Here is a 576,716-nt window from a genome sequence, read left to right on the forward strand (position 1 = left end):
TCCCTTAATCTCCTGAGAGACCAAATCTGTCTATCCCACCCTCAAAAGTATTCTATGATGGAGCATCCACAGCCCTCTAGGATAGAGAACTCCAAAGATTCGCAACCCTCTAAATAAAGTAATTTCTCCTAATTGCAGTCAGAGAATTACAGAATCGTCATAATGCAAAATGAGGCCATTCGGCCCAGCTTGTCTTCACCGACCCTCTACAATCGAACATCATGACATAGTGCCATTCTCCTGCCTTTTTCCCGTACCCCTGTACATTGTTTTGATTCAAATAATCACCTCATGCCCTCTTGAATTCCCCGATTGAGCCTGCCTCCACCCCACCTCCAGGCGGTACATTCCAGACCCAAACCACTTGCCGTGTGAAAATATTTTTCCTCACACGCATTTGCTTCTTTTTCAAATCACTTTAACTCTGTGCCCTCGCATTCTTGATCCGTTTTCGAGTGGGATAGTTTCTCCCCTATCTCCTCCCCCTCATGATTTTGTCTAGCCCCCCCCCCCTTCATGATTTTGAACATCTCTGTCAAATCTCCCCTTAGCCTTATTCTCTCCAAGGAGAACAGTCCCAACTTCTCTTCATAACTGATATTTCTTATCCTTGGAACCATTCTTGTAAACTTCTTCTGCACTCTCTCCAATGCGTTCACATCCTTCCTAAAATGGGGTGTGCAGGACTCTATACAATACTTCAGCTGAGGTCTAACTAGTGCTTTGCATAAGTTCAGCATAATCTCCTTGCTCTTGTACTATTTGCCCCTTTTAACGAAGTCCAGCTTCCTGTATGATTTATTAACTGCTCTCTCAACCCATGCTACCTACCACCTTCATTGACTTATGCATATATACACCCAGGTCCCTCAGCTCCTACAAACCTTTAGATTTGTACTCTTTTGTTTTATACAGTCTCTCCATGTTGTTCCTACCAAAATTAGTCAACTCACATTTCTCTGCATTGAACTTTATCTGCCATCTATCTGCCCACTCCACCAACTAGCTATGTCCTTTTGAGGTTCTACGCCATCCTCTTCATGGTTTACAATGCTTCCAAGTTTTGTATCATCTGCAAACTCTGAAATTGTCACCTGAATTTAAGACCTAAATCATTAATACATATCAGGTAAAGCTCGGGTCCCGATACTGACCCATAAGACCATTATTAGGCATAGGAGCAGAATTAGTCCATTAGGCCCATTGAGTCTGCTCCGTCATTAAATCATGGCTGATGTGTTTCTCATCCCCACTCCCCTGCCTTTTTCCCATAACCCCTGATCCCCTTATTAATCAAGGACCTATCTATCTCTGTCTTAAAGACACTCAGTGATTTGGCCACCACAGCCTTCTGCGGCAAAGAGTTCCACAGATTCACCATCCTCTGGCTGAAGAAAGTCCTCATCTCTGTTTTAAAGGATCATCCCTCCAGTCTGAGACTCTGGCCTCGGGTTCTAGATTTTCCTACTATCCACTCCACATCCACTCTCTCCAGGCCTCGCAGAATCCTGTAAATCAGCCTCTGGGGCTGGTATAGCGCACGGCTAAATCGCTGGCTTTGAAATCAGACCAAGGCAGGCCAGCAGCACGGTACAATTCCCGTACCAGCCTCCCCAAACAGGTGCCGGAATGTGGCGACTAGGGGCTTTTCACAGTAACTTCATTTGAAGCCTACTTGTGACAATAAGCGATTTTCATTTCATTCATTCATTTCATTTCATTTCATTTTCAATTTCAATAAGATTCCCCCCCATCCTTCTAAACTCCAAGGAGTACAGACCCAGAGTCCTCAACCGCTCCTCATATGGCAAGCTCTTCATGCCAGGCATCATTCTTGTGAACCTCCTCTGAAACTTTTCCAAAGCCAGTACATCCTTTCTTAGATAGGGGGCCCAAAACTGCCCACATTACTCCAAATGGGGTCCGACCAGAGCCTTATACAGCCTGAGAAGTACATCCCTGCTCTTATATTCTAACCCTCTCGACATGAATGCTAACATTGCCTTCCTCCCTGCCGACTGAACCTGCACATTAACCTTAAAAGAATCGTGAACAAGGACTCCCAAGTCCCTCTGTGCCTCTGATTTCCTAAGCCTTTTCCCATTCAGAAAATAGGCTATGCCTCCATTCTTCCTTCCAAAGTGCATGACCTCACACTTTTCCACATTGTATTCCATCTGGTTTAGCACAGGGCTAAATAGCTGGCTTTTAAAGCAGACCAAGGCAGGCCAGCAGCACGGTTCAATTCCCGTACCAGCCTCCCCGAACAGGCGCCCGAATGTGGTGACTAGGGGCTTTTCACAGTAACTTCGTTTGAAGCCTACTTGTAACAATAAGCGATTTTCATTTCATCTGCCACTTCTTTTCCCACTCTCCTAGCCTGGCCCCTGCTTCCCCAATACTGCCTGTCCCTCTGCATATCTTTGTATCATCTGCAAACTTAGCAACAATGCCCTTAGCTTGTTCTTCCAGATCATTAATGTATATTGTGCAAAGTTGTGATCCCAACATCCACCCCTGGGGATCTCCACTACAATCCCTCCTTCAGCCTGAAAAATATCCATTAACCATTACTCTCTGCTTCCTATTATTCAGCTAATTTGTAACCGCGGTGCTACTGTTCCAATCATTCCATGAGCTGTAACTTTTTTGACAAGTCTTTTGTGTGGCATTGAATTGAATTCCTTTTGGAAGTCCATGTAGATGACATCATCTGCAATTCCCTCATCAACCCTCACTGATACCTCTTCAAAAAACTCCAGCAAGTTAGTTAAGCTCGATTTTCCCTGAAGAAATCAACTCACATTTTTCCATGTGATTATTCATTCTGTCCCAGATAATTCATAGAATTCATAGACTCATAGAATTTACAGTGCAGAAGGAGGCCATTCGGCCCATTGAGTCTGCACTGGCCCTTGGAAAGAGCACCCTACCCCACACCTCCACCCTATTCCCATAACCCAGTAACCCCACCCAACACTAAGGGCAATTTTGGACACTAAGGGCAATTTAGCATGGCCAATCCACCTAACCTGCACATCTTTGGACTGTGGGAGGAAACCGGAGCGCCCGGAGGAAACCCACGCACACACGGGGAGAACGTGCAGACTCTGCACAGACAGTGACCCAAGCCGGGAATCGAACCTGGGACCCTGGAGCTGTGAAGCAATTGTGCTAACCACAATGCTACCGTGCTGCCACATTGTTTCAAGAAGCTTCCCCGTCTTGAAGCTAAACTGTCTGGTTTGCAATTGCTGGGCTTATCTTTACAACCTTTTTTGATCAGGGGAGTAAAGCCAGTCCTTTGGTACTTCCCCTGAGTCTGCAGAAGACTGAATTTATGATCGACGCCTTATCCTGAGACTGTGTCGCCGTGCCCTCCGATCAGCAGAAATAATCTCCCTGTGCCCCCTATCAAGCCCCTTCAGAATTTAGTAGGTTTCAATGAGATCGCCTCTCATTCTTCTAAACACCAGGGGATATAATCCCAATTCTCTCGGGATAGGGCAACACCCTCATCCCAATTTAGTGAACCTTCACTGCACCATCTCCAATGCAAGTATATACTTTCTTAAATGTGGAGACCAAAACTGCACACAAAATTCTAAATGTGGTCTCACCAAAACACTATACAACCATAGTAAGACTTCTTTATACTTGTACGACAATCTCCTTGCAATAAAGGCTAACATTCCTGGTACAAGCACGGCCAAATCTCTTTGATCATCAACACCGACAAGTTTCACACCTTTTTACAAATATTCTGCTTTTATTTTCTTACAACGTACCACTTCCACACTTTATACCCCAGCTGCCACCTTGTTGCCCATTAACTTGGCCTGTCTGTATTTTTTCATTCACTCATGGAATTTGGGCATCACTGCCAAGGCCGACATTTATTGCCCATTCCTAATTGCTCCTAAACTAAGTGACTTGCTAGGCCATTTAGGAGGACATTTCAGAGTCAATCACAGTGCTGTGCATCTGGAGTCACATGGCCAGGCCAGGTAAGGATGGCAGAGTTCCTTCCCTAAGGGACATTAGTGAACCAGATTTGTTTTTACAGCAATCAACAAAACTTTAATACTCTTCATTTGACTTTTAATTCTAGGTTTTGATTGGATTCAAATTTCACCACCTGCCATGGTGGGATTGAAACCCGGGTCCCCAGAGCATTACCCTGAGTCTCTGGATTATTAATCCAGTGACAATACTACTAAAACATGACCTCCCCTTTGTTTGCAGTCTCTCTGCGTCCTCCCCACAGCTTATCTTTCCATACAACTTGGGATCATCAGAAAACTTTAATACATTACTTTCTGTCTCTTCATTAATCATTAATATAAGTTGTATATAGCTTAGGCCCAGTGGAGAACCTTGCTGCACTCTGATATTCACTGTCTGCCAACTTAAAAAAGCCCTGTTTATGCCCACTCTCTGCTTTCTATTGTTAACCACTCTTCTATCCATGCTAAAATATTAACCCCTAACTCCATGAGCTCTTACCTTGCCTGTTAACCTTTTGTGACACCAGCGTTTTGGAAATCCAAGTATACTGCATCTATTGGTTCCCTATATCTACCCTATTAGTTACATCCTCAAAAAACTCTACTAAATTTGTCATACAGGATCTAACTTTGGTAAAACCATGTTGACTTGTTCTAATCATACTATGCTTTTCTAAGTGTATTGGGAAGAGTTCCTTAATAATAGGTTAGTCGTATGGCAGTATGTACTTGGGTATTGCCGAAAAAGAGACGTGTTGAAGCTTTTCATCTTGCACTCATCGGGACGCTTTGCAAGAATACCAATACAAGGGGAAAACAACAATTTATACTGTATGAGAAAAGAGTGTTAATTACCTGACAAGTAGAAGCATTGCCATGGATAATGCACCAGATGATATTGACTGTCGGTTAACTGCCAGACATTGTTTAAACTTTAAACCAGGAAGCTTGACCTTGATTGGTCAAGGCATTGACCTGGAGAATGAATCATACAGTATAAATTGTTGCTTTTCCCGTATATTGGTATTCCTGCGAAGTGTCTGATGAGTGCAATGTGAAAAGGTTTGACATGTCCCTTTTTCCTCAATAATAATAGATTCCAGCATTTTCCCAACAACAGATGTTCGACGAACGACTCACTGTTCACTGTTCACTGTTTTCTCGCTCCTTCCATTCTTGAAAAGTAGTGTAGCCTTTGCTAATTTCCAATCTGATGGGACCATCCCTGAGCCCATTTTGTAAAATCATAACTGGCACATCCACTACCTCTGCGGCTATCACTTTTAATGGCATAGGTCATCAGGTCCCAAGGATTTGTTGGATAATAGTCCCATAGGTTTTGTTAATACATTTTCTCTGCTGGTATTAATTTTCTTAATTTCCCCACTCTTTTTATGCCCTAACTTTAAAAAAAATAATTTACTGAATGTGGGCATCGATGGTTAGGCCAGCATTTATTGCCCATCCCTAGTTGCCCTTCAGAAGGTGGTGGTGAGTTGCCTTCTTGAACCTCTGCAGTCCCTGTGGTGCAGGTACACCCAGAGTGTTATTAGGGAAGGAGTTCCAGGATTTTGGTCCAGTGACAGTGAAGGAACGGTGAAATATTTCCAAATCAGAATGGTGAGTGACTTGGCGAGGAACCTCGGTAGTAATGCTCACAGGTATCTGCTGCTCTTGTTCTTCTAGAAGGCAGTAGATGTGGGTTTGGAAGGTGCTGCCTAAGGAACCTTGGTGATTTCCTGCAGTGTATCTTGTAGATGGTACACATGGCTGTCACTGTTCATCAGTGGCGGAGGGATTGAATGTTTGTGGAAGGGGCAGGAATCAAGTGGGCTACTTATTACTGTATATTTCAGATTAAACTTGAGTCTTCTACTGTGAAGAAAGTTACAAATGTTTATTCAATGCCTCTGTCATTTCTTCTTTCTCCACGATAATTTCTTCTGTTACTGGTTGTACAGGACCAACATTTACTCTAGCTACTCTCTTCCTTTTTATTTACTTGCATGAGCTTTTACAATCGATTTTTATATTTCCAGCTAGTTTGCTCTCGTATTATATATTTTTTCCTTTCATCAACTTCTTGCTGGTTTCTAAAACAATCTAATCCTTAGATTTGCTACTGCTTTTTTGCAATATTATAAGCCCACTATGGGTTTGGAGTCATACGAAGACCAGGCAAGGTAAGGATGGCAGGTTTCTTTCCCCAAAAGGACATTAGTCAGCCAGACCGATTTTACAGTCTTTGGACTGTGGGAGCAAACCAAGGACCCAGAGGAAACTCACACGTATAGGTATATTTATTCTCTCTCTGTGTACCCGAACAGGCTCTGGAATGTGGTGACTAGGGGCTTTTCACAGTAACTTCATTGCAGTGTTAACGTATGCCTACTTGTGACAATAAAGTGCCCTGATGAGTGCAAGATGGGACAAGGAAGGAATGGGAAGGTGAAGGAGTCTTGGATGACAAGAGAAGTGGAGCTTCCAGTCAAGAGGAAGAAGGAAGCTTACGTAAGGTTGAGGAAGCAAGGATATGGCACGGCTCTAGAGGGTTACAAGGCAGCCAGGAAGGAACAGAAAAATGGACTTAGGGAAGCTGGAAGGGGGCATAAAAAAGCCCTGGTGGGAAGTATTAGGGAAAACCCGAAGGTGTTCTACACTGGTGTGAGAAATAAGAGGATGATCAGAGTGAGAGTAGGGCCGATCAGGGATAGTGGAGTGAGCTTGTGCCGAGAGTCTGAGTGTGTAGGGGAGGCCCAAATGAATATTTTGCTTCAGTATTCACTAGAGAGAGGGACCTTGTTGTCCATGAGAACAGCGTGAACCAGGTTGATAGGCTCGAACAGGTTGATATTAAGAAGGAGGATGTGCTGGAAATTTTGAAAAGCATCAGGATAGATAAGTCCCCTGGGCCAGATGGGATATACTCAAGGTTACTACGGGAAGCAAGGGAGGAGATTGCTGCGCCGTTGGCGATGATCTTTGCATCCTCACTCTCCACTGGAGTAGTACCGAATGATTGGAGGGAGGCGACTGTTGTACCCCTGTTCAAGAAAGGGAATCGGGAAATCCCTGGGAATTACAGACCAGTCAGTCTTTCGTCTATGGTGAGCAAAATACTGGAAAGGGTTCTGAGAGATAGGATTTATGATTATTTAGAGAAACATAGCTTGATTAAAGATAGTCAGCATGGCTTTGTGAGGATCAGTTCACAAGCCTTGTTGAATTCTTTGAGGATGTGTCGACACACATTGATGAAGGTCGGGCAGTAGATGTGATGTATATGGATTTCAGTAAGGCATTTGATAAGCTTCCCCATGGTAGATTCATTAAGAAAGTCAGGAGGCATGGGATACAGGGAAGTTTGGCTGTCTGGATACAGAATTGGCTGGCCGAAAGAAGACAGCGAATGGTAGTGGATGGAAAATATTCTGCCTGGAGGTCGGTGACCAGTGGTGTCCCAAAGGGATCTGTTCTGGGACCTCTGTGGAGAAATTCTCCGGTATTGGCGCGATGTCCGCCGACCGGTGCCAAAAATGGCGCAAATCAGTCCGGCATCGTGCTGCCCCAAAGGTGCGGAATCCTCCGCATCTTGGGGGGCCGAGCCCTAACCTTGCGGGGCTAGGCCCGAGCCGGACTGATTTCCGCCCCGCCAGCTGGCGGAAAAGGCCTTTGTTGCCCCGCCAGCTGGCGCGGAAATGACATTGCCAGGCGGCGCATGCGTGGGGATGCTGTGAGCGGCCGCTAACAGCATCCCCACGCATGCGCTGTGGAGGGAGTCTCTTCCGCCTCCGCCATGGTGGAGACCGTGGCGAAGGCGGAAGGAAAAGAGTGCCCCCACGGCACAGGCCCGCCCGCGGATCGGTGGGCCCCGATCGCGGGTCAGGCCACCGTGGGGGCACCCCCTGGGGCCAGATCCCCGGACCCTGCCCGCGCCGCCTTGTCCCGCCGGTAAGAGAGGTGGTTTAATCCACACCGGCGGGACAGGCATTCTAGCAGCGGGACTTCGGCCCATCCGGGCCGGAGAATGTGGGGGGGGGGGGCGCCAATCGGCGGGGCATGATTCCCGCCCCCACCGAATCTCCGGTGCCGGAGAATTCAGCAACCGGCGGAGGCGGGATTCACGCCAGCCCCCGGCGATTCTCCAACCCGGCGGGGGGTTGGAGAATCTCGCCCATGGTCTTTGTGGTTTTTATAAATGACTTGGATGAGGAAGTGGAAGGGTGGGTTAGTAAGTTTGCCGATGACACAAAGGCTGGTGGAGTTGTAGATAGTGTCAAGGGCTGTTGCAGGTTACAATAGTACATTGGCAGGATGCAGTGCTGGGCTGAGAAGTGGCAGATGAAGTTCAACCGAGATAAATGTGAAGTGATTCATTTTGGAAGGTCAAATTTGAATGCTGAATACAGGGTTAAAGGCAGGATTCTTGGAAGTGTGGAGGGATCTTGGGGTCCACGTGCATAAATCCCTCAAAGGTGCCACCCAGGTTGATAGAGTTATTAAGAAGGCGTATGGTGTGTTGTCTTTCATTAACAGGGGGATTGAGTTTAAGAGCTGCGAGGTTTTGCTGCAGCTTTATAAAAATGAAATGAAATGAAATGAAAATCACTTATAGTCACAAGTAGGCTTCAAATGAAGTTACTGTGAAAAGCAAACCACACTTGGAATACTGTGTCCAGTTCTGCTCGCCTCATTATAGGAAGGATGTGGATGCTTTGGAGCGTGTGCAGAGGAGATTTACCAGGATGCTGCCTGGACTGGAGGGCATGTCTTATGAAGAAAGGTTGAAGGAGCTAGGGCTTTTCTCACTGGAGCGAAGAAGGCAGAGAGGTGACTTGATAGAGGTGTACAAGGTGATGAGAGGCATGGATAGAGTGGATAGCCAGAGACTTTTCCCCAGGGTGGAAATGGCTGTCACGAGGGGACATAATTTTAAGGTGATTGGAGGAAGGTATAGGGGAGATGTCAGAGGTAGGTTCTTTACAGAGTGGTGGGTGTGTGGAATGCACTGCCAGTGGAGATGGTGGAGTCAGAGTCATTAGGGACTTTTGAGCGATTCTTGAACAGGCAAATGGACAGCAGTAAATTGAAGGGGTGTAGGTTAGGTTGATCTTAGATTAGGATAAATGGTCGGCACAACATCGTGGGCCGAAGGGCCTGTCCTGTGCTGTACTGTTCTATGTCCTATTTATTCATGGGGCGGGATTCTCCGTTTCTGAGACTAATTGTTGACGCCAACACAAAATTTGTGGACTTTCACAACAGAAAAACTGGCGCCACGCCTGGACTGATTCTGCTACTGTTTAGGGGCTAGCACTGGCGCCACGTGGAAAACAATCGATTCTAATGAGAAACGGTGCCGGATTCACCGGTTTCGCAATTGACACTCAGGAAGCTGACAAGTTGCAGCCACATATAGACACTTCACTCCCCACACACACATCCCAGCCAACAAGTTGGCAGCAAGGAGAGTGGCACCCCGTTTCATCGACGCCGAGCTGGAGGCTCTCCTGGACACCATGGAGGAGAGGAGGTTGACACTGTACCTCGGCCCCGGAAGGAGGCTGCCTGCTGCCACCGTTCGTCGTGCCTGGTCGCAAGTGGAGGAGGTGGTCAGAGCAACAGCAACACCGCCTGGATCGGACAGCAGTGCTATAGGAAACTGCACAACCTCCTCAGGGCGGGCAGGGTGAGTAGCCCTGGCACTAACCCGTGTCTCACACTTCCGTAACCAAACCCCTCCCCACCCATCCGGAAGGCGGCCGAACCCTCACCTTGCCCCACTTGCCAGCACTCATACTGGCTGCCATGGCCTGGTGTCCTGGCCACTGAGGCCACCAGCTGCCCACCTCCTGGGCTGCATGCGTCGGACTGTCTAACACGATCGTCTCCTGTTTCTCCCTCCCCACTCCCCGGAGAAGCCGGCACAACCGCGGGAGCAGGAGAAGACAGGAAGGGGGACCACCAGACCTGTGATTAGGGCAGCACGGTAGCATTGTGGATAGCACAATTGCTTCACAGCTCCAGGGTCCCAGGTTCGATTCCGGCTTGGGTCACTGTCTGTGCGGAGTCTGCACATCCTCCCCGTGTGTGCGTGGGTTTCCTCCGGGTGCTCCGGTTTCCTCCCACAGTCCAAAGATGTGCGGGTTAGGTGGATTGGTCATGATAAATTGCCCTTAGTGTCCAAAATTGCCCTTAGTGTTGGGTAGGGTTACTGGGTTATGGGGATAGGGTGGAGGTGCTGAACTTGGGTAGGGTGCTCTTTCCAAGAGCCGGTGCAGACTCGATGGGCCGAATGGCCTCCTTCTGCACTGTAAATTCTATGATTCTATGATCCCTCACTATGATCGGGCAGAAGGCCCTGGACGTGGTCAGAGTCCCGGAAGAAAAGGAGTTTGCCAGAGTGGAGCTCGTTTCAGCTACGGATTGGCATGCCCAAGGCCTGAGGCATTCTGTGCAGGCGCTCGCCGAGGCCCAGGACAGGGTTGCTGCCTCACAGCCGACCATATCGCAGAGCCACCTGGAAATCACAGCAGTGCTCCTGAGCGTGACCCAGTCACAGCAGGCCATGTCTGGGAACGCTGGAGGCATTGCCCAGGCGCTGGCCGACGTGGCGCAGACGCAGAGGGAGATGGCGCAGTCACTGGCTGATGTGATACACGTCCAGAAGGTGATGGCACAGTTGCAGTGTGATGTGGCACAGTCCCTGATGGAGATGATCTACTGCCAGAGCTTCATGGCCGTGAACATGCGACCCCTGATCGAAACCAGAGCGGGCCACCAAAACTGGCAGCGCCAGGTGGTGGGAGTGCCTCAGGGGATGGCTCTGCGCACCCCCGTCCCATGGAGTAGCCCGGGGGCCATCAGGCATACCAAGGGAGGAGGTGATGGGGCCCGTGCCCGTGACTCCCTCAGGGGAGGTGCTGGAACACCGTGGGATCTCGGACTTTCTGTCCCTAGTGCATCTGGTGGGCAGCGTGCAGAACAGGGCAGCACCACGCCACCCGGGATGCCCGTGCAGCAGCCAGGCCCATCAGGCTTGGTCGCACCAGATGAGGCGGGGATCCAAGTGAAGGGCGGGAATCACAGCGGGCCGCCTCTACTCCTGCTGTACCGTCTGGGGATCTACCTGGGCATAGCGTTCGGGCCTGTTAGCCCTGAAAGTTAGACACTAGTTAAGTTGGCACGGGTGCAGGGCACAGTTTATTTATAGGGGCTAGGGCGTAAATCTGTGAATATGTGTTCACAATAAACGCCTGTAACCACTGTTACAACCAGTCAGATGGGTGTGTGGGGTGGGCCGGTATGGAATGGCCGAGGAGGGAGGGGAATGGGCGGATGTTGGGGGAGAATGAGCGGAGCCTGTGGGTGGCCTGGGACTCCTCATCCCCCACCCCCCCCGCCCCGGCTACCTGTCCCCACCACTGCCACCCCAGAGATTCGGTGGGACGTGTGATGGAATGGCCAGCTCGCATGCAGGGATCACCCAGGTGGACGGAGGAAAGTGCTAACGTGGGCAGGAGTCAGACATTGACAAATGATGCAGAGCACCAGAGATCATCGCAGAGCAGGTTGTCATCATCCTCCATCCCATGGGCCAGACCCACTGTTACTGCCAACCCAAGGCCCCCACCCCGCAGTGCGGCAGGTATGTGTCAAGGACGGAGTTGCAGGCCGGCGGGGGAGGGGGAGAGGAGTGAGGGGGGTGGGGGTAGCATCCGGTGTCCGTGCCCCTGGCCAGCCACCCCCCCCCCCCCCCGCCTCCACCACCACTTCGCCCCCTAGACGGTGAACTTGGAGGTGATCAGGGCATCCCGCACGCGTTGGCCCTGGTGCACACATTGTGCGGGCTCAGGTACCTGGCTGGGCTCCATGTCCCACCCACCTCCCCTTGTCGGACGAGGCCTGCTGCTCCAACTCCTCCTCCACCACATCGCCCCTCTGCTACGCGATGTTGTGGAGGACGCAGCCAGCCGACACAATGCGGGCGACCCTCTCAGCACCGTACTGGAGGGCCGCTCCAGAGTGGTCCAAGCACCTGAACCACATCTTCAGGAGGCTGACGCACGGCTCGATCACGAACCTGGTTGCTGTGTGGACGTCGTTGTAGCATGTCTCCCCGTCGGTCTGTAGCCTCCAGATAGGTGTAATCAGCCATGATTGCAGTGGATATCCCTGTCGCCCAGGAGCCAACCCCCCGCCGGGGTGAGGGGATTCTCAAATATGTCAGGAATCGTCGAGTGTGCCAGGATGAAGGTGTCGTGCACACTGCCCAGGCCAACGACACTAACCCACGACGACTACGCCAGGGCCTACACAAGATCACAGGCTATAAAGCAAGGCCAGGCGGAATATCTGGGGCTTGAGCATCCCTACCCGATGATCTGAACAGGTTCTATGCCCGCTTTGAGCAGTCAGCCAGTGTATCAGTGCCACCCACCCCAACAGTCCTGGACACACCCATACCCACTATTACAGCCTCAGAGGTAAGAGCTGCCTTCTTGAAAGTGAATCCGCGGAAAGCGACGAGCCCCGACGGAGTCCCTGGGTGAGCACTCAGAGCCTGCGCAGATCAGCTGGCGAGTGTATTCGCAGATATCTTCAACACCTCACTCCTGCGCTCTGAGGTCCCCACCTCCTTCAAGAAGACCACCATAATACCAGTACCAAAGAAAAACAAGGTAGTCTGCCTCAACGACTACCGACCGGTGGCTCGGACATCTGTCATCATGAAATGCTTCGAGCGGCTAGTCATGAGACGGATCATTGCCAACCTCCCAGACAGTCTTGATCCACTGCAGTTTGCGTATCACCGCAACCGGTCCACAGCAGATACTATCTCCCTGGCTCTACAATCAACACTCAAACACCGCGACAACAAGGACACCTATGTAAGACTGCTGTTCATCGACTACAGCTCCACCTTCAACACCATTATCCCAACAAGACTAATAACCAAACTCTGCAATCTTGGACTTAACCCCTCCCTGTGCAGCTGGATCCTCGACTTCCTCACCAACAGACCGCAATCTGTCGGGATAGGCAACAGCACCTCCTTCACAATAATGCTCAACACCGGAGCCCTGCAAGGATGTGTGCTTAGTCCACTCCTGTACTCCCTACACACACATGACTGTGTGGCAAGATTTAATTCCAACTCAATCTATAAGTTTGCGGATGATACGACTGTGGTGGGCCGTATCTCAAACGACGACGAATCAGACTACAGGAGGGAGTTAAATCACTTGGTTGCATGGTGTACCGAAAACAACCTCTCTCTAAATGTTGGAAAGGCCAAGGAACTGATCATCAGCTTCAGGAAGCGTAGCACAACACACACTCCCGTCTGCATCAATGGCTCCGAAGTGGAGATGGTCGATAGCTTTAAGTTCCTGGGGGTCACCATCACCAACAGTCTGTCCTGGTCCACTCACAGTACATGCAACAGTCAAGAAAGCCCAACAACGTCTCTACTTCCTACGGAAGCAAAAGAAATTTGGCATGTCTGCATCGACTGTCACAAACGTCTACAGATGTGTGATAGAGAGCATCCTTTCCGGCTGCATCTTAGCCTGGTATGGCAACTGCTCGGTCCAAGATCGCAAGAAATGGCAGAGTGTGGGGAACTCAGCCCAACACATCACACAAGCTTGCCACCCGCACATTGATTCTGTATACACCTCCCACTGCCTCAGGAAGGCAGACAGCATTATCAGAGACCCCTCCCACCCAGGCATTGCCTTCTTCCAAACCCTTCCATCAGGCAGAAGGTACAAAAGTCTGAAGACTCGCACATCCAGACAGAGGAACAGCTTCTTCCCCACAGCTACCACACTCCTCAACGACTCCCCCTCGGACTGATCTGTTCCCTTTAAGAACACTATTCACGATGCCCTATGCTGCTCTTGCTCATGTATTTGCTTTCTTTGGCCCGTTGTTCCGCACTGTAACCAATCACTGTTTGTCGATGTACCATTTGTCAATGTACTCTGTTGATTATTCTTTTGCCTATGTACGCACTATGTACATTCCCTCGGCTGCAGAAAAATACTTTTCACTGTACTTCGGTACATGTGACAATAAATCGAATCAAATCAAATGAGACATGTATGATGCGCAGCTGATGGTCACATATCAGCTGCACGTTCATTGAGTGGAACCCCTTTCAGTTTGTGTTGAACGGCCTGTCATCTAAAAGAACAAAGAACAAAGAAAAGTACAGCACAGGTGCTCCTCGGGGGCATGCATCCCGTTGATCACATCTTGGACCCGGGGCATCCCGGCGATGGCGGCGAGCCCCGCTGCCCGGGCATCCTGGTTGGCTCGGTCTACATTGAAGTGCATGTATTGAGCCACCTGGCCTCTATGACGGTGCGGATGCACCTGTGCACCGAGGTCTGTGAGATCCTGGACAGGTCCATGTCGTAAAAGTTCAGGGCGGACCGTCACCTTGATGGACACCAGGAGCAGGTGTCCTCCCACATACCCTGCGGTGCCAGGTGCGCTGTCAGCTGTCAGATATGTTGCACTGTTCCCCTGCTCAGCCGGAGTCTATGTCGGCATACCTGGCCTTGCAGCTCCTCCAATTACCGGCGCTGCGGTATATGTGAGGCATCATCCAGCATCTCCTTTGCACCTCCTCCTCCTCGGCCTGTTGGGCGGTTGGCTCTCCAACATGGGCGGCTGCCAGCTGTCCTTCTATGGCACGCTCTTCTGCTGCCCGCTCCGCTGCTGCAGCTTCCAACTCTTCAAGCAGCACCCGCTCGTACAGCCGCAGGGCATACTCCAGGGCTGTGGCGATTAGCAGGGAGGCCACAATTCATAGATTCATCACATTTACAGTGCAGAAGGAGGCCATTCGGCCCATCGAGTCTGCACACTGGCCCTTGGAAAGAGCACCCCACCCAAGCCCACAACTTCACCTTATCCCCATAAACCAGCAACCCCACCCAACCTGTTTTGACACTGAGGGCAATTTAGCATGGCCAATCCACCTAACCTGCACATCTTTGGACTCTGGGAGGAAACTGGAGCACCCAGTGGAAACTCACGCAGACAGTGACCCAAGCCAGGAAGCGAACCTGAGACCCTGGAGCTGTGAAGCAACTATGCTAACCACTGTGCTATTGTGCTGCCCGATTGCTGGTTATTCCAATATCCATTGTCTGCGGGGTGAAAGGTCAACATGTTACAATGGTGCAAACCCCCATGCCCAACCAGGTCCACTGGGCTACATGGTGGCCCCGGTTGGCACTGTGGGCTCTGCCCCGGCATGTTCCCCCCCATCCCCGTCCCCCTGGCCACATTGGTGGCTGGCACTGTGGGGGCCTCTTGGGGTACAAGTGAACCGCGCCATCGGGAACTCAGCCCATTGGAGGAGGAGAATCGCAGATGCCCCCGAGAATACTGGGTCGGGCCCGCTAATTATATTTTTTATTCGTTCATGGGACGTGTGCGTTGCAGGCTGTGCCATCATTTAATGCCCATCCCTAATTGCCATTGAGGAGCAGTTAAAAGTCAACCACATTGCTGTGAGTCTGGAGTCACATATAGGCCAGACCAGGTAAGGATGGCAGATTTCCTTCCCTAAAGGACATTAGTGAACCAGATGGGTTTTTACAATTCCCCAACAATAGTTTCATAATCATTGCTAGACTTTTAATTCCAGATTTTTATTGAATTCAAATTTGACCAACTGCAGTGACGGGATTTGAACCTGGGACCTGAGAGTACTCTCGGTCCCTGGATTATTAGTCCAGTGACAATACCACTATGCCACCACCTCCCCAGATATGCAAACGGTGTTTACTGTACGTGCATTCCGGTACGCATTGACGCCGCTGTCGAGGTGACGGAGAATCGCTATTTGGCATCAAATTGGTGCCCGCCGTAATTTTGGCATCGGAAACTATTCTCCGCCCAATTGCATTTTGCGATTTTAGCATCAACAATCCCGCCCATGGTATTTTTGGCAATAGATATATACTCTGTAATATATATAATCTGTATAAGTATGCGATTGCAGGAGTCCCTGAGTGCACAAGGCTGTAGGCAATTGCTATTTAAATACTAAATAAGCTCTTGTTTACAGAAAGAATTTGTTACATGTTTGCACCGGCCTTGGCTGGTGATTACTTAGCATGAGCCAAATCGTTTAGTTCTTTAAATGATGATAAATAAAGGCGATTACAAAATGATGGGTCGTCTGCCTTAATATTGCAGCATTTGCAGTACTGGTTGAAGCCAGGTAATACCTGTTGATGGTGTCCAGATCTGGTTCGGATCTCTGTGCGGCTGTGGTTTCAATACTTCCATCCTCATGATTAGTGTGTTCGTCGTCAGAGAACACAGATACATCCTCTCCCCTCTCTGAGCATTTAAAATTGGAGTTTAGAAGAAGGCGTGGTGACCTTATTGAGACAAATAGGATTCTCAGGGGGCTTGATAGGGTACATGCTGTGAGGATGTTTCCTCTTGTGGGATGGTCGAAGCCCAGAGGGCATAATCTCAGAGTAAGGTGTTGCCTATTTAAGACAGAGATGAAGGGGAATTCCTTCTCTCAGAGGGTAACAAATCCATGGAATTCTTTACCAGAGGGCTGTAGAGATTGGGTCAAAAAACCCTCCCACTCTTATTCACTCCTCCAACTTCTTCCACCCGACAGGAGATACAAAAGTTTGAGAACACGCATGAACAGATTCAAAAACAGCTTCTTCCCCACTGTTACCACACTCCTGAATTACCCTCTTATGGATTGATCTCTTTGCACATCTTCTCTACTAAGTAGTCTTACACTCCTGTAAGCTTCACCCGATGCCTGTGTCTATGTATTTACATTGTGTATTTTGTGTTTGCCCTATGTATTTTCTTTTCATGTATGGAATTATCTGTCTGAGTTGTATGCAGAACAATATTTTTCAATAAACAAATCCAATCCAATCGTTAAGTATATTCAAGGCTGAGATCGACAGGTTTTTAATCAGTAAGGTTTTGGGGCTAAGGCAGGAAAGTGGAGTTGAGGATTATCACATCAGAGCAGTCATGATCTCATTGAATGGTGGAGCAGACTTGATGGGACAAATGGTCTACTTCTGCTCCTATGTCTTATGGTGTTAAAATCAGCATTATGTATATTTTGTAAAAATGCTCAAAACTCCCAAGAGGCTCCGTGTCTGTGTGGGTTTGCTCCAGGTGCTCCGGTTTCCTCCCACAGTGCAAAGTTGTGCAGATTAGGTGGGGTTATGGGGGTAGGGCGGGGGAGTGGGCCTCGGTAGGATGCTCTTTCGAAGGGTTGGTGCAGACCTGATGGGGCAAATGGCGTCCTTCTGCACTGTAGGGATTCCATGAACATATAGCAATGTGGTCATGACAAGATCATCTAACTGTTATCATAGAATCATAGAATGTACAGTACAGAAGGAGGCCATTTGGCCCATCGATTCTGCATCAGCCTTTCGAAAGAGCACTCTGCTTAAGCCCATGCCTCCACCCTATCCCAGTAACCCCACCTAATGCTTTGGACACTAAGCGTCAATTTAGCATGACTAATCCACCTAACCTGCACATCTTTGGACTGTGCAAACTCCACCCAGTCACCCAAGGCCAGAATTGAACCCAGGACCCTGTGGCTGTGAGGCAGCAGTGCTAACCACTGGGCCACACTGGTGGGAACTTGCAGTGTGTGAACTGACTGCCACGCCTCCTTACATTACAACCAGAACCACATTTCATGGTAAGTTGATTTAGTTTCTGGGGATGTGCAAGGTGCTGTATGAATGCACAATCACAGTAGATTTGTAAACCACGCTGTGTCAAGCAGCCTCCTCCTCTAGAGGCTCTCATATTGCTTCTTTTGGGAGTCAGGGTGAAAATGAAAGTCGTTATAGTCCCTGCACCATCGGCTGTTCGCCCTTTTTGAGAGAGAGCTGATTGGTGGTGATTTAACCTGAGGGTCACCACACCTCAGGCCAGGAGCAAGGTTGAGAAGGCAGGGTCGTCATGGATAACCTCAGCCAGTACGGGAATTGAACCCTCCACTGTTGGCATCTCTTCGCATCACAAACCAACCATCCAGCCAACTGAACTAACTGACCTGGTAAGCCCTGACAAGGTACAATTTTGTACCCATACCATCCCAGGGCACATGAAAACAAAAACGACCTGGCAGAGTCTAGGTTAATAAAATAGGTTATCACCGAGTCCTACTGGCTAATGCACATTAAGGAAAATTGCTTTTAATGTTTCCATTATTTTTATTCACCGCTTAATTGCTGGTTCTGTTTCAAGCTGCAACTATCAACTTTGAAACTTTGATCAGATTTTTACCCCTCATTTCCCAGAAGGTCGTAACCTAGGCAACGTTCCAGAGATATAAAAGGTACTTGTCATTAAATAACACGTTAAGTTGTTGATGGCATCGTGTGCTGTGTTAATAATGGGTGGCCCAACTAAAATGATTAGCTACTTTAGCTTGCCCTGCTCGAAGCGTTTTGTGCAGATTGAGAGAGTTAATATTGCTCAGAGTGAGTGTGTGGAGGAGGGTGCTCCCAGACTGTCACTCAAATGGTACTGAACCAATTGAGTGCATTGTGTCGCCTCCAGGAGGCGGCGGGTAAGAGTTTTGAGTGCAGCCTGAGAAAGGGATGTGAGAGTGTGTAGACTGCGAAGTGAACGCACTTGAGGACGGGCTCATCATCCCCCCCAAACTGCTGAGACACCAAGCCCGAGTTTCCCTGCCTGGCATCCAAATGGCTCGGTGCAATGCACTAGCTGCCCGGGTGGTTGTCGTTCTGTGGATTACAGTCGGATGGAGCTGGGCTGCCCGCAAGCAGGAGGAGTCGCTCGCCACCGGCAGCGTGTCCAGAGCCAGGTGCACGTCCCGCTGTCTGAGTCTGCACATCACTCGGCTTTCAGCCCTGTTCAAGAACTTTCAGGTAGATCAGAGACCATTCCCTCCGCACAGCCGCGGTGTATGAGAGAGCTCTTTGGCTGCTCCCAGCGGGCGGGCCAGCCCTCCCGAGGCTTCTTACACCCCGTCAACATCTCACTATGCTGTGTGGTGTGGGAGCGGTGGTGTGAGGACATTAAACCAGGTGAGGGAGACAGGTTCAGGTGTACTGCCCCGTCCCAAAGTGCTGCCGGAGAGAGCGGGGGATTGGATCGCTGTCATTTCACCCCCTCCCCGGTCAATTTCTCAGAGGTGATTTACAAAAAACAATATAAACATGCCGGGGAAACCTGTCTGCCTCACTCCTAACCCCAACTCGTTACTTTCCAGGTTTACAAATGGAGTTACTCCCAACTCTTTTATTTTAAAGGGAGAGAAATGATGCTCGGTTCTACTTTGTAAGGTGTATTTTTGTTACTAACTCGTGTCCAGACCTGGTGGAGTGTGTGTCCAGATGGAGTTAGTGGTGTCACACCGGATGAATTGATTTGTGGGAGGTGCAGTCACTTTTTGGGGGGTAAGATTTTGGAGTCCTGTCCAGAGCATCAGTCACACTGAAGCAGCTTCTCCACCCCCGAAGGAAGCGCTGAGATTTTCCCCAGTTTGCAGCAATTTGTCTGTAGTTGGAAATCTGCTGAAATAGTTTATGGTCATTTTTAAAAATCCCGAGGAGTGACACCTCAATTGTCAAATGCTGGTAACTGTACTGCGATATCACTGTGTCCAGGGTCCGCTCCAGGCCAGATTTTATAGATGTATTTATTTTAAAAAACGGATTGCAATATCAACGTATATTGTGCAGCCGGGGTTTAGTTTCAATGTCGGGGCTTATTCTGCAGCTCTCGAACGGTGCATGGATACTCGGTCGCATTGGTTCTTAAAGTGACATGTTTCAGCGGGAGAAGTATCATCTGCCCCCCCCCCCCCTTGTAAAGTGGTAACTGAACTAAAGGGTAACACAGGCGGGAGGTTTGTGTGTGCCTATTGGGGAGGGGGGTGTCTATGAGGGAGGGGGTGTCTATGGGGGAAGGGGGTGTCTATGGGGGAGGGGGTGTCTATGGGTTGTGTGCCAATGGGAGAGGGGGTGTCTATGGGGTGTCCATGGGGGAGGGGGTGTCTATGGGGTCTGTGCCAATGGGAGAGGGGGTGTCTATGGGGTGTGTGTGTCTATGGGGGAGGGGGTGTCTATGGCATGTGTGTCTATGGGGGAGGGGGTGTCTATGGTAGAGGGGGGTGTCTGGGGTGTCCATGGGGGAGGGGGGCGTCTATGGGGTCTGTGCCTATGGGAGAGAGGGTGTTTATGGGGTGTGTGCCTATGGGAGAGGGGGTGTCTGTGGGAGAGGGGGTGTCCATGGGGGATGGGGTGTCTATGGGGTGTGTGACTATGGGAGAGGGGGTGTCTATGGCATGTGTGCCTATGGAGACGGGGGTGTCTATGGGGTGTCCATGGGGGATGGGGTGTCTATGGGGTGTGTGTCTATGGGAGAGAGGGTGTCTATGGCATGTGTGCCTATGGGAGAGGGGGTGTCTATGGCATGTGTGCCTATGGGAGAGGGGGTGTCTATGACATGTGTGCCTATGGGAGAGGGGGTGTCTATGGGGTGTCCATGGGGGAGGGGGCGTCTATGGGGTCTGTGCCTATGGGAGAGGGGGTGTTTATGGGGTGTGTGCCTATGGGTGAGGGGGTGTCTATGGCATGTGTGCCTATGGGAGAGGGGGTGTCTATGGCATGTGTGCCTATGGGCGAGGGTGTGTCTATGGCATGTGTGCCTATGGGAGAGGGGGTGTCTATGGGGTGTCCATGGGGGAGGGGGCGTCTATGGGGTCTGTGCCTATGGGAGAGAGGGTGTTTATGGGGTGTGTGCCTATGGGAGAGGGGGTGTCTATGGCATGTATGCCTATGGGAGAGGGGGTGTCTATGGCTTGTGTGCCTATGGGAGAGGGGGTGTCTATGGGGTGTCCATGGGGGAGGGGCGTCTTTGGGGTCTGTGCCTATGGGAGAGAGGGTGTTTATGGGGTGTATGCCTATGGGAGAGGGGGTGTCTGTGGGAGAGGGGGTGTCTATGAGGTGTGTGTGTCCATGGGGGAGGGGTGTCTATGGGGTGTGTGTCTTTGGTGGAGGGGGTGTCTATGGGGTGTGTGCCTATGGGGGAAGTGGCGTCTATGGGGGAGGGGGTGTCTATGGGTGTGTGTCTATGGGGGAGTGGTGGCTCTGGGGTGTGTGTCTGGGGGAGGAGAGTGCCTATGGGGTGTGTATGTCTATGGGGGAAGGGGGTGTCTATGGGATGTGTGTCTATATGGGGGTCTATGGGGAGTATCTGTCTATGGGGGGGATCTATAGGGAGTCTGTGGGGTGTTTGTCTATGGTGGAGGGTCTATGGGTGTGTGTGTCTATGGGGGAGGGTCTATGAGTGTGTGTGTATGTGGGGGAGGGTTTATGGGTGTGTGTGTCTATGGGGAGGGTTTGTGGGTGTGTGTGTCTATGGGGGAGGGTCTATGGTGTGTGTGTGTCTATGGGGGAGGGTCTATGGGTGTGTGTGTCTATGGGGGAGGGTCTATGGGTGCGTGTGTCTATGGGGGAGGGTCTATGGATGCGTGTGTCTATGGGGGAGGGTCTTTGGGGGTGTGTCTTTGGGGGAGGGTCTAAGGGGTATGTGTGTCTATGGGGGAGGGTCTATGGGTGTATGCGTGTATGGGGGAGGGTATATGGGTGTGTGTGTCTATGGGGGAGGGTCTAAGGGGTGTGTGTGTCTATGGGGGAGGGTCTATGGGCGTTTGTGTGTCTATGGGGGGAGGGTCTATGTGTTGTGTGTGTATTTGGGGGAGGGTCTATGGGGTGTGTGTGTCTATGGGGGGAGGGTCTATGGGGGAGGGTCTATCGGTGTGTGTGTCTATGGGGAGGGTCTATGGGGTTTGTGTGTCTATGGGGGGGAGGGTATATGGGTGTCTGGGGAGGGTCAATGGGTGTGTGTCTATGGGGGAGGGTCTATGGGGTTTGTGTGTCTATGGGGGAGGGTCTATCGGTGTGTGTCTGAGGGAGGGTCTATGGTGTGTGTGTGTGTCTATGGAGGAGGGTCTATGGGGTGTGTGTGTCTATGGGAGGGGGGCAGGAGTCTCTGGGGTGTGTGTCTCTATTGGGGGGGTTTTGTTCACTTGGCTAGACAGTTGGTTTGCAGCCAGCAGCAGCGGGTTCAATTCCCCTACTGGCTGAGGTTAGTCATGAAGGCCCCGCCTTCTCAACCTTGCCAGAGGTGTGGTGATCCTCAGTTTAAATCGCCACCGGTCATCACCAAGGGTCATCTGGGATTATGGCGACTTCACCTTAGTAATGGGAGGGGGCATGTCTATGGGGCATTTCTATGGGGGGGTAGGTGTGTCTGTAGAGTGGTGTCTATAAGGGTGTGTCTGGCGGGGGGGGGGCAGTGTCTATTGTGTGTGTGTGTATATGGTGTGGGGGGGAGAGGGGAAGATTTCTAAACGATGTGGAGTTACTCGAGTTGGGCTTTTAACCTGCACTCGGTTGTCCCTGCACATTCTGCGAGGGACATTCAAATTATTCCCACACCTCAATGTTAACACTGGGAAAGGACACAACCACAAAACGTTGCCAGAACAACTCAGCAGGTCAGGCAGCATCTGTGGAGAGAGGTAAAGGAGACAGAAAAACAGAGATAGCAGAGCTCTTTATTGATTAGAAGCCCAAAGATGTGCAGGTTAGGTGGAATGGCAACGATCAATCGTCCCTTAGTGTCCAAAGGTTTGGTGGGTTATGGGGATAGGGTGGGGGTGGGGGGGCTAGGTAGGGTGGTCTTTCAGAGGGTTGGTGCAGACTCGATGGGCCGAATGGCCTCCTTCTGCACTGTAGTGGCACTATTTTATTCGAACGTTGGCGAAAACTCAACCTTTAAGGATAATGCTGATGTTAATATTTTCTTCTTGGGGGGTGGGGGGGGACACACACCTCATTTGGACTTTCACATCTGTAATCCCGGTGTTTAGAAAGGAACTTTCGATGCAGCAGTTTGGCGCTTCGCATTTTCATCCAATGCGGTGAGAACGTAAAACACGAGAAAAAGACATGAAATGAAAATCGCTTCTTGTCATAAGTAGGCTTCAAATGAAGTTACTGTGAAAAGCCCCTAGAGTCCAAACGTACTGTGTCAAAAATGATCATGACTTCAGCAGAGTAAATCCTGTGAGTTGATCAATGCAGATGGTTAGTTGGGGCTGGATGGAGAATTCCCAGAATGATCCCCAGGTCCAGCATTCCCATTGTAGGATCAGCCTCCCCACCCCTCCAACGCCCGGTCAAATCCACCCTTCCAAAATCTGAGGGTGTAATGAAACGGGCGCCGAAAATCTCCAGCAGGACGTGCCCTGAGGGACCTCTCTGGCTTCTCCTGTTCTGATGAAGCAAGCATGCTTTTTGCATTACAACCCCCCCACACCCAACCAAATGATATTGTGTGGAATATTACCAGGCACAACAGGGCAAAGGCACCGCAGAGCCGGACACACGTGGCTCTGTTTATAGTCATGATGTGGAGATGCCGGCGTTGTTTATAGTGTAAGTGAACTCAGTGAACTCTGCTGGGCCCAGTGTCCCCTTCCTCTCCTGTTTCTGCCGCCCCTCGACTGACCTACACATTGACCTGAAAATAATGACATTTGAGGGGACTAACCATCGATTCCATGAAGCAATATTACCCGTTGTGTGTTGAAGATTGAGAAATGTCAGAGACTGGGGCAGGGGGAGCGGTGAGAAAACCCTCAGCAGGTCTGTCAGCATCTGTGGAAAGAGGAGTTCCCGCTCTGAACATGACTCTACTTTGGGGAAAGATTACGGAGTAATCCCAACACTTTGTTTTGATTTCAGATCCCCAAATCTGTCTGTTTGCTTTTATGACCGGGGAAAAGTGGGGGGTGGGTGGGGGGGAGAACCACTCGGCCCATCGTGCCTGTGACAGCTACGCTTAAATGATCCCACTGTTTGTGAACAGGAGAGTTCCTGAATGGTGTTGGGATATCGCCAAGTGGCGGGCCGAACATGACGGAAAAGTGAAGGCAGAGAGACCCTGCAGGCTCCTCCCCTGAGGAAAGCTCCTTGTCTATGGAGAGGGGAGCTGGAATTCAGGTGCCTTGGCCAACTGGCGGGCTGCAGTTCCGGCTGTTTTTTGTAAGCCATTGATCCGCCTTATTAACAGGCCTGTGGCCAGTAAAGCTCCAGAATGATCTGAACAAATATTGAAAGGCACCGATGGCAGAAAGTTCCTGATTTCAGGCAATGTGGAGTGCTCCGTTCCCTTTTCAGAACATCAAACGCCTGTCGCCTTTATTGACTCGGCGGCCAAGTGTCCAATTCAGATGTACTCCAATCGTGGATCAATCCCCCTCGCCACCAACCCCCCCTCCCCCCCCCCCCCCCGCCCACAACCAACTGTACTCTTTAGCAAGCATATTTACAAATAAATAAATACTGCGATTGCTGCCTGTTGTTACTATTGCTGTATCTCCGCCTGACACACTCTCCTCGCACTGTCATGTTTCCTTGCTCCATCACACGGGCATTTTCACTCACCCTCTCGCCCCAGCTTGGTCACTTGCTCCCCTTTCAGTTTTTTTTCTGCCTAGTACACATTGCCCCTTCTTCCTTTCCCGCTGATTGCGGAACGCACAATCAGAGGCGGGAAGAGAATCCACGGCCAATGTAATCGTGCCTGAAGATGAAAGTCTTCACCCCAAGCAAATAATAAGAGCCTCTCACCCCACACCCCGGCTCACTTTCCTGCGTTGCTCTGGAAGAAGTCCCTTCCTGTCTCACTGTGAAGAGATGACCAGTGAGCTCAGTAATCATTGTGATCATTCTTGGGCAAGGACAAAGTGTGGCTCTGGAGTTGAGACATCCGCCAGGCTAGAGTTAAGTTGACAATTGCTCAGGCAAAGTGGTCAGAGTGAGTAATGTTTAATAACAGACTGGAGAGGTAAATATTCAGTACACAATGGTTATCAGCATGATTTTATATAGAAAGGACACCATGCGCACATTAGGTCATTTCAACCCTACATATTCAATACCTGCTTAAAGGATAGTCATTTTCATGCTGGGCACTTCTCTCGCAGGACCCATCCAGCAGCAGTATATATATGTCAGTATTTTCAGTGTCTTTCCTGGAGAGGGAGCTAGATTGCGATTGTACCGCACTACAACCTTACTTTTCACATGCAACCAGTTGTTGGCTACAGGGTTCACCGCCGGTTACTGATTTCCTAGGAAAGATCCACGAATGACACATGCTGGATAAAACATGTGCGACTCACCCAGCGTGACTGAACTGAACTCACCATTGCTCTTAATAAACCAAAGCTAGGTTTGGTGGGAACATCACTGTTATATCGCTATGGCTCACCGTTTTAAGACATTTCAGATATTTTCTCCAGACTATTATTTTGATTCAAAATCCCAAGTGTGCCTATCAGAGTAATCAGTCTGATGTGTCAGGTCTTTATTAAAAGCAGCTTCCCCTTTAGTTTTATCTCATCCTCTTCTAAGGTATAGTTCTATGGATACTTGAGGGTACCCTGACCAATTGGCAATTTTTTATATTTGAGTTGTGACCAGTAGATAGAAGTCTACTTACTACCTTGGCGGTCATTTGACTGTGGAGAGTTAAACATGTCCCTGTGTTCACTCAATGTCTGCAGAGGGAAGCTTTCGAGCCTGGGCCAGTGCTCAAGAGAAGAAACTCGTCCTCCTCTTTGCCCACAGTGCCTCAGTTGTGGTGCTGTCAGCTCCGAATCAGGAGGTTCAAGTTCCACTGCAAAATCTTGAGCAGACGGATTCTAGGCTGATATTCCAGTGCTGTATTGAGGGGGTGCCGCACTGTTGGGGGTGCACGCTTTTGGATGAGACATTAAGCAGGCCCCATTCATTGGCTTACACGGATGGGAAAGAGCCCACGGCACTATTTTGAAAACTTTTCCAATTGGGTTAATGGACAGTATTTTGGCTAATATTTATATCATAACCAATATCACAAAATGTTGCCTCATTCGTGAGACCTTGCTGTGTGTCGCCTGGCTGCCATGTTCTCTACATTAGAACAGTGTTTATCAATGTCCCCTCAAAACTGTGTCAGTATGGCTATGCAGCAGTTGTGAAGGTACCATGCAGGCCGCTCACAAGCTGGACGTTACCTTTAACAGAGTGTGTTTGCCCATACAATAACAAAGGTACTGTGCATTGAAATAATCAGGTAGCACACAACAGACAGTTTTTGGGGAATCATGAATGGTTACACTTCAGAAGCATTTAGTTGGCTGCAAAGTGTAGTGGGATGCCTTAAGTCATGAAAGATGCTATATAAATGCATCCTTCTTATTTGTTCTGAAGGATTGTGGCCAAGTCATGAACCCAGATTAGCAATCCTGCTACAATCAGCTGACTCCACATCAGCTTGAGACCAAGTGGGGGGGCGGCACGGTAGCACAGTGGGTAGCACTGTGGCTTCACAGTGTCAAGGTCCCGGATTTGATTCTCAACTTGGGTCATTGTCTGTGGGGAGTCTGCACGTTCCCTCTGTGTCTGCGTGGGTTTCCTCCGGGTGCTCCAGTTTTTTCCCACAAGTCCCGAAAGATGTGCTGTTAGGTGAATTGGACATTCTGAATTCTCCTTCTGTGTACCTGAACAGGCGCCGTAGTGTGGCAACTAAGGGCTTTTCACAGTAACCTCATTGCAGTGATAATATAAGCCTACTTGTGACAATAATAAAGATTATTATTAAGTCTGGGATCTTTCCAGTCCATTTGGTTTAGTTGCAAACATGTTAGTTCCTTTTCCAGCGAAATAATTGGTGTATCCTACGCTACTCACTAATTGCCATCAGTATATGCTTTACTTAGGGCAGCATAATATCATCTATTTTAATTGCTGCTATTAAATGATAACACATTTATCATTTTAAATAAATGTTAAATGCTGATGTGCAGTGTGCCTTTGTTCTGAGAGTTGAGCTGCCATACACCAACTGCATGTGTGTTGTAATGAACTAGTATGGTATCATTTGTGCTGCAGCAATGTGCTGTATAACTAACAGACATAAAATATGGCCACTGTGGGAGGGCAGGCTCCTTTATATCAAAGCTGTGAATTGAACAGCTTGTGCTAATTTACATTAAAGTTTTCACAAATTGCATTTATTTGTGTAGCTGGTAACATATTGAAAAGAATTGTGTGGATATGAATAATTCATTTTTAAAATTAACTTTGAAAAACACAATAATCACATGTAATAATTAGAGCTGTAACCACTCTGGAGAGTGATATTGATTTACTCGTGAAAAATGAGCGACACAATAGATTTACCCATGTGTGCAGTGTCAGTGAGTTATAGAGTCTATTATTCATAAACGAAAAGTCAATATCACACTTGCGATGACCTGTTGTCCTCCAATTTATCATAGGTTGTAGGGGTGCTTTTCTTGAAAATACAAATCCCCCTTAATGATCATTGAAACTACCCACCTCCCTTTTGAGCATCACGCCTTTTTGATTCTCACATGTATCTCAAGGGATATTGCTGGTTAGTTCACATGATGGGAGAGATACTTGAATCTGCATCTTTGAATTGACATTTTCAATTATGTTCCGAATCGCATTTGTGTGATTTAAAAAAATCGGTAAGATGTCATTTAAAGTAATTTAATTTTCAACTCATCCTAAATTGCTTTGGTGGTAAAGACTACTTCAGCTCAGTAATGGTTGTGTTCCATTTGAACCTTTGGCCTCTCCATGGACTGCAAGCAGCGAGTTAAGCAATGATACTGCTGCATAAGTGCTTCATATTAAGCAAATATTACAGTGTCATGCTGGTGAACTGCTTTCCTCAGTAAAGTTGTTGATCCATTATTATTGGGAAATAGAGGTAGATTTCTAATGAATACTGATACAGAATGATGTTTGTTTCATTACTGAAATGGAGAAATTCCCCATGTTATTCTAGCTTTACTGATGTAGGAAAGAAGTGAATACTTTTCATAAAATCCCTACAGTACAGAAGGAGGCCGTTTGGCCCCTCGAGTCTGCACCGCCGTTCTGAAAGAACACCCTACCTAGGCCCACTCCCCCACCTATCCCTGTAACCCCATCTACCCTGCACATCTTTGGGTTGTGGGGGCTAAACCCACATAGACTCGGGGAGAATGTGCAAACTCCACACAGACAGTGACCTGGGGCCAGGATCGAACCCGGGTCCTCAGAGGCAGCAGTGCTAACCACTGTGCCATCTACTAAGGGGCAATTTTAGCATGGCCAGAGCCACAGTCTATGTGGAAGTTTCCGCCATCACTTTGGCTTTTAATGATGTACTTGCTGTTGCTAAGGGAGACATCCTGTCCTGTCCAGATCTTGCACCCACCAAAGCAAACTTGGGAATGACAGGCCTCTTATTGTGCTAACCAAAGTTTGAAGAGAACAACAACTGGAGACTGCAGTCCTTAGGTCAGTGTGCATCTTTTCAATAGGATCTCATAGACATTAAAGCAGTATGTAAATCCTTTCTGTCATGACTGAAAATGGGTGTGGTGCAGTGCTCCCTAACTACCAGGGCATGCTGAGGGATTTTGAAAAATTATTCATGGTTACTTCATAAAATGTGTAGTGCCCCCCGATACATGAGTAATTCAGAATTCTTAAACTAGTTTTGTTTAAAGGAAAATTTAAAACAGGAACCTGCCAGCGATGTGTGATGCTTGAGGTCGCCAGGCAAGCATTTCTGCCGATGCTTGTGCTCTTTAAATAGTAGATTTGCTGGTGTAACTCAAGCATTTCCAAGACTATTTGTGTGACGAATGTCTCACCACAAAATGACGCTGCTGAATCATATCTGAGGATCTTTATATCTGAGATATGCTTCTAAGTAATGGTGTCTGGGAACTAATTTGTGAATGAGTGCTGTGGAAATATTCAAAGCGCATAGGGATGAAAAAAGAATGACATGTCTGATGACATGTCTGATGATTGATAAATGGCTACTTAAATGAGATTACTACTAATCAAATTACGTTAATTTATGTTGCTCTTTCAGTAATATTGCGCACCAAGGGCATTTTCGTCAGTGAATTAATAGTGAAAAGGATGAATGGAAAGGACAACTCTCAGACTTATTCGATTTGAAATGGGGCTGGTATAGCACAGTGGGCTAAATAGCTGGCTTGCAATACAGAGCAATGCAAGCAGCGCGTTCAATTCCCGTACCAGCCTCCCGAACAGGTGCCGGAATGCGGTGACTTGGGGCTTTTCACAGTAACTTCATTGAAGCCTACTTGTGACAATAAGCGATTATTATTATTATTATTATTATTATTATTATTATCAGGATTGTTGGAAGATTTCAAGTAGCTTGCATTAACTTGTTTTCTAAATTTTCCTTTTTCTGCCATTCTTTATGCTCCTGAATGCTCTTACCCCTCTCTACATTCTTATTGTACCAAAATCAAGACAGTCAACAATATCTGCCAAACTGGTGACCTTTCTTGTCTCCTGTTTCTTCAAACAACTGACTGGCCTTTAAAACACAAACCAAGGTGCAACATAAATTCTACATCTTGATTCACTCCAGGCTTTGCTCATTCTCCTTTCAATCTTGGTGTTGTCCAGGACAAGCGGCCCTTCCTCCTTTAATCAGGTTTCTAAATAAAACATCGACAAACTGTTTTGTGTTATATTTGATATATTTTTGTAGGTATTTTAATGAATTAACTTCCCCCCCCCCAGTTCTTTCAGTTGATAATGTGCACAAAGTAAACCTCGTGTGTTCCCTGTTGCATGCTGTCGCCTGAAAATTAATGATCTGTTTTGATGACCCATCTGTGCCTGCGTAAAGAGGAAAAGTGTGAACAAGTCATTTGGCAGCAGCAGATTGGATTTCTGTTTTTAGTTATGTTTGCAACACGTTTGCTCCATGTTTTGGCGGCGCAATGCCATTATTCTCAGTCACGTCAGGTATGTTATGGTTCCTATCTTTGGGGGAAGAGGGGAAGGCAATGCCTTCTGTTGCATTCCAACTCCTGTGGGATGCCTACATCTGGGTGTTCATTGTGCCTCGTTCCACCCTTTGAAGGTGGCAGGAAACCAACAGGCTCGCTTGTAGTCAGCTGCACAAATACACGGGCCATTTCAACAGCAAATGAGGTCCTGATGGCTAGCCTGGCCTGTGCAGAGATGGAGTGTGCAGAGACTGAACCCATAAAATGTGTTGAATGTGTTCCTATCACTCACTAGCTGGTATCTGTTGACAAAAATCAGAACTTCTTTCAAATCCCAGTGCAATAAATGTAACAGATGGAAGTGTGTATGTGCATAATAAAGGAATATGGCAATGTTGCTTCCAATCAATATTTTAAGTACTGATAAACAAATCCTTACCGTGATATCAAATCTTGGTTAAGTAAAGTCAATTTCTTCATTATTGGCCAACTTTGTTAATTATGATATGGCTTGCATGGGGCCTAGCACAGACTTCCTACCTTATGCTCTTTTAGGATTTGTAAGGATAATGAGAGGATTCCAAAAATAAAAGAAATTTGGTTTTATCATCAAGAAAGGGTTGATTTGTGACCCCTCCCCCCCCAAATATCAGGGAATGTCTGTGCCCATGGCATAGCACCAACTATCCCAATGTTTTGCTGCGTGATAATGTTTAATTAGCGACAACTTATAATTTGTTCTTGAGAGTGGTTTTCAGAGGGAACAGAATTGAGAATTCTAAACTTCATTTCATTTAACAGCCTTAGGATTCACCAGAAAGAATTGTTTGTTGGGTTGGATTTGAACAGGACTTAGAGGTGAAAACTATATGTTACCCTGTTGATTTTCTTTCTTAAACAGGGATCTGTTGAGACACCTGAAAAATAATTTGTCAGCTTCATTGCATTGCTAATATAGCTTTCACAGGAAAAATGCCACGCAAGTTATAGACATCCCTAATGTGCCAAAGCACATTTGAAAAGAAATGATACAGTTCTCCATGACTATTTCATTGTTGTGTTCTTGCTAATTAAAGATAAAAAAATACAAAGCAGTACAAAAGACTTGCAAGTAAAGCATACAGCATCATTGGCTAAATGTTTGCACAAGAATATAATCATTATCGTTTCTATTGAAAAACTTGTTTACTCAATACTTATGCTAAACGGGAGAGTTGAATCTTTTGATCATGTGAAGTGTTAAGTGTCTTGAATTTTGATATAAGCCTCCCTCTGCACATTGGGGGTTGGTGATCAAACAGTTTAGAATACTAGAAAGAGGATTTGGTCGGAGTACAGTGGACACAGAAAGTTATATTCATAAGGTTGTCAGATAATCAAAATTATGTTGTAGCTACTTGGTAGTATAGTGTTGTCTAGACAGCATTTAAAAAAAACTTTACATCCCTAAAACAATGAGAAATTTGAGTAATTGACAGGAGTAGAGTTAAACAGGAGCCAAGTCATAAAATGGTTAAAGCTATCCCCAGTGCTTCCACTGTGGTGGCGTTAATGGAGACCATGTTTCTATTCAAAGCGCTGTTTCTTTTCAATGCAACAAAGCTTTAGTTTGAAGAGAACATCTCCTCGAAGGCCTTTTTGTTCTCTGTCCACTCTGCAGTGTTTACCAAGTACGCATGATCAGATAAAGAAAGTATTTTGCTTGCAGGAGGATGTTCTAATTGAGAGGCTACTGTATGTTTGAAGTGTGTTGAAAATTATCTCTCTAAATTAGGCTGTTCCATTGTTTGAAGAGGAATTAGTGTTCTGTTAACACTATGAAATTATAAACCTTGACACATTCTGTAAAATAGTCTACTTTAGTGCCCAAGGATTTATGAAATTTCCAACTGAAGAACCAACCCTCAGGGAATGTTACAATGGTGTGATCATTGTTTTTAATGGAGCAACAAAAGTGAAGATATCAAAAGTGTGATTAATGAGAATTGTGGGATCCTGAAGAACAACATTTTTTTTGGTATTCTGAAACATGGATAAAACATTTTTTTTAAATTTGTAATATAGCACAAATGTTAAAAGTATTTTGCACAAGGTCTTCATTGTTACAGGTTCTTTACTGCGTGTTTATCAACACTCTCAAGCTTTCATGTCTTATTTAGATTCAAAATAATACAAGAATGAAATTCTTAATACTCTAATAGAGCAGGTCAGCAGTGCTATCCATGCAACAGCCCATTTCAAATGTTAGAAGGACATCTTTCCCAATAGTTTAATGTCACTTAACTACATGGGGTAGAAAATCAAAGTTCTCTGCGGAAATAGTTCATCTCAGCTGGGTGCCACATTGGCCTCAGTGCCTTCTAGACTGGAGAGGGGAACATTAAGCCAAGCAGCCTCTCCTCTGGTTACTATCCAGTGACTCACACCTTGAAAATGTGTCCACGTGCGGACTGATACTGGTGAAGACAAGATCAGAGTCAACCATGATATTCTCCACAGCCAACATTCACTACCTTGGGCTCCTGTGTGACATGTTAGAAGGTTACTAACACCTACCAGAATAATACAACAGCTTGTATTTAGATGGCACCTTTAATATAGTAGAATTTTCCAAGATGCCTCTTAAGAAGATTATCAAACAAAATTTGACGCAAACCACAGAAGGAAATATTAGGGCAGGTAACCTAAGGCTTGGTCAAAGTGATGGGTTTTAAAAGGAGAGAAAAAGAAGTGGAGAGACAGCGAGATTTAGAGAGGGTATTCCAGAGCATAGGGACCTGGCAGCTGAAGGTATGGTTGCTAGTAGCGGAGTAATTAAAGTCAGGGCTGCTGAAGAAGCCAGAATTGGAGGAGTGCAGATTCCTGGTGTGATTGTAGGTCTAGAGGAGTTTACAGCAATAGTGAGGGGTGAGGCCACAGAGGTATCTAAAAGCAAAGATAGGAATTTTAAAGTTGTTACTTAACCAAGAGCCAATGTAGGTTAGGAGCACAGGGTTGATGCATGAGTGGAACTTGGTGTAAGGTAGGCCCCTGATCGGGGTTTAAAGTAATGGCTTTTTTTGTCTTGACTTATGTCACATTCAAGGCCGTCAATCACAAATGTCAGTACAATGTGCACAAATGCACAACAGATCACACTGGTCTCAAAAGTAAATTGTTGTGCTTGATTCTCCGGTAGATTATTTTTAGTATGATTTGAATTGTTTTTACATTTTTCAGTTAATACCTTCAGTGCATTTATCAACCAAACCACCATTAAGCGGAACCTATCGAAGTAATTGGGGCTTTCCAATAATAAATTATAATAAAAGTTAATGATGTTTACTTTTATATCCTGTCAAAAATCTTAAAGTGCTCTGCCATTTTTAAGTGGATTGACTGTTGTTTTGGAGGAAAGTACATAGCCATTCTCTATTTTAAATCCAGAATTCCCTCCTAAACCTCTCTATCTCTCCCGTCTTTTCTGAACCTTCTTAAATCTACTTCTTTGACAAAGCTTTTGGTCATCTACCCTGTTATTTCCTGATGTGGTTCGGTACGCTTTTGTTAAGTGCCTAGGGACCATTCACTCTATTAAGGGTTATTGTTGTATCAGCAACGTTTCACAAACACAGCGGCATGAGTGACCAGTGAATTGATACGATTAGTTGAGGGACGAATGTTGGCCAGGACTTTGGAAGAACTGCTTTCTCTCCTCTGAATAGCTCAGTGGCATCTTTTGTGTTCACAGAGATGAGACTTTTAGTTCTGAACTCATTAGAGACCAGTAAAGTGTTTATTTATTTTTCTTTAGAGTCTGAAAACACAGGTACTTACTAAAATAATAAAGCCACAAAGTTCATGGTTTAAATCAAAAGAGTTTTACCACACAAAATTCCAAGAACACCATTACTAATAATTGCACTCTATCTTAGGTAATCTATTACGTTAAAGATATAAAAAATATAGGGCAGGATTCTCCGGTCCGTCAGCTGCAATTTCTGGCGCGGTGCGCCCCACTGGCAGCGGAATTCTCTGTTTCCGCAGCCGTCAATGGGGTTTTCCATTGTGGCCACCTCACGCCATCAGGAAACCCGCGGGTGTGGGTGCGCTGCCAGTGGACCTGAGGATCCCGCCAACAGAGATTTTCACTGACATACTATGAAACAAGCTTCTTAACTCAAATTTCCTTCTACACCCATTCAACTACATCTTAACAACCAAAGTCAGATGCTTATCAGAAATTGGTCCAAGTACTGCTTTGATTTATATGAGATTTTCTTGGGCCTTCCAGTCTGGCACGGTTTTCCCTTCATATTCTCTTGAATCATTTCCTGGTCGTTGACTCCCAGTTCAACACCAACATCCCTAAAGTCTTATGTAGGTTTACCGAGTACGTGAGGTAAATCCCCAGGTTCTAATATTCTCTAACTCTGGATTCTTGCAAATAAAGCGCTATCTTTCTCTTCTCAGTTTAGCTGTCCGTAGAAGTTTAACTCACCTTTCGGAGTACTGCAGCTAACAAGAAGTTTACACTCTTCTAGCCAGCACACCGAATTTCAAATGAACTCTGCTGATGAAAGATGTTCCTTGCTCCATAACCAGACTGTTCGAAAACCAAAACTCTACTTGAAACCAGAGTCCCACCCACAATATACTCACTTCTATAATTAAATTCTTGTGGAACGAGAAAGGAACAATTGGCAATCTAGTTGTGAGAGAACCCTTCAGGATAAGTAACCATATTATGATAGACTGCTTTATCAAGTTGAATAGTGAGGTAGTTGATCCTGAGACTAGGGTCCTGAATCTCAATAAAGGTAACTATACTGGCATGAGGCACGAGTTGGGTACGATGGACTGGAAAACATTACTGGAAAGAAGGACAGTGGACAGGCAATGAATATGTGAACTCCACAAGTTGTTTATTCCTATTTGGCACAAGAGTGGAAAGGGAACTGTGACCAAACCATGGCTTACAATGGAAATTAGAGATAGTATTAGATTCAAAGAAGAAGCATACAAATTGGCAAGAAAAAGCAATAGACCAGAGGATTGGGAACTGTTCAAAATTCAGCAAAGGCAGACCAAGGGATTGTTTAAGAAGGGGAAAATAGAATATGAAAGTAAGCTAGCAGGGAACATAAAAACTGACTATAAAATTTCTATAGGTATGTAAAGCGAAAATGATTGACAAAAACAAATGTAGGCCCCTTACAGTCAGAAACGGGGCAATTCGTAAGGGGAAAAAAGAAAAGACGGAGGAACTAAATTCATACTTTGCTTCTGTATTCGCAAAGGAAGACATGAATAATGAAGCAGAAGTTCTGAGAAACACAAGTTTTAGTGGGGAGCTGAAGTAAATCAATATTTGTGTAGAAATGTTTTGGGGAAATTGATGGGATCAAAGGCTGATAAATTTCCAGGGCCGGCCTGATAATTTTCATCTGGAAGTACTTAAGGAAGTGGCCCTAGAAATGGTAGATCCAGTGGTGTTCATTTTCCAAAATTCTTTGGACTCTGGAATGGTTTCTACACAATGGAGGGCAGCTAATGTAAGCACGTAATTCAAAAAGGGAGATAGAGAGAAAACAGGGAACTATAGACCAGTGAGCCTGACGTAAGTAGTGGCGAAGTTGCTAGAGTTCATTATCAAGGATTCCATAGCACAGCATTTGGAAAGCAGCAGTACAATAAGACAAAGTCAGCATGGATTTACGAAAGAGAAATTTAATGGAAATCTTGAAAGATCTAATGGAATTCTTTTGAGGATGTAACTAGTAGAGTCGACCAGGAAGAACCAGTGGATGTGGTCTATTTAGACTTTCAGAAGGCCTTCAACAAGGTTTCACATAGCAGATTATAATGTAAAGTTAAAGCGCAATGGATTACGGGTAGTGTCTTGAGATGGATAGACAGCTGGTTAACAGACAGGAAGTAAAGAGTTGGAATAAATAAGCCTTTTTCCGAATGGCAGGCAGTGATTAGTGGGCTACCACAGGGATCAAAGCTGTTTGCATTACTTATTAATGATTTGGACGAGAGAACTAAATGTATTTTCTCCAAATTTGTAGATGATACAAAGCTGGGTGGGAGGGTGAGCTTTGAGGAGGATATAGAGATGCTTCAGTGGGATTTGGACAGGCTGAGTGAGTGGGCATATGCATGGCGGATGCAGTATAATGTGGATAAATGTGATGTTATCCACTTCAGAAGCAAAAATAGGAAGGTAGATTATTACTTGATTGGGTGTAAATTGAGAGAGGTCGATACTCAATGAGATCTTTGTGTCCTTGTGCATCAGTCGCTGAAGGTAAGCGCGCAGGTACAGCAGGCAGTGAAGAAGGCAAATGGTATGTTGGCTTTCATGGCGAGAGGATTTGAGTACAGGAATAGAGATGTTTTACTGCAAATGTACAGGGAATTGGTAAGGCCACACCCAGAATAGTGTGTGCAATTCTGGTGTCCTTATCTGAGGAAGAATGTTCTTGTTATGGAGGGAGTGCAGCGAAGGTTTACCAGGCTGAATCCTGGGATGGCGGGACTGTCATATGAGGAGAGATTAAGTATGTTAAGATTATATTCATTGGAGTCTAGAAGAATGAGAGGGGATCTCATAGAAACTTATAAAATTCTAATAGGATTAGATTCAGAAAGAATGTTCTCAATGGTGGGAGGAGTCCAGAACTAGGGGTCATAGTTTGAGAATAAGGGGTAATTCTTTTAGGAGGCGAGGAGAAATTTCTTCACCCAGAGAGTGGTGAATCTGTGGAATTCACTACCACTGAAAGTAGCTGAGGGGCGGGATTCTCCCCTACCCGGCAGGGCGGGCTGTCCCGGCGCCGAGGATTGGCGTGAACCACTACAGTGTCGGGCCGCCCGGAAGGTGCAGAATCCTCCGCATCAGGGGCTAGGCTGGCGCAGGCGGGGTTGGCGGCGCGCCAACCGGGCGGCGGAGGGCCTCCGCCGGCCGGCTCAAGTTGCCGCATGCGCGGGAGCGCCAGCGTATGCTGGCGTCATCCCAGCGCATGCGCAGGGGGTCCGTCTCCACACCGGCCATGGCGGAGGTCCACAGCGGCCGATGCGGAGGGAAAGAGCCCCCCCACGGCACAGGCCCGCCCACGGATCAGTGGGCCCTGATCGCGGGCCAGGCCACCCTGGGGGCATACCCCGGGGCCAGATCTCCCCACGCTCCCCCCCCCGAGGACCCAGCAGAGCCAGGTCCCGCCGGTAAGTACCAGGTCTAATTTACGCCGGCGGGACCAGCCTAAAACGGGCAGCCGCTCGGCCCATCGCGGGCCGGAGAATCGCTGGGGGGGCGGGCGTGGTGCGATTCCTGCCCCCGCCAAAACCCCGGCCCAGAGAATTCGGCAGCCGGCAGGGGTGGGATTCACGCCGCCCCCCGGCGATTCTCCGGCCCGGCGGGGGGGGGGGGGGGGGGGGGGGGGGTCGGAGAATCCCGCCCGAGGTTTCTGGAGGGTGGGGTCTGAGGGACATGCTGGTAGGTGGAGTGTTACTGGCTATAAGGGTTAGGGGCCAAGGACGGGAGTGATGCCTGGGTCACACTGGTGGTTACTACCCTAGCAGCTTGAAGGAGGTTGTTCATCTTCTTCCTGCATTGAATGCCGGTCCTCTTGGTGAGGCTTTCAGCACTCTCTGCATCTGCCACCTCATCCCAGGCTTGATTCATAACAGCTGACTGTTGTCGCCGCCCCACCCTGGGAAAGAGGGTGTCCCTCCTCTCCTCAGCAGCGCCTAACATCCTGTGGCTGTCCGCATCAAGGAAACCTGGTGCAAGTCTTGCAGCCATCTTCTTGGCTGGATTGAGAATCTGGGATGAGTGGGAGTGCATAAAAGCTGCTCCATCTTGTCAGGCTCCCAATGGGATTCCCGGCCCCAGCGAATCATATGACTGAGGAATCGGGTCTCAGGCGGGTGTACGTGGGCAGCGTGCTGGCCCATTTGTATGGATTGATTGTACCTTCCCGGCGCTCCTAGCAGCAGTGCAAAAATGTTCCGACTCTACACTTCGTCTCTGAACTAGAAAATTGTGCACTTTAATCTTTCCTTCTGAAATGTAACTTACATTGTCACTGTTCCATCGAACAGTAGATGTGTTTGAAATATGTCGGTAGACGCCCAACTTCCATCTACTAGCTGCATTTTGACAATCAGCCATTCTGCACTGTCAGGCATCACTCACTTTCGGGTAATGTCTATTAGGGCACAGTATTTAATAGCAGGAGGCTGTGATTTTCATCCTAAAAGCCACCATGTTCAGTACAAGCAGCTTAACATATAGAATGATTTAAGTAAAAAATATAAAAATAATAATATATTATTAATAATAAAATAAAAAATAATAGTCACTTTTTAAAAAGATGCAACTGAGGTCATGTCAAGTTGAAGATTATTGATGTGCGTGTTTCTGGCAGCAATGGTGTGCAACAGGCCGTCCTGATCATTTTCATTGTTCAACCATACTGTTTTTGTCAGTTACAGGGAAGTGAAGTTGGGACAAGACTGCTCATTGGAGACCCAGATAAGGCATTATGTGATAATTGAGATGGGGCCCATGATAGGATTGATCATACGTGTGCATGGATCTGATTTCAGGGTTGATTGTCCTTTCATCATGCTACGTTTTCTTAACATATTTCAGCTTTTGTGACTCAGAGATTTCTGGATTCCTCATGGTCGATATCAAGATATCCCATTTTAAGTCTCAACAGAGACATTGGAAGCAAAAATAATGCTTCACAAATTACTACTAAATTATAGAGCTGTATTTTGCAATATCCAAGATTTTTAGATTTGCTCAATTTTTCAGGGCAATTGTACCTTTCCACCAAAAGGAACAAAGTTCACTGCAGCCCTTAAGCGATGCTACAGAGTTGGCTCTTCTGTAATGTAAAACTTAGTGGGCGGGGAGATTGGGAAACGGTGTGCTTGAGGCACCTAGACACCAATTAGATTATAAAATGATGCAGTAATTAAAATTAAATGCTCTCTGGAAAATGATATGTTGGGAAAATGACTCAAAATATTCCATGGGTAGCTGTGCACAATAGTTTTAATGATTGATTGTTTTATGTCTTCGTGAGTGGGGTATTATTAAAATGTCTTTCAGGAAGCAGTTATGGTCATGCTGTATCAGAGCTAATGATGTTCTGACTTTGTGTCACAGCCAAATGGTGTTGATTTATCTTCATAATGACGCATTTGAAAGAATTGCTGGTATATTTTTTGTGGTATGATCAGCTCGTTGAGACCTAACTTCTTTTTAAGATCTGAAACTGCAAGTTGATGGGCTATTTTCTCCTGGGGCTGGGTTTTTCCAGACCCGCCAGTCCAGGCAGTGACTGTCGTGGGCAGTCAGGAAAATTTGGAGAGCGTTAACTTTGGGCAGAAATGTGAAAATCGCACCGTGGGAGATTTCACAGTCAAGACCGATGCTATTTTCATCTGGTTCTTATCATAGAATCCCTACAGTGCAGAAGGAGGCCATTTGTCCCATCAAGTCTGCACTGAACCTCTGTTAGAGCACCCTATCCAGGCCCACTCCCCTGCCTTATTCCCGTAACCCCATCTAGCTTTTGGACACTAAAGGGCAATTTAGCCTGGCCAATCCACCTAACCTGCATATCTTTGGACTGTGGGAGGAAACCGGAGCACCCGGAGGAAACCCACGCAGACACTGGGAGAGCATGCAAACTCCACACAGACAGTCACCTAAGGTTGGAATCAAACCTGGGCCGTGGTGCTGTGAGGCAGCAGTGCTAACCACTGCCACCATGGTATCTGCTCAAGTACACATTCTGGTTAAGAATCATTGAGTCGCAAACAGGAGTGGTGATTTTTCCTTCCTCCCTAATGAATTTTGTGGGGCTATTTATAGGCAAACCCAATTTTGCCTTCATCTGATTGATGTTATTTCTCTTTCAGCAGTGGGTGATTTGATTCCTTCCTCCCTCCTGCAGGAATGCCTGACTAATTATAATGCCCCTCTCCCTATTGCTGCTCCGGCTGAGCACAGATTAAGTGCAAGTTAGCAACAATAGTGATAGGATCTCGCCCTTTGGGTGGAGAACTGGTGGGAGCCCCGCGTCTCCTGCATTGGGGAAGTCCCACCGGAATCAAATGCCCAGGCCTTCGCTGTGATTCATGATCATGAGGGCCTCAATTGTCATCTCAGCAGGAAGGCTTCCCGCCAGCCTTCTGGCCAGGAACTTAATTGGGCGGAGGAGTGAATGCGGCGAGGTTCCCATCACGTACTGTCCTACCCAGTTAAATGCCCCCATGCCTCCAAACTCTCCGGTGGGGTGGGAGGATGGGGTGGAGGAGGGTGGGTGGGCATTAAAACCTGCCCCATCAGATTCATACCTGGGACTTATCTGATCTTCATGACCTATAAGAGCAGCAGGCAAATGCGTAATGAAAATTTGCACCAGACATAATATCAGAGTTAATGATATGATACACAATTATTGGAGATGATGCACAAGTATTAGTAAAATCCCACTTCTGCACACCTGATGTTTAGCTCACCCCCCTGTGATCACAAAACAGGAACATTAGAAAGCTAGAGCCCTTACTTTTTCAAGTATTCAAATTATAGATTCTGCCTCTGCAGTGTTTTTTTGATATGTGACGCATGGGGTGGGGCCACTATAAGGGAGGAAAATTTACACTGGAATGTGTGAATGTTTTTTGCAGAACATTCAGATAGTACCTGCAGGAAATCACCAATATGCAGAACTATTACAGAAATCATCGCAAAGCTGAGCTAAAAGAAATAGTTAAATACTGGTGTAGGTTACTGTCAATTGAAGTCTAACTACAGAATGTGTCACTGATTTAAAATCTAAAAATCCTGCTCTTGTTTTAACAGATTTCCCCCTTTTTTTTGCAGAATAATGGATCCCTGAATTGGTGTCAAAATCACAAGCAATGCTCAAAGGTGAGTGCACTGCAAGCAGGATATATGATTAGTGATGTGTAAGTACTTCCCTTATCAAACTTAGTACAGTGAATATTAAAGATATAACAAGCAATTTAACATGCGTTACACATGACACACTTTCAGTTGAACCTGAACCTGCACTGTCCCACCTCTAGCCTGCTCTTTAAAAGGCACCTGTTTGTGTTGGGGTTGCACAGGCCCTTACGGCTACCCAGCACCCAGTCAAGCAAATATTCTCCCTGACACAATGAATACCCACGAGTTGTCTGACTGTGGCAAGAAATTGTAGCAAAGTCTACTCTCAGTCTCACCCAGTGCCCATGCAGCTGAATTTTCCAGCAGGACTTATTGGCTTCTTATTTATGAATGAGAACCATTGCTGATGTTATCCCCGCCAGGTGCAGGGTTCCAGAAACTAATGGCAGCTCCTCTGTTAGCAGTCAAACTGATCAACTATCTCTGTAGAGGGGCGGCACGGTGGTGCAGTGGTTAGCACGGTTGCCTCATGTCGCCGAGGTCCCAGGTTCGATCCCAGCTCCAGGTCACTATCCATGTGGAGTTTGCACATTGTCCCCATGTCTGCATGGGTCTCACCCCCACAACCCAAAGATGTGCAGGTTAGGTGGATTGGCCATGCTAAATTGCCCCTTAATTGGAAAAAAATAATTGGGTACCTTAAATTTAAAAAAACTATCTCCGTAGAGACGGTGGATTGAACATGGGACCTCCCCTAATGGGCCATGCATTTACAACCTCCGCCAGGGGGGGTGGGGGAGGAAGAGCTAACCTCAACACTTGAAAAAAGTATCAGATTTCATTTTGTGATGAAAACAATCTCACTTAACCCTATCCTTTTAACATTTTAAACCAATAATATGTGAACAGAGTTAATTATTGATGAAATCCGTTTGCAGAATTAAAAGATTTTTGAGGGGCGAAAGGACATGACAAACCCCTCAATGATTTAAATTCATTTGAACAGCAGCGGAGATCTACATCAGTCGCTATTTGTCTGTGTTTCCTTGGTAAAGTGTCCCGACACCTTTTGTCATGATCCTTGCTGACTCTTTGACCCCAATAGATCACCCAATAACAAAGCCCATATCTTCCTGGTCAGATTGTGTTCAAGACTCCTGGTGAGAGGGGACAATGTGCTGGCACCATCCGGGGTCAGAATAACACTGGAAACTGGAGGCTCCGGTTGTCCCTTTCACACTGATACAATGGGAGGATCACCCTTCTGTAGCTCCCGAAGATTACTTCACTCAAAGACGTGAAGAATGAGTGAAGACAAGCTGTCAGCTTCTTTGTCTTCACATCAGTTGTCTGGCACAGCACATCAGTGACAAGAACAGAAGGAGTTGAGATTCAATCATTTGAAGCAAGTGTAGCACTTTGAAGAGCTCTAGCACTCGACTGTAATGTATTAAAATTTATAAATTCATATTTAATGCATAATTCCATTCAGCTTTCTACCACATATGTCTGGATTATGTCTCGAACAGATGCAATATTTTTTCCTTTGTCGAGAATAGTTTGTAAATGAATATCTGTAAAATAATGAATACCTCAGACTATCATCTAATAAGAGTTCAGGTCTGGCTAGAAATGGTGTGAGTTAAGTTCAAACAATTGAGGGAAATTTAGGGCCAGTGATCTTTGAGCAACCGAGCCTAACCAGTCGTCACCATTCAAAGCTAGGAATTAGACTGCTGCTTTGAAATCAATCTGAATTAACCAGATATTATTTATAGTAAAAACCTGTCTCGATTATCTGCCAGTTTTATCCTGTTTTTATATCAGCGATGTTTTTCTATGCATGTTATCATAGAATCATAGAATTTACAATGCAGAAGGAGGCCATTTGGCCCATTGAGTCTGCACCGGCCCTTACAAAGAGAGCCCTACTGAAGGCCAGGTATCTACCCTATCCCCGTAACCCAGTAACCCCCACTTAACATTTTTTTGGACACTAAGGGCAATTTAGCATGGCCAATCCACCTAACCCGCACGTCTTTGGACTGTGGGAGGAAACCAGAGCTGCCGGAGGAAATCCACGCAGACACGGGGAGAACGTGCAGACTCCGCACAGACAGTGACCCAGCCGGGGATCAAACCTGGGACCCTGGAGCTGTGATGCAACTGTGCTAACCACTATGCTACTGTGCTGCCATGTTATGAGATTAAATTCCCCGTGTTGATAATTGTAATGAAATTGTGCGTGGAGGTTGGGGGGAATTCTACTTTGCCTCCATGACAACTTTATTGAATATAATTATCGATGAAAACATTTTCACTCATTCCAATTGTATTATGATGATCACCCAAGAGAATTATGTGCTGGAAGCCTCACCAAGAGGACCGGCATTCAATGCAGGGGTGCTGCCAGCAGGACTAGAGAATCCCGAACAGCCAGAGAATTCCGGCTAAAACTAGTTTCGAACAAGTCAGATTGCACCAACCACATCCCTGGACACCTGCTGAGTTCCCAATCAGCCAGTACTATGGGACCTAAAGCAGTAGATTGATTCAGGGCAAGACCACATGCACTTGAGGCTTGGACAAACCAAGGCTGGATTAGGCCTGAATAGGCCCAAAGCTGGGGATTAGGTTGTGGAAGTTGGGACAGGGAGCAGTAGCTGACTGGTGATAATGCTGCAATAGAAATGTAGTTATCCTGAAGCCACAAATTATTTCCATGGGGGAAGAGTAATCTGACTTAAAGCTAGTTGGAATGGGAGCTGTTATATCTTCAGAGTGACATAAGTTCGGACATGCCAATTTTTGTTCACTGGCAGTTGCATTGCAGGCAAACCTCCTCCCCTGTCCTAACCCTGAATTTGCATCTTTCTCTGGTTCCTCTCCCATATCCTGCCTTGCTCTCTTTGAGCTTTTCCTGTCAATGAGACTCGCCAGCAAACTTTCCCGACACTATTCCCACTAAACTATTGCCCATTGAACATCCCCTCCTGATCCCCATGTTTGAAACTCATCTTTTAATTTGCCGTCATCACTTCCACACCTCAAAAAAAGCCAACTCTTAGCCTCACCATCCTTTCACACTGCCCTTAAATCTCCATTCTCCCTTTCCTCTGCAAAGTCCTCTTTCTTGTTGCCATCTCACAAAGCCTTTCGCAGAACTTCATCTTCAAATCCATCCAATCAGGTTTCCGCTCCTGCTACAGTACCAAATTGGTGCTTAGCAAAGCCACAATTGACATCCTTTGTAAATGTGACAAGGGTAAACAATCTCTCCTTGTCCTTCTTGATCTTACTGTCGTCTCTTGACACAGTTGACTCACCAGCCTCCCCCAAGGCCTTCCATTGCCATCCGTTTGGAAGGTTGCTGTCACCCAGTTCCATTCTTACCTGTCTAACCATATACAGAGAATCACATACAGTGGCTTCTCCAACATTACCTTTGGCATTCCCGATGGCTCAAGCCTTGCCCTCCCACTCCTTTTAATTCTCATCTACTTCTGTCCTCGGTGACATCATCCAAAATAATGGCTAATAATAATAATCTTTATTAGTCTCACAAGTAGGCTCACAAGAGGAGTACCAATATTCTGGGGGGGAAATTTGCTAATGCTCTTCGGAGGGTTTAAAATAGTTCAGCAGGGGCTTGGGAACCTGAATTGTATCTGCAGGATACAGGAGGTTGAGAGTAGTGAGGTCATGAGTAAGGTTTCAAAGTTGCAGGAGTGTACCGGCAGGCAGGAAGGTGGTTTAAAGTGTGTCTTCTTCAATGCCAGGAGCATCCGGAATAAGATGGGTGAACTTGCGGCATGGGTTGGTACCTGGGACTTCGATGTTGTGGCCATTTCGGAGACATGGATAGAGCAGGGACAGGAATGGTTGTTGCAGGTGCCAGGATTTAGATATTTCAGTAAGCTCAGGGAAGGTGGTAAAAGAGGGGGAGGGGTGGCACTGTTAGTCAAGGACAGTATTACAGTGGCAGAAAGGACGTTTGATGAGGACTCGTCCACTGAGGTAGTATGGGCTGAGGTTAGAAATAGGAAAGGAGGGGTCACCCTGTTAGGGGTTTTCTATAGTCCTCCAAAAAGTTCCAGAGATGTAGAGGAGAGGATTGCAAAGATGATTCTGGATAGGAGCGAAAGCAACAGGGTAGTTGTTATGGGGAACTTTGACTTTCCAAATATTGACTGGAAACGCTATAGTTCGAGTACATTAGATGGGTCCGTTTTTGTCCAATGTGTGCAGGAGGGTTTCCTGACACAGTATGTAGATAGGCCAACGAGAGGCAAGGCCATATTGGATTTAGTACTGGGTAATGAACCGGGACAGGTGTTAGATTTGGAGGTAGGTGAGCACTTTGGTGATAGTGACCACAATTCGATTATGTTTACTTTAGTGATGGAAAGGGATAGGTATATACCGCAGGGCAAGAGTTATATCTGGGGGAAAGGCAATTATGATGCGATGAGGCATGACTTAGGATGCATCGGATGGAGAGGAAAACTGCAGGGGATGGGCACAATGGAAATGTGGAGCTTGTTCAAGGAACAGCTTCTGCGTGTCCTTGATAAGTATGTACCTGTCAGGCAGGGAGGAAGTGGTCGAGCAAGGGAACCGTGATTTACTAAAGCAGCCGAAACACTTGTCAAGAGGAAGAAGGAGGCTTATGTAAAGAGGAGACATGAAGGTTCAGTAAGGGCGCTCGAGAGTTACAAGTTAGCTAGGAAGGACCTAAAGAGAGAGCTAAGAAGAGTCAGGAGGGGACATGAGAAGTCTTTGGCAGGTAGGATCAAGGATAACCCTAAAGCTTTCTATTGATATGTCAGGAATAAACGAATGACTAGGGTAAGAGTCGGGCCAGTCAAGGACAGTAGTGGGAAGTTGTGCTTGTAGTCCGAGAAATAGGAGAGGTACTAAATGAATATTTTTCATCAGTATTCACACAGGAAAAAGATAATGTTGTCGAGGAGAATACTGAGATTCAGGCTACTAGACTAGAAGAGCTTGAGGTTCATAAGGAGTAGGTTTTAGCAATTCTGGAAAGTGTGAAAATAGATAAGTCCCCTGGGCCGGATGGGATTTATCCTAGGATTCTCTGGGAAGCTAGGGAGGAAATTGCTGAGCCTTTGGCTTTGTTCTTTAAGTCATCTTTGTCTACAGGAATAGTGCCCGAAGACTGGAGGATAGCAAATGTTGTCCCCTAGTTCAAGAAGGGGAGTAGAGACAACCCCGGTAACTATAGACCAGTGAGCCTTACTTCTGTTGTGGGCAAAATATTGGAAAGGTTCATAAGAGATAGGATGTATAATCATCTGGAAAGGAATAATTTGATTCGAGATAGTCAACACGGTTTTGTGAAGGGTAGGTTGTGCCTCACAAACCTTATTGAGTTCTTTGAGAAGGTGACCAAACAGGTGGATGAGGGTAAAGCAGTTGATGTGGTGTATATGGAGTTCAGTAAAGCGTTTGATAAGGTTCCCCACGGTAGGCTACGGCAGAAAATAGGGAGGCTTGGGATTCAGGGTGATTTAGCAATTTGGATCAGATATTGGCTAGCTGGAAGAAGACAAAGGGTGGTGGTTGATGGGAAATGTTCAGACTGGAGTCCAGTTACTAGTGGTGTACCACAAGGATCTGTTTTGGGGCCACTGCTGTTTGTCATTTTTATAAATGACCTGGAGGAGGGCGTAGAAGGATGGGTGAGTAAATTTGCAGATTACACTAAAGTCGGTGGAGTTGTGGACAGTGCGGAAGGATGTTACAAGTTACAGAAGGACATAGATAAGCTGCAGTGCTGGGCTGAGAGGTGGCAAATGGAGTTTAATGCAGACAAGTGAGAGGTGATTCATTTTGGAAGGAATAACAGGAAGACAGAGTACTGGGCTAATGGTAAGATTCTTGGCAGTGTGGATGAGCAGAGAGATCTCGGTGTCCATGTACATAGATCCCTGAAAGTTGCCACCCAGGTTGAGAGGGTTGTTAAGAAGGCGTACGGTGTGTTAGCTTTTATTGGTAGAGGGATTGAGTTTCGGAGCCATGAGGTCATGTTGCAGCTGTACAAAACTCTGGTGCGGCCGCATTTGGAGTTTTGCGTGCAGTTCTGCTCGCCGCATTATAGGAAGGATGTGGAAGCATTGGAAAGGGTGCAGAGGAGATTTACCAGAATGTTGCCTGGTATGGAGGAAAGATCTTATGAGGAAAGGCTGAGGGACTTGAGGCTGTTTTCATTCGAGAGAAGAAGGTTAAGAGGTTACTTAATTGAGGCATACAAGATGATCAGAGGATTGGATAGGGTGGACAGTGAGAGCCTTTTTCCTCAGGTGGTGATGTCTAGCATGAGAGGACATAGCTTTAAATTGAGGGGAGATAGACATAGGACAGATGTCAGAGGTAGGTTCTTTACTCAGAGTAGTACTGCGCTGTAATGTTCTATGTTCTATATGCATTAACACTACAATGAAGTAACTGTGAAAAGCCCCTAGTCGCCACACGCAGCCCCTGTTCGGGTACACTGAGGGAGAATTCAGAATGTCCAATTCACAAAACAAGCATGTCTGTCGAGACTTGTGGAAGGAAACCGGAGCACCCGGAGGAAACTCACGCAAACATGGGGAGAACGTGCAGACTCCGCACAGACAGTGACCCAAGCAGGGAATCGAACCCGTGTCCTTCACGCTGTGAAGCAACAGTGCTAACCACTATGCTACTGTGCTGTCAATTTTCACATGTCCACTGGTGATACCCAGCTCTTACCTTGCGACCACCTCTCCTGAATCCTCCATAGTTGCTAAATTGTTGGACTACTTGGGCACAATTCTGCCACTGCACTCTGCCCGACGCCAATCTGGGCGCTCCGTGTAGATCGCGGGAGGCCCAAATCAGGCCTCGCGCTGGGCACAAAACCTTGCACAAGTCACCCGACCTGCAGCGCCCGGCAAGAGCATGATCCAGATAATCATATTTAAATGAATCGTAAAGGTTGGAGGGTGAAGGAGGGGTACTAAAAGGGGGAAACCCGAAAGTAGGGATGGGGGAGGGGGCGGCTGAAGGGTTGAGGACTCTCAATGATCCCCATAGCGGGCTGTCCTCACGTGGGGGATGGGGTTAATGCCTATGCCTGCGGGAGGGGGGTGGGGGGTAGTATTGCCGGGGGTTTGGGGGACCCGCAAGCTCACTTAGAGATTGGGACACCCTTTCAAAGTGGCGCCGCGATCTTTGAGGAGCCGGTCTCACTGACGAGCTCAGCTCCCCACTGCTAAAAACAATTCTAAGTGTGGGCTAGACTGGGGAGAAACTCCACAATGTCCCCAAAAAATGACTATCCAGGTTTAGATCTAACCTAAAAAGCTGGCAGGAAACACCCCACTCAACCCACCCAAAATGACACTTAGAGACTTTTTGGTTGAATCGCACCCCCTGTCTGACATTGGCTACTGAATGAGCAGAACTTTCCTCCAAGTAAATACATGAATAGGATGGGAATAGAGGGATACGGACCCAGGAAGTGTAGAAGATTTTAGTTTAGACGGGCAGCATGGTCGGCGCAGGCTTCGAGGGCCGAAGGGCCTGTTCCTTTGCTGCACTTTTCTTTGTTCTTTGTTGTTTTAAATATTGGGATGACTGAAGTCACTGTTTTTGGTTCCTGTTCCATTTCCTAGCTTCCAATCCCATCCTTCTCCTGAGTAACAGTCAGAGACTAAACCAAACTGTTCACAACCTTGGCATTATATTTGATCCTGCAATGAACTTCCAACCACGTATTCAGGTCATCACTGAGACCACCTAATTTGACCTCCGTTAAATTGCCTGACTTCAGCTCAGCCTCATTTGTTGCCCAAATCCTCATTTATATCTTTGTTACCTCTACACTCGATTATTCCAACGTACCTCTGGCTGGTCTCCCACATAGGATATTGTCATTGGACTAGTAATCCAGAGGCCAAGGCTAATAGTATAGGGACCCGGGTGCAAATACCACTACAGCAGCTGGTGGAATTTGAATTCAATTAATAAAATCTGGAATTATAGAGCTAGTCTCAGAGATGGGTGACCATGACAACTAACAATGATTGTTAGTGATCGTGGTCGGTGCCGGGGATGTAGGTGCTGGGGCTGAGAGCGCTGGGGATGGGGATGGCTGTGTCGGGGATGGGAGTGCTGGGGATGGGGATGGGTGTGTCGGGGATGGGGGTGGCGGGGATGGGAGTGCTGGGGATGTGGATGGGAGTGTCGGGGATGGGAGTGTCGGGGATGGGAGTGTCGGGGGTGGGGGTGTCGGGGGTGGGGGTGTCGGGGGTGGGGGTGTCGGGGGTGGGGGTGTCGGGGGTGGGGGTGTCGGGGGTGGGGGTGTCGGGGGTGGGGGTGTCGGGGGTGGGGGTGTCGGGGGTGGGGGTGTCGGGGGTGGGGGTGTCGGGGGTGGGGGTGTCGGGGGTGTCGGGGGTGTCGGGGGTGTCGGGGGTGTCGGGGGTGGTGGGATTGGGAGTGATGGGGGTGGTGGTGTCGGGGGTGGGGGTGGGTGTGTCGGGGGTGGTGGGATTGGGAGTGATGGGGGTGGTGGGATTGGGAGTGCCGGGGGTGGGGGTGCCAGGGGTGGGGGTGCTGGGGATGGGGGTGGCGGGATTGGGATAGTTAAAGCTAGTATCGTATTAACCCACAGTCTGAGTATGTTTAAACAGTTAATGATTCAATAAAATAGTGTTGCACTATTTCAAGTGTTGGTGACCAGTATGTGATCCAGAACACCCAACTCATCAGAGGGGACTCAGGATGAGCCGGGAAACCGTCTGCCATATCTGCCGCGTGGGACACCGCGTGGGACTGGGGGTGGACACCCACTTCCCGTGGCCTTCAAGATGACGGTGGGCCTGAATGTCAATGCCACAGCGTCATTCCAGTCTCCGAGTGGGGACCTGTCCGGTATCTCCCAAATGTCGGGGCACCGGTGCATCCGTGCAGTGACCGACGCCCTGTAGAACATCGCGGACCGGTACATCCAGTTCCCTGTGGAACGGGCCCACAAGGATGCCCGGGCAGCGGGATTCGCAGCCATGGCCAGGGTGCCCATGGTAAGGGGGCGATCGATGGGGTGCCATGCGGCCACCAGCGGATAACAGGGACATGTTCATGAACAGGAAGGGGACCTACTCCATCAACATTCAGGTGGTCTGCGACCACCAGATGAAGATCCTGCATGTCTGCATCTGGTACCCGGGCAGTGTGCATAACAGGTTCATATTGGCACAATCGTTCATCCCCGCCATGTTCGAGGGACACCCCCTCGAAGGGAGGAGCAACATGACGAAGGGCGGGCCTCCCCAGATGAGGAGGATGGGGGCAATGTACGGGACAGACGGGCTGATAGCCGCATTGTGCACAGACTAGGGGGGAATCGCCGTGTTTGGGCACGGACAGCACAGTACACCATCCCGCCCACCACCCAGCACCCTCACCCCACCACCCACATGCACACCACCCCTCCATTGCACATCCACCTGCGGCACAACGGGCCGGGCTCACACGGTCGCCAGTGGAAGCGGGTCTATTGCAGGCCATGGAGGATGATGACGACCCGCTCTGTGATGAGCTCCGGGCTCTACATCGTTAGACAATGTCTGACTCATGGCCACAGTAACACCCTCCACCTGGACCGTCCCTGCATGCGGCCGTGACACTGCAGCGCACGGACCCGTCGTCTGCACGGGGCAGGGATGGCAAGAGAGGCCTGGGGAGGGGGGGTGAGGCGCACACTCACCTGAGCTCGATGTCCAATCACCCCTCACACACACTGGCGCTCACCTCCCACCCCACCCCCGCATGCATCGGACGGAGCACAAAGGCAGCTTCTGTAGGTGTGAAAGTGATTTTAATGACAAACAGTTCTTACATGTGCCCTAGCCCCTATAACTAATCTGTGCCCTGCACCCGTGCCAACTTACTCTGTGTCTAATTGTTTGGCCTTACGGGCCCTATGACTACGTCTAGGTGGTTCCCCAGATGGTACAGCAGAACTGGAGGTGGACTGCTGTGATTCCTGCCCTGTGACTAGGGTCCCCTTCCCCGTTTCCTGGGTTGGCCCGGCCTGGATGGGCCAGGCTGCGCCTCGGGCGACCGGGATGTCGTGCCGATGGTTGCCCACCTGATGCACCTAGGGCGGAAGTGGGGGGGCGGGGGGGGGGGGGGGGGGGGGGGGGGGGGCGGAGTCCGAGGTGTCGTGGTGTGCCGGGACATCCCCTGCAGGGCAACCTGGAACGGGCCCCAGCACCTCCGCCTCCCTTGGGGTGCCCGATGGCCCCGGGGCCTCTCCATGGGTCGGGGATGCGAACTGATTCAGCACCCGAGGCACCCCTGGCACATGGCGCTGCCAGTGCTGGAGGCCCGCCCTGGTATCAACAAGGGTCTGCAGGTTTGCAGCCATTGAGCTCGGAGTTGGTCATCCCTGCCTGTGTCCGGGCGACGCCGGTCAGCACCTGGGCAATGGTGCCGATGCCCTCAGCGATGGCCTGTTATGACAGGGCCATGGCGTTGAGTGCTGCTGTGATCTGCAGCTGGCTCTGGCTCATGGCGTCCTCTGAGAGGGCAGCCATGTCCTGAGCCACGGACGCAGCCTGCAAGGCAAGCCCCAGGCCTTGCATACTGCGACCCATGTCTGACATCGTCACACCCATTGCCTCCACCGCGGACGCCACCCGTGCGGTTTCGGCCTGGGTGGCACGCATGACCGGCACCACTCCCTGCTCATGCCGCAGGTGGACTCCTCCACTTGCGTCTGCAGGTGCTACAAGCATGCCGTCACCCCCTTCGCCTGTCCCTGGGTCCGTGACTGCATCGGATCAATGGGTGGGTGTGGTAAGTCCAGGAACCGGGGACACGTCTGTGCGGCAGCTGGTTGCTGGGGCCGGGCGTCCGACCGTCCGGCCCTTCGGTTGCTCCTACCTCCACCTGCTGTACCGGGACAGCTGTGTTGGACGCACCAGTTAGTGTACCAGAAACCTCATCGCTAAAATGCCCAACCGAGGTGAGTGTCTCTGCGATGGTGGAGGGTGTAGGAGATAGCAGTGGCGTAATGTCGAGGTCCTCATCGGACCCGAAGTCCGTGGTGGTGGTTCTTGTCCGTCCGTCCCTGTTGTTGGGTGTCCTTGGTGGGTGTGTTCTGTGTGTTGGTCTCCTGGGTGGTTGAGTCCTGTGAATCACTGTCCTGGGTGGGTGTGTCCTGGGTGGGTGTGTCCTGGGTATTGGTGTCCTGGATGTCGGTGTCCTGGGTCGACTGGGACAGGGGCCTGGTGGTGTGGCTGCCCTCCCCGCTGCTGGATGTGGCCCTACGGTGTTGCCGCACTGGCACCAGATGGGAGCGGCGGATGCCTGACGTTCCGGGTCCATCTCTGGCCCGTGGGTGCCCTGACACGGGATGGGGCGTCATATTCCCGAGGTCCCAAGTTGGTCCTTGTCCTGTGGGCACCCTGGCACTGGGTGGGGGCATCGTATTCCTGACGGCCCTGGTTGTTCCCTGTCCTGTGGGCACCCTGGCACGTCCTGGGGACGGTATGCATCCGCAGGGATGGGTGGGTCGACGTTTGGTTCTGCAATGCACAATACAGCATGCATAGCTAGACACGCAGATGGGGGGCCGAAGGGGGCGTGGGGGAACAGGGGGTATGGGGGGGGGGAAAGGGGCAAGCGGGGAAGGGGGGAGAGAGGAGATGGGAGGATGGGGGGGAATGGAGGAGCGAGGAGATGAGGGGGAAGGGGGCAAGGGGGGAAGGGAGGAGAGAGGGGGTCGGGGGGAAGGGGGGATGGGGAAGGGAGGAGAGGGGAGATGGGAGGAAGGGAGGAGCGAGGAGATGGAGGTAGGGGGGAAGGGAGGAGAGAGGGGGAGGGGGGACAGGGGAAGGGGGGACAGGGGAAGGGGGATAGGGGGAAGGGGGATGGGAGGAAGGGAGCAGAGAGGAGATGGGGGACGGGGGAAGAGAGGAGATGGGGGAAGGGAGGAGAGAGGAGATGGGAGAAGGGGAGAGCGAGGAGATGGGGGACGAGGGAAGTGAGGAGAGCTTCTCCTGGGGGGGGGGGGGGGGGGTGACAGAGATAAAGGGCATCAGCGTTAGGCAGACATATACTTGCAGAACAGCGGTTGTGTGTATGTTGGCATAGGTTCACAGCCCATCCTGCCAATGCAGCCTGCATGGGTGGGTGCAGCCATGTCGGTTCCAGCTAGGGCTGTGTGGCCCATCCTTGGGGGGGGGGGGTACTCACCCTGGTTGCCCTGATTAGGTCATTGACCTTCTTGTGGCACTGGACGCCTATCCTGGCTGTTACCGCCACGGCGCTGACGACTCCTGCCACCTCCCTCCACAGGCGCCGGCTGACGCGTGGTGAAACCCTGCGGCCGTGATGGGGTACAGAGCCTCCCTCCTCTGCTCCACTGTGTCCAGGAGCGTCTCGATGTCCCGCTCCTGGACCCTCGGCGCTGCGCGGCGGGCGGCCATTTTACCGAGTCTCTGGCGGTGGCATTTTCTGTGCTGCGATGCCGCGCGACGTCAATGACGGTCAGAGGTTTCCGGAGCTTACGGTTGTCCCGACGCCGGAGTGCTTCGTGCCGTTCTTGGCGCCGGCGTAGCGCCATCCCGCCGATTGGGGGAGAATTCCGCCTCAGATATCTCAACAGCTCCAGGCCTGCTCTCTCCAGTTTAAAATGTAACTAGACCCAGGTTTCACCTTTTTTAACCCACAAATAAAGAATATAAATTAAACTTACATTTAAAACTTACTCCTAATACAAATACATGTAACTTACTTAAAATTATCTCTAGTTTCTAACACCAGACACAGTGATTTAATATTGTAAGTATACTCCTGTATATCTTTTGAAAAACATATTCTGACATCAATATATGACAGAACATGGGCAGAATTCTCCTACCCGCCCCGCCACATTTCTGCCCCGACCGGCCGGCGGGAGTCTCCGTAACACCGGCCGGTCAATGGGGTTTCCCATTGTGGGGCAGCCCCACGCCGTCGGGAAACCCCCGGGCGACGGCAAAACGGAGACTCCCGCCAGCGGAGAATGACGCCCCATGTGTGTAATTTCCATCCTCTGTTGTGATTCATCACTAATCACTATTTGTACGGTTTTGCCATTTATTTACTATAAGAGTCGCACACTGCAATTTACCTGAGAATAGAACACGGTCTGAGAGCTTTAAGGCCCGTTTTTGGTTCTTTTTGATGTTAGCTAATTGGACAATTTCCAGTCTCACCTAAGTGTTCCCTGAGCTCTAAACCTCCATACCCAAGGTGTACTCCCATGTGCGCAGTCCATGATCCGAGACTTTGACCCTCTGTTAAGTGACACTCTGCTCTTTAACCACTACCACCTTCAATCAAAATGGCCACCAAATATAACCGTTTGCAGCCCCATTCACAAATCATGAGGTTTTACAATATTCAGTCGTTGTGTCTGGCAGAACGTTGTGCTTTGAAATTATTTTTAAAGGGTGAGGGATGTTTTCCAGATATACTCATGAGCGATTCTCACAGCATGTGGGGTGACCCCCCCGCCCCCCCCCCCCCCCCCCCCCCCCCGCCCCCCCCCCCAACTGTCCTTATTACAGCCCTAATGTTGAACAATCCTATAAAGTAACTTCCAAACATAAGTGTCTTGTATAAAAGTAACAGCTGGTAGGGATGGGCTGTCCTTCGATGCAAAACTTTGTACACACATGAGGAAAGCAGCTACCACCTTTGACTGACTCACAAAACATGCATAGGGTAGCATCAAGTTGGCCTTCAGGGTCACGTTGATGGCTTGTAAATCCTGTGTTCTCAGCATCTTGTGTGGCTGTGAAACATGGGCTTACAGCTGTCAAGAAAGGAAGCTCAATAATTTCAATTTTTGCTGTCTGTGGTGAATCATGGGAGGACAAAATCACAAATCTGGCAGTTGTGTCAAAGGCAGGACTCCTACGTTTGCTAGCACTCATCAATCATGGTTGTTTCATTGACTTGAGCCGTCCCACAGCATGGAAGACAGTCACATACCTAAGGGAATTCTGTCTGGCGAGGTAGCCGGAACCGGAGGGATGCCCAAGAGAGAGATCAAGGTCCTAGACATTGCTTATCACACCTGGGAATCATTAGCTGGTAACAGAGGACAATGACACCTCCTGTGGGCTGGCATTCACCGACACAATGGTCAGTGGTTACAGCAGCTTAGCAACAGGTGCCAACAGCAAAAACAATAATCTACAACACACTTGGAACATTCAACTGTGGCACTTGTGGGAGAACCTGCCCCTCAAGGATTAGCCTCTTCAGCCATTAGCAAAGGTGTGCGATTTGAGGACGGCTCATCAGAAATGGATTGTTTGTTCCATGCCCACCATCTTTCGTAGACAGAAAGATGTTGACAGCAACAACAGACAGTGGTGCACTCGGGCAGAGTCAATTCTGCAAGGCTAGGGCGGCACAGTGGTGCAGCGGTTAGCATTGCTGCCTCACGGCGCTGAGGACTCGGGTTCAATCCCAGCCCCGGTTAACTGCCTGTGTGGAGTTTGCACATTCTCCCAGTGTCTGCGTGGGTCTCACCCCCACAACTCGAAAGATGTGCAGGCTAGGCAGGTTGGCCACGCTAAATTGCCCCTTAGTTGAAAAAACAATAATCAGGTACTCTACATTTTTTATTTAAATTCCGCCAGGCTTTGGAATCAGTTGAACATCAACTTGGAGTCATCCACATGTTTTACCATACAGCGGAATGTTTATTTTTCTCTATATATTCCTAAGTAGCCTCATGGTTTAGCAATTACCTCTGTTGTGATGAGAAAATATTGTGTCCAAGGCACTATAAATATTCTGCAAAAAGACTGCTGGCTACAGTTTGTGCACCCCAAAGTTTCCAATGTGTTTGGAATAAAGACATGAAGAACCACTGCCGATCTCGTTCATCAGTTGGAGCTTTGAAATTGTGTCAAGTGTTAATCCAATAAAGGGTGGATTCTGAATGACAGCTGCCTGTTTGGAGTAACAAGTAGGCAAATCACTGTCCGTGTCTGTCTGTTATTTCAAGGGCAGAGGTGAATCTCTGGCTCTCCATCACTGTCAAGTGCAAAAATTAATTCATGCTGCAGTGAGATTTTGTAATGCACAATCCCTCTGCCTTTACCTAGGAATGAGATGTTTCTTATTACGATGTTAAACATACTGTTACCGCATAATTTAGAACAGTGTTAAAATAGAGAATGAATACAGACAATTTGAAAAACAATGCTAGGCTACAATATGTGACATAAATTCATTTTGCAAGGCGTTTTATAGATGTGGCTTTAAGTGCAACAAAGGAGCATTTGTTTAAAATGATCAAACAGTACATTTGCAATATATCTTAAAATGTAGATAATATAAAGTGTTTGTTTGTTTAAAGTTTGACAGTTATTGGTATAAATGTTTTATTTATGAATTTATGAATAAAAGATATGTTATATGCATGCTAATCTGCGTTATTATAGCCATGACAGCTACTTGTCTTTGTGTAGAATAATGACTCCTGTTGCAAATGTTTTCACCACCAATCCCTCAGTCACAAAGGCATATTTCCTGAATGAGGAAATATGTATGGAATATCTTTATACTTTCTGCTATGCTTAAAGTGAAATTCACTTTGAAATAAAGATGCTTTCTTGGGAGCAGCATCTTTGACTGTAAGCTGTGCAAACCCTTTCCTTCTGGACTGTTTTTGCACTGACTGTATAATTCACAGTTAGAATTATTTCAAAATCATACTTTTAAAAAATACTTTCAGCAATATTCTCCTATCTTTTCGGACCTCTCTATTCAACTTAGAATCCATAGAATCCTTACAGTGCAGAAGGAGGCCTTTCGGCCCATCGAATCTGCAGTGACCGTCCGAAAGAGCACTCTACCTAGGCCAACTTCCCCTCCCTAACCCCGTGGCCCTGCACATTGATCATGGCCAATCCACTTAATCTTCACATTTTTGGACATTAAGGGGCAATTTAGTCCACCTTACTTGCACACCTTTGGACTATGGGAGGAAACTGGAGCACCCATAGGAAGCCTACACAGACACAGGGAGAACATACAAACTCCACACAGACAGTGACCCAAGGTCAGAATCAAACCTATGTCCCTGGCATGAGGTAGCAGTGGTAACCAATGTGCCACCGTGCCACTCCACATGTAATTTGGTCAAGTGTTTAGCTTGTTGATTTCTCTCTCTGAACCTTACTTTTGATTTTGGTCAATTTAACCATAAATCTTTGGACCCTCTATATTTAGGCTTGGAAGGGGCGGCACAGTGGTCAGCATTGCTGCCTCATGCCGTTGAGGACCCGGGTTCGATCTCGGCCCTTGGTCACTCTCTGTGTGGAGTTTGCAATTTCTCTCCGTGTTTGTGTGGGTCTCACCCCCACAATTCAAAGATGTGCAGGGTAGGTGGATTGGCCATGCTAAATTGCCCCTTAATTGAAAAAAAAAAGAACTGGGCACTTTAAATTTATTTAAAAAAAATTAGGCTTGGAATATGGGAAGCCTTCTGGGCTCCTCTCAACAAGACTAGTCATGACTGGGAACTTTACAGTGTAAAGAATCATGTAGCTCAAACCCGGTAACGACCACTCCATAATAGAAAAAAGAAAAGACTTCCGGGTGCGGCAATGCGAAGCTGAGCCGCACGATTCGGCAGCTCCCGCTACCACGGACTTTCGGGCTCGCTGGAAGAGCCCCAACGGAACTTTTTTCGGAACTAACCCATGGGGAAGGTAAGAGGGAGGTCCCCCTCCAACTTGAATGAAACGGACTCGAAGCGTAACGGCCACAAAAGTGGCACTGGAGCAACGGGAAAAACCGGGGAAAAAAGACAAAATGGCGGCGGCCAGAGACAAAGGGGAGCTGCAGGAGTTTATTAAGCACTGCTTCGAGGAGCATCGCGAGGAGATGCGTAAGGAAATGCTGGCGCCAATGCTTTTGGCAATCGAAGGACTAGGGATCACCCAGAAGGCCCACGAGGTTCAGATCCAGGAGATACAAAAAAGAGTTGGTCAGAACGAGGACGAGATGTCGGGCCTGGTGGTGAGAGTGGAGCAGAACGAGGCGCTACACAGGAGGTGGGCGGGAAGACTCGAAGACCTGGAGAACAGGTCGAGGAGAAAGAATCTGCGGATCCTGGGTCTCCCTGAAGGAGCGGAGGGGGCTGATGCCGGGGCATACGCGAGCACGATGCTCGGGGCGATGATGGGCAAGGAGGCCCCTTCGAGGACGCTGGAGTTGGACGGGGCACACCGGGTGCTGGCGAGGAGGCCCCGGGCAAATGAGCCGTCAAGAGCGATGGTGGTGAGGTTCCACTGGTTCACGGACAGAGAGTGGGTCCTGAAATGGGCCAAGAAGGAGCGGAGCAGTAAGTGGGACAATGCAGAGATCCGAATATACCCGGACTGGAGCACGGAGGTTGCAAAGCGGAGAGCGGGTTTCAACCGGGCCAAAGCGGTGTTGCACCGGAAAGAATTGAAATTCGGAATGCTGCAGCCGGCGCGACTGTGGGTCACATACAAGGGCCAACACAACTACTTTGAAACGCCTGAAGAGGCGTGGACATTTATACAAACCGAAAAGTTGGACTCTTAGCTGAGGGTTTGTGAGGGTGGGGGGGATATTTGAGGTTTGATGTGTGATGGTTGTTGTATATAGGGGGTCAATCACAATCATGCGCAGGAAATGTTACAAGGGCTGGGGGAGAGAGACAAGGCCGCGATAGGAGCTGCACTACAGGGGGCGGAGCGGGCTTTGGAAAGCGCGGGGTTTTGTTTTTCCCGCGTGCGGAAAGAAAGATTGGAGGGGGAACTCCCACACGGGGAGGTCAATGGGATAGCGGGGGTAGCCGGCGTCAGCAGGTGTCAGCTGACTTACGGGAGTGACATGGGGGGAGCAAAAAAGCTAGACAGTGGTCTAGCGGGAGGGAGGGAAGGGGGGGGGAAAAAGGGTTGCTGCTGCACTGGCCGAAAGGGAATGGGACATAGAAGAGGTGGTCGGGACGGGGGTCCCCCGTCTGGGGGACTGGAGGGTGAGGGAGGCATGGACACGGGACGGGACTGGCCCAGAAAAGGAGATGGCTAGTCGGCAAGGGGGGGGGGGGGGGGGGGGGCGGTGAGAGCCCCTCCAATCCGGCTGATAACGTGGAACGTGAGGGGGCTGAATGGGCCAGTGAAGAGGGCTCGAGTGTTCGCGCACTTAAAGGGACTGAAGGCGGACGTGGTCATGCTCCAAGAGACTCACCTGAAGGTGGCGGACCAGGTCAGGTTAAGAAAGGGATGGGTAGGACAGGTATTCCACTCGGGACTGGACGCGAAGAATAGAGGGGTGGCAATATTAGTGGGAAAGCGGGTGTCATTTGAGGCCAAGACTATTGAGGTGGACAATGGAGGGCGACATGTAATGGTGAGTGGTAGGCTGCAGGGGACATGGGTGGTGTTGGTAAACGTATACGCTCCGAACTGGGATGATGCAGGATTCATGAAGCGCATGTTGGGGCGCATTCCGGACCTGGAGAAAGGAGGCCTGCCTGACAATGGGAGGGGACTTCAATACAGTGTTGGACCCAGCACTAAACCGCTCCAAATCAAGGACTGGAAAGAGGCCGGCGGCGGCCAAGGTACTTAGGGGCTTTATGGATCAGATGGGGGGAGTGGACCCATGGCGGTTTGCAAGGCCGCAGGCCAGGGAATTTTCTTTCCTTTCCCATGTACACAAAGCCTACTCCCGGATAGATTTTTTTGTTCTGGGCAGGGCGCTCATCCCGAGGGTGGAGGGGACGGAGTATTCGGCCATAGCCGTTTCGGACCATGCCCCGCACTGGGTGGAACTGGAGCTGGGAGAGGAGAGGGACCAACGCCCGCTGTGGCGGCTGGATGTGGGACTGCTGGCGGACGAGGTGGTGTGTGGGAAAGTGAGGGGGTGTATCGAAAGGTACTTGGAGGCCAACGACAACGGGGAGGTGCGGGTAGGGGTGGTATGGGAGGCGTTGAAGGCGGTGGTCAGGGGAGAGCTAATCTCCATTAGGGCTCATAGGGAGAAGACAGAGGGCATGGAAAGGGAGAGGTTAGTGGGGGAGATTTTAAGAGTGGGCAGGAGATACGCAGAGGCCCCGGAGGAAAGATTACTTGGGGAAAGACGACGGCTTCAGACGGAGTTTGACCTGTTGACCACAGGGAAGGTGGAGACACAGTGGAGGAAAGCGCAGGGGGCGACCTATGAGTATGGGGAAAAGGCTAGTCGGATGCTGGCACACCAGCTCCGTAAAAGGATGGCAGCGAGGGAAATAGGGGGAGTCAAAGATGGAAGGGGAGCCACGGTTCGGAGTGCGACGAAAATCAACAAGGTATTTAAGGCCTTCTATGAAGAGCTGTACAGATCCCAGCCCCCAACGGGGGAAGAGGGTATGAGACGATTCCTAGACCAGCTGAGATTCCCGAGGGTGGAGGAGCAAGAGGTGGCTGGTCTGGGGGCACCAATTGGGTTGGAGGAGCTGAGCAAGGGTTTGGGGAGCATGCAGGCGGGGAAGGCCCCGGGACCGGACGGGTTCCCGGTGGAGTTCTACAGGAAGTACGTAGACCTGTTGGCCCCGCTACTAGTGACGACCTTTAATGAGGCAAGAGAGGAGGGGACCCTACTTCCGACAATGTCGGAAGCGACAATTTCTTTGATCCTAAAGCGGGACAAGGACCCACTGCAATGTGGGTCGTACAGGCCGATCTCGCTCCTCAATGTGGATGCAAAGTTGCTGGCAAAAGTGCTGGCCACGAGGATCGAGGACTGTGTCCCGGGGGTGATTCACGAGGACCAGACAGGATTTGTAAAGGGTAGGCAGCTAAACACCAATGTGCGGCGGCTCTTAAACGTGATAATGATGCCATCGGTGGAGGGAGAAGCGGAGATAGTGGCAGCTATGGACGCGGAGAAGGCCTTTGACCGAGTAGAGTGGGAGTATCTCTGGGAGGTGCTGCGTAGGTTTGGGTTCAGGGGAGGGTTTATCAGTTGGGTTAAGCTCCTTTACAGAACCCCGGTGGCGAGTGTAGTGACAAACCGGCGGAGGTCGGAGTACTTTCGGCTGTACCGAGGGACGAGGCAGGGGTGCCCCCTGTCCCCTCTGTTGTCCGCATTGGCGATCAAACCATTGGCCATGTCATTGAGGGAGTCTAGTAAATGGAGGGGGGTGGTCCGAGGGGGAGAAGAGCATCGGGTGTCGCTTTATGCGGATGACCTGTTGCCGTACGTGGCGGATCCAATGGAGGGGATGGTGGAGGTCATGCAGACTCTGAGGGAGTTTGGGGAGTTTTCGGGCTCTCAGCTCAATGTAGGGAAGAGTGAGCTCTTTGTATTACAGGCGGGGGACAAAGAAAGAGGGATAGGGGACCTACCGCTGAGGAGGGCGGAGGGGAGCTTTCAGTACCTGGGGATCCAGATAGCGAGGAGTTGGTGGGCCCTACATAAACTGAATCTGACGAGGTTGGTGGACCAAATGGAGGAGGATTTTAAAAGATGGGACATGCTACCGCTCTCGCTGGCGGGTAGAGTGCAATCGGTCAAAATGGTGGTCCTTCCGAGGTTTTTGTTTGTGTTTCAGTGCCTTCCCATCGTGATCACTAAGGCCTTTTTTAAGAGAGTAGGCAGGAGTATTATGGGGTTTGTGTGGGCGAATAGGACCCCGAGGGTAAGGAGAGGGTTCTTGGAACGCAACAGGGACCGAGGAGGGTTGGCGCTGCCAAACTTGGGGAGCTACTACTGGCCAGCAAATGCGTCGATGATCCGCAAGTGGGTTATGGAGGGAGAGGGGGTGGCATGGAAGAGGATGGAGATGGCGTCCTGCAAAGTATACCACGAGCCCGGTGGCGGCGGCAACGCTAAGGATCTGGGGCCAGTGGAGACGGCACTGGGGTGCAATGGGAGCATCGGTGTGGTCCCTGATCAGGGGTAACCATCGGTTTGTCCCGGGGAAGATGGACATCTTCCAGACATGTTCCAGAGCTGGCATCGGGCAGGGATCAGAAGAATGGGGGACCTGTTCATTGACGGAACGTTTGCGAGCCAAGGGGCACTGGAGGAGAAGTTTGAGCTACCCCCGCGAAATGCCTTTAGATATATGCAGATGAGGGCTTTTGTGAGGCGACAGGTGGGGGAATTCCCGTTGCTCCCAGCACAAGAAATTCAAGACAGGGTGATCTCGGGTACATGGGTCGGGAAGGGCAAGGTGTCGGCATACAGCAGGAGATGAAAGAAGAGGGGGAAGCGCTGGTAGAAGAGTTGAAGGGTAAATGAGAGGAGGAACTGGGGGAGGAGATCGAGGAACGTCTGTGGGCTGATGCCCTGGGTAGGGTTAATTCCTCCTCCTCGTGTGCCAGGCTCAGCCTGATACAATTTAAGGTGGTTCACAGAGCTCACTTGACGGGGGCGAGGTTGAGCAGGTTCTTTGGGGTAGAGGACAGATGTGGAAGGTGCTCAGGGAGCCCGGCGAACCATGTCCATAATGTTTGGTCATGCCCGGCACTGGAGTGGTTCTGGAGAGGAGTGGCGGGAGCAATATCTCAGGTGGTGAAAGTCCGGGTCAAGCCAAGCTGGGGGCTAGCAATATTTGGAGTAGTGGATGAACCGGGAGTGCAGGAAGCGAAAGAGGCCGGTATTCTGGCCTTTGCGTCCCTAGTAGCCCGGCGAAGGATCTTGCTAATGTGGAAGGAGGCGAAGCTCCCCAACGTGGAGGCCTGGATAAACCATATGGCTGGGTTCATAAAGTTGGAGAGGATTAAGTTTGCCTTGAGAGGGTCTGCGCAGGGGTTCTACAGGCGGTGGCAACCGTTCCCAGACTATCTCGCGGAGTGCTAGAGGAAGGTCGGTCAGCAGCAGCAGCAACCTGGGGGGGGGAGGGGACGTCCGGGGGGGCGGGGGAAGGTCGGTCAGCAGCAGCAGCTGCCTGGGGGGGGTGGAGGAGCAAGAGATAACATGAAGAGTCGGGGAAACTGGCACGTACGGGAGAGAGCCAGTGTACAAAGCTATGCAAATATACTATTTTGCCATGTATACATGTATATATCTTGCTCCGCGCGATTTCTCGTTTCTTTTTTTTGTTATGGCGGGGGGGGGGGATTATTGTTTGTAAGGGAGAAAAATTGTGTTAAAAACTTTAATAAATATATTTTTTTTTAAAAGAAAAAAGAAGAAAGAAAATCACTTATTGTCATAAGTAGACTTCAAATGAAGTTACTGTGAAAAGCCCCTAGTCGCCATATTCGGGGAGGCTGGTACGGGAATTGAACCATGCTGCTGGCCTGCTTTGATCTGCTTTAAAAGCCAGCGATTTAGCCCAGTGAGCTAAACCAGCCCCTAATACATGTACTTGACTATGCTGCAAGTTTTCTTCCTGCGATTTCTTTGAATTATACCTTTTAGGAAGCTGAACATGAAAAACTTTAATATTTTACAGTGGCACAGTGGTTAGCAAAGCCGCCTCACTGCGCCAGAGATCCGGGTTCAACTCCGGCCTTGGGTAACTCTCAGTGTGGATTTTGCACATTCTCCCCGTGTCTGCATGGGTTTCCTCCGGGTGTTCCGGTTTCCTCCCACAATCCAAAGATATGCAGGTTAGGTGGATAGGCCATGCCAAATTGCCCCTTGTGGTGGGGTTGCAGGAATAGGGCGGGGGATTGAGCCTAGGTAGAGTGGTCTTTCGAAGGGTCGGTGCAAACTCGATGGGCTGAGTGGCCTACTTCTGCACTGTAGCGGTTCTATGGTTCCTTTAAAATCTATTATCAGAAGATTGTCTTTTAAAACAGACATTCAAGCAGCTTTCTGGAATTTATCAGCTTTCTGTAAAATTGGCACTAAAACTTTTTTGTTCACTACAAGTGAGATAAAGCTTATTCACTGCACAGCTCTGAGACAAGGGCCGTGATCTACTGGTCTCATCGTTCCAGATGCAGGATGCAACGAGATTGTTCAATTTTGCAAGAGACCTCTCTCTCGATTTAACAACTTTGTTTCGCCTTGCGAGATCTAAGGAGATCCCGCAAGGCGTTGTGATCTCGATCCCGCCCACAATGGCCGTGATCCAGATTTGCACATCCAGATGTGCAGTCAGGTTCACTTGAATATGTTCACAGCGGAGTTACCCAAGGCCCGGGATCTAAGGTCCTGAGCAAGCTCTGTTTTGCACTGGTCTCCACGAACGTGGACCAGGCGTATCGGCACTTGTGGGGGTCTCCCTGGCAATCAGGGGCCCCTGGATGGTCGGGCTCTGGCTGGGTGGTAACCTGGCACCCCCAATGCCACCCTGGCAATACCACATGGGTGCCACCCTGGCACTGCCTATCCTTCTGAGGTTGGGTGAGGAGGGAGCTCGAGGACCCCCTCATTGGTAAGTTGGGGCATTGGGGGAGTCCGGAGGCCATGGTGGGGGGTATAGAGATTCGGGCTCCATCTCATTCTGCACTGGCAAGTGGAGCGCATCAGTGCAGGGACTGGGACTAAGTGCGGCCTCGATGGGGCTTACCTCACCAAGGTACAGAAATGAAACAGAGTTCCATTTAATAGTGGGGTCACTCTCGGCGCTGCCAGCGTCGGGAAGCACCCGGCTAAATGCGTCCGACGTGGGAAATCTGTTTAATTTCCATTAAATCATGCCCCAGTACTCTCATTCTATGCCCGGGACCACATGTGGCCCATCGAGGTTCTGAGTGTTGCCCATGACCGTTTCCGAAGCGAAGGGTTGCCATATTCCGCTGATTCCCGTTGGCATTGTTTTTTTTCCTACCGGTATGACTGAAGTGCTAGGTGCGTAAAGCAAGGGCAAGTGAAGTGAGATGTGCTGATTGCTCACAAAATTGACTGTGTGAGCCGTGAGCTCCCTCTGTGTCCAAAATGTAAATATTTATTTTATTTTAACCATTTGAAGTTGATGATAGTTCTATTAATATATAAATGATTAAGCAGTTTCTATAACTCATTATGAAATATTCAATGTGTATTAAATGGTATCTAATCTTATTCATGGGGTCACTGTATCAGTAACAAATCTTGGGGCCCACTGATATAAAGGAAGGCCTCTCATGCTGCCCAGTCACTAGCCGATGTTGCCCGTTACTGTTCTAAGCAATTAGGTTAAAGGTAAAATGTTAAAATACCTGTGGTGTTGTCTCACATTTAGCTACAATCTAACTCTCAAAGAAAATGCAGTACAAAACATTGGGCTAATACGTTACTCAGCATTTTTACATATTGCATGTACAGTAGCCAGTCTTAATGTTGGCTGTGTTTTGTTGCTGGAGGTCAGCTATAATGGAGAACCATTCCAGTTACTAGCTGCTCATTTGTGAGATGACAGAAGTCAGAATGCTTTTAGTTTTAAAATTTAAAAATACCTGGAGCATGAAGATGAGCAAACTTATTTTATTCTGTATTGTGCATTTAATACTTCATAAAAAGCTAAACTTAAAAAAATAAATAAAACAAATGACGTATTAATTGAAGATTGATCATCCTGACAACCACAGAAATTATGACACATCAAAAAGCTAATTGTGTTGCACAGTGTTTGTGTTTACTTAAGAAAGAAGGGCCTCTTTCTGTGCTGTAAAACTCTATGGCCGGGATTCTCTGCCCTCGTCCGTTGCCACCCGCTGCAAGTGAGAATGGGGAATTCAGCGCTCAGCCAAAACTCCATTCATAGCGGCCGGATTGGAGAATCTCAGTCGAGGGCAAGGTTGGAGAATCCCGGTCAAAGAACAACAAAGAACAAAGAAATGTACAGGAACAGGCCCTTCGGCCCTCCAAGCCCGCGCCGACCATGCTGCCCGACTAAACTACAATCTTCTACACTTCCTGGGTCCATATCCCTCTATTCCCATCCTATTCATGTATTTGTCAAGATGCCCCTTAAATGTCACTATCGTCCCTGCTTCCACCACCTCCTCCGGTAGCGAGTTCCAGGCACCCACTACCCTGTGCATGAAAAACTTGCCTCGTACATCTACTCTAAACCTTGCCCCTCTCACCTTAAACCTATGCCCCCTAGTAATTGACCCCTCTACCCCGGGGAAAAGCCTCTGACTATCCACTCTGTCTATGCCCCTCATAATTTTGTAGACCTCTATCAGGTCGCCCCTCAACCTCCTTCGTTCCAGTGAGAACAAACCGAGTTTATTCAACCACTCCTCATAGCTAATGCCCTCCATACCAGGCAACATTCTGGTAAATCTCTTCTGCACCCTCTCTAAAGCCTCCACATCCTTCTGGTAGTGTGGCGACCAGAATTGAACACTATACTCCAAGTGTGGCCTAACTAAGGTTCTATAAAGCTGCAACATGACTTGCCAATTCTTATACTCAATGCCCCGGCCAATGAAGGCAAGCATGCCGTATGCCTTCTTGACTACCTTCTCCACCTGTGTTGCCCCTTTCAGTGACCTGTGGACCTGTACTCCTAGATCTCTTTGACTTTCAATACTCTTGAGGGTTCTACCATTCACTGTATATTCCCTACCTGCATTAGACCTTCCAAAATGCATTACCTCACATTTGTCCGGATTAAACTCCATCTGCCATCTCTCCGCCCAAGTCTCCAAACAATCTAAATCCTGCTGTATCCTCTGACAGTTCTCATCGCTATCCGCAATTCCACCAACCTTTGTGTCGTCTGCAAACTTACTAATCAGACCAGTTACATTTTCCTCCAAATCATTTATATATACTACAAACAGCAAAGGCCCCAGCACTGAACCCTGTGGAACGCCACTGGTCACAGACCTCAGAATCATAGAATTTACAGTGCAGAAGGCCATTCGGCCCATCGAGTTTGCACCACCCCTTGCGAAAGAGCACCCCATTTAAGGCCACGCTTCCAACCTATCCCCGTAACCCAGTAACCCCACCTAACATTATTGGACACTAAGGGGCAATTTAGCTTGGCCAATCCACCTAACCTGCACATCTTTGGACTGTGGGGGGAAAGTGGAGCACCCATAGGAAACCCACGCAGACACGGGGAGAAGGTGTAGACTCCGCACAGACCGTGACCCATGCCGGGAATCGAACCTGCTAACCTGGAGCTGTGAAGCAACTGTGCTAACCACTGTGCTACTCTGCTGCCCTATGACTCTATGAGTGTGAGAAGGTGGAGTTGAGGCAGAAAAGCAGCTGGGATTATGTTGAATGTGGAGAAGGCTCCTGTTTATATCATCCTACATCCACTATTAAATGATGGAAGTGAATTTGTCTCTGGAATGACCTGTACCGCAGCTCATTACAATTTAATCTCTATCTGTCTTTGAGCTTGACAACATCCTTTTCCATTGGTTCAAATTAAGGATGGATGTCCTGTGGATTTTCGTGACCAGCCTTGCCATTTCCACAACTATGTTTGCACCCAGAACAAAACTGTCAAAATCTGAGGCAGGAACAAAGCTTCTTAGCGCAACCATTTCACATCAGCATCAAAACAGACTCAAAGCTCATCTCTTTGGCCCTCAACAGGGTTATTACGAGTCTTTGATGTTCTCTGCTGGTCTCCAGCCAACGCATGATTTCGTTGCTGGCCCGAGGATGCTTTCATTCACTGAACAGATGGCAGACAGTGTGGGACAATTGACCATTATGGAGCTGAGGCAGCTGAAATAGGATGGGAGGAACAGAGCAGATCTCATTCAAAAGCTATTTATATCCTTCTGTCTCCAAATGAGTCCAATCGTGAAACCTTCTACAAAGGAGTTTGAAAAAGTATGTGCCATGTGAAACTAGAAAGTCATATTTTACTGAATTGTACGTGCATTCCAAGTTCCAATTGCCATTACACATGGGCTACTGGATATAGAGGCCTGAAAATGGGGGATAAAGAGTGGCTGGATGGGCCAGATTGGAATCTCTGTTGTGCAAGCCAGGTGAGCTGAGCTTCTGCCCTGTTTACATTTCACTATAAATTCATGGGAGCGGAGAGTAAACATGACATCTGCCCAACTGTTCCCCCATATGCTGTGGGTATACCTGAGAAAAGTTCCCGGCCACCCTGGTATTTCTGCTACTTAGCTCCTATTACATAAAATGGAAAGCCCCTGTGAATTACAGTCAAGGCCTAGCATAAACTTCATGGAATAAATGGGTTAATTACAAAATAAAAGAGCTCCCTCAGGTGCCAAAAAAAAAAGATAATTAACCTATTGCTTTGGCCTGGGAAAATTCCCTGGTCCATTCAGCGGACTGATTGTGTATTATAATTTCCACCACCCTGCCTATTTAACTTATCCCGTTCTTGCAACTTTGGCGCAAGGAATACACCCGTTACTGTGAGTACATGGGAATCCTGAACTGCGCCACTTTCTTTGGCAGAGCTGGAACCCTGAATTCAGAGAAGGTTGACCTCGGCATAGATTTGAATGAAAATGTGACACTTTGCCCAGGGTTTTACTTCAGAAACCAATGTTCGCAGATAATAAGTTCATAAGATATAGGAGCAGAATTAGGCCAATCGGCCCATCGAGTCTGCTCCACCATTCGGTCATAGTTGATATGTTCCTCATCTGTTACCTACAATGCTACAGACCAAGAGTTGGATTGCAAAATGAGCCAGAGCATCTCTGGTAATGGTAAACATGTTAAATTGTCCCATGTTTCCTAGTGCTGAAAGCTAGCTAATGATTTTATTTAGATGGCAACCCTCTATTACTGAGCTGCAGGTGAACACACACACGCACCCATATTAGAGCAGTTGTGAGCTCAGTTTTGAGCAGTTTTGGGCTCCGTATCTAAGGAAGGATATGCTGGCCTTGGAAAGGGTCCAGAGGAGGTTCACCAGAATTATCCATGGAATGAAGAACTTGGCATATGAGCAACGGTTGAGGACTCTGGGTCTGTACTCGTTGGAGTTTAAAAGGATGAGGGGGGATCTTATTGAAACTTACAGGATACTGCGAGGCCTGAATAGAGTGGACGTGGAGAAGATGTTTCCACTTATAGGAAAAACTAGAACCAGAGGACACCATCTCAGACTAAAGGGACGATCCTTTAAAACAGATGAGGAGGAATTTTTTCAGCCAGAGGTTGATGAATCTGTGGAACTCTTTGCCGCAGAAGGCTGTGGAGGCCAAATCACTGAGTGTCTTTAAGACAGAGATAGATAGGTTCTTGATTAATAAGAGGATCAGGGCTTATGGGGAGAAGGCAGGAGAATGGGTATGAGAAACTATCAGCCAAGATTGAATGGTGGAGCAGACTCGATGGGCCAATTGGCCTAATTCTGCTCCTATGTCTTATGGTCTTATGGTCTTATAAATCTGGATGTCCACACCATTAAAATGTAGGAAGTGGACTAAATCAAGAGATTGGCTTTCATTTGTTGACAAAGTGCTGGTATAACTATTTCAACTCAACTGCAATTCCTTATGGATTGCTCTAAATATAGTAAGGTATAAAGTGTGCCTCATAGAACCTCCATGAAATGCACTCGTTCATCACATGTAATTCCTTAAAGAGGAAAGAAAGTCTGGGGGCCTTGGTGTTGGTGGTGGTGTTGGGGGGGTGGCATTTTTAAAGAAAAGAAGCTCTTAATATTCACTGTGACATTTTACTTTCGATTTTGAGTCTTTTTTCCATACCTTTTTGATGATATGATATAGACATTGTGGCTGTAGAGTGGCTGCTTTAGAATACAATGAGAACCATCATGGTTTTGAACTGCCCTGGATGTTAATTCTGAATTTTCTGACCCTGGGAAAAAAAGGACAACAGTTGGTTTCCAAAAATGTAGCAAATCAGGATATGTCCCAGTCAGGGCCATCATTGGAGTGATCCATTCACCTGAGGAAGGAGCAGCGCTCTGAAAGCTAGTGATTCGAAACAAACATGTTGGACTTTAACCTGGTGTTGTAAGACTTCTTACTGTGCTCACCCTAGTCCAACGCCGGCATCGCCACAAGATGATGTAACACAGTGGATCTGTGGCTGAGAGAAAAAAATGGGCCTGTCTTTTGAGTTGAGCTGGACATAGGGCCCAAGCCTGATGATAGGAGATTGCAGTTACTTGATGCTTTGTGGCAGCCTGGTCCATAGAACTCCAGAATACTTGTTCTGCGATCTGGACAAATAGTCCCATACTGGGGCTGACATTCGTCCACTTTGGCCCAAGTGGCCCCAGACTACTTTAGGCCCTCATGGCCAATCCTTATTGGATAAGCTTATATATGCCCTGAATTTATTTTGCGAGTTCCAGCCCTACCCCATGGAAATCCATAAACTTTGGCTCTTGTGAATCCATATGCAAGTGAGATCCTCCAAGAACAGAATTGTGAAATTCATGCTGGGCAATCATTAAGTTGATTTGGGTGGGTATTTCAGCCGTGCCTTTGGAAATAGTGTGGGAACGAGTCCTCACGTCACGGTACATTCAACAGAACTTGCGAAGTGTCAGCCTGGAATGGATCCCCCTGACAATTGGCCTGAGCAAGACCGAGTAGGTTTTTATTTCCTTCGCAGTTGGCAAGCCTGCATTTGCGGAAGATCACAGCGTGAGCACGATCTTAAGTGCTGCAATGGGGGTTTACACGTTAAAATATCCAGGCATATTTTTAGAGAGGTATTTTCTCAATTAGATAAGTGAACAAACATTAATCTTTGTTGACTTGCTTTCCCCCTTAATTATTTTAAGTGTTTGCACATTCCCAGTACTATGTACAAAAGGAAAATTGATTACCTCTGCAACATTAATAAAGCCTGGATGATTAGAGTTGCCCATTGTCATTCTAACATTAAATGTATCTCCAGTGGCCACTAAAGGACTGCAACAATCAAGGTTGTTATTTAGATTAGGCTGCAAAACGATTCATTTAATCGCAGGCGGCTGAGTCAATGGCATAGATTAAGGTTGTAGCATTGTTAATGCCCTTTTAATATCTCTGCAGACACCACTTTAAACAGCCAAGGGATCTGTGAGCAAATGAGTTAACTGAGCAGCTGTTTCTGCATCACGTTTTGTTTATAGTCCTCCAGAGACATATTTATCCCATGACCTCAATGGCTAGCAGGCCACTTGGGGCATCCATTAGTGAGTGTAGCAGCAATCCCTTTTACCATAGGTGCTGCCAGCTGACTTGACGTTCCCTGTTGAATTAGAATAGACACTGGTATAACTTTTTAGAATTGCACCTGCCAAATGTTAACTCCCTTCTAGTCTGTGTCGGTCAGGTTGCAACCTTTCTTTGTCCGAGGCACCATCCATGGTTGACCATGTTATTTTAAAGGAACAACAGTATTGGAACCAGTGGAGGAATGCTTTTGTTGGATGCACCTGTACCACAAATCGTGTTTTGGTGTGATGCACTTTAGATTTCACACTAAATTTAAACTTGTGTATTATATTTTTAAAATAAATTTTGAATACCAAATTCATTTTTTTCCAATTAAGGAGCAATTTAGTGTACCAATCCACCTACCCTGCACATCTTTTGGGTTGTTGGGGCGAAACCCATGCAGACACAGGGAGAATGTGCAAACTGCACATGGACAGTGATCCAGAATCGAACCTGGGACCGCAGTGCCGTGAGGCTGCTGTGCTAACCACTGCACCGCCGTGCTGCCCTTAAACTTGTGTATTATAAAGTGGATGTTGTACAACTCTCACTCCCATTTCCTCTGATGTAAGATCAAGCCTGACGGCAGATTCAGACTGAGCCTACAATATAACTGCATTATTGGTGGTCTTCAGTTGTAGGAAACTGTACCCTCAGGGGCAGCATGGTAGCATAGTGGATAGCACAATTGCTTCACAGCTCCAGGGTCCCAGGTTCGATTCCCGGCTTGGGTCACTTTCTGTGCGGAGTCTGCACGTTCTCCCCGTGTGTGCGTGGGTTTCCTTCGGGTGCTCTGGTTTCCTCCCACAGTCCAAAGATGTGCAGGTTAGGTGGATTGGCCATGCTAAAAATTGCCCTTAGTGTCCAAAATGGCCCTCAACGTTGGGTGGGGTTGCTGGGTTATGGGGATGGGGTGGAGGTGTGGGCTTGGGCAGGGTGCTCTTTCCAAGAGCCGGTGCAGACTCGATGGGCCGAATGGCCTCCTTCTGCACTGTAAATTCTATGATTCTATGAACATAGGACTGAAAAACAGTATAGATTTACTGCTCGAACAAAGTTGGTTAAATTCTGTTTTAATTACCAGTGTTCTGATGGTAATGATAAATCAATTGGCTAGAATATTATCAGCTCTTTGTCACTGGCCTGGATAGGGAGAAAGCTGGCAAAATGGTGTGGGAGGGTGTCAGGAGGCATCCCTAATGTTTTCTTGCCACCAAACCAGTGGGCGACTGCCCACTGGGAGCCCAATGAGACACTGGATGGCCAGGTAAGGGCCACTTCATACCTCCATGGTAATTTTACCCACATCATGGGGGCATGCTACTGTGCAGGGTAATCACCCAGTAAAACATGGCAGCCTCCCAGTTGGAGTCTTCCTTGTTTGGGCCTGGCGAAAATGATCTGCACATCATGGCCACCTCTCCCCTCATCACCTGTCTGCTTGGTCCCAATGCTGCGTCAGTCCTTCTTTTCCCTCTCCAAGGGTGCCTGGCCATTGACGTGAACTTTCCAAACACCTGCAGCCTCAGCAGTGGTTGCCGCTAGCAGTGAGGCTGCTGAGCTGCCAGCCCTCTGATTAGATCAGAAGCTCTAACGGACATCATCCAAAATTGGAATGATAGCTCCAGCAGCAACCACTTATTGGCACCACTGGAAATAGCCTCCTGGGTCCCGCTGCCCGCCTGAGTAGGGTCAGCTTCCACTTTTGGCTCCCGGTATGATGTCAACATTCTTGTGTGACGAATGAAGGATTTTAAGCATATTGGATTATAAACATTTGACAATTTAAGGGTTAATAGCCTAGGTTAGAGTGTGTTTGACTGCAGTAGTCATGTTTTTAAAAATAATTTTTTTTTTTTTAAGATCAGAAAGCTTTTAGGAGCCAGAGGTGAAATTGACCATCATAATATCCTGAACTAATGCACTGTTTTTTGACTAGGGGGAGTCCCTGGGGAGTTCATGTATTTGCTTATCAGATTGGGGAGATTATGTCATTGCTAGGTGGAGCTAAGGCAGTCAGACATTTTGAGAAAGATTTTGAGTTGAGTTATGATCTGACTAACACTGAGTCTACAAGTAAGGTCTTCCACTCTCACAGTAAGATAGTTAAAAAACATTAATACTACTTAAAGCAGTGCAGACTTGTCTGAGGACAGGGGGGAGCTGAAACAAATCAGTTGAAACAGCTTTTTGAAGACATCTAGCCAGAGTTTACAGGGGTTCTAACAGGAGCCATATCTGTTCTGGAAAGCAAGTATTAGCCTTCTGCCTGACAAACCTGTTAGAGTTCTTTGAAGAGATAACAAATAGGTTAGACCAAGGAGAGCCAATGGATGTTATCTATCTTGACTTCCAAAAGGCCTTTGATAAGGTGCCTCACGGGAGATTACATAGAACATAGAACAATACAGCGCAGTACAGGCCCTTCGGCCCACGATGTTGCACCGAAACAAAAGCCATCTAACCTACACGATGCCATTATCATCCATATGTTTATCCAATAAACTTTTAAATGCCCTCAATGTTGGCGAGTTCACTACTGTAGCAGGTAGGGCATTCCACGGCCTCACTACTCTTTGCGTAAAGAACCTACCTCTGACCTCTGTCCTATATCTATTACCCCTCAGTTTAAAGTTATGTCCCCTCGTGCCAGCCATTTCCATCCGCGGGAGAAGGCTCTCACTGTCCACACTATCCAACCCCCTGATCATTTTGTATGCCTCTATTAAGTCTCCTCTTAACCCTCTTCTCTCCAACGAAAACAACCTCAAGTCCATCAGCCTTTCCTCATAAGATTTTCCCTCCATACCAGGCAACATCCTGGTAAATCTCCTCTGCACCCGCTCCAAAGCCTCCACGTCCTTCCTATAATGCGGTGACCAGAACTGTACGCAATACTCCAAATGCGGCCGTACCAGAGTTCTGTACAGCTGCAACATGACCTCCCGACTCCGGAACTCAATCCCTCTACCAATAAAGGCCAACACTCCATAGGCCTTCTTCACAACCCTATCAACCTGGGTGGCAACTTTCAGGGATCTATGTACATGGACACCTAGATCCCTCTGCTCATCCACACTTTCAAGAACTTTACCATTAGCCAAATATTCCGCATTCCTGTTATTCCTTCCAAAGTGAATCACCTCACACTTCTCTACATTAAACTCCATTTGCCACCTCTCAGCCCAACTCTGCAGCTTATCTATATCCCTCTGTAACCTGCTACATCCTTCCACACTATCGACAACACCACCGACTTTAGTATCGTCTGCAAATTTACTCACCCACCCTTCTGCGCCTTCCTCTAGGTCATTGATAAAAATGACAAACAGCAACGGCCCCAGAACAGATCCTTGTGGTACTCCACTTGTGACTGTACTCCATTCTGAACATTTCCCATCAACCACCACCCTCTGTCTTCTTTCAGCTAGCCAATTTCTGATCCACATCTCTAAATCACCCTCAATCCCCAGCCTCCGTATTTTCTGCAATAGCCTACCGTGGGGAACCTTATCAAACGCTTTGCTGAAATCCATATACACCACATCAACTGCTCTACCCTCATCTACCTGTTCAGTCACCTTCTCAAAGAACTCGATAAGGTTTGTGAGGCATGACCTACCCTTCACAAAGCCATGCTGACTATCCCAGATCATATTATTCCTATCTAGATGATTATAAATCTTGTCTCTTATAATCCCCTCCAAGACTTTACCCACCACAGACGTGAGGCTCACCGGTCTATAGTTACCGGGGTTGTCTCTGCTTCCCTTTTTGAACAAAGGGACCACATTTGCTGTCCTCCAGTCCTCTGGCACTATTCCTGTAGCCAATGATGACATAAAAATCAAAGCCAAAAGTCCAGCAATCTCTTCCCTGGCCTCCCAGAGAATCCTAGGATAAATCCCATCAGGTCCTGGGGACTTATCTATTTTCAGCCTGTCCAGAATTGCCAACACCTCTTCCCTACGTACCTCAATGCCATGTAGTCTATTAGCCTGGGGCTCAGCATTCTCCTCCACAACATTATCTTTTTCCTGAGTGAATACTGACGAAAAATATTCATTTAGTATCTCGCCTATCTCTTCAGACTCCACACATAATTTCCCATCCCTGTCCTTGACTAGTCCTACTCTTTCTCTAGTCATTCGCTTATCCCTGACATACCTATAGAAAGCTTTTGGGTTTTCCTTGATCCTTCCTGCCAAATACTTCTCATGTCCCCTCCTTGCTCGTCTTAGCTCTCTCTTTAGATCCTTCCTCGCTACCTTGTAACTATCCATCGCCCCAACTGAAACTTCACACCTCATCTTCACATAGGCCTCCTTCTTCCTCTTAACAAGAGATTCCACTTCCTTGGTAAACCACGGTTCCCTCGCTCGACGCCTTCCTCCCTGCCTGGCTGGTACATACTTATCAAGAACACACAGTAGCTGATCCTTGAACAAGCCCCACTTATCCAGTGTGCCCAACACTTGCAGCCTACTTCTCCACCTTATCCCCCCCCCAAGTCACGTCTAATGGCATCATAATTGCCCTTCTCCCAGCTATAACTCTTGCCCTGCGGTGTATACTTATCCCTTTCCATCATTAACGTAAACGTCACCGAATTGTGGTCACTGTCCCCAAAGTGCTCTCCTACCTCCAAATCCAACACCTGGCCTGGTTCATTACCCAAAACCAAATCCAATGTGGCCTCGCCTCTTGTTGGCCTGTCAACATATTGTGTCAGGAAACCCTCCTGCACACACTGTACAAAAAACGACCCATCTATTGTACTCGAACTATATCTTTTCCAGTCAATATTTGGAAAGTTAAAGTCTCCCATAATAACTACCCTGTTACTTTCGCTCTTATCCAGAATCATCTTCGCCATCCTTTCCTCTACATCCCTAGAACTATTAGGAGGCCTATAAAAAACTCCCAACAGGGTGACCTCTCCTTTCCTGTTTCTAACTTCAGCCCATACTACCTCGGAAGAAGAGTCCCCATCTAGCATCCTCTCCGCCACCATAATACTGCTCTTGACTAGCAGCGCCGCACCTCCCCCTCTTTTGCCTCCTTCTCTGAGTTTACTAAAACACCTAAACCCCGGAACCTGCAACATCCATTCCTGTCCCTGCTCTATCCATGTCTCCGAAATGGCCACAACATCGAAGTCCCAGGTACCAACCCATGCTGCCAGTTCCCCTACCTTGTTTCGTATACTCCTGGCATTGAAGTAGACACACTTCAAACCACCTACCTGAACACTGGCCCCCTCCTGCGACGTCAAATCTGTGCTCCTGACCTCTATACTCTCATTCTCCCTTACCCTAAAACTACAATCCAGGTTCCCATGCCCCTGATTGCTGAGTAAAATAAGGGCCCATGGTATTCGAGGCAAGGTACTAACATGGATTGACGATTGGCTGTCAGTCAGAAGGCAGAGAGTTGGGATAAAAGGTTCCTTTTCGGAATGGCAACCGGTGACGAGTGGTGTCCCGCAGGGTTCAGTGTTGGGGCCACAGCTGTTCTCTTTATATATTAACGATCTAGATGATGGGACTGGGGGCATTCTGGCTAAGTTTGCCGATGATACAAAGATAGGTGGAGGGGCAGGTAGTATGGAGGAGGTGGGGAGGCTGCAGAAAGATTTAGACAGTTTAGGAGAGTGGTCCAAGAAATGGCTGATGAAATTCAGCGTGGGCAAGTGCGAGGTCTTAAACTTTGGAAAAAAGAATAGAGGCATGGACTATTTTCTAAACGGTAACAAAATTCATAATGCTGAAGTGCAAAGGGACTTGGGAGTCCTAGTCCAGGATTCTCTAAAGGTAAACTTGCAGGTTGAGTCCGTAATTAAGAAAGCAAATGCAATGTTGTCATTCATCTCAAGAGGCTTGGAATATAAAAGCAGGGATGTACTTCTGAAGCTTTATAAAGCATTAGTTAGGCCCCATTTAGAATACTGTGAGCAATTTTGGGCCCCACACCTCAGGAAGGACATACTGGCACTGGAGCGGGTCCAGCGGAGATTCACACGGATGATCCCAGGAATGGTAGGCCTAACATACGATGAACGTCTGAGGATCCTGGGATTATATTCATTGGAGTTTAGGATGTTGAGGGGAGATCTAATAGAAACATACAAGATAATGAATGGCTTAGATAGGGTGGACGTAAGGAAGTTGTTTCCATTAGCAGGGGAGACTACGACCCTGAGAATAAAAGGGAGTCACTTTAGAACAGAGATGAGGAGAAATTTCTTCAGCCAGAGAGTGGTGGGTCTGTGGAATTCATTGCCACAGAGGGCGGTGGAGGCCGGGACGTTGAGTGTCTTTAAGACAGAAGTTGATAAATTCTTGATTTCTCAAGGAATTAAGGGCTATGGAGAGAGAGCGGGTAAATGGAGTTGAAATCAGCCATGATTGAATGGTGGAGTGGACTCGATGGGCCGGATGGCCTTACTTCCACTCCTATGTCTTATGGTCTTATGGGCTTAACATAAATGAGCCAACTAATTGCAATGTCTCTAAACCCATTACTTAACAGTATCCTCCACTGTTTTACCCTGTGCCATTGGGATGTAGGATGGATTGAGAGTTGTATGTTTTTCCTTTCTTGTTCTTTAATTGGGAATAGGGATAGTAATTAAGGTTATTGTATTTACTGTACTTAGTAGTATTGTTTAAGGGGTAATTGTAAGCTATTTTAGGGTCTGGGGTTAAATATTTTAATACTGTGTTAATAATAAAATTTTGTTTTAAAAATACCAAATCCCTATTTTTTTAATGCAATCACTCCTGGAACGAAGGGTTGGATCTTCCACCCCGCCTGCCAGAAGACCACCACAGGTGGGATGTGGACCATGTAAAGGTCCATTGACCTCGGAGAGGAATTTCCAGTCGCCGTGTGAGCACATCCGGAGAATCCTGCCAAGAGTATTCTTTCCGCACAGTCTTACGAAATAAACTAAAAATTTGGGGTTTTGGTCCAAGGTTTCATATCCTAGGCACTGTTTGGATTTGTTCTGGGATCGTAAAACTTGGTAGAATTTCAGCTCATCATCCTAATTCTTAATTTTCTCCATTAGTGCTATGCGGAAGTTTAAATCCCCTAATCGAAAGTATTCCGGTTGCACCAAAAATGAAGAAACGCCCAGCCCTGCAGTGGACTGTCAGTTGGTTGGGGAGAGTTCTAATATTTTTCTAACCTCCCTTCGAATGTCTTGAAACCATCTGACTAGGATCCAGCGTCAGTCCTCCTGTGAAAACACCTTCAGAGACCTTAAGTTAATGATGGTGATAAGGCCTGCTTTGATTTATTTTGGTCACAGTTTGTTTTTAAAATCAGTTGTTGCGATCCCTCCTTCCCCTCCAGGTGCAGTCAGTCATGAGGGGTAACGGGTGGGATAAAATCCATTTTTTATTTAGGAACGAACGGTTTGTTCCTCTGTGTTTTGATAATTCAAATCTATAGTGGGAGAGTATGGTATGGATGGCTCAATCCCAATGACACTGAAGCATCCAATTGCAGATAAAGATTCATGACCAGCTCACCTAGGAGAAGGTGGGTAACTCTCGTGGGAATGTTATTATCTCATACAACCCACGTGGCATTTGACTTTGCCAACAAATACATCTTCTCAAATGGAAAGACAACGTAAAATGGTGGATGGGCAGCAGAGAGAGTGTGATAATTAGGACAACGCGAATAATGCCAACTAGTATACATTAGAACGTGGCAACACAGCCGGGGGCTTGCCGTGTCTGTGCCAGTATATACCTTTACTCCTTGGTTAGAAGGTTTGCTTTGGACATTATGTGCGTTTCAGATCCAGGAGTAACAGAAAGATACCTTGCCATAATTTTTAAAAACATATTTATCTAGCGATGCCTACTGCTTCTCTCTACTAACGTTCAGTTAATCCACTCTTCACAGTTTTGGTGTTATTCCAGTTTCAATTTGAAGGGGTTGTTGATTCTGCTCATGCAGGATTTGTACTGAAATCACTGGCAGAAATGATTTGCCTGTGAACGGGTGATAACTTGTAACTCTGAGCAGATGGGGAACATGAGTAAAATAGCACGAGACTTCAGTCAGTGGTCAGGCTCTCAGTATTAGCTGCTTTAGCATTAAGCATGGGCACTGGTTTTATGATAGTCCCCCAAACATCATTTAGAGCCACTTTGCTTGCTGATTGAAGAGCGGGAGTGTGAAAGAAAAGATAAACAGGATTACAAAGGCTTTAGCCCAGGAATCATTCTACACAACATTCTGGTTGCAGGATAATGTAGTCAGTGTTCTCCAGTCCTCTTCACAAGTTGTTATGTGCCGTGAGATTAGTTAACCATTGACACAACAAGTAATGATTTCCAACACAATGCCATCTGTCGTTTCGCTGTGGAAATAAGCTTCTCCTTTTGAAGTGAAGTTTAAGCCTTGAATCCACCTTGAACGGTGTTAATGGGTTAGCCTGTCTTGCTCACAGTTTGACCATCGTTAGGGCAATTGTTAAGGTGCCCTCAGACTGTGGGACTTGCATAAAGAAATTACACACATATCGCGCAGGGTCTCAGGGTCTTCCAGCCTTTATCAAGTAACTTTAAAAAAAAAAAATGGCTGTCCAAAAATCTTTTTTTTGATGATTTTATGGTTCTGGTCTGATGCTGGGTCCTAGTTTGCAGTGAGCTGCTGCACACAGCAATGTGGAAAGAGCAGTTTACCACCACTCATTGTTTCATTCTAGTTCAACCAGGTGAAGGTTCTTCTAAATGGTATCAAAGGAGTTTTCAAAGAGCTGAAAGAACACGTGGCCGATTTCCTTTTGTTAAGGCAGTTAAACACATTTAAAACAGTCAGTTGGACTCCTTGAAACCTTTGTGTACAGTTGGAGCTGCACTCTAGTGAATACGAAGCTGCTCAGTAAATGTGAATCTTCAGCATAGCTATGAGTGAACTGGAAATAGAAACCTGCAACCGGGGCCCAACCTGGAAGTTTCACATGGTCTCTGGAGTGGGATAAGCCACTTTAGTGTGACAACACATGGTGTGTAAATCCATTATGGTGTCGAGGCTAGTTTTCAGAGTGATCATCTGGACACTTAGTAAAATTTAAGCTGAATTTAAAGCTTCAGGGAGCAGGGATTATTCCCCCCTCCACCTCACTCCCTAAAGATTTAATCACCAAGCATCGGTGTGTTAGCCAGCCAATGCATGTGTCCAGCTTGCATTGAGGCTCTCTCCTCTACACATGACGGTAGGCGACGCTCCAGCCAGGCAGGAGCTAGGTGGTGTTGAACAATGCCGGAGTCCAATCTCCAGCTACCATTCTCAAAATTGGTTGCTGCAGTGGATGTTCACTCTTGGCCGACTCCACCACTTGACAAAAGTTCCATCTGGGTGATTTATTTACTCAGTTAAGCTATAACTTCTGACTGGTGCAAAGTCAAAATGACATGGCACTGATGTCAGATGGCAAAATAAAACTTGAATTTATATAGCGCTGTTCATGTCCTTAGCACGTGCTTTACTTTTGATGCATCATTAAAGTGGCCATGTAGGAAACACGGCAACCAAATTGCACGCACCTGTTATATTACAGAGATGTAATATATATATTACTCATTTGTCTTGCCAAGATGTATTTAACTTGATGATAAACAGTTGAAGTCTTCCAGTTGATGACAAATTATTTATTGAGTAACAAAATAACATACTTGTGAGTTCTTTTACTTTAATACTTTGACTAGTAATAGAATTAACCAAGATTAGATTAAATTAACAATTAATATAATACACTACACTCTGAGCTGGTCACTTCTATTCTCTAGCTGCAATACACACACACTAACACGAAGAAAGAGCGGGAAATTCCTTATATAGTTCCTGTTAGTGTTGCCATCTAGTGATCATCTGACTGTACTGACTGCACATTAACTAATCATGTATTAACATATACAGAGATCACTACAGTACCAAGGCCCTCACAAATGCAAAGAATAAAATAATACCATGGAATCCCTTCTGCACACCTGAAAGTTGAGCCATTTGATATCTCGTCTAAAACTGGCATTTTCAACTGCACAGCACTACTTCAGTACTGCGCCAGAGTGTTAGCCTGGATTCTTGTGCTTAAATACTTGGGGAGTGAGAATTGAACCCACTGAACTCTGAAAGAGAGCCCACATTGCCACCAGGGTGTTTGGGTTAGTTGACCTCTTAAGTATTGAGTCATTGCCTAGTTTCAAGACAATTGCTGTCTTCCTGTTGTAGAATGTTAACGTATCAATGCACCATGTGAGATGGCGCGACCCAGGGCGGATTACCATCATTCCATCACCTGGCACGCATATTTTGCTAAAATCTAAAATTGTATTGATTTAAAACAGATGTCAGCTCTTTCTTAAAGGGCTTCTGAGAGCTCCGGGGGAATGGAAGTCCTGGCCACGGAATCAAAGTGTATGAAGTTTTAAAAAAATCTGGAGTTCATCAGCAATTAGCATGCAGCTGCCTTACATGGGCACGTTTCATTGAAGCTATCACATCATAAATTAACTGCACTTAAGTAAACTATTAAAATGACACCACCTTCAAAATGTGTGACTCGTGCATCTGCACCAGAAAAATACTTACTTAGTCGCACCTGATCCGCAGATTTAAATGGGACAGTTAAAAGAACCGGAATCTGGCTGAAAATTGAGCTTGCGTATGTAAATAATAGACAACCAACAGCAGTGTTATATAGAAAATAATGTGCACTTTTCAAAGAGAAGTGAGCTACTCACTTCTCAATGTTAGGTTTCTCCTATCTCACCACTCTCAAAGCCCCTCATTAAAGTTACTGATCGGCTAGCTGGCCTCCTATTCACCATCCTTTATTGTATACAAACCCAGCTCATTCAAAACTCTGAGGATCCTGTCCTAACCTGTACCAAGTCCAGCCTGCCCAAAACACCCCTGTCCTCCCTAACCTTCACTCGCTCCTGATTCCACCCCGTCTCCCCTCTCTGTGCCTCAAATTTGGAATTCCCATTCTTGTATTTAAACATCCCCATTGTTCACTCCCTATCTCTTGTCCCTTCTATCTGAACCCACCAGTTCTTCAGATGTGGGCCATCTCTCTTTAGCTGTGCTTTCAGTTACCAAGAATTCTGTCTCAAAACTTCACTGCCTCTTAACCTTTACAGCCCATTTGGAAACTCAACATTTTGAGTTGATTTTGATGGCCCCTTTCCCAATTGTTTCTTTGGAATGACATCTGCTTTTTTGAAGCAATGTAGGATGTTTTTCAACATAGAAAGTTTTGCATGGAGTCAGGTTGCTGTTATATGCCACACGCATATTTGCCCAATAAACAAAACATGCTTTTCTTTGATAAAGCTAGTGATGTAAAGCGACCCAAGATTATGTGGCGCAATCAGTCGTACTTCTGGGTTAAAGAAATAAAACCACGCAGGTTCAGTCCAAACATTCCGTTCATTGTGCAAAAGGTTTATGTCCTTATAAACGGGTAGAAGGTTTGTGCGAAAGAGAATGCCTGCTGGAGGTTGGTGGGTTGGAGGGTTGTTAGTTTTTACCCTTGCAACATGCTCGCTAAGGCTATAGAGATCTCACCAGAATATAAATTAAATCTAAGAATTCCTACCGCAGTCAAGAAGTGATTTCAAATTATAAGCCCGACTAGTACTTTAGTTCCAAACATCAACTACTTGAAATACTTCAGTTTTGAATTAGAATCCTTCCCATAACTGTAACCCTTTGAAGGATGAGAGAGCCTTTCATTTTCAAACCCCATTTGTAAAACATCTTGAAAAATTAGTCTCCTGAAGACAATACACACGTGCACAGTGGCAGAAGAGTCAGTCACTGAACGACAGAGACTTGAGGTAATTGGCAAAAGAAGCAGAAGTGATACAAGGGAAGCAAAATACGTAACAAATGATTGTGATCTAGAATGTATTGCCTGAAAGGAAGCAAATTGAATAATAACTTGCCAAAGGGACTTGGATAAATAAGTGAGAAGGAGAAATTTGTAGGGCAATGGGAAAATAATAGACAGTGGGGCTAATTTGGTAGCTTTTCCGAAGAGCTAGCATAGGCGCAATGGGCTGAACGGCCTCCTTCTCTGCTGTGTTATTCTGTGATTCTGCAACTCTATGTAATACAGCCGGTGATGATTTCTAAACTCACAGTACAGCTGGCTTAAATTGTGAGATCGTGCAATTCTGTTAGTTTTGGAAAACACTTTGCATGAAATTTGATGACATTCCTCACAACGACCTCAACGCTATTAGGTAGAATGAACATGTGGGGAGAAAATTTTACCCATCAGTACACAGTACAGGCAAGACACATGACCTTCAGCATAGATTAAAGTATGGCTACGATCCTATTTATAGATTGGCTTGTTGAGATAAGCATATGACCTAAACATAGTTGACTGACAATAAAATTAGAATTGTCTGATCGCCCGTCCATTAATTAAGGGGCGATACAGACATTTTCACATTATTTGTCCTTGTGAATATTTCCCTTCTGAGCTGATCTACCAACCTCATAGCCTCTCCATCACAAATACCATCCATTTTCACCTCTAACACAGCCTATCCACTCTTTTTCCTCAATCCATCTGCTGTTGAGAGCTTCATGCTTTTGTCATCTTTAGATGCTCCCCCGGTCAGCTTCTTATACTCCGCACTCCGTAAACTCGAGCTCATTCAAAACTCTGCACCAAAATCCATTTGCCCATTACCCCATTGGTTTCTGGTCCTTCAATCCCTAAAATGTAACTTGCATTTAAACCCATTAATTGTCTGACCCCTCCCTATGCTGGAGTCTCCTCCAGCTCTATAAACCATACTCTTCATTCCTCTGACTTTGGCCTCCTGTGCATTGCTCCAGCTATCATACTCCATTTTATGGCCGAGTGCTTGGTGGCTGTTTTATCACATCAAAAATGCCAAGCAAATGCAAGCTGTAAGCACACGACTGTCTGTTCATTTATTCCAACTGTACTCATCCTCATTGCGCAACCTCCTAACATTGTCATCGACTCATTTATTTGGATCACATCCCTTGTGAATTACATAGAGACACATCAGGGAATGAGAAACATGTCTGTCTGCCTTTATTCTTCGAGAGACTTTGGCATTGTTAATCCAAGAGATCTCACAGGGAGACTCATCTGTGCAATCGTGCAGCAGAACTTTCAAAGGCGCCCTTAAGACTAGTACACTGAGGCATTAATTGTTCCTTTAACTTCACTTTATCTGCATCAGTGAATACAATGTGTGGAGTCAGGGAACTACATGAAGTGGCTCCTTTCTTCATACAGCTCTTCCATTGATTTTTAATTTATCCAGTCAAAAGTCATTGCTTGAAAGAAGTCTATACTAACTGAGTTGTGGGGGTTAATCAACTGTAATTCCAGTCAATTGGCATGAAGATGTTGATTAGCCAGTTTTGAAGTACCTGCCAAAACACAACTAAGGCGAGGAATCTTCCTAGCCTTCCCACACAAGGTAAAGCAACACTTTCTGAAACAAAGCTGACTCAATGGGTGCTTTCAAAAAATAATTATGCGTGTCTCAAACTCACTTTCATATATTTTTTCAAAGGCCACTCAAAGGAAGAGACATCCTTCTCCCGAATTGCTATTAGGGAGTTCCCCAAAGCCTCTCCGATCTGAGCCAAATCAGACACATAAAACCGGTGGTAACAATTCCGAGTCGAGATTCCCTCCATTTACTTCACAATCTCACAACAAAACAGAGGATGCTTTGCCAGTTTACCTCTGAAAACGTGGGGTGAGATTCTCCGACCCCCCGCCGGGTCGGAGAATCGCCGGGGGCTGGCGTGAATCCCGCCCCCGCCGGTTGCCGAATTCTCCACCACCGGATATTCGGCGGGGGCGGGAATCGCACCTCGCCGGTTGGCGGGCCCCCCCCCCCCCCCCCCCCCCGCGATTCTCCGGCCCGGATGGGCCGAAGTCCCGCCGTTAAAATGCCTGTTCCGCCGGCGTAGATTAATCCACCTACCTTACCGGTGGGACAAGACGGCGCGGGCGGGCTCCAGGGTCCTGGGGGGGGCGCGGGGCGAACTGGCCCCGGGGGGTGCCCCCACGGTGGCCTGGCCCGCGATCGGGGCCCATCCGCGGGCGGGCCTGTGCCGTGGGGGCACTCTTTCCCTTCCGCCTTCACCACGGTCTCCACCATGGCGGAGGCGGAAGAGACTCCCTCCACTGCGCATGCGCGGGAATGCCGTCAGCGGCCACTGACGCTCCCGCGCACGCGCCGCCCGGAGATGTCATTTCCGCGCCAGCTGGCGGGGCACCAAAAGCCTTTTCCGCCAGCTGGTGGGGCGGAAATTCGTCCGGCGCCGGCCTAGCCCCTTAAGGTTGGGGCTCAGCCCCCAAAGATGCGGAGCATTCCGCACATTTGGGGCCGCGCGATGCCCGACTGATTTGCGCCGTTTTGGGCGCCAGTCCGCGGACATCGCGCCGATACCGGGGAATTTCGCCCCATGTTTCTTATTCAGAATGGCTATTGGGGGAGACCTCTCTTCGGGGTTGGGGAGCAGGGGAAAAAAATTTGCCGTCTTCTTGTGTCTTTTTTTTTTCAAAAAATCAAATGCACCATGAAGGACTTTAATCCTGGGTCTGTGTACCACTCTTCAACTGGAATCCTCTCAAGTTAAATAACTGATTTACATCCAATCCCTTAATTTTAAAAGGCAACGGTGACTAAACAAAGCAAATGACAACTGACATATTGAATGAAAGTTTACATAAAATGATTTCTGCTGTTGGAACATTCAAAGTTGTTTAAATATTGCTTCTACACTGGAGTACTTCAGACCGAAAATTTTAAAATAGATCTCACGGAATAATCCAGCTGCCATAATTAACCGATTGTTGACTACTAAGTAAGTGTAAAATGCTGTGAAAGTGAGGGGGAATTACTACTCGTATCTGTATGAGATCCCAGAAAAAGTAACACCTTTTGGGTTGAAATCACACTGTGTTACATTACTATGAAACCTGTTCATTCTGTTTCTTTGTATGATGTTTCTTTGCCTGATACTTCAATGAAAATGTTGATCGGCTCAGCAGCTGTTAAAATAATAGCAGAAGAATTTGACAGGAAGATGTTAACATTTGTTAAACAGAAAAACATTTTAATCTTGATAATTCTGTTTATATTTGAAATAACATTGGATATGGTCACAATGATTTATCAAAAGCGGCAATATCTTTTGAAGAGTTTCTTAGAACTCCCTTGCCTGTTCACTGTCCCTTCCTTGAAGCCCAATTCTTTTAACAAACTATTCATCAACTCTCCTAACAGCACTGCTTTTAGAATAATAATCTTTATTGTCACAAGCAGGCTTACATTGCAATGAAGTTACTATGAAAAGCCCCTCTTCGCCACATTCCGGCACCTGTTCGGGTACACAGAGGGAGAATTCAGAATGTCCAAATTACCTAACAGCACATCTTTCAGGACTAGTGGGCGGAAACCGGAACACCCGGAGGAATCCCACGCAGACACGGGGAGAGCGTGCAGACTCCGCACAGACAGTGCCCCAGCCGGGAATCGCACCTGGGACCCTGGCACTGTGAAGCCACAGTGCTAACCACTGTGCTACTGTGCTGCCCATTGCAGGGATGAATTTCCTCGGGTGCGATTCTCCCGATTCGCGCCAGCAGGAAAGCTGGTGTGATTCCCGCTGATGCTAGGAGCCAAGCTGACGTGCCATGTAATGGCACTTAGCAAATTGTTTTCACAGGATTGGGATTTTCGAGTCATTCCATGACGCAGTGTGAAATTATTAAAGAGGATCGGGGTTTTCATTGGACCTGATTTGGGGAGGGTGGGAGGGGGGGGGGGTTTAAGGCTGCAGATGGAAAGACTTTCACTTTCTCCTCAGATATATTTAATTTTGAGATGCTGACATAATGTTTAAAAGGCTTAAAGGCTGCAGATGGGAAGACCTGAAGCAGATGGGGGGGCACTGTGGAAGGGTAATGAGAGAAATAGGGTGCCGCTCAGGATGCCCTGATCTCAGAATGCTGCAGCCCCCGGATTGATGAAAAGCCCTCCCCCACCCTAATCGCTGGCAAGGGCTTTCCCTCAGTCCCCCATTTCCGCACCCCCCCTCAGTCCCCTGCTTCAGCCCTCTTTATTCTGCTTTCACCCACCCCAGACTCCCCTTCAGCCCCAATTCCCACCAGTTCCCCCTTCAGTCCCCCCACAGTCCCTCCTTCAGCCCCCTCAGTCCCCTCTTCAGTTCCCCCTTCAGTCCCACAACTGTCCTTCCCTTCAGCCCACCCTATTTCTCTCATTACCCTCCCACAGTGCCCCCCCCATCTGCTTCAGGTCTTCCCATCTGCAGCCTTTAAGCCTTTTAAACATTATGTCAGCATCTCAAAATTAAATATATCTGAGGAGAAAGTGAAAGTCTTTCCATCTGCAGCCTTAAACCCCTTAAACAGTCCGTCAAAATGTCAAGTTCAAAGATCTGTGAGATGAAGGTGGCGTTCCCTTGAATGTAGTGGAAACTTTTGAAGTGTGTTTTTCACTGTCAAGTTCATTGCCCTTTATCTTTGTCAAGCCTCTTTACATGCCTAGAAGCCTAAAAGCTTTGAACTTCATTGTTTACAGTCAATTTCATGGACCATTGCCTTTTAAAACCCTTCTGATGGACAGGTTGAGGGGTCCATTAATTCTGAGGAGCAGCTGTTTTTCCAACTGCAGTTTAAAAAAAAAAAGAGGCTGTCTGTTTAGAAGCGTTTACCTGCAATTTCCAGGAATCTCTTCAGAACAAAGAAACAGTCTCTCGAAAAAAACTGGTCAGAAAATCAGCTGCTGCTCAGAGTTGATGGACCCTGTAGGACCAAATAAATAAACATCTTTGATATTGCCTGGATCTGCCAATCAAAAGGCTATTAAAAGGCAATGGTTCTGAGAACCCCAGCCCTCATGTCTATCACAGAACTCCCGAGGGAAAGTTTTATTTTACGTTAAAGTATACACATATGTTAATGTTATTAATTGTATAAATGATTTTTGAAGTGTTTTTATTTACTCATTCATGGTGTCACTGGCTAGGCCAGCATTTATTGCCAATCCGTAATCTGCCTTCAGAAGATGGTGGTGATCCTCCTTTAACTGCTGCAGTTAATGTAGTTAAAGTAATCCTACAGTTCTGTTAGGCAAGAAGTTCGAGAATTTTGATCCCCCGATCCCTGCCAAGTGGCATGGTTTGTGACTTGGAGAGGAACTTTCATGTGTCTGTTGACCTTGTCCTTCTAGGTGGTAGAGTTCACGGGTTTGGAGGGTGCTGTTGATGAAACTGTGACGAGCTTCTGCAGACTTGTATGCTACACACTGTTGTCATCATGTACTGGTGGTGGAGGCAGTGAACGTTTAAGGTGCACTGGATGGAGTGCAAATCGAGCTTTATCCTGTGTGGTGTCAAGCTTCTTGAGTGTTGTTCGAGCTGCATTCAAACAGGCAGGGATGATAAATCTGGTGGTGTCTCTCTGTCATATCTCATTGCCCATTTTATGCCTTAGGCAGTGGGTTGAAGGCATGAAACTCCTCATTCATATCGCTGAAGCAGAAAATCACAACATCGTAGGCGGGAATCTGACAGAGTGCCTGTTTCCGTGTTCCCTTTGACCAGCAGTCCTAATGTGGAAAACAGAGAAAATGGAGATGGCTGAGAGTGAAGGACCGAGGTCACTGAAGGCTTTTCAATCAATGCCAGGATGGAGGGATGAGGAGGATACATAAGAGGCTGGAGTCAGAGGAATGTAAAGTTGAAGCAAGGATGTACGGTTGAATGAGTCTGTGGGGGGATAAGGCCCAGGAAGAATTATTTAGAGACGAGGAAGAGATTTTTTTATTGTGAGGCATTGTGGAATGGAGATTCAATGCAAGTCACCAAGTTGGGGTGTTGGGCGTGTGGGATTTGGTATGGCATGGGATATGATAGGAATATTTAGGACAGAGTTAATGGAATGAGCATAAGAACTAGGAGCAGGAACAGGCCATCTAGCCCTTCGAGCCTGTTCCGCCATTCAATGAGATCATGGTTGATCTTTTTTGGTCTCAGCTCCACTTGCCCGCATGTTAAGAAGCCACCCTAGACAGCATTAGAATAATTACTTCTGTAGGTGGAGGAGGCATGTAAGAGATTTTCAGTGGTGGAGAGAGCTGGTGGAGATCTGAGGACTGAAACTCAGTTTACGGTTTAATTAGACTCAGATTGTGAATAGTCTGGTTTAGCCTGAAACACTGGCAAAAGTAGGACGAGATCAGTGCCAAGGAAATAGGGTTAGTAACAAGTGATAACAGTTCCTTAAATATAATATATTTTTGCAATTGTTCCAATTAAGGGGCAATTTAGCATGGCCAATCCACCTAGCTTGTACATTTTTGGGTTGTGGGGGTGAAACCCACGCAAACACGGGGAGAATGTGCAAACTCCACACAGACAGTGACCCAGAGCTGGGATCGAACCTGGGACCTCGGCGCCGTGAGACCGCTGTGCTAACCCACTGCGCCATCATGCTGCTCTCCTTTAATATAATATTATACTGAAACATGACCTTGTGTATTTGTTCTGAATATTGTGTATTGGGCCATTAGCAGTGTTTGTTTCTGGAATCCAGCAAATCCAGTAAATGACACAAGGTAAACTGAAGGGCTGCTCACTCGGTTGGTATTCTCTATGTGTGTACATAGAAAAACATCCGAAGGGCATTGTTCAATTCTAAATGCTTGGCCTTGCTGATAAGAAGGTAAGCTGAATTTAATATGGAATAATTTGGGTGACAAAATAGAAACAGCACTTGGTAAATTAGTGATGATAACCGGAACCTGGCTGAAAAAAAGAGGCAAACGTCTTGTTGAGTGTCAATGGGAATGAGTAGAAATGGCTGATCTTGGCCTCTCATGCTGGACGACCCAAGTTTTATCTGGTGAGTAGATTGTCAGCAAAAATCCTTGGATTTAAAGTTAATGCTTTGAAGGGAATGTAGATGAGGGAACTCTTTTGTTCAAAGTTTGTGCCCACTGTAAACAAAATGTACTCTCAAAAATGACTTATCACTTCTCCTTCCAAAAGTCCTAATTTTTCTGTCCATCTACAACCTCCGGTCTGTGACTCTAGTCCAGCAAGGAGGTATTTGCATACTGAATGATGTCATTTGTTTCAAAGGAATCTACAACTTGAATGTTAATCCAGAACTGTCTGCTAGTGAGCGGCTCGACAGCACAGTGGTTAGCACTGCTGCCTCACAGCGCCAGGGACCCGGGCTCGATCCAGTTTTGGGTGACTGTCTGCGAGGAGTTTGCATATTCTACCTGAGACTGTGTGGGTTTTCTCCGGGCGCTCCGGTTTCCTCCCACAGTCAAAAGATGTGTAAGTTAGGTGGATTGGCCATGATAAAATTGCAACCTTAAAGTCCAGGGACGTGCAGGTTAGGTGGGGTTATGGGGAAAGGATGGGGGTGTGGCCTAGGCAGAATGGTCTTTCAGAGGGTTGGTGCCGACTGATCGGCCGAATGGCCTCCTTCTGCACTGTAGGGATTCTATGAACATCCAAACTACCGATATGTGGCTGGAACAGACTGTTGTGTGCCAATCTGTATTGGATCACAATGAGTTGTAGAAACTTTGAGCAGTGATTCTCTAAAGTGTGGTTCATGGACCATTAGTGTTCTGCAAGTGTTAGTCTGCGGGCTGTACAAAGTGGATGTTACTGATACACAATGCCATGACCAAGGTCAGATGAGAGAACAGGCCTTAACACTCATTCACATGAGGCCAAGCAGCAAGACCGGCTCCCATGTATACTATACGGCACAAGTCATCATAAACACAAGCAGCAACATTGTAATTTTATAAACAAAATTGTATTACCATTACAACATAAAAACTGCAAGATTGGAGACACGATTCAACTAAAATGTTCTAAGGGCGCGATCCAACGGCCACACTGCGCCAGAAAAGCAGCTTGCTGAGGTGCAATGTGGCGTATAGAAGCCAGGAGACCCCGCTCCCAGGAACTACCTGGCTCGTAACGCCTCATGAGATCCAACGCGATCTCGCGAGATGTCGCAATGTAAATCTCGCCCATTGTGGGCGGGATCACCTTTTGGCAAAGCTGCACATTAAAGCTAGTCTCACTCTAATGTTCAGATTCCCGAAGTACCTGTGACTTTGGGATTTAACCGCGTCACCTTGGGGATCTCGGATGAGCGGCGTTCAACACTGGCCCCCCACAAATAGGGACCAGAGGGTGACACTGCCACCTAGACACCCTGGCAGTGTCACCTGGACAACCTGGCACTACCAAGGTACCCATGTGGCATTGCCAGCTAGCGTGGGTATTACCAAGGGGCCTGGTTGGCACTGCCCAAGTGCCAAGCTGGCATTCTTTGAGCTCATGTAATAGGGCTGGAGTGCTCTGCGTAGGTGTTCGGGGTGGGGGGGGGTGGGCAGGAGGCGGGGGGGGGGGGGTGCAAGGAGCCTCCCATAGTGTGTTCGGGCTGGGGAAGTCAGGGATTACTTCGGGGGCCTTGGAGATCAGGACGTCATTTGCAAATTGCTATAATGGGGAGTTTCAGCGAGTGGAGCTCCCCAGTGTACAAAATGGGGCTCTGTGCGGCCCCAGCTACACGTTCCCCCTTCAGTCCCCTTATACAATTTGAATTGGGTTGAATAGCCATGTATTGCGAGGCGCAGCGAGCGCCGGGAAACACGTGATTAAACGTGCTCGCTATGGGACTTTGTTCCCATTTCATTGAATCGAGCCCTAAGTGTCATTTTGGGCAAGTTTGACAGGGTGATCCTGATGGCTTTTTGGGTTAGATCCAGACCTGGATTCACCCAGACTTAGTCGTTCCTTTAGCCCCAGGGGATCTTCTCCCCGGTCTAGCCCACACTTAGAAATTCTTTCAGTGGTGAGCAGTTGAACTTGCCGGCGAGACCGGCTCCTCAGAGATTGGGCTGCCGTTTTAAAAGGGCGTCCCATTCTTTAAGTGAGCTTGAGGGTCCCCCACACCACCCCATCCCCACCCCTCCCAAGTAAGGGTACCCCGCTATATATCACTGAGGGCTCCCACTTTTTCAGACCTGCCCCTTTCAGGCCCCCCCTTTCAGGACACACCCCTTCATCCTCCCTGACCTTTATGAGGCCCCATCATACCTTCCCTTCAACTTCTCCACCCTTCCTACACCTGCAGCAACCCTCCCGGCTCAGGCACAACCCCGGCACCTGGGCAGTGCCCCTGGCACCCTGGCAGTGTCAACCAGGGGCACCCTGGCAGTTGGAACTGCCAGGGCCCCACATATGTCGGGGGAGTGCCAGGTACTCCCCGAGCCTGTCCCCAACCACCTGGGGGGGCTCCAATTGCCTCCGAGACCCCCAATGGCCATCACACCAGGTTCCCGCTTCCTCGCTTGCAGAATCCAGTACTAATCGGGCCTAGTTGAGGCTTCACCGATGCAGCCAATGACTCCTGGGCACCCGATGAGTGAGGCGCCAAGATGTCCATGCATATTTAAATGAGCCAAATAGCTTATTTAAATATGATCAGCTGGACCATGCCCAGCGAGGGTGTGATTCAGATCACACCAGGCGCTGTGAGTGGAGTGACTTGCGAGAGGCCCGATTTGGGTGTCTCCCAGGATTCAGAATGGCGCTCCAGATCTTCAACACCTGCCTCTCCTGTGTTATGGTCCAGGGTTTAGAGAACCCCAAAGTGTCTCATGGAGTTCACCTGACCCACAACTTTTAATAGATTGTGGTATGGGGAGCACACGGCCCCCTCTACAGGTGTGGTACAGCAGAAATGGAAAGGTATTTTTTGAAGCAAAACAATGTTTATTCTATGAACTCAAGTTAACCTTTTAAAAACATACTGTGAACATCTTAGCAACCATCAATTCAAATATAACCCCCAAAGAATACAACACTAAGTAATTCTTAAACTGTCCTTTTAACATCCATAAGACTTTAAAAAAACCTTTAAACAGAAGCACATCAGGTTAAAGCCACTACTGAGAGCAGTTTTTAGTTTTAAATCACCAAAGGATCGATTTACAGTCTTTAGATTACAGAGAGAGAGACTAATACCCCTTCTGGATGTGACTGCAGCTATCGAGCTCTGAAAATGAAACTAAAACACACTCTAAACAGCCTAAAATGAAAGTAGAAAGCTGACAGACAGCCCAGCTCTACCCACTCTCTGACATCACTGCAGTAGTAAACACCCATTGCTTAAAGGTACTCTCACTACAGATATTTATATACACACCCATTTATAAACACCCATTTATTTATTTATTTACTTTTTCTGAGTTCCAAAGCCAGGGCTCAGAGTGTGGGTCAGGGGCGAACCCCTAATCCAGCTCCTTGCCTGCTCCAAAAACCAATTCAAATTCAAATTGAATCCAATTCATGGTCCCCACAAGAGAGACATACCAGATCTGAGCCAAAAGGCAGAGCAGGTACTACACTTGATCTTAGCCAAAAGGCCGAGAAGCGATATAAACACCCATTTCTTAAAGGTACTCTCACATGACACCTGATATGAGATGGAGATTCCCCAGCTTGGAACCAGACATCACCTCATTGGCTTCTCTTCAAAAGCAGCTCCCATTCTTCCTGTTAGGTCCCTGACTGCTTTTTGCAGTGCCAAGTGAAAGCAGGTGGGAACCAGCGTATGCTCTACGGGTCTTTTGCCCCACTTATATGGTCCGCAGCAGACAAAGTTTTCCAACCACCGCTTTAAAGGGAAGGTAATCCAAAATTCCAGATTCTCACCCAGCAGCAAATCCTGAAGATGAATGAAACATATAAATTATTATTGACTATATTTCAGCCGTGGCTCAGCTCCTAGAACACTCGCCTCAGTGATAAGGGTCTAGGTTCAAGTGTCCCAAACACAAAAAAAAAGGCCGACACTTCAGCCGAGGTGGGGGGCCGGCGGGGGGGGGTCACTGTCCTTTGGACGAGAGACACCTGCTCAGGTGAGTGTAACAGATCCGTGGCACTCTTTCAAACAAGAGAAAGAGATTTAATTCTGGGTGTCCTGGGCCAACATTTTCTGGGCCAAATGGTCATGAAAAACGACTCCAAAGCTTTCTGCTTTTTATCTTTATCCAGATATTTGGTTGGTTGTCAGAATAGGAAAAAATGCTTCCCTCGACTTCCCTCCACCTTTAAAGAGGCAAAATTGGAGAACTGATGGGAAACAGACCTGTATATTCAAACACCTCAAGGTCAACTGGAAACTGCAGTTTCTCTGTCGCTTCAAAATGAAATTGTTTTCATGATCAAAGAAGCATAAGTTTCACATTAAGCAAATTGATCATCCTCGTGTACATTATAAATGCCGCTGCACATCATGCCACCGCCCTGTTCGTATTGTTCCAGCTGAAAGCTATTGAAGTTATTGAGGTGAGATTTGCTCACGTTGGGCAAGTGGAATTAAAGGTCCTTTCCTGGAGCAACCAAAATGGCATGGAGGAAAGACTAGTAATAATGCATAGAAATCCACAATGTGAAGGGAACAGACTCAACCAGCATCGCCCCATCCAGACTGACATACCAGAGCCAGCTTCTGGGTGGTGTGACTGCTGATGGGGGGCTGTGCGAATCCCAGCAGGAAGGGCCAGATCTGGTTACGGCTGTTAACTTTCATTTGGTCTTGGGACTTAACTGCTGACTGATATCTGTGAGAGCCATTATTCACACTCTGGGTGGTGGTGGACGTGGATGTAAAATGCATTGCACCGCACCTCTGAAGCCTCGAGTGGAAGGCAGGACTGCAGCTGGGAAGGAGACTTTGAGCGAGAGAAAATGGCAAGGAGATAAAAAAGATAAATCAACTTTGTTCTTTAGGATGAAACCAGTGTTGTAAGTGAAATGTTATAGAAACTAAGCTGTGAATGGAGTCAAATCTGCAAAGTTGTCATTTTTAACAAGCATAATCCTAATAAGTCCGATTATATTTACGTCAATTTGATGGGAAATAATCGTTCAGTAACTCCTAGTGTGCCGCATATCACAGGATTCTGTTATTGTTATGGCAGTGGTTAGCACTGCTGCCTTACAGCGCCAGGGACCCGGGTTCAATTCCAGCCTCAGGTGACTATCTGTGTAGAGTTCGCAATTCTCCCCGTGTCTGCGTCGGTTTCCTCCTGGTGCTCCGGTTTCCTCCCGCAGTCCAAAGATGTGCAGGTTAGGTGGATTGGCCATGATAAATTGCCCCTTAGTGTTTGGGGATGTGCAGTTTAGGTTATGAGGGTGCAGGGTGGAAGGCGGAGTGGACATGTGTAGAGTGCTCTTCTGAAGGATTGCTGCAGACCCGGTGGTTTGAATTGCCTCCTTCTGCACTGTACGGATTCTATGCTTATGTAGGGATTCTATGACAAAGTCCTTCAGTCATGAGTACTTGCGCACAGTAAAAGCACAAATTTCAGAAACCGAAGATGGAGGCCTAACGCAGCCTCTGAAAAAGAAAGACAAGCCAATGCTGCAAGCGAACAAGTCCTGATCAATGACTCACCATTTCCTCTTTCAAATGCTGATTGACTTGGTCGAGGCATCAAGCATTTTCTGTTAGGGACACGGCCTTCATGAAAGATGTTGGCCAAACGTTCTGTTTCTAGCACCAGAAGAACTGTGTCTACATTTTTTTGTCCCAAGTATAATCTGTGCAAGTGCTGTAGTCTCAGCTTTTATCTAGTTTATTGATGTTTCTATACAGAAACAAAATACGATCCATTGTAAATTTTGTTTTCCCCTAGTAAAATGACTTTTTACAAGAGAAGTCAGTTCTAATGTTAAATAGCGTGGTAATAAATACTCCATGCCTCCATTTACAATGGTACCCATTCCAGCTGCGCTAGACTTTCTCCCTGGTGCTGTCAAACTACTGATGTGAACTGACCCTGTCACTGTAGGGCAGATGAAAGTTTATGGCGCAGACTGAGCACAGGGACAGATGCCTGGCAAACAGCAGAAGGGCGATAGCAAAGAGTTTGAAGATGTCGTTATGCACTGGTGTCTCAGCTGCCTGCTAACAGCAAGGGTTCTGATAGCTCTATCAGTGTTCTGTTAGAAACCATGTTTATACTGTCTTCCTTCCGATAGAAAACTGGCACTAAATCTATGACGGGGTATGCTTCATTTACACCAGACCATTCTTGGCAGGGTTGACGTCTGTAAATTTAGGAATCTCTAAATGGGGCTCATAATGACTGTTGTTCCTTTCTCCTTCCGCACTGCGGTCCATAATACCCTCCGTTTTAACAAGTGAATGCTGTTCCCAGATGCGTTAGATTTAATGACCGAATGGTGCAAAGAAATCTCTTAGCACTTGTTGAACACCAGAGTCAGTATGGAACAAACACTGAATGATTCAGTGGGAGAGAAGGGGTCAGGTTGGGGTGTGCAAATTGTCTTGACCTTTTTACTCTTCATTACATGCCCTGAAATCCCAAATGTCAAATTAACTTTCCCCTCTGCTGTCTTACGCCTCACCTCACATTTAGCACTTTATTCCTGTACTAGTGCATTAGTTTGTGTGAAAGAGTTTGTATTCTATATTCAATAAGCATTGGGATGAAAAGAAAGCGCTATTCAGCTGTCGAGCCTGAACTAAATGGGAAACTAAAGAGGCTGTAACTCTGTAACAAATCAGGAGACACACATAGACTGCAGGCAATATTCTGAATAATGATGCCTGACTCTCGACTCATTACTATTAGTCCCTCCAGCACAGTTAGGTCAGATAGGTCAGATTCTCACTGGTTTACGATGACTTTGGAACAGTCCTTTGTCGAGGCGCATGCAAAGCTGGGTCCGAGTACCATCACTATTCCTAACGCTAACGGGACATCAAACAAAGTTGCTTGAATTGACCCAAAGTCTGCTTTATTTAGAGGATGTTGTGAACTAGTTATGTGTTTTGGGCTGTTAGTGCTGGGTGAGGGTGGCCATTATAACTTGTTTGTCAGTTTGGATCAACGGAAGATATTGCATTGAGAAAGTGTCAATGGCAAAAATGTGAAAAAAGAATTCACATGTTGCACAGTTACATCCTAAAGAAAGAACAACTGCTGCTTTAAGCTTTCCTTTCACTCAATACTGGCCTAGATCTTGCAATGTGGTTGGATTATTCCATGGACGTTGAGACCCTATGTCGGATCCAAATAGGGGTCCTGAACTCACCCTTGTAAGCAGCGATACGGGCAGTGCAATCTTCCGGGAAGTGGCCTCCCAGTTAGCTGCCTCCCTTCTCATCCTATTAAGGATAGCTGAAGGGCTTCTGCAGCTCGAGGCAGCTGTGGATCCACTAGGAGATCCAGGTACTGTTGAGGTAGATTGGAGGCACCCTGACTAACAAAGAAAGGCTGCACTGAAGACTCCTGAGGCTGCTGGGGCTATCAGGTGGAAGAGATCCTCTGCAGGATTCCACGACTGAAGCCTTCCATGTGGGCCTGCCACTGGAGCATTGAGCCTCTGGTTCTGATGCCCCCCTAACCGGCTGCAGAGATGCTGTCGATATGGTGGTCTCTGCAGGCAGTGGGGAGGCAGGACGGCCACTCCACCAGTGGGATAGTTCCTGTTTTGCTGAAAAATCACCTTGAATTGGGGCCTGAATGACCCAAACTGGCTGTCCACTTCCATGGAGCAGGCAGCTATTCCTGTCACCAGCCGACCCTGGGATTGGTCTCTGGCAGCAGGAGTGGCTGGTGGAGCATTCTCAATGTGGTCCCCCTCTGTTTACCTGACAGCATCCCTGCCTCCATGCCCATCTCCACGAAGCTGGGAAAGTCCAGCCCAACGTTTCAGGCCTGTGGCCTGTTTCCTGTTCAGTAATGGCATATTCAGTCATCCTTTGCAAGCAATGTTCTTTTCTGTGCCAACCTATTGCACATAACGGGACCCTGCTGAGTTATTTACACAATTTCTTGCTTCATTACTTGCCTGACAAGTACAATGAATTGGCATGCTGAATCGGTGCCGCTCTTTCAAACGGTGACTCTTTTGTATCAAATTTAATGAATAACAAATTAAATGATGAATGCGTCTTTACTTCAATTCCTTTTCTTATTCCAGCACTATTTAAAAGGACTTAAAGAAGCACAGCACTGCATTTGACCCAATATGACTGTTCATTCCAGAGTGGCATTTTATAACGCAGTGCTAAGCGGACTAATATAGCTGAACTGAAAGGCATTTTGAACAGGCCACAAACACGTACAGAGACAAGTGGGTAGATACTTTACATTGTGCAAAGAGGGTGACTTCAATGGAAATAAAGGGTGACTTCAATGGAAATAGAAACTGGGAGAGATGTAAAGCAGGTTGCCAACATGCTTTCATCTATACTATCACAAATCAAATATGACCCAAAATACTTCAACAACTGGTACTTTGAAAGCAAATAAAGGTGTTATTGCACGCTCCAAAATTGGTTGTCCAGAGCAAAAATAAGTCATCTTTATTTCTTTCACCAACATTTTCTCCTGCCGTTTCTTTTCTCTGAAGGCATGTTGCAGCTTCACCACAATTACTATAACTTATATTGATATATATCTTAAACATAGTAAAATGTCCCAATGTGCTTCACATGAGCATTATAAAGCATCTTCAGAATAGGTGACCAAACGATTGTCCCAAAAGATAGACAAAGCAGAATTAGGCCATTCGGCCCATCGAGTCTGCTCCGCCATTCGATCATGGCTGATGTGTTTCTCACCTCTATACTCCTGCCTTCTCATCATAACCCCTGATCCCCCTATTAATCAAGAACCTATCTATTATCTATCTTTGTGTTAAAGACACTCAGTGACTTGGTCGCCACAGCCTTCTGCAGCAAAGAGTTCCACAGATTCACCACCCTCTGGCTGAACATTCACCTCCTCATCTCAGGTTTAAAGGATCGTCCCTTCAATCTGAGGCTCTTTCTTCAGGTTCTAGTTTTTTCATCCAATCGAAACATCCTCTCAACTTTCACTATATCTCGGCCTCCCTCTCAGTATCCTGTAAGTTCCAATAACATCTCTCCTCATCCTTCTAAACTCCAACGGGTACAGACCCAGAGTCCTCAACCACTCCTCGTATGACAAGCTCTTCATTCCAGGGATCATTCTGGTGAACCTTCCCTGGACCCTTTCCAAGACCAGCACATTCCAACAGAGGAAAGAGGTAGCGAGGCGAGAGGTTTAGCGAGGGAATTTCGGAGCCTGGTCCTGATATTTGAAGGCAGGGCTGGCAATGGTGGAGTGATTAAAGTCAGGGAAGCTCAAGAGGCCGGAATTAGAGGAGCGCAGATATCTCAGAGTTGTGAGGCAGGACGAGATAGGGAGAGAAACCATGGTGCAGTAAAAAATTGATGCAGGTGAGGGGAGTAACAAAAAGGCATGTTCTATATGCACTACATATTGGAACTCTCTACTGAGCAGCACCATGGATGTACCGCCACCACACAAACTCCAGTGGTTCAAGAAGGCAGCTCACCAGCACCTTCTCAAGGGTAATTATGGGCAGGCAATAAATACTGGTCTTGCTGATGGATCTGCTGAACACTGCACATCTTGTCAACACACATTTTCTAGGCTTGCTTAAGAAAAAAATGCATTGGGGAAAAGTATGATGAATGCAGAAATTGTTTTTCTATATATATTTAATATCTATTGCAGTAATTTTTTTAAATGCCTGGGTTAAGGCATATATTTGTTGCAGTAATATCATTAAAGAAGCTAGGTTGAGATGCCCAGACGGTGTGTCTGCTAAAGCTGTAATTAAGGAGTCATAAAAGAGTACGGTAATTATTGACTTTCACCACTTAATTGGTTAGTGATAAAGGGCTTATGGAATCATTTTCCATGGAGATTCCCTGGAGTGTCAATAATTAATGAGGGAGTGGTGTTTAGTCCTAGCTAAGCAGATCATGGAACTTAGTGGGATACAGGTGATGTAATTAATGGAAGCAGCCAGGTCTGCCTGTAGTTCTTCAGACTGCTAGAATTTGTTTAGGTGAACTGTTTGCCATTTGATTTGAGTCTGACAAGCCAGACGGATCTGCTCTTGAAAGGGACTCTCTCCAAAGGTCTCTACGCAGCTGTGCAAATAAACCTGTTTACGTGCGTGGCCACGGACCTGGCAAATCTCCGGCAGAATCGGCAGCTAGAGCCGGGTGCTTTACGCTGCCTGCCCGCTAGCCCCCCACTAAATGGAGGATCGGTGACCGTTTTGCGCCAATTTTTCGGTTGTTAAACGCCACCGTTCCCATGCTGGGGTCAGGACATAGCTTGAAAATCGGAGAATCCAGCCCAGTAAGATTAAGTTTTTCCTTGTGTTCAAGAACTGTTTAATGGATAACTGTAAAGACATTTCTTTGATGTTAACGTGATTAATTCTGTATTTAAATTAAAGTTTGTTTTAACATTAAAGGTACCTATTGGTCAGAGTCATCAGTCCTAGGGTGAAGTATCTTTTCCTCACAGTTTTACAAATTTCAAAAAAATTGTTTGGGACTCTCGTCCAATATTTTAGCGAATGTGGAGGTCTGGCCCAGTATCATAATAAAGGCACATTTGGCCCATTAAAAACATAACTTTCCTTCAAGAGTTTGAGGGCAAGAAACTAGCATAAAAGTAATCACAGTACTCTTATAAACAGTGGGAAAGACCAAAGGAGTGAATTTTTCAGTCAGAACAGTCAGGGCAGCACGGTAGCACAAGTGGATAGCACTGTGGCTTCACAGCGCCAGGGTCCCAGGTTCGATTCCCCGCTGGGTCACTGTCTGTGCGGAGTCTGCACGTTCTCCCCGTGTCTGCGTGGGTTTCCTCCGGGTGCTCCGGTTTCCTCCCACAGTCCAAAGACGTGCAGGTTAGGTGGATTGGCCATGCTAAAAATTGCCCGTAGTGTCCATAAGGGTTGGGAGGGGTTATTGGGTTGCGGGGATAGGGTGGAAGTGAGGGATTAATGTGGGTCGGTGCAGACTCGATGGGCCGAATGGCCTCCTTCTGCACTGTATGTTCTATGTAATATCTATGTAAGTAGTCATAATAAATATTAACAATAGTTGAATAATCATTGATATTAGCATCCCAGCATCCAAGGAGAGTGATCTGCCCATTTCCTGTCTTCTTGGCGCCATTTTCTATTCAATTCTCACAATTTGAGTGATCTCTCAGCATGAGAGTGCAACAATTGTGTTGAATGTATTGAGCGTTCTTAAGGATAGCAGATGGTCTGGCTGCAACGGGAGTTTTCCATTCACGTCTCTCCTCTCCAGGTGCTCTTAGTATTTGCAGATGTGGATATATCAGCACTGTAAGCACACTCATAGGAATTCAGCAGTGCATTAAGCTGCTTGAGGCTAAGCGGAGGGCCCTAGGGTGTTTTAAAAGCCCTTATGCATTGTGATTTCAAATGGAAAGTCCACCCATAATTCGAAAAGGTCCACGACAGGAAGTCCTCATGGGCTGTGAAGAGTGGTATTCTTTGAGTTTACTCATGCGGCTGCTGCAAGTCTTCAGGAACCCCCGAGGAGAATTGAAACCTTGACCTGGATTGCAATGCGATCATCCGAGAGCAGATCATGGTTGCAGAGTGGAATTCTGAAGTTGTTGCAACCAGTAAAACTTTTCACTTTAAAAAAAAACTGTTTCCATCCCAAAATAAACAAGGACGAAGAAGAAAAAATTGTGGTGCATGATTTAAACCTCACTTTATTTCAAGGAAGGAGAGCATGAGGAAGGTACAATCCGATACAGAATTAAATTGACATTGAAAATGAAATAAAACAAGTGGAGAGTGAGAAGAAGGAGAAAAAGGAGGAAAATAGGGAGAACAGAACAATGTGGTTCAGCTTTTTATCTTTATTTGTTTGTGAATGGGTAACTTTGCTGCAGTATTGGTGCTATCTTCAGTGAAGGCTAAATTTCATAAGGTTGAGTTTATCTTACAGGTGTAAAAATTGGCACAACACAAGTCAGCTCACTCCTAATCTGCAGATATGCTGGACCACTGCTAAAACTGTTAGATCTGTGATTGACACACTGGCACTAACCGCTTAATACCGGAATTAGGCCGTACACAAAGAAACATAGAATTCCTGCAGTGCAGAAAGAGGTCATTTGGCCCATCGAGTCTGCACTGACCCTCTGAAAAAGCACCTTACCTAAGCCCACTCCCCCGCCCTATCCTCGTAAGCCCATAACCCCACCTAACCGGCACATCTTTGGACACTAAGGGCAATTTAACACGGTCAATCGACCTAACCTGCACATCAGGTATTGTTACTGAGAGGTGAGGGTGTTGTCTCAACTCCACAGCATTTGTCACTGCTCCTACTTCAGCGCTCTCTACCCAACCCCAGGACTGATTTTTGGACCATGAGCAGCCAGGCAGTTGGATTAGTCACAGGAGCAGATGTAGGCCACCCGGCCCATCAGTAGATGTTCACGTTGAAGGAAGGGGCAATGGTGTCAGTTCATTTAAATAATTTAAATGAATGAACATTTAGTTTTGTTTCTTTTAATGTAGGTAGATGAACACAGTGGCTGGCCAACAGGAAACAAAGCACTTTAGGAGTCCAGGATGTAAATCAATTAAAATGAGCTTAGTTGATTTTGTGGCAGATTGCTCCCTGAAAATTGGCTGCATCATTCTCCTACATAATAACAATGCCTGCATGGCAAAATCCATTGTCCCCATCTGAAAAGAAACAGTGGGAGCCAAGAGGAAGAAGAAACAATTGTGGTAAAAAAAATTTAAACCTCATTTTATTTTTAGGAAGTAAGGGATGAGGAAGATTATGTGCAATTAGATGAAGCAGAACAACACTGAAGTATAAAAATAAGTTAGCCAATTGGAGTGAGAAGCAAGAGGAAATGGGGGAAAACAGGGACATTTTAGTCATTCCCTATAGATAAGGCAGGTCTTTATTTTTTATTATTGAGTTCACTGATTCCAGCCAGGCCAGAGTGCTGGTAATGGCTCAAAAAATTGACCCTAGCACCCGAAAGATTATTGTTCCTTATTATTGTTCAAATGAATTGCATTCTCGAAACATAAAGAATTGCTCACCATAGGAATGAGTAGAGAGTGTCAGAAAAGGCGGTGATTTGGGGTGTCTTGTTGGATGGGCTGAAGTGTGGACTTTGAGAAAAGTGGACATGGAGGGTCGGTGCAGACTTGATAGGCCGAATGGCCTCCTTCTGCACTGTAGGGATTCAAGTGATTAGAGAATTGTGAAATGTGGTTCTGGAGAAGGATGGAGTGGGTCAGTTGGAGAGGACAAGCTCTCAGAATGCTGGAAGAGGAAAGATTGACAGTGAATAGCATCAAGAAAAGTTTGGATTGGCTATGTTCCGAGGCATGAGAACTTGCTGAAGGAGATGATTGAAGGAAAGTTATCGAGGGATGTAGGCCAAGAGAACGATTGAAAATGGGAAGACTCCTATGAGCGTCTGAAGAGGAAAGCTTGGGATCACGATATGTGGGGGAATCAGCAGCGGACATGCCCTCAGGCAGATCTGTATGGCTACTGCCTTGCTGAAACATGCATGTATGGATTAGACTAGGCTTAGATATGGTCTCGTAGTGGTCAAGTAGCCCAAATACTTATTCTGTAAGCTAAAATATAAAGAACAGCCGCTGGCGTGAGGTATTGGAGGATTTTATGTACCTGCTCGAATCAGCGTCTTGTGGTCAACATGGAGGGGACATTTAATTGGAAGATGGTGGGTGGCGAATTTGCTGTGTTCCTGCCTCTGCCCTGATTGTGTGTTAAAGCCTTACTGCGTCTTCACAGAATTGTTACGCCGCAGAAGGAGGCCATTTGGCCTATTATGTCTGTACCAGCTCTTCAAACGAGCGTTATTACTCTATGTTATTCCTCAGTCTTTCCCCCGTACTCCTGCACATTGTTTCTATTCAAAGAATCACCTCATGCCCTCTTGAATGCCTTGATTGAACCTGCCTCGATCACACTTCCAGGCAGTGCATTCCAGACCCGAACCATTCATAGAATGAAACAGATTTTCCCACATCACATTTGCTTCTGTTGCAAATCACTTTAAATCAATGCCCTCTCATTCTTGATCCTTTTACGAGCAGGTACACTTTCTCCCTATCTAATTTGCCCAGCCTCCTCATGATTTTGAACATCTCTCTCAAATCTCCTCTTAGCCTTCTTCTCTCCAAGGAGAACAGTCCCAACCTCTTCGACCTACCCTCATAACTGAGATTCTCATCCCTGGAACCATTCTTGTAAAGCTCTTCTGCACTCTTTTCAATGTGTTCACATCCTTCCTATAGTGTGGCACCAGAACTGCACACAATACTCCAGCTGAGATCTAACTGGTGTACTGTATAAGTTCAGCATAACCTCCTTGCTCTTGGACTCTATTCTGCTATTAATATTGCCCAGAATACTATATGCTTTATTGACTGCTCTGTCCACCTGTCCTGCCACCTTCAATGATCTATGCACATATACACCCAGGTCTATGTGCTTTTGAAGTTTTACACTGTCCTCTTCACAGTTTTCAATTCTTCCAAGTTTTGAGGCATTCGCAAACTTTAAAATTGCCCCTGCATAAAGGAAAGGAAAAGCAAGTGTCCCAATACTGATCCCTGGGGAACACAACTAGAAACCGTCCTCCATCCTGAAAACTATCAGTTGATCATTACTCTCTGCTCCCTATTATTCAGTCAATTTTGGATCCACGGTGCCACTGTCCCTTTTATTCCATCAGCTATAACTTTTATGTGGCACTGTATTAAATACCTTCTGAAAGGTCCATATACACCACATCAATAGCAATACTCTCATTGACCCTGTTACCTCCGCAAAAAAACTACAGCAAGTTAGTTGAACATGATTTCCCCTTTAGAAACCAATGACCGAAGCCAGGCTAACCGGCCTATAATTTCCCGTCTTCTGCCTCCTTCCCTTCTTAACTAGGTGTGTTACATTAGCCACTTTCCAGTCCTCTGGGACACTCCCTGCCTCCAGTGATTCCTGAAAGATCACCACCAATGCCTCCACAATCTCCTCAGCTATCTCTTTTAGAATCCTGGAGTGTAGTCCATCTGGTCCAGGTGATTTATCCACCTTCAGACTTTTCAGTTTCCCCAGAGGCTTTTCCTTAGTAATGGCCATTACACTCACCTCTGCCCCCTGAATCTCCTGGAGTTCTGGCATCCCACTGGTGTCTTTCACCTTGAAGAATGATGCAAAGTAACTATTCAGTTCCTTTGCCATTTCTTTGTTTCCTGTTACTACTTCTCCAGTGGTCCAATGTTTATTCAATGACATGGGGAGAAAGTGCAAACTCCACACAGCCAGTCACCCGAGGTCTGCATGAAACCCGGGTCCTTTTCGCTGTGAGGCAGCAGTGCTACTACTGTGCCACCGTGCCGCTCCCATATGGGACACTTGCCTTTTTCTATCGAGGCATAGGTTACAAAAGCAGGGAGGTCATGTTGGAGTTGTGTAGAGCTTTGGTGAGGCCACAGCTGGAGTACTGTGTGCAATTCTGGTCGCCATATTATTGGAAGGATGTGATTGCACTCTAGGAGAGGCGGGGGGGGGGGGGGGGGGGGCGTTGCAGAGGCAATTCACCAGGATGTTGCCTGGAATGGAACATTTAAGTTATGGAGAGAAGTTGGATAGGTTTGGCTTGTTTTTGTTGGAGCAGAGAAGATTGAGGGGTGACTTGATCGAGGTGTATACGATTATGAGAGGCATGGATAGGGTGGATAGGGAGCAGCTGTTCCCCTTAGTTGAAAGGTCAGTTACGAGGGGACACAAGTTCAAGGTGAAGGGCAGGAGGTTTAGATTGGAATTTGAGGAAAAACCTTTTTACCTAGAGGGTGGTGACAGTCTGGAGTGCACTGCCTGGGAGGATGGTGGAGGCGGGTTGCCTCACATCCTTTAAAAAGTACCTGGATAAGCACTTGGTACGTCACAAGTAGGCTTACATTAACACCGCAATGAAGTTACTGTAAAAATCCCCTCGTCGCCACACTACGGCGCCTGTTCGGGTACACAGAAGGAGAATTCAGAATGTTCAAATTACCTAACAGCATGGGCGGGATTCTCCAACCCCCCGCCAGGCGGGTGAATTGCCGGGGGGCAGCGTGAATCCCGCCACGATGCCAGCTGCCGGATTCTCCGGCGCCGGTTTTTCGACGGGGGCAGGAATCGCAGCGGTCGGGGGCCGTCGAAGAACAAATCTTCAGGGATATTACAGAGAGATGCAAACATTATGGAGTAGTTATAATGGAGGACATTAATTAGCCAAATGTAGACTAGGACAGTGGTAGTGTAAAGGGTGGAGAGGGGCAAAAATTCCTAGATTGTGCTCAAGGAACCTTTCTGCAGCAGTATGTGTTCGGTCCAACAAGAAAGGCTGCTTGGTTCTTGGAAATAAGGTGGGCCAAGTAGATCAAGGCTGGGATTCCACATTTCCCCCCCGAAGATCCGGAATTCTGATTGGACGGATAATCCTGCGTCGGACCTTCATTATTATAATTGTTAGTATCCCTGCCTGTCATGCGGGAGACTGGGGTTCAATTCGGTGAGTTCATTGCAATTTTAAAATGACGGTGGCACACTGTTGCCTCACAGCGCTGGGGACCCGAGTTCAATTCCAACCTTGGGTCCCCGTCTGTCTGGAGTTTGCACTTTCTCCTCTTAAAGTGCCCCTTAGTGTCAAAAGTTGTGTGGGTTAGATGGGGCTATGGGGTTACGGGGATAGGACGGGGAACTAGGTCTGGGTTGGGTGCTCTTACAGAAGGTTGGTGTCGACGCATTGGGATGAACGGCCTCCTCCGACACTGTAGGAATTCTACGATTCTGCGGGACAAAGACGGTGCGGCAGACCCGTCTCCAGTTCAGCCCTGCCGGCCACAGCAGATTTCCCGTCAACTTATTTGCATGGATTACAATACAATTAATGGGCTGCAATCCCGAATCTCTCCCCCCGACACCCCCATTGTGCTCCGATCTCCACAACATTAACTCCACCAGATGGGCTTTGGTGTGTGTATTGCCAAGGCCAGTCCTGGTGCGATGAACCCCAAGGGGGATCAGCCCATTGCCCCTGTGCCCCTCTGCCACTGCCACGCAGCAGAGGGCTGGTCCCCCAAAGGTCCTGGGAGTTTGGTGGGCTCGGCTTGCATTCCTGTCTAACCGGCCCAGTTCCGTTCTTGCCCCACTGAAGTCAGCTCTCCCCCAGTTAATTATATTCATTCTGGATTACCTATTTTCCTTTTTTATCTTCATCCTAAACCTTAGAACACAATGATCACTGTTTCCTAAATGTTTCCCCACTGACACTATCACAAGACTCTTATGTTCTAGAGTCTAAGTTGCAAATGTGCCGGTTTCCCATTCCTTCCCGGTCTCGGGCTGCCATTTTGAATGGGTGCCCGATCCCAGCATTCAGTGGCATGCCCCCCCCCCCCCCCCCCTCCACCCACAATGGAAATGTTGACCCCTCTTTGTTCCTGCTGCCAATGGGAGCACCCCCAAATACTCAGCAAGGATTGGATTCTAACCCCCCACCCGAGGAATAATTAATATCCCCCCAACACCACGCACGCATGAGGGTGACCTGACACCTTCAGCAGCTCCCCCTCAATTCCGTCCTTCAGCCACAACCCCCTTCAGATCTTCCCCCTTCAGACCCCACCATCTGGCTTTGCCAATGGCACGTTGCCCCCTGGCGCCATGGCACTGACAACCTGGCAGTGACACACTAGCCTTGCACGATGGACAATGAGTGGGGTTAAGCAGGTGAGCCCAGTGCTCCCACACCCCTCTGTCGCTGCCAAGCTGCAGAGGGACGGTCCCCCATGGATCCTGGGGTTTGGATAACCTCAGGCTCTGGGTGCGGGATAGACCCTGGGACCCTCCCCCTGGATGGGGGTGTCCAGTGTCTGGACTGCTCCTTCCAGCCCTGGGCAACCTGAAGATCACTATTGGCATGATGATATCAGGCAGCCCATTATTCAAATCTTTGTATGATCTGTTTAAAGGCTAAAGTCGCCTCCTCACTCTGACTGCTGTGCCTGACATGTGCAGAGCAGATCAGACAGTTTATTGAAGATTCCTGTGTTCTGGGCCAGGGTTTAGAGAACCCCAAAGTGTATCATGGAGTTCACCTGACCCACAGCTTTTAATAGATTGCGGTATGGGGAGCACACGGCCCACTCTACAGGTGTGGTACAGCAGAAATGGAAAAGTAATTTTTATAAGCAAAACAATGTTTATTCTATGAACTCAAGTTAACCTTTTTAAAACATACTGTGAACATCTCAGCAACCATTAATTCAAATACAACCCCCAAGGAATACAACACTAAGTAATCCTTTAAGCTTTCCTTTTAACATCCATACAACTTAAAATACCTTTTACCAGAAGCACATCAGGTTAAAGTCACTACTGTTATCCGTTTTAAATCACCAGGATCGATTTACAGTCTTTAGATTACAGAGAGAGACTCTAATACACATTCTGGCTGTGACTGCAGCTATCCAGCTCTGAAAACGAAACTAAAACACACCCTGCAGCAAACAGACTAAAACGAAAGTAAAAAGCTGACAGACAGCCCAGCTCCACCCACACTCTGACATCACTGCAGTGATAAACACCCATTTCTTAAAGGTACTCTCACTACAGATATTTATATACACACCCATTTATAAACACCCATTTCTTAAAGGTACTCTCACTACAGATATTTATATACATACCCATTTATAAACACCCATTTCTTAAAGGTACTCTCACATGACACAAGCAAAGAAGACTTTCCCTTTCCTCACACCTGTTCCATCAGCCCAATGATTTACAAACGTCTCTTTTTTGAAGTGTCAGAGCCTACAACAATGCTAAAGGCTTGAAATCCCCTGAGATCCTTTGAAATGGTAAGCATTCCATTCAATTTCACAAAGCAGTATCTTTCACCAGCCTTTGATTGACAGCTTGATGGTTTAAACATTAACGGTTCATACATTAAATAAAGCTTCCAGAAGGTTTGTTTATTTATCTTGCCCTTCACGTTTGACTGCATCTGAAGTACCTCCCCTTGATTCTAACCACCATATTTATAAATATTCTTGTTATGACTGACTGCTCTTGACCACTTCTACAATGCTAAGTGTCTGCAATTATAAAACAGGAAGTGAAACCACTTAGTTGTTTTGGCTGGGCAGGAGCTGAACAATAGGCTACCTTCGAAACAGAAAAAGCCTGGACACAGTCAAGGTATGTTCCCTTAAAAGAGAAGGGTAGGGCAAACAAATCCAGAGCTCCCTGGATGAAAAAGGAGACGGAAATTAAGATAAAGAAAAAGAGTGCTGATGACTGGTGCTAGGTAGAAAATATAGTTGCGAACCAAGAGGAAAACAGAAGATTCAGAGGGGAGGTGAAAAAGCACATTAGAGAAGCAAAGCGGGATTATGAGAAAAGACTAGCTGTCAACATTAAGGGGAATCCCAAAGGCTTCTATTGGGATATAAATTGTAAACAGCTGGTAAAATGAGAAGTAGCGCCAATTTGGGGCCTAACAAGGAATTTACACATGGAGGCTGGGGGCATGGCTGAGGTATTTAATGAACAATTTACAGGATCACTCAGAAGCACCGAATAATAGTGCTGAAGAGGCTCTTCAGCCTAATGAGTCTACACCACCACGATATTTCCACAATAATACCCTCCCTCCAGCACCCTCCTGAGTTGACCATCCTATATTGTTGAGGGTGGGAGCTATCATTGAAAGCTAATGATCCCAAGGTACTCTTTGAAGGAGTTATCCTGGTGTCCAGGCAGTGTTTTTCAGCCATCAATAATGGATCACACATTCGTCATGTTGCTGTCAGTGGAATTTACTTACACAGAAGTTACCTGCGCCTCAAAAATTAATTTGTATGAAGAACTTTGCAATACGTGCAAGATGTGGAAAGTGTAGCAATGTTATCTAAATCTTGCCTGGGGAAAACTGAGAGGAAAGAAAAACAAATTTGAGTAAAGTAAAATTTTAATACTTTGGGGTTCATGCAGATCAGAGTTTGAAAACTGTTATTTTAAACGTACTGGCAACCTAACTCTATCCGTTTCTGTCTACGGCATTATTGTTCTATTTTTGGATACAGTACAGGAGTAATTTGAGACAGGGCATGTGTTGAGCAAGCCTGGGAGGATAAAGATGACTTTGAACCTTTGAGTCCCAAAGCTGTCCACCTCTGGTGTTTATCCTGTGCCAAGTCTAGATCTGTTGTTGACTAATGGTTTGCTATGATTGGTGATAAACTCCATGACTGTCATGCCGTATGACTAGCAGGATGGTAGAAGGCGGCCTAGATGGTCCTTGGTCTTTCTTCGCCTGGTAATTCCTATGTTTGTATTGTAATACTAACTAGTTGGGATGTTGACAGCTTGCCCCATATGTATCACACCTCTCTCTAATAGGGAATGGGGGAAGAGCTGTGGGGTTATTTAATGAGATAAATGCAGTCAATGCAGAGTAGATTTGAGGTGGGAAACATAATAGAAAAATGATTAAACCACCATTCTCTTCCTGTTTGAAACCACCTTTGAACCTTTCTACACATTTGTTAAATACTTAACAATGTTCATGGAAATATTTTGAAATACAGTGAAATATACCTCCATAATGTATGGATAAGTGATTCATGGCGGACTATAATAGTGACAGCCGGTCACACCATTCACCTGTTTAAACATTGACCCAGATATTTCCTATAATCCAGTGTATTTTTGTGAGTTCAAATGAATATCGAGAAAGAATTATTCCAGTAGTTAATAGCGCATTGTGGTAATAAATCACTGTTGAAAATGCCATTCATTGGATAACCGAAGGAAGTCCTGGACAGAGTTCACAGCATACCCTATAGGACCCAGAAGGATACACTGGAGTTGCAGTGAGAATATTGTATAATGCATTAGGATATATTGCTATATTGGAGGTGCTACGTAAATGCAAATTGTTGTCATAGGAAAATATTTGGTTATAAAATAATTGCACATATTTGAAGTAAAAAGCAAAACAACTCAATGGCTGCAGATAGGAAAATGGGAAGATTTTGTCAAAAAAAATTACATTGTGCCTAGCAATCACTCACACAGAGTCCAGTCAAATCGCTCACTGGTCTTCAATCCAGGTGTTAACTCATTTGTTTTAAAAGTTTCACTCCTCAGCTAAGTTAGAGACCAAAGCATTTTGGTGCAGATGTGTGAAATGTTCCCGTGATAATATTAGGTTGCATAATTTTCAGATTCAAGAATAGGGATGTAAATATTGGTCCTTTAGAGGATGAGAGGGGAGATTTAATAATGGGAGATGAGGAAATGGCTGAGGAACTGAACAGGTTTTTTGGGTCGGTCTTCCCAGTGGAAGACACAAATAACATGCCAGTGACTGATGGAAATGAGGCTATGACAGGTGAGGACCTTGAGAGGATTGTTATCACTAAGGAGGTAGTGATGGGCAAGCTAATGGGGCTAAAGGTAGACAAGTCTCCTGGACCTGATGGAATGCATCCCAGAGTGCTAAAAGAGATGGCTAGGGAAATTGCAAATGCACTAGTGATAATTTACCAAAATTCACTAGACTCTGGGGTGGTCCCGGCGGATTGGAAATGAGCAAACGTGACACCACTGTTTAAAAAAGGAGGTAGGCAGAAAGCGGGTAATTATAGGCCAGTGAGCTTGACTTCGGTAGTAGGGAAGATGCTGGAATCTACCATCAAGGAAGAAATAGCGAGGCATCTGGTTGGAAATTGTCCCATTGGGCAGACGCAGCATGGGTTGATAAAGGGCAGGTCGTGCCTAACTAATTTAGTGGAATCATCAGTCTTGACCCAAGCCATCATTTTCTGAAAATACCAATGGAAAATGGTAGGGGTTCAGAATAGGTCTGTCAGCGCCTGATAAAGATAGATAGTTCTAATAACACCTTGGGTGAGGATTGTCATCAGCTTTGATTTTTTGTTTTTATCCCGAGTTGATGTATTTCTTTTTCTCAGCACCAGTTTATTGTTGGCTGCTTCAAGAGAGTGTGAGGTTTCCAGACAAACACTCCCCTGCCTCCTACGCACTGCGCTTTGCTGTTCACTCAGCTGCCTTGGCTGCAGTTTCAAAATGTTTATTATATGTTTAACATTTAAACTTGCTTCTTTTATTCTTGTTTGTCCTTTGAGGCGAAGCTGACCACGTTAATCACCTGCGGGTGTTTGGTCGGGTTCTGGTGGGTATGGAGGTGACCTCTCTGCCCGATCAGCGACCCGAAGCCTCTGCTGCAAATAAGACAGGATAGCACAGATGACTGAGTTTTGGGCCAGTTGCTGCCTCAGGATTTCCTCTCCTCGCGTTTTATCTCTGGCTCTGAAATGCGCTTGTTTTCGAAGGAGGCCATGGCTCTTTATCTGGTTGTGCCAGGTGCAGTGATCCTGGGTGAACTTCTCCCAGGACTCGCCAAAGTCAATATTGAAACTCCAAATGAAGCTTTCAGCGTGTCGTATTATCACTTCCAGCGGATGCCATGAGAGCGCACCTCAGACTCAAGGGGCGGGATTCTCCCGCGACCGGCGGGATGGTCCGACGCCGGCACCAAGAACGGCGCGAACCACTCTGGCGTCGGGCCAACCGGAAGTTCCGGAAATCTCCGACCCGGAAGGGGCTAGCATCGGCGTGACGCCAATCGCGACGGCGTCACCTGTCACAGACGCACACGCCGTCATTGACGCCGTGCAGCGCCGCAGCACAAGAGACGCCACCGCCGGAGACTCGGCAAAATGGCCGCCTGCCGCAGTGGAGCAGAGGAGGGAGGCTTTGTACCCCGGACACGGCCACAGGGTCACACCTAACCTCAGCCGGCGCCTGTGGAGGGAGATGGCAGAGGCCGTCAGCGCCGTGGCCGTAACAGCCAGGACAGGCAGCCAGTGCCACAAGAAGGACAATGACCTAGTCAGGACAGCCAGGGTGAGTACACCCCCACCCCCCCCTCCAGGATGGGCAGCACAGCCCTAGCTGAAACCGACATGGTTGCACCACCCATGCAGACTGCATTGGCAGGATGGGCTGTGAACCTATGCCAACGTACACACAACCGCTGGTCTGCAATGTCTGCCTAACACTGTTGTCCTTTATCTCTGTCACCCCCCCCGCCACCCCATAACAACCGGGAGTGTGACAGGACCAGAGGGTGTCCACCTGAATTGCGCCCCCTCATTGTTCATGAAGAGTGGGCCCTGGACCTTGCAGGCGGACCCGAGGTCCGAGAGGTTGCGGATGCAGAGATCAAGGGCGCAGCACCAAGTGAGTCCTCCAACTGCCTGCCCCCCTTCTCCCACATCCCCCCTTCCCCCATCCCCCCTTTCCCCCGTCCCCCATCCTCCCATCTCCCATCCCGCCTTCCCCTATCTCCGTCTGGATGCCGAGCCATGCATGCTGTATTGTGTATTGCAGGACCAAACGTCGACCCACCTGCCCCTGCGGATGCCGACCGCCCCCAGGACGTGCCAGGGCGCCCACAGGACATGGAGTGACCTGGGCCAGCAGGCATACGATGCCCCGACCCAGTGCCAGGGTGCCCACAGGACAGGGACCGACCTGGGCCGTCAGGCATACGACGGCCCCACCCAGTGCCAGTGCACCCACGAGCCAGGGATAGACCTCGACCGTCAGGCATATGCCGCCCCCATCTAGTGCCAGTGCGGCGACGCTGTAGGGCCACAACCAGCGACGGGGAGGGCAGCTACACCAACAGGTCCCGCTCCTAGTCGACCCAGGACACTGACACACAGGACGCAACCACCCAGGACACTGACACACAGGACACACCCGCCCAGGACACTGACACACAGGACACAGCCACCCAGGACACCCACACACAGGACACAACCACCCAGGACATTGACACACAGGACACAGCCACCCAGGACACCCACACACAGGACACAACCACCCAGGACACTGATACACAGCACACAGCCACCCAGGACACCCACACACAGGACACAACCAACCAAGACACTGACACACAGGACACAACCAACCAAGACACTGACACACAGGACACAGCCACCCAGGACACCCACACACAGGACACAACCACCCAGGACACTGACACACAGGACACAACCACCCAGGACACTCACACACAGCAGACGGACGGACAGGAAACCTCACCCCAGGGGACCCCGGACTTCGGGTCCGATGAGGACCTCGACATTACGCCACTGCTATCTTCTACACCCTCAACCATCGCAGAGACACTCACCTCGGTTGGGCACTTTAGCGATGAGACTTCTGGGACACTAACTGGTGCGCACAACACAGCCGTCCCAGTACAGCAGGTGAAGGTGGGAGCAGCCGAGGGGCCGGACGGTCGGAGGGCAGCCCGGCCCCAGCAACCATCTATCGCCCAGACGGGTCCCGGGTTTCTGGAGTTATCACACCCACCCATAGACCCGATTCAGTCACGGACCCAGGGACGATCGAAGGGGGTGACGGCTGGCTTGCAGCAGCTGCAGACGCAGGTGGAGGAGTCCACCCGCGTGCAGGAGCAGGGAGTGGTGCCGGTCATGCATGCCATCCAGGCCAAAACCGCATGGGTGGCGTCCGCGGTGGAGGCAATAGGTGCGACGGTGTCAGACATGGGTAGCAGTATGCAAGGCCTGGGGCTTTCCGTACAAGCTGTGTCCGTGGCCCAGGACATGGCTGCCCTCTCACAGCCAGCCAGACAGGGATGGCCAACTCCCTGAGCTCCATGGCTGCAAACTTGCAGACCCTTGTTGATACCAGGGCGGGCCTCCAGGACTGGCAGCGCCAGGTGCCGGGGATGCCTCGGGTACTGGATCCGTTCGCACCCCCAACCCATGGAGAGACCCTGGGGCCATCGGACACCCCGAGGGAGGAGGAGGTGCTGGGGCCTGTTCCGGGTCCCCCTGTAGGGGAGGTCCCGGAACACCGCGACACCTCAGACTCCCCCCCCCTTCCTTCCCAGGTGCATCTGGCGGGCAACGGGCAGGACAGGCTGGCAGCTCGCCATCCCAGTCGCCTGAGCCGCAGCCTGGCCCATCCAGGCCGGACCGCCCCAGGAAACTGCCGGCAAAGGGGTCCCTAGTCACAGGGCAGGAATCACAGGAGTCCACCTCCAGTTCTGCTGTACCATCTGGGGAACCACCCAGACGTAGGCCAAAAAATTAGACACAGAGTAAGTTGGCACGAGCGCAGGGCACAGATTAGTTATAGGGGCTAGGGCACATGTATGAACTGTTTGTCATTAAAATCACTTTCACACCTACAGAAGCTGCCTTTGTGCTCTGTCCGATGCGTGCAGGGGTGGGGTGTGAGGTGAGCGCCAGTGTGTGTGTGAGGGGTGATACGCCGAGCTCAGGTGAGTGTGTCCCTCCCCGGGTTGCCCTCGCCACCCCCCCGGGCAGATGACGGGTCCGTGCGCTGCAGTGTCACGGCCGCATGCAGGGACGGTCCAGGTGGAGGGTGTTACTGTGGCATGAGTCAGACATTGTCTAATGATGTAGAGCCCGGAGCTCATCACAGAGCGGGTCGTCATCATCCTCCATGGCCTGCAATAGACCCGCTTCCACTGGCGACCATGTGAGCCCTGCCCGTTGTGCCGCAGGTGGATGTGCAATGGAGGGGTGGTGTGCATGCGGGTGATGCGGTGGTGGGCGGGGTGAGGGTGGTTGGTGGTGGGCGGGTGAGGGTGGTTGGTGGGGGGTGGGTGGGTGAGGGTGGTTGGTGGGGGGTGGGTGGGGTGAGGGTGGTTGGTGATGGGTGCGGTGAGGGTGGTTGGTGGTGGGTGGGGTGAGGGTGGTAGGCTGGTGCCGTACTGTGCTGTCCGTGCCCATACTCGGCGATTCCCACACCCCGCTAGGGGCAGGTGGGCCGACGTTTGGTCCTGCAATACACAATACAGCCGGTCCTGTGCCAGCTGGCCCAGCCGGTAGCGGTGGGCAGCCTCCCGTCCATGTCCAGCCTGTCTGTCCTGTACATTGCCCCCATCCTCCTCATCTGGGAGGCCTGCCCTTCGTCATGTTGCTCCTCCCTCTCCCCCTCCTCTGCCTGCAGCACATCGCCCCTCTGCTGGGCTATGTTGTGCAGGACGCAGCAGACCACAAAGATGCGGTCGACCCTCTCCGACAGGTACTGGTGGGCCCTTCCACAGCGGTCCAGGCACCTGAAGCGCATCTTTAGCAGCCCAAAGCACCTCTCGACCACACCGCTGATCGCTGCATGGGCATCGTTGTAGCGGGTCTCCGCGTCAGTCTGTGTCCTCCGTATAGGCGTCATCAGCCATGAACGCAATGGGTAATCTTTGTTGCCCAGCAACCAGCCCCTCAGCCGGGAGGGGTCCCCTCGAACATGGCAGGGATGAACAATTGTGCCAATATGAATGAGTCATGCACACTGGCCGGGAACCGGGCGCAGACGTGCATGATCTTCATCCGGTGGTCACAGACCACCTGCACGTTCATGGAGTAGGTCCTCTTCCTATTCGTGAACACTGCCGTGTTATCCGCTGGTGGCCGCATGGCGACGTGCATCACATCGATCGCCCCCTGGACCATGGGTATCCTGGCCATGGCAGCGAAGCCCGCTGCCTGGGCATCCTGGTGGGCGCGGTCCACAGGGAACTGAATATAGCGGTCCGCGATGTCACACAGGGCGTCAGTCACTGCACGGATGCACCGGTGCACTGATGCCTAGGAGATGCCGGACAGGTCCCCACTCGGCGACTGGAACGACCCCGTCGCGTAGAAGTTCAGGGCCACCGTAACCTTGACGGCCACCGGGCGAGGGTGTCCTCCCCCAGTCCCACGCGGTGCCAGTTGTGCCATGAGATGGCAGATATGGGCGACGGTTTCCCGGCTCATCCTGAGTCTCTCCCTGCATGCCCGGTCCATGAGGTCCTGGTACGACGAGTGACGTCGGGAGGGCGGCTCTCCAGCCTGGGCGGCTGCCATCTGCTCCTCTGCGGCACGCCCCTCTGCAGCAGCCTCCGCCACCTCCCTGGCACGCTCCAGCTCCCTTAGGGCAACATGTAGAAGGGTGGCTCCCGCCACGGCAGCCAACATCGCTAGGTGATGCCCTAACATAACGGTCTGCAGGGGTGGGGGGTGGGGGTAGACAACATGTCATCATTGCCCATAAGCTCCTCCGCAGCCAGGTGCCATGGGCTGCATGGTCGCCACTGTTGCCAGCTAGCACCTGGCCAGGCAAACACTCCCCATACACGGAACTCTCAAGCCACGGCACCCCCATCCCCGGCACCCCCCATCTCCGGCACTCCCATCCCCAGCAACTCCCATCCCCGGCATCCCCCCCCACCCCATCCCCAGCACTCCGATCCCCGGCACCTCCCATCCCTGGCACCTCCCATCGCCGGCAGCCCCATCCCCGGCACCCCCCATCCCCGGCACCCCCCATCCCCGGCACCCCCATCCCCGGCACCCCCAATCCCCGGCACCCCCAATCCCCGGCACCCCCCATCCCCGGCACCCCCCATCCCCGGCACCCCCCATCCCCGGCACCCCCCATCCCCGGCACCCCCCATCCCCGGCACCCCCATCCTCGGCATCCCGCATCCCCGTCACCCCGCATTCCCGGCACCCCGCATCCCCAGCACACCCCATCCCCGGCACCCCCCATTCCCGGCACCCCCCATCCCCGGCACCCCCCATCCCCGGCACTTCACATCCCCGGCACCCCCATCCCCGGCACCCCCCATGCCCGGCACTCCCCATGCCCGGCACCCCCCGTGCCCGGCACCACCCATCCCCGGCACTCCCCATCCCCAGCACCCTCCATCCCCGGCACTCCCCATCCCCGGCACTCCCCATCCCCGGCACTCCCCATCCCCGGCACTCCCCATCTCCGGCACTCCCCATCTCCGGCACTCCCCATCCCCGGCACTCCCCATCCCCGGCACTCCCCATCCCCGGCACTCCCCATCCCCGGCACTCCCCATCCCCGGCACCCTCCATCCCCGGCACCCTCCATCCCCGGCACACCCCATCCCCCGGCACCCCACATCTCCAGCACCCTCCATCCCCGGCACCCTCCATCCCCGGCACCCCCCATTCCCGCACCCCACATCCCTGGCACCCCCATCCCCGGCACTTCACATCCCTGGCACCCCCCATCCCTGGCACCCCCCACCCCCGGCACTCCCCATCCCCGGCACCCCCGTGCCCGGCACCCCCCATCCCCGGCACTCCCCATCCCCAGCACCCTCCATCCCCGGCACCCCCCCATCCCCGGCACTCCCCACCCCCGGCACTCCCCACCCCGGCACCCTCCATCCCCGGCACCCCCTGTCCCTGGCACCCCACATCCCGGCACCCTCCATCCCCGGCACTCCGTTCCCCGGCACTCTGATTCCCGGCACTCTGATTCCCGGCACTCCCCATCCCCGGCACTCCGATTCCCGGCACTCCCCATCCCCGGCACCCCCCATCCCCGGCACCCCCCATCCCCGGCACCCCCCATCCCCGGCACCCCCCATCCCCGGCACCCCCCATCCCCGGCACCCCCCATCCCCGGCACCCCCCATCCCCGGCACCCCCCATCCCCGGCACCCCCCATCCCCGGCACCCCCCATCCCCGGCACCCCCCATCCCCGGCACCCCCCATCCCCGGCACCCCCCATCCCCGGCACCCCCCATCCCCGGCACCCCCCATCCCCGGCACCCCCCATCCCCGGCACCCCCCATCCCCGGCACCCCCCATCCCCGGCACCCCCCATCCCCGGCACCCCCCATCCCCGGCACCCCCCATCCCCGGCACGCCCCATCCCCGGCACCCTCCATCCCCGGCACCCTCCATCCCCGGCACCCTCCATCCCCGGCACCCTCCATCCCCGGCAGTCCCCATCCCCGGCACCCTCCATCCCCAGCACTCCGTTCCCCGGCACACCGACTTCCGGCACTCCCCATCTCCGGCACTCCCCATCCCCGGCACCCCCTCCCCACGGCAACCCCATCCCTACCCCACCTCAACCCCAACCCCACACACCACCTCCAGCACCAACCCCGATCACTGGCACGCACCCTCGGCCCTGGGGAGCACCCTCCACCGGCACCCGTGATCTCCCCCACCCCCAGCTACGGCCGGGCCATCTCCTCTCTGGCGGCCGCCCCACACCCGACCCCTGCCTCTTCGCTCGCCGACGTCAGCCAGCACGACTGGTTGACGCCGTTAAAAAGCATGTTTAATGGACTTCCGGTTGCGTCAGGGATGAGCTAGCCGCACGTTTCGGCGGCTCCTGCTCCGACGGAACTTCGGGCTCTTTTAAGAGCCCCAACGGGGACTTGGACGGCCGTAAAACCCGGTGCGAGGCGCGAGGGAAGGGAGTCCCCCCCCGAACGACGGAGGGAAAAACCGGCGGCGGCGGCTGCAGCCCGAAGGATCTGTAGCCAGGAGGTCAGAGGGAGTGGAGCAAAATTGCGGCGGAGAAACCACAGGTGACATGGGGGCCTGAGCGGACGAGGTGGTGAGACGGTGCGTGGACCTGCTGAAGAAGGAGGTAATGACCCCGTTGTTACAGGCAATTGAGGGGCTTAAGGAGACTTTAAAGACCCAGGAGACTGAACTTCGCGTGGTGGAGCAGAAGGTATCAGGTATTGAGGACGAGGTCCTGGGCCTGGCGGTCAAGACTCAGACGCATGAGGCACTTCATAAAAAGTGTGCTGAAAGGATCGAGGCCCTTGAAAACGGAGCGCGAAGGAAGAACCTCAGGATACTAGGTCTCCCGGAGGGTGTGGAAGGAGTGGACTGTGGAGCGTACGCAAGTAAGATGCTGAGCTCACTGATGGGTGCTGAGGCCCCTGCGGGCCCCATGGAGGTGGAGTGGGCAAATCGGATCCCGGCGAGAAGACCAAAAGCGGGAGAACCACCGAGGGCGATAATCGTGCGATTCTACCGCCTTAAGGACAGAAGAAGTCCTGAGATGGGCTAAAAAGGTGCGGAGTAGCAGATGGGAGAATGCGGTGGTAAGGATCTACCAGGATTGGAGTGCGGAGGTGGCGAGAAGGAGGGCGAGCTTCAACCGAGCCAAAGAGGTTTTGCACAAAAGGAAGGTGAAGTTTGGGATGCTGCAGCCGGCAAGACTATGGGTCACGCATCAGGAGAGACACTATTATTTCAAGACGGCGGAGGAAGCATGGTCCTTCATCAATGAAGAGAAACTGGACCGGAACTGAGGGACTGATGCTGCAGGGAACTGTTATTGTAGTTATTATTGTTTTTGTTAATGGGATGATGAAAGTTAATCGAGAAGTAAACAGGGAAGGGGGGGGACACTGGGGAAATGTGGGCGCCGGTGAGCGGGGAGAGGCGGGACATAGTCAGAGAATGGGGAAGGAGAGGGGGAGGGGAAAGGGAGCTGCGCCATAAGAGGCGGATCAGGTAAAGGGATGTTCCCGCGCCAGAAAGAATAAGGCGGGAAAACAGGCGCAAAGCGGATGGGAGTTCCCTCACACCGGGGGGGCCGAGGAGCGAGCAGGAGTAGCCGGGGTCAGTTGAAGTCAGCTGACTTACGGAAGTGATATGGGGGGAGCAATCAAGCTAGATAGGATCTGGCGGGGGGGGGGGGGGGGGGGGGGGGGGGGGGGTCGGGGGCGGGGGGGGGGGGGAAGGGGACAACTGGGTTGCTGCTGCGGAAATCCAAAAGGAAATGGCTAAAGAGAGGGTGGTCGGGGGCGGAATGCGACGCTGGGGGAGCGAGCGGGAGCGCGGAGGTGGGATATGGGACTGGCCTAAAGAAGGTAATGGCTAGTCGACACGGGAGGGGGGCAGGTAGCCCCTCAGTGAGGCTGATCACGTGGAACGTGAGAGGCCTGAATGGACCGATAAAAAGGGCCCGAGCGCTCGCGCATTTGAAAGGACTAAGGGCAGACGTGGTTATGGTCCAAGAGACGCACCTAAAGGTGGCGGACCAAGTTAGGCTAAGGAAAGGATGGGTGGGACAGGTGTTCCACTCAGGACTGGACGCAAAGAACAGAGGGGTGGCCATTTTGGTGGGGAAACGGGTAGCATTTGAAGCAAAGAACATCGTAGCAGATAGTGGAGGTAGATATGTAATGGTGAGTGGTAGGCTGGAGGGAATGGAGGTCGTGTTGGTTAATGTGTATGCCCCAAATTGGGACGATGCGGGGTTCATGAGACGGATGCTGGGGCGTATTCCGGACCTGGAGGCAGGAAATTTGATTTTAGGAGGGGACTTCAATACGGTGCTGGACCCGGGGCTAGATAGATCCAGCTCAAGGACTGGAAGAAGGCCGGCAGCGGCCAAGGTACTTAAGGGGTTTATGGACCAAATGGGGGGAGTGGATCCATGGCGATTTCTTAGACCCAGGGCTAGGGAGTATTCCTTCTTCTCCCACGTCCATAAAGTGTACTCCCGGATAGATTTTTTTGTTTTAGGAAGGTCGTTGATCTCTAGGGTGGAAGAAGCTGAATACTCAGCCATAGCGGTTTCGGATCATGCCCCACATTGGGTGAACCTGGAAGTAGGAGAGGACAGGGAGCAGAGAACACTCTGGCGATTAGATGTGGAACTGATGGCGGATGAGGGAGTGCGTGCAAGAGTGAGGGGGTGTATCGAGAGATACCTGGAGGTCAATGACGACGGCGAGGTCCCTGTGGGAGTGGTCTGGGAAGCACTAAAAGCGGTGGTCAGAGGAGAGCTGATTTCTATTGGGGCCCACAAAAGGAAAATAGAGGCCAAGGAAAGGGATAGATTACTGGGGGAGATTTTAAGGGTGGACAGGGAATTTACAGAGACCCCGGAGGAGGAGCTGTACAGGGAGAGGAGACGACTCCAGACCGAGTTTGACCTTCTGACCACCAGAAAGGCGGAGGTACTGTGGAGGAAGGCACAGGGGAGGAGGTATGAATATGGGGAAAAGGCTAGTCGCCTGTTGGCGCACCAACTGCGAAAGAGGGCAGCAGCGAGGGAGATAGGAGGAATTAGGGATGAAAGGGGAGACACTGTGCGAAGGGCAGGAAAGATAAATGAGGTGTTTAAGACCTTTTATGAAGAACTGTATAGGTCTCAGCCCGCAGAGGGAGAGGAGGGGATGCGGCAGTTCCTGGACCAGTTGAAGTTCCCGAAAGTGGAGGAGCAGGCGATGGCAGGCCTGGGGGCGCCGATTGAGGTGGTCGAGGTTATTAAGGGACTGGGAAGCATGCAAGCAGGGAAGGCCCCGGGGCCGGACGGGTTCTCGGTGGAATTCTACAGAAAATATGTGGACTTGTTGGCCCCGTTGTTGGCGAGGTTGTTCAATGAGGCCAGGGAAGGGGGGACACTACCCCCGACAATGTCGGAGGCGACGATATCGCTAATTTTGAAGAGGGACAAAGATCCGATGCAGTGTGGGTCCTATAGACCTATTTCACTATTGAACGAGGACGCCAAACTGCTAGCAAAGGTGCTGGCATCGAGGATAGAGGACTGTGTCCCAGGGGTGGTACACGAAGACCAGACAGGGTTCGTAAAAGGGAGACAATTGAATGTTAACGTGCGACGGCTATTAGGGGTGATAATGATGCCCTCAGTGGAGGGGGAGGCAGAGATAGTGGCGGCAATGGACGCAGAGAAGGCATTTGATAGGGTGGAGTGGGAATATTTATGGGAAGTGTTAAGGAGGTTTGCGTTTGGGAACGGATTTATTCACTGGGTTAGACTACTTTATGGGGCACCGACGGCAAGCGTAGTTACAGGTCGACATAGATCGGAGTATTTCCGATTATATAGGGGAACAAGACAGGGATGCCCGCTGTCTCCATTGAGCTGGCAATTGAACCTCTGGCCATGGCGCTGAGAGACTCCAGGAAATGGAGAGGGGTGACTGGAGGGGGAGAAGAACACCGAGTCTCGTTATACGCGGATGACCTATTGCTATACGTGTCGGACCCAGTGGGGGGGATGACAGAGGTTATGCGAATCTTGAGGAGGTTCGGGGAATTTTCGGGGTATAGATTAAACATGGGGAAGAGTGAATTATATGTGATACATCCAGGGGACCAGAGTAGAGAGATAGAAGGCTTACCGCTAAGGAAAGTGGAAAGAAACTTCCGATACTTGGGGATTCAGATCGCTAGGAGCTGGGGAACCTTGCACAGACTTAATCTGACACGCCTGGTAGAACAAATGGAGGAGGACTTTAAGAGGTGGGACTTGCAGCCTTTATCGCTGGCGGGCAGGGTGCAAGCAATTAAGATGATGGTCCTCCCGAGGTTCTTATTTGTATTTCAATGTCTCCCTATTTTAATCACCAGGACCTTTTTTAATAAAATAGATAGGAGCATTACGAGCTTTGTGTGGGCAGGGAAAGTTCAGAGAGTAAGGAGGGGGTTCCTTCAGCGCAGTAGGGACAGAGGAGGACTGGCACTACCGAACTTGGGAGATTATTATTGGGCCGCCAATGTGGCAATGATACGTAGATGGATGATGGAGGGTGAGGGAGCGGCGTGGAAAAGGCTGGAGAGAAGGTCCTGTAAAGGGATGAGTCTAGAGGCGCTGGTGACGGCGCCGCTACCGTTCTCACCGAAAAAGTACACCACGAACCCGGTGGTGGCGGCAACACTGAACATATGGGGACAGTGGAGGCGACAGAGAGGGGTGCGGGGAGCCCTGGTGGGGTCCCCTATCAGGAACAACCATAGGTTCGCCCCAGGAAGAATGGATGGAGGATTTCAAAGCTGGTACCAGTTGGGAATTAGGAGGGTGGGAGATTTATTCATAGATGGGACTTTTGCGAGCTAGGGAGAACTGGAGGAAAAGTATAAGTTACCCCGGGGGAATTTCTTGAGATATATGCAGGTGAGGGCGTTTACTAGACAACAGGTGAGGGAATTTCCGCGGCTCCCGACACAGGGGATGCAGGACTGGGTGCTTTCAGGGGTGTGGGTCGGAGAGGGCAAGGTGTCAGAGATTTATAGTGAGATGAGGGAAGAGGGGGAGGAGGCGGTGGGCGAACTAAAAAGAAAGTGGGAAGAAGAATTAGGGGAGGAGATAGAGGAGGGTATGTGGGCTGATGCCCTAAGCAGGGTAAATTCCTCTTCCTCATGCGCCAGGCTTAGCCTGATTCAATTTAAGGTGCTACATAGAGCACACATAACGGGGGCAAGATTGAGCAGGTTCTTTGGAGTGGAGGACAAATGTGTGAGGTGTGGCGGGAGCCCGGCAAACCACGCACATATGTTTTGGGCGTGCCCGGCACTGGAAGGGTATTGGAAGGGAGTGACGGGAGTGATTTCGCAGGTGGTGAAGGCCCGGGTCAAACCAGGCTGGGGGTTAGCTCTATTTGGAGTTGCGGAAGAGCCGGGAGTGCAGGAGGCGAAAGAGGCCGACGTTGTGGCCTTTGCGTCCCTAGTAGCCCGGCGCAGGATCCTACTCATGTGGAAGGAGGCGAAACCCCCCGGACTGGAGGCCTGGGTAAATGATATGGCTGGGTTTATTAAATTGGAGCGGATAAAGTTTGCCCTGAGAGGATTGGCTCAAGGGTTCACCAGGCGGTGGCAGCCATTTCTCGACTACCTAGGGGAACGTTAGAGGGAAGACGGATGACCAGCAGCAGCAACCCAGGGGGGAGGGGGGGGGGAGGAGGCTCAGTTGAGTATAGGTCAATAGAGTACGAGGTTTTGTTACTTGTATATTATTATTATTATTATTATTGTTAAAAAGTTTAAAAATTTCTGTTTTGTTACTGTTATCGTTTCGCTTGTTTTGTAAGCGGAAAAAATGTTGCTCAGGGAAAAAAAATTTCAATAAAATATATTTTAAGAAAAAAAGCATGTTTAATTTACACCGGCATGACCTGCGGTCACGTCAGTGGGACTTCGGCCCATACGGGTCGGAGATTTGAAGCAGCCCTGGGGCCCATCGTGTCGCGCTGATTCTCGCGATTCTGCGAGGCGTGCGGCACGATTCCCGTCGGCGGGATTTTTTGCTGGCCGGAGAATGCGGTGGCTGGCGGTGGGACGGGATTCAGGGCCCCCCCCCCCCGGGATTCTCCGACCCGGCGGGGGGTCGGAGAATTCCGCCCAAGGTCTCCACCGAAGATGGGCTTTCGTAAGCGAATGTCAGGCATTCTGGTTGCACAACCTGCCCAGCTTAGATGTCACTTCCTCAGTATGCTGTGCCATGCCAGCTCAGGTGGGCAGCTCAGCGCTGGTATTTTGGTTCCTGCTGTCTTGACAATCAGGAGCGTCCGGCGGCGGCTTCTTTATGCATGTAAGGTGCTAGTAAAAGTGGAGAAAGCAGGGAAATCAAATCTCAAAGAGGGGGAATTTAAAAAATACGGTGAGGTAGACTGGGATACGATTACTTTTATTCAACAGTTTTCAACATTCTAATAATGTTGACGAGGCCATCTTAATATTCTCCTATTTAGAAAAAGTGCCAGGAATTAAGCAAACAGATTTTCAGCAGCTTTCATCTCGTTAACTGTGCTTTACTATTCAGTGAATTATTCAGATAACACAAGGGGCTGCTTTCACATTTTAAATTTACAATACTGGCCAGTTAGACTGAGGGTGCAGTCTCGTCTTCCTTGCTAAACTATGTCCTTGTATAATTCGCTAAAAGGTGACTGAATAGTGTGCGAGTTTCCTCAGCTCTAAGAGTGATGTAAACTCATAACTGCACCTGCCCAATATAGCAGTGCATTTCTATATATATATATATATATATATACATACACAATGATTCCTGACAGCCAGGATGTTGGCCGATAATGATCATATTCCCTGCGCGTCTGGTTCTGTTAGCCTTTTTTCAAGTCAATCGTGAAATTTCCAGATGCTCTATTACTAACAGGTATTGTATCGTAAACCAATCTACAGTTAAATATTAAAAGAAATCCTTCTTGCATGTGAAATCTTAGTAGCTAATAGAAAGTCCTGGTAAACCATGCCATGTGTGGCCAATATTATATTACACCCAGAAAACACAAGGCTTTGTTGTTCGTCCTTCAATTGAAGTGATAATACTTTTGTAATATGGATTCCAGACTTAGAGATTCCAGACATCTGACCGTGGATTATTGAGGAATATTATTGAGATTGTCAAGCGTTTGATATTAACTTGGTGCTCAGTTTCAATAGAGCTACAGGGATGACTTTGGAGCTGCTTATCTACGGTGCCACCATTATCCAGAATCAAGGTCAGGAGGTGCACTGACAGTTAGTTGGCACATTGAAAGTTACAACCGCAAGCACAAAAAAACTGCTCAAAAATAGAACGTCTACTCTGAAATAGAACAAGATCTCAGCTGCGCAGATGATGAGCAAGAACAAATGCCAGCGAGGGATGTCAAGTCTGCAGCCTAATGCAAGGGTTCAAACAATGGTTAGAAACCACTGAAATATTCCAGCAACGAGGCTGAAGACGTTACAACTGAACGCACCAGCTCTTCCTGACTGCTCGCGTTGCAGCAAATCTCCATGTCTCCGAAGGTTCACTTTTTAAAAAAATTGTTTAATCCAGTTTTCTCATTATGAACAGCTAAATTATGGTATCAAGGATTCGAAGTGATAGGATGACAACTGAAATTATATTATAACCAGCTTGAGGACGGGAAATCGGGTTGCAACGTCCACTCTCGTTAGTGTAAGCAAGCTGAAACTGTGGGTGCGATTGTGGACCCCGAGGCAACACGCCAGCCGGGGTTTTGGGGGGGTCAGGGCATGATCGGTTTGCTGGACCTTCAGGTGAATTCTGGGTGAAGGCGATGCTTTCGGACGAGGGTGCACGTGGTGGTCAGTAGCAGCCCATACTGTTCCTGTGGAATTGGTAGACCTTCCTTGAAGGACCACTGGTCTTGTAGACCAGGTGATCCAGAATTAAGTAGTTCTGACTAATTTAGGTCTTGGTTCCTAAAAGGGCATTAGGCTCCCCGTTAGCACATTCAAGATGCCCAAGGCCTGCATTCGGGAGACTGCCAAGGACACCTCTATGGCACCCAGGCCATTATAGCGCTGGATGTGTTTTTGATGCTATGGATGTACAATGGGTCCAATTTCACCTTCTAAAATGTTTTAACATACTTAAATTATTTCTGATTGTACGTAAAACAGGAGGAACAAAATTCTGTGCCGGATTTGACGTGGCCAAAATATGTCTGCCGTAGTCCCACCGAAGTGTTAAATCTGGTTTGATGATGTTGGATTGTGAACCTGATGCCATCTTGCTGACAGCACTGTGACACAGAGGGCCGGGCCAACAGGGGTATAAAAAGCAACCACATTGTGTCTCTCCCTCTCTCTTGGGTGCACTGTGACCAGTGCAGTGTCAGATTAGTTCAGATGGCTAGTGGAGTTACGTATAGTTACTGTAGTTAGATCTTGATAACCTTATCACTAGTATCAAAGTTAAAGTAAAGAACTCATGCAATCATTGTTATAGTTACTCAATAAACCTTTTGTTACTACTGGACGAGTTCGAGTCTTCTTCATCGAGGTTCAAAAGACCTCATCATTAAGGATTGAGCAGCACATGTTACCTACCACACAGGTAACAAAACATGGTATCAGGCATGTCGGCTTTAACAGAACTAGTTAGATTAGGTTAGACAAAAAAGAGAAGAAAATTCAGACCGGATATTCGACTGTGGAAGACTTCACAGCAGATGTATCCTCGACAACTAAACGATTCGATGGACCACATTCAAGTATCAATGCAGCTTAAAACTGATGATAACTTAAGTAATAACTTTAAAATGTTCATTAAAAAGTTCCAAGTATATATGGCAGCTAATAATTTAAACACGGTCTCTGAAGAAAGGAAAATAGCAATACTACTCGGAAGAGCAGGACATGAATCTATGGCGATCTATAACTCCTTTAATTTCTTGGAAGGTGAAGACAAAACTAAATTTAAAGTGTTTATTGCAAAATTTGAAGAACACTGTAAAAGTCAGTCTGGTGAGATGCTGGAAAGATTTATCTTTTGGCATAGATGCCAGAGAAACGGTGAGCCCATCACTGATTTTATTACAGACCTCCAGGTACTAGCACAAGGCTGTAATTATGCTGATTTCAGAGCTGCTATGATATTGGATCAATTAATTTATGGACTATCTGAAAATAATTTGAGGGAAGAACTTTCACAACACGACTCTACTCATGGTAGGTGAATCCAATACCATGATGCCATAGCAGGTCGTCGATACATTGGATGACAGCAACCTGTCAAATACCCAAGAAGAAGACAACGCCAAAGAGAGAGCGCAGAATGACTCCGTTGAGAGAGCACAGATTGACTCCACAGCGAGAACACTGCACGACACCACAGAGAGAGCGATGAAAGACCCCACAGAGAGAGCGACGCAGGCCTCCACAGACAGCTCGTTGACAGACTCCAAAATGGAAGCAAGCAAACACTCCATAGCGAACGCCATGCATGAACAAGATTATGAAGGTCTATCCACCTTATCTGAGCAACCAGCAGCAGACTATGAAAGTCTACCAAGCTCACGTGAACAACAAAAAGACTATGACAGTCTACCCAGCTCATTTAACCAACAAGAAGACACTGAATGTCTACCCACTGTATGTGAGAATAGTGACAATGTGATGACAATCGACATACAGGACGTGCAGGATCACAGCGAGACTGACAGATCTCAGCTTGTCTGCACAGAAGCACTCAATAATCAGAGGAGGGCTACTCATGAGTCCAGAGAGACCACGTCAAATGAAATCTTGAAGAGGAGCACCACGACCCACAACAAAATGGAATCGTGAAGATTTTGACTCCAGAAGAGGAGCACCAAGAAACCACAGGTGATTCAAATGAACCAGAAATAACGCCAAAAGAGGAGCACCACGAAATCAATGATGATTCAAGTGAACCAGAAATTACTCTAGAAGAGTACCAAAGAAGCAAAGAAGAGGAATCAAATCCACCACAAATGACTGAGGGGCTGGTTTACCATACTGGGCTAAATCGCTGGCTTTTAAAGCAGACCAAGGCAGGCAGCAGCACGGTTCGATTCCCGTACCAGCCTCCCCGAACAGGCGCCGGAATGTGGCGACTAGCGGCTTTTCACAGTAACTTCATTGAAGCCTACTCGTGACAATAAGGGATTTTCATTTTCATTTCATTTCATGTCACCAACATCAGATCGTTCTCACAATTCTCAAGAAGAAATGCTCAATGTAACAGATACCACAACGGACACTGACACCAATAGCTATGAAAATGACTCAAATCATCCACACGGAACACTCATTGAGCGCAACAAGAACAACAAAGGCAACAAGAATTAGAAACAACAAGCACGGAAAAAAAACGACAAGAACAGCGACGAAAACAACAAAAACAGAAACAACACGCACAACAAAGAAAAGAACAAGAACAGCAAAAACAGAAACAACAAGAACGACAAAAACAACAAGAATGACAACAACAAGAACAACAACGAAAACAACAAAGACGGAAACGACAGAAACAACAAAAATGAAACAACGACCTGTACAACATGGTACAACTCTACACATGAAGGACAATGCCACAGCACACTGCAAAACAATGACAAGACTACAAACATGCCATGGCATGACAAAAAATCTCACAAATTCACATCTGCTCCAGAACAAGCAAGCACACCAGCTTTCAAGGCAGATGACACACTAGATCAATACCGCAAGCAGAGGAAAAAGTCCAGGTCAGACAACAAAGATGACATACAGAATCAATACCGTAAGCACAGGAAAAAGTCCAGGTCAGACAACGGTGTAACACAGAATCGCTACCACAAGCACAGATAAAAAAAAAAGAAGTCTAAATCAGACAACAAAGTGATTCGACCATTCAAACACCTCATGATGATTTGTTGGTCACTCAACCGCAAGTACACTGACGATGCTCACAAAGAAATGACGACATCAACATCACCACTTCGACAACAGAGGAAGAAAGCAACTCAACCGAACAAATTCATAAAGTTTGGACTCACAAATTGTTTTATTAAGATTGGACTCATAAATATTAATTGGCTTTGTATAATCATCAATATCATCACAACTTGTACATAACATCATTTGTCTACCTGTTTCAAGCAAACAAGAAGAAAAACCTAAGAGACTAAATGTATTAACATTTGACTGATTAACTCATTGATTTTACATAATGCAGTTGCAAACTGCATCCATTATGTTTGTTCAATTTTCTTTACCACATACAGAAAATATGTAACACAAAAAAAGGGGGATGTAGTGATCTCTGTATGTGCATGTACATAATGGGTTAATGTGTAATCAGTAGCACCACATGATCACTAGAGGGCCGGACCATCAGGGGTAGAAAAAGCAACCACATTGTGTCTCTCCCTCTCTCTTGGGTGCACTGTGACCAGGGCAGTATCAGATTAGTTCAGATGGCTAGTGGAGTTACCTATGGTTACTGTAGTTAGATCTTGTTAACCTTATCACTAGTATCAAAGATAAAGTAAAGAACTCATGCAATTATTGTTATAGTTACTCAATAAACCTTTTGTTACTACTGGATGAGTTCGAGTCTTCTTCATCGAGATTCAGAAGACCTCATCATTAACCAAGGATTGAGTAGCACATGTTACCTACCACACAGGTAGCAAAACACGCTCTACCTCACAGCACCAGGGACCCCGGTACGATTCCGGCCTTGGGTGACTGTCTGTGGGGTCTGCACGCTCTTCCCGCGCCTGCATGGCTTTCCTCTGGGTGCTTTGGTTTCCTCCCACAGTCCAAAGCTGTGTGGATTAGGTGGATTGACCATGATTAATATTCGGGTTTGCGGGGTTGGGGTGGGGGAATGGGCCTAGGTAGGGTGCTCTTTCAGAGGGTTGTTGTTGGCTTGATGTGTCAAACAGCCTCCTTTGGCGCTGTTGGGATTCTATGGACTTTTATGGATTTCCCAATATGTTCTAACTGGTTAGTCTGTTTTAATAGGGTAGGCTGGTTATAGTGTAAACAGGTTATAGTCTGTTGTATTTAGCACAGTGGGTTAAATAGCTGGCTTGCAATGCAGAATAATAGCCAGCAGCGTGGGTTCAATTCCCATACCGGCACCAGAATGTGGCAACTAGGGGTTTTTCACAGTAACTTCATTGAAGCCTCCTTATGACAATAGGTGATTAATATTAATAGGGTAAACCAGGTTATAGTCTACTGTAATAGGGTAGGCAGGTTATAGAACATACAGTGCAGAAGGAGGCCATTCAGCCCATTGAGTCTGCACCAACCCACTTAAGCCCTTACTTCCACCCTATCCCCATCTAACCTTTTTGGTCACTAAGGGCAATTTATCATGGCCAATCCACCTAACCTGTATGTCTTTGGACTGTGGGAGGAAACCGGAGCACCCGGAGGAAACCTACACAGACACGGGGAGGATGTGCAGATTCTGCACAGACAGTCGGGAATTGAACCTGGGACCCTTGCGCTGTGAAGCCCTTGTGCTACCGTGCTGCCCTGTTAAACAGCTTATAGTCTGCTGTAATAGGGTAAGCAGGTGGGCTACTCTACTAGAAATCATTAATTAAGAGCTGATTTATCTTGTTAATATCCCAATTGACTGTGATAAAAGGCTGCCCATGCTGGAATGAGGTGGGTGCATGGGAGACACAGTCAGTGAGAATCACATTTCGGACTGACGAAAAGTCGGGATACAATGGACTACATCTGACTTTAGCAGAAGAGTCTTCTGAGAGTTAGGTCCTGTGAAGATGTTGCTGTTCATATATTTCTGATCTGATCGAGGTAATTCCTATGGGAAGGGACTGAAATGTTGGTGCTCTGGTCAGCAATGAGCACTGCAGCATTGGTGCTGCGAAACGCTGTCCCCTATTGGAATTGTACATTCAGTTGGAGGGTCTCCTTCAGTGAGGAGCAGAGGAGGGTGAGAAGGATAAAAGGAGACCAGCTGGCCAGGGATAGGTGCGGCATAAGCTGCAGGAAGGTGGGCAACCCGTGGAGGAGCAAAGGGCTGCAGAAGGTGGCAGTAGCTGGCACAGAGATAGACAAAGGGCTGGATTCTCCCGCCCTGCCTGCCGCAAGAATGCCATGGGCGAGCTGCGTACAATGGAGAACACCATTGACCTCGGGGAATCCTGCCCCATAGGTCTACACTGCCAACCGAGTCTACCAGCCGAGAGAGACTATCACATCTCTGTGTGACATGTTGGCAGCTAAGATCATCTCCACTGGTGTGGGTGGCTGCCCGATGCCAGCGGCTTTTAAAGTCACTGTCTCCCTGAATATCTTTGCTTCCGAATCATAGCAGGCCACCTGTGGAGACCCCAGTGGGATTACACAGCCTGCAGCACATCACTGCACAAAGATCTTCACTGATGCCATGTTTAGGCATGCATATCCTTTATCAGATACAGCAACGGTTAAGTGGAATGAGGCAGAGGCTTTGCAGCCGTGGCTGCTTTCTCAAGGGGAGATTGATTGTACGTAGGGTGGCTAGTTAGCACAGTAGTTAGCACTGTTGCTTCACAGCACCAGGGTCCCCAGTTCGATTCCCGGCTTGGGTCACTCTCTGTGTGGAGTCTGCATTTTCTCCCGGTGTCTGTATGGGTTTCCTCCGGGTGCTCCGGTTTCCTCCCACAAGTCCCGAAAGACGTGCTGTTAGGTGAATTGGACATTCTGAATTCTCCCTCAGTGTTCCCGGACAGGCACCAGAATGTGGCGACTAGGGGATTTTCGCAGTAACTTCATTGCAGTATTAATGAAAGTCTACTTGTGACACTAATAAATACTATTATTATTATGATAAAACCACCAGCAGGACAGCCAGGGCCTTGGAAGGGGTGCCATTCAATAAAGGTGTGGATTGTGTGAGACCACCATCAAAGAAATATGCAAATGTGTGCAGGAAGCAGTCATGATGCATACATCCTTAAACATTCCCAGGTATCAGGGATGTTTATGAGCCTGCAAGCTTCGGATGTTTAGCTGCTCAGAGACAAAAGATATTCCCATAGAAAATGGCTGATGACTCCAGTGTGAAGTCCATGGACGGAACCTGAGCTTGGGTACAATGAATGGCCAGCGCCATTGTTGAGCAGGCAATTAGTCTACTCAAGAGGATGCCTGGAGAGATCAGGTGAGTCATTCACCAGCCAAGGTCACCCTTGATGTGTTGGGTGCTCTGGATCCGTGGAACACATACAGGCCACCAACACTTAAAATAGTACAACACTATTTTATTAAGTTAGAAACTGTTGAACATACTTTCACTGTGGGTTAACACGATGTTAGATTAAATTAAAGACCTATGCATGTCCTAACCAGTCTATGCACTCAGCACATGGTGAAGATCTGTGCTGTGAGCTGTAAGCTCTGTCCTTCTGAGAGACTGCATCCCGAATGAGCGGGCACTCTGATGCCATCTGTCTATATAGTGAGTGTGCTCTAACTGGTGACTGGCTGCGGTGTTATGTGTGTTGATTGGTCTTGCTGTGTGTCCCATCAGTGTGTGTGTCTGCACCATGATATACTGGTGTATATTATGACATCCCCCTTTTATAAAGAAGTGTATGTGTGTGGCAATAAATAATGTGTGGTGAGAATGTTCCTAACTATGTGTGGGGTGCGAAGACATATTAACAGGACTATATACACATGAGAACCAAGCTATTTACATGGGAAGATGCCAGGTGCAGAGAAGCAGTATGCATCAGGAGTAACAAGATCAACACTATATACAAACCAGGGAAACGATCAAACAAAGCAACAAAACAATTCAGAGAGTCCATAAATTCGAAAAGTTCATAAATTTAGTCTCTGAGATGGGGGTGGGCGACGAATTCTGGTTGACCATAAGGGTGGCACACCACTCATCGTCTGGATCGATGCTGTATACCGATAGAGGCTGGATTCTTTGCTTCAGGGGACCCTGTTTCTTGTAATGATACTGACTCGAAAAGGCGCCTTCGGGTCCTCGGTGTCAATATCGGGTAGCAGGTCCGAATCGGGTTCGGTGACCGTGGGTTGAATGGCCCGGACATTCCTGCGAGGCTGGCTGGAGCGACGAGAGTTGGCAGGCTGAGCTGATCTGCATAAAGCAGCATAGTGGCCAAGTTTGCCACATCGCAGGCATCGTCGGGATTTGGCAGGACACTGCCGCTTTAAGTGGGCGGAGCCACAGTTGCCGCACGTTGTAGCGTCAGTACGTTCGCTGCGCCACCAGTGTGCGGTCGTACATGGTGCACGTCTGCGCAGTACGTTCGTCGATGTCGCCGTCCCCTCATTCGGTGCGCACAAGCGCGGGAATCCGCGAAAAGCACACAAAATGGCCGCCCTCATCCAGGCTGAGGCCCTGGAGTTGCTCGGTTGCTTGGACCCGTTCTGCCTCATGGGGCCTTGCCGCGCCGTTTCAGCCACTTGGATGTGGGAATACCGACTAGTGGCGTGTTCATGTGGCACGCAGGTCTCAATGGCAATCGCTAGGGTGAGCTGCTTTACCTTGAGGAGCTGCTGGCGTAGGGGGTCCGACTGAACACCAAAAACGATCTGGTCGGGTATCATGGAGTCGGATGTGGGCCTGTAATTACAGGACTGCGCAAGGATGCGGAGGTGGGTGAGAAAGGACTGGAAAGGTTCATCCTTACCCTGCAAACGCTGTTGGAATACATAGCGCTCGAAACTTTCATTCACCTCGATGTTGCAGTGACTGTCAAACTTAAGGAGGACTGTCTTGAATTTTGATTTATCTTCACCATCAGCAAAGGTGAGAGAATTGAAAATGTGGATGGCATGTTCCCCTGCCGTGGATAGGAAGAGAGCGATCTTCCTGGTGTCTGAGGTAGCTTCCAGTCTGCGGCTTCAAGGTAGAGCTGGAAGCGTTGTTTGAATATCTTCCAGTTGGCTCCTCGGTTACCGGTAATGCGGAGCGGCGGCGGCGGGCAGACGCTGTCCATTTTGCAAGATGGCTGTATGCTGGTGGAAGGCAGATCACTTGCAGGTAGGTCTAAGCAGTTCTAACATCCCTCAACTACTGACCATGATGTGTTGGGTGCTCTGGATCCGTGGAACACATACAGGCCACTAACATTTAAAATACTACAACACTATTTTATTAACTCAGAAACTGTTGAACATACTTTCACTGTGGGTTAACACGATGTTAGATTAAACTAAAGACCTATGCCTGCCCTAACCAGTCTATGCACTCAGCACATGGTGAGGATCTGTGCTGTAAGCTGTAAGCTCTGTCCTTCTGAGAGACTGCATCCCGAATGAGCAGGCACTCTGATGCCCTCTGTCTATATAGTGAGTGTGCTCTAACTGATGATTGGCTGCGGTGTTGTGTGTGTTGATTGGTCTTGCTGTGTGTCCATCAGTGTGTGTGTCTGCACCATGATATACTGGTGTATATTATGACAACCCTCATGGTAGTAGTCTATTGTATGCTGAGCAACCTGGCCCTGCGGAATCCCTGCAGAGGAGGTGACGAGAGAGGTTCTCTGGTTCTTTGATGGGGAGGAATCCGAGGAAGAGGAGGGTGAGGCAGCTGTCCAAGCAGGGAGGGACACGGGAAGACTTTATCATCAGAAGTCTCCAGTAACTGAGTGTCTCCACCTCAGAATCACCATCACGTCCCCTGCACCTTCTCCGCCCAGCTCCCTGACGTGAATACGAGGGCCACGTCAGCCAAATAATGTCAAGCAGACATAATCACAAACTCACATAAGAACATCAAATAAATCCATATCCAGACAATTACACAGAGATAATAAACAAACACGGCTAGATAATCATTGGAAATAACCATCTTTCATGTACATAATAACTCATTACAATGTGCAAGTTTCAGAAGTAAGAAAGACGCCCATGTGAAACCAAGTGTTACTAATGATTCTTTTCCAAGTACAATGGCGTGGTGCTTGTTTTGAACTTGTGTAGCAGTGAAGTCACATGTTCTGTAGGACTGGTGGTCCAGGGATAACTTTGCCCAGCTTTTAATAAGGTTGTTGATGTGGTTCTGTACAGGAAGCAGGATTACCATAAACAGCGTATGTTACTCTGATCTCAATTATCATTAGGGAAAATGCACCACAAATTGGAGTTAAAAGAGAACGAGGAAAGAGGTAATGATGGCAGCTGGCAGTAGAATTTATCAATGATCGTTAGAATTTTTGGGCTTGAATACTCAGTCAGAAATGGTGGCAGCTACAGAATATATACAATGGTTTTAAAAGGAAAGTAGATTAAAAAGGAAAAGTGAGTAGGCGGGCCCATCCCAGGAACCAGGAAGTAGCGTCCACGGCCGGTAATGACGGGTGGGGGTGGGGAGGGCTGTCTGAAGCGTTTGCCGTGATCCCCCATGGATGGGGGGGGAGGGGGCTTAGGGGGTTGGGTGGCATGGGGGGGGTGGATGTGGTTAGGGGGAGGGAGGAACGATGGATGTGGCTGGGGGGGAAGGGGGAAGGGTGGATGTGGTTGTGGGGGAAGGGGGGAAGGGTGGATGTGGTTGGGGGGGGGAAGGGTGGATGTGGTTGGGGGGGAGGGGGAAGGGTGGATGTGGTTGGGGGGAGGGGGAAGGGTGGATGTGGTTGGGGGGGAGGGGTGGATGTAGTTGGGGGGAGGGGTGAAGGGTGGATGTGGTTGGGGGAGGGGGGAAGGGTGGATGTGGTTGGGGGGAGGGGTGGATGTGGTGGGGGGAGGGGGGAAGGGTGGACGTGGTTGGGGGGAGGGGGGAAGGGTGGATGTGGTTGTGGGGGAAGGGGGGAGTGGGGAAGGGATGATGTGGTTGGGGGAGGGGGAAGGGTGGATGTGGTTGGGGGGAGGGGGGAAGGGTTGATGTGGTTGGGGGGAGGGGGGAGTGGGGAAGGGTGGATGTGGTTGGGGAGGGGGGAAGGGTGGATGTGGTTGGGGGGAGGGGTGAAGGGTGGATGTGGTTGGGGGAGGGGGGGAGGGGGGAAGGGTGGATGTGGTTGGGGGAGGGGAAGGGTGGATGTGGTTGGGGGAGGGGAAGGGTGGATGTGGTTGGGGGAGGGGAAGGGTGGATGTGGTTGGGAGGGAGGGGTGAAGGGTGGATGTGGTTGGGGGGAGGGGTGGATGTGGTAGGGGAGGCGGGAAGGGTGGATGTGGTTGGGGGAGGGGGGAAGGGTGGATGTGGTTGGGGAGGGGGGAAGGGTGGATGTGGTTGGGGGGAGGGGTGAAGGGTGGATGTGGTTGGGGGAGGGGGGAGGGGGGAAGGGTGGATGTGGTTGGGGGAGGGGAAGGGTGGATGTGGTTGGGGGAGGGGAAGGGTGGATGTGGTTGGGAGGGAGGGGTGAAGGGTGGATGTGGTTGGGGGAGGGGTGGATGTGGTAGGGGAGGCGGGAAGGGTGGATGTGGTTGGGGGAGGGGGGAAGGGTGGATGTGGTTGTGGGGGAAGGGGGGTGTGGGGAAGGGTTGATGTAGTTGGGGGGAGGGGGAGGGGGGAGGGGGAAGGGTGGGTGTGGTTGGGGGAGGGGGAAGGGTGGATGTGGTTGGGGGAGGGGTGAAGGGTGGATGTGGTTGGGGGGCGGGGGAAGGGTGGATGTGGTTGGGGGGAGGGGTGAAGGGTGGATGTGGTTGGGGGAGGGGGGAAGGGTGGATGTGGTTGTGGGGGAAGGGGGGAGTGGGGAAGGGTTGATGTGGTTGGGGGGAGGGGGGAAGTGGGGATGTGGTTGGGGGGAGGGGGGAAGGGTGGATGTGGTGGGGGGGAGGGGTGAAGGGTGGATGTGGTTGGGGGAGGGGGCCGGGGAGGGGGGGGGTTTGGGATGGGCGACGACAGGGCAAAGGAGGATGGGTTGTGTAAAGGAGTACAGGGAAGGGTCGATAGGGTAGGAGAAGGGGGCGGGGGTGGGGGGTTTGAGAATGGGCAAGGAGGAGGGGGCAGGGCAAATGATGCCACCATCCTGTCGGGTTGGGGGTAGCCCTCCAAGGCTGCCCGCGGGACCGAGACCCCCAACTGGAGTGCCGTGGCAGGAAGGTAGCGAAGACAGCCTTCCAAATCGAGGGCATGGTGAAGGGCTGTGTCCGCTGGCGCTGCGATGAGGAGGGACGGGGTGAACTGTGCAGGATACGGATACTGTGGGCAGGTGGCAGCGTGCGTGCCTGAATGAACCGTGACCAGGCAGCCGGGGCACCCATTCATCTAAAGGGCCCTGGCTGTCTACGTGCCGAAGCGCCCTCCTGACAAATTTTGTTGCCTCTCCCTCCCCCCCCTTTAAGTTCATGATGTATTCACAGCAGCCATCAATGTTCGCCACCATGGCGGCAGCGGCAGCCATGCAGAAGGGCATTTGTTGCGGGCGAGCAAGGCGGCTCAGGGAGGGTGCTGCAGAGGCGGGTGCAGCAGAGGGAGTGGCTGCGGAGGGCCCTGTGCCAGCCGCTGCTGCTGCAGGCCATCACGCCCGACAAGTCCATGCAGATCACCTCCACGTCGTCGGCCAGGAAGAGGGAGACGACACCGATCCTGATGGGTCACCAGGGGATGAGCACGAGCAGGTGGTCGTGCCAAGGCGGCGGAGGCGTCCCATGCGTCACCGTGTGTACAGGGACCACATTTCCTTCGAGGACCTAACGGAGGCGGCATGCGGGAGGAGACTCCGATTGAGCCGTGAGACGGTCAGGCACATATGCCACCTAATGGTGCACCTGGAACCAGGTGGAACTGGGGGAAGGACATGCCCTCCCAGTGAGGGTGAAGGTGACGGTCGCCCTGAATGGACATGCCCTCCCAGTGAGGGTGAAGGTGACGGTCGCCCTGAATGGACATGCCCTCCCAGTGAGGGTGAAGGTGACGGTCGCCCTGAATGGACATGCCATCCCAGTGAGGGTGAAGGTGACCGGCGCCCTGAATTTCTTCGCGACCGGCTCCTTCCAGTCGCCGAGCGGGGACCTTTGCGGTATCAGTCAGGCCTCGGTGCATCCGGGCAGTCACCGACGGCCTTTATGCCGTCGCGGGACGATACATCAATTTCCCGGAGGACCACGCGCACCAGGCTGCCAGAGCATCGCAATTCGCCTCAGTGGCCAGCATCCCGATGGTACAAGGCATCGTGGATGGTGTGCACGTCAATCTGCGAACACCAACGCGGGACAGAGACATCTTCCTAAACTGGAAGGGGACATACTCGATGAACGTCCAGGTGGTGTGCGACCAGAGAATGAGAATAATGCACGTGTGCGCCCAGTACCCGGGAACCGTGCATGACGCCTTTATTCTGGCGCTGTCCTACATCCCCGCAATTTTTGAGGGTCACCCACCCCGGATGAGGGGCTGGTTGCTGGGCGACAGGGGTTATCCGTTGCGGCCGTGGCTGATGGCGCCCATACGGAGGCATCAGACCAACGCGGAGAGCCGCTACAATGAGGCCCATGCTGCAACCAGGGGTGTAGTGGAGAGGTGCTTCGGCCTCCTTAAAATGAGGTTCCGGTGCCTGGACCACTCAGGAGGCGCTCTACAGTACGACCCCGACAGGGTCGGAAGAATCGTCGATGCCTGTTGCGTCTTGCACAACATCATCCAACAGTGGGGCGATGTGATGGAGGAGGAAGAAGCAGGTGAGCCCAAAGGGGGCAGCGACTCTGAACATGAGGATGAGGGGGAGGATGGGAGGGCAGCGGGGCACAGACACCATCTACCGGGACACACAGACACCGGGATATAGCCGGGAGGCTGCACGATGCCACCGTTTGGGACAGCGGGCACGCGATGCATTGATCGCCGCACGATTCGCACACTAGGGGGAGGGCATCGTTGTTCAGGGCACTCGCACCACTGACCGCGCGCACTGGCACCACCCAGCACCCCCCTCACCCACCTCCTGCACCATCGCACAACGCTACCATACACGGCAACACTCTCAAGCAACACTACACCTGCGGCACCTCGTTACTGTCGGTAGACTTTTACTTCCGTAAGCGGGTATGAACAGTGCCATGTTGGATGATGACAACCCGCTCTGCGATGAGAGGTGAGCTACAGATCGCTACTGAATGCCTGACTCATGGCCATATCTGAACACCCCCACCTCGGTGTCCCCTCTATGCATCACGGACACTCCATCACATGTCCATGCGGGGCAGCGGGCGTCGGAGCACTGAGGAAGACGGCGTGTTTGGTGTGGGGGGTCGGGGGGGGTGGGGGGGCACTCCCGGGGGGGGCACTCCCGGCCTCACCCTTGCAATGATCCTCGAACACCATCGTCACCGGGCACCCTCACGTCCCGATACCCCCCGGCACCGGAAATAGAACAGACGCATGAAGGTTTGGTGTAACAACTTTAATTGTGACATTGAAAGACACGTGCCCTAGCCCCTATAACTAATCTGTGCCCTGCCAACTTACTACGTGTCTAACTTTTTGGCCTTACGAGCCCTACCACTACGTCTAGGTGTCTCCCCAGACGGTACATCAGGAGTGGAGGCGGACTGCTGAGAATCCTGCCCTTCGACGTGTCTCCCCGTCGGCACGCGCTTCCTGGGGCGGCCCGGCCTGGATGGGCCAGGCTGCTCGGTGGGCGTGCTGGATGGCATGATGCCACCCTCCTCTGCCCGCTGCCCGCCAGATGCACCAGGGACAGGACGGGGGGAGTGTGAGTGTTCCGGTCCCTCCCTTGCTGTGGTAACCGGGACAGGCACCGGGACCTCCTCCTCCCTCGGGGAGCCCGCTGGCCCCCCAGGCCTCTCTAAGGGTCGGTGGTGCGTGCGGAGGCAAGCCCCGTTGCACCACCGACACCTGGTGCTGCCAGTCCTGGAGGCCCGCTGTGGAATCGACCAGGGTCTGAATGTTCCCGATGATGGAGCTGAGGGAGTGCGCCATCCCTGTCAGGGACAGCGCTACCTCCCGCTGGGTCTGGGCAATGCCGTCCATCACATGGACAAGGCCGCCGATGCTCTCAGCGGTGGCCTGCTGGGACAGGGCCAGACCCCGGAGCGCGGCGGCAATGTCCATGTGAGCATGGCTGCCTGTGAGAGGGCAGCCCTGTCCTGGGCCATGAATGACGCGTGCGCACTAAGCCCCACGCCCTGAAGAACCTGACCCATGGCCGAAACCGTTTCCCCCATTGCCTCCATCGTGGACGGCACCCATGCGGTGTCGGCCTGGGTTGCAGCCATGACCGGCACCACTCCCTGCTCGTGGACGCGGATGGACTCCTCCCGCCGGAAGACAGCCGTCATCCCGTCGTCTGGTCCCTGGGGTAGCAAATTCATCGGGTCTGTGGGTGGGCCTGGAATGCCCAGGAACCTGAGAGCCGCCTGGGCAGCAGCTGGGTGCTGGGCCTGGCCTGCCCTCCGACCGTCCAGCCCCTCGGCTGTTCCTACCTCCGTCTGCTGTACCGGTTCGGCTGTGTGGTGCGCACCAGTTTGTGAACCAGAAGCCTTGTCACTTACTTGCCCAACCGAGGTGAGTGTATCTGCGATGTTGGAGGGTGTGTGTGACAGCTGTGCCGTGGCCGCTAGGTCCTCGCTTGTCCCCAGCTCTGGTGTCTCCTGTCTGGAACCTTGGCCCGGTGCATTGAGACCACACCCCATGCCTGGTGCCGTGCCCCTGTGCTTCGATTGTCGCAACATCCACTGTGCGTCACTGTCCGGGCTCGCTGTTCCCTCCTCGTCCGTCTCACTGTCATAAGAGTCATTACTGTCCGTCCTGACGTCTCTGTCTGTCCTCTGTGCGTCACGCCTCGATGGCCCGGCCTCAGAGGATGGCCCTCCTGCCCGTGATCCTTCTCCTCTGTCCCGTGCATGCCTGTGGCCAGGAGAGGTTGGAGCTCTACAGCGGTGGGGTGAACGAGCAGTTCCACGGCGGTGCTCGTGTGGCCCTGGAGAACGATGTAAGGCACATTTCGTTAGACACGCGCGGTCGTATGTGAGGGGGTGGAGGGGGCGTTGTGAGGGTGTGGACTGTGGGGGTGGTACAGTGTCAGGCAGCGGGGTGTAAGGGTGTGGGCTGCGGGGGTGGTGCAGTGTCAGGCAGTGGGGTGTGAGGGTGTGCACTGTGGGGGTGGTGCAGTGTCAGGCAGTGGGGTGTGAGGGTGTGGACTGTGGGAGTGGTGCAGTGTCAGGCAGTGTGGTGTGAGGGTGTGGACTGTGGGGGTGGTGCAGTGTCAGGCAGTGGGGTGTGAGGGTGTGGACTGTGGGGGTGGTGCAGTGTCAGGCAGTGGGGTGTGAGGGTGTGGACTGTGGGGGTGGTGCAGTGTCAGGCAGAGGGGTGTGAGGGTGTGGACTGTGGGGGTGCAGTGATAGGCGGTGGGGTGTGAGGGTGTGGACTGTGGGGGTGGTGCAGTGTCAGGCAGAGGGGTGTGAGGGTGTGGACTGTGGGGGTGCAGTGATAGGCGGTGGGGTGTGAGGGTGTGGACTGTGGGGGTGGTGCAGTGTCAGGCAGTGGGGTGTGAGGGTGTGGACTGTGGGGGTGCAGTGACAGGCGGTGGGGTGTGAGGGTGTGGACTGTGGGGGTGGTGCAATGTCAGGCAGTGGGGTGTGAGGGTGTGGACTATGGGGGTGGTGCAGTATTAGGCGGTGGGGTGTGAGGGTGTGGACTGTGGGGGTGGTGCAGTGTTAGGCGGTGGGGTGTGAGGGTGTGGACTGTGGGGGTGGTGCAGTGTTAGGCGGTGGGGCGTGAGGATGTGGACTGTGGGGGTGGTGCAGTGTTAGGCTGTGGGGTGTGAGGATGTGGACTGTGGGGGTGGTGCAGTGTCTGGGGGTGAGGTGTGAGGGTGTGGACTGTGGGGGTGGTGCAGTGTCAGGCAGTGGGGTGTGAGGGTGTGGATTGTGGAGCTGGTGCAGTGTCAGGCGGTGGGGTGTGAGGGTGTGGACTGTGGAGCTGGTGCAGTGTCAGGCGGTGGGGTGTGAGGGTGTGGATTGTGGGGGTGGTGCAGTGTCAGGCGGTGGGGTGTGAGGGTGTGGATTGTGGGGGTGGTGCAGTGTCAGGCGGTGGGGTGTGAGGGTGTGGACTGTGGGGTGGTGCAGTATCAGGCAGTGGGGTGTGAGGGTGTGGACTGTGGGGGTGCAGTGACAGGCGGTGGGGTGTGAGGGTGTGGACTGTGGGGGTGGTGCAATGTCAGGCAGTGGGGTGTGAGGGTGTGGACTATGGGGGTGGTGCAGTATTAGGCGGTGGGGTGTGAGGGTGTGGACTGTGGGGGTGGTGCAGTGTTAGGCGGTGGGGTGTGAGGGTGTGGACTGTGGGGGTGGTGCAGTGTTAGGCGGTGGGGCGTGAGGATGTGGACTGTGGGGGTGGTGCAGTGTTAGGCTGTGGGGTGTGAGGATGTGGACTGTGGGGGTGGTGCAGTGTCTGGGGGTGAGGTGTGAGGGTGTGGACTGTGGGGGTGGTGCAGTGTCAGGCAGTGGGGTGTGAGGGTGTGGATTGTGGAGCTGGTGCAGTGTCAGGCGGTGGGGTGTGAGGGTGTGGACTGTGGAGCTGGTGCAGTGTCAGGCGGTGGGGTGTGAGGGTGTGGATTGTGGGGGTGGTGCAGTGTCAGGCGGTGGGGTGTGAGGGTGTGGATTGTGGGGGTGGTGCAGTGTCAGGCGGTGGGGTGTGAGGGTGTGGACTGTGGGGTGGTGCAGTATCAGGCAGTGGGGTGTGAGGGTGGTGGGGGTTCTGATGGGATGAAGGACTGCATGCATACAGTGAATTCTCACTTGGAGCTTCGCCTCCGACCTGGCACGTCGCTACCTCCCGGCTGGCGGCTCCCCCATAGACCGTGAGGGGGTGCAGCTCGGGTGATCCCCCTCCGGTTCTTGCACGCTCCCTGTGATTGTGAGCTGTCTTGCCCTTGGGGGGGGGGGTGAACCTCAGGTTAGGCGGACATTGGCGGGACGCACACATGAACGCAACATTATAGGGGCAGCACGGTGGCACAGTGGTTAGCATTGCTGCCTCACGCCGCCGAGGTCACAGGTTCAATCCCGGCTCTGGGTCACTGTCCGTGTGGAGTTTGCACATTCGCCCCGTGTTTGCGTGGGTTTCACCCCCACAATCCAAAAAGATGTGCATGGTAGGTGGATTGGCCACGCCAAATTGCCCCTTAATTGGAAACAATTAATTGGGTACACTAAATTTTTTTAAAAAAAATGATCGGAACATTATCACAAGGTGGGGACACTACGACCCACGCCTTGGCACCTGCCCACTGGGTGGGATGGGGGGTTCCACATGTGTCCTGGGTGCAACGTGGGGCCCCCGCCCCCCCCCCCTCCCGGCGTGGGCAGGGGTTGGGTGGGGTGTTGCCCAGGGGGAGTGTCAGGTACTTACCCTCGCTGTCCTCGTGTGGTCGTGCAGTTTCTTCCTGCACTGGTCTCCCGTGCGGGGGATGTGCCCCACAGCGCTGACCGCCATCCCAACCTCTCGCCATCCACGCCTCACGGTGCTGCATGGCTGCCGGTGTCCACGCCTGGGGAAGAGGATGGCCCGGCGCTCCTCCACTGCCTCCAGAAGTGCCTCCAGGTCGCTGTCCCGGAGGCGGGGAGCGGTGCGACGGGGCTCATCCATGTCGGACCCTGGTGTGTGTGTGCCGATACGCGCACTTCCTTATACGCAGCTTGGCGTCATCCTGGCATCGCGCGATGGTCCTGCGCAACGCCCACCGCGTTTCTTGCGGCGCTGCTACTGGCCCCTTTTCTGGCTGTGAATCGGTCGCGGCGGGGCCTGTTCGCACAGTCATGGAACGCGACGATGTTCACGACGGCACGGGCACTTAGCCCCGCGATCGGAGACTCGCCCCATCTTGCTTTCACAATAGGCCATCCTGCGAAGGAGTTTCACTGGCTGTTTCTGGAATTGGTTTGATCTCTAATACTTAAACTATGAACTTTCCTCTGTAAGTGCGCCTGAAAGAATGGTTGGTGTTTCAGCGGGATGACCAACCTGTCAGGCTCTATTATATGATCTAGTGGTATTACTGCATCCATTTCATCCCTTGGTAACACTCCTTTGTTTTAAAATCATAACATATGGATCTTTGTGCCCCACTAGCATGACAACCTCATTTAATCAGCAAGTCAGCGACCCATTTCAATTCAAGGATGGGATTTTCATGCCCCCCCCCCCCCCATGATCCCGCAGCATGTTTAGCAGAGGCATCCAACCCTTGAAGTTGTTTACATTGGTTATATGCTATTTTATGGCTTTTACTTGCAACAGGGCTCTGCTCTTGTACACTGAGCAGATCCACTTTAACATGTCGAGCTTGGATGCCAGTGCTGGGTAATTGAGTGGGTCGAGTAATAGACTCTAGCATAGCCAGACCTGAGTTCAGGTCCCAGTGGCTCCGTGCAGCCTTTCACTCTTTCAAGCTGGATAAAACAATCAGGTGAATATTAACCGCAGGGTGCAGCCTGTGACTTACATGAACTGCTGCAAACCAAGTCTCGAGAGCAAAATGCAGTCAGTGGAAGATGATTACATTCTGGACAGGATTTTTCTGAAGGCAAGGTTTCAGCCCTGCTGCCTGAAGAGTTGCTGGCGGTGACCACAGCAGGCCCACAGCCATTTAATGTCCAGAGGATTTGAATTATTGAATGGAAACTGACTTTGTTGGGTTTAAATTGGTGTAGCCTTTGCTGATGAACCAACTTGCGGAACAATTCGGGTAACAAATCGATAATCTGAAAGTGCCCCATTACTTTCTCACTGCGTCAAACGTTTTGACCTCCTATCATTCATCTCCCCTTGAGTGACCAGCCCGACGATCGTAGCTATAAATACCCGTGTTCAAGCTGAATTCATAGAATCCCTACAGTGCAAAAGGAGGCTATTCGACCCTCTGAAAAAGCACCCTACCTCGGCCCATTCCCCCCACCCTGTCCCCGTAACCCTGTGTATTGATCATGGCCAATCCACCTAACCTGTACACCTTTGGACACTAAGGGGAAATTTAGCATGCCCAATCCTACTAACCTAATATCCACAATTGTTAAAATCCGGATTTGTGGCGACTGAAAAATAAATTAGAAAAGAATGTGAGATTACAACTCCGTTTTTTTCTTTGTATTCTGTGGGATTTAATTAGTGTATAATCAATGGCTGCTTTACTGTGATAAATGATTGCTGTGTAGATAGAGGTAGGGAAGGCTCGACAATCATAATTATTTGTACTCTGCATTGTCTTATGATTCCTGCAGTAAAGTGATATTTGGTGGACTGCCTTTGGTATCTTGAGCGTTATGAGAATCAGGAGTAATTAACTTGTGTATTATATATGCCAGGGTCATTACTGGAATATTTCCCTTATTCTAGGAAACTGAAGCAGAAATTCGGCTCAAACCATGCATGCTTATTTGTTGCTACATTCTTAAGTCAGTGCAGATGAATTTAACATTTTCCTTCAGTCGCTGGAGAACGTCCAAGATCTGTGACATTTTCAGAAATCGACTTCAAAATGTCACACACTATTAACAATCTCGGCACAATGGTGTAGACCACACATGATTTCATACATTGTTTGTTCCACAACTAATGTATACTTTGGGTCTCAACGTATTTTACAATGTACAACAAAGCTTGCCATGGACATATGCACTCTGCCATCCTTTGGAAACCAGAGTTCTCTCCTCTGTTTTAGCCGTCAAATTTTTGAAGGACATTATAGCTGACTGGGACTCTTCTTGTTGCTACCTGATCTGGTTTCTATTAGCATTCCATTGCCAAAGGGTTTACTTTCACTTTCTGTCAAGTACAGTAGTAATACTGCAATTCAATTCTGAGTCAGTTTGTACTGATTTTCACCCAGAAACTTGTTAGTGTCAACGTGAATAAACTTGATTGAAATCCCAGGATTGCTGGCAGTTTAGAGAGATGACAAGGGACAGAGAAAGACAGAAAGAGAGGCAGAGGCAGGAAGAAAAACAATACAGACCGAGGCAGCGGTGAGGAGAGGAAAGGTAGAGTTTGTGAGGACTTTGAGAGGTATAGCAAAACGGGGGCTGAAAACAAGCTGGAGATATGTTTAGAAATAAGGAGAGACTGGGGCTAGGATTCTCCAAGATCCCAGCTAAGTGTTGATGCCGGTGTAAACACCGGCGTGTTTTACGCTGGCATCAATGGGCCTCTTGGCCCAGCGATTCAGTGGCCCACAGGGGGCCAGCATGGCGCGGAGTGCTCTACGCAGCTCCGGTGCCGATACGCAGTCCTGCACTGCCGGCACTGGTCCGTGCGTACGCGCGGCAGCCGTTTCCGTACCGGCTCATGCACGTGGTGGCCGTTTCCGTGCCGCGCAACATGACGTAGCGACACAGCGGGCCTGCGCGGAAGAAGGTAGGGCCCCAGATGGTGCACGCCTGCCGATTGGTAGCCTCCAATCACGGGCATGGCCGTCGTGGCGGCCCCCCCTTGAGTCTGATCCCCCAACCCCCCACCAGGATGGTCACTGCGGCCGCGGGTCCGAGCTCCCGACGGATGGTACCAAATGTGAACCACGCCGGCGGAACTCGACTCGCCGGTCAACCGCGGAGAATCGTTGCGGGGGCCTCTTTCAAAGGCCCCCGCCCGGAGTCACGTTGACCGCACGCACATGACTGGTGCCAATGCTCCGGTCGGCAGAGACTCTCGTCCCGGCATCGGAGCGGCATGGCAGGAATTCTCAGCATCAGCGGCAATTCTCCGACCCAGCGCGGGCCCAGAGAATCCCGGCCTGGGATTCAGAGAGCTGAGATCGTTCATCTTAGAGCAGAGGAGGCAAAGAGGTGATTTGATAGATGTATTTTAAATCATAAAGGTTTGAGTAGAATAAAGACTAAGGGCGCCATGTTGAGTAGTGGAGTGCCATGACGCTGCTACGAAGGCCTACCTTGCTTCTTCTTCAACCTGCATTGCCCATGTGCTGTCCTACGCTGATATGTGATATGGGTGCTCACAGTTGTGTTCTCCCAGTGGGAATGTGGTGGGAAAATAAATACAAGTTGTGGCTTAGGGTGAGATTTTCCCGGAAATCGGCAAAGGCTGATAGCAGGAGAATAAAGCTGTGTTGAAGCAGTTGACAGCAATGGTGGCTTTCTCTGTCACATGATCCAGCACACAGAAAAGAATCAGCCAGGGGCGGGTCCCACAATGTGGTGGTGGCGGTGTGGCCTCTGATTCACCCGCCCAACAAGCAACCTAATCTTGCAAGGATCGGGCCGCCATTTTTAAAGGCCGCCCCAGCACAAAGGAGTTCCCCTGGAAACATAGAATCATAGAGTTTTACAATGCAGAATGAGGCCCTTCGGCCCATCGTGTCTGTGCTGGCCATGAAACCCTTATCTATTCTAATCCCATGTACTGGGGGAAGAGCCTGGGCAGTGTCAGGGCACAGTGCCTGGGGAATATCAGGGGACAGCACCTGGGTATGACCCTCTCCCCTCCCTGAGTGATGCACTCACCTGTACTTGCCTGGGAGGGCTGCTCGCCAGGTACATGCCGTGGGAGACCAGTCGGGTTTCAGGCTGTTCTGTCATCATGCTGACGTGAAAGGGGTTTCTTACGGGCTTGGGGCCTGATAAGGATATGTTAATGCAAATGATGTTCCCAACTTTGAATGTCGGGCAACACGCCCCATCAATGATGGGATGGGGTGGCAATTATGTATCGCGTTTACATCAGCGTAAAACGCGATGTGGCTGTTCTCACGGTATTTTCCTTTCCCTTCACCAAACCCATCCGATGGGATCGGGAGAGGAAATTCCCAGCTTTAGAATTTGTGAAAAATGTCAATTGAATGATTGCATATAAACGAGCATTTTAGAGGGAGAAAGTCATTAAACCTCGGTTTCTCATGACCTTGAGTTGGACAATTAGGAGCATTTGCTTAAGTGTGAGCTTGTTTCACCAACACCAGTCGACTCAAAATAATCTCAGGATCTCCTCCTATTTACACCAGTTAGATTTCTGTGGCATGAAGTAGATGGGATGTATGAAAGAAAACCACGGCTGAGTGATACGTTCTGCACTACGCTATTCTTCTCAATATAATTATATACTTTTATACTCTGATTTGCTACGATTAATGGGCGAGATTCTCCGACCCCCCGCCGGGTCGGAGAATCGCCGGGGGCTGGTGTGAATCCCGCCCCCGCCGGTTGCCGAAGTCTCCGGCACCGGATATTCGGCGGGGGCGGGAATCGCGTGGCGCTGGTTGGCGGGCCCCCCCCCCCCGACTCGCCGGTCAACCGCGGAGAATCGTTGCGGGGGCCTCTTTCAAAGGCCCCCGCCCGGAGTCACGTTGACCGCACGCACATGACTGGTGCCAATGCTCCGGTCGGCAGAGACTCTCGTCCCGGCATCGGAGCGGCGTGGCAGGAATTCTCAGCATCAGCGGCAATTCTCCGACCCAGCGCGGGCCCAGAGAATCCCGGCCTGGGATTCAGAGAGCTGAGATCGTTCATCTTAGAGCAGAGGAGGCAAAGAGGTGATTTGATAGATGTATTTTAAATCATAAAGGTTTGAGTAGAATAAAGACTAAGGGCGCCATGTTGAGTAGTGGAGTGCCATGACGCTGCTACGAAGGCCTACCTTGCTTCTTCTTCAACCTGCATTGCCCATGTGCTGTCCTACGCTGATATGTGATATGGGTGCTCACAGTTGTGTTCTCCCAGTGGGAATGTGGTGGGAAAATAAATACAAGTTGTGGCTTAGGGTGAGATTTTCCCGGAAATCGGCAAAGGCTGATAGCAGGAGAATAAAGCTGTGTTGAAGCAGTTGACAGCAATGGTGGCTTTCTCTGTCACATGATCCAGCACACAGAAAAGAATCAGCCAGGGGCGGGTCCCACAATGTGGTGGTGGCGGTGTGGCCTCTGATTCACCCGCCCAACAAGCAACCTAATCTTGCAAGGATCGGGCCGCCATTTTTAAAGGCCGCCCCAGCACAAAGGAGTTCCCCTGGAAACATAGAATCATAGAGTTTTACAATGCAGAATGAGGCCCTTCGGCCCATCGTGTCTGTGCTGGCCATGAAACCCTTATCTATTCTAATCCCATGTACTGGGGGAAGAGCCTGGGCAGTGTCAGGGCACAGTGCCTGGGGAATATCAGGGGACAGCACCTGGGTATGACCCTCTCCCCTCCCTGAGTGATGCACTCACCTGTACTTGCCTGGGAGGGCTGCTCGCCAGGTACATGCCGTGGGAGACCAGTCGGGTTTCAGGCTGTTCTGTCATCATGCTGACGTGAAAGGGGTTTCTTACGGGCCTGGGGCCTGATAAGGATATGTTAATGCAAATGATGTTCCCAACTTTGAATGTCGGGCAACACGCCCCATCAATGATGGGATGGGGTGGCAATTATGTATCGCGTTTACATCAGCGTAAAACGCGATGTGGCTGTTCTCACGGTATTTTCCTTTCCCTTCACCAAACCCATCCGATGGGATCGGGAGAGGAAATTCCCAGCTTTAGAATTTGTGAAAAATGTCAATTGAATGATTGCATATAAACGAGCATTTTAGAGGGAGAAAGTCATTAAACCTCGGTTTCTCATGACCTTGAGTTGGACAATTAGGAGCATTTGCTTAAGTGTGAGCTTGTTTCACCAACACCAGTCGACTCAAAATAATCTCAGGATCTCCTCCTATTTACACCAGTTAGATTTCTGTGGCATGAAGTAGATGGGATGTATGAAAGAAAACCACGGCTGAGTGATACGTTCTGCACTACGCTATTCTTCTCAATATAATTATATACTTTTATACTCTGATTTGCTACGATTAATGGGCGAGATTCTCCGACCCCCCGCCGGGTCGGAGAATCGCCGGGGGCTGGTGTGAATCCCGCCCCCGCCGGTTGCCGAAGTCTCCGGCACCGGATATTCGGCGGGGGCGGGAATCGCGTGGCGCCGGTTGGCGGGCCCCCCCCCCCGCTCGATTCTCCGGCCCAAATGGGCCGAAGTCCCGCCGCTAAAATGCCTGTCCCACCGGCGTAAATTAAACCACCTACCTTACCGGCGGGACAAGGCGGCGCGGGCGGGCTCCGGGGTCCTGGGGGGGGTGCGGGGCGATCTGGCCCCGGGGGGTGCCCCCACGGTGGCCTGGCCTGCGATCGAGGCCCAGCGATCCGCGGGCGGGCCTGTGCCGTGGGGGCACTCTTTTCCTTCCGCCTCCGCCACGGTCTCCACCATGGCGGAGGCAGAAGAGACTCCCTCCACTGCACATGCGCGGGAATGCCGTCAGCGGCCGCTGACGCTCCCGCGCATGCGCCGCCCGGAGATGTCATTTCCGCGCCAGCTGGCAGGGCACCAAAGGCCTTTTCCGCCAGCTGGCGGGGCGGAAATTCGTCCGGCACGACCTAGCCCCTCAAGGTTGGGGCTCGGCCCCCAAAGATGCGGAGCATTCCGCACCTTTGGGGCGGCGCGATGCCCGTCTAATTTGCGCCGTTTTGGGCGCCAGTCGGCGGACATCGCGCCGTTTCCGGAGAATTTCGCCCATTGCTGTTATTTCTTTTGAAAATCATCGAAAATGTATCTGGATTTTTTTCAGTAACACACCCTGAAGTCTCATAGCCCGGTGCAGAGAGCTGATGCATCGTTTTTGTGCAGACCCTTTCATTATAATCCTTATTTCCAATCACTCTGCTACATCAGGAAACAGAACGTGTTTATTTATGACTGGGGCAGCAGCCATGCATTTGAAATGAAGACACATACCATTATCAGTTCCTTTTCTAATGTATCAGTTTGAGTTTTCGTAGCTGCCAGCCTCTATCAGTGGTTGAGTGGCGGTGCAAACCTTTTACAGGTGTTTCGAGTTAGGACAAAAAATGCATACATACTCAATTCCTTTTTGAATAATTTTTCAATACATATTCAATAACTCCAAAATGAAAATTTTGGAGACCGTATTTGGCTTTGTTGAACTAATCTACTTTAGTTCAGGTTACAAGTGAACACTGACTGCATGATCTAAAATACCAGGAATTCGATTATCATGAGCACAGGTGTTGAAACACCATGGGGACACTCAAATGTCTCCATCTCTTGTTACCACTGGTGTCGAAGATTTTCATTGCAAAGAAGTCAAGCTAATCTATTTATTTTCAGAGGGTTACTCACCAGGAACACTGCAATTATATTTAGCCAACAATTTGAGGTCCTTCTCTTGTGGGTTTGTCGATGACTCTATTAGACAAGATGTCAGCGAAGCTTTCAGCCATTGTTTTGAAGTCGCACAATTTTCAAAACATATTTGTCAAGCTGACACATTTCACTCTCTCCTCTCTGGTTACCTCTATAACTCTCATGAATTTTATTTCTGTGCAGTACCATGAGTGACAGCATAGTTTGCTTCCTTGTCCAATAACCTTTCTTCGCATCTAAGCCTGGACATTGAGCGTCGGGAACTATTTAACACACACTCGCCTAACAAAAAGGATGGAATGACATTGCACGATATTTAGCGTTTAATTATACCAGTTGATGGGCAGATGTAGTGAACACTACCTGTCACTTCTGTCGGGAAGTGGCGATTTTCTACAAAACTTTGCTTGAAGACAATATTGTCCGACCTGGATTATATTCCATTTTGTGTTTTCGAGCATGTACACAGACTGAAGAAAGATGCTGCAACTTATGGGCGACACGTTAGCACAGTGGTTAGCACTGTTGCTTCATAGCTCTAGGGTCCCGGGTTCGATTCCTGGCTTGGGTCACTGTCTGTGCGGAGTCTGCACGTTCTCCCTATCTATGTCTGCGTGGGTTTCGTCCGGGTGCTCCGGTTTCCTCCCGCTGTCCAAAGATGTCCCAGTTAGGTAGATTGACCATGCTAAATTGCCCTTAGTGTCCAAAAGGATTAGGTAGGTTTACTGGGTTATGGGGTTAGGGTGGAGGTGTGGGCTTAGGTAGGGTGCTCTTTCCAAGGGCTGGTGCAGATTCGATGGGCCGAATGGCCTCCTTCTGCACTGTAAATTCTATAATTCTATGATTAAAATATGAAGAAAAATAGGTTTGAAATGTTTGAAAAATATCATACACAGTTCTTTCTGTTATCCCTCAACAACTTGCTCCATACTTTGAATTTCCTGTTATTGTAGAAACTGAGAAACATAGAACGTAAGAGCAGAAGTAAGCTACTTGGGCCTTTGAGCCTGCTCCGCCATTTAGCATGATAACAGCTGACCCTCTGTGCGCGATTCTCCATCGGCAGGATCCTCCGCTTCGCCGGCAGCGATGTGCCTGCGGGTTTCCCAATGGTGTGGGGTGGCCACAATGGGAAACCCCATTGGCCAGCTGCAGGAACGGAGAATCCTGCTGCCGGCGGGGGCACGGCACGTCGGAAAACTGGGCTGGCGGGACAGAGAACCTCGCCCTTTATCTCAATACAATGGGTGTTATTCAGCAGACTTAAAACTAAGTCTGGTTTCGGGAGCATTTGGCGGGTGTTTCTCAGTGGCTGCAGCGCCAGTATTCATCCAACTATTCACCGGCACTTTGCAAGTGTTTTGGGCCTCAGGATCACACTTTAGTTGATTTCCTGCTGGCGAGCTGAAGCTCCTTGTAGATCGGGGCACCATTCTGAACGGCAGCCCCGATCTCTGCACTCCCCCTTTTCAACCAGCCCCTGCAACCCCACTTTCTGGATCTTACCCCCCCTCCCCCCAACCTTTTCTTGGCCCCCAAACTCCCCCCTCTAATGGAATCACTGGCAGTGCCAAGATGCCCGGGTGCCAGGGTGAGTGCCAGGGTACTACCCTGCCCTGTCCCTGACTACCCAGGGGTGGGCTCTAATGGCCTGCAAGATCCCCCAATGTGGCATCACGTCGGGTGGAAACCTGTGCTAACCGGCGTCCTGTCGAGGCCTCGCAGGCACAGCCTTTGACACCCAGGTGCTGGGTGAAAGCAGGCTAATGGCTGATTTAAATATGCTGACCTGGATCACGCCCAGTGAGGGCGAGATTTAGACCGCGTGTCGGGTGACTTGCGATCGGCCCGGCGCCCGGTGCAGAGCCCGGTTTGGGGCTCTCGCGGGATTCACCCGTTCCACCAGGCTGCGGGCCAGGTGCAACATGGTGGCAGAATCACGCCCTATACCCCAACGCTCTCCCCATAACCCTTAACATCTTTGGAGTCTAGAAATCTAATTATTTCCTTCTTAAATATCTTCAGTGCCTGGGTTGCCATCACTTTCTGCGGCAGACGATTCCACAGGTTCTCCACCCTCTGAGGGAAGTCTTTAGCCTGATTCTCTGCTGGGTGTTAAACAATCACCAGCAGTAATCAGGTTATTTCAATGAATTGACAGAAAACCATGATCGGTGAGATTTCCCGTGGGCAGGGTGGAGCAGAAGGTTACACCAAAGTGTTTTTAGCAAAAGTCTTGCATTTAATATAATTTGTGATGAGCTCTATTAGTGCCTAACACAATTTATTTAAGAAGAAACTGTGTCAGTTTTAAGAATGTGCACTTTCCTGGGAGTTCTGTTTAAATCTAACCTTAATTGGTGGGATTATCACTTATTTCTTTTGGCTGTACATAAAATGAATTTCAGCAGATTCAGTTGGGTTGTTGTGGTTCTGAACCTTGGGCACAAAGCTGTTAATAATTCAGCACCAATTGGCAGTTTCAATCAAAATGGTTGTGCTGTTCTGAAACTGGTATTAAAGTAAATTGTTGGCTCAAAGCGGCATCTACACTGAGCCGCTGCCTGACCTCGGAGTGCCAAGTAATTATGTCACATCATCAAGGATGAAAAATTAAATTAAATTTGATTAAATACTTTAATCTAGCCAGCACAAAATTAAATCAAAGATTTAAATGATTCAAAAGAAACAAATGAATACAGTCAGTCCTTATTTTAAGTCATTCCACTTTCACCTTGCTGAAATAATGGGGCCAATGTGTACATTTAGCTTTGGAATTCCGGTTTAGCTTCGCTTTGCGCAGAGGACTGCTCGGTGGCACAGCTGACACACAGCGCCAGGGACCCGGTTTCAATTCCGGCCTTGGGTGACTGTGTGGAGTTTGCACGTTCTCCCCATGTCTCCGTGGGTTTCCTCTGGGTGCTCCGGTTTCCTCCCACAGTCCAAAGATGTGCAGGTTAGGTGGATTGGCCATGATAAATTGCCCCTTAGTGTCCAAAGATGTGCAACTTAGGGGGGGTCACGGGGATCAGATAGGGAGTGGGCCTAGGTAAGGTGCTCTTTCAGAAGGTCGGTGCAGACTCAATGGGCCGAATGTCCTCCTTCTGCATCGTAGGAATTCTGTGAGATGAAGTAGCATCACAAGACCCGATCAGTGTTATTTTGGAGCAGCCTCCCCCATTGCCATTTCTCTCCCGAATCTCCCAGTCACAGCTTCCCGTCCTCTCCCTCGCTCGCATCTCCCCTCTTTCTGAGCACAACATCAAATTATTTAATTAAGCAATTTCCTTTATTCTTTCATCGGATGAGGGTGTCAATGGCAAGACCAGCATTGGTTGCCTATCGCTAATTGCCCTTGAACTATGTGGCTTGATAGGCCATTCAGAGGGCACCTCAGAGTCTTAAGCGACACTGACATTACTGTGATTCTGAAGTCACATTTAGGCCAGACCAGACAAGGATGGCAGATTTTCTTCCCTGAAGTAAGCCAGATGGCGTTTTGCAACAATCACCATTACTGAGACTAGCTATATTCCAGATTTATTAATTGAATTTTCAATTCCACTAGCTGCTTTGGTGGGATTTGAACCCATGTCCTCAGAGCACTAGCCTGGGCCTCTGGATTATTAATTCAGTGCCATTACCACTAAGTCACCGTCTTCTCTTTGATTTGCTGCAACGCTATAAAAACATCCCCAAATTCCATAGATTTATTAATTGAATTTTCAATTCCACTAGCTGCTTTGGTGGGATTTGAACCCATGTCCTCAGAGCACTAGCCTGGGCCTCTGGATTATTAATTCAGTGCCATTACCACTAAGTCACCGTCTTCTCTTTGATTTGCTGCAACGCTATAAAAACATCCCCAAATTCCATAACCAGTGCCATTCTCACCTTCCATGTAATCTGCAAGCCTAGCTGTCACTCCACGCAGCTTAGAGATGGTCCCTCGCAGCTCGAGTACAACGCCCACAGTGAGAGTCTGGGAGGGGAGGATGGCAAGCGAGATGGAGAGGCTGAAGGAAGCTGTGAGTGGGAAGATTGGGGCCCGGGAAGGACGGCAAGTGGGAGGGTCAGAAAGTAGGAGGGTCAATGGGCAGTAGAGGCAACATGTGGGAAGATCGGTGACTTCCGGGTGCGGCTATGCAGAGCTAGGTCGCATATTCGGCAGCTCCCGCTTGGAACGGACTTTTGGGCTCTTTTACAGGGCCCCCACGGCATTTGTTTGACATTTCCCGGTGTGGGAAGAAGACTGCAGCATTCCCCTGACAGTGTCCCCCAGGAATGTTGTGTCTTTTGGATACCAGACCCGGCAGAAACAGTAAAAGATTTGGCTTTAACTGCAGGATAAACAGGGCCTCTTCCAGCATGCAGGCGAGGGAAGGGCAAGCTTAAAGCTGCAATCTGGCTTGACTCTATCAAAGGTAAATTCTAGCAGCAGAGGGAACAACTGTGAAAAGATCGACCAAGGCCATTGAAGAAGCAGGTCGCGCATTCGGCAGCTCCCGTCTGGAAGCGACTCTCAGACCTTTTCAGGAGTTTCCATAGACTTTTTGGGGCAGACTGGTGAAGCAAACACTGCCAACTTCTATGAAACGGACCAGAAGTGTAACGGCTTCTGGTGGCGGCCATGGAGGAGTCGGTCGCGCATTCGGCAGCTCCCGTCTGGAAGCGACTCTCAGACCTTTTCAGGAGTTTCCATAGACTTTTTGGGGCAGACTGGTGAAGCAAACACTGCCAACTTATATGAAACGGACCAGAAGTGTAACGGCCAAAGGAGCGGCACTGGAGCAACGGGAGAAGCGAGGGAAAGAAAACAAAATGGCGGCAGCCAGGGACAAAGGGGAGCTGCAGGAGTTCATAAAGCGCTGCTTCGAGGAGCAGCGCAAGGAGATGCGCAAAGAGATGTTGGCGCCTATGCTTTCGGCAATTGAAGGACTCGGGATCACGCAGAAGGCCCACGAAGCTAAGATCCAGGAGGTACAGAAAAGAGTCAGTCAGAATGAGGACGAGCTCGTGGGCCTGGCGGTGAGAGTGGAGCAGAACGAGGCGCTACACAAGAGGTGGGCGGGAAGACTCCAAGACCTGGAGAACATGTCGAGGAGAAAGAATCTGCGAATCCTTTGTCTCCCTGAGGGAGTGGAGGGGGCTGATGCCGGGGCATACGCGAGCATGATGCTCGAGGCGATGATGGGCACGAAGGCCCCTTCGAGGCCGCTGGAGTTGGACGGGGCACATCGGGTGCTGGCGAATAAGCCCCAGGCAAATGAGCCGCCAAGGGCGATGGTGGTGAGGTTCCACCGGTTCACGGACAGAGAGTGGGTCCTGAGATGGGCCAAGAAGGAGCGGAGCAATAAGTGGGACAATGCAGAGATCCGAATATACCCGGACTGGAGCACGGAGGTTGCAAAGCGGAGAGTGGGTTTCAACCGGGCCAAAGCGGCGTTGTACCGGAAAGAAGTGAAATTCGGAATGCTGCAGCTAGCGCGACTGTGGGTCACATACAAGGACCAACACTATTACTTCGAAACGCCTGAAGAGGCGTGGACCTTTGTACAAGCCGAAATGTTGGACTCTAACTGAGGGTTTGTGAGGGTGGGGGGGATGTTTTGGGGTTTGATGTGTGATGGTTGTTGTATATAGGGGGTCAGTCACGCGCAGGAAATGTTACATGGGCTGGGGGAGAGAGACAAGACCGCGACAGGAGCTGCGCCAGAGGGGGCGGTGCGGGCTTTGGAAAGCGCGGGGTTTTTTCCCGCGCGCGGGAAGAAAGGCGGGAAGGGGAACGAAGGAATGCATATGGATTGGGAGACTCCCACGCGGGGAGGTCAATGGGATGGCGGGGGAAGCCGGGGTCAGCAGGCGTCAGCTGACTTACGGGAGTGACATGGGGGAGCAAAAAAGCTAGACAGGGGTCTAGCGGGGGGAGGGGAGGGGGGGGAAGGGGGGGCGGGAAAGGGTTGCTGCTGCACTGGCCGAAAGGGAATGGGACACAGAAGAGGTGGGGGACTGGACGGTGAGGGAGGCGTGGACACGGGACTGGCCCAGAAAAGGAGATGGCTAGTCGGCGGCGGGGCGTGGGGGGGGGGGGGGGGGGGGGGTGAGAGCCCTTCCAATCCAGCTGATAACGTGGAATGTGAGGGGCCTGAATGGGCTGGTGAAGAGGGCTCGAGTGTTCGTGCATTTAAAGGGACTGAAGGCGGACGTGGCCATGCTCCAAGAGACACATCTGAAGGTGGCGGACGAGGTCAGGTTAAGAAAGGGATGGGTAGGACAGGTATTCCACTTGGGACTGGACGCGAAGAATAGAGGGGTGGCAATATTGGTGGGAAAGCGGGTGTCATTTGAGGCCAAGACTATTGTAGCGCACAATGGAGGGCGATATGTAATGGTGAGCGGTAGGCTGCAAGGGACGTGGGTGGTGTTGGTAAACATATACGCCCCGAACTGGGATGATGCAGGATTCATGAAGCGCATGTTGGGGCGCATTCCGGACCTGGAGATAGGAGGCCTGATAATGGGAGGGGACTTCAATACAGTGTTGGATCCAGCACTGGACCGCTCCAAATCAAGGACTGGAAAGAGGCCGGCGGCGGCCAAGGTACTTAGGGGGTTTATAGATCAGATGGGGGGAGTGGACCCATGGAGGTTTGCAAGGCCACAGGCCAGGGAATTCTCTTTCTTCTCCCATGTACACAAAGCCTACTCCCGGATAGATTTCTTTGTTCTGGGTAGGGCGCTCATCCCGAGGGTGGAGGGGACGGAGTATTCGGCTATAGCCGTTAAAAAAAATAATGTGGGAAGATCGGTGGGGTGGGAGATGGGTAGAAAGTTATCTTTATTTCTTTTCTATTTAAAAGTTTTATTTTATTTGAAAAGTTATTTCACTTATGAATATAGGAATGCACAGTATTTCAACCTACAGGGTATGATGTTTTAATGGTTTTTCTGACGAGGAATGTCCTATCGAACCTAACTACAGCTTTTACATTGGGTGTAATGGGACAGTCTGATTCGTTTAAAGTTGTTTCATTTCAAGTTACACTTTTCAGGAATGCAGCTACAACATTAAGAAAGGACATCCCTATACAGTGGATGATCTTATAGAAAGACACATGAGGCGGAACTCCCCCACGGCAGGAGGGCATTTAATTGGTGGGTGCTGGTGGGTGGAAACCCTGTTGTCTTCCTGCTTCCACCTTGATGAAGTCCATGGCGGGAATGCCCTGGACCTCATGCAATTAATGCCTACTTAACAGCCTCATCCCACCACCACTGTTATTACTCCAGCAGCAGGTGGAGAGCTCGCCATGTGAGGAGAACGACAAGCAAATCTGTGTGGGGTTGCTTACGGGCTCTGGGGTTGGGGGCGAAGGGGGTTTCCCTTATTTAAAGGCGCATACTTGATCGAGGGGCCCAACATCTGGGAGGATGGTTCAGTTGAGAGCCACCCTCTGCCCTTGCTGCCGATCCACCTCAACTCTCACCCGCTATCCCTTCCCGTTATTGCTCACCTCTAGCCTGGGTTTCAGTGATGATACTTAGGCCTCTGGTGGATGTCGTTCCTGTATCAGCCACCAGCTTTCCAGTGGAACTATTATCAAAGAGGCCAGCAGCTCTCACTGGACGGGATTTCTGCCCCTCGGATCCTTGATCCCTCGCTGCTGTCTGTCATAATATACACCAGTATATCATGGTGTAGACACGCACTGATGGACACACAGTGGGACCAATCAACACACACAACACCGCAGCCAATCACCAGTGAGAGCACACGCACTAGAAAGACAGGGGGCATCAGAGTTCCCGTTCATTCGAGTTGCAGCTAGCTAGGAAGACAGAGCTCACAGCCTGCAACACAGACATTCACCATGTGCTGAGTGCATCGACTGGTTAGGACAAGGCAAAGGTCTTCAGTTAAAGCTAGTATCGTATTAACCCACAGTCTGAGTATGTTTAAACAGTTAATGATTCAATAAAATAGTGTTGCACTATTTCAAGTGTTGGTGACCTGTATATGATCCAGAACACCCAACACATCACTGTCCAGCTAAATACCTGAATGGCAGTTCATGAGATGGGCCTGCTCTAAAGAGATGATGCTCAAGTCAGCGGATGAGACCACTATTGCCTTCATTAAATACTACTCATCGAATGTGCGATTGTCAAGAAAAGGTGGAGGAACAGCCTGTGTTTGGGAACACTTTCAAATCTACTACTTGGCAGCGTTCTGTCTAGATGATGTAAGATGATGGTTTGCACCATGGTGGTCAACTCTGTGTTAATCAATGCAGCACGGTGGCACAGTGGGTTAGCACTGCGGCCTCACGGCGCCGAGGTCCCAGGTTCGATCCCGGCTCTGGGTCACTGTCCGTGTGGAGTTTGCACATTCTCCCCGTGTTTGCGTGGGTTTCGCCCCCACAACCGAAAAATGTGCAAGCTAGGTGGATTGGACACGCTAAATTGCCCCTTAATTGGAAAAAATGAATTGGGTACTCAAAAAAACAACTTTCTTTAAACTCAGTGTTAACCATCGCCTTGCGTGGCACTGGGGCCGCACTCTGGCATGGCAGTCTCTGCCACAGAGGAAGACAGTGGGCTGAGAAGATGTCTGATTGCTGACCTGTTTTCTTTGAGCCCTTTTCTCAGCCAGCTGGGATTTCCATTTCTACTCATCTCTTCCAATGTCACCTCTAATTTCCCATCCAAGTCACGCGTCTCACCAACTTGGACATATTCATTCATCAACGTTGGGTCAAAGTTTAAAGCAAATTTGCCACACTGTCTACAATGGTTCAAGACTTCCCATCATCACGTTTCTCAAGGATGACTACCGGTGGGCAGCAAATTCTGGCATTGCCAGTGATGGCCACCTCCTGAAAATTATTTTTCTAAGCTGGAAGCATGGAGTTTATTGTTAGGGTACATTAGAGCACTGTTCTTTCACAACTTAGAGCTGCATCACACTCTCTCAGAAGATAGTGTGAAGGTTGCTCCTCTAACCATTCAAAGCTTTTGTTTATATGTGTGTGGAGGAATGTACAATAATGCGAATCGCTTCAGGAAATTAATCCTTTCAATGTTTGCAATTAAGTAAAAGTCATGATTGAGATCTCAAGGCAGCAGGAATAGTACCAGTCGCAGCACAGATATCTCTGCACTCGTGTTGCAAACCCGCCAAGTTGTACTGGAGTCTCCAGGGCACTGCTGCAGAGAACACTGGGGAAAAATCAGAGGGACATTTTTTTAAAAGCGCTCTTTTCCCATTTTCTTTGAACTCTCTTGTTTTCTTTAGTTATAATCAACTTTAGAGATGGCTGAAACGGTGGCTAAAAACAGTTGTTTAATGATCAGACCAGAATCATCCAATCAGGTAACGAAGGGTCTGTTGTTTTACCAATTGGTGGTGCAAGTTGCGGGGGGTGGGGGGGCGGGGGGTGGTGGTGACCATCAACCATGTGGATTAAGTGGATGAACAGGCTGGGTGGCCAATGGTGGGAGAGTGGAGGCAGAGTGGTTGGAAGTGGGAGGTTGCGTGTTAAAATCTGCTGGAATGTCTCCAACTGAAGTTGGCAATTTCACAGACTGATGGATTTTGTAATACAAACAGTTAAAGGCAACCTTTATGGGAAAACCTCAATTATTTCACTTGATTGAATGACGTGTTTTACATTCCAAGTTATTTTTTAGTGTCGACTATTTCTTCTTGTTCTGGAAGCTGAGGTCACCTAAAAATCCCCGAGGAGAAAAGCCTTTTAAAGTGGGTGTCATTATTGGGATTAATGTTGCATTGTCTAATACTTACAGAACATGAAGCTACAGCAGAAAACTATACTTTTGTGTTCTGTTCTGATCACTATTTATGAGACTAGGGTGGCACAGTAGCCCTGTGGTTAACGCTGTTGCTTCACAGGGGCATCACAGTGGCACAGTGGTTAACATTGCTGCCTCACAGCGCTGAGGTTCCAGGTTCGATCCGGGCTCTGGGTCACTGTCCATGTGGAGTTTGTACATTCTCCCCGTGTTTGCGTGGGTTTCGCCCCCACAACCCTAAGATGTGCAGGATAGGTGGATTGGCCATGTTAAATTGCGCCTAAATTGGAAAAAATGAATTGGGTACTCTAAATTTATAACAAAAAAAACTGTTGTTTCACAACGCCAGGGTCCCAAGTTCAATTCCTGACTGCTCAGTCACTGTCTGAGCAGAGTCTGCACGTTCTCTCCGTGTCTGCATGGGTTTCCTCCGGATACTCCGGTTTCCTTCCACAAGTCCCGAAAGACGTGCTGTTAGGCAATTTGGACATTCTGAATTCTCCCTCAGTGCGCCCGAACACGCGCCAGGGCTTTTCACAGCAACTTAATTGCAGTGTTAATGTAAGCATACTTGTGACAATAAAGATTATTATTAAAGATTATTATCATGAGGAAATGGATCTCTGAGCAGTAGGAGGTGTGATTCGGAAGTTGAAGCTAATGTACATTGTTGGAATATGGTAGGGAAACTTAAGGCACTTTTGAATTGAATCTGGACATAGACAGCAGAGGTCCCTGTCCCACACCAACATCATAATGACGTATGTCCGGAAATAAAATGCTCAGCGCTTTTTTTAATCCACTGGACATTGGCTGGATCAACATTCATTACCCATTTCTAATTGCCCTTTGAACTGAATGGTTTGCTTGGCCACTCCAAAGTCCTGAAAGACGTGCTGTTAGGCAATTTGGCAAAGTGAGTTCTCCCAGTGAGCCAGAGAAGACACAGCCAGACTGAGACAGAACCAAGAGTGAGTTTGGGAATTTGAATCTAGGTGGGAATTGAATCAAATCAGTAAGGCAGCTCCTTTTAAATTTCAGGAGTTTAAATTAATTTAAATTAAGCTAGAATTGTGCAGTGTAGGTTAACAAGGGCTGCCCCACCCACTCACATAACTGGTTGGCAGTTAAGTGTCAGTCACTTAAATCTACCTTGATCTAAAAGCAGGTGGGGAAGGGGAGTCAATTCAGGACAATTTACAAAGAGCAACTTGTAAACTCACTCCCAGTGAGCCAGAGAAGACACAGCCAGAGTGAGACAGAACCAAGAGTGAGTTTGGGAATTTGAATCTAGGTGGGAATTCGAAGCTGGGTGGGGAGGAAGTGCTTTTTATCCCTGGTAAGTGACTGGTAAGTAGTGTTTCTGTTTTCTTTTTCTTTTCATTGGTATATTTATTTATTTTTTCTTCGTTGTTTATTTATTTATTTAGTTTTGGGGGGGGAAATTGTAATTGTTGAAGTTAAATGAAGGTTTAAGACATGGCAGGAGATCTCAGACCCATGTCATGCTCCTCGTGTGCGATGTGGGAGCTCAGGGACACGTCCACTGTCCCTGGCTCCTTCACGTGCAAGAAGTGTGTCCAGTTGCAACTCCTGTTAGACCACTTGACGGCTCTGGAGCTGCGGATGGACTCACTTTGGAGCATCCGCGATGCTGAGGACGTCGTGGATAGCACGTTTAGCGAGTTGGTCACACCGCAGGTGAAAAGTACTGAGGGAGATAGAAAATGGGTGACCAAAAGACAGAGCAAGAGTAGGAAGGCAGTGCAGGTGTCTTCTGCAGTCATCTCCCTGCAAAACAGATATACCGCTTTGGATACTGTTGAGGGAGATGGCTCACCAGGGGAAGGCAGCAGCAGCCAGGTTCATGGCACCGTGGCTGGCTCTGCTGCGCAGCTGTGCAGGAAGAAGAATGGCAGGGCTATAGTGATAGGGGACTCAATTGTAAGGGGAATAGACAGGTGGTTCTGCGGACGCAATTGAGACTCCAGGATGGTATGTTGCCTCCCTGGTGCAAGGGTCAAGGATGTCTCGGAGCGGCTGCAGGACATTCTGGGGGTGGTGGGGGGGGGGGAGAGTGAACAGCCAGCTGTCATGGTGCACATAGACACCAATGATATAGGTAAAAAACGGGACGAGGTCCTACTAGCTGAATTCAGGGAGTTAGGAGTTAAACTAAAAAGTAGGACCTCAAAGGTAGTAAGCTCAGGATTGCTACCAGTGCCACGAGCTAGTCGGAGTAGGAATTTCAGGATAGATAGGATGAATGCGTGGCTCGAGAGATGGTGTAAGAGGGAGGGATTCAAATTCCTGGGGCATTGGAACCGGTTCTGGGGGAGGTGGGACCAGTACAAACCGGACGGTCTGCACCTGGGCAGGACTGGAACCGATGTCCATGGGGAGGTGTTTGCTAGAGCTGTTGGGGAGAGTTTAAACTTAAGTGGCAGGGGGATGGGAACCGATGCAGGAATTTGGAAGGTAGTAAAACAGGGACAGAAACAAAAGGCAGTAAGGGGGAAAGTGTAAGGCAGAGAAGCCATAGTCAAATATCAAAAAGGGTGACAGTACAAGGTACAGTGACTGAGGGGAGCTCAGTGAATAGGACCAGGAATACTAAAAGGAATGAAACGTGAAGTGAAAACATTAAAGGTAAGCGACGCGGCAGGTTGTTACATGAAGATATGGGTTCAACAACAAGGAAAATTAGGAGAAAGGTTAAGAGGAAATACAACTTAGGAGAGGTTACTGATCGAGGTGTTAAGATTCAGAACAGAGTCAAAAAGCCAACATAAGTGTACTTTATCTGAATGCTCGTAGTATTCGGAATAAGGTAAATGAGTTGATGGCGCAAATCATCGTGAATGACTATGATTTAGTGGCCATTATGAAACATGGTTAAAGGATGGTCACGACTGGGAGTTAAATATCCGAGGGTATCAAACTATTCGGAAGGACAGAGTGGATGGTAAGGGAGGTGGTGTAGTTCTGTTATTTAAGGATGACACCCGGGCAACAGTAAGGGATGACATCGGTGCAATGGAGGATAAGGTTGAATCCATTTGGGTGGAAATCAGGTATAGTAAGGTGAAAAAGTCACTGATAGGAGTAGTCTATAGGCCACCAAATAGTAACATTATGGTGGGGCAGAGAATAAACAAAGAAATAACTGATGCATGTCGAAATGGTACAGCGGTTATCATGGGGGATTTTAATGTTGATTGGTTTAACCAGGTCGGTCAAGGCAGCCTTGAGGAGGAGTTTATAGAATGTATCCGCGATAGTTTCCGAGAACAGTATGTAATGGAACCTACGAGGGATCAAGCGGTCCTAGATTTGGTCCTGTGTAATGAGACAGGATTGATTCAGGATCTCATAGTTAGGGATCCTCTCGGAAGAAGCGATCACAATATGGTGGAATTTAAAATACAGATGGAGGGTGAGAAGGTAAAATCAAGCACTAGTGTTTTGTGCTTAAACAAAGGAGATTACAATGGGATGAGAGAAGAACTAGCTAAGGTAGACTGGGAGCAAATACTTTATGGTGAAACAGTTGAGGAACAGTGGGCAACCTTCCAAGTGATTTTTCACAGTGCTCAGCAAAGGTTTATACCAACAAAAAGGAAGGACGGTAGAAAGAGGGAAAATCGACCGTGGATATCTAAGGAAATAAGGGAGAGTATCAAATTGAAGGAAAAAGCATACAAAGTAGCAAAGATTAGTGGGAGACTAGAGGACTGGGAAATCTTTAGGGGGCAACAGAAAGCTACTAAAAAAGCTATAAAGAAGATTAACATAGATTATGAGAGTAAAATTGCTCAGAATATAAAAACAGATAGTAAAAGTTTCTACAAATATATATTTTTTAAAAGAGTGGCTAAGGTAAATATTGGTCCTTTAGAGGATGAGAAGGGAGATTTAATAATGGGAGATGAGGAAATGGCTGAAGAACTGAACAGGTTTTTGGGGTCGGTCTTCACAGTGGATCGCAATGGCCGGAAAATTTCAGCCCAGGTAAGGAGGGCAATGTCCTTCCCCAAAGAACATAAGTGAACCAGGTGGGTTTTTACAACAAACGTCAATGGTTTCATGGTCATCATTGGGTTTTAATTCCAGATTTCTATTGAATTCACATTTCACTATCTGCCATGGGTCTCTGGATTGTCAGTCCAATCATAATACCACCTCCCCAAAATCTAAACAGAGGGGGGCAGTGAGGCCTCCATGCTAAATGTCAGGGTGTTGCTTGATTTCCTTACCGCCACAATGGGGAGCTCGTGCTTGGAAGCCAGGGGTGTCCCCTCAGGTGGAAGAGCAAACCAGAGGGCAAGTCACTCTTGGACTTGTTCTGTACATTCCCGAACATTTGACAACCATGATCATCCTATCAGCCACATGGGGTTTCAAGGAGAATAAAAAGGAGTTGCCTATCCGTGGAGAAATAAAATGGGAAAAGAAAAATGAAATCCTGATTTGCAAAGAAAATACCTGGCAAAAGTCCATTCAAATTTTATTGGTCCATTGCTGGGCCAAAATATTGTTTAACAAATTGCACGGATAGGTAATACTAAAGTTAGGAAATGATGAAGCATGTTATTTGGTCAGAATAATTGCAGATTTATGAAACGTTATGAACATAATGGGTGTTCCTCGAAACTCTAGAAACTTGTAAAGGTGCGGCAACTTTAGGTGGTTTGAGACAGGCCTTCTGACACCGGGGCGAAATTCCCTGGAAGCGGCGCGATGTCCGCCGACTGGCGCCCAAAACGGCGCAAATCAGTCGGAATGCTCCGCATCTTTGGGGGCCGAGCCCCAACCTTAAGGGGCTAGGTCGGCGGCGGACGAATTTCCGCCCCGCCAACCGGCGGAAAAGGCCTTTGGTGCCCCGCCAGCTGGCGCGGAAATGACATCTCTGGGCGGCACATGCGCGGGAACGTCAGCGGCCGCTGACGGCATTCCCGCGCATGCGCAGTGGAGAGAGTCTCTTCCGCCTGCGCCATGGTGGAGACCGTGGCGAAGGCGGAAGGAAAAGAGTGCCCCCACGGCACAGGCCCGCCCGCGGATCGGTGGGCCCCGATCGCGGGCCAGGCCACCGTGGGGGCACCCCCCAGGGCCAGATCGCCCCCCCCAGGATCCCGGAGCCTGCCCGCGCCGCCTTGTCCCGCCGGTAAGGTAGGTGGTTTAATCTACGCCGGCGGGACAGGCATTTTAGCGGCGGGACGGAGAATCCCGGGGGGTGGCCCGCCAACCAGCGCGCCGCGATTCCCACCCCCGCCGAATATCCGGTGGTGGAGAATTCGGCAACCGGCGGGGGCGGGATTCACGCCAGCCCCCGCGATTCTCCGACCCAGCGGGGGGTCGGTGAATCTCGCCCCATGCTGGGTAGAAGTCCTGCTTCCAAGAGTTACAAGGCAGTCTGATTGACGAGCAGTTCTCTGTACCCACAAGTGCCCACCGTGGGATCGGAAATTCCAGCCAAAAGTCAAAAAAACCTATGGTGGGTCCGTCAAACATCCAATCCCACTCTTGGTCATTCCTGCAATGGGTAGAACTGGAAGATCCCGGCCAACACAAAATAAAGGATACAACTCTAATGAGGGTGTAGGAATAGAGAGACCTGGATGTAAATCATCGAAGGTGGCAGGACAGGTTGAGTGAGTGTTGATTAAGGCAAACATGACCCTTTATTAATAGTGGCATAGAGTAGAGGTGGAGAATAACTGTCCTTGACATCAAGGGGTGGGTGGGGGTGGGGGAACTCTCCTATGGTTGGAGTCATACCTAGCACATCGGAAAATGGTTGATATTCTTGGAAGTCAATCATCTCAGTCCCAGGGCATCACTGCAGGAGTTCCTCATGGTAGTATCCTCGGCCCAACCATCTTCAGCTGCTTCATCGATGACTTTCCTTACATCATAAAGTCAGAAGTGGGGATTTTCGCTGATGATTGCACAACATTGAGCATTATTTGCATTTTCTCAGATACTGAAGCAGTACATGCAGCAAGATGGGGGACAACATTCAGACTTGGACTGACAAGTGCCAAGTAACATTTGTTGCACACAAGTGCCAGGCAATGACCATCTTCCACAAGGGAGAATCGAACTGTTGCCCCTTGACATTCAATGGCATTAAAATCACTGAATCCCCCACTACCAACATCATGGGGGTTACCATTGACCAGAAACAGACCAGCCATATAAATACTGCGGCTACAAGAGCAGGTCAGAGGCTGGGAATTGTGTGGCGAGTAACTCACCTCCTGACTCCTACAAGGCACAAGTCAGGCGCATGATGGAATGCTGCTCACTTGCCTGGATGAGTGGAACTTCATCAACACTGAAGCAGCTCATCGCCATCCAGGATAAAGCACGCCTCTTGATCAGTAACAGATCAGTAACTGGTCCCCACAAACCTTGTACATTCAACTTCTCCACCACCGAGACACAGTGGCAACATTTACAAGATGCATTACAGCAACTTTCCAAGGCTCCTTTGACATCACTTTCCAAACCTGCGACCTCTAGCACCTAAAAGGACAAGGACAGCAGACACATGGGAACACTACCACCAACCTGGAAGTTCTCCTCCAAATCACAAACCATTCCAATGCGGATGGAAATATATTGCCATTCTTTAAGTGCCGCTGGGTTGAAAACCTAGATCTCCTTCCCTAACAGCACTGTGGATGTACCTGCAGATATGGACTGTAGTGGTTCAAGAAAACGCTCACCACCACCTTCTCATGTTAATTAGGCACAGACAAAAATGCTGCTTTTCAGTGACTCTCATTGCCGACTCTCACAATGAACATAGAAACATAGAAAATAGGTGCAGCAGGAGGCCATTTGGCCCTTCGAGCTTGCACCACCATTCAATAGGATCATGGCTGATCATACAAATTCAGTATCCCACTCCTGCTTTCTCGCCATACCCCTTGAACCCTTTAGCTGCAAGGGCCACGTCCAGCTCCCACATGAATAGTTCTGGACGTCCCCAACATCGGGAACATTCTTCTCCGCGTCTAGCCTGTCCAGTCCCATCAGGATTTTATGTTTCTATGATGAGATCCCTTGTCATTCTTCTAAACTCCAATGAGCACAATAAAAACAGGCCTCCATTGCTAGTAAGAAAATGGATATTTTGAAAAAATCCGATTGAAATTGTCTAGGACCTTTTCCCTTCTGCAGGAGTGTGGTATATTTACAACAAGATGACTTGCTGATATCTACCTTCCCTTTCCCCAGCACTCACATGTTCTGTTGAGTGCAAAACCAATAAAAGCGGGGCCATCTAAAAAGAGATCCTTAAGGCATTATTGATCGTTAAGGATCTTGAATTGTAGAACACAAAGCAAAGGCAAACATGAGAAGCTAATCTGTAAATAATGAATAAACTGTATTCAGTCTAATCCATTGTAGCACTAATGCTACTGAACCTTATTTCTTTATCAAGTACACAATCCTGCTCTTTATGCGAGTCACAGGTTTATCGTAACTACTCTTCAAGTATTTAAAGGAACACTGCTGCTTTAGAATTCTTGCTTCATCAAGGCTAAAAGGCCTATTGTTTTGGTGCTGTGTAACTGGATATCTGTCACAGAAACAAAACTACAGGAAATAACAGTTCAAATTGTCGATCAATCATGAGTTTGTCCTTTGGGTACAATTTTGTTAGATAATTTTCTGCAATCATTAGTAAAAGAGTTTTATTGCCAGAAATTACTCACAGTTACTGATCACAGTAGTTTCTTTGCTTGACTCCATCCATTTTACATCAAGGCAAGATGCTTAAGGAACTATGAGAAGCAGTTCAGAGAAGGTTTACTCGACTAATACCAAGAATGGGCAGGTTGTCTTTTGAGGAATGGTTGGAGAGATAGGGGGCGGGATTCTCCCATTGGGCATCTAAATGCCGACGCCGGCATAAAAACGGGAGTGTTTTACTCCGGCGTCGGCGCCCGGTCCGAGACCCGATTCTCTGGGCCACAGTGGGGTAGCACGGCGCTGGAGCGGCCCATGCCCCTCCAGCTGCCGATCCCGGTGTGAACCTGGAGCCGCGTGGTCCGCGCATGCGCAGTTGGGCCGGCGGCAACTGCCGCATGCACAGTGGCCTTCTTCCCCACGCCGGCCCCGACGCCAAATGGCGCAGGGCTACAGGAGCCAGCACAGAGGAAAGGAGGCCCCCCGACAGAGAGGCCATCCCGCCGATCGGTGGGCCCCGATTGCGGGCCAGGCCACTATGGAGGCCCCCCGGGGTCGGACCATCCGGGCCGGAGAATCGGCACGCCGGGGGGTGGAGAATTCTGCCCTAGATTTGTATCTACTGGCATTTAGAAGAGTAAGAGAGGACTTGATCAAAACCTTGAAGATCCTGAGAGGTATTGGCAGGGTGGATGTGGAGAGGATGTCTTTTCTTGTAATTGGTCGGCTCGGATCTGTGCTCTTTCTCGTGTACAAGACATACCTGGGCAATTTCCCACATTTCCGGGGTAGATGCCAGTGTTGTAACTGTACTGGAACAGCTTGGCTGGTGCGTGGCAAGTTCTGGAGCACAAGTCTTCAGGATTATTGCCAGAATATTGTCAGGGCCCACAGCCTTTGCCATATCCAGAGCCTTCAGCCATTTCTTGATATCACATGGAGTGAAACAAATTGGCTGAAAACTAGCGTTTGCGATGCTGGGGACCTGTAGAAGAGACTGAGATGGATCATCCACTCGGCACTTTTGGCTGATGATTGTTGCAAATGCTTTCGTTCTGATGGGCTGGGCTCTTCCATCATTGAGGATGGAGTTATTTGTGGAGCATCCTCCTCCAGTGAGTTGTTTAATTGTCCACCACCATTCATGACTAGATGTGGCAGGACTGCGGAGCTTAGATCCAATCCTACTTGCCTACTCGAAATATATTTATCCTACTTGATTCCTATTTTCATGGAGCTGGATGGGTTTCTGAAGGCAATGGGGACCATACTAGGTAAATCAGTTCTTGAGCCTTGGGAAAGCCTGCTGTGGAGCTGGCAATTTATTGACAGGTAAGCTTAAAAACACTTGATAACTTAATTAAATATGCTATCAGTACAGAGATTGATCATAGGGCTGCGTCCATGAAAATTGAGACAATCAAATTGATCAGCCCTGTGTAATGGCCCAGGTGTATTAAAGTAATCTGTCCAGTGGTTACAGTCATCTTCTGTATTCTACAGGATGGAGAATCAGATATGAACGTACATACGGGACATGTTGTTTGATTTTCACATTTGTTTAACATTCATTTTTTAAGAATAAATTTAGAGCACCCAATTATTTTTTTTTCACCTAACCTGCACAACTTTAGGTTGTTGGGGTGAAACCACGCAGACATGGGAGAATGTGCGAACCCTACACGGACAGTGACCCAGGGCCGGGATCTGAACCCAGGTCCTCAGTGCCGTGAGGCAGCAGTGCTAACCACTGTGTCACCTGCCGCCACCCCCCCCATTTTTAAATCTGACATTTGTTGAGCTTTTAAAGTACTTTTCCAATATCCACTAGGGTGCTTGCAGTGTGTGTTTTGTATTTACTGGAGATTTTGTATGCTTACATGGTACATGTTGAAAATGCTTGAGATTAATCTTTTTTTTGCCCCCTACCCATGCCCCTAAATTTTACCTGCACTGTTAAGCACAGAACCAACAAACCATATAATAACACTGGCAAGTCTTTGAAATGCTCATGAAATTTTTAAAAAAGTCATGCAAAAGTGCCTTTGAAAAATAAATTACCTCTCTCAGGAAGTGTTAAGAATGCAGCTGATGTTAAATGCTGGGATACTCCAAAGCCCGGGAGGGGATTTTGGAATGCCTGCTCTGAACTATATTTTTTGCAATTTGTGTAATGTGAGGAAAGATTTGAAGACCAGGGAAGGATGTTCCAGACTTTTTTGGGATGATTTAAAACAAAGGTTTATTAGCAGTGAAATACATAACAAGAAAGTCAATTAAAAAGAAAATCAACTGCATTGATGGCTATCCTCAATACCTTTACATTTACCCAGTTCCCAAACTCTCTATTTTCCTATTCTCAGTGCGAAACCTTCTTAAAAATCATCCCATTAGTTTTACAACTATCGGCAAAATCCAGCAATAGTTACCACACTGGGCACTTGGAACTATTGTGATTGTTTCTGATTTGGAATAGAGACAACTGGTTTCTGAAAACAGACTTTCTTCAATCAGAACTTGGTGGGAGTGAACAGAGCTTTCTGCTGTGTGGGCTGCGATCTCAAAACAGTTCACTGCATCAGGTGAAATTGCCTCTGATGTACTGTCTTTTTGGTCTTTTCTTATCTGAAAATACCTTATCAAAATATACCTATGGTTGCCTTTATTGCATGAGATCATCTTTTATAAAATCCACCCCCATCTTCCATTGTTACTAGACTTGCCTTAGGTAAACACTTGTTCCCAGTATGTCTATGCTAATCAGCATGTCAAAGTCCTAGTTCTCAGGCAATTTGTCTATTTTCCCTTTCAACCTACATCCACCAGAACATATTCCCAATTATTGGATTTCTTATTTTTCCAGTTTAATCACAACATCCTTATCATGTCCAAATAAACAAACAGATATTAAAAACTCACTCCAGGAAAAGCTAAATTTATTGCAAGATCATAAAACTGTCAATCAGATAAGGCTAATTGTCCCCATTGTTGCTGTGTAAACATCCTTCTACAGGACTGAATCCATTACCGAGTTTTGGAGCTCAGCCAAACATTCACAATAAGGCCATCTGGCAAAACAGATGTGTGGCATCTGTTCAGCTTGCGAATGTTGTTGATGCATACAAAATCTGGGGCACAGATTGGAGGTGGGCAGCAAGGTTGGGGGGGGGGGTGCAAAATTCCAGCGCTTGGACTTGTGGCAATGTGGATTATTATTGCAATTGTTTAATGCACATATACCCATATTTGCCATACGTAGTATTTTCTGGGATACAAATCACATGGAACTCAGAATCTAAAGACCAGGATTTGCTTTTAATGCATTCACTAGATGTGACTGTTGCCTGCATTTACTGCCATTGAGAAAGTGGTGGTGAACTGCTTCTTGAACTGCCACACAATGTTATTAGGTGGTGAATTCCAGGATTTTGAACCAGCAACAATGAAGGAACAGTGAAATACTTCAAAGTCAAAACTTTGCCAACGCAGATTCCAAAGACCAGTAGTCCACATGCAGGACATGTTGGTTGCTTCTAATGTATTTTGAGCATTTTTATCAAAAATGGATCACACATAACCCTTTTGGATAGACAATTGAGGACACTCTGGGCTCTTAAATCTCTTCTCATCTCAATCCTGAATGATCGACCCCTCATCTTGAGGTTGTGCCCCAATATTCTAGATTCCCCAGTCAAAAGAAACAACCTCTCAGTGTCAGCCCTGTCAAGCCCCTCCAGAGACTTTTATGTTTCACCAAGATCACCTCTCATTCTTCTAAACTCAAGAGAGTATAGGCCCAAATTAATCAGTCTCCCATCATGGGATAACCCTCTCATCCCAGGAATCAATCTGGTGAACCTTCTTTGTATCCCCTTCAGTATATATTACTTTAGATAAAGCTTTCCCTGCTGCACCACCCCTCCAGCCATGCATTCATAAGGACTGACATCCTGGCCAGGATTCTCCCTTCTGGGGACTAAATCCCCACGTCGGCGGGAGAACCGGTGCCAACCCCTCCAGCGTCAACAGCCCTCGAAAGTGCGGAATTCTTCGCACTTCCAGGGGATAGGTGGACGGCGGAGGGGTTGGTGCCGCTCCAACCGACGGCGAAGGGACTGCGCGAGTTCGCGCATGCGCCAAAGGGCTGGCGTGATCTCGCGCATGCGCGGAACCGCTGGCGTGTTTTGCCGCATGCGTGGGGGGTTCTCTTCTCTGCGCCGGCCATGCTGGAGCCCGACAGGGGCCGGCGCAGAAAGAAGGAGTGCCCCCATGGCACAGGCTCGCCCGCAGATCGGTAGGCCCCGATCACGGGCCAGGTCACCTTGGGCGCCCCACTGGGGTCGGATCCCCCCCGCGCCCCTCGAGGTCCGACCCAGCCGACTTACCTGCCAGGTCCCGCTGGTACGTGAGCTGAGTGATTCACGCTGGCGGGACTGTCTAAAAACGGACGGCCACTCGGCCCATTGGGACCCGGGGAATTGCCGGGGGGGCCGCTGCCAACGGCCCCCGACCGGCGTGGCGTGGACCCCGCCCCTGCCCGAAAAACGGCGCCGGAGAATATGGCAGCCGGCGACGGGGCGGAATTCGCACCGCCCCCCGGGGATTCTCCGACCTGGCAGGGGGTCGGAGAATCCCACTGCTTATTTCTATACTCACTGTCATGTGCCACAGTGGCTAGCACTGCTTCCTCACAGCGCCGGCGGGACTCGGGTTCAATTCTGACCTTGGGTGACTCAGGGTGGAGTCTGCACATTCTCCCTGTGTCTCCCTGTGGGATTGCTCCGGGTGCTCTGATTACCTCCCATAGTCCAAAGATGTGCAGGTTAGGTGAATTGGCCATGCTAAGTTGCCCCTTAGTGTCCAAAGGATAGGTAGGGTTACAGGGTAATGGGAATAGGGCGGGGGATTGGGCCTAGGTAGCGTGCCTTTCTGAGGGTCGGTGCAGACTCGATGGGCCGAATGATGTCCTTCTGCACTGTAGGTATTCTATGAGAAGTAATCCAGAGATTACTACCTTCTGGGTCCTGTTTTTTTAATCTATTTTCAAACTCCCTGAATTTTGCTTGCAGGACATCCCTTTTCCTGCCTTCATCATTGGTACCAAGATGCACCACATTTGTCTTTTTGTCCTCCCCCTTTAGAATGCCCTGCAGCTGTTCAGTGACATCCCTGACCCTGGCACCAGAGAGGCAACATATTATCCTGGAGTATCTTTTACGGCTGCAGAAACACCTATCTGCTCCCTTTACAATTGAATCCCCTACCACTATAGCCTTGCCATTCTTCCTCCTCCTCTCTTGTGCAGCAGACCCACCCATTGTGCCATGAAATTGGCTGCCACTGCTTTCCTCTACACAGTCATCTCCCCCAACAGTATCCAAAACAGTATATCTGTTAGAAAGGGGGATGGTCACAGGGGGACTCCTGCACTACCTGCCTTCCTCTACTCTACCTGGTTGTAAACCATACCCTTTCTGCCTGTTCAATCCTCTCCTGTGGCGTGTCCGCCTCACTGAATGTGCTTTCCATGACTTCCTCAGCATCGTTTACAATCCCAGCAAGCTTGGAATCATCAGTAAGCTTGGACACATTACTCTTGGTGTTTTCATCTATGTTATTAATATAGATTGTAAGTAGCTGAGAAAGAATCCAGTCAGGATAAGAGTGGATTTTAGTCATCCGGAGAATTTATTATTTGTGACGTGAACTCTGAAATGTAGCAGAGACTTCCGGAAGGAAAGAGCCAGTAATAATAGTGCTGGCTCTTGTTCAAGTGGCACAGTGGAACTGTTACTGTGCTTTATTGAAATCCTGCTGGAAGTTAATTCGTCCAACACTCCCACATGAAAATTGCAAACACCCACCACTGCATTTTGTTGAAATCCCAGCGACAATGCAGAGTGTTTTCTAAATAATTTAAATACACCAACTGCCCTCAGTCAAATGAAATATCAAATGTTGGCCGTGATGCAAGGTCCTTCCGAATGCACCTCATTTCCATTCACCATAGTTTCAGTTGCAGTGTCGTTCAGAATGGAAGGCACCAGTGTTACAGTTTCCAGATTTTCACTCGAGTGATGGAATATAATTGCGTCCCCATGGGAAGTGCACCCGGAGACAGCTACTCTGTCCGTGCCATTGGTACATGAGGAGGCACAGATGCCTGCTGCCAGGATGTATCGTTTAAGCTGACTATCAAATCTGACTTGCATAATACACCATTCAGACTGTTTCCAGTGAGGCGACCTTTGCATTTTGTTCTGGTGTGAAATCTAGACTGAATAGCCTCCTTTGGCTCCGACTCCTTGCTAATACAGAATATATTGCTCCAGGGTAAAATAAACAATTGCTTTGTTAATTATGTGCACCGCACCAACACTTGTGTTCAGTTGCATGAAAAAACACGAACTTCACCTCTCAGTGCATTCCAACAGAACTGTGTAATTTTGACAGTCCCATTGAAATGGTAGGGCATAGTACATAGACACTTGCTTTAGTCTGGTGGTGTAATGCTGCATAATGAAAGCTTTGTTATGTGCTACTTATTACATTTTCCTCATATATACACCATGCAGAGAAGAATCAAAAACTCTTCATGTCATAGGGCAACAGACCTTCAAAAGGTACAGATGATGTTATACATCATGAACCTTGAGTGCAATCCCTAAAGGTTTTATCATCATTTGAACTTTAAGGTGTGCAACATACACCTTTAGTTTTGAGTAACTGGATGAGTCATTGGATAGCACTGCTGCTTCACAACTCCAGGGTCCCAGGTTCAATTCCCGACTTGGGTCACTGTCTGTGTGGAGTCTGCACGTTCTCTGCGTGGGTTTCCTCTGGGTGTTCCGGTTTCCTCCCACAAGTCCCAAATGATGTGCTGTTAGGTAATTTGGACATTTTGAATTCTCCCTCAGTGTACCCGAACAGGCGCCGGAATGTGGTGACTAGGGGCTTTTCACAGTAACTTCATTGCAGTGTTGATGTAAGCCTACTTGTGACAATAAAGGGGCGAAATTCTCCCCCAACGGCGGGATGCCCGCCGACTGGCGCCAAAGCCGGCGCAAATCAGACGGGCATCGCGCCGGCAAAAAGGTGCGGAAGTCTCCGCATCTTTGGCGGCCTAGCCCCAACATTGAGGGGCTAGGCCGACGCCGGAGGGATTTCCGCCCCGCCAGCTGGCGGAAATGGCGTTTGTTGCCCCGCCAGCTGGCGCGGAAATGCGGCGCATGCGCGGGAGCGTCAGCGGCCGCTGTCAGTTTCCCCGCGCATGCGCGGGAGCGTCAGCGGCCGCCGAAAGTTTCCCGCGCATGCGCAGTGGGGAGAGTCTCTTCCGCCTCCGCCATGGTGGAGGCCGTAGCGGAGGCGGAAGGGAAAGAGTGCCCCCACGGCACAGGCCCGCCCGCGGATCGGTGGGCCCCGATCGCGGGCCAGGCCACCGTGGGGGCACCCCCCGGGGTCAGATCGCCCCGCGCCCCCCCCCAGGACCCCGGAGCCCGCCCACGCTGCCTGGTCCCGCCGGTAAATACCAGGTTTGATTTACGTCGGCGGGACAGGCAATTCCTGGGTGGGACTTCGGCCCATCCGGGCCGGAGAATCCAGCGGGGGGGTCCCGCCAACCGGCGCGGCTGGATTCCCGCCCCCGCCCAATCTCCGGGAGCGGAGACTTCGGCGGGGGCGGGGGCGGGATTCACGGCGGCCAACGGCCATTCTCCGACCCGGCGGGGGGTCGGAGAATGACGCCCAAGATCTTTATTATTATTATTTTCTGGGCACCTTGGGTGGACTGTCGCCTTTAGTGATGAAATGTGTGTAACTCTAAATGGTTGATTCATCAGAAACACAGAAGTGAAAAGAAAAACAACTCAAACAAACTTTAACTCTTTAAATCAGGATATTTTAATAGATAATAGCCATTCGAATGTATCAAAGAAGCAAAATTCAGTCCAGTCCAGTGCAGAGTGCTAAAGTAAAGCACAGTCTGGTGCCTAACTGCAAGAGCTTCTTAGGAGTTCAACAATATGTTGCTCAAGCACTCAGTGCTGTATGTTACAACAAAGCACGCATCGCTCTGACACACTATTGCATGTAACATTATGAGGAAATTGAAGGCAGCAGAGTTGACTGGTGAGCTCCCACACATGAGGAAATGTGAAGCAGGAAACTCTTAGGCAGAATTCATACATGCTAGATTACTCAACCTGTTCTGATTCCGCAATTGTTAATCCAATTGCGTGAATACTGATTTGATTAATGGAACGGAGATGCAACTTAGCTTAAACTGAAGAGCAAGCCTGTCAGCATCTGAAAAGAGGAAGGGTCTCATGTAGATGCTGATTGACAGGTCTTGGGCGGGATTCTCCGACCCCCCCCCCCCCCCCGGCCGGGTCGGAGAATCGCAGGGGGCGGCGTGAATTCCTCCCCTGCCGGCTGCCGAATTCTCCGGCACCGTAAATTCGGTGAGGGCGGGAATCGCGCCGCACATGTCGGCGCACCCCCCCCCCGGCGATTCTCCGGCCCGCGATGGGCCGAAGTCCCGCTGCTGTCATGCCAGTCCCGGCGGTGTGAATCAAACCACCTCCCTTCCCGGCGGGTCTGGCGGCACGGGCGGGCTCGGCGGCGCGGGCGGGCTCCGGGGTCCTGGGGGTGGGGGGGGTGCGGGGCGATCTGGCCCCGGGGGGTGCCCCCACGGTGGCCTGGCCTGCGATTGGGGCCCACCGATCCGCAGGCGGGCCTGTGCCGTGGGGGCACTCTTTTCCTTCCACCTCAGCTATTGCCTCCACGATGGCCGATGCGGAGGTGACCTCCCCCCTGCGCATGCGTGGGGATGACGTCAGCAGCCACCGACGCTCCCGCGCATGCGCGGCCTTCCGCCGACGGGTGAGGTCCCTTCGGCCCCAGCTGGCGGGCGGCAAAGGTCTTTCCCGCCAGCCGGCGGCATGCCAACCACTCCGACGCGGGGCTCGCCCCTCAAGGTGAGGGCTTGGCCCCTAAAGGTGCGGAGAAATCTCGGCGGGATGGAATGGTTCCCGCCACTCCATCCCGCCGGGACCCCCCGCCCCGCCGGGTAGGGGAGAATCCCGGCCCTTGTTTTTACTTTAGATTTCCAGCACTATTCTTTCTGTAAAATCGTGTACGTACCCTATATATGGCAGATTAATACTGCTTTGTGGATAGAATATGAAGTGCAATCCTCGACCTCAACACACACTGATCATCATTCCAAAGCTGACAGAGGCACTGTTTATTCTGTTCCTTTCTAGTAATAGATCAGTTCCACCTCTGACTGCATTCCATAAGATATAGGAGCAGAATTAGGCCATTCGACCCATCGAGTCTACTCCGCCATTCAATCATGGCTGATATTTTTCTCATGCCCATTCTCCTGCCTTCTCCCCATAACCCCTGATCCCCTTATTGATCAAAGACCTATCTATCTCTGTTTTAAAGGCACTCAGTGATTTGGCCTCCACAGCCTTCTGCGGCAAAGAGTTCCACAGATTCACCACCCTCTGGCTGAAGAAATTCTTCCTCATCTCTGTTTTAAATTATCATCCCTTAGTCAAAGGGCACCTTTGTAGCAAATCTGTTTTCAAACAGACATTACAACGACATCATGTTGAAATAGACCATCGCATATGCAAGATAATGTGCTCAATGGGCGTGGAGCACAAATGTGTGTGATATTGTAAAATGGATGATAGTGTTTTCCATCTCTCCTGATTTAGAAATTTTGAAATCGCTGGAAATCAAAGAGATGAAAAGCGAGCTGGAGACAGACGGCCTCAATCCATTTCCACCAGCACACAAAGTCAAGATCGACCCCATTCTCATATGTCTTGTTCTGGCCAGAGAGCATTTGGCAAATATTTTCATGCATGAACGCTGGGGCGTCATTCTCCGACCCCCCCGCCGGGTCGGAGAATGGCCGTAGGCCTCCGTGAATCCCGCCCCCGCCGAAGTCTCCGGTACCGGAGATTGGGCGGGGGCGGAAATCGGGCCGCGCCGGTTGGCGGGACCCCCCGCTGGATTCTCCGGCCCGGATGGGCCGAAGTCCCGCCCAGAAATTGCCTGTCCCGCCGGCGTAAATCAAACCTGGTATTTACCGGCGGGACCAGGCGGCGTGGGCGGGCTCCGGGGTCCTGGGGGGGGCGCGGGGCGATCTGACCCCGGGAGGTGCCCCCACAGTGGCCTGGCCCACGATCGGGGCCCACCGATCCGCGGGCGGGCCTGTGCCGTGGGGGCAATCTTTCCCTTCCGCCTCCGCCACGGCCTCCACCATGGCGGAGGCGGAAGAGACTCCCCCCACTGCACATATGCGGGAAACTGTCGGCGGCCGCTGACGCTCCCGCGCATGCGCCGCATTTCCACGCCAGCTGGCGGGGCAACAAACGCCATTTCCGCCAGCTGGCGGGGCGGAAATCCCTCCGGCGTCGGCCTAGCCCCTCGATGTTGGGGCTAGGCCGCCAAAGATGCGGAGCATTCCGCACCTTTGGGCCGGCGCGATGCCCGTCTGATTGGCGCCGTGTTTGGCGCCAGTCGGCGGACATCGCGCCGTTGGTGGAGAATTTCGCCCATTGTTCTCCTTTAACTCGTCATCTGTTAAGATCGTGCAGACATTAGTTGGTGATGACCTTGGCCAGTTGAACTGCCAGCCATTTGCATATACTGGTTTAGCAGCAAGATAATGTCACTGAGACAGTTATACAATGTAGTGAGGCATACTCTGACGGAAAAGTCAGACAACTTCATTTGTTTATAGCATTCTGTGTTTCCCCCCAATTTTCTGCATCTTTTCTTTTGAAGTGATTTACTCTGTGCTAGATCCAGTACCTCATCCAAGTCACGTACTACACCCATGAGCTTGGAGACTGTGAGTGAAAGGGGAAGGTGACACAGCTCTAAAGTGAACGTTTCTGTGATCTCCACAGTGGCCAGCGGAGCTACTAGTTTACTGAGATGTATTTCCTGCTATCAACAAGCCAGCAAAAAAAAAATTGGCACCTACTAAAGTAACCTTTCTACTTGGCCAATAGCCAGGGGGAAGTTGTCCTTTAAACAAAATAATTCCAGCAACTTGAAAATTGTATCATTATGAAGGAGCCATGGTCATTGCGGAGGTGCCAGTGATTGGATACAGGCTATTGTGGTGCCCCTACTCAAAAAGGATGACAAAACAAACATGGGCACTACAGGTATATTAATCTTATTTAAGTTTGTGTTAAATGGTAACATTGGTTATCCAAAGTTAGCCTGACATTCACCTGTACAGTAAGAAGCCTAGTAAACAGCAGTCAACACAGCTATAGACAGGAAATTTTGTGTGGCAACATATCTGTTTCACCTGTCTGTAATTTTAGAGCTAGGGACTGGTGGTTTTAAAACTGCAACATTGTGCATTCGAAATAGTTTCTCAGAACCGCAGGGTAAAGAGTTTAGCCACCAGCACAATATCACGTGAAAAAACAAAGAACTTCCAGGAATTAAATTGTCACGGTGATCGTCAGCAAAAATCCAAACTGCCTCAGAGTGGTCCTGAGTCTGCCTTTCCAGTGAACATGTTCACATGAGCATTAGAACTGACAAGTTCAATTATGCCCTTACTAGTTGCTGTCAAAGCAGTGTTGTCATGGAAATCAATCTGTTGGTTTCATTTAGGCTAGACAATGTTGCTTCTTTCCTATGTAGTATTGAAATGCTTAGTTGGCAAATTTTGTTCATTAGCACAGAATGATGCCAATAGACCTCCTTGATATTTTTGGAATGTGTTAGAGCATATGAGAAACAGGGGCAGAATTTAATGGCAATGGCAGTCGGCTGGTACACTGGCTGGAGAGCCAGTCTCAACACACCTATGGCCATTTCCAGGGGTCCCGCCGGGGTTCTCCATTACTTGCAGTGCTGCCTAGCGCAGTGGCCAATATCAAAGGACTGACGCTGGAGTCCCCAGACCACGATGAGTGGGCTGGGATTGCCAAGACCATTCAGAGAGGGGGATGGTTATGCGTGGTGTGTGTGTGTGCGTGGGTTCTTCCCACGGATCCGTCTCTCGCCACCAGTGGTTCCCTCCAATGGGCACAGAATGTTCAAAAATGCCTTCTCCCCGTAATCCTTGATTCCCTTATTAATCAAGAACCTGTCTATCTCGAATTAAAGACAATCAGTGATTTGGCCTCCACAGCCATCTGGCGGCAAAGAGTTCCACAGATTTACCACCCTCTGGCTGAAGAAATTTCTCCTCATCTCAAATTTAAAGGATCGTCCCTTCAGTCTGAGATTGAGTCCCCTGGTTCTGTTTTTTTCTACAAGTGGAAACATCCTCTCCACATCCACTCTATCAATGCCTCGCAGTATTCTGTAAGTTTCAATAAGATCCCCCCTGATCCTTCTGAACTCCTTCTAAAAAAGGGGGATCTCCCCCTTCCCCGAAAAACCTGGCTGCAGGCATACCCTCCAGGGTTTAGCTGGTAGTTTATTTGAATGATGTAGACCTGCTCTGTGAGAAGATGAGGCACAGATAGAATCATAGTATCATACAATTCACAGGGCAGAAGGAGGCCATTCGGCCCATCAAGTCTGCACCAGCCCTTGGAAAGAGCACCCTACTCTAGCCCATGCCTCCCCCCTATCCCCGTAACCCAATAACCCCACCTAACCTTTTGGACACTAAGGGGCAATTTAGCATGGCCAATCTACCTAACCTGCACATCTTTAGAATGTGGGAGTAAACCGGAGCACCCAGAGGAAATCCATGCAGACACGCGGAAAAGTGCAAACTTCGCACAGTTACCCGAGGCCGGAATTGAACCTGGGACCTTGAAGCTGTGAGGCAGCAGTGCTAACCACTGTGCCACCGTGATACCTGCTTTGAGCTTCCAGCAGCATTATACAGCAAACTTTCCTCCCAGTCTGCCTCCCAGGGGGGAGAATTAGACTGCACACAATTATTGTAGCTCACACATTTTTTAAACCACAGAGATTTTCCCAATTCATATGTGGTGAGAATATTATAAGGAACATAATTATCCTTGTCAGCTTACTTCTTGATTATCCTTTCGGAAAGGGCTGATGCAATCCATTTTTTAAATGACGAGGCTGAGAGCAGTTTGCCGCCAAATTTGGATGAAAAGAGAGAAAAGAAAAGAAATCCTGAATTAGCAATACAGTGACGTCAGGCATGGATTTTTAAAACCTATATATAGTAGGAGGCAGGAGAAAATGAGGAAGTTAAGGAGTCCAATGCTTCTGGGGTCCTGGGAAAGAACGATGGAAGGAGCAGACTGAGTCTTATGTTTCTACTGTCATGACATTGTCAAAGACCAACTTGTTCCTATATCAGAGGTTTGCTCAAATAATGGGAAACTGATTAAAAGTAGTCCCTGGGGCATGAAATTATTTACTAAAAGAAGGCGAGTTCGCTTTGTAACTTACTGGGACGCTGGCATTGTGGCATCCAGCCCATTTCGACTATCTGGAGGATTCCATAATACCACCAGCGGTGTGCACAAACAGCCAGCCACACATTTTTCTCCATGACTGGAGAGGGTCCAAAAAAGCAACTGATGGGAAAATCGCATTCCTGGAAAAAAAAGTGCCCTGTGCAATCAGAGCAAGCTGTTCATATTTGCCACCACCCGCAGTGCTGCCTCTGAAGGACTAGTCAAGCACTACCTCCTGAAATGCTGACTCTCTGCAATATTCCCATTCAAGTCAAGGCAGCTGTTAATGGCAGTGCTGTAATATAACAGGGTGTCACCAGATACTCACAACAGGGGAATCAATTCACCCATGCAGAACAAACGTGCCATTGCAGCATCTAGTTCCTTCTTAAATGGTTCCAGAATTATTGTCTCTAACAGTCTGCCTGTTCCAACTATTGATCACTCTTTGCACTCTTTGAGTAAAACTCTGATAATGTAGCATGTTGGTCTTTGACAATATTATGTCAGTATCCCAATAGGAACATAGGACTCAGTCTGCTCCTTACATCCTTGTTCCCCAGAAGCATTGAACTCGTTATCTTCCTCAGCCTCTCCTGTCTCCCTCAGGTTACCTGCCACTAATTTGAACCTACTTCATTTGTGTAATGTAAAGATGTGCTCTGGATTTTACTTTTTCACATCATTGACTATCTTTTAGCTCTATAAGGTAACCTCTCATGTTATAAGCCCATACGTCTCCTGTCTTACCTCAACTGAGAGCCTGGAAACTAGGGACTGCACCATGTCCACCACTTTAATGTTTCACTGGCCCTTGGTGACCAGAACTGGACATGGTATTCAAGGCACAACTCTAATCAGACCAATGCACCTTTCATTACTAGCTCCTCTGACTTGCATTCTCTTTTGGCTATGTGTTAATGACTGGACAGCTAATTTGTGATGCAGAGCAAGGCCAGCAGTGTGCGTTCAATTCCTGTACCAGCTGAGGTTCTTCATGAAGGCTTCGTCTTCTCAACCTTGCGCCTGGCCTGAGGTTTGGTGATCCTCAGGTTAAATCACCACCAGTCAGCTCTCTCCCTCAAAGGGGAAAGCAACATATGGTCATCTGGCACTGCGGCAACTTTACTTTAATATTCTGTTCATGTTGCTGAATGCTGGTTGGTTGTTCATGGTGCATTTTGCGACTACCAAGATTCCTGTTTCCTTCAACATCTGTAGTTATTTCAACATTAAAAAAATAAGTGTGTCTATACCTTTTACTTTATACCTGCATGTACATTGTAGTTCACCCCCATTCAGTCTTCTCTCATATTTAGTTGAGCTCATTCTATAATTTCTGTGTTATCACCCTGGCCATCCAAGTTTAGTGGCACCTGCAAAATTTGAAGAGTTTGCATCTACAAACTTCTAAATTCCAGTCATTGGTATAAAGTAGAAACAACAGTGGTTCCAGTACTGAATCAAGGGACAATCCAGTCACTACTTTCCCCTAGCCCCTGTCTTGGCATGATCCTCTAACCATTGCCTTGTACCCTTTCGGTGCTTTCCTGTCCATGCTGTGCTAAATTCATGTAATTTCAAGCAGAACTTTAAAAAATGATTTTTGGAAGTCTTAAGTACACAATGTCATTGGGTTTACCAATTTGGATTGACGCTTCCTCAGTGAAACCAAGGAGGATGATTAATACTAAGGATCTTCCCTTCTAAAGCTGTGTTCACTGCTATTTACTATGCAGTTACTGCACAGATAATCACAAGTTAACACTGGATGACCAATTTTATTATTATACAAAAATTGAAATAAGATTAATGTATATATATTAATAGATACAATTGCTTGTATCTGTTTTGTCGCCCTTTTAACCAGGGGTACCACAATACCTGTTTCTAATCCATTGGCACCAATGCAATGAGCATTGTCTCTACAGAATGATTGTCAGTGCTTTGCAAATCTTCCCACTGGAACCAGGCTCCCCGCTCTTGAATAATGTTGAATTGTGGGAATATTTACCTCTTTGACTGTAATTTTTCCAGGTCTCGCTTTGTCCCTTTGTTCACCATTTTGAAATGACTTCTGCATGATCTCTGCTCATCCCTTCTCCTGTCTCTCTGAAGAATCTCTAAAAGGAAAGTTCCCTCAATCAGCTAAAAAGGACATTCAGCCCATCTTAAATTATTGATGAAAGGATTCTCCAGTTCCCTGTCACAATGGGTGCATAGTTTTTACACTCATTACTCTTCCCAAAAGTCTACCCTTGTGTTGATGACTCTGTGATAATCTTCTGACATCAGTGCTCAATTTGACTTGACACAGGGCTCCAGATTTACCTCTCCTCTGCTGGCTATTGGTAGATCTGTATAATGAAGTGAAGTAGCTGCTATTTACACCATGCTGAAAAAGATTCTTGCGCTTGCAGAGTTCAGGGTTTGATTTGCTTCACACCAGGATGCTGTTGAATGGAGTCCTGCAGCTCACACTGCTTTGGGGATAGGCTGTCGCCCTGAGGCAAGTTTGTACATGACATAAATACCATGCGTTCATTGAAGTGGAAGGAAATAATGGCCCAAGTGAAAGAAAAATGATCCATTGACAGAGACAATGTTAAAAAGCTTTGTCGCCATGTTTACAAATTAACCAAATATGTAGTGTAATTGAATTGTACAGTGGTTGCTCAGTTACTGAGTAATTTACAAGTCCTGTTGGGATCAAGGTTTTCAAAGTGGGTTCGAGGATTTGCAAGGACCTGTGAGATTATTTCATTTCTGTCAGGTGCCAGACAAATGTCGTCTTGAGAAATCTGTGTGCTTTGTGCTTTCCATACTTCCTGGCTTGACAATATGCAACTGCAACATTGTGGGTGTTAAAAAAACTTTTGAGTCGCCACACTGCCTTTGTGAAGCTAGGATGTCAGTGTTTGCGGGAACTCCTCATGGACGCACCAATATTTCCTGGGGTTCCTGCGTAACAAGGCTTGAGAACAATGATATAAGAGGGCCAACTCTTTAGGTTGGTGGTTTCTTTTGTGATACTTAATGAGTTGACTCCTTGCCAGTGCAGCTCAAAGTAACTGGGCTACAACACTGGACCAATTCTCTGGTTCATGCTCCCTGTGAGTGGAGCCCTCCACTAGGAGAGAGGAATTAACCCTGTAGTTCTTCCATTTCAAAAAGCGACATTCTCTCCAAGCACTGTAAAGATGATGAAAAACATTGATACATATAACAGAACATCTTCCCCTCTCAGGCAATGTCTAGTGGTATTAATGACCACCAATGGCTCTATTGTTTAAAATACGTGTGCAATATCATTTGCATAACATCCATAGCAAATGAAATCTGTGCAAGTGAATCTGATATATAAATGCATGGAAGTTGTCATAATATACACCAGTATATCATGGTGCAGACACACACACTGATGAACACACAGCAAGACCAATCAACACACACAACACCGCAGCCAATCACCAGTTAGAGCACACTCACTATATAGACAGAGGGCATCAGAGTTCCCGTTCATTCGGGATGCAGCCTCTCAGAAGGACAGAGCTTACAGCTTACAGCACAGATCTTCACCATGTGCTGAATGCATAGACTGGTTAGGACAGGCATAGGTCTTTAATTTAATCTAACATCGTGTTAACCCACAGTGTAAGTATGTTCAACAGTTTCTAACTCAATAAAATAGTGTTGTACTATTTTAAGTGTTGGTGGCCTGTATGTGTTCCACGGATCCAGAGCACCCAACACATCAGAAGTTAAATGTAATTCTATAAGAAAACGATCTCATTACAAAGGACTAGATTTTCTTGCAAACTTCGGGAACTGATATCGGATCAAATGGGAGTTGCGAGCCCACAAAGTGTCAGCAGTGTGACTAGAAACAACAATCTTCTAAGCGGCAGCCACCTATTTGAGCACCTCGGAGCCCACCAGCTTCACAAGTCCCTACATGTCTTCTGCCTAAGAGAGGACTCTACCCCCTGGGGTGATTACCAACTCTCAGCCCCAATTGGTCCCTCAAGCCAGGTGACCCTCTTCTGCTGTGCTGCCCTTAAATAGACCAACACCACAATCGTCACAGGGGCACGGAGCCTCCAGCCCCAGGATACCCCCGGACCTGCCGCAGGGAATCTGCCTCCATTGAGTTGGCAGACTTCGCATTTGACAGGGGGGCTGCTCCACTGAAAAAATGTCAACCAGATCAATGAATTGGCCCATAACCATCGTAATTGACTGCCCGCCAGCATGGAGCCAGCAGCTGATCCTCCACCAGGAAAGTTTCCTGTCAGTAGGAATGCATCATGGAGCCATCTTGTTGTGGCTGCCCTCTATTGTCCGAATCCCTTACCTCCCAGATGCCATGGGCCTGGGAAAATCCAGCTGGAATACTCACAACAGAGTCTCAATCATGAGGTGCAGTTATTTCCCATATAATCACTCCCACCCAGGCCCTTTTAACTTATTATGATATATGTTCAACTGAAGGATTAAATTAGTGACATTATTACTGCAGGAGAAACGTAATTGGATCATGCATGCATTATTGGGAAATTACATGACACTGGCATAAGTTTTATGATGTAGCACTTTAGGTACAGAGCTTCAGATGACAGGTGTACATATCAGGAATTGAGACGCTGAGGTCAGCGTGCCTAATGCATTGCCTGTTGCTTCATAAAAATAACTGGGAAGTGAATTTAATGTTGTAACGTGTCATATAATCTTGGACTCTTGATGTAAACTGAAAAGACTGTGCATGTCAATCCTGTGCAGCAATCCAAGTAATAAAACCCATCTCTCTCTTATGAACTCTGGCCATTCATTTAGGCTCATGTAAACTTTCCTTCTGCTCTCCTAAAAGGTAAATTGCCCAAACCTCCAGGATATCTACCTGTTCTTACAGTTTGAATTATAAATGCTAAATCAGTGGTCAAGACCATGATCCCAGCAGCTCAGGTTCCATCACCTACCATATAGCGTTTAGATGCTTCTACCCTTAATGTGTCCTTTTGGCTCTCAGCATTTATGAAGCTTTTTTGTAACAATGTTAATCAACATAGGATTAGCTCTTTTAGTTGGGAGTCTGTTCCATCTATTCCAAATATCTACGACTCTTGGGGCAGGATTGGGGGAGGAGAGAAATCCTTCTAATCCCAGACATGGTTTATGCTTGTTAATGTAATACTCGCATCCTCTAGTTACACTTCTGTACTCTAAATGGATATTATAAATGGCTTTTTGTGATTTACAATGTAATTTGAGCCTTTCGATTAGATTACAGCATACTAACTTGCTCAGGGTTATAATATATTCAATGCCATTCGCATGATGATTTGCAATGGAAGGTTAAATACCTGTTGACTCCCAGGTATTGACATAAATAGGGATATTAACCATGTCAAGAATCAAAGGTGTCAAGGAATATGTCAGAAAATGGATAGAAATGGGACATGATCCAATTGAGCTGTATTGGCTTACAGATCCGAATGTACTCTTACTGTTAAGAACTTTTGTTCCAATGTTAATTTTTCATCAGCTATATATTCCTCTGTTCCTTTTCATTTTCTCCCTTTTTCTTCTAAAGGCACGGTCTTACAGTTTCATGAGTGCTAGTCATCTTGGGCGTCATTCTCCGACCCCCCGCCGGGTCGAGAATGGCCGTTGGCCGCCGTGAATCCCGCCCCCGCCGAAATCTCCGCTACCGGAGATTGGGCAGGGGCGGGAATCGGGCCGCGCCGGTTGGCGGGACCCCCCGCTGGATTCTCCGGCCCGAATGGGCCGAAGTCCCGCCCAGAAATTGCCAGTCCCGCCGGCGTAAATCAAACCTGGTATTTACCGGCGGGACCAGGCGACGTGGGCGGGGTCCTGGGGGGGGCGCGGGGCGATCTGACCCCGGGGGGTGCCCCCACGGTGGCCTGGCCCGCGATCGGGGCCCACCGATCCGTGGACGGGCCTGTGCCGTGGGGGCACTCTTTCCCTTCCGCCTCTGCCACGGCCTCCACCATGGTGGAGGCGGAAGAGACTCTCCCCACTGCGCATGCGCGGGAAACTGACAGCGGCCGCTGATGCTCCCGCGCATGCGCCGGGAAACTGACAGCGACCGCTGACGCTCCCGCGCATGCGCCGCATTTCCGCGCCAGCTGGCGGGGCAACAAACGCCATTTCCGCCAGCTGGCGGGGCGGAAATCCCTCCGGCGTCGGCCTAGCCCCTCAATGTTGGGGCTAGGCTGCCAAAGATGCGGAGCATTCCGCACCTTTGGGCCGGCGCGATGCGCGTCTGATTGGCGCCGTCTTTGGCGCCAGTCGGCGGACATCGCGCCGTTGGGGGAGAATTTTGCCCATTGTTCCTCACTCAAGTGTTCAACCTGGACATGCTGATAGACTATTGGCTGTGTTGAGCATTGCACCCATTCAACCCCAATCCCAATCCTACCCTTATCTAACATGCAAACATTCTTCTAGCTCTGAAGAAGAGTCACGCAGACTCGAAACGTTAACCCTGTTTCCCTCTTCACAGATGCTACCCAACCTCCAACATCCACAGTGTTTTGCCTTTATCCAAACATCCTCACTTTGCAGAATCCTCGCTATGCAGATATCGGGATTGGGACTAATATCGCCCATCTCTTGTCCAGTGCAGCCGAAGCCTCTCAGCACACCGCTGGAGCTCGGGAATCAAACCTGAGACAATGGGGCTCCTCAATACTTTTTGATATCTCTTTGATCCTGGTGCAGGGATGTGACGTTTGGAGAGATTGGCTACACAAATCCTTCACTTAGATTTTAGTTAAACTTGTGGTTTGAAGGTTGTCACTATTGAAAATTGAATGATTTTTGCAGCTGCCTAATGGTAGGGGGGGAGACAAATAAGGAGAAAATTATGTAAGCAGAATCAGTTGTTTTTATCTTGCCAGAATATGTCATAAATCTGAAGCTGGGAATTCTTAAATCATTGATATTATAGTGCAGACTGTGTTTTAAAAAAAAATCATTTAATTCACAGTGACTCCTAGCCGCATTATAAGAACATTTTCCGAGTCCCATTCGATTTGCCATGCTTCTTGGATTATATACCCAAAGGAACCCTAACAAACTGCAGCTGATATGTACAAAGGAAGGAAGTAGCAGCCTTTAGCAGGATCAGCTTGAAGATGAACGCAAGGGCAGACTATGGTGCCTAGCTGGTGTCATTAGGACTGAAATGTGTAAATGTGCAATGAACAGTAAGATTGTTACAATCTACATGCCAACTTTCTCCTCCTGCAATGGTTGCGATAGTGGTGGGAAGAACAAACCAATGACAGCACCATTAGAGCAAATCAAGGCGACTTGGAGAATTGGGACTTCTGGGACTAGGGGCGTCATTCTCCGACCCCCCGCCGGGTCGGAGAATGGCCGTTGGCCGCCGTGAATCCCGCCCCCGCCCCCGCCGAAGTCTCCGAAGGGAGAAAAGTCGGCGGGGCGTTAATGGCGCCGCTGCCGCGGAGAATGTCACGGGTCTGCGCAAGGCAGCCGATTTTCGGCCTGCCGATATTCTCCCTTCCGGATGGGCCGAAGTCCCGTCGACATGATGACCGTTCACGTCGACGTGAATCAAACCTCCTTTTCATCGGCGTGACCCGGTGCTCCAGGCTCACGCCGACCAGCGAGGAGGTGAGTGACGGCCTGGGGGGTTGGCTCTGGGCAGGAAATGGCATGGCCGCAGACTGATTGCCTGAGGAGAGGTGTGCCTCGGCTTGTGTGTGTGTGCGGCGGGGGGGGGGGGGGGTGGTTAGAGTAGGCTGGGCTCCTGGGGAGTGCCGGGAGGGGGTCCGTGCCGGGGTGGAGGTTGGGGGTTGTGGAGGGGGTCCGTGCCGGGGTGGAGGTTGGGGGGGGGGTCCGTGCTGGGGTGGAGGTTGGGGGTTGGGGAGGGGGTCCGTGCCGGGGTGGAGGTTGGGGAGGGGGTCCGTGCCGGGGTGGAGGTTGGGGAGGGGGTCCGTGCCGGGGTGGAGGTTGGGGAGGGGGTCCGTGCCGGGGTGGAAGTTGGGGGTTGTGGAGGGGGTCCGTGCCGGGGTGGAGGTTGGGGGGGGTCCGTGCTGGGGTGGAGGTTGTGGAGGGGGTCCGTGCTGGGGTGGAGGTTGTGGAGGGGGTCCGTGCTGGGGTGGAGGTTGGGGGTTGGGGAGGGGGTCCGTGCCGGGGTGGAAGTTGGGGGTTGGGGAGGGGGTCCGTGCCGGGGTGGAGGTTGGGGGGGGGGTCCGTGCTGGGGTGGAGGTTGGGGGTTGTGGAGGGGGTCCGTGCCGGGGTGGAGGTTGGGGGGGGGTCCGTGCTGGGGTGGAGGTTGTGGAGGGGGTCCGTGCCGGGGTGGAGGTTGGGGGGGGGTCCGTGCTGGGGTGGAGGTTGGGGGTTGGGGAGGGGGTCCGTGCCGGGGTGGAGGTTGGGGGTTGGGGAGGGGGTCCGTGCCGGGGTGGAGGTTGGGGGGGGGTCTGTGCTGGGGTGGAGGTTGGGGGTTGGGGAGGGGGTCCGTGCCGGGGTGGAGGTTGGGGAGGGGGTCCGTGCCGGGGTGGAGGTTGGGGAGGGGGTCCGTGCCGGGGTGGAGGTTGGGGAGGGGGTCCGTGCCGGGGTGGAGGTTGGGGAGGGGGTTCGTGCCGGGGTGGAGGTTGGGGGGGGGGTCCGTGCTGGGGTGGAGGTTGTGGAGGGGGTCCGTGCCGAGGTGGAGGTTGGGGGGGGGTCCGTGCTGGGGTGGAGGTTGGGGGTTGGGGAGGGGGTCCGTGCCGGGGTGGAGGTTGGGGGGGGGGGTCCGTGCCGGGGTGGGTGATGGGAGGGCAAATGAGTTGGTCCACCTGGCCAGGTGCCAGCCTCCAACAGTTGGACCCATGCGGTCCATGCCACCTGGCTGGGGGGAGGAGGGGATATGGGCAATGATGACATGTCGTCGTTCCCCTCCCCCCCACCAGGCCGTCATGTTTTCAGACCATCCAGCGATGTTGGCCGCCGTGGTGGCAGCCGCTCATGTCTATGTTGCCCTGGATGAGGAGGAGGAGGAGGAGGAGGAGGAGCGTGCCAGAGAGGCGGCGCAGGCTGCCGCAGAGGGGCAGGCGGCAGCCGCCCAGGCTGGAGGGACACCTGACCGACAGGACGAGGAGGGGGAGGAGGACGTCGCGGCCCCACGGCAACGGAGGCACCCGAGGGCGCCCCGTGTGTACCGGCCCCGGCAGTCATACCAGGACCTCACGGACCGGGAATGCAGGAGGAGACTCCGGATGAGCCGGGAAACCGTGGCACACATCTGCCACCTGCTGGCACACCTGTCACCGCGTGGCACTGGCGGGGGACACCCTCTCCCCGTGTCCGTCAAGGTTACGGTGGCCCTGAACTTTTATGCAACGGGGTCATTCCAGGCACCGAGTGGGGACCTGTCCGGCATATCGCAGACATCGGTGCACCGGTGCATCCGGGCAGTGACAGATGCCCTTTATGCCATGGCGCACCGCTACATCCGCTTCCCCGTGGACCGGGCCAGCCAAGATGCCCGGGCCGTGGGCTTCTCTGCCGTTGCCGGGTTCCCCATGGTCCAGGGCGCGATCGATGGGATGCACGTCGCCGTGCGGCCACCTGCAGATAACAGGGCCGTGTTCACTAATAGGAAGGGGACCTATTCGATGAACGTACAGGTGGTCTGCGACCACCGCATGATGATCCTGCACGTCTGCGCCCGTCACCCAGGCAGTGTACACGACTCATTCGTGTTGTCGCGGTCATCCATGCCCGGCATGTACGAGGGACGCCATCCCCGGCTGAGGGGCTGGTTGCTGGGCGACAGGGGCTACCCATTGCGATCGTGGCTGATGACGCCTATACGGAGGCCACGCAATGAGGCGGAGAACCGCTACAATGATGCCCATGTAGCGACAAGGGGAGTGATCGAGAGGTGCTTTGGCGTGCTGAAGATGCGTTTCAGGTGCCTGGACCTCTCTGGGGGCGCCCTCCAGTATCGGTCAGATAGGGTCGGCCGCATCATTGTGGTGTGCTGCGTCCTGCACAACATAGCCCAGCAGAGGGGCGATGTGCCGCAGGCAGAGGAGGGCGGAGTGGAGGTACAGCAGGAAGAGGCCCAGTCCTCCCCAGATGAGGGGGATGGGGGCAATGGTCAGGGCAGACGGGGTAGACACAGACGGGTGGCTGTCCACCGTTACCGGCTGGCCCAGCGGGCACGGGACAGACTGATAGACGCCCGCTTCACTGACTAGATGGGCGTGGGAATCGGGTAGTATGGCCACAGACCGCACACCATGACAACAGCCGACCACCCACACCCCCCACCCATCCACCCACCCAGCACCCTCACCCCCCTCCCCAACCCCACACACCCCACCCGCATGCACACCACCCCCCCACTCCCAATTGCCGATCCACCGGCGGCACAACGGGCCGGGCTCACCCAGTTGCGGGTGGACGCGTGTCTATCGCAGGCCATGGAGAATGATGACAACCCGCCTCCGATGAGCTCCTGGCTCTACATCGTTGGACTATGTCTGACCCATGGCCACAGTACCACCATCCACCCGGACCATCCCTGCATGCGGCTGTGACACTGCAGCGCACGGTCCCGTCCTCTGCCCGGGGGATGTTGATGGCGGCCCAGGGGGAAGGGGGCAGACTCACCTGGGGCTGAGGTAAGACCACCCCTCACACACACACTTGCGCTCAACGTACATGACACCCCCGCACACTTTGGACAGAGCACAAAGGCAGCTTCGGTAGGTGTAACATTGACTTTAATAACCAAAGGAGTTCATGCACGTGCCCTAGCGCCTAAAACTCGTCTGTGCCCTGCACCCGTGCCAACTTACTCAGTGTCTAATTGTTTGGCCTTACGGGCCCTTTGACTACGTCTACGTGGTTCCCCAGACGGTACAGCAGAACTGGAGGTGGACTCCTGTGATTCCTGCCCTCTGACACTGGATCCCTTTGGCGGCCGTTTCCTGGGGCGTCCTGGCCTAGATGGGCCAGGCTGCGGCCCGGGCGACTGGGATGGTGAGCTGCCAGCCTGTCCTGCCCGTTGCCCACCCGATGCACCTGGGACGGAAGGGGGGGAGTCCGAGGTGTCGCGGTGTACCGGGACCTCCCCTACAGAGGGAGCCGGGACGGACCACACCACCTCCTCCTCCCTCGGGGTGCCCGATGGCCCCCAGGCCTCTACATGGGTGGGGGATGCGAACGGACTGGCCATCCGACGCGCCCCCGACATCTGGCGCTGCCAGTCCTGGAGGCCCGTGCTGGTATCGACAGGGGTCTGCAGGTTTGCAGCCATGGAGCCCAGGGGGTTGTCGAACCCTGTCTGCGACAGTGCGACGCCAGCTCGCACATGGCCACTGGCGCCGATGCCCTCAGCGATGGCCTGCTGAGACTGGGCCATGGCCTGCAGAGACTGGGCCATGGCCTGCAGGGACTGGGCTATGGCCTGCTGAGACTGGGCCATGGCCTGCTGTGACTGGGCTATGGCGTTGAGCGCCTCTGCCATCTGGCGCTGGCACTGGCTCATGGCCTCCTGTGAGAGGGCAGCCATTTCCTGGGCCACAGACGCCGCCTGCACGGAAGGCCCCAGGCCTCGCAAACCGTTCCCCATGTCTGACACCGTCGCACCCATTGCCTCCACCGCGGACGCCACCCGTGCGGTGTCAGCCTGGGTGGCACGCATGACCGGGACCACTCCCAGCTCCTGGACGCGGGTGGACTCCTCCACCTGCGACCGCAGCCGCCGCAAGCCACCCGTCACCCTATTCGCTCGTCTCCGTGTCGGTGGTTGCATCGGATCTATGTGTGGGTGTGGTAACTGCAGGAACCCGGGATCCATCTGGGCGGCAGATGTTCGCTTGGCCTGGGCTGCCCTCCGACCGCCCGGTCCCTCTGCTGCTCCTACCTCCACCTGCTGTACCGGGACGGCTGTGTTGTGCGCACCAGTGAGTGTACCAGACGCCTCATCACTAAAGTGCCCAACCGTGGTGAGTGTTTCTGCGATGGTGGTGGGTGTTGGTGACAGCAGTGGCGTTGTGTCGTGCTCTTCGTCCCACTCTGAGTCCATGGCACTTTGGGGTGGGGGTTCGTCTCCACCCATCCACTCTGAGTCACTGTCCGGTATTTCGTCTTCCCGGGTAGGGGTGTCCTGGGTAGTGCTGTCCCGGGTAGTGCTGTCCCGGGTAGTGCTGTCCCGGGTAGTGCTGTCCCGGGTAGTGCTGTCCCGGGTAGGGGTGTCCTGGGTAGTGGTGTCCCGGGTAGGGGTGTCCTGGATAGTGGTGTCCTGGGTAGTGGTGTCCTGGCTCGGATGTGACGGGGGCCTGTGGCTGCCCCCCTCATTGCTGGGTGGTCGCTCCCGCACGTGACGGGGGTGTCGTCTCCCTGTTGCTCCAGGTCTCTCCGTCTCCCGTGGTCTCCGAGGGGCATCCTGCGGGCGTCGCATGCTGGAGGGTTCGGGTCTCTCCGTCTCCCGTGGTCTCCGAGGGGCATTCTGCGGGCGTCGCATGCTGGAGGGTTCGGGTCTCTCCGTCTCCCGTGGTCTCCGAGGGGCATCCTGCGGGCGTCGCATGCTGGAGGGTTCGGGTCTCTCCGTCTCCCGTGGTCTCCGAGAGGCATCCTGCGGGCGTCGCATGCTGGAGGGTTCGGGTCTCTCCGTCTCCCGTGGTCTCCGAGGGGCATCCTGCGGGCGTCGCATGCTGGAGGGTTCGGGTCTCTCCGTCTCCCGTGGTCTCCGAGGGGCATCCTGCGGGCGTCGCATGCTGGAGGGTTCGGGTCTCTCCGTCTCCCGTGGTCTCCGAGGGGCATCCTGCGGGCGTCGCATGCTGGAGGGTTCGGGTCTCTCCGTCTCCCGTGGTCTCCGAGGGGCATCCTGCGGGCGTCGCATGCTGGAGGGTGCGGGTCTCTCCGTCTCCCGTGGTCTCCGAGGGGCATCCTGCGGGCGGTGTGCATCTGCGGGGATGGGTGCCTGGACGTTTGGTCCTGCGATACACAATGAAGCATGCATGGTTAGACATCAGGCAGTGATCAGGTGATACGGGAGAGGGGGATATAGGGGAGGGGGGATATGGGGACGGGCTGTTGGTAGATCACTTGCTCGTGGGGCCCCGACCTCTGCATCAGCAACCTCCCGGTCCTCAGGTCCGCCAGCCAGTTCCAGGGCCCTTTCCTCGTGTACGGTCAGTGGCCTCTCATCAGCGGGCCCTCCTCCGGTCCTCACATGCTCCCTATTGTTGTGTGCGCGCTTCTCCTGGGGGGGGGGGGGGGGTGGTGGCAGGGGTAAAAGGCAACAGTGTTAGGCAGGTATATGAATGCACGCCATCGGTTGCGCGTGCATTGCAGAGGTTAAGGTTAGGGCTGGATTCACTTGGGGATATGGGGGATATGGGGGAGGGGGGATATGGGGGAGGGGGGATATGGGGGATATGGGGGAGGGGGGATATGGGGGAGGGGGGAATATGGGGGATATGGTGGAGGGGGGATATGGGGGATATGGGGGAGGGGGGATATGGGGGAGGGGGGATATGGGGGATATGGGGGAGGGGGGGATATGGGGGAGGGGGGATATGGGGGAGGGGGGATATGGGGGAGGGGGGGGATATGGGGAGGGGGGATATGGGGGATATGGGGGAGGGGGGGATATGGGGGAGGGGGGGATATGGGGGAGGGGGGATTTGGGGGAGAGGGGATATGGGGGATATGGGGGACGCTCACCCTGCCTGCTCTGACGAGGTCGTTCACCTTCTTGTGGCACTGGGTGCCTGTCCGTGGTGTTAGGGCCACAGCGGTGACGGCCTCTGCCACCTCCCTCCACAGACGCCGGCTGTGGCGTGGGGCAACTCTGCGGCCGTGCCCGGGATACAGGGCGTCCCTCCTCTGCTCCACCGCATCCAGGAGCGCCTCCACATCGCGTGACTCGAACCTCGGGGCTGAGCGACGGCCAGCCATCAAGTCGGGTGTTGCGGTCGGGTGTTGCGGTCGGGTGGGGGGGAGCTGCGCGGCCTTATGAGCCGTCACGCCGTGCAGCGCGTATGACGCTGCACGGCGTGAACCACTGCGCAAGCGCGGATCCCGTTACGTCGCTGCTAGCCCATTTCGGGCCGCAGACTATCGGCCCATTTTTATGACGTGACGCAAGTGGGATTTGCGCCGATTTTTGCGCCGATCGGCGGAGTTTCCGCCGATAACGGAGAATTTCGCCCTAGGTTTTCATCTTGGAGGTAGGAATCAGTAGTCAGGAGATTTCCCAATGTTATGATCCCACCTCCGGATCAGCAATATCCACCCATGCCGTTTTCATGGCTGGGAGTCAGGGGCTGGTTGGAGTTGATGCCAAGGTGGCCAGGTTAAAAGGCTGTCCCCATTCACTGACTGAGACAGTCAGGTTTTAGGTCTTCTCGCCCTCAACACCCCGTCACTGCCACCGTGTGCCCTTTCCCACTATCCACTATAAACAGAACTAATAATAATAACTCATGAGTCCTGTAGTAACATTGGAAAGCTGTTGCGAAGCTCACATAAATCTATCAAAATAAATAAACATTACTTGAAAATCCACTGAAAAACATAATCCTCTTCTCAGTTTATAAATTTGTCAAAATAACCAAGCTCAAATTCCCCTTGACACCTGGGTCAACTAACCCTGCTGCACAGAATGCATTAGTGCCTTTGAAACTCAGCCCAGAATTCATAACAAGATTCCATTGAAGAACAATGTCAACAAATCCAAGTAAACTGCATTAAAGTCTTCCAAAATAGCATTAAAGTCTTCCAAGATAGCCAGAAGATGATCCAGCTGTCAAAGCTTTGAAGCAGCCAAAGGATGGCTGAGCTGAACTTCAAGGGGAAAAAAATCAAGGCACTGGGCATTATTTTACAATGAAGAATAGCTCCTTATACACACATGCATCTGAAGACATTTCCACTTTCACATTGCCAGAAGTCAGAAGTGACAACTTGGTAAACGCATTATTTAATGGTCACTTACCCTTTTAAATAAACGCTCAAGTATTGCTCACTGTATCAAAAATATATATAACTTATGATACAAAATCACATTATGACACATGAAGTTTGCAACATTTTTAAAGTTTCCCTTTAAAACAGTCCCCAATGTTCCCGACACCATTATGCTGTTGTGAAACAGGTCCTCTTCCAAAACAGGCCAAAATTCAAGGTAATTGTGGAAGGTCTGCAGTCTCCACTTCCGCAATAGTGTCGGCAATGTCTGGGCAGCCCCGTGCAGGCTCACGCTGCGCCCCCTTATCCCACACCGCTGAAAATGACTGGGAATGGGAGTGGAATTCCGGACCAGGTCCCACCCATCACTTTTTGAAAAATTATATATGTTGAAGTTTTACATTTTAACAAACAATACAACAAAACCACAGGGATGGCGCAACACCGCAAGAAAAGGCAAACGCTCAACATACATGAATACAGAGGGGAATGGGAGGACAGCAGGACAATTGGGTCAATAAAATCAGTGGACATAACCTGAACCCCACCAGCGAAGAAGGGAGAAATAGGATCCGCCCACCACTTTTAATGCCCACCCAGTGCGATTTAGCTCCTTGTCAGGAGTGGAAAATCTGGCCCCGGAATTGGAATCTGTTGGTGGGTGTGAAGAGTGGACTGACGCTTCCACCATTTAAACCAAAGGAATGGAATAAACATGAAGGGATGTGAGTAGTAGATTAAATCCTGCTGCTGATCTTGATGAAGGCTTTCATACGTGTTTCAAGCCTCCATTCCTATAATGTCCTCAGATGCTGCCGCCTGGGACAGTCATCGTTATGCAAATTTTAATGTATCTGTGTTGGAGTAAGAGTTCTTCAAGGCGGTAACAACACTCAACTGCATTGCTTGCCTTTATCTCTGTGCTCTGCTCCCAGCTCTGCTCCCAATTGTATCTTCACCAAAAACATACGGCTACAAGTTTTGAAACTATAATATTACGGTAATGTGTGTTTTGGATGATAAGAATGATAACGTGCTTGCTTGGAGGAAGTGCATTGCCATACAAATCGCTGATCTATAGTTTGTCCGTGGGTAGGTTAAAATAAATGACAGGAGAGGAGGGGGTTGATTTGTGTGGTCATTAATTTTAGTTGGAAAACTGATTGCAAGTGGAGAATTGTAGAATGGTGGATGATTTCTCCATCGATATCACTCCTTTCGGTATCCCCACCTTTCAGTAAGAGTAACAATGTCACAGATGGGAGGGCATCGATTGGCGAGCTGCTTTTCGGGTGCAGTGTGGCCGTAAAATCGCACCCCGTGTCTACAACTCGGCAGGTTGGAGAAGGTGGATGTACAATGGGAGCTGATAGAATGGAATCGGACTCACAGGAGCAGATGAAGTGTGAAATTGCAACTTTATGGTCAGTCACAACAATAGGTTTGAGATGACTCGTGCAGTCTTTCTAAAATCACTGATTAGTGACTTCTGCCACTTTCAAAGTCCTGAAAAGTTAACTCTGTTTCTCTCTCCATTAATGTTGCCAGACCTTGTTGAGTATTTTTAGCATTTTCCGGCCTTATTTCAGATTTCCAGAATCCACAGTATTTTGCTTTTGCCATAAATATAAGATTGTTACTAACAAATCCAGAAGGGGATTCAGAAAAAAATTCTCTACCCAGCAAATGGTGAGAACGTGGAACTTACTAAAGAAGTACATGAGACGAATAGTGTTGATATATTTAAGCAGAACTCGGATAAATATAACAATGAGAAAGGAATATGTTGATGGGATTAGATGAGAAGGGGGAGAAGGCTCAGTGGAGTTCACACAATAGCATGAACTTGTTGTGCTGCGTTTTGTGCTGTAAATAATATGCATTTGAACTGTACAAGATACGTGTTGCTATTCACATGCATTTTCCATGCTCTGTGAAGAGAACTGTTAGTGTGCTGTGCATACACATTTCTGTACTCGAACGCCACATCACCATTTTGAAATTTGAAATAGTTTTTTTTAAACAACTTTCTAGAAGGTACATAAAAACCACAATATGTGAAAGGAATTAGAGGCTTTCAAACATTTTCTGTAAACAGCAATGACAAATAGTCACACAGTTCAAGGAACAAATGACAAAAGAAAATCTTGACAGTTTTGTAATTCGAGACAAACTATTCCTGCTCTGTATCAATCCAAGCTGAATTCAGCCCAGATTGCCCAAAGAACATCTAGGCAAGATGATCAAATTTTGATTCCGCAAAATACAATGAAAATCTGCACCTTTTACAGGCCATAGCTATGGCATTACACATCATTTATACTAAGGACTACCGTCTCCCAATAGCGCTACGATAAAAAGTGAGAAACAGTAAAATGTTCCTTGGCTAGCTAGCGGCTGGCTACTGCTCCTCAGACAATGGCTGATCAATGGAGTACGCCATGAACAGGACATCAGGCCGAGCTGGAACCAAGAGATGGCCTGGTCTCACAATCTCAAAGCCTGTGAAGCTGAATACCCTCAGAAGCAAGGCTCGATCCTCTCTGTTCTTGTAGAAGCAGACAAATACATATTCCACCTTCACCTTCTCCTCAGCAAATTCTAACAGCGCAGTTAACCCTTTTTTGCTTCCTTCTGTCAAAACGCCATTAGGAATTTCCACAAAGAGATTCTTATTGGCGACACCTGCATCCCATTTGGAGACCTTGGAGTCTGTTAACTTGTAGTAAAAATGGACAAAATGTTGCTTTCCATTTGCCGGTAGCTCTTGCGTTACAGTTAGCTTCTCATCTGTGTGTAAGAGAGCTGTAAGAGTGTGATCCCTTCCATTCCCTCGCCCACCAAGGCTCTTCACTGATAAGAGAGCTGTAAGAGTGTGATCCCTTCCATTCCCTCGCCCACCAAGGCTCTTCACTGATAAGAGAGCTGTAAGAGTGTGATCCCTTCCATTCCCTCGCCCACCAAGGATCTTCACTGATAAGAGAGCTGTAAGAGTGTGATCCCTTCCATTCCCTCGCCCACCAAGGATCTTCACTGATGGGTGAGGGGCATCAGGAGCATCACAGAGGCCCTGGACTGAGGTGCCTGCAGCACTGTTGCTGAGACCCGTACCAGCCTCCCCGAACAGGCGGCGGAATGTGGCGACTAGGGGCTTTTCACAGTAACTTCATTTGAAGTCTACTTGTGACAATAAGCGATTTTCATTTTTTTATTTAATTTCAGATGTACCACTCAAAGGAGGAATATTACTCTCCTGGGTACACATGATCATTTTGCACACATGTACACAGGTATAGTAGCTTCAAATCTGGCAATCTCAGGACCGAGGCCTTGCCCGATTGCGGATATTGTCCGTTTTTGGGTCGGCTTGGCAGTTTGGGTCAAGCCAGGTTGGGTGGGGTCAAGGGTCGCTTGGAGCAGAGTGGTACGCGAAGCCAGGAACGAGTCTGGAGCCACACCATGTAGCATTTAGCTGAATTGTCCAGATAAGTTATTTTTAAATTATACTGCATGAAACATTATAAAAATGTCTGGTTGTCAGACACAGTCAATTTTTGGGTCGCCGGTTTTGAGGTACTCTACTTGAGGCCAACAGTGTGGGTTAAATTTCCGTACCGGCTGAGGTTATTCATGAAGGCCCCACCTTCTCAGCCCTGCTCCTCGCCTGAGGTGTTGTGATCCTCAGATTAAATCATCACCGGTCAGCTCTCTTCCTCAAAGGGGAAAGCAGCCTATGGTCATCTGGGACTATGCCGACTTTACTATACCTGTAATGATGTATTTACAATCAGTATTTACAATTTGGGCAACATGCTAAAGGAATTCTAGCATTTACTATTAATGTGAGACAAAACAATGGTTCTATGTGTATCTTTAATTTCTTTCAACATTTCCAAACTAAATAAATCCCTAATTGCTTCCTTAAATAAGACCAGGAAATGCTGGAAATACACAGCAGGTCAGTTGGCGAATGTAAAAAGAAAAGATAGGTTCAGGCAATTTGGGTGTGTCCCCTTCATTTGAAGTTGAAGGATAAACATTTTAGTTAGCTTGGAAAATGGAAAGTGAGGGGAAGGCAAGAGGATCAATACATAAGGAGGGGCTGGTAGGTTAGTGGACCTGCAGTCTGATTAATGGAAATATTTAAAAGATCATCAATGAGATTGTGCAGGGGTATAAAAAGAGGGCAAGGAATTTTACAATGGGAAATAAAATCAATGGAAATAAAAACCAGGGGCTGGATTCTCCATTATTGGGATTATATCCCCACGCCGGCGTCAAAACGGTAGAGTTTTATGCCAGAAAAAGTTGGATCAAAGGGACACAAATTCCCAGTCCTGCAGGGGGCTAGCAGGGACCTGGAGACGATAGAACATAGAACATAGAAAAATACAGCACAGAACAGGCCCTTCGGCCCACGATGTTGTGCCGAACCTTTGTCCTAGATTAATCATAGATTATCATAGAATTTACAGTGCAGAAGGAGGCCATTCGGCCCATTGAGTCTGCACCGGCTCTCGGAAAGAGCACCCTACCCATAGTCAACACCTCCACCCAACACTAAGGGCAGTTTTGGACACTAAGGGCAATTTATCATGGCCAATCCACCTAACCTGCACATCTTTGGACTGTGGGAGGAAACCGGAGCACCCTGAGGAAACCCACGCAGACACGGGGAGGATGTGCAGACTCCACACAGACAGTGACCCAAGCCGGAATCGAACCTGGGACCCTGGAGCTGTGAAGCAATTGTGCTATCAACAATGCTACCGTGCTGCCCTTAAGAACAAATAAATCTACACTATATAATTTTACCGTAATCCATGTACCTATCCAATAGCTGCTTGAAGGTCCCTAATGTTTCCGACTCAACTACTTCCACAGGCAGTGCATTCCATGCCCCCACTACTCTCTGGGTAAAGAACCTACCTCTGACATCCCCCCTATATCTTCCACCATTCACCTTAAATTTATGTCCCCTTGTAATGGTTTGTTCCACCCGGGGAAAAAGTCTCTGACTGTCTACTCTATCTATTCCCCTGATCATCTTATAAACCTCTATCAAGTCGCCCCTCATCCTTCTCCGTTCTAATGAGAAAAGGCCTAGCACCCTCAACCTTTCCTCGTAAGACCTACTCTCCATTCCAGGCAACATCCTGGTAAATCTCCTTTGCACCTTTTCCAAAGCTTCCACATCCTTCCTAAAATGAGGCGACCAGAACTGTACACAGTACTCCAAATGTGGCCTTACCAAAGTTTTGTACAGCTGCATCGTCACCTCTCGGCTCTTAAATTCAATCCCTCTGTTAATGAACGCTAGCACGCCATAGGCCTTCTTTACAGCTCTATCCACTTGAGTGGCAACTTTCCAAGATGAATGAACATAGACCCCAAGATCTCTCTGCTCCTCCACATTGCCAAGAACTCTACCATTAACCCTGTATTCCGCATTCATATTTGTCCTTCCAAAACGGACAACCTCACACTTTTCAGGGTTAAACTCCATCTGCCACTTCTCAGCCCAGCTCTGCATCCTATCTATGTCTCTTTGCAGCCGACAACAGCCCTCCTCACTATCCACAACTCCACCAATCTCCGTATCATCTGCAAATTTACTGACCCACCCTTCAACTCCCTCATCCAAGTCATTGATGAAAATCACAAACAGCAGAGGACCCAGAACTGATCCCTGCGGTACGCCACTGGTAACTGGGATCCAGGCTGAATATTTGCCATCTACCACCACTCTCTGACTTCTATCGGTTAGCCAGTTCGTTATCCAACTGGCCAAATTTCCCACTATCCCATGCCTCCTTACTTTCTGCAGAAGTCTTCCATGGGGAACCTTATCAAATGCCTTACTAAAATCCATGTACACTACATCCACTGCTTTACCTTCATCCACATTCTTGGTCACCTCCTCAAAGAATTCAATAAGACTTGTAAAGCAAGACCTACCCCTCACAAATCCGTGCTGACTATCCCTAATCAAGCAGTGTCTTTCCAGATGCCCAGAAATCCTGGGCGTCATTCTCCGACCCCCTGCCGGGTCGGAGAATGGCCGTAGGCTACCGTGAATCCCGCCCCCGCCCCGCCGAAGTCTCCGGTACCGGAGATTGGGCGGGGGCGGGAATCGGGCCGCGCCGGTTGGCGGGACCCCCCGCTGGATTCTCCGGCCCGTATGGGCCGAAGTCCCGCCCAGAAATTGCCTGTCCCGCCGGCGTAAATCAAACCTGGTATTTACCGGCGGGACCAGGCGGCGTGGGTGGGCTCCGGGGTCCTGGGGGGGGGCGCGGGGCGATCTGACCCCGGGGGATGCCCCCACAGTGGCCTGGCCCGCGATCGGGGCCCACTGATCCGCGGGCGGGCCTGTGCCGTGGGGGCACTCTTTCCCTTCCGCCTCCGCTACGGCCTCCACCATGGCGGAGGCGGAAGAGACTCTCCCCACTGCGCATGCGCGGGAAACTGTCAGCGGCCGCCGACGCTCCCGCGCATGCGCCGCATTTCCGCGCCAGCTGGCGGGGCAACAAACGCCATTTCCGCCAGCTGGCGGGGCGGAAATCCCTCCGGCGTCGGCCTAGCCCCTCAATGTTGGGGCTAGGCCGCCAAAGATGCGGAGTATTCCGCACCTTTGGGCCGGCGCGATGCCCGTCTGATTGGCGCCGTGTTTGGCGCCAGTCGGCGGACATCGCGCCGTTGGGGGAGAATTTCGCCCCCTATCCTTCAGTACCCTTTCCATGACTTTGCCTACCACCGAAGTAAGACTAACTGGCCTGTAATTCCCAGGGTTATCCCTATTCCCTTTTTTGAACAGGGGCACGACATTCGCCACTCTCCAATCCCCTGGTACCACCCCTGTTGACAGTGAGGACGAAAAGATCATTGCCAACGGCTCTGCAATTTCATCTCTTGCTTCCCATAGAATCCTTGGATATATCCCGTCAGGCCCAGGGGACTTGTCTATCCTCAAGTTTTTCAAAATGCCCAACACATCTTCCTTCCTAACAAGTATTTCCTCGAGCTTACCAGTCTATTTCACACTGTCCTCTCCAACAATATGGCCCCTCTCATTTGGAAATACAGAAGAAAAGTACTCGTTCAAGACCTCTCCTATCTCCTCAGACTCCATACAGAATCTCCCACTACTGTCCTTGATCGGACCTACCCTCGCTCTAGTCATTCTCATATTTCTCACATATGTGTAAAAGGCCTTGGGGTTTTCCTTGATCCTTCCCGCTAAAGATTGTTCATGCCCTCTCTTAGCTCTCCTAATCCCTTCCTTCAGTTCCCTCCTGGCTATCTTGTATCCCTCCAGCGCCCTGTCTGAACCTTGTTTCCTCAGCCTTACATAAGTCTCCTTTTTCCTCTTAACAAGACATTCAACCTCTCTTGTCAACCATGGTTCCCTCACTCGACCATCTCTTCCCTGCCTGACAGGGACATGCATATCAAGGACACGTAGTACCTGTTCCTTGAACAAGTTCCACATTTCACTTGTGTCCTTCCCTGACAGCCCATGTTCCCAACTTATGCACTTCAATTCTTGCAGCTTTTGCTGCAGATTCGGGCCCCCGCACTTCCGGGTCAGAGGCCGTGCATGTGCACCACCGTGCTCCATGGTGGACTCAGACCGCAGAGTTAGACCCTCAAACGAGACCCCCTGATCCGCTGCGCGCCCAACCCTTAACCCCCGCACAATCACTCCCCGGCCACCTATCAGGCCCCCCCCCCTGGCCTCCGATCCGCCCGCCCCCAACCAGGGCGGCCGCGGACTCAGCATCCCGACCAGCTGGAGAACATTAGTTCCACGCTGTCGGGACTTCGGCCGGTCGGGGGCTGAGAATGGCAGAGCGGGCCTCCAGCAATGGCCCCAGGTAGGTCCCAGGCGGCAAACGCCATTTTTCGGGGCCTGCAGAATCGGTGAACCTGCGGCGGTCCCGATTTCTTGCGGGAACATGGACTCTCCGCCCCTGCACCGGCCGTGGTTTCGCCGCGCTGGTGCGGAGAATCCAACCCCAGGTATAATGGTAGCGGGATGATTTTACTCTATGACCCAAAACTTAAAATTCCCACCAGTAGAATATTGATCGTTAAGACTGAAGCTTTTCTTCCCAGATGAAAGGTAGCTTCCTGTGATCTTACTTCCCATGTTCTCTAGGCTACCTGGAGGCAGAAGAGGATTTCCCTCCAAGCACCTGTCTATTTGTCTGCATCCATTAAAAAATATAACCTACCCCCAACAGAATAATTTCTGCACTCCTGAAATACGTTCACATGGTGTGGGGAAATTATACTTTTAGTCTTCATTTCAGTTTAAGGGACAGTCATTGAATGTGTCTCAGAAGATAGTGGAATGGCCTTATTCGCAACTAATTTTTTTCTTCTGTAAAGATTTGGGGGTTTTTTCTGGTGGCTTAACTGGAGTTTAGCCAAAATATTTATTTTTGGCCAGACATGATACAGAATTTGATGTTTTGAATGTAAACAGCTTTGCCTCAGATAAAAATAGTTGAATATAAAGAGATTTCCTTTCCTGTCAGTGTGAGTTATCGGGAATGTTAAATCTTGGGTTAAGGCAACAATTGTTTCAATCTTTTTCATTATTGGATGGGTTTCAGACACAGAACATTAGACTCACTTGTCATGAAGTCCCTGGCAGTTGAAGCATTATGATAAACATCGCAGCAATTATTGGCCTTGTCTCTTCGTCGACAACAGCTACTAGTTCCTAACTTTGGTCCTTAAGATGTACAAAACTGAAATCATCCCAGATGATTTTGTTTTCAACACAGATGGGACCTGGGAATCAGTAATGTTTCTCACAGCTAAAACACGTCGCTAGTAGGCTAGCTCTGTGACTATTTACTATTTACTATGAATGGAGCACATTCAGGATTGAGTACGAATATAATAGCTGTTTATCTAGAGCTTTTAGTCAGAATGAGGGGTTATATTTAAAAAGCAACAGCTCGTTGGGTGGCCACAGAGATATCCATCATTCCAATCTAGCATGCACAAAATGCAAAAAAATCAAGCAGCGCAGCAGTTACGTTTTGTTTAAAGACTGTAAATTTTATTTTTGTGCGTTTTTTTAATTAGCGAGTCGAGGACATCATAATTCTTTCATTGGAAATGACTTTGCCAAAGAAAACACTGCAGTATCTCTAACCGCATCGGAATAGATTTGACAACTCAAATGGAGTTAATATGACTTTCCACTTTTCTTAAGACATCATTCCTATCACTCAGGTAAAAGAGGGTATCAGTGTGTAAGAGTGAGCGACAAGCATGGATAGACATGTGGACCTTAATGCATCTTATCCCTTTGATGTGGCTTTTGACACTAACAGGCACTTTGTTCTGCTCTACAGTGCCTGGAGCCCTGCAGAGAATCCTGGGACTTACAGGAGACTCAATGCCAAAGCAAGTGTGAGGTAAGGTCCACCCTTGGGTGATTTATTTGACCTATTATCAACTTTGAAGATAAATCAAAATGCTGGTTCAATTTGTAGGATTGCACAAGTTAAATGCCTCGGGCAATGCTCTACCAAGAGAGATAAGAAATTGCAGTGAGAAATGGGAAGACGACACAACGACTTTTATCACTTGGGACCAAATCTTTCATGTAGCCACAAATGTTCAAGAAACAAATGCATTAATTACTTCTCCAGCCGTGCAGTTTAACACATAAACAATTGATTCTGTAACACTTTCGGCATTAGTTTGACAAAAAGGTTTCTTTTAATGAAATAAATGAGTTCTTTTTCATTTAATTTCAGTCTCTCTTTCCAAAGAAACACTATGAGTGCCTGACCAGCTGTGAGTTTCTCAAATCAATCCAGTCAGCGAAGCAAGGTGACTGTCCCACTCCGGAGAAAGCCAGCGGCTTCGCTGCTGCCTGTGTTGAAAGCTGTGAGGCAGATGACGAGTGCTCGGGACTGAAGAAATGCTGTTCCAATGGCTGTGGTCATACTTGCCAAATACCACGGAACCTGTTCAGGGGTATGCACCAGCCTTACATGTTGAAAAATGCTACCTGAAGTCTTAAAATATTTGTTCCACATATCAAATGTTTTCCAATAATATCATAACCTGTTGGGAGGCTTATAGTAGCATAGCTTTAAGGCGCCTGCTGCAATCTTAAACTTCAATATTTTGTGTCAACAACATGCATTTATATAACGGCTTTAACTTGGTAAAAATGTCTCCAAGCATTTAACAGATGACATTGACATTGATAATGATGGGGATGGCACAGTAGCGCAGTGGTTAGCACTGCTGCCTCACGGTGCTGAAGACCGGGTACGATTCTGGCCCTCGGACACTGTCCGTGTGGAGTTTGTTCATTCTTTCCATGTCTGCGTGGGTCGCATCCCCACAACACAAAAGATGCGCAGTGTAGGTGGATTGGCCTTGCTAAATTGCCCCTTAATTGTAAAAAAATAATTGAGTACTCTAAATTTAGATGAAAAAACCCATTGATAATGACAATAGTGATACGTTAAAAGGGTGATCCAGTTAGTTAAGAAAATGAGCATTGTGTGTGATTTTTAAAAACTTTTGTTCTCTCAAATCTTTTGCATTTCCCCCTATCTTTCCTTCCCCTCGTTACATCATCTTGAACTAAGTGTGTCTCACGAGACAGGATAGGCTCAGTAACTAGTTACCAGGCCTGTGTTTCTGTCCTTGTGTTATTTAGCTGCACTATTGTTGCTTGGACTGATTCCTTCCATCTTCCTCCTCTCATAGGATCATGGAAACAGGTGTAGGCTATTTGGCCCTTGGAACTGATTAGATCATGGGCGATACTTCACTTACTCGCTTTTACCCCATAATCTCTGAACATGTTTGGTGAACAAAAGTCTAACAATGTCAGGTTTAAAATTAACAATTGACCAAGCACAAATTGCCATTTGCAGACAGAATACCAAACATCTACCACCCTTTGCTTACAGAAGTGCTAACTTCACTTCAAAGGCCTGTGTCTAACCTTGAGGCCATATCCCTTACTCCTAGAGCTGAGATTTTGGACTGAGAAAGCAGTTCTGTGATTAGCCTCACGAGGCCCACAGAGAACCACTCATCAATCTCCTTGTGGAGCTGGTGGAGTACAGGTTCCCATAGTAACAGGCAGAGGCCCGCCCAGCTGGGACCCGACACCAAACCCTTTAAGTGCTGTCCCAGACCCGGACCGCTTGTACTGTTCATTCCGGGCTGGGACACTTATTTTGTACACCACAGGTGCGGCTATGCTTTTGAGTTAGAATAAATCTGTTTAAACCTTCATCTTCGTGTTTCCTGGATTACTTAATACAAGTTCCTTGCCTCTTTTCCCAGTCTCCAAGAGGAAAGTTTCAGCTGCACCCATTGGAATTGCTTTCTCTCTATCTACCCTATCTGTTCCCTGGAATATCTTGGAGACATCAGTCAAATCAGCTCTTAATCTTCTTAATCCATCCTCCCCTCGGCGGGTGAGTGGGTGTAGGGGGGGGGCCTTCTTTTGTCTCCAGGATGGCGGAACTGAAACCAGCCATTCAGATTGTGTGGAATTGATGGGATCAAGGCCGTAGCCCACTATTCTGTGACACGTGGTCGGTTCAACAGTCCACTGTATCTTTCAATGTTGTTCAAGAGATACTGACTGGGTGTAACCGAAAATATGTAAAGGTTTTCAAGCAAAAATTCAACTCGGGTATACTTGTGTGTAATTCATGTACCATGCTGTGGTAGTAATGTGAGAAATAAGATGATGAAGTGCTTGTCTTGTGTCTACAAACTTGACTACCACACGTATATTTGCAACGTTCATGGGTTTCAAAGGTAGGCCTAATTCTGTGATGTTGCACTCCAGTAAGAAGCCACTCATAAAGGGAGCCCAGGTTACAGATCGGGCAAAACATTATCACCCTGACCCTCTGACCCCTGCTCCCTGTGAACATGGCTCCCTGCTGAGAGTGGGCAATTTAAGAACTAGCCCTAGAGTGTTTAAGGAATTATGCATTTCGACATGTGAGACAGCGATCCGTTTTTCGTAGGTCGGAAAGCAATCCAGCCGTCAATGCACACTTTAATAATGTAGAACAATAGAGGTCTTTGCTGTGGTTACGATGCAATACTAAGCTCAGGAATTTAGTAAAATACTTCAGGGAATTAGGCAGCACTGGCTCAGTCTCCATTAGGACATTTGAAAATGTGATCTGATAAATTACTTAGTAGCGACTGTCGAGACTGAACAATCTATGTGTTACTGTGAAGGAATTTCAAAAATTCAAACTTCAAAACAATGAAAGTATCAAACAAAGGCTCCCCTGATGGCTAGTTGCATTTAAAGTGAATAGTGGAGCTACATAGACAAGAAAGATCCCAGGTTGGACTCCTGTTCAACAATGTTTGCCCAGGTGGGCAGCGAGAGTGCCACTTCAATTGACCTCACAGTTAAAGTTTCAATTTATCATCTCCATTTAGCAACCTCTGCTGAAAGTTAATGTGTATGGACATGGAGAGGTCTATTGAAAGAGGTAATGCATACTTGCATTCTGTAATTTTTCCTATTTATGTTTCAGTGTCAAACATAATAATAATCACTTATTGTCACAAGTAGGCTTCAGTGAAGTTACTGTGAAAAGCCCCTAGGTGCCACATTCCGGCGCATGTTTGGGGAGGCTGGTACGGGAATTGAACCCGCGCTGCTGCCTTGTTCTGCATCACAAGCCAGCTCTTTAGCCCACGTAATGGGCGGGATTTTATATCCAGTGAGTAGCAGCAGTGGCTGGCTCTGGAAGTGGGTGTATCTCCCACTCCCGCCCAGTCCTGTGGCCCCTCAGTGACTTAATATCCGTTGGGTCATTGATTACCCTGAGGCGAGCCTTTCACACCGATCTGGGGAGGAAGTCCTGCCTCCCAATAGCCACCAGCCAATCAGACGACTGGCAGTTCTTTGCTCCCAGCAGCGCTTCCAGGAACGGTGGCTCTGCTGGGACTGCATCCAGTTCCTAATGATGTTCAAGCTGGAGCCAGATACAAAGTAAGTGGGGGGCCATTGGTGGTGTATGCGAGGACAACGCTGGCAGACACGATGGGAGGGCAGGAGGTGGGGGTGGGGGTGGGAAATTAGGGGGCTGTGGTGGACAGTCAACATGGATCAAAATAGGGGGTCTTTAAAGAAGACAACCTCCCTCCCCATCCCATTTTCCACCCAAAACCTAAGCATTGTTACCTGCCATGATTATGATTTCATCGGCTGAAACATTGCTGCTAGGGTTGGATGAGGCCTCATGTGGCTAGGTCACCTGATCCCTCCCCCTGCTGCGTGTAACATTGCGGTTGGGAAAGCAGGTAGGTAGCAGGCCCGGCGGCTATTACATTTTACAGGCCCCTGTCTGAAAACCCATTGCAGGAAGGCTGTAAAATTCTGCCCAATGATAATGGTCGTGGGATAAAATCCACAATCACGCTATTATATGAAAGATTTGGAGGTCTGGGAATTCAATAAGTCCATCTGTCTGAAAATGAAATGAAAATCGCTTATTGTCACGAGTAGGCTTCAATGAAGTTACTGTGAAAAGCCCCTCGTCGCCACATTCCGGCACCTGTTCGGGGAGGCTGGTACGGGAATTGAACCGTGCTACTGGCCTGCCGTGGTCTGCTTTAAAAGCCAGCGATTTAGCCCAGTGAGCTAAACCAGCCCCTGTCTGCCTTTCATCGGTCCGTGTTCTGAGGGTTGGCCACACTATGAACAATCTTTCTCCACTGGTTTTTATTCTCCACCGCCCTCACGGCCTGTTCCACAGAGAAGACAGTTCACGTTCTGATATTATCCAATCTTGGGTCTTGCGTGACTCTTTTTCCAAACATTCTCCTCCTGTTCACATCATGCTTCCAAACTATGTGAAACCACTTCGCTGATGTCACTGCATCAAACAAGTTCCTTTTAACACCAGCTTTCTCCAGCACCCACTTGTTTGAGCCTCGTCACTCACCTTGATGGCGCAGCTTTCGCAGCCACACATTGTCACTGGCCACACAAGGACTTTCAGAGGACTAATTTTCATTGTAATGAAGATGCTGCAGTGGCTACTCCGTACTCCTTTAAGTGAGTTCACCGTAAGACGTAGGAGCCAAAATAGGCCGCTCGGCCCATCAAGTCTGCTCCGCCATTCAATGAGGTCATGACTGATCTGATAAAGTCCTCAACTCCACTTTCCTGCCTTATCCTCATAACCCTTGATTCCCTGACTGATTAAAATTCTGCCTACCTCAGCCTTGAACATACTTAATGACCCAGCCTCTACAGCTCACTGCAGTAACAAAATCTACAGATTCAATACTCTCTGAGAGAAGAAATTCCTCCTCAACTCGGTCTTTATTCTGAGATTACGTCCTCTGGTCCTAGACTCTCCCACAAGAGGAAACATCCTCTCAGCATTTACCTTGTCAAGTCCCTGGAGAATCCTATGGCCGGGATTCTCTGAGCCCGCACTGGGTCGGAGAATCGCTGGGGAGGGGGGCATGACAATCCCGCCACGCAGCTCCGACGGCAGGCCACCAACTATCCGGTTGGCAGAGAATCGGCGGCAATCGCGCCCGTGCGGTTGCCACGGTGCCAGCTGGGAGCCATTGAAAGCAAGATTGTCCTCAAGTGTTGAGGGTTTTCCAGGAAGCTCTGACACTTCAAAAAGCTGCTGATTGAAAGACATTCATCTGAGGGAACAGATGTTAAGAAAGGGAAAGTGTTCCTGCATTGATTCTTCACTGAATTGTCTGGACTGCTTATCAGCTGTCAGGCAAACCAGTTCAGCATGAGGAGGCCACTTCAGAGTTTAAAACATCTGACCAGGATGATACTGTTGAACAGAGGGCTGTCTGAGATCACCGTGCCGAGGTTGATCATTAGGTTGTCCAGGACCGGAAGGGGCAGTCTAGGCACGGGACGGGACCCACATCCCATTGCCCGAGCCCACCCTACCTCCAGGACCCTTGCGGAACCCCCCTCTGAAGTCTGACAGCAATGGGATGCCCCCCTTGACTGGGGCTGTTTTTGGCCAGACTTATGCCACAACCTGCTCGGTGGATTTCCTGCGGTGGGGGTTGGAGCAACGCAAGAAGTGGGGAAACCGGGCTTCCAGCTTGTTAATTTCATGCTGATGCATGCAAATCAGCACTTTGCATGTTCCCACCGGTGCGCGGGACCAGAGACCGGTTGGCGCCAATCCTGTTTTTCGGCTGATGCTCCATTCTCCGCCCGATTAGGATTACCAATCTAGGCAGCAGAGAACGGAGATTCCCGGCCTTTACTTCTAGCCAACTTAATCAAGACAATCACCACGCCCTGTAGCTCCTCCATTGAGCTGATGAGCAGAATAAAAATATCGTTCAGAATATTCAGAGGATCTAATTTCAGGCTGTAATTATTTAAGATATTTCAAGGACATTTTTGTGTGATTTGAAGCTATGTAGGAATGATGGATTTCTTTTTTTTTGTAAATTAGAGCACCCAATTATTTTTTTCCAATTAAGGGGCAATTTAGCGTGGCCAATGCATCTAACCTGCACATCTTTGGGTTGTGGGGGTGAAGGAATGATGGATTTTAAAAGCTATTTGTTTCTTGATCGCATTAAAATATTAACCATTTATCATTCTGCAGCAGTCAACAGTACCTTTTACAGATGTAAATCACCACTGTAATGAAATCAATTAACAGTCTTGTGAGGAAAAACATTTTTGTTGTTATAAGTAACACTGAGTGAAAAATTTGTTTCACATTTATTGCAAAGGAATGCAAGAACGTGAAACTATATTCTCGGCTTGATTCCAAGGCTCACCCAGCATGATCCTCCCATTGTAAAGGATCATTCCAGTTACAGAGTACTGACTTGAGTGTGAAGCACTGTGGGACAGACTGAGACCACAGGATAAGCTCAGAGAGGGCATGAGGCAGGAGAGGAAAGTAGAGAAAGTTCAGGTGGGAAATTTGGGAAGTTTGGCAGGTGAAAGGGGGATGTGACAGAGGCAGCTGAACAGTTGGGCACAAGCGTAGAAGTCCCTGAGCTCCTCACATTTGTATGAAAGGTATATCAAAAACTCTGCCGTGCAGCTGCATAGCGGTAAACCACATCTTAGGATGTCCAAAAGTGCTTCTCAAATCAACTTACTTTGAAATGCATTCACTGTCACTACAAAGGTGGATGAAGCAACTTTCCCGAACACAGCAAAGCTTTACAAACATCACAGCATGGAGCTAATCTGGGTTTTTTTGGGTGTTGTTAACAGAGGGAACATTGCTGGCAGGATTCAGGGACAGTTCCCTGTCCACTTTGAAAAATGCCAGAGGATTCGAACATAACCCTGAACGGGAAGACTACTCATCCATTTAATTTTCACATCTAGCCTCATTGTACTTTTCTGAGCAAAACCTGCTTTGAAACATAAACTACACTCCTCACCTCCAACCCACTCACCCCACCCCATCTCCATCCTACCAAGGCCATTCAAAGCTGATTGCAGTGCTCCGATATAATGCTGCCCACAAGCTGCCCACAATACCCACAGCTCTGTGGGTATTTGCTATCTGAGGCGTAGTTGCTAGCCTGAAATTGCATGAGCGGGATTCTCCGGTCGCTGACGCCGAAATCACATTCGACGATTGGCCGGAGAATCCCCGCTTGCGCCAAAATCAGGGGCGCCGATTTTGCGATGCTCCCCGCACCCTCAAAAACAGCGTACTCTGGGAGTACACCGCACGCCATCTGGACGGCCTCAGGACGTCACCTGAGGCCCTCCCCCGATGCTCCGACCCCGAAGAGCTGACTTCCCGACGGCGTGGGGCGCGTGTGCTCGCATCGTTCGGGTACCTCACGTGACGGCTGCAGACTGAGTCCAGCGCCGCCACAGTCAGGGGGGAGCCGTTCCGTGGGCACGGGGGGCTTTGGCGAGGGGTGGGGGCACTGGTGGTGAGTGGCCCGGGGGTGGCGAGGATCCGCGCTTGAGGAGCTCAGGGACTTTTAAGCTTCAGCTCAACTGTTCAGCTGCCTTTGTCACACCCGCCCTTCCCCTACCTAACTTCCATGTTGCACGGCGTGGCCGCCGCCGTGTGCATGTGCGGCCACGGACCCGGCAATTCTCCGGCCGTATCCGCAGGTAAAGCCAGCGACTTTACGCTGCACGGCTGCTAGCCTCCCACCGGACGGAGGATCGGTGCGTTGACGGCGCCATTTTTTCTGGCGTAAAACGCCACTGTTCCCGCGCCACATCAGCACTTATTTTGCAAATTGGAGAATGCAGCCTTTATTGCTGCCAGGGTTTGAATAGTACAATAGTACACCGACACTTCAACCTGGCAAAGTTAAATCGCTGCATCTGAGTTTTATTTGCAAGCTTACAACACTCTCTAAATTCCCAAATGTAACAATGAAATGTTCATAAAACATCAATCAGAATTTTCTTTGGGTAGGATTTTGAGAGATTACTTCTGCACAGTTTTCATTGCACACTCCTTGAAGGAATGGAAGAGGTGACAAAGAGTCTGAAGGAGCTGCCCAATCATGAAGTGTTGTCATGTATAAAATTCAAAGAACGAAAACGGAACCTATTAGTCGGCTTTCTACTTGCTTCATACGGTCTCTGCCTATGGTTAGGACTTTGGGCTTGATTTTCTGTTTTGGAGACTAAAGGCTCAATGCACCAAAGTGTTATTTTGAGAGAGTTTGGCAGAGTGTTTCCTGCTGGCTTTTTGGGTAATATACAGGCCTGGATTCACCCGCACTTAGTCATTTTTTTGGGAGCTTGAGGAGTTTCTCACCGGTCAATAATGGACTTTAGAATTTCTTTCCACAGTGGAGAATTAAACTCGGCATCCGGACAGGCACCTCAAAGACCGGGGTACCATTTTGAAAAGGTGCCTAGATCTCGAAGAGAGCTTGAAGGTCCCCTACCCACGGACAATGCGACCGCCCCCCCCACAGACATGGGCAATACCCCCAACTTTTGACATTCAAGGGGCAACCTCCCCCCACCAATAAAAGTTCATATGAGCTCCCCCCCTACCACCCAGGCATGATAATGACTCTGCCCACACCCATCCATCCTTGTGGACATCGGGGCATCACCCCTCCACGCCCCGCCATCCCCTCCGTAAGTGAGCATACTGTCGTGTTGGGTGTTCCGCTATACAAACGAACCAACACGGTTGTAGATGGTACAACTCAGGGGCAAAATTCTCCTACCCGCCCCGCCACATTTCTGCCCCGACCGGCCGGCGGGAGTCTCCGTAATACCGGCCGGTCAATGGGGTTTCCCATTGTGGGGCAGCCCCACGCCGTCGGGAAACCCCCGGGCGTCGGCAAAACGGAGACTCCCGCCGGCGGAGAATGGCGCCCCTGTTTTATTACTCTTGATAACAACATCTGTTAACTCATGGCTGTGGTTCGTACTTTACCCGTTAACCTATGGACCCAGCCCTAACACTATCTTAGTGAGGCACTCAGCACATGGTGTATGTCTGAGTGGCACGCTGTGAACTCTGTGCTCTGAGCTATCTCCTGCTGGAAAGAGCGGGAACTGTGGTGTTCCCTGTTTTATAGTGCGTGTGCTCTCACTGGTGATTGGCTTTGATGTTGCGTGTGTGTTAATTGGTCCGTTGATCTGTCCATCAGTGTGTGTGTGTGTGATGCACCATGATATGTTTATATGAATATCATGACACATACCACAATATGGGGTTGCTGAAGGCCTCCACCCACCTTCAGGCCCCCTCCTTTCTATCCCCCGCTTTCAGATTCCCCCCTTTCAGGAACTTCCTCCTTCACCTCCAGCCTTTATGATGCCCGTTCACACACCTACTTCACCACCTTTCATGGGCATCGCCCCCCCCTCCCCCCCAGGCCTGCCACCTGGCAGTGCCAACATTTCACCCTGGCACTGCCAACCTGGCATCCAGACAATGCCTCTGACACCCTGGAAGTGCTAGGTTGGCACTGCTAGAGCTCCAGGCTGGCACTACCTGGGTGCCTGCTCTGTCCCCGACCACCCAGGGGCCCCAATCACCTCTGAGATCCCTGGAGTGGCCATCACACCTAATCTCCGCTTGTGGAGACCAGTACTAATTGGCACCTGGGTGAGGACTTGTCGGTGCAGCCGGTGATTCATGGGAGCTGGGAGACTGTGGACTCAAACCGGCCTCGTATACTGAGATGAGCCTGACGGCTGCATGAAATTCACGTTCCCGTTGGAGACGCTATATTCAGGACACACAAATGGGCCAGCGCTCTGCCAATTCTCATCTCCACTGGCATCAGATCCGCTGGGGCTGGAGTCCTGGTTAAAGAACCTGACAAGCTGGAATTGCTTATAAGCTCTCCACTCACCACCCACTCTCATTCCAGCCAAGAAGATGGCTCAGCGAAGACCTTGCCCCCGTTCCATGAGTCCGAAGTGGACCATTGATGCCATTGAGGGGAGGAGGGACCCCTCTTCCCCAGGGTGGGGTGGAGACTGAAGCCCAACCTCCTGAACAGAGTCTGGAAGGAAGTGGCAGAGGCAGTAAGGCTGCCAGCCTCACCAGGAGGACCTGCGCACAATGCCGGAACAAAATGAATGACCTTAGGCCGGACATCCTTGTGGCCCTGGTCCAGGTTGAAGGTGATGTAGTCCCGGGCACATAGGGCATCTGTCACAGCCTTCTGCACCTGTGTGCAGGCGTTTGTAAGATCCTGCACATGTCCCCACTCGAGCCCTGAAATGAGCCAGAGGTATAAACATTCAGGGCGACCGTCACCTTGACGGCTGCTGAGAGCTTGTGTCCTCTGCAATACCCCCACGGTGCCAGTGGGTATGGAGACAGAGAATGTTAGCATGGTGAGTGTTCTCTTGGCCATCCAAAGCCACGAGGTTACATGGTCACCCTGAGCTGTACAGCGGTGCCACCCTCAATATCCCTCCCAAACACACCCTCAATATGTTGCCAGGCGTACTACACCCATGTCCCCATCAGCGGGTGGCACCGGGCCGGTGATGTGGGGAGCCTCAATCCTCATCGCCCGTCCCTGTCAACAGGAGTACTGGTGGCTACCGCAACCCGTGTCAGCAATCGGCTCTGCGGTCTCTGTCCTGTTTCCTCAGTGGGGTCGACTGTGGTCTGCTCACTCGGTAGCCGTGTTATCCCGCCAGCAGGGTGTCAACTGGTTGTGTGGGGGAGACTGTCAACAAGTGCTGCTGGCCACCTCAATGCTCAGAGGCTTGAGTGCAGGCAGCTCCTACAGATGGAGGTGAGCAAGGGAAGTATGCATTTGCTGGGACCTTATCTGCCGTGTGATGTGGGGCCCGGGTATAACACACAAGTTGTGACAGAAAGTTGGTCATGTTTCCTGGGCGGGGGTGGGATGAATGTGAACAGGGGCATGGTGGACAGGCCGACCTTGGAGACATCCCGTGATCCTGAGGTGGACTAGCTGAAAGTGTCACCGGTGAGCCTTCTACTCTGAGAGGGGCTGTGTGCCAGGGGGGTGCCAAAGGCCACAGTTCATGTTCCCAACCTTTGCGGTGAGCTCATCTAATCGCTTGCTTCCTCTGAGGTGTGGCTGCACTTCTGAGGAGTGTCAACACCTGGTGAGTCGGCGATTGAGCATGGCCACACCCATCCGGTTGATGATACTGCTGGAGTCTGAGGGTTTCCGGAAGGGCTGAATGGGTGGGTTCCCAATTGACCAGAGGCTCTCTGAGCATATGCAGGACATAGTGCGCAGTCAGCCAGGAGCCTCTATGTTGCATCAAGGGGGTGGGTTTAAATAACAATACTGCAACAATGGCGGTCTGAGCCAGGCCGCCTTGATCCCGAGGGGGCCACCCCTAGTGCACAGACTTGGCACCGCGTGGGGTCCAGGCAGCCTCCCCCCAGCAAGCCCGTCAGGTTCTGTGAGTTTTCTTACCTTCTCGCTCCCCCTCAGCAGCCATAGCGCCCAGGCCTTGCTTGTAAATACTTGCACCAATTCACACCCGTGTGACTCCCACCTGAGAGGGGTGGAGCATCACAGAGGGGTGGAGCATGAAGTATCCAACCCACTAATGACATACAAATCCATGCAAATGAAGGATTTGCAAATGGGCCTGTCAGCGCAGGGTGCAAACGTCACTAACACCGCCAGCAGGGGGCCAGGGCATCGTGTCAGAATCGGTGTTGACGTAATTCCCAATTGTGCCTCACTCAGTGTCCTTCGTCCAGTTGTGATTCTCGCTGCTGACGGCGGGAAGCAGAGAATCCAGGGCGGGATTCTCCCCTAACCGGCAGGGTGGGCCGTACCGGTGCCGAGGAGTGGCGTGAACCACTCCGGAGTCGGGCCGCCCGGAAGGTGCGGAATCCTCTTCACCTTCAGGGGCAAGGCCAGTGCCGGCGGGTTTGGCGCCACGCCAACTGCCGCCGAAAGGCCTCTGCCGGCTGGGGCAAGATGGCGCATGCGCGGGAGCACCAGCGTGTACTGGCGTCATCCCAGCCCGCAGAGCCAGGTCCCACCGGTACGGACGTGGTTTGATTTATGCCGGCGGGACCGGCCGAAAACGGACGTCAACTCGGCCCATCACGGAGTGGAGAATCGCCGGGGGCGGCCGCTGCCAACGGCCCCCGACCGGCACGACGCAATTCCCGTCCCGCCGAACAACCGGAGCCGGAGAATCCGGCAGCCGGCGTCGGGGCGGGATTCACGCCATCCCCCGGCGATTCCCCGGCCCGGGGGAGGGTCGGATAATCCCGCCCCCAGTCCTTTAATACCTATTCCATACAACCCCCCCCAGAAAGTCAAAGCGAGGTTACTTTTATTTGACTTTCTATTATGTTTGATATTTGGAATTGGCCTGGGATGTTTGCTGTTGAAATTGGAGAAGTAAATCATGTTTTAAGTGGTAGAGTTACACTGCAGCCTGGATATGTTGGAACCCCTGTGAGAACTTGGAAATAACCTTGTCTGAATTCACACTGATGAGATTGGGATGATACCCTGCTCTTCAGGAACACTTTTATGAAGACACAAGTAAAACAGTGTTCCCTTCTAGTCAAAATGTTGAACGTGTCATGTAAATAAACTGATGCGAGAATATAAAAATACTTCCAAAAGTTAGTGGGTCAATATTAAGCAATAAAAAATTTGATACTTTGCATTTACCTGATTAAAATCAGTGCCGTTCCACATCCCCCTCCTAGAGATTGATGTTGGCTGATTCTTCTGAGGTTAAAAATATCTCTCACGTTGCTAAGTACACCTGCTAACCTTGGTACTGTTTGAATGATAAGTCAAGCAAAATTGAATCTATCTTTTCTGTGACGCTATTTAACCACCATCTTCAGTTAATTCAGTGTTTACTATTAGCAGGGGTTCTGCTGCTATTCTTCTACTTAACAGGCCAGCACTAGCCCCCCCCCCCCCCCAGCCCTTTCATGCTCTGAATCAACAGCTGCAATTTACATTTATTTCCATGGTGCTTATCACAAACAAGGGAATGCAACAGTGTATGCCTGAACAAGGTCTTGATGAATTTGTCTTCAACCTGCTTCCATTTCTGTGTGCCCCATTAATCCAACAAATCTCCATGTCTTTGACTCATTTCAAATTCTAACTTAACATTCTGACTATTTATTCACCACTTGGCTCTGCTGACAATCTTTTTAATCCATTCAAAACTTGAACAGTGTTCCATCAGACCCAAGTGTCTCATATCAGTCTATAAAAGAATACCTTGCAATGGGTTATACCCTGACAACCTTGCTGAGCTCTAATACAGTGATGGGCAACCTAGGCTGGTGAGTTGGCCGCATGATTGGTCCTCCTTCATCTCAGTGGGGCGCAAGATTGAAATCGTGCTTGTTCACTAATCGTGACCCCATGATAAAGATTATATACATTTATACACACCGAATATTTAATGACAAGCTATAGAAAATGCTTAATCATTCATGTGTTTCAAGGGGCTGGTTTAGCACACTGGGCTAAATTGCTGGCTTTTAAAGCAGACCAAGGCAGGCCAGCAGCACGGTTCGATTCCCGTACCAGGTGCCGGAATGTGGCGACTAGGGGCTTTTCACAGTAACTTCATTTGAAGCCTACTTGTGACAATAAGCGATTTTTGTTTCATTTCATTTTACATGGATAGGATGGGTATAGACGAAGTGCTGAGGGTTTTGGCCAAGAGTGGTATCATGACCGGTACAGTCTTGGATGGCCGAAAGGCCTGTTCCTGTGCTATTGTTCTTTGTTCATATTAATAGAACTGTCATCAATTTCAAGTGGTCGAAACAAAAATAATTCACACCTGGGACGCAACCCCATAGACGCTCTCAGTCAATGTTACGAGCAATCAGCACGCACCTCACTTCACGAGCCCCTTGCTTTGTGTGTGTATCACTTCAGTCACACCAGTAGGAGAAAAAATTACAGGGACGGAAACCAGTGGAATGTTGGCAAAAGCCAACAAAATGCCTCACGGGCCGCACTCAGACCCTTAGCGGCCGCATGTGGCCCCTGGATCTCAGGGTGCCTACTGCTCCAAAAGGGGCACTTCCCAGTGCTATTAAAGCTGCTGCTGGGGCAGACTGTAGAGTTGTTTGCTAATTCAGAACCATGCATACTTTTTCCTTTTTTTTTTGTTAAATAATTAAGAGGCAATTTAGCATGTTCAATCCACTACCTTGCACATCTTTGGTTGTGGGGGCGAAACCCACGCAAACACGGGGAGAATGCACAAACTCCACACGGACAGTGACCCAGAGCCGGGATCGAACCTGGGTCCTCGGCGCCGTGAGGCAGCAGAGCTAACCACTGTGCCACTGTGCCACCGTCCAAGTGTTCAATCATTTCAGCCAGATTATGGAACCCAGGCAGGAGTTTTCAGAATTTGTGCTCTCAGCCGTACCAGTGCATGTTGTAAATTTGGGCATAAAGGACTCATGGAGCAGAATCTTTAGCTTTGTGTGGACTGAGGGGTGATTTCCAGGTCAGAAATGTGGACGCTCGAGTAGTGCGCATTTGTAGACCACAAATCCAAACCACGTAGGCCTAGAAATCCACTCAGTTGTAAACACAAAAAAGGAATAAAACCGGACGCACCACCCGGCATCGACCTAGGCACCGGAAACGACAACGGCAGACCCAGCCCTGCCGACCCTGCAGAGTCCTCCTTACTAACATCTGGGGGCTTTTACCAAAGTTGGGAGAGCTGTCTCACAGACTAGTTAAGCAACAGCCTGACATAGTCATACTCACAGAATCATACCTTACAGACAATGGGCGGGATTCTCCGCAATCGGCGCGATGTCCGCCGACTGGCGCCGAAAACGGCGCGAATCAGTCCGGCATCGCGTCGCCCCAAAGATGCGGAATTTTCTGCATTTGAGGGGCCTCGCCCTCACCTTGAGGGGCTAGGCCCGCGCCGGACTGATTTCCGCCCTGCCAGCTGTCGGGAAAGGCCTTTGGTGCCCCGCCAGCTGGCGCGGAAATGACTTTGCCGTGCGGCGCATGCGCGGGAGCGTCAGCGGCCGCTCACGGCATCCCCGCGCATGCGCAGTGGAGGGGGTCTGTTCCGCCTCCGCCACAGTGGAGACCATGGCGAAGGTGGAAGGAAAAGAGTGCCCCCACGGCACAGGCACGCCCGCGGATCGGTGGGCCCCGATCGCGGCCCAGGCCACCGTCGGGGCCAGATCGCCATGCCCCCCCCCAGGACCCCGGAGCCCGCCCGCGCCCCCTTGTCCTGCCGGTAAGGTAGGTGGTTTGATTCTTGCCGGCAGGGCAGGCATTCCAGCAGCGGGACTTAGGCCCATCGCGGGCCGGAGAATCGCCGGGGGGGGGAGCCCGCCAACCAGCGCGGCACGATTCCCACCCCCGCCGAATATCCGGTGCCGGAGAATTCGGCAACCGGCGGGGGCGGGATTCACGCCAGCCCCCGGCAATTCTCCGACCCAGCGAGGGGTCGGAGAATCCCGCCCAATGTCAACACAACTATCACCATTCCTGGAAACGTCCTGTCTCACCGTCAGGACAGACCCAGCAGAAATGGCAGCACAGTGCTACACAGTCGGGATGGAGTTGCCCTGGGAGTCCTCAACATTGACTTTGGACCCTATGCAGTCTCATGGCTTCAGGTTCAACATCAGGGGGGTTACTATTGATCAGAAACTGAACTGGATTGGTCAAAGGCTAGAAATCCTACAGAGAGTAACTTACCTCCTGACCCCCAAAGAGTGTCCACCATCTGCAAGGCACAAGTCAGGAGTGTGATGGAATACTCTCCACTTGCCTGGATGAGTGCAGCTCTAACAACGCTCAAGAAGCTCAACACCATCCAGAACAAAGCTGCCACTTGATTGCTCCTCCTTCCACAAACATTCAAACCCTCCACCACCGACAAACAGTGGCAAGCATGTGTACCACCTACAAGATGCATTGTAGTAACTCACCAAGGTTCCTTAGACAGCACCTCCCAAACTCACAACCCCTACCATTTAGAAGGACAAGAGCAGCAGATAGCTGGGAACCCCACCGCCTGGAGGTTCCCCTCCAACTCACTCCCCACTTTGACTTGGAAATGTATCGCTGTTCCTTCACTGTCGCTGGGTCAAAATCCTGGAACATCCTCCCGAATAACACAGTGGGTGTACCTACACTACATGTACTTCAGCGGTTCAAGAAGGTAGTTCACCAACACCTTCTGACGGGCAATTAGGGATAGGCAATAAATGCTGGCCTAACCAGCGACGCCCACATCCCGTAAATGATTTTTTAAAATGTAAGAAAACCTGGTTTATTAACACACACTGGTATTTACACATACACCAAATCCCAGCCGGGTCTGAGCTGTCGGTACCATACTTGGCCAACTTTATATAAGACTTAACAGTGGATGATTTAGGGTTCCCCGCCCCTTTAGCGAGGGAGCTTGTATTTGGCGAGACTCATAGGGAGCTTGATTTCTCCAACCCTGTAGATCTCATGCAGGTTATAATATGGGCCTTCCAGTTGAACTTTCCAGAAGCCATCCAGTTCGGAACCTGCGTCTGTGATCCCTGTCAATTGTGGATGGTGGGTCGGGAAGAGAAATGAGAACCGCGATTGAGCATGTGGAATTGAGAGGGACAGTAGCAGCTTTCACAGCAGCTGTACAGAAATTCCTGCTGTGGTGACTGGCAAGAGCCACTTCTGAAGCAAATGGAAGGATTCACAGGAAGCTCTGCAGCCTCATAGATTTGGGAAAGTCTCTTGCATGATTTTCCAGCAATTTCCTCACCAAGGACAATGTAACTAACCTCAGCTTCAGTGACCTGCTCCTGGTGTTGCAAGCATCTGCCCATGTCTGACCTCTTTTCTCCTTTATAGCACAGAATGCCATTTTCAGGCCTCAGCGACTTCTTGCTGTGAACTCGGCTCCTTTAAGCTGCTGTGTTCCATATGATTTTGTGTGGGGCCCATCCGCTGTTGGCAAATCGCCATTACAGATGCAAAATGTAGCTCAGTTGCCTCCTTAAATACTTCCATTCCCCTCCTGCCGCATGGGCTGTCAGCAAGTCTCCCTGCCTATCCTGAGGGAAAGAGGGAAGGAGACCAGAAGCCGTCAGGACAATGGGATTCCCATTTCCAAATATTTTTGCAAAATTATGGTTAGTGTCCTTCTTTTGACCTTTCACTAATCTGAGATGTGTACAATATTGTGGTGGTGACTCTTTTAATATGAGTCCCATTTGCTTTTTGTAGCCATTCAACCTACTCCCAAGGCCTGGCCAAGCTTTATTTTTATAAATTTGGAGTACCTAATTCATTTTTTTCAATTAAGGGGCAACTTAGCATGGCCAATCCACCTACCCTGCACATAGAACATAGAGCATAGAACATACAGTGCAGAAGGAGGCCATTCGGCCCATCGAGTCTGCACCGACCCACTTAAGCCCTCACTTCCACCCTATCCCCATAACCCAATAACCCCTCCTAACCTTTTTTTGGACACTAAGGGCAATTTAGCATGGTCAATCCACCTAACCTGCACATCTTTGGACTATGGGAGGAAACCGGAGCAGAAACCCACGCAGACACGGGGAGAACGTGCAGACTCCGCACAGACAGTGACCCAGCAGGGAATCGAACCTGGGACCCTGGCGTTGTGAAGCCACAGTGCTATTCACTTGTGCTACCGTGCTGCATCTGCGAGTTGGGGGGGTGAAACCCACGCAAACACGGGGAGACTTTGCAAACTCCACACGGACAGTGACCCTGAGCCAGGACGAACCTGGGACCTCGGTGCCATGAGGCAGCAGGGCTAACCCACTGTGCCACCGTGCTGCCTGGCCGAGCTGAGAAAAAATATTCATAAAGCGTCTCTGCTCTGGCGGTTTATAGCTGCCTGCCTCCTTATCTTGCCCCACACTTGATGCACAGTTGTTATATAGCCTCAAGCTTTATAACAAATTGTGTCTCTCGAATGGAAAAAGATGCCAGTGGACCTTTGTTGACTATGGCTAATTACCCATCCACCTACTGTTCCAGCATAAGTTGTCCTCCATTCTGTTTCTAACTATCGTTTCTAGCCCTTAGGGCACTGAAGCCAATTGTCATGTTCCGTCTTGGAGCTCATATTATTCTTGGTAAGGAAATTACAGTCAGTCCTGCAATCACCACAGCATCTATGAAGGTCTCCAATGTCCCGTTAAATTCTTTCTAGGCCAGTTGGAATCCGTTAACTCTACATTGGGATGAAACACTTGGCTCTCTGATCTGTGCGGGCTTGGTACTTGGCAGTATCTTTAACCACTGGCTCAGTTGGAGATTTACACTGATTTAAATTTAATTGCAGTGCATCTATAATGAACAAATAATCATGGTTGTGTTTTAGATCCAAAGTTGCAGTTTACAGAGCCGATGAGATCGACAACGATTTTGTGCTCCTTGTGATTCCAAGGAGCACCTGGTCACAATTAAATACAGGAGAAATGTTCTGTTGAATACAAGAGAGATGTTATATTACCTCCCGTGAAAGAACTAACCAAATTCTATTTTTTTAAAAACAGGAGCACTGTACTTTCAAATGTAAATTGCAGTTTCATTGCACGTCGCAATTAAATTTGAAGGCTATGATTCAGGTTGACAGGAAGGCTAACATGATAAAAATCACCTTCAGGCAGTTAGGTTGCTTGAAGTACTGTTTATAATTGTAAGTGAACTGAATGCTAACGTCTGTCACAAATGATAAAAGTAAACTAGGATGAGTCAGAATTTAAAGCTATATCTCCTGTGAATTATTAACCCCACACTTAGCCACTTCTATGGTCGGTACCTTTCCTGGAGAAATATTGTCCTATTCGCCATGATTTTTCAGGCCCGTTCGCTGTGGGTGCATATCCTGTAATGGCCGCTGACACTTGTGAAAGGCCCAAACCAGGATTTGCACCAGTGAAAACTCGGAATCTTCCCGGGCCTTCCCCACTGATGTAATCACTTCACACGCAACGAGGGCGTGAAACTGATTATCATAAAAATTAATTAATTTCAATATTCTTAAATGGCTTAAAGCCGCTGCTTCCAGGGACGTTGGATGTCCCGCCTGCCCCTCCGTCGTGTGATGTCATCCCAGCGGATATCACGACTGGTTTCCCAAAACGGAAACCAGTTGTGATGACCACGCCGGGGGCTCCGAGGTGAGTATAGCCCCTGGGTAGTGAGGGATATGGCACCCTGGTGGTGTGCCAGCCTGGCCATGTCAACTTGGCACAGCCAGATTGGCATTGCCCGGTTGACACTGTCAGGGGATGGGGCCTCCAGGCAACCCCACAGGGAGGAGCTCCCACTATGTGGGGATGTTGGCGATGTTGGGGGGGGGGGGGGTGAGGGGGCCACTGAAGCCCTGATGGTGGGGGAGGGCTTTTGCTTTCACTTTGAAATCCAGGCTCTATGAGCACCCATCCTGCCAGAGTGTCGGCACAAAACACACCCCCTTTGCTTTTTTCAACAAAGTGCCAGAAGATCTGGAGTGAAAACCTGGCTCTGTTTCTGGGGAGAAACATGCTGGTTTTCAGTCAGAAGCTGACACTTTTTAAATTTGGGCGAAAATTCCACCCAACATCATATTCTTTCAAGGTTCTTATAGTAGTGTACAAGTTGCACATTCTTGCATGGCTTTACATTCTATATAAGGTCGCAATTTGCTTTTATATTTGCTCATGGGAGGTGAGTGCTGCTGGCAGCACCATCATTTATTGCCCATCCCTAATTGCCCTCGAGCAGGTGGTGCTGAGCTACCTATAACTGAATGGCTTGCTGGGCCATTTCAGGGGGCAGTTAGGCGTCAAACATATTGCTGTGGCTTTGTAGTCATACATCGGCCCTACCTGGTAAGGACACAGATTCCTTCCTGAAGGACATCAGTGAACCAAATGTAGTTTTAAAAATAACATGACGCGGGCAGCACGGTGGCGCAGTGGGTTAGTATTGCTGCCTCACGGCGCCGAGGTCCCAGGTTCAATCCCGGCTCTGGGTCACTGTCTGTGTGGAGTTTGCACATTCTCCCCGTGTTTGCATGGGTTTCGCGCCCACAACCCAAAGATGTGCAGGCTAGGTCGATTGGCCACGCTAAATTGCCCCTTAATTGGAAATAATGAATTGGCTACTCTAAATTTAGTTTTTTTTAAAAACATGGCGCAGCACAAAAGCAAAATATTGCGATGCGGAAAATCTGAAATAAAAACATAAATGCTTTAAATGCTGGTCTGTCGGCATTGATTGGGAGAGAAAAGGAGTTAATGTTCCAGTCAAAGCAGGCTTTACAACAATCTGATCATCATTAATGAGACCAGTCTCTGGAGCAATAACCTGGGCCTCTGGATCACGGCCCAGTAACATTACCACTACACTAATGTCTGCCTGAGCAGGTTATGACAAATGGCGGAGGACTTATTCTGTGTTCGAGGTAAACTTATTCTGTGTTCATGTTAATGTTTAGGCTAAATACGAATAAAATGTTTGTGCATTTTTGCTGACACTTTTAGAAGTTCCCCCTGAGACCAACCCAGATTAACACAATTCAGTGCACAGGCTTTGGGACCATTGTTTCTTTGGTTTGTTGAGAGCTTATTAAGTATCCATTGAAGGCAAACCCAAAAATATTACCTGACTTTCAGTCCACATCTTGTTAATGGTTTCCACTGTAAGACATTGAGCAATGGACTGAGGCAGTGGCAGAGGTGCAGAGTAAGTGTGAAGATAAATCAGTTGTTTCAGACGCGCAGCATTAGAAATGCATTAACAAGTGCCACTTTATTGGGGATACTGGAGGAGAAGGTAAGGATGTGCCTCTTGGGGAGGTGGTGGTGCAGTGGCATTTTCACTGGATTAGTATTCCAGAGACCCAGGGTAACTAGCATTCCAGAGATCTGGGCTCGAATCCCACAATGGCAGATGGTAGAATTCAAAGTCAATTAAAAAAAAAAAATCAGAATTAGTCTTAACTGTGACCATGAAGCCTTTGTCGATTGCTGTAAAAACACACCTGGTTCACTAATGCCCTAAGGAAAGAAATCGGCCATCCTTACCTGGTCTGACTTCCATGTGTCATGGAATCCACAGTTTTAGATCCACAGTTGACTCTTAACTGCCTCCTTAACTGGCCTAGCAAACCATTCAATTCAGGGGCAATTAAGGATGGGTAACAGGTGTTGGCCTTGCCAGCAATGCCCACATCCCATGAAAGAATAGTGAAAAGAAAACAATAGGTAGGAAAGTCAGAGGAGATCCATCAGAATTAATTTACCTTCGGTATCAACTGAGCTATCTTCCTCCAGTTAAAGAGATGCTTAACGTCATTCAAGGAGGAAGGTGTGGAGAATGCAAAGCACTGCAGTAAAGACGTAAGTGGACTGTTAATGCCCTTAACATTAGAGTTATGCCAACTTTGCTTTGAATAATAGGTTGGTTAATATATTAAAATCATTCAGCAGCAACAGGAAAGACGAATGATGGGGCTCTGACGGCACAAACATGATTGACTGCAAGCTTGTGACCTTACCTTCCTGTGCTTGTGTGACATTTCATGGCAATCATCAGTTAATGAACATCCAGACGGTATGTGACCACCCCAAAGTCATTAATGGAGAGTTACAGAAAGTGACCACAACACCTACATTTTAAGGGTAGTATGAGTTGCCCACTTACTTGCTGAGAAATTATTCCAGCATTGTTAACTCCTCTGATTTTGGGGTTATTCACTTCAGTTGAGAATTGCATTGCTATGCAATTCTTCACAAGCCCTAATAAATTGCTTGTAACAAGCAGATTTAAGATGGCAGGGATGTCATTCAGAAGATAGTGAGTGCACTAAAATACTCCCAGAGAACCTAAGAAAAATGACATTGCTGTGCAACAATTGGAAGAAGCAGACCCATGTTTCTGGAAGATGAATGGTGACAAGCTGTGCTCAGCAAGAGGAAGAGGAGCCTAACATGTACCTCAATGAAGAGAAAGGTGGTATGGAAGAGTATAGTTTCACTCAACAGTTGACCAAACATTTGCAGCATTCCTTTTTGCAAGGAGTCAGTAAACTGTTGTGTGCTTTCATGGCTCTGACCATATTCTTCATTCCACAGTTAAATAAGAGTCCTGAAACATGAAGTGATGCACTGGGGGCTATCGCAAAATTGTGCCTTTGCTCAGCAACATCCAGTCCTCCCTCAGTCACCATTTGTGTTCTTTTTCAAAGCAGTGAGAAGGAAATTACCTTCTGCTTCCTGATCTGTGTGTCGCTGGGCAGGTGTGAGCTTCACGTGGTGATGATATTGCATATGGTGACGTGATAGCACGGTGGCACAGTGGTTAGCACTGCTGCCTCATAGCACCAGGGTCCTGGGTTCCAGCCTCGGGTGACTGTCTGTGTGGAGTTTGTAAGTTCTCCCCATGTCTGCGTGGGTTTCTTCCGGGTGCTCTGGTTTCCTCCTCAGTCCGTAGATGTGAGGGTTAGGTGGATTGACCATGCTAAATTGCCCCTTAATATCCAGGGATGCAGGTTAGGCTATGGGATTACGGGAATAGGTAAGGGTGGACACATGTAAATAGGCAGAGTGCTCATACAAAGGGTCGGTGGAACCGGATGGGCCCAATCGCCTCCTTCTGCACTGCAGGGATTCTGTGACTTATCTGACTGCGAGTCCTGTGTACGCGTCTTCCAGATATACCATTGGGTCCAGAGCCTTTACATTCTCTTCAATACTGATCTCTTTGAACATGCTGTTGGTCAGTTCTTCTACTGCTTGGATATGTACAAAGTGCCTCAGAATATTTGTTATGTTAAAGGTGCTATATAAATGCATGTTTCTATGCTGCTTAACTACAGTGGTACAACATTATTCTTATAGATATTTTTCAATTGTCTACTCAGTTATATTTTTACTGTGCCCACTAATGAGCTTGACTATTTTTGTGAATTTTTGTGGGTGTGTTGAAGAAGAAAGGGCAAATACTTAAAGTCACATTTCATATGACACTTGGTTCTTGAGTAATGTCACTCCTGAGGAAAGGTGTTTAAAAAGTTCAGCGATAAAGTAATGCAGATCACAACACCTCTGCATGTCTTTCTCGTGTTACTCTGTTTAAAAAAATTTTTTATATGCCATTATTTATATGTCCACGGCTGGATTTCCATCCTCAAGGCTGGTGGAAGAAGGTGGGGTGTTTCCCAGCTCGGCCCGCCTGCCTCGGGAAAAGTGCTCACAAAGGCGGGGTCTTCGTCACCAGAGGTGCCAGCCCTTTCCCCTCCTACCCCTTCACCCTTCAAACAGTGCCCTTGCCCTTTCCATTATACCTCCTCCCTCCCATACCCCCCCTTGGATCCCATTTGCCCCTTATGCCAAGCTCTGCCCATCCACTTATCCCCAATGGTCTCTCATGTTCCAATGCCAAGCTATGGCACTTCCATGCCTAATGACCCGCTCTACACTATTTAGAAATATCGAACCCTATAGTAAAAGCAGTAAGTGTAAAAATAAGCTTTGAAAAAGGCGATTCATCCAAAACATTCTCCCATGTTTAAAGAAATGCCATTTTGCTACAAGCTAATAAGTGGGTCAATCATTCAGACCCTTTAAAGTGTGGTAAAAAAAAACCCACAAACTCTTGAAACTACTGAAAGTTGTGTAAACACATAAAGTTGTGTTTTCTCTGGGGTGAGGATGTTTAGCACTCTAATAGTTATCTGGGCTCTCAGCTAAGAATGTGTAATGAGGTTGCGTGAGAGCTCAGGCATCCATTCGGCATGTTCAAACAGGTGTGCCCCAGAAAAATCATTGTTTGATTGACTGCTCAGGCTCTCTGATCTTTGCTGTCAATTTCACAATGTTTCTTTGCAGATTAGAAGCGCAGGATTCCTCTGAGAGGCCATGAACCAGAACCCTTTAAAAACCTAGCCTGAGTCCATGAAAGTTGTGGAGGAATAGGACATGCCTGTCTCTGCATTGAAGCCGGCCAGCTTGGGCTTTTGACAGGAACCAACCTGCACCCCTTAAAGGCACTCTAGAAAATCAGATGGCCCAGGAATGGGAGGGGGAATCCCGGAGTCGGGATCTGGCTGCCGTTTTTAAAGGGCTCCCGAGTCATCTGACTTAGTGGAAATCCAGGCTTATGGGCGGGATTCTCCAGCCGCGTTCGCCTGGCGACCGGAGAATCCCGCCCGTGGTCAATGGATTTTTCCATTGTCGGCGTCTTGCCTGTGGCGTTCTTGCGGGGCGGAAGAATCCAGGCCTATGTCTTTCTCTTCTACCTGAATATTTTCTGCATTACCACTGGTGTTCTTTAACTGCTCTACTGATGACTTCCTGTTTGACCCTCTGCCACAGGCGTCCCACTGAAACCCAGAAAGGAGCTAAGTTTTACAGAGTTACAAACTGGAAACCTGGAGATCAAATGGTCATCAAAGTTTAACATTTCAGTTGAACCAGTTATCTACGTAGTGCAGCGAAGATGGAACTACGGCATCCATCCCACGGAGGATGATGCTTCCAACTGGCAAACCGTAGCACAGGTCAGTAATAAGAAATCAGTTGCTCGGTTTTTTAAATTACACTCAAATAATAAACACCGCTTTCACATTTTAGTTCACCCAAGTATCTGTAGTGCTTTGGGGTGAGTCTGTTCCAGATTTCCAATCCCCTTTATTTGAAAAAAAACCTTCTATATTTCAGTCCAAAATAACATAGCATTTGTGTTTTAATGTCCATTATCGATTTCCTCACCACAGGAAATGATTTCTCGGTATCTCCCCTCACAAATCTCGAAATCATTTTCAGTACCTCAATGGGGTCGCTCATCAGCTGCCCGAACTCAATGGAATTCAAGCTAGGTTTTCTCAAAATAAATCTTTTAAACTTTGTCACCATTCCAGTGAATTTGTGCTGCGCCCCCTTTATTTAGATGTCAGCCGTGGCACATTCACTCTCAGTCAGAAGGTTGTGGGTTCAGGTACCACTCCAGGACGTGTGCACAAAACCCCAGGCCACGCTCCGGAGTGCTACACTATCGGAGGTACTGTGTTGTGGTTGAAACTTTAAACTAAAGTCCTTTCCGTTTTCTCAGGTGGATACAAAAGATCCCATGACACTATCACAGAATCACAGAATTGTTACGGCGCAAAAGGAGGCTATTCGGCCCATTGTTTCTGCACTGACTCTCCAAACAAGCATCATGATTCAGTGCCATTCTCCTGCCTTGTCTCCGTGCCGCTGCATATTGTTTCTATTCAAATAATCATCTAAAGCCTCTTGAATGCCCCGATTAAACCTGTCTCCAACGCACTTCCAGGCCATGCATTCCAGACCCGAACCGTTCCTTGTGTGAAGACGTTTTTTCTCACATCACATTTGTTTACTTTGCAAATCACTTTAAATCTGTGCCCGCTCATTCTTGATCCTTGTATGAGCAGGAACAGTTTCTGCTCTGCCCAGCCCCCTCATGATTTTGAACGTCTCTATCAAATCTCCTCTTAGCCTTCTTCTATCATCATAACTGAGGTTCTCATCCCTGGAACCATTCTTGTCAACCTCTTCTGCACAGTCTCCAATGTATTCACATCCTTCCTGTGGTGTGGCACCCAGAACTATTAACAGTACTCAGCTGAGGTTTAATTAATGCCTTGTGTAAGTTTAGCATAACTTCCTTCCTTAACAAAGCTCAGAATACCATCTGCTTTATTAACTGCTCTCTCCACCTGTCCTGCCACCTGAATGATCAATGCAAATATATACTCAGGACCCTCTGCTCCTGCACCCCTTTTAGAATTTTACCCTTTATTTTATATTGTCTCTCCATGTTCTTCTACCAAAATGCATCACTCCACACTATTTTGAAGAAGTGCAGGGGAACTGGAAAGAAAGACTTGCATTTATATTGCCCTTTTATGACGACCTGCCATTCGAAAGCACCTTTGAGCCAATTAAGTAGTTTTTGAAGTGTAGTCACTGTCGGAAATATAGCAGCCAATTTGTATACAGTAAACTCCAACTAACAACAATGCGATAATGGGGGATAAATAATGACCAGGACACCAGGGATAACCCCCCTGCTCATCCTCAAAAAAGTGCCCTGGGAACTTTAACATCCATCCCCATGCAGGTAGAGCCCCAGGGTGGGATTTTCCAGTCCTTCCTGCTGGCAGGACCTTCCGGTCCCGCCGATGGTGACCCTCTGCAGTAGGTTCCCCGGCAATGGGATGGTGAGCTGCCCAAAACGCTGTTGACGGCAGCGGGACCATAAACTCCCACTGGCGGTCATTGGCAAGCCACCTCCAGCACCAGAAAACAGACCATGGGGGAGCCTGAAATTCAGGGACAGGATTCTCTGGCTTCCAAGCCACGTGTTTCTTGGCATTGTGGTTAAATCATACAACACTCATGTAAAATCGTGTTTCTCTCACCTGATTTGCCCCAACCACAGCAGGAATAAAATTATAACCATTTGCCCAGCTCAGGGTTCTGCAACCTGCAGCTCATTTTATTTAATTTGAGGGTTCCAACACTTTTCAGTTAGATCGCATTAACATGAACAAAGACTCAAAAAATTAAGGCAAATAAGTAAAATCTGTGTTTTAATTATGGGGGTAAAAGGCTAATTATCATTTGGTAGTACGAACTTCCAGGACACTTACTGTAAACACCATACATTAATTCACAGAGCCCTGTTCTTTGCAGACAGAAAGAACATGTATACACATTGCACCTGTTTCAACTAAACAACTAAGTGATTGCCATTCACTGGTTCATTCCTCAGGGTAATGCCTTGACCAATCACAGTCAAGCTGCCTGGTTACAATTTTCAAAGAATGCTTGGCAGTTAACTGCCAGTCACCATTAATTGGTGTATTCTCCATGGCAATGCCTCTACCAATCAGAGTCCACTTGCCAACCGACCAGTACCCTCTTTTCATATACTATAATGTTGTTGTTTCCCCTGACATTGGTGTTCGTGCGATTGTCCTGATGAGTGCAAGCCCAAAAATGTTGACAAAGTGTCTATTTTCAGCAATGCTCAAAAGGCTAATTGTTGTGCTGCACTTTAAGGTTTCAAATCTTTCTTCATTCACGAAAAATGGTTCATCTTCAAGGACTAAGAACATTCTGGAAGCATTTGTGTCTTTTAAATGATACTGGGTGGGATTCTCCATCCTGGGATTCCTGGAATGCATTCACCGATGGGATGGAGAGCTGGGCGTCGGGGAAAAATTGGGGTCAGCACCAAACATGATGCCCCCCCCTTGCTGGCAGCGTGAACAAGGTCCTCAAAGCGGGCCGACGGGGGAATGTAAATAAATGCAAAAGGGTCATTAGTGGGCCAGAACTCACGTGGGCACAGATCACTTGTGGTTTTTACCAGCGTGACCCTGACGTTGTGAACCTCGCAATGGGCCATAGGAGCCCTTGGCCCAACGTGAGGTCTACCATGTCAGGGCCATGCTGGTAGAGACTATCCGATCCCACCCGAAGACCACCTCCCCCCACCCTCCAAATAATGCACTGCCTCCCTGTGCCTCCTCTAGCAGTCCCCACCCCCATATCCCACCCCAGGGACCCCTGTAATAGGGAGTCCCCCCACAAGGATCCTGCTGCTGACTTTGGGCGTGATCTACCGGCCTCTCCCAGGATTCCCAACAGCTGTTATGCCTCATGAGATCTAACCAGATCTTGCCAGACGTAGCGATCTGGATCCGACCCAGAATGGGCATGACACAGTCACACATGGCTAAGTGAGTTAAAGTTCCCATTTAGCTGTGCTGACGCCAGATCTAACGGTCACCTGGCATCTACTGGTCTCGCCGTGGAGACCCCAGCCGGGCACCATTCAGTACTGGTCCCCATAAACGAGGAAAAGGTGGAATGGTACCTGGGGGGCCTCCCAGGCGATTGGAGACCCCGGGCCATTGACTCTGCGCACAGTGGCAGCCTGGCACTGCTGGTGTCACCTGGGCACCTTGGCCCTGCCAACCTGGCACTCTGGCAGTGCCAACAGGGTGCCAGGATGGCAGTGCCAAGGTGCCAGGCTGGCTTTTTGCCTGCGCCGTGGATCAAGCTTGGGGGTGCCCTGTGCCTAAGAGGGCACGTGGGCCCGAGGACCCTGTCATAAGTGAGTTTTGGGGGTGTCTGGGGGTGATGTCGGAGGGTCAAGAGATTGGGACGCTCTTTAAAAATGGCATCCCGATCTCTTCCTGCATGATGTGGAGATGTCGTCGTTGGACTGGGGTGAGCACAGTAAGAAGCCTTACAATACCAGGTTAAAGTCCAACAGGTTTGTTTCAAATCACTAGCTTTCGGAGCACTGCTCCTTCCTCAGGTGAATGAAGAGCTAGGTTCCAGAAACATATATATAGACAAAGCCAAAGATGCAAGATGATGCTTTGAATGGCGCATTCAAATTGAAATTTTGCATCCCACCTCCTTAAGATTATGTTTACCACTCTTGTGGACTTCCCCCATGCTATCTGTCCAGTTGCCGTAGATATTACTTCATTCAATCTATAGCTTCTCGTCCCAAAATGTTTTGTATTGCGTTCTGTATGTTTCTGAATTGCAAACGCACTAATAAGTAGCTGCCACGTGATTTTTCTTACTGCTAGCACATTGACAATGATCAGAACGGGCTGTCCTATGTCCTGATGTGATAGTTTTTGATTGTTCCTGGTGTACCAATTTCTAACCAGAGTGTCATTTCAGTCAGAACTGCAAACAGACACTCTTGTGGCAGTGAATACATTATTCAACTGATTATAAGATCTGGCCATTTTTCACGGGTTTTTGGCGATCAGCAAACTGTGCTCAGCTAAAAGCTGATATAAAACGATTCGTAGACAGCTGTTTGGAAGGTGTCCTGTTCACCTCAACATGCAGTTTAATCACTGCAATCAGTTTACCGATTGTAAACACTCCCAAAGGGATTGTGAATGATTTCTATTTTAAGCTGCGGAGCACCATGACATGCAAAGAATAATGCTGGCGCTATATTGACAGTACAAACAGCACTGTCTAATTCTAGTGAGCTTGAACCAGCAACCTTTGAAGTGTTACGGGCCAGGGTTTAGAGAACCCCAAAGTGTATCATGGAGTTCACCTGACCCACAACTTTTAATAGATTGTGGTATGGGAGGCACACGGCCCACTCTACAGGTGTGGGACAGCAGAAATGGAAAAATATTTTTTTAAAGCAAAACAATGTTTATTCTATGAACTCAAGTTAACCTTTTTAAAACATACAGTGAACATCTTAGCAACCATTAATTCAAATACAACCCCCAAAGAATACAACACTAAGTAATCCTTAATAAATTCCCAAACAACATCCAGAAGACAAAATAAACACCTTTTAACAGAAGCACATCAGGTTTACATTCACTCTTGAAAACATTTATAATTCTGAATTCACCAAATGATCAAGAGATAGTCTTTTCATGGCAGAGAAAACAGCAGTTCAGCTGCTTTGTCTGGTTTCAGCTCCAACACTGAAAACGAAACCAAAAAGACACAGACACACCCAAGCTTTTCTCAAAGTGAAACTAAAAAAGCAGAGCCAGAGTTCAGCTCCACCCACACTCTGACATCACTGCAGTAACATGAGCAGCCAAACATTTCTTAAAGCGACAATCTCATGATCGAAGAACTGCAGCTTGTGGGTTTCTGAGCTTAATAGAATAATGCTGCTAGCAGTAGGAAGCTAGGTGGGCGGAGAAATTTAATTTGGCTGGAAGCTAAAAATCAGTTTTTCAATGGCGGGATAAACATAGCAAGTCAAACACACTCATTAAAAGGCCACCTTGCCGGAATTATGCTCCCCCTCCAAAATAAGTTCCCTACCAGCGCGTAATTAGAACATTCACTTGATGGCGTGCGCCATGATTATCGGTGAGCTGTTGTTGCATTGGAGAGTGCCTGCGGATACCAGCCTATGTTTGAGACCGGGTGGTGTCATGCGAGCTGCGTGGAGGATGGCCAAGGAAGGGAGGAAGGGTCAGGGGGGAAGGGGGGAACAGTGTCCTGGCAAAGTTGGAAGAGACAGTGCTGGCTGCCTGGGTGCCCTTTACATGTGCCATCCAGACCTTTGGCCCCAAGAGACTCCCTGCCGGCTGCCTATCATGAGAATCGGCGAGTTCCTCGCGGGTGCATATTTTAAGAAATAAATATTTTTTTATTCTCCTTTTTCCCATTTTCTCTCAAATTTACACCCAACAATAAACAATAATGAGTAATGAATGTAATGTCAATCCCCATATCAATAATAGCGATCCCATCCTCCCACCAAACCCCCAAACATTAGCCTGCATGTTAACATAAACAAATGACAAAGAGGAATCAGGAATCACCCATAGTCACCATTAACACATACAGTCCCCCTCCCCCAACCCTCCTAATGTTCGATGTGATTCAATCCTCGAAAGCGCATAATGAATAACGCCCATGAATTGTGGAACCCCTCCACCCTTCCCCTCAGTTCAAATTTGACCTTTTCAAGCGTCAAGAATTCCAGCAGGTCCCCCTGCCACGCCAGGGCACAGGGTGGAGAGGTTGATCTCCACTCTAACAGGATCCGCCTTTGGGCGATCAATGAGGCGAAGGCTACAGCATCAGCCTCTCACGGGTGCATATTTAATGAGCCGAACAGTGCAAGATTGCGGGTGGTCAGCTGACCTGCCCCCCTCCCAACAGAAATCACTCCAACTTCCATCACCGAACCTAGACTCCAGGATGAAAGATTCTGGCCACTTTTCATTTGTTGGCGAATGCATGAATATATTATCAGCAACCTTCTGAGGGGGGCGACACGGTAGCACGGTGGTTAGCACTGTTGCTTCACAGCACCAGGGAACTGGGTCCAATTCCCGTGCATGGTTCGCTATTTGTGCGGAGTCTGCATGTTCTCCCTGTGTGGGTTTCCTCCGGATGCTCGGGTTTTCCCTCACAAATCCCGAAAGATGTGCTTGTTAGGTGAATTGGACATTTTGAATTCTCCCTCTGTGTACCCGAACAGGCAGCGGAGTGTGGCGACTGGGGGATTTTCACAGTAACTTCATTGCAGTGTTAATGTAAGCCTACTTGTGGCACTAATAAAGATTATTGAGCGGCACGTGGCACAGTGATTAGCACTGCTGTCTATGGCGCTGGGGACCCGGGTTCGAATCCCGGCCTTGGGTCACTGTCCATGTGGAGTTTGCACATTCTCCCCGTGCCTGCGTGGGTTTCACCCCCCACAACCAAAGATGTGCAGGTTATGTGGATTGACCACCCTAAATTGCCCCTTGATTGGAAAAGAAAATAATTGAGTACTCTAAATTTATTTAAAAAAACTAATAATGATTATTCTTATAAAAGTGGATCTTTTTAAACAAAATAATTTTACAGCCTTTGGCTGCCTTGCTTTAACTGTGTCCAGGTCTGAGTAACTGCTGCTGGTGCATGCTTCTGCCCTTCTCCCTTTCACTAATTTCCCAGGGAATGAAAAGGAGAGAAACACAGAGACAAACAGATGTGAGAGGTGATCCTTCATCAAACATTGCAAGTCAAGTTGGAGGCCTGTTGCTCCAATAATGCAGGCAAAAATCTAGGTTGACACCATCTTTCATAGCTTGGCTTTATATTGGGGCCTTTATTTTTAAAATGGCGCTGTGGTTATTTGCCCTCACTGAGCCTCAATTTAGCACTTGTTCATTACTGAGATTGGTACCTCAGTCATGTTGGTGCTGAAGACACTTCTCCTGTCCCCAGCCGCGTGTTCCTCGGTAGCCCGCCGTTCGCTGGTGGTGGGATTCTCTACACCCACTGCTTCTCAATGGAATTTCCCGTCGAAGATACCACGGCGAAATTCTCCCGAAACGGCGCGATGTCTGCCGACTGGCACCCAAAACGGCGCCAATCAGATGGGCATCGCGCCGCCCCAAAGGTGCGGAATGCTCCGCATCTTTGGGGGCCGAGCCCCAACATTGAGGGGCTAGGCTGACGCCGGAGGAATTTCCGCCCCGCCAGCTGGCGGAAACGGCCTTTGTTGCCCCGCCAGCTGGCGCGGAAATGACATCTCCGGGCGGCGCATGCGCGGGAGCGTCAGCGGCCGCTGACAGTTTCCCACGCATGCGCAGTGGAGGGAGTCTCTTCCGCCTCCGCCATGGTGGAGACCGTGGCGGAGGCGGAAGAGAAAGAGTGCCCCCACGGCACAGGCCCGCCCGCAGATCGGTGGGCCCCGATCGCGGGCCAGGCCACTGTGGGAGCACCCCCCGGGGCCAGATCGCCCTGCGCCCCCCCCCCCCCCCCCCAGGACCCCGGTGCCCACCCACGCCGCCTTGTCCCGCCGTTCAAAAGGTGGTTTAATCCACGCCGGCGGGACAGGCAATTTATCGGCGGGACTTCGGCCCATCCGGGCCGGAGAATCCAGCGGGGGGGCCCGCCAACCGGCGCGGCCCGATTCCCGCCCCCACCGAATAGCCGGTGGCGGAGACATCGGCAACCGGCGGGGGCGGGATTCACGGCAGCCCCCAGTGATTCTCCGACCCGGCGGGGGGTCGGAGAATGACTGGTGCTCTACCAGCAGGAAAAGAGGGGCGAAATTCTCCTACCCGCCCCGCCACATTTCTGCGTCGACCGGCCGGCGGGAGTCTCCGTAACACCGGCCGGTCAATGGGGTTTCCCATTGTGGGGCAGCCCCACGCCGTCGGGAAACCCCCCGGTGCCGGCAGAACGGAGACTCCCGCCGGCGGAGAATGACGCCCGAGGATCCCAACGGCTGGAGAATTCCGGCCTATAAATGGTCTGAACAACGAGTCAGTCAAAGGTTTTGTATTTGATCAATGTCAAGCAACACTAGAAAGAGTTTGAATGCTGAGTGAGGCTAAAATAGGGCTTGGTTGCAATGCCCCCATTGTCAATTAGCCCGATGATCCTCAATACCAAGCTGGTGAGATGATTTTTTGAGAAGATCTCTATGCATGTGGGCTTCGACTGCAGTATAAATACCTTAAATAGAGCAAGCAAAAAAAATCAAATCTATACTGAGGAGTGCTAGAATTCAGTGTCAGACACAATTAAAATTTGGAACTAAGTTTAGAAGTGGGGCCCACAAATATGCTTCATACACAGATTAATGCATTTCTTGTTGGTATCGATTTGATTTCAATAAAAGAATCGACATTTCTATGCCACCAGACCACAGAAGAACGGGTTCAGCTGCTTGACATCCGTCCCAGTCGGTGGTATCAGTTTCGAGTTGCTGCAATTAATGTACACGGCACGAGAGGATTCACCGCTCCCAGCAAACACTTCCGCTCCTCAAAAGGTTTGTCCTACTCTTCACATGTTACACCAGCCTAGAGTCTGGCCAAGGATAAGAATTTCCTTCATCTTTTTTTTCCCCTTTCCTTTAAAGTTGTGAAGCAGGTGGATTTTCCCAGATTTGGTTAAGTGCTTGAAATAACTTGTGGTTTCTGTGGCGGATATCGTTAGTAGTCAAGCCAGAATTAAGCATTCTTTTCAACTCTGCTCATAATCCTCGGTAAATCTATACTATACAATGAAAGGCACTTGATCCCATTACTTCATGGGCGGCACTGTTAAACATTAACCTTTAGACTGCAAAAGCCCAGGAAACTTTTGAGAGTCTCGGACCCAGTGTTTTTCAAATGTTTTCAGTGCACCAATTGTGAAACTCAAACAAATATTCGAGTTACATTAATGAAACGTGAGTATCAAATGTTAACCCTTACAGTTAGCAGAAATCATTTAAAAATAACGTGGAGTGAAACATTTTTAATATTGGCTTTACCTCGTGAGCAGTTACTGGGGCAAGACTTTCACCTCAGAGGTGGTAAAAAGGAGCCAGGTCTATTTGTGTGGGAGCGAACCTTTAATTGATGTGGAGGTGGGTTTTCTGTCCAATTAAAGCTAGTAGGAGCGGAAATGGAGACAGATGTCAAGGCACCTAAGGTAACAATCACTGAGACTGCTGGTTATCCGAGTGGAAAGTGCTTGTGCTGAAGCCCACCTCTGTACCACAGGGAAATAAGGTGGCACAGGGGAGTCAGAGGCCTAGCAGCCATGAAGGGGAGGTAGGGCATCCTCTTCCCGGAGGGTGGCAGGAGGAAGCCACTTCATAATGAAGCTGGGGACCTCCCTGTTCAGCATCATCTCCCTTGTCCTCCAATTCCTCCTCCTCTCTGACCCTCTGTTCCTGCTCCTCTCCTAATAAGCTATCCCCTTCCAGGGCACCACTGTCCTCAAGGCCCAAGCCTCTCTGCAGGGCCATGTTTTGGAGAGTTCAGCACAGAACAGCAATGACGGAGATCCTTGGAGGAGGGTATTGCAGGGCACAACCCAATCGACCAGGAACTGGACCCAGTGCCCACTGAGCCTGCCATGCCCCATGTGTTGTTGAGCCTTTGTGAAGAGGACATCTGCCACCTGGGTGATGCGCCAGTGTGCAGCTACCTGTGAGATGCCGCGGCGTTGTGCACTGATGAGGGCACAGATATCAATGACCATCTGCCGAGCAAGCTCGTAGTCTCCTTCAGCACAGGTTTTCAGTCATCTCCAAGTTTCTTCGCCTCTCCCTATTGATGCTGTGCTGGGGATAGTGTCTCCTACTGCTTTGTGCCCCTCATCCCTCTCCTCTGGTCTCCTGATACCTGGCGCTCTGCCCTTCTCGTGCAGGCTTCTACCCGTCATCTCCAAAAGCCTTAATTGCTGAACACATTTTCAGCTGCAGCTTTCCTGGTGTTCAGGTGGAGTCCAAACAGCCGTGCCCACTGCTCCAATGCCCAAATGATGCCAGGAGGGTGTTGACCCCTGAACTGGTGAAGTTTAGCATACTGGCTTCTCTTTCTGAGCTTTTCTCGCTTCCACCACTCACCCCTGATGTGGTCCTCACCTGCCTGCAGCTGGCTGATAGGGGACGTGGCGTAGTGGTATTGTCACTGGACTAATAATGCAGAGGCCCAGGGTAATGCTCTAGGGACCTGGGTTTCAATCCCACCACAGCAGATGGTGTAATTGGAATTAAAAAGCAATGATGACCATGAAACTTTTGGTGATTTTCATGAAAAACCCATCTGGTTCGCCAATGCCCTTTGCGGAAGGAAATCTGCCGACCTTACCTGACCTGCCCAACATGTGACTCCTGACTCCAGACCCACAGCAATGTTGTTGACTCCAAATGCCCCTTCAGTTCAAGGGCAATAAGGGTTGGGCAATGATGCTGTCTTTTTAACAAGCACTTAACAACTTGGTCTTGGGCAGCACGAAATTCATCCCAAATGAAGGGATGCTTTCAATTGAGAAAAGCTCAGAATTATTATTTTTGTTGAATATCCTAATTCAGGAATTTGCTACATATGTTAAGGTGAAATGAAGTATAACAGCCAATTAAAATATTGTTTAATATCAAAGTGATACAAATCAAAGAAAGAAGCAATGGCCTTGTCTACAGTAATCTTTTTAAAAGCCACGTGGGACAAATACTGTTTTACAATGTGGTGGCAGTTGTTCCCTGAATGAGATGCAGCAGATATTAAGGGACACTGCCATCCTTTGAGGTTTTCAAGAGCATTCTGATAGCAATTCTTGATTCAAATTTCAGGGAGCTACAGAAAAAGTAAAGTATGTGCACTATGCATAACCAAATTGTCAACTTGCTTATCAGGAGCATTTATGATTACGCACAATACATAGAAAAACCTTGGGGGTCGGAGAATCGCCGGGGGCTGGCGTGAATCCCGCCCTCGCCGGTTGCCGAATTCTCCAGCACCGGATATTCGGCTGGGGCGGGACTCGCGGTGCACCGGTCGGCGAGCTCCCCCCCGGCAAATCTCCGGCCCGCGATGGGCCGAAGTCCCGCTGCTGGAATGCCTGGCCCGCCGGCGAGGATCAAACCACCTCTCTTCCTGGGGGGACAAGGCGGTGCGGGCGGGCTCCGGGGTCCTGGGGGGGGGGGCGCGGGGCGATCTGCCCCCGGGGGGTGCCCCCACGGTGGCCTGGCCCGCGATCGGGGCCCAAGGATCCGCGGGCGGGCCTGTGCCGTGGGGGCACTCTTTTCCCTCCGCCTCGGCCACAGTCTTCACCATGGCTGACGCGGAAGAGACCCCCCCCCCCCCCGCGCATGTGCGGGGACGTCGTCAGCAGCCGCTGACGCTCCCGCGCATGCGTGGACTTCCGCCGCCCGGCGAAGTCCTTTCGGGCCCGGCTGGCGTGGCACCAAAGGCTTTTCCCGCCGGCTGGCGGGGCGCCAACCCCTCCAGCGTGGGGCTAGCCCCTCATGGTGAGGGCTTGGCCCCTAAAGGTGCAGAGAAATCCGCACCTTTGGGGCGGCCCGCCGCTGGAGTGGTTCACGCCACTCCATCCCGCCGGGACCCCCCGCCCCGCCGGGTAGTGGAGAATCCTGCCCATGATACTTATGCTTTTTCTGTTTTACATTAGAAATTTGAAGGGCATTCCTATTTATAGATACATGACAGGGAAAATGTGGTCACCGCCAAAGTTTTGTATTGAAACGGATAGGTTAGCACAATGAGTCACCTCAGCAGGGCTGGGGGCCACTTAATAGCTCTCTGGAAATACCTAAAAGGGATCCAAGAAATGTGCAGTGTTTCAAGACTGGTGAGACCTTGATAAACTTTTCTCAAAGTAGTCACTTTCTTAATGCTTGTATCCAAAAGGTGGATTGCAAGGTTTCCCTTGATTGCTTTGGCACCAACTAGTAAGTTATATAATTTACTTCTTGTATTTCTGTTCCTGAAACACTATCAGAAAGACAAAGGCCAAAGCAGAGTGTTGGCAAAAATTGGAAGATGCCATTTGTGAAGCTTTGTCTAGTAACTGGGGACCCGTTGAATGGACAAGACTATGACAAGTCTCCGACTCCGATATTACCTAACCAAACCCTGCCCCACTTCTCCCAGCCCACAACTAGGAGTAGGAAGTCTGTTTGGGGGGTTGGTTAAAATACAAAACCTGTGAAATATGTTCCAAACCCAATGTGTACTCAATGGCACCGTTATTTCATAGCCCCAACTTGGTGAGGCAGATAACTTCATCAACATATTGAAATGCCGGTTGCCCATATCCCGATGGCAGGGAACTATTTCCAAAGGCTGTGGCCTCCTGTGCTGTTAAGGTTGGCCCTCTGCTGGCCAGGAATATCAGTTTGATGGAGGGAAAGTTGGGCGGGTTCTGCTAACAGTGTGGATGGGATTTTCAATTCCGCAGACTAAGTAATTCTCGATTCAAATTTCAGAATTTGAAGGTGGGTGAGTAAGAAAAGCGGCTCGCCACCCCCGCCCCCCCAAGTGCATTAGTGCATTTTCTCGCTCGATTGTCCACCTCCCACCTCATTAAATATTGATCAGCTGGAAACATGCTGTTTAGCCGGCAGGCAACCTGTGATTCACCCACCACGCAATGACCACAGCGGATCCTCGCTCCGAGCGCCATATTTAAAACACACCCGCACACAGATCTTTCAATGTCTGCAGCCCTAGACTGCTCCAAGCGAGAGATGACCCCCAAACGTAGGAAGAGTGCAACCCCCGGCTTTAGTGACGCCTCGCTGGGTCACCTTTCAGACAACGTTGAGGCCATCTTTGACCTTCTCTACCCTCGGGACGGCCAGCGGTCCAACAAGGTCACCAACCCAGCTTGGGAGCTGGTGTCTGTGGCAGTGAGCACCACCTCAGCCATCAGGAGAACAGCAATACAGAGAAGCAACTGGATCTCATCCGTGCAGCCAGGTAAATCACCCCTCTCATTACCCTTGACTCATACTCTCACAGGATGAGCCACCACAGGATCTCACACAGTACCGGCACAAGGCATATCACCACTCGCTCTCCCGCACACATCCTGACACCTAGGCTCTCATCCTGTGCACTTCACACCTCATCCCATCCACAGCTCCACTCAGTACCCACACAAGGCATCTGCCTCAGCATGCTTCCTGCTCACATTCTCTCCATCTATCTTCATGCAGGTCCAAAATAAAGGGTAAGGCTCCAGACCAGTGACGGGATGCCAGAGATCAGGACCCGTACTCGGTATGAGGAGTATAATAATAATAATAATAATCGCTTATTGTCACAAGTAGGCTTCAATGAAGTTACTGTGAAAAGCCCCTAGTCGTAACATTCCGGTGCCTGTTCAGGGAGGCCGATACGGGAATTGAACTCACGCTGCTGGTCTTGTTCAGCATTACAAGCCAGTTATTTAGCCCACTGTGCTAAACCAGCTGTGGTAAATTTGTCCGGAGAGGACTGTAGTCGTACTTGTGGCAACAGTGAGGTCAATGGCGCACATTCAATTGAGGACCCTGCGCCAGCTGATCCTTCTGACATTTTAACCTGCAGATGGATTCAGCAAATTAGTAACAATAATGTAGAGGAGGAATTCCTGGAGAGTGGACGGAATGGTTTTCTGGACCAATGCTTTGAGGAACCAACTAGAGAACAGGCCATCCTCGACTGAGTACTGTGTAATGAGAAAGGAACAACTGGCATTCTAGTTGCGTGAGGCCCCTTGAAAATGAGTGACCATATTATGATCAAATTCTTCATCAAGGTGGAGAGTGACGTAGTTGATTCTGAGTCTAGGATCTTGAATCTAAATAAAGGAAACTATGATGGTATGAAGCGCGAGTTGGATATTATGGTTTGGGGAACATTACTTAAAGAGATGACGGTGGATAGGTAATGGCAAACATTCAAAGAGTGCAGAGATGAACGCCAACAATTGTTCATTTCTGTCTGGCGCAAAACTAAAATGGGAAAGGTGGTCAAACCATGGCTTACAATGGAAATTAGAACTTGTATTAGATCCAAAGAGGAGGCATACATATTGGCAAGAAAAAAACAGCAGACCTGAGGATTGGGAGAAATTCAGAATTCAGCAAAGGAGGACAAAGGGATTGGTTAAGATGGGGAAAATAGAGTACATGATGAAGTTTGCGGGGAACATAAAAACTGACTGTGAAAGCTTCTATAGGTACGTGACGAGAACAAAAATGATAACAAACATAGGTCCTTTACCGTCAGAAACAGGGAAATTTATAATGGGGAACAAAGAAATGGCCGACCAACTAAATACATACTTTGGTTCTGTCTTCACAAATGAGGACACAAATAATGTACCAGAAATGTTGGGGAACACAGGGTTTAGTAAGAGGGAGGAACTGAAGGAGATCAATATTAGTAGAGAAATGGGGTGGGATTCTCCGACCCCCCGCCGAGTTGGAGAATCCCCGGGGGGGGGCGGTGTGAATCCCGCCCCACCGCTCCGACACCAGCTGCCGTATTCACCGCCGCCAGTTTTCGGGCGGGGGCAGGGATCAGCTGGTCAGGGGTCGTTGGCAGCGGCCCATCGGGGGCCACCGATGGGCTGAGCGGCCGCCCGTTTTTGGCCAGTCCCGCCGGCGTGGATTGGACATGGTCCCACATGGCTGGACCTGGCAGATAAGAGTTGGCTGGTGCGGTCCTAGGGGGGGTGCGGTGCGGGGGGATCCGACCCCGGGGGGGGGGGGGGCCCCCCACGGTGGCCTGGCCCGCGACCGGGGCACACCGATCTGTGGGTGGGCCTATGCCGTGGGGGCACTTCTTCCTTCCGCTGTAGGCTCCGTCATGTCAGGCGCGGAGAAAACACCCCCCTGCACATGCAGCAGAATACGCCAGCCGGTCAGCTCATGCGCAGAACCATGCCAGCGGTTCTGTGCATGCGCTAACTCGCACAATTTCTTCGGCGCCGGTCTAGCCCCCGGAAGTGCGTAGAATTCCACGATTTCCGGTTAACCTGACGGAGTGGTTCGCGCCGTTTTTGACGCCGGCGTCGGGCCATCACGCCGATTCGTGAGAATCCCGCCTATGGTGTTGGGGAAATTGATGGGATTGAAGGCTAATTAATCCCCACGGCCTGATAATCTACATTCCAGAGTACTTAAGGAAGTGGCCCTAGAAATAGTGGATGCATTGGTGGTCATCTTCCAGGATTCTATAGACTCTGGAACAGTTCCTGCAGATTGGAGGGTAGCTAGTGTAATTCCACTATTTAAAAAGGGAGATAGAGAGAAAACAGGGAATTAGACAAGTCAGCCTGACATCAGCAGTGGGGAAAATGCCCCTTTCCCATCGACAGACTGCAGATGCCACCCCATTTGCAGCCGTGTACTATGGGCTAGAAACCCACCTGACATTTGTACATGCGATGATGACCACACTCTGCACACACTGTGCTGGGCATAACTACCAGTGGAGTGACATGGCCTCCCTCTCCCCTGACGGGAAACTCTACAATGTAAGCTGAAATGCTTCTTCACTTCCCAATCCTCCACTCTGACTCCAACATGTTTATGTCCTTCAAAGAGACTCTCTCCAAATCTGGGCTAGAAGATGCTTCCTCCGTACCCGCCTGCTCTGTCATGTGTCTGAGTGCAATTTTCCCCGGTCTTCCCTCTCCCCCTATCAAGCATTTGACCAATAGGTCCCTTCCCTTACATATTGCCTTGTCTTTGCACTCCCCTCCCCCTGAGGCCCCTTCCCTTACTGCTGCCTTGTCTTTGCACTCCCCTCCCCCTCAGGTCCCTTCCCTTACTGCTGCCTTGTCTTTGCACTCCCCTCCCCCTCAGGTCCCTTCCCTTACCGCTGCCTTGTCTTTGCACCCCCTCCCCCTCAGGCCCCTTCCCTTGCCGCTGCCTTGTCTTTGCACTCCCCTCCCCCTCAGGCCCCTTCCCTTGCCGCTGCCTTGTCTTTGCACTCCCCTCCCCCTCAGGCCCCTTCCCTTACTGCTGCCTTGTCTTTGCACTCCCCTCCCCCTCAGGCCCCTTCCCTTACTGCTGCCTTGTCTTTGCACTATCCTCCCCCTCAGGCCCCTTCCCTTACTGCTGCCTTGTCTTTGCACCCCCTCCCCTTCAGGTCCTTTCCCTTACCGCTGCCTTGTCTTTGCACCCCCTCCCCCTCAGGCCCCTTCCCTTACGGCTGCCTTGTCTTTGCACCCCCTCCCCTTCAGGCCCCTTCCCTTACCGCTTCCTTGTCTTTGCACCCCCTCCCCCTCAGGCCCCTTCCCTTGCCGCTGTCTTGTCTTTGCACCCCCTCCCCCTCAGACCCCTGCTGAAAAATCCTGGCCTGCATGATCCTCCCGGGCAGATTTTCCTCTTTGCTCTCTGTCCAGGAAATGCTTAAACCCTAGGCAGTAAAGGGAGAGGTAGAGAAGGTTTTGCAGCTAAGTGATGATGAAGTGCTGACTCTTATTAAATGATGGCCGGGATTCTCCGGTCCTGTCCGTGGCGGGAACCATTGCGAGCGAGAGTGAAAAATTTGGCACTCCAGTCAAAATACTATTCATTTCCAGCAGCACTGGAAAACCCCAGCCGCAAACAAGGATGGGAAATTTTGGCCAATATCTGCTTTCAACACATCTTTGCTTCACCACATGTAGCATAAAACCATGTCATAAAGAGTAAGCAGTGTAAATGGCTCAACGCATTGATGTGTCCAATAAATTAATGGGCCTCCTTTGATCTCCCTGATTGGCAGCATAATTTGTGAGAATTGCAAAGAAAACTTTATTGGAAGAAAGAAATGTAAGTTAAACAGTTAATAAAAAAACTCAGATTCTACTTTCATCTAACATTCGTTTTGATAGAAAAGGACAGAGTTTCCATTAGTGGAGCTCTGGCCCACTGAAGTCCATCTGTGAGATTTGGGGAGATGTGTGGAAGTGAAACTAATAAATGACTTGGACGAGGTACTGTGTAAAGCACAGCAGTCACACATATTCAGAGATTAGAGAGAGGGATTTACAGGCTTCAGCCTTCTTACCAGGCAGACCTTTTATTTCCAGAGTGAAGAATATCCTGGCAGCAGGCCACGTTGCTCTTACTCCAAAAGCTTTCAAAGATTTCATCTGCCATTTCCAGTTTTTTTCAAGTTTTCTCCCTTTTTTTCCCCCCCTTTTATAAAACTGCGGTGTTATTGTTAAAAGAAGCCTACTTGGAAGGCCTTGTAAACCTCAGAGCTGTTGGATAAGATGTCTCCACGAGATTTGTGCCAGTTCCACATCAGTGGGAAATGTTCTCCGTTATTTGTGATGGATTCAGAATAATGGAGTGGGGGAGGGTGGGGGGGAAAGAAATGATTCATTTCTCATACTCTGTTTATGGTTCTCAGTGTTGACTGAATGACTGCTCAGATAGACTACTCAGCGGGACATTGGGTGCAATACGATAATCTAAATATTGTTTCTTCCATTTCCGATATTTCACTAACACCCTCCTGATGACATCTGGAACAAGTGGAAAATCTTAACATTATCGCTCATCATGGGCTTGAATTATGTGCTATAAATGACAATGGATACTGTCTTTCAAATGGCCAAACACAGTCTAAAAATTACAACCTGGAAGCTCATTGACAAAATGTTATTCACAAAAATTTGAAGATTTGTATTTGGCCAATTATACTGATTGGTTAATGTCACAGAACATTGAAAGACATTTCTCCCCAAAATATCAGACCCAACACCCAACAAAATAGACCAGCAGAATTTTATGAAATCAGACTTTTGATGCAAAAGTCATTTTAAATAGTGCCTAAAGTTGAATGATGCAGGGGATATGTTTCTCAAACAAGTCTTGGACAAACAGCCCTGAGACTTTGGGCAAAATCTTCTGGCTGTTCACGCTGCCGGGATCTTCAGGCCCCACTGAAGAAACTCACACACTGCAGGTTTCCCAGAGGGTGTGGTGGATTCATTGGGAAATCCTATTGGCAGCGGTGGGATCAGAAGATCCTACCGCCACCAATGGCAGGTCATCCATCGCCGCCAAGAAACACGCTGAGGTGAGGCCAGAGAATCTCGGCCATTGTTCCCTGTCCTGGACTGCTATTCTTCCTGGTAAAATGTCGCATGCAAAAAAAAAGATAACAACTTATATGATCTTCAGAGTCCTTCAGATTAAACTGGAGCTTGAATTAGTGGTAAACACAAATAAATGGGTGGAATTGAGAAAGACAATTTTAGTTCTCATGGAACCATAACACCCTCGGACTGGTAATCAACCTCGGATTGCCACACCTTACCCAATTACCTGTGCCAAAATTCCTCAGTGCTTGTCTCACCCAACCCTCATGACTCAGGCTGGGTGAGATTCAGGCAGAGCAGCGAGTCCCCGGGTTCAGCTGCGAGTTCCAATAAAACCGGAGCGAAGGAGGACTCCCCCACGTTTTCCACTATTAGCTGCCATTAAGCAGTTGAGTTTAAAGGTCCCATTGAAAATAACAGGTCAGGGAGAAGGCAAGTGTCTAAGGTAAGTGATGGGATGTGTGTAGTGGGGTTCTGACATGATGGAGGGGGGGGGGGCGTAGAGGTCAGGTGTTGGGGTGTGGAGGAGTCCAACATTGGGGTGGGGGGGGTCAGACATTGGGTGTTTGTGGGGGTCGGACATTGGAGGATGGGGTGTCAAACCATGGGTGGGTTATGGGCCATGATTGCCTGAGAATAATATCCCATTATAAGAAGTTATTCCCAGCCACGTGTTTCACAGCGGCATGCCATTCTCTGACGGAGGGATTCGCCATTCCCGCTGCGTGCCAGTAACATTTCCCATTGAAGTCACCCCATGCTGCCGGGGAACTCATGGGTGGTAATGTGCTGCCTGCGGAAATAGTGAATCGCAAAGGGAGAAGAATTCCGGCCCTGATCTTACAGATTTCCTTCATTCAGTTTCTTGGGGCTAAATAATAATAATCTTTATTAGTGTCACAAGTAGGCTTACATTACCACTGCAATGAAGTTACTGTGAAAATCCCCTAGTCGCCACACTCCGGCACCTGTTCGGATACACTGAGGGAGAATTCCGAATGTCCAATTCACCTAACAAGCACGTCTTTCGGGACTTGTGGGAGGAAACAGAGACACCCAGAGGAAACCCACGCAGACACAAGGAGAACGTGCAGACTCCGCACAGATAGTGACCCAAGCTGGCAACTGAACCCTGGTCCTTATCGCTGTGAAGCAACAGTGCTAACCACTGTGCTACCATGCCGCCCAGATTCAGAATGTAACAAAGTTTTCTCTGCACTGAGTGGATGACCAGACTCCTGAGGTACGAGTTCAAACCCAATCCAGATTATGGGATGAGCACTTTACAAATGATCTTTTTTACTGACAACTCCACTGTAACGTATGTTGCGATTTATAGACTTCTTCGCTTAAAGGCAATTTATTCATGGGTTGAGTGAGAGAGAAATCAATAACAATAGAAAAAAGAATTATCTACGCACAGAAAGCCTAAAGGATATAATTACATTTTGATCTGTGTGCACTTTGAGCATCAAAAGTGCTTCCTGAGAATGGCCAGAATATCATACTTACTGAAGCAGAACAAGCTTTAAATGCTTGAACTTTTTAAAGCACGTTTCTGAGTGTATTCATCTTTTAATTGAAGCTGCAATTAAATACACCACAATGTTGAACCTTTAGCTTTCATTGATTTCGTCTTGGTGTGGTTTCAGATCCTTCAGCCCCACCCGCGCCATCGAACGTGCGAGTTGGCAACTTTACTGCAAACAGTGATGGCACCATTACCACCAGGGTCATCTGGGATATGTTGGAAGAGCCCGATATTCCCGTGCACCATTACAAAGTTTTCTGGAGTTGGACAGTCAATGCAAAGTCGGTAGTGCCGGCCAAAAAGAAAAGAAGGAAAACCATAAATGGGGTGAGTGTGGTCAGCAAGCTTAAAATAAAAGCACAAGTATGAGACACAAAGGCTTTTGTGTGGAAGTGCCTTTCCCATGCAGTTAAACAGTAATATAACATAAGAACATAAGAACTAGGAGCAGGAGTAGGCCATCTGGCCCCTCGAGTCTGCTCCGCCATTCAATGAGATCATGGCTAATCTTTTGTGGACTCAGCTCCACTTTCCGGCCTGAACACCATAACCCTTAATCCCTTTATTCTTCAAAATACTATCTATCTTTATCTTAAAAACATTTAATGAAGGAGCCTCAACTGCTTCACTGGGCAAGGAATTCCATAGATTCACAACCCTTTAGGTGAAGAAGTTCCTCCTAAACTCAGTCCTAAATCTAATTCCCCTTATTTTGAGGCTATGCCCCCTAGTTCTGCTTTCATCCGCCAGGGGAAACAACCTGCCCGCATCTATCCTATCTATTCCCTTCATAATTTTATATGTTTCTATAATATCCCCCCCGCATCCTTCTAAATTCCAATGAGTACAGTTCCAGTCTACTCAACCTCTTCTCGTAATCCAACCCCTTCAGCTCTGGGATTAACCTAGTGAATCTCCTCTGCACACCCTCCAGCGCCAGTATGTCCTTTCTCAGGTAAGGAGACCAAAACTGAACACAATACTCCAGGTGTGGCCTCACTAACACCTTATACATTTGCAGCATAACCTCCCTAGTCTTAAACTCCATCCCTCTAGCAATGAAGGACAAAACTCCATTTGCCTTCTTAATCACCTGTTGCACCTGTAAACCAACTTTTTTACAACCAGTTCTCTCTGCACAGCAAAATGTTTTAATATTTTATCATTTAAATAATAATCCCTTTTGCTGTTATTCCTACCAAAATGGATAACCTCACATTTGTCAACATTGTATTCCATCTGCCAGGCCCTAACCCATTCACTTAACCTATCCAAATCCCTCTGCAGTCTTCCAGTATCCTCTGCACATTTTTCTTTACCACTCATCTTAGTGTCGTCTGCAAACTTGGACACATTTCACTTGGTCCCCAACTCCAAATCATCTATGTAAATTGTGAACATCTCTGCATATTTGTATGAGCAACCACCTAACAATTCATGATGATTGTATACTGTCATGCAAGAGTGCCTTTAAGAAATGGATATATAAGCAATGTACCTTTAAGAAAACAGTGATGTCAGAGAGTGTGTGGGGCTGGGCTTGAGGTCAGCCATTTTGCAGGTTTTTAGTTTCAGTTTAAAAGCAGTGTCTGTGTGTTTCCAGAGAGCTGCACATTTTGCAGTTTGGTTTTGCTGAGCGCAGCTAAAAAGTGCCTGGCTGGTTTTGCTGAGAGCAGGTTAAAAGTAGAGAGCCAGTTTGAGACAGTCTCTGCCATTCTACAGAAAATATATATATCCTTTAACCTGATGTGATACTGTTTAAAGGTGTTAAGTCTCTTGGAAGTTTGAAGGAACATTTTAAGGAAGTATTTACTGTTGCAATATTTTCTGAGTTATCTTTGAAGTAAGGGGTGTTAAGAGATCCAATGTTTATTTAAGATGTTAAGTTGAGTTCATGGAATAAACAGTATTTTGTGTTTAAAAACCCACGTGTCCATAATTGTAATCCCACACCTAGGGAAAAAGCCGTGTGCTAGGAAAAGCAACAAATCCATTAAAGGGAGAGGTTGGTTGAACTCCATGATACATTTTGGGGTTCTGAAAAGCCACGCCCATAACAATACCATTTTAGTTGGCAAACGAGGGCTCAATTTGGTTGGGAGGTTCAACAAAACACGGGACTTCTTTTTTCAAAGGCCACATTTGAATTTTTTTCTGATGTTCAATGTGGAAGCAGATTTTGAATGTTCATAATCAGACTGTGTGCTGCATACATAGCAATAATGTTTCACATCTTACAGTCTCAAAACCATGTGGTCCTGGAGGGACTGCAGCCTAACAGCAGCTATATGGTGGACCTGCAAGCTGTAACGTACTGGGGGCAAGTACGTCTAAAAGGTGCCAAAGTCTCGCTGTATTTTGGCACTCCTCGAACGCCCAGCACAAGTAAGGAATCATTTTCTTCTCTGAATGTTGCGGTTTGAATGGCTGTGGTAACTCGAGGTTGCGAAAAGGAGCTTGAGGTTGTGGTTTAATGTTCAGTGTGCTAATGCCTTGAATGTTTTTTGCATTTTGGCAACCTAAACCTGGAAACCACCATCAGTAACAATGTTACTGTTTGAAGGTTTGATGCAGTCATATCTTATTCCTCTTTTAGCATCATCCTATTTGTGGTGTTGGGTGTTCTGACACACAGATGAGCCAACACAGTTGCATATGGTACAACGCTTCTTTATTTAAACTCACTATTTACAACTTGGTCTTTGCACTCTGCACGTGGGGGGCTCCCTGCTTGTGGTGTTTCAACAGCTCTTTCTTGTTTCCTTCTCCCCAGACCTACTGACCTCCAGGTGTCGTGCTCGTGCTTTTTATGTGGTTGGTGTTCTTGTCTGTGATTGGTTGTGGTGTTGTGTACTCTGATTTGCCTGTTAGTGTGTCCATCATGATGTGTGTGTTTGAATATCATGACATCCCCCCTTTTTACAAAGATATGTGCCTACGTGGTAATAAATATGATCGTGACGTGAGTGCATCTAAGAGTGTGTGTGTGTCGTGTGCAGCATGTGTCTATGACGGAACTATGTACATGGGGCGATGTCGAGTGCGTCACATGAATCCAGTTGTACCATAACATAACAGAAATGCGAACGAGAGAAGAAGAAAAAAAAATTTGAACAGTTGTCCAGTCAGACGACATCTGGAACGATAAACAACAACAGGTTATCATGTAAAATTGTCCAACTTATTAAACATATGAACTGTATTATAAGTCCATTCTAATGGGTTTGCGACGAATTCGGGTTGACCGCCTTAAGGGTGGATCAAGAACCACCGGCTGCTGTGCAGGCATGGCCATGGGTGGCGATGGAAAGGGCGTGATGTGCGGCAGCTCCACAAAGTCATCCTCGGAAGCCTGTTGAGGATCTGGCGTGTTGTGTGGCTGTGAGCGTGGAAGTCGGCGAAGGGCGCGCCGATTGCGGCGACGCACGGAACCATCCGGCATGCGAACCAGGAACGAGCGGGGAGCCACTTGTCGGAGGACTTCGGCCGGTGCTGACCAGCCACCATACGGTTGATGGACGCGTACTTTGTCTCCGGAGGACAGGGGGGGCAGGTCCGTCGCTCGTGTGTCGTACCGACCTTTCTGGCGATCACGCTGCAGTTGCATGTTCCGAAGAACCGCCTCATGGTCTGTTGTCGGTGCCAGGACGGAAGGTACCGTCGTCCTGAGGGAGCGACCCATTAGTAGCTGCGCTGGCGAGAGGCCCGTGGATAACGGGGCCGATCGATAGGCCAGCAAGGCAAGGTTAAAGTCCGATCCGGCATCAGCCGCCTTGCACAGGAGCCGCTTTGCGATGTGGACACCCTTTTCAGCCTTCCCGTTCGATTGTGGATGCAGAGGGCTAGATGTCACATGAGTGAAACCATATGCTGCGGCAAAGGACGACCATTCACGGCTGGCAAAACAAGGTCCATTGTCTGACATGACAGTCCTTGGAATGCCATGGCGAGCAAACGTTTCCTTGCAGGCCCCAATGACTGCGGACGACGTCAGATCATGGAGAGGCATGACTTCCGGGTAGTTTGAGAAGTAGTCTATAATAACAATGTAATCTCTGCCGAGCGCGTGAAATAGGTCAACACCCACCTTCGCCCAGGGGGACGTCACCATCTCGTGTGGTAGAAGTGTTTCCGGAGGTTGCGCTGGCTGAAACCTCTGACAGGTTGTGCAGTTGAGCACCATGTTGGCTATGTCTTCATTAATACCCGGCCAATATACCGCCTCCCGGGCCCTTCGTCTGCATTTTTCGACGCCCAAGTGGCCTTCGTGTAGTTGACGAAGAATCATCTGGCGCACACTGTGTGGAATGACGATCCTATGCGATTTCATAAGGACCCCGTCTATATTGGTGAGATCATCTCGCACATTATAAAACTGGGGGCACTGCCCTTTTAGCCACCCTTCCGTCATGTGGCGCATCACTCGCTGCAGCAGAGGGTCAGTCGCCGTCTCTGCGCGTATGTGGGCCAGACTAGGATCATCAGCTGGCATATTTGCTGCTGTCAGAGTCACGTGTGCCTCAATTTGACGCACGAACCCCTCTGCATCTGGTGGTGTGCTCACTGCTCGGGAAAGAGTGTCCGCCACGATGAGTTCCTTCCCCGGAGTGTAGATCAGTTCAAAATCGTACCTCCTGAGTTTGAGTAAGATGCGCTGGAGGCGAGGAGTCATGTCGTTCAGGTCTTTGTTAATGATGTTGACCAGGGGGCGGTGGTCAGTTTCGACCGTGAATCGTGGCAGGCCATACACATAGTCGTGGAACTTGTCCAGTCCAGTTAACAAGCCCAGGCATTCTTTTTCGATTTGCGCGTAGCGCTGTTCGGTAGGGGTCATGGCTCGTGAGGCATACGCAACCGGGGCCCATGATGACGTGCTGTCTTTTTGGAGGAGTACCGCTCCAATACCAGATTGGCTGGCGTCTGTTGAGATCTTTGTAGGGCGAGTCGTGTCAAAGAAGGCCAGCACTGGTGCCGTGACCAGTTTGTGCTTGAGCTCCTCCCATTCCCGCTGATGCGACTGGTGCCAGTTGAATTCCGTCGATTTTTTTACGAGATGGCGCATGTTTGTTGTATGAGAAGCCAGGTTGGGAATGAACTTCCCAAGGAAGTTGACCATGCCGAGGAATCTTAAGACAGCCTTCTTGTCAGCCGGTCGTGGCATGGCTGTGATGGCGCTAACCTTGTCTGCATCGGGACGGACCCCGGACCTTGAGATGTGGTCCCCGAGGAATTTCAGCTCCGTCTGGCCGAAAGCACACTTCGCACGGTTGAGACGCAGGCCATTTTGCCGTATGCGGGTGAAGACACGTCGAAGACGATGCATGTGTTCCTGCGGAGTGGTGGACCAAATGATGATATCGTCCACATATACACGTACCCCTTCGATGCCTTCCATCATCTGTTCCATATTGCGGTGGAATACTTCAGATGCCGAAATGATGCCGAATGGCATCCGGTTGTAGCAGAATCTGCCAAAAGGGGTGTTGAATGTGCATAGTCTTCGGCTGGCCGGGTCCAGTTTGATCTGCCAGAATCCTTTGGACGCATCCAATTTAGTGAATATGTTGGCTCGCGCCATCTCGCTGGTGAGGTCTTCTCGTTTCGGGATGGGATAGTGTTCCCGCATGATGTTGTTGTTCAGATCTTTTGGATCTATACATATACGGAGCTCGCCAGAGGGCTTCTTTACACAGACCATGGAGCTGACCCATGGCGTGGGCTCCGTGACCTTGGATAGGACCCCTTGGTCCTGAAGAATCTGCAGTTGTGCCTTGAGGCGGTCTTTGAGAGGCGCAGGAACCCTGCGAGGTGCGTGAACGACAGGGATGGCGTCCGGTCTGAGTCGAATCTTGTACGTGTGTGGCAATGTCCCCATGCCTTCAAAAACCTCCTGGTTGTGAGCGAGGAGGGAATGGAGATTCGCGTGGAACTCAGCATCCGGGAAGTCGGATATCTCATCTGGAGAGAGAGACATGATGCGCTGTACCAGGTGAAGGACCTTACACGCTTGTGCGCCCAGTAACGAGTCCTTTGATGAGCCCACAACTTCGAAGGGGAGTGTGGCCGTGTACCTCTTGTGAGTCACCTGTAGCTGGCAAGATCCTATGGACGGGATAACGTTCCCGTTATAGTCAACCATCTTAAGCCGGGATGGTGTGATGGGTGGTTTGACCTTCATGGCCTGGACTGCAGAGTAAGCAATCAGGTTGGCGGATGCGCCGGTGTCCAGACGGAAGGCGACGCGCGATCGGTTGACCGTCAGGGTGGCACACCACTCATCGTCTGGATTGATGGCATTGACCTTGTTGACATCAATGACGGCAACTCGGAAGTCACCCTGGTCATCTGCATCACTTAATTGGAAGTCTTGATGCGTGGGCTGGACGGTCCTGACTCGTGTGCGAGGTTGTCGAGGATGCGCCGGATCCATAGGTTGAGCCGCACGACAGCGGGCTGCGTAGTGGCCTATCATGGCACATCTGTTGCACTGTCGGTATTTTGCAGGACATTGCCCTTTTAAGTGTAGACCTCCACAATTTCTGCACGTCATGACGTCACGGCGTTCGTTGCGCCACTGCGCATGCGCAGTGCGATCTTGCGGTGGGCGCGCCTGCGCAGTGCGTCCCTCGTTGTGGCCGTTATTTTTGGCGCGCACCTGCGCGGGAGACCGCGAAAAGCGCGGGAAGCGGCCGCTGTCGTCCGGGCCGTGGGGCGGGAAGAAATCGACGGCCTGGATGCGTTCAACGTCGTGGGCGGCCTGGCTTGCCGATTCGACGGCTGGGGACCCCCTCCGTGCCAACTCGGACGCCTGAAATCGGGCAAAACGGCAGGTAGCATTTTCATGGAGGACACAGGCTTCCACAGCAGACGCTAAGGTGAGGCTCTTTATTTTAAGAAGCTGCTGGCGTAGGCCACTAGAGGCAACGCCAAAAACAATCTGGTCCCTGATCATGGACTCTGTGGTGGTGCCGTAACCGCAGGACTGCGCCAGAATCCGGAGGTGCGTCAAAAAGGGTTGAAAAAGCTCCTCCTTACCTTGCAGGCGTTGCTGAAAGATGTATCTTTCGAAAGTTTCGTTTACTTCAGTTTGAAAGTGCTGGTCCAGTTTCAGGATGACCGTGTCATATTTGGCCTGGTTTTCGCCTTCTTCGAACACCAGTGAATTAAAGACATCGTTTGGGTGGGGGCCTGCGTAGAAGAGGAGCATTGCAATCTTCGAATCATCCGAGACATTCTGTTTTTCGGTGGCACGGATGTACAGGTCAAATCGCTGCCTGTAGAGCTTCCAGTTGGTGCCTAGGTTCCCCGTGACTTGCATCGGCTGCGGTTTGCCGGTGTGGTCCATGTCCAGAATGGCAGGTTGGTAGGCAGGTATCGATCCACTCCTGTACCATGTGGTGTTGGGTGTTCTGACACACAGATGAGCCAACACAGTTGCATATGGTACAACGCTTCTTTATTTAAACTCACTATTTACAACTTGGTCTTTGCACTCTGCACGTGGGGGGCTCCCTGCTTGTGGTGTTTCAACAGCTCTTTCTTGTTTCCTTCTCCCCAGACCTACTGACCTCCAGGTGTCGTGCTCGTGCTTTTTATGTGGTTGGTGTTCTTGTCTGTGATTGGTTGTGGTGTTGTGTACTCTGATTTGCCTGTTAGTGTGTCCATCATGATGTGTGTGTTTGAATATCATGACACTATTTAAAATAAATAGCTTGTGCACAGTAACATTGTCACCAGGAATTTCTAACATACAGTTTCCATTGTCTAAAAATGAGAAATAAATCAGACATTACTGAATGTTCTATGATTGGAGTGAGGGGACCACACGGCCTTGCCATATGCCCGCACGTGAGATCTGTTACATTTTGGGTTGTCATTTCATTGTGCTAATTGTTTTGGGAAAATCGTGCATTAGCGACTTCTCCTTCTTAACTCAGCATTGTTACACTTGGTATAGGGTTTTGAGAGAGCAATACCCCTTGAAAATCTATGTAATGCCCCACCCCCGTGTATTATAGATATAGGTTGGAATTGTCCGGCCGTTGGGATTCTCTTTCCCAGCGGTGTGGGCTGGATTCAATGGGAAATCTTATTGACAAGCGGCAGGAAGAGATGCCAGCGAACAGCATGCCGTGGAGAAACATGCCTCTGAGAGTAAATTGGTTGCCCAACCCACATCCCCCCTCCATTGAAACCGGATGTGGGTGGGCTTGATGCACTTTGGTGTTGGGATAGTAATTGTTAACATTTTAACAATTACTATCTCATCTGACTTCTCATCTGACCCAAATTCACCTGGTTTGGGGTTTAAGAAAAACCCATAGCAACAAAGAAACACAGAAAAAGGAGCAGGAATATGGCCATTTGGCTTATCGCGTTTGCTCAGCATTTAATGTGATCATGGCTGCTTCTCTACCTCAACACCATACTTCTGCTGCCTCACCACACCCCCTGATGCCTTTAGTGTCCAGAAATCTATCGTGCAGGTGGCACGGTGGCACAGTGATTAGCACTGCTGCCTCAAAGCACCAGGGACCTGGGTTCAATTCCCACCTTGGATGATTGTGTGGCATTTGCCCCTTCTCCCTGTGTCTGCATGGGTTTCCTCCGAGTGCTCCGGTTTCCTCCCACAGTCCAAAGATGTGCAGGTTAGGTGGATTGGCCACGCTAAATAGCCCCTTAGTGTCCAAAGTTTAGGTGGGGTTACTGGGTTACAGCTATAGGGTGGGGGTGCGGGCCTGAGTGGGGTACTCTTTCAGAGGCTCGGTGCAGACTTGATGGGTTGAAAGACCTCCACCTGCACTGTAAGTTTTCTATGGATTCCATTTCTTTCTTAAATAGATTCAGTGACTTGGCCTCCCTCAGCCTTATGCAGTAGAGAATTCCACAGGTTCCCCACCCTCTTAGTGAAGAAATATCGTCTCAGCTCACTCCTAAAAGGCCTGCCGTGTATCCTGAGACCCCTTGTTCTCACCCCTGCCAGCTAGGGGAAACATCATTCCTGTATCCAGTCCATCCAACCCTGTCGGAACTTTAGATATTTCATGTAAAAGAAGCACGGTAGCACAAATGGCTAGCACTGTGGTTTCACAGCGCCAGGGTCCCAGGTTCGATTCCCTGTCTGTGCAGAGTTTGCACATTCTCCCCGTGTCTGCGTGGGTTTCCTCTGGGTGCTCCTTTTTCCTCCCACAGTCCAAAGACGTGCAGGTAGTTAGGTGGATTGGCCATGATAAATTGCCCTTAGTGGCCAAAAAAGGTTAGGAGGGGTTATTGGGTTACGGGGATAGGGTGGAATGAGGGCTTAAGTGGGTTGGTGCAGACTCGATGGGGCGAATGGCCTCCTTCTGCACTGTAGGTTCTATGTTCTAGAACTCTCCCTGTCTCCTCCTTCAATTCCCGGTCTCCAGATTTCTCCTGTCACTTTTATTGTCCTCCCTTTCTGTACTCCCCCCCCGCCCCCACCCACCCTCACTCCTGACACCCCAAACCCACTCCTGTCATCACCATTTCACATTTGTTTCTTCCTCCCCATTTTTCTCTTTCCTTGTCTGTATCTGTCTCATGTGTGCCCTGGTCACCACAACAGAATTATGTGTCAGTTTGGCAGTAGAGGGAAGCAGCACTGATTCAGGCCGGCGGGTGAAAGGAGGAAGGAGCATCAAGGTTTAAGTAGACAGGCTCAGAGAGGCCAAGTCAAGGATCATGTTGAGGGAGAGGAAGGATTACACCCAAGTGGATGGGTAGCATGAGGTTCCGACACTTCTGTATATATTTTGCCACAACTATCTACAGGCAGTCCTTGACTTTGTGATGTTCGAGTTACAACAAACAGCACTTACATTTTTTTATGAATTGGTGCCCATTTTGACTTTACAACATCGGTTTTGATTCTTTGAGACCATGCCAGCATGTTCGTAAGTGTGCATCGATGTTCTGTGCCATCCAACTGTACGTCTGCACAGTGTTACTCCAGTCATTGTGCCACTTTTGTTATGTCGAAATGTCTTTGTCAGGTTGAAAACGAGTGTTTTATTCTATTAATTCACCTGTGAATCAATGTCATGGTTTTTGTGGGACAATCGTTGTGACATTGGTCAATGCAATCTCTGATATATGCTCAGACTCGCACGATTAGATAGGCAACTGACAGCGATCAATAGCTTCATTATATTCTCCACATGAACCATGGAACTTGCGCTAAGGCGTGTGGGCATCAACTGTCGCCTCAGCGACTTGACAGGGCAAGAGTTGAGAACACTTAACGCCACCAGGCACCCCAGGAGTGATTTCTAGCCTTGGTTCAGGAACCAATCCCCCATTTATAACATTGTTCTGACTTACGACGTTTCGACTTAAGACGCGGTTTTCAGGAATCAATTGTGTTCTAAGTCCAAGCGAGGACTGCCTGTGTAATAGTTTGATCCATACAAAGAGGCTACTGCTGTATGTTAATACATGATAAGCAAACAAACTTTGTAAAGTTTGATGACATTCTGATTGGATGGAAATTTGTGGAAAAGAATATTGTAAAGACTGCTGTAAACTTCTATGATTCTATGATTCTATGATTCTATAACCTTTAACATTCATTCCTTTATACCAGTAAACGTATTGGATGCGTAGAATTCCTTTATTTTTCTCCTAAATCATGTCAAACAGATATCGAGCAACTTCAAAATCTTCAGCAAGTGAGATTAGAGAGTAAGAGAAGACTAGGCAGAGTTACAGTGACATGACCTTTGACTCCCTGGCAACAATGAATTCTCTTGTCCTCTGTATTCCTTAATATCTCACTAAACCGACTGTGTAATATTTTAGCATCGCAACTTTCAAAGGCTGGCTATTTGCACTTAAACAAAAGGATATGCAGATCACGAAACCTGAATGTGGCTTGTTAAATGTAATCTCAGTTTAAATTGACTAGCGAGGAATTACTGCATTCTTCAGAATGTATCATCAGAGGGTAGGAGAACAGCTAACACAATAGGGTGACCTTTACCGTTTTGTCCCATAGAAAAAAGGTGATTGCTGTCAAATACACTGAATTGACTTCATGTGGCTAATGAGCTGAACTTAGTGAATAGAGCCAAAAAGTAAATATAACTAAAACAAATAAAGTACTCCAGTACTGTCATATTTACAAAGCCTTTGGCATTAGGTCCAATAATAAACCCTAAGTCAACTTTCTAATCCATAAGGTAATATGTAGAGCCTTCTAAAGCAGCTAATATTTGTGTGAAGTAACACAAAGTTGTCACTCTTTTAAGAAACAGATTAGGGTCAAATTTAAACATCTATTTGCAACTTAGATGTTAAACACAGATCTGAAATTCATAGAGTGAATTAATAGATCTTACTTAATGACGAAAGGCGGAGTTAAAACAGGCATTTTAATATTATACTATGTTGGGTATTGGTGTATTCACTTTAAACAGGTTTGGACAAAAAAAATTAATTTGCACAGTATAGGAAATTTTGTGAGGCAGAAATGTCTCCAAGCCTCCTATTTATTTTTCTAAGAGCAGTGCAATGTTGCTGTGACATTGGCCTGAATTTTCCATTGCAATGAAAATGGTGCCTGAGGCCCAAATGCGCAAGTCCTAACCTGAATCCTGCACCCATCATTTCTCCAGAGGTGGGGCAGCGGGGATGGGAGAGGGTCGGGATTTGGACATACATGTTTCACAGAAGCAGATGTCCATACAAAACTCTGGTCAGATCTGATTTTTATCAACTCGGAGTGGACAGTTCGATTTGTGCAGATTAGACCTGGTCTAAGGGCAAGTCTAAACTTTGCAGAAACTTTGGATATGCACTCTTTTTGCCTCAAGAGAGTAGGAGGGTGGAGCAACTGCACTTGCCAGGACAAAATGATTTGCTCTTACTGACTTAGGCAGACAGGTGGCAGAAATCAGAGAGTGCCAATGAAGGGGGCATTGCGCATTGTGCCGAAGAAGTATCGCACCATCACACATTGATGCCACGGAGCTAAGTGAACGTGACCAACCTGAGGCCAGAGGGAGGCACCAGACACGGATCGAGTCACCCAACATATACTGGGGCCTGTCTCTGCCTCCACACCACTTCCAGGTCGCTCACCACCATTCCCATTACACCCTGCACCCACTGAACGAAAATCAGGGACGAAATTCTCCGGATATGGCGCGATGTCCGCCGACTGGCGCCCAAAACGGCGCAAATCAGATGGGCATCGCGCCGCCCCAAAGGTGCGGAATGCTCCTCATCTTTGGGGGCCGAGCCCCAACATTAAGGGGCTAGGCCGGCGCCGGACGAATTTCCGCCCCGCCAGCTGGCGGAAAAGGCGTTTGGTGCCCCGCCAGCTGGCGCGGAAATGACATCTCCGGGCGGCGCATGCGCGGGAGCATCATCGGCCGCTTGCAGCATTCCCGCGCATGCGCAGTGGAGGGAGTCTCTTCCGCCTCCGCCATGGTGGAGACCGTGGCGGAGGCGGAAGGAAAATAGTGCCCCCACGGCACAGGCCCGCCTGCGGATCGGTGGGCCCCCCGGGGCCAGATCGCCCCGCGCCTCCCCCAGGACCCCGGAGCCCGCCCGCGCCGCCTTGCCCCGCCGGTAAGGTAGGTGATTTAATTTACGCCGGCGGGACAGGCATTTTAGCGGCGGGACTTCGGCCCATCCGGGCCGGAGAATCGAGCGGGGGGGCCCGCCAACCGGCGCGGCGCGATTCCCGCCCCCGCCGAATATCCGGTGCCGGAGACTTCGGCAACCGGCGGGGGCGGGATTCACGCCAGCCCCCGGCGATTCTCCAACCCGGCGGGGGGTCGGAGAATTTCGCCCCAGAAGTTTGGGGACACTTTTACAGCAGTTGGGTTCTCGGAGCCAGGCAATCTCTGCGTACCCGCAAAATCAGGTCACTTTCACCACTGTATGGACGTCTGTGTGATTTCAGACCAAATGATTTCCAGAGCTGGCTGGATTGATGAAATGTAGGGGCATTGTTTGCACACACCTAACAGACAATTGCACCATCAGCAATGTATAATGTATCTTAATGATAATGTATCTTAATGACACATAATGATGCCAAAATGCAGTTATTTCATGTTGTCTCACCCAGTTCCACTGAATCAAAAGATAGAATTAATTCAAACATTACCATAGGCTGAAGGATAGAACCTAGACTGACACAGGTGCAGTAATGAAGGGGTGTTACTTTTACTGAAGTGTCTTCCTCGGAAGAGATGCTAACTGAAACCTTGTTCTGTTGTTCCAGTGGTTTGGGTGCAGTTAAATATTCCATATGGCATTGCACAGAGAACATTCTCCCACTGTCCTGGGCTACATTGCTCCGTCAAGCAATCACCATTAAAATCTAGGGTGGCACGTGGTACAGTGGTTAGCACTGCTGCCTACGGCACTGAGGACCTGAGTTCAAATCCCAGCCCTGGGGCACTGACTGTGTGGGGTTTGCACATTCTCCCCGTGTCTGCATGGGTTTCACCCCCACAACCCACATATGTGCAGGTTAGGTGGATTGGCCACGCTAAATTGCCCCTTCTTGTATGTGGTATCTTACTGTGCAGCCACTGGCTGTTGCCTACCTATCAAATCTCTGCACTTCGCAGCGCTTCACTGAATGCCTTTATTTCAGAACCGCTTCAGGTTAAAGCTGTGCATGAGGACCTAACAGCCTGCCTGTGCGACAGATAGTGCTGCCTCTGGAGATGCTGGGGGAAAATTAAAAGAAAAACATTAGAAATCATTCTCAGTGCTCCAGAGACAGTGACATTGTTTTGTTTGCTTTAATCTACTGCTGCCGGAGTTAGGCCTGTTGGCAAAAATATTGTAATGGAATTGACTTATTCATAGAAACAATGAGTAGGATCCAAAGTAGCCGCTTTTCAGAACTCTCCTTCTGCAGTGTATTTAGGGACATCTTAACTTGTCTAAAATAATGAGCAGACCTTGCATTTGAATGGTGTAATCCATCAAGCTGCTCAAGACATGATGAGTTGTTTTGCAGCAATTGGTTTAACACTGGCATTATCTCTTCAAAGGATCGTCTTCAGCAACAAAATCCAGACATGGTGTTGTCAATGCCCTCCCATCGTCTCATGGGAAAAGAACTATGCGTCTCATTGATGTTGGGGCCCCTTTCTATCAGGACAATCAGCTTCAGGTTAAAGTTTACTGGAGGAAAATGGAAGGTATGTATTACTATAAGATCCATATCTTCAAACCTTAAGTAACTCGAGACGTTCAATCTCACCTTTTGCTCAGTAAGAATGCAACTGTAAGGTTTATCATTCATAAGGGGGAAGTAGTAAGAAAACAAGTAATGTAATGATGGAATATCAACATTAATTTTGGGTATCTGGCAGTGTTCTGACAGTTAAAGGCATATTCTCTTAGGTTGGTTATTTATTTTCCATAAATCATTGACAGCTTCCATGGTACTCCTTGTTGTACTTACCCTTATTTAAATTGCAGCTATACTGTTTGTTCAACACATTTGGTTGGTATACTGGGTTAGCGCATCTTACCGTCTTAAGACCTTAAGAATCCAGTCAGGTGAGGTAAAGTCGCCATAGTCCCAGATCAGCATAGGCTGCTTTCCCCTTTGAGGAGGAGAGCTGACTGGTGGTGGTTTAACCTGAGGATCAACGTACCTCAGGCGAGAGGCGAGGTTGAAAAAGCAGGGCCTTTAGGAATAATCCAGTCAGAGCAATAAGATGAAAACTTCTTTACTCCTACATATAAAGATCTTACGTGCAATGAGTTTGCTTACCCTCTTTCCAGGATCTAGCACCAAAATGGTAACAACCTCATAAGAACTAGGAGCAGGAGTAGGCCATCTGGCCCCTCGAGCCTGCTCCGCCATTCAATGAGATCATGGCTGATCTTTTGTGGACTCAGCTCCACTTTCCGGCCCGAACACCATAACCCTTAATCCCTTTATTCTTCAAAAAACTATCTATCTTTATCTTAAAAACATTTAATGAAGGAGCCTCTACTGCTTCACTGGGCAAGGAATTCCATAGATTCACAACCCTTTGGGTGAAGAAGTTCCTCCTAAACTCAGTCCTAAATCTACTTCCCCTTATTGTGAGGCTATGCCCCCTAGTTCTGCTTTCACCCGCCAGGGGAAACAACCTGCCCGCATCTATCCTATCTATTCCCTTCATAATTTTATATGTTTCTATAAGATCCCCCCTCATCATTCTAAATTCCAACGAGTACAGTCCCAGTTTACTCAACCTCTCCTCGTAATCCAACCCCTTCAGCTCTGGGAGTAACCTAGTGAATCTCCTCTGCACACCCTCCAATGCCAGTACGTCCTTTCTCAAGTAAGGAGACCAAAACTAAACACAATACTCCAGGTGTGGCCTCACTAACACCTTATACAATTGCAGCATAACCTCCCTAGTCTTAAACTCCATCCCTCTAGCAATGAAGTTCACAATTCCATTTGCCTTCTTAATCACCTGTTGCACCTGTAAACCAACTTTTTGCGACTCCTGCACTAGCACACCCAGGTCTCTCTGCACAGCAGCATGTTTTAATATTTTATCATTTGAATAATAATCCCTTTTGTTGTTATTCCTACCACAATGGATAACCTCACATTTGTCAACATTGTATTCCATCTGCCAGATCCTAGCCCATTCACTTAGCTTATCCAAATCCCTCTGCAGACTTCCAGTATCCTCTGCACTTTTTGCTTTACCACTTACCTTAGTGTCGTCTGCAAACTTGGACATATTGCCCTTGGTCCCCAACTCCAAATCATCTCTGTAAATTATGAACAGTTGTGGGCCCAACACTGATCCCTGAGGGACACCATTAGCTACTGATTGCCAACCAGAGAAACACCCATTAATCCCCACAATTTGCTTTCTATTAATTAACCAATCCTCTATCCATGCTACTACTTCCCCTTAATGCCATGCATCTTTATCTTATGCAGCAACCTTTTGTGTGGCACCTTGTCACAGGCTTTCTGGAAATCCAGATATACCACATCCATTGGCTCCCCGTTATCTACCGGACTAGTAATGTCCTCAGAAAATTCCACTAAATTAGTTAGGCACGACCTGCCCTTTATGACCCCATGCTGATCCTGCCCAATGGGACAATTTCCATCCAGATGCCTCGTCATTTCTTCCTTGATGATAGATTCCAGCATCATCCCTACTACCGAAGTTAAGCTCACTGGCCTATAATTACCCGCTTTCTGCCTACCTCCTTTTTTAAACAGTGGTGTCACGTTTGCTAATTTCCAATCTGCCGGGACCACCCCAGAGTCTGGTGAATTTTGGTAAATTATCACTAGTGCATTTGCAATTTCCCGAGCCATCTGTTTTAGCACTCTGGGATGCATTCCATCAGGGCCAGGAGACTTGTCTACCTTCAGCCCCATTAGCTTGCCCATCACTACCTCCTTGGTGAGAACAATCCTCTCAAGGTCCTCACCTGTCATAGCCTCATTTCCATCAGTCACTGGCATGTTATTTGTGTCTTCCACTGTGAAGACCGACCCAAAAAACCTGTTCAGTTCCTCAGCCATTTCCTCATCTCCCATTATTAAATCTCCCTTCTTATCCTCTAAAGGACCAATATTTACCTTAGCCACTCTTCTTTGTTTTATATATTTGTAGAAACGTTTACTATCTGTTTTTATATTCTGAGCACGTTTACTCTCATAATCTGTCTTACTCTTCTTTACAGCTTTTTTAGTAGCTTTCTGTTGCCCCCCAAAATTTCCCAGTCCTCTGGTCTCCCACTAATCTTTGCTACTTTGTATGCTTTTTCCTTCAATTTGATACTCTCTCGTATTTCCTTAGACATCCACGGTCGATTTTCCCTCTTTCTACCGTCCTTCCCTTTTGTTGGTATAAACCTTTGCTGAGCACTGTGAAAAATCACTTGGAAGGTTCTCCACTGTTCCTCAACTGTTTAACCCTCAAGTCTTTGCTCCCAGTCTACCGTAGCTAGTTCTTCTCTCATCCCTTTGTAATCTCCTTTGTTTAAGCACAAAACACTAGTGCTTGATTTTACCTTCTCACCCTCCATCTGTATTTTAAATTCCACCATATTGTGATCGCTCCTTCCGAGAGGATCCCTAACTATGAGATCCTGAATCAATCCTGTCTCATTACACAGGACCAGATCTAGGACCGCTTGTTCCCTCATAGGTTCCATTACATACTGTTCTAGGAAACTATCGCAGATACATTCTGTAAACTCCTCCTCAAGGCTGCCTTGACCGACCTGGTTAAACCAATCGACATGTAGATTAAAATCCCCCATGATAACTGCTGTACCATTTCTACATGCATCAGTTATTTCTTTGTTTATTGCCTGCCCCACCAAAATGTTACTATTTGGTGGCCTATAGACTACTCCTATCAGTGACTTTTTCGCCTTACTATTCCTGATTTCCACCCAAATGGATTCAACCTTATCCTCCATAGCACCGATGTCATCCCTTACTGTTGCCCGGATGTCATCCTTAAATAACAGAGCTACACCACCTCCCTTACCATCCATTCTGTCCTTCCGAATAGTTTGATACCCTCGGATATTTAACTCCCAGTCGTGACCATCCTTTAACCATGTTTCAGTAATGGCCACTAAATCATAGTCATTCACGATGATTTGCGCCATCAACTCATTTACCTTATTCCGAATACTACGAGCATTCAGGTAAAGTACACTTATGTTGGCTTTTTTACCTCTGTTTTGAATCTTAACACCTCGATCAGTAACCTCTCCTAAGTTGTATTTCCTCTTAACCTTTCTCCTAATTTTCCTTGTACGAAGTCTTACAACACCAGGTTAAAGTCCAACAGGTTTGTTTTGATGTCACTAGCTTTCGGAGCGCTGCTCCTTCCTCAGCGCTCCGAAAGCTAGTGACATCGAAACAAACCTGTTGGACTTTAACCTGGTGTTGTAAGACTTCGTACTGTGCTCACCCCAGTCCAACGCCGGCATCTCCATATCATGGCTAATTTTCCTTGTCGTTGAACCCATATCTTCATGTAACAACCTGCCACGTCGCTTACCATTAATGTTTCCACTTCCCGTTTTATTCCTTTTAGTATTCCTGGTCCTATTCACTGAGCTCCCCTCAGTCACTGTACCTTGTACTGTCGCCCTTTTTGATTTTTGACTATGGCTTCTCTGCCTTACATTTTCCCCCTTACTGCCTTTTGTTTCTGTCCCTGTTTTACTACCTTCCAACTTCCTGCATCGGTTCCCATCCCCCTGCCATATTAGTTTAAACTCTTAGAATAAAATTCCCCAAGTTTCATCACAGAACATTGGAAACAAAATTTGACGCCAAACTACCTCAGGTAACGTCAGAGCAGATGACTAAATCATGGCTAAGGAAGGAGGTTTCAAGGAGCAACTTAAAGATAGCGAGGTAGAGAGGCAAAATGGTTCAGTCACTTGCCTATATAGAACACTAAATTGAGGCATCTCTGGGTGATGGCCTAATGATCGTTTTCTTGGACAAAGGTGAGGTAGTATTGGTCCAGTAAGGGGCATTGTGTTGAAACTAATGTACTTTTCAACTGATTAGAAGGGATTTCATTTGACACTCAGTCCATGGAATCACTTCGCAGAGAGCACTTGATGCTGTCATTGGAAAGCGAGGGGGAAAAGTGTTTAGCAAATAGTTTTAAAAATGCCCACTCAATTACCCTAATTGTTGTTCATGCCTGTGTAAAGTTTCTCTTGCATGCTAATTGAGAGATTGTATGTGCGGTGGTAACTTACCAGAAATCTAACAATAACTAAGAAAGGAAGCTAAAATACTTTTGTTGTTTGAAACACTTAGCTGAGATAATGCCTTTCTGGATGATGATACTGCGTATTTTTAAAGAACACTTGTACAAAACAAAAATGATTTATCTAGGAGTAATAAATATTTTTAGCATTATTGCAATATCAGAGCCAAAACTGATGCTGAAATCATTCATAAACATCATTTGAACTCCTTCGGTTACAAAATAATGCCTGCTGCACAGAAATAAATGTACATTTTGTTGGTGCCATTTTACGGATTCCTAGGTTTGTTGAAACATTTTACATCTGAGTGACGGTCACGAAAGACCATTCTGAAGCAAAGATCCGCTAACGTTTTAAATAAAAAATGGATAAATATTTGAAATAGAAGTTAATGGGGAGAGAGGGCAAGGCAGTGTGATTCGTTTTGGATTGCTCTACCAAGAAGCTGAAAGAGGCACAATGTCTCCTATGCTGACTTTTCAATGATTTCTTTGTGCTTTTGAAGAAGCTGACCTGACTTGCGTTACCTGTTAACATTGCTTCAGCTTCCTCTGAAACACCATCAATGCACACAGACATTGGGAGTGCAATTCCAAGAGTCCATTGAAGAACAGTCCTATACTGTCACATTAAAAATAGATCAGTGACAACTGATTTTGCCATTGACCTGTCCATTGCTAAACCTGAACAAAAGAGTTGCTCTGGACTGGTGATAATGCTCTTTTCAAGCTGCTCGGTTATGTCTTAGTTGAGATGTTTAGTCACAGGTATTGAAGAATGGCTGGAGGAAAGAATGACGTTTGCATAGTACCTTCCCAATTGGAAACACAAGTCAGAATTCTCCCTGTACTTACTGTATTGTGAGTTGGGTATAATGAATACCTTAACAGCTGCTATTACTTCATCAACATGTCTATTAGTAGAAGTTATAGAATCCTCTTGTCCACCTCTATGGAGATTAATGGATAGTGAAAAGGCTATAAAGAGTTCAAATGACCTTAAAATTCACAAAAGCATTCTTTATCAGGAATCTTAACACCAAGGTATGGTTGGAGGCTAAAAATAAATCATCATTTTTGTCCCCGCAACTTCGTATTAGATTGGTCAGCACTTTGTGTTCCTCTTGCCATTTGTCTGTATATCACAAATGAAGACAGTTTTCAAGACTTTTTCTTATAATGCTTTGATTCTCATGTCAGGGAATAAATTTACCTATCCCTTCAAAGAAGCAGGTGTGTGTTTGTCTGGGTTAACAGTCGTTGTGGCATTTATTAGTCTGTTGTAAGCTTCAAGGGTTGCTGAGCAGTGCAGTATGATGTTAGCAGAGCAATATTAAAGGCAACTGTTACTGCAGGTTTGCAGTTTTTGAGAAAATAATACCCATTGCTATAATTTTCATATTATCGCACATTATCGAATCGATTATGCTCTTCGTGCCTGAGAAGACATAGGAATACAGGAGTTACAAGCAGAAGTAGGCAATTCAACTATTTGAGCCTGCTCCGCCATTCAATCAGATAATGACTGATCTCTTCCTGGTCTCAACTCCACCTTCCTACCTGTTCCCCATATCCCTTCAACCTGTTTTTAAAATCAGAAATATATCTATCTCCTTCTTGAAACCATTTAATGATTCAGATCCCACCGCACTATGAGGCAGCGAGTTCCACAACTTCACCACCCTCTGTGAGAAGTAGTTCCTCCTCAATTCAGTTCTAAATCTACCCCCTCTCAACCTATATCTGTGACCTCTCATTCTAGATTGCCCCGCAAGGGGAAACGTTTAGTCTACGTTTACTTTATCAATCCCTTTTAGTATTTTATATACCTCAATCAGATCCCCGCTCATCCTTCTAAGCTCCAGCGAGTATAAACCCAAACTGTTTAATCTCTCCTCATCGGTCAACCCTTTCATCCCCAGACATTATCACCTCTTTGCTGGTTCTAACAGCTTACTCTCTCAGTCAACCACATAGCTACACTGTTACTAACAATGAGCATTGGGGAAAAAACCCTTGGGCAATTGTCTCATTTAGCGGGTCATGTTTTGTTCGATGTGGGAAACCCGTCTAATGACTGGAAAATTTTATTTGGTGTGTGAGAAAGACCTTAATGTGCCCTTATTTTGGCTCAATTGGCTACCCATCCAAATGAGGACAGGTCGATGTTCCATCCTTTGACCTTGCCTTCTCAAAGTTGGCCCAGGGGTACGATGGTGCCAGAAAATGTGTCTGCCTGCCCCAGTCGGCTTCCAAAATCCTGCCCTTTGTTACACTAGATTTGGAAGGCTTAAAACGGCCAAAATGTTCAAAGAACCACATGAAATGCTGATGTTTTGGAAGGTTTGATGTTGATATTGGGGGGGATAAGCCAAATCAATACCGTCTGTAAGCTTCTTACCGTCTTGCTTGACTGACTCATTTCAGTACACCCAATATCTGATTTTATACAGTTTGTCAATTTGGTACTTAGCTACATTTATGATCACCAATTTTGACAGTTGACAGTAAGTTTCCAGTGTTCAGTCACAATTCCAATCATGAGTGTCACATGTATCCAATAAACAGCTACATTCACATAGGTCACATAATTGGCCCCCTGTCATAACAAAAGTCAGGTATGTAATTATCCAGACATCCTGCCTCTGCACTTGCTGATCAGCTTGTACAAGAGAGCTCAATCTTTGCCACAATTATAGTAATCCACACACATAGTTTTGTTACACTAAGTTAACTGACTCCTATCGTTTACCTTCAATGCGTGACTACATTCATTATCTGTCACCATAAATGATATCTCCGACCAGTCACATAATAGGATTTTGAATCTGTTCTAGAAGCTATTTTGGAGGCCATAAAACAACAGTAAATGCCAGTTCGTTTGTCAATAGGATTCTGTGAACAACATTCAGTATTCATCCATTATTTGGAGACATTTCTCATGTGAGTGACAGTTCTATGAATCGGTGGTTTAGTGTCTTCCAGAGGGTAAATAATACAGGGCTGAGATTGGTGATGTTTAACGCAAGTTTAAAAGATCTAGCTAGGCCTGATGGCCAGGACTAAGAAAATTGATGTTTAGTCAGTACAACAGGGTTTTACAGATTAATGATCTGTCATTGAACTTTGTTCGACAGGAGATCATAATGGTAATTGGGACGCAGAATAGATTGCATCCCATACATGTTTTATCCATTGAAGTTACCTTTTATTTAGCTCTAATCAACTTGAATTGAAGAAAAGTCTGAGGTCTGCGCAGTGCTAATTTGTAAAATTTACTACAATAACTTTCATGACTCATGACCTGTATCCAATGTCATGGTTGTTAGAGTGACCTTTGATCCTTACCGATGGGAGAATGCCTGTGATCTAAGAACTCCCAGGTGCTGGCGTCTGCAGGGCCCAGAAGCCTCATGCCGACCAATATCCTGGGAGGGAGGTTTGCTAGTACTCTTCGGGAGGGTTTAAACTAATTTGGCAGGGGAATGGGAACCGGATTTGTAGTCCAGCAACTAAGGTAGCCGATATTCAGGACGCCAAAGCATGTAATGAGGCAGTGGGGAAGGGAACACTGACAAAGGAGAGTATTTGCAGGCACGGAGATGGGTTGAAGTGTGTATACTTCAACGCAAGAAGCATCAGGAATAAGGTGGGTGAACTTAAGGTATGGATCGGTACTTGGGACTACGATGTGGTGGCCATCACGGAAACTTGGATAGAAGAGGGGCAGAAATGGTTGTTGGAGGTCCCTGGTTATAGATGTTTCAATAAGATTAGGGAGGGTGGTAAAAGAGGTGGGGGGGTGGCATTATTAATTAGAGATAGTATAACAGCTGCAGAAAGGCAGTTCGAGGAGTATCACCCTATTGAGGTAGTATGGGTTGAAGTCAGAAATAGGAAAGGAGCAGTCACCTTGTTAGGAGTTTTCTATAGGCCCCCCAATAGTAGCAGAGATGTGGAGGAACAGATTGGGAAACAGATTTTGGAAAGGTGCAGAAGTCATAGGGTAGTAGTCATGGGCGACTTTAACTTCCCAAATATTGAGTGGAAACTCTTTAGATCAAATAGTTTGGATGGGGTGGTGTTTGTGCAGTGTGTCCAGGAAGCTTTTCTAACACAGTATGTAGATTGTCCGACCAGAGGAGGGGCAATATTGGATTTAGTACTGGGTAATGAACCAGGGCAAGTGATAGATTTGTTAGTGGGGGAGCATTTTGGAGATAGTGACCACAATTCTGTGACTTTCACTTTAGTAATGGAGAGGGATAGGTACGTGCAACAGGGCAAGGTTTACAATTGGGGGAAGGGTAAATACGATGTTGTCAGAAAAGAATTGAAGTGCATAAGTTGGGAACATAGGCTGGCAGGGAAGGACACAAGTGAAATGTGGAACTTGTTCAAGGAACAGGTGCTACGTGTCCTTGATATGTATGTCCCTGTCAGGCAGGGAAGAGATGGTCGAGTGAGGGAACCATGGTTGACAAGAGAGGTTGAATGTCTTGTTAAGAGAAAAAAGGTGACTTATGTAAGGCTGAGGAAACAAGGTTCAGACAGGGCATTGGAGGGATACAAGATAGCCAGGAGGGAACTGAAGAAAGGGATTAGGAGAGCTAAGAGAGTGCATGAACAATCTTTGGCGGGTAGGATCAAGGAAAACCCCAAGGCCTTTTACACATATGTGAGAAATATGAGAATGACTAGAGCGAGGGTAGGTCCGATCAAGGACAGTAGCGGGAGATTGTGTATTGAGTCTGAAGAGATAGGAGAGGTCTTGAATGAGCACTTTTCTTCTGTATTTACAAATGAGAGGGGCGATATTGTTGGAGAGGACAGTGTGAAACAGATTGGTAAGCTCGAGGAAATACTTGTTAGGAAGGAAGATGTGTTGGGCATTTTGAAAAACTTGAGGATAGACAAGTCCCCCGGGCCTGACGGGATATATCCAAGGATTCTATGGGAAGCAAGAGATGAAATTGCAGAGCCGTTGGCAATTATCTTTTCGTCCTCACTGTCAACATGGGTGGTACCAGGGGATTGGAGAGTGGCGAATGTCGCGCCCCTGTTCAAAAAAGGAACTAGGGATAACCCTGGGAATTACAGGCCAGTTAGTCTTACTTCGGTGGTAGGCAAAGTAATGGAAAGGGTACTGAAGGATAGGATTTCTGAGCATCTGGAAAGACACTGCTTGATTAGGGATAGTCAGCACGGATTTGTGAGGGGTAGGTCTTGCCTTACAAATCTTATTGAATTCTTTGAGGAGGTGACCAAGCATGTGGATGAAGGTAAAGCAGTGGATGTAGTGTACATGGATTTTAGTAAGGCATTTGATAAAGTTCCCCATGGTAGGCTTCTGCACAAAGTAAGGAGGCATGGGATAGTGGGAAATTTGGCCAGTTGGATAACGAACTGGCTAACCGATAGAAGTCAGAGAGTGGTGGTGGATGGCAAATATTCAGCCTGGATCCCAGTTACCAGTGGTGTACCGCAGGGATCAGTTCTGGGTCCTCTGCTGTTTGTGATTTTCATTAATGACTTGGATGAGGGAGTTGAAGGGTGGGTCAGTAAATTTGCAGACGATACAAAGATTGGTGGAGTTGTGGATAGTAAGGAGGGCTGTTGTCGGCTGCAAAGAGACATAGATAGGATGCAGAGCTGGGCTGAGAAGTGGCAGATGGAGTTTAACCCTGAAAAGTGTGAGGTTGTCCATTTTGGAAGGACAAATATGAATGCGGAATACAGGGTTAACGGTAGAGTTCTTGGCATTGTGGAGGAGCAGAGAGACCTTTGGGTCTATGTTCATACATCTTTGAAAGTTGCCACTCAAGTGGATAGAGCTGTGAAGAAGGCCTATGGTGTGCTAGCGTTCATTAACAGAGGGATTGAATTTAAGAGCCGTGAGGTGATGATGCAGCTGTACAAAACTTTGGTAAGGCCACATTTGGAGTACTGTGTACAGTTCTGGTCGCCTCATTTTAGGAAGGATGTGGAAGCTCTGGAAAAGTTGCAAAGAAGATTTACCAGGATGTTGCCTGGAATGGAGAGTAGGTCTTACGAGGAAAGGTTGAGGGTGCTAGGCCTTTTCTCATTAGAGCAGAGAAGGATGAGGGGCGACTTGATAGAGGTTTATAAGATGATCAGGGGAATAGATAGAGTAGACAGTCAGAGACTTTTTCCCCAGGTGGAACACACCATTACAAGGGGACATAAATTTAAGGTGAAAGGTGGAAGATATAGGAGGGATATCAGAGGTAGGTTCTTTACCCAGAGAGTAGTGGGGGCATGGAATGCACTGCCTGTGGAAGTAGTTGAGTCGGAAACATTAGGGACCTTCAAGCAGCTGTTGGATAGGTACATGGATTACGGGAAAATGATATAGTGTAGATTTATTTGTTCTTAAGGGCAGCACGGTAGCATTGTGGATAGCACAATTGCTTCACAGATCCATGGTCCCAGGTTCGATTCCGGCTTGGGTCATTGTCTGTGCGGAGTCTGCACGTCCTCCCCGTGTCTGCGTGGGTTTCCTCCGGGTGCTCCGGTTTCCTCCCACAGTCCAAAGATGTACGGGTTAGGTGAATTGGCCAATGATAAATTGCCCTTAATGTCCAAATTGCCCTTGGTGTTGGGTGGAGGTGTTGAGTTTGGGTAGGGTGCTCTTTCCAAGAGCTGGTGCAGACTCAAAGGGCCGAATGGCCTCCTTCTGCACTGTAAATTCAATGATAATCTATGATTAATCTAGGACAAAGGTTCGGCACAACATCGTGGGCCGAAGGGCCTGTTCTGTGCTGTATTTTCTATGTTCTATGTTCTATGGTGCCACCAATGTTGGTAGTCAGTCAGGCCTGACTTATAAGCAAGCCCCATTTGCAGCGGTCTCTGATGAGCGTTGCCTTTTATTTATTTCGCAGCCGCCTTTAATTTCGTGAAGCCACCAGACTGTTCTCAACAGCCACTGTCAACAGGGGCCCACTCTTCTCAAAGATCCTAAAAGTACAAAGAAGCTTTTGATGTGCAACAAATGCTGAAACATGAATACAACCAAGTTTATGTTTTGTAATTATTTTGATAGGGTTAGCATTAAAAATGGAGGCAAGTGATTTGTGACATTGGATAGATATTACTTATTTGTAAGGCCTGAAGGAACTTGATGTTCTTCAGCCTGAGACTTACTTAACTGAGGACTCTGTTCTCCTCTACACTAACATTTCTACTGTCTCTGGACGAAGATCACCAGTGAGAACTCTACCCTAGAGAGACTTGAAGTTATGTCTGTACACATATTGACTGCCAGACCACAGATTTGTTCGGAAGCTTTCCAAGTCTGTGAGTTAGTCCCAAACTGCACAACATATTTACCCAGTTTTTTGGGGGGCTGTGGGGAATAGGACATCCTAACTGCAAAATGCCTATATACTCTTTTTTTTTGGGTGGAGATACTGGCACTGCAGCACTTTGTGCTCATAACATTTTAATTGAACTTAAACAACACTGCCAGCATTTTTTTTTGGGTTGGCCATCGTGCAGCTGGGAAACAATTGGGCCATTGTACGCTTCAATTTCACTGCATTTTCCTAAATGTAACTCTACAGGCCCATCAGGTCTTGTTGAGTTAATAATGAGACATTTCTTTGGAGATGTATTTTCTTGGATAGTGTGGCATTGCATCAATAGCCATCTTGGGGTGATACAGTGGTTAGCACTGTTGCTTCACAGTGCCAGGGAACCAGGTTCAATTCCGGCCTTGGACAACTCTGTGGGTTTCCTCTGGGTGCTCCGGTTTATTAATAATAATAATAATAATAATAATTGCTTATTGTCACAAGTAGGCTTCAATGATGTTACTGTGAAAAGCCCCTAGTCGCCACATTCTGGCGCCTGTTCGGAGAGGCTGGTACGGGAATTGAACCTGTGCCGCTGCCTTGTTCTGCATTACAAGCCAGCTGTTTAGCCCATTGGCCATTGGCCACCAGTGAGACTTTCCAGTACCTCATGTGCAACTCGCAACACCTCCTTTCTATACCCCACCGGCAATACTACTTGATGAACTTCTGCCCACTTTTCATCCGCCTGCATATGTACAGGTCTCCATTTTCGCATCAAAACATCATTTTTATGGTAATAACACTCTGGTACACTCTCAGATTCCTCTTCCGTATATACTTTCTGATATATCCGTTTTATTTCTATTTCTGTTGTAACTCCGCCAATTTTCCTGAACTAAAAATAACCGCCTCATCCTCCACCTGTTCTTGTTCGTTTTCAACCATCTGATCAAAAATCGTTTCTGATAATTGCACTTCAACTTCATCTTCACTCTTTGATTTCTCCTCTTGTCTTAACCTGTGACTTTGCGACCTTGTTACTACACAATCTGGAAAAATCCCAGGATATTCGTCCTTCAACACTTCAGTTGACTGATTTTCCAATGTTTTATCAACCACAGGAGGCATCACTCCCACCTGCGATCCAGCTATATCATTACCCAAGATAAATTGTATTCCTGGACAAGATAGTTTATCTATTACTCCTACTACCACTTCACACTCTTCAGTGGACTTTCCAACCTTACCTTATATAATGGAACGCTACTCCTCTCACCCTGAATTCCACATATCACCACCTTTTCTGGCAACATTCTTCCCAACTGCATAATTCCTCATATCTTACCATTAAAGATTGACTAGCCCCTGTATCTCTTAAAATTGTGACTTCTTTTCCTGCTCCTTCTGATACACACGAGTAAACTTTACCCACACAAGTAAATTCTTTAAACACATCTGGCACCTTCTCAACAATTACTTCTTGAACAGGCTGTACAATCATTTGCACCTCCTTTGCTTCCCTTGGGCTTTCCTTTACCACTCTAACAAACCCCACTGTGTTATCCTGTTTTACCACATCAGTCTTCCCAGTGCTTTTCTTCAACCACCAACACTGTGAGTTTACATGGCCTAGTATATTACAGTGAAAACATTTGAAACTTTTCATTTCTTTTCCACCTTCCTGGATTTCTTTTTTAATCTGAGGTACACTCTCTTTATTGTCTCCCATCAGATCACCTTTACCTTTACCACTTGAGTATTTCTCATGTCCCCAGTTTCTATCCCTCACCGGCTGAAACTGATGTCGGAAACCAATCTTTGATTTATGAACTAATTCATAATCATCTGCCATTTCTGCTGCTAATCTCGCAGTTTTAACCCTCTGTTCTTCCACATGAGTTCTCACTACATCAGGAATTGAATTTTTAAACTCCTCCAAAAGTATAATTTCTCTGAGAGCTTGATACGTTTGGTCTATTTTCAAAGCCCTTATCCACCTATCAAAATTACTCTGTTTGAGCCTTTCAAACTCCTTGTATGTTTGACCAAATTCTTTCCTTAAATTTCTAAACCTCTGTCTGTAAGCTTCAGGCACTAGCTCCTATTCACTTAAGATGGATTTCTTCACCTCCTCATACGTTCCAGATACCTCCTCCGGTAGTGATGCAAACACTTCACTAGCTCTACCTACCAGCTTTGTTTGAATCAGTAACACCCACATGTCCTGTGGCCATTTCATTTGTTTAGCTACCTTCTCAAATGATATGAAAGAGGCTTCCACTTCCTTCTCGTCAAACCTTGGCAATGCTTGGACATATTTAAATAGATTCCCACCAAGCCTTTGACTATGACGCTCTTTCTCACTATCCTCATCACTATCATCCAACTGTACGTTTCCCTTTACGTCTGCCAATTTTAGCTGATTGTCATGTTTCATGGCCATTTTCTGAAGTTCAAACTCCCTTGCTTTATCTTTTTCCCTGATCTATATCTCCCTTTCTTTTTCTTTTTGTTCTGCTAGGGCTATTCTTTCTTTTCTCCTTTCTTCTCTCTCCTTTTCTTTTTCCTCTCTCTCTCTTTCTCTTTCTTTTTCCTCTCTCTCTCTTTCTCTTTCTTTTTCCTCTCTCTCACTCTCGTATTCAAGCCACTTTAATTCTTTCTCATGTTCCATTTGTTGAATTTGCAACTACATTTTTTGCCATTTCCAATGAGTCAAACTCTATCTCAGGCAACTTTAAACGCTTAACCACCGCCATAATTACCTCATCTTTTCGCATTTTGTCAGGTAATGTAAACTGCAATGTTCTTGCCAAATCTAACAGTCTGCTTTTCGTTCCTGTCCGTAAAGTACTACGTGTGACATTCTCCACCCCCAAAAACCTCTGAGCCTCTGAAAGAGCCATTGTTCACAACACTCTCCCCACTTAAACTAAAATACCACACCGGAAAAGCAACAATCCTTCACTGTCTTTAAGTTCACAAAAGCCAATCAAATAGATAGACTTTTATCCCCCTCGAGCCAATTGTTATGGGCGAGGCCTTTTCAGAACCCCAAAATGTATCATGGAGTTCAACCTACCTCTCCCTTTAATGGATTTGTTGCTTTTCCTAGCACACGGCTTGTCCCCTAGGTGTGGGATTACAATTATGGACACGTGGGTTTTTAAACACAAAACAATGTTTATTCCATGAACTCAACATCTTAAATAAACATTGGATCTCTTAACACCCCTTACTTCAAAGATAACTCAGAAAATATTGCAACAGTAAATACTTCCTTAAAATGTTCCTTCAAACTTCCAAGAGACTTAACACCTTTAAACAATATCACATCAGGTTAAAGGTTTTACTATTATGAGTTTACATCACCCAAATGATCCAGAGATAGTCTTTCATGGCAGAGATCCAGCTCACTGCAAACACAGACACTCCTCAAGCTCTTTTCTCCAAACTGCAGCTCTCTGGAAACACACAGACACATACAAGCTGCTTTTCCAAACTGCAGCACTCTGGAAACACCCAGACACACACAAGCTCTTTTTCAATCTGCAAAACTAAACTGTAAAATGGCTGATCTAAAGCCCAGCTCCACCCACTCTCTGACATCACTGTTTTCTTAAAGGTACATTGCTTAAACATCCATGTCTTAAAGGTAATCTCACATGACAGCAGGCAGTGATTAGTGGGTACCGCAGGGATCTGTGCCAGGACCCCAATTGTTCACATTATATATTAATGATTTGGACCAGGAACTAAATGTATTATCTCCATATTTGCAGATGATACAAAGCTGGTTGGGAGGGTGAGCTGTGAGGAGGATGCAGAGATGCTTCAGTGGGATTTGGATAGGCTGACTGAAAATGAATGAAAATCGCTTGTTGTCACAAGTAGGCTTCAAATGAAGTTACTGTGAAAAGCCCCTAGTCGCCACAGTCCGGCACCTGTTCGGGGAGGCTGGTACTGAGTGGGCTCATGCATGGCAGTATAATGTGGATAAAGGTGAGGTTGTCCACTTCGGTAGCAAAAATAGGAAACAGATTATTATTTGAATGGATGTAAATTGATAGAGTTGGATACTCAGTGACACTTTGATGGCCTCGTGCATCAGTCGCTGAAGGTAAGCGCGCAGTTACAGCAGGCAGTAAAGAATACAAATGGTATGTTGGCCTTCATAGCGAGAGGATTTGAGCATACGAATAGAGATGTTTTACTGCAATTGTAAAAGGCATTGGTGAGGCCACACTTGGAGCATTGTGTGCAGTTTTGGTGTCCTTATCTGAGGAAGGATGTTCTTGCTATGGAGGGAGTGCAGCGAAGGTTTACCAAGCTGGGATGGTGGGACTGTCATACGAGGAGAGACTAAATCGGTTAGGATTATATTCATTGGCGTATAGAAGAGTGAGAGGGGATCTCATAGAAATTTACAAAATTCTAATAGATTTAGACAGGGTAGATTCAGAAAGAATGTCCCTGATATTGGGCGAGTCCAGAACTAGGGGTCATAGTTTGAGGATTAGGGGTAAACCTTTTAGGACCGAGTTGAGGAGAAATTTCTTCACCCAGAGAGTGGTGAATCTGTGGAAGTCAGTACCACAGAAAGTAGTTGAGGTAATTTCAAGACGGAATTAGATATAGGTCTTGGGGCTAAAGGGATCAAGGGATACGGGGGGACGGTGGGATCAGGGTATTGAACTTAATGATCAGCCATGATCATAATGAATGGCAGAGCAGCTCGAAGGGCTGAATGACCTCCTCCTCCCTCTATTTTCAATGTTTCCATGTTTAACTACAGTCTGCTGAATCACGCCCAAAGTGTTTCAGCTGCTTTCTGAGAAATTCATGGGCCTATATGCAGTGGGGTGGGAATGGGCAATGAATGAAAGCAAGTTGCACACATTGCTCAGGGATTTATGTGTTGATTTGGGAGTGACCTAGCTTCTTAAACTATTGGGATGAGTACATGTAATGACTAACTGGGTGGTCAGGGTGAGGGGATGGGGGTGGGAAGGTGTTGATTACAATGGATCAAAATCAAGATGTGGCCCTCTTGAAAGGAAGTAAACCCAGTGAGAATGGGAAATGCCGACATACCCTCACCTGAAGGCTGAGCCAGACTGCACAAACTTTACGGCGCAATATATCGGCCACAGACAGTAAAATGGGTGCCCGGGTGCAGAAAGGAGGTGGTCCTCCAAAGTGATGTTGACTCAACTCTAAAGAGTTGTGACCCTATCCTCCACAGCTCGACCTCCGAGTGTCTCTCTGTAACTTTTTCCTTTTCAAAAATAAATTTAGAGTACCCAATTATTTTTTCCCCAATTAAGGGGCAATTTAGCGTGGCCAATCCACCTAACCTGCACATCTTTTGGGTTGTGGGGGTGGAACCCACGCAGTCATGGGGAGAATGTGCAAACTCCACACGGACAGTGACCCAGGGTTGGGATTCGAACCCAGGTCCTCAGCGCCGCAGTCCCAGTGCTAATCACTGCGCCACATGCCGCCCTTCTTTTTTTGAAGGATGCTCCTAAAAACCCAGGCCTTTAACCCACCTGTCCTAACGTCATATTATGCAGCTCAGTGCTGAATGTTGTTTGATAATGCTGCCGTGTAGCACTTTGCAGCATTATATTAATGCCACTGTAGAATGCAAGTTGCTATGCGAAGATTGCAGATGAATGATGTTAACGGCATTGTGATTCACAGTTTTTGGAAAGGACACTTTTTGGTGGGTGTCCTTGCATCCTTCAGCACAAGTTTTCTCAGTAAAACAGTAAAGAGGGTGACACTTACTGGCAGTACCCTATATCGGAATATCATGGCATGGAGGTAGTATCCTTGTTCGAAAGCTATCCAACTTTCTGGTCATTAATTTTAGTGAACCAAAAATCAACATGGCTGTGTTACAGCAATGGGTATCCCCACTCCTGACCTCCTGACCTTCAGGTACTTTGCGATGATGAACACCAGTGTACAATCAGAAAAAATAATAATCGCGAAAATTAATAATCGCTTATTGTCACAAGTAGGCTTCAATGAAGTTACCGTGAAAAGCCCCTAGTCGCCACATTCCGGCGCCTGTTCAGGGAGGCTGGTACGGGAATTGAACCCGCGCTGCTGGCATTGTTCTGCATTACAAGCCAGCTGTTTAGCCCGCTGTGCTAAACCATGAAGCCTCTGGTGTTCACATACATTTAGTAAGCATTTCTGAATTAGTAACTGAAATCTCCCTGTTTTGGGATGAACATGGACAAAAATGGTTGAGAGGGAATTCAGAATAAAACAGATGTAATGCAGGTACTGTTCAAATATGCACAAGCATTGGAATGTAGGCAGAGAGAGACCAATCTGATCTCTGTGCATCCTGAGGTTATTATTGTTAATTAGCCTTGTCTCTCCTCATGCTACCAATGTACTCAGATCACTTCTGGGGTAGGAAGATTCAGAGGCAAATACTACTTATCCATCCAAATATAAAACATTGAATTCATACTTCCAGTGTTAATGTCAATCTTGTACTGATTAAGCTCTGGAGTATCAACCTAAGCTAAATATCAGTTGCTAACCTTAACTGCTCATTTCCATTGGTTAAAATCTGGTTGGAATTCGTATTGAATCATGCAAAACTTGAAGTTTGGAAGTTATATTTCCCATCGAGGCCTCAAGGAGAGCACTGAGTCCCATAAAAGATTTAATCAGAACTCATCTTGAAGGAGAATAATAGATCTGTTTACAATTCTTGTGAATGTTTTGTTATTCAGAAAAAAATAAGAATATTTGTGTAGCACCATCGATCACGCACGAGGCGAGACGTAGAGAACTTCAATCGAGGCTTTATTGAGCAGACTTGTTCAGACTTGTTCCCCAGCAGCTCAGTCACAGAATGCAGCTGCGGGGAGTAAACTGGGTTCTTATACCCCGCCTATCTGGGTGGAGCCCAGTAGGCGGCAGATCCAATCGGGACCAGCATCTGTCCTCCAATAGCTCCTCGGCATTCATGGTGTGCCGTATTACCCCTAATACATACCACCACATTCTCCCCTTGTTAAAAAGGAACCCAGCGGGGTGGTGGGTGGTATGGTGGTCGGGGTTTACAGGGTCGGTACCTTAACCATTGAACTATATACAACCATGCCGCTTTTACTGGGCCACTGAATTATTCACATTTTACCCAATTAGCAGCGTTAACTATTTACAACAATGCCGCTTTACTGGGACACTGAATTATATACATCTTAAGTCGACTCGATGAGTCGAGATGGTGCTCTGGTCGCCCTCTCCAATCGTCGCAGCCCGGGTGGTGGTGGTGGTGGTGCTGGCTCGGGTCCGGTCGACTCTGGGAGCATCATGCTGTCCCTCTCTGTTTCCTTACTCCTGGACGGGCCTGGGAAGAGAACCGATCCCCCCAAAAAGGGGGTGGCTGTGGGGTGCACCAGCGGGAGTAAGGGGGTGGTGATTGGTGTTAGGGGGGTGTGGGGAGCTCTGGCGGGCGCCAGGTCCCGCAGAGAGTCCGTGTCCTGTCGGCCGTCTGGGAACGCCACTTAGGCGTACTGCGGGTTGGCGTGGAGTAGATGTACCTTTTCCACCAGTGGGTCTGATTTGTGCGCCCGCACATGTTTCCGGAGCAGGATGGGTCCCGGGGCTGCCAGCCAGGTCGGAAGTGACGTTCCAGAAGCGGACTTCCTAGGGAAGACAAGGAGGCGCTTGTGTGGCGTTTGGTTTGTGGTGGTGCACAGCAGGGACCGGATAGAATGAAGGGCATCCGGGAGGACTTCCTGCTAGCGGGAAGTTGGGAGATTCCTCGACCGTAGGGCCAGTAGGACGGTCTTCCAGACCGTTCCATTCTCCCTCTCTACCTGCCCGTTCCCCCGGGGGTTGTAGCTGGTCGTCCTGCTCGAGGCTATGCCCTTGCTGAGCAGGAATTGACGCAGCTCGTCACTCATGAAGGAGGACCCCCTGTCGCTATGGATGTAGGCGGGGAAACCAAACAGGGTAAAGATGGTGCAGAGGGCTTTAATGACCGTGGCCGCGGTCATGTCGGGGCAGGGGATGGTGAAGGGGAAACGGGAGGGGAGGGGGCCTTTGAAATCCAGACTGAGGCGTTCAAAGGGACGGGAAGCCTTTATCAGGTGCGCTCTATCTGGCCTGAAAAAATGCGGTTTGCATTCTGCGCAGATTTGGCAGTTCCTGGTGACTGTTCGGACCTCCTCGACCGAGTACGGGAGGTTGCGGGCCTTTATAAAGTGGTAGAAGCGAGTGACCCCCGGGTGGCAGAGGTCCTCGTGGAGGGCTTAGAGGCGGTCCACTTGTGCGTTGGCACATGTGCCACGAGATAGGGCATCGGACGGCTCATTCAGCTTTCCGGGACGGTACAAGATCTCACAGTTGTAGGTGGAGAGTTTGATCCTCCACCACAGGATCTTGTCGTTCTTTATCTTGCCCCGCTGTGCATTATCGAACATGAAGGCTACCGACTGTTGGTCAGTGAGGAGAGTGAATCTCCTACCGGCCAGGTAATGCCTCCAATGTCGCACAGCTTCCACTATGGCTTGGGCCTCCTTTTCTACTGAGGAATGGCGGATTTCTGAAGCGTGGAGGGTCCGGGAGAAAAAGGCCACGGGTCTGCCCGCTTGGTTGAGAGTGGCCGCCAGAGCTACGTCGGATGCATCGCTCTCGACTTGGAAGGGGAGGGACTTGTCGATGGCGCGCATCGTGGCCTTTGCGATATCCGCTTTGATGCGGCTGAAGGCCTGGCGGGCCTCTGTCGACAGCTGCTGGGGAACAAGTCTGCTCATTAAATTGTAGCACCATCGATCACATACGAGGCGAGACATAGAGAACTTCAATCGAGGCTTTATTGAGCAGACTTGTTCCCCAGCAGCTCAGTCACAGAATGCAGCTGCGGGGAGTAAACCGGGTTCTTATACCCCGCCTATCTGGGTGGAGCCCAGTAGGCGGCAGAGCCAATCGGGACCCAGCATCTGTCCTCCAATAGCTCCTCGGCATTCATGGTGTACCGTATTACACCTAATACATACCACCACAATTTGACAGCATCATACTTCAGACCAAATGTTTCATTGAACTTATCCGTCACACCTGATTAACATATGGCTGGCAACAGCTTCGAATTTGCACATGTGAATTTGGCCAAGGGCACCTGCTGAATGGTAACATGCATTTTACCTTGTTCCTAGATCCAGGTGACATTGCAGAGCGATATCTTGTCCAGTGGATGCCGGAGTCCTGCACGCACAATGAGACCAAAATTTCCAGAAAAGCTATCTCCCATGTAAGTTCCACACAAATAACTTTCTTACTCATCTTCATTGAACTTCTATCGTATTAATTTCAAACACAAGAGTTGGACTTTCTTTATTTTTTCCTCCCTTCCCTCAATTCTCTCTCTTTCACTCCTAAAGACATTGACTCTTGTTGTTATGTGGCTCGCCAGGTGCCGAGACTCATAGAATCCTTACAGTGCAGAAAGAGGCCATTCGGCCCATCGGGTCTGTGCCAACCCTTCAAAAGACCACCCTACTGAGGCCCAATCCCCCACCCTATTCCTGAAACTCCACCCTGAGGGGCAATTTCATACGGCCATCTTTGGGGAGTGGGGAGGAAACCGGAACATCCGGAGGAAACCCACGCGGATATAGGGGAGAATGTACCAACTCCACACAGTCACCCGACGTCAGAATCGAACCCAGGTCCCTGGATCTGTGAGGCAGCAGTGCTAACCACACTGCCACTGTGCCCACCCTCAAGGAAGCTCAGGAAATCCTCAGGAAAGCTTTTCCATAAGGTCATTTGTTGTGCATGAGGTTGGACAGAAAACAAATTTAAGTTTAGGAGGCGGCACGTGCAGCCCACTTCTGTCTTCATCCCGCTAACCAACCAAATGCACTTCCAGCAGGAATGACTGGAGAGTAATCAGGAATGAGAGCCCCAGTGGATTTTGTTTTACTCAGCCCAGCCAGAGGCACAGATCGATTGTGTTGGCTGTGTTGACACGTCCACTGAAACCTGTGCCTGGTGTGTATTGCTCAGCACCCCATCAGGTCACTGAGCGACCAATGTATTCTGAGCCTACCATGTATGCTGAATGTTTCCTGCTGCTTTTAGAGCATTTACTGTTCAGAAATATTAATCATTCTGCAGCAGCCCAGCAGTGCTGCTTTCCCATTCAAGGTGCTGTAGGTGCCAGTCTCTCCCTGACACTGATTGGCTTGAATTGTGATGTTTTGTTGGCCGTCATGGTATAAAGGTGAAGGGGCAGAATAGAACACAACAGAAGTGTGACAGTTCCTATGAAGCAGAAATCTTTTTCCTCAACTAATACTGTGCATAAGCAAATACAAAAAAGGGAACTTTTGATTTAAGGAATGCCCGATGAGAATAATTACAAATGGGACACATTAAATGGGTCTTCTGATGCTACGCCGTATTTGTTTGTAGTTATAAATATAAAAGAATAAAACAATATTTCTATATCTTTACAGATTTATCTAATCATTTAAAAAACATCATTAAAGTATTCATATGCTTCATGATTTAATTACAGTCCATCCCGAAGAATAACGACAAGAGCACTCCAGTAAATAGAATATCATTTTATCTTCTGCACAGGAAAATTACGTCATTCTCCCAGGATTATTATTCTCTTGCAAATATAAAGTTACAGTCCAAGCAATAATGGCCAAGGGTCATGGAAAAGCAGAGGCTGTGATCTTCACAACTCCACCATGCTCATCTTCTCGAGGCAAAGGTCACAAGCGCAACAGCTGCCCTGGCGAGGGGAGTAAGTACTACTCCAAGACTGAATTATATGCTTCCAGTGAGCTTCCTGTTTTATTTACGCCTGTGTTTCTGAAACAGAAGAAAAGTATGACAGGTACAAATATAGGCCAACCCAGTAGTTGACGTGGTGTGAAATTTGACTGTCCATCAAAATTGTCATGGATTTGAACTCTTGTCACTCCTCAGTATTTTTCATTTGGGAAAGTGAATGTAGATTAGACTGATAAGATTCTCGAATAATGGGGCCATTCCTAATTTGGGTAAGTGAATCCCAGATTCCTGAACTCTCAAGCTTTCCATCATCACAGGTTTAGTGAGACGTTTTGATCCCTTCTTGTGCTTTATATCTAATAGTTTGATGAAGTACCTTGGGGGTGAAACACATGTGGATCCAAGCAGATTGGCACGCCGTTTCTCAAGCTGCTGATTTTCTTTTCGACAGTCTTCAAAGTAGCATTGCTTCTGCAATTTATATTTTACGGCAGAAAAATGGTAGACGCCAAGCAAAATCTAGTCGGTGTATGCAATAGTGTCAAATGATTAAAAGTATATGAGGGATCTAACTTAAGGAAAAAAGACACGTGTCATAAAGTCCATCACATTTGGCAAAGTTTTCATGGATGGAGTCTCTTGATCATGGGTTTAAGCCCTGCTTCAGAGACTTGTGCTGACAGTTTAGTGTCATGCTGCGCTGTTGGAGGCACTGCCTTTCAGATATTGCATTTCAACTGGGTCTCATTTGGCCAATATTTATTAGTTAACTCACACCACCACAAAGTTTTTTTACCATTACGTACCTCATCATGGGACCTTGGTATGCAAAGGTTGGATGCTACATTTCCCTGTACAACAACAGTAACCACACTTCAAAAACATTTCATTTGCTTTGCAGCACTTGGAGATATCCTGAGGATGTGAAAGGCTTTTTTTGAATGTTGTTCGTTCTGTAACATCCTCTAGCACAAGTTAAGGAGAGACTAGAAATATCATCCACCTCTTAATCAAAGCACATGCAATATGAACATCATATAAAACCTGACATTGGTGCTCAATTGTATTTTTAAAATACATTTAGAGTACCCAATTATGTTTTCCCAATTAAGGGGCAATTTAGCGTAGCCAATCCACCTAGCCTGCACAGCTTTGCGTTGTGGGGGTGAAACCCACGCAGGCACGGCAAGAATGTGCAAACACCACACGGACAGTGACCCAGGACCGGGATCAAACCCGGGTCCTCCGTGACGTAGACAGCAGAGCTAACCACTGCGCCATTGTGCCACCCTTAACATTGGTACCCAATTGTGGCATCAATGACAATGATGTGGAGATGCCGGCGTTGGACTGGGGTGAGCACAGTAAGAAGTCTTACAACACCAGGTTAAAGTCCAACAGGTTTGTTTCGATGTCACTAGCTTTCGGAGCGCTGCTCCTTCCTCAGGTGAATGAAGAGGTATGTTCCAGAAACATATGTATAGACAGATTCAAAGATGCCAGACAATGCTTGGAATGCGAGCATTAGCAGGTGATTAAATCTTTACAGATCCAGAGATGGGGTAACCCATCTGACAATGTCAGTTTTACATAGCTTGCTCTGTGCAGAGAGCAACGAATCAGAAATAAACTCGAATATTTGTGCAGTAGAACAAATACTGTAGAAAATGCGGGCTCCAGAACAATAATGATGGTAGGTCATATATATCAGTCCACCCCAACTGCATTAAACCTGTTGGCTAAGGGCCAAAGGGTTTGCCTTTGCCAAGTTCTGCATAAGTAGTCTTTATGTAACGTTATCAGAACTGGAGGATTCATGTCCCGCATATACATTGTGCACAATGGATTGTATAGGCCTGGTTCAGCCCACTTTGATGTTTTGTATCTTATATATATTCCTAAGGTTGAGGGAGAGAATTGGCTTCAATACTGCCCATTAATTGGTGCAACAAATTTACTTATAACCCCAAAATAATATCCTTGACATGTGCACACTCTGATGTGTCGATTCATGCCAGGCACCATGTTGGTGCCGACGTTGGTCCTTGTGCTGTGAGCACCTGCAGGATGTATGCAAAATAGGCAGACCACTAATTTGACACCTACTCAAAGGAGCTTAATGCTCCAACCAATGCCCTCGCTTCATCTTGTATAGGTGAATGCATGTTCAGTGACTGGAAAGACCCCTCCCTCCGACAGTATTAAGGGATCATCAGCAATCGCTTGCTAGTTTCAGGTCAAACTCCTCAGGCTGTTTCCATGACTCTGGGGATGTTTGGAGATTTCTGAAGTTATATTAAGTTGCAAAAGTCTACACGGAGTAGTGATAGGCGCTGAAGAACTTTGTTCAGCTCCCAGTCCTGAGCATGCTTAGCAATACTCCTCGGAATATTGCTCGACTTGGAGAATGAGCAGAGATGACACAGAGCAGACCAAGCTGCTGGAATAGGGAGGACGGAGATTGGGGGTGGAGTGGGGGGGGGGGGGGGGGGGGGGGCTGTTCTCAGCAGGAGGCAATATCCACCCGATTATTCAAGGGTCAGTCCTCCTACCAGAAGGTTATGGCTGCACTTCAGTGAGGATGCCCTCATTAAAATCTGTCTACAAGTACAAACAAAACTTCAACCTCAGATCAGGGAATGGAGCACATAGTCAGTGTCTGTGAAGGTGACTGTCGCAAAAAACGTATCGGCATCTGATTCCAACCAGACTGGATCTACAGACATTTGGCAAATCTTGCATGTTTGCCATCCGTTTTTAGGTAAGGGAAGGTCACCAAAGCTCTCTACTTAACATTTTATTTTCTCCAGCCAGTCATAAGCAGGTGGAAAAGGAATGCAGTTTTTTGGGATTTCTTGTTTCCCCATTGTTTCGGGTACCATTGACTGCAGGTGCATCACTTTGCAGATGCCACATGCCGACTGTAGCGTGTACTGCATCAGAACTCCTGTGCACCCTCGCTCTCTGGCTACTGACACCTGCCCTATTCTTGTCCCCAGCATGGCTGGAGTCCAGTGCCCGGTATCACGTATAGATACATCTCTAATTTACCCTCAAAACTATGTGTAGTATCGACTTGTGAGCTGGTGGCTGAGAGTGTGAAACCAGCCTATATCTTCATCATCACCCTCTCCTTGTAGGGTTGCATCCCTGTTATCTGAAAGGAAAAAGGAAGAATATTTGAAGCGTGGGAAAGGGGGCATCTTAGGGTTGCATACCGACACTTCTGCAGCTTGTAAATCAGAGAGAGTGGGTTGATGGATAATGGAGAAAGAGGATCAGGTATGAAGATACTGTCACCTTCAATGGTTTCAGTCTCACTCCTGCGGCCATCCCAAAATAGCCAACACCATCTCCTTCGTCAAGGTTAGGATATGCAGCCATGCTTGTCCGCATCTTTTGGCTCCTGTTGTTCTCTGTCATACGTTACCTTGTCCTGCAAGAGTGAAGGAAATGTTTTGCTGAGTATTGGGCAACCCGCTTGCCTGATATGACTATTGTGGTTGACAGTGAGTACAAACTGTGAGATGTGGAATTGAGGCTTGCAGTAGTACTAAGTAAATGAAAGTTAGTTGAAGCATTGAATGTTCAGTATGAGTCCTGATTAATGGAGTTTGTTGGTAGATGAGTGATGGGGGTATGGTGATTTGAGCAGTGGCTGAGGCCAATTGGTAGATTATGGCATTTGAAGATATTTCACTGACTTTGAGCACTTGTGTGAGATCATTGAACTTCTTCCAGCACGACATTGAGGTCCTGGTTGGCCTGGCACTAACCCCCACCTCTAACAACTCCCCAACCTTTTGACTATATATCTGGATGGCCTCCTTCCCCTGTCTTCCCACCCCAACTGGCGGATACAGAATATCTCTTTTCCTTCTCACCTCCTCCATCGAGACCTTCAGACTGAAAAGCTTTTGAAGCCCATTCCTCATTCTTTCCAAGATCATGTTCTCTTCAACTGTGACCCCCAGCACCAGCTTCAGCCACAATGCACCTCTTCTTTAAGAGACGCAGGCCAGCTTTCAGCAATGTAGACTAGCTTTAAGTGATGGTCCACTCACAATGTTGGCAACCTTCCAATGCATCCAGCCAATGAACAGCAATGTTAGCATTGGCTGGACACACAAACTCAAACGAGCACAAAGGTAGCATTTTTCTTGCGTTGCAATCAATAGCAGGGGCATTGCAATCCCCACACTCGTTCTTGGTCACTAATTTAGCCTCCAAAATAATGTGGCTCAACCGAACATAATAGAAGAACATAAGAACTAGGAGTAGACCATCTGGTCCCTTGAGCCTGCTCTGCCATTCTATAAGATCATGGCTGATATTTTTGTGGACTCAGCTCCACTTACCCACCCGCTCACCATAACTCTTAATCCCTTTACTGTTCAAAAATCTATCTATCTTTGCCTTAAAAACATTCAACGAGATAGCCTCAACTGCTGCTCTGGGCAGGAAATTCCACAGATTCCCACCCCTTTGGATGAAGAAGTTCCTCCTCAACTCAGTCCTAAATCTGTTCCTCCTCTGAGCCTATGCCCCAGAGTGCTAGTTTCACCCACAGTGGAAACAACCTCCCTGCTTCTGTCTATCTATTCTCTTCATAATTTTATATGTTTCTATAAGATCCCCCCTCATCCTTCTAAATTCCAATGAGTATAGCCCCAGTCTGTTCAGTGTCTCCTCATAAGCCAATCCTCTCAACTCTGGAATCAACTTAGATAGCCTAGAAAGGTGGCACGGTAGCACAGTGGTTAGCACTGTTGCTTTGCAGCGCTAGGGACCCGGGTTGCATTCCCGGCATGTGTCGCTGTCTGTGCGGAGTCTGCATGTTCTCCCGTGTCTGCATGGGCTTCCTCTGGGTGCTCTGATTTCCTCCAAAAGTCCAAAGATGTGTGGGTTAGGTGGATTGGTCACTCTAAATTGCCCCGTAGAGTCAAAAGTTAGGTGGGGTTTCTGGGTTACAGGGATAAGGTGAAGGTGTGTGCTTGGGTAGAGTGCTCTTTCAAGTGGCGGTGTCGACTTGATGGACTGAATGGCCTCCTTCTGCACTGTAAATTCTATTATTCTATGATAATCTCCTCTGCACCCCCTCCAATGCCAGTACATCCTTTCTCAAGTAAGGAGACCAAAACTGTACACAGTACTCCAGCTGTAGCCTCACCAGCACCCTATACAGCTGCCACATAACCTCCATGCTTTTAAACTCCATCCCTCTGGCAATGAATGACAAAATTCGGTTTGCCTTCTTAATTACCTGCTGCACCTGCAAACCAACTTTTTGCGATTCATGCACAAGGACACCCAGGTTCCTCTGCACAGCAGCATGGTGCAATTTTTTACCATTTAAATAATCATCCAGTTTGCTGTTATTCCTACCAAAATAGATGACTTCACATTTACCAACAGTGTACTCCATCTGCCAGACCCTTGCCCAATCACTTAAACTATCTAAATCCCTCTGCAGACTCTCAGTGTCCTCTGTGCACTTTGCTCTACCACTCATCTTAGTGTTATTTCTGAACTTTGACACATTACAATTGGTCCCCAACTCCAAATCATCTGTAAATTGTAAACAATTGTGGTCCAAGCACTGATCCCTGAGGCACACCACTAGTCACTGATCTGCAACCAGAAAAACATCTATTTATCCCCACTTTTTTGCTTTCTGTTAGTGAACCAACCCTCTATCCATGCTAATACATTACCTGTAATGCCGTGCACTTTTATTTTATGCAGCAGCCTTTTGTGTGGCACCTTGTCGAATGCCTTCTGGAAATCCAGATACACTATATCCACCGGTTCCCCATCGCACACCGCACTCATAATGTCCTCAAAGAATTCCAGGAAACCGTAGCTCATTTTATCTGGAAGCTGAAGAGGTTAAGTTTGAACTTTAATGTGACTGCCGCGACTAGTGCTGACACTTTCCAGCATTGCCGGGGTGGGCTTTCCCTCAGCGAATGTGGCGATCCATTTAAATCCCCATTGGTTTTAGCCGGACTCGAAAATCCCATCAGTGGGAGAGGCCAGAAAATCCCGCCTCGCATAATAACTCCAAATAGCCAGTCATTCCAGAATGTAGGAACGTAAGAAATAGGAGCAGACATAGGCCCTTTGAGATTACTTCACCATTCAGTGGGATCATAGCTAATCTCCTGCCTCAGCCTCTAAGAGCTGAGGGAATGTAATGGTAATGTCATTGGACTAGTAATTCAGAGATCCAGGCTGATTCTCTGGAGACATGGGTTCAAATCCCACTGTGGCAAATGGTGGAATTTAAATTCAGTGAGAGAAAAATCTGAAAGCTAGACTCAGTAACGTTAACCTCAAAACTATTATCGGTTGTGATAAAAATCCACCAGGTTCTCTCATGTCCTTTCAAGAAGGAAATCTGCTGTCTGTATCTGCCCTCGGTGATGGGTGTCCCAAAAATGGCCGACACCGTTGTTTAGCTACCTTTGACTCTGGACCCACAGCAGCGAGGTAGGGTGGATACAGATTCAATAGTACCCTCCAAGAGGGAATTGGGTAAATATTTAAAGAAGAAAAATTTGAAACTGGGGAAGAGCAACTCCACTTTGACAAAATGATTACAGAAAATTAGGGCCATGGAGTTGGGAGTTATATTCGACATGGATTGGGTTAACAGAGAAAAACAGAGAGTAGTAATCAATTGGTTACATCCCAGTCCAGTGGTGTACCACAAATATCTGTGCTTGGGCCTCAGCTATTTGTAGTCATACCAACCCAACCGACTCATAAATCAGGAGACACTTTCTCAAAGGTCAAGGCACTTGGTACAAGAATCATGAGCTGCTGTTTTATTTTTCAAATACAACCCAATTTAGATTGACAGTTAGTTTATAAACCACATGAGTAGTTTATTAATCCCCTGACAGATCATATGAAGCTACACTTAATCCCTCAGAATACCTATGGCAAGACTCAGAGTGTGGTGTTCAAAGATATCTCCACAAACCCATCTCCCCATTTAAATTTTCTTCAAGCTTCCATTCCAATCAGGCTAATTAACATTCCCACAAGGAGGAAAATCAAGGTCCATGAGTCTTTATTTGGTAGTTCTGCAGTTTTTAAAAATAAATTTCATTTAGAGTACCCAATTCATTTTTTTTTGCCAATTAAGGGGCAATTTAGCGAGTCCAATCCACCAACCCTGCACATCTTTGGGTTGTGGGGCGAAACCCACATAAACACGGGGAGAATGTGCAAACTCCACACGGACAGTGACCCAGAGCCGGGATTGAACTTGGGACCTTGGCGCCGTGAAGCATCAGGGTTAACCCACTGCTCCACCGTGCTGCCCTTAGTTCTGCAGTTTTGGTCATCAGAGAGTGAACCCTTTTTATTATTGGCTCCCTGGTTAACATTGTTAAAGCTGTCTCCATTATCCTGGCTGCTGATTTGTAGGCTGGAGTTGGTTAGTGATGATGGGGGGGGAGGGAGGGGGGGGGGGGGGGGGGGGAGGTGGTCTCATGGGTTGGGGATCACATGGGAGAGGTGGGGTACATGGTTGGCAGCAAGGTCAGATGGTTGGCTCTCAGTGATTGAACCCCTATTCTTCCCAATGCCAAATGCCTCAATCAGCCACTGAGTGCCTTTGAACAAGGGATTTCCAGAAGCTGACAAGTAACCCCACACACGTTTATTAATTGCCCCAGTTAAGGGCCTCAGTTAGCTTCATTGGGGTGGACTAAATTAGGCTGGGGTTGGGATTCACACCCGACACCCTCCCGGCTGACTAAATGCGTCCCACCACCAAAAATGCCCTGCAGGAGGGCATTAAATTCCACCCTATGATCACTTAGGTGACAGTGCTATGAGAGTCACTCCAACCCATCAGAATAAACCATTCTAGTCATGGAAAGCCACATCAGCAGATACAATTTGCTGCTAAAATATGCATATTAGGCTTGGCTTGCTGACTGGTACACTGTAAAATCAGATTATTTTAACATCAAAACCCACATACACTCATAGGATATTCGAGCAGTTAGATCTCCATCTCAGACATCCCATAAATGCCGAACGTAGTCGACTGGTGGATCGAGAACTCGTTCTCAGTGTTGTCTGTAAACGTTAGACATCTCGGCTAGTTTATCTCAGAACTCTTTTACCCAGGTGCCTTTACTCATAAGACCAACAAAGGACAATGGTGGATTTGTGGTTCAATCCGATTTTATTACTGAAACTCTAAATCCTTAAAGTTCTCTGGCTTCCAGCCAATGAGGTTACTGGAGGAGGACCGCACCACCCAATGGAATTGCTGATTCCATACATGGAAGACGACAGGAGCCCGCTAGGGATCCATTCTCAGGTATATGGAGCGCACGTAGCCCTTTCCATATATGGTTTTGAGGCTCCGCTGAGTTCGATTGATACTGGACGGGAAATGCCTGTGAGTCTGGCCGATGTGAGACAATACACAAAATACTGTCCTTTTTTGGCCAAGATCGAGTCCATCCGGCCCCAACTTCCAGGAGAAGTTCAGAGTTACCTTTGTTTGCCTCTGATCAGTGTCTGTGTTTACTGGGCCTGTCTGAATTCCCATCAGGCCTGGCAGCTCAAGCTGTTGACTGCTGTTTAATTTAGATTGTCGAATTTTGTATCTGGCCTAGCTTTTCAGGCTATTGTCACACCAGTTGACCATGCCACGGTGTACGCTTACTGCACATGTGCAGGGTCAGCACATGCACTGCGCGTGCTTTCTGCGCACGTTTACTCCATGGAAAAGGCAAAAGTAAATTCTATTTGATGATAGAATAGAAATAGAAACTTTATATGGTGATTAGATACTTACTGTTTTGTCCAGGCCGATGAAATGTAATCCCACCTACTCCTGTTGACTGCAATGTGTAATACAAGTACTGCATTATTTCAAGATTTGATTCATGGGTCTGAACCCAATTCCTAGTGGGTAAGGATGCAGCACAAAACTACCCTCCTTATTCTTGTTTAATTTTTACTTAGGGTAAAAATAAAAGATGTTGTGAACCCATAGCGCAAGTGCCAACGGAATATTACACAACATTAAGGGCAGGACTCTCTGGCTGGGCCCAGCCGTGCCCGGAAATTCTTGCCTGAGGTCGGTGGACCTTTACATGGTCCTCGTCCCACCCGTGGCGATCTTGCGGCGGGCGGAGCAGAAGAATCCAGCCTTAAATGTTTGCTACTTAGGACCTTGGGTCACAGAGTTTCCATTTTATCTTTTATTAAAGGTGTGGGAACATGCATAAATAATTTAGCAATTGTAACGCTGCATTTGTTTATATGATTTTTGGGTACCGTGTCTTTAATAGTCGCGGGATACTTACCTCTTTAAAAGTGATGTGTTGCTTTGTAGAAAGCAGTCGGTGGGTTGTGCACAAACAAAAGGAAAAAGGCAGCAGCAGCTACAGGGCCTCGCGGAGATGCTCTCTGACTGCTGATTGGCAACTTTGTTATAGAGAGTGAGCAGCCAAGACCTGACCCTGCTCCCTAACCAACAACAGAATGGCAAAGGCTGCAAAATGCTTTTCAATTTAAAGTGCTGCCTCCAGAAGTTAAATAAATATTTTCTATGAAATCTCCAAGCTGAAAGCAATTCTTTTTATTTGTGCAAGTAGAAGCCACGTTCCCTGAGGATGCAGCAACCTGTGGAAAATCCTGGGAATTCACAACCCTCTCAGAGGGTTTCATTTTAAAAAGAAACACACCTCTTGTAATTTTACTGCGAGAATCGGCTTATCTGAGACAGAAGGGGAATTGATTAAAAAAGTAGGGAGGTTATGCTTCAGTTGTACAGAGCATTAGTGAGACCGTATTCTACGATTCAATATCTGGAGAACTGTGTACTGTATTGGTCTCCTTATTTAAGGAAAGATGTAAATGTGTTAGAAGCACTACAGAGAAAGTTTACCAGACTAATACCAAGAAAGGGTGGGTTGTCTTAAAGGTGGGTAATTAATGCCCACGTAATGCCACTGACATTTGCCCAAGCGAGGAGCAGAACAAGCAAATCTGTACTCCCAGGGTAGCTGCTTCTCTCATTCAAAGGGATCTGGCCTTTGGAAGGGACCCACCGAGAGCCATCCTACATAGAACATATAAAAATACAGCACAGAACAGGCCCTTCGGCCCACGATGTTGTGCCGAACCTTTGTCCTCGATTAATCATAGATTATCATTGAACTTACAGTGCAGAAGGAGGCCATTCGGCCCATTTAGTCTGCACCGGCTCTTGGAAAGAGCACCCTACCCAAAGTCAACACCTCCACCCCACACTAAGTGTAATTTTGGACACTAAGGGCAATTTATCATGGCCAATCCACCTAACCTGCACATCTTTGGACTGTGGGAGGAAACCGGAGCACCCGGAGGAAACCCACGCACACACGGGGAGGATGTGTAGACTCCGCACAGACAGTGACCCAAGCCGGAATCGAACCTCGGACCCTGGAGCTGTGAAGCAATTGTGCTATCCACAATGCTACTGTGCTGCCCTCTGTACTTTCTGCTGACCACGGCCCCCCCACCTTACTTGCGAACCTCCTTCTGGCATCACTCACCTGTGGTCTGGGATCCAGCGTCAATACTAATAAACATGGATAAAAGCGCTGAGCTCCTGAGGTGAGGTGAGAGTGACTGCCCTTGACATCAAGACAGCATTTGATCGAGAATGGCATCAAGGGGGCCGAGCTAAACTTGAGTCAATGGGAATCAGGGTGGAAACTCTCCACTGTTTGGAGACATTCCAAGCTCAAAGGGAGATGGTTGTGGCTGCTGGAGGTCAGTCATCTCAGTTCCAGGACATTACTGCAGGAGTTCCTCAGAGTAGTGTCCTAGGTCCTACCATCTTCAGCTGCTTCATCAATAACCTTCCCTCCAACATAAGGTCAGGTGTGGGGAAGTTTGTTGATTAATGTTCAGCAGCATTTGTGACTCCTCAGACACTGAAGCAGTCGGCATGCAAATGCAGGAAGACCTGGACAATATCCAGGCTTGGGCTGACTAGTGGCAAGTAACATTCGCGTTACACAAGTGACAGGCAATGACCATCTCCAATGCGAGAGAAACAAACTACCGTCCCTTGACATTCAATGGCATGACCATCACTGAATTCCCCAGAATCAACATCCTGGGGGGGGGTTACCATTGATAAAAAACTGAACTGGACTAGTCAAAGAAATACTATGGCTACAAGATCAGGTTAGAGGCTAGGAACCCTGAGGCGAGTAACTCTCCTCCTGATTCCCCAAAGCCTGCTCACCATCTACAAGGCACAAGTCAGGAGTGTGGTGGAATACTCCCCACTTGCCTGGATGAGTGCAACTCCAACAACACTCAAGAAGCTCAACACCATCCAGGACAAAGCAGCCCACTTCATTGGCACCCGTTCCACAATCAGCTACTCACTCCACCACCGACTCCCAATGTCAGCTGTGTGCACCATCTACAAGATGCACTGCAGGAACTCACCAAGGGTCCTTAGCAGCACCTTCCAAATCCACAACCACTACCATTTACAAGGACAAGGACGGCAGGTCCCTGGGAACACCATCATCTGGAGGTTCTATTCCAAGTCACTCACCACCCTGACTTGGAAATATATCGCCGTTCCTTCACTGTCACTGGGTCAAAATCCTGGAACTCCCTCCCTAACAGCACTGTGGGTGTACCTACTCCACGTAGACTGCAGCAATTCAGGAAGGCCGCTCACCACCACCTTTCATGGGCAACAAATTAGGGATGGGCAACAAATGCTGGTCGAACGAAGCCCACATCCCGTAAAAATACATTTTTACTAAAGCAGCCACCGGCTTTCCTGTGAGCTGCTATTGCTGGATCCTGATTGGCTGACAGGTGGACAGGACTTCCATCTCGGGTCCCTAATCATAGGGCAGTTATCCATTTAAGTTGGCATACCTTCCCTAAAAGAGGCAACGCGGGGCTCTCACCAGGTCTCCAGCCAGCGGCCAAGACCCTCATTACCTCCATCAAAGATCCCCCAGTGCTTCTATTTAGAAAACCAAGAATGGACCCGGACTTTTCGTCTCTCTCCACTGGCAGGGCCTTCTGGTCCTGTCAAAACTAACCTCCCGCAGCAGGATCCCCGGCGGTATGGCCAGCAAGCAACGTAAATGGCCATTATCTCCAGGCTGCCATGGCGAGCTGCCTCCACCACCGGAAAGCACGGCACAGTTGGGCAGGAAATCCTGGCTATATGAGGGTAAATTTATTTTAACACAGCCTCCGTCATTATTATAAGGCTTTCTTGGCTCCTGATTGTTGCCATTTATATAAATAGATTTTACTGCTTTAGACACAAACTTTAGTTTGTGGAACTGGCTGCCCTCCGACCCGATTGCTGACACTAAGCTTAATTCCGAAGCCACATAATCAGTTCAATTTGGCCCAACTTTCATATTTTTTTCTGATGATAATGATCCAGGAATAACATACAATAACAATTGGAAAACTTGTTCCCCAAATGGACTGTGTAGTTAAACATGGATGGCTGCCAACCTTACTTGTGGAGAAGATTCAATAGCAGGCAGCACATGCCAAATGGGTTCTGTTTCCGATATGTTTGATTCCTCTGTTGTTTTTCAGCAGTAATTTCTGCTGAAGTGTCAAACTTACACAATCTAGGCTGTTTGTTTCGAGATCTGCATTTCGTTTTTGTGTTTTGTCCCAGGCTTTTCTGAGCACAGGGATTGCTGCCCCACCGGCCGGTTTGTAATCAGGGAGGGCTTGTAAAATCCAGTGAGCGGTTTGCCCGCCACCTACCCACTTACCCCGGCCTGTCTGACATTTTGCAGGGGAGGGGTTGGGTAACCTGCCTGCCCTTTGGCCTAATGAAGCCCTAAGGAGACCAATTAATGGGCACTTGAGGGCCTCATCCTGCCTCCGCTGATATTTTAACTGCCACGGGGCAAGACCGTACCATGCATGAAGCCCAGTAGCTTTAACGGCGGGGGCTGCCATCGTTGAAGTTCCTCCTTGAGGAAGTGTTTCAATTGCTGCAATCCAGCAGTCATGATCATGGGGCGGGTCTCTTCCACCCCCCCCCCCCATCCCCTTCCCCCCCACCCCCCCCACCCCTCCACCAACCTTTTAGCAGATGATGGGGGGCGGCGGGGGGGGGGGGGGGGGGGGGGGGCGGCGGGGGGGGGGGGGGGGGCTGCAGGGAGTCAACATTCAGCCTTACGTTTTTTCTTTAGGTTAAAAAACAGACATTGGAATTCTCCTGTGCTGGGTAGGTATGGTGTAACTTCAATGAGGATTTAGCAGAGCTTGCATGAAATTGTTGATCATTGGATATTTGACTGCTGGTATTCTTGGCGTCATTAAAGGCTTAAGTGCAAAATGGTGACAGTTGTGTGACCCTTGTTCCTCTTTTTACAGTGACAACCATTCCCAAAGTGCTGGCCAAACCTGAGAACCTTTCAGCGTCATTTATAATCCACGCAGGGAATATTACAGGACATTTCCACTGGAGAGTATTTAAAACACAGCTTCATCATCCAATCACAGGATTCCAGGTTACATGGGCAGAGGTGACCACGGAAAGCCGACAAAACAGCTTACCGAACAGCATCATATCCCAGTCGCAGATACTGCCACCAGTAAGCCACTCACCATCAGTTGATTGTAATCACTCAAGGAAATGTTTGACGCCGATTCCCTTTTGAATGCTCCTGATGCATGGCATCTTGCCTGGCCAGGAACATCAGGAACCCACCTTGCTATCAAGTCATGCATGATCAGAGTTCATGCAGAGTGGCTCTTTTGTCAAGTCTCATGAGCACTTTGACTGAAAACCATGGCAGCGAACCTCCGCGTCGAACTCATGAGTCTATGGGGTGGAAGTGTAGTGTTCGAAGAGGAGTAATATCAGTGAGGATTTTACCATTTGAATTGTAATGAAACAGCTCCTGGCTATTTCTTCTGGCAAAATAACAAGGATCACGTGGAAACAAATACAATGGGAAAACCCCAGCGTACAACATAAAATGGGTGTATCTATTTGTGCCTATTGTACAAATCCACAATAAACAGTGAATAAAAAACAAATAGTAGTCTAAATGCACCAGCATGAATCAAATTACCGTAAATATCGGGAGAAACAGAACCATTCCAATTTAATATATTTAGGTGCTTGCCTTCAAAATGTACAAAGTTACACAGACCTTTTGAGGACAAAGAACAAAGAAGAACAAAGAACAATAGCACAGGAACAGGCCTTTCGGCCATCCAAGACTGTACCGGTCATGATACCACTCTTGGCCAAAACCCTCAGCACTTCGTCTATACCCATCCTATCCATGTAAAATGAAATGAAACGAAAATCGCTTGTCACAAATAGGCTTCAAATGAAGTTACTGTGAAAAGCCCCTAGTCGCCACATTCCGACGCCTGTTGGGGGAGGCTGGTACGGGAATTGAACCGTGCTGCTGGCCTGCCTTGGTCTGCTTTAAAAGCCAGCGATTTAGCCCTGTGCTAAACCAGCCCCTGAGTGTTGTCAAGATGACTTTTAAACAGCGTTAATGTATCTGCCTCCCCTGGCAACGCCTTCCAGGCACTCACCATCCTCTGCGTAAAAAATCTGCCTCACACATCTCCTCTAAACTTTGCTCCACAGACCTTAAACCTATGCCCCCTGGTGACTGACCTCTCCACCCTGGGAAAGAGTGCCTGCCCATCCACTCTATCCATGCGCCTCATAATCTTGTAAACCTCTATCAGGTCGCTCCTCAACCTCCATTTTTCTAATGAAAACAGTCCGAGTCTATTCAGCCTCTCCGCTGAGTTAACACCCTCCAGACCAGGCAACATCCTAGTAACCCTCCTCTGCACCCTCTCCAAATCCTCCACTTCCTTCTGGTAGTGTGGCGACCAGAATTGTGCGCAATATTCCAAGTGAGGCCTTACCAATGTTCCATGCAACTGTCTGAGGTTACTTTCTCGATTCTTGTATCGGGCTCCAGTAATGATGCCACTTAGTGCATGTGTCTTTGATGGTCTGTTAATCCGCAGTGGGGAATTCGGTATTGATCTGACACACTCTTTAAAACCAACTTGATTCCAGGTGAAAAATATGACAAACATTAAAATACTGAAATATTGTGTTTTTCTCATGCAGGATCACCACTTGCTTATTGTGCCCAATCTGAGACCATCAACGTGTTATCGGTTGGAGGTACAATTACTGACTACAGCTGGAGAGGGTCCAGCAACTGTCAAAACATTCCAGACGCCTAGCCTATCCTCGTCTCTCTTAAACAGTAAGCTTCAGTGTGTCTGCTGTCCTAACTGGTAGAGAATGATAAGTTAGAGAGTTAAATCTTGTCAATACCATGGAATGCAAGAGGTAATGGTTACAGTTGATGGAATTGTTAGAATTTATCTTAATTTAAAAATAAATAAATTTAGTGTACCCAATTCATTTTTTCCAATTAAGGGGCAATTTAGCGTGGTCAATCCACCTACCCTGCACATCTTTGGGTTGTGGGGGGCGAAACCCACGCAGACACAGGGAGAATGTGCAAACTCCACACGGACAGTGACCCAGGGCCGGGATTGAACTGGAGACCTTGGCGCCGTGAGGCTGCAGTGCTAACCACTGCGCCACTGTGCTGCCCTAGAATTTATCTTTATAATAGTAATATTTACGAGTAAATTAATGTTCACTGTCCCCAGCAACTCTGTCTTTACCTGTCGATCTTAGTGCTTGTCACCCGTATGACTTTAGTACTATTTCTGCATGGTGTTTATGTATGACTGACTATTATCTGTTTTGCTTCAGGCCCCAGGCTGAAACATCAGCAGCAGCAAAAACCAGTATCAGTTAAATACTGAAACAATTCCAGTTACGTTACTAGAGGTGCTTAAATACTGTTGATGTGACAAGAATCAGTGGAAAAGAAGGCCTAAGAATGTCCCACTCCAGCACCTCCTTTAAAATTAGATGGTCGAATCTGTGCCATAAAAATTGTATTCGCTCCAATGTTATCATCACCGTATTGTATCTTCAAAGGGTGGCTTTGAAATTGTGCTATTTATTAACCTGTTTTGTTGAATGTGCTGATCCTGATATATGCAAACATTTCCATATTTCCTGTGGATACCTGTGATTGACAGACAGCTAGGAAAACGTGACTAGAATCTGAATACTTTAACGGGAATGAGAATTATGTCAATTAATTAATCTAATGCATGTAATAAAGTTATTAAATTATAAATGTAAATGAATCCTATCCGATGTTGGCAAAATATGGTTGCATGGTAGACCTGTCAGTGTTTCATATAGGCATGAATCCTATGTCTATGTTACCTCTGCTGAATATATTAACATGATACCGTTTACAGAATAATTAACAAAGTCTATATGTACAAATTATTTACTTTTTAATATTGGAATGATAATGTAGTGTGGAAATACCTGTACTGTTTTGTCTATTACTGGCTGTAGAAATCATGTTTCTCATTGCATTCATTTTTAGATCAATATTTATTATTGTATAACCCCATTTTCTGGTCCATTTAGCGTGTCCCTGTCGTCTTTGAGATAATGAACCTCTTGTAAAGACATTTTGTAAAAATGGAATTGTAAATAGAGTTTGTTGTATGTCACATTACCCAATATTTACATGTTAGACTTTGTACATATTGTCGAAGTATTAAATAACTCCCCTAAACATGTACATGGACGAATATCTGTGAGTGGAACTTGATCAGATTCATTCAGCTTACATTCTGTTCATGGAGTACTTTGTACATTGACATTTTTTAGATATGCATTGAGTTTATTAGCAAGATTATTGTGACGGTGAGTGAGAAAGAGGGATTAGGTTTTTGCCTGATGCTCCATAGGAGTTGTCCTTTTCTTCAACGTAAATGCATCTATCACACACAAGGATTGGGAAAACAATAAGATAAGACTATATGCAGATAATGGTGTGTGTGTTATAAGCTCCCAGTTAATTTTATCTGCATATAGTCTGGAGCAGACTCGAATGGCCTAATTCCGCTCCTATAATTTATGGTCTTATGGGACCTGACAGGGTGAATGCTGAAAGGATATGTTCCCCTGTGGGAGAGACTAGAACTCAGGGACAAAGTTTAAAAATAAGGGTTTCCCATGGACCACAGAGATGAGCAGACAATTTTTTCTCTCTCTGGCCAGGCCCCAGCAGTGCCGAGGACACAGACCGGAAACCTCAATATTTTATTTTAATTTTACGACTGTGAGGAAAGGATATCTTCGCTCCAGGAGTGATTTCACACAAAATAGGGATACGGGGCAAGATTCTCCGACCCCCCGCCGGGTCGGAGAATCGCCGGAGGCTGGCGTGAATCCCGCCCCCACCGGTTGCCGAATTCTCTGGCACCGGAGATTCGGCGGGGGCGGGAATCGCGCCGCGCCGGTTGGCGAGCCCCCCCCCCCCGCGATTCTCCGGCCCGAATGGGCCGAAGTCCCGCTGCTAGGATGCCTGTCCCGCCGACGTGGATTAAACCACCTTTCTTACCGGTGGGACAAGGAGGCGCGGGCAGGCTCCGGGGTCCTGGTGGGGGCGCGGGGCAATCTGGCCCCGGGGGGTGCCCCCACGGTGGCCTGGCCCGCGATCGGGGCCCACCGATCGACGGGCGGGCCTGTGCCATGGGGGCACTCTTTTCCTTCCGCCTTCGCCACGGTCTCCACCATGGCGGAGGCGGAAGAGACTCCCTCCACTGCGCATGCGCGGGAATGCCGTGAGCGGCCGCTAACACTCCCACGCATGCGCCGCCCGGAGATGTAACTTCCACGCCAGCTGGCGGGGCACCAAAAGCCTTTTCCGCCAGCTGGCGGGGTGGAAATTAGTCCGGCGCGGGCCTAGCCCCTCAAGGTTGGGGCTAGGCCCCCCAAGATGCGGAGGATTCCGCACCTTTGGGGCGGCGCGATGCCCGACTGATTTGCGCCATTTTTGGCACCGGTCGGCGGACATCGCGCCGATACCGGAGAATTTCGCCCATGGTTTGTACCTTATTAAACACACAGTATTAAAATATATATATATTTTTAAAAAATATATATTTTATTCAAAATTTTGTGGCCAAACATAACAGTACATAGTTTTTCTTTTGAACAACAACAAAGCAATATAAATAACCGTGGCCAGTTTTAAACAAATAAATAAATAATATATATAAACAAAAACAAAACTGAATGGCAACTGCCTTATCAAAAATAGTTACTCTCCAAAGATACAATCCAACAATCCAATATACATTACCTATAACAAGTGTCTATACATATACAATGACATCCCTGAGAGTCCGTCCGGTTCCTCCCCCCCCCCCCCCCCCCCCCCTCCCCTCCCCTCTGGGTTGCTGCTGTTGTCGTCTTCTTTTCCATTCCCTCTTTCTGTGAGGTAGTCGACGAACGGTTGCCACCGCCTGGTGAACCCTTGAGTCGAACCCCTTAATACGAACTTGATCCGTTCTATCTTTATAATCCCTGCCATGTCATTTATCCAGGTCTCCACACCCGGGGGTTTGGCTTCCTTCCACATTAACGATATCCTGCGCCGGGCTACTAGGGACGCAAAGGCCAAAACATCAGCCTCTCTCACCTCCTGCACTCCCGGCTCTTCTGCAACCCCGAATATAGCCAACCCCCAGCTTGGTTCGACCTGGACCCCCACCACCTTCGAAAGCACCTTTGCCACCCCCACCCAGAACCCCTGTAGTGCCGGGCATGACCAGAACATGTGGGTGTGATTCGCTGGGCTTCTCGAGCATCTCCCACACCTATCCTCTACCCCGAAAAAGTTACTGAGCCGTGCTCCAGTCAAATGCGCCCTGTGTAAAACCTTAAGTTGTATCAGGCTTAGCCTGGCACACGAGGACGACGAGTTTACCCTACGTAGGGCATCAGCCCACAGCCCCTCCTCAATCTCCTATTAAAATATATTTAACATCACACAAGAAAATATCTTACAATTAGCCCTTAAACAATGCCGATCAATACAGTGACATAATATTCTAAACACTTATTTTTATTCCCACTCACACAACAAAACCATTTCAGCTCTCAATCCACTTTTGAGTACAGTTAGCAGGCATATTTGCTTATGAGATGTTCTTTGAGGCTGTTTTAAGAAATAAGCCTGTCAGATCAACGCAGATCTCTGGCTGAAGTCTTCTGAAACTGTCTTCATGATTTGACCTCCATTTCCCAATCGAAGAATCTCTGCTGCTCTGCTAACATTCCTGATACTCTAGCACATTGCATTAGTTACTCTAGCTCCTCCCATTAGTTACATCATCTTACCAAGCTGAAACACAATGGGCTGGATTCCCCATTCCTGAGTCTTAAGTGCTGAAGCCAACACAGGGTCCGTGGAGTGCCACGTTGGAAAAATCGGCACCACACCTGCACCGATTCCGCAACAGTGAGGGGCTAGCACCAACGTCTGGTGGAACACCCCCAGAACACACAAAAAATGGTCCGGGAATCACCGGGTCCGGGATGGACATGCGCGGGGCTGACAAGCTGCAGACATACGTACGCTATACACCCCCCACGCATACACCAATCGTGTCTGCAAAGGTGGCCCTGGTTGTGCTGTGCTACGTCCCCATCCAACCCGACCCCATCACCCACCTCCTGGCCACCCCCCACTACTACCCCTAGCCCGAGCAGAAGCCCTCCAGCCAGCAACAAGAATGTCGGCGAAGTATGGCGGTGCTGGACACTGTACGCCCGTTCTCTCCACAGCCTCTACGCCAGGTTAACGACTGTTAAGAGCCCCCATGGACCATGCCGTCAGGAACTCAGCCCATCGGAGGCTGAGCATCGCGAGTGGGCTCGCAATGAGATGCAGTTGCAACTACGCGCGGCGTGCATTGCAATGACGCCATTTTGGAGAGGGCAGAGCATCGCAATTCGGTGTCAAAACAATGCATGCCTTGATTTCAACGTGGGAGCTATTCTCTGCACGATCGCCGATCCCGATTTCGGAGTCGGCCGATGGAGAATCCCGCCCAATGTACCTGATTAACTACTCCACCATTTTAATGCAAACAAAAATCATTAGCCCAAACTTTTATGATGCTTTAATTGTACCCCTGGCTCCCAAAAACCTAGTTGCCTTTTAAAATCCGGATTCTTTAAAAACATGACTGCAGCAGTCATACACACACTAACCCAGGCTTTTAACCCTTACTACATACATACAACACCAAATACATACAACACGTTGTCTGAAATTCCTACATTCATCTCATGAAAATTGAAGCTGATTGGCAAAAGTGCCAGAGGTGACATGAGGCAAAGCTTTTTTATGCAACTGTGCCCAATAATTAGGAATTTGAATGCACTGACTGTAGGGGTGGTGGATACACATTCAATAGTAACCTCCAAAAAGGAATTGCATAAAAAAACTTTTAAGGAGAAAGAATTGCATGGATGAGGAGCAATAGTCGGACTGGGACTAACTGGATTGCTCTTTGAAAGAGTCAGCATTGATGCAATGGGCTGTCTGGGCCTCTTTCCTTGCTATACTCTATGATCCTGTGATTCCAGTAAAGAATCCGTACATGCTGCCAAATGCATGTTGGGACACTTAATGGACATGAAGGCCTTTAAATTAAGCACATACGGTATTAATTGTTACTTAAAATAAAGACAGAAAATGCTGGAAACACTTAGCGGGTCTGGTAGCTTCCATGGAACAGAGTTAACTCAGCTGAATTTTCCAGGCTTTGTGAAGGAGATTTTGGAGGCCGGACAGGAAAATGGGGGGAACTTCATTGGGACAGCTCCTTGACAGCTTGTCACCTCTGAGAGATGATGGTGTACTGGCAATGTCACTGGACTAATAATCTCGGGGCACAGGCTAACGCTCTGGGCCATGGGTTCGAACCCCACCATGACAGCTGGCGGAATTTAAATTTAATTAACAAATCTGGAAGTGAAAACCTTTCTGATTAATGATGACCATAACAATAATCATTGGTTGTGGTAAAAGCCCATCTGGTTCATTAATATCCTTTGGGGAAGGAAAGCTGCCATCCTTACTTCAGATCTCCTGCTATGTGATTGATTCTTAACTGGCATCAGAAATGGCCGAGCAAGACGCTGGGCTGGATTTTCCATTCCTGAGACAAAGTGTCGACGCAGGGGAGGATTCGTGGATTTCCACGGCTGCAAAACTGGCGCCATACCTGGACCGATTCAGCATCCGCTGAGGGGCTAACTCTCGCGTCACATGGAACACAATCGATTCCAACGAGAAATGGTGCAGGATTCACCAGCTTTGTGATTGACACTCAGGAGGCTGACAAGCTGCAGTCGCATATACACACTGCATTCTCCTTACACACCATCCCAACCAACAAGATAGCAGCACGACGCACGGCCCTGAGGCTCACCAACATGGAACTGGAGACGCTCTGGACACGTGGAGAAGAGACAGGCAATCCTCTGCCCCAGGGTGAAGCGTACCATACTCATGCTCCGGTATAGCAAGTGGAGGCAAGAACTCCCGAGGAGGCGGATGGTCGGAGGGCAGGCTGACTCCAGGGACTAGTTGCCACCGAGATGGATTTTGGGCTTCTGGAACTGACAGTCCCATCAATTGTGGAGATGCAGTCACAGAATCAGAGACTACATGAGGGGATGTCGGCGAATGTCCAGCACCTGGATGAGTCAAACCGTGCGTAGGAGCAGGAGGTGGTGCCAGCCATGGGTGCTAGAACAACACTGCATGGATGGCGAAGGTTTCAGCCATGGATCAATATGTCCAAGGCTTGGGCACTCTGGACGGCAGGTATGTATCATGGAGGGGGTTACAGGCGGGGTGGTGGGGGAGGTGTAGGGGTGAAATTAGTTGTATGTGCCCTTGGCCAGTCCTCCCCTGCCCCAGTTGGTGAACCTGGAAGCGATTAGACCATCCCGTGCATGTTGGGCCTGGTGAACATGCGCTTTCCATGCCTGCCCAGTCCCCACGCCCTGTCCATCCTCGCTCTCCCCTGCATCCTCTGCATTTGATGAGGCCTACATTCGTCCTACTCCTCCCAACACGTCGCCCCTCCGCTGCACAATGTTTTGGAGGACGCAGCTGACCACCACGATGTGAGCGACGTGCTGGAGCAGTACTATACTGGAGGGCCACTCCAGAGCGGGCTAGGCACCTGAACCGCAACTTCAGGATGCGAAGCACCACTCGATCATGGCCCTGATCGCAGCATGGGCATCGTTGTAGCAGATCTCTGTGTGGTCTGCAGCCACGGCCGCAGCGATTAACCCTTGTTGCTGAAGAGCCAACCCCACATCTGGGTTGGGGGGTGGTGGTGGTGGTTCTGGAGGGGTGGGGGAAGGGGGGGTGCCTTGAAGAGGTGGGGAATCGTCAAGTGTGCCAGGATGAAGGCCTGTCATCTGCAGGTGCTCGTAGGGGCACACGTCGATCATCCCCTGGGCCGGGACATCTCGGTTATGGGGTCGAACCCCACTGCCCAGGCATCCTGGTGGGCTCGGTCCACATTAAAATGGATGTATTGTGCTAACTGGGCATACAGGTCTCCTGATGGAGCGGATGCATCTGTGAGATTCTGGTCACATCCCCACTTGGCGACTGGAGGACACTGTGGCATAAACATACAGGGCAACCTCAGCTTGACGGCCACTGAGTGCGGGTGTCCTCCTCCATATCCCCACGGTGCAGTTGTGCCATGATCTGGCAGATATATCGCACTGTCCGCCTGCTCAGCCGGATCTTCAATGGCATGCCCAGTCCGGCAGGTCCTCGAATGATAGGCGGTGCCGGTACACACGAGGTCTCATGTGCTGCCTCCTTTGCACCTCCTCCTCCTCTTCGGCCTGTTGGGTGGCCGGCTCTCCACCTCAGCGGTTGCTTCCTGCTCCTCTGGGGCATGCTCCACTGCTGCACCTTCCTCCTCCTTGAGCAGCTCCAGCTCATACAGCTGCAGTGAATCCCCCAGGGCTGAGGCGGCTCGGAGGAAGGTCACCATTGCTGGTTCTATTCCATATCTATTGTCTGCAGGGGTGAAAGACCTCCATAAGACCATAGGAGTGGAAGTAAGGCCATCCGGCCCATCGAGTCTACTCCACCATTCAATCAGGGCTGATTTCAACTCCATTTACCCGCTCTCGCTCCATTGCCCTTAATTCCTCGAGAAATCAAGAATCTATCAACTTCTGTCTTAAAGACACTCAACGTCCCGGCCTCCACTGTCCTCTGTGGCAATGAATTCCACAGACCCACCACTCTCTGGCTGAAGAAATTTCTCCTCATCTCTGTTCTAAAGTGACTCCCTTTTATTCTACGGCTGTGCCCCCGGGTCCTAGTCTCCCCTGCTAATGGAAACAACTTCCTTACATCCACCAATGTTAGCATGGTGCGTATCCCATGCCCAACCTGCTCTCCCGGGCTACACGGTGGCCCTGGATGGCACTGCAGACCCTGCTCCCGCATGCCTGTCCTCCTCCCCCACATCCCAGCACCCCTGGCCCCATCGGTGCCCGGCACTGTTGGGGCCTCTGGCCCTGGTACCCATCCTGCTGCCAGGGGTACAGTCAGCTGGCGCTGTCCTTGCCAGCAGTACGCTCTGCGGCCCCCGTCTGGCACCCCCCTGTAAGGGCTGCCGTGGCCGTTGCGAGCCACAAGATGCCCTATCAGCGAGTGATGGCCGTTGGTACCGCACTGTGTCACTCCTAAGATCTTCGGCACATGCTGTCCATCATCTCACTAAAAGACCAATGATGCTTGTATACCGGGGCCACCGCTGGCCTCCCCTTGTGGGTTCCTCCTCAGCCTGACGGGCGGCTGGGTCTTCAGGGAATGCCTAGGTCCCCTGAACATGAGGTGTTGCTTCCAGCCTGCATTGTCGCTGCTGCCGCCTCCTCAGGCACCTGCCCGCCTTGGCTGTCACCCACAACATGGGGGCTGCTGCAGGATCGACACCACCACCCATTTTGATATCTGGGAGGAATAAGAGGAGCAAAAAGGAGTGAGACCGACAATTAGTTAGTGCTTACATCCTGGGACCCTCAAATCCCACAAGCCCCTTTCCCAGCCTTATCATGACTGTCCCATCTTCTCTCAGAGTGCCACCCTGCAAGCCAGTTGTGCTGGCAAACCTTGCTCTGCACACACATCCTCGGCCACACCAGGAGACACTAGACCCCAGACCTCTGCTGAGAACATTAGGGAGACTGTGCTCAGGTGCCCTCCTCTGATCCGCACACTTACCCTTTGGTCACAAGAGGATCCCCAGTGCTGAAGGCCTGCTCTTCAGTGTTTGATTGTTGGCAGCTGCCTCTATGGTGGTGATGCTCCTAAAGTTCAGGCGCAGTGTTCAGGCTTCAAAGTTTCCTTGAAAGGCTATGCATTAATCATCCCCTAAGGCATGGCACATGTACCCTGGAGGAGGAACTTGAGAGTTGCGAACGTTTCATTTATTGAACAATCAACAGTACCATTATACAAAGAGATGAAAACTAACTGCTTCACAGCCCATAAATTACATTAACTATTAATCGACAAGGAAAAGACACCGTGCCTTACACACACAAGTACCTTTCCACTACAAATTATCGGTCCAAACACAAAGCTACAACAGTTCATTTGAACAAAGAAAACTAAACACACCTTGCAGGTCCTCAACAGAATGGAGGATCCTTACAGTGCAGTCATTTTACATATCAGTCACTGTCCATGAGTCCTCATTGTACAGGCCTTCTGATACAGCCTAAATTCATCGGAACCAAAGCTCGGTATCCACATGTTCCAGTGTCCTTCAAGGTGCTGTAAATCCGCCTCGATGTCCAGCGTGTTTGCCATGTAGCACACACCACATTTATAATCAAATCACCAACAATCTACAAAAGTATTTCTTCAACACCTTCATCAAGTTGCTCAATCGGATCAATCGTGCCTCTCTCTCCCCCTCCTGCAGCTCCCAGCAGAAGACTCCCCAGCAGTCGAAAACCGCACTGACGCAGAGCACGTCAGGAAAGAGAAAGAGCTTCCTTGCCCCTTCTCCAGCCCTCCTTTTCCTTCCTTCAGGCTATAGAAAAAGAAGGAAACAGCCTCAGCAGCCTCCAGGCATTTGCAGCTACAAGCAGGAGTAAGCAGCGAACACTAGCTGCAGCTGTGACGTGCTCTCAGAACTAACAAGGCTAATTCATCATTTGTAGTAGCAGTTAGCTGTGAAGCTAGAGGCTGGTCACAGTCAATGGGAGTTAAAGTGACATTCAGCACTGAAGCCACAGCAAGGCTCTGTCTTGGAAGTGTTTGGTGGGACAGATAGACTGCAACTGTAATTGCCCCTGTTATGGGTCTCCACAATATTGAAAGACATCTTGAAGGCCTCACAGATGCAAAGCCCCTCACCCCCGCCCCTCCAAGTCCAGGAGCGACCTGAACCGTTTTAGCCCCTCCAACCAAGTCCAACCCCCCTGAGGGGTCCCGTTCTGCCGAAGCACTGGACCAGCAGCCCTTGAGCTGCATGCCACAAAATAGAAATGGCTCCTCACCATCTCCTCACTTCCCCTCGGAAACCATTACGCCAGCTTCGTGTTTTTAAAAAAGATAGCTAGGCCCAGCTATCGCAACCATCTTCATTAAGAATTCACACGAAAGTTTTCTCGGGAGGCCCTTGCATTGGACTTCAACCTCGCTAATGATATACAAATTAATGCAAATGAGGGTTAATGTTATGCTCGCCCTTTTTAGGCAAGACCCAGAACTCGCCATCGGGAGCAGGCCTGGTCAATTACTGGTCAAACTTGTCGCGCCCAGCGCGTATATCAATTTTGGCCTCTCCCGCTATTTAGCCGGTGTGCCCTGATCTGCACCAGGCACAACGCAGTGGGTGAATCACCCCCTATGCTTCATTAATTATTTAATTGGGCCGATTCCCTGCTGGGCGCGACAGGTGAATGCTGGGAAACCCCTAAATCGGGCTTCGCGCTGCGCTGATTGCGAGTCACTCAACTCACTACGCCCGGCGCGATCTGGATCTCACCCTCGCTGGGCGTTTCAGATAATGATGGTTCATTTACATATCCCAACACCACATTCTCCCAGGAGTTAACAGCTGTGCCTGCGAGGCCTCAACCGGGCACTGATTAGTGCTGGTTCCCACAAGCGTGGAGCAGGTATGATGGCACCTCTGGGGGCCTCGAAGGCCATTAGAGCCCCCTGGGTGGTCGGGGACAGGGGAGGGTAGTACCCTGGCACCTTGGTACTCTGGCAGTGCCACCCAGGCAGCCAGGCAGATCTAGATCTGTCACCATTGTGTGAATCAATATTAAATGAACTTATGAACTCAGCAACTCATGCAATTAATTTCAGTTTTAATGACACCATGTATGTCCAAATAGGTGGTGTTGCCATGGAATCCTCGCTGGCCCAGCTATTGCAAACATCTTTATTAGGAATTCACAAGAAATGCGTGTTCGATGGACACCCAACATCCTTTTATTTGTATCTTTCCCATATGTGGGTGATCCGTTTCCTATATTTGAATCCGAGCTGCATGTAAGTATTTTCTTACACACCTTGGGCTCCATTCTGCACTCAAATTCACCTTTGGAAAAATGAACTCCCTTTCCTCAACATGCCAGTTGAGAAGTCTGCCAGGGGCTCTCTACTACCAATGACTACAAGCTGCCAACACCTCCCTCCCTCCCTGAACAGGAACTGTCTTCAGTACATCCTCTCCTCCTTCTCCAGACCTGCTGGGATCTTGGGTGAGTGAGACTAATTGGTCAGGTAGAAATGCTTTGGACTTTGATGTGGCGACTAGGGGCTTTTCACAGTAACTTCATTCTTGTGACAATAAAAGATTATTATTATTGATTACCCGCACCACCTGTCCCATTAGATTTCTTGACCCCACCTCTCACAATGAGACCATCTGATACACGACTATGACCCTAGAACACCCACCCACTACATCAAAGATTTTCCTGCTCTCTCTTTCATTTGCACCCACATCTTCATAGAGAAAGTCTTGTAAGAGCTTTGAATGTGACTTTTGCTTAAAATATAAAGTTGTAGAATCATAGAGTTTTTCAGCACAGAAAGAGGCCCTTCGGCCTATCATTCCTGCATTGACAATCAAGCACCTATCCTAATCCCATTTTCCAGCACTTGCTCTGTAGCCTTTATGCTATGGCACTTTAAGCGATCATCAAGGAGAAAAGTTCCTTCCTATTCATCCTATCTGTGTCCCTCATAATTTTGTACACCTCAATCAAGTCCCCCCCTCAGCCTTCTCTGCTCTAAGGAAAACAACCCCAGCCTAACCAGCCTCTCTTCATAGCTGAAACGCTCCAGCCAGGCAACATCCTGGTGAATCTCCTCTGCACCCTTTCTAGCATAACATTTTGTGAATCAGAACATGTAGCATGCTTTATGTTCTTTAGATCCATACACTCAATAATTGGTTTATGGCATTATTTTAGTCCACTGATGCTAAATATTTACCACCATGTAAACCTTACTGGATGCCCCAATTAGTATTAGCAGCATCAAAACTAGTCTTAATGTCCTGGATGGGATCCAACCAAGAATGGTTAAACAACCAAGATTCTGCTTGATAGAATGACTCTTTATTGAAGAACTGTACTTAAGAACTGAAGGATAGTGACTATTATCGTAATATTCATGAAAGGATTGAGACAGGAATCTGGCACTTACAAACCACTGAGTCCAACGTTTATAGACGAGTGCATTCTTCAGGATGCTATCAATATTCATCTAAAAAGTTAGAGGCCATAAGAAGCTGTTAGAAAGGTTTTTTGAAGCAATAGGTCATGCCTCATGAACTTACTGGAATTCTTTGAGGAGGTAACAACATTGCAGAAGGCATTCAATTCAAAGTATTACATGTGAATCTTTTAAAGAAAATTGCAGCTAAGGAATTATTAATACATCAGCCAACAGGATTGAAAATTGGTTTGGCAATATAAAGCCTTTCACCATAATTGATGAGAAATCTCTGTGAAGTCCTATTTGGGTCTCCTGGTGTTGGCATTATTCATAAATTATGCAGAGAATGCGTTTATAGTCATATAGTATGTTTCGATGATGTCAGGTTAACTGGATAAATGGACCAAGTGTTAGGGAGATTGATGAAATCAAGACAAATTAAAAATAATGTTATGACAATTCTTCCAACTCGCCTCTTAAAGAGGTAAAGTCGCCATAGCCCCAGATGATCATATGCTGCTTTCCCCTTTGAGGGAGAGAATTGACTGGTGGTGATTTAAGCTAAGGAACACCACGCCTCAGGTGAGGGTCAAGGTTGAGAAGGCGGAGCTTTCATGAATAACCTCAGCCGGTATGGAAATTGAACCTGCGCTTTTGGCCTTGCTCTGCATCACGAACCAGCTGTCCAGCCACTGAGCTAAACCAACCCCAGAAGGTAATTAAACAGGTACGGGAATTGAACCTGCGCTGCTGGCATTGTTCTGCAATGCAAGCCGGCTGTTTAGTCCACTGTGCTAAACCAGCCCCTGGTTACCTGCTGAGCACTTGTTTACATGTCATGTTTACATATCTATCAATACTTCCACTAAGTACTGGGGAGCCAATATAAATTAAATCACTAACATATGAAAAATAACCAACAAACTAAGAAATATGTAGGCACACCACACCACCATACCTTCTTCATGCCCCCTCATACCTCCATTCCCTTCCAGTCTCCCATACTCATCATGCCCTCTCCACTGCCTGTCATACCCACTACATGCCCCCTCATACCCACGCCATGCCTCCATGCTTCCTTATACCCTGTTCCCCCTCATATTACCTATGCTTCCGTAATGTCCTCTCATATTCCCCATGCCTCATCCATGTCCCCATACCCCCAATGCCCCCTCATACCTATATGCCCTTCATGCCCCCATGTATCCTCCATCACCACTTCCCCAGTATCCACTATCTACAGTTCTCAGGGACCATGTACGAGCAATGGCAATCTTTTGAAATTTACATTAAAAAGTATGCCTCTAACAATCCAATCGAGCGCTCACTGAAAAACGTGGCCTCTGACCCGAGTGTGCTGGGGACCGTATCGGCAGCTAGAGTTGCGAGCTCTACGACGGCTCCCTGCTAGCCCCCAGCAAAACAGGAAATCTGTGGCCTTTTGGCGCCAGTTTTTCTGGCATAAAAGACCACAGTTTTCACAATGGTGTGGGGACTTAGTTTCCAAAATGGAGAATCCAGCTCATGATACAATGAAAAACTATAAATCCCCTCAAGTGGTCATTCAGTTGAAGAGCAAACAAACACCTATTCAGTAGTTACATAAAGGACAGATGATCCTTTAATAACCTTGTAAAACTGCCAAGCAACTGTGAATAAAACCCTGCTGGTTTCAGTTTTACTCTGTCAAGCATTTATAATGGTCTCAGCTGTCAGAACAAACCATTACAGCTCCACGCAATGAAGCCTATTGAAACTACAAAATCAGTGACTAGTTTTTTTTTCTAAGCTACTGGCTGTTTTTGTTTCTCCCTAAATGAATACTGCCGACACATTTTTCTCAAATTTACAACACAGTGGACATTTATCACTTCAGATCATGGCACTAGTTTCCAAGCACTGCTTTCATTGAGTTTTGAAAGCCTTATAGCACTTTTCCAAATGTGCAAGTACTCTAATGCATCTCAGCACTTACACAATGCTGAACAATTTAATGGTTAGCTTACCTTCGCAGGAGAGAGACCTATGATCAATCGCATCAGTAAGAATACACCGAACTGCTGTCTAACAGATGGCATCTAATGATGGTATTTGAAGCTGGCACACCACATAACACTTACCTGTCAAAATGTTGCCTATTCTTCAGTCAAATTTCACAAACTGGCAAACAAGGCGCGTTTTCAGGAACTTTGCAAAAACCCACCTGAGCTGAAGAAAACACGAGGAGGACAGGAAAAACAAATTTCCCTAGGGCTGTCAATAATAAACCCGACACCTAGGTTTAAGGTGCGAGTGGCAAGGTTTAGAGGAGATGTGTGAGGCAAACTTTTTACACAGAGGGTAGTGGGTGCCTGGAACTCACTGCCAGAGGAGGTGGTAGAAGCAGGGACGATAGTGACGTTTAAGGGGCATCTTGACAGATCCATGAATAGGATGGGAATAGAGGGATATGGACCCCAGAAGTGAATAAGATATTAGTTTAGACGGGCAGCATGGTCGGCGCAGGCTTGGAGGGCCAAAGGGCCTGTTCCTGTGCTGTACTTTTCTTTGTTCTTTGACACCCAGAGTTTTTATGAGTGGTTTCAACCTTTGCCTGACCTGAACATTTGCCTGGCTGTGGGAGGTTTCTGTGGGTGACTTTTCTGATGGGAAATTCAAAATTGCAATCCCACTGACTTTTTTTTTTGTTCAGCCCACACTCATTCCTGACTTATTCACGATATGAAAACCTGGGCCGAGATGTATCTGTTCCAGATTAAATACTGGGTGTAAATGGCGTGCAGATACATAGTCCCGTGGACAAAAAGAATTTAGAGGTAAACTGAAATTATAAAAGAAAACATATAACAAATGTGGCAGATAAAGAAAAAACATTTAAAATATATAAAATGGACAGACGGCCATTAAAAGAGCGAGTAGAAAGGCTAAAGATTGTGGTCAACATTAAGGCAAATAACAGCGCATTTAATGAATTAAGAAATAAAATAATCAAAAAAGGAATCAGACCATTTAAAGATGAACTTGGCATCTTGCAGTTGGCAATGAGGAAACTGTGCAGATGTTTTAAGTAATTCACTTCTATTTTTACAGAGGAGGGAGAAAATGAGGCGGTAGATAGACTTGAGGCGAATGCACTGGAGCTAAATATGAAAACTGTATTTACAAAATTGAGTCTAAAAAATGGAAAAGTCCCTCGATCCTTCCCTAAAGAACATTAATGAACCAGATGGGTTTTTATGACAATCATTTCATGGTCGTCACCTGCAATGGCCGGACTGAAACATAGAACCAAGAGCACTACCTTCGGTTTCTGGTTTACTAGTCCAGTGAAAATGCCACTATGCCACCGCCTCCCTTTTAAAGAGATGGCACTTCTCTTTAAACTGCTGTCGCTCTTGTTGTGATGACGGAACTGGGAATAGTGCCAAAGGACAGAAGGGGGATAAATGTTATATTCTTATGGGTGGGGGATGTTATGAGCCAATCAGTCTTACTTCAGTTGTGGATGAGCCTTAGGTGGAGGTTTGGGGGGATTGGGCAGAGAATATCATTGGCACTGCTCCCATAACCTTTATCAAAATTGGTGCAAATGGCTATTGATATTGTTCCACTGGGATTTCTGTTGAAGTTTGACTGGGTGTTCAGCAGAATGCCACAGAAATTTGGTCTGCTAAACTCAATTATGTTAGTATGTGAGTAGTAAGAGGTTTGTGGCTCCATAAGGTGAAATTTTAAAGGACACAATGCACTTAATTAAATTGATTTTGTAAGAAAACCACAAGATTGTATTAATACGGGTGACACTGTGAGTGTATGTTCTGATTTTCAGAGCCTGTTTATGCATTGCTGCATAGGATTAGTACAGGTCATGCATCCTTTAACCAAAATCCTCCAGGCCAATTGCATTTTGGATTTCAAATCATTTAAGTTTTTTTGGATACCGCACATAAACTTGCATTACAATAGCTGAAGCCTCGGCTGGCTATGGCCCAAAGTAAATAAAATGGCTGGAAAAGTAAGATATAGGACTGATTTACAAATGCAGATCACCTGAAATAGGTTTCGTTTTGGCATGTTGACCACAGAGGTAAACAGTGCAGACAAACAAAGAACAATACAGCACAGGAGCAGGCCTTTCGGCCCTCCAAGCCTGTACCAGTCATGATACCACCCTTGGCCAAAACCCTCAGCACTTCCCAGTGCCGTATCCCTCTATACCCATCCTGTACATGTATTTGTCGAGATGCCTTTTGAACGCCATTAATGTATCTGCTTCCACAACCTCCCCTGGCAATACGTTCCAGGCATTCACCACCCTCTGTGTAAAAAACCTGCCTCGCACATCTCCTCTAAACTTTGGCCCACGGACCTTAAACCTATGGCTCCTAGTGACTGACCGCTCCACCCTGGGAAAGAGTGCTTGCCCAGCCACTCTATCCATGCCCCGCATAATCTTGCAGACCTCTATCAGGTCACTCCTCAACCTCCGTCGTTCTAATGAAAACAGTCCGAGTCTATTCAGCCTCTCTGCATAGCTAACGCCCTCCAGACCAGTCAACATCCTGGTAAACCTCCTCTGCACCCTCTCCAAAGCCTCCTAGTCGTGTGGCGACCAGAATTGTGAGGAACATTCCAAGTGCGGCCTTACCAAGGTTCTCTACAACTGTAGCATGACTTGCCGTTTTTATACTCGATGCCCCAGCCAATGAAGGCAAGCATTCCATATGCTTTCTTAAAAGTCAAAGTGATTCAAAAGAAGTGAGTTTCTTGGATGCGCCTTGGTTTCGGATAAAGGATACTCGACCTGTGTACTAAACACTTAGACACAAGATGTTACAGAGAATGTAGCTGTGTGAAAGCAGGAGAAGCTACAGCATGTGGTACAGCCCTATATACAACAACGACAAAGCTCATATTTCCATTGTGCATTTAACGCAATGAAATGTTCCAAGGTACTTCACAGGAACCCTATAAAACAAGGCATGATGTAAGATGACGTGAATAGAGAGAAGAATTAGTAAATTAGGATATATTGGCAAGATATGTTGGCAAGGGGCTGGTTTAGCTCACTGGGCTAAATTGCTGGCTTTTAAAGCAGACCAAGGCAGGCCAGCAGCATGGTTCAATTCCTGTACCAGCCTCCCTGAACAGGCGCCGGAATGTGGCGACTAGGGGCTTTTCATAGTAACTTAATTGTAGCCTACTTGTGACAATAAGCGATTTTCATTTCATATTGCCAAATTTGGTCTTAGAAGCCCATGGTTGGTAATGTGGAAGGAACGACTGTACATTGGCTATTGAGTTGGGCAACAGCCATGTTTTTGGCTTTGTAAAGATTCAGGAAGCTAAGCAATAAGGTAAGTCTTTGAATCCATGATCAAAACGGCCACAACCAATCTACTGGGTCATTTCGGATGAGATGCTGGAGAGAGGAAGGAGTCAGGTCCCAATGTAGAATATTGAAGTGCTTTGCTTTATATTTATGCAATTGTTGTACTACATTAGTAATAAATATTTCCACATGGTTTGCATTTTATCTTCCCCAACTATTCTATTTGGCTCATGCTGGGTATGGCTCCGCAATACCAGCAATCTTTCCACATCCCTTCACGTGCGAGCTCAGACAGTCAGTAAGAGGTCAGGTATTGTCTTCTTCAACAACGATCAGGGAGCAAAGTTGGGACCTCCCTCAGCTTTGTGGCATTGTAAGTCGCGTGAGCAGAACACAAAGCGGGAAAAAAGTGAAGACTCGGTACCGTCCAGCAAAGCGAATTTTAAAACTTACATGAAACTTTCAGCTCAATTATGAAATTGTTTCTCATGAGTAGACTCAGCTGGGTCCAACCTGTTACCCAGTGTGTGTCCAGTATATACACAGATATCATAAATTTGATTCAGACTTTAGCCCGAGGGTATTTTTTTGTTTATTTTTTTGTCTATTTTAAAATACAAAGTTAAATAATTGAAAACATGACGGAAATAATTACTGTTACATATACAGGAACATGGAAAAGTAAAGACAGCTGCAAAAACTGAAATATTAGAATAGTGCTCCATGGAGAACATTGTGAATTAAAGCACACATTTTTGTCATTATAAGATAAAATAATAATTTATGAGATGATTGCAGAACTTGGCTGTAGCTCAGATATTTTCATCATCCATGTTGTGTTAATTGATGGCTTTAAATATGGCATAACTTTGTTTATTCCCAGTTAAATGGGACATTTTGAAGGTGCTAATTTAACAATAAATTACCCCTCGTTGGCTACCTGCAGGTTTACAGTGCCTCCTTTGAAATGTGAAAGGCAGGAGGAGATTCGGTTTCTGTCACTGTGATAGTTGGTGTGTTGGGTGTTCTGGATCACATACAGGTCACCAACACTTGAAATAGTGCAACACTATTTTATTGAATCATTAACTGTTCAAAACAAACTCAGACTGTGGGTTAACACGATACTAGCTTTAACTAAAGACCTTTGCCTTGTCCTAACCAGTCGATGCACTCAGCACATGGTGAATGTCTGTGTTGCAGGCTGTGAGCTCTGTCCTCCCAGCTAGCTGCAACTCGAATGAGCGGGAACTCTGATGCCCCCTGTCTTTATAGTGTGTGTGCTCTCACTGGTGATTGGCTGCAGTGTTGTGTGTGTTGATTGGTCCCACTGTGTGTCCATCAGTGTGTGTCTGCACCATGATATGCTAGTGTATACTATGACATCCCCCCTTTTATAAAAAATGTACCTGCGTGGCAATAAATAGTGTGCGGTGAATGTTCCTGACTATGCGTGTGCAAAATATTTACAGGATAATGTACATAAACACTAAGCTATTTACTTGGGAAGGTGCCTGGTGCAGAAAAACTGTGTCACAAGAATAACGAGATGAACACTATATACAAACCACTTGAACGATTAAACGGAAGAACAGAACAAATCGGAAAGTCCATAAGTCCACAAAGTTCACTAATTAAGTCTCTTACTCTTAAGTCTCTTAAGGCGAATTGGAAATTAGCAAACGTGACACCACTGTTTAAAAAAGGAGGTAGGCGGAAAGCAGTAATTATAGGCCAGTGAGCTTTGTTGCTCTTTTTAGCCTTAGTCTATTTGCTCTGATTACGTCACCTTTGCTCATGAGTCGTCAGGTATCTTTATGATACCGCCACGTGGTTCAAGTTCAGGTTATGATTAATAATACAGCACACCGCTTAGTAAGGATTAAAACAACGGTCATTTATTATATACAACAAGCAATATTAATACACTACTACTACTATCTATATAATAAACCTATCACTACTGGCCAATACTTAACTTAGGAAGAGCCCACCAGGTCAGGGAAACGAATGGCTTGTCCAATCAGATCTGGCCCGCGGGATTCAAAAGGTGGCTAGGTGTCTCTACCGGATAGCGATCGCTGGATTCAAACTTACTGTTGCCGGTTGCTGTTCTTGCGAAGGTCTCGAGCAGGCGAAGAGGAGAGAGAGAGAGATCTGAACTTGGATCCCCACTTTTATAGGGCCCAGGGGCTTCCCGCCTCCCGGGGCGGCCCTTGACCCTGAGTCCCAAGTGATTGGATCTGTCCCCAATCTCTGGGGTCGATGTGTCCAATGGTGAGGCGATTCCTCGATCGGGGGGTGGTCGCTCACCTGTCTTTGTTTCGGCCACTGCAGGCGCCGACAGGTCTGGCCCCGTATTTAATTGCTAATATGTTGCAATTGTTCCCGGGGATAGCCGATTTAACTGTGGATGTCTGAATAGATGGGCTGCAAACAGTCCTGAATGCAACTGCAAATACCTGGGTTGATGGGCTGTTGATAGCCCTGAGTATCGATCTGGGCTAACTTCCCAGAGCCGAATATGCAATACTGTCTGCAGCTGCCTGCTTGTGTCTTCTTAGCTGCTTTTCCCAGCAGTCTTTCGGGTTAGCCATTTTTTGCTGGGTTTTGGCCAGATTAATCGGAACGCAGCCATTTTATGTGGCTACATTCCCGCCTTGTGATCCTACGCTGAAGCGTGAAGGATCACATAAATGTTGTCCTCTTCGTTCCCTGACCGGGGGTGGGGGTGGGGGGGGGGGGGGTACCTCCTACATGGCCACTACTCTGACCCTAGCTATGCACAAAAATTTACCTAAACAATTCTTGAGGGCGCTATGTCAGGCAGGGGCATGCACCTATAAAAGAATAAACTGGGAACCTCTAATTTTACCTAAACAATTTTTCAAGCATTATACAATCTTATCTCTCTAAATATACAATAACAATCACAACATTTAATATATTCTTTCCTGGCTTGGCAGTCAAGCTCAGGATCATACATTTCCATACATTTTCTTTTTATTTACAGGAAAAACCGCCAGTGCATGTTTTATTATTCATATGTCGCGGGGGTCTGGGGTCTGGTCATAGCCGAATATCGGGGATCGGATCCGATAGACCGGGGTTTGAGCGCGGTACGCTCTCCTTTTCCACTTGCGGAGGCGCATGGTCTGTACTGCACAACCGAGTATAGTCAATGCCAACAGTGCCTCAATGATGTACGATAGGGAGTACCAAGTTATGAACTTGGCACACCAGGATAATGCAGCGTGGTTGGTGACTGGGCCCTCGGTACTACTGGGCCGTGAAGTGTTAACAGTAAAGGGGTTTGGAGTGGTTCCCGCGCAACCAAACGTTCATCAAAAGAGTGTTGAGCACGATGAAAGGAGTCCTCATGGCTGTCTTCTTTCTTTCCTTTTTCTGTGTTCGCTGGTTTTCTCTGGACTTGGAGCTTCTGAAGTTCTGTAAGACAAGCGTAGTGTGTGTAAATACTTCGGTTTAATATCTGGTGTGTTAGTGTGTCTGTCCTTCTTGAGGTCAATTAAACCCTTATAATTGGTCACAGTATGTGACTCCCCCCATTTTTTTTTCCAAAACAAATGTTTGGACACGGCACACTTCCCAATGGTGGACCAGTACTAAGTTTATCATCCAAATGTTCTAGGATGTAAATAGCATGTGGCAGCAACCCAAAGGTTGCCTAAATAAAATGAAACTGTTTTTGAAAGAAAAGTTCGAATGAGGTGCGTGCGCGACGGGTACGATTTGGGTGGAGTCCCCGGGTAGGACGGCTACCAATACCGTATCTTCCCTACCCGAGCGTTTTTGACCAATGGGGGGGGTCCCCAGGCAGGGCGGGTCTCACGCCGTTTCTCCACTGCCTGAGTGACCAAAGAACGGACAAAAATGTAGTCATCATGGTGGGGTTACTGTTCTGATTCTACCATCAAATCAGAAGAGTAGCTATGATCGGGCGTCTGGTCTGGTGACCACGTATCAGCTGAAAAGCTAGTTCCTCTGAATGGGCGTCTGGTCTCAGTGGGCCTCTGAGGCAAGTCCTCAGAGGTTTCGGCAGAATGGGCGTGTGGCCGCGGTGGGTGTCAGCGGGAAAAATTTAAAAGTTCAGGTGAATGGGTGTGGGGTGGTGAGAAAATTCTCCTGTAGGACGAACAACATTTAACAAACAGACAGACAACGTAAAACATTCTGCAGGTTCCATCAGAATACGGGACATCGTAAATCACATTTGGGCTGGGGTGTAATTAGCATATGGAGGGAGTGCAGCGTGACCAAAGAAGAAAGGAAGGAGGAGTGAAACAAAAATGAACAAAGAACAAACAAAGAACAAAGAAATGTACAGCATAGGAACAGGCCCTTCGGCCCTCCAAGCCTGTGCCGACCATGCTGCCCGACTAAACTACAATCTTCTACACTTCCTGGGTCCGTATCCATCTATTCCCATCCTATTCATGTATTTGTCAAGATGCCCCTTAAATGTCACTATCGTCCCTGCTTCCACCACCTCCTCCGGTAGCGAGTTCCAGGCACCCACTACCCTCTGCATAAAAAACTTGCCTCGTACATCTACTCTAAACCTTGCCCCTCTCACCTTAAACCTATGCCCCCTAGTAATTGACCCCTCTACCCTGGGGAAAAGCCTCTGACTATCCACTCTGTCTATGCCCCTCATAATTTTGTAGACCTCTATCAGGTCTCCCCTCAACCTCTTTCGTTCCAGTGAGAACAAACCGAGTTTATTCAGCCGCTCCTCATAGCTAATGCCCTCCATACCAGGCAACATTCTGGTAAATCTCTTCTGCACCCTCTCTAAAGCCTCCACATCCTTCTGGTAGTGTGGCAAGTGGCCTTGCTGAGGTAACGCTGCCATGAGAAGTGGCGGGTAAGCGCTCACAGTTTGCATGGGGCAGCTGGGACCTTGTAGCTGCTGTGGGTGGTGTTCTCTTTCATATCTGGGGGCTAGTCTAGCTGGTGGGGGTCTCCTGCAATCTCGGGCGAAGTGTCCTGGCTACTCACAGTTGTAACATGACTCCTGAGGCACATGAGGTGGAGCAGGCTCTCTGGTGCATTGTTCCCTTGGGTGTGATTCCCTGGGTGGGGGGTCGGGGCTGTTGGTTTCTTTGCTGGTTCGGGGGGCATTTGTGGGCTTATCCCGTTGCTGTTTCAGGGGGGCTTGACATTCTCGTGCGTAATGTCCTAATTGTCCGCAATTGTAACATTCCGGTGGTTTCTGTGGGGGGCTGTTCCTTCCTTCGTTTACCCATGCGGGGTTCTGGTGCGTTTTAACTGGATGCATGTCTACCTGCTCTTCCTCGGGTTCCCTAACTGCGGGTTTGTCTGCTTCTGCCTGCTGTTCTTCAGGATTTCTAACTGTGGGTTTGCTTTGTACAGACTGCTCCCAGGTGCGGGACAATCTTTTTAAAACCCATTTCTCATTGTGGGCTTCCTCTGAGGGGTCATAATTTGTACAGGCGTTTTGTCCTGCCTCTTGGTGACCCCGTTTGGCGTCAGCCCCCTCTTCGTCCTTTGCTGCTAATTTCCCGTTTAACTCCAGGTTCTCTTTCTCAATTTTGCATACATCGATTTTACTCATCCGATGTATGCCTTCTATTTCCTTGCGGAGCGTCCTGACGACCTCCTCTGTGCCTCGCAATTGTGCCAGACAGGACACAATTGCCATCGGCTTGTGCGCTTTTGCTAATTTCTTTTTGTGGATCTCACTCAGGTTCTCCCACCAAGTATGCCCTATACTTCCAGGACCTGAGTCGTCGTTATTGCAGAAATCCTTCCACATGGGCCATCCTTTGCCCTGCAGAAATTTGTGGATTTCCACTTCCCAAACGGGACACTGTCCCGCTCCTACGCTGCTGACTGGTGCGACAGCAAAATCTTCAGGGTTCATGAGGCGCTGCATCGCTTGCATTGCCTGCATGGCTCTCTCTTATCTGCTCGTTACATTCGAATTTGGAACAGGGGGCTAAGGTGGTGTGGTTGATGCGGGTACGGCTTGCGCTAATTTCCGAAATACCAACTGCCGATAGTTTTGACGCAACAAAAAAATCTATTAGTTTTGCCTTATAACCCTGTTAGTTACACATGCATACACACACTTCCGAATTGTGAATTATTAACCAGAACCACTTGAACACTTGTGGGTTTTTTTTTTTGTTTCCGATTGGATTCTAATTCAAATGTTGGGGGTCTCCCGGAGTGGTTTTCCACTTCTATGTCGGGTCCCGTCAGGATGTCGCCAATTATGTTGCTCTTTTTAGCCTTAGTCTATTTGCTCTGATTACGTCACCTTTGCTCATGAGTCGCCAGGTATCTTTATGATACCGCCACATGGTTCAAGTTCAGGTTATGATTAATAATACAGCACACCGCTTAGTAAGGATTATAACAACGGTCATTTATTATATACAACAAGCAATATTAATACACTAATACTACTATCTATATAATAAACCTATCACTACTGGCCAATACTTAACTTAGGAAGAGCCCACCAGGTCAGGGAAATTAATGGCTTGTCCAATCAGATCTGGCCCGCGGGATTCAAAAGGTGGCTAGGTGTCTCTACCGGATAGCGGTCGCTGGATTCAAACTTACTGTTGCCGGTTGCTGTTCTTGCGAAGGTCTCGAGCAGGCGAAGAGAGAGAGATCTGAACCTGGACCCCCACTTTTATAGGGCCCAGGGGCTTCACGCCTCCCGGGGCGGCCCTTGACCCTGAGTCCCAAGTGATTGGATCTGTCCCCAATCTCTGGGGTCGATGTGTCCAATGGTGCGGCGATTCCTCGATCGGGGGGTGGTCGCTCACCTGTCTTTGTTTCGGCCACTGCAGGCGCCGACAGGTCTGGCCCCGTATTTAATTGCTAATATGTTGCAATTGTTCCCGGGGATAGCCGATTTAACTGCAGATGTCTGGATAGATGGGCTGCAAACAGTCCTGAATGCAACTGCAAATACCTGGGTTGATGGGCTGTTGATAGCCCTGAGTATCGATCTGGGCTAACTTCCCAGAGCCGAATATGCAATACTGTCTGCAGCTACCTGCTTGTGTCTTCTTAGCTGCTTTTCCCAGCAGTCTTTTGGGTTAGCCATTTTATGCTGGGTTTTGGCCAGATTAATCGGAACGCAGCCATTTTATGTGGCTACAGCTTAACTTCGGTAGTAGGGAAGATGCTGGAATCTATCATCAAGGAAGAAATAGCGAGGCATCTGGATGGAAATTGTCCCATTGGGCAGGCGCAGCATGGGTTCATAAAGGGTAGGTCATGCCTACCTAATTTAGTGGAATTTTTTGAGGACATTACCCAGTGCGGTAGATAACGGGGAGCCAATGGATGTGATATATCTGGATTTCCAGAAAGCCTTTGACAAGGTGCCACACAAAAGGTTGCTGCATAAGATAAAGATGCATGGCATTAAGGGGAAAGTAGTAGCATGGATAGAGAATTGGTTAATTAATAGAAAGTAAAGAGTGGGGATTAATGGGTGTTTCTCTGGTTGGCAATCAGTAGCTAGTGGTGTCCCTCAGGGGACACAGTTGTGTTGGGCCCACAACTGTTCACAATTTACATGGATGATTTGGAGTTTGGGATCAAGGGCAATGTGTCCAAGTTCGCAGACGACACTAAGGTAAGTGGTAAAGCAAAAAGTGCAGAGGATACTGGAAGTCTGCAGAGGGATTTGGATAGGCTAAGTGTATGGGCTAGGGTCTGGCAGATGGAATACAATGTTGACAAATGTGAGGTTATCCATTTTGATAGGAATAGCAGCAAAAGGGATGATTATTTAAATGATAAAATATTAAAACATGCTGCTGTGCAGAGAGACCAGGGTGTGCGAGTGCATGAGTCGCAAAAAGTTGGTTTACAGGTGCAACAGGTGATTAAGAAGGCAAATGGAATTTTGTCCTTCATTGCTAGAGGGATGGAGTTTAAGACTAGGGAGGTTATGCTGCAATTGTATAAGGTATTAGTGAGGCCACACCTGGAGTATTGTGTTCAGTTTTGGTCTCCTTACTTGAGAAAGGACGTACTGGCACTGGAGGGTGTGCAGAGGAAATTCACGAGGTTAATCCCAGAGCTGAAGGGGTTGGATTACGAGGAGAGGTTGAGTAGACTGAGGCTGTACTCTTTGGAATTTAGAAGGATGAGGGGGGATCTTATAGAAACATATAAGATTATGAAGGGAATAGATAGGATAGATGCGGGCGGGTTGTTTCCACTGGTCGGGGAAAGCAGAACTAGGGGGCATAGCCTCAAAATAAGGGGAGGTAGATTTAGGACGGAGTGTAGGAGGAACTTCTTCACCCAAAGGGTTGTGAACCTATGGAATTCCTTGCCCAGTGAAGCAGTAGAGGCTCCTTCATTAAATGTTTTTAAGATAAAGATAGATAGTTTTTTGAAGAATAAAGGGATTAAGGGTTATGGTGTTCGGGCCGGAAAGTGGAGCTACATAGAACATAGAACAATACAGCGCAGTACAGGCCCTTCGGCCCACAATGTTGCACCGAAACAAAAGCCATCTAACCTACACTATGCCATTATCATCCATATGTTTATCCAATAAACTTTTAAATGCCCTCAATGTTGGCGAGTTCACTACTGTAGCAGGTAGGGCATTCCACGGCCTCACTACTCTTTGCGTAAAGAACCTACCTCTGTCCTATATCTATTACCCCTCAGTTTAAAGTTATGTCCCCTCGTGCCAGCCATATCCATCCGCGGGAGAAGGCTCTCACTGTCCACCCTATCCAACCCCCTGATCATTTTGTATGCCTCTATTAAGTCTCCTCTTAACCTTCTTCTCTCCAACGAAAACAACCTCAAGTCCGTCAGCCTTTCCTCATAAGATTTTCCCTCCATACCAGGCAACATCCTGGTAAATCTCCTCTGCACCCGCTCCAAAGCCTCCACGTCCTTCCTATAATGCGGTGACCAGAACTGTACGCAATACTCCAAATGCGGCCGGACCAGAGTTCTGTACAGCTGCAACATGACCTCTCGACTCCGGAACTCAATCCCTCTACCAATAAAGGCCAACACTCCATAGGCCTTCTTCACAACCCTATCAACCTGGGTGGCAACTTTCAGGGATCTATGTACATGGACACCTAGATCCCTCTGCTCAGCCACACTTTCAAGAACTTTACCATTAGCCAAATATTCCGCATTCCTGTTATTCCTTCCAAAGTGAATCACCTCACACTTCTCTACATTAAACTCCATTTGCCACCTCTCAGCCCAGCTCTGCAGCTTATCTATATCCCTCTGTAACCTGCTACATCCTTCCACACTATCGACAACACCACCGACTTTAGTATCATCTGCAAATTTACTCACCCACCCTTCTGTGCCTTCCTCTAGGTCATTGATAAAAATGACAAACAGCAACGGCCCCAGAACAGATCCTTGTGGTACTCCACTTGTGACTGTACTCCATTCTGAACATTTCCCATCAACCACCACCCTCTGTCTTCTTTCAGCTAGCCAATTTCTGATCCACATCTCTAAATCACCCTCAATCCCCAGCCTCCGTATTTTTTGCAATAGCCTACCGTGGGGAACCTTATCAAACGCTTTGCTGAAATCCATATACACCACATCAACTGCTCTACCCTCGTCTACCTGTTCAGTCACCTTCTCAAAGAACTCAATAAGGTTTGTGAGGCATGACCTACCCTTCACAAAGCCATGCTGACTATCCCTGATCATATCATTCCTATCTAGATGATTATAAATCTTGTCCCTTATAATCCCCTCCAAGACTTTACCCACTACAGACGTGAGGCTCACCGGTCTATAGTTGCCGGGGTTGTCTCTGCTCCCCTTTTTGAACAAAGGGACCACATTTGCTGTCCTCCAGTCCTCTGGCACTATTCCTGTAGCCAATGATGACATAAAAATCAAAGCCAAAGGTCCAGCAATCTCTTCCCTGGCCTCCCAGAGAATCCTAGGATAAATCCCATCAGGTCCCGGGGACTTATCTATTTTCAGCCTGTCCAGAATTGCCAACACCTCTTCCCTACGTACCTCAATGCCATCTATTCTATTAGCCTGGGACTCAGCATTCTCCTCCACAACATTATCTTTTTCCTGAGTGAATACTGACGAAAAATATTCATTTAGTATCTCGCCTATCTCTTCAGACTCCACACACAATTTCCCATCCCTGTCCTTGACTGGTCCTACTCTTTCCCTAGTCATTCGCTTATTCCTGACATACCTATAGAAAGCTTTTGGGTTTTCCTTGATCCTTCCTGCCAAATACTTCTCATGTCCCCTCCTTGCTCGTCTTAGCTCTCTCTTTAGATCCTTCCTCGCTACCTTGTAACTATCCATCGCCCCAACCGAAACTTCACACTTCATCTTCACATAGGCCTCCTTCTTCCTCTTAACAAGAGATTCCACTTCCCTGGTAAACCACGGTTCCCTCGCTCGACGCCTTCCTCCCTGTCTGACCGGTACATACTTATCAAGAACACGCAGTAGCTGATCCTTGAACAAGCCCCACTTATCCAGTGTGCCCAACACTTGCAGCCTACTTCTCCACCTTATCCCCCCCAAGTCACGTCTAATGGCATCATAATTGCCCTTCCCCCAGCTATAACTCTTGCCCTGCGGTGTATACTTATCCCTTTCCATCATTAACGTAAACGTCACCGAATTGTGGTCACTGTCCCCAAAGTGCTCTCCTACCTCCAAATCCAACACCTGGCCTGGTTCATTACCCAAAACCAAATCCAACGTGGCCTCGCCTCTTGTTGGCCTGTCAACATATTGTTTCAGGAAACCCTCCTGCACACACTGTACAAAAAACGACCCATCTATTGTACTCGAACTATATCTTTTCCATTCAATATTTGGAAAGTTAAAGTCTCCCATAATAACTACCCTGTTACTTTCGCTCATATCCAGAATCATCTTCGCCATCCTTTCCTCTACATCCCTAGAACTATTAGGAGGCCTATAAAAAACTCCCAACAGGGTGACCTCTCCTTTCCTGTTTCTAACTTCAGCCAATACTACCTCGGAAGAAGAGTCCCCATCTAGCATCCTCTCCGCCACCGTAATACTGCTCTTGACTAGCAGCGCCACACCTCCCCCTCTTTTGCCTCCTTCTCTGAGCTTACTAAAACACCTAAACCCCGGAACCTGCAACATCCATTCCTGTCCCTGCTCTATCCATGTCTCCGAAATGGCCACAACATCGAAGTCCCAGGTACCAACCCACGCTGCCAGTTCCCCTACCTTGTTTCGTATACTCCTGGCATTGAAGTAGACACACTTCAAACCACCTACCTGAACGCTGGCCCCCTCCTGCGACGTCAAATCTGTGCTCCTGACCTCTATACTCTCATTCTCCCTTACCCTAAAACTACAATCCAGGTTCCCATGCCCCTGCTGCATTAGTTTAAACCCCCCCAAAGAGCACTAACAAATCTCCCCCCCAGGATATTTGTGCCCCTCAGGTTCAGATGTAGACCATCCTGTCTGTAGAGGTCCCACCTTCCCCAGAAAGAGCCCCAGTTATCCAAAAATCTGAAACCCTCCCGTCTGCACCATCCCTGTAGCCACGTGTTTAAATGCTCTCTCTCCCTATTCCTCATCTCACTATCACGTGGCACGGGCAACAACCCAGAGATAATAACTCTGTTTGTTCTAGTTCTGAGCTTCCATCCTAGCTCCCTGAAAGCCTGCCTGACATCCTTGTCCCCTTTCCTACCTATGTCGTTGGTGCCAATGTGGACCACGACTTGGGGCTGCTCCCCCTCCCCCTAAGGACCCGGAAAACACGATCCGAGACATCACGTACCCTTGCACCTGGGAGGCAACATACCAAACGTGAGTCTCTCACGCTCCCACAAAATCTCCTATCTGTGCCCCTGACTATCGAGTCCCCAATTACTAATGCTCTGCTCCTCTCCCCCCTTCCCTTCTGAGCAACAGGGACAGACTCCGTGCCAGAGGCCCGTACCCCATGGCTTACCCCTGGTAAGTCCCCCCCCCCACAAGTATCCAAAGCGGTATACTTGTTTCTCAGGGGAACGACCGCAGGGGATCCCTGCACTGACTGTTTTTTCCCAGTCCCTCTTACAGTTACCCACCTATCTCCAATCTTTGGTGTAACTAATTCCCTGAAGCTGCTATCTATGACCCCTTCTGCCTCCCGAATGATCCGAAGTTCTTCCAACTCCAGCTCCAGTTCCCTAACTCGGTCTTGGAGGAGCTGGAGATGGCAGCACTTCCTGCAGGTAAAATCAGCAGGGACACTAACTGCATCCCTCACCTCAAACATCCTGCAGGAGGAACATTGTACTCCCTTCCCTGCCATTCCTCTAACTTTCTACCAAGATCTGGCTAACAACTAAATTAAATTTTTATAAAAAATAATAATAATATAATAAAAATATGGTACTTACCTCAGACCAATGGGTTTTATTATTAGGTTAGAGGAGGAGGGCGGGTGGGAGACACTACACGTGTAGTGTCTCGGGTTTCCTCTCCACCAGAATTTATTGGTGAGGGTCTTCCCAGACGTCCGCGGGTCGACTTCCTGATCCCGCCTAAAAAACTAATTTAAAGAAAAGAGAAAAAGTCTCAGCTCCTGCTGAAACTGACTCACCACTCACCAGCTGCTCTCACGCCGCCGAAATCGACTGGCCTGCCCCTGCAAAGAGAAGTGCTTTTAAAGGTTGACTTACCTCCCAGCACCCTCCTTCCGCAATGCTCCCGCTGAAACTGACTAACCAGGTGCTCTCACGCCACCGCTGAGTCCACAAAAGATCAGCCATGATCTCATGGAATGGTGGAACAGGCTCGAGGGGCCAGATGGCCTACTCCTGCTTCTAGTTCTTATGTTCTTATATTCTCTGAGATGGGCGACAAAGGGTGGGTCGGGAGCCGCCAGCTGAGGAGCGGGCTGGACTGCGTCAGAGTGAGGAGGATGCAGAGTGACCGGAATCTCTGCAAAGTCCAGGTCAGGGTCAACAGGAGGGCGTGGCAATGGTGGAGGATTATGTAGCGAGCGCGGAACGAGACGAAGGGCACGTCGATTGCGGCGCAGAATGGAGCCATCTGGTAGACGAACCAGGAACGAGCGGGGAGCCACTTGCCGAAGAACCACAGCGGTTGCAGACCAGCCACCATCCGGAAGATGGATGCGGACGTTGTCATCTGGAGCCAGAGCAGGGAGATCAGCTGTACAGGAGTCATGAGCCGCTTTGTGCTGTGCACGAGACAGTTGCATTCGTCGAAGGACCGGAACATGGCCAAGGTCTGGGACATGAATGGACGGCACCGTCATCCTCAGGGACGCCCTTCTCCGCTTTGCCGTTGGATTGGGGGTACAGGGAACTGTATGTCACATGCACAAAGTTGTACCTCCTAGCAAAGTTGGACCATTCCTGGCTTGCGAAGCAGGGGCCATTGTCCGACATCACAGCGAGTGGGATGCCGTGTCGAACAAAGGTGACCTGGCAGGCACGGATGACTGCAGACGATGTGATGTCGTGGAAGCGTACCACCTCCGGGTAGTTTGAAAAGTGGTCTGCAATCAAGACATAGTCCCTGACCAGCACGTGGAACAGGTCGATGCCGACCTTGGACCAAGGGGAGATGACCAACTCATGGGGCTGTAGGGTCTCACGTGTTTGGGCCGGCTGGAAGCGCTGACAAGTGGGGCAGTTGAGCACTGTGTTGGCGATGTCGTCATTGATGCCGGGCCAGTACACTGCCTCTCGGGCCCGTCGGCGGCATTTTTCCACGCCAGGATGGCCCTCGTGTAGCTGTTCCAAGATGAGCTGGCGCATGCTGTGCGGGATGGCAATGCGATCCAGTTTCAGGAGAACACCATCGACTACCGCCAGATCATCTCTGATGTTGTAGAACTGCAGGCATTGGCCCTTGAGCCACCCGTCTGTTAGGTGGCGCATGACACGCTGTAGCAAAGGGTCAGCTGCTGTCTCGTGGAGAATTTGGACGAGGCGTTCATCCGTGGCAGGTAGATTGGAGGCCACGAAGGCCACTTGGGCGTCAACCTGGCAGACGAATCCCGCTGGGTCACACGGAGTGTTGACTGCCCTGGAGAGAGCGTCGGCAATGATTAGGTCTTTGCCCGGGGTGTATACCAGCTGGAATTCATATCGCCGGAGATTGAGAAGAATACGCTGGAGGCGAGGCGTCATGTCGTTCAAGTCTTTCTGTATTATATTGACCAGCGGGCGATGGTCGGTCTCGACGGTGAATTGGGGAAGGCCGTACACATAATCATGAAACATGACAACACCGGTCAAAAGGCCCGTGCACTCCTTTTCTATCTGTGCGTAGCGCTGTTCCGTGGGGGTCATGGCGCGTGACGCATATGCAATGGGGGCCCATGATGAGGCCTCATCGCATTGCAGGAGCACTGCCCCAATGCCAGACTGGTTGGCCTCGGTCGAAATTTTTGGCTTTTTTACACACACCATGGGACTGACCCAGTCGGTTGGTTCCGTAACTCTGGAGATCACTCCTTGGTCTTGGAGGTCCTGCAGTTGCTGCTTGAGGCGGTCCTTGAGGGGTGCTGGGACTCTGCGAGGTGCATGCACCGCAGGCGTGATGTTCTGTTTGAGTAGGATCTTGTAAGTATATGGGAGCGTGCCCATGCCTTTGAAGACGTCACGGTGCTGGTCGATGATGGCGTCGAGTTGCACCCTGAAGTCAGTGTCCTGGAAGGCAGACGTGTCATCGTGAATGAGAGAGTGAACTCTTTGAATGAGGTTCACCAGCTTGCACGCCAGTGCGCCAAACAGGGAGTCCTTTGAGGAGCCCACAATCTCGAAAGGAAGGATGGCTTTCCGTGACTTGTGCCTCACTTCAAGTTGGCATGAGCCGCTAGCAGGGTTGATGTTGCCATTGTAATCCAATAGCTGGCAGGCCGATGGAAGGATGGCTGGTTTGACACAAAGGCTTTGGAAAGCAGACCATGCCATGAGATTGGCGTGGCACCAGTGTCCAGGCGGAATCGTATTTGGGACCGGTTGACCGTCAGGGTGGCACACCACTCATCGTCTGGATCGATGCTGTATACCGACAGCGGCTGGTGTCTTTGCTTCGGGGACAGCCTGTTTTTCGTTACGTCACCGACTCGAAAAGGCGCCTTCGGGTCCTCGGTGTCACTGCTGTGTGGGAGGTCCGCATCGGACTCGGTGACCGTGGGTTGAATGGCCCGAACATTCCTGCGAGGCTGGCTGAAGCGACATGAGTTGGCAGGCTGAGCTACTCGACAGAAGGCAGCATAGTGGCCAAGTCTTCCATATCGTAGACATTGTCGAGATTTTGCGGGGCATTGCCGCTTTAAATGGGCGGAGCCACAGTTGCCGCATGTCGTGATGTCAGCACGTTCGCTGCGCCACCACGCATGCGTGGTGCGGTCATGCGTGGTGCACGGCTGCGCATTACGTTCCTCAACATCGCCGTCCCCTCGTTTGGTGCGTACAAGCGCGGGAGTCCGTGAAAAGCGCGCGAAATGGCCGCCCTCAACCAGGCTGAGGCTCTGGAGGTGCTTCAGAGATTATCATAGAATTAGCAGTGCAGAAGGAGGCCATTCGGCCCATCGAGTCTGCACTGGCTCCTGGAAAGAGCACCCTACCCAAGGTCAACACCTCCACCCTATCCCCATAACCTGGCAACCCCACCCAACACTAAGGGCAATTTATCACGGCCAATCCACCTAACCTGCACATCTTTGGACTGTGGGAGGAAACCGGAGCACCCGGAAGAAACCCATGCAAATACGGGCAGGACGTGCAGACTCCGCACAGACAGTGACCCAAGCCGGAATCAAACCTGGGACCCTGGAGCTGAGAAGCAATTGTGCTATCCACAATGCTATCGTGCTGCCCATTGAGAGTACCCAATTCATTTTTTCCAATTTAGGGGCAATTTAGCGTAGCCAATCCACCTACCCTGCACATCTTTGGGCTGTGGGGGCGAAACCCACGCAGACATGGGGAGAATGTGCAAACTCCACACTGACAGTGACCCAGACCTGGGATCGAACCTGGGACCTTGGCGCCGTGAGGCAGCAGGGCTAACCCACTACGCCACCGTGCTGCCCCAAGTGCTCAATCACTTGGATCCGTTACGCTTCGTGGTGACCTTGCCGCGCCATTTCAGCAGCTTGAATATGCGAATACCGACTCGTGGCATTTTCATATAAGACACAGATCTCGATGGCAGTCGCTAGGGTGAGTTGCTTTACTTTGAGGAGCTGCTGACGTAGGGGGTCCGACTGAACACCGAAAACGATCTGGTCGCGTATCATGGAGTCGGAGGTGGGCCCGTAGCTGCAAGACTGCGCAAGGATGCGGAGGTGCGTGAGAAAGGATTGGAAAGCATTTACCCTGTAAATGCTGCTGGAACACGTAGCGTTTGAAACTTTCATTCACCTCTACGCTGCAGTGAGTCTCAAACTTAAGAAGGACCGTCTTGAACTTTGTCTTATCTTCATCATCTGCAAAGGTGAGAGAGTTGAAAATGTGGATGGCATGGTCCCCGGCCGTGGAAAGGAGAAGAGCAATCTTTCTGGTGTCCGAGGCGCCCTCCCTGTCCGTGGCTTCGAGGTAGAACTGGAATCGCTGTTTGAAAATCTTCCAGTTGGCCCCGAGGTTGCCGGCGATGCGGAGTGGCGGCGGCGGACTGATGTTGTCCATGTTGCAGGATGACGGAATGCTGGCGGAAGGCAGATCACTTGCAGGTAGGTCTAAGAAGTGCTAATATCCCACTACTCCTGGTATCATGATGTGTTGGGTGTTCTGGATCACATACAGGTCACCAACATTTGAAATAGTGCAACACTATTTTATTGAATCATAAACTGTTTAAACAAACTCAGACTGTGGGTTAACACAATACTAGCTTTAACTACAGACTTTTGCCTTGTCCGAACCAGTCGATGCACTCAGCACATGGTGAATGTCTGTGTTGCAGGCTGTGAGCTCTGTCCTAGCTAGCTGCAACTCGAATGAGCGGGAACTCTGATGCCCCCTGTCTTTATAGTGCGTGTGCTCTCACTGGTGATTGGCTGTGGTGTTGTGTGTGTTGATTGGTCCCACTGTGTGTCCATCAGTGTGTGTCTGCACCATGATTTAAAAAAATTTTAATTTTAAATTTTTTATTTTTTATTTTTAAAATTTTTTAATTTTTCTTTTTTCTTTTAAATTTCTTATTTAAAACAAATTTGTAACATTTCCAGAGAGATCACAGGGCCTCTGCAAAGGGCCTTAACATAGTGAAAACAAACAGTGGGAAAGAATAAACATGTTAACAAAACATTGCCTTATCAACTCTGTTTGCCATGCCCCACGTGTTCAACTAAACTAACGTGGCTCTAACCCCCCCCCCCCTCGGGTGCCGCTGCTATCGGTTTCCTGCGCCACTCTCTGAGAGTCCGCAGCAACTCTCTCCCTCAGGGGATCCCTCAACACCGCCCCCCTTGCCCCTTAAGTCTCCTCTGCTCCCCTTCCCGTCTGCCCCCCTAACCTCCCTCAGGGGATCCCTCGACACCCCCCATTTGCCCCTTAAGTCTCCTCTGCTCCCCTTCCCGCCTTCCCCCCACCCTAACCTCCCCCACCCCCCGAGGCCTGACCTGCCAGGCCAACCCCGCGCCTGGTCCTAGTCCGCTCCTCCTTCTACTCTCCCTGGTGCCCCCTGACCTACGCTAGCTACGCTGACCCCTTGCCTTGGTGCCTGTCTGTCTCCTACCCGAGCACTCGGGCCCTCCCCTCACACACCAAGCACCCATTAACCAGATCGTATCCCCGTGCCCTTCCATGTCCCCTGACAAGCCCCTAGCCCATCCCTCTCTCCGAGGCCCCGATCTCCCGCCAAAAGGTACCAAGCATGGGACCCCCTTTGCAGGGCCCCTCTCTCTACCCCCCCACCACCGCCCCCCCTCGATGCAATCGCCCACAAACACCCCACACAGTGCGCCCTCTAGCCCCCGCTCCCTGTCCCGGCTGAAAACAATCTTGGATATAACATTACAGTACAGGATAATCTTTTTTTTTTTAAATAATTTTTATTAAAGGTTTTCATAAAATATCAATAACAAAATGAGAAAGAAAAAAAAGAACCCAACAGGGTTAAGTACAAAACACAATCTAAAAAAGCAACCCCCCAAACCCCTCCCCCCTGTATCTAAATAGTAAATTAACATTAACACCCCGACTTAAGACAACAGGTGTATACACCCCCTCAGACCCTTCCAGTGTAAATAACATAAACAAAAATAAAGTAAACCCCCCCCCCCCCCCACCCCCCGAGCTGCTGCTGCCATTGACCAATGTCTATCGTTCTGCCAGGAAGTCTAAGAACGGTTGCCACCGCCTAAAGAACCCTTGTACCGACCCTCTCAAGGCGAATTTCACCCTCTCCAATTTAATGAACTCTGCCATATCGCTGATCCAGGATTCCACGCTTGGGGGCCTCGTATCTTTCCACTGAAGGAGAATCCTTCGCCGGGCTACCAGGGACGCAAAGGCCACAATTCCGGCCTCTTTCACCTCCTGCACTCCCGGCTCCTCTGCCACCCCAAATATTGCGAGCCCCCAGCCCGGTTTGACCCTGGATCCTACCACCCTCGACACCGTCCTCGCTACGCCCTTCCAAAATTCCTCCAGCGCTGGGCATGCCCAGAACATATGGGTGTGATTTGCTGGGCTCCCTGAGCACCTAACACACCTGTCCTCACCCCCAAAGAACCTGCTCATCCTTGTCCCGGTCATGTGTGCCCTGTGCAGCACCTTAAACTGTATGAGGCTGAGCCTCGCGCACGAAGAGGAAGAGTTCACCCTCCCTAGGGCATCAGCCCACGTCCCCTCTTCGATCTCCTCTCCCAACTCCTCCTCCCACTTACCTTTCACCTCCACCACCGAGGCCTCCTCCTGCATCACCTGGTAAGTTTCCGAGATCTTCCCCACTCCCACCCACCCCCCCCCGAGAGCACCCTGTCCTGTACTGTGTGGCAGTAGCCGTGGGAATTCCACCACCTGCCGTCTGGCAAACGCCCTTACCTGTAAGTACCTGAAGGTGTTCCCCGGGGGGGAGCCCGTACTTCTCCTCCAGCTCACCCAAGCTCGCGAACTTCCCGTCCACAAACAGGTCCCCCAACTTTCGTATCCCCGCCCTGTGCCACACTGGAAACCCTCCACCTGTTCTAGTACAGGATAATCTAACAAACTGCTGCCACACAAAAACTCTGAGAGCCCAGAGTCCCTTAATAGGTTAACAGACCACCGCCACTGTACCGCACTGAAAAAACTAAGTGCCCTTTAGTTCAAGTCCAGCTTCTTTTCTTTGATAAAAGTCCAAACCTGCTCCGGTGTCTCAAAATAGTAGTGGAGTTCCTCAACGTAACCCACAGCTTCGCAGGAGACAGCATTCCAAACCTCAACTGCTTTTTGTAGAGGGCTGCCTTCACCTTGATGAATCCTGCACGCCTCTTGGCCAGCTCCGTTCCCAAGTCCTGGTGAATGCGCACCTCGCAATTCTCCCATCTCCTGCTCCTCTCCGCCTTGGCCCATCGCAGCACAAGTTCCCGGTCAGCCAGCCGGTGAAAGCGGACCACCAAGGCCCTCGGTCGGTCGCCCGTCCTGGGCTTCCTTGTGGGGACTCTATGCGCCCCATCCAACTCCAGGGGTCGGGGGAAGGCTTCCGGCCCCATCAACGCCTCGAGCATACCCATCACGTATGCGCCCACATCCGACCCCTCGCAGTCCTCGGGGAGGACAACGATCCTCAAATTCTGCCTCCTGGCTCTGTTCCCCAGCTCTTCAAGCTGCTCCTGAATCCTCCTCTGGTGGGAGTTCAGCTCCTCCACCTCGTGCTCCAGCTCCACTACCGTGTCCGCCTGGCTGGAGAGCTTCCCCTCGACCTCCCTGAGTGCCTTCTCCTGGACCGTCTGCGCCTCGACCATTCGGTCCATTACCGCCCTCATCGGGTCCAACGTGTCCCTCTTCAATTCGGCGAAGCAGTTCTTAAAAAACTCCATCTGCTGCTCCCTTGTCCAGTGAGCCTCCGTTCCCTGGTCCCTGCCGTCCGCCATGTTTCGCCGCCCGGTCTGGGGTCCCCGCTGCTCCCACCTCGAGCCCTGCCGCTCCACTCGACTACTTCTGGTCCAGCTGCTCATACCCCGGGGGGGGGGGGGGAAGCCTCTTCCCTATCGTCTCCTCAATCTACCAGGTCGCAGGACCCGCAAAAGTCCGTTTAACAGGTCCGTTTGTCCATCGTGGGAGGGAGCGATCCGACCTGCGACCTGCTTCCTCGAGGGCGCCAACGGAAGTCCTCGATCCGACCTGAGACCTGGGGCGAAATTCTCCGTTATCGGCGGAAAGTCCGCCGATCGGCGCAAAAAACGGCGCAAATCCGACTTGCGTCACGTCGGAAAAATGGTTCAAAAGTCTGCGGCCCGAAATGGGCTAGCAGCGACATACGCGCAGTGGTTCACGCCGTGCAGCGTCATACGCGCCGCACGGCGTGACGGCTCATAAGGCCGCGCTGCTCCCCCCCACCCGACCGGAACACCCAACCGGAACACCCGACAGGATGGCTGGCCGCTGCTCAGCCCCGAGGTTCGAGTCACGGGATGTGGAGGCGCTCCTGGACGCGGTGGAGCAGAGGAGGAACGCCCTGTATCCCGGGCACGGCCGCAGAGTTGCCCCACGCCACAGCCAGCGTCTGTGGAGGGAAGTGGCAGAGGCCGTCACCGCTGCGGCCCTGACACCACGGACAGGCACCCAGTGCCACAAGAAGGTGAACGACCTCGTCAGAGCAGGCAGGGTGAGCCTCCCCATATCCCCCCTCCCCATATCCCCCCTCCCCATATCCCCCCTCCCCATATCCCCCATATCCCCCCTCCTCCATATCCCCCTCCCCATATCCCCCATATCCCCCCTCCCCCATATCCCCCCTCCCCATATCCCCATCCCCATATCCCCCCTTCCCCCATATCCCCCCCTCCCCCATATCCCCCTCCCCCATATCCCCCCTTCCCCCATATCCCCACCTCCCCATACCCCACCCTCCCCCATATCCCCCCTCCCCCATAAACCCCCCTCCCCATATCCCCCCTCCCCCATAACCCCCCCTCCCCATATCCCCCTCCCCCATATCCCCCCTCCCCATATCCCCCCTTCCCCATATCCCCCCCTCCCCCAAGTGAATCCAGCCCTAACCTTAACCTCTGCAATGCACGCGCAACCGATGGCGTGCATTCATATACCTGCCTAACAGTGTTGCCTTTTACCCCTGCCACCTCCCCCCCCCCCCACAGGATAAGCGCGCACACAACAATAGGGAGCAAGTGAGGACTGGAGGAGGCCCCGCTGATGAGAGGCCACTGACCGAACATGAGGAAAGGGCCCTGGAACTGGCTGGCGGACCTGAGGACCGGGAGGTTGCTGATGCAGAGGTCGGGGGCGTAGTAGCAAGTGAGCCACCGACAGCCCGTCCCCATATCCCCCCTCCCCTATATCCCCTCCCCCATATCACCTGATCACTGCCTGATGTCTAACCATGCATGCTTCATTGTGTATCGCAGGACCAAACGTCCAGGCACCCATCCCCGCAGATGCAGACCGCCCGCAGGATGCCCCTCGGTGGCCATGGGAGACGGAGAGACACGGACCCTCCAGCATGCGATGCCCGCAGGATGCCCCTCGGAGGCCGCGGAAGACGGAGAGACCCGGACCCTCCAGCATGCGACGCCCGCAGGATGCCCCTCGCACACCACGGGAGACGGAGAGACCCGCACCCTCCAGCATGCGACGCCCGCAGGATGCCCCTCGGAGGCCGCGGGAGACGGAGAGACCCGGATCCTCCAGCATGCGACGCCCGCAGGATGCCCCTCGCACACCACGGGAGACGGAGAGACCTGGAGCAACAGGGAGACGACACCCCTGTCACGTGCGGGAGCGACCACCCAGCGACGAGGGGGGCAGCCACAGGCCCCCGTCACATCCGAGCCAGGACACCACTACCCAGGACACCACTACCCAGGACACCACTACCCAGGACACCACTACCCGGGACACCACTACCCAGGACACCCCTACCCGGGACAGCACTACCCAGGAAGACGAAATACCGGACAGTGACTCCGAGTGGATGGGTGGAGACGAACCCCCACCCCAAAATGCCATGGACTCAGAGTGGGACGAAGAGCACGACACAACGCCACTGCTGTCACCAACACCCTCCACCATCGCAGAAACACTCACCTTGGTTGGGCACTTTAGCGATGAGGCGTCTGGTACACTCACTGGTGCGCACAACACAGCCGTCCCGGTACAGCAGGTGGAGGTAGGAGCAGCAGAGGGGCCGGGCGGTCGGAGGGCAGCCCAGCCCAAGCAAACATCTGCCGCCCAGATGGATCCCGGGTTCCTGGAGTTACCCCACCCACACATAGATCCGATGCAACCACCGACCCGGAGACGAGCGAAGAGGGTGATGGGCGGCTTGCGGCGGCTGCAGTCGCAGGTGGAGGAGTCCACCCGCGTCCAGGAGCTGGGAGTGGTCCCGGTCATGCGTGCCACCCAGGCCGACACCGCACGGGTTGCGTCCGCGGTGGAGGCAATGGGTGCGACGGTGTCAGACATGGGGAACGGTTTGCGAGGCCTGGGGCTTTCCGTGCAGGCGGCGTCTGTGGCCCAGGACATGGCTGCCCTCTCACAGGAGGCCATGAGCCAGTGCCAGCGCCAGATGGCAGAGGCGCTCAACGCCATAGCCCAGTCTCTGCAGGCCATGGCCCAGTCTCAGCAGGCCATGGCCCAGTCTCTGCAGGCCATAGCTGAGGGCATCGGCGCCAGTGGCCATGTGCGAGCCGGCGTCGCACTGTCACAGACAGGGTTTGCCAACCCCCTGGGCTCCATGGCTGCAAACCTGCAGACCCCTGTCGATACCAGCATGGGCCTCCAGGACTGGCAACGCCAGATGTCGGGGGGGCGTCGGATGGCCAGTCCGTTCGCATCCCCCACCCATGTAGAGGCCTGGGGGCCATCGGGCACCCCGAGGGAGGAGGAGGTGGTGTGGTCCGTCCCGGCTCCCCCTGTAGGGGAGGTCCCGGTACACCGCGACACCTCGGACTCCCCCCTTCCGTCCCAGATGCATTGGGTGGGCAACGGGCAGGACAGGCTGGCAACTCGCCATCCCAGTCGCCCGGGCCGCAGCCTGGCCGATCTAGGCCAGGACGCCCCAGGAAACGGCCACCAAAGGGATCCAGTGTCAGAGGGCAGGAATCACAGGAGTCCACCTCCAGTTCTGCTGTACCTTCTGGGGAACCACGTAGACGTAGTCAAAGGGCCCGTAAGGCCAAACAATTAGACACTGAGTAAGTTGGCACGGGTGCAGGGCACAGATGAGTTTTAGGGGCTAGGGCACGTGCATGAACTCCTTTGGTTATTAAAGTCAATGTTACACCTACAGAAGCTGCCTTTGTGCTCTGTCCAAAGCGTGCGGGGGTGTCATGTACGTTGAGCGCAAGTGTGTGTGTGAGGGGTGGTCTTACCTCAGCCCCAGGTGAGTCTGCCCCCTTCCCCCTGGGCCGCCATCAACATCCCCCGGGCAGAGGACGGGACCGTGCGCTGCAGTGTCACAGCCGCATGCAGGGATGGTCCGGGTGGATGGTGGTACTGTGGCCATGGGTCAGACATAGTCCAATGACGTAGAGCCAGGAGCTCACCGCAGGGCGGGTTGTCATCATCCTCCATGGCCTGCAATAGACACGCGTCCACGCGCAACTGTGTGAGCCCGGCCCGTTGTGCCGCAGGTGGATCGGCAATGGGGGGGGGGTGGTGTGCATGCGGGTGGGGTGGGTGGGGTTGGGGAGGTGGGTGAGGGTGCTGGGTGGGTGGGGGGTGTGGGTGGTCGGCTGTGGCCATGGTGTGCGGTCTGTGGCCATACTACCCGATTCCCATGCCCATCTAGTCAGTGAAGCGGGCGGCTATCAGTCTGTCCCTTGCCCGCTGGGCCAGCCGGTAACGGTGGACAGCCACCCGCCTGTGTCTACCCCGTCTGCCCTGACCATTACCCCCATCCCCCTCATCGGTGGAGGACTGCGCCTCTTCCTGCTGCTCCTCCACTCCGCCCTCCTCTGCCTGCGGCACATCGCCCCTCTGCTGGGCTATGTTGTGCAGGACGCAGCACACCACAATGATGCGGCCGACCCTATCTGACCGATACTGGAGGGCGCCCCAGAGAGGTCCAGGCACCTGAAACGCATCTTCAGCACACCAAAGCACCTCTCTATCACTCCCTTGTCGCTACATGGGCATCATTGTAGCGGTTCTCCGCCTCATTGCGTGGCCTCCGTATAGGCGTCATCAGCCACGATCGCAATGGGTAGCCCCTGTCGCCCAGCAACCAGCCCCTCAGCCGGGGATGGTGTCCCTCGTACATGCCGGGGATGGATGACCGCGACAACACGTATGAGTCGTGTACACTGCCCGGGTAACGGGCGCAGACGTGCAGGATCGTCATGCGGTGGTCGCAGACCACCTGTATGTTCATCGAATAGGTCCCCTTCCTATTGGTGAACATGGCCCTGTTATTTGCAGGTGGCCGCACGGCGACGTGCATCCCATCGATCGCGCCCTGGACCATGGGGAACCCTGCCACGGCAGAGAAGCCCACGGCCCGGGCATCTTGACTGGCCCGGTCCACGGGGAAGCGGATGTAGCGGTGCGCCATGGCGTATAGGGCATCTGTCACTGCCCGGATGCACCGATGCACCTATGTCTGCGATATGCCGGATAGGTCCCCACTCGGTACCTAGAATGACCCCGTTGCATAAAAGTTCAGGGCCACCGTAACCTTGACGGACACGGGGAGAGGGTGTCCCCCGCCAGTGCCACGCGGTGACAGGTGTGCCAGCAGGTGGCAGATGTGTGCCACGGTTTCCCGCCTCATCCGGAGTCTCCTCCTGCATTCCCGGTCCGTGAGGTCCTGGTATGACTGCCGGGGCCGGTACACACGGGGCGCCCTCGGGTGCCTCCGTTGCCGTGGGGCCGCGACGTCCTCCTCGTCCTGTCGGTCAGGTGTCCCTCCAGCCTGGGCGGCTGCCGCCTGTCCCTCTGCGGCAGCCTGCGCCGCCTCTCTGGCACGCTCCTCCTCCTCCTCCTCCTCATCCAGGGCAACATAGACATTAGCGGCTGCCGCCACGGCGGCCAACATCGCTGGATGATCGGAAAACATGACGGCCTGGTGGGGGGGGGGAGGGGAACGACGACATGTCATCATTGCCCATATCCCCTCCTCCCCCCAGCCAGGTAGCATGGACCGCATGGGTCCAACTGTTGGAGGCTGGCACCTGGCCAGGTGGACCAACTCATTTGCCCTCGCATCCCCCTCCCCGGCACGGACCCCCCCCCCCCCCCCCAGACCTCCACCCCGGCACGGACCCCCCCCAACCTCCACCCCGGCACGGAAACCCCCCCAACCTCCACCCCGGCACGGACCCCCCCCCAACCTCCACCCCGGCACGGACCCCCCATCCCCCTCCCCGGCATGGACCCCCCCCAACCTCCACCCCAGCACGGACCCCCCCCAATCCCCCTCCCCGGCACGGACCCCCTCCCGGCACTCCCCCGGAGCCCAGCCCACTCTAACCACCCCACCCCCCCCCCCCCCGCCGCACACACACACACACAACCCGAGACACACCTCTCCTCACGCATTCAGACTGCGGCCACGCCATCGCCTGCCCAGAGCCAACCCCCCAGGCCGTCACTCACCTCCACGTTGGTCGGCGTGAACCTGGAGCACAGGGTCACGCCGATGAAAAGGAGGTTTAATTTACGTCGACGTGAACTGTCATCACGTCGACGGGACTTCGGCCCATCCGGAAGGGAGAATATCGGCAGGCCGAAAATCGTCTGCCTTGCACAGACCCGTGACATTCTCCGACGGCAGCGGCGACATTAACGCCCCGCCGACTTTTCTCCCTTCGGAGATTTCGGCAACCGGCGGGGGCGGGATTCACGGCGGCCAACGGCCATTCTCCGACCCTCTGGGGGGTCGGAGAATGACGCCCCAGCTTCCTCGAGGGCGCCACCGGAAGTCCCGTGTCTGCACCATGATATACTGGTGTATATTATGACAATAGTTTCATTTGTGCATTTGTGCACTGCCTTGGTGAGTGGCAGCTTAATATTGACATTCACATCAGCAAGCGACAGCCATTTTAGAATTCCATACTCCCATAGAAGAAGAGCCATGCAATTCCTACAGTGCAGAATGAAGCCATTCAGCCCATTCATCTGCACTAACCCTCTGAAAGAGCATCCTACCAAGGCCCACTCTCCACCCTATCCCCGTAACACCATCCAACACATCTTTGGACACTAAGAGGTAATTTAGCATGGCTGATCCACCTAATCTGCACATCTTTAGACTGCAGGAGGAAACCGGAGCACCCGGAGGAAACCCACACAGACATGGACAAATTGCAAACTCCACACAGACAATCACCCAAGGCCAGAATTGAACCCGGGTCCCTGGAGCTGTGAGGCAGCAGAACTAACCACTGTGCAACTGTGCCACCCAACTTTAATAAAGCTTCTCTTAGCAACTCTCCTCTCTTTGCAGCTCTCCTCCTCCTCCATCAAGTGCCATACTCTAAGGAGGCACTGGTGACCAGGGACCTCCATTGGTCCATGCTTGGCAAAGTACTGCAGTTCTTTGTCATTGCCTTCTGTCTAGCTGACCAGGGTATTCTCCAGGTCTTACCGCTTGCGTCAGACATTTTGGAAGGAGTGATAGGCTGCTCATCAACCTGTTTTTGGGGAACGCAGTTCCATGGCCATAAAGTCCTGGAATGGGATTTGAACCCAAAGCTTCTGGCCCACTCTTTACAGCGATAGTTAAAAAGCTGCCCTGCCTCGAAATAAGGTTGTACATCTGGAAGGTGTTGTACCTGGGTTAAAGCACTGCAAAAATGTAGGTTCGTACTCCTTTGAGTATATGAGGTTAGGGGGTGATCTAATTGAGACGCTTAAGCTGATTAAAAGATTTGATAGGATAGTTAGAGAGAAATGATTTCTTCTGGAGGGGAGGCCAGAAGAGGCATAATCTAATACGGTCATTTAGGGGTGATGTCAGAAACACCTCTTCAGGTGGTGGAAATCTGGATCTCATTCCCTCCCAAAAGCTATTATATCTGTGTGGGGGTGTGGGGTGTGTGGGGGGGTGTGAGGGGGGGGGGGGGCACTGTGTGTGTCAATTGAAGCGGTTTGGGTTCCTTGTCCGATATGTTCATGAAGTGACTTTGCTGCACTTGGGACATGTTGAGGACATTGTAATGACACAAACCTAGGAATTTTGGCTGGTTCAATTCAATTGGGGTGATGTGCACACAGCGAACACTCAAACTGTTGTTCAGTGGACTGGGGGAGAAAAAATTGCTCTTCAGCTGTTGGAAGTTGAAGAAGAAGCCAGATTAACAATGTTAAGGTAGAAAAACGAGCATAAAAGTAAATTACTGCAGACGCTGGAATCTGAAACAAGAACAGAAAATGTTGGACAATCTCAGCAGGTCTGACAGCATCTGAGGAGAGAGAAGGGAGCTAACGTTTCTCGATGACTCTTTGTCAAAGCTAGAGAAAAGTGGAAATAGGATCAAATTTATACCAATGTGAGGAGGGTTGGGGCGGTCAGGAGCAGTGGGGCTGGATAGAGGGCATGCAATAGGAGGAGATTGATGAAGTTGTCCTGGACAAAAAGACAAAGGGAATGTAAATGGTGCTGATAAAGGCACATTAAAAGATTAGAATGGCAAAACAGAGGTAAGCAGTGTGTCAATGGACAAGAAAAAGAAGCAAATGCTACAATAAGTCTGTCAGGATATTTCTCCAGTCTGCTCTCTTCCCCACACTCTTTACAATCCTTTTAAGGTAACTTCCTAATTTGTTTTCAAAATAACTCAGGAACTCTGCTTCAACAATCGTCATAGAATCGCTATAGTGCAGAAGGAGGCCATTCGGCCCATCAAGCCTGCACCACCATTCGAAAGAGCACCCTACCCAGGACCAATCCTCGCCCTATCCCCTTAACCTTAGAACACTTATAGACAATTTACCATGGCCAATCCACCTAACCTGCACATCTTTGGGCTGTGGGAGGAAACCGGAGCACCCGGAGGAAACCCATGCACACACGGGGAGAATGTGCAAACTCCACACAGTCAGCTGAGGGCGGAATCGAACCCGGGTCCCTGATGCTGTGAGGCAGCAGTGCTAACCACTGTGCCACTGTGCAGCCCAATCTATGGCAGAGAATTCAGTGTACCTCAGTTTGGATGCTGAGTTCGATTTTAACTAGAGGTGGAAGAAGGGGGGTGGCGCAAGGAGGAGAGGCAGGGGTTGGGAGATAGTGGCAACAGAAATCGAGCGGTGAACTTAACCACTCACTTTCCACCCTGACCAGCTTGACTGGAACCTTTAATTGTCGGTGGTAAGGACACCAGCACCGACCCAGTAATGGGCTCCACATTAAATACAGTACATGCTCTGGTTATCTGGTCGGAGATGAATTTTTTAAATAAAGAGAATGTAAGGCAACCTCTTAAGAATGAAGTCTATTCGTCACAGGGCAATAGTCTTAAAATGTGATCCGTTGTTGCACACAGAGGGAGAGAGAGCAATGATTGCACTTGGGATGGGAAGGGACTAGTCGATCTAACAGCAACCATTTTTCGATCACCAATTCTTTTTCTTCCTTCTCATGAAGCCAGTCAAAATGAAAGAAGTAGCAATGTTACCAGCAGGGGGTGAAATCACAAATGTACAGAGCTAATTTGAAGAGTGCCAGTGGGCTAAATAAAGTAATAAAAGCTTTCATTCTAACTCAGCTATTGAAAGCAGTCCCAGGTCAGACACACAGCCTGAAGACCCAGAAAAGGCAGGGTGTTTTTTTTCCCATTTACAAGTCTTTGAAGCAATATCAAGACTGTGAAATTTTCTCGCTTAGCTGAGCGTTCATACAAGTAAATGTGTGCCTGGTGCCTCTCTCATTTTATCAGACTGTCAGTCAACAACAATTCGAGAGGAATAGTTAGTTTACTCAGTAAACTGCTATGGAAAATAATGATTCATTATTAGAGGGTATCAAATACATTTCACAATTTTTACAAGATGTCTTACACATCTGCAGAAAAAACTGACAAGATGTACATCTCATTATTACAGCCAATATTAAGCACTCCTAAAAAAAGGTTTGTGTTCCATTTCAATTCGAGACATTTTTCACCTTGATAAAGGCAAAAGTCCCAGGACGTGAAGGAAATATGGAAATTGCTTATGCTCACTTTAATATGCTGTGGGTGTAAATGATTTAATCAATGCAATGCATCAGGTTATAGCCTTTGATTTCAGACTTCTTCGGAAATGTATTGGACTCTTTGATTCATGGTTTTATTTACAGTGTCATTATTCAGAAATTGTTAAATGTGCTTTAAATGTCACGGGTGTGATTTTTATTTTTTAACGATACAGCGCAGTACAGGCCCTTCGGCCCACGATGTTGCACCGAAACATAAGCCATCTAACCTACACTCTGCCATTATCGTCCATATGCTTATCCAATAAACTTTTAAATGCCCTCAATGTTGGCGAGTTCACTACTGTTGCAGGTAGGGCATTCCACGGCCTCACCACTCTTTGCGTAAAGAACCTACCTCTGTCCTATATCTATTACCCCTCAGTTTAAAGCTATGTCCCCTCGTGCCAGCCATTTCCATCCGCGGGAGAAGGCTCTCACTGTCCACCCTATCTAACCCCCTGATCATTTTGTATGCCTCTATTAAGTCTCCTCTTAACCTTCTTCTCTCCAACGAAAACAACCTCAAGTCCATCAGCCTTTCCTCATAAGGTTTTCCCTCCATACCAGGCAACATCCTGGTAAATCTCCTCTGCACCCGCTCCAAAGCCTCCACGTCCTTCCTATAATGCGGTGACCAGAACTGTACGCAATACTCCAAATGCGGCCGTACCAGAGTTTTGTACAGCTGCAACATGACCTCCTGACTCCGGAACTCAATCCCTCTACCAATAAAGGCCAACACTCCATAGGCCTTCTTCACAACCCTATCAACCTGGGTGGCAACTTTCAGGGATCTATGTACATGGACACCTAGATCCCTCTGCTCATCCACACTTCCAAGAACTTTACCATTAGCCAAATATTCCGCATTCCTGTTATTCCTTCCAAAGTGAATCACCTCACACTTCTCTACATTAAACTCCATTTGCCACCTCTCAGCCCAGCTCTGCAGCTTATCTATGTCCCTCTGTAACCTGCTACATCCTTCCTCACTGTTGACAACACCACCGACTTTAGTGTTGTCTGCAAATTTATTCACCCACCCTTCTGCGCCTTCCTCTAGGTCATTGATAAAAATGACAAACAGCAACGGCCCCAGAACAGATCCTTGTGGTACGCCACTTATAACTGAACTCTATTCTGAACATTTCCCATCAACCACCACCCTCTGTCTTCTTTCAGCTAGCCAATTTCTGATCCACATCTCTAAATCACCCTCAATCCCCAGCCTCTGTATTTTCTGCAATAGCCTATCGTGGGGAACCTTATCAAACGCTTTACTGAAATCCATATACACCACATCAACTGCTCTACCCTCGTCTACCTGTTCAGTCACCTTCTCAAAGAACTCGATAAGGTTTGTGAGGCATGACCTACCCTTTACAAAGCCATGCTGACTATCCCTGATTATATTATTCCTATCTAGATGATTATAAATCTTGTCTCTTATAATCCCCTCCAAGACTTTACCCACTACAGACGTGAGACTCACCGGTCTATAGTTGCCGGAGTTGTGTCTGCTCCCCTTTTTGAACAAAGGGACCACATTTGCTATCCTCCAGTCCTCTGGCACTATTCCTGTAGCCAATGAGGACATAAAAATCAAAGCCAAAGGTCCAGCAATCTCTTCCCTGGCCTCCCAGAGAATCCTAGGATAAATCCCATCAGGCCCCGGGGACTTATCTATTTTCAGCCTGTCCAGAATTGCCAACACCTCTTCCCTACGTACCTCAATGCCATCTATTCTAATAGCCTGGGTCTCAGCATTCTCCTCCACAACATTATCTTTTTCCTGAGTGAATACTGACGAAAAATATTCATTTAGTATCTCGCCTATCTCTTCAGACTCCACACACAACTTCCCATCCCTGTCCTTGACTGGTCCTACTCTTACCCTAGTCATTCGCTTATTCCTGACATACATATAGAAAGCTTTTGGGTTTTCCTTGACCCTACCTGCCAAATACTTCTCATGTCCCCTCCTTGCTCGTCTTAGCTCTCTCTTTAGATCCTTCCTCGCTACCTTGTAAATATCCATCACCCCAACTGAAATTTCACACCTCATCTTCACATAGGCCTCCTTCTTCCTCTTAACAAGAGATTCCACTTCCTTGGTAAACCACGGTTCCCTCGCTCTAAGCCTTCCTCCCTGCCTGACCAGTACGTACTTATCAAGAACACGCAGTAGCTGATCCTTGATCAAGCTCCACTTATCCAGTGTGCCCAACACTTGCAGTCTACTTCTCCAACCTATCCCCCCCAAGTCACGTCTAATGGCATCATAATTGCCTTTCCCCCAGCTATAACTCTTGCCCTGTGGTGTATACTTATCCCTTTCCATCACGAGCGTAAACGTCACCGAATTGTGGTCACTGTCCCCAAAGTGCTCTCCTACCTCCAAATCCAACACCTGGCCTGGTTCATTACCCAAAACCAAATCCAACGTGGCCTCGCCTCTTGTTGGCCTGTCAACGTATTGTGTCAGGAAACCCTCCTGCACACACTGTACAAAAAACGACCCATCTAATGTACTCGAACTATATCTTTTCCAGTCAATATTTGGAAAGTTAAAGTCTCCCATAATAACTATCCTGTTACTTTCGCTCTTATCCAGGATCATCCTCGCCATCCTTTCCTCTACATCCCTAGAACTATTTGGAGGCCTATAGAAAACTCCCAACAGGGTGACCTCTCCTTTCCTGTTTCTAACCTCAGCCCATACTACCTCGGAAGATGAGTCTCCATCTAGCATCCTCTCCGCCACCGTAATACTGCTCTTGACTAGCAGCGCCACACCTCCCCCTCTTTTGCCTCCTTCTCTGAGCTTACTAAAACACCTAAACCCCGGAACCTGCAACATCCATTCCTGTCCCTGCTCTATCCATGTCTCCGAAATGGCCACAACATCGAAGTCCCAGGTACCAACCCATGCTGCCAGTTCCCCTACCTTATTTCGTATACTCCTGGCATTGAAGTAGACACACTTCAAACCACCTACCTGCACACTGGCCCCCTCCTGCGACGTCAAATCTGAGCTCCTGACCTCTATACTCTCATTCTCCCGTACCCTAAAACTACAATCCAGGTTCCCATGCCCCTGCTGCATTAGTTTAAACCCCCCCAGAGAGCACTAACAAATCTGCCCCGGAGTGACGGCAGTGGATTTTACTGCTGGTGTTTGTCATGATATTCAGATCAACATCATGGTGCAAACACACATACACACTGATGGACAGATCAACGGACCAATCAACACACACGCAACATCACAGCCAATCACAAGCAAGGGCACACGCACTATAAAACGGGGAACACCACAGTTACCGCTGATTCCAGCAGGAGACAGCTCAGGGCACAGAGCTCACAGCAAGCCACTCAATCATTCACCATGTGCTGAGTGCCTCTCCAAGATAGTGTTAGGGCTGGGTCCACAGGTTAAAGGGTAATGAATGAACCACAGTAACAAGTTTACAGATGTTGTTATTGATAGTAATAAAACAGAGTTGTACCATCTGCAACCGTGTTGGTTCGTCTGTGTAGCAGAGCACCCAACACGACAGTGTTGTATCTGTAAATACATTACACCCAACAAGTTTTATTTTTTCTTTCACAAATGGAAGAAGCACATTCTCATCCTTTCTCATTTTCCTTTGTGACTTCCTCATTTGTATATCATCTTTCCTGAAGGCAGTCACTCCCAATGCAGGGTTATTCTAGGGTTGTGAAGGGTCATTTTGTGCCTCGCTTCAATTACTATATTTTGCAAATGAATGTTATGATTTTAAAGCATCAATTCTTCATTTCAGCGACTCCACAGTGACCAACAGCCCGCCCCTGAACTCTAGATATTATATCCTAGCTGACCTTGCAGAAGTGATACTATATGATTGGGGTTGATGATAACACCCAGTTGTAATAATCTGCCTGCTGTTATTCTCTTTGCATTAGATTCTCAGCATATGTTTCAATCTTCACACAATGGTGGACAATCAAAGCACAGATCAACGTTTCTGCACACTGAAGCAACGTCATTGCATCTTTGGTAGTCTCTAAAGACGGGACAATTGTTCCTCAAGCAGAAAGAAAGTAGCAAGAATATGAAAATCACCTTCTGCCGAACCTCAAAATAGGAAAAAAAAGAAAATGCCGGCTACAACAAGGGGTAAGAGAATATTGTAACATTATTTTACTGTTTCTTAGAAAATTCCTTTAATAATGGGCTGTGATTTCTTTTGTTGCAACACTAATGGTTAATTGTCAGCCTTGGATTCAGTGATTCTGTGTCTGGTGGAGGGTCACGGGTTCAATGCCACTTCAGAGATTTAGTGCATAATCTGGATTGACTCTTTCTTTGCAGTCCCAAAGGTGTGCTGCGTTGTCAGAGGCACTGTTGTTCAGATGAGTGGCTAACAAAAAAGCCCTGCCTGTCTTTAAATGTAGATATAAAAGATTATAAAAGTACGGTTTGAAGAAGAGTTGGGTGATGTTCTGGCCAATGTATAACAATGATCCCATGCCAACAAAAATACAGAGGCGGGTTCTCCGGCCCACCAGTTGCGTTTGCCTTCGCCGGCAACGGGATTCTCCGTTCCCTCCACCTGCCAATGGGATTTTGTGTCTACCCCACGCCGCAGGAAACCCGCGGGTGTGGGAACGTTGCCAGTGCAATGGAGAATCCCGTCAGCGGAGAATCCTGTACTCATAGAATCATAGAATCTCTACAGTGCAGAAAGAGGCCATTTGGCCCTTTCGAGTCTGCACCGACCCTTGGAAAGAACATCCTACCTAGGCCCACACCCCGACCCTATCCCTGTAACCCATCCAACCTCCTGGACACCAAGGGGTAATTTCGCATGGCCAATCCACCTAACCTGCACATCTTTGGGCTGTGGAGGAAACCAGAGCACCCGGAGGAAACCCACGCAGACATGGGGAGAACGCACAAACTCCACACAGAGAGCCACCCAAAGCCAGAATTGAACCTGTGTCCCTGAAGCTGTGAGGCAGCAGTGCTAACCACTGAGCCACCGTGCCGCCTCTAGGTGTGTGCAATTTAGTGACCTTGTCTGGTTATGCAAAACAATGCTAAAACTCAAAAGTATTGAATTGACGGAGAAGTCCAGGCATCCAGAGGATCCAAAAGATTTAAATATTCTTTCCATATTACTTGACAATGTAGTTACAAAATACTTCTAATGTCTTAATTTCACATCATTCCCTTTAACTGAGAGGAGCATAGGGTAACTGACATCTGTTCATTCTTTGCTGTTTTTATTCCTTGTGATATTTAGGTATCATTCTGTTATGCTGCCAAGAACTTGTTCCTCTCAATTTGATTTTCTTCCTCTGTGACTGCCTATTTGCTATGGGTACTTGATTCACATTGAACCGAAGATTGTGTAATGCTGTGTGCTTTTATGCTTATGCAAATGTGCATGAAATGCAAATAAAATGGCACATTGCAAGCCGCAAAGCGTAACAGATGACAGCTCACCATTTTCTGCTCCGAGAGTGACTGATAGTATTTAGAAACAACCAAATAAACATTTTTGCAATGAATCTATCCTGCGCCAAATGAACCTCCATCTTTCTACAATCTAAAGATTTTCATAACTCGAAACTGATGACACTTACCTATTGCTTTTTGAATTATATCACCCTTTTTCTATTCCTTTTGACCCGGGGGTTTACACCCTTCGCACTATGGGCCGTGATCGTTTACTTAGGTTTCTCAATAATAAGCATTTTTGACCAAGTTGTAAATTAAAAATAAATGTCCATTTCACTACAAAATTAAAACAAAACCATAAATTCCTGAGCTGATGTTGGATTGGTTCACACTACTGCCTCACAGCACCAGGAACCTGGGTTCAATTCCAGTCTTGGGTGACTGTGTGGAGTTTGCACTTTCTCCCCACATCTGCATGGGTTTCCTCCGGGCGCTCCGAGATGTGCAGGTTTGGTGAATTGACCAAGCTAAATTTTCCCTTTGTGTCCAAAAGGCTAAGTGGGGTTATGGGGATAGGGTGGGGGCGTGGCCTAAGTAAGGTGCTTTTTCAGAGGGTTGGTGCGGACTCGATTGGTCAAATGGCCACCTTCTGCATTGCAGAGATTTTATGAGAATGTTGAGAATTTTAAAGACCAATTTTGGTTATTACATTATTTTGGAGAAGCTACCCACTTGAACAATATTACACTGACCACTAAAAATGTGGAAAAACGCATTCAGCAAATACTGGATGGCAGACCTGGGGCTGATTCTCTGTAGCCCCACTGCGAAATCACGTTTGGCACGGGGACGGAGAATCGACGCTCATGACCGAATTGTGCCTGGCGCCGCTCCGGCGATTCTCCGGAACCCGGAGAATCGCTCATCCGTGAATCATGGCGCGCAGCTGGGGGGCCATTGCCAGAGGCCCTCCCAGAGATACTCCGTTCCCGACCGGCCGATTTCCCGACGGCGTGGTTCTAACCACGTATGGCCGGTTGGGACTCACACGCGGCGGCTGTGGACCTGTTGGGGGGGGGGGGCAAGGGTATCCAGCATCAAGGGGGGGGGGGCCTTATGGGCAGCCGGGGCAGTGATCGGGCCGGTCCGATGAAGGGGTGCGGGGCCGATCAGGGGGACCTTGTTTCTTCGTGATGGTCCGCGGCCTGAGTCCGCTATGGCGCTCGGTGTGGCCGAAGGAGGCCACCGTCGTGCGCCTGTGCGGACTCAGAACCGGAAGTGCTAGGGCCCGTATCCGCAGCCAAAGCTGCGAGCTTCATGACGGGTCCCTGCTAGCCCCCTGCAGGTAAGTGAATGGTTCTTTATTTTTTGCTGGAAACTGGGGAGTGAAAGGCCAGTGAATCGCCGGCGTGGGGGCATAGCCCCATTTTTGGAGAAACCAGCCCCATGGTTTTGCTGAAAATGATTTGGGAGCGTTATCATGGAAACACATTCCATTAAATTTCAATGCAGACCATTAAAAACAGTAAACATACCTTCCTTTTAAAAATACACTTGCACCTTGCCCCAAATATAAATATATTGAAAACACAAGCATTAAGTCCAAAGTGAAATTCTAGCTACAAACTGAAACTACAAAGATTATTTTATCACTGGCTTAAATCTGTCACACCTAAATCTCAGCTTTCAGCATTTAAGACACAGATTAGAGGTGTAATTGACCAGATGGTGGAATTTCTAAATCTCTGCTGAACATGCTGCTATTAAGCCTCCCCTGCCCCGCACCTCCCATTCAGTTCCAGTTACAACCTCCTGAGGCTAGAGCTCTGGATGGTAATCCTTTCAGAAGTTATTGTCCATCGTTTTGTTCCTGGCCATTCATCAGCCACCAGGCAACAACTCAACCTTTGGCTTCAACTCTGTTTCAGGTTGAAAAACACTTGAATGAAAGGGTCAGTGTAATTCCCAGCAATAAAAAGGAATGCAAGAACAGAAACGCGACATTATCGCTTAGCTTCTAAATCCACCAGGAAGATCTTCCAGGTGAATGACGTGATCCAAATGGAAGATCAAATGATCTTCCAAGAGTTTAAAGTACTTTGACGAATTGTTTTCCAAACCAGTTCTTCTGCCCCGTTTCAAACTAATCCTTTGCTAATTGACTTACTTATTTATCTTCTGGTCAAATGAAGATAAAATGTCTCTTTTGGCATCAGAGATTTAACAGTGGTGCAGTGATTTTTCTCCCTAATAGCTTTTGCCCCTTTTCTCCAGATATGTAAAACTGAGCGATGGGGAGGTATGCCACCAGAGTCACTGACAGCCGACTCCACGTAAGAAGCCATGTTTCACACATAAGCCAAGGCACTGACGGTGGTTCAAAACCCGAGCAGAATAATGGCAGAGTGTGAGCTGCACCTCCCCTGAAGCCAAGTCCCTATTCTAGGGTAAGTCTAATTTTATTACAGGAGGTGAGCTCCCTACCGATTTTCATGTCTGAAGTTTGCCATTGCATAGGTGGGAAATTGAACGCTGCAGACATAGAATTAAACTGTTTCTGGACTGGCCAGGGGCAGCATCTTCCTGCCGTTCAGTGGTTTTAGGCACTGTCTCTTCAGAGCATCAGGGCCCCAGGTTTGATTCCTGGCTTGTGCCACTGTCTGTGCGGAGTCTGCACGCTCTCCCTGTGTCTGCGTGGGTTTCCTCCGGGTGCTCCGGTTTCCTCCCACAGTCCAAAGATGTGCAGGTTAGGTGGATTGGCCATGCTAAATTGCCCTTAGTGTCCAAAAAGGTTGGGTGCTGTTACTGGGTTATGGGGATAGGTGGAGGCATGGGCTTAAATGAGGTGCTCTTTCCAAGGGCCAGTGCAGATGCGATGGGCCAAATGGCCTCCTTCCGCACTGTAAATTCTATAATTCTATGATTGTTTGGGGGCTCTGCAGGTCTTCAGGTGACTGACATTTCGCATATTCAACAATGGGGAATAAATTCAGGCCTTTGGATTGCCTGTTACCAACGCATTAAGCTTTGAAAACACCTGTATCATACTGCTCCCTGCCTCACATGTAAAGAACGTGGGGAGCTGCTGTTTCCATGACACCAGTCTTTTATACACCCTACCGCCCCCTCCCCTCCATCTACACCCTCCCATACCACAGGCCCTGACCTGTCTCACCCAGGTGTTAGATCTCCAAAACTCTTGGCCTCCGATCCCCCTCACCTCACTTTCTATGCACTCATTCAACCTTGCCTCCCAATCTAACAGCCCTTCTTGCCTTCAATCCCCCGTCACCACCTTTCTCCCACTCAGACTGTCTAACTTTGATGAAATAAATGAAGGGGCGCACTTTGACTATGGGCCAGGGGGTGTTGCTGGTGATGCTGGTGGGGACCGGTGACTGTTAGAGCTGGGGATGGGGATTAGTGGGTTTTTGATGACGATAAGAATGGGTGTTGTTCTGTACCTGGGAATACATTCTTGCTGCTTCTGCACCATGTGGTGTGCAGTGACTTCAGCAGAGTGTTTGTGCAGGCTTCGAGGAGATCATCATCTTCATTGTATTGAGCAACACCCTTAATAAACCTCTCATTGCGATTCATAAGAATCCAGAGTGTGGGCACCTCCATAACTTTTCTCTTTGTGACAACAAAGAAATATAACAGGCGTGGTGTAAGCAACCACAATTTATAACGTATCTTGTGGAATCAGAGCATTATCATCTCTCTGTTGAGACTCCAATACTCTCCCAGCAGCTGTCGTAGAAACACTGGACAAAAGACTTCAAGAGATGCAGCACAAATCTTTGAAACAATGGCCAATCCCTCAAAATACAGGAAAGTTGGTCATCCTGCCCCCATTTTCCCACCAGGCCCCCAGGTCTCCCATCTCCTGACCACCATCCATCCTCAACCTCTGCCCTCCCATCTTGCGACTCCTTCTGGCCTTTGATCTCCTGACCACCTCTCCCTCAGTCTGCCATCCATCTTTGTACCTCACAGTCTTGGTGGAAGTGAGGTCCCAGTTAGGCCCAACAATTAAAAATGGACATGGACAAATTTTAATCTATAAAGGTGCACTTTCCACAGACTTCATTAGGAACACAAAATATATTTATCAATAAGAATTGTACATCAGCCGCATGGCTGCAGCTAGCTCCCAAAATGTCTCTTTGCCTTGGAGCCTGTCTCACCATGGGGAAATTCCACACTGAACCCTGATTGGTCGCAGACGCCAAGTGACACTTACTCTGCCATGTTGCCTTTCAGGGGACACGCCCGTATCCCTCCTCCTTTACAATCTTCAATAACTAATTCACTCAGTCCTAAATACTAAATTAACATTATATACACGAGTTGGACAATTAATAATCAAGTCTTTGTGTTGATTCCCAAATTTCTTTCTCTGTCAGTCTGGCCTCAATAAAAGTTGAGATGGATTCGCACGTAAAAAGAAGTTATTTATTTAGCTTGCAAGCTTAAATCATCTTACAGAAACGTAAGAGACATCCAGCCTCTTAAGCTCCAGAAAAACGACTGAACTAAAAGACAAAGGGATCTCTGTAAAATCAATTCAAATGGTATCAAGTTTCACATACTCGACGGACATAGGTCAGCCTATGTCCCTCCTGACCTGTTTGATCTATTCTGATTGGCTCACTTCCAATCCCTTTCTCTGGCCCCTATCAATGCAGCATCACTCTCATAGACACACCTCTTCCTGCTTTTTCCATGCGGTCTCAAACCCCTTTGTCCCTAACTGCCAGAATCAAAGTGGCTTATTTCTACATTACATTAACTAGTATCTCTAAAGTAACTATTTTATATCACATTCGTCATTTGAGGGGGTTTTCTGTTTTTGTAAAGCCGAGTAATTCAGTTATCTGAGATGCTGCCAGAGGATTGATGTTAACCGGAACTGCAATAATGGGTACCTCTTCTGGCAGTGGCAGTTCATTACAAGTTGCTTCCACGGAGATATCAGCTGCGGCATTCTCCATCGGTGGGAACCTCCGCTTCAGCAGCAATGCACCCACACCTGTGGGTTTCCCGACAGCGTGGGATGGCCACAATGGGAAATCCCATTGTCCGCTGCCGGAACAGAGGATCCCGCTGTTGGAAAACGGGGCATGCGGGACAGGGAATCCCACCCCAGTTATGTCGATAGCAGATTGATCAGGTACTTCGGTGCTTATGAGTTCGAAAACATTTCTTGATGGTAACACTGACTGCTGGAGGATCTCTCTAGTCCTCAAGTGGTCCACGTGTTTACGAACGATCTGTCCCTTCATGTCCACTTGGTGTGACAGAGGCCCGTTCTTAGAGGCAATAGTTCTGGGCATCCAAATTGATCCATAACCGAAGTATCTCATGTATATTACCATAAATGATCATGCTGTACAATGTGAATCTTGCTTGCTTTCTGATTGCTTTGGCTGACTTCTACCCTCCCTGGAAAATTTGGAAACACAAGGCTCACTCTTGTTCTGAGACGAGGTTTCATTCGCATTTCTGCTGGTGGAACTCCTGTTCACTCCCGGGTGATACGATGGCTAAGGAGGAATCTTCAGATTTTGGTTTCCAAAGCTCCTCCAGACAGTCTCTTTAGGCCAGACTTGAAAGTTTGGATGGCTCTCACGGCTAGTCTGTTTGCTGCTGAGTGGTAAGGCGCAATTTTAATGTGTTTAATACTATTGAGAGTGGTGAAGTTTTGAAACTCAGCACTTGTGAATATGGTTCCATTGTCTGATACCATGGCGGAGGGAAGTAAGGTGGAGACAGAAACAAAAGGCAGTAAAGGGAAAAGTGGAAGGCAGAGAAACCAAAGATTAAAATCAAAAAGGGCCACATTGCATCATAATTCTAAAAGGGCAATAAATGTCAAAAAACAAGCCTGAAGACCAAGGTGTCTCAATGGGAGGATGATTTAGAACATAGACCATACAGTGCAGAAGGAGGCCATTCGGCCCATTGAGTCTGCACCAACCCACTTAAGCCCTCACTTCCACCCTATCCCTGTAACCCAATAACCCCTCCTAACATTTTTGGTCACTAAGGGCAATTTATCATGGCCAATCCACCTAACCTGCATGTCTTTGGACTGTGGGAGGAAACCGGAGCACCCGGAGGAAACCCACACAGACACGTGGAGAACGTGCAGATTCCGCACAGACAATGACCCAGCGGGGAATCGAACCGGGTACCCTGGCGCTGTGAAGCCACAGTGCTATCCACTTGTGCTACCGTGCTGCCCATAATAAGGTTGATGAATTAACTGTGCTGACAATCATGAATGGATATGATGTAATTGGGATTACGGTGACCTGGCCGCAGGGTGACCAAGGATGGGAACTTAACCTCCAGGGTATTCAATATTCAGGAAAATTAGAAGGAAAGGAAAGGGAGGTGGGGTAGTGTTGCAATAGTAAGCAAGGACATTAGCCTGAACGATGTGGAATCTGTATGTATGGAGGGAGCTGCAGAACACCAATGGGCAAAAAATGTCAGTGGGAGTTGTGTACAGACCTCCAAACCGTAGTTGTGATGTTGGGGATTGCATCAAACAGGAAATTAGAGATGTGTGCAGTAAGGGTACTGCAGTTACTATGGGTCACTTCAATCTGCATATTGATTGGGCTAGTTAAGCTGGTAGCAATGCGATGGAGCAGGATTTCCTGGAACGTATAAGGGATGGTTTTCTCGACCAATATGTCAGCATGAATTGACTAAACGGAAATCATACTTGACAAATTTTCTGTAATTTTTTTGAGGGTAAACCAGTGGGTGTTGTGTATCTGGGCTTTCAAAAGGTCTCACACAAGAGATTAGTTAGCAAAATTAAAGCTTATGGTATTGGGGTAATGTATTGACCTGGATAGAGAACTGGTTGGCAGACAGGAAGCAGAGAGTGGGAATAAACAGATCCTTTTCAGAGTACAGGCAGTGACTAGTGGGGTACCACAGGGTTCAGTGCTGGGACCTCTGCTGTTCACAATATATATTAATGATTTGGACGAAGGAATTGCGTGCAATATCTCCAACTTTGCAGACGACACTAAGCTGGGTAGCAGTGTGTGACTTCGATAGGCTGGCTGAGATGGGCAAATACTTGGCAAGTGCAATATAATGTGGGTAAATGTGAGGTTATCCACTTTGGTGGCAAAAACGGGAGGCAGATTATTGTCTGAATGGTGGCAGTTTAGGACAAGGGGAAGTGCAACTAGACCTGGTGTCATGGTGGAACAGTCGCTGAAGGTTGGCATGCAGGTACTGCAGGCAGTGAGGAAAGCTAATGGCATGCTGGCCTTCATAGCGAGAGGATTTGAGTAGAGGAGTAGGGATGTCTTGCTGCAGTTATATAGGGCCTTGGTGAGGCCACTCCTTGAGTATTGTGTGCGGTTTTGGTCTCCTTGTTTGAGGAAAGACATTCTTGGTATTGAAGGTATCCAGCGAGGGTTCACCAGACTAATTCCCGGGATGGCAGGACTGACATATGAAGAAAGACTGGATCGACTGGGTTTGTACTCACTGGAGTTTAGAAGAATGAAAGGGGATCTCATAGAAACATATAAAATTCTGATGGGACTGCACAGGCCACATGCGGGAAGAATGTCCCTGATATTGGGGCATCCAGATCCAGGGGGTCACAGCCTAAGAATAAAGGCAAGTCATTCAAGACATCTTCGCTTCCAGTGAGGCAATCTGATCACTGTGTCTTGAACAGGCCTCTTCCATATCCTTTACTGTGGCTCCATGGGCTTTCACGATTTCACTGGTCTTCTCCAGAGCCGCTTAGATGGGGGAACAAGGCCTCCCCCATTGATTTTCAGAGGTCCTCTGACACAATCCGCCACCGTTTATCAAATTGCTTCGCCAAGATACTTGACAGCACCTCAGTCGTTAGTGGAGTGGCCGGAGACCCAGAGACTGCCCCTGCCATTTTCTCTGCTGACGACCTCTGAGAGGCCTCCAATTCCGTCAACAAACTTCTGCTGGCCACTTTCTTTCCCCTGACCTTTCTGGGCACTTCAATCATATTGGATCCTTATCCCATTAATTATGTGGGATTTAAAAAAAAAAAAAAATACCCCCGAAACTGAGAGAAAAAAGCAAAATGCAGTACTCTAGTGGGAGCCACCTTGTGCATATCTTTCCTCTACATTATGCCACCGCTAATTCCATGTTGTTCATATGTCTGACATTGGATCTTCGAAGCAACTGCTGTACTCAGAACTTGGTCATATCAGAGATTCCCAAAAGGACAGTGCTTAAGGGGATGCCCTTAAAACATTCTTGAAAGGGTCAACCATTCCCACTGACTCATAGGAGACCCTGGCTTGTGACTGACCAAAGTGAAGCAGGTTCATCCAGGAAGGCAACAAACAGATCAAGAACTTACAGAGACAAAGTCGAGGTGTCGGAGGGAGAGCACAAACCTCTAAACAACCCAACTACCCAACCCATTTAAGCATGACCTTCCCCACATGTTGTAGAGTCTTCAGATCTTCATTGGACTTAACAACTATCTTAGAACCCACTGAACTGAAAGGAAACAAGTCATCCTCAATTCCAAGGGACTGCCTAAGAGAAGTAAGGGGAAGAGGATCAGATCATAATACTGGCAGTGTCTGCGGGGAGAAACATATTTAATGTCCATAATAGTAATATTTTGTGAATGTAGGCTGAATAGCCTTTTGCCAAACTCCCAGATGTGTAAAAGACCAATTAGCCTGAGTCGATGAGATGATGGCCCACATGGGCTAATTTCCGCTACATGGTGTCACAGGCCTTTCTGATGATCTTTTCATCCATGAAAAGAGTGGCCAATTGGATAGGTTAGCAAATCCAGCAATCACACGAGTGCCTGCACACCCTCACCAATAGCTTGTATTCTCTGGGCTGGAACTTGCCACAGCTGCAGTTATCTTGACGCAGGGCCGGAAGGCTGGAGGCGGTCTCCAGTTGGCTGTTTGGGAAACACCAGCTGGATTTAAGGGACAAGATCCTGCCTTGATTAGCTCAGTTGACCAATCAGAGGGCTGGCAGCTTTTCAGTCCCAGTAGTGCCACTGGAAGCGGTGGCCACCACTAGGAGTGCACCCAGTTGAGAGATTCAATGATGGATCCTGCCCTTACAGCGAAATAACTGGGGCCAACTAGGGTCCCTGACTTGCCCTGATGAGAAGCGGGTGGGTAGATATTGGTTGGTGATGAGGGAGGCCGTTGCCACAAGGATGGCTATTTCCTTTGAGAAATCCCTCCGTGGGGCACAGAATGGCTGATTATGTTCTCATGCAGCAGAGGTCCCACTCACCATTGGTAAAATGCCAGTGGTGGCAGAGAGAGGCCCTTCATTGGCTGCTGAAGTGGCTGAATTGGCCCTGGGTAGGAGGCTCATCCTTCACTTTCTCTGCCACTGGAAGAAACTATGGTGGCATGAAGGGGACGGTTATCCTAATCATGATCTTCCTTCGCCATGGCCTGGCATCCCCTCCCACCTCCGTTCAGCTCCCATGCAGTCTAACCCGATGAATGCACCCTTAATTGCAAAACTGAAATTGAGTGAGTAAATATTGAAATTGACAACTCTCCTCTCCTGAGGAGGTTGCTCGCATGCAGCCGGACGCATTGGAGTTGAATATGAAGTCAGTTGATTGAAGCCAATTTCCTAAGGTGCATGGATTTCTCCAAGGGGTTAAGCCCCACCTACATTAGGCGGCACTGTTGCTTCACAACTCCAGGATCCCAGGTTCGATTCCCGGCTTGGGTCACGGTCTGTGCGGAGTCTGCACATTCTCTCCGTGTCTGTGTGGGTTTGCTCCGGGTGCTCCGGGTTTCCTCCCACAGTCCAAAGATGTGTACGTTAGGTGGATTGCGCATGCTAAATTGCTCTTAATGTCCAAAAAGGCAAGGTGAGGTTACTGGGTTACGGGGATAGCGTGGAGGTGTGGGCTTAAGATGGGGTGCCGTGCAGACCCGATGGGCTGAATGGCCTCCTTCTGCACTGTAAATTCTATGATTCCTATGCTATCATTCAAACCCATGTCCTCACCCATGCTAAAATACCTTGCTATGGCATTTCTCCTAGCAGTAGGATTTCTCACCCTGCTACCCCAACTGGGCATTCCTCCAGGGGTTTTACCAAAGCTTGTGGGAGTTTCCTGCTGCTTGTGCAGGAAGCCTCGAGGTGACTATGGTCAGTGACTCCTTGGTCCTTGCTGGCTGATACACTTCAACCTCTGTCGGCCAAGCTGCCTTTCTGGCACCGCACTGGGTATATGCAAAGGGGGTAGTGAGGGAGCAAACGTGCTGACATCACACCATCGCTGCTAAGCCCGTGGCATTGGGGTTCATCGCACCCACTGTGGGTGGATGGATCACAGAAGGCGAGTGACTCCTGCAAAGCCATATTTACTCAGCCCATCCATCTGACCCAGCCAGATATCTGCATATTCAAAGATATGCGCAGTTAGAGTAGGTTTCATGCTTAATTTTCAAGACACTAACATTGAGTTTGAGAAATTAAAACAGAAATATTCACATCTTTGTATTCCCAAATTGCAGCAATTAGCAAAAATTTATTTGTAGGAAAAATCATTAGTATTGCAGCATGTAAAGAAAAATGAGTCAAAAACTGATTCAACACTTACTGACATTCGCTTCGCTAGCACTTTAAGAATAATTGTACAAAGTCTTAAGGCATTTTGACAATGTGATAAAACACTTAAAAATTCTCTTATTTGTGCTGGCAGACTATCTGATTTTCACAGCTTTGATCATTTTCCTGGTTTTCAATTGGAATATTAGCTGCGCATTTGAGGTTTGAGCATCTGGGTGGAATAATTGGTCAACTCATCACTTGTAGCAACATCATTTTGAATCAGTTTACAATCTTGTAGCTTATGTTCTTCTCCCTCGATTGGTCTAAAATTGCTGATATGTGTTTGATGCTTGCCCACAATGCAGCCATTTTGTCTCTTGGTTATAACAATGTTAATTAAAAAAAATATCTTTCTTGGGATGTGGGGTCCGCTGGCTAAGCCAGAATTTATTGCCCATCCCTAACTGCCCTTGAGAAGGTGGTGGTGAGCTGCTTTCCTGAACCGTTGCAGTCCATAAGGTGTAGTATGTACAGTGCTGTTAGGAAAGGATTTCCAGGATTTTGACCCAGCGACAATGAAGGAACGGCAATGTGTTTCCAGGTCAGGAAGGTGAGTGACTTGGAGGGGAACTTCCACGTGGTGGTGTTCCAATGTATCCTCTGCCCTTGTCCTTCTAGATGGTAGTGGTCGTGGGTTTGGAATGTGCTGCTTAGTGAGCCTTGGTGAGTTCCTGCAGTGAATCTTGTAGATTGCATACACTGCTGCCACTGCGTTGGTGGTGAAGATAGTGAATGTTTGCGTAGCATCAAACAGGTGTCTTTTTCTTGGTTGGTGTCAAGCTTCTTGAGTGTTGTTGGAGATGCACTCATCCAGGCAACAGGAGAGTATTTCATTACATCCTGATTTGTGCCTTGTAGATGGTGGACAGGCTTTGGGGAGTCAGGAGGTGAGTTACTCGTCACAGGATTCCTAGCCTTTGACCTGCTCTGGTAGCCACAGTATTTAGGCCCCATGCCTGCCTGCCAGAATTTTCCTGAAGATTGGCCCACTTACGGGCCTGAATTGGCCTCCAGGCAGGAAGGCTGTCCTTCATTCATTGCATTCCAAAGTGGATATGATAACTGTTGCTTGCAGTGAATGACTAAGTCCTAGGTGATCATTTGTGGATGTGAACAGAATGAAATGAAAATCGCTTATTGTCACAAGTAGACTTCAAATGAAGTTACTGTGAAAAGCCCCTAGTCGCCACATTCCGGCGCCTGTTCGGGGAGGCTGTTACGGGAATTGAACCGTGCTGTTGGCCTGCCTTGGTCTGCTTTCAAAGCCAGCGATTTAGCCCTGTGCTAAACAGCCCCTTATAATAAGATATGAGTGAAGGAATATTCCCAAGTGAAAACAAGCAATATCCAGGGAACAGCTCAGTCTCAGGGCACTGCTAACATGCATAATAACTATATAGGCATTCACAGCATTTTAACACAGAACGTTGGGGGCAATCCTTGTGAGCAGCAAACATGTTGGGTACATTGTCTTTGTGGAAGATGTTGATGCTTTATTTTAGCTTAGGTGACCTAGTGGTGTCATTAAAGTTCTGGTACGGCCAGGTCAAGCAAGATTTTCTGATTACTGTCCCAGCCAATGCCCTCAGCAGTACCTCTTACTGTCCTATGTGCTGTGTGCTAATAACCATCCCTTGCATTGTTGTCTAGAACAGTGGCCGGAATTTTCCGACTCTCCCTCAGTGGGTTTTCCGGCGGTGGAGGCAGATCGCCATTGGTCACTGGGGGATCTTCTGGTCGCCGGCCGCAACGCCGGGAAACCCATCACGGGGAGGGTGGGGGAGGGTTCGTCTTGTCGGGAACGGAAGATCCAACCGGGGTGAAGGGCTGAAAGAATCCGGCCCATATATCCATTGCCTCCATAAAATCATAAGATGTCGGAGCAGAATTAGGCCACTCGGCCCATTGAATCTGCTCCGCTATTCAATCATGGCTGATATTTTTCTCATCCCCATTCTCCTACCTTCTCCCCATAACCCCTGATCCCCTTATTGATCAAGAACCTATCTATCTCTGTCTTAAAGGCACTCAGTGATTTGGCCTCCACAACCTTCTGCGGCAAAGAGTTCCACAGATTCACCACCCTCTGGCTGAAGAAATATCTCATCACCTTAATACTCTGATTAAAGGGCCATTCCACAATCTCAGGCCTTTTTCTGATGCAAACAGTAATGGTGATGTTTGGTTCTTTAAATAACTGCAAGAATTTGCACCCTGCAGGGGCTCAGTTTTTCCTGCCACAGCACTTGAGCTGCCAACCAAAAGCATTTTCAATGTCTGAAGAGTACCTAAAATACTGCAATCTGCGCAACCCTCGAAATGCTGGTGGGTTTGGAGGTCATTTGACCCAGCGTGCTGAATTACGTTCAACACTACGTATGGCAAAGTCTCAATGGAAAATCCATACCACTCGGTTCTGAGTGAGCATTTAGATGGACGTACAAAGACGGTCAATGCATGACACTGTGTTCAGCACTCGCTGATGCAAGCTGTAACAGTAATATTGTGCCCTGTATACACACCAGCAACAGCTTTTGAAACATCTTGGGCTGGATTCTCTGTTTGGAAGATCAAGTCCCCACGTCGGCATGAAAATGGTGGTGTTTTACTGGAAAACTGGCACAAAAGGACCACCCGCGGATGGACCTCCCACAACTGTGGCGGCGCTGGACTAAGTCCGCAGCCGTCAGGCTAAGTTCACGACGGGTGAGACCATATGTGTCCCATGACGCCGGGGACTCGGCTGGTTGGGGACGGAGCACCGCGGGGTGGACCTCAGCCAACGTTCGGAGGCCTAGAGTACGCCGCGTTTCATGGGGCGGAGCATCGCGAACGTGGCCCCGCCCCCGAATTGGGCATCATCGGGAATTCTCCGCTCCATCCCCAAACGTGATTTCCGCGTCGGGGATCGGAGAATCCAGTCCCTTGTTTTGGATTGGTATTTTTTTCAGGATGAATGCATTTGCTGATACAGCAATGTCAGTGCAGCAATAATTCCATGATTTCACAAGCCTCTGGTTCATTCTCGTCAGTATTTACTGTTGAGATAGGGACAAATGTTAGGGAAAAAGAAAGTGATGTCTTGAGGAGTGTACATATTACAGAAAAGGAGATGCTGGAGGTATTAAAGCGCATCACGATAGATAAATCCCTGCGACCTGATGAAATGTATCCCAGAACTTTGTGGGAGGCTAGGGAGGAAATTGCCGGCCCCCGAGCTGAGATATTTGAATCGTCAACACAATCAATTGCACAAAGACGCAGATTGGTCACAACTGTGGCTTTATTACAGTCAGATGCATGGCCTCCTGCTGCAGCTGGTGAAATGGCAGGTCACTGGAGGTCATGCATATTTATACAGTTCTTAGTGGGCGGAGCCAGCCGGCAGGGGCTACCGGCGAACCTGTAGTGCAGGTCCTACCTTACATCCCCTAATACAGTGGTTCACGCCCTGTTAAAAATGTGTCCGGCAGGGGTGATGTGAAACTATATACAAATAGTGCAATTATGTACAGGGGTAGGGAAAGAAAAGTCCATGTTGACGGTCTGGAGTCCGTCAAAGGTTCAGCCGATCCGGTGCTTTGGTGCTTCGTTGTGAGCAGCGTAATGGTGGCGGTGAAGTCGGTGCTGGAGGTGGTGGAGGTGGCACCGATGGCGGCGGTGGCGGTGCTGATGCTGGCCAGTCATCGAGGAACTCCGGGAGCGTGCCATAGTCCTCTTTGTCCTCTTGTGCGGAAAGGGTGGGGGGGGGTGGTCTGGTGGGGTCAGTGTGGGTGGCGCGGTGGGAGGGGGTGGGCGCATGGGTGGGGGAGTGTGTTGGGGCGGAACCTGACGGTGCCAGGTCCCTGAGTGAGACAGTATCTTGGCGGCCGTCGGGGAACTCAACGTAGGCATATTGAGGGTTGGCATGGAGCAGGTGAACCCTGTCCACCAAGGGATCCGCCTTGTGGAGTCGGATGTGTCTACGGCGAAGGAACGGTCCTGGAGCAGCGAGCCAAGTCGGGAGCGACACCCCGGATGTGGGCCTCCTTGGGAAGGTAAAAACACGTTCATGGGGTGTGGTATTAGTGGCGGTGCACAATAGTGACCGGATGGAGTGTAGAGCGTCAGGGAGGACCTCCTGCCAGCGAGAGGCTGGGAGGTTCCTGGACCGTAGGGCCAGCTGGACGGCCCTCCAAACGTCCCATTCTCCCATCCTACTTGCCCGTTTTCCCGGGAGTTGTAGCTGGTCGTCCTGCTGGAGGCTATACCCCTGCTGAGCAGGAACTGACGCAGCTCATCGCTCATGAATGAGGATGCCTTGTCACTGTGGATGTAAGCGGGGAAACCGAACAGAGCGAAGATGCTGTTGAGGGCCTTGATGACGGTGGCGGACATCATATCGGGGCATGGGATGCGCAGTACTCATCGACCACACTGAGAATGTACGTGCTATGGTCGGTGGAGGGGAGGGGCCCTTTGAAATCCACGCTGAGGCGTTCAAAGGAGCGGGAAGCCTTCACCAGGCGCGCACGGTCCGGCCGGTAGAAGTGCGGCTTGCACTCCGCAAAGACCTGGCAGTCCCTGGTGACTGTCCTTACTTCCTCGACGGAGTAGGGCAGATTGCGAACTTTGACCAGATGGTACAATCAAGTGACCCCCGGGTGACAAAGGCTGTCGTGTAGGGCCCGGAGCTGGTCCATTTGTGCGCTGGCACATGTACCTCGGGAGAGAGCGTCTGAGGGCTCGTTGAGTTTACCGGGGCAATACAAATTCTTGTAATTATAGGTGGAGAGCTCGATTCTCCACCGCAAGATTTTATCATTTTTGATCTTGCCCCGCTGTGTGTTATTGAACATGAAGGCTACCGACCGTTGGTCAGTGAGGAGAGTGAATCTCTTACCGGCCAGGTAATGCCTCCAATGCCGCACAGCTTCAACGATAGCTTGGGCCTCCTTTTCAACGGATGAGTGTTGAATTTCAGAGGCATGAAGGGAGCGGAAAAAGAATGCCACGGGTCTGCCTGCCTGGTTTAGAGTGGCGGCAAGGGCGACGTCTGAAGCGTCACTTTCTACTTGGAAAGGCAGTGACTCGTCCACTGCGCGCATCCCGGCCTTGGCGATGTCTGCTCTGAGGCGGGCAAAAGCGTGTTGTGCCTCGGCCGCGAGGGGGAATTGGGTGGACTGAATGGATGGGCGGGCCCTGTCCGCATAGTTTGGGACCCACTGGGTGTAGTAGGAAAAGAACCCCAGGCAGCGTTTGAGGGCCTTGGGGCAGTGGGGGAGGGGAAGCTCCATGAGGGGGCGCATGCGGTCGGGGTCGGGCCCGAGAAGTCCGTTTTGGACTACATAGCCGAGAATGGCTACCGGGTCGTGCTGAACACACACTTCTCTTTGTTGTAGGTCAGGTTGAGAAGAGTGGCAGTGCGGAGGAATTTATCGAGGTTGGCATCGTGGTCCTGCTGGTCATGGTCGCAGATGGTGACATTATCTAAGTACGGAAAGGTGGCCCGCAAACCGTACTGGTCGACCATTCGGTCCATCTCCCTTTGGAAAACCGAGACCCCATTTGTGACGCCGAAAGGGACCCTAAGGAAGTGGTAGAGGCGACCGTCAGCCTCAAAGGCCGTGTATGGACGGTCCGACTTCCGGATGGGGAGCTGGTGTAGGCGGATTTCAGGTCAATTGTTGACAAGACCCGGTACTGCGCAATCTGATTGACCATATCAGACATGCGTGGTAGGGTGTACGCGTCGAGCTGCGTGTACCGATTGATGGTCTGGCTGTAGTCCACGACCATCCTGTGTTTCTCCCCAGTTTTAACCACTACCACTTGGGCTCTCCAGGGGCTGTTGCTGGCCTCGATAATACCCTCCTTAAGCAGCCGCTAGACTTCGGACCTGATGAAGGTCTTGTCCTGGGTGCTGTGCCATCTGCTCCTAGTGGCAACAGGCTTGCAATTCACAGTTAGATTGACAAAAAGGGAGGGGGGATCGACCTTGAAGGTCGCAAGGCCGCAAACGGTAAGGGATGGTAAGGGCCCGCCGAATTTGAGGGTGAGGCTCTGGAGGTTGCACTGGAAGTCCAGACCCAACAGGAGTGCAGCGCAGAGATTAGGAAGGATATAGAGGCGGAAGTTACTGAATTCTACACCCTGGTCAGTGAGGGTGACTGTACAGAAGCCTCGGATCGGGACGGAGTGGGATCCAGAGGCTAGGGAGATCTTTTGATTGGCAGGATGGACTGCGAGGGAGCAGCGCCATACCGTATCTGGGTGTACGAAGCTTTCGGTGCTCCCGGAGTCCAGCAGGCACGAGGTCACGTGGCCGTTGATTTTCACCGTCGTCGATCCGGTGGCCAGGTTGTGCGGGCGAGATTGGTCCAGCGTCATCGAAGCAAGCTGCGGGTAGTCGTCGGATAACTCGGGTGGCGAGCGTGTGCAGTTCCGATCTCGGGATGTTCGGAGACCCTGTGGGGGACAAGATGGCGGCGCCCATTGTGCGCACATTGCGGGGTCGGGACAAGATTGCGGCGCCCATGGTGCGCACATTGCGGGGTCGGGACAAGGTGGCGCCGCCCATGAGGTGCACGTGGCTGAAGGGGAATAAGATGGCGGCACCCATTTGTCGCACATGGCCCCGGGAGGAGAAGATGGTGGCTCCCATTGTGCGTTTGGTGTGGGGGAGGGGGCGATAGCGGGCGCGATCGCAGCGACTGCGCGAGCCTGGCACACAGCCGCAAAGTGGCCCTTCTTACTGCAGGATTTACAAACGGCAGTGCGGCCGGGCAGTTTTGGCGGGTGTGCTTCTGCTGACCGCAGAAGTAGCAGCGGGGACCCCCGGGGTGCGTGGATCGGTATACAGAGCAGACGTATTGGGAAGGCAGGGCCCCAGCTGAGGAGGTCGTCGGCAGGGTTCAGGAGGGGTAGGAAGGGGTAGAAGGGTGGTAGCACGGCGGGAGGGGTAAGATTGTACATTACGGGATGCGACCATCATGGAGAGCGCCAATGTTTTCGTCTCCACCAGTTCGAGCGTGGCCCCTTCCAGTAATCGTTCTCAGATGTGGTCCGACGCAATCCCCGTCATGAAAGCATCGCGCATGAGGAGGTTCGAGTGGTCAGCGGCCGTAACGGCCCGATAGTCACAGTCCCGGACGAGTGGAATTAGGGCGCGCAAGAAGTCTTCGATGGACTCACCAGGTAGTTGCGAGCGGGTGGCGAGTACCTGCCTGGCGAAGAGTGTGTTTGCCTTCTGAGCATAATGTTCTTTAAGGAGTTCCATTGCTTTCGCGTAATTCGTGGCGTCTTGGATCAACGGGAACACGCTGGAGCTCAGTCTGGAGTACAGGACGTTTATCTTCAGAGCCTCCGTTGGCTCGGGGTCCGCAGCCTTGATGTAGGCCTCAAAACATGCTGGCCAGTGAGTAAAGTCTTTTCTGGCGTCGGGCGAGTGCGGATCCAGCTGCAGGCGATTGGGTTTGATTCTGATATCCATTCTGTGGAAAAATCTGACTGTAATAAATTGATGCGCAATCAATTGCACAAAGACGCAGATTGGGTACAACTGTGGCTTTATTACAGTCAGATGCGTGGCCTCCTGCTGCAGCTGGCAAAATGGCAGAGCAATGGAGGTCATGCATATTTATACAGTTCTTAGTGGGCGGAGCCAGCTTGCAGGGGTTACCAGCGAACCTGTAGTGCAGGTCTTACCTTACATCTCCTATTACAGTGGTTCAACACAGGTAGCACATGTTGTGCCCTTGTTTAAGAAGGGCTGTAGGGATAAGCCTGGGAATTACAGACCGGTGAGCCTTACTTCTGTAGTGGGTAAATTGTTAGAACATATTCTGATTGACAGGATCTACAGGCATTTACACAGGCAAGGGCTAATTAGGGAAAGTCAGCATGGCTTTAAAAGGGGAAAGTCATGTCTTACCAATTTGATTGAGTTTTTTGAAGGGGTAATCAAGAAGGAAGATGAGGGCAGTGCAGTCGACGTTGTCTACATGGACTTTAGCAAGTCCTTTGACAAGGTACCACGTGGTAGGTTGCTGCAAAAGGTTAAATCTCATGGAATCCAGGGTGAGGTAGCCAATTAGATACAAAATCGGAGTGGTGACCAAAGCCAAAAGGTGGTTGTGGAGGGTTGTTTTTCAAACTGGAGGCCTGTGACCAGCGATGTGCCTCAGGAGATCGGTGCTGGGTCCACTGTTATTTGTATTAATGAGAATGTAGGAGGCATGGTTAGTAAGTTTGCAGATGATACCAAGATTGGTGGCGTAGTGGATAGTGAAGAAGGCTGTAAACGATTGCAACAGGATCTTGATCAATTGGGCCAGTGGGCCGATGAATGGCAGATGGACTTTAATTTGGATAAATGTGAGGTGATGCACTTTGGTAGATCAAATCAGGGCAGGACCTACTCAGTTAATGGTAGGGAGTTGGGGAGAGTTACAGAACAAAGAGATGCATAGCTCCCTGAAGGTGGAGTCGCAGGTGGACAGGGTGGTGAAGAAGGCATTCAGCAAGCGAGGTTTTATTGAACAAAGAACAAAGAAATGTACAGCACAGGAACAGGCCCTTCGGCCCTCCAAGCCCGTGCCGACCATGCTGCCCGACTAAACTACAATCTTCTACACTTCCTGGGTCCGTATCCTTCTATTCCCATCCTATTCATATATTTATCAAGATGCCCCTTAAATGTCCCTATCGTCCCTGCTTCCACTACCTCCTCCGGTAGCGAGTTCCAGGCACCCACTACCCTCTGCGTAAAAAACTTGCCTCGTACATCTACTCTAAACCTTGCCCCTCTCACCTTAAACCTATGCCCCCTAGTAATTGACCCCTCTACCCTGGGGAAAAGCCTCTGACTATCCACTCTGTCTATGCCCCTCATAATTTTGTATACCTCTATCAGGTCTCCCCTCAACCTCCTTTGTTCCAGTGAGAACAAACCGAGTTTATTCAATCGCTCCTCATAGCTAATGCCCTCCATACCAGGCAACATTCTGGTAAATCTCTTCTGCACCCTCTCTAAAGCCTCCACATCCTTCTGATAGTGTGGCGACCAGAATTGAACACTATACTCCAAGTGTGGCCTAACTAAGGTTCTATACAGCTGCAACATGACTTGCCAATTCTTGTACTCAATGCCCCGGCCAATGAAGGCAAGCATGCCGTATGCCTTCTTGACTACCTTCTCCACCTGTGTTGCCCCTTTCAATGACCTGTGGACCTGTACTCCTAGATCTCTTTGACTTTCAATACTCTTGAGGGTTCTACCATTCACTGTATATTCCCTACCTGCATTAGACCTACCAAAATGCATTACTTCACATTTGTCCGGATTAAACTCCATCTGCCATCTCTCCGCCCAAGTCTCCAGACAATCTAAATCCTGCTGTATCCTCTGACAGTCCTCATCGCTATCCGCAATTCCACCAACCTTTGTGTCGTCTGCAAACTTACTAATCAGACCAGTTACATTTTCCTCCAAATCATTTATATATACTACAAAGAGCAAAGGTCCCAGCACTGATCCCTGTGGAACACCACTGGTCACAGCCCTCCAATTAGAAAAGCATCCCTCCATTGCTACTCTCTGCCTTCTATGGCCTAGCCAGTTCTGTATCCACCTTGCCAGCTCACCCCTGATCCCGTGTGACTTGGTCAGAATATTGAATACAGGAGTTGGGACGTCTTGTTGAAGTTGTACAAGACATTGGTGAGACCACACACGGAATACTGTGTTCAGGTCTGGTCACCCTATTATAGGAAGGATTTTGTTAAACTAGAAAGAGTGCAGAAGAGATTTACTAGGATGCTACCAGGACTTGATGGTCTGAGTTATAAGGAGAGGCTGGATAGGCTGGGACCTTTATCACTGGAGCGTAGAAGGCTCAGGGGTGATCTTATCGAGGTCTATAAAATAATGAGGAGCATTAGTGAGGTAGATAGTCAACATCTTTTCCCAAAGGTAGACAAATCTAGAACTAGAGGGCATAGGTTTAAGGTGAGAGGGGAGAGATACAAAAGAAACCAGAGGGGAAATTTCTTCACACAGAGGGTGGTGAGCATCTAGAATGAGCTGCCATAGGCAGTGGTAGAGGCGGGTACAACATTTTCCTTTAAAAAAGTTAGACAGTTACATGGGCAGGGTGGGTATAGAGGGATATGGACCAAATGCAGGCAAGTGGGACTAGCTTGGTGATAGAATGGGCAGAGAAATGGCAAATGGAGTTTCATCCAGACAAATGTGAGGTAATGCATTTTGGTAGGTCTAACATAGAGGGGAAATGTACCGTAAATGGTAAAACCCTTAGAAATATAGAAAGTCAGAGAGATCTGGGCGTGCAGGTCCACAGATCTTTGAAGGTGGCATCACAAGTGGACAAGGTAGTCAAGAAAGCATACAGAATGCTTGCCTTCATTGGACGGGGCATCGAGTATAAAAACTGGCAACTCATGCTGCAGTTGTATAGACACTTAGTAAGGTCACACTTGGAATATTGCGCACAATTCTGGTTGTAGAGGCTTGGAGAGGATGCAGAGTAGGTTTACCAGGATGTTGCCTGGTCTGGAGGATGTTAGCTATGTGGAGAGGCTGAATAGACTCGGACTCTTTTCATTAGAAAAATGGAGGTTGAGGAGCGACCTGATAGAGCTCTACAAGATTATGGGGCATGGATAGAGTGGATGGGCAGGCACTCTTTCCCAGGGTGGAGGGGTCAGTCACCAGGGGGCATAGGTTTAAGGTCCGTGGGGCAAAGTTTAGAGGAGAAGTGCGAGGCAGGGTTTTTACGCAGAGGGTGGTGAGTGCCTGGACCGCGTTTCCAGGGGAGATTGTGGAAGCAGATACATTAACGGCGTTCAAAAGGCACCTTGACAAACACATGGATAGGATGGGTATAGAGGGATACGGCACAAGGAAATGCTGAGGGTTTTGGCAAAGGTTGATATCATGACCGGTACAGGCTTGGGGGGTCGAAGGGCCTGTTCCTATGCTGTATTGTTCTCTAGGGCGTCATTCTCCGACCCCCCGCCGGGTCGGAGAATGGCCGTTGGCCGCCGTGAATCCCGCCCCTGCCGAAGTCTCCGAAGGGAGAAATGTCGGCGGGGCGTTAAAGGCGCCGCTGCCGCGGAGAATGTCACGGGTCTGCGCAAGGCAGACGATTTTCGGCCTACCGATATTCTCCCTTCCGGATGGGCCGAAGTCCCGTCGACGTGATGACCGTTCACGTCGACGTGAATCAAACCTCCTTTTCATCGGCGTGACCCGGTGCTCCAGGCTCACGCCGACCAGCGAGGAGGTGAGTGACGGCTTGGGGGGTTGGCTCTGGGCAGGAAATGGCGTGGCCGCAGACTGATTGCGTGAGGAGAGGTGTGTCTCGGCTTGTGTGTGTGTGTGTGCGGCGGGGGGGGGGGGGGGGGGGGGGTGGTTAGAGTAGGCTGGGCTCCGGGGGAGTGCCGGGAGGGGGTCCGTGCTGGGGTGGAGGTTGGGGGGGGGTCCGTGCCGGGGTGGAGGTTGGGGGTTGGGGGGGGTCCGTGCCGGGGTGGAGGTTGGGGGGGGGGGTCCGTGCTGGGGTGGAGGTTGGGGGGGGTCCGTGCCGGGGTGGAGGTTGGGGGTTGGGGGGGTCCGTGCTGGGGTGGAGGTTGGGGAGGGGGTCCGTGCCAGGGTGGAGATTGGGGGGGGGGGGGTCCGTGCCTGGGTGGGTGATGGGAGGGCAAATGAGTTGGTCCATCTGGCCAGGTGCCAGCCTCCAACAGTTGGACCCATGCGGTCCATGCCACCTGGCTGGGGGGAGGAGGGGATATGGGCAATGATGACATGTCGTCGTTCCCCTCCCCCCCACCAGGCCGTCATGTTTTCAGACCATCCAGCGATGTTGGCCGCCGTGGTGGCAGCCGCTCATGTCTATGTTGCCCAGGATGAGGAGGAGGAGGAGGAGGAGGAGCGTGCCAGAGAGGCGGCGCAGGCTGCCGCAGAGGGGCAGGCGGCAGCCGCCCAGGCTGGAGGGACACCTGACCGACAGGACGAGGAGGGGGAGGAGGACGTCGCGGCCCCACGGCAACGGAGGCACCCGAGGGCGCCCCGTATGGACCGGCCCCGGCAGTCATTCCAGGACCTCGCGGACCGGGAATGCAGGAGGAGAATCCGGATGAGCCGGGAAACCGTGGCACACATCTGCCACCTGCTGGCACACCTGTCACCGCGTGGCACTGGCGGGGGACACCCTCTCCCCGTGTCCGTCAAGGTTATGGTGGCCCTGAACTTTTATGCAACGGGGTCATTCCAGGCACCGAGTGGGGACCTGTCCGGCATATCGCAGACATCGGTGCATCGGTGCATCCGGGCAGTGACAGATGCCCTTTATGCCATGGCGCACCGCTACATCCGCTTCCCCGTGGACCGGGCCAGCCAAGATGCCCGGGCCGTGGGCTTCTCTGCCGTTGCCGGGTTCCCCATGGTCCAGGGCGCGATCGATGGGATGCACGTCGCCGTGCGGCCACCTGCAGATAACAGGGCCGTGTTCACTAATAGGAAGGGGACCTATTCGATGAACGTACAGGTGGTCTGCGACCACCGCATGATGATCCTGCACATCTGCGCCCGTCACCCAGGCAGTGTACACGACTCATTCGTGTTGTCGTGGTCATCCATCCCCGGCATGTACGAGGGACGCCATCCCCGGCTGAGGGGCTGGTTGCGTTGCTGGGCGACAGGGGCTACCCATTGCGATCGTGGCTGATGACGCCTATACGGAGGCCACGCAATGAGGCGGAGAACCGCTACAATGATGCCCATGTAGCGACAAGGGGAGTGATCGAGAGGTGCTTTGGCGTGCTGAAGATGCGTTTCAGGTGCCTGGACCTCTCTGGGGGCGCCCTCCAGTATCGGTCAGATAGGGTCGGCCGCATCATTGTGGTGTGCTGCGTCCTGCACAACATAGCCCAGCAGAAGGGCGATGTGCCGCAGGAAGAGGAGGGCGGAGTGGAGGAGCAGCAGAAAGAGGCGCAGTCCTCCCCAGATGAGGGGGATGGGGGCAATGGTCAGGGCAGACGGGGTAGACACAGGCGGGTGGCTGTCCACCGTTACCGGCTGGCCCAGCGGGCACGGGACAGACTGATAGACGCCCGCTTCACTGACTAGATGGGCGTGGGAATCGGGTAGTATGGCCACAGACCGCACACCATGGCAACAGCCGACCACCCACACCCCCCACCCATCCACCCACCCAGCACCCTCACCCCCCTCCCCAACCCCACACACCCCACCCGCATGCACACCACCCCCCCCCCAATTGCCGATCCACCGGCGGCACAACGGGCCGGGCTCACCCAATTGCGGGTGGACGCGTGTCTATCGCAGGCCATGGAGGATGATGACAACCCGCCCTCTGATGAGCTCCTGGCTCTACATCGTTGGACTATGTCTGACCCATGGCCACAGTACCACCATCCACCCAGACCATCCCTGCATGCGGCTGTGACACTGCAGCGCACGGTCCCGTCCTCTGCCCGGGGGATGTTGATGGCGGCCCAGGGGGAAGGGGGCAGACTCACCTGGGGCTGAGGTAAGACCACCCGTCACACACACACTTGCGCTCAACGTACATGACACGCCCGCACACTTTGGACAGAGCACAAAGGCAGCTTCGGTAGGTGTAACATTGACTTTAATAACCAAAGGAGTTCATGCACGTGCCCTAGCCCCTAAAACTCATCTGTGCCCTGCACCCGTGCCAACTTACTTAGTGTCTAATTGTTTGGCCTTACGGGCCCTTTGACTACGTCTACGTGGTTCCCCAGACGGTACAGCAGAACTGGAGGTGGACTCCTGTGATTCCTGCCCTCTGACACTGGATCCCTTTGGCGGCCGTTTCCTGGGGCGTCCTGGCCTAGATGGGCCAGGCTGCGGCCCGGGCGACTGGGATGGCGAGCTGCCAGCCTGTCCTGCCAGTTGCCCACCCGATGCACCTGGGACGGAAGGGGGGGAGTCCGAGGTGTCGCGGTGTACCGGGACCTCCCCTACAGAGGGAGCCGGGACGGACCACACCACCTCCTCCTCCCTCGGGGTGCCCGATGGCCCCCAGGCCTCTACATGGGTGGGGGATGCGAACGGACTGGCCATCCGACGCGCCCCCGACATCTGGCGCTGCCAGTCCTGGAGGCCTGTGCTGGTATCGACAGGGGTCTGCAGGTTTGCAGCCATGGAGCCCAGGGGGTTGTCAAACCCTGTCTGTGACAGTGCGACGCCGGCTCGCACATGGCCACTGGTGCCGATGCCCTCAGCGATGGCCTGCTGAGACTGGGCCATGGCCTGCAGAGACTGGGCCATGGCCTGCAGAGACTGGGCCATGGCCTGCAGAGACTGGGCAATGGCCTGCTGAGACTGGGCCATGGCCTGCTGAGACTGGGCTATGGCGTTGAGCGCCTCTGCCATCTGGCGCTGGCACTGGCTCATGGCCTCCTGTGAGAGGGCAGCCATTTCCTGGGCCACAGACGCCGCCTGCACGGAAGGCCCCAGGCCTCGCAAACCGTTCCCCATGTCTGACACCGTCGCACCCATTGCCTCCACCGCGGACGCCACCCGTGCGGTGTCGGCCTGGGTGGCACGCATGACCGGGACCACTCCCAGCTCCTGGACGCGGGTGGACTCCTCCACCTGCGACCGCAGCCGCCGCAAGCCACCCGTCACCCTATTCGCTCGTCTCCGTGTCGGTGGTTGCATCGGATCTATGTGTGGGTGTGGTAACTGCAGGAACCCGGGATCCATCTGGGCGGCAGATGTTCGCTTGGCCTGGGCTGCCCTCCGACCGCCCGGTCCCTCTGCTGCTCCTACCTCCACCTGCTGTACCGGGACGGCTGTGTTGTGCGCACCAGTGAGTGTACCAGACGCCTCATCACTAAAGTGCCCAACCGTGGTGAGTGTTTCTGCGATGGTGGAGGGTGTTGGTGACAGCAGTGGCGTTGTGTCATGCTCTTCGTCCCACTCTGACTCCATGGCACTTTGGGGTGGGGGTTCGTCTCCACCCATCCACTCTGAGTCACTGTCCGGTATTTCATCTTCCCGGGTAGGGGTGTCCTGGGTAGTGCTGTCCCGGGTAGTGCTGTCCCGGGTAGGGGTGTCCTGGGTAGTGGTGTCCCGGGTAGTGGTTTCCCGAGTAGTGCTGTCCCGGGTAGGGGTGTCCTGGGTAGTGGTGTCCTGGGTAGTGGTGTCCCGGGTAGTGGTGTCCTGGCTCGGATGTGACGGGGGCCTGTGGCTGCCCCCCTCATCGCTGGGTGGTCGCTCCCGCACGTGACGGGGGTGTCGTCTCCCTGTTGCTCCAGGTCTCTCCGTCTCCCGTGGTGTGCGAGGGGCATGCTGCGGGCGTCGCATGCTGGAGGGTCCGGGTCTCTCCGTCTCCCGTGGTCTCCGAGGGGCATCCTGCGGGCGCCGCATGCTGGAGGGTCCGGGTCTCTGCGTCTCCCGTGGTCTCCGAGGGGCATCCTGCGGGCGTCACATGCTGGAGGGTGCGGGTCTCTCCGTCTCCTGTGGTCTCCGAGGGGCATCCTGCGGGCGGTGTGCATCTGCGGGGATGGGTGCCTGGACGTTTGGTCCTGCGATACACAATGAAGCATGCATGGTTAGACATCAGGCAGTGATCAGGTGATACGGGGGAGGGGGATATAGGGGAGGGGGGATATGGGGACGGGCTGTTGGTGGCTCACTTGCTCGTGGGCCCCCGACCTCTGCATCAGCAACCTCCCGGTCCTCAGGTCCGCCAGCCAGTTCCAGGGCCCTTTCCTCCTGTACGGTCAGTGGCCTCTCATCAGCGGGCCCTCCTCCAGTCCTCACATGCTCCCTATTGTTGTGTGCGCGCTTCTCCTGTGGGGTGGGGGGGGGGGGGGGTGGTGGCAGGGGTAAAAGGCAACGGTGTTAGGCAGGTATATGAATGCACGCCATCGGTTGCGCGTGCATTGCAGAGGTTAAGGTTAGGGCTGGATTCACTTGGGGATATGGGGGGAGGGGGGATATGGGGGAGGGGGGATATGGGGGAGGGGGGAATATGGGGGAGGGGGGAATATGGGGGAGGGGGGATATGGGGGAGGGGGGATATGGGGGAGGGGGGATATGGGGGAGGGGGGAATATGGGGGAGGGGGGATATGGGAGAGGGGGGATATGGGGGAGGGGGGATATGGGGGAGGGGGGGATATGGGAGAGGGGGGGATATGGGGGAGGGGGGGGATATGGGGGAGGGGGGATATGGGGAGGCTCACCCTGCCTGCTCTGACGAGGTCGTTCACCTTCTTGTGGCACTGGGTGCCTGTCCGTGGTGTCAGGGCCACAGCGGTGACGGCCTCTGCCACTTCCCTCCACAGACGCCGGCTGTGGCGTGGGGCAACTCTGCGGCCGTGCCCGGGATACAGGGCGTCCCTCCTCTGCTCCACCGCGTCCAGGAGCGCCTCCACATCGCGTGACTCGAACCTCGGGGCTGAGCGACGGCCAGCCATCCAGTCGGGTGTTGCGGTCGGGTGTTCCGGTCGGGTGGGGGGGAGCTGCGCGGCCTTATGAGCCGTCACGCCGTGCAGCGCGTATGACGCTGCACGGCGTGAACCACTGCGCAAGCGCGGATCCCGTTACGTCGCTGCTAGCCCATTTCGGGCCGGAGACTAACGGCCCATTTTTATGACGTGACGCAAGTGGGATTTGCGCCGTTCTTTGCGCCGATCGGCGGACTTTCCGCCGATAACGGAGAATTTCGCCCCTGTTCTTTGAAACTGGGCAGCATGGACAAGCTGGGCGAAGGGCCTGTTTCCATGCTGTAAACATCTATGACTCTATCTGTCAAACTATTTTAAAAGGCACTTTACCCGATGAAAATAGGAGTTATTTTGCTTTTGGGGGAGGTGTGAAACTGGTGACACTGGATCAGCTGCCCATAAATGGCAATAGATCCAAAATTGTCCCATTTAACATTATCACTCAAAGTACTCACCAATGTCTTTCAGGAAGTTGAAATTGAGGAAAATTCAGCATTGATAAAACTATAGACTTTGTGTTCCATATAGAATGAAGAAGGGATGAACAGATAGGGAGTTACTCATTAGAGAATGAGAAGTGACCTGATTGAAACATAGAAGATCCTGAGGGGACTTGATAGGATGGAGAGCAGGAAGATTTCTCCTCTTGTGGGGACACTAGAATGCAAGGACATAGTTTAAGAGTAAGAAGTCTCCCCTTTAATACAGAGAGGAGGGGTGATGTTACTCTGTGGAAGCTGGGTCATTATTCAAAGCCGACTTAGATAGATTTTTGATAGACATGGGAGTCAAAAGTGTTAGAGATGGGAGGTGAAAACAGCAAAGTGGGGTTAAGACCCACAACCAGATCTGCAATGATCTTATTGAACAGTGGTGCCAAAACCTATGTCCCTCTGTAACTTTTTTACAATCAGCCTGCAGTTCAAATGTGAGGGCAAATATAGGAAGACATCGGTGAATCATTGCACTGGACGTCTAGTCTTTATACACGCAGATATTTGCTTTAGTTTTATGAGCTGACAGTTTGCTCAAATGATGATCAATCAGAGCTGAACAAACATACCAATGTTTGGTGCTTCAATTGCGTAAATAAGGAGTATAGTAGCACAGTGGTTATCTGGACACTGACCAGAGGCCTGAACTGCTTACCTGGAATCATGACTTCAACTCCCAGCATAGCAACTGGACATTTTAAATTCAACTAATTAAATTAACAGTATTGAAATATTGGATTAATGTAAAACCCCATCTGGTTCACTAATGTTCTTCAGGGCAGAAGATCTGTCGTTCTTAACTGATCCAGCTTATCTGTGACTCCAGACCCACAGCACGTGTGGTTGACTCTGAACTGCCCCTCTGAAATAGCCTTGCAAGTTACTTAACTGAATTCAAGAGGGCAGCTCTCCACCACCTTCTTCAGGACAATTAGGGATGGTCAATAAATTCTGCTCTTGTCGGTGACACCAACATCCCGTGAATAAACTAAAGAATGATCAAAACCCAGTATTTCTGTTTGTTGATAATTGGAGCTCAGTACTGCTGGGATTAGAGTATCAATTAGACTGTGTTAAGGATTTAACCCAACTAATGAAAAACTTGAATCTTTGCCAAGAGCAACGAGAGACAACATCTCACACATACAAATGCAGAAAACCTTGAGAAGACTGTGCCAGACAAGGCCTTGAGACTATTTACAACAAGCTTTGGACACCTGCACACACAGAAACATACCAATTGATCATCCCAGAATTTTAAAACAAAAACCCGAAGAGTATGATAGACAATGGTAATACTATTCTTAAAGGAAAAGGTTTTCCTTAAATTAGGCTCTGAGGTAAACATCTGGGTCAGTTGCATGACAGAGGAGAGTATAGGTCTTATAGATATCCTTTTAGCTGAGACAAGTGAGGCACGATCAATTGCACAAAGACTTGAGTTGGGTACAACTCAGGCTTTATTGCTCTAAGATGTGCGGCCTCCCACAGCAGCTGGCGAAATGGCTGCAGCATGGAGGACACACATATTTATACTTCGCCTACTGGGCGGAGCCAGCAGGCAGGGACCATCAATGTACCTGTAGTACAGGTCCTACCGTACATCACCTAATAGAGGTGCAACAGTGGTTTACCACATTCACCCCCTGTTAAAATTGAGTCCTGCGGGGGTGGTGGAGAACTATCGACAACAATGGTTTTCTTTTTACAGTTACCGTTACAATTTTTGGAGAAAAAAAATGTATTTTGAAGTCCAGTGGACCAGTTAGAGGTTTAACCGGTCCGGGGCCTTGATGTGCCGCTGGGAGCGACGTAGTGGTGGCGGCGATGCCAATGCTGGTCTGATGTCCGGAGCCTCCGGGAGCGTGCCAAAATCCTCTTCATCCTCAAGCGTGGGCAGGGGAAGGACGGATGGTCCCGGGGGGGTTGCTGTTGGGAGCGCCGGGGAAGGAGGGGGTGGTGCCGGGCCGGGGGGGGTGTGTGTGCCTTGCTGGTGCCAAGTCCCTGAGGGAGACAGTATCCTGGCGGCCGTCGGGGTACGCCACGTAGGCATACTGAGAGTTTGCATGGAGCAATTGCACCCTTTCCACCAACGGGTCCACTTTGTGGAGTCGGACATGCCTATGGAGCAGAATGGGTCCAGGAGCTGCGAGCCAAATCGGGAGCGACCCCCCGGATGTGGACTTCCTGGGGAAGGCAAAAAGATGTTCATGGGGTGTGTTGTTAGTGGTGGTGCACAGTAGTGACCGAATGGAGTGTAGTGCATCAGGGAGGACCTCCTGCCAGCGGGAGGCCGGGAGGTTCCTGGACCGTAGGGCCAGTTGGACTGCCCTCCATACCGTCCCATTCTCCCTCTCTACCTGTCCGTTTCCCCGGGGGTTGAAGCTTGTCGTTCTGCTGGAGGCGATACCCCTTGCTGAACAGGAACTGACGGCAGCTCATCACTCATGAATGAGGATCCCCTGTCACTGTGGATGTAGGCGGGTAAACCAAACAGAGCGAAGATTGTGTTGAGGGCTTTGATGACGGTGGCAGACGTCATGTCGGGGCATGGGATCGCGAAGGGTAATCTGGAGTACTCATCGACCACACTGAGAAAATACGTGTTACGGTCGGTGGAGGTGAGGGGCCCTTTGAAGTCCACACTGAGGCGCTCAAAGGGGCAGGAGGCCTTCACCAGGCGCGCACGGTCCGGCTGGTAGAAGTGTGGCTTGCACTCCGAACAGACCTGGTAGTCCCTGGTGACTGTCCTTACTGCCTCGACGGAGTAGGGCAGATTGCGGGTCTTTATGAAATGGTACAACCGTGTGACTCCCGGGTGACAAAGACTGTCGTGCAGGGTCCAGGGTCGGTCTACCTGCGCGCTGGCACATGTACCTCGGGATAGGGCGTCTGGGGGTTCGTTGAGCTTGCCGGGGCGATACAAAATCTCGTAATTGTAGGTGGAGAGCTCGATCCTCCACCTCAAGATCTTATCATTCTTGATCTTGCCCCGCTGTGTGTTATTGAACATGAAGGCTACCGACCATTGGTCAGTGAGGAGAGTGAATCTCCTGCCGGCCAGGTAATGCCTCCAATGCCGCACAGCTTTAACGATAGCTTGGGCCTCTTTTTCAACAGATGAGTGCCGAATTTCTGAGGCATGAAGAGTGTGGGAAAAGAATGCCACAGGTCTGCCTGCCTGATTGGGGGTGGCGGCTAGGGCGACGTCTGATGCGTCGCTCTCTACTTGAAAGGGCAGTGTCTCGTTTACTGCGTGCATGCCGGCCTTGGCGATATCGGCTCTGATACGGGCGAAGGCCTGTTGTGCCTCGGCCGTCAGGGGAAAATGGGTGGACTGTATGAGTGGGTGGGCCTTGTCTGCATAGTTTGGGACACACTGAGAGTAGTTCGAAAAGAACCCCAGGCAGCTTTTGAGGGCCTTGAGGCAGTGGGGGAGGGGGAGCTCCATGAGGGGGCGTATGCAGTCGGGATCAGGCCCCAGAACTCCGTTCTGGCCCACATAGCCGAGGATGGCTAAGCAGGTTGTGCTAAACACGCACATCTCCTTATGTTAGGTGAGGTTTAGGAGAGTGGCAGTGTGGAGAAATTTGGCAAGGTTGGCATTGTGGTCCTGCTGATCATGGCCGCAGATGGTGACGTTGTCTAGGTACAGAAAGGTGGCCCGCAAACCGTACCGGTCGACCATTCGGTCCATCTCCCTTTGGAAGACCGAGACCCCGTTGGTGATGCCGTAGGGAATCCTGAGGAAGTCATAGAACATAGAACATACAGTGCAGAAGGAGGCCATTCGGCCCATCGAGATTGCACCGACCCACTTAAGCCCTCACTTCCACCCTATCCCTGTAACCCAATAACTCCTCCTGACCTTTTTTGGTCACTAAGGGCAATTTTATCATGGCCAATCCACCTAACCTGCATGTCTTTGGACTGTGGGAGGAAACCGGTGCACTCGGAGGGAACCCACGCAGACACGGGGAGAACGTGCAGACTCCGCACAGACAGTGACCCAGCGGGGACTGTCTGCCTCGAAGGCAGTGTATAGACGGTCCATTTATGAATGGGGAGCTGGCCGTAGGCTGATTTGAGGTCTACAGTTGAGAAGACCCGGTACTGTGCAATCTGATTGACCATATCAGATATGCGTGGGAGGGGGTATGCGCCGAGCTGCATGTACCGATTGATGGTCTGTCTGTAGTCCACGACCATTCTGTGTTTCTCCCCAGTTTTAACTACTACCACTTGGGCTCTCGAGGGGCTGTTGCTGGCCTCGATGATGCCTTCCCGAAGCAACCGCTGGACCTTGGACCTGATGAAGGTCCTGTCCTGGGTGCTGTACCCGTCTGCTCCTGGTGGCGACGGGTTTGCAATCCGAGGTTAGGTTTGCGAAGAGGGAAGGTGGATCGACTTTTAGGGTCGCGAGGCCGCACACAGTGAGGGGTGGTAGGGGCCCACCGAATTTCAGGGTTAGGCTCTGGAGGTTGCACTGGAAATCCAGGCCTAGCAGTAGGGCAGCGCAGAGGTTAGGGAGGACGTAGAGGCGGAAGCCGCTGAATTCTATGCCCTGGACCGTGAGTGTGACCGTACAGTACCCCCGGATTACCACGGAATGGGATCCGGAGGCCAGGGAGATGCTTTGATTGGCGGGGTATACCGCAAGGGAGCAGCGCCTTACCATATCCGGGTGGATGAAGCTTTCGGTGCTCCCGGAGTCCAGCAGGCAAGAGGTCACGTGTCCGTTGACTTTCACGCTGGTCGATGCGATGGCCAGGTTGTGCGGACGAGACTGGTCGATGGTCACTGAGGCGAGTCGTGGTCGGTCGTCGCTGGTGTAGGATAACGGGGAGCCCGGGGGGCCCTGGTCCTGGAACGCTGGCGGTGCCCATGGGGGAGACAAGATGGCGACACCTGAAGATCCCGAGGAGTACAAAATGGCAGCTGAAGATCTAGAGGAGTACAAAATGGCGGCTGAAGATCTAGAGGAGTACAAAATGGTGGCACCCATGGGCTGCATGTGGCGGGGGTTGGACAAGATGGCGGCGCCCATGGGCTGCATGTGTTGCTCGGGGGGGAAGATGGCGGCGCCCACTGGCCGCGCTTGGTCTAAGGGAGAGAAGATGGTGGCGCCAACTGGCCGCGCGTGGTCTGAGGGGGAGAAGATGGCGGCGCCCATTGGTCGCGTGTGGTCCGGGGAGGTGAAGATGGCGGCGCCCATTGTCCGTAAACGAGGGGGGTGGGGGCGATAGCGGCGACTGTAAGGACCTGGCACACCGCGGCGAAGTGCCCCTTCTTGCCGCAAGCCTTACAAAGGGCAGCACGGGCTGGGCAGCGTTGGTGGGGGTGCTTCTGCTGGCCGCAGAAATAACATTGGGGACCCCCGGGGTTTGCTGTCTGGCGCGTGGCGCATGCGTATTGGCTGGGTAAGGCTCCGCTGGGGCGGCCGTCTGTGGGGTCCACGGTGCGTAGGAGGGGTGTGCTGCGCGGCTGGGGGTGTAGGCCTGAAAGTTGCGCGAGGCGACCGTCATGGAGAGCGCTAGTTTCTTTGTCTCCGCTAGGTCGAGTGTGGCCCCCTCTAACAGTCGTTGGCGTATGAGGTCCGACCCAATGCCCGCAGCAAACGCATAAGGAGGTTTGAATGTTCAGTGGTCATAACGGCCTGACAGTCACAGTCCCGGACAAGTGGGATTAGGGCCCGCCAGAAGTCTTCTCTGGACTCACCAGGGAGTTGAGAGCGAGTGGCGAGTACGTGCCTGGCGAAGAGCATGTTCGTCTTCTGACGTAATTCTCCTTGAGAAGCATCATGGCTTCGGCGTAGTTCGGCGCGTCCTGGATTAGCGGAAAGACGCTGTAGCTCAACCTCGAGTACAGGATCTGTATCTTCTGAGCCTCCGAGACAGGGGTGGACGCCGAGTTGATGTATGCCTCGAAGCAAGCTAGCCAGTGTTGAAAGTCCTTTTTGGCGTCGCTTGAATGCGGATCCAGCTGCAGGCGATCTGGTTTGATACGGAGGTCCACCTTTTGAAAATCTTAGAGCAATAAATTGAGGCACGATCAATTGCAGAAAGACTTGAGTTGGGTACAACTGAGGCTTTATTGATGTGTGGCCTCCCACAGCAGCTGGCATTATGGCTGCAGCATGGAGGACACACATATTTATACTCCGCCTACTGGGCGGAGCCAGCAGGCAGGGACTACCAATGTACCTGTAGTACAGGTCCTACCGTATATCACCTAATAGAGGTACAACAGTGGTTTACCACAACAAGGCAGAAGCTATGGACAGGATTTTCCATCGTGACCACCCCAAGACATGAATTTCCCATTCGAGGTCAATGGACCTTCAAACGGTCTGTCAAATTTTCCTTCCTGCCCATGACAATTCTCACAGTGGGCAGGACTGAAAAATTTACCCTTATGCTTTATAGTTTGATTGTGAAATACTGTGGGCGCGATCTAACGAAAAAAAAACCAGAGTCCATTCTGGGTGAGATTAGCGGGTCCGTTCCCGGCACATCCCACCGTGGCCGCACTTCCTGCATGTAGGAGCTACCTGATTCCCATTTGCGGGGAGCAGTGCTCAACGGTACCCGATTGGGGTCTCCTCGGCCAGGCCGCTAGATCCCGCTACCAGTTAGATCCGGCATCGGCACAGTTTGAGCAGTTAAGCTCACTGTGGGCAGAATCCAGATCGTGACGTCTCGTGAGATCTCGTTAGATCTTGCATGGTGTAACAACTGCCGGGAATACAGGAAGAGGCCTCTCGCTTGATTCCGGTTTTGGTGGGACGCAGCCGGTAAATCACACCCTATGAATTTAGTATCCTATTTGTATGAATATCCTTCATTATTTTAATGGATTTGTAACTTTAATTTGCTTCTAAGTGAATTAGTTTGCATTTATGTTTAGATGGATTAGTTTATATGACCTAATTTACACTTTGTAATATTGCAACCATTACTGTAATGTAATGTAAGATTTAGTTTCTAATAAAATATTATTATGTAGCCATTATAAAACATTGTAGACTCACTTTGTATACCTCTAATTTCTCTAAATTTCTTCAATGGGGAACCCTATGTACTGTGAGAGGGGATCTCAGAAGTGTTATTTCTGCTATAATATACCGAGTAAATATATTGTATTCTCAGATATCGTTGGTTATTCTAAATATTCCTGAGAGGGTGGACATATTATTTGAAGACCATGTTTATAGCTACTATAGGTGACTAAGCTCTTATAATGATTTAAAATCTGTCCCCTTGTCAAAGATTAAAAATGACAATGAGTTTGATTGAATAAATTTACCTTGCTGGGAGGGGCGGGGGGGGGGGGGGGTGGGGGGGGCTGGAAGATAGTAGAACGCTGGCAACTGGTATTGAAATGGTCTTTCATTTGAAAAGAAAGAATGTTGAGGATTTATGGGGAGAAGGTGGGAGAATGGAATTAAGTGAGTCACTCATTCGGGTGAGCTGGTACAGACATGATGGGCCACATGGCCTGCATCTGCACCATAACGATTCTATGATCCTGTGAAAGCCTGTCTACTCTAGCAAATATGTGGCATGGGCATGGATCTGCAGTTCTAGATGACTAGAATCCAATCACTCCCACATTTGGACTACTGAACAGTTTACTGGAACCTTTTGAGTTCAAGCCATCTCGAAGTTAAGTTTACCCATTTATTTATTTCTGCTTCTTTACTGGTAAATCCCTGGTTAGCAAAAGCTAAGCATTTTGCTTGATTCGGCGGGTCCTTGATTTTGAAGTATTTAATACAGTCACCTAGATTGAAAGTGGAACCAAATCTCAATTGTTCAGCATTTGGAATCCTCATTTAATGAGTGTAAAACTGAAAATGAATAATTAGATAGAGAGAGGAGGATCTGTTTATTTACTGAGGATGCGTCTTCTGACGTATTAAGAAAAATTGAAGCGCTTAAGATTTATTTAACCAAAAACAGATTATTTTTGTTCCAACTTACTCAGATGTGACTGACAACATGGTGGACGATGCAGTTGCTTCAGAGTCAGTATTCTGAGTGAAGTTAAACCAAATGCACAAAGCAAACTGCAACATCCACGAGAGCATGAAGCTTGTTGATAAAATGTTGGCAGCATCGCTGCACACACCAGCTCTGTAAATTATTTTGCACATTTAAAATAACAAACCTCCTTCATAATCAATGGTGTTATTCACTGCAGCCTTATGTGTTATTGAAATTAATAAGAACCAGCAGGTCATTTTTCCCCGTGACATCCATTGGGAAGCTGGATATGTTTAAAATACTGACTGTGGTGTTGTTATTTTAGATGAAGTACTAATGTCAGGAGCAGCTGTTCAGAATTAACAGTTATTCTATTGTCTCACAGACATGGGTTGCTTGAAATTCTTGTTTGGAACCTTTTCCTCAAACAACATACAATTATGCATGTATTACAACTTGCTTGATTCCCTCCCTTTGTTTTACCTACTCCCTGACACCACCGCCCGCCAGTTTTAAGCCTCTTCTCCTTGGCTGTGTTGAATGTGGTGATCTATATTGATTATAGATCCAGGAGCCTCGACGTGATCATAATGAATGGCGGGGCAGACTGGAAGGGCTCCTCCTGCTTCGGTTTTCGATGAATGGCTACACTCTGAGGTGACTCCTAATTCTTTTAATGTGCGGGACAACACAGTAAGGTGTTGGCAGACCGTTCAACCGTGGGGATCTGGAGGGAGAAGTAAACATAGAAATATAGAAACTAGAAGCAAGAGGAGGCCATTCGGCCCTTCGAGCCTGCTGCGCCATTCATTTTGATCATGGCTGATCATCAAGTCCAATACCCTGATCCCGCCTTCCCCCATATCTCTTGATCCCTTTAGCCCCAAGAGCTATATCTAATTCCTTCTTGAAATCGCACAACGTTTTGGTCTCAGCTACTTTCTGTGGTTGTGAATTCCACAGCTTCTCACTCTCTGATTGAATAAATGTCTCCTCACCTCAACTCCGAAAAGGTTTACCCTTTATCCTCAAACTCCGATCCCTGGTTCTGGACTCCCCCACCACTGGGAACATTCTTTCTGAATCTACCCTGTCTAATTCTAACTCCAAATTTTCGAAGTTTCTATGAGACTCCCTCTCACTCTTTTAAACTCCAATGAATATAATCCTAACTGACTTAGTCTCTGCTCATGTGACAGTCCCGCCATCCCAGGAATCAGCCTGGTAAACCTTTGCTGCACTCCCAGCACAGCAAGAACATCGATCCTCAAATAAAGTCACCAAAACTGCACAAAATACTCCAGATGTGGCCTCATCAATGCCCCATATAATTGCAGTAAAGCATCTCTATTCGTATACTCAGGGAATGGGTATTGTTTGTACAAAAAACAGAAAAAGTACTGGGCGGCATGGTAGCACAGTGGTTAGCACTGTTACTTCCCAGCTCCAGGGTCCCAGGTTAGATTCCCGGCTTGGATAACTGTCTGTGCGGAGTCTGCATGTTCTCCCCGTGCCTGCGTGGGTTTCCTTCGGGTGCTCCGCTTTCCTCCCACAGTTTAAAGATATACAGGTTAGGTGGATTGGCTGTGCTAAATTGCCCTTAGTGTCCAAAAAGGTTAGGTGGGGTTACGGGGATAGGGTGGAGGTGTGGGCTTAAGTGGGGTGCTCTTTCCAAGGGCTGGTGCAGGCCCGATGGGCCGAATGGCCTCCTTCTGCATTGTAAATTCTATGATTCTATGAAATCCTCTTGCTATGAAGGCCAATATACCATTTGCCTTCTTTATTGCCTGCTGTACCTGCGTGGTTACTTTCAGCGACTGATGCACAAGGGATCCACCACTCTCAATTTACACCCATTCAAATAATAACCTGCCTTCCTATTTTTGCTACCGAAGTGGATAACCTCATGTTTATCCACAGGACACTGCATCTGCCATGCAAGTGCCCAATCAGTCAGCCTACCCAAATCCCGTTGAAGCATCTCTGCATCCTCCTCACAGCTTATCCTCCCACACAACTTTGTATCATCTGCAAATTTGAGATACTACATTTAGTTCCCTCATCCAAATCATTAATGTATAATGTGAACAGTTGGGGTCCTAGCTTGGGAAATTACAGCTGAGCCTGTTCTTCTCTCCATTACTCCGCAGGTACGTTCCAGTCGAGATCACTGAATAGTCATCAATAACGTGAATCCTAAATAAGTATTTTATTCCTTAGCCAAGAGAGGTGGAGGCTGCTTGCAGATGCTGTACTGTTACTTTGGCTGAGCTCAGCAAATGGCATAGACGAGGAAATCGAATCTGCTCAGAACCAGGGGCGGGATTCTCCGATATTGGCGCGATGTCCGCCGACCGGCGCCAAAAACGGCGCGAATCAGTCCGGCATCGCGCCGCCCCAAAGGTGCGGAAGTCTCCGCAACTTGAGCGGCCGAGCCCTCACCTTGAGGGACTAGGCCCGAGCCGGACTGATTTCCGCCCCGCCAGCTGGCGGGAAAGACCTTTGGTGCCCCGCCAGCAGGCACAAAACTGACTTTGCCGGGCGGCGCATGCGCGGGAGCGTCAGCGGCTGCTCATGGCATCCCCGCGCATGTGCAGTGGAGGGGGTCTCTTCCGCCTCCGCCATGGTGGAGACCATGGCGAAGGCGGAAGGAAAAGAGTGCCCCCATGGCACAGCCCCGCCCGCGGATCGGTGGGCCCTGATCGCGGGCCAGGCCACCGTGGGGGCACCCCCTGGGGCCAGATCGCCCCGTGCCCCCCCCAGGACCCCGGAGCCTACCCGCGCCGCCGTGTCCCGCCGTCCCAAAGGTGGTTCAATCCACGCCGGCCGGCGTGGGCTGACAGCGGCGGGACTTCGGCCCATCGCGGACTGGAGAATCGCTGGGGGATTCCCGCCGACCGGCGTGATTCCCGCCCTCGCCGAATATCCGGTGGCGGAGAATTCGCGACACGGCGGGGGCGGGATTCACGCCGGCCCCCGGCGATTCTCCGACCTGTTGGGGGGTCGGAGAATCGTGCCCCACATGTCGGGGAGCACCGTCGTTGCTTTGTAAAAACAAATATTTTTGCAGACTGCGACAGTCCGCGCAGAAACATCAAACTGTGCTCGATGTCATATGGGTTTTACATTTACTTTATTAAATGGTTCAGCTGGACAAAATAATTGGGGTGAGGTTTGATCTTGTGCGTGAGTATCAAACAGGCGATAGCTAATCGGCAGACCACTTTACATCTCACAAAAGCCAATGCAAATAAACAATCAGCGGCAATGAAAAATAGGCTGTCGATCTGCTCCCACCTGTTTTACATTATTGCGCCAAGTCAAAACCTGCGCCATTGTATTGATATAATGGACGACTCCTTTGAAAAGAAACTTGTTCTCGTGGAAGCAGTTTTTCCAACCTCAGTCAGACATTTGCGGTGCGCCTTCTTAGCGAGATATATGAGAGAGCAAATGCTATGCTCTTTGTGGTCACTGAACCTCATCTGCTTTTAATATGGATGCAGCAACGCGCAGCTGCACTGAAGGTTGTCCACTGCAGTCCATAAATCTCATCAGGTCCAAACGGTTTTTAAAAATCATTTTAATTTCCTCGACAAAGAACAGCTGAAGACGGCCTGTGGTGAGCCGATACTACTGACCAATAAAACCTGACCTGCCGTTACCGCAGTGCAGCTGCACTCTGTTTTTATTTTTACCCCCCACCCCTCCCCCCACCCCCTCCATCCCATCTCACCCTTGGAAAAGAAAATGGACTCTCAAAGCAGCACAAGCACCTGTTAAGCATTCACTCACATCTGCGAAACAAGAGTTCATTAAAAACTAATTATACATTCCCATGGTCTATTGTTGCATCTGTCTGTCAAATAGCAAACATTTGGAAATTATTGACTTTAAAAGAAAAAGAGGAAAGCAATCATCTGAGGAAGAATTAGTGGCAACCTCATGTCAGGACAATTGTGGCAATGTGATGGATGGGTACATTTTTCATCTGACTATCTCTTAGTTGCGACTGTTGCAATTGTTTAGAGTAATTTGTGCAATGTTCCATCACCACATTCTCCGGACACCGTTCTCAGTGACCTATCACTGGAGCTTTGCCGAATATTCTCTGGAAGCCATTTGGATAATGTGCTTGGAGAACGTGGCCTCTACTGCTAGTGGATAAATATACGCACAGTCAATCTACACACACACACACGCCATCATCTTGTATTTTGTTTGTTCTGGAAACCATCAAGCCGGCAGATTGAGAAAATTGGTCACAGTTTGAAAACACTGTCACAAATGGATCACATAAACAATACTGATTCCCTCTTCCCCAGCTGTAAATGCTGATTGCTATCACACAAACATACCATAGGGAGGGAGTGGTGGGGGGGATAGAGAGTGACATAGTCTGTTTACTGCAGCTATCAATTGTAGAGGCATAGGAGGGAACACACGAAGAATACAATTTACATCCTCCACCTCAAACATTTACACATATCTCTACATTTAAAGAGGAAGTTGAGCCTCGGATAAACAGTGGGTCACTGGAAGTGTTGGCAAGATGATCTGGATGCTTTGCTAAATGCTACCAGAAGGTGTGGCGCAATAGCTACAGCACAAAGACATTAGACTCATGTCTATAACACACACTAGGGGCGTAATTCTCCAGGGTCGGCGTGATGTCCGCCGGCCGGCGCCAAAAACGGCGCTAATCAGTTCGGCATCGCGCCGCCCCAAAGGTGCGGAATCCTCCGCATCTTGGGGGGCCGAGCCCTAACCTTGAAGGGCTAGGCCCGCGCTGGTCTGATTTCCGCCCCGCCAGCTGGCGGAAAAGGCCTTTGGTGCCCCACCAGCTGGTGCGGAAATGACATCTCCGGGCGGCGCATGCGCAGGAGCGTTAGCGGCTGCTCACGGCATCCCCGCGCATGCGCTGTGGAGGGAGTCTCTTCCGCCTCCGCCATGGTGGAGACCGTGGCGAAGGCGGAAGGAAAAGAGTGCCCCCACGGCACAGGCCTGCCCGCGGATCGGTGGGCCCCGATCGCGGGCCAGGCCACTGTGGGGTCACCTCCCCGGGGCCAGATCGCCCCACGCCCCCCCAGGACCCCGGAGCCCACCCGCGCCGCCTTGTCCCGCCGGTAAGAGAGGTGGTTTAATCCACCCGGCGGGACAGGCATTCTAGCAGCGGGACTTCGGCCCCCGGAGAATCATGGGGGGGGGGGGGGGCGCCAACCGGCGCGGCGCGATTCCCGCACCCTCCGAATCTCCGGTACCGGACAATTCGGCAACCAGCGGGGGAGGGATTCACGCCAGCCTCCGGCGATTCTCCGACCCGGCGGGGGGTCGGAGAATCTCGCCCCAGATCTGAAAAGGGCAGCAAGGTGGGACAGTGGTTAGCACTGCTGCTTCACAGCATCAGGGGCCCAGGTTCGATTCTAACCTCGGGTGACTGTGCGGAGTCTGCACGTTCTCCCAGTGTCTGCGTGGGTTTCCTCCCGGCGCTCTGGTTTACTCCCACAGTCCAAAGATGTGCAGGTTAGGTGGATTAGCCATGCTAAATTGCCCCTTAGTGTCAATAGATGAGGTGATAGTGTGGGGTGTTCTTTCAGGGGGTTGGTACAGACTGATGGGCCAAATGGCCTCCTTCTGCACTGTAGGTTTTCTATGATTCTCGGAATGACATTTTGCACTACAGCCTGCTTTAAGTGGTCAGTTCACCACTTTGTTTGGTCAGTCTGGGGGAAGGAGGGAAATAGGGAGACAAAACTTACAGTTTTATAATATTTTATCACATCTTTTGGCGATGGCTGAAAGCAATTACAGCACAGAAACAGACCATCCGGCCCAACTGACCCATGCTTCACAAAGCCTCCTCTTATCCCTCTTTCTCTAACCGTGTCACTATAACTTTCTCTTCCCCACATAATCTTATCTATCTTTCCCTTAAATGTAGCCATGCTATTGGGCTCAGCTACTCCATGTGGTAATGAGTTTCAAATTCTCTGCATCTAGAAGTTTCTCCTGAATTCGCTGAATTGTATTTGTTGTGAGTTGGGATATGAACAGTTTAATGATTTATCTGTAACTATCGTATATTTAAGGCCTTTAATTTCAGTGTCCCCCAAAGTGGAAGTATATTCTCTACATCTATGCTATCAAACCCTTTCATAATCTTCTAATTATTTCATCAGATTTCTTCTCAAGTGCACTGAGCACCAGCATGTTCAACCTTCCTAGATAGGATTGACATCTCCATTCTGCTATCATTCTCGTAAATCTCCTCCTGTGCCCCCATACCCTTGTTGTAACATGGAGATTAGAACTGTGCACTTTGCTCTTAGTGTGGTTAGTCTAACCAAGGTTCTATCCAGTTTGACAGAACACTTCACAGTGAATGAGGATGTGGAAAAGGAACACTTTAACGTATCAAGTGGCAGATCAACAACAACTAAAACTTGCATTTATAAACACTGTTAACTTCAATGTCCATCACCAAGAGTGGCTCGGTAGCTGAAGACATGTCTGCTAGACTGGGCCAGTGCCAGGTGGTGAGAGAACCAACAAGAGGGAAAAACCTACCTGGCCTCGTCCGCAACAATCTGCCTGTTGCATCTTCATCTGTTTGTGACAGTATTGGTAGGAGTGACCGATGCATGGTCCTTGAGGAGATGAAGTTCTGTCCTCAAGTTATGTCTGCCCTCCGTTGTGTTGTGTGGTACTGCCACTATGTGAAATGGAATAGATTCAGAACTGATCTAGCAGCTCAAAACTGGACATCCATAATGATCCGTCCACTATTGGCAGCATCAGAGTTGTATCCACGCACAATCTGTAACCTGGTATCCCGGCAGACCACTATTAACATCACGATTGGCACCAATCCTAGTTCAATGACTGGTGTAGGAGAGCATGTGAAGAACAACACCAGGCATGTCTAAAAATGTAACGCCAAGCTGGTGAAGTGACAATATGGGACTACTGGCACGCCATACAAAGGAAGCAGGATGCTGTTGACAGAGCTAAGCAACTCCACAACCAACAGATGAGGTCAATTCACATCTGGTTGTGAATTGTGGTGGAAAATTAAGCAACATACCACCAAATAAAACCACTCCACAAGCATCCCCATCCTCAATGATTTAAAAATAAAATAAATTTAGAGTACCCAATTATTTTTTTTCCCACTCCACCAACTTGTCTATGTCCTTTTGAAGTTCTTACACTGTCCTCCTCAAAGTTTACAATGCTTCCAAGTTTTGCATCATCCGCAAACTTTGTAATTGTATCCTGCACACCAATGGCACTCAAGAAGCTCAACACCATTCAAATGAACGGCACAGTAGCACAGTGGTTAGCACTGGTGCTTCATAGCACCAGGGTCCCAGGTGTCATGAGAATTTCACTTTAAGAAATGTTCGTCTGTTAATGTTACTGCAATGATGTCAGAGTGCGGGTGGAGCTGAGCTCTGGCTCTGCTTTTTAGTTTCACTTTGAGAAAAGCTTGGGTGTGCCTGTGTTTTTTTTTGTTTCATTTTAGTGTTGGAGCTGAAGGCAGCCAAAGCATGTCTACTGTTGTTCTCTCTGCCATGTAAAGACTATCCCGTGATCATTTGGTGAATTCAGAGTGACAACTGTTCTCAGTAGTGAATTTAAACCTGATGTGCTTCTGTTCAAAGGTTTTTTTTAATGTCTTATGGATGTTAAAAGGAAAGCTTAAGGATTACTTAGTGTTGTATTCTTTGGGGATTGTATTTGTATTGGTGGTTGCTAAGATGTTCACTGTATATTTAAAAAAGATTAACTTGTGTTAATAGAATAAACATTGTTTTGTTTAAAAAATACTTTTCCATTTCTGCAGTACCACACATGCAGAGTGGGCCATGTGCTCCCCATACCACAATCTAGTAAAAGCTGTGGGTCAGGTGAACTCCATGATACACTTTGGGGTTCTCTAAACCCTGGCCCACAACAAATTGGGAGCTCGAGAGGGATAAAAGTCTATCTATTGGATTGGCTTAGTGAACTTAAAGACAGTGAGGGGAGAGTATATTGTGGTTGCTTTTCAGGTGTGGTATTTCAATTTAAGTAGGGAGTGTGTTGTGGACAATGGCTCTTTCAGAGGCTCTGAAGTTTTTGGGGGTGAAGACGGTCACACGCAGTACCTTACGGACAGAGACTAAAAACAGACTGTTAGATTTGGCAAAAACATTGCAGTTAACATTACCTGACAAAATGCGAAAAGATGAGGTAATTATGGCGGTGGCTAAGCATTTAAAACTGCCTGAGATACAGTCTGACTCATTGGAAATGGCAAAAATTCAATTACAAATTAAACAAATGGAACATGAGAAAGAATTAAAGCAGCTTGAATACGAAAGAGAGAGGGAAGAAAAAGAAAAGGAGAATGAAGAAAGGAGAAAAGAAAGAATAGCCCTAGCAGAACAAAAAGAAAGAGAAAGGGAGATACAGATCAGGGAAAAAGATAAAGAGAGAGAGTTTGAACTTCAGAAAATGGCTATGAAACATGACAGTCAGTTAAAATTGGCAGACATAAAGGGAAACGTACAGTTAGATGATAGTGATGAGGATAGTGAGAAAGAGCATCGTAGTCGAAGGCTTGGTGGGGATCTATTTAAATATGTCCAAGCATTGCCAAAGTTTGATGAGAAGGAGGTAGAAGCCTTTTTTATTTCATTTGAGAAGGTAGCTAAACAAATGAAATGACCACAGGACATGTGGGTATTACTGATTCAAACAAAGCTGGTAGGTAGGGCTAGTGAGATGTTTGCATCACTACCAGAGGAGGTATCTGGGGCATATGAGGAGGTGAAAAAATCCATCTTAGGTGTATATGAACTAGACCCTGAAGCCGATGGACAAAGGTTTAGAAATTTAAGGAAAGAATTTGGTCAAACATACATGGAGTTTGAAAGATCAGAGTAATTTTGATAGGTGGATAAGGGCTAATAAATCAAGCGTATCAAGCTCTCAGAGAAACTATACTTTTGGAGGAGTTTAAAAATTCAATTCCTGATGTAGTGAGAACTCATGTGGAAGAGTAGAGGGTTAAAACTGCGAGATTAGCAGCAGAAATGTCAGATGATTATGCATTAGTTCATAAATCAAAGTTTGGTTTCCAACATCAGTTTCAGCCTGTGAGGGAGAGAAACTGGGACATGAGAAATACTCAAGTGGTAAAGGCAAAGGTGATCTTATGGGAGATAATAAGGAGAGTGTACCTCAGATTAAAAAAGAAATCCAGGAGGGTGGAAAAGAAACCAAAAATTTCAAATGTTTTCACTGGAATAAACTAGGCCATGCAAAGTCACAGTGTTGGTGGTTGAAGAAAAGCATTGGGGAGGCAGATATGGTAAAAGAGGATAAGACAGTGGATTTTGTGAAAGTGGGAAAGGAAAGCCCAAGTGAAGCGAAGGATGTGCAAAAGATTGCACAGCCCGATCAAGAAGTGATTGATAAGAAGGTGCCAGATCTCTTTAAAGAATGTACTTGTGTGGGTAACGTTTACTCATGTGTATTAGGAGGAGCAGGTAAAGAAGTCACAATTTTAAGAGATACGGGAGCTAGTCAATCTTTAATGGTAAGAGATGAGGAGTTATGTAGTTTGGGAAGAATATTGCCAGAAAAGGTGGGAATATGAAGAATTCAGGTTGAGAGGAGTAGTGTTCCATTATATAAGGTAAGGTTGGAAAGTCCAGTGAAGTGTGCTGAAGTGGTAGTAGGTGTAATAGAGAAACTATCTTGTCCAGGAATTGTTGCTCTTATTAGCCTTAGTTTTATTAGCTCTGATTATGTCACCTTTGCTCACGAGTCGCCAGGCATCTTTCGGATACCGCCATGTGGTTCAAGCTCGAGTTATGATTAATAAGTCAACACACCGCTTAGTAAGATTGAAATCAACGGTCATTTATTATGTACAACAATAAATGCTTACACAATAATCCTACTATCTATATCAAAACCTACCACTACTGGCCAATACTTAACTTTTGGGGATGGCCCACCAGGTCAGGGAAACAAATGGTTTATCGAATTGGGTCTGGCCTGGGCGGATTCAAAAGGCTGATACGGGTCGATGGCTAGGAGTCTCTATCGGGTAGCGATCGCTGGAGTCAAACTTACAGTTTCTGGTCCATGTTCTTGCGAAGGTTGCAAGCAGGAGAAGAAGGGAGAGAGAGCGAGATCTGAACTTGGCCCCTCAATTTATAGGGCCCTGCCTCTCGGGGCGGCCCTTGACCCTGAGTCCCAAGTGATTGGACTTGTTCCCAATCACTGGGTTCGATATGCTCCAATAATGGGGCGATTCCTCGATCGGGGGGTGGTCGTTCACCTGTCTTTGTTTTAGCCACTGCAGGCGCCGAGAGGTCTGGCCCAGCATTCAATTGTTAATATGTTGCAATTGTTCCCGGGGATAGCCGATTAAACTGCAGATGTCTGTGTTGATGTGCTGCTAATAGTCGCAGGTATCGATCTGGGCCGACATCCCCAGAGCCGAATACGCTATTCTGTCTGCAGCTGTCCCTTTGTGTCCTGTTGGCTGCTTTTCCCATCAGCCTTTTCGGTTAGCCATTTTATATCGGGTTTTGGCCAAATTAATCGGGAATCAGCCATTTTAGGTGGCTACAGAATACAGTTTATCATGGGTAATGATAGAGCTGGATTGCAGGTGGGAGTGATACCTACTGTGGTTGATAAGCCAGTGGTAATTCAGACAACTGAAATGTTGAAGGATGAATATCCTGGGACTTTTCCAGATTGTCTAGTAACAAGGTCACAAAGTCACAGGTTAAGACAAGAGGAGAAATCGAAGAGTGATGATGAACTGGAAGTGCAATCATCAGAAACGATTTTTGATCAGATGGTTGAAAAAGAACAAGAACAGGTGGAGGATGAGGCGGATATTTTTAATTCAGGAAAATTTGCGGAGTTACAACAGAAAGATATAGAAATAAAACGGATGGATCAGAAAGCATACACAGAAGAGGAATCTGAGTGTATACCAGATTGTTATTACCGTAAAAGTGATGTCTTGATGAGGAAATGGAGACCTTTACATATGCAGGCGGATGAAAAGTAGGCAGAAGTTCACCAAGCAGTATTGCCGGTAGGGTATAGAAAGGTTGCACATGAGGTACCAGTGGGAGGTCATTAGGAAGTAAGGAAAACTCAAGCAAAAATACAAAAACATTTTTATTGGCCTGGACTATGTAAAGATGTAGTTAAATTTTGTAGATCATGTCACATGTCAAGTGATAGGGAAACCTCAAGCAGGGATAAAACCAGCGCCCTTAATACCCATTCCAGCATTTGAGGAACCTTTTACATGGGTCTTAATTGATTGCGTAGGACTGCTTCCTAAAACAAAAAGTGGGAATCAATATTTTTTGACTATAATGGATGTGTCTACTATGTTTCCAGAGGCCATTCCAGTACGTAATATTACAGCTCAAAAGATTGTGGAGGAGTTACTTAAATTCTTTACCAGATATGGACTACTCACAGAAATACAATCGGATCAAGGATCAAATTTTACCTCAAGGTTATTCAAAGAAGTTATGGATAGCTTAGGAATAAAACAATTTAAATCAACTGCGTACCATCCAGAGTCGCAGGGAGCGTTAGAAAGGTGGCATCAGACATTAAAGACAATGTTGAGGGCTTATTGTCAAGATTATCCAGAGGATTGGGATAAAGTAATTCCATTCATACTGTTTGCAATTAGGGATGCACCTAATGAGTCAACCAAATTTAGTCCTTTTGAACTAAGTTTTTGTCATGAGGTAAGAGGACCACTTAAATTGATTGAGGAAAAATTGGTGAGTGAGAAATCAGAACTTACAGTATTGGATTAAGTGTCAAATTTTAGGGAACGATTAAATAGAGCAGGTGAATGGGCTAGACAACATTTAAAGATTGCACAACATGTGATAAAACGGGTAGCGGACAAGAAATCCAAAGTTCGTAGCTTTGCCAGTGGAGATAAAGTTTTAGTATTGTTGCCAATGGTAGGTGAACCTTTAAAAGCAAGGTTTTGTGGACCGTATCAGATTGAAAGGAAATTAAGTGAGGTGAATTACGTGGTAATAACACCAGATAGAAGGAAAACTCACCGAGTATGTCATGTGAATATGCTTAAAAGGTACTTTGAAAAGGAAGGAGAGAAAAAGGAGTTTTTAAATGATTCTAACTCAAAGTGACGAACCAAATCCAGATGACTTTGAATTTCACATACCTCAAATTTAATTGGAAAATGAGGATGTTCTTAAAAATTGGGATAAATTGTTGAGTTACCTTCCAGAGGAAAAACGGACTGATATGAAAGAATTTTTGATATCACATGGCCAAGTTTGTAGAGATAAATTGGGAAGTACTAAAATGGCTATACATGATGTAGATGTGGGAAATGCTGTTCCACTCAAATAATATCCATATACACTTAACCCTTTAAAATTGGCACAGGTTAACAAAGAGATTGAGAGTATGCTTAAAAATGACATAATTGAAGTGGGTTGCAGCCAATAGAGCTCACCCATAGTGATGGTACCAAAACCAGACGGTACCCAATGGTTGTGTGGACTATAGAAAGGTTAATGCCATTACAAGAATAGACTCATATCCTATCCCATGTTTGGAGGATTGCATTGAGAAAGTGGGACAATCACCTTTTATTTCCAAACTGGATTTACTTAAAGGTTATTGGCAGGTACCTTTATCCGAAAGGGCGAAGGAGATTTCAGCTTTTGTGACTCTAGATGGTATATACCAATTCAAAGTTATGCCATTTGGCATGAAAAACGCCCCAGCCACATTTCAACGGTTAACTAATACAGTTGTTTCAGGATTACCCAATTGTGCGATATACATCGCCGATCTGGTAATTTTCAGCCAGACATGGACAGAAGATTTAAAACATCTGATGGAGTTATTCGATCGACTTCAGGAGGCGGGTTTGGTGATAAACCTAGCCAAAAGTGAATTTGGAAAAATCCAAGTCACTTTCCTAGGCCATACAATCGGACAGGGTCGAATGGTCCCACGGGATGTCAAAACAAAAGTTATTGGGGAGTTTCCGATACCCTCGACACGACGGGAAATAATGCGATTTCTTGGCATGAGTGGATTTGATCGAACATTTGTGAAACCTTTTTGCAGTGTGGTTGCTCCACTGATGGACTTGCTGAAGACACGTCGAAAATTTCAGTGGACAGCAGCGTTTCAGCAGGCATTTGACTGCCTGAAAGCTGTGATAACCAATCCTCATGTGTTGGAGAATTACAAGGGGCTCTGTGATCAGATTGAACTAAAGTATTTGACTTTAAAGAGAAATGCCGAGGCTTAGAGAAGTGGATGGATCGGGCAGAGACCTTCTTGTCCCCTGGCCCATAACATAGGCTCAATTCCCGGCTTGGGTCACTGTCTGTCTTCACATTCTCCCCATGTCTGCATGGGTTTCCTCCGGGTGCTCCAGTTTCCTTCCACAAGTCCTGAAAGACGTGTTTGTTAGGTGAATTGGTCATTCTGAATTCTCAATCTGTGTACCCGAACAGGGGCCAGAGTGTGGCGACTAGGAGATTTTCAATCGAGAGGGATTCAGTTGGAGGAAGAAGAACAAAAAAAAATGGACTACATTATTATACCTGCCCTGCGTGTGTTGTTTTTTTAAATGAAAAAGTATATCTACTGTGTGTATTTCTTAAAGGATAGTGAAAAGGTGAAAAATGAAACCATCTTGAAGTTGATGGGTTTTTTCTTCTTGGGGGGAGGTGTCATGAGAATGTCACTTTAAGAAATATCTGTCTGCTCATGTTACTGCAGTGATGTCAGAGTGTGGTGGAGCTGAGCTCTGGCTCTGCTTTTTAGTTTCACTTTGAGAACAGCTTGGGTGTGTCTGTTTTTTTGGTTTCATTTTAGTGTTGGAGCTGAAGCCAGCCAAAGCAGATCAACTGTTGTTCTCTCTGCCATGTAAAGACGATCTCTTGATCACTTGGTGAATTCAGAGTGATAACTGTTCTCAGTAGTGAATTTAAACCTGATGTGCTTCTGTGTCTTATGGATGTTAAAAAGAAAGCTTAAGGTTTACTTTGTGTTGTATTCTTTGGGGGTTGTATTTGCATTGATGGTTGCTAAGACGTTCACTGTATGTTTTAAAAGGTTAACTTGAGTTCATAGAATAAACATTGTTTTGCTTAAAAAAATACTTTTCGATTTCTGCAGTACCACACCTGTAGAGTGGGCCGTGTGCTCCCCATACCACAATCTAGTAAAAGTTGTGGGTCAGGTGAACTTCGCGATACACTTTGGGGTTCTCTAAACCCGGGCCCATAACACAGGTTCAATTCCCGGCTTGGGTCACTGTCTGTGCAGAGTCTTCACATTCTCCCCGTGTCTGCGTGGGTTTCCTCCGGGTGCTCCAGTTTCCTTCCGCAAGTCCCGAAAGACGTGTTTGTTAGGTGAATTGGTCATTCTGAATTCTCAATCTGTGTACCCGAACAGGGGCCGGAGTGTGGCAACTAGGGGATTTTCAGTTACTTAATTGCAGTGTTAATGCAAGCCTACTTGTGACAATAAAGATTATTATAAAATTATTGTAAAATAAAGCAGCCTACTTGATCAGCATCCCATCTACCATCTTAGAAATTCACTCCGTCCACCACTGACATACAGTGACAACAGTTTGTATCATCTACAAGGTGCATTGCGGCAACTCGACAGGATGCCTTCGAAAGCATATTCTACATTCTACCACTGAGAGGTACAAGGGCAGAAGATGCATGGGAACATCACCCTCTAAGATTTCCTTGCAGCCACAGACCATCCTAACTTGGAACTGTATTGCCATTCCTTCACTGGCCCTGTGTCAAAAACCTGAACCTCACTTCTGAACAACACTGTGGGTGTGCCTGCACCACGTGGACTGCAGCAGTGAGAAGTTATTGAAGCAGAATGCTGAAAGAAGTAGGGTTTAAGGAGTGTCTTAAAGGAGGAAAAAGAGGAAGAGTGTTGGAGAGGTTTAGGAAGAGAATTCCGGAGCATGGTGCCCGGCCTGCTGAAAACACGGCCATCAATTAATTGTGTAGCGTTGAGAATCGGGGATCCACAATTTGGACAAAATTGATCTGAAGGTTTTTGGGGTTGGATTTTAAAATGGAGGCTTTGCTTACCGGGAAACCAATGTAGGCCTGCGAGGCTAGGGGCGATGGGCGAATGGAACCTGGTGCGAGTGAGGATATGGACAGCAGAGTTTGTGATGAGCTTTTTGAGGCTGGTCAGGACTGCATTGCAATAGCCAAGTCGAGAGGTAACAAAGGCATTGGATGAACTAAATTCAGAAAGTTATATTTAAAGAGTCTGGAGATCTTCATTGACTAGGGTTGCTGAGGATGACATGTCGCTTGGAATTAATTTTGGAATTAGTGAAAAAGGTTATATTCGCAAACAAGACACCCTTTTGGGATGTTGCATTATCATCTCATCACTGTCAAATTCAGTGAATTGAAAGCTTCAAAAATACTTACTCATCTCCTCTCTGTTCGAAGTCAGTAAAAGTTAATTGCTGTGCTTTGTTGACACAAGACTTGAAAGAAAGAGAAAGGTATTCTGAAGCTCTACTTTTTAATGATAACTAAGCTTTCATTCTTCTATCATCATCCTGTTATTTTCCAATGAATTACCTTTTTATTGATGTGGTTAGCTTGGCACCTCACAAATAGCATCAGATAAAAGCAACGGAGAATTCACACAGGATATCATAACAGTGGCAGCAGTAGTTTGGAAGTGTTATTACATGATTGTTAGAGATCCATCAATCAGAAAGGTGAATGAGCTTTGAAAACCTTCCTCATCGTTTGAACATTTTTTTGTCAAAGGCACATCTTGCAATTTATAATACCTCAAAGCTTGTGGTAAGTGATGAAACAGCACCGTGACTGATACTAATAAATTTCACTGCATTGAAATTCTTTGGAGCACTGAAGTGCTTGATGAAGCCAATGTAAATAATTACCTGGTGAACAAAAAATTAAATAAGGCGGACTTTTCTCCCTACTTTTCATTCGTGACTTTGGTTTAGTTTTCAACTCTCTGCTCTCTGATGAAAACTACTGTTCCTGGATGCCCCAATTCAATCATTCTTATCCTTGTTTCTTAACCTCCGTGGCTACATTCCTCTCTGTCACTGAGGCCTCCTCCAGCCCTACAACCCTTTTGAGGGCTCTGCATTGCTTTTATTCTGGCCGGCTGTTCATCTCCTATTTTAATACCTCCATCATTGGTGGCTGTACATTCAGCTCCCTGCGCTCTAACCTCTGGATTCTGTCCTGAGGTACCCGCAATAATGACGTTTAGAGTGTAAACGGTAAAGAAGGCTTTAATAGACGAAGAACTATGCTAAAGCTGAGACATGTGCTAACTGCTGCACAGCCCACAAGGCAGCCCCTTATATATGGCTCACAGATGGGCGGAGCCAGAGGCGGAGTCCCCAGGGTTCCAAGACCGGTCTTAAAGGGGACATCACCTTACATGATGACAAGGCAGTAACCGTTCATCACATTCACCCCCTGTTTAAAAAAAGAGTCCAGCGGGGGTGTAGTGCCATCATAGGTCCATCCGTCTCGGTGGCCGGATCGTCCTCATCGACCTCCTCAGTTCGGGTGGTGGTGCGGCAGGCACGGACATCCCGGTTGAGGGTACATCCGGAAGCACAGCAGTCGGAGCTTCGGTCCGAGTCGGGGCAGGGGGACTAGGCAGGGCCAGGGGTAGCGGTACCGGCGGGGTGTGTAAGGGGTGGGGCGCGCGGTAGGTGCTCACCAACGGGGGATAGGGCCGGAAGAGAGTGTGTTGTAGGGGGCGCCAGGTCCTGCAGGGGAGCGGCGCGGGGAGGGGCATCTGTGGTGGGGGATCCAGCGGGTGCCAGATCCCAGAGGGAAACCGTATCTTGCCTGCCGTCGGGGTACTCAACGTAGGCGTAACTGGGGTTGGCGTGGAGCAGTCGGACCTTTTCAACCAGGGGGTCCGTTTTATGGCTCCTCGTGTGCCTCCGGAGAAGAACAGTTCCCGGAGCCATCGGCCAAGGTGGAAGCAAGACCCCGGAGGTAGACTTCTTGGGGAAGACAAACAATCGGTTGTGAGGGGTCTCATTCGTGGCCGTGCAGAGGAGTGACCTAATGGAGTGTAGGGCATCGGGTAGGACCTCCTGCCAGCGGGTAGTTGGGAGACTTCTCGACCGCAGGGCCAGAAGGACAGCCTTCCACACTGTCACGTTCTCCCTCTCCACTTGCCCCTTTCCCCGCGGGTTGTAACTGGTCGTTCTGCTCGAGGCGATGCCTTTGCTGAGCAGATACTGACGCAGTTCATCGCTCATGAACGATGTACCCTGGTCGCTGTGGATATAAGCGGGGAAACCGAACAGAGTGAAGATGCTGTGCAGTGCCTTAATCACGGTGAATGAGGTCATGTCGGGGTAGGGAATGGCGAATGGGAAACGGGAGAACTCATCGATAATGGTGAGGAAACAGGCATAACGAGTGGTGGACGGGAGGGGCTCCTTGAAGTCCACGCTCAGTCGCCCAAAGGGACCTGAGGCCTTCAAGAGCCGAACCTTGTCTGGCCGGTAGAAGTGCGATTTGCACTCCGCACAGATCGGGCAGGCCCTGACCATGGCCTTGACCTCCTTGGTTGAGTAAGGTAGGTTGAGGGACTTGATAAAATTGACGAGCCGGGTAACCCCCGGGTGGCAGAGGTCATTGTGGATGGCATGCAGGCGGTCGTCCTGCGCGTTGGCACATGTGCCGCGGGACAGGGCATCTGGGGTCTCGTTGAGCTCCCCTGGACGATACTTGATGTCGTACGTGTAGGTGGAGAGTTCGATCCTCCACCTCAAAATTTTATCATTTTTTATTTTGCCCTGTTGTGCGTTATCGAACATATAGGCGACTGACCGTTGGTCGGTGATGAGGGTAAATCTCCTACCGGCGAGGTAGTGTCTCCAGCACCGCACAGCCTCCACAATGGCTTGTGCCTCCTTTTCGACTGCAGAGTGTCGAACCTCGGAGGCGGTGAGTGTTTGGGAGAAGAACGCTACTGGTCTGCCTGCCTGATTGAGGGTAGCAGCCAGGGCGATGTCTGATGCATCGCTCTCTACCTGGAAAGGAATGGTTTCGTCCACCGCGTGCATAGCGGCCTTGATGATGTCGGCCTTGATGCGGTTGATGGCCAATTGAGCCTCAGCCGAGAGGGGAAAAATGGTGCTCTTTATGAGTGGGCGGGCTTTGTCCGCATACTTGGAGACCCACTGGGCTTAATAAGAGAAAAGCCACAAGCACCGTTTGAGGGCCTTGAGGCTGCAGGGGAGAGGGAGTTCCTTAAGGGGGCGCATGTGGTCGGGGTCGGGGCCTAGGACCCCGTCTTCCACGACATAGCCGAGGATGGCTAGAAGGGTGGTGTGGAAAACGCATTTTTCCTCGTTATAGGTCAGGTTAAGGGCTCGGACGGTCTAGAGGAACTTTGAGGTTAGCGTCATGGTCCTGCTGGTCATGGCCGCAGATGGTGACATTGTCCAAGTACGGGTATGTAACCCGCAAACCGTACTGGTCCACCATTTGGTCCATCGCCCTTTGAAAGATGGAGGCACCATTTGTGACACCGAAGGGGACCCTGAGGAAGTGGAAGAGCCGGCCGGCTGCTTCAAAGGCAGTATAGGGGCGGTCTTTTGGTCGGATAGGGAGTTGGTGGTAGGCGGATTTGAGGTTGACCGTGGAAAAGACTCGGTATTGGGCGATCCGATTTACCATTTCCGCGATGCGAGGAAGGGGGTACGCATCAAGCTGCGTGAATCTGTTTATGGTCTGGCTATAATCCACGACCATCCATTTCTTTTCCCCGGACCGGACTACCACCACTTGCGCTCTCCAAGGGCTGTTGCTAGCCTCGATGACCCCCTCTCCCAGTAAACGCTGGACCTCTGACTTGATAAAAGTCATATCTTGGGCACTGTAGCGCCGGCTCCTGGTGGCGACTGGCTTACAGTCGGGAGTGAGGTTCGCGAATAGCGAGGGGGGTGCGACTTTCAGTGTCGCAAGGCAGCATACCGTGAGGGGGGGCAAGGGTCCGCCGAACTTCAGTGTCAGGCTTCGGTGGCTGCACTGGAAATCCAGTCCGAGCAGCAGGGGGGCACAGAGGTGAGGGAGGATATAAAATTTGAAACGGGTGTATTTGGCGCCCTGGATCGAGAGATCCGCAATACAGTACGCCTTGATTTGTACCGAGTGGGACCCAGATGTGAGGGCTATGGTTTGGAATGCGGGATGGGTGCGTAGGGAGCAGCGCCTTACCGTTTCAGGATGGATAAAGCTCTTCGTGCTCCCGGAGTCGAAGAGGCATGCAGTGTCGCGCCCGTTGACCTGGACCTGCATCATAGAGTTCTGCAGATGTTTTGGCTGAGTCGGACTCGTAAAATGGCCGCCGCCGTCGGTCGCACATGTCGGGTCGAGAAGATGGCCGCCGACAAGATGGCCGCTCACATGATTCGCACGAGGCTGATGACGCGTCAGAAGGGGGCGTGTCGGGTCGGTACGCAGCCGCATTGCGAGGCCTGCGGGCCTGATTTTCGGGCCGGCTGTTCTTTGTTTTTCTGGCCCCTGGGTCTGGCCAGGCAGACCCTCGCAAAATGCCCCTTCTTCCCGCAGTCGCTGCAGATCACGGAGCGGGCTGGGCAGCGTGGGCGTGGATGCTGGCCCTGTCCGCAGAAGTAGCACGGTGTGCCCCCCTGGTGAGAGGGTCGCCGCGTGGCGCAGGCCTGTAATACGGCTGAGTCTGAGGAAGTCCGGGGGGGGCTCGCAGAGTCCGCGGGGTACGTACCCAAGTTATGTCGGGCCACCTCCAGCGAGGAGGCGAGCGTTAGCGTGTCCTGGAGGTCTTTCCCCATTTTCGAGCAGCTGCTGCCGGATGTAGGTCGAGCGGATGCCGGACACGAAAGCGTCTCTGATGTGCAGGTTCATATGGACTTCCTCTGTCACATCCTGATGGTCACAGTCCCTGGCAAGCACGGTGAGTTTCTCGATGAATTCATCTAGCGATTGCCCCGAGCGCTGCCAGCAGGTAGAGAGCAGATGTCTGGCGTGTACCTCGTTGATGGGTTTGACAAACCGCTTGCGGAGTAACTCGACCGCCTCTTCATAAGTCGTCGCCTTTTCGAGCGTGGCGGAGACTCTGTGACTCATCCGGGCGTGGAGTAGGCTCAGCTTGCGTGGCCCCAGGATGGGAATCTCTGCAGAGTCCAGGTAGGCCTCGAAGCACCACAGCCAGTATTTTAAAATTTCCTTTGCCTCCGGTGTCCGTGCTTCCAGATTGAGCTTCTCTGGTTTTAGGCCTGCGTCCATCCTGATCTAGTTTAATCTATTAAATTGAGGTACCCTCAATAATGACGCTTAGAGTGTAAACGGTAAAGAAGGCTTTAATAGACTAAGAACTATGCTAGAGCTGAGACATGTGCTAACTGCTGCACAGCCCACCAGGCAGCCCCTTATATATGGCTCACAGATGGGCGTAGCCAGAGGCGGAGTCCCCAGGGTGTGGTGGCTAGTCAGGTCGGGTTGGTGGAGAGCCTGCGTGTCGAGGGGGGATTTGGGTAATAGGTGGGGTAGTCGGGAAAGTAGGCGGTGTAGCTATGCAAGAGTCCAACACTTCCTGGTTAAATATCCATGTAAGAGAAGCATCTGAAGTCAGATATTTTATTCGAAGGTCCTGGGGAACCAGGGAATTACTATTTGGACACTCCAGGCAATTCCCACAGAGTCATTGAGTTCCAAAGGGCCCTGAAACAGATCTTTCAGGGCTGTGGCCAGTGTCTGACAATCCAGAAACTTGAAGACCTGAGCCATTGCATCCAGGTACTTGGAGCAGCACTTCTGATATTAATTTTTGAGGCTACCTGATCCTACCACCTCTTCACCCTGTGTCTGGAGTGCTTCCTGCTCTCCCCTGTGGACGCACAGGGCATCTTTCCTCCTGTTCAAATCTTCCACCAAAGCCTTCGGTGACAGAAAAGGTTGGCTACCCCCTGTTCTTTGTCACACAGGACAACTACAAAGCTCCAGGGGTCACCCTGCGCATCCCCTGTGAGAGGTGCAGGCTGATTTTAAGCAGTGCTGGCAAGTAGTGGTCTTAGACCACCTGCTGATGTATACAGCCATTAAACAATATGGTTAATGTTGGTTCCATGCAACAATCATGATAATGAACAGGCCGTGCAAAGATACAGTGCAGTCTGCATTGCAATGAACGGGCGCAGGATATGGTTCTATTTCCCTATGTACTTAAGGTGTTCTACGTTTGCCGCCCCTCCACTTAACTTGTACAGCACATGCTACTGCATTCTTAATGTGCCTCACTCTCATCTATTCACTTCAATCAAGATTTATCATTGTTGGGTTGATGTATGGCCAACTTTTCAGTTGTGGGGGGATATTTTTTGTCTAGATATTTTGGCAGTTGAAGCAGTACCTGCAGACATTTGTTGTATGCTAAGCTGGAACTGCTGTTTATCTAAGTGACAACTATTACTGTTTGTGTGTGTCTCTGTACAAAATCCATTGATCTGTCTCAACTTCCAAGCAACATTAAGTAGGAACTCCTCCCACCCTTCAACCGAGCAAGAACAAAGGCAAGATTTGACTTGGAATCATCCAATGACTCTGCTTGACTCTGTAATCCAAGTAAAAGATTGGTGGCAGAATTCTCTGTTCCTTAGACTGTGTTGACACCGGGATAGGGTTCGCGGGCTTCCACGACAGCATAACTGGCGCTGCACCTGGACCGATTCAGTGACTGTGGAGGGGCTAGCAATGGCGCCACGCGTAACACAATTGATTCAAATGAGAAACGGTGCGGGATTTGCCGGATTTACGATTGACACTCAGGAGGCTGACAAGCTGCAGCCGCATATACACACTTCACTCCCCACAGGCAGCAACCCAGCCAACACGATGACACTGGTTGCGCTGCAGAGCACCCCACCCGCTGATGGGTTGGCTGGGGCTAGAGGGCACCTACGGGTATGGCCTGGGGGCCACCCATACGAACAGTCGCCCTAAGTTCACAGTGGACAGTCCATGGCGTGTGCAGCGGCATGGCTGCCTTGCAGGCCGCGGCAATGCTGTTCCGTACCCGTCAACCCCGACCCCACAGCCCATCTCCCGGACACCCCCACTACTCCCCATGGCCCTGGCAGGAACCCCCCAGCCAGCGGTACAACTGTCAGCAAACTTTGGTGATGTTGGACACTTTCCGTACCCCCTCTCCCTCAGCAGCCACGACGCCTGTTTCATGATTTTTAAAAGCACAAGTGAACCTCGCCGTCGGGAATTCGCCCCGATGCAGGCGAGGTATTGCGGAGGCCCCGGAGAATACTGGGTCAGGCCCGCTAATGATATACCAACAGCGGAGTGGAACACATTGATGCCGCTGTCGGGGCATCGGAAAATTGCGATTTGGAGTGAAACCGGCGCCCGACACTATTTCGGCATCAAAACCGATTCTCCGCACAATCGCGTTTCCCGATTCCAGCGTCAGCCGACAGAGAATCCCGTCCTGGAGTTCTGCATCCTGGAACTGCTCTGTCAGGTGTTACAGGGAACAACTAGTCAAGCTGGATTGCTATGGGCTTCATAGAAGCTGATTAGAATCAGTCTGGTATTAGATGGCCCATTAGCTACAATGTCAAAAGGTTGAAGTTCGGATTAAGAGTTCCAAGTTCAGTTGACATTGGCCCTTACGAAAACAGCAAATATACCGTTGTTGACTGGTGGGCAAACAACTGCCAGTCAAGGTGATTCTTCCTAGACCGTCAATCCAAATCTGCTCAATGTACACAATAAGAGATGAATGAAATCATGAGCTTCTGCTTAAAATGAATTTACAAAAGCATTGCCTGCTGCACAGTGTGGGAATTTCCCCCCAAAAGGACTTTTCCTGTTGTGCTTTGTGTTTGGAAATGATTTCCTATCTCCTTTCCAATCGAGCACAGGCCTCAATCCTTCAGAATTATGATCCACTTGTTCTGCTCTTTAATTTCTCACAGTCGAATGAACAACTATATTTTTTAAGCTATTAGACTTGGTCACTATACCCAAATGAACCCATTCCCTACAGATTGATCAAGCCCAATGCTTGCCTCCTCACTATAAATTGTAACCTCATCTGTTAGCTTTGGTTCAGTTGGTAGCAATCTTGGCAGCGAATATTCCGGCCTTTCTCGCCAGCAGGATCTTTGGGTTCCGCTGACAGCGATCCCCCACGGGTTTCCTGGCGGCGGGGGTAGCTTCAATGGGAAACTCCACTGAAGATCCCACCACTGGCCAATGGCGGTCTACCTCCCACTGCTGGGAATTATGCCACGGCAGTGGGGGGCGGGGGTTAAAAAACATGATCATACATTAATACGTGGGCATTATCACTTTTTTCTATAGTAAGAACAAGATGATGGAACAGCATCGGTTTAATTTAACTCTGTGACTGCTGCGTGCTACTTTTCTTCTTTTTTTGTGAAGCCTGGAAATATTGCGTGCTGTTTTCCAGTGCCTGAACACCATTTTGCCTGAAACAATTCACAATAACTTGAATATCATTAAGCAAAAACATGGCTTAAAAACAGACCTCGGTGTAAATAATATGAGGGCAGCTCACAGTCGTCCGGAACGTAATTAAAGAATAATGGTTTGCAATTATGTAAAGCAGGATTGGGGGAGCAGCAGCAGCTGTGGCAAGGCCAGAATACTGGACGTAATCTCCCGACGTCTGAATAGCTGAACCAAGCCAGTGGTAATATAGGAATCGATGGACAATGGGAAACAAAGTTAACCAATTTTAGAGACGAGGTCTGGGGAGAGAAGATTAGGAGGCTGAAGACACACGGAACGTCGCAATGAATGGAGAAATAAACCAATGTGAGTAAACATCGAACAAGAAAAGCCTATTTCCACATCTGGGACTAAGTCCCCGGGCGGGGTGGGAATGGGAGTGTTACCTTGCTTCAGAGGATGATGGGATACCACACCATATCCTCCAGCCCCGACCTCATTAATTATGCATCCAGGAGCTTACTGTCATACTCGATGGCAGGGAGGGCTTGATTGTACGTGTCCCGCCATCATATCCGGGCGCCATATTTAAAAAGCGCCCAACATCACTGGCCCACCTTTGAAGAAAGAAGCTGCATCTCATGGAACACTTTGAGACTTGAGGTTGGACCTCCTCGAAGACACTGGAGCTGGAAGATCCATCTGTATATGCTTCCTCCAACGTGCCCCCCCCTCCACCGACCCACTGCTGTGGTGTTCCAAAGCTATGGGTCGCGATCGGCCTCCATCCCGAACTCCAGATGAAGCCCAAGCATTCTTCACGTGAGTCCAGCCTGCTGCACGCAGTGTTGTTCCAGATGTATTCCGGACCAGCGTGTTTTCCCAGCGGCATGGGGGGGAATCATGCGTGTGGGAAAGATTCCATTTAGGCCTTCATCTGCCTCCCATTAGTGGGATGCAAATCAGTTTTGTGCCGGCCTCCAGTGGGTTTCCCGATCCGCTATGGCAGACACCAGCGGAAGATCCCACGGGATATTTATGCCATTTAAAACTGATTTTTGGCCCTCTTGCTGAATTCTCCCCCTCACCTGCCATCAAATCCACAGGCATGGAGGATTCAGCCCGACATGTGCAGGTTAGACCTGGTACAAGCAACTTTGAACTTTGTCGAGTTCTTTGGACAGAGAAGTAAGGCACCCCTTTGGATATGGTCACAGGACACCATTGAGGAAGGTCTGGTGCCCTTTTGGGGAGCATTAACTGCCTCTTGAGATTGTTGAAAGTAGGCATGACCATTGTTCACATTCTCATTTCTGACCATATGATGGAAGGAAGGTCATTGATCAAGCAGCTGAACCTGTGTCATTGGGCGCGATCTAATGGCGTTGCCGAGCCCAACCTGCGACGTGACTAGCCCGGTAAATCTTGCGAGATTTATGATGCTAGGTAAGCCTTGCGAGATCTAATTAGATCTTCTATAACCAAGCCAGTTCTGCATCCATCTAGCCAGCCCATCCCGAATCCCATGTGATCTCAGTTTTTGTACCAGTTTACCATGTGGGACCTTGTCAAACACCTTACTAAAGTCCATATAAACTACATCCACAACGCTGTCCAGGGAACTGGGGCAGGGGATTGGTGCTCGCCCGCATTGCTGAAGCAAGAGCCAGAGGTGTCATATTTCTAGAGTGCAACTCTTTTTATTCCTGTACATATGTGCCCCCTATTGTCCCAATCCCCTGATAGTGCTGCCCCACTCTTCCAACCCCCCTAAACCTTCCCCCCCATCACACCCTCCATCCCTTACCCCTAATCCCCTCCCCCCGCCGTGCTGTCTCAATGATCGTTGACGTGTTTAGCTGCTGCACCTAGATGTGTCCGCAGGATGCATATCAGAGATGGAGGCAGCCTGCTGTTTACCACATCCCGTGCCCTTCATTGCCTCTGGCAGGCGTCCTCTGGTGGCCCTGGGGCCGGAAGGCCCCGCGCACTTGCAGGTGGCACATGGACCACCTTGCCACAGGTTCTGGGTGCTGCCTCCGAGACACGGTGCTGACTGGGGATGGGTCTCAGCGGAGCTGGTAGCTGCCGTCACCACTCTATAGGGTGGCTTCAGGTTGGAACCCAGCGGCCCCTGAGTCATCTGGCTCTGCCAGCCCTGGCAGTTCCCCATGGTCCACACCACAGTGTCGACGCCATTGGTGATGCTCCTCGGTGACTGCAACATGCTCTGCAGCGCCTTGGCAATGCCCACCTGTGACTGGGACACCTCCCTCAGTGACCGGAACATGCTTTGGAGGGCCTTGGCAATGCCCATCTGAGACTGGTACATGTTCCTCATGAAGGTCCACCTGGTACTGTGTCACGTCCCCCAGTGACTGGGACATGCTGTCGAGGTTCTCAGCCATGGCTGTCATTGACCTGAGCCACACCTAGGACACCTCCACTCATTCTGCTGATGTTGTGCACCAGACTCTCCACAGCGGTTATCACTCTAGAAGTGGTGGCACTTGTGGCATGCAATCCCGGCACCATCATCTGACTCCACCAGCTGGCTATGGACCTGCTGGAGTGTCGCTGATATCCCCCTCTGAACATCACGGCTGCACCTTATCGACTGCATCAGCTCCGGTAAGCCTGGTCCAGAGGTTCAATATCTGGGTGCTGGGAACCAGCAGACCTCTGACTGCTGTCTTACCTGGGCATTCCTGTCTCCACCTGGTGTTCATCAGAAACTATTTGCTGCTCACCAGATTGTGCCCCTGAAGCCTGTCCACTACTGTCGCCCACTGAGGTGTGTGTCTCTGTGCTGGTGGAGGTTGGGGATGACAGCTGTGCCATGAATACGGTGGTCTTCTCGGAGCTCCCCTCCAAGGTGCTCTCATAGGGGGCAGGGACGGGTCCACCCCAGGGCAGGCCGGCACCGTCAGATGAGGACCCTGCGGGAGAATGGACATGTGGTCAGTGGGAGAGATGGGTCAGTCAGTATGGCATGAAGAACTCACGTGTAACAGGGCATCAGGGTGGGGGCTGTGTAACCTCAGCTCTGCGCTGTAAACCAACTTCTACATCGGTGACAGAACTGTCCTCGGTCACCCCCGTGACCTCCAGAGCCCGTTCCATGTAGGGGATGAGGACTCTGATGTCCGGCACCCCGTCGCCAGTCTGGGCCCTCTCCCGTCGGCTGTGGGCCAACTTAGCCTGCGCGGACACAGAGGGGGCATAGTGAGCTGCACACGTCACTTATCGCAGGTATGGGGTGGCGTTTCAGTGGAGGGGCAGGGTTGGGACGTAGTGAAGGGATAGGGAGTTTGGGCAGGGGCGGTGCCAGGCACATGCTCTTGCGGAGGGAGGATGTCAGGGGGCTGGTGCCACATCACCCATGTGGCCTGGTGGAGGTTGTTGACCTTCTTCAGGCACGTGAGTGGCACTCCCCCTGGTTACGCTCTCTGAGCTGATGGCCGCCGCCACTACCTCCCAGGCGGCACTGGCTGCCCTGTGGCAGGCTTTCCGAGACCCTCGGGGGAATAGGCCATTCCGTCTGACCTCTACTGTGTCCAATAATCTGGCCAGGTTGGCATTGCCGAATCGTGGGGCTGGTCTCCTCGGTGGCATGGCTGCGAACTGTGTGGAGTTGGCTGTGCAGGGGCGGTTAAAGTGTTGGTCTCCCTTGTTAACACGGAGCTGGCGAGCGTGGTCCCTGCAAATCAGCCTGCGGGACAATCATTTTTGGCGTGAAGCCTGTGGGACCTCGTTAAGTGGTCCAATTAACGTTTTATTGCGGTGACGGCCTTGCTAGGCCCAGCGTCAGAGAGCTCGTAGCAGTTCCCGCTCGATTCTGCAGATAGAAACATTTCCATTAAATCACACCCCAAGATTAAAAGAAGGACGTGATTGTCCTCTTGTCTTCAGAAAGGACCTTGTGCCAAAAAACAACTTGCAGTTGGTTCAGTCTCATATCAGTCCACACAGAGGCCTATAGAAGAATTGTACTCAACAGAATAAACCCAGAGGGGAATGTCATGGGGTAGGTTTTCATGTGAGAAGATATTGCTTTGAACTGACACAAATCCAATGGACGTCACCAAGGGGAGAGCAACGCAACTATTGCCCTTCTTGTTGTGTCCATTGATTTCAATAAACACTTTAACTAGATTGATCTGTTTCATCTCATGAAAGCTGGTGCTGGAAATCGTGCAGTTCTGCAGCATTTCAAATAGATTTGTCTTTGTAAATGGACACCTCATGGAAGAATTATAAATTATCAACAATGTTTTTGAGGGAGCTCTTTTGTCCCCATTACTCATGATTGCAGTCGATTACATAATGTGTAATTTTGTCTTCAACGATTTCACCAACTTGTGCAAATAAAAATTATTTGCCACAAGCATCTCACGTAAACAGAAGAACTAATTTCAATATGTTCTCTCAGGAAAGGCAGGTGTAGAGTGGGTGGTCGCGTGTACATCGTGAGGACATGTACACAGGAAGTGACTTGTACATCATGAGGACGTGTACACAGGAAGTGACTTGTACACCGTGAGGACGTGTACACAGGAAGTGACTTGTCGGTAGTGCGTGCGCCCCCCCCCCCCCCCCCCCCCCTACACAGCGTGTAGGAGCTGCTAAGATCTCTCAGTAAAGTTTAACCTATTAGTTCTTTGTCATTATTTCCACGCAACCCAGCAGCTTTACAACAAGCACTGTAACTAGCAGCAGGGAGATTTAGAAGTCTTTTGTTTGCAGGAAGTTGGTTCTGACACAAAAAAAGAGACCATGACAAGTTTTGTAGAATCGTAGAGTACCACAGCACAGAAGAACTCAAAACAGAAAGTGCTGGAAATACTCAGCATCAGTGATGGGAGAAACGTTCCACGTTGACTCTTTGGAAAAGAGAACAAAAGGAGGCCATTTGGCCCATTCTCTCGGGGCTAGCCACTGTCACTTGTGAGACATCAGAGATCATTTTCAACCAGACTGCCTGGCTGGTAAGCTGGCAGGGTAGATTGGCAGAACTTGTGCCAGCTTCATACCCTTGGTTCTGTATAGGCCAAAGTAGATGAGCAGCATCATTGATCCTAAACAATGATGGGCTAATATTTTTTGAAGGACAAGACTGCTGAGAATCCGTTAATCAAATTGCCATCAGCCCAATAGCAACCTCCTGAGTCCATCGCCGTGGCAATGTAAATCACATGGGTCATGTACCCAGCTAGAAATGCTAATTGGCTACCCTTTGGCCCCCAACTCCATTAGATCTTAAAATTTAATAGACAATTGAAAGCATAGCTGTTTAGAAAACATGACATTCCTAACCCCTCCCTGCGCCTTGGAGGGTACGGTCCCTCCAGAGTCATCAGAAATGCCATTGTCATTGTCCATGTTGCACCTTCTTCCCAGTAAAACAACATGGGCCTCACTGTCCACATAGCAACCAAGCCACCCAGGCATGTTGTCTAACAGGATTCAGAATAAGTCACACGATACCCATCACTACTCCATTTTATCTTAAATTAAATAGTGCCAAAGCAGAACAAAGTTATGAACTTCATATTTGTAATATTTTTAAAGAAAAGGACATGATTTTAAGTAGTATAACCAGGATCATAGAACCATTAGCGATGAGGCTAATTTTTGGATCTAAACGCACTGAGCAGGAGGCTTGTGGCCTAGCAAGGCTTTGAGGGAAGGTGCTAAGGGGAGTCCTTGGTTGTGTTAGGGAATGCCAGATGGAGGGTGTTTATGGATCATCGGAGCAGGTGGGTACAAAGGTCTGGGAGTGTTAGGGGTGTCACATGCTCTCTATTTGGGCACTGTTCCTTTAACCATACTCTTAAACATGTTCATTCCTGTTCAACCGCGGGAAATAGTATTTGCCAAGATCACAGCCATTTCGGGGGTGGCATGGTGGCGCAGTTGATAGCACTCCTGCCTCACGGCGCTGAGGACCCGAGTTCGATACTGGCCCCAGGTCACTGTCTGTGTGGAGTTTGCACATTCTCCCCATTTCGGCGTGGGTCTCACCCCCACAACCCAAAGATGTGCAGGGTAAGTGGATTGGCCACGCTAAATTACCCCTTAATTGAAAACAAATAATTGATACTCCGAATTTATATTTTAAAAATCACATCTGTTTCACAACATGTTCTCTCAGTATTTGGTCAAACAGGGAAATACTTTGGAACAGGAAGGTTTTTTTTTAGGAATTTCAAGCACAAACTGTTTTTTCTTTTATCGCTCCATTCAAATTGCCAACTAGCATCGTAAAATATGTATCCAGATTCCGATAATGCTTTACTTCCCAAAAATATACAGTACTGTATATGTATGATATATTGACACGGCTTGACCATCGGTGATGGTGTAGTCCCTGATTAATGAGTCCAGTGTAAAAGGCTCTGGCGCACATGGACAATAGTCACATACGGCACAAAGTCGTTTTTTTCCCCCCACACTGCAGAATGCAACCATTTTCAGTCCAGTGCTCCTGGATTAAGTTTATTTTTCCACTTTCAATATGTAAGGAGGGACTAAGAAATCCAAATTATTGATTGTCTTTTTGGATGGAGTATACTGGAAGGTATTATAGGATTTCATCTGTGTTTGGTTAGCTCTGCCTGTCCACTGGTTTATATAAGAGTGACAAGGCATCTGGTGAGTAACAATGGGCTGGATTGTCATCTTCAAAACGGGTAGTGAGAACATATGGCAGCAAAGTCTACCCCTGCTCTGCTGCCCCTCGGAAGAATTTGGAGGCAACCCAGGGGCTCCAGGAATCTGAATCAGGCATTTTGAAAGGCCTGGCTTGTTCCCTGGGACTCTACCCCAGTTATAATAAAAACAGCAAACCTTCCCCATCCGACAAACCTTCCAGCCCCCCGGCCATATGCTCCCCTTGCCACAACCATGCTATCTCATTCCCCCCACACACATCAATAGTCTCATCCTTGGCTGAAAGCTCATCCATTAAAGTGTTGAAAAAGCTACACTCCAGGGCAAACATGGTTTGATTGACAGCTCTGGCTCTCTAATCTATTCTGTCAATTGCACAATGTTGATTTACACAAAATAAAGAGGTTTCAAGTGCTTGCAGTTTCTGCTATTTATATCTTATAGAGTCTGGAGATTGACATTTTTATTGGCCTTTAGTTAAAGGAGTTTTGTTTTTCAAGAAGTGAAACTTTATGAATTAATGACTTTTTAAAGCTCTTTAAAAAAGCATCCTCTTGTCACTATAGCATTCATTGGTTTTATAGAAAGTGTATACTGGCCAAAGGGGCATGGAAGTGCCATATTTCGATGTGGAAGCGAAGAGGGGCCCTGGGGTGTGGTGTAAGGGAATTCCTTGCCGTGGAGGGTATGAGGAAACTTGGGGGACAGATGGGGTCACGGGTGGATATGAAGGGCCATAAACATGGGTAGGGGTCATAGGTTGGCAATCAGGGGCATGGGTAAGCCCTTTTGAAATGACCTTTTAAAGGTTTCCCTCATCCAGACTATGATTCACTTCACCTCTGATGTGCCATCAACCATGAGCCCTTTAACAGCTGGCCGGACCCGCTGAAAATCGCGGAGGCTTAGGGCAACCTACCCCCGCAATGGGGCCAGCCAGGCTGAAAGTGCAGGGTGTGCCCTTTCCTTAATCTGTTACTGGTGAAAATCGGAAACCTCGGGAATGGGGTTGGGAATGCTGTAATTTGGTTTCAGCCACCATTTTCACACCTCCATGGAGACTCCCTCACTCAAAGAAACTCCAACCCAAATGTTTTAATCGTAATGAATGATCAGTGTGATTTCCACAGCAATAAAGTAATGCTGTTAGATACAAGGACAATTAATTGAAGACATCGATAGCATTCCACTCTGTGATGGGCTGTGTTGTGATATGCATCACTGAATATACACAAGGGGTTAATGTAAATACACTACAACTAAGTAACCACTAGAGGGAGCACCAGAGATGTATATAATCGACAAACAGGAAGTCAAGGGGCACTCTTCACAGGAATGGCAGCTGGTGAGCAGGACACAGACAGACAGCTCAGATGTAACATATAGTATAAGCACTGGAGAGAGAACAAACTCACACAATAAAGCATCTACTTCAACTGTGAGACGGCAAGCTTTATTCAGACACAAGGAATAATACATGGTACCAGGCGACTTCAGAACGCTTACCAGAAGATTACACAAGATGCAGACAAAGAAAGATCAAAAACAGAAGAAAACTCATACCAGACATTCGACGTGGGGAGACTTCGCTGAGTCGATGAAACTCATTGGAACACCACCGCAGCTGAAAACAACCGATAATTTAAGTCATAGATGGAAAATTTTGAAACAATCATTCAAACTATGTATCGTAGCTAATGATTTGAGCATGGCCTCAGAAGAAACAAAAATAGCACTGCTACTAGCAGGACATGAAGCTAGAGAAATCTATAACTGCTTTAATTACTTGAAAGGTGAAGACAACACCAAATTAGAAGTAATATTCAAAAAATTTGAAGATCACTGTAACACCTGTAACAATGCTGCTTTAAGACATTCAATGCTTGGAGACCAAATTGCACAGGGGATGAGTGATGCGAAACTCAAACAATCATTATCAGAACAGAAAGGTTAACGCTGGAAATTGCGATTAAAAAGTGCAGATCGTAAGAGAAAAATAACATTCACTCTTTACCAAGAAAGAACACCAAAAATGTTTTTCTCCACCTGTGTAAAGCAGTTAAAATGGCGTCTGAGCACATTTTAAACTGCCCAGGAAACAAAAAACGCAAATCTGATTCATGCACAAGCCACGCATGCGCAGTTGAACAAAAAGAGCGCACAGTTCGAAGATGGATCTGTGCATGCGCAAGCTGCGCATGCGCAGTTTACGAAAATGCGCTCAGTAAAGGAAAATCAATTTGCGCATGCGCAATTGATTCCTACGCTTTACGTCACGAGCGTCATGGTGTCAGAAGACTCAGACCATGCCCACTTAAAGGGGAAATGCTCAAAAATCGCAAACAAGACTCTTAAAGGCACAAAATCAAAAAATTCAACCACAAAAGGCACAACATTGCCTGAACTTCTACCAGCAGTTGAAAATAACTTTCACAGCACCCTGGAACAAGCAGTTTGCACCACCCAAAGTAAGAGCACAATAACAAATTCAAAACCAAAGTAGATGATTTGTTTATCGAAGAATACTACTCAGGCATGGTTGATTTATTCGGATATGATGATCATAAAAGCATCAGCGACATGGTTGAAAAGCTCAACACGACTCTACTCATGGTGGATGAATCCAATACCATGATGCAATGGCAGATTGTCGATACATTGGATGACAGCAACCTGTCAATCAGCCAAGAAGAAAACAACGCCACACAGCGAATAATGACCGACTCCGTTGAGAGAGCACAGATCGACTCCACAGAGAGAACAATGCACGATTCCACACAGAGAGTGTTGAGCTTCTACAAGCCTCTACAGAGAGAGCGACGCAAGTCTCCACAGAGAGCTCGTTCACAAACTCCTAAATGGAAGCAATTAAAGACGCCAGAGCGAAATCCATGCATGAACAAGACCATGAAGGTCTACCCACCCTATCTGAGCAACCAGAACTACCAGACTATGAAAGTCTGCTAAGCTCATGTGAACAACAAGAAGATAATGTAAGTCAACCCACTGTATGTGAGACAAGTGACAAAGAAATAACAATTCCCAGACAAGATACAAGATCATAGCGAGATTGACAGATCTCAACTCGTCTGTACAAAAGAACTTCGACAATTAAAGCACAACCACTCATGACTCTAGTGAGACCGCATCAATTAAAACCTCATCTACTCTTGACAACCTACAAGAAACTGAAATCTTGACAATGTTGACTCCAGAAGAGGAGCACCAAGAGATCAAAGATGAAGCAGATCAACCAGAAAAGACTGCAGAAGAGGAGCACCAAGGAATCAAATCAACCACAAATGACTGATGTCACCAAGATCAATGCAACATCAGATCATTCTCACAATCCTCCAGAATAAACGCTCAATGAAACATCAGATACCACAAAGGACACTGACACCAATAACTTTGAGAATGACTCATTTTCTCCACACGGAACAGTCATTGAGCGCAACAAGAACAACAAAAACCACAAGAAGCACAACAGAAACAAGAACAACACCAACAACAAAAACAACAAGCACAACAAGAACAATAACAAAAACTACAAGCACAACAACAAAAACTACAAGAACAACAATAAAAACAACAAGAAGCATAACAAAGACAACAAAGGCAACAACAAGCACAACAAAAACACCAACAAGAACAACAACGAAAACAACAAAGACAGAAAAGACACAACTCTGCACATGAAGGACAATGTAACAGCACACTCCAAAACAATGACAAGAGTACAAACATACCATGGCATGACAACGAATCTCACAAATTCACATTTGCTCCAGAACAAACAAGCACATCAGCTTTCAAGGCAGATGACACACTAAATCGATACCACAAGCACAGAAAAAAGTCCACGTCAGTCAACATCAGTGGTTCGACCATTCGAACACCTCGTGATGACTTGTTGGTTACTTAAACACAAGAACACTGACGACATTCATAAAGAAATTACAATATCAATATCACCACGTCAACAACAGAAGAAAAAGAAACTCAACCAAATAAATTCATAAAGTTTGGACCCATACATTTTTTTATTAAGATTGGACTCATAAATATTAATTGGCTTTGTATAATCATCAATATCATCACAACTTGTACACATCATCATTTATCCACCTGTTTTGTACAATTTTCTTTGACAAAGTACAGAAAATATGTAAAAAGAAAAAAAGGGGGATGTAGTGATATGCATCACTGTATATACACAAGGGGTTAATGTAAATACACTACAACTAAGTAACCACTAGAGGGAGCACCAGAGATGTATATAATAGACAAACAGGAAGTCAAGGGGAACTCTTCACAGGAACAGCAGCTGGTGAGCAGGACACAGACAGCCAGCTAAGATGTATAGTATAAGTGCTGGGGAGAGAACAAACTCACACAATAAAGCATCTACTTCAACTGTGAGACGACGAGCTTTATTTGGACACAAGGCTATATATAGGCTGAATTCTTGAAAGTTGGCCTTTGTTTTAATCAGTGATGCTTCATTAACTATACAATATTTTTAAAAAAGGTTTGCGAGATTCCTTGATATCAGACAACACAGCACTCCCAATTTATTCTCGGAGCTGATGCTTGATGCACAAGGCAGCTTTAAAAAAAGGCCATGGGACGGATGGATGGTCCCAGGTTCAGCTTTGACTGTTAACTTGCTCCACTGGGATCTATTGGTTGGCTCATGAAATCTTGTCCACTGGGCCCCAACAGCCGATAATGAATGGAAAACAGCCCGGATCCAGGAAAAAACTCTTCCTGGTGTGCACAAGGCGGCAGAAATTCGGCCTTAAACTGAATGCACAGGCAAAAGTAGACAAGGACGGTTTAGTAAGTCAGCTTTGTCAAGAATTCTTAGACTCGGACGGCGCCTGTCATATATTTTGTGTGTTTTTCTCATGTTTCATGCAGGACTGATCCCCCAGTGCAATTCTTCTCAAATAGTTCCAGTGATTTGGCAGTAAACAGTACACTGTCGTCCAAACCCACTACATTCCAATGAAAACTTCCATCATATTAACAAACTCATTACCAAAGAATTGCATAAGCCACTTAATTGAAATAGTATTTAACTCATATGAAAACAAACCAGATAGTTAAGAAAAACAAACTTGTGAGAAATCTGTGAAGCATCCGGGAATAGGGAAAACATTGGTTAATCTGGGAAGGGTTATTTTGAGGGGTGTCGACCTAAAACATACCCAAAAAGAGATACTTTGGCATGAATTAAAACGTGTTTTAATTTGCTACTGTGTATGACTTCCAGTCAGAGAATTGCTTCTGCTTTGCAAACCCACCCAGAGAGCGTGTGAGCACTGATTAACTGGTGTTGTCAGGCACTGTTTTTGAAAGACCTTTTGGAAGATATACTGAAGAGTTGCCAAGGGGTCAACTTAAATCCTACTCGCCCTCCAGACACCAGCCCGGTGGGCGGTTAGGATTGTCTATTTAACCTGATGTGAAGCCTCCAGGAGCTGACAGGCACTGATTCTGACCCATTCTCCTGAGCAGACGGCAAGACAATCTAAGAAAGTCACTGGGTTACTCTTTAACATAGGCATGTTGGGTCCTGGTGCCATCCTTAGGACCTGATCGCAATTTTTACTCGGCAGAGTTTCTGGCACCCAGCCTGGCAGTGAAGAGGACCTGGGTCTGAGGAGGCCCAAAAAAGGAAAGAGCTGGATTTTCGGTTTGAATTTCATTGAAAACACACACCAGCCTGCAAGTGTAAATCCACCCCCTGCTGATCACAGTCCCCCATGAGATCTGACCTCGCCATATACCTTTTGTCAATGAACAGCCTTGGAGCCTTACAATTTCTCATCACTTTTTGGCTGCTACCCACTGAGAATGGCTTGGATTAAACTGAGACCCGAGTGTTAAAATACCCCAGGTCCCAGTTCTGGAGCATTGGTTGTGATCATAGAATCCCTACAGTGCTGAAGGAGGCCATTCGGCCCATCGAGCCTGCACCGACCTTCCGAAAGAGCACGTCACCCAGGTCCGCTCCCCCGTCCATCCCACCTTATCCCCGTAACCTAACCTGCATATCCTAAGGGGCAATGTTCAAGCATGGGCAATCCACATAACCTGCACATCTGTGGACTGTCGGAGGAAACCGGAGCACCCAGCAGAAACCCACGTGGACACAAGGCGAATGTACAAACTCCACACAGACAGCCACCTGACGTCGGAATTGAACCGGGGTCCCTGGCTCTGTGACGCAGCAATGCCCACTGCTGCTCATTCGATGAAAACTGTTCCACACCTATAATCAGGGCTTTAGTAACATGTGATGAGGGAAAGTTTAGGATCAGGAATGCAAATTTCCTTTCATGCTATGACAAAACGAGATTAAAAACAAAACAATTTTATGGCACAAAGTCAGCATGCTATTTTGTAAAATACTTCAGAAACATAAGTGGTCGCAATGCTGCTCGGTGAGTTTGCATCGTCGCAGTTATCGAACCTACTGCAGATGCTGAAAATCTGAAATAAAACAAAAACGGAAAACGCTGAAAATACTCAGCAGGTCGAGCAGCATTTGGGGAGAGGGAAACAAAGTTACCGATTCAGAACTGATTAAGGTCATTGACCTGAAACGTTGGGCTTGAATTTTCATTCTGAGGCAGCGGTGGGTTTGGAGGCAGGCATTGAGGCAATTTCCTGTTGTGGGCCAGCTTGCGATCAGTCAGCATGTTCCCACCTCTGGTCTATTTCGAGGGTGGCAATGTCTGGATGAGTAATTAATGACTGTCTGTTTGCCAGTAGCAGGTCGGCAATTCGGCCCATTAAAGAGCCAGTTGGCGGCACGCTCCACTCGGCGATCCATGCAATGCAGTGCCCCCCCCCCCCCCCCCCCTCCCCAAAATGTGATTACAGCCTGTGGATGGCATTGTGGCAGCCTCCTGATCTCAGTCGTGATGGGATCCATAGGGACATTCTGCAAAACAGCCCAGCATGAATCCACTGGGCAATGAAGTCTACAGCCTGGTGAAAAGGCTTCCCTCCATGCTGATAGCCTGGCTACAGAATAGCTGCAGCTACAGAATATTTCATTACATTTACACATCTCCAGGTGGCACTTGAAAAATGAAAATGAAAATTGCTTATTGTCACAAGTAGGCTTCAATGAAGTTACTGTGAAAAGCCCTTAGTCGCCACATTCCGGCACCTGTCCGGGGAGGCTGGTACGGGATTTGAACCCGAGCTGCTGGCCTGCCATGGTCTGCTTTAAAAACTAGCTATTTAGCCCTCTGCTAAACTAGCCCCTACCATTATGAGCTGCTGTCACGGTACTCCACCAACAACGGCAGCACCAACAACTCCACCAACACCTCTGTCAGTGGAGGATGCCAGCCGTTCTGAACCCCGGGCGATCGCATTGCCAGAGCCTAGCTGAGCCATCCTTAACTGGATGGGGCTGCCAGAAGCGGCCTCTTGATTGGCCGCCTCCCCAGAAATCTCCACAAACATCCCACCACAGTCATTTCCAGCTTTGCAATCCGGAATTCAGCCCAGCATCCGGATTGGTGCCCTGGAAATAAAATGAAGCTGCTAATTCTTTTTGGTTGCCCATCGATGTTACCGGACTTCTTGAGTATTTGCAGCATTTTCTGCTTTTATTGCAGTTATCTAGTCTGGCACTTTTGTGATCGGATAAATCATAAAACATCAGCCAAGCTAAACATTTTTGTGGTAAACTCTGTTTAAAAAAACACTTATTGATGAACACCATTATTTCTTGGAGACCACAGGAAACAGGATATTAAAATCAATGCAAAAACAGTAGACTGACATCTGTTTGTAAAGACTGAAATAAGCAAAACAATCAAAAGAGGCACAGAAGAAAACCTCTTTGTAGAAGTTGGGATAAAGCAGCTGCTTCTTGGAGAAAAGGTTGATTAACTGAGATAACATGGATTCACGCAAGTGTAAACTTCTGCGACGAAGCATTTGATGGTGACATGACCATTCCTCAGGTGCTAAACAGGCAGCTAGCTAAATCTCCAACGTGGTGTACAGGAAATGCACGTTCACTCCAAGCCAAAATTGAAATTGGGGTTCGGCATATTCAAAAACAAAAGTGTCGGGGAGTGACCATGGCTGAAACCGGTATTAGGCACTTTGCAAGGACAACTATGGGCCCTAGACTGGCCTGCATCACTCGAAGGCAGGACTTCCTTTAACTAAAGGGCGCATGTCCGACCCACAGCGTGTTTAGGATGCCCAGAGCATGACATCACTGTGGGGAGCAATGGTTCTCGCTCGGTTTGAGACAGACCTTACTTCTGGCAGTGGCGGTGGGGGGAGGGGGGAGGTAGGAGCTGTGAGCAGTACGCACCCCCCTGTAAAACCGAGCCATGGAGGAGGTCTTCTAACCCGTTGTGGCTTGGTCGCTGAACAATTGTGTGCACAGTTTTGCAAGGCAATCTATCTTTGAGGAATGCAACCGCAATTTAAGAGATGTATTGCTGCTTTAAATGAGCCTCAGGAACCTTGCTGGAAATTGCTCGCATGAAGTGGGCGGGCTGCCCATTTCCCGGAATAATCAGGTGTGTAACTCATCGATCATGTTGAAACGAGGCCTGGAAGTTAAAGTTGGGTCTCTCCATCAGTATGGCAGGTTGGGATATACAGTTTATTTAATAGCCTGAAAAGAGTCCGAATAAAACACTTAGTGAGGGGATTATGAGCCTATGTTAACCGTCAGTGAGAACAGCAGTGAGGGCTCACAATTCAGAGGAAATCGTAAAATTCGATTCTCTCCAGAGCGATTCTTAGCGGGGCTGAGAATTGAAGTTCCCAACCGAATCGAGCCCGGCGCCTCTCCGGGCCCCGAAGAATCACGCGTCCGCGAATTACGCTGCGCGGCTGGGGGGCCATTGCCAGAGGCCCGCCCAGCGATACTCCGCTCCCAGCAGGCCGAGTTCCCGACGGCGTGGTTCTAACCAAGTGGCGGCTGCGGACTCAGTCCACGGCTGCCCTGGTTGGGGGGACAGGGGGATCGAGCACCGGGGGAGGGCCTTAAGGACGGCCAGGGCAGCGATCGGGCCGGAAGGACCCTCGGGCACGTGGCCGATCGGGGGGGGGCCTAGTTTGTTGGTGTTGGTCCGCAGTCTGAGTCCGCCATGGTGCTCGGCGCGGCCGCTGGAGGCCACCGCCCTGCGCATGCACGGACTCGGAACCGGACGTGCTGCCGCCCGTATCCGCAGCCAAAGTTGCGTGAATTAATCTGGGTCCCTGCCAGGCCCCTGAAGGTAAGTGAAGCGGGATGTTTTTGCTCGGAAACTCGGGAGTGCAACGCCTGCATTTTTATGCCAACGTGGGAATATAGCCCCATTTTCGGAGAATCCAGACCCGGGATTTCCGATTCCCCCCCCCCCCCCCCCACACACACACTGGTGGAATAGTGCAAATGACATCGCGGGAGCCCGGGAACCGCATTTTAATACGTCAGCATGTCTTTAGTGAGCACTCACTCCGGACCTCCCCCACTCAGTGGATATTCTGCGGGACATCACGCCGGTACAGTTTGCAACAGGTTTGCTTAAACATGAACCCGGTGGCCTCATCTCTGGGGGGGTTTCGGATGTGAGCACTCAGGTATCCATGAATCTCCAGGTGCTCAATCCTCAACGTGCACTGGAGAAGACGTGGAGGACACAGATAAGTCCAACTCAGGGCCGGAGCTGGGGTTCAGTCTCTCGATCTTGGGGGTGGAGGTGGGGGTTGGGTCACCAGCAGGCCTTATCTTCCCTTCATTTCGGGGCAGCCCTTGCTTTAAGGGAATCTGGAAGCAGGTGGGCAGGCATCGCTTTTGTCTGCTCCTTGCTGGGCTTGTGCCACTATAGAGGGAGTGCCCATTCTTAGTGGGAGCCGGAAAGTGTTTGAGAGGAGGCGATTACAGAGGATCAGCACTGGGGGGGGGGGGGGCGACTGTGAGGTTCTTGGGTGGGGTTCGATGAAAGACCAGACTGCAAAGGCAGACGGGCTTTGCACAGACTTTCCACGTTCAGCGGGCATTTCCCAGGTACAGGGTGGTATAGTCTTAATCCGAGTGGCCCTGCAGTCACCATGGCATCATGCGGCGCCATTCATGAACCGCAAGGGATTCCATTCCTTCAACACCCAACCTATTTGTGACACAAGGTGGGCATAATGAAGGTGTGTGTGCCTGTTTTTAGGGCAGTGCCCATGACAATTACACCTCAGGACGCTCGTAGATTCCAGATATTTTCGAGTGCGAGCAGCAGCTGGAGTGATGGCTCCTCGGGGACACGGGGTGTCCAATCTGGAGGTGGCTGATGATGCCAGCGCGGGGGCTATAAACACCTGTGAGACTCGCTGCAATGAGTCTCACCCATCAACATGCGTACTGTTTGAGCAGACGGTTGGATTGCTCAAGATGCGGTTCCGGTTCCTGGGCCGGCTGGGGATTACCCTGCAACACAGTCTGACACCCTGAAGGTGTCCCGAATAATTGTGGTCTGCTGCACTCTTCACAACATGGCGCTGCAGATGGGAGACCAACAATGATGAGGGAGAACCACACAGTCTCGGATGAGGAGGAGTCCAACGAGGCTCACCCTGCAGAGTAGGAGAATAAAAGGACCTCGGACCATGGACAGGGCCCACTTGGGCTGAATAACTAGGGACAGCCTCATAGCCTCTCGATTTGATGATGATCAGGACTAGGGAGTGAAAAGTTCTTCCACTGCGGGGTGTGACATCTTATCATCACTGTGGTGCCATCGGTAGGTTCTAATGATGATGCCTAAGTTCACGGGCAGGACACTAATGCCATAGACCGGGCTCTGTGGGAGAACGATGGTGACTTGCACTGGGGACTGAGCGATGCTCCTCTCCTCCTCAGTAATATGTCTGACTCCTGTCTGACAGAGAGCTGAATGCATGCTGCCAAGGGATGTAGAGGCGCTGGGTGAGCTCTCATCTGCTGCAGCCCCCTTCGACGTCAGGGGTCCTAGTGTATTCCTCCAACTAACTTCCGAGATGGGTCTGCTTTGTCAGGCCTCCTCAACACTGGAGAAGAGAAGCAGTAATGGGAGGCCTGAGCATTGATGCAGGGGTGGGCAGGGAGCGGGACCCTGCCAGCAGCCGCGCTTCTCTAGTCAGTCATCAGTGAGGGAGGTGGGAGTGACATTGCGCTGTCATTCTCACACTCCACATAGATGAAGCACCGAGTGCGCACAGGGTTTGCTGGGATTGGTGCCATGAAATGGCAGGGTGGAGGTTCTGCTGGTGAGCAAAGTGATGTTTATTACAAGCGCCATATTACAGCGGTGATCTATTTTAACCAGTACCCATGTTCACCCATGCCTACTAGGTGTCTACAATTTTTTACTCTTCCTCACCCTCCCACCACGTCTAGGTATATCAACAGGTGAGGTTGAGGCGGCTTGCTGCCTTCCACACACTGTTGCCTGAGATGACCTGGGTGGGCGTCCCCTTGGGGGACTGGAACCTTGAGGTCCCAGACCTACTTTCGGGCAGCACAAGTATTAACGTGCTACCCTCCTGGGTGTGCGGAGTTGGGGGCGTGTTGCTCACAGGTAGGGGGGGTGTCACATTGGCTGGAAACCCCCAGGGTTCCCTGGGTAGAGGGCCCGGTCTGGGCTTCTGTTGATCCTCTTGCCTTTGGGTGCCCGGAGCCCCTGGGCTCCTCAATGGGACAGACGGGCAGCTGGAGTGAGATCCAGAAGCCCTGCCATCCTCTGGCGCAGACGTGGATTCCCATAGTGTCTGCACCATGCAGTTGAAGACCAGCACCGTGGAGCTCATGCCCTCAGCCTGGAGGTCATGAGCTGAACCATGGAGCGGTCATCCCCCACCATGGAGTACATCTCCTGCACCAAGGTCTCCACTGCAGGCGCCACCCTCATCCAACGGATTCCATTGGAGGAGCGTGTACGAGGGTCACAGGGACCCAAAACCATTTCCTCCATTTTTGTCAGCAGCAAACAAGGTAAGAGAAAATGGTGGGTCATGCAGGGGTCGGCCGGCGTGGGTCCCGAAGGTCGGCCGGGTTGGGTCCCGAAGGTTAGCCGGTTGGTAAAAATGGGTCCCTGGAAAAAAAGTTTGAAGAACACTGGGTTAAGAGACATTCCAATTAGATGTCTCATTGATGTTAAGTATCCAGTAATTGACAATGATATGCAAAGGGGTTGCAGGTGGCTCTTGTGTCATGTGATGTGGTGATAGAGTTTTGTACAGAGTGTGTTCAAGGGAAATAAAGGTGTTTGTGAAAAGGAGCAGAACTCGTGACTCTTTACTCAACAGCAGCCGGAAGCTAACATAAGAGGCTCAATATTCCGTAAGATTTCCCACCAGCAGCGATGAGATTCACACAGCCATTCTTGCTGAAACTAACATGTTGCCACTTTTTGGTAAGATTCTGCCCATTAGGCAGTGATGGCGTTCACAGTTATCAGTAAGAGATGGCCTTCTGCCCGAGTAGACAGCAGGTCCTGCTGCCATGTGCTGTGTTATACATGGCAGCCTGACTGGTGAAATATGGCACCCTCCCGCACCGCTCCTCAGAATGTCTAAAGGAAGTAAAGCCAGTCTCTATAAGCTGGAGAAGCTTCCACTTACCTACTGTCTTCTAACAGGCCCGTCTGCGGCTTTCTCCCCTCCAACTACTCATCTATTCAATGGGTAGCACGGTAGCACAGTGGTTAGCACTGTTGCTTCACAACGCCAGGGTCCTGGGTTCGATTCTCGGCTTGGGCCACTGTCTGCGGAGTCTGTACGTTCTCCCTGTGTCTGCGTGGGTTTCCTCCGGGTGCTCCAGTTTCCTCCCACAATTCCCGAAAGACGTGCTGTTAGGTAATTTGGACATTCTGAACTCTCCCTCTGTGTACCTGAACGGGCGCCGGAATGTGGCAACTAGGAGCTTTTCACGGTAACTTCATTGCAGTGTTAATGTAAGCCTACTTGTGACACTAATAAATATTATTATTATAAAACATCACGTGATAAACAGCGAGAGTTCAATGTAGGTAGATATCAGGAAATGGGGGGGAGATGGTGGGACAGTAGGAATGCCTCTGCTCTGGTGGTAATGAGATCCAGGATAATGTTCTGGGGTCAGATCCCACCATAGCAGCTGGTGGAATTCAAATTCAATGAATATATCTGGAATTGAAAGCTCATCTCAGTCACAGTGATCATGAAACTATCATTGATTGTTATAAAATCCCATCTGATTCACCAATGCTCTTCAGGGAGGGAAATCTGCCTTCCTTACCTGGTCTGGGCACACAGGTGACTCCAGGCGGATAGCAATATGGTTGACCTTTAACTCCACTCTGGAATGGCCTAATTCTCTACTCACGCCACCTGTCATTGGGATTTCCCATTGAAGTCACCCCACGTTCCCGAAAACCCACGGGCGGGGGTGCGCTGCTGGCGGGATCAGAGAATCCCGCCATCAGCAAACTGCTGGAGAATTCCAGCCATAAAAATCAGAAAGCCCCAAAGTGCCTTCGGAGATACTAATCACAAATGCACACAACTCCGTTTGAGCTGAGTAGCTGCATGTGCCTCTCTTTAACTACACTTCCTAGTCACATCGGTCAGCTTGTGAAACCAGTGCCGCCAGGTATTACTCAATGGGCTTGTCACTGGGCCACCTCCCACCTGCCCTGATAAAATTGCATCAGGGTCTACATTATGTCACCAGGCCCATATTTCAATTTTCATATGAGGCACCTGCTCAGTTCTGATTTGGCGAGTTCCTGATCGCAGTCAATTCTGGAGTTAAAATGGCAGGTGGTGGTTTTCTGGCAGAAACAGTCTGCACCTTTTTCGTGGAAGAGCGCGTGGATGATTGTCTGCAGTTGAACTGCATTGTGTCACCCAAAGTCGGCCCCATGAGAATCACAGTTCGGGTCAATGGCTACTCATTGCTAATGGAGTTAGACACAGGTGCTGCTATCTCAGTTGTCGGAAGGCACACTTTTGAGAGGCTCAGGCCGGAAGTGTAGCTCCTGTCATTATGAGACACCAAGGCTTGTTGGCCAGATACACCAGAGAACCGCTGGCCATAACAGGGACCATGGTGGCCCCAGTGGTATATGAGCGCTTGTTTACCTCTGATAGTGGTGAAAGGTGATGGCCCCAGATTGCTGGGCCGCGACTGGCTTCAACGCCCCCGCAACTGCAGAAGGTTTTCCAAATGAGCTTGGGAGGATTCAACGCGGTGCTGACGGAGTGCACATAGGTTCTCCAGACTGAGCTGGGGGAATCTGCACTACCATGATGGAGATCCAGGTGGACCCTATGGAACAACCGAGGTATCTTCGTGCTCGCCCGGTGCCCTACGCACTACTGCCTAAGGTAGTGGCGGAGCTTGGTCAGCTCAAAGGTCAGATGAAGTTTGCGGACTGGGCAGCGCTGGTCGTCTGCGTCATGAAGCCCGATAACACAGTTTAACTCTGTGATGATTATAAATTGACGGTGAATAGGGCCTCCAAGCTGGACCGATATCCAATGCCGTGGATTGAGGACTTATATACCAAATTGGCCGGAGGTCACTTGTTCATCAAACGCGATATGAGCCACGTGTACTTCCAGTTAGAGCTGGACCCAGAGTCTCAGCAGTACGAGATAGTGGACACACATAGAGGGCTGTACGAGTATACGAGGTCGCCTCTTGGTGTGTCGTTAGCGGCGCCATTCTCCAGCGCATGATGGAGAATATTCTGTGGGGGTTGCCACACATAGCGGCCGATCTGGACGATGTCCTGGTCACGGAAATGACTGAGCGCGACCACGTGAACAACCTGGACGCGATACTCCGCCGCATTGCAGAGTCAGGCGTCCACCTTCGTGGTGAAAAATATGTTTTTCACGCCCGAGAAGCGACCTATTTGGGTTATCACGTAGACCGACCGGTTGAAGACAAAGTGCGAGCTATCCAACAGACCCCCACCCCAGGAGACGCGACAGAGCTCAGTTCGGTCTTCGGGCTTGTAAATTACTGTGGGAAGTTTATCCCAGGCCTTTCAACTATGTTGGCCCCCTTGCATGATTTACTCAAAAAGAACCGGGAGTAGGCATGGAGAGTGCCACAGGGAGCGGCGTGCACGGAGGGGAAAAGGCAACTCACTTCTTCCTGGTTGCTGAATTTGATCCCGCTCAACCACTCTTGGGCACCTAACTTCTTGCCATATGGCATCGGCGCCCTGTTGTCTCACCGGATGAGTGACGCTAAGGGGGTCCATTTGCTTTTGCCTTGAGGAAGCTGCCTGCGGCTGAGCACAACTATGCTCAGATAGAGGAGGAGGATCCGGCCGTGGTATTCTCTGTAAAGAGGTTCCACCAGTGTGTCTACGGGTGTTGTTTCACAGAAATGACCCATCTAAAGCCGCTATTGGGGTTATTCAAAGAGGGCAGAGCCACCCCCCCCCCCCCCCCCCCCCCCCATAGCATTGGCCAGAATTTGACAATGGGCCCTCTTGTTGGCAGTGTACAAATACGTGCTGGAATGCAGATCGCAAATGCTGACGCATTGAGAAGGCTCCCGCTGCCGACAAGGCCTCCGACCGCCCCCCCCCCAGTATTAAACATGGAGATTGAGCGGCTCACCCAACAGTGCAGAGTATGCCAGGAGTAGCGGAAGCTCCCACCTGCAGCACCACTTCGTCCCTGGAGGTGGCTGGGCCGGCCGTGGGTACGTCACCATGCTGATTTTGCCGGCCCCTTTCAGAGGCCCATGTTCCTCCTCCTCACCGACGCGCACTCCAAATGGTTGGATGTCCACACGATGTTGTCAGCGACTTTGAGATCGACGATCAAAAAGCTTAGGCTCTCTTTTAGCAGGCACGGCATCCCGGAGGTATTGGCCTCCGACAACGGAACGCCGTTTACTATTGCGGAGTTTGGAAATTTCATGCGGAAGAATGGAGTGCGCCACAAGCGCATTACCCCACATCACCCCACTTCAAATGGGCTGGCCAAAAGAGCGGTCCAGATGTTCAAGCATGGATGAACAATCAGACCCCAGGGTCCCTTGACACACATTTGACAAGCTTCCTTTTCTGTTACCGCTCCACGCACCCCGCCACCGGCGTGGCACCGGTGGAACTTCTCCTGGGACGTTGGCTTCGGACTTGCCTCAGCTGTGTGTTGCCCAATTTGGGGGGAAGATATGGTGCAGAGTGCAGCGGCTTGGCCGTTACCCTGTTGAGCTTGCCCCAACTAGACGATTCGTACCAGGTGACACAGTCCACGTGAGCAACTTTGGAGATAGTGGCAAGGGAGTTCCTGGCACTATGGTTCAGCAGACCAGGTCTGTATCGTACTAAGGATTGCAGGACCGGGAATCGAATAGGCACTTTGATCATCACCGCTCTAGGAGCCTTCTGGGGTCATTTTGGAGGAACCAGCACAACCCCAGGGCCAGCTGCTCCACAAGCGCTGTTCCACATGCGGCTTGACACCAAGATGCTGGATGCTGAGGATTCCGACTCTGTGATGGAGGTTCCATTGCCCGATGGTTTCAATGGGGATTCCCCCGAAGACCAACCTCCGATGGTGCCGCAACGTTCGACGAGGAAGCGCCGCTCACCAGCTTTCTCAACTGCGCCAGCCCCTGCTCCATCGACGCCGGAGAGGCAGCCACGGGCTGAGAGGTGCCGACCTCCTCCTCCTCCTTTGTCAGACGAATTTTCAGACTCTGTGGGGAGGAATGTTGTAACCCCCAACAAGACCCATGCGGCCAGGCCAATGAGGCTCTACATGAGTCTCGTGGAGTATGAGCTTCCCCGCTGAGGAGCGGCAGTGGGAGAGGAAATCAGAGCATGAAAACCCGGCCCGAGTGTGAGCCGGGAGGTAGTCCCTTCCGGGGCCTGTGTACATAGTCTTGTCGTATCCCTGTAAATAAACCTTTTGTTCCCAATACTTCCTGCGTGGCTGCTTCTGTGAACTCAATAGTAACCCTATATTGGATTGCCTGTAGCTCAGCATCGCAAATGTTAAGGCATTCTATAGAGCTGGGAAATGCCTTCACAATTGGAGGATACTCATCGCATAGAAAAAAAAGAAATATTCAGAACCGAAAGAGGGAATTATATTGCTTTGTCTTTGCGATTTTACACCGTAAGATGCGTCCTCTGAAAACACTACATAAGGAAGCCCAACAAGAAAATTGCTTAGATGTTAGTAAGGAACCTCGCGACAGCTGCAGAAAACTGCAAGAGCACCAGAAACAGTTGTAAATGATTAACAATTGATAACAAATCATCGTGGGAATGCAATTTAAATCCAGATGGGGCCATGACAACTCCAAATAAATAAAAATGCATTTTGTTTTGAACTTGGAGGGTTGGTTTGGTAACCCTTCTGTATCTCTGTGTTCTCTCACCACACTTACTCTTTCCAACAAACGTGATTCAGTTCTTGTTCTGTTATTATTGTTTGTGCCTGATAGAAACTTGACCTTGCCATGTGCTTGATCTGCTTCTCTTTTTCCTGTTGAGAGGAGTGAGGATTGTTGATGGCCTGTGCGGCTGATTCCCCAGCAGTGACTTGCATCGATCTCGCACCATCCTAATCGTCCCTTGTGCTCTGGTGAAGTTCAAGTAAAGGGTAGGTCAATATAACAATGCTGGCTCCATGCATCTCTGGGCAGGATGAGAGAATTTCTACCCACGTGTGCTTGCCTGCCTGTGATATCTCGCTCACGCATGTCCTAATGCTGGTAACACTTGGGACCTTAGCAAAGCAGCCGGAATCGGAGTCATTAAAGGGTTTCAAGAAGGAGACCGATATATTTCTGATTTTAAAAAACGGGTTAAAAGAGATATGGGGAACAGGTACGGAGGTGGATTTGAGACCAGGAAGAGATCAGCCATGATCTGATTCCTATGTTCCTATGTGGCTGCTGAGGCAATCAGTTGCTTAGTGAGAAAACATTTTTAAACATTTGCTTTTCCCTGGTTGCAGATTGCAGCAACCTATTTAAACTGAATCCAGACTGAATCTGCAGGAGCCAACAAACAACAACGACAACTTATAGGTGCCTATGATGAATTCATAGAATTCATAGAATTTACAGTGCAGAAGAAGGCCATTCGGCCCATTGAGTCTGCACTGGCTCTTGGAAAGAGCACCCTACCCAACCGCACACCTCCACCCTATCCCCATAACCCAGTAACCCCACCCAACGCTAAGGGCAATTTTGGACACTAAGGGCAATTTAGCATGGCCAATCCACCTAACCTGCACATCTGTGGACTGTGGGAGGAAACCGGAGCACCCGGAGGAAACCCACGCAGAGACGGGGAGAACATGCAAACTCCGCACAGACAGTGACCCAAGCCGGGAATCGAACCTGGGACCCTGGAGCTGTGAAGCAATTGTGCTGATCACTATGCTTCCGTGCTGCCCACATGAACGTCGCAAGGTTCTCACAGGAGTGTGATTAAACAAAGTGAAACACCAATAGCCACCTGAGGACATAGTCGGTCAGATCACCAAAAACTTGATCAAAGAGGTAAGTTTTAAGAAGCATCTTCGAGGAGAAAAGTGAGATAGAGAGGGGCAGCGAGGGAATTCCTGAGCTTGAGAATGAGGCAACGGGGAGGCACGATCAAGAAAGGTTGTTGTTGTTTCCATCCCCGCACCTACTAGTGCACAAGGCAGATTTTCCGATGATTCCATAGCAAGGTTTTTCCCGTCTCTATCACCAGACGCTTCTAGCTTGTGGGACTGTGGTGGAGCAAATACGATTGTGGTGCTGGGCGTAGAGGCCAGAATTAGAGGAGTATAGATATCCCAGATGGTTTTGGGTATTGAAGGAGATTACAGAGAGTGGGGCGAGCCCATGGAAGGATTCAAAAACAAGGCTAATCATTTTAAAAGCCAGGTATTGTTTGACGAGGACCTAATATGGGTCAGTGAGCATTGGGGTGAAAGATGAACAGGACTCGGTGACCTCCAGTTTACAGAGGGTAAAGTGTGGGAGAGCAGTCAGGACTGCCATAGCATACAATACAGGCCAAATGTTGAAAAAAGGGATTCGAATAGATAGGTGCTCGAGGATCACCGCAGACATGATGGGCTGAAGGGCCTCTTTGTGCGCTGTATGACTCTATAACTGCATTGGAGGAGTGAGTCTAGAATCTCACAACAGTGGAATAGTTGACAGCTAGTGGCGAGATAGAGTTGAGCATCGTTAATCATAGAATAGATTCATAGAGTCCATATTTACTTTTCCCAGTAACTTCCTTTTCACAGTAACTTCATTGCAATGTAAGCCTACTTGTGACAATAAAGATTATTATTATAGTGCAGAAGAAGACCATTTGGCCCATCGAGTCTGCACCAACCCTTTGAATGAGCACTCTACCCATCTCCACCGCACCCTGGCACCTGGCACCCTCGCACTGGTACCTTGGCACACAGGCAGTGCTCCAGCTGGCTTGACAGTGCCATCTGGACACCTTGACAGTGCCAGGGTGGCAGTGCCAAGGTGCCAGCTGGGCTGTGCCAACGTGCCACTTTCCAAGGACAGTGGGGGGGGGGGGGTCAAGGATTGTTTTCTTTTGAGGAGCGGGTATAACAGCAAGAGGGGCAATACCTTAAGAGAGAGCATCATACACAATATTGTTGAACATATTTTCAAGGTGATTATGCGTGAAACCTCTGACCTGGTCCAATAGAATAAGCACTACACCATCAGCTTTCAGCAGATCCACACTAGCTCAAGCCTCTTGCAGTCAGGCATTGATGCCATATAGAAAACGGCAAAGGTTACAACCAAGTACTAGCTTCAAATGAAACTCCACAATATAGAGACAAAACACACTTCGGATATGCAGAATATAGACATCCATGGAGGCTGTAGAACAATATGCACGTTAGCTGGGCATATCTGATGCACTGATCACAATTGACATTGAATGGGCAATATTACGGTTCCATTAGAGTGGATAGCAAACTACACAAATTATTTTACATTCAAGTGTAGAAGAATATATTTTCAATAATGTCACAAATGTGTTTCAAGGCACAATGTGTTGCTTTTATATGCTGCTGACACAGAGCTCATGCAAATTAACTTCACTTATTATTATTATTCACTGTTTTATTACTGTGAGGTTGCGACATGACAAATGGTGACTTCAGCGTTTTATTCCAAAATCAGCAATATTCAGCAGGACTCAGATTAAAAGGTTTTCTTTTGTTGTAACTATATTAAAAATAAATGTGGACCTATGGAACGGCAGAGGAAGGGTGCTGGACTCTGTCGTGCAGCAGTTCGTGTTCATTTTGAGCACAATTGTAAGAGTCACAAAACAATGTAGCACAAATTTATGCAGTTTTCTGCCAAGACACTGAATCATGGAACTTTACAACACAGAAGAGGATTTTTCAGCTCAGTATATTTGCTATTTGAAAGATTTATCTGCTTTTCCGAGCTCTTCCCCCATATCCTGCTTTAATTTTTCCACTAATGCTCATGAAAGCTTTCCTGGAATTTTCCCCCATTCTCGATTCTGGTTGGGGATTCCATGTACTGTTCTTTCCCGGTATATAGCATTCCACCTTTTGATTCACATTTTGGTGATCGTAAACACCTCTCATCTAGATACCAACTCACTGACCAGAAGAAATAATGGCCGTGATCTAACATGTTGACTGCAGGTGCAAATCCCGTAATGACTGCTAAATCTCACGATGGGCCAAAAATGGGTTCAGCATTGATGAGATTTCAGCTTGGCATTTTCCCCGTCCCCCTCCATTGATGTGAAGGAAGGGCACATGCCTAATTAGCGTATCTTAAAATAAATTAGAATCTAATTATAGGGCCTAACGCCACTACCTCCACCCTCACCAGATCATCCCAGCCAGCCAGTGTGATGTCCCGTTGTCGCGAATCATGACTAGCTTTCAAAAATGAAAACCAATCGTGATGACTGAGCCGGGGGCGCACAGGTAAGTACAGCCTCCGGGCGGTGAGCGATTTGGTCGGGCAGTGTCTTGGCATTTCCCCCTGGCATTTCCCCTGCCAGATTGGTGGTTCCAGGTTTAAAGTGCCAGGGTGGGTCCCCTGGGGAGCCCCATTGGGATAGTTCCCCTTACGTGTGATGGAGGGGGAAGGCTGATGCCTGTGAAAGGGGAGGCTGATGGCTGTGGGGGGAATGCCACAATGCTCACTTGGTGGGCAAGGAGGGGGTGGGGCCGGAAATGTCCACGTGTGTGGCCAGCACGGTTGCACAGTGGTTAGAACTGTTGCTTCACAGCACCAGGGACCCGGGTTCGATTCCCTGCTTGGATCACTGTCTGTACAGAGTCTGCACGTTCTCCCCATATCTTCGTGGGTTTCCTCCGGGTGCTCCGGTTTCTTCCCACAAGTCCCGAAAGACGTGCTTGTCAGGGGAACTGGACATTCTGAATTCTCCATCAGTGTACCCGAACAGGCGCCGGAGTGTGGCGACCAGGGAATTTTCAGAGTAACTTCATTGCACTGTCAATGTAAGCCTACTTGTGACACTAATAATAAAGCAATTATTATTTGCTTGGTGCGGAGGGGGGGAGTGTATGCTCTGATGCTTGGTGGGGAGGAGGGAGTGTAAGGTCTGATGCTTGGTGGGGAGGGGGGAGTGTAAGCTCTGATGCTTGGTGGGGAAGGGGGAGTGTATGCTCTGATGCTTGGTGGGGAGGGGGGAGTGTATGGTCTGATGCTTGGTGGGGAGGGGGGGAGTGTATGCTCTGATGCTTGGTGGGGAGGGGGGGAGTGTATGCTCTGATGCTTGGTGGGGAGGGGTGAGTGAATGCTCTGATGCTTGGTGGGGAGGGGGGAGTGTATGCTCTGATGCTTGGTGGGGAGGGGGGAGTGTATGCTCTGATGCTTGGTGGGGAGGGGGGAGTGTATGCTCTGATGCTTGGTGGGGAGGGGGGGAGTGTATGCTCTGATGCTTGATGGGGAGGGGGGGAGTGTATGGTCTGATGCTTGGTGGGGGACGGGGGGAGTGTATGCTCTGATACTTGGTGGGGAGGGGGGGAGTGTATGGTCTGATGCTTGTTGGGGGAGGGGGGAGTGTAAGCTCTGATGCTTGGTGGGGAGGGGGGAGTGTATGGTCTGATGCTTGGTGGGGAGGGGGGAGTGTATGGTCTGATGCTTGGTGGGGAGGGGGGAGTGTATGGTCTGATGCTTGGTGGGGAGGGGGGAGTGTATGCTCTGATGCTTGGTGGGGAGGGGGGAGTGTATGGTCTGATGCTTGGTGGGGAGGGGGGAGTGTATGCTCTGATGCTTGGTGGGGAGGGGGGAGTGTATGCTCTGATGCTTGGTGGGGAGGGGGGAGTGTATGCTCTGATGCTTGGTGGGGAGGGGGGGGAGTGTATGCTCTGATGCTTGGTGGGGAGGGGGGGAGTGTATGGTCTGATGCTTGGTGGGGGACGGGGGGAGTGTATGCTCTGATACTTGGTGGGGAGGGGGGGGAGTGTATGGTCTGATGCTTGTTGGGGGAGGGGGGAGTGTAAGCTCTGATGCTTGGTGGGGAGGGGGGAGTGTATGGTCTGATGCTTGGTGGGGAGGGGGGAGTGTATGGTCTGATGCTTGGTGGGGAGGGGGGAGTGTATGGTCTGATGCTTGGTGGGGAGGGGGGAGTGTATGCTCTGATGCTTGGTGGGGAGGGGGAGTGTATGGTCTGATGCTTGGTGGGGAGGGGGGAGTGTATGCTCTGATGCTTGGTGGGGAGGGGGGAGTGTATGCTCTGATGCTTGGTGGGGAGGGGGGAGTGTATGCTCTGATGCTTGGTGGGGAGGGGGGAGTGTATGCTCTGATGCTAGCCTACATGCATTTACATTGATGCACATCACCACACCCATGACCTTTTGGCCTCAGAAATGTGAGTGCAACCAACTGAACCACAGCTAACACTGTCACTTTAATATTTTTAACATCGCCTTGCTTTAAGTACGCTATGCCCCATCACAGATGTGGGTCTGCCCACATGTGTGATTTGGATACAGTGGCATCCATCACTCCCAAAAAGAATGAGTTTCATCTTCAATACCTGATAACTACTTGCGTGACATTGTTAGTCGTGAATATAAAATGGACTCCCCCTTGTAACCTGGGTCAGATACTTTTGTCTTTCAAAAGTGGACTGCTTCAATGGGGGAGTTTCGATATGGGTGAGGGATTGGGTACTGGCTGGGGTGAGGGTGAAAGCGGATACAGTGTGAGTGCATTGGGAAGACATGCCTAACGTGCTGAATTCAGAATTTAACTGCAGGGCGTTATGCTGCGACGGCCTTGGGAGATGCAATTTGTCAGCTTCGGTATGTTAATAAATTGGAGAGATATTAACGTGGGTTTTGGAGTTTTACTTTTGTTCCGTGGGTTTTCCCAACTTTATGAAAACTCAACAGCGAAAGCAAGGCAAGATGAAAGTGGCAACTGCGGGAGCTGGAGCCATGACGGGGAAACGTCCATTATTACTGAGCACTCACAGCTGCATTCTTACCTGTTTCTATGAGCGGGTTTGTTCACAGTACCTGTGCTAAGAGGTTAACTTTGGAAGTGTCATCTACACTTTGGAGGTTTCAGATGTCTGATCTACACTTGTAAGCCCTGAACTATCATATGCGTTGGCGACTGGAGAATCCAACCCCATATTTCTGACAACCCTCAAAGAGAGTGACCTCCTCTGCGGAGTTGTCAGTGGAAGCAACCAACTGGTGAGGGATCCCATTCATCTGCTGCCCTTGACTTTCGAAGAGGTAGAGTTGGGGATTTGGAAGCTGATGTTGAACGAGGCTTGGCAAGTTACTGCAGTGCATTTTGTTGGTCATAAAATGTCCCAAGGTGTTTCATTGGATTGGTATCAAACAAAATTTGACACTGAGCCACATCAGGAGACATAGCGCAGATGACCAAATGCTTGGTCACAGAAGTAAGTTTTAAGGAGTATCTTAAAGGAGGAAAACATGTTAGAGGGCCAGAGGGGTGTAGGAAGAAGAGTACCGAACTTAACACCTAGGAAGCTGAAGGCACAGCTGCCAATGACATTTTGAATAATGTAGGGGATGTACAAAAGCTAGATTAGGAAAAATGCAAAGACGTCGGAAGGGCTGTGGGGCTGGAGGAGTTTACAGAAATAGTGGGCGAGATCTACCAGCCTCGTTATCTCGAAAGGCAGCATGGCGCGGCCGGTAGATGCGGGTGATCCCTCTTCCAGGATCTAACCGGCTCGCCATGTCTCACGAGATTCAACACGACCTTATGAGATGTCGCGATGTGAATCCTGTCCTTTGTGCGCGGGATCATTTTTAGCAAATCTGCATATTAGAATGAGACGGCTAGTCTCACTCTAATATGAACTCCCACAATCTACCCAAGGCGTCGGATCTAACTCCCTTGCTTTGGAGATCTTGGGTGAGCACCATTCAGTGCTGGTCTCCACAAATGGGGAGCCTGCAGAACGGTACTCCCAGTAGATCCCCAGGTGCTTGCCCTCTGGATAGGGTGGCACCCTGGCACTGTTGGTGCCTACATAGCACTGGCACCTTGGCAGTGCCAATTGGATGGCAACCTGGCACTACTAGGCTGGCATTTTTCCTGCCATGGAGATCAGGCTTGGTGGTGCCCTGTGCAAATGTAAAGGGGTGCAGGGGCAGGGGGGGCTGAGGACACCTTTACAGGTGAGTTGGGGGTTCAGGGGTCCCATCAGGGGTTGAGAGATTGGGACACCATTTAAAAATGGTGTCCTTATCTCATCCAGCACTGAGGTGTTCCGGCAAGCGCCTCAGTACAGGAAATGGGACTAAGTGCGGTCTCGGCTGCGCGTTCCCCACTGAGGTCCCCAATCTCCCCGAATGGCTGTTCGATAGCGTGGTGTTTCTCGGTGCTCTGAGCACCAGGAAGCACCCGGCTAATCGCACGCTCTACAAGACTCTGTTCCCATTCGAGTAGATTGCGCCCAGTAAGGGGCAAAGATAAGGAAGGATTTTGAAAAAGGATGAAAATGCATGTCAGCAAGCTTAGGGACGATTGGTGTGAGAGTAGGCAGCAAAGCTTCTGTGAGCTTAAGTTGACAAGGGGATGGAAGATGAAAAGGCGGCCAGGGAATGAGAGATTCAGCAATAGATGAGCTGAGGCAGGGGATGGAGTGGAGATGCAGTCAGAAACACGTCTCAGGGTCAAATACAACAACAAGGTTGAAAGAAATCTGGTTCAGCCAGGGAGTTTCCAGGGAGAGGGATGGAGTGATTGGTTAGAGAACAGAGACAAAATGGCTTAATATTTAGGTGGAGGAAATTTTTGCTCATCTAATTGTCAGCACATAATCTGACAATTTAGGGAGAGTGAAGAGGTTGATTAAGGTAACGTAAGGCAGAGCTGGGTGTTGTAGGTGTAAATGTGAAATCTGCCATCATGATTTCAGATGATGTCGCTGAGAGGTAGCATGTAGATGAGAAATAGAAGAGGAAGAATTGTAGATCCTTTGGAGACTCCAAAAGTAATAGTGTGGGGGCAGGCAGGGAAGCCATCTCACCTGATTCTCTGACTACAACAGGATAGATAAGAATGACACCAGGTAAGGCAGTCCAACCGGGCGGTATGTCATTGGAGAAGTGATGGAGGAGGATGGTACGGCCAACCATGTCAAATGCTGCAAACCGGTGGAGAAGGGTAGGGAAAACAAGGTAGCACATTGGTTAGCACTGTTGCTTCACAGCACCAGGGTCCCAGATTCGATTCCCGGCTTGGGTCACTGTCTGTGTGGAGTCTGCATGTTCACCCCATGTCTGTGTGAGTTTCCTCCAGTTTCCTCCCACAAGTCCTGAAAGACGTGCTTGTTGGGTGAATTGGACATTCTAAATTCTCCCTGAGTGTACCCGAACCGGCGCTGTGGCTTCACAGCGCCAGGGACCCAGGTTCGATTCTCCCTGGACCACTGTCTGTGCGGAGTCTGCACGTTCTCCCCGTGTCTGAGTGGGTTTCCTCCGGGTGCTCCCGTTCCTCCCACCAGTCACGAAAGATGTGGCTGGATTCTCTGCACCCCGACGCCGACATCGCAGCTGGTGCTGGGGCGGAGAATCCAGTTTGACGCCGTAATCGGGCCCCGCGCCAATTCAACGATTCTCCGGGCACCAAAAATCGCCGTCACCGGGCGCACGCAGCGCCCCAAGAGGCCATTGCCAGAGACCTGCTCCGACATTCTCCGCCCCTGACCGGCCAAGTTCCCGACGGCGTGGAACTAACCTGCTATTGCTGGTCGGGATGCTCGCGTGGCGGCTGCGGATTCAGTCCCCAGCCACCCTGGTCGGGGGCGGACGGATCGGAGGCCGGGGGGGTGCCTTATAGGTGGCCGGGGAATTAATGTGCGGGGTTTGAGGGTCGAGTGCGTGGCCGATCGGGGGATCACCTTGTGGGTCCGCCTCCGCAGTCCGAGTCCGCCATGGAGCACGGAGCGGCTGCTGGAGGTCACCACCGTGCATATACATGGCCTCTGACCCGGAGGTGCGTGGGCCCATATCTGCAGTAAAAGCTGCGAGATTTACTCCAGGTCCCTGCAAGGCCCCTGCAGGGCAATGAATTTGTTTCATTTTTCCCAGGATTTTCAGGAGTAAAACTCCACCATTTTGACGCCGGTGTTGGGACATTGTATCAATAATGGAGAATCCGGCCTGAGCTGTTAGGTGAATTGGACATTCTGAATTCTCCCTCTGTGTACCCGAACAGGCGCCGGAATGTGGCGACTTGGGCTTTTCACAGTAACTTCATTGCAATGTAAGCCTACTTGTGAGAATAAAAAATATTATTATTATATCTGGAGCATTCATGATCTCTTAGTCTGGTGATTATCCTTGCAACTTACCAATGTCAAAACCATCTCTCTGCCCCAGCTAGTAGCCCAGCATTTACTTCACATCACAACCGTCTAATACAGCTGGTTGATTGATGAAGCAGTTGAACAAATTGCACATAAAGGGCAACAAAATGCTAATATATTAGCCTCATATCAACTTCGCACGGAGCCTTATTTTGAAGATTTGAAACATTGGGGGGTACATCTGGACCTTTAGTTGGCTGCCCATTTTGATGGTGAAGTGGCCGCTGAGGTTTTGACACACTGGCCTGATTAAAATTCAGTAAGCAAGCTGGAGGCTTGCCAAGTTGGCAGCCAGGTGCAAGATGAAGCCAGGAAATCCAGTTGGGGCTGCAGCCAGCAAGGTGGTTGATAGGTCACGATAGCAGAGGGTGAGTGAAGGTCTTGGGCATGTAGTAGCCAAGATTATTTTTGGGGGCCCTGAAGGTAAAGTCCAGCTACGCATAAAAGATAACTCAAGATTCATCCTTTTAGAGGCTTTCATCTTTTTGATTACACACAGGACTGATTAAGCCCTGCCCAGCAACATGCTCCAACCAATTCTTCCCTAAAATGGTAATCAGAGTTCTATTTACGTAATAATTTTCACATTAAAAGGAGCCCAAAGTCTGAAACTGGATTCTATTTAACAACAGTCAGTCACACTAACGCCAATGTTTACAGAGTGATCAGGCTACGGATCCTATTTTGAAGGCGTTATCACTCCCGTTGATGAGCAAGGGCACTCAAAATCGACCACTTGGCTTTTAAAAACTTGACGTTGAAACATTTATCCTTCTCAGTGTTTTTGTTCAAAAGTGATCAGAAATGGCACTGCCTTATCTATAAAACCCTAGCATCCCCGGACTGCAAAATTCATTGCTGTAGCACCAGTCATTTTGGCACTGTGGTTGCAAATCTAGATGAAAAGTGGTGCCTGCATCGCTGCTGCCCGTGTCCATGCCAGCCAGCACTGAATGCCACGTTGTTGTGATGACAGTGGAGGCAGTACATGGATCCACCGGGTGGGCAGAGAGAGGTTCTTGAAACCAACCAACATCTAACGCCAAGTTGAACCCAGACCCGGCACTTATAACCTTGCTGCTCTAGTTAATGCTTTCTCGTAATCCCATATCAAAATCTTGCCTTAACTCAAGGTGCTGTGCAGGGTGGTTGTGTGGGGCGGGGTGGCATTATCCAGTTTCGCCCCCCATATATTTTGTCAACTGCTCTGTCTTCCTGCTTTTCTCAAATGCGCAATAGGACCCGTGTGTCTTGCCCCTCCAATCCCTTTTAAAGTTTTGCCTTGCTGTAATAGCAACGATGAATTTCTGTTTCAATTTTAAACTGGGTGTGCTTGACTACTCCTTTGAAACAACTGCGAATGCGATGCTCCTGACACAAAAGGCTCACAAAAGAGAACCTAGTCGAACAAATTACATTCTGCGCCTTTGTTTATTCTTTGTGACCGCTTGATTTTAAAGATATAAAAAAAAATGTTCCTGTTGTTGCTGCTACTTGCGACAGGGGCAAAGGTGGCTGTTTTGTTTTCCAACACTGCCTCAATTGTATTACACATGGAAAATCTATGTATCGCGCTTGAGCTATTTTTGATTAATACCCTGTGCACAGAAATCTGTTATCTGTTGAATTGTAGGAATGGGAACAATTCAAAAGAGACAAATTGGGAACACACATTCGGAGTGCAATGACTCATAGCCCTGCTGCAAATGACAGAAGAATGTCACCAGATTTGTTTTCATTTACTACGAAGCTCTTCAGGCACAATTTCCACAAAACCCCTGAAACACACTCTTACTCCTGCTGCCAAGTTAATCATCGGAAAGGCTTTCAGAAGCTGCTGCAGTGAGTGCGCAGTGTGAGGGCGCAGCGTGAGCAGGGTAACTGTACCTATTGTGCACCTTTACAGCAGGGCAATGAAAAAATACTTTTTAAAATCAAACAACGTTAACATTTTAAATAAACAAAATGAGTGCCCCTCAAGACTGCTCAATGTGCAATGATTATTTCCCCTAAAAGCAAACTGACTACATTGAGCTTTGCAAAATGTTTCACTCCTAGTCAGAGGACCAGGGACTCCAAACTCCAAGGGTGATCTGAAACTTTTACTCTTTCCTCAGTTGGCTTGGGTTGTCTGCTGAAAGTTAGGCATTGTGTTGAAATGGAATAAATGACTTTTAAAATATATTTTTATTCAAGACATTTTCAATTTATGTGCAAACACAGGAAATGATTATCCTTATACATTTGCCATGATACAAAATAAATCCCTCCATTCCTGTTAACACCCCACATGCCCCATTTTATACTTAGAACATAAAACAATGATATCCCCGAATAAGAGGGACACATTATAAAGGATATCGAAAGTCTTCAAATGTCCCCCAGTCCATGGTCCCTTAAAAGGTTACTTGCCTCCCCAGAGGCGAGCCGGTTTCAACATCCCAAACCACACCTTGTTCCTGAAAAGGGCCACCTTTGCCCTATTGAACCTGGCCCTACGCTTAGCCAGCTCCACTCACAAGTCCTGGTAAATACGAATGCATGGCCTTCCCAGGTGCATTCCCGCATCTCCTTCGCCCACCTCAGAATCTCCTCCTTGTCAAGGTAGTTACGGTAATTTCCCACGGCAGCTCTCCTGCTCTCGGCTTCCTACTCAACCACCGGTGTGCCCGATCCACCTCAGGAGAGCAGTCAAAGCTCCCCTTCCTCATCAACATCTCGATCATCTTGGCCACATACGCCGTGTCCCCCGTTTCCTCAATACCTTCGGGCAGTCCCACGATCCTCAGGTTTTGCCTCCTTGAGAGGTTCTCCAAATGATTGACCTTCTCCCACAACCTTTCTGACCATCCGCCAACATCATAATTTCTGCCTCCGCGGCAATCCGTCCTCATGGGCGGTCACTGTCTACTCCACCTTTTGGATCGATACAGTCTCGCCTCCAACCTCTGCTCCACACTCTCCATGGCAGCCCGAACCGGCCCTGACACCTTCGCCAGATTCTCTGAGGCCGCCTGTCTCGGTTTTTCTAAATTCGGCATCAAGGAATTCGGCCAACTGCTCCATCGACCATTGTCCGGGAAAGGTCCCTCTGCCATCTTTCCGCTGCTACACCACTTGAGTCCTCCTGGTCTGAAGAGTGCCCCTTATTTGACACACTCCTCGTCTGGTACCCTTTGCACATTACCCACCGAAGGTGAATACCTTGCAGTATCCCCACTTTTTCCACCTGCAACTTCCCGTAAAACGGGCAGAAAGGACCAAAAATATCCAACCTCAGGCAGGAGCCACCTATGTGCGACCACTCACTCCATGGCCGCCACCGGAAGTCCGAAATCATATGGAATAAATTATTAATCACAGATTTAAAATGATTTGGAAAAGAAGCAAATGTGATGTAATATTTTTCACACGAGTGGCTTGGGTCTGGAATGCTCTGCCTGGAAGTGTGTTGGAGGCAGGTTTAATTGAAGTATTCAAGAGGGCATGAGGTGATTACTTGAAAATACACAATATGCAGGGGGGCGGGGAAAAGGCAGGGGAGTGGTGCCAAATCAGGATGCTCGTTTGGAGAACTGGTGTAGACATGATGGGCCAAATAACAATACTGCGATTCTGTGACTCCATTGGTTAAGACAGAGACTGGAAGAATTGCTAATGTTGTTCAACACCCCCTTACGTGAATTGCAAATACTGTTGGATAATCATCAATGTGCATTGACTGCAGCTGGAGGGGTGAGGGGGTGGGGAGATGGGTGAGGAGGTGGGGGAACTTGTTCGCAAGAGAAAATTACTGGGGTTCAGACCCAAATTTTAATTCCTCTCTGGCCACAGGGGAGGTGCCAGAGGCCTGGAGGACAGCTAACGTGGTTCCACTTTTCAAGAAGGGTGGTAAAGATAAAGCAGGGAATCACAGACCAGTGAGTCTCACATCAGTGGCCGGGAAACTATTGGAGAAAATTCTGAACGTGAGAATCTATCTCCACTTGGAAAGGCAAAGTTTGATCCAGGGATAGTCAGTATTACTTTGTCAGAGGGAGGTCATTCCCAACAAATTTGATTGAATTTTCGGTGATTGGGTGTGTAGATGAGGGTAGTGCAGTTGATGTAGTTTATATGGATTTCAGCAAAGACTTTGACAAGGTCCCACATAGGAGACTGATAAAGAAGGTAAAAGCACATGGAATCCAGGATAACGTGGCAAGGTGGATCCAAAACTGGCATAGTGGGTAGGCGACAGAGGGTGGTGGTAGAGGCTGCTGGTGTGACTGGAGGTCGGTGTTCAGTGGAGTACCAGTGCCGGGTCCCTTGAATTGTTTGTGATACATATAAAAAATATCGATGAGAAGTTGGGGGGGATGATAAGTAAGTTTATGGATGACGCGAAGACTGGTGGGGCAATTAATAGTAAGGGAGAAGGTCTTAAGTTGCAGGAAGATAAAGACTTGTTGGTCAGATCGGCAGATCAGTGGCAGATGGAATTTAACCCTGAATAGTGTGAGGTGATGCACTTTGGAAGGAATATCAAGATAAGGGAGTACACAATGAATGGCAGGGCACTAGGAAACTCAGGAACAGAGGGATCTTGGAGTGCTTGTCCATAGATCCTTGAAGGTAGTAGGACAGGTTAATAGGGTAGTTAAGAAGGCATACAGGACACTTGCACTTATCATTGTGGCATAGATTATAAAAGTAGGGAGGTTATGTTGAAGCTGTACAAACTTTCATTAAGCCACAGCTGGAGTGCTGTGTGCAGTTAGGGTCGCCTCATGAATGGATGGATGTGATTGCACTGTGGATGCAGAGGAGATTCACCAGGATGTTGCCTGGGATGGAGCATTTGAGCTATGAAGAGGGGCTGGATACGCTCAGGTTGTTTTCTTTAGAACAGAGAAGGCTGAGGGGGGATCTGATTGAGGAGTCTAAGATTATGAGGGATATGGACAGGATGGATGGAAAGAAGCTTAGTTGATGGGTCAGTAATGTGGGGGCATCATTTTAATGGGGGGGGGGGCAGGAGGATTTGAGGTAAGACTTTTTCACTGAGAGGGCAGAGGGCATCCGGAATGCTCTAACTGGGAGGGGAGTATCATAGATATCACAGATATCATCGATATCATAGAATCCCGACAGTGCAGAAGTAGTGGCAGGAAACCTCACGACCGTTAAAAGGTATGTGGATGAGTACTTGAAATGCAGAGGCGTTGGTGTAGTCGTTCTGTCACTGGACTAATATTGGTATTGTCACTGGACCAGTAATCCAGAGATCCCGGGCAAGATCTGGGGATCCGGGTTCAAATTCTCCCATGACAGATGGCGAAATTTGAATTCAATAAAAATTTGGAATTAAAAATATAGTCTAATAATGATAATCTTAATTAGTGTCACAAGTAGGCTTACATTAACACTGCAATAAAGTTACTTTGAAAATCCCCTAGTCCCCACATTCTAGCACCTGTTCCTGAACACTGAGGGAGAATTCAGAATGTCTAATTCAGCTAACAAGCCCGTCTTTCGGGACTTGTGGGAGGAAACCGGAGCACCCGGAGGAAACCCAAGACATGGGGAAAACGTGCAGACTCCGCACAGACAGTGACCCCCAAGCCCTGAAACCATTACTGACTGTTATAAAAACCCATCTGGTTCGCTAACGTTCTTTTGAGAAGGCAATCTGCCACCCTGACCTGGTCTGGCCTTCATGTGACTCCAGAACCACAGGATTGTGGTTGACTCTCAAAATGCCCTCTGAAATGGAGGGCAGTTAGGGATGGGAAATAAATGCTGGTCCAGACAGTGATGCTCACATCCCGTAAAATAATTTATTATTCAAGGCTATGGACCAAGTGCTGGAAAATAGGATTAGTGTAGATTAAGTGTTGTTTTGTCAGTGCAGGCTCGATGGGCCGAAGGGACTCTTCTGTACTGTATAACTTGATGACTCTAAGATTATTCAGCTGTCCACAATGAAGATGTAATGTAACAAATGTCCCATAGGCACATTTCAGCAAGAGCAGAACATAAGGCAACCTTAATGGCTATTTTCTCATGTTCAGTCAATTGCTCCTAACTCTGTTCAAAAATAGAAAGCACAGGCTGCAGGCTCTTACAATATAACTTGACACAATATGGCATGACAAGGAAGAGTTACCAATCAAAGGCATTTGGCAAATAACATTGACAATGTTGCACAATAGAAAGCTTGATAGTCTTGTTTTGCAAAATAAAGGCAATTGAAGAGAATATCACCGAGTATGGAAAACATTCAGGCAGTAATCTCCCATGCTTTTTATATGTATTCCAGTGAGAAGGGTATCATTGCTAAAGCTGATTGCCCATTTCCAGTTGCCCTTGAGAAGTGGGCTTCTTGGACCCGTACAGTAAAAGATGAAGTCACCATAACCCCTGATGACCATAGGCTGCTTTCCCCTTTGAGGGGGAAGAGCTGACTGGTGTTAATAAACCTGAGGATCACCACACCCCAGGCGAGGGGCAGGGTTGAGATGGGCGGGGCCTTCACAAATAACCTCAGCCAGTACAGAAATTGAAGCTGCACTGCTGGCCTTGCTCTGCATCAAAAAACAGCCAACCAGTCTGAAGTGTTAGGTACTCTGACACACAGACGAACCAACACGGTTGCGTATGGTACAACGCAGTTTTATTTCATTGAACTATAAACATAGTAAACTCTGGTATTCAGCACATGGTGAAACTCTGAGTGGCTGGCAATGAGGTCTGTGCCCTGAGTTCTCTCCTGCTCGAGTGCCCAGGAAGTGTCGTGTTCCCTGCTTTGTACTGTGTATGCTCTTGTCCGTGATTGGCTGTCGTGTTGTGTGTGTTGATTGGTCCGTTGATCTGTCCATCATTATGTGTGTGTGTATGTGCTGTGATGTTCACATGAATATCATAACACAGTCAACTGAGCTAAACCAACCCCCAAACCGTGCAGTACTTGTAGTATAAGTGCTTCTATTTGGTATGGAGCTCCAAGATTTGGACTCAGTGATGATGATAGAACAATAATATATGCCCAAGGGAGAATAATGTGTGATTTGGAGGGAAACCTGAAGGTTTTGGTGTTCCCATGCGTCTGGTGCACTTGTTCTTTTAGGTGGTAGAGGTCGCAGGTTTGGAAGATGTTGTTGAAGGACCCTTTCTGCAGTGCATTTTGTACATTGGTGGTGAAGGGAAGGTTTAAGATCGAGGATGGGTTACTGGTCAAGCAAAAACTGTCTGGTGTCGAGCTTCTTGTGTGTTTTTGCAGTTGCACTCATTCAGGCAAGTGGGGAATATTCCATCATGCTCCTGACTGGTGCCGTCACTGTAATTAAGCACTTATAGCCCCATTTCAGTGACTCTCAAATTATATTTTCCACTCATTTTGTTTATGCTGCATTTGTACCATCATTTTGGCAGTGCTCCCACATCCTTACGGGCACCAACCCAAGAACAGGGGTGAAACTCACAAAAAAGGTTGCCTCACACCAGAAACGGCGATCAATATATATCCAGTGGAAAACGAGACACAAATCCTTATTCCCGTACAATTTGCCAGCACAGAACAGGGATTGAACCTGGAAACTGTAGTGGTCCGTATGCATCGGCGTAACTCTATTCATTCATTAGGGACCACTGAATGAGTAAAATTCAACAGTTAAAAACCCATGCTTAACAGTGGAGCAGGTCAGGTGGGTGTTGCGTAGAGCAACGGCACCCCTCATCCACTGGCAGTAGTGAGAGGTGTAAATCACTGTCGTGGTTGACCTGGTTTGAGTCTTATCCTCTTTAAGTTAAATCTTAAAATGAGGGGAAAGATATTGTTGGGGTGATAGCACTGACGACTGCAGAGGCTGAAGGGAGAGGTAGAGGGCATCTCTGGTACCTTTAAAAGTCCGACAATGTTCTTATTCCTTTGCGGGGCCAGGCAAGCAGGGCCTGGTGACCAGAGGGGTGAGCCTGCTAGTAGCAGAGTGGAGTCACAGGGGTAACCCCCGTGGTCCATTGCGTGGCCTTGAAGGAAGGTGCCTCCCACCCATCCACCCGTAAAACCACAAGGAGTCGCCCAGCATTCACCTGGTGGTCTGCTCATGTTTTGGGGCTTACCCTGGCATCTACAGAATGGGCCGGGCAGGAAATGTCTGCTAGTTGGCCAGTTAATAAGTTTAATTGGTTGCTTATCTTTGGGCAATGAGCAGTCCTGCCGTTGGCATTCCCACCTTCGAGAACATTCCCTGGATGCAGGATAATGCCAGGCTCTCCTCCTGACATCACCCATCAGCATTTTCCAAGGCCTCCGACCTGTTACCAGAGAACCTGTAAACTTCAGCGGCAGGATTCCAAATCCCTCCGATTGACTTTGTGTCCAACACTGGATAAAAAAATAGTCTGATCAATAAATGAAAGACTGCTAAACACAAATCATTCAGCATTGCCAAAAATGCCCTTCTTATACATTCAATTTAGAAACATCATGGGCGGGATTCTCCCATCCCGCGGCAGAGGGTCCCCGCCGTGGTAAACGGGCTACTGCCAGGACTAATTCTGTCCCCTACAGGGGGCCAGCACGGCGCTGGAGCGGTTCACGCTGCTCCAGCTGCCGATCCCGACGCGAACTGTGCGCCACAGGATCCGCGCATGCGCAGTGGCCTCTTTCAACGCGTCGGCCCCGATGCAACATGGCGCAGGAATACAGGGGCTGGCGCGTAGGAAAAGAGGCCGGGGGACAGAGAGGCAGGCCCGTTGATCGGTGGGCCCCCATCGCGGGCTAGACCGCATCGGAGGCCCCCCCCCCCCCCCAGGTTCGGAGCCCCCCTCTCCCCCCACAGGCCGCCACCCAACCCTTGCACGCAGAGTTCCCGCCTGCTGCGAGCAGGTGTGGCTGACGCCGGCGGGACTCAGCGTTTTAACTGCGGCCGGGCCCATCCCGGGTCGAGAATCGGCGGACCGGCCGCGTAGAGCGGCCTGCGACCGGCGCCGCGCCAAACAGAGCTACGCCGATTCTCTGCTCGGCGGAGAATCACGTGCCAGTGTGGCCCAGTCGTGGGGATTCTTCGGCCCTTCCCAGGGCTGGGAAAATCCTGCCCAAGTTGAATTGAAAGTGTTGGAATTCGTGCTGGCTCACTGTCCGATGATATTTCAGATATCCTAACACGGCTGTGTGACACTCACGTGGTTCAAATAAATTAATTTGTTTCTGAGCAGCTTGAACACCGAAGAGTGCGAATTGTGTCTCCAAGGAGAGAAAATTTGGCAGGTGCCAAAAGATCGGTTTCCCGATGTGGGGACAAACTGTTTGAATTTTGTTCTCCCGACTTTGAAGGCGGGTTAAAGGTGGGTCACGTTTCCCGAAGAATGTTGGGAACACCATTTGCAAGTGTTAGCACCTCTTGCATGCCAACTTGCTGGAATTAAAGTTTGCCCTTCAGATTAAGAGAAATGGTGATATTGGGTGGTAGATGGAAATGGGGGGATGTTGGTGGGTGACAGGGGTAGGGTAGAATGTGGTGGAGCCAGTTTGAAATGTGACACACACCATTTTTCCAAATTGACATAGAACATAGAACATACAGTGCAGAAGGAGGCCATTCGGCCCATCGAGTCTGCACTGACCCACTTAAGCCCTCACTTCCACCCTATCCCTGTAACCCAATAACCCCATCTAACCTTTTTGGTCACTAAGGGCAATTTATCATGGCCAATCCACCTAACCTGCACGTCTTTGGACTGTGGGAGGAAACCCATGCAGACACGGGGAAAATGTGCAGACTCCGCACAGACAGTGACCCAGGGAGAATCAAACCTGGGACCCTGGCGCTGTGAAGCCACAGGGCTATCCACTTGTGCTACCGTGCTGACCTTGATCATGCATTCAGCGAGATCCCTCGAAGTGAGTGGAAGGTCTCTTCGGGTGGGTGGAGTTCAAGGTCAGCACAAGTGGCTGACGAAAGCGGCTCTCCAACAATTAGGAGGTAATTAGATGTCAAAGATGCTGACTTGTGTTCTTCTCTGCTGTATGGTTGATGAACTATCAATTACGACAAGACGAGAGAAGAGTGTAATCGAGGCTTTATTACACAGAGATGTGTAGCCTTCTGCAGCTGCTGCCGAAATGGCTGTAGCTTGGAGAGCCCACACATTCATACTCCGCCTACTGGGCGGAGCCAGCAGGCAGGGATCTACCCCCGTACCTGTAGTACGGGGCTTTACCGTAATACCCCTCGTATGTGGTATATACAATACAACAGTGGTGACTACCACATTCACCCCCTGTTAAAAAAGAGTCCAGCGGGGGTGGTGGAAAACTATTTACATTCAGGTGTTTAACATTTTGAGGAAAAGTTTACAAATTCAGACGATCGGGCGCCTTGATCCGTCGTTGCGAGCGCCGCAGTTCTGGTGGTGATTTTGGCGTAGGTTCGGTCGTCGGTGACTCGGGGAGCGTGTCGACCTCATCTTCATCCCCGGGTGGATCCAAGGGGAGGACGGATCGTCCTGGAGCGGGGGCTGTGGTGGGATGCGCTGGGGGGAGGGAGGGTGGCGCCGGGGCAGAGCGGGTGGGGGGGGGGGGTGGGGACCCAGCTGGTGCCAGGTCCCTGAGGGAGACTGTGTCTTGGCGGTCATCGGGGTATGCTACGTAGGCGTACTGCAGGTTCGCGTTGATGCATGATCAATTACAATCAAAGACGAGGTAGTAACATAACTGAAGGCTTTAATAGACTAGAACTGTTCCCCAGCAGCTTCGGTACAGAAATGAGGGCTGCTGGGACGGCACCGGTTCTTATACCCCGCCTGTCAGGGCGGAGCTACATACCAAACAGCCAATGGTAAACTCCTAGGTTTAACCAATGGTCTTCAGCCTCTCGGGTACTGCAATACCTGATAATACCACATTCACCCTCTGTTAAAAAAGAGTCCGGCGGGGGTGGTGGCCAGTGGTTACCTGGGCCGTCTGGGCTTTGGTGGTGATTCTAGTGGGGGTCCGGGCGTCTGCGACTCTGGGAGCGTGGCTTTGGCCTCCATGGCAGCTTTGTCACCCCTAGACGGCGCTGGTGGGGCAAACGGTTGACACGAGAGGCGGGCGCCTGCAGGGGGTGTCGGTGGGGAGGAGGGCCTAGACAGGAGCGGCGGGAGGACTGATCCTCCTGTGAGGTGCTGTGGAGGGTGGGGGTTGGGGGTAATGGTTCGGGTGCGCGTGGGGTTCTGACGCCAGGTCCCGAAGGGAGACTGTATCTTGCCGGCCGTCAGGGAATGCCACGTAGCGTGCAGCAGGTGGACCCTCTCGACCAACGGGTCCAACTTGTGCGCCCGCATGTGCTTCCAAAGCAGGATGGGTCTGGGTCTTGCTAGCCAGGTTGGGAGCGAGGTCTCGGAGGAGGACGTCCTGGGGAAGACAAGGAGACGTTCATGAGGTGTCTGGTTGGTAGTTGTACAGAGCAGAGACCGGATGGCATGGAGGGCCTCCGGGCAGACTTCTTGCCAGCGGGAGACTGGGAGATTCCTGGATCGTAGGTCCAGTAGAACGGTCTTCCAGACCGTTCCGTTCTCCCTCTCTACCTGTCCGTTACCCCGGGGGTTGTAACTGGTCGTCCTGCTTGAGGCAATGCCCCCGTTGAGCAGGAATTGACGCAGTTCGTTGCTCATAAAGGAGGACCCCCTATCACTGTGTATGTACGCGGGGAAACCTAACAGTGTAAAGATACCCTGGATGGCCTTGATAACGGTGGTTGCGGTCATGTCTGGGCAGGGGATGGCGAATGGGAACCGGGAGTACTCGTCAATCACGTTCAGGAAATACGTGTTGCGGTCGGTGGAGGGGAGGGGGCCTTTGACGTCCATGCTGAGGCGTTCAAAAGGACGGGAAGCCTTTATCAGGTGCGCCCTCTCTGGCCGGTAGAAGTGCGGTTTGCACTCCGCGCAGATTTGGCAGTCCCTAGTGACTGTCCTGACCTCCTCGATGGAGTAGGGCAGGTTGCGGGTCTTAATGAAGTGGAAAAAAACGAGTGACCCCCCGGGTGGCAGAGGCCCTCGTGGAGGGCTCGGAGGCGGGCCACTTGTGCAGTGGCACATGTGCAGCGGGACAGGGCATCAGGAGGCTCGTTTAGCTTCCCAGGACGGTGCAAGATCTCGTAGTTGTAGGTGGAGAGTTCTATCCTCCACCACAAGCTTGTGTCGTTTTTTATCTTGGCCCGCTGTGCATTATCGAACATGAAAGCAACCGACCGTTGGTCAGTGAGGAGAGTGAATCTCCTGCCGGCCAGGTAATGCCTCCAATGTCGCACAGCTTCTACTATGGCCTGGGCCTCTTTTTCGACCGAGGAATGGCGAATTTCGGAAGCATGGAGGGTACGGGAGAAGAAGGCCACGGGTCTGCCCGCTTGGTTGAGGGTGGCGGCCAGAACAACGTCGGACACATCGCTCTCGACCTGGAACGGGAGGGACTCGTCGATGGCGCGCATCGTGGCCTTTGCAATGTCTGCTTTGAAGCGGCTAAAGGCCTGGCGGGCCTCCGTCGACAGGGGGAAGGTTGTGGACTGGATTAGGGGTCGGGCTTTGTCTGCGTAGTTAGGAACCCATTACGCGTAATAACTGAAAAACCCGAGGCAGCGCTTCAGGGCTGGACAGTGAGGGAGGGGAACTCCATAAGGGGGCACATGCGTTCAGGGTCGGAGCCTATAACTCCATTTCGCACCACGTAGCCGAGGATAGCCAGGCGGTCGGTGCTAAATACGCATTTATCCTTATTATACGTTAAGGATTTTCGTGGTCTGGAGAAATTTTCAGAGGTTGGTGTCGTGGTCCTGCTGGTCATGGCCGCAGATGGTGACGTTATCAAGATACGGAAATGTTGCGCGTAAGCCGTACCGGTCAACCATTCGGTCCATCTTGCGTTGGAAGACCGAGACCCCATTAGTGACACCAAAGGGAACCCTTAAAAATTGATAGAGCCGCCCATCTGCTTCGAAGGCAGTGTATTTGCAGTCACTAGTACGGAGGGGTAGCTGATGGTAGGCGGACTTGAGATCCACCGTGGAGAAGACCTTGTATTGCGCAATCCTGTTTACCAGGTCGGATATGCGGGGGAGAGGGTACGCATCCAGCTGCGTAAACCTGTTGATGGTCTGACTGTAGTCAATGACCATCCTATGTTTCTCCCCGGTCTTTACCACCACTACTTGAGCTCTCCAGGGACTGGTGCTAGCTTCAATGACCCCTTCCCTCAGTAGCCTTTGGACCTCTGACCTGATGAAGGTCCGGTCCTCGGCACTGTAGCGTCTGCTCCTGGTGGCGACGGGTTAGCAATCCGGGGTGAGGTTCGCAAACAGGGAAGGCGGGTCGACCTTAAGGGTCGCGAGGCTGCAGACAGTAAGGGGGGGTATAAGGCCGCCGAATTTGAAGGTCAGGCTTTGCAAGTTACATTGGAAGTCCAACCCCAGGAGTGTAGCCACGCAGAGGTGCGGCAGTACGTAAAGGCGGACCTTGTTGAATTTCCTGCCTTGGACAGTGAGGTTTGCTAGGCAGAACCCCTTTATCTCCACCGAGTGTGACCTGGAGGCCAGGGAGAGTCTTTGGTTTACAGGGTGGGTAACAAGTGAACAGCGCCTTACCGTGTCGGGGTGTATAAAGCTTCCCGTGCTCCCAGAGTCGATCAGGCAAGACATCTCGTGGCCGTTGATGAAGACCGTCGTCGTTGCTGTTGCGAGTGTCCGAGGTCGATTTTGGTCCAGAGTCACCGAGGCCAGATGAAGTAGTTGCGGGTTTTGATCGGGCAGTGTGTAGTCGGCCGTGCTGGGGGCCTGGGGCCCCATTCAAGATGGCGTCTCCCATGGGTCGCATATGGTGGTCGGGGATGGACAAAATGGCGGCGGGGATGGACAAAATGCCGGCGCCCATCCGTCCAGCGTGGTGTCCGAGGGGCAAGATGGCCATGCCCGTGGGTCGCACGTGGCCCGAGGATAGGGGGGTGGCGGTGAGTGCTGGCCGCCTGGGGCTCGAAGGGAAGGTTGCCGCGTCGGTCCGGAGTCGCTGGAGACCGTGGCGATATTTAAGCACTGGCTGGCGTGCTTTAAAGGCTACCTCGGCTCGTGCCTGGCAGACCCCCACAAAATGGCCCTTCTTGCCACACCCTTTGCAGGTGGAGGTGTGGGCCGGGCAGCGCTGGCGGGGGTGCTTCGCCTGCCCACAGAAGAAACAGCGGGGCCCGACGGAGTTAGCGAGCCGTCTTACAGCGCAGGCCTGCGGGGACACGGGGAAGGTCTGTGGGGCTGCCGCTGCGGGATGCCACGCAGCCCAGGGGGCCGCCGCGCGGTCGGGCGCATAGGACTGCGCATTTATGGAGGCAGCATCCATGGACCCTGCCAGGGCCCGTGCCTCTCTAAGTCCCAGGGTGTCTTTTTCTAAGAGTCTTTGGCGGATCTCTGAAGAGCTCATACCTGCTCCGAAGTCAACCCGGATAAGGAGTTCCGTGTGCTTGCTCCCCGAAACTTGCGGGCAGCTACAGTTTCTGCCCAGCACCAGTAGCGCACGGTAGAACTCCTCCAACGATTCCCCTTTGCCGTCTAGTTGCAAGCAGGTGATGTGCGTAGACCTGGTTTACAGGGTGGATATAATGTCCTTTTAACAGTTCGATCGCAGCATCGAAGTCCTCTGCCTCCTCGATGAGGGTGTAGATCCCAGGGCTTACCCTTGAGTGCAGGAGATGCAGTTTCTGTTCTCCTGAGGGTGTGCCTCCGGCCGTCTCGAGGTAGCCTTTAAAGCACGCCAGCCAGTGCTTAAATATCGCCGCCGAGTTCTCCGCGTGGGGGCTGAGTTGGAGACACTCCGGCTTGATTCGGAGATCCATCCTTTCAGCTTAAGTGTAGTCTATTAAATTGATGCACGATCAGTTACAATCAAAGACAAGGTAGTAACATAACTGAAGGCTTTAATAGACTAAAACTGTTCCCCAGCAGCTTCGGTACAGAAATGAGGGCTGCTGGGACGGCACCGGTTCTTATACCCCACCTGTCAGGGCGGAGCTACATACCAAACAGCCAATGGTAAACTCCTAGGTTTAACCAATGGTCTTCAGCCTCTTGGGTTCTGCAATACCTGATAATACCACACGTGTGAAGTAGCTGTGCCCTCTCAACCAATGGGTCTGCCTTGTGTAGCCGCAGGTGCTTGCGCTGTGGGAGGGGTCCTGGAGCTGCCAGCCACGTTGGGAGCGAAACTCTGGTGGTGGACTTCCTGGGGAAGGCAAAGAGACGTTCAATGGAAGTTACGTTAGTCGCAGTGCAAAGGAGCAACCGAATGGAGCGAACGGGAGGCGGGGAGATTTCTGGAACGTTGGGCCAGCTGGAGACCGTCCAATTCTCCCGCTCCACCTGCCCATTTCCCCGGGCGTTGTAGCTGGTCGTCCTGCTCGAGGCAATGCCCCTGTTGAGCAGGTATTGGTGCAGCTCATCGCTCATAAATGAGGATCCCCGGTCGCTGTGGACGTAGGCGGGGAAACCGAACAGAGCGAAGATCGTGTTGAGTCCAGAAGGCAGGATATCTTGTGCCCGTCGACCTTCACTGTCGTCGACGCGGTCGCGAGGTTGTGCGGGTCGGGACTGGTCGATCGTGATGGAGGCGAGACGCGATTGGTCGGCGGCAGTTGCAGGCGATGAGCGGCCCGATGAGGTGGCCGACGAGCAGGGGTCCTGAGGCGGGGAAGATGACGGCGCCCACGGGCCGCACGTGTCCTGAGGTAGGCAGGATGGCGGCGCCCACGGGCCGTACGTGTTGTGAGGCAAGCAAGGTGGCGGCGCCCACGGGCCGCACATGTTGTGAGGCGAGCAAGATGGAGGCACCCACGGGCCACACGTGTTGTGAGGTGAGCAAGATGGTGGCGCCCATGGGCCGCACGTGTCCTGAGATAGGCAGGATGGCGGCGCCCACGGGCCGCACGTGTTGTGAGGCGAGGAAGATGGCGGTGCCCACGGGTCGCACGTGTCCTGAGGTAGGCAGGATGGCGGCGCCCATGGGCCGCACGTGTTGTGAGGCGAGGAAGATGGCGGCGCCCACGGGTTGCATGTGAGGGGCGCAGGGACAATAGCGGCGATCGAGCGGGCCCAGCACACAGCAGGGAAATGTTCTTTCTTCCCGCAGGTCTTGCAGAGCGCGCTCCGCGCCGGGCAGCGCTGCCGGGGGTATTTTGTCTGTCCGCAGAAGTAGCACTTGGGAACCCCAGGGTTGGTTGGCTGCCGTGCGGCGCAGGCCTGGGGTTGGCTGGGGGCTGTCGCTGAGGGGTCCATGATGGGGTGTTCGCTGGCGGGGTCCACGCTGCCCAGGAGGTGTGGGCCGTGCAGTCGGGGCATACGCCTGTACATTGCGTGAGGCGACTATGAGCGAGATCGCTAGTTTCTTGGTCGCTGCGAGATCGAGGGTAGCCCCTTCTAAGATGTGCTGGCGGATGTAGGCCGACCTTATGCCCGTAACGAACGCGTCTCTAACTAGCAAGTCAGAATGTTCAACGGCCGAAACGGCCTGGCAATCGCAGTCTCTCACCAGGGCGTGCAGGGCACGCCAGAAATTTTCCACAGACTCACTGGGGAGTTGATGCCGCGTGGACAGGAGGTGCCTGGCGTAGATTTTGTTGGTCTGCTGAGTGTAGTTCTCCTTCAATAGCGCCATGGCCTCAGCGTAGGTTGGTGCGTCCCGGATGAGGGGGAAGATATCGGAGCTCAGCCGCGTGAAAAGGATCTGGAGCTTCTGTGCCTCTGAGGGTGGTTCTGTCGCAGATCCGATGTCTGCTTCAAAGCAAGCTAGCCAATGTGCGAAGGCCGACCTGGCATTGTCTGCTTGAGGGTGCAGCTGCAGGCGATCAGGCTTGATGCGGAGATCCATCGTTGTAAAATCTCTGTGTAATAAATTGATGCACTATCAATTACGACGAGACGAGAGTAGAGTGTAATCGAGGCTTTATTATGCAGAGATGTGTAGCCTCCCGCAGCTGCTGCCAAAATGGCAGCAGCTCGGAGAGCCCACACATTTATACTCCGCCTATTGGGCGGAGCTAGCAGGCAGGGATCTACCCCTGTACCTGTAGTACAGGGGCCTTACCGTAATACCCCTCGTATGCCATACAACAGTGGTGACTACCACAATGATGAAGGCCGCATTGCACGATGGTTTGTTCCCAACTCGTGGGTTCCATTACATAATGATCCTAGCAAGGTGTGAAGCTGTATTCATTCGATACCATTTGCCATCGGCTGCAGTCAGAGGCAGGGGTGGTGGGGAGGAGGGAAGTGGATGCCTTACATCGACTTTCGGCGAGACTGGAAGATCCTGGCAGTGGGCGGGGCTGGAAAACTCCACCCTTAGACACCACAATGAAAAATCCACCCAAGGAAACAACACATCAGACACATCTTCAGTGTGAAAGTACATAAGCTTGGTTATCATAGATATATTTGAGGTTGTTGGGATTGTCTAACAGCTTTAAAGTAACTGCACTTTCCAACTGCAGAATTATAAATTTTAGTTCTATGTCCTCATGGAGAACGTTGCTGTCCTTACTTTCCTTTGACCATTCCATTTTAAATGCCACAAAGTGAGAGGAAAGTTGATTTCTCTGTTTTCTTAGCAGTAAAAAAAGGCCATGATCATGCACATACCTTGTAATTGTCTCATTAGCTTTGTCCTTGGCCTTTCTGACAAGGTGCCCACCTGTGGTGCTACAGTGCACTGCAGTCTTCAGACAAATGCCCGTGCAGTGCACAGATCTGCTGGTGACTGGACATAAACATGACGATGTATGTGAGGTGCCCCTGCAGTTATTTCTACTTACAGTTTCCCGGGGAGAGAAAGAAAAAGAAAGCCTCACGACACTCCAAACCAGCGTGATTTCTCTTAACACTGTAGATTATGATTTATCTCTGCCGCTTTTATCGGCTTCACCCTTTGGAAAACCCGCTTGCGCCTCTGGATATGATCTTCCGGTGTTGTGCGGAATATAATTGAATGATTGCTGTAAAATGTCAGTGCTCGCTGATGCAAAGCCGATGGTCTGACAACCTCTTATTCCTTCGGCTGAGTTACGTGAAGTTATTAATGCGAACTTGGCCCCGATTCAAACTCAGCTTTTAATTCCCCCCCCCATTGTACTTCTCGCTTCTATAACCATTTATTTCGGGCAATCTCTGCCTGATCTTTCAAATCCTTCTCTTCATTAAACTGTAATTTGCTATCAATTCGAAACATGTTCTGATGGAAGGGTAATGTATTTAAGCAGCGGAACGTAAGCGATGAACTAGGTGGAATTAGATTAATTTGCACACAGTAAGGATTATTTTTCCAATTGAAATTTCATCAGCATTTGTTAACATTGTTTCACTTTTCATTAAACTAATATGGATATTAAAGGTTGTGTGTTTTAAAGAAGGGGGAGGGAAGCACAAAGATCATTTCAGCCCTCGTAGAACATGACCATGGCCGCCATCAGTCAAAGTACAAACTGGAATGAATGAGGTTATGGGAAAAAATGTGGTCAGGAGTATGGAGAAAATAGGAAATGGAAAATAATTGATGTACCTGGGCACAAAGGGCGCAGGCAACACCATAAAACATTTTTTTAACCCATCATCTGAACCTTCAGTTTATAACACAGCTTGGGAGCTTCTCCTCGATACGTGTTGTTGGTTATAATATTCCAGTAGGCCTCCCATGGTTTTTTTTAATAAGTCAGATGCTATCATGATGCAGGCATTGCATTTCTCCCCAAGTGCTAAAAGACCATTTCAGCCCTCGGAGAACATGACCATGGCCGTCATCAGTCAAAGTAAAAAGTGGAATGAATGAGGTGTTGGGAAAAAAAGCTGGTCAGGAGTATGGAGAAAATAGGAATTACGTTCAGTATTGAGATCCAAGCAGCATAGCTATTCCCAAAGCCCAATAGCTCAGCGACCGGTTGGTGGGGACAGTGGTAGCAAAGTGACCATAGAACATAGAACATTAGAACATTACAGCGCAGTACAGGCCCTTCGGCCCTCGATGTTGCGCCGACCTGAGACGATATTCCCTTATCGTCCATATGTCTATCCAAGTAGGTGGGCGCATCCCGGATGAGGGGGAAAATTTCAGGGCTCACCCGCGAGTAGAGGACTTGGAGCTTCTGTGAGTCCGAGGATTCTTCAGTGGCTGCTCTGAGGTAGCCTTCGAAGCAGGCTAGCCAGTGGTCGAAGGTTGACGTGGCGTTGGCTGCGTGAGGGCTCAGCTGCAGGTGATCAGGCTTGATTAGGAGATCCATCTTTTAAAATCTGTGCAATAAATTGATGTACCGTCAATTACCATGAGACGAGAATGGTGAAACAATCGAGGCTTTATTGCACAAGATGTTGTGCCTCCCGCAGCTGGAACCAGAATGGAATCAGCGCAGGAGAGCATACACTTTTACACGCCGCCTGCTGGGCGGAGCAAGCAGGCAGGGATTTACCGTCGTACCTGTAATATATGGGCAGTGCCGTAATACATACAATATACCACTAGTGGTGTCTATCACAATCATCTGGCGCCTGAGCAAACATTCCTGAAGATACATTAAGTATAGAGCCATTAGCACCAATCATGGCGAAATGTAAATCCAGACATGTTCAATTCAAAGCTATTTAATCTTTCTCCAACTGTGCTCATTTATCTCTAGGTCCCTTCTCTCCAAACACTTGAATCCACTTTACAAAATCAATTGCATTGCATCAGTACTTGTAAAAATCAATTTCTGAAAAATGTGAATCAAATTCCGATTACAAATTTGGAGGATGTAATTTGTTAATTTACAGGAACTGGTTCCTTTCCACCTTTCTCTAATCTAGGAAACAAAATAACAGCTTGCGAATGGCATCATAATGTTTGGTGACCATCAGTGTATTTACGCTTGTTTATAATCCTTCAAAGTGATTGTCGTTTGTGGTGAATGTATTCACCAAAATGCATTCATGATACCCCAGGTGGTAAGGAGAGTGGATCTAAGTGAGCAGGTGTTGAGAAGTGTGGAATTAAGTGACCAGGTGGTGAGGACAGTCATAGCAAAGTGATGAGGAAGTTAAGAGTGTGGTAGCTAAGTGACCTGGTCACTTAGTTACCCCACTTCTCACCACCTGCTCGTTTAGAAATGAAATGAAAATGAAATGAAAATCGCTTATTGTCACAAGTAGGCTTCAAATGAAGTTACTGTGAAAAGCCCCTAGTCGCCACATTCTGGCGCCTGTTCGGGGAGGCTGGTACGGGAATTGAACCGTGTTGCTGGCCTGCCTTGGTCTGCATTAAAAGCCAGCTCTTTAGCCCTGTGCTAAACCAGCCCCTTCCCACCGATCTCCGAAAGATCGACTCTTCCCTGGTCATTTTGCCAACACTCTCCTCACCACCTGGTCACAGAACAACCAATCCCCTCACCACCTGGTCACTGAGCTGCCACTCTTCCCATCACCTGGTCACTGAGTTACCACTCTCCCCACCATCTGGTCACTGAGTTACCACTCTCCTCACCACCTGGTCACTGAGTTACCGCTCTTCCCACCACCTGGTCACTGAGTTACCACTCTCCTCACCACCTGGTCACTGAGTTACCACTCTCCCCACCATCTGGTCACTGAGTTACCACTCTCCTCACCACCTGGTCACTGAGTTACCACTCTCCTCACCACCTGGTCACTGAGTTACCACTCTCCTCACCACCTGGTCACTGATCTACCAATCTTCCCCCACCTGGTCACTAATCTACCAATCTCCTCACCACCTGGTCACTGAGTTACCACTCTCCTCACCACCTGGTCACTGAGTTACCACTCTCCCCACCACCTGATCACTGAGTTACCACTCTCCTCACCACCTGGTCACTGAGTTACCACTCTCCTCACCACCTGGTCACTGATCTACCAATCTTCCCCCACCTGGTCACTAATCTACCAATCTCCTCACCACCTGGTCACTGAGTTACCACTCTCCTCACCACCTGGTCACTGAGTTACCACTCTCCTCACCACCTGGTCACTGATCTACCAATCTTCCCCCACCTGGTCACTAAGCTGTCACTCTCCCCACCACCTGGTCATTAAGCTGTCACTCTCCCCACCACCTGGTCACTGAGTTACCACTCTCTTCACCACCTGGTCACTGAGCTACCAATCTCCTCACCACCTGGTCACTGAGCTACCACTCTCCCCACCACCTGGTCACTGAGTTACCACTCTCCTCACCACCTGGTCACTGAGCTACCGCTCTTCCCACCACCTGGTCACTGAGCTGTCACTTTCCCAACACCTGGTCACTGAGCTACCACTCTCCCCAACACCTGGTCACTGAGCTACCACTCTCCTTACCACCTGGTCACTGAGCAACCAATCTCCTCACCACCTGGTCACTGATCTACCACTCCCCTTGCTACCTGGTCACTTAATTACCACTCTCCTGACCACCTGGTCACTTAGCTACCACTCTCCCCACCACCTATTGACCACCTGATCAATTAGCTATGACGCTCTACACCTCCTGGTCACTTAGTTATCATAGCCCTCACCTACTGGTCACTTAGTTACCACACTCTTCATATCCTGGTTGTGACATTATGTAGAATGTCTAGTATATAAAGGGTTAATGTAATATCATAATTGGCCACTAGATGGAGCTGGGAACAGACCTATAAAAATGACTGACTTTCAGGCTTCTGGGAGAGTGTAGAAGACAGCAGAGTACAGTTTAAGACAGAGTGCATGAGACAAGTATTAGTATAGTGTAATTTGTAGTTTAATAGATTATTGTTTGCTCTCGGAGTAGCTGTATATTAAGCTGTGTAATAAATATTAGCTTTGTTATTGAACATAGCTTGTGTGGTCTTTGTGAACACTACGACATCCATCCTGAGTATAAGAAACACAAAGAACACCACACTGGTCACTTAATTACCACATTTCCCCACCTCCTGGTCACTTAGCTGGAAAATTTTGCATCTCCTGATCACTTAGTTACCACTCTCCTCATCTCATGGTCACTTAGCTACCACACTTAGCTTCCGTTCTTGTAACTTTGTATGTGTCACTTGTGCTAAATTTCAGTAGCAATTCTACCCTTTGCCATTTGAAATGCCTGCTCAGATCTACCTTCTGATTATATTGACCTACTTCCCTGCTGCCACAGCTTGCAGATCCGGGACCACCTGCTCAATCCAAGCTCAGCTCACTGACCCGCATGCCCCCATTGATGCCTCACTAATTCACATTCTCTAACCTCTGAAAGATCACCTGCCTACCTCTTCATTCTCTATCCGTGGTAACATAACGCACACCATTATTGCCTTGCCGCTGCAATGCTCTTGACACTCGCCTTGTTTCTTCTCTCCATAAATGACAAGTTATCTGTAGCTGAAATTCTCAACCACACTTCGAAAATATAAATCTGAGGACCATTACAGCTGGAGTCCCAGCACCTGTGCAAATCAGGCTGGCCATAGCTCTGCCAAACTCATCATTGATGCAATTATTTCACGGTTGAGAAATAAAAGCATTGATGTGGAACTTAATCCCCCCAAACTGACTGTCACGTTTACCTGCACAACAACAGTGAATACATTTCAAAAAACGAATACATTGCCCTTGAATGGCTCCGAGTGGTATGTTAAGGTTTTAAGTAAAGGTAAGCTTTATTTTTGTGTTTCTAATACATTTGCAAGAGAGCCACAGCATAAGAATATTATGTGAGGCCACCTTTGGATAGAACAACCATTATAGAAATCTCCACTGCGTTTTTATTGGAGTCGTTCTCACTCTTGGCCAGAAGGTAATAAATCCAGCTCCTATCTCTGACACTTCCACTGCCCCCAATGAACAAGCAATTTAATAGTTTGCTCCCAGTGCTACTCAACTCCATTGCATTGCATCAATAAACTGTAAAAATGGCCATTATGGATTTAACTGGAGGAAGACCAGACACAAAATATTGTGATCTTCTGATAAATTGAAAGTCAATTTGTCCAATCCAAAGTGAGTGATTACACAGATATTTTTATGTGCAACTTGAAGTGATTTTGGTTTATAGCAGTGACCTCATGGTGATTAAAATAATTAATTTAAGAGGGGAAAAAAAATCACTGTTCTTCTACTGATGTTTCTTATACATTTGGCTCACGTGTTGTGATTGTAGTTTGATCGGTTTGGCTTTCAACATTGTGATATTTAGGGCTTTTGCGAGGCAACAGGTGAGGGAATTCCCGCAGCTCCCGACGCAGGAGGTTCAGGATAGAGTGATCTCAGAGACATGGGTGGGGGATGGTAAGGTGTCGGACATATATAGGGAAATGAGGGCCGAGGGGGAGATCATGGTAGATGAGCTGAAAGGGAAATGGGAAGAAGAGCTGGGGGAGGAGATTGAGGAGGGGCTGTGGGCTGATGCCCTACGTAGGGTAAACTCATCGTCCTCGTGTGCCAGGCTAAGCCAGATACAATTTAAGGTGTTACACAGGGCGCATATGACTGGAGCACGGCTCAGTACATTTTTGGGGGTAGAGGATAGGTGTGCGAGATGCTCGAGAAGCCCAGCGAATCACACCCACATGTTCTGGTCATGCCCGGCACTACAGGGGTTTTGGGTGGGGGTGGCAAGGGTGCTTTCGAAGGTGGTGGGGGTCCGGGTCGAACCAAGCTGGGGTTTGGCTATATTTGGGGTTGCAGAAGAGCCGGGAGCGCAGGAGGCGAGAGAGGCTGATGTTTTGGCCTTTGCGTCCCTAGTAGCCCGGCGCAGGATATTGTTAATGTGGAAGGAAGCCAAGCCCCCGGGTGTGGAGACCTGGATAAATGACATGGCAGGGTTTATAAAGTTAGAACGGATTAAGTTTGTACTAAGGGGTTCGGCTCAAGGGTTCACCAGGCGGTGGCAACCGTTCGTCGACTACCTCACAGAAAGATAGAGGGAATGGAAAAGAAGAAGACAACAGCAGCAACCCAGGGGGGGGAGGGGGGGGAGGGGGGGGAGGGGGGGGGAAGGAGGAATCGGACGGACTCTCAGGGATGTTATTGTATATGTATAGGCACTTGTTTTAGGTAATGTATATTGGACTGTTGGATTGTATCTTTGGAGAGTATTTATTTTTGACCAGGCAGTTGCCATTTAGTTTGATTTTTGTTCATATATTATTTATTTATTTGTTTAAAACTGGCCATTGTTATTTATATTGCTTTATTGTTGTGTAAAGGAAACACTACGTACTGTTATGTTTGGCCAAAAAAATCTTGAATAAAATATATTTAAAAACATTGTGATATTTATTCCCAGGTTGGAAAACAATAATTAGCAACGATTTCTGCTTTGGAGGCAATCAAGGCACAAATTCTGGTTAAAATTGCACGAATTTGGGGCAGCATGGTGGCGCAGTGGTTAGCTCTGCTGCCTCATGGCGCTGAGGTCCCAGGGTTGATCCCGGCCCCATGTGGAGTTTGCACATTCTCCCCGTGTTTGCGTGGGTTTCACCCCCACAACCCAAAGATGTGCAGGGTAGGTGGATTGGCCACGCTAAATTGCCCCTTAATTGGAAAAAATGAATTGGGTAGTCTAAATTTACTTTAAAAAATGCACTAATTTGGGTCTTGACAGGGCGGACGTGGAGATAATGGATGGGATTTTCTGGGTTTTCTTGCCGGTGGGATCTTACGGTCCTCGCCGATGGTAACCCCTGCCACGGGATCTCCAATGACAGAGGGGATGAGCAACGGGTACACCTGTTGACAGACGGCCAATGGCCACTGCAGCACATGCCATGGATTGGGGGGTGGGGGGTGGGATAGAAATTTAGCCCGATGTTTCCTCTTGTTGGAGAATTTAGAATGAGGTGCCACTGTTTAAAAGCAAAATGCCACCCATTTAAAACAGAGAGGGTCGAGAGCTCTCTTCCTGAAAAGGTGGTGGAAGTAGAGTCTTTGCAGATTTTTAAGACAGCAGATTCTTGGTGAACAAGGGGGTGATAGGTTATCGGGGGTGATGCGCAATCAATTACTCTCGAGACAAGGTGAGTCATAACTAATAGGCTTTAATCTGCTGGAACTGTTCCCCAGCAGCTTTGATACAGGAAGTGAAGGCTGCTGGGATGGCATTGGTTCTTATACTCCGCCTCTCAGGGCGGAGCTATGTACATCAGTCAATGGTAGACTCCTGGGTCTAGCCAATGATCATCCACCTCTCAGGTACCGCAATACCTGGTATTACCACATTCATCCCCTGTTAAAAAAAGAGCCCGGCGGGGTGATGGCCAGTGTTAATGTTGCCTTTCGAATGGTAGGACCAGGTATAGAGGTGCCATGATGTCGAGGGTAATAGCAAAGTGTTCATGGTACAGCAATCAGTCGATCGGGTGGCCTGGTCGTCCTTCTGCAGCGTCTGGGCTTCGGCGGTGATCCTGGTGGGGGCCCCGGCGGTTGCGACTCCGGGAACGTGGTGTCGTCCTCCCAGGCAGGTTTGTCACCCCTAGGCGGCACTGTTGGGGCAAAAAGTGGGCAGGGTGGGAGGGCGCCTGAAGGGGGTGTTGGTGCTTGTTCGGGCCTAGGCAGGGGTGGCGGGAGTACTGACCCTCCGGTCAGGTGCTGCGGGGAGGGTGGGGGTTGGGGCACTGGTGCGGGTGTGCGTGGGGTGCCGGCGGGCGCCAGGACCCGAAGGGAGACCGTGTCTTGGCGGCCGTCAGGGAACGCTACATAGGCATACTGGGGCTTGGCGTGCAGCAGGTGGACCCTTTCGACCAATGGGGCCGACTTGTGCGCCCTCACATGTGTCCGAAGCAGGATGGGTCCGAGTGTCGCTAGCCAGGTTGGGAGCGAGGTCCCCGAGGAGGACATCCTGGGGAAAACAAGGAGACGTTCATGAGGTGTCTGATTTGTGGTAGTACAGAGCAGCGACCGGATGGAGTGAAGGGCTACCGGGAGGACTTCCTGCCAGAGGGAGACTGGGAGATTCCTGGACCGTAGGGCCAGCAGGACGGTCTTCCAGACCGTTCCGTTCTCCCTCTCTACCTACCCGTTTCCCCGGGGGTTGTAACTGGTCGTCCTGCTTGAGGCGATGTGTTTGCTGAGCAGGAATTGACGCAGTTCGTCACTCATAAAGGAGGACCCCCTAATCACTGTGAATGGATGCGTGGAAACCGAACAGTGTAAAGATACCCTGGAGGGCCTTGATGACGGTGGTTGTGGTCATGTCTGGGCAGGGGATGGCGGATGGGAACCGAGAGTACTCGTCAATCACGTTCAGGAAGTACGTGTTGCGGTCGGTGGAGGGGGCCTTTGAAATCCATGCTGAGGCGTTCAAAGGGACGGGAAGCCTTTATCAGGTGCACCCTCTCTGGCCGGTCGAAGTGCGGTTTGCACTCCGCGCAGATTTGGCAGTTCCTGGTGATGGTCCTGACCTCCTCGATGGAGTAGGGCAGGTTGCGGGTCTTGATAAAATGAAAGAAACGAGTGACCCCCGGGTGGCAGAGGTCCTCGTGGAGGGATCGGAGGCGGTCCACTTGTGCGGTGGCACAAGTGCCGCGGGACAGGGCATCAGGAGGCTCGTTCAGCTTCCCCGGACGGTACAAGATCTCGTAATTGTAGGTGGAGAGTTCGATCCTCCACCGCAAGATCTTGTCGTTCTTAATCTTGCCCCGCTGTGCATTATCGAACATGAAGGCAACCGACCGTTGGTCCGTGAGGAGAATGAATCTCCTGCCGGCCAGGTAATGCCTCCAGTGTCGCACAGCTTCTACTATGGCCTGGGCCTCATTTTCGACCGAGGAGTGGCGAATTTCGGAAGCATGGAGGGTACGGGAGAAGAAAGCCACGGGCCTGCCCGCTTGGTTGAGGGTGGTGGCCAGAGCTACGTCGGATGCATCGCTCTCGACCTGGAAGGGGAGGGACTCGTCGATGGTGCGCATCGTGGCTTTAGCAATGTCTGCTTTGATGCGGCTGAAGGCCTGGCGGGCCTCCGTCGACAGGGGGACGGTTGTGGACTGGATCAGGGGTCAAGCTTTGTCTGCGTAATTAGGGATCCATTGTGCATAATAGCTGAAGAACCCGAGGCAGCGCTTTAGGGCCTTGGGGCAGTGAGGGAGCGGGAACTCCATGAGGGGGCGCATGCGCTTAGGGTCGGGACCTGTGACTCCACTGCGCACTACGTAGCCTAGAATGGCTAGACGGTCGATGCTAAACAAGCATTTATCCTTATTGTAAGTCAGATTAAGGATTTTCGCGGTCTGGAGAAATTTTCGGAGGTTGGTGTCGTGGTCCTGCTGATCATGGCCGCAGATGGTGATGTTATCAAGATACGGGAACGTTGCACGTAAGCCGTACCGGTCAACCATTCGGTCCATCTCTCGTTGGAAGACCGAGACCCCGTTCGTGACACCGAAGGGAACCCTTAAAATGTGATAGAGCCGCCCGTCTGCTTCGAAGGCAGTGTACTGGCGGTCACCATTACGGAGGGGTAGCTGGTGGTAGGCAGGCTTGAGATCCACCGTGCAGAAAACCTTGTATTGCGCGACCCTGTTCACCAGGTCGGCTATACGGGGGAGAGGGTACGCATCCAGCTGCGTAAACCTGTTGGTGGTCTGGCTGTAGTCAATGACCATCCTATGTTTCTCCCCGGTCTTTACCACCACTACCTGAGCTCTCCAGGGACTGTTGCTCGCTTCGATGACCCCTTCCCTCAGTAGCCTCTGGACCTCCGACCTGATAAAGGTCCGGTCCTGGGCACTGTAGCGTCTGCTCCTGGTGGCGACGGGTTTGCAATCCGGGGTGAGGTTCGCAAACAGGGAAGGCGGGTCGCCCTTAAGGGTCGCAAGGCCGCAGAAAGTAAGGGGGGGTATAGGGCCGCCAAATTTAAAAGTCAGGCTTTGCAGATGGCACTGGAAATCCAGCCCAAGGAGGGTAGCTGCGCAGAGGTGCGGCAGGACGTACAGATGGAAATTGTGGAATTCCCTGCCTTGGACAGTGAGGTTTGCTAGGCAGAACCCCTTTATCTCCACCGAGTGTGACCCGGAGGCCAGGGAGATTCTTTGATTTATGGGATGGGTGACAAGAGAACAGCGCCTTACCGTGTGGGGGAGAACAAAGCTTTCCGTGCTCCCAGAGTCGATCAAGCACGACGTCACGTAGCCGTTGATGGAGATCGTCGTTGTCGCATTCGCAAGCGTCCGGGGGCGACTCTGGTCCAGAGTCACCGAGGCCAGCTGCAGTAATGGAGAGTTCTGGTCAGGCAGCGTGTAGTGGGCTGTGCTGAGGCCCCATCCAAGATGGCGTCAGCCATGGGTCGCACATTGAGTCCGGGGATGAAGCAGATGGTGGTGGCGAGGGACAAAATGGCGGCGCCCACCCGTCCAGCCTGGTGGCCGGGGGGGCAAAATGGCCACGCCCGTGGGTCGCACGTGGCCTGAGGATAGGGGGGTGGCGGTGAGCGCTGGGTGGCCGGGGGTTGCCGATAGTCGCTGGAGACCGCGGCCACGGTGCGGGCCTAGCAGATCCCGACATAGTGGCCCTTCTTGCCGCACCCTTTGCAGGTGGCAGTGCGGCCGGGCAGCGCGGGCGGGGATGATTCGCTTGCCCGCAGAAGAAACAGCATTGTCTGGTGGCGGTAGCGGGCCGTGTCGCCGCGTAGGCTTGCGGGGTCAGGAGAAAAGTCTGAGGGGCTGCCACAACGGGGTGCCATGCAGCCCAGGGGGCCGCCGCGCGTCCGGGAGCAAAGGCCAGCGCGTTTTTATAGGCAACGTCCATGGACCCCGCCAGGGCCCGTGCCTCAGTAAGTCCCAGAGTGTCCATTTCTAGGAGCCTTCGGCGGATATCGGGGGAGGTCATACCTGCCACGAAAGCATCCCTGATCAAAGGTTCCGTGTGCTCATTCCCCGAAACTGGCGGGCAGCCACAGTTTCGGCCCAGCGCCAGCAGCGCCCGGTAGAAGTCTTCCAATGTTTCCTCGGGGCTTTGCCTCCTAGTCGCCAGCAGATGACGAGCATAGACCTGGTTCACAGTGCGGATATAATGTCCTTCTAGCAGCTCGATCGCTGCAGCATAATTCTCCGCCTCCTTGATCAGAGGGTAGATCCCAGGGCTGACCCGCGAGCGTAGAAGGTGCATCTTTTGTCTTTCCGTGGGGGTGCCGGCGGCCGTGTCGAGGTAGCCCTTAAAGCACGCCAGCCAATGTTTGAAGATAGCAGCAGAGTTGTCCGCGTGGGGGCTGAGCTGAAGGCACCCCGGTTTGAGACGGAGATCCATCCTTTCAATTGAAGTTGTAGCAGATTAAATTGATGCGCAATCAATTACTCTCGAGACAAGGTGAGTCATAACTAATAGGCTTTAATCTGCTAGAACTGTTCCCCAGCATCTTCGATACAGAAAGTGAAGGCTGCTGGGACGGCATCGGTTCTTATACTCCGCCTCTCAGGGCAGAGCTATGTACATCAGCCAATGGTAGACTCCTGGGTCTAGCCAATGGTCATCCACCTCTCAGGTACCGCAATATCTGGTATTACCACAGTGGGTAGGCGGGATGCAGATTGTGAGGTTACTATCAGATCAGCCATGATCTTATTAAATGACATAGCACGCTCGAGGGGCTGAATGGCCTCCTGCTTCTCCTTGTTCGTATATTCGTATGTTCGTATTATAATATTAAGAATTGTTCTAACTCACTTGTATATCACCAAATGTAAAATCTTCCATGAATCAACCAGAAACTGCTTCAATATGTCAACCATGATGTGTTTAAGAGTGAAAATCTGCTGCAGTTTTATTAATTCAAAAAAGTAAACGTTTTCAGCATCTAGTTCCATGAGTAAGTAGCCTTCCTTCAAATAATTAAAATGACTCTAAACATCTTTACAGCCCATTTACTAGTTATACCGATGTGCAGCAGCCAGTTTTGTATTCATTAAAAAAATTAAACAGCCTTTAAAATGTGTCTGTTGATGCCCTTACGCTTTAAAAAAAAACCATAATTTTAAGAGTCTCCTCACAAATGGACACAAGTAGCGGAAACTTGCAATGGTGTTTAATTTGATGTTGGGGGCATGGGCACCTTGGTGGCTTCGAGGGCAACACTTGCTTCATTTACTCTTTCGGGAATGTGGGCTTTGCCTCAACCAGTATTTATTGCCCTTCCTTAATTGTCCTTGAGGAGTTGGCCGTCCTATTGAACCGGAGCAAGCCACGTGTTGTAGGTACATGCACAGTGCTGTGAGGAGAGGGGAATTATGCAGAAGATTTGTGAAACTGGGCATATAATTCTTGTTTGACTTTCTAGATCTTTTGCACTGGCTTGGTGAATATCTTGCGAATATGTGCCGAACACAACCTGATGGGATCTTCATGCCATTAAAGCTATGTTCAATGTATCAATGCCACAGTGTGTTCTTTTATTTTAATAGTATTCATTCATCACTGGCATCTTTCATAGATTATCATAGAATTTACAGTGCAGAAGGAGGCCATTCGGCCCATCGAGTCTGCACCGGCTCTTGGAAAGAGCACCCTACCCAAGGTCAACACCTCCACACCCTATTCCCATAACCCTGTAGCCATGTAAAATGGCTAACTCCCGATTAGAATGGCCAAACCCCGATTTAAAATGGTGAACGGAAGAGGCTGATGGGAAAATCAGCCAACAGGACTCAAACAGACAGCTGCAGGTAAAACTGTGTATTTGCCTCTGGGGAAGCCAGACCGAATCGATACCTGCAGCCATCAACACAACACCACACCAGCCATCTGCATAGTAAGTAGCAATCCCGGGAACAATATGCTACAAATTAGTACCACAAAGCTGACCCAGACTTTTCGGCGACAGCAGGAGCTGACACAAAGAGAGGTAAATGACCACCCCTCGATCAAGGAATCGCTCTAGCATTGGAGAATATCGAACCAAGTGATTGGGACCAAGTCCAATCACTTGGAACCAGGTACAAGGTCCGCCCCGAAAGGCAGGAAGCCCCTGGGGACTATAAGAATAGGAGAATAGGGGCCAAGTTCAATCGACCCTTCTTCACCCTTCTTCCTCTCTCCATCCTCTCCGCACCCTTCGAGACCCTCTGCAACAGCCGCGAGAAACGTAAGTCTTACTCCAACGCTCGCTACGAGATAGGCACTCCTGACTATCGACCTGTACCAGCTTTGAATCCTGCAGGCTCAGAACCCATACGAAAGGTCATTTGTTTCCCTGACCTGGTGGGCCATTTCCAAAGTTAAGTATTGGCCTGTTAGTTGTAGGAAGTAGCTTAGAAGTAGAATTAATGTATAAGTATTGATTGCTGTGTATAATAAATGTGCGTTGATTTCACTCTTACTAAGTGGTGTGTTGGATTAGAACATAGAACATAGAACAATACAGCGCAGTACAGGCCCTTCGGCCCACGATGTTGCACCGAAACAAAAGCCATCTAACCTACACTATGCCATTATCATCCATATGTTTATCCAATAAACTTTTAAATGCCCTCAATGTTGGCGAGTTCACTACTGTAGCAGGTAGGGCATTCCACGGCCTCACTACTCTTTGCGTAAAGAACCTACCTCTGACCTCTGTCCTATATCTATTACCCCTCAGTTTAAAGTTATGTCCCCTCGTGCCAGCCATTTCCATCCGCGGGAGAAGGCTCTCACTGTCCACCCTATCCAACCCCCTGATCATTTTGTGTGCCTCTATTAAGTCTCCTCTTAACCTTCTTCTCTCCAACGAAAACAACCTCAAGTCCATCAGCCTTTCCTCATAAGATTTTCCCTCCATACCAGGCAACATCCTGGTAAATCTCCTCTGCACCCGCTCCAAAGCCTCCACGTCCTTCCTATAATGCGGTGACCAGAACTGTACGCAATACTCCAAATGCGGCCGTACCAGAGTTCTGTACAGCTGCAACATGACCTCCTGACTCCGGAACTCAATCCCTCTACCAATAAAGGCCAACACTCCATAGGCCTCCTTCACAACCCTATCAATCTGGGTGGCAACTTTCAGGGATCTATGTACATGGACACCTAGATCCCTCTGCTCATCCACACTTCCAAGAACTTTACCATTAGACAAATATTCCGCATTCCTGTTATTCCTTCCAAAGTGAATCACCTCACACTTCTCTACATTAAACTCCATTTGCCACCTCTCAGCCCAGCTCTGCAGCTTATCTATATCCCTCTGTAACCTGCTGCATCCTTCCACACTATCGACAACACCACCGACTTTAGTATCGTCTGCAAATTTACTCACCCACCCTTCTGCGCCTTCCTCTAGGTCATTGATAAAAATGACAAGCAGCAACGGCCCCAGAACAGATCCTTGTGGTACTCCACTTGTGACTGTACTCCATTCTGAACATTTCCCATCAACCACCACCCTCTGTCTTCTTTCAGCTAGCCAATTTCTGATCCACATCTCTAAATCACCCTCAATCCCCAGCCTCCGTATTTTCTGCAATAGCCTACCGTGGGGAACCTTATCAAACGCTTTGCTGAAATCCATATACACCACATCAACTGCTCTACCCTCATCTACCTGTTCAGTCACCTTCTCAAAGAACTCGATAAGGTTTGTGAGGCATGATCTACCCTTCACAAAGCCATGCTGACTATCCCTGATCATATTATTCCTATCTAGATGATTAAAAATCTTGTCTCTTATAATCCCCTCCAAGACTTTACCCACTACAGACGTGAGGCTCACCGGTCTATAGTTGCCGGGGTTGTCTCTGCTCCCCTTTTTGAACAAGGGGACCACATTTGCTGTCCTCCAGTCCTCTGGCACTATTCCTGTAGCCAATGATGACATAAAAATCAAAGCCAAAGGTCCAGCAATCTCTTCCCTGGCCTCCCAGAGAATCCTAGGATAAATCCCATCAGGTTCCGGGGACTTATCTATTTTCAGCCTGTCCAGAATTGCCAACACCTCTTTCCTACGTACCTCAATGCCATCTATTCTATTAGCCTGGGGCTCAGCATTTATTGATCATTACTCGGACTTGAACCACGTGGCGGTATCAGAAAGATACCTGGCGACTCAAGAGCAAAGGTGACAGAATAAGAGCAATTAAACTAAGGCTAAAAAGAGCAACAACCCAGTAACTCCACCCAACACTAAGGGCAACACTAATCTTTACTGGATACAGATTAATATAATGAGCACTCTGGTGTATATCTGACTGTAGTAAAGTTTGAAGTGTCCTCCAGCTGCAGTTGGTTGTGCTCTCACTGCTGTGTCGGACATCTGAAATTCAAGGTCCACCAGGGGCTTTAGCACAGCATCTACGCTGACACTTCAGTGAAGTGGGAATGTGTTTTGACTGGAGTGTCATGTTCTGGATGAGATATTAAACCTTGGGCGCGATCTTCCAAAAAGGGAGCAAAGTCCCCGAACGAGCGTGTTTAGCCACGTGTTTCCCGGCACTCGCAGTGCCAAGAAACACATGGCTATTCAATGCTACTCGTGCTGAATAAGGGGCCTAAACGGGAAACACGCAGCCGAGGCAGCACATAGCCTCGTTTTTTACAACAGGGAGCTCCACTCGCTGAAACCCCCGTTGTAGCAAGAGATCAAAATGGTCTCCCGATCTCCGAGGACCCCCCAAAAAACGACCTCCCCCAGCCCAAACGCAACATGGGAGGTTCCCCAGCCCGCCTCGCACTCCACAGCACCAACGGTGAGAAACTCTGACCCAATCGCACGTGCGCAAAAAATGCCATCTTGGCAGTGCCAACCTGGCACCATGGCAGTGACTCACTAGCTGTCAGTGCCACCTAGGCATCTTCGCTGTGCCAGGATGGCACCCAGGTGGCACTGACAGGGTGCCAGGTTGGCACTGCCAAGGTGCCAGGCTGGCACTGTCAGGGTTCCCAGATGGCACCAGCACTGCCAAGGCACCACCCTGCCCAAAGGGAATGCAGCTACTGGCCTCCAATCCCCTAGGAAATCCTCACGAATGCCCTTCCATCGGGTCACAGTGCTAAACGGCATTCGCCCGAGGTCCCCGAGGCGAAGGGATTGAATCCCAAAGCCTCAGGTACCTTGGAAATCGGCATATTAGAGTAAGGGTTACTTCCTATCTCTAGTATGCAGATTTGCAAAAACGTGAATCTCGTGAGGCGTTGCGAGCTGGGAGGATCCCGGGAGTGGGGTCTCCCGGCTCTCACCGGCCGCATTACGCCGCAGCGAGATACTTTTTTGGCGCAGCATGGCCGGAAGATTGCGCTCCTTATCTATTTATGTGGATGCATGAGATTTCATGATGCTACCAGAATAGTGAGGGCGGCACGGTGTCACAGTGGTTAGCACTGCTGCCTCACAATGCTAGGGACCCGGATTCAATTCCGACCTTGGGTTACTGTCTGTGTGGAGTTTCCACTTTCTCCCCGTGTCTGTGTGGGTTTCCTGCGGGTGATCCGGTTTCTTCCCACAGTTCAAAGACGTGCAGGTTCGGTGGATTAGCCGTGCTAAATTGCCCCTTGGTGTCCAACAATGTGTAGGTTAGGTGGGTTCCAGAGTTGTGGGGATAGGGTAGGGGAGTGGGCCTAGGTAGAGTGTTCTTTTAGAGGGTCAATGCAGACTTGTTTTTAAATAAATTTAGAGTACCCAATTTACTTTTTTTCAATTAAGGGCAATTTAGCGTGGCCAATCCACCTAACCTGCACATCTTTGGGTTGTGGGGGTGAAACCCACTCAAACACGGGGAGTATGGGGGTCAATGCAGACTTGATGAACTGAATGGCCTCCTTCTGCACCACAGGAAATCTATGGGTCAGCCAACATCACCATCAGAAGCAGACTGGCTATTCATTTGTTTTGTTCTTTGTGTGACCTGACCATAGACAAATTGACTCCCATGTTTTCATGCTTATTAATAGTAATACATTGAGTGTTACTTTTTTCTGATATCCTGAGGACATGATAAGGTGTTGTATTAATGCACCTTATTCCTTAGTGAAGCCAAACCTGAGGTTATCTCTATGTGACTCCGAAAAATGTAAGATGGTCTCCAAGGAAAGCCCAATGTCCAGGATTACTATACTTCCACAACTTGAGTGCTTTCAATCCAATTCATGACAATAATAATAATTATTATTAATGGCTAATGACACCGATCAGAAACTCTAACACTGAAGTCCAACGGCACTGCAGTGAACGTCATATCGCTGCCAGCAGAGGTGTGATCAGCTTGCTGAAGACGTGCTTCAGGTGTCTGGGAAAACCGGGATGTGTTCTTCAGCACACAGCGATCAGTATCACCAGACTAGTCTTGGTTTACTGTGCCCAGCATAACACGGCACAGCTATGAGCATTCAGCTTGCGGGAGCAACACGGCGAAGAGGTCAGATCCTTGTGTGAGTCAGAGGAGGAGGAAGAAGATGAAGAGGAGCGGAATGATGAAGGCATATATTGCTGTCTGCGATTCCTGTCTTCACATTCATCATCAAACAACTTTGAAGGTCACTTACCACCCAGCACCCAAGAATGAATGGAAAAGTGATGACCAAGAATAACATTTATGTCAGGTAAATAAAGAACAAAACTTTTCAAAATCACATTTTCTCAAATTTTCATGTGCAAAGACGTGTGCAGCTACAAAACTTTATTCTTCCATTGTCTGTTACTCTTATATGGTGGAAACTGTGGGACCTTTGCAGGTCGAGGCCGGTTGCTCACGTCCCTGCTCTCATTGCTGAGATCTTCTTCATTGGTGGTGTCAACAAGAAATCCTCTTCATTGATATCCTCTGGGCTTCAAAGACAATGAGGCCTCAGTGAAGACTGCTCCACTTGGCTTGGCCATTGGGAGATGAGGCTGCAGGTGGTGTGCTAACTGAGAGTGATGTACTGGGGGTGAGAAGCTGAAGAACTTTGAGTGGAGTCCCCATTTCCCTCTCATATCCCAGTCATATTTCACTGCTACCACTGTACTGGAGAACACCTTGGTGCAGATTAGTGCAACTCAATGAGGTATTTTGGCTGAGATACCTATCAACCTAGTTACAGTAGAATATATGTTGAGATCCAGAGACTGGACTTGCTGTTGAAGGACCTTTTGCTCGGATCATTTGATGGTCTGTGGCACTAGCCACTCTATGCAAGGAAGAATATATGATCTCAGTGGCCTTTGACATCATTTAAGGGAGGTTTTGGCATTTATTAATCGAGACGACGAGACAAAGTCTCTGCCGAGTACAAATCTCACCACAGCAGCTGATGGAGTCAATTCAATTAATAAATTTGGAATTAAAAGTTAGTCCCGGTAATGGTGTCTTTGATTGTTATAGAATCATAGAATAGAATCATAGAATCTCTACAGTGCAGAGGGAGGCAGTTCAGCCCATCGGGTCTGCACCGATCCTTGGAAAGAGCACCCTACCTAGACCCATGCCCCGACACTATCCCTGTAACCCAGTGACTCCACCTAACCTTTTCGATGTGAAGGGGCAATTTAGAATGGCCAATCCACCTAACCTGCACAACTTTGGACTGTGGGAGGAAACCGGAGCACCCGGAGGAAACCTACACAGACAAGAGGAGAAAGTGAAAACTTCACACAGTCACCCGAGGCCGGAATTGAACTTGGGTCCCTGACGCTGTGAGGCAGCAGTGCTAATCATTGAGCCACCTTGCTGGACTAGTTATCAATCAGCCTTTGTTATCAAAACCCATCTGTTTCACTGATGTTCTTTAGGGAAATAAATCTGCCGCCCTTATTTGGTCTGGCCTCCATGTGACTCCAGACACACAGCAATGTGGTTGACCCTGAAATGCCCTCTGAAATAGCCTAGCAAGCCGCTCAATTGTACCGAAGTTCTACAAAGTCAAAAAGGAATGAAACCAGATGGACCAAACAGCATTGAGCTGAGCAGCAGGAATGATAACAGCAAACCCAGCCCTGTTAACCCAGTAAACTCCTCCTTATTATGGAGACTTACGCCAACAATGGGAGAGGTGAGCAGCAACAGCCCAACAGAGTCATACTCACTGAACTATACCTTACACACCGTGGCCGGGATTCTTTGACCCAGGGGCGGATCTACTATGAAACTAATGAAGCTTAAGCTTCAGGGCCCCTAATCCCGTAGGGGCCCCAGAAGCGACTTTACAAGGCAGTCATAAATTAATTGGCAGGACTTCACTGACAGCAGATAAGTCAGTGCTGGGTCCCAGGTTAAAAGGAAAGTGATTACTCTGCTGCAAAAATGCGATCAGGAAATGCTGAGGATCAAAATTTGCCTCCTCTTCCTAATGTAGATGTGTCTCGGTGAAGAGCGTCACCCCACGGAAGTGTTGTGTTAATGCCAGTGTGTGTGTGATTGGGTATTCAAAGAATGCTGATGTGACCTGGCTCACGGGACGGCAATCCCCTCACGCACTGTTCACTTGGTCAGTTTCACTAGGGTCACATATTTTGCAGCTGTGTATCGGAGGAAAGAGAAAGAGCTAGCTCCAAACCTCAGCACAAACACTGGCGCCCTGCTTTACTAGTTTTGTCTTTAGTAATAGTGTTGATACATTCTGTCCCAAGGACCTTTCTCTGCCTTCTTTGAAACGCAAAGCTCACTCAGCCTGGGAACTCGCGGTGTGAATTCAGATGTCCCCCTTTGCCGGTTTGCTATTTCACTATCCCAGCCTTCATCTCAATTTTTACCAGCAGAACTCTATCTGTTGCTGTGTAATTCGTACACTAGTGCGATATGCTGTGTTAACACCCTGGTCCTGTGCTGTGAGCTCCAATATGCCTAGATATGTTTTTCAATGCACATATTTCATTTTGTTCTCCGACACTTGGGATGCTGTAAGTGTATACGGTGGCCCATGCAACCTCTGCTTTTGTTTCATACATTCTCAGGTTTGCCGTAACATGTTGTGAATGCTGCACTTGACAATCAATGATAAACAGACAAAAGAAAAGCGCCCTTTGCAGTCCTGTGCGTGAGACCAAACCACAACGTATCCGGGGAAAGATTATACAGACAGGTCTCACTGCACCAATGTTCATTATAGTCAAAGATACATGTCTCACTGTGCCAGAGTTCATTATAGAGTCAGAGATACAGGTCTCACTGCACCAGTGCTCATTATACAGTCAGAGATGCAGATCTCACCGGACCAATGTTCATTATAGAGTCAGAGCTACAGGTCCCATTGTATCAGTTTTCATTGTGCAGAGAGAGATACAGGCCTCACTGTACCTCTGTTCATTATAGAGTCAAAGATACAGGTCTCACTGTACCAATGTTCATTACAGAGTCAGAGATACATGTCTCACTGTACCAGTGTTCATTATAGAGTCAATGATGCAGTTCTCCCTGTACCAATGTACATTATAGAGGCAGAGATACAGGTCCCACTGTACCAATGTTCATTATGGAGGCAGAGATACAGATTTCACTGTACCAGTGTTCATTATAGAGTCAGAGATACAGGTCTCACTGTACCAATGTTCATTATAGAGTCAGTGATACAGGTCTCACTGTACCAATGTTCATTATAGAGTCAGAGATACATGTCTCACTGTACCAATGTTCATTATAGAGTCAGAGATACAGGTCTCACTGCACCAGTGCTCATTATAGAGTCAGAGATGCAGATCTCAACGGACCAATGTTCTTTATAGAGTCAGAGATACAGGTCCCATTGTATCAGTTTTCATTGTGCAGAGAGAGATACAGGCCTCACTGTACCACTGTTCATTATAGACAAAGATACAGGTCTCACTGTACCAATGTTCATTATAGAGTCCGTGATACAGGCCTCACTGTACCACTGTTCATGATAGAGTCAGAGATACAGGCCTCACTGTACCTCTGTTCATTATAGAGTCAAAGATACAGGTCTCACTGTACCAATGTTCATTACAGAGTCAGAGATACATGTCTCACTGTACCAGTGTTCATTATGGAGTCAATGATGCAGTTCTCCCTGTACCAATGTACATTATAGAGGCAGAGATACAGGTCCCACTGCACCAATGTTCATTATGGAGTCAGAGATACAGATTTCACTGTATCAGTGTTCATTATAGAGGCAGCGATGCAGGTCCCACTGCACCAATGTTCATTATGGAGGCAGAGATACAGATTTCACTGTACCAGTGTTCATTATAGAATCTGAGATACAGGTCTCACTGTACCAATGTTCATTATAGAGTCAGAGATACATGTCTCACTGTACCAATGTTCATTATAGAGTCAGTGATACAGATTTATCTGTACCAGTGTTCATTATAGAGTCAGAGATACAGGTCCCACTGTACCAATGTGCATTATGGAGTCAGAGATACAGGTCTCACTGCGCCAATGTTCATTATAGAGTCTGAGATACAGGTCCCACTGTAGCAATGTGCATTATGGAGTCAGAGATACAGGTCTCACTGTGCCAATGTCCATTATAGAGTCTGAGATACAGGTCCCATTGTACCAATGTACATTATACAGTCAGAGATACAGGTCTCACTGTACCACTGTTCATTATAGAGTCAAAGATACAGGTCTCACTGTACCACTGTTCATTACAGAGTCAGAGATACAGGTCTCACTGTACCAATGTTCATTATAGTGTCAGAGATACATGTCTCACTGTACCACTGTTCATTACAGAGTCAGAGATACAGGTCTCACTGTACCACTGTTCATTACAGAGTCAATGATACAGGTCCCACTGTGCCAATGTTCATTATAGAGTCAATGATACAGGTCTCATTGCACCAACGTACATTATAGAGTCAGAGATACAGGTCTCACTGTACCGGTGTTCATTATAGAGTCAGAGATACAGTTCCACTGTATCAATGTACATAATGGAGTCAGAGATACAGGTCTCACTGTACCACTGTTCATTATAGAGTGAAAGATACAGGTCTCACTGTACCACTGTTCATTACAGAGTCAGAGATACAGGTCTCACTGTACCAATGTTCATTATAGTGTCAGAGATACATGTCTCACTGTACCACTGTTCATTACAGAGTCAGAGATACAGGTCTCACTGTACCACTGTTCATTACAGAGTCAATGATACAGGTCCCACTGTGCCAATGTTCATTATAGAGTCAATGATACAGGTCTCATTGCACCAACGTACATTATAGAGTCAGAGATACAGGTCTCACTGTACCGGTGTTCATTATAGAGTCAGAGAAACAGTTCTCAATGTACCAATGTACATTATAGAGTCAGAGATACATGTCTCACTGTGCCAGAGTTCATTATAGAGTCAGAGATACAGGTCTGACTGCACCAGTGCTCATTATAGAGTCAGAAATACAGATCTCACCGGACCAATGTTCATTATAGAGTCAGAGATACAGGTCCCATTGTGTCAGTTTTCATTGTGCAGAGAGAGATACAGGCCTCACTGTACCACTGTTCATTATAGTCAAAGATACAGGTCTCACTGTACCAATGTTCATTATAGAGTCAGAGATACAGGTCTCACTGTACCAATGTTCATTATAGAGTCTGGGATACAGGTCTCACTGTACCAGTGTTCATTATAGAGTCAATGATGCAGTTCTCACTGTACCAATGTACATTATAGAGGCAGCGATACAGGTCCCACTGCACCAATGTTCATTATGGAGTCAGAGATACAGATTTCACTGTTTCAGTGTTCATTATAGAATCTGAGATACAGGTCTCACTGTACCAATGTTCATTATAGAGTCAGTGATACAGGTCCCACTGTATCAGTGTTCATTATAGAGTCAGAGATACAGGCCTCACTGTACCAATGTTCATTACAGAGGCAGCGATACAGGTCCCACTGCACCAATGTTCATTATGGAGTCAGAGATACAGTTTTCACTGTATCAGTGTTCATTATAGAGTCAGAGATACAGGTCTCAATGTACCAATGTTCATTATAGAGTCAGTGATACAGGTCCCACTGTATCAGTGTTCATTATAGAGTCAGAGATACAGGCCTCACTGCACCAATGTTCATTACAGAGGCAGCGATACAGGTCCCACTGCACCAATGTTCATTATGGAGTCAGAGATACAGATTTCACTGTATCAGTGTTCATTATAGAGTCAGAGATACAGGTCTCACTGTACCAGTGTTCATTATAGAACCAGAGATACAGGTCCCACTGTACCAATGTTCATTAAACAGAAATACGGGTCTCACTGTACCAGTGTACATTATAGAGTCAGAGATACAGGTCTCACTGTACCAATGTTCATTATAGAGTCCGAGATACAGGTCCCATTGTATCAGTTTTCATTGTGCAGAGAGAGATACAGGCCTCACTGTACCACTGTTCATTATAGTCAAAGATACAGGTCTCACTGTACCAATGTTCATTATAGAGTCAGAGATACAGGTCTCACTGTACCAATGTTCATTATAGAGTCCGAGATACAGGTCTCACTGTACCAATATTCATTATAGAGTCAGTGATACAGGTCCCACTGTATCAGTGTTCATTATAGAGTCAGAGATACAGGCCTCACTGCACCAATGTTCATTACAGAGGCAGCGATACAGGTCCCACTGCACCAATGTTCATTATGGAGTCAGAGATACAGATTTCACTGTATCAGTGTTCATTATAGAGTCAGAGATACAGGTCTCGCTGTACCAATGTTCATTATAGAGTCAGTGATACAGGTCCCACTGTATCAGTGTTTATTATAGAGTCAGAGATACAGGCCTCACTGTACCAATGTTCATTACAGAGGCAGCGATTCAGGTCCTACTGCACCAATGTTCATTATAGAGTCAGAGATACAGGTCCCACTGTACCAGTGTACATTATAGAGTCAGAGATACAGGTCTCACTGTACCAATGTTCATTATAGAGTCAGAGATACAGGTCCCCTTTGTACCAATGTTCATTATCGAGTCAGAGATACAGGTCTCACTGTGCCAATGTTCATTATAGAGTCAGAGATACAGGTCTCACTGTACCAATGTTCATTATAGAGTCAGAGATACAGGTCTCACTGTACCGGTGTTCATTATGGAGTCAATGATGCAGTTCTCCCTGTACCAATGTACATTATAGAGGCAGAGATACAGGTCCCACTGCACCAATGTTCATTATGGAGTCAGAGATACAGATTTCACTGTATCAGTGTTCATTATAGAGGCAGCGATACAGGTCCCACTGCACCAATGTTCATTATGGAGGCAGAGATACAGATTTCACTGTACCAGTGTTCATTATAGAATCTGAGATACAGGTCTCACTGTACCAATGTTCATTATAGAGTCAGAGATACATGTCTCACTGTACCAGTGTTCATTATAGAGTCAGAGATACAGGTCTCACTGTACCAATGTACATTATAGAGTCAGAGATACAGGTCTCACTGTACCAATGTTCATTATAGAGTCAGTGATACAGATTTATCTGTACCAGTGTTCATTATAGAGTCAGAGATACAGGTCCCACTGTACCAATGTGCATTATGGAGTCAGAGATACAGGTCTCACTGTGCCAATGTTCATTATAGAGTCTGAGATACAGGTCCCACTGTACCAATGTGCATTATGGAGTCAGAGATACAGGTCTCACTGTACCACTGTTCATTATAGAGTGAAAGATACAGGTCTCACTGTACCACTGTTCATTACAGAGTCAGAGATACAGGTCTCACTGTACCAATGTTCATTATAGTGTCAGAGATACATGTCTCACTGTGCCACTGTTCATTACAGAGTCAGAGATACAGGTCTCACTGTACCACTGTTCATTACAGAGTCAATGATACAGGTCCCACTGTGCCAATGTTCATTATAGAGTCAATGATACAGGTCTCATTGCACCAACGTACATTATAGAGTCAGAGATACAGGTCTCACTGTACCGGTGTTCATTATAGAGTCAGAGATACAGTTCCACTGTACCAATGTACATTATAGAGTCAGAGATACATGTCTCACTGTGCCAGAGTTCATTATAGAGTCAGAGATACAGGTCTCACTGCACCAGTGCTCATTATAGAGTCAGAAATACAGATCTCACCGGACCAATGTTCATTATAGAGTCAGAGATACAGGTCCCATTGTGTCAGTTATCATTGTGCAGAGAGAGATACAGGCCTCACTGTACCACTGTTCATTATAGTCAAAGATACAGGTCTCACTGTACCAATGTTCATTATAGAGTCAGAGATACAGGTCTCACTGTACCAATGTTCATTATAGAGTCCGGGATACAGGTCTCACTGTACCAATGTTCATTTCAGAGTCAGAGATACATGTCTCACTGTACCTGTGATCATTATAGAGTCAATGATGCAGTTCTCACTGTACCAATGTACATTATAGAGGCAGCGATACAGGTCCCACTGCACCAATGTTCATTATGGAGTCAGAGATACAGGTCTCACTGTACCAATGTTCATTATAGAGTCCGGGATACAGGTCTCACTGTACCAGTGTTCATTATAGAGTCAATGATGCAGTCCTCACTGTACCAATGTACATTATAGAGGCAGCGATACAGGTCCCACTGCACCAATGTTCATTATGGAGTCAGAGATACAGATTTCACTGTTTCAGTGTTCATTATAGAATCTGAGATACAGGTCTCACTGTACCAATGTTCATTATAGAGTCAGTGATACAGGTCCCACTGTATCAGTGTTCATTATAGAGTCTGAGATACAGGTCCCACTGTACCAATGTGCATTATGGAGTCAGAGATACAGGTCTCACTGTGCCAATGTTCATTATAGAGTCTGAGATACAGGTCCCATTGTACCAATGTACATTATACAGTCAGAGATACAGGTCTCACTGTACCACTGTTCATTATAGAGTCAAAGATACAGGTCTCACTGTACCACTGTTCATTACAGAGTCAGAGATACAGGTCTCACTGTACCAATGTTCATTATAGTGTCAGAGATACATGTCTCACTGTACCACTGTTCATTACAGAGTCAGAGATACAGGTCTCACTGTACCACTGTTCATTACAGAGTCAATGATACAGGTCCCACTGTGCCAATGTTCATTATAGAGTCAATGATACAGGTCTCATTGCACCAACGTACATTATAGAGTCAGAGATACAGGTCTCACTGTACCAGTGTTCATTATAGAACCAGAGATACAGGTCCCACTGTACCAATGTTCATTAAACAGAAATACGGGTCTCACTGTACCAGTGTACATTATAGAGTCAGAGATACAGGTCTCACTGTACCAATGTTCATTATAGAGTCCGAGATACAGGTCCCATTGTATCAGTTTTCATTGTGCAGAGAGAGATACAGGCCTCACTGTACCACTGTTCATTATAGTCAAAGATACAGGTCTCACTGTACCAATGTTCATTATAGAGTCAGAGATACAGGTCTCACTGTACCAATGTTCATTATAGAGTCCGAGATACAGGTCTCACTGTACCAATATTCATTATAGAGTCAGTGATACAGGTCCCACTGTATCAGTGTTCATTATAGAGTCAGAGATACAGGCCTCACTGCACCAATGTTCATTACAGAGGCAGCGATACAGGTCCCACTGCACCAATGTTCATTATGGAGTCAGAGATACAGATTTCACTGTATCAGTGTTCATTATAGAGTCAGAGATACAGGTCTCGCTGTACCAATGTTCATTATAGAGTCAGTGATACAGGTCCCACTGTATCAGTGTTTATTATAGAGTCAGAGATACAGGCCTCACTGTACCAATGTTCATTACAGAGGCAGCGATTCAGGTCCTACTGCACCAATGTTCATTATGGAGTCAGAGATACAGATTTCACTGTATCAGTGTTCATTATAGAGTCAGAGATACAGGTCTCACTGTACCAATGTACATTATAGAGTCAGAGATACAGGTCCCACTGTACCAGTGTACATTATAGAGTCAGAGATACAGGTCTCACTGTACCAATGTTCATTATAGAGTCAGAGATACAGGTCCCCTTTGTACCAATGTTCATTATAGAGTCAGAGATACAGGTCTCACTGTGCCAATGTTCATTATAGAGTCAGAGATACAGGTCTCACTGTACCAATGTTCATTATAGAGTCAGAGATACAGGTCTCACTGTACCGGTGTTCATTATGGAGTCAATGATGCAGTTCTCCCTGTACCAATGTACATTATAGAGGCAGAGATACAGGTCCCACTGCACCAATGTTCATTATGGAGTCAGAGATACAGATTTCACTGTATCAGTGTTCATTATAGAGGCAGCGATACAGGTCCCACTGCACCAATGTTCATTATGGAGGCAGAGATACAGATTTCACTGTACCAGTGTTCATTATAGAATCTGAGATACAGGTCTCACTGTACCAATGTTCATTATAGAGTCAGAGATACATGTCTCACTGTACCAGTGTTCATTATAGAGTCAGAGATACAGGTCTCACTGTACCAATGTACATTATAGAGTCAGAGATACAGGTCTCACTGTACCAATGTTCATTATAGAGTCAGTGATACAGATTTATCTGTACCAGTGTTCATTATAGAGTCAGAGATACAGGTCCCACTGTACCAATGTGCATTATGGAGTCAGAGATACAGGTCTCACTGTGCCAATGTTCATTATAGAGTCTGAGATACAGGTCCCACTGTACCAATGTGCATTATGGAGTCAGAGATACAGGTCTCACTGTACCACTGTTCATTATAGAGTGAAAGATACAGGTCTCACTGTACCACTGTTCATTACAGAGTCAGAGATACAGGTCTCACTGTACCAATGTTCATTATAGTGTCAGAGATACATGTCTCACTGTACCACTGTTCATTACAGAGTCAGAGATACAGGTCTCACTGTACCACTGTTCATTACAGAGTCAATGATACAGGTCCCACTGTGCCAATGTTCATTATAGAGTCAATGATACAGGTCTCATTGCACCAACGTACATTATAGAGTCAGAGATACAGGTCTCACTGTACCGGTGTTCATTATAGAGTCAGAGATACAGTTCCACTGTACCAATGTACATTATAGAGTCAGAGATACATGTCTCACTGTGCCAGAGTTCATTATAGAGTCAGAGATACAGGTCTCACTGCACCAGTGCTCATTATAGAGTCAGAAATACAGATCTCACCGGACCAATGTTCATTATAGAGTCAGAGATACAGGTCCCATTGTGTCAGTTATCATTGTGCAGAGAGAGATACAGGCCTCACTGTACCACTGTTCATTATAGTCAAAGATACAGGTCTCACTGTACCAATGTTCATTATAGAGTCAGAGATACAGGTCTCACTGTACCAATGTTCATTATAGAGTCCGGGATACAGGTCTCACTGTACCAATGTTCATTTCAGAGTCAGAGATACATGTCTCACTGTACCTGTGATCATTATAGAGTCAATGATGCAGTTCTCACTGTACCAATGTACATTATAGAGGCAGCGATACAGGTCCCACTGCACCAATGTTCATTATGGAGTCAGAGATACAGGTCTCACTGTACCAATGTTCATTATAGAGTCCGGGATACAGGTCTCACTGTACCAGTGTTCATTATAGAGTCAATGATGCAGTTCTCACTGTACCAATGTACATTATAGAGGCAGCGATACAGGTCCCACTGCACCAATGTTCATTATGGAGTCAGAGATACAGATTTCACTGTTTCAGTGTTCATTATAGAATCTGAGATACAGGTCTCACTGTACCAATGTTCATTATAGAGTCAGTGATACAGGTCCCACTGTATCAGTGTTCATTATAGAGTCTGAGATACAGGTCCCACTGTACCAATGTGCATTATGGAGTCAGAGATACAGGTCTCACTGTGCCAATGTTCATTATAGAGTCTGAGATACAGGTCCCATTGTACCAATGTACATTATACAGTCAGAGATACAGGTCTCACTGTACCACTGTTCATTATAGAGTCAAAGATACAGGTCTCACTGTACCACTGTTCATTACAGAGTCAGAGATACAGGTCTCACTGTACCAATGTTCATTATAGTGTCAGAGATACATGTCTCACTGTACCACTGTTCATTACAGAGTCAGAGATACAGGTCTCACTGTACCACTGTTCATTACAGAGTCAATGATACAGGTCCCACTGTGCCAATGTTCATTATAGAGTCAATGATACAGGTCTCATTGCACCAACGTACATTATAGAGTCAGAGATACAGGTCTCACTGTACCGGTGTTCATTATAGAGTCAGAGATACAGTTCCACTGTATCAATGTACATTATGGAGTCAGAGATACAGATCCCACTGTATCAGTGTTCATTATAGAGTCAGAGAAACAGTTCTCACTGTACCAATGTACATTATAGAGTCAGAGATACATGTCTCACTGTGCCAGAGTTCATTATAGAGTCAGAGATACAGGTCTGACTGCACCAGTGCTCATTATAGAGTCAGAAATACAGATCTCACCGGACCAATGTTCATTATAGAGTCAGAGATACAGGTCTCACTGTACCAATGTTCATTATAGAGTCCGGGATACAGGTCTCACTGTACCAATGTTCATTTCAGAGTCAGAGATACATGTCTCACTGTACCTGTGATCATTATAGAGTCAATGATGCAGTTCTCACTGTACCAATGTACATAATAGAGGCAACGATACAGGTCCCACTGCACCAATGTTCATTATGGAGTCAGAGATACAGGTCTCACTGTACCAATGTTCATTATAGAGTCCGGGATACAGGTCTCACTGTACCAGTGTTCATTATAGAGTCAATGATGCAGTTCTCACTGTACCAATGTACATTATAGAGGCAGCGATACAGGTCCCACTGCACCAATGTTCATTATGGAGTCAGAGATACAGATTTCACTGTTTCAGTGTTCATTATAGAATCTGAGATACAGGTCTCACTGTACCAATGTTCATTATAGAGTCAGTGATACAGGTCCCACTGTATCAGTGTTCATTATAGAGTCAGAGATACAGGCCTCACTGCACCAATGTTCATTACAGAGGCAGCGATACAGGTCCCACTGCACCAATGTTCATTATGGAGTCAGAGATACAGATTTAACTGTATCAGTGTTCATTATAGAGTCAGAGATACAGGTCTCACTGTACCAGTGTTCATTATAGAAACAGAGATACAGGTCCCACTGTACCAATGTTCATTAAACAGAAATACGGGTCTCACTGTACCAGTGTACATTATAGAGTCAGAGATACAGGTCTCACTGTACCAATGTTCATTATAGAGTCCGAGATACAGGTCCCATTGTATCAGTTTTCATTGTGCAGAGAGAGTTACAGGCCTCACTGTACCACTGTTCATTATAGTCAAAGATACAGGTCTCACTGTACCAATGTTCATTATAGAATCTGAGATACAGGTCTCACTGTACCAATGTTCATTATAGAGTCAGTGATACAGGTCCCACTGTATCAGTGTTCATTATAGAGTCTGAGATACAGGTCCCACTGTACCAATGTGCATTATGGAGTCAGAGATACAGGTCTCACTGTGCCAATGTTCATTATAGAGTCTGAGATACAGGTCCCATTGTACCAATGTACATTATACAGTCAGAGATACAGGTCTCACTGTACCACTGTTCATTATAGAGTCAAAGATACAGGTCTCACTGTACCACTGTTCATTACAGAGTCAGAGATACAGGTCTCACTGTACCAATGTTCATTATAGTGTCAGAGATACATGTCTCACTGTACCACTGTTCATTACAGAGTCAGAGATACAGGTCTCACTGTACCACTGTTCATTACAGAGTCAATGATACAGGTCCCACTGTGCCAATGTTCATTATAGAGTCAATGATACAGGTCTCATTGCACCAACGTACATTATAGAGTCAGAGATACAGGTCTCACTGTACCGGTGTTCATTATAGAGTCAGAGATACAGTTCCACTGTATCAATGTACATTATGGAGTCAGAGATACAGATCCCACTGTATCAGTGTTCATTATAGAGTCAGAGAAACAGTTCTCACTGTACCAATGTACATTATAGAGTCAGAGATACATGTCTCACTGTGCCAGAGTTCATTATAGAGTCAGAGATACAGGTCTGACTGCACCAGTGCTCATTATAGAGTCAGAAATACAGATCTCACCGGACCAATGTTCATTATAGAGTCAGAGATACAGGTCTCACTGTACCAATGTTCATTATAGAGTCCGGGATACAGGTCTCACTGTACCAATGTTCATTTCAGAGTCAGAGATACATGTCTCACTGTACCTGTGATCATTATAGAGTCAATGATGCAGTTCTCACTGTACCAATGTACATAATAGAGGCAACGATACAGGTCCCACTGCACCAATGTTCATTATGGAGTCAGAGATACAGGTCTCACTGTACCAATGTTCATTATAGAGTCCGGGATACAGGTCTCACTGTACCAGTGTTCATTATAGAGTCAATGATGCAGTTCTCACTGTACCAATGTACATTATAGAGGCAGCGATACAGGTCCCACTGCACCAATGTTCATTATGGAGTCAGAGATACAGATTTCACTGTTTCAGTGTTCATTATAGAATCTGAGATACAGGTCTCACTGTACCAATGTTCATTATAGAGTCAGTGATACAGGTCCCACTGTATCAGTGTTCATTATAGAGTCAGAGATACAGGCCTCACTGCACCAATGTTCATTACAGAGGCAGCGATACAGGTCCCACTGCACCAATGTTCATTATGGAGTCAGAGATACAGATTTAACTGTATCAGTGTTCATTATAGAGTCAGAGATACAGGTCTCACTGTACCAGTGTTCATTATAGAAACAGAGATACAGGTCCCACTGTACCAATGTTCATTAAACAGAAATACGGGTCTCACTGTACCAGTGTACATTATAGAGTCAGAGATACAGGTCTCACTGTACCAATGTTCATTATAGAGTCCGAGATACAGGTCCCATTGTATCAGTTTTCATTGTGCAGAGAGAGTTACAGGCCTCACTGTACCACTGTTCATTATAGTCAAAGATACAGGTCTCACTGTACCAATGTTCATTATAGAGTAAGAGATACAGGTCTCACTGTACCAATGTTCATTATAGAGTCCGAGATACAGGTCTCACTGTACCAATGTTCATTATAGAGGCAGCGATACAGGTCCCACTGCACCAATGTTCATTATGGAGGCAGAGATACAGATTTCACTGTACCAGTATTCATTATAGAATCTGAGATACAGGTCTCACTGTACCAATGTTCATTATAGAGTCAGAGATACATGTCTCACTGTACCAGTGTTCATTATAGAGTCAGAGATACAGGTCTCACTGTACCAATGTACATTATAGAGTCAGAGATACAGGTCTCACTGTACCAATGTTCATTATAGAGTCAGTGATACAGATTTATCTGTACCAGTGTTCATTATAGAGTCAGAGATACAGGTCCCACTGTACCAATGTGCATTATGGAGTCAGAGATACAGGTCTCACTGTGCCAATGTTCATTATAGAGTCTGAGATACAGGTCCCACTGTACCAATGTGCATTATGGAGTCAGAGATACAGGTCTCACTGTACCACTGTTCATTATAGAGTGAAAGATACAGGTCTCACTGTACCACTGTTCATTACAGAGTCAGAGATACAGGTCTCACTGTACCAATGTTCATTATAGTGTCAGAGATACATGTCTCACTGTACCACTGTTCATTACAGAGTCAGAGATACAGGTCTCACTGTACCACTGTTCATTACAGAGTCAATGATACAGGTCCCACTGTGCCAATGTTCATTATAGAGTCAATGATACAGGTCTCATTGCACCAACGTACATTATAGAGTCAGAGATACAGGTCTCACTGTACCGGTGTTCATTATAGAGTCAGAGATACAGTTCCACTGTACCAATGTACATTATAGAGTCAGAGATACATGTCTCACTGTGCCAGAGTTCATTATAGAGTCAGAGATACAGGTCTCACTGCACCAGTGCTCATTATAGAGTCAGAAATACAGATCTCACCGGACCAATGTTCATTATAGAGTCAGAGATACAGGTCCCATTGTGTCAGTTATCATTGTGCAGAGAGAGATACAGGCCTCACTGTACCACTGTTCATTATAGTCAAAGATACAGGTCTCACTGTACCAATGTTCATTATAGAGTCAGAGATACAGGTCTCACTGTACCAATGTTCATTATAGAGTCCGGGATACAGGTCTCACTGTACCAATGTTCATTTCAGAGTCAGAGATACATGTCTCACTGTACCTGTGATCATTATAGAGTCAATGATGCAGTTCTCACTGTACCAATGTACATTATAGAGGCAGCGATACAGGTCCCACTGCACCAATGTTCATTATGGAGTCAGAGATACAGATTTCACTGTTTCAGTGTTCATTATAGAATCTGAGATACAGGTCTCACTGTACCAATGTTCATTATAGAGTCAGTGATACAGGTCCCACTGTATCAGTGTTCATTATAGAGTCTGAGATACAGGTCCCACTGTACCAATGTGCATTATGGAGTCAGAGATACAGGTCTCACTGTGCCAATGTTCATTATAGAGTCTGAGATACAGGTCCCATTGTACCAATGTACATTATACAGTCAGAGATACAGGTCTCACTGTACCACTGTTCATTATAGAGTCAAAGATACAGGTCTCACTGTACCACTGTTCATTACAGAGTCAGAGATACAGGTCTCACTGTACCAATGTTCATTATAGTGTCAGAGATACATGTCTCACTGTACCGCTGTTCATTACAGAGTCAGAGATACAGGTCTCACTGTACCACTGTTCATTACAGAGTCAATGATACAGGTCCCACTGTGCCAATGTTCATTATAGAGTCAATGATACAGGTCTCATTGCACCAACGTACATTATAGAGTCAGAGATACAGGTCTCACTGTACCGGTGTTCATTATAGAGTCAGAGATACAGTTCCACTGTATCAATGTACATTATGGAGTCAGAGATACAGATCCCACTGTATCAGTGTTCATTATAGAGTCAGAGAAACAGTTCTCACTGTACCAATGTACATTATAGAGTCAGAGATACATGTCTCACTGTGCCAGAGTTCATTATAGAGTCAGAGATACAGGTCTGACTGCACCAGTGCTCATTATAGAGTCAGAAATACAGATCTCACCGGACCAATGTTCATTATAGAGTCAGAGATACAGGTCCCATTGTGTCAGTTTTCATTGTGCAGAGAGAGATACAGGCCTCACTGTACCACTGTTCATTATAGTCAAAGATACAGGTCTCACTGTACCAATGTTCATTATAGAGTCAGAGATACAGGTCTCACTGTACCAATGTTCATTATAGAGTCCGGGATACAGGTCTCACTGTACCAATGTTCATTTCAGAGTCAGAGATACATGTCTCACTGTACCTGTGATCATTATAGAGTCAATGATGCAGTTCTCAATGTACCAATGTACATTATAGAGGCAGCGATACAGGTCCCACTGCACCAATGTTCATTATGGAGTCAGAGATACAGGTCTCACTGTACCAATGTTCATTATAGAGTCCGGGATACAGGTCTCACTGTACCAATGTTCATTTCAGAGTCAGAGATACATGTCTCACTGTACCTGTGATCATTATAGAGTCAATGATGCAGTTCTCACTGTACCAATGTACATTATAGAGGCAGCGATACAGGTCCCACTGCACCAATGTTCATTATGGAGTCAGAGATACAGGTCTCACTGTACCAATGTTCATTATAGAGTCCGGGATACAGGTCTCACTGTACCAGTGTTCATTATAGAGTCAATGATGCAGTTCTCACTGTACCAATGTACATTATAGAGGCAGCGATACAGGTCCCACTGCACCAATGTTCATTATGGAGTCAGAGATACAGATTTCACTGTTTCAGTGTTCATTATAGAATCTGAGATACAGGTCTCACTGTACCAATGTTCATTATAGAGTCAGTGATACAGGTCCCACTGTATCAGTGTTCATTATAGAGTCAGAGATACAGGCCTCACTGCACCAATGTTCATTACAGAGGCAGCGATACAGGTCCCACTGCACCAATGTTCATTATGGAGTCAGAGATACAGATTTAACTGTATCAGTGTTCATTATAGAGTCAGAGATACAGGTCTCACTGTACCAGTGTTCATTATAGAACCAGAGATACAGGTCCCACTGTACCAATGTTCATTAAACAGAAATAAGGGTCTCACTGTACCAGTGTACATTATAGAGTCAAAGATACAGGTCTCACTGTACCAATGTTCATTATAGAGTCAGAGATACAGGTCTCACTGTACCAATGTTCATTATAGAGTCCGAGATACAGGTCTCACTGTACCAATATTCATTATAGAGTCAGTGATACAGGTCCCACTGTATCAGTGTTCATTATAGAGTCAGAGATACAGGCCTCACTGTACCAATGTTCATTACAGAGGCAGCGATACAGGTCCCACTGCACCAATGTTCATTATGGAGTCAGAGATACAGATTTCACTGTTTCAGTGTTCATTATAGAATCTGAGATACAGGTCTCACTGTACCAATGTTCATGAGAGTGTGTGATACAAGTCCCACTGTATCAGTGTTCATTATAGAGTCAGAGATACAGGCCTCACTGCACCAATGTTCATTACAGAGGCAGCGATACAGGTCCCACTTCACCAATGTTCATTATGGAGTCAGAGATACAGATTTCACTGTATCAGTGTTCATTATAGAGTCAGAGATACAGGTCTCACTGTACCAATGTTCATTATAGAGTCAGTGATACAGGTCCCACTGTATCAGTGTTCATTATAGAGTCAGAGATACAGGCCTCACTGTACCAATGTTCATTACAGAGTCAGCGATACAGGTCCCACTGCACCAATGTTCATTATGGAGTCAGAGATACAGGTCCCACTGTATCAGTGTTCATTATAGAGTCAGAGATACAGGCCTCACTGCACCAATGTTCATTACAGAGGCAGCGAAACAAGTCCCACTGCACCAATGTTCCTTATGGAGTCAGAGATACAGATTTCACTGTATCAGTGTTCATTATAGAGTCAGAGATACAGGTCTCGCTGTACCAATGTTCATTATAGAGTCAGTGATACAGGTCCCACTGTATCAGTGTTTATTATAGAGTCAGAGATACAGGCCTCACTGTACCAATGTTCATTACAGAGGCAGCGATTCAGGTCCCACTGCACCAATGTTCATTATGGAGTCAGAGATACAGATTTCACTGTATCAGTGTTCATTATAGAGTCAGAGATACAGGTCTCATTGTACCAATGTACATTATAGAGTCAGAGATACAGGTCCCACTGTACCAGTGTACATTATAGAGTCAGAGATACAGGTCTCACTGTACCAATGTTCATTATAGAGTCAGAGATACAGGTCCCCTTTGTACCAATATTCATTATAGAGTCAGAGATACAGGTCTCACTGTGCCAATGTTCATTATAGAGTCAGAGATACAGGTCTCACTGTACCAATGTTCATTATAGAGTCAGAGATACAGGTCTCACTGTACCGGTGTTCATTATGGAGTCAATGATGCAGTTCTCCCTGTACCAATGTACATTATAGAGGCAGAGATACAGGTCCCACTGCACCAATGTTCATTATGGAGTCAGAGATACAGATTTCACTGTATCAGTGTTCATTATAGAGGCAGCGATACAGGTCCCACTGCACCAATGTTCATTATGGAGGCAGAGATACAGATTTCACTGTACCAGTGTTCATTACAGAATCTGAGATACAGGTCTCACTGTACCAATGTTCATTATAGAGTCAGAGATACATGTCTCACTGTACCAGTGTTCATTATAGAGTCAGAGATACAGGTCTCACTGTACCAATGTACATTATAGAGTCAGAGATACAGTTCTCACTGTACCAATGTTCATTATAGAGTCAGTGATACAGATTTATCTGTACCAGTGTTCATTATAGAGTCAGATATACAGGTCTCACTGTACCGGTGTTCATTATAGTGTCAGAGATACATGTCTCACTGTACCACTGTTCATTACAGAGTCAGAGATACAGGTCTCACTGTACCACTGTTCATTACAGAGTCAATGATACAGGTCCCACTGTGCCAATGTTCATTATAGAGTCAATGATACAGGTCTCATTGCACCAACGTACATTATAGAGTCAGAGATACAGGTCTCACTGTACCGGTGTTCATTATAGAGTCAGAGATACAGTTCCACTGTATCAATGTACATAATGGAGTCAGAGATACAGGTCTCACTGTACCACTGTTCATTATAGAGTGAAAGATACAGGTCTCACTGTACCACTGTTCATTACAGAGTCAGAGATACAGGTCTCACTGTACCAATGTTCATTATAGTGTCAGAGATACATGTCTCACTGTACCACTGTTCATTACAGAGTCAGAGATACAGGTCTCACTGTACCACTGTTCATTACAGAGTCAATGATACAGGTCCCACTGTGCCAATGTTCATTATAGAGTCAATGATACAGGTCTCATTGCACCAACGTCCATTATAGAGTCAGAGATACTGGTCTCACTGTACCGGTGTTCATTATAGAGTCAGAGAAACAGTTCTCAATGTACCAATGTACATTATAGAGTCAGAGATACATGTCTCACTGTGCCAGAGTTCATTATAGAGTCAGAGATACAGGTCTCACTGCACCAGTGCTCATTATAGAGTCAGAAATACAGATCTCACCGGACCAATGTTCATTATAGAGTCAGAGATACAGGTCCCATTGTGTCAGTTTTCATTGTGCAGAGAGAGATACAGGCCTCACTGTACCACTGTTCATTATAGTCAAAGATACAGGTCTCACTGTACCAATGTTCATTATAGAGTCAGAGATACAGGTCTCACTGTACCAATGTTCATTATAGAGTCTGGGATACAGGTCTCACTGTACCAGTGTTCATTATAGAGTCAATGATGCAGTTCTCACTGTACCAATGTACATTATAGAGGCAGCGATACAGGTCCCACTGCACCAATGTTCATTATGGAGTCAGAGATACAGATTTCACTGTTTCAGTGTTCATTATAGAATCTGAGATACAGGTCTCACTGTACCAATGTTCATTATAGAGTCAGTGATACAGGTCCCACTGTATCAGTGTTCATTATAGAGTCAGAGATACAGGCCTCACTGTACCAATGTTCATTACAGAGGCAGCGATACAGGTCCCACTGCACCAATGTTCATTATGGAGTCAGAGATACAGATTTCACTGTATCAGTGTTCATTATAGAGTCAGAGATACAGGTCTCAATGTACCAATGTTCATTATAGAGTCAGTGATACAGGTCCCACTGTATCAGTGTTCATTATAGAGTCAGAGATACAGGCCTCACTGCACCAATGTTCATTACAGAGGCAGCGATACAGGTCCCACTGCACCAATGTTCATTATGGAGTCAGAGATACAGATTTCACTGTATCAGTGTTCATTATAGAGTCAGAGATACAGGTCTCACTGTACCAGTGTTCATTATAGAACCAGAGATACAGGTCCCACTGTACCAATGTTCATTAAACAGAAATACGGGTCTCACTGTACCAGTGTACATTATAGAGTCAGAGATACAGGTCTCACTGTACCAATGTTCATTATAGAGTCCGAGATACAGGTCCCATTGTATCAGTTTTCATTGTGCAGAGAGAGATACAGGCCTCACTGTACCACTGTTCATTATAGTCAAAGATACAGGTCTCACTGTACCAATGTTCATTATAGAGTCAGAGATACAGGTCTCACTGTACCAATGTTCATTATAGAGTCCGAGATACAGGTCTCACTGTACCAATATTCATTATAGAGTCAGTGATACAGGTCCCACTGTATCAGTGTTCATTATAGAGTCAGAGATACAGGCCTCACTGCACCAATGTTCATTACAGAGGCAGCGATACAGGTCCCACTGCACCAATGTTCATTATGGAGTCAGAGATACAGATTTCACTGTATCAGTGTTCATTATAGAGTCAGAGATACAGGTCTCGCTGTACCAATGTTCATTATAGAGTCAGTGATACAGGTCCCACTGTATCAGTGTTTATTATAGAGTCAGAGATACAGGCCTCACTGTACCAATGTTCATTACAGAGGCAGCGATTCAGGTCCTACTGCACCAATGTTCATTATGGAGTCAGAGATACAGATTTCACTGTATCAGTGTTCATTATAGAGTCAGAGATACAGGTCTCACTGTACCAATGTACATTATAGAGTCAGAGATACAGATCCCACTGTACCAGTGTACATTATAGAGTCAGAGATACAGGTCTCACTGTACCAATGTTCATTATAGAGTCAGAGATACAGGTCCCCTTTGTACCAATGTTCATTATAGAGTCAGAGATACAGGTCTCACTGTGCCAATGTTCATTATAGAGTCAGAGATACAGGTCTCACTGTACCAATGTTCATTATAGAGTCAGAGATACAGGTCTCACTGTACCGGTGTTCATTATGGAGTCAATGATGCAGTTCTCCCTGTACCAATGTACATTATAGAGGCAGAGATACAGGTCCCACTGCACCAATGTTCATTATGGAGTCAGAGATACAGATTTCACTGGATCAGTGTTCATTATAGAGGCAGCGATACAGGTCCCACTGCACCAATGTTCATTATGGAGGCAGAGATACAGATTTCACTGTACCAGTGTTCATTACAGAATCTGAGATACAGGTCTCACTGTACCAATGTTCATTATAGAGTCAGAGATACATGTCTCACTGTACCAGTGTTCATTATAGAGTCAGAGATACAGGTCTCACTGTACCAATGTACATTATAGAGTCAGAGATACAGTTCTCACTGTACCAATGTTCATTATAGAGTCAGTGATACAGATTTATCTGTACCAGTGTTCATTATAGAGTCAGATATACAGGTCTCACTGTACCGGTGTTCATTATAGTGTCAGAGATACATGTCTCACTGTACCACTGTTCATTACAGAGTCAGAGATACAGGTCTCACTGTACCACTGTTCATTACAGAGTCAATGATACAGGTCCCACTGTGCCAATGTTCATTATAGAGTCAATGATACAGGTCTCATTGCACCAACGTACATTATAGAGTCAGAGATACAGGTCTCACTGTACCGGTGTTCATTATAGAGTCAGAGATACAGTTCCACTGTATCAATGTACATAATGGAGTCAGAGATACAGGTCTCACTGTACCACTGTTCATTATAGAGTGAAAGATACAGGTCTCACTGTACCACTGTTCATTACAGAGTCAGAGATACAGGTCTCACTGTACCAATGTTCATTATAGTGTCAGAGATACATGTCTCACTGTACCACTGTTCATTACAGAGTCAGAGATACAGGTCTCACTGTACCACTGTTCATTACAGAGTCAATGATACAGGTCCCACTGTGCCAATGTTCATTATAGAGTCAATGATACAGGTCTCATTGCACCAACGTACATTATAGAGTCAGAGATACAGGTCTCACTGTACCGGTGTTCATTATAGAGTCAGAGAAACAGTTCTCAATGTACCAATGTACATTATAGAGTCAGAGATACATGTCTCACTGTGCCAGAGTTCATTATAGAGTCAGAGATACAGGTCTCACTGCACCAGTGCTCATTATAGAGTCAGAAATACAGATCTCACCGGACCAATGTTCATTATAGAGTCAGAGATACAGGTCCCATTGTGTCAGTTTTCATTGTGCAGAGAGAGATACAGGCCTCACTGTACCACTGTTCATTATAGTCAAAGATACAGGTCTCACTGTACCAATGTTCATTATAGAGTCAGAGATACAGGTCTCACTGTACCAATGTTCATTATAGAGTCTGGGATACAGGTCTCACTGCACCAGTGTTCATTATAGAGTCAATGATGCAGTTCTCACTGTACCAATGTACATTATAGAGGCAGCGATACAGGTCCCACTGCACCAATGTTCATTATGGAGTCAGAGATACAGATTTCACTGTTTCAGTGTTCATTATAGAATCTGAGATACAGGTCTCACTGTACCAATGTTCATTATAGAGTCAGTGATACAGGTCCCACTGTATCAGTGTTCATTATAGAGTCAGAGATACAGGCCTCACTGTACCAATGTTCATTACAGAGGCAGCGATACAGGTCCCACTGCACCAATGTTCATTATGGAGTCAGAGATACAGATTTCACTGTATCAGTGTTCATTATAGAGTCAGAGATACAGGTCTCAATGTACCAATGTTCATTATAGAGTCAGTGATACAGGTCCCACTGTATCAGTGTTCATTATAGAGTCAGAGATACAGGCCTCACTGCACCAATGTTCATTACAGAGGCAGCGATACAGGTCCCACTGCACCAATGTTCATTATGGAGTCAGAGATACAGATTTCACTGTATCAGTGTTCATTATAGAGTCAGAGATACAGGTCTCACTGTACCAGTGTTCATTATAGAACCAGAGATACAGGTCCCACTGTACCAATGTTCATTAAACAGAAATACGGGTCTCACTGTACCAGTGTACATTATAGAGTCAGAGATACAGGTCTCACTGTACCAATGTTCATTATAGAGTCCGAGATACAGGTCCCATTGTATCAGTTTTCATTGTGCAGAGAGAGATACAGGCCTCACTGTACCACTGTTCATTACAGTCAAAGATACAGGTCTCACTGTACCAATGTTCATTATAGAGTCAGAGATACAGGTCTCACTGTACCAATGTTCATTATAGAGTCCGAGATACAGGTCTCACTGTACCAATATTCATTATAGAGTCAGTGATACAGGTCCCACTGTATCAGTGTTCATTATAGACTCAGAGATACAGGCCTCACTGCACCAATGTTCATTACAGAGGCAGCGATACAGGTCCCACTGCACCAATGTTCATTATGGAGTCAGAGATACAGATTTCACTGTATCAGTGTTCATTATAGAGTCAGAGATACAGGTCTCGCTGTACCAATGTTCATTATAGAGTCAGTGATACAGGTCCCACTGTATCAGTGTTTATTATAGAGTCAGAGATACAGGCCTCACTGTACCAATGTTCATTACAGAGGCAGCGATTCAGGTCCTACTGCACCAATGTTCATTATGGAGTCAGAGATACAGATTTCACTGTATCAGTGTTCATTATAGAGTCAGAGATACAGGTCTCACTGTACCAATGTACATTATAGAGTCAGAGATACAGATCCCACTGTACCAGTGTACATTATAGAGTCAGAGATACAGGTCTCACTGTACCAATGTTCATTATAGAGTCAGAGATACAGGTCCCCTTTGTACCAATGTTCATTATGGAGTCAATGATGCAGTTCTCCCTGTACCAATGTACATTATAGAGGCAGAGATACAGGTCCCACTGCACCAATGTTCATTATGGAGTCAGAGGTACAGATTTCACTGTATCAGTGTTCATTATAGAGGCAGCGATACAGGTCCCACTGCACCAATGTTCATTATGGAGGCAGAGATACAGATTTCACTGTACCAGTGTTCATTATAGAATCTGAGATACAGGTCTCACTGTACCAATGTTCATTATAGAGTCAGAGATACATGTCTCACTGTACCAGTGTTCATTATAGAGTCAGAGATACAGGTCTCACTGTACCAATGTACATTATAGAGTCAGAGATACAGGTCTCACTGTACCAATGTTCATTATAGAGTCAGTGATACAGATTTATCTGTACCAGTGTTCATTATAGAGTCAGAGATACAGGTCCCACTGTACCAATGTGCATTATGGAGTCAGAGATACAGGTCTCACTGTGCCAATGTTCATTATAGAGTCTGAGATACAGGTCCCACTGTACCAATGTGCATTATGGAGTCAGAGATACAGGTCTCACTGTACCACTGTTCATTATAGAGTGAAAGATACAGGTCTCACTGTACCACTGTTCATTACAGAGTCAGAGATACAGGTCTCACTGTACCAATGTTCATTATAGTGTCAGAGATACATGTCTCACTGTACCACTGTTCATTACAGAGTCAGAGATACAGGTCTCACTGTACCACTGTTCATTACAGAGTCAATGATACAGGTCCCACTGTGCCAATGTTCATTATAGAGTCAATGATACAGGTCTCATTGCACCAACGTACATTATAGAGTCAGAGATACAGGTCTCACTGTACCGGTGTTCATTATAGAGTCAGAGATACAGTTCCACTGTACCAATGTACATTATAGAGTCAGAGATACATGTCTCACTGTGCCAGAGTTCATTATAGAGTCAGAGATACAGGTCTCACTGCACCAGTGCTCATTATAGAGTCAGAAATACAGATCTCACCGGACCAATGTTCATTATAGAGTCAGAGATACAGGTCCCATTGTGTCAGTTATCATTGTGCAGAGAGAGATACAGGCCTCACTGTACCACTGTTCATTATAGTCAAAGATACAGGTCTCACTGTACCAATGTTCATTATAGAGTCAGAGATACAGGTCTCACTGTACCAATGTTCATTATAGAGTCCGGGATACAGGTCTCACTGTACCAATGTTCATTTCAGAGTCAGAGATACATGTCTCACTGTACCTGTGATCATTATAGAGTCAATGATGCAGTTCTCACTGTACCAATGTGCATTATAGAGGCAGCGATACAGGTCCCACTGCACCAATGTTCATTATGGAGTCAGAGATACAGGTCTCACTGTACCAATGTTCATTATAGAGTCCGGGATACAGGTCTCACTGTACCAGTGTTCATTATAGAGTCAATGATGCAGTCCTCACTGTACCAATGTACATTATAGAGGCAGCGATACAGGTCCCACTGCACCAATGTTCATTATGGAGTCAGAGATACAGATTTCACTGTTTCAGTGTTCATTATAGAATCTGAGATACAGGTCTCACTGTACCAATGTTCATTATAGAGTCAGTGATACAGGTCCCACTGTATCAGTGTTCATTATAGAGTCTGAGATACAGGTCCCACTGTACCAATGTGCATTATGGAGTCAGAGATACAGGTCTCACTGTGCCAATGTTCATTATAGAGTCTGAGATACAGGTCCCATTGTACCAATGTACATTATACAGTCAGAGATACAGGTCTCACTGTACCACTGTTCATTATAGAGTCAAAGATACAGGTCTCACTGTACCACTGTTCATTACAGAGTCAGAGATACAGGTCTCACTGTACCAATGTTCATTATAGTGTCAGAGATACATGTCTCACTGTACCACTGTTCATTACAGAGTCAGAGATACAGGTCTCACTGTACCACTGTTCATTACAGAGTCAATGATACAGGTCCCACTGTGCCAATGTTCATTATAGAGTCAATGATACAGGTCTCATTGCACCAACGTACATTATAGAGTCAGAGATACAGGTCTCACTGTACCAGTGTTCATTATAGAACCAGAGATACAGGTCCCACTGTACCAATGTTCATTAAACAGAAATACGGGTCTCACTGTACCAGTGTACATTATAGAGTCAGAGATACAGGTCTCACTGTACCAATGTTCATTATAGAGTCCGAGATACAGGTCCCATTGTATCAGTTTTCATTGTGCAGAGAGAGATACAGGCCTCACTGTACCACTGTTCATTATAGTCAAAGATACAGGTCTCACTGTACCAATGTTCATTATAGAGTCAGAGATACAGGTCTCACTGTACCAATGTTCATTATAGAGTCCGAGATACAGGTCTCACTGTACCAATATTCATTATAGAGTCAGTGATACAGGTCCCACTGTATCAGTGTTCATTATAGAGTCAGAGATACAGGCCTCACTGCACCAATGTTCATTACAGAGGCAGCGATACAGGTCCCACTGCACCAATGTTCATTATGGAGTCAGAGATACAGATTTCACTGTATCAGTGTTCATTATAGAGTCAGAGATACAGGTCTCGCTGTACCAATGTTCATTATAGAGTCAGTGATACAGGTCCCACTGTATCAGTGTTTATTATAGAGTCAGAGATACAGGCCTCACTGTACCAATGTTCATTACAGAGGCAGCGATTCAGGTCCTACTGCACCAATGTTCATTATGGAGTCAGAGATACAGATTTCACTGTATCAGTGTTCATTATAGAGTCAGAGATACAGGTCTCACTGTACCAATGTACATTATAGAGTCAGAGATACAGGTCCCACTGTACCAGTGTACATTATAGAGTCAGAGATACAGGTCTCACTGTACCAATGTTCATTATAGAGTCAGAGATACAGGTCCCCTTTGTACCAATGTTCATTATAGAGTCAGAGATACAGGTCTCACTGTGCCAATGTTCATTATAGAGTCAGAGATACAGGTCTCACTGTACCAATGTTCATTATAGAATCAGAGATACAGGTCTCACTGTACCGGTGTTCATTATGGAGTCAATGATGCAGTTCTCCCTGTACCAATGTACATTATAGAGGCAGAGATACAGGTCCCACTGCACCAATGTTCATTATGGAGTCAGAGATACAGATTTCACTGTATCAGTGTTCATTATAGAGGCAGCGATACAGGTCCCACTGCACCAATGTTCATTATGGAGGCAGAGATACAGATTTCACTGTACCAGTGTTCATTATAGAATCTGAGATACAGGTCTCACTGTACCAATGTTCATTATAGAGTCAGAGATACATGTCTCACTGTACCAGTGTTCATTATAGAGTCAGAGATACAGGTCTCACTGTACCAATGTACATTATAGAGTCAGAGATACAGGTCTCACTGTACCAATGTTCATTATAGAGTCAGTGATACAGATTTATCTGTACCAGTGTTCATTATAGAGTCAGAGATACAGGTCCCACTGTACCAATGTGCATTATGGAGTCAGAGATACAGGTCTCACTGTGCCAATGTTCATTATAGAGTCTGAGATACAGGTCCCACTGTACCAATGTGCATTATGGAGTCAGAGATACAGGTCTCACTGTACCACTGTTCATTATAGAGTGAAAGATACAGGTCTCACTGTACCACTGTTCATTACAGAGTCAGAGATACAGGTCTCACTGTACCAATGTTCATTATAGTGTCAGAGATACATGTCTCACTGTACCACTGTTCATTACAGAGTCAGAGATACAGGTCTCACTGTACCACTGTTCATTACAGAGTCAATGATACAGGTCCCACTGTGCCAATGTTCATTATAGAGTCAATGATACAGGTCTCATTGCACCAACGTACATTATAGAGTCAGAGATACAGGTCTCACTGTACCGGTGTTCATTATAGAGTCAGAGATACAGTTCCACTGTACCAATGTACATTATAGAGTCAGAGATACATGTCTCACTGTGCCAGAGTTCATTATAGAGTCAGAGATACAGGTCTCACTGCACCAGTGCTCATTATAGAGTCAGAAATACAGATCTCACCGGACCAATGTTCATTATAGAGTCAGAGATACAGGTCCCATTGTGTCAGTTATCATTGTGCAGAGAGAGATACAGGCCTCACTGTACCACTGTTCATTATAGTCAAAGATACAGGTCTCACTGTACCAATGTTCATTATAGAATCAGAGATACAGGTCTCACTGTACCAATGTTCATTATAGAGTCCGGGATACAGGTCTCACTGTACCAATGTTCATTTCAGAGTCAGAGATACATGTCTCACTGTACCTGTGATCATTATAGAGTCAATGATGCAGTTCTCACTGTACCAATGTACATTATAGAGGCAGCGATACAGGTCCCACTGCACCAATGTTCATTATGGAGTCAGAGATACAGGTCTCACTGTACCAATGTTCATTATAGAGTCCGGGATACAGGTCTCACTGTACCAGTGTTCATTATAGAGTCAATGATGCAGTTCTCACTGTACCAATGTACATTATAGAGGCAGCGATACAGGTCCCACTGCACCAATGTTCATTATGGAGTCAGAGATACAGATTTCACTGTTTCTGTGTTCATTATAGAATCTGAGATACAGGTCTCACTGTACCAATGTTCATTATAGAGTCAGTGATACAGGTCCCACTGTATCAGTGTTCATTATAGAGTCTGAGATACAGGTCCCACTGTACCAATGTGCATTATGGAGTCAGAGATACAGGTCTCACTGTGCCAATGTTCATTATAGAGTCTGAGATACAGGTCCCATTGTACCAATGTACATTATACAGTCAGAGATACAGGTCTCACTGTACCACTGTTCATTATAGAGTCAAAGATACAGGTCTCACTGTACCACTGTTCATTACAGAGTCAGAGATACAGGTCTCACTGTACCAATGTTCATTATAGTGTCAGAGATACATGTCTCACTGTACCACTGTTCATTACAGAGTCAGAGATACAGGTCTCACTGTACCACTGTTCATTACAGAGTCAATGATACAGGTCCCACTGTGCCAATGTTCATTATAGAGTCAATGATACAGGTCTCATTGCACCAACGTACATTATAGAGTCAGAGATACAGGTCTCACTGTACCGGTGTTCATTATAGAGTCAGAGATACAGTTCCACTGTATCAATGTACATTATGGAGTCAGAGATACAGATCCCACTGTATCAGTGTTCATTATAGAGTCAGAGAAACAGTTCTCACTGTACCAATGTACATTATAGAGTCAGAGATACATGTCTCACTGTGCCAGAGTTCATTATAGAGTCAGAGATACAGGTCTGACTGCACCAGTGCTCATTATAGAGTCAGAAATACAGATCTCACCGGACCAATGTTCATTATAGAGTCAGAGATACAGGTCCCATTGTGTCAGTTTTCATTGTGCAGAGAGAGATACAGGCCTCACTGTACCACTGTTCATTATTGTCAAAGATACAGGTCTCACTGTACCAATGTTCATTATAGAGTCAGAGATACAGGTCTCACTGTACCAATGTTCATTATAGAGTCCGGGATACAGGTCTCACTGTACCAATGTTCATTTCAGAGTCAGAGATACATGTCTCACTGTACCTGTGATCATTATAGAGTCAATGATGCAGTTCTCACTGTACCAATGTACATAATAGAGGCAACGATACAGGTCCCACTGCACCAATGTGCATTATGGAGTCAGAGATACAGGTCTCACTGTACCAATGTTCATTATAGAGTCCGGGATACAGGTCTCACTGTACCAGTGTTCATTATAGAGTCAATGATGCAGTTCTCACTGTACCAATGTACATTATAGAGGCAGCGATACAGGTCCCACTGCACCAATGTTCATTATGGAGTCAGAGATACAGATTTCACTGTTTCAGTGTTCATTATAGAATCTGAGATACAGGTCTCACTGTACCAATGTTCATTATAGAGTCAGTGATACAGGTCCCACTGTATCAGTGTTCATTATAGAGTCAGAGATACAGGCCTCACTGCACCAATGTTCATTACAGAGGCAGCGATACAGGTCCCACTGCACCAATGTTCATTATGGAGTCAGAGATACAGATTTAACTGTATCAGTGTTCATTATAGAGTCAGAGATACAGGTCTCACTGTACCAGTGTTCATTATAGAAACAGAGATACAGGTCCCACTGTACCAATGTTCATTAAACAGAAATACGGGTCTCACTGTACCAGTGTACATTATAGAGTCAGAGATACAGGTCTCACTGTACCAATGTTCATTATAGAGTCCGAGATACAGGTCCCATTGTATCAGTTTTCATTGTGCAGAGAGAGTTACAGGCCTCACTGTACCACTGTTCATTATAGTCAAAGATACAGGTCTCACTGTACCAATGTTCATTATAGAGTCAGAGATACAGGTCTCACTGTACCAATGTTCATTATAGAGTCCGAGATACAGGTCTCACTGTACCAATATTCATTATAGAGTCAGTGATACAGGTCCCACTGTATCAGTGTTCATTATAGAGTCAGAGATACAGGCCTCACTGCACCAATGTTCATTACAGAGGCAGCGATACAGGTCCCACTGCACCAATGTTCATTATGGAGTCAGAGATACAGATTTCACTGTATCAGTGTTCATTATAGAGTCAGAGATACAGGTCTCGCTGTACCAATGTTCATTATAGAGTCAGTGATACAGGTCCCACTGTATCAGTGTTTATTATAGAGTCAGAGATACAGGCCTCACTGTACCAATGTTCATTACAGAGGCAGCGATTCAGGTCCTACTGCACCAATGTTCATTATGGAGTCAGAGATACAGATTTCACTGTATCAGTGTACATTATAGAGCCAGAGATACAGGTCTCACTGTACCAATGTTCATTATAGAGTCAGAGATACAGGTCCCCTTTGTACCAATGTTCATTATAGAGTCAGAGATACAGGTCTCACTGTGCCAATGTTCATTATAGAGTCAGAGATACAGGTCTCACTGTACCAATGTTCATTATAGAGTCAGAGATACAGGTCTCACTGTACCGGTGTTCATTATGGAGTCAATGATGCAGTTCTCCCTGTACCAATGTACATTATAGAGGCAGAGATACAGGTCCCACTGCACCAATGTTCATTATGGAGTCAGAGATACAGATTTCACTGTATCAGTGTTCATTATAGAGGCAGCGATACAGGTCCCACTGCACCAATGTTCATTATGGAGGCAGAGATACAGATTTCACTGTACCAGTGTTCATTATAGAATCTGAGATACAGGTCTCACTGTACCAATGTTCATTATAGAGTCAGAGATACATGTCTCACTGTACCAGTGTTCATTATAGAGTCAGAGATACAGGTCTCACTGTACCAATGTACATTATAGAGTCAGAGATACAGGTCTCACTGTACCAATGTTCATTATAGAGTCAGTGATACAGATTTATCTGTACCAGTGTTCATTATAGAGTCAGAGATACAGGTCCCACTGTACCAATGTGCATTATGGAGTCAGAGATACAGGTCTCACTGTGCCAATGTTCATTATAGAGTCTGAGATACAGGTCCCACTGTACCAATGTGCATTATGGAGTCAGAGATACAGGTCTCACTGTACCACTGTTCATTATAGAGTGAAAGATACAGGTCTCACTGTACCACTGTTCATTACAGAGTCAGAGATACAGGTCTCACTGTACCAATGTTCATTATAGTGTCAGAGATACATGTCTCACTGTACCACTGTTCATTACAGAGTCAGAGATACAGGTCTCACTGTACCACTGTTCATTACAGAGTCAATGATACAGGTCCCACTGTGCCAATGTTCATTATAGAGTCAATGATACAGGTCTCATTGCACCAACGTACATTATAGAGTCAGAGATACAGGTCTCACTGTACCGGTGTTCATTATAGTCAGAGATACAGTTCCACTGTACCAATGTACATTATAGAGTCAGAGATACATGTCTCACTGTGCCAGAGTTCATTATAGAGTCAGAGATACAGGTCTCACTGCACCAGTGCTCATTATAGAGTCAGAAATACAGATCTCACCGGACCAATGTTCATTATAGAGTCAGAGATACAGGTCCCATTGTGTCAGTTATCATTGTGCAGAGAGAGATACAGGCCTCACTGTACCACTGTTCATTATAGTCAAAGATACAGGTCTCACTGTACCAATGTTCATTATAGAGTCAGAGATACAGGTCTCACTGTACCAATGTTCATTATAGAGTCCGGGATACAGGTCTCACTGTACCAATGTTCATTTCAGAGTCAGAGATACATGTCTCACTGTACCTGTGATCATTATAGAGTCAATGATGCAGTTCTCACTGTACCAATGTACATTATAGAGGCAGCGATACAGGTCCCACTGCACCAATGTTCATTATGGAGTCAGAGATACAGGTCTCACTGTACCAATGTTCATTATAGAGTCCGGGATACAGGTCTCACTGTACCAGTGTTCATTATAGAGTCAATGATGCAGTTCTCACTGTACCAATGTACATTATAGAGGCAGCGATACAGGTCCCACTGCACCAATGTTCATTATGGAGTCAGAGATACAGATTTCACTGTTTCAGCGTTCATTATAGAATCTGAGATACAGGTCTCACTGTACCAATGTTCATTATAGAGTCAGTGATACAGGTCCCACTGTATCAGTGTTCATTATAGAGTCTGAGATACAGGTCCCACTGTACCAATGTGCATTATGGAGTCAGAGATACAGGTCTCACTGTGCCAATGTTCATTATAGAGTCTGAGATACAGGTCCCATTGTACCAATGTACATTATACAGTCAGAGATACAGGTCTCACTGTACCACTGTTCATTATAGAGTCAAAGATACAGGTCTCACTGTACCACTGTTCATTACAGAGTCAGAGATACAGGTCTCACTGTACCAATGTTCATTATAGTGTCAGAGATACATGTCTCACTGTACCACTGTTCATTACAGAGTCAGAGATACAGGTCTCACTGTACCACTGTTCATTACAGAGTCAATGATACAGGTCCCACTGTGCCAATGTTCATTATAGAGTCAATGATACAGGTCTCATTGCACCAACGTACATTATAGAGTCAGAGATACAGGTCTCACTGTACCGGTGTTCATTATAGAGTCAGAGATACAGTTCCACTGTATCAATGTACATTATGGAGTCAGAGATACAGATCCCACTGTATCAGTGTTCATTATAGAGTCAGAGAAACAGTTCTCACTGTACCAATGTACATTATAGAGTCAGAGATACATGTCTCACTGTGCCAGAGTTCATTATAGAGTCAGAGATACAGGTCTGACTGCACCAGTGCTCATTATAGAGTCAGAAATACAGATCTCACCGGACCAATGTTCATTATAGAGTCAGAGATACAGGTCCCATTGTGTCAGTTTTCATTGTGCAGAGAGAGATACAGGCCTCACTGTACCACTGTTCATTATAGTCAAAGATACAGGTCTCACTGTACCAATGTTCATTATAGAGTCAGAGATACAGGTCTCACTGTACCAATGTTCATTATAGAGTCCGGGATACAGGTCTCACTGTACCAATGTTCATTTCAGAGTCAGAGATACATGTCTCACTGTACCTGTGATCATTATAGAGTCAATGATGCAGTTCTCACTGTACCAATGTACATAATAGAGGCAACGATACAGGTCCCACTGCACCAATGTTCATTATGGAGTCAGAGATACAGGTCTCACTGTACCAATGTTCATTATAGAGTCCGGGATACAGGTCTCACTGTACCAGTGTTCATTATAGAGTCAATGATGCAGTTCTCACTGTACCAATGTACATTATAGAGGCAGCGATACAGGTCCCACTGCACCAATGTTCATTATGGAGTCAGAGATACAGATTTCACTGTTTCAGTGTTCATTATAGAATCTAAGATACAGGTCTCACTGTACCAATGTTCATTATAGAGTCAGTGATACAGGTCCCACTGTATCAGTGTTCATTATAGAGTCAGAGATACAGGCCTCACTGCACCAATGTTCATTACAGAGGCAGCGATACAGGTCCCACTGCACCAATGTTCATTATGGAGTCAGAGATACAGATTTAACTGTATCAGTGTTCATTATAGAGTCAGAGATACAGGTCTCACTGTACCAGTGTTCATTATAGAAACAGAGATACAGGTCCCACTGTACCAATGTTCATTAAACAGAAATACGGGTCTCACTGTACCAGTGTACATTATAGAGTCAGAGATACAGGTCTCACTGTACCAATGTTCATTATAGAGTCCGAGATACAGGTCCCATTGTATCAGTTTTCATTGTGCAGAGAGAGTTACAGGCCTCACTGTACCACTGTTCATTATAGTCAAAGATACAGGTCTCACTGTACCAATGTTCATTATAGAGTCAGAGATACAGGTCTCACTGTACCAATGTTCATTATAGCGTCCGAGATACAGGTCTCACTGTACCAATGTTCATTATAGAGGCAGCGATACAGGTCCCACTGCACCAATGTTCATTATGGAGGCAGAGATACAGATTTCACTGTACCAGTGTTCATTATAGAATCTGAGATACAGGTCTCACTGTACCAATGTTCATTATAGAGTCAGAGATACATGTCTCACTGTACCAGTGTTCATTATAGAGTCAGAGATACAGGTCTCACTGTACCAATGTACATTATAGAGTCAGAGATACAGGTCTCACTGTACCAATGTTCATTATAGAGTCAGTGATACAGATTTATCTATACCAGTGTTCATTATAGAGTCAGAGATACAGGTCCCACTGTACCAATGTGCATTATGGAGTCAGAGATACAGGTCTCACTGTGCCAATGTTCATTATAGAGTCTGAGATACAGGTCCCACTGTACCAATGTGCATTATGGAGTCAGAGATACAGGTCTCACTGTACCACTGTTCATTATAGAGTGAAAGATACAGGTCTCACTGTACCACTGTTCATTACAGAGTCAGAGATACAGGTCTCACTGTACCAATGTTCATTATAGTGTCAGAGATACATGTCTCACTGTACCACTGTTCATTACAGAGTCAGAGATACAGGTCTCACTGTACCACTGTTCATTACAGAGTCAATGATACAGGTCCCACTGTGCCAATGTTCATTATAGAGTCAATGATACAGGTCTCATTGCACCAACGTACATTATAGAGTCAGAGATACAGGTCTCACTGTACCGGTGTTCATTATAGAGTCAGAGATACAGTTCCACTGTACCAATGTACATTATAGAGTCAGAGATACATGTCTCACTGTGCCAGAGTTCATTATAGAGTCAGAGATACAGGTCTCACTGCACCAGTGCTCATTATAGAGTCAGAAATACAGATCTCACCGGACCAATGTTCATTATAGAGTCAGAGATACAGGTCCCATTGTGTCAGTTATCATTGTGCAGAGAGAGATACAGGCCTCACTGTACCACTGTTCATTATAGTCAAAGATACAGGTCTCACTGTACCAATGTTCATTATAGAGTCAGAGATACAGGTCTCACTGTACCAATGTTCATTATAGAGTCCGGGATACAGGTCTCACTGTACCAATGTTCATTTCAGAGTCAGAGATACATGTCTCACTGTACCTGTGATCATTATAGAGTCAATGATGCAGTTCTGACTGTACCAATGTACATTATAGAGGCAGCGATACAGGTCCCACTGCACCAATGTTCATTATGGAGTCAGAGATACAGATTTCACTGTTTCAGTGTTCATTATAGAATGTGAGATACAGGTCTCACTGTACCAATGTTCATTATAGAGTCAGTGATACAGGTCCCACTGTATCAGTGTTCATTATAGAGTCTGAGATACAGGTCCCACTGTACCAATGTGCATTATGGAGTCAGAGATACAGGTCTCACTGTGCCAATGTTCATTATAGAGTCTGAGATACAGGTCCCATTGTACCAATGTACATTATACAGTCAGAGATACAGGTCTCACTGTACCACTGTTCATTATAGAGTCAAAGATACAGGTCTCACTGTACCACTGTTCATTACAGAGTCAGAGATACAGGTCTCACTGTACCAATGTTCATTATAGTGTCAGAGATACATGTCTCACTGTACCGCTGTTCATTACAGAGTCAGAGATACAGGTCTCACTGTACCACTGTTCATTACAGAGTCAATGATACAGGTCCCACTGTGCCAATGTTCATTATAGAGTCAATGATACAGGTCTCATTGCACCAACGTACATTATAGAGTCAGAGATACAGGTCTCACTGTACCGGTGTTCATTATAGAGTCAGAGATACAGTTCCACTGTATCAATGTACATTATGGAGTCAGAGATACAGATCCCACTGTATCAGTGTTCATTATAGAGTCAGAGAAACAGTTCTCACTGTACCAATGTACATTATAGAGTCAGAGATACATGTCTCACTGTGCCAGAGTTCATTATAGAGTCAGAGATACAGGTCTGACTGCACCAGTGCTCATTATAGAGTCAGAAATACAGATCTCACCGGACCAATGTTCATTATAGAGTCAGAGATACAGGTCCCATTGTGTCAGTTTTCATTGTGCAGAGAGAGATACAGGCCTCACTGTACCACTGTTCATTATAGTCAAAGATACAGGTCTCACTGTACCAATGTTCATTATAGAGTCAGAGATACAGGTCTCACTGTACCAATGTTCATTATAGAGTCCGGGATACAGGTCTCACTGTACCAATGTTCATTTCAGAGTCAGAGATACATGTCTCACTGTACCTGTGATCATTATAGAGTCAATGATGCAGTTCTCACTGTACCAATGTATATTATAGAGGCAGCGATACAGGTCCCACTGCACCAATGTTCATTATGGAGTCAGAGATACAGGTCTCACTGTACCAATGTTCATTATAGAGTCCGGGATACAGGTCTCACTGTACCAGTGTTCATTATAGAGTCAATGATGCAGTTCTCACTGTACCAATGTACATTATAGAGGCAGCGATACAGGTCCCACTGCACCAATGTTCATTATGGAGTCAGAGATACAGATTTCACTGTTTCAGTGTTCATTATAGAATCTGAGATACAGGTCTCACTGTACCAATGTTCATTATAGAGTCAGTGATACAGGTCCCACTGTATCAGTGTTCATTATAGAGTCAGAGATACAGGCCTCACTGCACCAATGTTCATTACAGAGGCAGCGATACAGGTCCCACTGCACCAATGTTCATTATGGAGTCAGAGATACAGATTTAACTGTATCAGTGTTCATTATAGAGTCAGAGATACAGGTCTCACTGTACCAGTGTTCATTATAGAACCAGAGATACAGGTCCCACTGTACCAATGTTCATTAAACAGAAATAAGGGTCTCACTGTACCAGTGTACATTATAGAGTCAAAGATACAGGTCTCACTGTACCAGTGTTCATTATAGAACCAGAGATACAGGTCCCACTGTATCAGTGTTCATTATAGAGTCAGAGATACAGGCCTCACTGTACCAATGTTCATTACAGAGTCAGCGATACAGGTCCCACTGCACCAATGTTCATTATGGAGTCAGAGATACAGGTCCCACTGTATCAGTGTTCATTATAGAGTCAGAGATACAGGCCTCACTGCACCAATGTTCATTACAGAGGCAGCGAAACAAGTCCCACTGCACCAATGTTCCTTATGGAGTCAGAGATACAGATTTCACTGTATCAGTGTTCATTATAGAGTCAGAGATACAGGTCTCGCTGTACCAATGTTCATTATAGAGTCAGTGATACAGGTCCCACTGTATCAGTGTTTATTATAGAGTCAGAGATACAGGCCTCACTGTACCAATGTTCATTACAGAGGCAGCGATTCAGGTCCCACTGCACCAATGTTCATTATGGAGTCAGAGATACAGATTTCACTGTATCAGTGTTCATTATAGAGTCAGAGATACAGGTCTCATTGTACCAATGTACATTATAGAGTCAGAGATACAGGTCCCACTGTACCAGTGTACATTATAGAGTCAGAGATACAGGTCTCACTGTACCAATGTTCATTATAGAGTCAGAGATACAGGTCCCCTTTGTACCACTATTCATTATAGAGTCAGAGATACAGGTCTCACTGTGCCAATGTTCATTATAGAGTCAGAGATACAGGTCTCACTGTACCAATGTTCATTATAGAGTCAGAGATACAGGTCTCACTGTACCGGTGTTCATTATGGAGTCAATGATGCAGTTCTCCCTGTACCAATGTACATTATAGAGGCAGAGATACAGGTCCCACTGCACCAATGTTCATTATGGAGTCAGAGATACAGATTTCACTGTATCAGTGTTCATTATAGAGGCAGCGATACAGGTCCCACTGCACCAATGTTCATTATGGAGGCAGAGATACAGATTTCACTGTACCAGTGTTCATTACAGAATCTGAGATACAGGTCTCACTGTACCAATGTTCATTATAGAGTCAGAGATACATGTCTCACTGTACCAGTGTTCATTATAGAGTCAGAGATACAGGTCTCACTGTACCAATGTACATTATAGAGTCAGAGATACAGTTCTCACTGTACCAATGTTCATTATAGAGTCAGTGATACAGATTTATCTGTACCAGTGTTCATTATAGAGTCAGATATACAGGTCTCACTGTACCGGTGTTCATTATAGTGTCAGAGATACATGTCTCACTGTACCACTGTTCATTACAGAGTCAGAGATACAGGTCTCACTGTACCACTGTTCATTACAGAGTCAATGATACAGGTCCCACTGTGCCAATGTTCATTATAGAGTCAATGATACAGGTCTCATTGCACCAACGTACATTATAGAGTCAGTGATACAGGTCTCACTGTACCGGTGTTCATTATAGAGTCAGAGATACAGTTCCACTGTATCAATGTACATTATGGAGTCAGAGATACAGATCCCACTGTATCAGTGTTCATTATAGAGTCAGAGAAACAGTTCTCACTGTACCAATGTACATTATAGAGTCAGAGATACATGTCTCACTGTGCCAGCGTTCATTATAGAGTTAGAGATACAGGTCTCACTGCACCAGTGCTCATTATAGAGTCAGAAATACAGATCTCACCGGACCAATGTTCATTATAGAGTCAGAGATACAGGTCCCATTGTGTCAGTTTTCATTGTGCAGAGAGAGATACAGGCCTCACTGTACCACTGTTCATTATAGTCAAAGATACAGGTCTCACTGTACCTATGTTCATTATAGAGTCAGAGATACAGGTCTCACTGTACCAATGTTCATTATAGAGTCCGGGATACAGGTCTCACTGTACCAATGTTCATTTCAGAGTCAGAGATACATGTCTCACTGTACCTGTGATCATTATAGAGTCAATGATGCAGTTCTCACTGTACCAATGTACATTATAGAGGCAGCGATACAGGTCCCACTGCACCAATGTTCATTATGGAGTCAGAGATACAGGTCTCACTGTACCAATGTTCATTATAGAGTCCGGGATACAGGTCTCACTGTACCAGTGTTCATTATAGAGTCAATGATGCAGTTCTCACTGGACCAATGTACATTATAGAGGCAGAGATACAGGTCCCACTGCACCAATGTTCATTATGGAGTCAGAGATACAGATTTCATTGTTTCAGTGTTCATTATAGAATCTGAGATACAGGTCTCACTGTACCAATGTTCATTATAGAGTCAGTGATACAGGTCCCACTGTATCAGTGTTCATTATAGAGTCAGAGATACAGGCCTCACTGTACCAATGTTCATTACAGAGGCAGCGATACAGGTCCCACTGCACCAATGTTCATTATGGAGTCAGAGATACAGATTTCACTGTATCAGTGTTCATTATAGAGTCAGAGATACAGGTCTCAATGTACCAATGTTCATTATAGAGTCAGTGATACAGGTCCCACTGTATCAGTGTTCATTATAGAGTCAGAGATACAGGCCTCACTGCACCAATGTTCATTACAGAGGCAGCGATACAGGTCCCACTGCACCAATGTTCATTATGGAGTCAGAGATACAGATTTCACTGTATCAGTGTTCATTATAGAGTCAGAGATACAGGTCTCACTGTACCAGTGTTCATTATAGAACCAGAGATACAGGTCCCACTGTACCAATGTTCATTAAACAGAAATACGGGTCTCACTGTACCAGTGTACATTATAGAGTCAGAGATACAGGTCTCACTGTACCAATGTTCATTATAGAGTCCGAGATACAGGTCCCATTGTATCAGTTTTCATTGTGCAGAGAGAGTTACAGGCCTCACTGTACCACTGTTCATTATAGTCAAAGATACAGGTCTCACTGTACCAATGTTCATTATAGAGTCAGAGATACAGGTCTCACTGTACCAATGTTCATTATAGAGTCCGAGATACAGGTCTCACTGTACCAATATTCATTATAGAGTCAGTGATACAGGTCCCACTGTATCTGTGCTCATTATAGAGTCAGAGATACAGGCCTCACTGTACCAATGTTCATTACAGAGGCAGCGATACAGGTCCCACTGCACCAATGTTCATTATGGAGTCAGAGATACAGATTTCACTGTTTCAGTGTTCATTATAGAATCTGAGATACAGGTCTCACTGTACCAATGTTCATTATAGAGTCAGTGATACAAGTCCCACTGTATCAGTGTTCATTATAGAGTCAGAGATACAGGCCTCACTGCACCAATGTTCATTACAGAGGCAGCGATACAGGTCCCACTGCACCAATGTTCATTATGGAGTCAGAGATACAGATTTCACTGTATCAGTGTTCATTATAGAGTCAGAGATACAGGTCTCACTGTACCAATGTTCATTATAGAGTCAGTGATACAGGGCCCACTGTATCAGTGTTCATTATAGAGTCAGATATACAGGACTCACTGTACCAATGTTCATTACAGAGGCAGCGATACAGGTCCCACTGCACCAATGTTCATTATGGAGTCAGAGATACAGGTCCCACTGTATCAGTGTTCATTATAGAGTCAGAGATACAGGCCTCACTGCACCAATGTTCATTACAGAGGCAGCGATACAGGTCCCACTGCACCAATGTTCATTATGGAGTCAGAGATACAGACTTCACTGTATCAGTGTTCATTATAGAGTCAGAGATACAGGTCTCGCTGTACCAATGTTCATTATAGAGTCAGTGATACAGGTCCCACTGTATCAGTGTTTTTTATAGAGTCAGAGATACAGGCCTCACTGTACCAATGTTCATTACAGAGGCAGCGATTCAGGTCCCACTGCACCAATGTTCATTATGGAGTCAGAGATACAGATTTCACTGTATCAGTGTTCATTATAGAGTCAGAGATACAGGTCTCACTGCACCAATGTACATTATAGAGTCAGAGATACAGGTCCCACTGTACCAGTGTACATTATAGAGTCAGAGATACAGGTCTCACTGTACCAATGTTCATTATAGAGTCAGAGATACAGGTCCCCTTTGTACCAATGTTCATTATAGAGTCAGAGATACAGGTCTCACTGTGCCAATGTTCATTATAGAGTCAGAGATACAGGTCTCACTGTACCAATGTTCATTATAGAGTCAGAGATACAGGTCTCACTGTACCGGTGTTCATTATGGAGTCAATGATGCAGTTCTCCCTGTACCAATGTACATAATAGAGGCAGAGATACAGGTCCCACTGCATCAATGTTCATTATGGAGTCAGAGATACAGATTTCACTGTATCAGTGTTCATTATAGAGGCAGCGATACAGGTCCCACTGCACCAATGTTCATTATGGAGTCAGAGATACAGATTTCACTGTATCAGTGTTCATTATAGAGTCAGAGATACAGGTCTCAATGTACCAATGTTCATTATAGAGTCAGTGATACAGGTCCCACTGTATCAGTGTTCATTATAGAGTCAGAGATACAGGCCTCACTGCACCAATGTTCATTACAGAGGCAGCGATACAGGTCCCACTGCACCAATGTTCATTATGGAGTCAGAGATACAGATTTCACTGTATCAGTGTTCATTATAGAGTCAGAGATACAGGTCTCACTGTACCAGTGTTCATTATAGAACCAGAGATACAGGTCCCACTGTAACAATGTTCATTAAACAGAAATACGGGTCTCACTGTACCAGTGTACATTATAGAGTCAGAGATACAGGTCTCACTGTACCAATGTTCATTATAGAGTCCGAGATACAGGTCCCATTGTATCAGTTTTCATTGTGCAGAGAGAGTTACAGGCCTCACTGTACCACTGTTCATTATAGTCAAAGATACAGGTCTCACTGTACCAATGTTCATTATAGAGTCAGAGATACAGGTCTCACTGTACCAATGTTCATTATAGAGTCAGAGATACAGGTCCCCTTTGTACCAATGTTCATTATAGAATCTGAGATACAGGTCTCACTGTACCAATGTTCATTATAGAGTCAGAGATACAGGTCTCACTGTACCAGTGTTCATTATAGAGTCAGAGATACAGGTCTCACTGTACCAATGTACATTATAGAGTCAGAGATACAGTTCTCACTGTACCAATGTTCATTATAGAGTCAGTGATACAGATTTATCTGTACCAGTGTTCATTATAGAGTCTGAGATACAGGTCCCACTGTAGCAATGTGCATTATGGAGTCAGAGATACAGGTCTCACTGTGCCAATGTTCATTATAGAGTCTGAGATACAGGTCCCATTGTACCAATGTACATTATACAGTCAGAGATACAGGTCTCACTGTACCACTGTTCATTACAGAGTCAGAGATACAGGTCTCACTGTACCACTGTTCATTACAGAGTCAGAGATACAGGTCTCACTGTACCACTGTTCATTACAGAGTCAATGATACAGGTCCCACTGTGCCAATGTTCATTATAGAGTCAATGATACAGGTCTCATTGCACCAACGTACATTATAGAGTCAGAGATACAGGTCTCACTGTACCGGTGTTCATTATAGAGTCAGAGATACAGATTTCACTGTATCAGTGTTCATTATAGAGTCAGAGATACAGGTCTCACTGCACCAATGTACATTATAGAGTCAGAGATACAGGTCCCACTGTACCAGTGTACATTATAGAGTCAGAGATACAGGTCTCACTGTACCAATGTTCATTATAGAGTCAGAGATACAGGTCCCCTTTGTACCAATGTTCATTATAGAGTCAGAGATACAGGTCTCACTGTGCCAATGTTCATTATAGAGTCAGAGATACAGGTCTCACTGTACCAATGTTCATTATAGAGTCAGAGATACAGGTCTCACTGTACCGGTGTCCATTATGGAGTCAATGATGCAGTTCTCCCTGTACCAATGTACATAATAGAGGCAGAGATACAGGTCCCACTGCATCAATGTTCATTATGGAGTCAGAGATACAGATTTCACTGTATCAGTGTTCATTATAGAGGCAGCGATACAGGTCCCACTGCACCAATGTTCATTATGGAGTCAGAGATACAGATTTCACTGTCTCAGTGTTCATTATAGAGTCAGAGATACAGGTCTCAATGTACCAATGTTCATTATAGAGTCAGTGATACAGGTCCCACTGTATCAGTGTTCATTATAGAGTCAGAGATACAGGCCTCACTGCACCAATGTTCATTACAGAGGCAGCGATACAGGTCCCACTGCACCAATGTTCATTATGGAGTCAGAGATACAGATTTCACTGTATCAGTGTTCATTATAGAGTCAGAGATACAGGTCTCACTGTACCAGTGTTCATTATAGAACCAGAGATACAGGTCCCACTGTAACAATGTTCATTAAACAGAAATACGGGTCTCACTGTACCAGTGTACATTATAGAGTCAGAGATACAGGTCTCACTGTACCAATGTTCATTATAGAGTCCGAGATACAGGTCCCATTGTATCAGTTTTCATTGTGCAGAGAGAGTTACAGGCCTCACTGTACCACTGTTCATTATAGTCAAAGATACAGGTCTCACTGTACCAATGTTCATTATAGAGTCAGAGATACAGGTCTCACTGTACCAATGTTCATTATAGAGTCAGAGATACAGGTCCCCTTTGTACCAATGTTCATTATAGAGTCAGAGATACAGGTCTCACTGTGCCAATGTTCATTATAGAGTCAGAGATACAGGTCTCACTGTACCAATGTTCATTATAGAGTCAGAGATACAGGTCTCACTGTACCGGTGTTAATTATGGAGTCAATGATGCAGTTCTCCCTGTACCAATGTACATTATAGAGGCAGAGATACAGGTCCCACTGCACCAATGTTCATTATGGAGTCAGAGATACAGATTTCACTGTATCAGTGTTCATTATAGAGGCAGCGATACAGGTCCCACTGCACCAATGTTCATTATGGAGGCAGAGATACAGATTTCACTGTACCAGTGTTCATTATAGAATCTGAGATACAGGTCTCACTGTACCAATGTTCATTATAGAGTCAGAGATACAGGTCTCACTGTACCAGTGTTCATTATAGAGTCAGAGATACAGGTCTCACTGTACCAATGTACATTATAGAGTCAGAGATACAGTTCTCACTGTACCAATGTTCATTATAGAGTCAGTGATACAGATTTATCTGTACCAGTGTTCATTATAGAGTCTGAGATACAGGTCCCACTGTAGCAATGTGCATTATGGAGTCAGAGATACAGGTCTCACTGTGCCAATGTTCATTATAGAGTCTGAGATACAGGTCCCATTGTACCAATGTACATTATACAGTCAGAGATACAGGTCTCACTGTACCACTGTTCATTACAGAGTCAGAGATACAGGTCTCACTGTACCACTGTTCATTACAGAGTCAGAGATACAGGTCTCACTGTACCACTGTTCATTACAGAGTCAATGATACAGGTCCCACTGTGCCAATGTTCATTATAGAGTCAATGATACAGGTCTCATTGCACCAACGTACATTATAGAGTCAGAGATACAGATCCCACTGTATCAGTGTTCATTATAGAGTCAGAGAAACAGTTCTCACTGTACCAATGTACATTATAGAGTCAGAGATACATGTCTCACTGTGCCAGAGTTCATTATAGAGTCAGAGATACAGGTCTCACTGCACCAGTGCTCATTATAGAGTCAGTGATACAGGTCCCATTGTGTCAGTTTTCATTGTGCAGAGAGAGATACAGGCCTCACTGTACCACTGTTCATTATAGTCAAATATAATGGTCTCACTGTACCAATGTTCATTATAGAGTCAGAGATACAGGTCTCACTGTACCAATGTTCATTATAGTGTCCGGGATACAGGTCTCACTGTACCAATGTTCATTACAGAGTCAGAGATACATGTCTCACTGTACCAGTGTTCATTATAGAGTCAGAGATACAGGTCTCACTGTACCAATGTTCATTATAGAGTCAGTGATACAGGTCCCACTGTATCAGTGTTCATTATAGAGTCAGAGATACAGGCCTCACTGTACCAATGTTCATTACAGAGGCAGCGATACAGGTTCCACTGCACCAATGTTCATTATGGAGTCAGAGATACAGATTTCACTCTATCAGTGTTCATTCCAGAGTCAGAGATACAGGTCTCACTGTACCAATGTTCATTATAGAGTCAGAGATACAGGTCCCATTGTATCAGTTTTCATTGTGCAGAGAGAGATACAGGCGTCACTGTACCACTGTTCATTATAGAGTCCGAGATACAGGTCTCACTGTACCAATGTTCATTACAGAGTCAGAGATACATGTCTCACTGTACCAGTGTTCATTATAGAGTCAATGATGCAGTTCTCACTGTACCAATGTACATTATTGAGGCAGCGATACAGGTCCCACTGCACCAATGTTCATTATGGAGTCAGAGATACAGATTTCACTGTTTCAGTGTTCATTATAGAATCTGAGATACAGGTCTCACTGTACCAATGTTCATTATAGAGTCAGTGATACAGGTCCCACTGTCTCAGTGTTCATTATAGAGTCAGAGATACAGGCCTCACTGTACCAATGTTCATTACAGAGGCAGCGATTCAGGTCCCACTGCACCAATGTTCATTATGGAGTCAGAGATACAGATTTCACTGTATCAGTGTTCATTATAGAGTCAGAGATACAGGTCTCACTGTACCAATGTACATTATAGAGTCAGAGATACAGGTCCCACTGTACCAGTGTACATTATAGAGTCAGAGATACAGGTCTCACTGTACCAATGTTCATTATAGAGTCAGAGATACAGGTCCCCTTTGTACCAATGTTCATTATAGAGTCCGGGATACAGGTCTCACTGTACCAATGTTCATTTCAGAGTCAGAGATACATGTCTCACTGTACCTGTGATCATTATAGAGTCAATGATGCAGTTCTCACTGTACCAATGTACATTATAGAGGCAGCGATACAGGTCCCACTGCACCAATGTTCATTATGGAGTCAGAGATACAGGTCTCACTGTACCAATGTTCATTATAGAGTCCGGGATACAGGTCTCACTGTACCAGTGTTCATTATAGAGTCAATGATGCAGTTCTCACTGTACCAATGTTCATTATGGAGTCAGAGATACAGATTTCACTGTTTCAGTGTTCATGATAGGATCTGAGATACAGGTCTCACTGTACCAATGTTCATTATAGAGTCAGTGATACAGGTCCCACTGTATCAGTGTTCATTATAGAGTCTGAGATACAGGTCCCACTGTACCAATGTGCATTATGGAGTCAGAGATACAGGTCTCACTGTGCCAATGTTCATTATAGAGTCTGAGATACAGGTCCCATTGTACCAATGTACATTATACAGTCAGAGATACAGGTCTCACTGTACCACCGTTCATTATAGAGTCAAAGATACAGGTCTCACTGTACCACTGTTCATTACAGAGTCAGAGATACAGGTCTCACTGTACCAATGTTCATTATAGTGTCAGAGATACATGTCTCACTGTACCACTGTTCATTACAGAGTCAGAGATACAGGTCTCACTGTACCACTGTTCATTACAGAGTCAATGATACAGGTCCCACTGTGCCAATGTTCATTATAGAGTCAATGATACAGGTCTCATTGCACCAACGTACATTATAGAGTCAGAGATACAGGTCTCACTGTACCGGTGTTCATTATAGAGTCAGAGGTACAGTTCCACTGTATCAATGTACATTATGGAGTCAGAGATACAGATCCCACTGTATCAGTGTTCATTATAGAGTCAGAGAAACAGTTCTCACTGTACCAATGTACATTATAGAGTCAGAGATACATGTCTCACTGTGCCAGAGTTCATTATAGAGTCAGAGATACAGGTCTCACTGCACCAGTGCTCATTATAGAGTCAGAAATACAGATCTCACCGGACCAATGTTCATTATAGAGTCAGAGATACAGGTCCCATTGTGTCAGTTTTCATTGTGCAGAGAGAGATACAGGCCTCACTGTACCACTGTTCATTATAGTCAAAGATACAGGTCTCACTGTACCAATGTTCATTATAGAGTCAGAGATACAGGTCTCACTGTACCAATGTTCATTATAGAGTCCGGGATACAGGTCTCACTGTACCAATGTTCATTACAGAGTCAGAGATACATGTCTCACTGTACCAGTGTTCATTATAGAGTCAGAGATACAGGTCTCACTGTACCAATGTTCATTATAGAGTCAGTGATACAGGTCCCACTGTATCAGTGTTCATTATAGAGTCAGAGATACAGGCCTCACTGTACCAATGTTCATTACAGAGGCAGCGATACAGATTCCACTGCACCATGTTCATTATGGAGTCAGAGATACAGATTTCACTGTATCAGTGTTCATTCCAGAGTCAGAGATACAGGTCTCACTGTACCAATGTTCATTATAGAGTCAGAGATACAGGTCCCATTGTATCAGTTTTCATTGTGCAGAGAGAGATACAGGCGTCACTGTACCACTGTTCATTATAGAGTCCGAGATACAGGTCTCACTGTACCAATGTTCATTACAGAGTCAGAGATACATGTCTCACTGTACCAGTGTTCATTATAGAGTCAATGATGCAGTTCTCACTGTACCAATGTACATAATAGAGGCAGAGATACAGGTCCCACTGCATCAATGTTCATTATGGAGTCAGAGATACAGATTTCACTGTATCAGTGTTCATTATAGAGGCAGCGATACAGGTCCCACTGCACCAATGTTCATTATGGAGTCAGAGATACAGATTTCACTGTATCAGTGTTCATTATAGAGTCAGAGATACAGGTCTCAATGTACCAATGTTCATTATAGAGTCAGTGATACAGGTCCCACTGTATCAGTGTTCATTATAGAGTCAGAGATACAGGCCTCACTGCACCAATGTTCATTACAGAGGCAGCGATACAGGTCCCACTGCACCAATGTTCATTATGGAGTCAGAGATACAGATGTCACTGTATCAGTGTTCATTATAGAGTCAGAGATACAGGTCTCACTGTACCAGTGTTCATTATAGAACCAGAGATACAGGTCCCACTGTAACAATGTTCATTAAACAGAAATACGGGTCTCACTGTACCAGTGTACATTATAGAGTCAGAGATACAGGTCTCACTGTACCAATGTTCATTATAGAGTCCGAGATACAGGTCCCATTGTATCAGTTTTCATTGTGCAGAGAGAGTTACAGGCCTCACTGTACCACTGTTCATTATAGTCAAAGATACAGGTCTCACTGTACCAATGTTCATTATAGAGTCAGAGATACAGGTCTCACTGTACCAATGTTCATTATAGAGTCAGAGATACAGGTCCCCTTTGTACCAATGTTCATTATAGAGTCAGAGATACAGGTCTCACTGTGCCAATGTTCATTATAGAGTCAGAGATACAGGTCTCACTGTACCAATGTTCATTATAGAGTCAGAGATACAGGTCTCACTGTACCGGTGTTCATTATGGAGTCAATGATGCAGTTCTCCCTGTACCAATGTACATTATAGAGGCAGAGATACAGGTCCCACTGCACCAATGTTCATTATGGAGTCAGAGATACAGATTTCACTGTATCAGTGTTCATTATAGAGGCAGCGATACAGGTCCCACTGCACCAATGTTCATTATGGAGGCAGAGATACAGATTTCACTGTACCAGTGTTCATTATAGAATCTGAGATACAGGTCTCACTGTACCAATGTTCATTATAGAGTCAGAGATACAGGTCTCACTGTACCAGTGTTCATTATAGAGTCAGAGATACAGGTCTCACTGTACCAATGTACATTATAGAGTCAGAGATACAGTTCTCACTGTACCAATGTTCATTATAGAGTCAGTGATACAGATTTATCTGTACCAGTGTTCATTATAGAGTCTGAGATACAGGTCCCACTGTAGCAATGTGCATTATGGAGTCAGAGATACAGGTCTCACTGTGCCAATGTTCATTATAGAGTCTGAGATACAGGTCCCATTGTACCAATGTACATTATACAGTCAGAGATACAGGTCTCACTGTACCACTGTTCATTACAGAGTCAGAGATACAGGTCTCACTGTACCACTGTTCATTACAGAGTCAGAGATACAGGTCTCACTGTACCACTGTTCATTACAGAGTCAATGATACAGGTCCCACTGTGCCAATGTTCATTATAGAGTCAATGATACAGGTCTCATTGCACCAACGTACATTATAGAGTCAGAGATACAGGTCTCACTGTACCGGTGTTCATTATAGAGTCAGAGATACAGTTCCACTGTATCAATGTACATTATGGAGTCAGAGATACAGATCCCACTGTATCAGTGTTCATTATAGAGTCAGAGAAACAGTTCTCACTGTACCAATGTACATTATAGAGTCAGAGATACATGTCTCACTGTGCCAGAGTTCATTATAGAGTCAGAGATACAGGTCTCACTGCACCAGTGCTCATTATAGAGTCAGTGATACAGGTCCCATTGTGTCAGTTTTCATTGTGCAGAGAGAGATACAGGCCTCACTGTACCACTGTTCATTATAGTCAAAGATACAGGTCTCACTGTACCAATGTTCATTATAGAGTCAGAGATACAGGTCTCACTGTACCAATGTTCATTATAGTGTCCGGGATACAGGTCTCACTGTACCAATGTTCATTACAGAGTCAGAGATACATGTCTCACTGTACCAGTGTTCATTATAGAGTCAGAGATACAGGTCTCACTGTACCAATGTTCATTATAGAGTCAGTGATACAGGTCCCACTGTATCAGTGTTCATTATAGAGTCAGAGATACAGGCCTCACTGTACCAATGTTCATTACAGAGGCAGCGATACAGGTTCCACTGCACCAATGTTCATTATGGAGTCAGAGATACAGATTTCACTGTATCAGTGTTCATTCCAGAGTCAGAGATACAGGTCTCACTGTACCAATGTTCATTATAGAGTCAGAGATACAGGTCCCATTGTATCAGTTTTCATTGTGCAGAGAGAGATACAGGCGTCACTGTACCACTGTTCATTATAGAGTCCGAGATACAGGTCTCACTGTACCAATGTTCATTACAGAGTCAGAGATACATGTCTCACTGTACCAGTGTTCATTATAGAGTCAATGATGCAGTTCTCACTGTACCAATGTACATTATTGAGGCAGCGATACAGGTCCCACTGCACCAATGTTCATTATGGAGTCAGAGATACAGATTTCACTGTTTCAGTGTTCATTATAGAATCTGAGATACAGGTCTCACTGTACCAATGTTCATTATAGAGTCAGTGATACAGGTCCCACTGTCTCAGTGTTCATTATAGAGTCAGAGATACAGGCCTCACTGTACCAATGTTCATTACAGAGGCAGCGATTCAGGTCCCACTGCACCAATGTTCATTATGGAGTCAGAGATACAGATTTCACTGTATCAGTGTTCATTATAGAGTCAGAGATACAGGTCTCACTGTACCAATGTACATTATAGAGTCAGAGATACAGGTCCCACTGTACCAGTGTACATTATAGAGTCAGAGATACAGGTCTCACTGTACCAATGTTCATTATAGAGTCAGAGATACAGGTCCCCTTTGTACCAATGTTCATTATAGAGTCAGAGATACAGGCCTCACTGTACCACTGTTCATTATAGTCAAAGATACAGGTCTCACTGTACCAATGTTCATTATAGAGTCAGAGATACAGGTCTCACTGTACCAATGTTCATTATAGAGTCCGGGATACAGGTCTCACTGTACCAATGTTCATTTCAGAGTCAGAGATACATGTCTCACTGTACCTGTGATCATTATAGAGTCAATGATGCAGTTCTCACTGTACCAATGTACATTATAGAGGCAGCGATACAGGTCCCACTGCACCAATGTTCATTATGGAGTCAGAGATACAGGTCTCACTGTACCAATGTTCATTATAGAGTCCGGGATACAGGTCTCACTGTACCAGTGTTCATTATAGAGTCAATGATGCAGTTCTCACTGTACCAATGTTCATTATGGAGTCAGAGATACAGATTTCACTGTTTCAGTGTTCATGATAGAATCTGAGATACAGGTCTCACTGTACCAATGTTCATTATAGAATCAGTGATACAGGTCCCACTGTATCAGTGTTCATTATAGAGTCTGAGATACAGGTCCCACTGTACCAATGTGCATTATGGAGTCAGAGATACAGGTCTCACTGTGCCAATGTTCATTATAGAGTCTGAGATACAGGTCCCATTGTACCAATGTACATTATACAGTCAGAGATACAGGTCTCACTGTACCACCGTTCATTATAGAGTCAAAGATACAGGTCTCACTGTACCACTGTTCATTACAGAGTCAGAGATACAGGTCTCACTGTACCAATGTTCATTATAGTGTCAGAGATACATGTCTCACTGTACCACTGTTCATTACAGAGTCAGAGATACAGGTCTCACTGTACCACTGTTCATTACAGAGTCAATGATACAGGTCCCACTGTGCCAATGTTCATTATAGAGTCAATGATACAGGTCTCATTGCACCAACGTACATTATAGAGTCAGAGATACAGGTCTCACTGTACCGGTGTTCATTATAGAGTCAGAGATACAGTTCCACTGTATCAATGTACATTATGGAGTCAGAGATACAGATCCCACTGTATCAGTGTTCATTATAGAGTCAGAGAAACAGTTCTCACTGTACCAATGTACATTATAGAGTCAGAGATACATGTCTCACTGTGCCAGAGTTCATTATAGAGTCAGAGATACAGGTCTCACTGCACCAGTGCTCATTATAGAGTCAGAAATACAGATCTCACCGGACCAATGTTCATTATAGAGTCAGAGATACAGGTCCCATTGTGTCAGTTTTCATTGTGCAGAGAGAGATACAGGCCTCACTGTACCACTGTTCATTATAGTCAAAGATACAGGTCTCACTGTACCAATGTTCATTATAGAGTCAGAGATACAGGTCTCACTGTACCAATGTTCATTATAGAGTCCGGGATACAGGTCTCACTGTACCAATGTTCATTACAGAGTCAGAGATACATGTCTCACTGTACCAGTGTTCATTATAGAGTCAGAGATACAGGTCTCACTGTACCAATGTTCATTATAGAGTCAGTGATACAGGTCCCACTGTATCAGTGTTCATTATAGAGTCAGAGATACAGGCCTCACTGTACCAATGTTCATTACAGAGGCAGCGATACAGGTTCCACTGCACCATGTTCATTATGGAGTCAGAGATACAGATTTCACTGTATCAGTGTTCATTCCAGAGTCAGAGATACAGGTCTCACTGTACCAATGTTCATTATAGAGTCAGAGATACAGGTCCCATTGTATCAGTTTTCATTGTGCAGAGAGAGATACAGGCGTCACTGTACCACTGTTCATTATAGAGTCCGAGATACAGGTCTCACTGTACCAATGTTCATTACAGAGTCAGAGATACATGTCTCACTGTACCAGTGTTCATTATAGAGTCAATGATGCAGTTCTCACTGTACCAATGTACATTATAGAGGCAGCGATACAGGTCCCACTGCACCAATGTTCATTATGGAGTCAGAGATACAGATTTCACTGTTTCAGTGTTCATTATAGAATCTGAGATACAGGTCTCACTGTACCAATGTTCATTATAGAGTCAGTGATACAGGTCCCACTGTCTCAGTGTTCATTATAGAGTCAGAGATACAGGCCTCACTGTACCAATGTTCATTACAGAGGCAGCGATTCAGGTCCCACTGCACCAATGTTCATTATGGAGTCAGAGATACAGATTTCACTGTATCAGTGTTCATTATAGAGTCAGAGATACAGGTCTCACTGTACCAATGTACATTATAGAGTCAGAGATACAGGTCCCACTGTACCAGTGTACATTATAGAGTCAGAGATACAGGTCTCACTGTACCAATGTTCATTATAGAGTCAGAGATACAGGTCCCCTTTGTACCAATGTTCATTATAGAGTCAGAGATACAGGTCTCACTGTGCCAATGTTCATTATAGAGTCAGAGATACAGGTCTCACTGTACCAATGTTCATTATAGAGTCAGAGATACAGGTCTCACTGTACCGGTGTTCATTATGGAGTCAATGATGCAGTTCTCCCTGTACCAATGTACATTATAGAGGCAGAGGTACAGGTCCCACTGCACCAATGTTCATTATGGAGTCAGAGATACAGATTTCACTGTATCAGTGTTCATTATAGAGGCAGCGATACAGGTCCCACTGCACCAATGTTCATTATGGAGGCAGAGATACAGATTTCACTGTACCAGTGTTCATTATAGAATCTGAGATACAGGTCTCACTGTACCAATGTTCATTATAGAGTCAGAGATACATGTCTCACTGTACCAGTGTTCATTATAGAGTCAGAGATACAGGTCTCACTGTACCAATGTACATTATAGAGTCAGAGATACAGTTCTCACTGTACCAATGTTCATTATAGAGTCAGTGATACAGATTTATCTGTACCAGTGTTCATTATAGAGTCAGAGATACAGGTCCCACTGTACCAATGTGCATTATGGAGTCAGAGATACAGGTCTCACTGTGCCAATGTTCATTATAGAGTCTGAGATACAGGTCCCATTGTACCAATGTACATTATACAGTCAGAGATACAGGTCTCACTGTACCACTGTTCATTACAGAGTCAGAGATACAGGTCTCACTGTACCACTGTTCATTACAGAGTCAATGATACAGGTCCCACTGTGCCAATGTTCATTATAGAGTCAATGATACAGGTCTCATTGCACCAACGTACATTATAGAGTCAGAGATACAGGTCTCACTGTACCGGTGTTCATTATAGAGTCAGAGATACAGTTCCACTGTATCAATGTACATTATGGAGTCAGAGATACAGATCCCACTGTATCAGTGTTCATTATAGAGTCAGAGAAACAGTTCTCACTGTACCAATGTACATTATAGAGTCAGAGATACATGTCTCACTGTGCCAGAGTTCATTATAGAGTCAGAGATACAGGTCTCACTGCACCAGTGCTCATTATAGAGTCAGAAATACAGATCTCACCGGACCAATGTTCATTATAGAGTCAGAGATACAGGTCCCATTGTGTCAGTTTTCATTGTGCAGAGAGAGATACAGGCCTCACTGTACCACTGTTCATTATAGTCAAAGATACAGGTCTCACTGTACCAATGTTCATTATAGAGTCCGGGATACAGGTCTCACTGTACCAATGTTCATTACAGAGTCAGAGATACATGTCTCACTGTACCAGTGTTCATTATAGAGTCAGAGATACAGGTCTCACTGTACCAATGTTCATTATAGAGTCAGTGATACAGGTCCCACTGTATCAGTGTTCATTATAGAGTCAGAGATACAGGCCTCACTGTACCAATGTTCATTACAGAGGCAGCGATACAGGTTCCACTGCACCAATGTTCATTATGGAGTCAGAGATACAGATTTCACTGTATCAGTGTTCATTCTAGAGTCAGAGATACAGGTCTCACTGTACCAATGTTCATTATAGAGTCAGAGATACAGGTCCCATTGTATCAGTTTTCATTGTGCAGAGAGAGATACAGGCGTCACTGTACCACTGTTCATTATAGAGTCCGAGATACAGGTCTCACTGTACCAATGTTCATTACAGAGTCAGAGATACATGTCTCACTGTACCAGTGTTCATTATAGAGTCAATGATGCAGTTCTCACTGTACCAATGTACATTATAGAGGCAGCGATACAGGTCCCACTGCACCAATGTTCATTATGGAGTCAGAGATACAGATTTCACTGTATCAGTGTTCATTATAGAGTCAGAGATACAGGCCTCACTGCACCAATGTTCATTACAGAGGCAGCGATACAGGTCCCACTGCACCAATGTTCATTATGGAGTCAGAGATACAGATTTCACTGTATCAGTGTTCATTATAGAGTCAGAGATACAGGTCTCACTGTACCAGTGTTCATTATAGAACCAGAGATACAGGTCCCACTGTACCAATGTTCATTAAACAGAAATACGGGTCTCACTGTACCAGTGTACATTTTAGAGTCAGAGATACAGGTCTCACTGTACCAATGTTCATTATAGAGTCCGAGATACAGGTCCCATTGTATCAGTTTTCATTGTGCAGAGAGAGATACAGGCCTCACTGTACCACTGTTCATTATAGTCAAAGATACAGGTCTCACTGTACCAATGTTCATTATAGAGTCAGAGATACAGGTCTCACTGTACCAATGTTCATTTTAGAGTCCGAGATACAGGTCTCACTGTACCAATATTCATTATAGAGTCAGTGATACAGGTCCCACTGTATCAGTGTTCATTATAGAGTCAGAGATACAGGCCTCACTGTACCAATGTTCATTACAGAGGCAGCGATACAGGTCCCACTGCACCAATGTTCATTATGGAGTCAGAGATACAGATTTCACTGTTTCAGTGTTCATTATAGAATCTGAGATACAGGTCTCACTGTGCCAATGTTCATTATAGAGTCAGTGATACAAGTCCCACTGTATCAGTGTTCATTATAGAGTCAGAGATACAGGCCTCACTGCACCAATGTTCATTACAGAGGCAGCGATACAGGTCCCACTGCACCAATGTTCATTATGGAGTCAGAGATACAGATTTCACTGTATCAGTGTTCATTATAGAGTCAGAGATACAGGTCTCACTGTACCAATGTTCATTATAGAGTCAGTGATACAGGTCCCACTGTATCAGTGTTCATTATAGAGTCAGAGATACAGGCCTCACTGTACCAATGTTCATTACAGAGGCAGCGATACAGGTCCCACTGCACCAATGTTCATTATGGAGTCAGAGATACAGGTCCCACTGTATCAGTGTTCATTATAGAGTCAGAGATACAGGCCTCACTGCACCAATGTTCATTACAGAGGCAGCGATACAGGTCCCACTGCACCAATGTTCATTATGGAGTCAGAGATACAGATTTCACTGTATCAGTGTTCATTATAGAGTCAGAGATACAGGTCTCACTGTACCAATGTTCATTATAGAGTCAGTGATACAGGTCCCACTGTATCAGTGTTCATTATAGAGTCAGAGATACAGGCCGCACTGTACCAATGTTCATTACAGAGGCAGCGATACAGGTCCCACTGCACCAATGTTCATTATGGAGTCAGAGATACAGATTTCACTGTATCAGTGTTCATTATAGAGTCAGAGATACAGGTCTCACTGTACCAATGTACATTATAGAGTCAGAGATACAAGTCCCACTGTACCAGTGTACATTATAGAGTCAGAGATACAGGTCTCACTGTACCAATGTTCATTATAGAGTCAGAGATACAGGTCTCACTGTACCAATGTTCATTATAGAGTCAGAGATACAGGTCTCACTGTACCGGTGTTCATTATAGAGTCAATGATACAGGTCCCACTGTATCAATGTACATTATGGAGTCAGAGATACAGATCCCACTGTATCAGTGTTCATTATAGAGTCAGAGATACAGGTCCCCTTTGTACCAATGTTCATTATAGAGTCAGAGATACATGACACGCTTAATAAAGCCTCAACGACTTCACTCTATTCGTCTCACGGAGTCTTTGTGCGCCACTATTTATTAAGCGTGCCTAAAAAGGACTATGGAGCTCAGGATCATTCCAGAATGCCTGAGGATCAGCCCCCACGCAGTGAATGCGGCAGCAGCCTTCAAACACTGGCAGACTTGCTTTGAGGCGTACATCACATCGACCACAGGCCGAGTCTCAGACGAACAAAAACTGCAGGTCCTGCACTCGAGGGTGAGCACGGAGATTTTCACCCTCATTGAAGACACACGCGATTTCCAGACGGCGTTCACAGCACTGAGAAGTCTCCACGTTCGCCCAGTTAACCAAATCTACGCTCGCTACCAGCTCGCGACAAGACGGCAAGCTCCCGGAGAATCGATGGACGAGTTCTACGTCGCGCTGCTGATTTTGGGAAGAGCCTGCAGCTGCCCGTCGGTGAATGCAAACGAACATACGGACATGTTAATGCGCGATGCTTTTGTTGCAGGTATGCAATCCTCCCAAATCCGCCAAAGACTTCTAGAAAAAGAGTCGCTAGGACTCTCTGAGGCACGGGCCCTGGCAGCCTCGCTGGACGTAGCCGCGCGTAAAACCCGCGCCTACGGCCCCGACCGCGCGGCAGGCCATTGGGCCCCGTACGTACCCGTCGCGGCAAACCCCCTACCCCCCCCCCCCCGGACACCCCACAGGCTTGCGCAGTCCAAACGCCGAGTCGCACCGGGGGCGCCCGCTGTTATTTCTGCGGCCAGGCGAAGCACCCCCGACAACGCTGTCCGGCCCGCGCAGCCATCTGCAAAAGCTGCGGGAAAAAGGCCCATTATGCGGTGGTGTGCCGATCCCGCGTGGTCGCCGCCGTCCCGGGAGAACAGGGAGCCCTACAGGCAGCCTATGCCTCCCAACCCCCCCAGCACGCCATGTGCGACCCGCAGGCGCCGCCATTTTGGGTCCCGACCACCGCGGTCCCGGGAGAACTGGGAGCCCTGCACGCCGCCTATGCTCCCCAACCCCCCTCCCCGCAGTCCATGTACGACCCGCCGCCGGCGCTCCCGATTTGGGTGCCGGCCAACACTCTCCACGGAGAGGAGGGGTTTTTTCGCATCCCGAACGCCACCCTCACCCCCGTCCCGCGCCCGACGCCTGACCCGCCGGCGCCACCTACCTTGACCCTGACCACCGCTGTCCCCGGCGAGGGAGCTCCGCACGGTCCCAGCGCTCGCGGCCCCACGACTGACCCGCCGGCGCCGCCGACCTGGGCCCCCGTCCCGCGCCCCACGCCTGACCCGCCGGCCTGGGCCCCGACCACCGCTGTCCCCGGCGAGGGAGCTCCGCGTGGTGCCAGCGCTCGCGGCCCCACGACTGACCCACTGGCGCCGCCAACCTGGGCCCTCACCCCCGTCCCGCACCCCACGCCTGACCCGCCGGCGCCGCCGACCTGGGCCCTCACCCCCGTCCCGCGCCCCACGCCTGACCCGCCGGCGCCGCCGACCTGGGCCCTCACCCCCGTCCTGCGCCCCACGCCTGACCCGCCGACCTGGGCCCTCACCCCCGTCCCGCGCCCCACGCCTGACCCGCCGGCGCAACTTACCTGGACCCCGATCACCGCCGTCCCCGGCGAGGGAGCTCATCACGGCCCCAGCGCTCGCAGTACTGACCTGCCGGCCTGGGCCCCGACCACCGTTGTCCCCGGCGAGGGAGCTCCGCGCGGTCCTAGCGCCCGCGGCTCTGTCGCTCGCAGTCAAGGAACTCTGCGCGGTCCTAGCGCCCGCGGCCCGGGCGTTCGCAATGCAGGAACTCTGCGCGTCCTAGCGCCCCCCAGACCCCCCAGCACACCATGTGCGACCCACAGACGCCGCCATTTTGGGTCCCGACCACCACGAGGGGAGGAGGGGCCCCGCCATCTTGGACCGCCCCCGACCTGTACGATGCATGGGGGCGGCCATTTTGTCCACCCCCGACGCCATCTTGTGACCCCTCAGCCAGGGGCGATGTATGGGGGTGGCCATTTTGTCCATCCCCGACGCCATCTTGGACAGCAACAACGGACCCCACCCCACTACTACAACCACGGCTCGCTTCGGTTACACTCGATCAGGCTCGGCCCCGGACTCTCCAGACGACGACGACAACGGTCCTAATTAACGGCCACGAGACGCCATGCCTAGTCGACTCCGAGAGCATGGAAAGTTTTATACATCCCGACACGGCAAGACGCTGTTCCTTAACTACCTTCCCCAGCGCACAAAAGATTTGCCTAGCTGCAGGATCCCACTCCGTACAGATCCAGGGATTCTGCATAGTTACCCTAACGGTACAGGGGAGGGAATTCAAAAACTACAAACTTAACGTCCGTCCCCAACTCTGTGCCCCCACCTTGCTGGGCTTAGATTTTCAATGTAACCTACAGAGCCTTACATTTAAATTCGGCGGCCCCATACCCCCACTCACTATCTGCGGCCTCGCCACCCTCAAGGTGCAACCCCCGTCCTTGTTTGCGAACCTCACCCCGGATTGCAAACCCGTCGCCACTAGGAGCAGACGGTACAGCGCCCAGGACCGGACCTTCATTCGCTCCGAAGTCCAGCGGCTACTAAAGGAGGGCATAATCCCGGCCAGCAATAGTCCCTGGAGAGCGCAGGTGGTAGTAGTGAAGACAGGGGAGAAACAAAGGATGGTCATTGACTATAGCCAGACCATCAACAGGTACACACAACTAGACGCGTACCCTCTCCCCCGCATATCCGACATGGTCAATAGGATTGCCCAGTATAAAGTCTTCTCCACCGTGGACCTCAAGTCCGCCTACCATCAGCTCCCCATCCGCCCAAGTGACCGCAAGTACACAGCCTTCGAGGCAGACGGGCGGTTATACCATTTCCTACGGGTCCCTTTTGGCGTCACAAACGGGGTCTCGGTCTTCCAACGGGAGATGGACCGAATGGTTGATCAACATGGGTTACGGGCCACGTTCCCGTACCTCGACAATGTAACCATCTGCGGCCACGATCAGCAGGACCACGACGCCAACCTCCAAAAATTCCTCCAGACTGCCAAAGCCTTGAACCTCACGTACAACGAGGACAAGTGCGTTTTTAGCACTGATCGGCTAGCCATTCTGGGCTACATAGTGCGCAATGGGATAATAGGCCCCGACCCCGAACGTATGCGCGCACTCATGGAATTTCCCCTCCCGCACTGCCCAAAAGCCCTGAAACGCTGCCTGGGGTTCTTTTCATACTACGCCCAGTGGGTTCCCCAGTACGCAGACAAGGCCCGCCCCCTAATACAGACCACGACTTTCCCGCTGTCGACAGAGGCTTGCCAGGCTTTCAGCCGCATCAAAGCGGACATCGCAAAGGCCACGATGCGTGCCATCGACGAGTCCCTCCCCTTCCAGGTCGAGAGCGACGCCTCTGACGTAGCTCTAGCGGCTACCCTTAACCAAGCGGGCAGACCCGTGGCCTTCTTCTCCCGAACCCTCCACGCCTCAGAAATCCGCCACTCCTCAGTGGAAAAGGAAGCCCAAGCCATAGTGGAAGCTGTGCGACATTGGAGGCATTACCTAGCCGGCAGGAAATTCACTCTCCTCACTGACCAACAGTCGGTAGCCTTCATGTTCGATAATGCACAGCGGGGCAAGATCAAGAACGACAAGATCTTGCGGTGGAGGATCGAACTCTCCACCTTCAACTATGAGATCTTGTACCGGCCCGGAAAGCTGAACGAGCCGTCCGATGCCCTATCCCGCGGGACATGTGCCAACGCACAAATTGACCGCCTCCAAGCCCTCCACGAGGACCTCTGCCACCCGGGGGTCACTCGGTTTTACCACTTCATCAAGTCCCGCAATCTCCCATACTCTTTAGAGGTCCGTACAGTCACAAGGGACTGCCACATCTGCGCAGAATGCAAACCGCATTTTTTCAGGCCAGATGGAGCGCACCTGATTAAGGCTTCCCGCCCCTTTGAACGCCTCAGTCTCGATTTCAAAGGGCCCCTCCCCTCCACCGACCGCAACGCGTATTTCCTTAATGTAGTGGACGAATACTCCCGCTTCCCTTTTGCCATTCCCTGCTCCGACATGACCGCGGCCACAGTCATTAAAGCCCTGAACAGCATCTTCACGCTGTTCGGTTACCCCGCATACGTCCACAGCGACAGGGGGTCCTCTTTCATGAGTGACGAGCTGCGCCAGTTCCTGCTCAGCAAGGGCATAGCTTCAAGCAGGACGACCAGCTACAAACCCCGGGGGAACGGGCAAGTAGAAAGGGAGAACGGCACGGTCTGGAAGGCCGTCCTACTGGCCCTACGGTCCAGGGATCTCCCAGTTTCACGGTGGCAGGAGGTCCTCCCGGACGCTCTCCATTCCATCCGGTCGTTATTATGTACGAGCACTAATCAAACGCCTCCCGAGCGTCTCCTTGTCTTCCCTAGGAGGTCCTCCTCTGGAACGTCGCTGCCGACCTGGCTGGCGGCCCCAGGACCCATCCTGCTCCGAAAGCACGTGCGGGCACATAAGGCGGACCCGTTGGTCGAAAGGGTTCACCTCCTCCACGCAAACCCCCAGTACGCCTACGTGGAGTACCCCGACGGCCGACAGGACACGGTCTCCCTGCGGGATCTGGCGCCCGCCGGCACCACGCACACCCCCCCGACACCATCAACCCAACCGCCCCCCTTCCTGCCACCGCCGCACCCCGCGACCGCCCCCTTCCCAGGAGGATCAGTCCCCCTCCCCTTTGCACCGACAGTTGAAACCGTGCGGCTCCCGGAGGCGACAACGCTGGTACAAGCACCACCACCACCGCCGGGGCCGAGGCGATCGACACGGACGACCAGACCGCCCGACCGACTCGTGGCGTCGATGTAAAACAAAGATGGACTGTCCAATGAACATTTTGTTTTCCTATATCCTCTGTAAATAGTTGTAACAGGACGATACTGTCCAATACTGTACTACCATGTAAATGTTCTATTGTCCCAGGACCAGCCCTGTAAACCCTTACCACCAAACGAAGCATCACCCCGCCGGGTTCATTTTTGACAAGGGGTGAATGTGGTAGTATGTATTGGGGGTCATGTGGGACTGGAAGCCCTAATGTCATTGGCTGACAGATCCCGGGTCCTGGTTGGCCGTTGACCTCATACTCCGCCCTGAAGGCGAAGTATAAGAAGCCGGTGCCTTCCCCCGCAGGCCAGTTTACTATCGGGCTGCTGGGGAAAAGACACGCTTAATAAAGCCTCATCGACTTCACTCTATTCGTCTCACGGAGTCTTTGTGCGCCACACGTACATTATAGAGTCAGAGATTCAGGTCCCACAGCACCAATGTTCATTATAGAGTCAGAGATACAGATTTCACTGTACCAATATTCATTATAGAGCCAGAGATACAGTTCTCACTGTACCAATGTACATTATAGAGTCAGAGATACATGTCTCATTGTGCGAGAGTCCATAAAAGAGTCAGAGATACAGGTCTCACGGCACCAGTGCTCATTATAGAGTCAGAGATGCAGATCTCACCGGACCAATGTTCATTATTGAGTCAGAGATACAGGTCCCATTGTATCAGTTTTCATTGTACAGAGAGAGGTACAGGCCTCACTGTACCTCTGTTCATTATAGAGTCAAAGATACAGGTCTCACTGTACCAATGTTCATTATAGAGTCCGAGATACAGGTCTCACTGTACCAGTGTTCATTATAGAGTCCGAGATACAGGTCTCACTGTACCAATGTTCATTACAGAGTCAGAGATACATGTCTCACTGTACCAGTGTTCATTATAGTCAATGATGCAGTTCTCACTGTACCAATGTACATTATAGAGGCAGCGATACAGGTCCCACTGCACCAATGTTCATTATGGAGTCAGAGATACAGATTTCACTGTTTCAGTGTTCATTATAGAGTCCGAGATACAGGTCTCACTGTACCAGTGTTCATTATAGAGTCCGAGATACAGGTCTCACTGTACCAATGTTCATTACAGAGTCAGAGATACATGTCTCACTGTACCAGTGTTCATTATAGTCAATGATGCAGTTCTCACTGTACCAATGTACATTATAGAGGCAGCGATACAGGTCCCACTGCACCAATGTTCATTATGGAGTCAGAGATACAGATTTCACTGTTTCAGTGTTCATTATAGAGTCAGAGATACAGGTCTCACTGTACCAATGTTCATTATAGAGTCAGTGATACAGGCCCCACTGTATCAGTGTTCATTATAGAGTCAGAGATACAGGCCTCACTGTACCAATGTTCATTACAGAGGCAGCGATACAGGTCCCACTGCACCAGTGCTCATTATAGAGTCAGAGATGCAGATCTCACCGGACCAATGTTCATTATTGAGTCAGAGACACAGGTCCCATTGTATCAGTTTTCATTGTGCTGAGAGAGATACAGGCCTCACTGTACCTCCGTTCATTATAGAGTCAAAGATACAGGTCTCACTGTACCAATGTTCATTATAGAGTCCGAGATACAGGTCTCACTGTACCAGTGTTCATTATAGAGTCCGAGATACAGGTCTCACTGTACCAATGTTCATTACAGAGTCAGAGATACATGTCTCACTGTACCAGAGTTCATTATAGAGTCAATGATGCAGTTCTCATTGTACCAATGTACATTATAGAGGCAGCGATACAGGTCCCACTGCACCAATGTTCATTATGGAGTCAGAGATACAGATTTCACTGTTTCAGTGTTTATTATAGAGTCAGAGATACAGGTCTCTCTGTACCAATGTTCATTATAGAGTCGGTGATACAGGTCCCACTGTATCAGTGTTCATTATAGAGTCAGAGATACAGGCCTCACTGTACCAATGTTCATTACAGAGTCAGAGATACATGTCTCACTGTACCAGAGTTCATTATAGAGTCAATGATGCAGTTCTCACTGTACCAATGTACATTATAGAGGCAGCGATACAGGTCCCACTGCACCAATGTTCATTATGGAGTCAGAGATACAGATTTCACTGTTTCAGTGTTCATTATAGAGTCAGAGATACAGGTCTCACTGTACCAATGTTCATTATAGAGTCAGTGATACAGGTCCCACTGTATCACTGTTCATTATACAGTCAGAGATACAAGCCTCACTGTACCAATGTTCATTACAGAGGCAGCGATACAGGTCCCACTGCACCAATGTTCATTATGGAGTCAGAGATACAGATTTCACTGTATCAGTGTTCATTATAGAGTCAGAGATACAGGTCTCACTGTACCAATGTTCATTATAGAGTCAGTGATACAGGTCCAACTGTATCAGTGTTCATTATAGAGTCAGAGATACAGGCCTCACTGTACCAATGTTCATTACAGAGGCAGCGATACAGGTCCCACTGCACCAATGTTCATTATGGAGTCAGAGATACAGGTCCCATTGTATCAGTTTTCATTGTGCAGAGAGAGATACAGGCCTCACTGTACCTCTGTTCATTATAGAGTCAAAGATACAGGTCTCACTGTACCAATGTTCATTATAGAGTCCGAGATACAGGTCTCACTGTACCAGTGTTCATTATAGAGTCCGAGATACAGGTCTCACTGTACCAATGTTCATGACAGAGTCAGAGATACATGTCTCACTGTACCAGTGTTCATTATAGAGTCAATGATGCAGTTCTCACTGTACCAATGTACATTATAGAGGCAGCGATACAGGTCCCACTGCACCAATGTTCATTATGGAGTCAGATATACAGATTTCACTGTTTCAGTGTTCATTATAGAGTCAGAGATACAGGTCTCACTGTACCAATGTTCATTATAGAGTCAGTGATACAGGTCCCACTGTATCAGTGTTCATTATAGAGTCAGAGATACAGGCCTCACTGTACCAATGTTCATTACAGAGGCAGCGATACAGGTCCCACTGCACCAGTGCTCATTATAGAGTCAGAGATGCAGATCTCACCGGACCAATGTTCATTATTGAGTCAGAGATACAGGTCCCATTGTATCAGTTTTCATTGTGCAGAGAGAGACAGGCCTCACTGTACCTCTGTTCATTATAGAGTCAAAGATACAGGTCTCACTGTACCAATGTTCATTATAGAGTCCGAGGTACAGGTCTCACTGTACCAGTGTTCATTATAGAGTCCGAGATACAGGTCTCACTGTACCAGAGTTCATTATAGAGTCAATGATGCAGTTCTCACTGTACCAATGTACATTATAGAGGCAGCGATACAGGTCCCACTGCACCAATGTTCATTATGGAGTCAGAGATACAGATTTCACTGTTTCAGTGTTCATTATAGAGTCAGAGATACAGGTCTCACTGTACCAATGTTCATTATAGAGTCAGTGATACAGGTCCCACTGTATCAGTGTTCATTATACAGTCAGAGATACAGGCCTCACTGTACCAATGTTCATTACAGAGGCAGCGATACAGGTCCCACTGCACCAATGTTCATTATGGAGTCAGAGATACAGATTTCACTGGATCAGTGTTCATTATAGAGTCAGAGATACAGGTCTCACTGTACCAATGTTCATTATAGAGTCAGTGATAGAGGTCCAACTGTATCAGTGTTCATTATAGAGTCAGAGATACAGGCCTCACTGTACCAATGTTCATTACAGAGGCAGCGATACAGGTCCCACTGCACCAATGTTCATTATGGAGTCAGAGATACAGGTCCCATTGTATCAGTTTTCATTGTGCAGAGAGAGATACAGGCCTCACTGTACCTCTGTTCATTATAGAGTCAAAGATACAGGTCTCACTGTACCAATGTTCATTATAGAGTCCGAGATACAAGTCTCACTGTACCAGTGTTCATTATAGAGTCCGAGATACAGGTCTCACTGTACCAATGTTCATTACAGAGTCAGAGATACATGTCTCACTGTACCAGAGTTCATTATAGAGTCAATGATGCAGTTCTCACTGTACCAATGTACATTATAGAGGCAGCGATACAGGTCCCACTGCACCAATGTTCATTATGGAGTCAGAGATACAGATTTCACTGTTTCAGTGTTTATTAGAGTCAGAGATACAGGTCTCACTGTACCAATGTTCATTATAGAGTCAGTGATACAGGTCCCACTGTATCAGTGTTCATTATAGAGTCAGAGATACAGGCCTCACTGTACCAATGTTCATTACAGAGGCAGCGATACAGGTCCCACTGCATCAATGTTCATTATGGAGTCAGAGATACAGATTTCACTGTATCAGTGTTCATTATAGAGTAAGAGATACAGGTCTCACTGTACCAATGTTCATTATAGAGTCAGTGATACAGGTCCCACTGTATCAGTGTTCATTATAGAGTCAGAGATACAGGCCGCACTGTACCAATGTTCATTACAGAGGCAGCGATACAGGTCCCACTGTACCAATGTTCATTATGGAGTCAGAGATACAGATTTCACTGTATCACTGTTCATTATAGAGTCAGAGATACAGATCTCACTGTACCAATGTACATTATAGAGTCAGAGATACAGGTCCCACTGTACCAGTGTACATTATAGAGTCAGAGATACAGGTATCACTGTACCAATGTTCATTATAGAGTCAGAGATACAGGTCCCCTTTGTACCAATGTTCATTATAGAGTCAGAGATACAGGTCTCACTGTGCCAATGTTCATTATAGAGTCGGAGATACAGGTCTCACTGTACCAATGTTCATTATAGAGTCAGAGATACAGGTCTCACTGTACCGGTGTTCATTATAGAGTCAATGATACAGGTCCCACTGTATCAATGTACATTATGGAGTCAGAGATACAGATCCCACTGTATCAGTGTTCATTATAGAGTCAGAGATACATGTCTCACTGTACCAATGTGCATTATCGAGTCAGAGATACAGTTCTCATTGCACCAACGTACATTATAGAGTCAGAGATTCAGGTCCCACAGCACCAATGTTCATTATAGAGTCAGAGATACAGATTTCACTGTACCAATATTCATTATAGAGTCAGAGATACAGTTCTCACTGTACCAATGTACATTATAGAGTCAGAGATACATGTCTCACTGTGCTAGAGTTCATTATAGAGTCAGAGATACAGGTCTCACTGCACCAGTGCTCATTATAGAGTCAGAGATGCAGATCTCACCGGACCAATGTTCATTATTGAGTCAGAGATACAGGTCCCATTGTATCAGTTTTCATTGTGCAGAGAGAGATACAGGCCTCACTGTACCTCTGTTCATTATAGAGTCAAAGATACAGGTCTCACTGTACCAAAGTTCATTTTAGAGTCCGAGATACAGGTCTCACTGTACCAGTGTTCATTATAGAGTCCGAGATACAGGTCTCACTGTACCAATGTTCATTACAGAGTCAGAGATACATGTCTCACTGTACCAGTGTTCATTATAGAGTCAATGATGCAGTTCTCACTGTACCAATCTACATTATAGAGGCAGCGATACAGGTCCCACTGCACCAATGTTCATTATGGAGTCAGAGATACAGATTTCACTGTTTCAGTGTTCATTATAGAGTCAGAGATACAGGTCTCACTGTACCAATGTTCATTATAGAGTCAGTGATACAGGTCCCACTGTATCAGTGTTCATTATAGAGTCAGAGATACAGGCCTCACTGTACCAATGTTCATTACAGAGGCAGCGATACAGGTCCCACTGCACCAATGTTCATTATGGAGTCAGAGATACAGATTTCACTGTATCAGTGTTCATTATAGAGTCAGAGATACAGGTCTCACTGTACCAATGTTCATTATAGAGTCAGAGATACAGGTCCCCTTTGTACCAATGTTCATTATAGAGTCAGAGATACAGATTTCACTGTATCAGTGTTCATTATAGAGTCAGAGATACAGGTCTCACTGTACCAATGTTCATTATAGAGTCAGTGATACAGGTCCCACTGTATCACTGTTCATTATACAGTCAGAGATACAGGCCTCACTGTACCAATGTTCATTACAGAGGCAGCGATACAGGTCCCACTGCACCAATGTTCATTATGGAGTCAGAGATACAGATTTCACTGTATCAGTGTTCATTATAGAGTCAGAGATACAGGTCTCACTGTACCAATGTTCATTATAGAGTCAGTGATACAGGTCCAACTGTATCAGTGTTCATTATAGAGTCAGAGATACAGGCCTCACTGTACCAATGTTCATTACAGAGGCAGCGATACAGGTCCCACTGCACCAATGTTCATTATGGAGTCAGAGATACAGGTCCCATTGTATCAGTTTTCATTGTGCAGAGAGAGATACAGGCCTCACTGTACCTCTGTTCATTATAGAGTCAAAGATACAGGTCTCACTGTACCAATGTTCATTATAGAGTCCGAGATACAGGTCTCACTGTACCAGTGTTCATTATAGAGTCCGAGATACAGGTCTCACTGTACCAATGTTCATGACAGAGTCAGAGATACATGTCTCACTGTACCAGAGTTCATTATAGAGTCAATGATGCAGTTCTCACTGTACCAATGTACATTATAGAGGCAGCGATACAGGTCCCACTGCACCAATGTTCATTATGGAGTCAGAGATACAGATTTCACTGTTTCAGTGTTTATTATAGAGTCAGAGATACAGGTCTCACTGTACCAATGTTCATTATAGAGTCAGTGATACAGGTCCCACTGTATCAGTGTTCATTATAGAGTCAGAGATACAGGCCTCACTGTACCAATGTTCATTACAGAGGCAGCGATACAGGTCCCACTGCATCAATGTTCATTATGGAGTCAGAGATACAGATTTCACTGTATCAGTGTTCATTATAGAGTCAGAGATACAGGTCTCACTGTACCAATGTTCATTATAGAGTCAGTGATACAGGTCCCACTGTATCAGTGTTCATTATAGAGTCAGAGATACAGGCCGCACTGTACCAATGTTCATTACAGAGGCAGCGATACAGGTCCCACTGTACCAATGTTCATTATGGAGTCAGAGATACAGATTTCACTGTATCAGTGTTCATTATAGAGTCAGAGATACAGATCTCACTGTACCAATGTACATTATAGAGTCAGAGATACAGGTCCCACTGTACCAGTGTACATTATAGAGTCAGAGATACAGGTATCACTGTACCAATGTTCATTATAGAGTCAGAGATACAGGTCCCCTTTGTACCAATGTTCATTATAGCGTCAGAGATACAGGTCTCACTGTGCCAATGTTCATTATAGAGTCGGAGATACAGGTCTCACTGTACCAATGTTCATTATAGAGTCAGAGATACAGGTCTCACTGTACCGGTGTTCATTATAGAGTCAATGATACAGGTCCCACTGTATCAATGTACATTATGGAGTCAGAGATACAGATACCACTGTATCAGTGTTCATTATAGAGTCAGAGATACATGTCTCACTGTACCAATGTGCATTATCGAGTCAGAGATACAGTTCTCATTGCACCAACGTACATTATAGAGTCAGAGATTCAGGTCCCACAGCACCAATGTTCATTATAGAGTCAGAGATACAGATTTCACTGTACCAATATTCATTATAGAGTCAGAGATACAGTTCTCACTGTACCAATGTACATTATAGAGTCAGAGATACATGTCTCATTGTGCGAGAGTCCATAAAAGAGTCAGAGATACAGGTCTCACTGCACCAGTGCTCATTATAGAGTCAGAGATGCAGATCTCACCGGACCAATGTTCATTATTGAGTCAGAGATACAGGTCCCATTGTATCAGTTTTCATTGTGCAGAGAGAGATACAGGCCTCACTGTACCTCTGTTCATTATAGAGTAAAAGATACAGGTCTCACTGTACCAAAGTTCATTTTAGAGTCCGAGATACAGGTCTCACTGTACCAGTGTTCATTATAGAGTCCGAGATACAGGTCTCACTGTACCAATGTTCATTACAGAGTCAGAGATACATGTCTCACTGTACCAGTGTTCATTATAGAGTCAATGATGCAGTTCTCACTGTACCAATCTACATTATAGAGGCAGCGATACAGGTCCCACTGCACCAATGTTCATTATGGAGTCAGAGATACAGATTTCACTGTTTCAGTGTTCATTATAGAGTCAGAGATACAGGTCTCACTGTACCAATGTTCATTATAGAGTCAGTGATACAGGTCCCACTGTATCAGTGTTCATTATAGAGTCAGAGATACAGGCCTCACTGTACCAATGTTCATTACAGAGGCAGCGATACAGGTCCCACTGCACCAATGTTCATTATGGAGTCAGAGATACAGATTTCACTGTATCAGTGTTCATTATAGAGTCAGAGATACAGGTCTCACTGTACCAATGTTCATTATAGAGTCAGAGATACAGGTCCCCTTTGTACCAATGTTCATTATAGAGTCAGAGATACAGATTTCACTGTATCAGTGTTCATTATAGAGTCAGAGATACAGGTCTCACTGTACCAATGTTCATTATAGAGTCAGTGATACAGGTCCCACTGTATCACTGTTCATTATACAGTCAGAGATACAGGCCTCACTGTACCAATGTTCATTACAGAGGCAGCGATACAGGTCCCACTGCACCAATGTTCATTATGGAGTCAGAGATACAGATTTCACTGTATCAGTGTTCATTATAGAGTCAGAGATACAGGTCTCACTGTACCAATGTTCATTATAGAGTCAGTGATACAGGTCCAACTGTATCAGTGTTCATTATAGAGTCAGAGATACAGGCCTCACTGTACCAATGTTCATTACAGAGGCAGCGATACAGGTCCCACTGCACCAATGTTCATTATGGAGTCAGAGATACAGGTCCCATTGTATCAGTTTTCATTGTGCAGAGAGAGATACAGGCCTCACTGTACCTCTGTTCATTATAGAGTCAAAGATACAGGTCTCACTGTACCAATGTTCATTATAGAGTCCGAGATACAGGTCTCACTGTACCAGTGTTCATTATAGAGTCCGAGATACAGGTCTCACTGTACCAATGTTCATGACAGAGTCAGAGATACATGTCTCACTGTACCAGTGTTCATTATAGAGTCAATGATGCAGTTCTCACTGTACCAATGTACATTATAGAGGCAGCGATACAGGTCCCACTGCACCAATGTTCATTATGGAGTCAGAGATACAGATTTCACTGTTTCAGTGTTCATTATAGAGTCAGAGATACAGGTCTCACTGTACCAATGTTCATTATAGAGTCAGTGATACAGGTCCCACTGTATCAGTGTTCATTATAGAGTCAGAGATACAGGCCTCACTGTACCAATGTTCATTACAGAGGCAGCGATACAGGTCCCACTGCACCAGTGCTCATTATAGAGTCAGAGATGCAGATCTCACCGGACCAATGTTCATTATTGAGTCAGAGATACAGGTCCCATTGTATCAGTTTTCATTGTGCAGAGAGAGACAGGCCTCACTGTACCTCTGTTCATTATAGAGTCAAAGATACAGGTCTCACTGTACCAATGTTCATTATAGAGTCCGAGGTACAGGTCTCACTGTACCAGTGTTCATTATAGAGTCCGAGATACAGGTCTCACTGTACCAGAGTTCATTATAGAGTCAATGATGCAGTTCTCACTGTACCAATGTACATTATAGAGGCAGCGATACAGGTCCCACTGCACCAATGTTCATTATGGAGTCAGAGATACAGATTTCACTGTTTCAGTGTTCATTATAGATTCAGAGATACAGGTCTCACTGTACCAATGTTCATTATAGAGTCAGTGATACAGGTCCCACTGTATCAGTGTTCATTATACAGTCAGAGATACAGGCCTCACTGTACCAATGTTCATTACAGAGGCAGCGATACAGGTCCCACTGCACCAATGTTCATTATGGAGTCAGAGATACAGATTTCACTGGATCAGTGTTCATTATAGAGTCAGAGATACAGGTCTCACTGTACCAATGTTCATTATAGAGTCAGTGATAGAGGTCCAACTGTATCAGTGTTCATTATAGAGTCAGAGATACAGGCCTCACTGTACCAATGTTCATTACAGAGGCAGCGATACAGGTCCCACTGCACCAATGTTCATTATGGAGTCAGAGATACAGGTCCCATTGTATCAGTTTTCATTGTGCAGAGAGAGATACAGGCCTCACTGTACCTCTGTTCATTATAGAGTCAAAGATACAGGTCTCACTGTACCAATGTTCATTACAGAGTCAGAGATACATGTCTCACTGTACCAGAGTTCATTATAGAGTCAATGATGCAGTTCTCACTGTACCAATGTACATTATAGAGGCAGCGATACAGGTCCCACTGCACCAATGTTCATTATGGAGTCAGAGATACAGATTTCACTGTTTCAGTGTTTATTATAGAGTCAGAGATACAGGTCTCACTGTACCAATGTTCATTATAGAGTCAGTGATACAGGTCCCACTGTATCAGTGTTCATTATAGAGTCAGAGATACAGGCCTCACTGTACCAATGTTCATTACAGAGGCAGCGATACAGGTCCCACTGCATCAATGTTCATTATGGAGTCAGAGATACAGATTTCACTGTATCAGTGTTCATTATAGAGTCAGAGATACAGGTCTCACTGTACCAATGTTCATTATAGAGTCAGTGATACAGGTCCCACTGTATCAGTGTTCATTATAGAGTCAGAGATACAGGCCGCACTGTACCAATGTTCATTACAGAGGCAGCGATACAGGTCCCACTGTACCAATGTTCATTATGGAGTCAGAGATACAGATTTCACTGTATCAGTGTTCATTATAGAGTCAGAGATACAGATCTCACTGTACCAATGTACATTATAGAGTCAGAGATACAGGTCCCACTGTACCAGTGTACATTATAGAGTCAGAGATACAGGTATCACTGTACCAATGTTCATTATAGAGTCAGAGATACAGGTCCCCTTTGTACCAATGTTCATTATAGAGTCAGAGATACAGGTCTCACTGTGCCAATGTTCATTATAGAGTCGGAGATACAGGTCTCACTGTACCAATGTTCATTATAGAGTCAGAGATACAGGTCTCACTGTACCGGTGTTCATTATAGAGTCAATGATACAGGTCCCACTGTATCAATGTACATTATGGAGTCAGAGATACAGATCCCACTGTATCAGTGTTCATTATAGAGTCAGAGATACATGTCTCACTGTACCAATGTGCATTATCGAGTCAGAGATACAGTTCTCATTGCACCAACGTACATTATAGAGTCAGAGATTCAGGTCCCACAGCACCAATGTTCATTATAGAGTCAGAGATACAGATTTCACTGTACCAATATTCATTATAGAGTCAGAGATACAGTTCTCACTGTACCAATGTACATTATAGAGTCAGAGATACATGTCTCACTGTGCTAGAGTTCATTATAGAGTCAGAGATACAGGTCTCACTGCACCAGTGCTCATTATAGAGTCAGAGATGCAGATCTCACCGGACCAATGTTCATTATTGAGTCAGAGATACAGGTCCCATTGTATCAGTTTTCATTGTGCAGAGAGAGATACAGGCCTCACTGTACCTCTGTTCATTATAGAGTCAAAGATACAGGTCTCACTGTACCAAAGTTCATTTTAGAGTCCGAGATACAGGTCTCACTGTACCAGTGTTCATTATAGAGTCCGAGATACAGGTCTCACTGTACCAATGTTCATTACAGAGTCAGAGATACATGTCTCACTGTACCAGTGTTCATTATAGAGTCAGAGATACAGGCCTCACTGTACCAATCTACATTATAGAGGCAGCGATACAGGTCCCACTGCACCAATGTTCATTATGGAGTCAGAGATACAGATTTCACTGTTTCAGTGTTCATTATAGAGTCAGAGATACAGGTCTCACTGTACCAATGTTCATTATAGAGTCAGTGATACAGGTCCCACTGTATCAGTGTTCATTATAGAGTCAGAGATACAGGCCTCACTGTACCAATGTTCATTACAGAGGCAGCGATACAGGTCCCACTGCACCAATGTTCATTATGGAGTCAGAGATACAGATTTCACTGTATCAGTGTTCATTATAGAGTCAGAGATACAGGTCTCACTGTACCAATGTTCATTATAGAGTCAGAGATACAGGTCCCCTTTGTACCAATGTTCATTATAGAGTCAGAGATACAGATTTCACTGTATCAGTGTTCATTACAGAGTCAGAGATACAGGTCTCACTGTACCAATGTTCATTATAGAGTCAGAGATACAGGTCTCACTGTACCAATGTACATTATAGAGTCAGAGATACAGGTCCCACTGTACCAATGTTCATTATAGAGTCAGACATACAGATTTCACTGTACCAATGTACATTATAGAGTCAGAGGTACAGGTTTCATTGTCCCAATGTTCATTATAGAGTCAGTGATACAGGTCTCACTGTATCAGTGTTCATTATAGAGTCAGAGATACAGGTCTCACTGTACCAATGTTCATTCTCGAGTCAGTGATACAGGTCTCACAGCACCAATGTTCATTATAGACATGTATTTGAAGGTTATCTTCTGCTATCATCTTCACTTTCGTTTGTTAAAGAACTCAGACAAAATTCAGCCGATTGGATTGCACACTATGAATCAGGAGCAAAAAGTTTGTGTCAAGATATCAACTCAAGTCATTCTGATGCTTCCAAACTCATTGTTGCAAGGAAAGTTTCAGATGGAACAAGTGGTATTGTGTCTTTGAAAGGTGCTGACAAATTTAGTATAGAAGTTCTATATCAACTCTCTGACTGCTTGATAATCCAGTTACGCAAGAGGATTGACCCATATGAGCAGATTGCGAAAAGGTTCAAGTTCCTCTCCGAATTGGTGAACAATTCTGAGATTGATGAGGACAGTATTAAAGTTATAATATCATATTACAAAGATGATATTGACCACAAATTAGACCACGAGTGTTATCAGTTCAAAGAATATTTGCACCGTAGAAAATCCCAGAATACAGAAGAAAACACGCCATCTAAAATGCAATGCGCAGAAGTTGTTCAACTTATTTGTGAGCAACTCTTAATTGAAGTGTCCCCCAATATTACTACTGTGCTTAAGCTGTACTTGACAATGCCTATCACGAGCTGAGAAGCAAAAAGGAATTTTTCAAAGCTATCCTTTATAAAGAACAAATTTCGGTTCACCATGACTGAAGAGCGCTTAAATTCTTTATGCATATTGTCTCTAGAAAATGACATTGCAAGGAAGCTCTCATATGACAAAACTGTACGTGAATATGTTGCTAGAAAAAACAGAAAAAAGAGTATTTTGTAAAATGTGCTTCATGTAGTATGTATTCTCATAGGTGTCTAAAATAAAAGATTATATTGACTGTGATCTTTTCTATGTTTTATTTCATCATTCTATGATGCATCATGCATGTATATAAGATTTCCCTAATTTTCATCCCCCCATAACTCGAAAACTATAAGGCATAGGAAATTTTTATTCACACCAGTGACGTTGACATGTGAGATAATCCAGTACAGCAATTTTAATCAAAATCTGAGATGTAGTGGTTACATTTTTAAAAAGATTTGTGATGATCTGTCGTGGAACAACCCCATTGAAGAAGATAACAGTGGTTACCCAGACCTCGTTGCTGGTTGCGAAGGGGCCCCCATAACAGTTCAAGCTTCATGGCCCCAAAAATGTAGTTCCGCCACTGTTCTGACCCCGCGCTGGGTCGGAGAATCCCGGGGAGGGGGGGGGGGGGGGGTGGGGGCGTGTGAATCGCGCCCTGCTGCCCCGATGCCGGCTTCCCGATTCTCCCCCGCTGATTCTTGGGCGCCCGTGGGATTCCTGCCACGCCGGTCGGGGGCCGTTGAAAGCGCCCCCCCCCAGCGATTCTCCAAGCCCCGATGGGCCGAGTGGCCGACAAGTTCAGCCGAGTCCCCCCCGGTGTGGGTTACTCAGGCCCCACATGGCGGGACCTGGAAGGTGAGTCTGCGGGTGCCATGCTGGAGGGGAGGATCCGACCCCGAGGGGGGGGGACCCCCACGGTGGCCTGGCCTGCAATCGGGGCCTACCAATCGGGGGGGGGGCGGGCTGGTTCCGTGGGGGCCTATGTTCCCCCGCGCCGGGCCACTATACAGCTCCGTCATATGGCCCGGGGGCCAGCGCGGAGAAGGGAACTCCCGCGCGTGCGCGGAAATTTGCCGCCATTCTGCAGATGCGTGGAAATACGCCGGCCGTTCCACGCATGCGCGGAAATACGCTGGCCGTTCCGCGCAAGCGCGAACTCGCGCCGGACATTCCGCGCCGGCTGGAGCTGTGGGGACCACTCTGGCACCGACCTGCCCCCTTGGAAGGGGAGAATTCCCCATTATCGGGGAACGTTGACGCCGGAGTGCTTGGCGTCGCTTTTCACGCTGGTGTGGGGACATAGCCTCATTATTGGAGAATCCCGCCCCATGTCTCAGAAACCACCCTGCATACGTCTGCGGGACAGAACCACGAGAGGTAGAGGCATTGCGATATACAGTCAGGAAGGAGTTGCCCTGGAAGTCTTCAACATTGATCACAGATACCATGAAATCTCATGGAATCAGGTCAAGCATGGGCCAGAAAAGGTCCTGTTGATTACCACCTACCCATCCAGTTGACAAATCAGTACTTCTCCATGGTTAATAGTCAATTGAAAGAAGCAATGAGAGTGGCAAGGGCACAGAATGGGTGGGGGATTCAATGTTTGCCACCAAAAGTGATTTAATAGCACCAATACTGGCCGAGGTGGCCAATGCCGCAAGGACTGGGTCTTCATTCATGAGATGTGTGCATTGCTGGCTGAGTCAACATTTATTGCCCATCCCTAATTGCCCTTGAACTGAATGAAAGGCTTGCGAGACCATTTCAGGGGACGTTTAAGCATCAACCATATTGCTGTGGACCTGGAGTCACATGTAGGCCAGACCAGATATGGACGGCAGATTCCCTTCCTTAACCAGTTGAGCTTTTACAACAATTGGCAATGGTTTCATGGTCATCATTAGACTTTTCATTCCAGCTTTTATTGGATTCAATAAAGTGACTATTAGTGGCCCTTTAAATGCCAGAGGTGAGATTATATCATGCAGATCCGCTTTGCACTAATTAGAGAGGAAACCCGGAAGGAATATTATAATAAGCTGGCTGAGTTAAAAGCTAGTGGCAGATGCGCTGCCTGCAATTCTGGAGTTCCCACACATTACTGAAATTCCCCAAATCCTGATCCCAGTACTTCGCAAAATTGAAATCAGCGTCTACGATTCAATAATGTTGCATTTGTCATTCTGCTGCTAACAATGGGAACTGAAGTTAGTGTTAAAAGGTAGCCAGAAGCTAAAGCACTTGTCAGGATTTAAATTGGAAATGATAAGAATAAGTAGAAATTCTGAACTGTCCTTTCAGAATATCTCCACTCCCCGCTCAGCTGCTCTTTTGTTTAGTTCAGCCTTTTCCCCTGGGAGTATAATAATCCTCATACTACTGCATTCTTATCTGTGAGAACCAAGCAACCAAGAGTCAATGACGGAAATGCAATGACTGCCAGATATCGCTGGTGCATCACGGTTTGGGGAGCCGTTTTGTCAAGGGGATTGAATAAGTGGGTGGAGCTGATGATAAGGTAGAAAATACCTGATCAGTGGAAAGAGCAGCTCTTGTTGGGTGCGTGCCCCGATTTTCATTCTGTGCCTTTCTCATGTACGTCGGTTGCTAAAATAACAGATTATCGAAAAAGCGGAAGAGTTAACTGTCAGACATTTCAATTGCTTATCTGATCAAATCGGAAAATTAGCTAAAAATCAGATGGGCCCAAGTATCCAAGATTGTGGTTCTTGTGCCCTTGTGGTTCTAAGCATGTCTCATTGGCATGGAAATTTCCTGTCAAAATCACCTCTGTTCAGTAAAACGATGCAGCACACTGGACTGTTAAAATGTATCAAATTAGCTCTCTGTTTGAATTTGGAACATTTTCACGAAATCTGGAGAACTATTCTGCTTTTTTTTACAGCCACACAGTCCCTTGGATTAATTCTTGATTCTCTATTGCTCCAAAATCATCAGATATATCCCTGATAGACCAACTTTAAATTCATCTCAGTAACCTAGTTTAAATCGCTTTACCTTGACAGGATTCTGTGTTCACCTCTTGTACCAGCTGTGCAGTCAAAGAACAAACAAAGAACAAAGAAATGTACAGCACAGGAACAGGCCCTTCGGCCCTCCAAGCCCGTGCCGACCATGCTGCCCGACTAAACTACAATCTTCTACACTTCCTGGGTCCGTATCCTTCTATTCCCATCCTATTCATATATTTGTCAAGATGCCCCTTAAATGTCCCTATCGTCCCTGCTTCCACTACCTCCTCCGGTAGCGAGTTCCAGGCACCCACTACCCTCTGCGTAAAAAACTTGCCTCGTACATCTACTCTAAACCTTGCCCCTCTCACCTTAAACCTATGCCCCCTAGTAATTGACCCCTCTACCCTGGGGAAAAGCCTCTGACTATCCACTCTGTCTATGCCCCTCATAATTTTGTAGACCTCTATCAGGTCTCCCCTCAACCTCCTTCGTTCCAGTGAGAACAAACCGAGTTTATTCAACCGCTCCTCATAGCTAATGCCCTCCATACCAGGCAGCATTCTGGTAAATCTCTTCTGCACCCTCTCTAAAGCCTCCACATCCTTCTGGTAGTGTGGCGACCAGAATTGAACACTATACTCCAAGTGTGGCCTAACTAAGGTTCTATACAGCTGCAACATGACTTGCCAATTCTTATACTCAATGCCCCGGCCAATGAAGGCAAGCATGCCGTATGCCTTCTTGACTACCTTCTCCACCTGTGTCGTCCCTTTCAATGACCTGTGGACCTGTACTCCTAGATCTCTTTGACTTTCAATACTCTTGAGGGTTCTACCATTCACTGTATAATCCCTACCTGCATTAGACCTTCCAAAATGCATTACCTCACATTTGTCCGGATTAAACTCCATCTGCCATCTCTCGCCCAAGTCTCCAGACAATCTAAATCCTGCTGTATCCTCCGACAGTCCTCATCGCTATCCGCAATTCTACCAACCTTTGTGTCGTCTGTAAACTTACTAATCAGACCAGCTACATTTTCCTCCAAATCATTTATATATACTACAAAGAGCAAAGGTCCCAGCACTGATCCCTGTGGAACACCACTGGTCACAGCCCTCCAATTAGAAAAGCATCCCTCCATTGCTACTCTCTGCCTTCTATGGCCTAGCCAGTTCTGTATCCACCTTGCCAGCTCACCCCTGATCCCGTGTGACTTCACCTTTTGTACTAGTCTACCATGAGGGACCTTGTCAAAGGCCTTACTGAAGTCCATATAGACAACATCTACTGCCCTACCTGCATCAATCATCTTAGTGACCTCCTCAAAAAACTCTATCAAGTTAGTGAGACACGACCTCCCCTTCACAAAACCGTGCTGCCTCTCACTAATACGTCCATTTGCTTCCAAATGGGAGTAGATCGTGTCTCGAAGAATTCTCTCCAGTAATTTCCCTACCACTGAAGTAAGGCTCACCGGCCTGTAGTTCCCGGGATTATCCTTGCTACCCTTCTTAAACAGAGGAACAACATTGGCTATTCTCCAGTCCTCCGGGAAATGCCCTGAAGACAGCGAGGATCCAAAGATTTCTGTCAAGGCCTCAGCAATTTCCTCTCCAGCCTCCTTCAGTATTCTGGGGTAGATCCCATCAGGCCCTGGGGACTTATCTACCTTAATATTTTTTAAGACACCCAACACCTCGTCTTTTTGGATCACAATGTGACCCAGGCTATCTACACCCCCTTCTCCAGACTCAACATCTACCAATTCCTTCTCTTTGGTGAATACTGATGCAAAGTATTCATTTAGTACCTCGCCCATTTCCTCTGGCTCCACACATAGATTCCCTTGCCTATCCTTCAGTGGGCCAACCCTTTCCCTACCACTGAAGTTTTTATGTACGTGTAAAAAGCCTTGGGATTTTCCTTAACCCTAAGTCGTTCCATAGAAAATGTAAATGGCAATGAGTGGGAGAAAAAGTTCCCAATCTGTATTCCACAAACTAGCTGAAGAGTGGCAGGTTAGCATGGATAACTTAGTTAGTGGGATAGCTGTCTGACACCATTCCAGAAAATGTAGCCAGTTTGCAAGATTAGCTGACTCCATGTGCCAAGCAATCATCGTTAGTCATTAGTTCCAATTGAGGGAGTTTGGAGATTGACACCAATCATCTCCCACAGAGTGTCCATAACCTTCGCAAGAATACAGTTATTCTGGAACACTGCCATCAAATGCTCTTTTCTTTTTCATCTTCAGTCTTCAGGGAGGAATCCCATTTTTATCCTTCTGGGCTCTGTCAAGTGGGCTCGATGCAGGACTATGCAAATTGCACAAATGTCTTTTTGAAACATTACATGTTCATTCATCTACACTCGCCCAATTTGAACATCTCCCAAGCACCGTTCCTGTCTGGTGGGTTTAACATAAATTTCATTTTGTCCAGTTTGGGCTTTTACTTTGAGAAGACGATCAAGGGGAAGGTTCTGAAGAGACTCACTAAGATGATCGCAGCGAGAAGGTGTTAATTAATATTAGTTCAAAAGGAACTGCAACAACAAGTAGCAACTTGAAGAGCAAAGGGCAGATGGGCAGGTATGAGAGGGGGAGGGGGTGTTTTGCACTGAGACAACACATTGTATGGAATATTGGGCTGGATTTATTGCCCTGCCGCGACATTTCTCTGCCCTGACCCACCGGCGGGATTCTCCAATGGGGTTTCCCATTGTGGGGCAGACCCACGCTGTCGGGAAACCGGGCGCCGGCAAAACGGAGAATCCGCCGGCGGAGAATCACGCCCATTGTTTTTAAAGAAGTGAAGAAAGGAGGGGTTAAAGGTGGAGGAGAAAGGTCAAAGTTTAAAGCTGCCGAACTGAACATTGAGTGCCGAGGGCTGCAACGTGCCTAATCAGAAAATGAGATGCTGCTCCTCCAGCTTGCAGCAGGCCAAGAGCGGTCTTTGCTCTAACATTCGCCCTCCTTTGAGTTTCGGCCAAGTGTCAAGACTCGAAACGTTAACTCTGTTTCTCTTCTGATAGATGCTGGCAGGCCTGTTGAGATTTTCCACAGCCTCTGTTATTGTTTCAGATTCCAGCTTCCGCAGAATTTTGCTTATTTTTGTAATATCAGTGCTCTTTCCATTAAAATAAAGAAGGTTAAGGGGTTGGATTCCCCGATTTTGAGGCTGTGTCCGGAAGAAGCGCCTGGTCTTACGACAAAAAAGTCGTCCCCGTCCCCGCACCAATGCTCCGCCAGGTGGGGGGCTAGCAGCCGCGTCACGTAAAGCTGCCGGATTTACATGCCGATACGGACACAGAGTGGCCGGGTCCGTAGCTGCACATGCGCACGCCGGTAGCCTGCGGGGCTGCGCTGTACAACATGGCGCCGGCCATGAGCGGAACCGGTTTGCCAGATAGTGCGCCCTGTAACTCCCCTCGCCACTCCCGGACCACCCCCACCAGTACCCCCAGCCCTCGCCGAAGCCCCCCCTGCCAGCGGAACAGCCCCCCCCTCCCCCGACTGTGGCAGCGCTGGACACAGTCCGCAGCCACCACACCAGGTTCACGAATGTTGAGAGGACACGTGTCCCACGCCGTAGGGAAGTCGGCCCATCGGGGCTGGAGCATCGGGAGAGGTTTGCAGCTGACGTCCTGAGGCCGTCCCGACGGCGTGCGGCGTACTCCTCGAGTGCGCCGTTTTTGAGGGGGCGGAGCATCCGAAAAATGGCACCGTCCCCGATCTTGGTGTAAAAACAGATTCTCCGGCCAATCGCCAAGCGCGATTTCGGCGTGGGCATCCGAGAATCCCACCCAAGATGTTTGACAGAGCTGCTGAAAATGCTGAGAGGCTTTGGGGAATGAAATTGGAAAGTAAGCGTGAATCTGGAAGACGAGCACTGCTTTCGACTGGAAAATCGTGCCGAGTACTCTGCCGGAGGCTGCAGTCCAGTTGATTCGCCATCAGAGGGTTCCGATGGTTGAGCTTCCATTTCCAAATCTGTATCCATGACCTCTCTCATATTGGCACCTTGACCTTCTTGGGGCTCCACTTTGGCCGGCTGTGGCATGAAAGTTGGCTGGATGACAACTTTACGCTCACGATGAAAGTTTCGACGAATTGGTTGCTTGGACTGAATGTGGTCCAGGCACTTTCACATGATCCAACATTTGACTTGTACTTGATAGGAAACCGGCCGTGTCTGGTGGAGGATAGTCTCGGAGACCCACTGGGAGCTGTCTGCAAGGTTTTGAACATTAACCGAGTCAACTGGTACAAAGCATCTGGGTGGTTTACGTCGAACGGGGCAACCTCCTTGCAGCTCTTGGTTGTGGAGCACTTTCACACCTGTAGCTGTGAAAATCAAACTGAGGCAGGTTCAAAGTCTACGGTCCATTAGCATTTCAGCCGGGGCAACCCAGTCACTGCGCGTAGGGTGGCCGTGTAGCGAAATAAGAAACGAAGTAGCCTTGTGTCCATCAAACCTGATGACTGCTTCTTGAGGCCTCTTCTGAACATCTATACCGCCTGCTCTGCTAAACTATTAGAAGCCAGGTGGTACGGAGTGGTACGGATGTGGCTTACCCCATTCACCTTCAGAAACCCAGAGAACTCCTCATTCAGAAAAGGAGTCCTGTTGTCTGTAACGAGCACTTCAGAGATGCCATGCATGCTCAATGATCATTGAAACTTCTCAATCGTTGCCCAGGAGGTGGTTGCCGATATCCTCTGGACCTCCAACCATTTTGAATGAGCGTCAATCAACAGGAGGAACATTGACCCCTGAAATGGGCCAGCAAAGTTGGCATGTAGTCGTGCCCACAGCCATCCTGGCCATTCCCAATGGGTGAAGGGGCGCAGCCATTGGGAGCATCTGGTGCTCCTGACAGGCGGAGCATTGCTGGGCCATCTTCCTAATGTCCACATCCAGGCCCGGCCACCAGACGTAACTGCGTGCCAGCCCCTTCATTTTGGACACCCCTGAATGTCCGTTGTGGAGGTCCTTCAATATCAACTCCTGGCCTTTTTCTGGCATGACAACGTGCGTACCGCATAGCAGGATACTGTCCTCCATGCTAAATTCGGATAGTTTTGACAAAACAAAACCTTAATTCGCTGTGGTGAACCACTGAACCACTGTAATAGGAGATGTAAGGTAGGACCTGCACTACAGGTTCACCGGTAGCTCCTGTCGGCTGGCTCCGCCCACGGAGAACTGTATAAATATGCATGAACTCCAGTGCCCTGCCATTTCGCCAGCTGCAGCAGGAGGCCACGCATCAAACTGTAATAAAGGCACAGTTGTGCCCAACTTTAGTCTTTGTGCCATTGATCGTGCATCAATTTATTACAGTCAGATTTTCCACAGAATGGATATCAGAATCAAATCCAAACGCCTGCAGCTGGATCCGCACTCGCCCAACGCCAGAAAAGACTTTACTCACTGGCTAGCATGTTTTGAGGCCTACATCAAGGCTGCGGACCCCGAGCCAACGGAGGCTCAGAAGATAAACATCCTGTACTCCAGACTGAGCTCCAGCGTGTTCCCGTTGATCCAAGACGCCACGAATTACACACAAGCAATGGAACTCCTTAAGGAACACTACACGCAGAAGGCGAACACGCTCTTCACCAGGCATGTACTCACCACCCGCTCGCAACTACCTGGTGAGTCCATCGAAGACTTCTGGCGGGCCCTAATTGCACTCGTCCGGGACTGTGACTGTCAGGCCGTTACGGCCGCCGAACACGCGAATCTCCTCATGCGCGATGCCTTTGTGACGGGGATTGCGTCGGACCGCATCCGAGAACAATTACTGGAAGGGGCTACGCTCGAACTGGAGGAGACGAAAAGCTCTCCATGACGGTCGCATCCCGTAACGTACAATCGTACCCCTCCCGCCGCGCTGCCCACCCTTCTACTCCTTCCTACCCCTCCTGGACCCCGCCGACAGCCTCCTCAGCCGTGGCCCTGCCTTCCCAATATGCCTGCGCCGCACGCCGATCCGCGCACCCCGGGGGTCCCCGCTGCTACTTCTGTGGTCAGCAGAAGCACCCCCGCCAACACTGCCCGGCCTGCACCGCAGTTTGTAAAGCCTGCAGTAAAAAGGGCCACTTCGCGGCTGTGTGCCAGGCCTGCGCAGTCGCTGCGATCGCGCCCGCTATCGCCCCCTCCCCCACGCCAGACGCACAATGGGAGCCGCCATCTTCTCCTCCCGGGTCCATGTGCGACTAATGGGCGCCGCCATCTTGTCCCGCTTCGGCCACGTGCGCCCCATGGGTGCCGCCATCTTGTCCCGACCCTGCAATGGGCGCCGCCATCTTGTCCCGAACCCGCAATGTGCGCACCATGGGCGCCGCCATCTTGTCACCCACTGGGTCTCCGACATCCCGACATCGGAACCGTACTCGCTCACCACCCGAAGCATCCGATGGCTACCCACAGCTCGCTTCGATGACGTGGACCAATCTCGCCCGCACAACCTGGCCACCGCGTCGACGACGGTTAAAATCAACGGCCATTTGACCTCATGAACTCCGAGAGCACCGAAAGCTTTGTTCACCCAGATACGGTAAGGCGCTGCTCCCTCGCGGTCCACCCTGCCAATCAAAGGATCTCCCGAGCATCTGGATCCCACTCCGAGGTTTTTGTACAGTCACCCTCACGGTCCAGGGCGTAGAATTTAGTAACTCCCGCCTCTATGTCCTTCCTAATCTCTGCGCTGCACTCCTGTTGGGTCTGAACTTCCATTGCAACCTCCAGAGCCTCACCCTCAAATTCGGCGGGCCCTTACCATCCCTTACCGTTTGCGGCCTTGCGACCCTCAAGGTCGATCCCCCCTCCCTTTTTGTCAATCTAACTGTGGATTGCAAGCCCGTTGCCACTAGGAGCAGATGGCACAGCACCCAGGACAAGACCTTCATCAGGTCCGAAGTCTAGCGGTTGCTGAAGGAGGGTATTATCGAGGCCAGCAACAGCCCCTGGAGAGCCCAAGTGGTAGTGGTTAAAACTGGGGAGAAACACAGGATGGTCGTGGACTACAGCCAGACCATCAATCGGTACACGCAGCTCGACGCGTACTCCCTCCCACGCATATCTGAAAGGTTTATAAGATGATCAGGGGAATAGATAGAGTAGACAGTCAAAGACTTTTTCCCCGGGTGGAACAAACCATTACAAGGGGACATAAATTTAAGGTGAAAGGTGGAAGATATAGGAGGGATATCAGAGGTAGGTTCTTTACCCAGAGAGTAGTGGGGGCATGGAATGCACTGCCTGTGGAAGTAGTTGAGTCGGAAACATTAGGGACCTTCAAGCAGCTATTGGATAGGTACATGGATTACGGTAAAATGATATAGTGTAGATTTATTTGTTCTTAAGGGCAGCACGGTAGCATTGTGGATAGCACAATTGCTTCACAGCTCCAGGGTCCCAGGTTCGATTCCGGCTTGGGTCACTGTCTGTGCGGAGTTTACACGTCCTCCCCGTGTCTGCGTGGGTTTCCTCCGGGTGCTCCGGTTTCCTCCCACAGTCCAAAGATGTGCAGGGTAGGTGGATTGGCCATGATAAATTGCCCTTAGTGTCCAAAATTGCCCTTGGTGTTGGGTAGGGTGCTCTTTCCAAGAGCCGGTGCAGACTCAGGGGGCCGAATGGCCTCCTTCTGCACTGTAAATTCAATGATAATCTATGATTAATCTAGGACAAAGGTTCGGCACAACATCGTGGGCCGAAGGGCCTGTTCTGTGCTGTATTTTTCTATGTTCTATGTCAATCAGATTGCGCTGTACCGGGTCTTCTCAACAATTGACCTGAAATCCGCCTACCACCAGCTCCCCATCCGTAAGTCGGATCGGCCATATACGGCCTTCGAGGCAGACGGTTGCCTCTACCACTTCCTTAGGGTCCCTTTCGGTGTCACAAATGGGGTCTTGGTCTTCCAAAGAGAGATGGACCGAATGGTTAACCAGTACGGTTTGCGGGCCACCTTTCCGTACATAGATAATGTCACCATCTGCAGCCATGACCAGCAGGACCACGATGCCAACCTCGATAAATTCCTCCGCACTGTCACTCTTCTCAACCTTACCTACAACAAAGAGAAGTGTGTGTTCAGCACGACCCGGTTAGCCATTCTCGGCTATATAGTCCAAAAGGGACTTCTCGGGCCCGACCCCGACCGCATGCGCCCCCTCATGGAACTTCCCCTCCCCCACTGCCCCAAGGCCCTCAAACACTGCCTGGGGTTCTTTTCCTACTATGCTCAGTGGGTCCCAAACTATGCGGACAAGGCCCGCCCACTCATCCAGTCCACCCAATTCCCCCTCGCGGTCGAGGCACAACACGCTTTCGCCCGCATCAGAGCAGACATCGCCAAGGCCGGGATGCGCGCAGTGGACGAGTCACTGCCTTTCCAAGTAGAAAGTGACGCTTCAGACCTTCAGACATCGCCCTTGCTGCCACTCTAAACCAGTTAGGCAGACCCGTGGCATTCTTTTCCCGCACCCTTCATGCCTCTGAAATTCAACACTCATCCGTCGAAAAGGAGGCCCAAGCTATCGTTGAAGCTGTGCGGTATTGGAGGCATTACCTGGCCGGTAAGAGATTCACTCTCCTTACGGACCAACGGTCGGTAGCCTTCATGTTCAATAACACACAGTGGGGTAAGATCAAAAATGATAAAATCTTGCGGTGGAGAATCGAGCTCTTCAGCTACAATTACGAGATCTTGTATCGCCCCGGTAAACTCAACGAGCCCCCAGACGTCCTCTCCCAGGGTACATGTGCCAGCGCACAAGTGGACCAAATCCGGGCCCTACACGACAGCCTTTGTCACCCGGGGGTCACTCGATTGTACCATCTGGTCAAAGCTCGCAATCTGCCCTACTCCGTTGAGGAAGTAAGGACAGTCACCAGGGACTGTCAGGTCTGTGCGGAGTGCCGCACTTCTACTGGCCAGACCGTGCGCGCCTGGTGAAGGCTTCCCGCCCCTTTGAATGCCTCAGCGTGGATTTCAAAGGGCCCCTCCGCTCCACCGACCGTAACACGTACATTCTCAGTGTGGTCGATGAGTACTCCAGATTCCTCTTCGCCACCCCATGCCCCGATATGACGTCTGCCACCGTCATCAAGGCCCTCAGCACCATCTTCGCTCTGTTCGGTTTCCCCGCCTACATCCACAGTGACAGGGTATCCTCATTCATGGGCGATGAGCTGCGTCAGTTCCTGCTCAGCAGGGGTATAGCCTCCAGCAGGACGACCAGCTGCAACCCCTGGGGAAACGGGCAAGTAGAACGGGAGAATGGGATGGTTTGGAGGGCCGTCCAGCTGGCCCTTCGGTCCAGGAACCTCCCGTCTCTCGCTGGCAGGAGGTCCTCCCTGACGCTCTACACTCCATCCGGTCACTATTGTGCACCGCCACTAATAGCACACCCCATGAACGTGTTTTTACCTTCCCCAGGAAGTCCACATCCGGGGTGTTGCTCCCGACTTGGCTCGCTGCTCCAGGACCGGTCCTTCTCCGTAGGCACGTCCGACTCTACAAGGCGGATCCCTTGGTGGACAGGGTTCACCTGCTCCACGCCAACCCTCAATATGCCTACGTTGAGTTCCCCGACGGCCGCCAAGCTACTGTCTCACTCAGGTACCTGGCACCGTCAGGGTCCACCCCAACACTCCCCCCACCTCCCGCCGCGCCGCCAATATTGACCCCATCAGACCAACCCCCCATCTCTTTTCCGCACAAGAGGACGAAGAGGGCTTCTGCATGCTCACGGTGTTCCCCGATGACTGGCCAGCATCAGAACCACCACCATCCGCCATCGGTGCCACCTCCACCACCGTCAGCACCGACTACGCCGCCACCGTTACGCCGCTCCCAACGAAGCACCAAAGCACCGGACCGGCTGAACCTTTGACGGACTCCGGACTGTCAACATGGACTTTTCTTTCCCTACTACTGTACATAATTGCACTAATTGTATGTAGTTTTATGTCACCCCCGCCGGACTCATTTTTAACAGGGGGTGAATGTGGTGAACCACTGTAATAGGAGATGTAAGGTAAGACCTGCACTACAGGTTCGCCGGTAACTCCTGCCGGCTGGCTCCGCCCACGGAGAACTGTATAAATATGCATGACCTCCAGTGCCCTGCCATTTTGCCAGCTGCAGCAGGAGGCCACGCATCTGACTGTAATAAAGCCACAGTTGTATCCAACTTTAGTCTTTGTGCAATTGATCGTGCATCATTCGCGTGATATCCGTTGATGCTAACCTCCACATAACACGTGTCGAACTTTTGTGAGAATCGGGTCTGTCTGAGTCCATTCATGGATCTGAGATGCTGTGACCAGCAAAGAATCCATGACGTTTAGAGTGGCGACGACTTTGTTTGCCCTGGAGGGTGATGTCGGTAAAGGCAAACTGCTCAGCGTTCACTATCTGGGACCCGACCAATATACAAACGAATATTCGTTGCCGGCCAACACCAGGGCCCATCGTTGGATCCTTGTGGAGGCAATGGGCAGGATCATCTTGGCCTCTTTAAGAAGACTGAGTAAATGTTTAATAGTGAAGTGGGGGCCGTAGACGTACTGGTGAAAACTGTTCACCACGTCGACCACCGCCAGATCCTCCTTCTCAATCTGCACATATTTTCTCCCTGACGCAGCCAGCGTCCGAGTGCCGAAAGCGATCGACCATTCTCCATACGATGTGACAGAACGGTCCCAATATCGTAAAGGCGACGTGTCAAATATGACGAGCAAGGGGTTGGCAGGATTGTAGTGGGTCAGTAACCCGGAAGACGATAACTGCTTCTTCACCTGCAGAAAAGAGGCACCCTGCTTTCTCTGAGCCCACACGTGACTTTTCTTTAAAAGGCGATGTAAGGGGGACAACATGGATGCAAGGTTCGAGATGAACTTGCCGTAATAGTTAACAAGTCCGAAAACGGAACAAAGCTCTGTGGTGTCCGTTGGAGTGGGGAACTCTAAATGGCGTTCACCTTCTCTGTGACGGGGTGTGAACCTTCACTGTCCACCCAGTAACTGACGTAGAACACCTCCCTTGCATTGAAGACATATTTTGCCCACAGCAAGTGGTCCCCAGACTCCGAGAACCATTTCAGCACTATCTCAAGGTTTTCCAGATGCTCTTAATAATATAATAATAGCTTATTGTCACAAGTAGGCTTCAATGAAGTTACTGTGAAAAGCCCTCAGTCGCCACATTCTGGCGCCTGTTAGGGGAGGCCGGTATGGGAATTGAATCTGTGCTGCTGGCCTTGTTCTGCATTACAAGCCAGCTGTTTAGCCCACGGTGCCTTGTTCAGTCGCTCCCGTGACCATCATGTCATCTAAGTAAACTACCATGTACGGCAACCCTCTCAGGAACTTCTCCATTTCTCGCTGAAATATAACGCAGGCAGAAGTCACACCGTAAGGCAGCCGGGTGTATTTGTAAATTCGTCTGTGTGTATTGATTATAACGTATTTCCAGGAGGCTTCATTCAACTCGAACTGGAAATATGCACGGTTCATATTGAGTTTAGTGAACGAACATCCACCTGCCAACTTCGCATAAAGATCTTCAATGCGGGGCATGGGGTAGCGATCCAACCTTGAGGCTGTTTTCACTGTTAGCTTATAGTCCCCGCATAACTGGGCTGCCTTGTCTGGTTTTAACACTGTGGTAGTATGTATTGGGGGTCATGTGGGACTGGAAGCCCTAATGTCATTGGCTGACAGATCCCGGGTCCTGGTTGGCCGTTGACCTCATACTCCGCCCTGAAGGCGAAGTATAAGAAGCCGGTGCCTTCCCCCGCAGGCCAGTTTACTATCGGGCTGCTGGGGAACAGACACGCTTAATAAAGCCTCATCGACTTCACTCTATTCGTCTCACGGAGTCTTTGTGCGCCACAATTTATTAAGCGTGCCTAAAAAGGACTATGGAGCTCAGGATCATTCCAGAATGCCTGAGGATCAGCCCCCACGCAGTGAATGCGGCAGCAGCCTTCAAACACTGGCAGACTTGCTTCGAGGCCTACATCAGATCGACCACAGGCCGAGTCTCAGACGAACAAAAACTGCAGGTCCTGCACTCGAGGGTGAGCACGGAGATTTTCACCCTCATTGAAGACACCCACGATTTCCAGACGGCGTTCACAGCACTGAGAAGTCTCTACGTTCGCCCAGTTAACCAAATCTACGCTCGCTACCAGCTCGCGACAAGACGGCAAGCTCCCGGAGAATCGATGGACGAGTTCTACGCCGCGCTGCTGATTTTGGGAAGAGCCTGCAGCTGCCCGTCGGTGAATGCAAACGAACATACGGACATGTTAATGCGCGATGCTTTTGTGGCAGGTATGCAATCCTCCCAAATCCGCCAAAGACTTCTAGAAAAAGAGTCGCTAGGACTCTCAGAGGCACGGGCCCTGGCAGCCTCGCTGGACGTAGCCGCGCGTAATACCCGCGCCTACGGCCCCGACCGCGCGGCAGGCCATTGGGCCCCGTACGTACCCGCCGCGGCAAACCCCCTACCCCCCCCCCCCCCGGACACCCCACAGGCTTGCGCAGTCCAAACGCCGAGTCGCACCGGGGGCGCCCGCTGTTATTTCTGCGGCCAGGCGAAGCACCCCCGACAACGCTGTCCGGCCCGCGCAGCCATCTGCAAAAGCTGCGGGAAAAAGGACCACTATGCGGTGGTGTGCCGATCCCGCGTGGTCGCCGCCGTCCCGGGGCCACAGGGAGCCCTACAGGCAGCCTATGCGTCCCAACCCCCCCAGCACGCCATGTGCGACCCGCAGGCACCGCCATTTTGGGTCCCGACCACCGCGGTCCCGGGAGAACTGGGAGCCCTACGCTCCCCAACCCCCCTCCCCGCAGTCCATGTACGACCCGCCGCCGGCGCTCCCGATTTGGGTGCCGGCCAACACTCTCCACGGAGAGGAGGGGGTTTTTCGCATCCCGAACGCCACCCTCACCCCCGTCCCGCGCCCCACGCCTGACCCGCCGGCGCAACCTACCTGGACCCTGACCACCGCTGTCCCCGGCGAGGGAGCCCCGCACGGTCCCAGCGCTCGCGGCCCCACGACTGACCCTCCGGCGCCGCCGACCTGGGACCTCGCCCCCGTCCTGCGCCCCACGCCTGACCCGCCGGCCTGGGCCCCGACCACCGCTGTCCCCGGCGAG

At 48.4% G+C, this 576,716-nt stretch overlaps 1 protein-coding gene, 1 long non-coding RNA gene and 1 pseudogene across 2 annotated transcripts; 1 reads left to right on the forward strand and 2 right to left on the reverse strand.

Moving 5' to 3' along the window:
- Positions 1–18,634: 18,634 nt before the first annotated feature.
- Positions 18,635–305,433, forward strand: LOC140391988 (anosmin-1). Its single transcript, XM_072477109.1, has 14 exons — positions 18,635–18,940; positions 40,829–40,876; positions 207,330–207,392; positions 207,738–207,960; positions 231,798–231,982; positions 240,627–240,756; positions 251,963–252,168; positions 254,082–254,226; positions 265,878–266,027; positions 287,128–287,222; positions 288,560–288,731; positions 302,135–302,355; positions 303,873–304,014; positions 304,536–305,433. Exons 1-14 carry the CDS (start codon positions 18,755–18,757, stop codon positions 304,586–304,588), a joined length of 2,019 nt encoding a protein of 672 aa, XP_072333210.1. The 5' UTR covers positions 18,635–18,754; the 3' UTR covers positions 304,589–305,433.
- Positions 93,303–93,503, reverse strand: LOC140392194 (U2 spliceosomal RNA; annotated as a pseudogene).
- Positions 305,434–324,533: 19,100 nt separating the features above from the next.
- LOC140391455 (uncharacterized) lies at positions 324,534–438,362 on the reverse strand. Its single transcript, XR_011935079.1, has 3 exons — positions 438,106–438,362; positions 424,045–424,105; positions 324,534–325,231 (listed from the first exon to the last, which is right to left on the reverse strand). It is a non-coding gene; the product is annotated as an uncharacterized lncRNA (long non-coding RNA).
- Positions 438,363–576,716: the final 138,354 nt, after the last annotated feature.

The sequence above is a fragment of the Scyliorhinus torazame genome, chromosome 15 (assembly GCF_047496885.1).
Source record: "Scyliorhinus torazame isolate Kashiwa2021f chromosome 15, sScyTor2.1, whole genome shotgun sequence".
NCBI classification, from domain to species: Eukaryota; Metazoa; Chordata; class Chondrichthyes; order Carcharhiniformes; family Scyliorhinidae; genus Scyliorhinus; species Scyliorhinus torazame.

Excerpts from the sequence above, each read along its gene's own strand:
- LOC140391988 (XM_072477109.1), top strand. The coding sequence starts at position 18,755 with ATGGCTCGGTGCAATGCACTAGCTGCCCGGGTGGTTGTCGTTCTGTGG. Across the intron at positions 266,028-287,127 it reads TTACTGGAGGAAAATGGAAG|ATCCAGGTGACATTGCAGAG; the intron begins GTATGTATTACT and ends CCTTGTTCCTAG. Across the intron at positions 288,732-302,134 it reads CAGCTGCCCTGGCGAGGGGA|TGACAACCATTCCCAAAGTG; the intron begins GTAAGTACTACT and ends CTCTTTTTACAG.